Below are 515,843 nucleotides of genomic sequence, written 5' to 3' on the forward strand. Positions count from 1 at the left end.
GAGAGAGAGAGAGAGAGAGAGAGAGAGAGAGAAAGAGGAAGACAGAATTGGCACATCAGGGCCTCCAGCCATCATAATCAAATGATGGGTGCACTACCTTGTGCACATGTGTGACCTTACCCTTGTGCATGCATCACCTTGTGTGTCTGGCTTATATGGGATCTGGTGAGTTGAACATGGATCTTTAGGCTTCACAGTCACTTGCCTTAGCTGCTAAGCTCTCTCTCCAGTCCTGAATTTTTTTTTTTTTTTGTAATATGTGTGTGTGCTTGTGTGCAGCATGTTCACATGTGTGGGCAAACAGTGTGTGTGCACACACAAATGGAAGCCACACTGTACACCTCTTTGAGACACAGTCTTTCATTGGCCCAGAATTTACCAATTAGACTAGCTTAGCTGGCTAGGGAGCCCCAAGGATCCTCCTGTTTCCACCTTCCCCCTGCCCGACTTCAAGAACACACCACATGCTGGCATTTTACATTGTATGGAGCTCTAGCTCCAGGTCCTAAATTTCATTTGCCTAAGTGATTCACTGGGAAAAAGAAATATTAGGTAGATTTTAAGTAAGTGTGCTAAATTTCAGATAACTCTTAGACCGATATTAATTTGTATCCCCCAAGCCAAATAAGTAAAATAATTCAGATATCAGAACTGTGGAGCCAAACGAACTGTGTTGTAAGAGCAAAGTTTTGATCACATAGAACCCAAATGCCCACTATTATAGCACTAATCACCTGCCGTTATATAATATTGAATTAATTAAAAGTTAAAAGTTAACTCAGCTGCTCCATCACACTAAGCAGCAATCACATGGGCAGTATCTACATGTAGCCGATGACTTTGGTATTAGACAGCGCAAATACAGAATGCTTCCACCATAGTAGAACATTTCATCAGACCACTCTGTTCTAAACTCAGACAAGCATGCCATCCTGAGAAAAGCAAACGCTTCCTAAACAATGCTCCTTCTCTCGTCGAAAACGGTCAAAAATAAGTTTTCTCCTCCATCCCTTAGCTATTTCTATTCCGTATCTTATTTTTTTCCTCTTTTTCTGGAAAAGTTGTTTCTTGCTTTCAGCCTTCTTTTCCTATCTCCTTACATTCGTCATCACTCTATTTTCTTATATTTAGTGGAGACTGTTTATTTGCTTGATTTTACGAAAGGAATTCGAGATCCGGCCTGACCTTCCAAGTACTGGGATACTAGCATGAGCTACCACCTCCCCTATACGCATCCCCTCCCAAGGATTATTTTTTAACGTACGTGACCCTCAATGTTTGTTGCTTTTTTTTTTTTTTCTTAAGAGCATTATACCCTTCCACAGAAAAGGTTTCTTACCATGTGAATTGAAACAGATATGTAATCCTAGCTCTGGCTTCTGGGGTTTGTCTCCCCAGAGCTCATGGCCTGACGTGAAGTCGGTGCTGGACGTGGAGCTCTGCTGGTCCCACGGCGTCGCTCCTGCTGCCGCTGCCGCCATCTAGCGGCGGGAAGAGGCGAGAGCTCCTTGGCTCCTGCGCGTTGCTAGGCGACGGAAGCGGAGCCCAGCCGACCCGAGGAGGAGGCGGCCGAGCGAAGGATGCGGAAAAGCTGTAGCAACAGCGCTTTCTATTGGCCAAAGAGCGCCCCGCAGCTCGCCACGAGCCAATGAGCGGACGGACGCCGCTGACGTCCGCCGAGGTCCTCCCTCTCGCGCTGTAACGTCGCGTCTGGTGACGGCGGGGGACCGCGGCCTCTCGTGCCTCGACGGCTCCATGAGCGCTCCGCGGCGGCTGCTGCTCGCGGCGCTCCTCGCGATGCTGCCCGGCGCGCGGCCTCAGCCTTCTTCTTCCCCTCCCGAGCCAGTGTCCGCCTCTTCAGTGCCCCCAGGGCCGCTGACGCCCGATGCAACGGAGCGGCCCTCCACCGTGGAAACTGCAACTCCCCGGGACGTGGCTGGGGTCTCTACGGCGGCCCCTACCCCCGAGGCCACCTCGGCTCCCGGGAGTGCGACCACAGACGTCTTCCCAGGTGAGGGATGGAAAGTGCTGGCTTCTCAGAGCAGACATTCCGTGGACAGAGTTGTACCCCAAAAGCGAAGGGGGTGGAACTGTCGGAAGAAGGGGGAGATTCGAACTTAGAAGAGTCTGGGGGCTTATCATCTCGCACTGCCTGTTGTTGTCCTTTCATAGCGGTGCCCATCTGTGTGTGTGACTTAACTCCTGGTGCCTGCGACTTAAACTGCTGCTGCGACAAGGACTGCAATCTTCTCTATCCCATGACAGTTTTCTCCTTCTGTCTTCCTGGCAGTGTAAGGTGAGTTTCCCAGCCCTTAAGAGCCTTGGGACCTAGAAATAAGAAGAGTTCGCCTCCCTGCCCCCGTCCCTACTTCCATCCCTAGCATGGGCCCTTAAGTCTTCTTCAGGATGATCTTCTATTCTGATTTCTAGAACTGAGCTCTCTGCTGAACGTGGGTGTTGCACTGCAGCTGCCCAGGGTTCATCTCTTTAGCATTTCAGTGGCATGGACGGGACCCGTTCTTTAGACCTACTTTTCCCTCCTAAAAAGTTCCTTCTCTATCCTCACAGATCTCCGAGTTGGGTATGTGTAGACAATTCTCTTATCTTCAGGAGCAATTCTCCATTTCCTTCAAGAGTTTTCATGAGTTCAAATGGAATAAGGCAGTTTTGTGTCCATGTGAACAACTGTGAGTAGAAACCTGTTTGACTGTTTTTATCATTTAACATTTACAGGGCTGTGGCTTTGCTTTTAGACTTCTCCCATTTCTTTATTTTAAACTTTTAAATTTTTTATCTTTTAGTTGACATACAGAGATTGCGGCATTCATTTTGGTATTTTATTTATTTGCAAGGAGAGAGAGGGAGAGAATGAATGAATGAATGAATGAGTATGGGTGTGCCAGGGCCTCCTGCCACTGCAAGTGAACTCCAAACACATGTACCACCTTGCATCTGGCTTTATGTGGGTATTGGAGAAATGAAACCAGGTTGTCAGGCTTTGCTAGTAAGTATCTTAACTGCTGAGCCATCTCTCCAGCCCCATTCTGGCATTTTCAAATGTAATTTGTTTGTTGATTCCAGTCTTCTATATCCTCTTTTCCCCTTACCTTCAATTCTCCTTCCCCTTGTATCCTGCTTGTTTATTTGATCTTTTTGAAGCAAGGTCTCACACTGTCCCTAGTTGACATGGAAGAAATGACTCTGTAGCAGGCTGGCCTCAAATTCACATTGATCCTCCTACCTTAGCTTCCTGAGTGCTGGAATTAAAGTATGTATCACCACACCCAGCTTATTTTTGTTGTTTGATTTCCAGTTATTCACCCTCTTTCACCCTTCCTGCAGTCCTCCATCCTTTTCTGTAACTAGAGAACATTTGTAATTTCTTAAACTCTGTTGCCTTTGGATCTGATAACTCATAAAGAACTTGTAGTCATTCCCTTTAAATCAGATAAATCCAAGATAGACTAGATTCTCCCACTTGCAGCAGTCTCTGTAAGAGCACTCATTGAAGTCCCAGTGCCTAGCAGAACTGTGGGCACTGAAAAATACTTGAATCAATGTTTTTGACACAGATGAGTCTGTGCCACCCTTGTTTTTATTTCATGAAGTGACAGTTTAGGGGGAGGTTCATTAGATCTCAGCCTTTACATTTCCTTACCACCTCCACAGAGTTGGGCAAGTCCTTTATTATCCCTGGGCTCATTTCTTCTACCATAAAATGAGAAATATTTATTACTAGTTCTGGATACTTGCAGAGGCTAATAAGAATGCAAAGTGTTGGGATTTTTTTTGCACTTGTATACATGTGTGGCATGGCTTGTGTGGTGTATTCGTGTGTGTGTGTGTGTGTGTGTGTGTGTGTAAATGTATGCACCCTGTGCACACGTGTGGAGGTGTATGGAGGCCAGAGGAGAACATTGAGTGTCCCCCTCTTTTTACTCATTCATGTGTTTCATTGAGATGGAGTCTCTCTGAACCCAGAGCTGCATTTGCACATGCTGCTGTATGCGGACTATGCTTCACATAGTTGATTGGCATGCCAGACATTTAAAAGTAAATGCTTTTTGTTTATCTAAATCTCTCTTCTTTTTTAAACATTTTAGCTAAATTAAGCTATTCCCAGAAGGTCCAAACAGTTAATGCCACCAACTTCCAGACCCTGGCTGCAGAGTTTGGAGGCGAGTCATTCACTTCAACATTGCAAACCCATCCATCACCGCCACCTTTCTACAGGGTGAATCTGGGGAAGGGGAACTATTTGAGTCTGGGTAAGGGGAACTCTCATTTTCCTGAGGCAGTGAACAATTGGCAGAATACAGTGGATAATCCCTGCAGTGAAATAAACAACTGTCACCTCTTAGAGAACCATGTAGACAAGCCATTGAGTCAGCCTTGCTTCCTACTTCCTCTTTTTGCACTGTGAATAAGTTTGTGCTCTATTTTATGCAGGCTGGGGATCCTATACTGGCTTACTACCCCAAGTGGTCTGTAGTAAGCCTACTGAAACAGCCTGCAGGAGTGGGAGCCGGGGGACTGTGTGCTGAAAACAATCCTGCAGGTGGGTTCAGAGCAGAAGTTCTAGTCTTTTTGCTTCATTTAAGATGGGCTTTCTCAGTTACCACTCTCTTCATTTTCTGTGTTCTAGGTTTCCTAGAGAGTAGACATACAACCTGCTCACGTTTCTTCAGGAACCTGGCCAGTAGCTGTACTCTGGATCCAGCCCTGGATGCTGCCTCATACTATAACTTCACAGTGTTAAAGGTGAGTGTCCTTCTCTCCCCACTCTGTTGCCACTGTGAATTTGAAATGTACATGCAATCCACTGTGGTGGGTTGTAGAAAAAACACTAAGCTGGAAGTTATAACTCCCAAGAACTACATGAGGGCCTGGAAGCCCTGTTATCTGAAGAAAGATAAAAGAATTGGAAATATAGAACCAGCATAAAACATTGTCACTATGCTGAAGGAGGGAGTGACAGTTTCCTATTTCACCAAACTTCTTGCCCTCACTGCTCTGTAGAGCTCTGTGATGGTTTGTAGTCACCACAGTCTATCCAGCCTCATGTCTAGCTCTACTCGCTGGTCTTTTAGTATAAGAAAAAGTCATATGGAAAACAAGAAGGCATTCTTTTTTTTTTTTTTTTTTTGAGGTAGAGTCTTGCTTTTAGCCCAGGCTAAAATTCACTATGTAGTCTCAGGCTGGCTTCAAACTCATAGCAGTCCTCCTACCTCTGCTTCCCACGTGCTGGGATTAAAGGCATGCACTGCCATGCCCAGCTCCATTCTAATATTTTGACCCACCTCCAACCCCACCAGATCCTATTGGGGTCATGAAGCAGGAGCTCTTGGTGGTTTTATGAAAAGCATATGCACACTCATGTCTCCTGTTAACCTTTTCTAGGTTCCAAGAGCTCTGACTGATCTTCAGAACATAAAGGTATGATGCCATTTATCAGGAAAAAGGAAAAGAATATTTGGTTCCCTTGTATATGAGGTACACAAGGCAATTTTAAAGTCTTGGTTGTATTAGTGACCAAAAATATAAGTATACTGATATCATGGTCAAGTGTGAGTCTAAAGCAGTGCTTTTTGAAGAATGGTCAGTATGGCAAATAGCTTTCTATGAAGTAAACTAGTAAGATGTTGATAGGCTAAAACACAAGTGAGTTACATAATGTTAAATGGTATATTTGTAACTTTTTAAAAAAAAATTTTTTCTTAATTTTTTTATTTATTTATTTGAGAGCGACAGACACAGAGAGAAAGACAGATAGAGGGAGAGAGAGAGAATGGGTGCGCCAGGGCTTCCAGCCTCTGCAAACGAACTCCAGATGCGTGCGCCCACTTGTGCATCTGGCTAACGTGGGACCTGGGGAACCGAGCCTCGAACCAGGGTCCTTAGGCTTCACAGGCAAGCGCTTAACCGCTAAGCCATCTCTCCAGCCCAAATTTGTAACTTTTTGTTGTTGTTTTTCTAGGTAGGGTTTCCCTCTAACCCAGGCTGACTTGGAATTTACTATGTAGTCTCAGGGTAGCCTAGAACTCACATCAATCCTCCTACCTCTGCCTCCTGAGTGCTGGGATTAAAGACGTATGCCACCATGCCCAGCACTTTCTAACATTTTATTGACAACTATGGGGTGAGTTTCTAATTTTTTAAAATATATTAGAGGGCCTGGTTAGTCTGTAAGAGGGAAGTGTCAGCTATAGAATTCTTTACACTTACTTGACAATAGAACCCTGTTTTGTTTTGTTTTGTTTTATTTTCTTTCTTCCTCCCTTCCTCTCTCCCTCCATCCCTCCTGTTCCTCCTCTTCCTCTTATTCCTCCTTTCTCTCTCTCTCTCTCTCTCTCTCTCTCTCTTTCTCTCTCTCTCTCTCTTTTGAGATGGGGTCTTGCTCTAGCCCAGGCTGACCTAGAATTCATTATGTAGGCACAAGCTGGCCTTGAACTCACAGTGATCCACCTGCCTCTGCCTCCCAAGTGCTGGGATTAAAGGAATGTGCCATAACACCTGCTCCTGTTTCTATCTAATGTTACATCTAGTGTTCTGAGAAATTTGTTTTGAGATGTGTTGATTTAAAATAACTTTTGAATTTAATTGGCATAGGAAGAAAAAATGGTCAAGCAGAAATAAAAATACTAATTTTAGCATATAATACGTGGCTAGAAGAGAAAATGTAAGTTTCAATTTTAGTCTATTTGCCTCTTTCTCTCTGTAGTTCCAGATTCCTGTAACAATTGCCTCAGAAGCCAGTCCTCCTCTATTATCTGGAAACACTTGTTATAATATTGTTTCCAAGGTAAGTATGGTGACCTCAGGGTCTAGACTAACATAAGTTGGTTAGTATCGCCAGAGGAACCCTTCCTCAGATGCTGGGCTGACATCACTGAACGTGTGTGCTAGATCTGAAATCTGACATAACCTTCCCAGCTGTGCTTTAGTATTTCAAGTTCAGAACAGTAAAGTTATTTCTGATTCCTCTTCCTTTGCACATACTTAATCTCCTCTTGGTTCTTACTGAGCACACTTTCATCTATTGACACAGTATCAGGACTGCTCAGAAATTTAAAGTTAGGTTCACCTACTTACAAATTCCATCCACAGCTGCCTTTTTTGTTTCTTTTCTGACATTACTAGAACCAGGCTACCCAGGTTTCTAGTCTATGTTTGCCCTGCCTCTGCTTTTTTGTATTTGCCTCCTTTACCCATAGTCAAAGCTTACTTTTCTTTAGAAAACAAACAAAAACTCTATTTTTATTGATTTATTTGATTGAGAGAGAGTTGGGGCCTCCAGGGCTTCTTTCTGCTGTAAATCAACTCCAGATATATATGCCACTTTGTGCATCAGGCTTTACATGGGTACTGGGGCACTGAACCCAAGCTGGCAGGCTTTGCAAGCAAGTACCATTAACTGCTGAGCCATCTCCCCACACTTCAAACTTAATTTTTTTTTTTTGGAGTAAGCCCAACAGACTGATCTTTTTCTTTTTTTCTTTTTTTTTAATGCAAGTGAGCAAGAGAGAAAGAATTGTTATGCCAGGGCCTCTAGCCACTGCAATCAAACTTCAGACATGTGTGCCCCCTTGTGCGCATGTGTGCATCTGGCTGTCGTGGGACCTGGAGAGTCAAACATGAGTCCTTAGGCTTCGCTTAACCACTAAGCCATTTCTCCAGTCCAAAACTTATTTTTTTTAAACATACCTCTTCCATGAACTCTTCAAATAGTCTTGTTTAGTCTGTTTTCTCACTTACAAATTTAATTAATGTAAATCCATTTTTATCTTTTTGTGGTATTATCTTTGGTATATTTAAGAATACTTTTTTAGGGCTGGAGAGATGGCTTGGCGGTTAAGGTGCTGGCATTCAAAGCTTAAGGACCCAGGTTTGATTCTCCAGGTCCCATGTAATCTAAGGCACATGGTGGTGCATGCATCTGGAGTTCATTTACAGTGACTAGAGGCCCTAGCATGCCCATTCTGTCTTTCTCTATCTGATAAATAAAAATAAAAACTTTTTTTTAAAAAGACTATTTTTTAGTCTCACATGCAATTGAAACACAGACAAAACAAAAAAATCTTCTGAGGCTACAGAGATGGCTTGGTAGTTAAGGTGCTTGCCTGTGGAGCCTAAGGGCTCATATTTGACTCTCCAGGTCCCATGTAAGCCAGACACACAAAGTGATGCAAGTGTGCAAGGTTGTACATGCGCACAAGGGGGTGCACATGTCTGGAGTTCAGTTGCAGTGGCTAGAGGCCCTGGTGTACCAATTTTCTCTCTTTCTGTCTCTCTTTCTCTCCCCCCCCCCACACACACACTAAGGGGGGGAAAAGACCAGTCTGTTGGGCTTGCCTCAAAAGAAAAAAAAAATCTTATGTCCTAAACATGGTATATTCAAAACTCATTTTATTGATTGATTCTCCTTTGGCATTTCAGGTCATCTATGAGATACAGACCAATGGGACCTTTGGAATCCAGAAAGTCTCTGTTAGTTTTGAACAAACCAACCTGACTGTGGAACCAGGTGTTTCCTTACAGCAAGACTTCATCATTCACTTTAGGGTTAGGACTCTTTATTTTAGAGGGGAGTAATCCTAAAAATAGCCCTCTGCTTCCATGATGCTTGCAAAATAGGTATCAGAATACCTATTACTTTAACTGCAAGTGATAAGTATTGAATACATGTTTGTTTACCATTTTCTTCACTTCTCTGTTTGGCTGTCAAAAAGCAGTACTCAAATCAGAACTTTAAAAAAACAGGATCATTTCTGAGCCTTGAGCTCAGTCAGCATCATACAGAATTATTATTATTATTATTTGAGGTAGGGTCTTAACTCTACCCCAGCCTGACCTGGATTTCACTATGTAGTCTCAAATTGGCCTCAAACTCACAGTGATCCTCCTACCGCTGCTTCCCAAGTGCTGGGATTAAAGGCATTTGCCACCGTGCTCAGCCAGAACATTTTAACATAACTTTTCTCCTATTTCTGGAGATTTATCATTTCATTTTCCAATAAGTCTTAAGTCTGGGGTCTTGATCAACACCTTTTGGTTTTCTTCTACTTCCTTCTTTGTTGATTAGCATAGTTTGTGTCAAATCTGTAATCACCCAAGTTCTTTATCTCTCACAAATTTATCCCTGGAACATCTATAGTTCATTAAAATAAAATTTTATATTTAGATTCCTGTGGTTTCAACCAGTTTGAACTGAGCACTAGATTGGTAACAACTTTTGAGAATAGGACTAAAGGATTCTAGGTAGGCCCTTAGTTATAATCCTTGGCAAAATTAGCATACAGTAAATTATAATGTTTAGATCAGTCAGGCTAAGGATATAGCTCAGTGGTAGAGCACTGGGTTCAATCATCAACAGAAGGAAAGGAGGGAGGGATAGAGGGAGTGAAGGAAAACCCAAACACTCAGGATTTATTTTAGTGAAGAAACATTTCAGAAAACTGGAGTATAAACTAGAAAATGCAACATTATAGGAAGAGGAAGATTGTTCAGTGAAGCTCATTTGTTGTCATAAAGAAAGATGCAAAGTCAGGCTGTAAAAGGTGGGAAGGCAGGCTTTTCACAATTGCTTTTTTTTTTTTTTTTTAACACCTCAGGCACTTCAAAAGAGCACAGCTGCTTCTACTGGTCCTAGAAGTGGGAATCCTGGCTATATTATTGGGAAACCCCTCTTGGTGCTAAGTGGTGATTTACGTCACTCTGTATCCTTTGTGGAGCTAGATGGGCTATTGTAACCTAAAAAGATGTTTGGATTTTCCAATTCTTGAGGTTCCCTCATTTTTTAGGCATTGGATACAATCTTTGCCAGACTATTTCAAATGTTGATGCCACTAAAGGTTATTAAATTTAGACTAGCTAAAAATGAGCAGTGGTCTGGGGAGGCAGCTCATTGGTGAAAGACACTGATTGTGCAAGTCGTGACAACCTCAGTTTGGATCCTCACAACTCACCTATAAAGCCAGGCCCAAGTAGTAATTGTGTCTGTAATTCATTGTATCTACAGCAATGAGAGGCAGAGTCAGGAGAACCCCAAAGCTCATGGCAAAACAAGAGAGAGCCTGTCTCAAATGAGGTGGAAGGTGACGACCAACACCCCAAGGTGTTGACCTCCACTGGTACTCCATGTCACCTGTGCACACTTCCCATACACATACACAGATATGTAAACATGAGAATTAAATTGACTTGCTTAGATATGATATTCATGTGGGTTATCATTAACCAGTTTGAAAGATAATTCTCTCTCTTTTTTTTTTTTTTAGATATATTTGTTTCCACACACACATTCCAGACCCTTTTGCTGCTGCAAACAGATTCCAAACACATGCATCACTTTGTGTGTCTGGCATTACGTGAGTGCTGGGGAATTGAACCTATGCCAGCAGGCTTGCAAGCAAGCACCTTTAACTGCTGAGCCATTTCCCCAGCCTGTCTCTATGTTTTCTAACTACTAAAAGAAGAAAATAAATTTGTGGCATACTATTGATAAAGTGTAAGGGAACAAAAAAAACAGATTTCCCAACTCTACTTACTTTTTCTGTTACCATCTCCTTGATCATCACTTTCCCACATCAGATGAGCCTCTTGCAAAGCCAGGGTGATGGAATTTGCTCTGTTAGGAGACATGAAATACAGTTTGGAGTGAATGCATTATCTGGGTGCAAGTTAAGGTAATGCTTGCTTCTGTAGCATTTCCCATGAGTTTGTATCTTTGTAGGGAATATGTTGAGATAGTAACTTTTTTTGTTTTTTTAGATAGGTTCCCACTCTAGCCCAGACTGACCTGGAATTCAGTCTCAGGTTGGCCTCAAACTCACAGTGATCCTTCTTCCTCTATCTCTCCAGTGCTGAGATTAAAGGCATGCACCACCACACCAGGCTGAGAGAGTAACTTTTTAATATTTTAAATGACATTTCAGAAAATGGTAGGAATAGTCTTTCATATTATATTGCTCTGAATGTTCTGACAGTGCCTTAATTCCTACTAAAGATTCTTTCCTCATCTATTTTATAGTATCAGTTCTCATGTTTGAATTAATATACTGATATGGTTACACTGTTATGCTAAATTCCATCATGTTTACTTACAGGCTGAAGGAAAAGAACTGTAGCAGCTTGCAAGAGATGATTTATCAGACTCTTCATGGGAGCCCCCTACCAGAGCATGTTGCCATCTTTGGTAATGCAGACCCAGCCCAGAAAGGAGGGTGGACCAGGATCCTCACCAGAAACTGCCATATTTCAGTAAGGAGAGAAAGATTTTTTTGTGTGTGGTGGTGGGGGGGGGGGTGGAATAGGGGTGGGGTTTGGAGGTAGGGTTTCACTGCAGCTCAGGCTGACCTGGAAATCACTATGTAGTCTCAGGGTGGCCTCTAACTCACAGCAATCCTCCTCCCTCTGCCTCCTGAATGCTGGGATTAATCCGTGTGCTACCACACCTGGCTTCTTCCAGTACTTTCATAGTTACAGGTCTGACATGTGGGTCTTTGCTCAATTTTGAGTTGACTTGTATACAGTTGGAGAGGTTAAGTTTCAGTATTCTTGATGTGAATATCCAGTTTTCCAGCACCATTTGTTGAAAAGATTGTCAATATAAGCTTCCAGTGTATGCTCTTGTCATCTTTGCCAACAGCTAGTTGCCTATAGATGGGTGGATTTATTTTTGGATTCTCTTTTCTGTTCTGTTGACCTATAGGTTTCTTGTTAATGCCAGCCCCATGCTATCTTGGTTGCTTTAACCTTGTAGTATGTCTTCAGATCAGGTATTATGATACATTCAGCTTTGTACTTTTTGTTCAAAATTGATTTGGCTGTTTGGGGTCTTTGGTGCTTCCATATAAATTTTAGGTGTTGGGGGCTGGGAAGATGGCTCAGTGGATAAAGCTCATGCCGTGAAAGCATGAGGACCTGAGATTAGATCCCCGCAACCATGTCAAAACTAGGCGGACTTGCTAGCCTACCTATAATCCCAGCACTCAGGAGGCAGAGGTGGCATCCCTGGGGAAACTGGCTACCTAGACTAGCCAAAGTGGGGGGCTCAGAGTTCAAGTGAGTAAGGTGGAAAGTGATCAAGGAAGAAATCTGAGATGTTAGTATTTTCTTGAGAAATTTGCATCTACAGTCATCATGGGCATTAGCTGACAGTTTTATTGTTGCTGTATCCTTGTCTAGTTTTAGTATCTGGGTAATGCTGGCCTTGTTGAGTTTTAAAAAGTTCTTTCCCGGGCTGGAGAGATGGCTTAGCGGTTAAGCGCTTGCCTGTGAAGCCTAAGCACCCCGGTTCGAGGCTCGGTTCCCCAGGTCCCACGTTAGCCAGATGCACAAGGGGGCGCACGCGTCTGGAGTTCGTTTGCAGAGGCTGGATGCTCTGGCGTGCCCATTCTCTCTCTCTCCTTCTATCTGTCTTCCTCTCTGTGTCTGTCGCTCTCAAATAAATAAATAAATAAAATTTAAAAAAAAAAAGTTCTTTCCCCTTCAACTTTGTGGGTTAGTTTGAGAAGAACTGGTGTTAGTTCTCCATTAAAAAGTTGATAGAGGGCTGGAGAGATGGCTTAGCAGTTAAGCGCTTGCCTGTGAAGCCTAAGGACCCCGGTTCGAGGCTCGGTTCCCCAGATCCCACGTTAGCCAGATGCACAAGGGGGCGCACGCGTCTGGAGTTCGTTTGCAGAGGCTGGAAGCCCTGGGGTGCCCATTCTCTCTCTCTTCCTCTATCTGTCTTTCTCTCTGTCTGTCGCTCTCAAATAAATAAATAAATAAAAATTAAAAAAAAAAAAAGTTGATAGAGCCGGGTGTGGTGGCGCACGCCTTTAATCCCAGCACTAGGGAGGCAGAGGAAGGAGGATCGCCATGAGTTCAAGGCCACCCTGAGACTACATAGTGAATTCCAGGTCAGCCTGAGCCAGAGTGAGACCCTACCTCGAAAAACCAAAAAATAAAAAATAAATAAAAATAAAAAGTTGATAGAATTGGGGCTAGGGAGATGGCTCAGGGGTTCAAAGGTACTTGCTTATAGAGCCTGCCAGCCTAGGTTTGATTCCTCAGTATCTGCATAAAACCAGACACACAAAGTGGCACATACATCTCGAGTTCATCTGGGGTAAAAAGAGGCCTTAGCATGCCCATTATCTATTTTTAGTGTTCTTTCCTTCCTTCCTTCCTTCCTTCCTTCCTTTCTTCCTTCCTTCCTTCCTTCCTTCCTTCCCTCTCTCTCTCTCTCTCTCTATCTATTTATCTATCATCTCTCTCTGCTTACAAGTAAAATGAAGTTTAAAACTTGAAGAATTGAGCAGTGAAGCCATCTTCTCCTGGGCTTTTCTTTGTTGGGAGTTTTTTTAAATTAATATTAGTTATTATAATTGAATAAGTTTCATTACTTATTATTTGTTATGGTTTAGTTTTGGTGTTTATATGTGTCCACATGTATTTCTGATCTCTTTCTTTTAATTTGGGGGTTGGTTATTTGAATCCATTTTATTTTTTAAAAGTTATTTATTTATTTATGTTTGCGTGGAGGTCACAGGAGTTGTCTCCACCTTCTTTGAGATAGGGTTTCTTGCTGCTGCAAACAAGTCTGGCCTGTGAGTGGCTTTACATGGCTATAGGGGAACTGAGCACAAGCCAGCAGATTTTACAAGCAAGCGCCTTGGCTGCTCAGCCGTCTCTCCAGCCCATGAGACCTTTCTATGTATTTTTCTTTTCTATTCTTTTCTTTTTTTTTTTTTTCCTCTAAGATAGGGTCTTACTCTAGCCCAGGGCTTTCTATTTTTTGATGTTGATATTTACTACTGTAAACCTTCCTTAGTACTGCTTTTGCTTTATTATTAGGTTTTTTTTAAATATTTTTTGTTCATTATTTATTTATTTATTTGAGAGCGACAGACACAGAGAGAAAGACAGATAGAGGGAGAGAGAGAGAATGGGCATGCCAGGGCTTCCAGCCACTGCAAACGAACTCCAAATGCGTGCGCCCCTTTGTGCATCTGGCTAACGTGGGACCTGGGAAATTGAGCCTTGAACCGGGGTCCATAGGCTTCACAGGCGAGCGCTTAACCGCCAAGCCGTCTCTCCAGCCCTATTATTAGTTTTAATGTGTTGTTTCCATTGTCATTTTTTTCCAGAATATTTTTGTTGTTTCCTTATTTAAAATTTTGTCAGTTTCTTTGGTGACTTATTGCTTATTCAAGAACGTGTTGTCTAGATGCACTTATGCATACAATTTCTAAAGTTGAAATTGTTGATTTCTGTTTTCATTTCTTAAACAGAAAAGATACATGGTATGATTTAAAATTTTTTGAAACTTGTTTTGTCTTCTAACACATGATCTGTCATGAAGAATGTTCTGTATTGTTGAATACATGTTTATATGCCATCACTTATCCACAAATTTGCCTTAATATTTCTTGTTCATCCTGTTTCCACAAAGCCATCCCCAGCCAGAAATGTCTATTTCTTATGACATTTCACAACACTCACTATGCATCACTCACTGTACTGTCTTAGAACCATTACACATTTTGTTAATCTATAGACTACTAATTTCCATTTTTAGTTATAACCTTTTCAAGATTAAGAACAATCATATGGTCTACTGTGAACTTTTTTGTTTGCTTCTTCTAAGCTATTCTGCCTTCTGTATGATCATATGATGCTTCAGAAACAATGGCCGTATCATGCATGGTAATGGTAGGCACCCATCAGGCCATTCATGCAGACCCATCTTGACTTTCTGCAGGCTGTGGACTGTACTTCCTGCTGTTTCATACCAGTTTCTCTGGAGATCCAAGTGTTATGGGCACATATAGGCCTTCAGTCCAACCCACAAGCTCATGTGTCAGGAGCTCGATTCGTATACCAATGCAAGACCATTCAGGTAAGTTCACAATGGACCATGACGCCTCATAAAGTCTAGACTAGCTCATCAGCCACTTGATGACATGTTACCAATTTCTTTTAAAGAATGGGTGAGTGAATTGACATGATTAATTTTTAAGGCTGTCCTTCCTGCAACAATATGAAAAATAGCATCTTGGTAATGGTTGAATTTAACCTATATCCATTTTCCCTGCTTTTAAAAAAAAAATGTTTATGCCCAGACTTCAGTATCTGTTAATTTCTTTTAAATAACCTTACAGTTATTGCTGGTATCTGTCCAGGTATTTCCAGGTTCTTGGCACTGTAGTCAAAGAATTGAAGACATGTACAAGATAGCAAAATAGTGGAAACTATTATTACAGAATAAAGGAAAAGTAGGAAAAGATGGTGAGGAAGAATTCTGTGCAAGGGAGCTGTGGGCTCCTGGAGCTGGATTGTCTAAGAGTACTTGGGTACTGTTTGGGCTTCTTGTTATGGGATCTAGGAGGAGAAGCTTGATGCAAGGGGTGGATTTGGGGTGGTTTCCTGTTTAGATTTACAGACCTGGGCTATGCAAGCTTTTCTGTGGTGCACTGTTCCTTTCCATCTTGTATCTGATTTGATTCATTTGTAAGCCCAATTATCATAGGCATAAGATGGCAAGTAGAGCATTCTCCCTGAAAGTTCACTCAGAAGGCACAGTTTATGATACTGTACATGTACCCCAAACCAGTCCAGGCCAGATCAGTACCCCGTCTCCAGATTCCAGATGTATCATGGAACATGTTTGAAGAGAAATTGGGCATTATCAAGGGATTGCTAAGAGGAGTAACTTACTACCATTTTATTTTTAATGACAGAGAGAGAGAGTTGGCATGCCAGGACCTCTAGCCACTGCAGTTGAACTTGAGACGTATGTACCAACTTGTGTGCATGCATAACCTTGTGTACATGTGTCACCTTGTATGTCTGGCTTACGAGGGTTCTGGGGAGTCCTACCGAGGTCCTTAGGCTTCACAGGCAAGTGCCTTAACTACTGAGCCATCTCTCTAGCCCACTTTTTTTTTTTTTGAAGTGGAGTATACTTGCACCTCCATTCTGGTGGGGGTCCCAAGTTGCCAAACATTTTGCTAGGTACATTGTTAAAAAAGGTACATGTCTACTGCTCGAGGTAGGGTCTCACTCTCAGGCTGACCTGGAACTAACTATGTAATCTCAGAGTGGCTTCAAACTCATGGCAGTCCTCCTACCTCTGCCTCTCTAGTGCTGGGATTAAAGGAGTGTGCTACTGTGCCCAGCTTAACCAAGTGACATTCTAGGTTAGTAAGCTTCACTATGCCTGCCTGTCTCTCCAACGGTATTACTGATCTGACTACAGAAAGCATTTTCCATGAGTCCATGTTCACTTGATAATTACAGTTTTTGTTGTTGTTGCTTTTGTTTTTTGAGGTAGGAGTTCTCTCTAGCTCAGGCTGACCTAGAATTCACTATATAGTCTCAGGGTGGCCTCAAACTCATGGTGATCCACCTACCTCTGCCTTCCAAGTGCTGGAATTAAAAGCGTGCACCACCATGCCTGGCTGATAATCACAGTTTTTACTCTGAGCCTGTTACTGTGATTGAAGTAACTGGTTGACTAGTTTGAAGTCATGAATTCTTGCTTCTATGTGCTTTTTATTTGTAGTAAACATATCTCTACTTTATAAATGTGCTTTGGACAGCTTTCACATCTTCCTTGCCCTCAGAATTTTGTAATCTTTACAAGTTCAAAAGCAGGGTATTTTCTTCTTACTAGAAATGATCATGTCCTGATGAAATAATTCATGTATAAAATGATAAACCAGTTTATTAATATTTAATGAAAGTTAAAACATTAAAATTCCTATCTTTTGAGGCTACATTACTCTCCCTCACAGCAGTGTTGGGCAATTTAGTTCTCTATGCCTGTCAATGGGTTAACACTCAGGATACCAGAAGATATATTCCTGAATACATATTCTCTCACCAGGAGGAACTGTTTCTTTAAGACTCATGTAGTTTGTTCTAGAACCTATACTGTATCCACTATCAAATTTTTCTAAACTGTATGTACCTTGATTATGTATTTAGGAATTCCTGGATCACAGAACTATTTACTTTTTAAAATCTCTGATTCTCTTGAGCCATACACAGTACTTCTTTCTTATTGTAGATATTTTAACCATATCTTTTTTTCTGGTAGTTGTTTAGAGGTTAGCATTTCAGGGTAGTTTGCCTTTTCTACGAAGCTATGTTTTGTAGCCATCCAGTCTGCCCAGACAAAGTGGATGATAGTTCAGTTTCAGCTGTGTTTGATTATGTATAGCTGAAGAAACATTATTCCAGTGATGAAGTAAATTATCTTGAACTTATTAAGAGGTGGTATAGTATATACAAAACCATGCTTCTTACTTAGGGTGATTTATGCAATTTTTCAAGGCAATATTTTTTTGTTTGTTTGTTTCTGTTTTTCGACATAGGGTCTCACTTTAGTTCAGGGTGACCTGGAATTCACAATGTAGTCTCAGGGTGGCCTTGAACTCACAGCCATCCTCCTACATCTGCCTCCCAAGTGCTAGGATCAAAGGCGTGTGCCACCACGCCCAGTTAAAATAATTTTAACTGTGTAAATTTTTTTGTTTGTTTAGGTAGGGTCTCGCTCTAGCCCAGGCTGACCTGGGATTCACTATGGAGTCTCAGGGTGGCCTTGAACTCACAGTGATCCTCCTACCTCTGCCTCCCGAGTACTGGGATTAAAGGCGTGTGCCACCATGCCTTGTAATTTTTATTTTTATTTTATGACCTAACTTGAGAAGCTCAACTCTCATGAAAATGCCATGCACCTGAAAAAGTATGAGCTATGAAATAATAGTATATCAAAAAGTCATGTACTTTCCTTTTATCATAAAGATAATTTTATCAGCTACATAGAAAAATTTTTTGTCACCTCTTCAATCTTGAATAAAAATTTCTTTTCAGACAAATCTTTATGTATTTATGATTATCTTCCCATAGCATGTCTCTTAGTTCTTTATGTGAATTCATTTTTTTTTTTCAGAAGAGTGCTAGCTTATCCAATGGAAGCTAGTGTAATGTTTCTCAGCCTTTAAGCTAAGATCAAGTGCAGTATCCATTACTTGTTTAATGTGTAATTCATTCTCTGAGATAATATGCAAAAGTTAACCTGCATATAAGTTTTTAAATTTTAAAAATAAACTATATTGCTAAAAAGAAATCACCTGTTTTCTACAACACTGTGTGGAAATTAACGCCAAAACAGTAAGTATGAAGAATTACGTGGAATAGAATCCAGTCTCTAAAGCCTTTCTAAAATTATAATACTCAGGGGTTGGGCTGGTGGTTCAGGGGTTAAAATCACTTGCTTGTAAAATTATAATAATCCATTGATTATTACTAAGTGAGTCATCTGCTTTGGGGCTGTCTAGGAGACTAGGATCTGTAGACAGACCTGGGTCTAAATCAAATTATTTTGCTTCTCTGAGTTTTCTCTTCTATAAAATGGGAAATGAAGCTGGGCATGGTGGCGCACGCCTTTAATCCCAGCACTTGGGAGGCAGAGGTAGGAGGATCGCTGTGAGTTCAAGGCCACCCTGAGACTACATAGTTAATTCCAGGTCAGCCTGGACCAGAGTGAGACCCTACCTCGAAAAACCAAAAAATAAAAATAAAAAAAATTTAAAAATAAAATGGGAAATGAAAAATACTCATTGGGTTGAACAGATTCAATGTGATTATAAAAGCAAAACAACAGAAAAGTGGGTATTATAGCAATGGTTTTCAACGTTTGTTGTTATTACCCATAGTAATAAATTATTTTATGACTCAAACATACATATAAAAACTAACGGGGACTTGGAGAGTGGCTTAGTGGTTAAGGAGCTTGCCTGTGAAGCCTAAGGACCCACATTTGACTCTCCAGGTCCCACGTAAGCTAGACAACAAGGTGGCACATGTGTCTAGAGTTTTATTACTGTGGCTGGAGACCCTGGTATACCAATTCTTTCTATCTCTAGCTCTCTTGCATTAAAAAAAAAAAAAAAAAAAAAAAAAAAAAGGCCAGTCTATTTGGCTTGCCTGAAACAAAAACAAAGTGAAGCTTTTTAATGCAATACCATATTGAATGCAAAACACTTCGATAGTTCCTATTCCAGTTTATTCTATTATAATTTCCCCCCAAAATTCTAAATGACTTGCCAGTAGGTCATAATTTGCAATTGGAATTATACTTTTAGATGCTCATCTCTAACTAGATTTCAAATCTAATTATGTTGTTTCATTTATAAGTGTCTTTAAAATAGTTATTTTACTTATTTATTTATTAGAGAGAGAGAGAGAGAGAATAGTTGCACCATGGCCTCTAGCCTGTGCAAACAAATTCCAGACTCATGTACCACCTTGTACATCTGGCTTTATGTTGGTACTGAGGAATCAAACCCAGGTCTTTCAGCTTTTCACATAAGCATCTTAACTGCTGAGCCATCTGTGCAGCCCTAGTAATGGTCTTTTAGTTACAGTCATTGAAAGTTTGCTGTGTTTTATACCTCAGTCAAGTAACTGGTGCTAGGAGAAACTACTGCTAGCTACCTGTCAGCTTTAGTGGTTCTTAAGCACATGGACTCCATTAGGAATCCCTTGAGAGTTACTGTCTTACTAGAAAAATATGCAAGTCAGGCTAAGAACTTCTGTCATAATCTAATAAGTAAATAAGCAGAATACCATAAGGGCTACAGAGCATCAAACCAGAGAATTTACTTTAATATTCAATATTAGATTTTCAAATAATTGCATCAGAGCAAGGGTGAGGAAATGGTTAGATTTGTAAGGAGTTTTGCCTCTCTTTTCTGTTGATGTCTTGGAGAATCCCAGCTGACTTATGTCGAGTCCTGATACTTATAAGGTAAATACTTTAGTAACTGAGCTATCTCCCCAGCCCACTAGATGATGTTATTGTTTTCGAGGTAGGGTCTTAACTCTAGTCCAAGCTGACCTGGAATTCACTTTTTAGTCCCAGTCATAATGTTCCTCTGCCTACCTCTGCCTACTGAGTGCTGGGATTAAAGATGTGTGCCACCACACCCAGTTACTAGATGTTATTTTAAAATTGAATTTATTTAAGTTAATTTTTAAGAGCGTGACAAAACATGAATAATTTAGCAAAAACAAAAAAAAAGCCTTCTTCACTGTAGAACATTGCTAAGACAAACTAAAGGTTCCTGGAGAAAATTCAGTAGTAAGATGTCTGTCCCAAATGTGTTAATAGACTCACTGCAAACTCAATAAAATCATGGCAGGCATGTTTATAAAAATTGACAAGCTGATTGTAATGTTTACATGGAAATGCAGAAGACTTAACTTAGCCTTTCATAATTTATTCCAAACTTTGGAACTTACTCTAAATCTTAAACAATGTTGCATATCCAGTGACCCACTACGTACAATTCAGTTTTTTGTCTTTTTTTTTTTTTTTTTTGGTTTTTCGAGGTAGGGTCTCACTCTGGTCCAGGTTGACCTGGAATTAACTCTGTCATCTCATGGTGGCCTAAACTCATGGCAGTCCTCCTACCTCTGCCTCCCGAGTGCTGGGATTAAAGGTGTGCACCACCACACCCGGTGGTTTTTTTGTCTTTTTTGTTTGTTTGTTTTTCGAGGTAGGGTCTTACTCCAGCCCAGGCTGACCTAGAATTCAGGGTGGCCTCAAACTCATGGCAATCCTCCTACCTCTGCCTCCCGAGTGCTGGGATTAAAGGTGTGCACCACCACGCCCAGCTCCATTTTGTCCTTAAAAAAAAAAAAAATTTATTGCCATCTTCCATAATCGTAAACAACATCCAATAGCAATTCCCTCCCTCTCCCCACTTTCCCCTTTGAAACTCCACTCTCCATCATATCCCCTCCCCCTCTCAATCAGTCTCTCTTTTATTTTGATGTCATGATCTTTTCCTTGTATTACGATGGTCTTGTATAGGTAGTGTCAGTCACTGTGAGGTCATGGATATCCAGGCCATTTTGTGTCTGGAGGAACACGTTGTAAGGAGTCCTACCCTTCCTTTGGCTCTTATATTCTTTTTGCAACCTCTTCCACAATGCACCCTAAGCCTTGGAAGGTGTGATAGAGATATTTTAGTGCTGAGCACTCCTCTGTCACTTCTTCTCAGCACCGTGGTGCCTTCTGAGTCATTCCAAGGTCATTGCCTTCTGAAAAGAAAAGGTTCTCTATAACCAAACGTGAGAGTAGCATTAATATATAGGTATGAACATTAAGAGGAGTGCTTACCGGGCAGTTTGGTGAGCATAGTATATACTTTTAGCCAGACAGCAGCAGATATTACACCCCTAAGTCTCTTGACTATCCCTATTGTAGGTTTTTAGTATCAGGAATGTATTCCCTCCCATGGAGTGGACCTCCAGTCCAATTAGAGGGTATTTGGTTTCCCCCATAACAGATGTGCCACTATTGCACCTGTTGTCTCATTTGACCTGGAAGGCCAAATATAAAGCTTGCAGTGCCCCTATTGGGTATCTTCACTGGTGATTTCTCTCTCTCCCATTTAACTGTGTGCAGCATGGCTTTTTCCAACTTTCTGTCAGCTGGTCTACATGGAGGTTTTCAGCTCAGTGACCTTTCAGCCCAAGTATTTGGCATCTTCAGCAATAGGGTCTTACCATTTATTCCTGGTGGGAAACCAAGGGCCTTGGCAATGGCCTGTAATGTTTTGGGGGCATCAAGGACCTCCCTGGCCAACAACTTACTGGAAGGTATCCCATTCCTGGCACTGAAAAATTTTTAGTAACAATCTATGGCTCTGTGTGTTCCATTGTCCCAAACAATTTTTTTAAAAAATATATTTTATTTTTATTTATTTGGCAGAGAAAGAGGGAGGGAGGAAGAGAGGAAGAGAGAGAATGAATGGGCATGCCAGGGCCTCCGGCCACTGCAAACGAGCTCCAGATGCATGTGCCCCATTGTGCATCTGGCTAACGTGGGTCCTGGGGAATTGAACCTGTTCCTTTGGCTTTGCAGGCAAACACTTTAACCATTAAGCCATCCCTCCAGGCCACAATTCAGTTTTAATTGGATAATCTCAGGCTGGAGGGATAGCTTAGCAGTTAAGGTGCTTGCCTGTAAAGCCAAGGGACCCAGTTTCGATTCCCCAGGACCCATGTTAGCCAGATGCACTAGGGGGCGCACGTGTCTGGAGCTCATTTGCAATGGCTGGAGGCCCTGGCACACCCATTCTTTGTCTGTCTGTCTCTCTCTTTTCCCTGCCCCCTCTTTTTCTGTCAAATGAATAAATAAATAAAACTTTAGTTGGATGATCTCCTGGGATACCCTTATTCTAAATGCCATTGGCATACAATACTTGTATATATTTATGAAATTGAATGGTATTTTGGTATGATACAATGTGTAATGATCAAATGAGAGTAATTAGCATTTACATCACTTCAAACATTTATCATTTCTTTGTATTATGAGCAAAATCCACTTTCTAGCTGTTTTGAAAGATACAGTAAATTGTTCTACTATGCTGTAGAAACCAGAACCTAATTCCGCCTATCAACTATTTTGGGAAATATTATGCATTCTCTCTACCACCCCTCTCCTATGTTTCCCAGCCAATACAATTTTTTCTTTTTTTCATGTGTGTGTGTGTGTGTATGTGTGTATACAGACACACACACACATACCATTGTACACGTGTGAAGGTCCAAGGACACCTATGGATATTGGTCTTCACCTAATGCCTTGCCTGAGGTAGGGTCTCTGCCTCACTTTTGCACTCAGTGAAGCTGGTCCAGGAGCTTCCAGGAAGATTCTCCTATCTTCACTTACCGTTTCACCTTAGGATCTGATTATAGTGTGGTAATAGGGCAGGCGGGGCTAAAATAGACTGGTGTTAGCTGGCTCTGAAGTAGCTGTGCCTAAGACTGCACTGGTGACTAAGTTACACGTGGTCTCTAGAATGTGTGAAGCAGTGCTGAGTGAGGCTAGAACACTGTACAGAAGGGACTAAGCCGTACCAATGGCCTGGGCCCAGGTGGAGCTGTGAGTCCTATGAGTGGACAGAATGCAGAAACTATGGGAGAGCCTCAGTTGGGAATGGTCCAAGTAGTTACAGAGGCTGAGAAGGAAGGAGTCAAGGATGGTGGATAGTTCTTCCATATTTTATAAGGTCCCCTGTAGACTATCCTTAAATGTAATTTTGTTTTTTGTAGTGACTCTTGTACTTTGCATTACCCTTCCTCTCATCTCTTGGTGTGCTTGTGTTAGGCTTTCTTTTTCATTGTATTTCACCTGCAAAGTACCTGACAGTATCCATCCCCAGGTGGCCCTGCCAGTGATGTAAGGATATAGGATCTATGAAGGCTGAGCTCCCTCACAAATCCAAGCAAAAGCACGATAAAGTCTCAGCTGGGCATGATGGCACACACCTAAAATCCCAGCACTCAGGAGGCAGAGGAAGGAAATGCTAAGTTTGAGCCTAGCACAGGCAACACAGTGTGATCCTATTTATAAATACAGTGCCATATCCATTCTCACCATCCTGTTCTCCAGAAGTTATTGCACCTGTTTAACCAACTCTCACTTGTTTACTCTGGAATTTACCTTGATTTCTCAGCAGTGTATATATACTTAGTTCCCTTGTGATACCTACCTCCATCTGCTTTCTGTTTTCACACATTGCTGTCTTCCCTTTTCAGTGAAATTAGAGTTTTTGAATGCTTTGTGTTGGATGGAAGTAGTTTTGAAGCATATGTCTTTCCACTGTTTCCCTAAAGTCACGTCTAGGAGTAGCTTTTTTTTTTTTTTTTTTTTTTTTTTTTTTGAGGTAGGGTCTCACTCTAGTTCAGACTGACCTGGAATTCATTGTGTAGTCTCAGGGTGGTCTTGAACTCATAGCAGTCTTCCTACTTCTGCCTCCCAAGTGCTGGGATTAAAGGTGTGCACCACCACGCCTGGCTAGGAGTAGCTCTTAATGAGATTAAAATACCCTGGGTACATCTAAAAGGACTCCTCCAAACATCTTATTGTATGGGGCTTCAAAATGCCATTCAAGACTCAAAACTATATTGAGGAGACTCTTTGCTTCATTGTTGCTTCTTGGTTTCCTACTTATCTAAGAGGTCAGTTCTGGTTGTAGGGTGATTTTAAGTCCCTGAGTTGAAGGGTGAGGGAGGCTAGTGCTACTGATCTTTTCCCTGCCTGATTTTGAAACAAGTGCAAGACTATGACTGCTCCCAACATAAAGAGGTTGTAAATGTTTGATGACTTAGTGGTTAAGGTGCTTGCTTGTGAAGCCTAAGGACCAAGGTTCAATTCCCCAGTATCCATGTAAGCCAGATGCCCATGGTGGCACATGCATCTGGAGTTTGTTTACAGTGGCTAGAGGCTCTGGCCTGCCTATTCTCTCTCTCTCTCTCTCTCTCTCTCTCTATCTATCTATCTATCTATCTATCTGCTTCTATCTTTCTCTCATAAATAAATAAAATTTAAAAACAGGTGATAGTAAATGTTTGAGGTGGAAGATATGCCAATCACCCTGATCTGATCATTAAACACTGATTAATGTATTAAAATGTCATACTGTACCTTAAAAATATATATAATGTTACATTACTTAAAAATTAAATAACTTTAAATGAAATAAGGCAAATAAAGATTAAAATGTAAGTTTTGTTACTGATAAGCTATATAGGTAGACATGGTTTGGGTATTTAGCAGTGAGCTTCCTGATGCAGTACCATACTCTTCCATCATGAGGCCATTAACGCATTTCTTTTTTTTTTTTATTATTTTTTATCGACAACTTCCATAATAATAGACAATAAACCATGGTAATTCCCTCTGCAAATCCAGTCTCCATCATGCCCCTTCCCCTTCTCAATTGGTCTCTATTTTGATGTCATCATATTTTCCTATTATGATGGTCTTGTGTAGATAGTGTTGGGCACTGTGAGGTCATGGATATCTAGGCTATTTGGTGTGTGGAAGAGTGCATTGTAAGGAGTCCTACCCTTCCTGTGGCTCTTACATTCTTTCTGCTACCACTTCTGTAATGGACCCTGAGCCTTGGAAGGTGTGATAGAGATGTTTCAGTGCTGAGCACTCTGTCATTTCTTCTCAACACCATGGTGCCTTCTGCACTAACTCATTTCTTAGTGCAGCTTCATGCAGAGTCCTTCTGGGACTACTGGTAGGCAATTAAAAGTTTTTCTTCCTTTTGAAGGCCCTGAAATAAGTCAGAATAAAATACTAATTAAGTCAACTCCTATACAGCCCTGAACCTAGAACAAAAAAAATTCACACCCTATTCCATTTTTTCATCCCAAAATATTTCTAACCACCCTAGTCAGCATAGCTCACAGGCATCCGTAAAGTAGCACTGTAATAAACATGCCTGAGTAATGTCAGATGGGTGCCAGAAATTTGAATGTATTCCCCATTCCCATTATAAAGTTCTGGGGGAAAGTCACAGTCCTAATAATAAATTTTACAATAGGTCCAAACAAAGTTGGTTACTTATTCTTAAGTTTCCTACTTAAAACTTCTGAATCTTTTGAGGTTTATCTCAGCCAGTTTTCAACTCTGGGCTTTGCTCAGAATCCTTTGGCCACATCAGCCTGGGCTGGATGTTCTTATTGAATGTGATTGGACATCTCAGAAGTTACATTAGTATTTGCTAAGTCTATTGTTAGCTTTACTATTAAAAAAAAAAGTCCAAAGGCATAGTATGGCATTTAAGATTTTCATACCACTAGTTCAATATCCATTATGAAAACAAAACAGGGGCTGGAGAGATGGCTTAGCACTTAAGGCACTTGCCTATGAAGCCTAAGGACCCAGGTTCAATTAACTAGTACCCACATAAGCCAGAAGCACAAAGTGACAGATGCATCTGGAGTTAATTTGCAGTGGCTAGAGGTCCTTTCTCTCTCCCTCCTTCCCTCCACCCCCCCTCACAAATAAACAAACAAAATATTAAAAAAATAAACTAAATACCCACCAAACGGTAATTCCAGGCAAAATTACATTTCTTGAGGCTGCTGTTTGCTATTTTCAAGGCCCACAGCAGATGATAGGGGCATCAGAATGATGAAAGATGAGAGAAAACCTTCATTCCAGAGTTCACAAGACAGTTATTTACTCTTAACTTGTGACCATAAGTTTGCTTGATAAGCACAGTCAGAAGAAAGTCACTTCATTTCAGATAAACAGGACTCTAGTATTTGACATACAGTAGAACTATATCCAGAGATATTTGAGCCATCCTGACAAGGTGGTTTCTTCTGAGAGCATCTCTTTTTTCTTGACTTGAATTGGCATGTGGCTGAGAGGATCTTTTTGTGCTGATAGTGTATGAACTGATAATTGATATTTTTTTGTTGTTTTTCTATGAAATGTCCCCATTTCTTTATCACTTCCAGTTGTGCATTTGCACTGTTTCAGAGCCTGCAGCCCCACTAGGTCTGACATAGAAAGAGTAGCTAAGCCCATAACAGTAGTGGTTTTACCATCTGGCTTTTGGATATCAAGGTATCTCCCAGTTGGAGGTATAAAGAATCAGTTTTTGGTTTTGTTGTGTTTTGTTTGAGATAGGGTCTTATGTAACCCATGTTGGCCTAGAACTCACTATGTAGTCAAGGATGACCTTGAACTCCTCATCTCCTGTCTTTACCTTCCAAATTCTGGGATTATAAACATTTGCCAAGCTCTGGAAATCAATCTTATTCACATTTCTAGTGTCAAGGGTTGTCACTAAAATATTTCATTTACTCAGGTCTCACATAAAACTGCAGAATCAATATGAGGAAAAGGTGTCTCTTGCTAGAGCAATTTCATTTTGTTCTTCCTTTATTGAAAGTAATGGTAAAAGACAAGTGGGAAGACTTCATGAGTGGGTACCAAGCACTGATCTATCCTTGATTCTCTTCTTATAGGATCACCAAAAAGAAACAGAAGTATCTTTGACAACTCTTGTGAACTTTGTGGACATTACCCAGAAGCCAGAGCCACCAAGGAGTCAACCTAGAACAGACTGGAAATTGCCTTTTGATTTATTCCTTCCTTTCAGAGTGGCGTTCAGCAGAGGGGTCGACTCTCAGAAAGGCCCAGTCTCACCCGTGCTTATCTTGTGTCTCTTACTACTTGGAGTTCTCAGCTCACAGACCAAGTGAAAAAAGCAAAATCAAGCTTTCATTTTTCCCTATGGGAAGCTCTAAGGCAGCCTATTTATATTGGCTAAGCAGATTCTTACCTGCTCATGACTATGGGAGGGCATTTAGGAACACAGAACCTAATTAAAGGAATTTTTATATATGATAAGAGGTATTTTAGAAAAACAATAAAAATATTTTGTCATCGTAGCTGTGTGCTTGGGGATATAGGGGCCACCAGTTACGCATCAGGTTTCTTGCTTCTCAGGCAGGAGAGATCAAGCACCTCTGGGTTCCTTTTTTGCCTAACAGTTTGCAAGATCTACTCACAGGCACTCAGGCCCCACAGGCCTAAGAAGTGCCTGCTCCTGCAGTTACCCAGAATGAACTCAGAATGGCTGGCAATTCAGGCCAGGAAACTGCTGGCTGTATATTTGGTCTGGCTCTTTTGCCAAAGTCTGGCCACACTCTTTTCCCAGACATGAGTAAGAAAAGTAGCTCTTTCTGTTCAGTTTCAAAAGTGTGTGGAATCCCATCTCCTGTTTTACTAGCAAATGACCCTGTCATTCATTTCTGCTCTTGTGTTTGTGGAGGGGGAGTACAGCTGGGAGCTTTGTGCATAAAGGCCAGTAGCATGGCAGAAATTAACGCTCAGCAGTGTGCCTCAGTAATACTTTTTACGTGTGAATTGGCGGGGGGGTGGTGTCTTTCATAAACTACACAGTAGCACTTGAGTCAAGGATCTTTTGTGGGAAGATACTCTCTGATGACTCCAATTTTATGCAGGTGACATCTGTTTGAAATCTTTTTTAAAGTATAAAGCTGTAACAGCTTACAAGACTGACTGCCTGGCCAATTTAGAAATTGTGGTATATAGGTAAAATTACTTTTATCTATAAATTAAAAGGTAATTTTCTATTACCTTTCTTGAATGAAGGGGAATTGGTTAATAATTATAGTAGAAAACTCTAAACTTGAAAAGATTCATGGATTGGGGAGATGGCTCAGTCAGTAAAGTGCTTGTTATGGAAGCATGAGGATATGAACTCGGATCCCCAGCACTCAGAAGGTACATATAGGGGTCCCCAGGCAAGCTGGATAGTTAGACTAGCTAAATTAGTGAGCTGTGGGTTCAAGCACGAAACCCTGACTCAATAAATAAGTTTAAGACCAGTTGGGAAAGCCACTGACACCAACCTCTGGCCAACACACAGGTTCACACCCCACATATAAATTCATACACAAAAATATTTTAGAAACAGACTTGGGCCGGGCGTGGTGGCGCATGCCTTTAATCCCAGCACTCGGGAGGCAGAGGTAGGAGGATTGCCATGAGTTCAAGGTCACCCTGAGATGACAGAGTTAATTCCAGGTCAGCCTGGACCAGAGTGAGACCCTATCTCGAAAAACCAAAAAGAAAAAAAAAAAAGAAAAGAAAAGAAAAGAAACAGACTTGGGCTGTAGAGATAGCTCAGCAGGTAACAGCACTTGTTGTACAAGCGTGAGGATCTGAGTCCAATCCTCAGCATTCACATCAAAAGCTGAGCATAGCCACACATGCCTGTAACCCCAATCTTGAGATGGATAGGAACAGAAGGATTGGTGGGGCTCCCTAGTCAATCAGTCTACATGATGAACTGCAGATTAAGTGACAGACTTTGTGCACAGAAGTAAGGTGGAAGAGTGATAGAGGAAGACACTGACATTCTCCTCTGGTCTCTGCACATGTGTACATCCATGTGGACACCACGCATGCTATATTCCACGTACACCAAAAAGAAGACATCCTTATAATTAAGGCAAATTTTTGATGGAAGGTATATCATTAAATCTGTTTTCAACTGAAGCCTCTAGAATAAGAAAATGACTATAAATAATAGGATACAATAGAAAAACTACAGTGAAGCATGAAATGATAAATTACAGTCACCCTCTTACCTGACTGATCAGTGAAGTAACACTGATGTACCACAAAAAACATTTGTTTGGAGAGGTGGATGGTTCAATGTGGCTTACACGTGACAGAGTAGGCTTTGAGGAGGTAATGAGACAGGAGTTCACACAGCAAAGTGGACAGGATTGAGAGAATGAATGGCAGCGAGGAAGGGATCCCTGCGGGAAGGCCCAGGAGTTCTGTCACTAAAGTGGTTATAGTAGGAACACTGAATGATGGACAGGAGCTCCTTACGGAGGGACTTGGAAGCCAGGCAGGGAGGGCTGGGAGTTTGTTTTTTCCCACCACATGTTAGCACTCTTTAGTGGTTTTTAAATTGCATTTGAAATCAACATACATGAGCTTATAAGTCCTGCTTTGTGAGCAGAAAATGCTTATTGTAAGCACTATCTCTGACTGGTTTATCATTTTTCTCCATTCCAAAGTCCTTGCAAAGTAACCAGTTTCTATGGAAGAAAGAGGCAAAGTTCTTGTGCATTATTGCTAAAGCAGATGAAGTGCTTCTCTACAAGGGACATTCTGCACAGGGAAGGAAAGCATGGGCTTGGGAAGCCAATGGCACAGCTCCCACCCATACCCATTATATAGACATGTAATTCAGCAACTTTGCCTCCAAGGAGATGTATAGGAAGCCTGACCACAGGTGAGTAGAGTACTTCAGCTATTCAAGTTTGTTCTTAAAGGGAAATAACCGTATGTAGCAAGTGACTCTAAGTTCTGAGGCAGCAGACAGTCCACATGGAACAGACTAAAGTTCTCTTCAGAATCCATCCCTTTGTTCAGATCTTACTTCTATGTCAAAGTGCTGTGTAACCATTCTATGGCTTAAAAAGCATACCTAACTAACATTCAACCTTTTAAAATATTTTTATTAATTTGGTGTGGGTGTGTGTGCACATGTCAACGTGGGTGAGAATGGAGGTTAGGGCAACTTTCGGGTTGGTCCTTACCATCTACTGCATTTTGAGGCAGGGTCTCTCATTGTTCTCGGTGTTTGAAAGCTTCCAGGAAATTACCTGTCTCCACCTCCATTCTAACTGTAGATGCACTGGCATTACAGAAGTCTGCCACAGCTCCCAGCTATTATGTGGGGCCTGGGAATCTGAACTCAGACAAACTGCAGATGTATATGCCCCTTTGTGCATCTGGCCTTATGTGAGGTGCTGAGGAACCCAGGTTATTACGCTTTACAGGCCCACAAACTTTTAAATGTACAAATCAGCATAGTGACAACTGGGGAGCAGTCAGCATAGGAGTGGAGTTGTTAGGCATGGTGGTTTAAATGCAAAATGCCCCCCATTAGGCTCCTGTGTTTCCTTAATCCCCAGCTGGCAGTACTGCTCAGGAAGGTTGTGGATCCTTTAGGAAGGGGTGGCTTGCTAGAGAATATATGTCATTTGAGGCTGTGCCTTTGTGGTGTTACTGCCCTCCAGGTAGGCCCTGTAAGGCCCTTTATGGTGCTGTGAGGGCGCACTCTCAAGTTGCAGTGGAGACCTCAAGATGTTGGAGATGCTGGGACCATCCACCAAGGAAAGCTGCGGAAAGAAGCAATAGGCGGCATGTCTGGAGAGGCAGAGCTGCCCAAGCCTTTTGTAGCCCAGAGGGTTTCATCATGAATCCCAAATAACAGACATGGAGCTGCAGGATTGGTGTTTGCCCTGCTGGGTTTTGGTCTTGCTGTGATCTGATCTTTTCTTACAATTTCTCCCTTTTGCAATATGAATGTTTATTTTATGCCATTACATGTTGGATGAATGTAACTTGTGCTTTGATTTTTACAGTGTTTACAGTTGAGAGAGTGCCTTGAGTCTCAGTTGAAACTTTAGACTTAAATTGTATTGGGACTATTAAAGACTATGGGGACTTTTAGACTTTTAAAATTGAACTGAATGCATTTTGCATTTGATAGCCATGAGTCTATGGTGGCCAGGGACTGCAGATTTGAATGCACAATGTTCCCCCATAGCCCCTCAGGTGTTTGAATACTTAGCTGCCAGCTGGTATTGCTGTTCATGAAAGTTTTGATGCCTTTAGATGGTTGAGCCTTGCAGAAGGATGTACATCACTGGGGGTGGGCCTTGAGGTGCTGTAGCTTGGCTTCAACTCCATTTTGCGCTCTCTCTGCTTCCACCCTGCCATTTAACAATGTGGTAAGCTGATGCCTGCTCCTGCCCTACCTTCTCCACCATGAAGGACTCTACCCTCTGAAACTGTAAGCCAAATTAAACCCTTTTCCTTCCATAAACCGTTTCCGGTTAGGTATTTCCCCCCCAGCAATAAGAATGTAACTAGTATATTAGGTCATATGGTAACTTTATGTTTAGTGAGTGTATTCAAGAACCTTTAGGCTTTTTTCCAAAGTAGCTTCAGTATTTTATCATCCCACCAGCAGTGTATGCAGGTTCCATTTTTTCTATATCCTGCCTGGTATTTATGACTGACTTTATTTTAGTCATCCTAATGAGTATGAAGTGGTATCTCATGATGATCACTGCCTTACTGAACTATAGCATACCAAAATCTTTCACTAGAGATGAGCATGAGGAAAGAGAATTTGCATCATAATGACATGGATGTGCCTGTTTTTAACATAACAAATTTCATAATTGTCAATGCTGAGAATGCTACCACACATAAAAACAGCACAAGTATGACAAAAGGATATTTCGAGCCATTTCAGAAAATTTGGAAATTCTGCCCTAATCCCAAGCCAAAACTCATTTAATGATTTTTTTTTTTTTTCCAGGTAAAGTCTCACTGTAGCTTAGGCTGACCTGGAACTCACTCTGTAGTCCCAGGGTAGCCTTGAACTCACGGTGATCCTACCCTAACCTCCCATGAGCTGGAATTAAAGGGGTACACCACCAAGCCCCACTCAATTAATGATGTTTCTGTGAAATCCAAGTCAACAACAAATCATTAATTTTAAAAATCAAACATTTCACCCCAATACAATTCAAAGATATACTAATTTGATACTTACATGCTGAGGAACAGCAGGAGGGAACCATTAGAAGTCTTTATTTTTTGTAATTAAATCACCATATTCCTATAAGAGCAGAATACTCTGCACGTACAGTTAAAAATGAATTCACAACATACAGTAGTCTTGAACGTGAGTCTTGAGCCAGGTGGTTCAGGCCACGCTGGTTGGTGCTGCACAGCATGAGGGCACACACAGTGCCAAGCAAGCAGGATGAAAGTTCAGAAGCAAGGCTGCACTGAAATCTTGTGATGCAACACAGGTGCACACTGCCAGAAACACCTAGATTCATTATGTGTTTGATGTTGAATTAACCTTGGTTGTCTGATGTATGTTTAAGAACTTTTTACAATCCCCACATTCAGTTACATGACCCTGTATGGGGTCAAAGCCCATAATTTAAGAAACTGTGTACTAATGGAAAGTCTGTCATCAAAGAACAAGGAAGGGGAGAGGAAGCTTGTTGAAGTTACCTTATTGCTGGCACAAAGCACTTGACCAGAAACAGCTTATGGGAGGAAAGGGTTTATTTTGGCTTACACTCTCAAGGGGATGATGGCAGGGGAAAGGATGGCACGAGCAGAGGCTGGATATCACCTCTACTACAGCAGGTGAAACACCAGACAGCATGAGAGTGAGCCAAATGCTGGCCAGGGGAAGCTGGCTATAGCATTATAACCCTGCCCCAACAAAACAAACTCCTCCTCCAGCAAAACTTCAGTTCCCACATTGCCATCAGCTGGAACAAAGCATTCAAAACATGAGTGTATGGGGGGGCCCCTGAATCAAACAATCACAAAGCAGCTGTGTAAAGGACGACGAGACATGGAGGTGTAGAAATGAAGCACAGTGCTGGTTTCTAATTTCCTAGTTCCTTGTGAAACCCAAATTTATCCCATTCTTGGAGACTTTTACCTACTCCCTCCAACAAAGTGCCTTATTGATAAGGTTTCTTCTCTTACAATTAAACTACTTGAGACCTGTCATCTCAGCACTCAGAGACCAAAACAAGCATTTCTGTAAAGACAAGTCCAGCCTCGGATATACATTCATTTCTAGGCCAGCCTGAGCAACAAAATAAACCAACCTGTTAACAAAACAAATACGATGGGGAAGAGCATCTTCTTTATTTTTTAATTTTTTTTTGTTGTTGTTTTTGTTTGTTTTTCAAGATAGGGTCTTTCTCTAGCCCAGGCTGACCTGGAATTCACTATGTAGTCTCAGGGTGGCCTTGAACTCATGGTGATCCTCCTACCTCTGCCTACCAAGTGCTGGGATTAAAGACGTGCGCCATCACGCCTGATTCTTTCTTCAATTTTTAAATAAAAGATTCAAAAAATTATATAATCCCCTCCTCCCACCCTCTTTTGTCCCTGCTCCTATCTGAATTCCCTCCACTGAGCTCCTAAGTTTTTGCTGTTTATTTTTTCAAGGTAGGGTCTCACTCTAGCCCAGGCTGACCTGGAGTGCTGGGATTTAATTTCCTGGAGCCTCTTTAGGAGGCCCCTGAATATTCCATTCCCTCCTCATGTGACCCTATTCCCTTCTCGTTGGGGGACTACTTACCTCCTGTCCTTTGCAGTGTAGTTGAAATAACAACTCTTTATCCTTGAACCCCTTCTCTAGGGCTTATTACATGGTATTGTAATGATCTGTTATATAGCTGTCTCCCCCTTAAGGACAGTGAACCAACCAATGTCTTACTCCACACTAGATAATGCCTGACACATAAATTAGCTGTTAGTCCATTTTGTGCAGCTGTAACAAAATAACAGTTGCTTTTAAAAAATTTATTTCTGGGATAGACAGCTGGCTTTGCCTGCAAAGCCTAAGGACCTGGGTTAAATTCCCCAGTACCCAGGTAAAGCCAGATGCATAAGGTAGCACGTGTGTCTGGAGTTTGATTGCAATGACTAGAGGTCCTGCATGCCCATTCTTTCTCTCTTTTTTCTTTTCTTTCTTTCTTTTCTCTCTCTCACACACATACACACAAATAAATTAATAAAATTAAAATTTTTGATGTCTCACAGTTCTGGAGGCTGAGAAGGAATTCAAGACCAAGGCTTCAGCACCTGGGGCAGGGTACTTTATACTTTGTCCTGACAAGGCAGAGTGCAGAAGGACAAGAGCAAAAGAGGCTAGGCCTACTTTTGCAAACACTTTAATATCCCAGAGTGTGGATCCCTCTTGCCCTAAACCTTTCCATTAGGCCCCACCTCCCGATACTGCTGCATTGTGAGTTCTGTTTCTAACGCAGGAATTTGGGGTAGGAGTGAATTGATAAGATAGTGGAAACCGATGTTAAATAAGTGAGAAAATGAACATACAGGCTGAGCACTGTTGTCCCCACTGCAAAAACAAAAGGTACCATCCTCCAACCAAGGGCTCCCCTCCCCCAAAACTACCTGCCTCTGTAGGTGCTCAGTGAGGAAAAAACAAGTAGCAACCAGAGATGATCCGTGCTGTCGTTTTAAGAGTAGATTGGCATTTCGTTTTGGAACAATTCCAGTTGTTACAGACTACATCACTTTTAAGTGCAATACTCTCCTTTGCTGAAGAGTTGTGCTGAGTCTGCTGGGGAAACTTCCAGATAATTAGGTGGCATTTTTTTTTTTAAATCATAGTGTCAAACTTTCCCCTCTTAAAACATCAAAAGTTCTGGGGATGGGGGTTGTACATTGGTCCAACCTGTTTCTGAAGTGAGCCTGGCATACACAGGGCACTCCTGGGAAATGCATCAGGAGAGGCAGCTGGACTCCAGCCACCTCGTCTTCCTCCCCGGAAAGCTCTCCCCGGGGAGTCGGCTGAACCTTCGCCAACGCCCGGGGCTCCGCCCCCGACACCCCACGTCTGCCGGGCCTGGGGGCGGGGGGCAGCCGCCACGTGGAGCGCGGGCGGGATTCTTGACGGCGCCTGCGCCGACGCTCGGCGCCGCTCCCCGCGGGCGCGTCCGTCCCACGTCCCCGGCGCTTTACTCCAACGCTGCTGACGCAACGCGCCGGCCGGAGAAAAAGCGGCCGCGGCGGGCGACCCGAGTCGGCCGAGGTGGAGTGCAGGCGCGCACCGGCGGCGGCGGCGGGGCAGGTAGGCGGCGAGCGGCCCGGGAGGGAGGTGCGGGGGCCCGTGTGCCCGCCCCGGTGCCCGCGGGAGCTGGCCGGGGGATGGCGGCGGCTTGGGGCCGTCGCGGGGGTGCTCCGGTGCCCATGCCAGCGCGCCCAGGCGCCTGGGTCTGCAGCCGGCCGGGCCTCCACCTCCCTGGAGGTCTCTGAGTACCGGACCGGCCGGACCCTTGGAGGCCCTCCGCCGCCGCATCCACAGCCCGCGCCCCGGGCACCTGCGCTGGTGATGATGCTCTGCCCCCGCTTGTAACAGGCACACCCTCGGGGGCCTGGTTCTGCAGTTCTTGGAGGCCCATCTGGGCGTTTGCGATCCTCCCTCCCTGTCGGCAGCAGCCACGTTCTCTGGGGACTGCCATTTGCAGTGTTGGCATTATTGGCAGGGCGCAAGCTGATTTTCCACCCCGCACACCCCACTTCTTTTCTCCATCGTTATCCACCCACTCTGAGGCAGTGACATTTATCAGTGGGCCTTTGTCTCTATGTCATATGACAAACCATGGACTGAGCATGTGTTTCTGAATGGTTTGTAGGGACTGAAGTTCACTTTGCCCAGTGAGATAAGGGTTTTCTATGGAGGTGTGTTAAGTGCTTGAAAAATGCCCTAAGTCAAAGAATGGATCTTTTCACTTGATGACGTTGAAACCATCCTTCCCCTACACACGTGTTTGTGCTTTAGGATTACTTGTCTGTTTTTTGTTTGTTTGTTTGTTTGTTTGTTTGTTTGTTTGTTTGTTTGTTTTGTTTTGCCAGCATAATAACATCTGGCAGTATAAACAGTCCATTCTAGGAGGGCATGGGCTTACCTCCCAGAGACAAATGGTTCATGGGAAGTCTTCACTGGGTAATTTAATAAACCTTAAGTGTTCAGAGCTTTCAGTTGCCTTAGAGAAGAGAGGAGTCAACAGTCCAGAAATAATGTCTGTGACCAAATCCATCAATGAATTTTTTTGAAACAAGGTCTTATGTAGTCCAGTCTGGTTTCAAACTGACCTTGAACCTCTGATTCTTTGGCTTCCCACCTCCTGAGTCTGAGACTTTAGGCGAGCACCACCACATCCAGAGGTCCATCAGTGACTCTTTTTGTTTCTTTGTGTCTGTGAAGGAAATAAAAAGAGGAAAAGTGATATGTTAGTGACTTTTAAAAGCCCAGATGGGGCTGAAGAGATGGCTTAGTGGTTAAAGCGTTTGCCTGCAAAGCCAAAGGATCCGGTTCAATTCTCCAGGACCCATGAAAGCCAGATGCAAAAGGGCGCGCATGCATCTGGAGTTTGTTTGCAATGGCTTGAGGCCCTGGCATGCCTATTCCCCCTCCCCCCCCCCCCCCCCCCCGTCTCTCTCTCTCCTTCTTTCTCACTATCAAATAAATAAAATGTAAAATATATATATTTTTAAAAAGGCCAAAGGAGAAAGACTGACATTTATTGAGTACTTTCCATACATTGCCTTATTTAAATTTCACAGTAATTTCATGAGGTATTTACTGTAATTATTCCTCTTTTGCAAATGAAGATTAAGCTCTCCAGGGTGCACACTGTTAGCAACTACAGAGCTCAAACTTAAACCAGCCCAACTCCAAAGTCATGTCCCCCATCCTATTGACCATGCTAACAATGAAAAATTAACATCCCATTTGGGAAGAGCAGGAGTAACTCATGAACCAGCTCACCTGCAAGATTATATTTAACCTTGAAGGCTAGAATTGCTGGGAAATTTACATAAAGGGGGCACAACTAGAATTATATCACTATTGATTATTTTCTTTTTGGTGGTGTTTTGCAGAACTCACATGTAAATTATTGTTTATTATAACATTATTAAAGGTATTTATATAAGCAACACACAGATCATGGGGGTGCATTGTACTTCAGTGTTACGCAGAAATTTACTAGTCCACCTGCCTATTAGGTGCCATCCATTTTATATCAGAGACGTCCTGCCCATCTCTTAATGCATTTTGGTACCTTCAAGAAGTATAAACTGTAGAGCAGTGTATACCATTCCTGGCTTTTCTTTGCTGTGGAACTAAATGCTAGTTGCGTGGGGGGGAGGGAGGCACACATTTAGGAAGGGAATTGGAATATATCAGCAATCTTAGAGCACAAGTTAAAGAGAGGTTCACTAGGAAAGGAAATGTAGCATTTTTCTTCTGTAGCATAGTAAGAGCTGCAGTAATGAATGGCTTCTTTTCTGTATAAATATAGGAATGAGTGCGTGTGTAAAATAAACTACTTTTTGCCCCTAAGCACCATGTTCTCAGTGCTACCATTTCTAGGTATGTAGTCACCCCTCCATGTGATATGCTCCTGGTCATTGAAAATGCTGGCCTTCTGCTGGTACTGCCTCCCTACCCTCCAGAGATACAAAGAGTGCTTTTGACTTCTGTGAGCCAGGCTCTGGCCTTTCCTTCTGGAGGCTGGCAAGGATCAAGCTGACCTCTCAAATACCTGACTTCCAGGTTCAGTTGGGAGGTGACAGCAGGAAGGTGGAAATGACTGTTCTAGGATGTTGGATTCGTTTATCTGGCAGAGACTCACTAACAATACCTACTGTAATGAAAATTTTATATAAGTACATACACACTGTAGCTACCTAAAGATATCTTTGTCATTCACAGTATTCATTGTATCTACTTACTGCTGGATTGTATAAAATTAAAGCAATCCTGAAAAAAAGAAGGGCTAGGGTTAGGGCCTGGGAGGAGGCCATCTGTTCTTTCCTTTAATGTAGGAGGTGGTGGGAGCTTCCTGAATATAGAAGAGTTTGGACCCGCATGCTCATATTTTTACTCTAAGAGAATGAAAAAGTGGGAGGGAAATATAATGAGATGTCTGGGATTTCTCGTTAGGCACTTAAAATTTTTTTTTAAACTATTCACTTAAAAAAAAATTCATTCTTCAGATCCTTGAATTTGTGACCAGATCTCAGCATGTTGAGGCAAGTGTACTGCTCTGGGTTCCAGCCCTTCAGCCAACGTCTTCTGCCTTGGGTGCAATCCACAGCTGTCTCCGGATCCCGTATGTACCAATGATGAGTAGGTGGGGAAGTTCGGTGGTCAAAGGTGTTTTAAGTAAGGTGTTTTATTTATTTTTTATTTTTTCAAGGTAGGGTCTCACTCTAGCTCAGGCTGACCTGGAATTCACTATGTAGGCTCAGGGTGGCCTCGGAACTCATGGCGATCCTCCTACCTCTGCCTCCTGACTGCTGGGATTAAAACGCCTGGCCTTAAGTAAGGTTTTAAAGGAGGGAAAAAGTATAGTTTGGCAGAACTGGGTAAAAGATAAGAAGCTGCCTGTTCTGTTTATGTTTGTCAATAAAGGGCTCCCCCACCTCCCAAATTTCATACATAGCTTGACCTTTTTTATAATTACGTATTTAATTTTGAGATAATTATACTTGCAAACACAAGAAATAATAGAGAAAGGTCACCTATAACCTTAATTGAATTTTGACCATTAATACACTCAGCATTCACCACAGGATACTTCATGGTCCAACTTCTCTTTTAATAGTAGTCCCTCTTCCTTACTCCCAGCCCCTGCCACCTCTAGTCTCTTCTAGATCTTTTTATTTTATTATTTTATTTTATTTATTTGAGAGAGAGGAGAGACAGTGTGCCAGGGCCTCGTGCCTCTGCAAATTCCAGACACATACAACCACTTTGTGCATCTGGCTTTACATGGGTACTGGGGAATCAAATGTGGGCCATCAGGCTTTTCAAGTGAGTACCTTTAACTGCTGAGCCAGCTCTCCTGCCCTGTTTTTATTTATTTATTTATTTATTTTTGGTTTGGTCTCACTCTTGCTCAGGCTGCCCTGGAACTTGCTCTGTAGTCCCAAGCTGGTCTCGAACTCACAGCAATCCTCCTACCTCTGCCTTCTGAGTGCTGAGATTAAAGACATATGCCACCATGCTCAGCCAGCCCTGCTTTTTTTTTATATATAATTTTGTTATTTCAAGAATGTTTTCTAAATGGACTCATGGCATGTGACTTGTAGGTTTTCTGGAGTTATATTTTTTATTGTTGTTTCTTGTTAACTTAGCATAACTCCCCAGAAATTCATCTCATGGAAGCTGTTTCTTTTTATTTACCTAATAGTATTTAGTGGTATGAGTGAAACACTGTTTCATGGTATGGGTATATCACAGTTAGAACAGCTATTTACCCTCAATGGGTAAATACCCATTGAGGGTAAATAGCTTGAGTTTTGACCCTTTTTGCAGGGGTAAAGGGACTGGTTGTGAATCTGACAGCTTTGAATATACAGAATTTTTATGAGGCCATAGTTTTCATTTCTCTGAGAGAAATGCCCAAGGACGCTGTTGTTGGACAGGATGATTGTTGCATATTTGATTTACTGGGAACTGCCGAACTGTTTTCACAGAGTAACTGAACCATTTACATTCCCACAAGCAGTGTCCACATCCTCAGCATATAATGTTGTCACTCTCTTAATTCAGTCATTTTCATGCATGTATCATGAGATCATATGGTGGTTTTAATTTGCTTGTCTCTAATGACAAATGTTAGACATTTTTCTCGTGTACTTATTTTCCATCTGACTCTCTTCTCCACTCATATCTTCTGCTTATTTTATTTGAGTTTGATTTTTTTTCCTGTTGAATTTTGAGAATTTTTTATGTCTTGTAGATACAAGCCTTCAGTCAGACATGGGATTTGCAAATATCTTCTCCCAGTTTGTTAACTCTTCATTTTGTGTTCGTTTCTCTCTCTCTCTCTCTCTCTCTCTCTCTCTCTCTCTCTCTGTGTGTGTGTGTGTGTGTGTGTGTGTGTGTGTGTGTGTGTGTGTGTAGGCCAGAGGAAACCTTGGATGTTATTCCTTAGGAACACTGAACACCCTTTACAAAAATATTTATTTCTTTGATAAAGAGAAGAGGGGAGAGAGAGAAAAAAAAATCAATGAATGGACCAATGGGTACTCTAGGGCATCTGGCTTTACATGGGTACTAGGGAATCAAACCTGGGCCTGCAGGCTTTGCAAGCAAGTGCCTTTAACCACTGAGTCATCTCTCCAGCCCATGTCCACCTTTTTTGAATAGGGCTTATCATGTAGCTCACCAAGTAGGCTAGACTGGCTGGCCAGTAAGCCCCTTGGATTCACTTGTCTGCCTCCCTGGAGCTGGAATTACATGCTCATGCCCTGTTTATTTTATGTGGGTCTTTTACCAGTTATCTCCCCAGCTGATTTCATTCTTCAACAAGGATTTTCACACAGGAAAGGTTTTGTGTGTCTTTTATTTTGATGAGGTCCAAATTGCTAGTTTTTATTTTATGAATTTTACTTTTGGGGTCTAGTCTAAAAACTCTGTGCAGCTCTAAAATCTAAAGATTAACTCCTGTTTTTATATTTTTCTATAGAAGTTTTATACTTTTACATTTCAGGTTCATGATTTATTTTGAGTTCAGTTTTGCAAAGGGAGTGAGACTTAGTTTATGGTTCATATTCTGGCCTGTGGATATCCTGTTGTCGCAGCATCATTTCTTGGTGGACTCGATGATACTTTAAGCTGGCTGTCTCCTCGAAGCACCTGTATCTTACCAGCCTCACTGCAAGTTGATTTGCCTTTCATCATCCAGACATTCAGTTTCTCATTCACATAAAGGAGAGCATAAGGGGGTGTTGCAGTCAGTTTTGCATTGCTAGCAGAAAACACCTGATCAAGTGCAGGTTGTGGGGAAAAGAAAAAGGTTTATTTTGGCTTACAGACTTGAGGGGAAGCTCCATAGTAGAAGGGGGAAATGATGGCATGAGCAAAGGGTGGACATTGCCTCCTGGCCAACATCAGATGGACAACAGGAACAAGAGAGTGTACCAAACACAGGCAAGAGGAAGCTGGTTATAACACCTATAAGCCCACCCCCAACAATTCACTGCCTTCAGGAGAATTCAATTCCCAAATTGTCATTAGCAGGACACCTAACATTCAGAACATCTAAGTTTATTCAGGGATGCCTGAATGAAACCACAATGGGGGCTGGAGAGATGGCTTATCAGTTAAGGCGCTTGCCTGCAAAGCGGAAGGACTCATGTTTGACTCTTCAGGTCCCACATAAGCCAGACACACAGTGATTCGAGCGCACAAGGTCACAAATGCGCACAAGGGGCCATGCATCTAGAGTTTGGTTACAGTGGCTGGAGGCCCTGGCATACCATTTCTCTCTCTCTCTCTTATTAAAAAAAAAAACAGGCCATCTGTTGGGCTAGCCTCAGAAAGAAGAAGAAGAAGAGCATAAGAGTAAAAAGTTCAGGATATGGACCCAGAGTCCCTGAGTTGGAAAACTAGTTTGGCTGCTTGCAAAGGAAGCAACTTAGTGATTTAAAATAACAGCATTCTATTGAGGTCACAATTCTGTGGGTTGGCATTTTGGACTGGGCTTAGCTCCCGGTGTTCTGGGTCTGTGTCTGCTCCCATGCTGACTCTGGGATGATAGCTACAGGCAGGGTCCCTTGCTGGGATCTAGAGCGTTTGTGGTCCAGGTGGTCTCCCACGCTGCAAGCAAGCTTTCCAGCTGTTGAGTGAAGAAGCTGCAGTGTTGTGATCTAGTAATGTTGGTACGTTACTCTGTTTCTACTGACTCAGTTTCCTTATTTATAATATAACAGACTTATAATTTACGATGCCAGCGCATAAGAAGTCAGTAGGATTATGGCCGTGATAATTATATTCGTTTCTGTTGCTGTGACAAAGTGTCTGAGTCAATCTGTATAAGGTACTCCCGCAGTGTATACAACTACTCAGAACAGCTCCTGGTGGATAGTAAATGCGCATTTCACTGTTTTGTTCTGTTTTTTTTGAGGCAAGCTCAATAGTTTAGCTTTTTTTTTTTTTTTTTGGATGGGGGGATGTCTAGAGTAGTGACACATGCTTTAAATCCCAGCACTCTTTAAATCTTTTCTTAAAAATTTTATTTATTTGAGAAGAGAAAGGAGAGAGAGAGAGAGAATGGGCATGCCAGGGCCTTTAGCCACTGTAAACGAATTCTGGGTACATGCCACCTTGTGCATCTGGCTTATGTGAGAATCAAACCTGGGTCCTTTTGCTTCACAGGTAAACAGCTTAACTGGTAAGCCATCTCTCCAGCTCCTGGCATTTTTTTTTTTTTTTTTTTTTTTAATGAATAAGAGCAAGAGAGGGAGGAAGGAGAGAATTGGAGGGTCAGGGCCTCTAGCCACTGAAGTCGAACTCCAGATGCGTGTGCCACCTTGTGTGCTTACGTCACCTTGTCTGTTTGGCTTATGTGGAATCTGGAGAGTGGAACATAGGTCTTTAGGCTTTGCAGGCAGGCACCTTACCTGCTAAGCCATCTCTCCAACCCTTTTTTTTTTTTTTTTTGAGACAATAGTGTCACTGCATAGCCAGGTCTGATTTTTTTTGAACTTGTGATCCTTCTTTAGCCTCCTGAGTGCTAGAATTGCAGACATTTACCACTAGGCTTACCTAATCAACATTTTTATTGTTCATGTCATTTCTTCTCACTTATAGACGTAGGTACGTTTTATTTATTTGAGAGATAAAGAGGCAGAGAGAGAGAGAGAGAGAGAGAGAGAGAGAGAGAGAGAGAGAGAGAGAGAGAGAGGATGGATATAGGTGCATCAGGGCTTCTAGCCACTGTTAATGAACTTCAGGCACATGTGCCACCATGCGCATCTGGCTTATTATGGGTACTGGGCAATCTCTTCTGGGTCCTTAGGCTTCTCAGGCAGGTGCCTTAACCATGAAGCCATCTCTCCAGCCCCAGAGGTACATTTAAAGAAAATATATTTTTACTGAGTTTCAAGAGAAAAATAGTGTATGAATGTGGAATGCCAGGGCATCTTGCTGCTGCATATGAACTCCATATGTGCCTTTAACTGCTGAGCCATTTCTCCAGCCCCACCAGAGGTGCTTGTTGATCTGATCCTCATTTTGTATCTAGACTTATTTTGGAACCTGGAGTCCTGTGTTAGCTGGACATGACAAGCAAAAGAACAGAAGAGAAATAAAAGCTAAGTGAAATGTTATAAGAAGAAAAGAAAAAGGGAAATAAAAAGTCAGGAGAGAAAAAAAAATCATGTCAGGACCCTTCTTGAGGCCTCAAAGATAGCCTTATTGATTGTTAAACTTTGGACTCAGATGCTGATGAAATAAAGGGTTTCTCATACCCTGGGGTACAATTCATAATACTTTTGAAGAATGTGAACAGTCCTCCCCCTGTACCCACCCTACAAATTGTACCCCACTTTCCTGCACACCTGCAAGAAATTCCCTGGGGCTTAGAATCTAAAAGTTCCTTGGAAGATGAAAAAGTATCACTCATCCAGAAGCTTAGGATCTTCTTAACTAATCAAGGCTTGTGTTGGTCAGCTTTCTGTCACCAGGACAAAGTACTTGAGAAAAGTCAATTTAAATGAGGAAAGCTTATTTTGGCTCATGGCTTTAGTCCATCATCCCTTGCGCCCCAGGTGAGATAGCATGTCGTGGCAGAGGAAACTGGAAAGCAAAGAGACATAAGAGCTGAAGTGCAGGTATGCCCTTCAGAGGACACACTGCCACTACCTCACTTTCTTCTACCAGCCCCCACTTCCAAAAGGTTGCATCTCCCATTAGTGCTATAGACTAGTGACCAAGGCTTTAAACCCATGGCTTTTCATGGACATTAAAGGCCCAATCATAACAGTCCTCAGTTATAAAAAGCATATACTGTAGAACTGTATAGATGGCTTAGCAGTTAAGGCGCTTGCCTGCAAAGCCAGAGGAACCCAGATGCAATTCCTCAGGGCCCACGAGAGCTAGATGTATAATGTGGTGCATGCATCTGGAGTTCGTTCGCAGTGGCTGAAGGCCCTGGTATGCTCATTCTCTCTCTTTATATATATATCTGCCTCTTTCTCCCTCTTTCTCAAATAAATACATTTTAAAAATTAAAGAAAAGTATATACTGTAAAACACAAGAAACCCCAAGAAGCTAGGTGTGGGGTGCATGCATGTAATCCCAGCACTTAAGAGGTAGGAAGATAAGGAGTTCAGGGCTAGCCTTGACTGCATGAGACCCTACCTCATAGAGACAGAGACAGACAGACAGCTGGGAGGGTAAATGGCATTGTTAATCAGAAAGCCCAAAGCCCCTTCAGCCCTTAATACTTTCCTTAATACCAGGCCCTATTGGGATAGACTGAATTTTACGTGCTTGGACCCTTAACTGGCAGCTGTAACCTCCTCTTGAACCTTGTTAACCCTATCTACAGTGACCGGTTGCCTGCAGCCAGAACAACCCCTGACTGCCTGCCTCTAAGTCGTGCCACCCTCTTCTGCTGAGAGAGACTGTGGGTCATGAGTCTCCTTCTTGGTAATCCAGATGCTAGATTTTGGTTGGCTCCTGGCATTTGATCACATGGACTGACATACTGGTTGCTGCCTGTGGCCCAAAGGTACCCTATCAGGCCATCCCACCATGTCTCCAAATATCGGCCAGACCAGACCTTGCAGTGATAGGAGCAACCAGCCAACAGGCCTAGTCCTGAGAGCTACCAAAGGGTTACTAGATGTAGCTCTGAACCCTGCAAAAGCCTCTGATGGTCCCAGGTCCAAACCGAGGGGAGTACGTCTCGCCTTACACCACCCTTCTCTCCATAAAGTCACTGAAGCCACACTGTCAGGTGTAAAACTTTTTTTTAAGTCATGTGCCACCATGCCTGGCTGGTTTTTTTTTTGTTTGTTTGTTTTTTGTTTGTTTTAGTGAGAGCACAAGAGAGAATTGGTGCACCAGGGCCTCAGCCACTGCAGGTGAACTCCAGACGCTTGCGCTACTGGTGCACATATGCGACCTCACCCTTGTGTCACCTTTGTGCATCTGGCTTACGTAGGACCTGGAGACAGATTGAACATGGGTTCTTAGGCTTCATAAGCAAGTGCCTTAACCACTAAGCCATCTCCCCAGTCCGCCTGGCTGTTTTAAAAAATGATTTATTTACAAGCAGAGGGTGGGGGGAGAGAATCAATGAGAATGAGCATTTCAGGGCCTCCAGCCACTGCAAATGAACTCCAGAAACATGTGCTATTTTGTGCATCCAACTTTACATGGGTACTGGGGAATGAGTCAGTTCTGGGTTGTCAGCCTTTGCAGGTAAATCCCTTAGCTGCTGAGCCATTTCTCCAGCCCAGATGTCAGCTTTTAAGGTTGGGCTCACATGTGCAAATTATTTAGGCTAAGATCTCTGAAGACTGAGGTTGGGCCCCTGTGTTGATTAATTTAGAGAAGACAGGCAGTCCCAGTGTTTTAATCTCTGGGATGCCCCCAGGAGGAAGAGACATATACAATAGGCTCTACAGCCCCAGTCTTTCCTAGATGGTGCCTCAGTGACCAGCTTTGTACCGGGAGCTAGATTGCAAGCCTATTGTGAAGAGGCCACATTGTTTTTCTTATCTCATCATAACCTGGAACAGAGTCACTTTTAAAGAATGGTTACTTAAGGAAGGTTAAGGAAGGACTCTTCACTACTTGGCTTTAAAATGTTTTACAATTTGTGTTTGCTGGGCACGATGGTACATGCCTGTGATCCCAGCTCCTGGGAGACTTGGGCAGGAAGATTATGAGTATGAGGTTAGGTAATGAGAGAGGGTCTGGGAATGTAGCACAGTAGCAGAGTGTTTGTCAAGCCTATGCAAGGTTCCTAACAGACAAAAGAAAGTTGGGCCAGAGGTGTTCAGATCCAGATAGGAGGCCTCCAGACAAGACCCCACTTCTAAGCAAGGTGTGCTAGCACACTCCTGTGGCTGAAGCAGGAGAGAAATGCATTTCTCTGTCCTCATGAAGGGAGGCTGACAGCCCTACATGAAGGCAGGGAGGCTACGGGCTGCCACAGCAGTGCTGTGGAGTCATCAGAGTCCGTGTTCCTTTCTCTCATCGCCTCACAGTTCCTAATGTTTTCTTGTGGTCCCACATGGATGTTTACGCTGCAGCTTTAATACCCACTGTACCAGTTACTTTCCTCATCACTTTGGTCAAATACCTGACAAAAAGCAACTGAAGGGAACAAAGGCTTCATTTTGGTTCAGAGGAATGTAGTTCAACATGGAGGGGACAGGGCGGTGGCAGGAGCAGTTTGGTGAGAAAGAGGAGTGCCCAAGCTCGGCTGGCTTTCTCCTTTGCCCTTTGACAATCCGCTTGGGACCCCAGTCCATCGGGTGGTACTGTTCACTTTCTGGGTGGGTCTTCCCTCCACGAATCTGCTAGGAAAATACCTAGGGCAAATGAAATGGTTTGCCTCGTTTGTGCCCTGGTTGTTTTTTTTTTTTTTTTTAAGAGGGATAGTGAGAGCTTGTAAGCAAGAGAGAATTGGTGTGCCAGGGCCTCAGCCCCTGCAATTGAACTGCAGACCCTTGCACTCCCTAGTGCTCATGTGCAACCTTGCACTTGCATCACCTTTGAGCATCTGGCTTACGTGAGATCTGGATAGACATGGAATTATGGGTCCTTAGGCTTCACAGGCAAGCCCCTTAGCCACTAAGTCATCTCTCCAGCCTGCCTGGGTGGTTTTTTTTTTAATTCCAGTTGACAGTTGAAATTAACTGTTACACCCATATTTTGTACTCAGAAGTGATGGAGAGAACTTTCTTTTCAGGAGAGTTCTAGAAGTAGCAGAACTTAGTCACATGTTCCTGTGTAGCTGAGCAAGGAAGGCTGGGAAACACAGACTTTTAACTGGTTGCCTTGTACACAGCAAAGACTTGAGTTTGTTCATTTGTGAGAGAAAGGGTGAATAAATAATTGGTAAGTTGTCTGCCAGAGGAGAAGGGTCCTTAAGAAGTGGTGGAGGAGTTCTTTGTCTGACATTCAACTTGTTTCCTGTTACTTTGGCTTTATGCAGATAATTTCTTCAGCTTTTTAATCAATTTCTTTTCCTCCTTAGAATTAGGAAAGGATTCCTTAGTGGCAGATGTCCACAGGGATAGGAAGAAAGTATCTGACTCCAGCATTGCTTTTCCTTCAGAAAGCTTTCTGGTTTCTTTTCTCCTTATCACAGGCATCTGAGTTCATACTGCATGCCAGAGAAAAACTGCCGGTCGATTAGTTGTGACTTTTGTCTGTGCATTTGTCTTTTTGAGGCAGGGTCCCACTCTATTCCAGATTGGCCTCAAATGGAGGCTGTCCTCCTCCCTGAGCTTCCTGAGGGCAGGATTGTAGGCATGAGCTCCAGTCGTGACTTCTTATTAGCCGGATACTTTGCTCTTTAATGCCTTTGCTAATCAGACACTCTTATGAGGACTTTCTTCAGAAGCCATACTTTCTGATTATAAAAAGTACATTTTTACTTTTTTGAAAAAATAGGAAATAATAAAGAAGAAAATTGAAATTGCTCTGAATCTCGTCAACAGATAAAATGTTAATTTTACTCAGCTTTTCTTGTGCTTTTAGACCTGTATATAAAACTAACATCATGAGCATTTTCCTATTAAAAATTCTAAAATGGCCAGGTGTGGTGGCACACACCTTTAGTCCCAGCACTCAGGAGGTAGAGGTAGGAGGATCGTTGTGAATTCAAGGCCACCCTGAGACTAGAATGAATTTTAGGTCTGCCTAGGTTAGAGTGAGACTCTACCTTGAACAATCAAAAAGAAAAAACAAAGTTCTAAAAGTGGTAGTCTTTGTCTTCAACACCCTCTGTCTTTTTTAAGTTTGCTCTACATGTGAGCTTTCCTCTCATAAGCAGCATTCTGATGAACAGCTTTCTGGCAAATGCCCTTATTTCCATCTCTGATCTTTTCCTTAGAATAAATTTCTAAACATAGAATTGTTCAATCAAAAGATTGAACATTAACACTTTTGATATCAACATGTCTTCAAGAATGATTATTTTATTTAGATTCTTTGCCATCAATGTTTGACCATACCTGTGACCCTGTCCTGGGTGTAAACATACAGTATGAGAATAAGAACGTGCAAGATATAGTTTGGATATCAGTACTAATGATAAAGCTGTTTTTTGGTGGCTAAGCTGGTTAATACTGCACACACATCAGTTCATTGAAAAACTATAATTGTGTCTTTTTCTTTTCCTTGCATTGGACCTTGGGGCACATAGGTCGTGTGCAGCCCTCAGCCATCAGGCATGTTCGTTCTTGGAGCAACATTCCCTTTATCACAGTACCTCTCAGCCGTACCCATGGCAAGTCCTTTGCCCACCGCAGTGAGCTGAAGCATGCCAAAAGAATTGTGGTGAAACTTGGCAGTGCCGTAGTGACCCGAGGAGATGAGTGTGGCCTGGCACTGGGGCGCCTGGCATCTATTGTTGAACAGGTAATTGCCAATATGGGAAAGTGTGCTAAACTAAAATAGGGTCTATGAAGTAATCCCACTGTATCAAGTTAAAAGAATAAATAGGTTTTGGCAGTACTAAGCACTGAACCCAGGGTCTTACACATTCTAGGCAAGTGCTTTATCGCTGAATTATATCTCCTATCTTCTTTATACTTTGAGACAAAGTCTTGCTAAGTTTTCCAGTCTGGCTTTTATAGAGATTACCAGGTTCAACAGGAATAATCTTGATATGAGTAGAATAGCTTTAACATGACAGAAGGCTTCTTTCTCGTGTAGGTGTCCATGGCAGACACCCCCCAGGACCAGAAAAAGAGGTGTTCCAGAGTGAAGTTGACGCTATGCAGCGCCTCTTCCCTTAACCTCTTAGTGATGAGGAGCTGTTTGTGTCAGCCACTTTCAGCTGAGGGGCCTGGAGACGCCAGGGCATCACACCCAACCATCCGATTAGTGTGTATGGGATGGCGCTGGAGTTGTCTGTGTTTTTAAAATTCTCTCGGAGATGCTCATGTAATCAAGGTTGAGCACCCTGCATATGTGCAAAGCTTTGTTTCTTTTTTCTTTTCTTTTGTTTCTGTTTTTCTGGTTTTATTTATTTATTTTTTTCAAGGTAGAGTCTCACTCTAGCCCAGGCTGACCTGGAATTCACTTTCACTATGTAGTCTTAGGGTAGCCTTGAACTCAAGGAGATCCTCCTACCTCTGCCTTCTGAGTGCTGGAATTAAAGGCGTGCACCACCATGCCCAGCTTGGTTTGATTTTTTTTTTAAGGCCATCCAGAGCTGGAGAGATGGCTTAGTGGTTAAGGCACTTGCCTGCAAAGCCAAAGGACCTAGGTTTGATTCCCCAGTACCCACATAAAGCCAGATACACAAGGTGGCTCATGCATCTGGAGTTCGTTTGTAGGCTTAGAGGCCATGATGTGCCCATTCTCTATCTGCCTATTTCTGTCTCCTTCCCTCAAACAAATAAATAAAAACAAAAAGTGGAAAGCTTTCAAAAAAATTGTTAAAAGTTAAGTAAATATTATTTGTCAAGGAGTGTCTGAGTCCATGTGGTGGCTATGAGACAGAATACAACAAACTAGGTAATTTATAATAAACAAAAATGTATTTGGTTTATGATTCTGAAGGCTAGACAATCTAAGGTCAAGGGCCACATTTGGAGGGAGCCACCTTGCTACTACATTCCAGAAGAAAGGCTGAAAAGGGAGCAATTGACAGAACATGTAGCTTCAAGCCCTTGCGTCACAGGCATTAGTCCACTGTAAAGCTGAAGTTCTTAGATCCCACCACTCAACATTGTTGCATTCAGTTTCCGACATAGGCTTTTAAACCATACACAGAAGGGGCTGCATTGTGAAGACCATAACAGAACTCTGCCGTAGGGAGCCAGAACAGGCACTTCTAAAATTATTACAGGGATTATTCAAGGTAGCAAATATCCAAATGAGTGGACCAGATCTCAGTGACTGGCAGGTCCACAGCTGGGAGGGTCAAATGAGAGTGTGGTTTGTTCTTGGAGTATTCCAGAAGGACATCGCCTAGGTCTTGATAACTGGTAGGGTTTGTGCCAACAGAGGAGTAAAATTCCTTCCTGGCAAATGCATGGTATGACTGGTATCCCTGGGGTTGTGTGACCCAGTGGCTGTGGGGAAGGTCAGGTTCAAGGAGTCGTTTCCTTGTGGAGGACACGTGTTGCTGGGGAGGAGCCAAGCTTGAGAGCAATGATGGGGTCCTCAAGGAGGATGGAAGGCAAAGGAAATCCATCATTTCAGGGGTGGGGCTCTGGAGTCCAGTAGGAGTGTTAGGCTTCAATCACCAAGAAAAGGCTTTTTTTGTTTTGTTTTGTTTTTTTAAAGTAGGGTCTCACTGTAGCCTTGGCTGACCTGGAATTCACTGTGTAGTGTCAGGCTGGCCTCAAACTCACAGTGATCCTCTTACCTCTGCCCTAAATGCTAGGATTAAAGGTGTACGCCACCACGCCGGGCGAAAACTTTTAATCAAAGGAAAAACTTGATGAAAATGGTAGGGAGAACCTGGCAAAGACGTTCTCAGTTTCCTTTCCTTGTAGGGCCGCTATGGACCGGATGAAAGGCTCTAACAACCGGGCAGGACCTTAATTGTCTTGTCCAAGATACATGACTATTTCAGATGGACTCAAGCCAACTTCAAGTGACTTCCATTGGCCATAAATGGAACAGCTTGAACGTTAATAAAAGCAAATCACTTCAGTGTCATATAATATGCTTAAATCCATAAGTTCCTAATACTTTAAAACAAACCTCCTGGATGGGGCTGAGAATGCATCTCAGTGGTAAAGTGCTTACCTAGTATGTGCAAGACTGTAGGTTTGGTGCTCAGCATTGCAGCCGAAAGATAACAGCCACAACAGAAACCTTATTGGCCATCTGTGAAGGATGCCTGAGAACCTGCTCAACGTCTTGAAAATGGGTCAATAAAGGGAAAGGCACCCATTAGTCTGGCTTTCCTTAGACAGACTATCTCAAGGTAAGCAAATAGATGTGTAGTTGTGAAGGGAAGTTTTCCATTATGAAAGGACTTAACCTGATGTGCCCCAAGCATAGCCTCATATCCCTGGGCCAAGCCTTAGAACCTGGGTAGCTGCTGAACCTCAATTGCAGTTCTTAGCTCCCAGCTTCTGTTCTGGGTTTTGTCTCCTAAGACTTTGGCAATCATCAAGTTTTATATAGGCAAAAGCTAGCCACATGCTGAAACCCCTTATTAAACATCTTATTTCTGTTTGCCACCTACTAACCATAAATTTGAGGTAGCTTGTACGAACTTGCCTTTTTTTTTTTTTTTTATTTGAGAGCGACAGACACAGAGAGAAAGACAGATAGAGGAAGAGAGAGAGAATGGGCGCGCCAGGGCTTCCAGCCTCTACAAACGAACTCCAGACGCGTGCGCCCCCTTGTGCATCTGGCTAACATGGGACCTGGGGAACCGAGCCTCGAACCGGGGTCCTTAGGCTTCACAGGCAAGCGCTTAACCGCTAAGCCATCTCTCCAGCCCCCGAACTTGCTTTTAATCAAAAAACCTGAATAGTTCTTGCAGCGTCAGCCTAGTGCTGTTCTTGCCCCGGCATTGGGACCTAGTCTGTTCTACCTTACCTGTGTCTCTTATAGACAGGGGAGTGAGACTATAGTGACTTGTGCTTCTTTTTCCTCTCTCAACACTAGGTTTCTGTGCTGCAAAATCAGGGCCGAGAGATGATTCTTGTGACTAGTGGAGCTGTTGCCTTTGGCAAGCAGCGCTTGCGCCATGAGATCCTTCTGTCTCAGAGCGTGCGGCAGGCCCTTCACTCAGGACAGAACCAGCTGAAAGAGATGGTGAGTGCTGCTTCTCCAGCCCAAGACAGGGCACCTCAGTCTCCCTTTCTGCCCAACCACACCATGTCTGACTTCTGTATTGCAGGCAATACCAGTCTTAGAGGCCCGAGCTTGTGCAGCAGCTGGACAGAGTGGGCTGATGGCCTTGTATGAGGCCATGTTTACCCAGTACAGCATCTGTGCTGCCCAGGTGAGAGGCTGGGCTTCCCTAGGTAGGGCTGGGGGACCTGTGAGGGTGGTTCTTGTGGAATAAGAAACCTATGAGCAGGGCTCTGCAGCCAGGATATAGTCTGAGCTTTGCCATTTACGTCCTGGAGATCTGGGGAGAGTCTAAATCTGTACCTGGGTTTCTTCATCTGATGGTCATATCAGTGTCTACTTCAGACGGTGTGGGGAAAAGCTCAGTGAGAAAACACATGGCAAGTATTTAATACAGCATCTGGTACGCAGCACTTCCTCTTGGTACTGTAACACCTCTTAGGACTCTATATGTATGAATGCCAGAGAGGCTGGATGTCTGTTCACTGTTCACTTTGACTTCTGGTAGCTTGCTTCTCTTTGTATCTGATTGTCTTTTATAGTAGATTCAACTGTGCATTAAAGGAAAGATGAATGCTGGTAATTGGTTTTTCATTCATTCACCAAATGTTTACTGGGCACCTGTGATGTCCAAAGAGGTCTCTCAAGAATTGGAGATGGTTTTTTTATGTTTAATTTTTATTTTTTATAATTAACAACTTCTGTGATTGTAAACAATATCCCATGGTTATGCCTTCCCTCCCCCCATTTTCCCCTTTGAAACTCCACTCTCCATCATATCCCCTCCCCCTCTCAATCAGTCTCTTTTATTTTGATGTCATGATCTTTCCCTCTTCTTATGATGGTCTTGTGCAGGTAGTGTCAGGTACTGTGAGGTTATAGATATTGAGGCCACTTTGTGTCTGGAGGAGCAGGTTGTAAGGAGTCCTACTCTTCCTTTGGCTCTTACATTCTTGGCGCCACCTCTTCTGCAATGGACCCTGAGCCATGGAAGATGTGATAGAGATGTTTCAGTGATGAGCACTCCTCTGTCACTTCTTCTCAGCACCATGGTGCCTTCTGAGTCATCCCAAGGTCACTGCCATCCAAAAAGAGAAGATTCTCTGCCAAAAGTGAGACTAGTATTAATGTAAGGGTATGAACATTAAGAGAAGTGCTTACTGAGCATTTTGATGAGCACAGTATATACATTTAGCCAGACAGCAGGAGATGTTACACCCCTAGGGCTCATGGCTACCCCTGTTTTAGGTTTTCAGTATCAGGGATGTATTCCCTCCCATGGAGTGGGCCTCCAGTCCAATTAGAGGGCAGTTGGTTTCCACCATGACAGACATGCCACTATTGCACCTGTTGGCTCATTTGATCTAGCTGGCCAAATATAAGGCTTGCAGTGTCCACTGTTAAGTATTTTCACTGATGGTTTCTCTCTCTCCCATTGAACTGCATGCAGAATGGCTTCTTCCAGGTTTCTGTTAGTTGGTCTACATGGAAGAGGTGATCAGCTCAGTTCCAGCAGGATTTCTCAGTGACCTTCCAGCCCAAGTATGTGGAGTCTTCAGCAATAGGGTCTTACCATCTATTCCTGGTGGGAAACCAAGGGCCTCAGCAATGGCCTGTAATGTTTTGGGGGCACCAGGGACCTCCCTGGCCAACAACTCACTGGAAGGTATTCCATCCCTGGCATTGAAAATTTTCTAGTAACAATCTATGGCTCTATGGCTCCTTAGTGTCAAGAATTGGAGATGTTTTGATGAACAAGTCTGACAAGGGTCCAGTCCTCAGAACTTGCACATTTTATGGTTACCTCTAAATGTTATAGAACCATCTTTCTACATCATTTAATTTTCACTTAAATTTTTTGACTTTTTTTTTGTTTCTTTTTTTCTTTTTTTTTTTTTTTGAGGTAAGGTCTTACTCTAGCCCACCCTGACATGGATATCACTCTCTAGTCCAAGGCTGGCCTTCTACCTCTGCCTCCTAAGTGCTGAGATTCAAGGTGTACGCCACCATGACTGGCTGAATTTCCTGATTTTTATTTGTGTTCTTAATTAACTATTAACACACTAAATAAAAACCTCTAAATAGCAATCATTTTGCAATACAACTAGAAAAATATCTAACTCCCCAAGTTATTGTTTGCACACTCCTATGCTGCCTCTGATCCTGTTTATGTGGATCTTATGTACACAAGAGATGGTGTTCTGCATATGTTGTTTTAAGTTTCGTGACTTCATTTCCTGCTGCTTTTTCTGGTTCTCTGTCATTTTCACATTTGTCATCCACAGTGATGTTTTGGTATATTAGAGTGCTCTTGAGTGAGCTGAAACAGAAAGGCCTTTAGTTCCTTTGTCACTCACCACTAGAATCTTAGATTTATTTATTTTTTTTAAATTTATTTTAGAGAGAGAAAATTGGCATGCCAGGGCCTCAGCCATGGCAGTCAGACTCCAGATGCTTGCGCCACCTACTGGGCATGTTGGAGCTTGCATGTGCCTCATCTTTGTATGTCTGGCTAACTTGGGATCTGGAGAGTAGAACATGGGTCCTTAGTCTTCTCAGGCAAGCACCTTAACTACTAAACCATTTCCCCAGCCCTTAGATTTATTTTTCTGCTAATAAGATTCTCAGTTTCCTTCATAGCATGTATATGCATGCTTGCATGTGTGTGTGAGTGCGTGTACAGGGAGGCAAAAATCTGCATTTATTTATTTATTTATTTATTTATTTATTTATTTATTTATTTATTTATAGTTACTTATTTGAGAGACAGAGACAGAGGGAGATAACAGGCATGCCAGGGCCTCTAGCCATTGCATACTAACTCCAGATGCATGTGCCACCTTGTGCATCTGGCTTATGTGGGTCCTGGGAAATTGAATCTGGGTCCTCTGGCTTTGCAGGCAAGCACCTTAACCGCTGTGGCATCCCTCCAGCTCCTGCCACACTTATTTTTTTTTAATGTTTTTTACTTATTTGCAAGCAGAGAGAGAGAATGGATGTGCCAGAACCTCTTGCTTCTGCAAACAAACTCCAGATGTATGTACCACTTTGTGCCTTTGGCTTTATGTAGATATGGGAGTATCAAATCCAGGCCGTCAAGCTTCACAACCAAGTACCTTTAGCCACTGAGAAATCTCTCCAGCCCCTTCTGCCACACTTATCACCATTCCTTCTTCACAATCCAATGGTAGTTTTAGTTGCTGTATTTTTTTTAAGTGCCTGGAACCAGGTGAGGAAACTGTCCTGGGAGTTACACTTTGGCTCTATTTTATTTTCCCCAGAATTAAGTCAGCGCACATCAGCCATTATTTGCATTGAGGTAAAAGAGCTTTGCCCCTCCATTTCCCAACAAGCACATCTGCTGCCCTGCCCAGCCCCCTCCCACAGGGTCTTATCAGTCTTTGCTCTTTGTACCTTATTCCTGTGGCTCCTTATTCTCTGTAATGATCTTGTGCAGACCTTTATCAGTGGCTGTTGAAAATCACCAACTTGGTTCCCAGGTTAAAGACCTAAACAAAAACAAATACAAATGCAGCAGCTTGTTTTTCCTTCAAAGAGTACCTGATTTGTCCTCTCCACTGATTACCCTTGCTCAGGCATAATTTTTCCATCTTGGGGTCCCCTTTGCTACGTTCCCAATCAGCTCACCAGCTCTTGTCTGTGAAACTGTTTTAGCAACAGGTGTTTCCTTGGACCTTTAGACCTGCTTGCCCCTCCTATACACACGTATTAATTTTCATCTTTGGCCTTCCACCTGCATGGCTAGAATATGTGTCTTCAGCTATGACCCAGTTCTATATCCTTTAGAACAAAACCTTTCCAGAAAGGAGTTCATGACCTTTCCTTACAAACATGTGCCGCATTCCATTGTCCCTCAGACCATCACCATCTTTATTCTCCATTCAGTAGCTGGTAGGGCCTGTTGTTTCAGAGGCAGTCCTCAAACACTGAAGTGAGTGGCCTTCCCTCAGTCATGTTGTTGTTTTGTCTTCATCATTGCACTTCCTATATCCATAAAGCTGCTGCTGTGTGTCGGTGGCCTTCCCAGTCCTCATAGGCAGACCTGTGGCAGGCCTTCGCCACCCCGCTTCTGCCCGAACCAGCACCCTTGTGCCTGCCCCGCCCTCCAACCTCTCCTATGTGAGGGATTATATGACAACGTGCTCCTCAGGGCGTACCACCGTGGAGTTTCTTGCTATCATCCTCATTCACCTTTCTGTCCTGCTACACCTGGCCTCATTCTCTGAAAAACAGACTGCTTATCAGCTCCCACCAGCCCAGTCGACTTGTGAGAACCATATTCTGATTTCCTCTCCTGAGCTCAGTTATGCCGCCCCTCTCTCAGCTCGTGATAGAGGCTCAGCTACCTAACCCCATGTAGTCAAATACAGTGAGCCTCTTCAGCTCCAGGAATGCTCTGCACTTTTCCACACTGGTAAACTTTTCACTCACCCACTTAGTATTTAAGGCCTACTATGGCCAGGCCCTGAATCAGATGCTAAATTTCAGAGATATTTTACAAACTAATAGAAAGCAATTAGCTGCCCACCCCAATGTCTCTTTAAAGCAGTTTTCCTGGGCTGGAGAGATGGCTTAGCGGTTAAGCGCTTGCCTGTGAAGCCTAAGGACCCCGGTTCGAGGCTCAGTTCCCCAGGTCCCACGTTAGCCAGATGCACAAGGGGGTGCACACGTCTGGAGTTCGTTAGCAGAGGCTGGAAGCCCTGGCGTGCCCATTCTCTCTCTCTCCCTCTATCTGTCTTTCTCTCTGTGTATGTCATTGTCAAACAAAAAAAAAGATTTTAAAGCAGTTTTCCTCACCTTGTAAAATTTTCCCGTTTTGTACGCACATGAGATTTTAGCATCCTTAAGTACATATTCAGGTGACTGTAAATCTTTCAGAGAGGGGGTCTCTGAAAGATTTGGGTAAGCAGGCTAGAGTTATAACTCAGTGGTAGAGTGCTTGTCTAGCACACACAAGGCCCTGGGTTCAGTTACTGACCCCAATTAAAAAAATTTTTTTTGGTTTTTCTTTTTTTTAACTTTATTTATTTATTTGAGAGAGAGAGAGAGAGGGAGGGAGAGGGAGAGAGGGACAGAGAGAATGGGTGTGCCTGGGCCTCCAGCCACTGCAAATGAACTCCAGATGCATGCACCCCCATGTGCACCTGGCTTACTTGGGTTCTGTGGAATCAAACCAAAGTCCTTTGGCTTTGCAGGCAAATGCCTTAACTGCTAAGCCATATCTCCAGCCCCTGACCCCAATTTTTTAAACATTTTTATTTATTTGAGAGATGGAGAAGGGTTCAGTTACTACCCCCAGTTTTTAAACATTTTTTATTAATTTATTTGACAGATGGTGAGGAAGAGGCAGATAGAGAGTATGGGAGTGCCAGTGTTTCCTGCCACTGCAAACGAACTCCAGATGCATGTATTACTTTGTGATCTGGCTTTATGTGGATACTGGGGAATTAAACCTGAGCCATAAGGCTTTTTAAGCAAGCTCCTTTAATTGCTGAGCCATTGCTCCAGCCCCTAAATTTCTTCTTATTTTTTTGATAGTACAACTCATTCCTTTTTGGTTTAAAAAATATTTATTTATTTGTTTGTTTGAGAGAGAGAGATTGGGAGGGAGAGGAAATTGGCATGCCAGGGCCTCCAGCTGCTGCAAATTCACTCCACACACATGTACCACCTTGTGTATCTGGCTTATGTGGGTCCTGGGTAATTGAACCAGGGTCCTTTGGCTTTGCAGGCACGCATTTTAACCACTAAGTCATCTCTTCAGCCCTGAATTTCTTTTTATTGAAAAATAAAACATATAAAAGAAGGGCTGGGTATATCACTCTGTCCTTGAAATAAATAAATAAATATGTGTATTAAAAAATCAGGTCAGTATCCAAAGATGTTTTATTTCGATCTGTGGAGTCCAGAACCTACCTAAAGCTTAACTCCCTAGTGCTTAGCATCTTTTTGTGCCTATCCTAGGAAATCTACTGTGTTCCTCCCTGCTGCATTTTCTTTTTATATATTTTTTTTAATTTTTATTTGTTTATGGAGGTGGGAAAGAGAATGGGTATACTACTAGTCCAGGGCCTCATTGCAAACAAACTCCAGATGCATGCACCACCATGTGCATCTGGCTTACATGAGTTCTGGGGAGTTAAACCTTGGTCCTTAGACTTCGTAGGCAAGCACCTTAACTGCTGAGCCATCTATCCAGCCTACATGCTGCATTTTCAGTCTACTTAATCATTTTAGATTTTGGTGACCAACTTGGACTTCCATGATGAGCAGAAGCGTCGGAACCTTAACGGTACACTCCATGAGCTGCTCCGGATGAACATTGTTCCCATTGTCAACACAAATGACGCAGTTGTGCCCCCAGCCGAGCCCAACAGTGATCTTCAGGGGGTAAATGTGGGTGAAGTATTGCTAAGGGTTGAGCATGCTGGAGACACTAACACACGCTGTGCTGCTTGTACTAACACTGGACCGCTGGCATGAGCAAGAGGTGAAAATTGAGAGAGCTGAGGTCATGGAGCCGTGGCTGCAGAAGCTCCTGTGAAGTTAAGGAGCTTCCTTTAATGGGTGGGGGGCTCCAGTGGCTTAGATGGTGCTATGAGCATGGCTTGTGGATTTCAGCACATAAAAGGCTGCATGTTTGGAAGAAGGGTTACCAGTAACCATTGGGTTTTGTAGGCAGCAGGACCAACAAGAGTGGTCATTTACATATTTGGGATCAGTGGTGTTGCCTGCCAGAGCCTAGCTAAGTGTCGATAGCCATTTCTTTCTGGACTGCATAGCTCACTCAATTACTGCTTTCTCCCTGCTTTGCAGGTTATTAGTGTTAAAGATAATGATAGCCTGGCTGCCCGTCTGGCTGTGGAAATGAAAACTGACCTCTTGATTGTCCTTTCAGATGTAGAAGGTACAAAGTAATGTTTTCTTCTTTTACCTACATGTGTAAGCACGTGACTTTCCCTCCTTGTTGGAGTCCCTGTAAACATTTTTTATTGTGCACAATTATTTTATGAGCCATACAGTCTGAAAAGAGTTTTTATGACAGAAAAGGGTAAGTGTGTCTGGAAAATGCAGTTTGAATGCTGAAGTGTTATTTCCAGGTTCTTTCGGTTTTTTTAGTAACAGCTTTATGAAATTATTCACATATCATACAGTTCACTTACTTGAAGTTCACAGTTCAGTGGTCTCTAGTAGATTCCCATGCTTGTACAACCACCAGCACAATCAATTGTAAGATATTTTCATCAACCAGAAAACATACCCATTGGCAGTCTACTTTTCTGATCTCCCAGCCCTAGACTGCCTCCAGTCTACTTTCTGTCCTGATTGATTTTCCAGTTCTTGAGACTTTTAAAGAAGCATACATTATGTGGTCATTTCTTTCCCTTAGCATAATGTTTGCAAGGTTGATGTATGTTATAGTATATGTCAATACTCTCTTTCTTTCTATGGTTAATTAATATATCACTCTGGAGGTACCATTCATCAGTGGACAGACATCTGTGCTCGTGTATGTAATACTGCTATCAACTTATTTTTGTGATGTTTTTGTTTCACCTAAGAGTGTAATTGTTGGGCTTGGGATAATATGTGGCTTGCCTACAATAACAATGCCCTGGAGTTAATCCCTAACACTGTGATTTTAAAAGAGTAGACCTTTTGCTTCATATTATAACTCCATGTTTAAAAGCCATTTGAAGCCAGGCATGGTGGTGCACATCTTTAATCCCAGCACTCAGGAGGCAGAGGTAGGAGATCACTGTGAGTTTGAGGCCTCCCTGAGAGTACATGGTTAATTCCATGTCAGCCTGGGCTACAGACCCTACCTCCAAAAACAACAACAAAAAAAAAAAAAGAAAAAAGAAAAAGAAAAAAAGAAAAGAAAGCCATTTGAGGAAGCACCATACTATTTTCCAGTATGCACTATTAATGTTCCCAGCAGTGTATGAGTGTCCTAATGTGTTTAATCATTGCTAACATTTATTTAATATGTACTTTGTTTTGTAGTTTACCCATCTTAAAAAGTGAGAAGAGATATCTCACTGTGTTTTTTATTCCTTTTAGTCTTTAATGCATACCATGGGATAACTTATTTTAAATTAGTGCTACCATAAAAATTCTAGGCTCACCAAGGCATGGTGGTACACACTTTTAATCTCAGCACTGAGGAGACAGAGGTTAGGAGGATCACTGAGTTCGAGGCCACCCTGAGATTGCATAGTAAATTCCAGGTCAGCCTGGGCTAGCGCAAGACCCTGCCTTGAAAAAAAAAATTCTAGGCTACTTTTTCTTATATGTTGCTTTAGTCTTCTGTGTTTCCCCCTTCTCACAGAAGGGCCCCTCTTGGCTCCAGTTGAACTCTGCGTTTACTCTGTTCACATTGTCTGGCTGTTTTCAATTCAGTTTGACCTATAAAAAATAAAGTAGTTTTGAGGGTTAGAAATGTAGCTCAGTTGATAGAGTGCTTGCCTGGCTTGCACAAAGCCCTGGGTCTGATCCCTAGCACTGCGTAAAGCAGGCGTGATGGTGCGCGCTGTAATCTCAGCATTGGGAGGTGGAAGGCAGGAGAACTGGAAGTTCATGGTCATCTTTGACTGCAGCCTGAGACCCCACCATCTCAGAAGGAAGAAAGGGAGAGGAGGACACTAGTTTTGTAAAAAAAAAAAAAAAAAAAAACCTATAGGAGCCCCAGTCTCTTGTCTCCTGGTTCATTACCAAGAGAACAGAAAAACTGCTTAATTGTGAGACTGCACTTGAGGTCAAGGAATATGGAAAGATTGTTCTGTGCTCCAGCAGAGATAGCCTAGAAGAGGCTGGGGCAGATGTACATGAGTTACTATGTCCTCTGCTCACTAGAAGTTAGAAAGACCGTACCTGCATGTCAGCATCTTTACCTTTGAAAAGTGTTGGTAATACATTTACCTGTGAAATTTGAAGCCTCAGGATAGAAACAACCAAGTTAGGATAAGAGTGAGCTACCCTGGGGAAGAAGGCACGTTGACGTCAGCAGGTTATTATGGAATTTCTACCGTAGGCAGACAGTGTGCGAGGTGCTTTTGTTTTCTTTTTTAGGCAGTCTCACTCTAGCCCAGGTTGAGCTGGAACTCACTGTGGTACAGGCTGGCTGCAAACTCAGGGCCATCCTCCCACCTTAGCCTCCCTGAGTGCTGGAATTAAAGGCATGAGTCACCCCACCTGGCTACTTTGTTTATTTAGTAGGTAGATCAGCCCAATTATGTACATGAAGAAACTAAGACATTAAATTCAGGTCAGTTAAGTGGCATGTCCAGTGTTGTCTGGGACTGTGCTCCAGTCTAAATCTATTCAATTGAAAAATTACTCTTCTTTTCCATATTGCCTGGCAAGGTAAAAATGGGCACCTGCAAAATCACTATGCAAAACTCAGTGAACTAGGCTGCAGTACACAGATGTCAATCCCCAAAACTGGTCAGCAGTGGGTTTAATTGGATTAAGTAGTCACCCAGCAAATGTTGATTCTTGGAGCACAATCAGAATTTTAAAGACCCTGTAGGTGGGGTTGAGATGCAGCTGCAAGGAAAAAGAAGTGGGAGGCAGAATTCCAGCATGCTGGGAGGGCCTCTGCATCTCTGAAGAGGTCTAGTCTTCTCCATACGGTTACCTGTCACCTCCACTTCTGTCCATGCCTGTCACCCCCAGCAGCATGCCTTCTGGGAAGAACTCAGCCTGGATTCCCAGAGAGCTGTGAGGTGCAAGTGGAGCGAAGGCCGATTCTCCCTCCTCCTGTCCTCACCACTCGCCTTTGCACTTTTCTGTCCAAGGCTGGGCACTGGTTTCCTGCCCCTCGCCACACCAGAGGTTGTGCATAGAATAAGATTGTTCTAAAGATCTGGGAGAATGGAGGGGCTAGGCATTGGTTTAAAACTAACATCGTCCCCAGCTACAGGTGATCCCTCACAAAATGTGTGTCTTTTAGGCTTTTGTCTGCCTCTGTTTCTCAGGCCACTCTCACCCTTGTCTTTTCCTCATTCATAGCCTTTACTCTTTTTTTTTTAAATACATATTTATTTATTTAGTTGAGAAGCGGGGAGAGAGAGAGAGAAAGAGAATGGGCACTCCAGGGCCTCCAGCCACTGCAGACGAACTCCAAATACATGTTCCCCCTTGTGCATCTGGCTTACGTGGGTCTTGGAGAGTCGAACCGGGATCCTTTGGCTTTGCAGGCAAATGCCTTAACCACTGAGCCATCTCTCCAGCTCTACTCTTTTTTTATTTTTATTTTTGTTTATTTTTATTTATTTATTTAAGAGCGACAGAAAGAGATGCAGAGAGAAAGAATGGGTGCGCCAGGGCCTCCAGCCACTGCAAACGAACTCCAGATGCACGTGACCCCTTGTGCATCTGGCTAACGTGGGTCCTGGGGAATCAAGCCTCCAACCGGGCTCCTTAGGCTTCACAAGCAAGCGCTTAACCACTAAGCCATCTCTCCAGCCCCTACTGTTTTTTTAATACCATTTTATTTATTTGAGAGAGAGAGAAAGGAAGAGGCAGATAGAGATAATGGGTGTGCCAGGGCAGACACATGCACCACCATGTGCATCTAGCTTATGTGGGTCCTGGGCAATCAAACCTGGGTCCTTTGGCTTTGCAAGCAAGTGCCTTAAGCACTAAACCGTCTCTCCAGTTCCCCTTTACTCGTTTTCAAAGTGAAATTGTGAGGAATTTTGAGGTTGCCCTGTATGTGTAGAACATTTCTCTGTTGGGGAGCGTAACTCAGCGCCTGCTTCGCAGATGCAGAGCAAGTGAGTGAGCGCCGGCTTCTCACTCCACCCTGCTTAGAAACAGTCATGGGAAATGGCACGTGGGAGCCACCTTTGCCCCTGCTTGGTTTGGGTTGTGTACTTGAGGTATAGCATGGTAAGTAGTAATGACAGAGGTGAGGACACTTGCCAGTGTACTCGGGGCATGGCTGATAAATGCTGTGCCAAGAATATAACCACGTTGGAGGTCGGGAAGCGTTTATTTAGCCAGGTCATACAAGCATGACCGGAGCTGCTCCGTGGCGTGGGTCAGCTCCACGCATCCCTTCTTCTTCCTGGTGCAGCAGGTGTGGATGACGGAAGCACGGGCCATCGGTGGCTTCTCTGTATGGTAGCAAGTGACTGAGCGGCTCGTCTGTGAACAGTCTTGTCTAAGCCACATTACTGACTCTTGTCCATTTTTTTAGGCCTTTTTGACAGCCCCCCAGGGTCAGATGATGCAAAGCTCATTGACATATTTTATCCTGGAGATCAGCAGTCTGTGACATTTGGAACCAAATCTAGAGTGGGAATGGGTGGCATGGAAGCCAAGGTGAGAACCTGGCCTAAAGCCAAACAGTATTTTATCCTTTTTACTCTTAGGTTGGAGGCTAATGAAAGATACTGTACACTTAAATATGCAAATACCTAAGTGTAAGCTTCATGAGTATTATATACCTGTGTTTATATGTCCTTATATGTATTTTTATTAATAATATATGAACAGTGTGTTTCATGTTTGTATCAGCTACTTTTCCTGTTGCTGTGACCAAAAAAAAAAAAAAAAATACACCTGACAAAAGTAGTTTCAGAAAAGAAGGGATTAGTTCGGCCCACAGTTTGCTCATAGAGTCTGTCGTGGTGGGGACGTCAAGGCAGTGGGAGCATGAGGCGGGGCGGCTGCTCACATCGTATCCCAGTAAAGAAACAAAGAGATGAATGTGGGTGCTCAGCTCCTCCTCTTTTCATTCAGTCCAGGACCCTAACCCATGGGTGGTGCCACCTACGTTCAGGATGGGTCTTCTCAGTTAAACCTCTCTGGAAACACTCTCATGGACAGGCTCAGAGCTGTGTTTCCATGGTAATTCTAAATACAGTCATGTTGATGGTGAAGTTCAACATTACACAGTTGTAAATTCCTCTAGGGAAGGGCCTGTGCAGTCTTCACAGTTCATAAATTGTACATTGTCAACACAAACATTTCTTGAAATTTTTCAAAAGTTCTTTCTTTTGCACTACTTATTCTGAGAAGCTGCACACTTACTGCTCAACAGTGCAGCAACGGCAGGTGAAATTCAGAGCCCCACTTGAAATAGCTCGATGTCCTCGAGGTCAGACTGTGGTCAAACTCCCAGACATTTACTGAGTTGCTGCTAAGTTCAGGCATAGAAAACCAAAATGCAAATGTTAGGAGTCCTGAGCCAGTGGGCTTCAAAAGAGAACATGCTGGGAACGGGACAGTAACATACTGGAGCTGTGCTGGGGAGGGAGCATGGAATATTTTATATTGTTTTATAAGTTTGAAGTGGGTGGCTAGGGCTGACTCATGCTTGGATCTGACCTGTTCCATTAGGTGAAAGCAGCCCTCTGGGCTTTGCAAGGTGGTACTTCTGTTGTTATAGCCAACGGAACCCACCCAAAGGTGTCTGGGCATGTCATCACAGATATTGTGGAAGGAAAGAAAGTTGGCACCTTCTTTTCAGAAGTAAAGCCTGCTGGTAAGTAATTCTTCATAAAGTCCCAGGGACACCCCATTCTAGATGGAACTGAAGACTAAGTTCTCAATCTGAGAATTCAGACTCTAATAAATCAATGTGTTCATGCTATGAAGCCTCATATTTTAAGCACTATTTGCAAAATTAGATTTTGCTTTGCTTTTGTAAAAGTCTGCCTCTCTTGCTTACTTAGACCTCCTATTCTTGCCAGAAAACATAAGCTGCCATTTTCTCAAGACCCACTTGCTAGGTCTCTGCTGGAGGCTAGGCACCAGTAAGCAGTAAGAGACACAGATATGTGTAGGACATGGAATCTGCTCTTAAGCATTCACAAAGGATTTACCCTATTATTTGCAATCAGAAATGCCAGCACGTTAGGAAAAACAGACCAAAATGGAATTGGACTTTAGAAGACACAAAGAATCTTGTCTACACCAGACATGCGCCAGTTGCTGTGTTCGTGCCTGAGTTCCTCTGGCATGATATTCTGACATTCTTTTGCACTAGTGATTGCTGTGTGTTAACTAAGCACACGAGGACAGCAGGAATTCCTCCTGCATGTGACGAGCCTGTGCTCATGCCGGGAGAGTGAGAGAGCTAAGCCCACCAGGTCTTGCACATGTTCTTGCAGGCCCAACCGTTGAGCAGCAGGGAGAAATGGCCCGGTCTGGAGGAAGGATGTTGGCCACACTGGAGCCTGAACAGGTGAGAGCCTCTCTGACGGAACTGTTGGGTTTCACAGCTAGTCACACTTTACGTTTCAGTACAGCACTCAAGCCTGCTAGTGTCATTATAATTACATTAATTCTAAGTCTTTTTGTTTTCTTGACTTTTTTGTCTTAAGATGAACTTCTTGTCACTGTGTAGATCAAGGGATGATGAAAATGGTGAGATGAAGGCTGCCTAATCCAGCCACTTAGCGGGTGTGAAAATGTAGGACAGTTCCCTCTCGCAGCCCATTCCAAGTCAACCAGCACACCTGTCAGGAAAGCCCAAGAGCCTGTTTCCTAGTTGACGCTCTTCCTCGTCCGCCGCGAACTGGTCCAAGTAGCAAATATGATAAGGCTGGATATGATGAAGCAGTTAAGTGAAAGCTGGGGCTGACTCCCTGAGTGTGCTTCCAGAGATGGATTTGAAAGTGTGTAGGTCCCTTCTGTGGAATGTTTCGATGTAACAGAGAAAAAAAAATTAAACTGGGGAGGTTGTCCACTAGGTAAAGTGCTTACTTTGCTCACTCTCTAGAACCTACATTTAAAGAGCTGGGCATAGTGGCACACTCTCGTCATCCAGCACATGAGAGGCAGACACAGGGGACTCCTTGAGGCTTGTTGACTAGCCACTTTAGCCTAGTTGGTGAGTTCCTGCCAGTAAGAGACCCTTGTCTCAAAAGTGGTGAAAAGTGTTTCTAAGGAATGACATCCAAGGTTGTCTTCTGGCCTCCACCTGGTCACATATGTGTGTACGCACATGTGTACACACAGGTAAGTGGGCAAATGAAATCGAAGGAGGAGCTTGGTCTCTAACCACTTCATTCCTACAGCAGTCACCACAACCATCTGCATATTCCCCAAGCTGATTGGTAAGGAGTAGAGGAGTTGAAGGCTGGAACTTTCCCTTTAACTAACTTTAAATAATTGACCAAAAGAAAACCCAGATGTGACTGGGTGTGGTGGCGCATACCCAGCACTTAGGAATCAGAGGTAGGAGGATCACTGAGTTCCACATCAGCCTGGGCTAGAATGAGACCCTATCTCGATGTCCCCCCACCAAAAAAAAGAAAAGCCAGATGTAAAAACTTGACTGGGAAATAAACTGTCTAATGTTTAAAAATCTATAAAGATGTGTGTATCATGCTAATTCAAGTTCTAGCTCCTATCTCATGGACAACTATACTGTCCATATTATCACTGTCCATACTATGCCACAGTTTGCTCATAACAGTAATTTGGAATGATAAAAGAGGAAGAAAGGAAAGGAGAGAAGAAATGGGAGGGGCTAGAAAGTGTAAAGGGAGGCCAATGCCGGGAATGCATGATAGAAAGTAAGGAGGCTTTAGTCTCTGATGACCAGCTTGGAAGCAGAGCCTGGCACTCCAAGAGTTAAGGTTAAGAACATTCTTGGGTCTACACATCAGTTTGGTGTTTTCACGGTTTGCCTTTCTTGCAGAGAGCTGAAATTATCCATCACCTGGCTGATCTGCTGACAGACCAGCGGGATGAGATCCTGTTAGCCAACAAAAAAGACTTGGAGGAGGCAGAGGGTAAAGAACTATCCATTCCTTATCTTTCTTGTCACTCCTCTCTGTTTAATCAACAGTTCTTACATTGGTCTAAGGCAAGCTTGTTGTTAGATAGGACACTTTAGGCCTCACTGTTGTGGAAGATAAATAACTTAGGCTAGTTAGCCTTTCTCTTACTACTCAGGATACTCCTGCCCCTTTCTTGGATGTTGTAATCCAACCTTCAACGGGGCTTTTCCTCTTTCTGTAGGCCACACAAGCTCTGGCTACTATGACAATTTCAGGACCAAAAAGAAGAAACCTTGAACCTCGCTGCTTTTGACAGTCAGCTAAGAGTAGCTAGAGTCACTGAGAGCGCTCTGAATCACCAAACGCTGTGCTAAGATGAGCTGTCCATATAAAGCCACAGAGGGTGGGGGAGATGGCCTAGTGGGTAAAGCTCTTGCCATACAAGTGTGATGATTGGGGTTCAGATCCCAAGAACCCACATAAAATCTGGACACAGTAGTGGGCATCTGCAGTACCAACCCTCCTATAGAGAGATGGGAGGTACAGAGAGGAGAATCGCGTGGAAGTTCACAGGCCAGCTAGTCTGGCATTCATAGCAGTGAACAATAAAAAGATCCTGCCTCAAACAAGGTGGAAGCCGAGGTCCACCGCTGAGAGTTGTCCTTGGACCTCCACACGTGCACCACGCCATGCTACGTGTACTTGTGTGCATGTGTGTGTGCATGTGTGCTATAGACATGGTGAAAGATGGGTTATCTCTTAGATTAGTAACCAGTGTGATATCATCAGGTGCTGTTCGAAAAGTCTGTGTGGTGCTCATAATTGAGTAGGTGAGACGATTAAAATTGTAGCACAGGTGACCAGTGAGGTCCTAGTACTTTCTCTTCTTTTCCACTTTAAAATAATGACACTGATTTTATGGGGATTCGAATTTCCTTTTCTCTTGGATAAGTGTGCCTTAACTTAGATACCTACTGAATGGTGTTTCCTCAAAAGAAACCATGCATTCCTCATCAACACTGCTTTGTTCCCTTAAACCACCCCAGTAGCTAGAGTTTGCTCCTTGTCTTTTAAATCTTTGTATCAGTGCAAAGGCATTTTTAAAAAATGAATGTCTTTGATAATACCCAGGATTTTTCAGTTAGAGTAAGCAAATTAAGACCTATCGAGGTTATAGCCATTGCTCCAGGTCACACAGCTTGTTTCAGGCAGACTGACTGCTGAGCCTACTAATGGTTCTCCGGAAACACACTGGACACACTGTGGATTAAGATTAGCATTTGGGACTGGTGATATGCTTTAGTATTAGGTGCTTGCCTGTGAAGCCTAAGGACTCAGGTTTAACTCCCCAGAACCAAAGCCAGACACACAGGGTCACACATAACCACAAGGTCACATATGCACACTAGTGGCACACGCATCTGGAGTTTGATTGCAGTGGCTAGAGGCCCTCGTGTGACAATTCTCTCTCACAAAAGGATTAGTATTGGGGGCTGGAGAGATGGCTTAGTGGTTAATGTGTTTGCCTGCAAAGCCAAAGAACCTTGGTGATTCCCCAGTACCCAGGTAAGCCCCATGCACAAGGTGGCACATGCATCTGGAGTTTGTTTGCAGTGTCTGGAAGCCCTGGTACACCCATTCACACTCTCTCTCTCTCTTTCTCTCTCTCCCTATTTCTCTCTCTCAAATAAGTAAAAATGAAATATTTTAAAAGGGATTGACATTTCTTTAAAAAAATAAGATTAGTATTTGAAGAACTGTATGTGTTGGCTCATGCCTGTAATCACAGTACCAGGCAGGCTAAGGTAGGAGGACCACTCTGAGTTTAAGGCAACCCTGAACTATACAGAATGAGTTCTAGGTCAGCCTGGGATAGAATGAGATACTGCCTTAAAACAACAGAGCTAGGGCTGGAGAGATGGCTTAGCAGTTAAGGAATTTGCCTCCAAATCCAAAAGATCCCAGTTTGATTCTCCAGGACCCACGTAATCCCGATGCACATGGTGGCACATGCATCTGGAGTTCGTTTGCAGTGGCTAGAGGCCATGGTATAGTCATACTCCCTCTCTCTCACCCTCTATTTGTCTCTGTTGCTTTCATGTTCACATTGCTGATAGAAATTACCTAACCAACAGCAGTTTGTGGGAAAAAGAGGTTTAGTTTGGCTTACAGGCTCGAGAGGGAAGCTCCATGATACAGGGAAAACAATGGAATGAGCAGAGGGTGGACATCACCCTCTCGCCAACATCAGGTGGACAACAGCAATAGGAGAGTGTGCCAAACACTGGTAAGGGGATACTGGCTATAATACCCATAAGCACACCCCTAACAATACACTGCGTCCAGGAAGCATTAGTTCCAAGATCTCCATCAGCTGGGAACTTAGCATTCAGAACACCCAAGTTTGTGGGGGACACCTGAATCAAACCACCACAGTCCCTAATAAATAAATGAAAATAAAATCTTTTTGTAAAAAAGTCATAAACATAAGTGTTGGGTACACAGAGGTATGGTACTTTCCTTTGACTCAGTATTCTTAATTTAGGGAATTATTTTTAAGAAAATATTTTGATAAAACAGTTCACATTAAGGAAGTATTATTATCATACTGAAAAATTAGAAACATGAAGGTCTAATAACATAAGCTTAGTCAAATTTATTAAGTTGTATCAATAGAATATTTAGTAGTAATTAATTATTTTGGGGTTTTTTAAAGTAATTTTTGCAGCATAAAATACATTGTGAGGTTAAAAACTAGAATGTAACATGTAATGTACACTATAATTAACATTGCTTTTGCATATGGGTAAAAAGAAAAGAAAATTAACTACTTAATATGTATAAGTAGTTGAAAGAATAATAGGTTAACTTTTACCTTAAAAAAAAAAAAGTTTGGTTCTTCCCCTCTAAAGTAAACATCTTGTTGTGGTCAGGTTCCCATTGCTGGTAGAAATCACCTGACCAAGAGCAGCTTGTGGGAAAAAGAGGTTTATTTTGGCTTACAGGCTCAAGGGGGAACTCTATGATGGCATGAGCGGAGGGTGGTCATCACCCCTGGCCATAAAGTGGACAATAGCAACAGGAGAGTGTGTCAAACAATAGCAAGGGAAAACTGCCTATAACACCCATAAGCCTGCCCCCAACAATACACCACCTCCAGGAAGCTTTAATTTCCAATAGCCATCAGCTGGGGAACCTAGCATCCATAACACCTAAATTTATGGGGAACACCTGAGTCAAACCACCATATTCCATCCCTGGCCCTTATAAACTGATGTCCATACATGATGTAAAATACAATGCATTCAGTCCAACTTTATAAGTCCCCATAGTGTTTATCAAACCCAATGATGTTCATACATCCCCATAGTCCAAGATCTTTTTTTTGTTTGTTTGTTTGTTCACGGTGGGGTCTCACTCTAGCCCAGGCTGACCTGGAATTCACTATGTAGTCTCAGGGCAGCCTCAAACTCATGGCAATCCTCCTACCTCTGCCTCCTAAGTGCTGGGATTAAAGGCATGCGCCACCATGCCTGGCTTCCAAGATCTTTTAACTGAGCCATAATACCAAAAATCCCCCCAAAACCCATAATGGCACAGAATAAACATTTATACTACAAAAGATGGGATTAGGCATAGCAAAGAAATATTCAACCAATACAAGATTTAAAACGGGGCAAACACCAAACTCTGTAGCTCCAAGTCCAATAACTCTAGTCTCTAAATCTGATAATCCTAAAGAGCAACAAATTTCTGGCGTTCCAATTCCATCCCCCCAGCTAGGCTACTCACAGTCCTGGAAAGCTTCATCTGGGGATGGCAGCTTTCCTTAGCAGCCATCTCATGGTCCCAGCAATCTCCAATGGGTCTCCACTGCAATCCATGGGTCATCCTCATGGCCCCATGGGATCTCCGTAGAGGCATCCAGCAAACCTGCTTCTCACTGCCCATGGCCATTTCCAAAATACAAACACTGGTAAGGGGATACTGGCTATAATACCCATAAGCCCACCCCTAACAATACACTGCGTCCAGGAAGCATTAGTTCCAAGATCTCCATCAGCTGGGAACTTAGCATTCAGAACACCCAAGTTTGTTGGGGACACATGTTGCAAACTCAATGACCCTCTCTTTCCTGCATTTCTTATACTCTACAATACCAGGTAGGGTACCAATTTGTTAATCCAGGGAGGGGGATAAAACAGACTTTGAAGAACAGGAGACTCCTTGAGCACTCAGGCCCCTTCAAGAGTCAACAGTTTTCCTGTTGGTCCAGTGTAGGTAAGCTGGCCCAATTTGAAAGGTTGTAATCTCTCGAACAATATGTAGGTGAATGGGCAGCAATTTAGGCCCAAAGATTTTATTTTTTTCTGTCCCATATCCCTCTGCTCACACCAGTTCATTTCTACATAAAGCAACCCTGTACAACTTCTCAGGACACTGGCATAACAGCAAACATCACACAAACTGCTAGCCCAGTCCAAGCAAAGCTCTTTCTCCCTCTTGTAAGCCAAACCTCACAGTCCACAGTTCTTACTGCATTCAGGTCTTTCAACTCTGGCCAGAATAGTCTATTACGCTGCACTTACAGCACTGCAAGGCATCTCTTAGGCCAAGGTTTCAAATCCTTCCACATTCCTTTTGAACATCAGTTCCAAAAGGCCAAAGCCACACAGTCAGATGTCTAGCAGCAACCCCACTCTCGGTACCACTTTATTGTTGCAGTCAGGCTCACATTGCTGGTAGAAATTACCTGACCAAGAGCAGCTTGTGGGAAAAAGAGGTTTATTTTGGCTTGCAGACTCGAGGGAAAGCTCCACGATGGCAGGGGAAAATGATGGCAATGAGCAGAGGGTGAACATCACCCCTTGGCCAACATAAGGCAGACAGTAGCAACAGGAGAATGCACCAAACACTGGCATGAGGAAACTGGCTATAACACCCATAAGCCTGCCCCCAACAATATACCACGTCCAGGAGGCTTTAATTTCTAATTTCCATCAGCAAGGGAACCTAACATCCAGAATACCTAAGTTTATGGGGGACACCCGAATCAAACCATACGTCTTATTATTCTATCTTGGTGATATGACTCTCAAAAAGAAAGGGAATTTTTTCATAGTTTCATGTTGAAATTTATAGCAATAAGAGTCTGGAGCATGTGATTCCACTTGGTTTTCCTGAGCATATAGATATGTACATGTGTCATATATAGAAAGAATCACACATGTATACTATTTGAAGAAAATTCTATGTGTGAACTTAACTATAGTTCTATTTAACTTGTTATTGTTATTTTTTTTTTCGAGGTAGGGTCTCACTGTAGTCCAGGCTGACCTGGAATTCACTATGTAGTCTCAGGGGGTCCTAGAACTCATGGCGATCCACCTACCTCTGCCTCCCAAGTGCTGGGATTAAAGGCATGCACCACCACACCCGGCATAACTTGTTATGTCAAAACTCATTATAAAAAATTAAAATAGGGCTGGAGAGATGGCTTACAAGTTAAGGCACTTGCCTGCAAAGCCTAAGGATCCAGTTTCAATCCTCCAATACCCACATAAGCCAGGTGCACAAGGTGGTGCATGTGTGTGGAATTCATTTGCAGTGGCTGGAGGCCCTGGCTCATGCCCCCCCACACACACACACGCTCTCTCTCCCCCCTTTCCTGCTTCCGCCTCTTCCTCTGTCTCTCTCAAATAAGCAAGTAAATAAAAATGTTTTTGAAATTAAAATAATCCAGAAAGGTAAGGTAGAAAGTCATCGCTGTTCTTCATGCCATCCAGACATTAACCTGAGTGCTCATATGTCAACAGCAACAATTGCTGAGTAGTCTGTTACCTGAATTGTTAGATGGGGTGCAGTTCCTCCTGTTGTAAAGTGTGGTGGTACATATATATCCTTGTCACATGCTAGCTTGTTCATACAGATGATAAATTTCTGGATCTGAGACATCTGTGAATGTAACTTGACACATACTTCCAAGCTGCCCCCCAGGAGAAGCTGCATTTATGCATGTCATCGTATTAATCGAGACCCCTAAATCCCTACTGCAGTAAGGTTGGTGTCTGGAGCTTGCCTAGAGCTGCGTGCTTATCATGTATTCTTCCCAGGGAGACTTGCAGCACCGCTCCTGAAGCGTTTGAGCCTCTCCACATCTAAACTGAACAGCCTGGCCATTGGGCTCCGGCAGATCGCAACCTCCTCGCAGGATAGCGTGGGACGTGTTCTGCGCCGGACCCGGGTTGCCAAAAACCTGGAATTAGAACAAGTGACTGTCCCAATTGGTGTTCTTCTGGTCATCTTTGAATCACGCCCTGACTGTCTACCCCAGGTGAGTGAGACTGGCCTGCCACTGTGGGGAGGGGGAGGTTGAGGGAACATGCCTTTCAGGACTAGAAACCAGTTTCCCAAAGAGAGAGAGAAGGGGAGTGGGGGAGATAGATTTTGTGTGTGTGTATGTGTGAAGAGAAAAAAAAATTTTTAATCTCCTGCAAATAATTTTAAATGCTATTGTCAGTTTATAAAGGAAATTTAAGTTCGTATTCCTTCCAGTAGGGATGCAGCTGAACATGGTTCAGAAATGGGACGTTGTAAAAGTCAGTATTCCTGTCACACTCGGAAGGGCGGGGCTGTAACTAGAGTCCACATCAGCCCACTGTGTCAGGATAGAGCCAGTCTCCAGACATAACGTAGCTCAAGTGCACTTTGTTCTCTGATTGCAAGTCCCTGTCAGCCTGTTGTAGTTACCCATCCAACAGCTGGCTGCTCGTGCAAAAACATACCCCTTGATTGTTAGTGTCACTGGTGGCTCCCTGCAGGCCCGCTTACTAAAAAAAAAGAAATTCTGATAATGGAACTAGCACACACCCCCGTTAAGGAGAGTGGAGGAAGCCTGTGTCAAAGCAGGCATTCTGGGAAATAGGTTAGTGTCAGAAAGTGGCTCCGCTTTGTTGCCCAAAAACCTGGACCAGTTTCCCACTGACTCCAAAATTTCAAAGGGAAATTCTGTTTTAAAATGAAAAAGTAAGGGCTGGAGAGATGGCTTAGTGGTTAAGCGCTTGCCTGTGAAGCCTAAGGACCCCGGTTCGAGGCTCGGTTCCCCAGGTCCCATGTTAGCCAGATGCACAAGGGGGCGCACGCGTCTGGAGTTCGTTTGCAGAGGCTGGAAGCCCTGGTGCACCCATTCTCTCTCTCCCTCTATCTCTCTTTCTCTCTGTGTCTGTCGCTCTCAAATAAATAAATAAATAATTTAAAAAAATTTTAATAAAAAAAATGAAAAAGTAGTAGCTCTCTGTATAAGTGTGGGAATCTGGAATGTTCTGGGGAGTGTATTCCCTGGCAGGACCTCACACTAGCCTGCTCCTCACAGGAGTCCCTTCCATGAGAGGTCTGGCCTCAGCCCCTGGTGCTGGAGTATCACGTCATCCACATGCCTCACTCATGGAAATGCCCAGTGACGGCTGCAAAGCTCCTGAGTCCTGTGTGCCCTGTACCCGGTGCCCCTGCCACCTGATTCCTCTAGGCTTGCTTCTGCGGAGCTTAGTCTGGGATAGGGACCACATCCACAAACTAGAGGCCAAATGTGGTGTGTCTGCATTTATAGCAGCAAAAACAAAGCAAAAAAGGATTAAGAACTCCTAATCTGGAAATTAACATAGTCAGACAAGTTTTAATAGTCATTTTTCTCCCTACCTTGCCAAACCAGAACTGTTGTCATTTATCCTAAGAGTGTTCAAAACATCAAACTTGAGGCTAGGCCTGTCGTTCCTGAAAGCGGCGATCACTGTCCAGGGCTGGCAGAGGCTCGTCTTTTCCAGGTTCTTAGCACTCCAGGCCTTTTAAGCCCTTGGAACAATTCCAGAACCACAGTAGGATGTGGCCAGAGGTGCCATGCAGCCTCAGTCAAGTCCATGGAGCAAGCATTGCCCTGTGGAGACAGCTGAGTGTCCTGCTCCACATAGTGATCAGAGAGGGGAGGGTGGGTTGTCTGACCCTGGCCACCAAACTCAAGTTGTATGGCTGGTGGTGATGGAAGCTATAGTTAAGTTCTCAAGAGCCAAACTTCCTCAGTGTGGCTGTCAGCCAGCCCAGCCATTTATAAACTGTGAAGCCTTAGAGAATTACCTCCTTCTCTGGGCTTCTGTATAAAGTGGGATAAAATGGGTTCTTAATTGACAGGGATGTTGGTGAAAGTGAGACAGCATAATAAAGTACTTGATGAGCACAAGTATTACTGTCACTTACGGTCTTTTCCCCATGACCTGTTGCTTTCCCCTTTGATCTGCAGGTGGCAGCCTTGGCTATTGCAAGTGGTAATGGCTTGTTGCTCAAAGGAGGAAAGGAGGCTGCACACAGCAACAGGATTCTTCACCTCCTGACGCAGGAGGCCCTGTCCATCCATGGAGTCAAGGAGGCTGTACAGCTGGTAGGTCCCTGGGAGTGAGCCAAGTCCAGCCCAGGTGGGGCCAGATGATGTGTGTGAAAATTTGAAACAAAGCTTAGGCCTCATGAGGCCAAGACACTTCTACAGGGAGGCTTGGTTGGTGAGGTGGCAGGTCCTGTGAGCCTGCAAACATGAGGCTGCTCTGTGGAGCCAGATGGGCGTCCATTGGCTTAGGAGGGCCACAGCTGTAAGATGTGTCCTGGCATGACTGGATTACATGAGTGTTAATTACGCCTTCACTTTTTAGGTCACAGGGAGTAACAGACTCAAAGTATTGGGCCTGCTTTTTCTCACTGATTATTAGAATGATTTAGAGTATCAGTGAGGCACACTCTAAGAATATTTGTCTATCATGAGGCATGTAAGAATGAGATCACCTGTTGTCACTATTATTTATAAACTCAACTGAAGTTTAGTAGTAACCGCTGCAATTCATTGAGCTTCTGCATGTGAGACTCTCTTCATCTGTTGCCTCATTTTGTCCTACAGTAACCCTGTGGGCAATGCCATGACATATTAGGCCTGTTTTCTAGATTGAGCAAAAACAGACCCAAGGAGACAAGAATTCCCCAAAGCCACTCAGCCTTTATAATAAAAGGTAGATCTGACTTAAGATACAACCAAATCCTTCTTTTTCCACTGACACCCCTCCTTCCAACATCTTGGGCTTCTTGTGGCTGTTGGGAGAACCTGCCTCGTTGCTTGCTTGGCGAGAATCTGGCTCTTTCTTAAGGAGGCCAACCAGGTGAGAAAAGCACAGGCTTTTAGGATTCAGATCTGCACCTCCTAGCTCAGTGGGCTCCCTCCCTTTCTTCCTGTCAGTATGCAGCATACTTAACAGTGATACCTACAGAGTCTGTCTGAATATCTTATAACACTCCTTGACCATTAGCCATGTCAAGATGTAGCACATTGCTTACTCCTCAGAAGATTCCTTTTGCCTTTTCCAATTACTGTGTCATACCCTACTGTAAAAAAAAAAAAACAAAAAAAAACCCCACTTTTTAGTCTATTCTTGAACAATAGCCATTTGGAATGCATTTCTCTGTCATATGTCTTTCTTGAATGTGGGGGAGGTGGTGGTGTGAGGGCTGTTAATTTGAGACATGGTGTTATATAGCCCATGCTGGCCTCAAATTTGCTGTGTAATGTAACTGAGGATGATCTTGAACTTCAGATCCTCCTTCCTCTATCTCCTGAGGGCAGGTATTACAGGCATGTGCCGTCATGCCCCGTTTATGTGGTGCTGAGGATGGAACTTACGTGTTTGTCCATGCTAAGCAGGCACTCTAACCACTGAACCACATTCCCAACTGTCTGTTCTTAGCTTAACTCCGTAACCTTCACCCACTCCATTGCATCTAGCAGTGATTTCTCCTTTTTCATCACCATGTAGTAACCCACTATAGCTATATACTACAGTCTATGATTTCTTTTGCTGTTTCTGTTTCATGAGGTAGGGTTTTGCTGTAGCCTAGGCTGACCGTAGTCTCAGGCTGGCCTCGGACTCACAGTGCTCCTCCTGAATGCTAGCATTAAAGGCATATGCCACCATGCCCAGCCATTCCTAGGTGTTAACGATGCAGAATCATGTAACTGTGAACATTCTGGTGCATGTAACACTTACATTTCTGTCGTAAAAGTAATCTGACCTGATAGCTCAGGAAGGAAAGCTAAATACCTAGACTCCCCCTGTAACACCTGGTCCAATCTGTGTCCTGAGACAGAGGTTGTCCATGGAAGTCTGGGAAGATGTGACTCCCCAACAAGATCTGCCGGTTCTTCAAGACCATTAACTACAGTCACTTCCTATAGTGATCCCTGTAGCCTGGCACCATCTGTGCCTCTTGAACTTCCACCCACAGTGCTTGGTACCTCCTGTGACATTTAAAGACTCATTTGCCCTGTGTTGTGGTTGCTCCCTGTCATTACTCTCTGACAGACCCCGAGGTGTGAAGGCGGGCATCCTGTCTGCAGAACACAGAACAAGTGAGGCCTGGGCTCCTCTCTGTAGAGTTGGTTCAGCATTGGCTGGGTGACGTTTCAGTTTCTGTTATCTGAAACTTAGGCTTGTTTCCAGAGTAAGTTTTACAGTGATTAATTTAGCTCTCAGGGTGTGTAGGCATCAATTTAGAAAGGGGAAACCACTGTGTGTGTTATGTTCATCTTTTATTCTCTCCATCTTCAGGTGAATACGAGAGAGGAAGTTGAAGATCTGTGCCGCCTTGACAAAATAATAGATCTGATCATTCCTCGAGGCTCTTCCCAGCTGGTCAGAGACATCCAGAAAGCTGCCAAGGGGATCCCAGTGATGGGGCACAGCGAGGGGATCTGCCACATGTATGTGGATTCAGAGGCCAGTGTGGACAAGGTCACCAGACTTGGTAAGCTGTTTGAGGCCTCCTGGGCAGTGAAGGTGAAACATTGGTGAGTCTTCTGTGCCTGAGGATCTTGTACATAGGAATTATTCTTTGTTCTTCAGTCAGAGACTCTAAATGTGAATATCCAGCTGCCTGTAATGCCTTGGAGACTTTGTTAATCCATCGGGATCTGCTGAGGTCACCATTATTTGACCAGATCATTGACATGCTGAGAGTGGAACAGGTGAGACAAACCAAACCACAGCATGACGATATTTCCTCCTGTGCACAGGATGAGACCAAGAGTAGCTTGCAAGACATTTCAGGCAATTTAGGAAATAATCGTTTTGTGTCTGCACTAGGTATACTTGTTACCCAGTACTTTATGCTGAGTACAGAGGTGAGTGGAATGTGGTCCCTGTCCTCTTGCGGTCTACTGTGAGGACTGAGCTGATGCCATACAAAGTGAAGTGTGTTCCCGGCCACAGGGGATCAAGGGCAACGACCCACATGCACCGTGCTGAGTAGTGTTGTACCGAGAACCTTTTATTTGGGTGGCAAGTTTGCAAGCATACACTCTTTTCTATATTTACAGTGGAACATTTGTAATACAGTGTTTTTAAGAGGAAAAAAGATTGTTATGCACTCATTCTCTCTCCCATCTAAATATCTTCAATTACCAATACAAATGCACTTACCACCGTGATATTTGGAGTGAATAATGAACATAGTGTCTTCTTTGGAGTATGTTTACACCATGTCTTCAAGGTCGTAAACACACTAAAGCCAGTAAATTTGAAGTACAAATTTATGCTGTCCTAAATTCCTGATTGTGGGTAATAGAATTCTCAAGGCAAAATGGACAGTCTGCTAGACTTCCTGCGCTGATGCATTTCCAGCTGTGATAGCAGATGTCATGGTGTTCTTTGAGAATCACACAGGCTCGCGCAGCGGTAGGCAAGGAGCCTGCTGGTCTTGGTTGCTCTGACCTGATGTGTCTCTCCTCTGCCATCCTTTTGCGGAAGGGAAATGCAGCATGATCCAAGTGAAGAACTGTCTCAAGCTGTTTTGTTACTGCAGCCAAATACCCGAGAAAATGCAACTTAAAGTCTTAAGTGTTTGGCTCGGTCTTAGAGGGTTCAGTTCATCATGGTGGGCAGGCTGTGGTGGAGCAATTCATTTCATGCTGCCCAGGAGACAGAGAAAAAGAGAATACAGGATGGGGCCAGGGCAAGATAGAGCCCTCAAAGGACATGACCCCACTTTCTCCACTGAGGCTCACCTTCTATTTTTACCACCTCCCAATAATGCCATCATCTTAGGAATCTATGAAAAGATTAATTCGTTCATTAGTACAGAAATGCCATCACTGACACAGCTGGAGGTGTGCTTTACTAATCCCTTAGGAAACTATGCCATCAAATTGATCATAATAAGTTAACTATCACATGACCTAAAAGAACCATTTTGAAATGAAAATATACCCACAGAGTAAAAGGGAGCCAGAGCACATATCATTCATGTTTGGGCCCATACTTGACAGCAGGCACATTTGATTGGGTACCTACAGGATGCCAGGCACCTCAGTGAACTGAGCTACACAGGAGGGAAGCTGTCCTTTGGCTAGGAATGAGCCCACTAGTCCTACAGGCATAGAAAGAGGATTGCCTTGAAATGCTTCAAAGCAAAATAAGTCAACATGTGTGCTTCATGTGGTACCTTTGCATGCGGGAAGTAAACCCTGCTGGGTGGCTGGGTCAGGGGTCTCCAGTCGTGTAGGAAGTGAGGCCCCTGATAAGAAATTACAGCAGAGGCTCAGGCTGTGACGACAAGACATATATAACTTCTTATAGCTGGAGCCAAGGCTCCAGAGGACCAAAGCATGTAACTTGCTGGTGGTCTAAAAAATAAGGGCTACGTGGGATCAGACTTGTAACAGGCCCTTGGGGACAAACTCATGATCCTTACATTCCTCTAGCCAGTAGTAGGATCAATGCACGAGGCTGAAGCCATGATTGACAGGCCAAAATCATACAGGGAACCATAGTTTGAGATAGTTAACCTCAAGTACTGCTGACCAGAACAGCAAGCCAGGGCTTCCTCGGGGTGCAGGGAGTAGAAGTGCATGTGTAGTACTTCCCTCTTCCTATATGGGTTCTCAGTGCTAGGTTTCATACTGAAGGAAGTGAGGGTTTTATAGTCAAGTGTTCATTATATACAAAATGTCAGATGTCAGGGGCTTATGCCCATAGACCAGTAACTGCTTTTGTACTCATAACAGTCAGGGGCTCTCTGCCTAAACCCCTGGTCCAGCTTGCTCAGTGGCCCCTTGCTATATAGCATCTAGCAAGCCCTTCCCAAAGCAGAACATGCTGGCTTGAGAGGCGGGGCCTGGTCACGCACGCAGCCCATGAGCAGCTTGGCTGTGGCTTCCCAGGCTCTTGCTACACTGCACAGCTCATCACACTGGACCTACTGTTGCTTCCCATTGCTGGCTTATTTCTCTTGTTTTCATGTTGAGGCCCCTCAACTTCTCTGTTCCAGGTGAAAATTCATGCAGGCCCCAAATTTGCCTCCTATCTGACCTTCAGCCCTTCAGAAGTGAAGTCACTCCGAACAGAGTACGGGGACCTGGAATTGTGCATTGAAGTGGTGGACAGCGTCCAGGATGCCATTGACCACATCCATAAGTATGGCAGCTCCCACACAGACGTCATCATCACAGAGAACGGTCAGTGTGCCGTGCGCAGGCGTGTGGTGCCGCTTGCAGACGGTCCTGCTACTCTCAGCCTCGGACCTGCAGGAAAGCTCTCCGCAGAGCACTGACACTCCCAGTGCCGGTGGCTTGCTGCGTGCTTTCACACCTCTTACCTATTGGTTTGTCTCAGTGGTCCCATCCGCAGAGGTGATTAGCACCACAGTTAAGACAGTTTACTTCACTTTAGAGTCATCAGCATTTGCTCCATGCAGCTACCCCTCCAGGAAGTTAAGCCCAGGTTAGCCAGGTATGGTGACATGCCTATAGTACTAGCACTTGGTGGGAGAGAAACAGGGGGATCGCCACAAGTTTGAGGTATTCCTTGTAACCTGCCTCAAAATAAGCTACTTTGTAGCACATTTGTTCACTCCCCAAATAACACACCGGGGGACACGGAAAGTATCTGGATCTGAGGCCTGAAGGTGACAGAAGCCCTGTGGCCTAAGAAATTCACAGTTAACTAGAGCTGTAACCATGGTACCAACAGTGAAAGCGTAGCACTTATCATGGTAGGGCATTGGGAAGAAGACTGTCGGAGGCCAACTCACTCCATCTTCTCTGCTCTTGTGAGCAAGGTAACGTCCTTCCCTTCTCAGCCAGGCACAGGGCCCTGCAGCTAATGGGTGGACTCGGAGGTTGGCCCAAGGCGTGCCATCACAGGACAAGGTACAGCTACATGAAAATCTGGATTCAACCCAGTCTCTGCTCAGTGCTGTGACTTAACATGTTGGTTTCCCATCTTCCCCTTTGGAACTTTCTAAGCCTACATGTGGTTTTTTTGTTGTTGTTGTTTTGTTTTTGATATCTTTATTTATTTATTAGGAGAGAGTGAAAGAGAGAGAAAGTAAGAGTGAGAGAATGGGTTTACCAGGGCCTCCTGCCACTACAAATGAACTCCAGATGCATGTGCTGCTTTGTATATCTGACTTTTATGTGGGTGCTGGGGCTGGCAGGCCTTATAAACCAGTGCTTTTTAACTCCTGAGCCATCTCCCTAGACCAGCTTACATGTTTAATATGTGAGGATAGCATGTGGAAAAGGCTTTTTGGGAGTCTGGACTCTGCCCAACTCTGTAATCAAAAGCAAGGATGTTCTCCATTGATCATTCTAACTCAGTTTCTCCTCCTTTACCCTCAGAGAAAACAGCAGAGTTCTTCCTCCAGCATGTAGACAGCGCCTGCGTCTTCTGGAATGCTAGCACTCGCTTCTCTGATGGGTACCGGTTTGGACTGGGTAAGAAAGACTAGGGGACAGGTTGCCTCTGAGATAGAAGCCGCTCCACAGGACAACAGAAGGTGTTGGTACATGCACTGAGCCTCAGTATCAGCATCGGGAACCAGCAGGTCAGGGCTTCATGGGGAGAATATATCTAGCAATGCACAGGGCACAGACAACCTCAGGTGAGCTCAGGATGAAAGGTTAAGTTCTTCAGCAGGTTTTGAAATAAATATCTAGAAAGGTACCCATGTAGCCCTTAGATTACATATAAAAACTCCAGGTCTTTGTGGTGTAATTTGGGCAGTCTCGCTGCTTTTCAGGGGAATTATTATACAAAACTCCAGTAAGGCACTTTGACATCTTTTGTTAGCATTTCAGAATTACTTGAACCACTTAGAACATTTTAAAGCTGGGCATGGTAGTGCACACCTTTAATCCCAGCAATCAGGAAGGAGAGGTTGGAGGATTGCTGTGAGATGGAGGCCAGTCTAGAACTATAGGATGAGTTCATTCCATCTTCTTCATTAGAGTGAGACCTTGCCTCAAAAAAACAAAACAAAACAAATAAACAAAAGACTCACCACACATTAACATTTTAGTCCCCTGTTTTGGTTTTTTCATTGGGATGGTCTTTTTAGTGCTAGGGATCAAACTAGAGTCTTGGACAAGTGCTCTACACTGAACTCTATACCAGTCCCTTTTTGAGTAGATGTCTTTGGGAAGGAATAGTTCTCACTGCTTATTAAAGCCTATAGGGAAGTTTTCCTCTGTCATTAAACTGTGGTCTTAGTTCCGTTGCCTGTGATGCTGGGGTTTTGTTTATCACATCCCTTGCACTGATCTTAGTACTCCCTGATCCTGAAAAGGAATAGTTGAATTCTTGAGGGCCGAGTGTTCCATTGTTCAGTGAAAATTCCTGGATGGGATAAGAGCAAAAGACCACTCCATTGTCCTTCTAGCACCAGCTGGCTAAGTTTAATTCCCGCAGACTTCATCAGTGACAGTGGCAGATAGATATTTGCTGAGCATTCACTATGTGCCTGGCACTGTGCCCAGTGTGCAGCTGGTATTTGCTCATTGTGCCCTATAGGAAGGGTTCCACGTGTTTTTCATTTTTCCAAATGACAAGGCTAAAGCATGAAGGATGATGTTGAGTGGCTTCTTAGAGTCCTGTGGTCTTTGCAGCCTTGAGCCAGAGTCCAGGTCATGGTGACCCATCCTGCCAGAAACTCCCTGAGCACATGGCTTGATCGCTGCAGTAGCTCTCCTCTACATGCAGAGCTTGTCACCAGCTCCTTCTCTGGGTTCAAGTTGCACCCAAAGCCACTTTTCTTGGGAAGGCTTTCCCTGAACACTGTGTACAGTGTGTACTCAGCTCTGTCACACAGTACTAAGAACTGTCCTTTATTTTGTAGAATTTAAAAGAATATTTGGGAATGTGGAGCATGGTGGCCCACACACCTGCAGTCCTAAAACTCAGGAGTCTGAGGCAGCAGGATCAAGAGTTCAAGGCTAACCCCAATCCTATATAGTGAGACCATGTCTCCAAAAAAGAATATTTAGGTATAAACTCTCCATTCTGGACATTGCTGTGCACTTCAAAATCTGCCCAAATGGCAAAGTGCACCCCACAGTTCTAGTGTTAACCTGATGGCAGAGGGTGTTTCTGCAGTCATAACTGGGGATAAAGGACAGGAAACCCACATGTCGTGTCTCATTACATGGGCCACACTGTGATCTGAGGACCCCATGGCGACACGAGACTCCATCTGCTCTGGGGAGGACAGGTCAGTAGTCGGCAGGGAGAGCAGAGTCCAGTGGGTCTGGGTGGCGAAGAGGCATCAGAGGCTTGGACAAGCCTCCCCTTTGCTTTTGAACAGGAGCAGAAGTGGGAATCAGCACATCACGAATCCATGCCCGGGGACCTGTAGGACTTGAGGGACTGCTCACGACTAAGTGGCTGCTTCGAGGGCAAGACCACGTTGTCTCCGACTTCTCAGAACATGGCAGTTTAAAGTACCTTCATGAGAGCCTCCCTGTTCTCCAGAGAAATTCCAACTGAGAGGAAGCAGCAAGGCAGGACTTTCTAAGTGGTCTGCACTACAGCCTGGTCAAGAATCTCCGAGGAGAAACCCGATCTTGTCCCCCACCTCACGGAAGGGTCTGCCTTTTGGAAAGGGCAATAAGGTGCTTCTGGCCTAATTCAGCTCTTCAGTCTTGGCTGATGTTCATGTTCCATCCCATTCTTTTTTTTTTTATGCGGTGGTGGGTATTAAACCTAGGACCCCACGCATGCTAGGCAAGTATTTTGCCGCTGGGCTGCTTCCCTAGCCCTGTATTTCTGTCTTTCACTAAGAAAATGATTGTTGCAGAGGAGACTTCACCATGCCATCTCACTCCCTCTAGTAGTAGAATCTAAGGACCGTTTCCACAGAAAAGGCAAGGGAAAACTTGGAAGTGATTGGGACTATCCCCAGTGAGTACCCACATTTCATTTCACTTCTACACATGGTCACCTTCTAAGGGGGAGATTTGGAATTCCCAAGAAGGGTCAGCACTCCTTAGCATTCTCATCAGAATCCATGGCCAACATGGACTGAGTTGTGCAGAAGGAAGATTGGCCTTTGTGCTTGTGAAGTCATAGAAATGTGTCCCAGACACCTGCTGCCTGTCTCAGGCCAGGAAACGGTACCTTTGATGCAGCTGGAATCTGAGCCACTGACCAGAGGTGCGAGTTTCAGCATGTTCCTTCCAAGTGGGAGGAATAGCTACAGCAATTATGCTTGAAATTTTTATATGAATTATTTTGTCATCCTATCCTTGTTCTCCAGAACAGAGATTAGAGGATTATTTTAATACTTTGGATTCTTCCCCCCTTTTGGAGAAATAAAGTTCTTATGAAAGGCCCGTGTGCAGGATTCGAGTTTTCTCCCTTATTTATCCTTAGTCTTGTCTTCCCTCAACCCCCCCTCCCCCGTGACCTTCCTGCCCGCTCTGCAGCATGCTCTGTTCTCTGGAAGTTGGCTGGGGAGACTGCAGCACTGGACATAGGGCAGGGTGCAGGGGAGCCCCCAGGGAGGGACGCCGGCCACAAGAGAAGAAAGCAGAGCAGGGCAGTGGGTACTGAGAGCTTGGGGACTGGAGATGACATGGGCAGGCGTGGCTGCTCGTAGCACGAGCGTGCTTGCCTTCTGTTAGTCTGATGGTAGCCGTTCCATCGCCCCAGCTGACATCCTTAGTTAACTGTGGATATCAATCTAAGTTTACCCTCCCAGCCTGTCCTGGTGCCTCGGGATGACCAGACAGCTCCAATCCCTTACGTGCCTGTCCTCAGGGTCCCTGGTGCCCAGCAGTCTGCAGCTGAAAGACTTCTTGTCTCCTGGGGCCCTTCCTAAAGAAATAAGCCCTTGCTGACATGCTGCTTCCTATCCTCAGAGGATGTTTTATGGGCAGAAGAATTACGGTGTCATGCGGAACATGTTCCCAGGCTGGCTCCAGACTACCTCCCGTCCAGACCCTTACATGGTCTGGCAAGTCACCCGGCCTGCCCTACCCCATGAAGGGGGAATTCTGACATAGCTTGCCTGAAAAAGGCAATAAGCAAAGTCCAGCTGAGATGATAACAAACAGCTCAAGCAGCTCCCACCAGACAACAGAAGCCCCAGGCGCCTGAAATAGAAAACAGACCCAAAAGAGCTGGGCTCTGGGGGAGACCACTGAGAAGTAGGCTGGGGTGTAGACGCTCAGAAGATGAGTTCTGGGAGTGACCAGTGGGCAGGGCATGGCCACAGCAGAGGTAGGGATGAAGCCAGGCAGTCTGGGGTGCATGACTACTAATTTGGAGCAGAAGATTGTGGGCAAATAGGAAAGCAGCATGTCTCCTCCATCTTCAGGTTTTACTACACATGGTGGGAATTGGGTTAGGGTTAGACCTGGAAAAGGAAAGTAACTTACCCAATGAGATCATTAGCCCTATCCAGAAGTGTTAGCTATGTTAATTTCTCCAGAGATCAGGACAAGTGAAAGGGAGTCATATAGTCTTGCAAATGCCTCCCACCACTGTGGTGGCCTAGTGCTTTCTGGCTTGTCCAGTAGGAAGGGGTCCTACTCCCCGGAATTACTCCTGTGATCCTGCCCTGCTACCAGAAACTCCCAACACATACCTATGCACCAAACCAACCAAGCCTGAAAGGCCCAGCTTTCCCACAAAGGGCAAATAATAAGAGCCCCCCCCCCCCAAAATACAAGTTATAGTTCTTTTTAAAAAAGAATATTTATTTAATTTATTTGAGAGAGACAATGAGCACATCAGGGTCTCCTGGCACTGCAAACGAACTCCAGACACACGCCCCACTTTGTGCATCTGGCTCTACGTGGCCCCTAGGGAATCGAACTGGGCCATCAGGCTTTGCAAGCAAGGGCCTTCAACCACCGAGCCATCTCCCCAGCCCAAGTTGGTTATCCTCCAGGCAGTTTTACTCAGGTTTTCTTTAGTTGCATCCCAGAGCACCTCAATGGGATATGACAACAGTAAGACAGTTTATAAAATGGGCAGCAAGGACTGGAATGGGGCAGGGCCTGTCCTTCGCCCCTATTTTGTGGAAGCATCTCTCTCCTGTCTTGCTGTGAGTCTGCTCCATCAGTCGGGGTCAAGGCAAGAATGCTGCTTCCCCAATTTCACCATTATTAGTGGTGCTTTTAGCTAGTACTTCATGACTAGGCATGTGGTTTAAATTTGGCCAAACAGCATGTTGAAATGGAATTTTTATGTAGTTTTTAGGGAAAAATAATGAACTATCATCCTGGGGCCATAAAGCCTGTCTCAAAGATGGCTAAAGCTCATAATGCCTATCTCTTCCTCCCACGAACACAGCCTGTGTAAAAGCATCCAGCGGAGGACAGGGAGCTGTAGACTCTGTAGTTCGCCCACCTGCTGCCTTCTGTGCCTGAAATCCCCTTCTACACTCAACATAGTCCTCTCCCTTTCTTGTCCAAACTAATTCGAGTCGGCTTTTTATCCCTTCCATACTGGGTGATACACGTGGTTTCGAGTATCGGCTGTGCCACGTAGGAACTGGATGACTTTGAGCAAGTTACTTCACATTTGTAAACCCATGTCCTTCCAGGGAGTGCCGATGTCTCCGTGCTGTGCATGGTAACGCCGGTGCTTGGCGCAGCACTGGTACAAAGCAGGTTGTAAGGAGTCCTACCCTTCCTTTGGCTCTTACATTCTTTGCGCCACCTCTTCTGCAATGGACCCTGAGCCATGGAAGGTGTGATAGAGATGTTTCAGTGCTGAGAACTCCTCTGTCACTTCTTCTCAGCACCATGGTGCCTTCTGAGTCATCCCAAGGTCCCTGTCAACTGAAAAGAGAAGATTCTCTACCAAAAGTGAGATTAGTATTAATGTAAGGGTATGAACATTAAAAGAAGTGCTTACTGAGCAGTTTGATGAGCACAGTATATACATTTAGCCAGACAGCAGCAGACGTTACACCCCCTAGGGCTCATGACCCCTGTTGTAGGTTTTCAGTATCAGGGATGTATTCCCTCCCATGGAGCGGGCCTCCAGTCCAATTAGAGGGCAGCTGGTTTCTACCGTGACAGCTGTGCCACTATTGTACCTGTTGGCTCATTTGCTTGGCCTCTTTTTTTAATAAATAATTTAATACATGAATATACTGTAATTTGATCATAATCCCCTCCCATTACCCTCTTTTGTCCCCACCCACACCTATTTCTCTGCACACCTCTTCTTTCTAGGTAGTCCTTCTATTTTATTGTCTCATTTGTTTTGTTTTCCATCTTTTATTTATTTTTTGAGGCAAGCCCAGTAGACTAGTCCTTTTTTTATATAAGAGAGAGAGGGAGGGAGAGAAAGAATTGACATGCCAGGGCCTCCAGCCACTTTATTCAAACTCTAGACTCATGCATGCACTACCTAGTATGCATGTGTGGTGCACTTGCATCACCTTGTACATCTAGCGTACATGGGACCTGGAGAGTCGAACATGGGTCCTTAGCCTTCACATGCAAGCACCTTAACTGCTAAGCCATCTTTCCAGCCCTTGTCTTCCATCTTCTATGTCAAAATGTTCATGGGGGGAGGGCTAGACAGATTGCTCAGTGGTTAAGGCGCTTGCCTCTAAAGCCTAATGACCCAGTGCCCACATAAAGCCAGATATACAAATGGCACATGCATCTGGAGTTCATTTGCAGTAGCTGGAGGCTTTGGCATACCTCTTCTCTCCACCCTCTCCCCGCAATTTTAAATAACTTGTGGTGGCTCACATAACATTTAAAACATTATGAAAAAATTGCAGCTTTTTAAATCATTTATTTATTTGAGAGAGAGAGGCAGAGAGAGAGAGAATGGGCACGCCAGGGCCTCCAACCACTGCAAACAAACTCAAGACACATGTACTACCTTGTTCATCTGGCTATGGGTCCTGGGGAGTCAAACCAAGGTCCTTTGGCTTTGCAGGCAAATGCCTTAATCGCTAAGCTCTCTCTCTAGCCTCCCCCCCCCTTTTTTGAGGTAGGGTTCCACTCTAACCCAGGCTGACCTGGAACTCAGTATGTAGTCTCAGGCTGGCCTAAAACTCACAGTGGTACTCCTTCTGCCTGCAGAGTGCTGAGATTAAAGGTGTGTGACACCATGCCTGGCCTACACATCATTGAGCATAAACCTTGTAGATGAGAATGTTGCATTGCAATATCAAGCAAAATAAATGTTTTCTCTCACAACCAGTGGTCCATGGTGAGTATCATGGTTGTGTGGATATAGCAGAAGCTATTTTCTCGAAGCAGACAGGAAGCAGAGCGAGGGGAAGGAGCTGCACACATGGTATTCTTTCTAAAACATGTCGTGATCACCTTTCTCCAGCCGGGATCCTTCTCCTAAACTTTCTACCACCTCTCAATAATGCTGCTCACTGGGACCAGGCATTGAGCATTTGAGCCTGTGGGGAACATGTCATAGTGAAGCCATAACACTCAGGCAGAGGAATATGTGTCCAAGTTGCTTTTCAGAGAAACCCAATGGGTTGCCCAAAACTGGCTATAGGTCTCTGCATGATATCTGAGAAAATAGCCTTTAAAAATATTTTTATTTATTTATTTATTCGAGAGAGGGAGGGAGGGAAAGAGGCAGAGAGTGAGAGAGAATTAGCATGCCAAGGCCTCCAGCCATTGCAAACAAACTCCAGACACACGTGCCACCTTGTACATTTGGCTTACATGGGTACTGGGAATCAAACCTGGGTCCTTAGGCTTCACAGGCAAGCACCCTAACCCTTTTTTTCTTTTAAAAAATATGTTGGGGGCGGGCGTGGTGGTGCACGCCTTTAATCCCAGCACTTGGGAGGCGGAGGTAGGAGGATCACTGTGAGTTCAAAGCCACCCTGAGACTCCATAGTGAATTCCAGGTCAGCCTGGGCTAGAGTGAGACACTACCTCGAAAAATCAAAAGAAAAATCAAAAAATAAATAAATAAATAAAATAAAAAATATGTTGGGTTGGAGAGACAGCTTAGCTGTTAAGCGCTTGCCTGTTAAACCTAAGGACCTTGGTTTGAGGCTCGATTCCCCAGTACCCACATAAGCCAGATGCACAGGTGGCACATGCATTTGGAGTTTGCTTGCAAGGGGTTGAAGGCCCTTATATACCCACTCTCTCTCTCTCTCTCTCTCTCTCTCTCTTTCCCTCTCTCTCTATCTCCCTCTCTCTCTTTCTCTCAAATAAATAAACAAACAAAATTTATTTGGATTGGAGAGTTGGCATAGCAGTGAAGGCAGTTGCCTGCAAAGCCAAAGGACTCAGATTCGATTCCCCAGTGCCCATGTCAACCAGATATACAAAGTGACGCATGTATCTGGAGTTTTTTTCTTTTTTGTAGTGGCTGTAGCCCCTGTTATGCTGATTCTCTCTGTCTCTCTTCTATCTTTCTTCTTGAAAATAAATATTTTAAAATATTATTTATTTCAAAGAGAGAGGAGAGGGAGAGAGGGGCAGATAGATAATAATAGCCACTGCAAATGAACTCCAGATGCATGTGCTATCTCATGCATCTGGCTTACATGGGTATTGGAGAATAGAACCCGAGGTCCTTAGGCTTCACAGGAAAGTGCCTTAATGGTTAAACCATCTCTCCAGCCCAAAGGTAGCCTTTTTTTTTTTTTTCTTCATACACTGAAGCTCTAAGTAAATATGGGTTATACTGGGAAGGGAGAAGAAATTGGGTGAGGGAAGAGTATCCTAATGATTCATGTCTGAGGATGGGGCATTCTGCTAAACAGCATGGCTGCTGCCAGTGAAGGAGGGATGGAATGGAGGTCAGAAGAGGCAGCCATGTCCCCACTTCACTGTTTCCTGGACACTCCTAGAGGAGCCTAGGAAAAGCACTTAACTGGGACTGCAGAACATTTCCCCAGTTCTGCCAGACTAGCTCTGTGAACTTTGGTAAATTCATTGAACATTTGTGCCCCAGTTTCTCCAACTATAAAGTGGGAGCTTGGATCCGCTTCCCATTTAGGTTTGGGTAGAGCAGAGGCACTTTCAGTGACTAGATGAATGGAACCAGGAGTTTTTCCTGTGTGACATCCACCGCCATCCCAGTGTTTGGGGATGACATTTGAAAGCTCAGCTCAATATATTAGACAATGCTCTCTTACACACATACACATTCATACACACGCATGTACATGCACACACATACACCTTTGCTAATTCAAACTGTGGTCCAAGGATCATTAGCTGAAACCTCATAATCCCCCACCTTGGCCTTTTGGACCAAAGTTTAGCCTAAAGTTCTGGGGGTAGGGCAAAAAGAATCAAAATGTTTAGCAGCCCCTTGTGATTGGTCCACCCCTGCTAGCTACCACTGTGAGCAATGTGAGTGTTGCCACTTTGTAAGAGAATACATGACAAGTCTAGAAGTTATCCAAGGCTGGCAAGTCAGCTCTTTGGTGCCACTAGAAACGCAGGTTCTTCCCAACTTTGGGTCCCAAGTTTTTTCTGATGCAGCTCCCATTGCTTGGTTCCAGACCCATGCTCCATCACTATCCTGGGCAGGAAAGGGAGTTTGCCCAACACACTGAGACACTTAGGATGTGCTAGAACCCCCACCAGCCACCTCCACCTCATCTCAGTCAAGAGGAACTGGTGGGGCTGGAGATGGCTTAGCGGTTAAGGGGCTTGCCTGTGAAGCCTAAGGACCCATGTTAGACTCTCAAGATCCTATGTAAGCCAGATGCAAAAAGGTGAGGCAAGCGCAAGGTCCCACATACCCACTAGGTGGTGCAAGCATCTGGAGTTGGATTGTAGTGGCTGAGGCCCCTGTTATCCAGGCTCGCTTGCTGGCTCGCTCTCTCTCTAAAAATATAAATATATGAATAAACTAAGAGAAACTGGTGCATGAAGCCACATGGGCAACTAGCTTCAAAAGAGTCTCCACAGCATAGTTTCATAGCTGGGCACATTTTTGCCTGATCAAAAATCAAGACCCTCTTCTTTTTTAAAAAATTTCTTTCTTTATTTATTTGAGAGCAACAGACACAGAGAGAAAGACAGATAGAGGGAGAGAGAGAGAATGGGCGCGCCAGGGCTTCCAGCCTCTGCAAACGAACTCCAGACGTGTGCGCCCCCTTGTGCATCTGGCTAACGTGGGACCTGGGGAACCGAGCCTCGAACCAGGGTCCTTAGGCTTCACAGGCAAGCACTTAACCGCTAAGCCATCTCTCCAGCCCAAGACCCTCTTCTTAAGGCAGCAGGACATATGCTGGGGAAGAGCCACTAGCAGTGTTTGTCATGTTATTCCTGGTGATTTTTCTAAAGAGTGGACTTTCTTGGATGGTCCCTTATCCCCATGAACTCAAAGATGGGTTTCATCATGCAGGTATTGTAGGGGAAGCTGAATTTTGCTCTAAAAGAAATGGAAAAAAAATACTAAAGACAGAGTATACAGGCCAAGGAGCACTTGGAAATCAGGCTGGAGAAAGCAGAATGACTGAAGTGTGAGAAAAGTCCTCAGTTTTAAAACTGATGGATGGGTGATGGTGACCATGGGCTGAATGTTTATGTCCCTCTGAAGCTCATATGTTGATTCCCAAAGCCCCAGTACAATAGTATTTAGAGACAGGGTCTGTGGGTGGTCACCAGGTTTAGATGAGAGTGGGTCCTCAAGATGGGATCAATGCCTGTCTTAGTTACTTTTCTCATTACTTCAACAAAATACCTGACAAAAAGCAACCTATAGAAGAAAGGGCTTATTTTGGCTCACAGTTTGAGAGTAGCTTCCATCATGGCGAGGATGTCCTTAAGGCAGCTGGTCACAGTGATCTACAGTCAGCAAGCAGAGAGGGATCAATCCTGTTGCTCAGCTCACTTTCACCTCTTTATTCAGTCTGGGACTTCAGCCCAAGGAATGATGCTGCCCACATTTAGGGTGCATCTTTCCACTTCAGTTAATAAATTCCAGAAACTCCCTCACGGACAAAACCAGAGGTTTGTCTCCCAGGTGACTCTTGCTCCTGTGGAGTGGACAATACTAACCACTTCAATGTCCTTACTTATGAGAGAGCTTCCCTGTCTCTCAGGAGGACACTGGGAGGAGACAAGCAATTACTTATTTGGAACAAAGTCACATCTTCCTTAAAGGGTTCCTGTCAATAAAGGGTTGGGTAGTACAGTGGACAACTCGCTCTAGATGATACCACAATTAGCTGCCTCTAGTAAACCTGTCTCTATTCCCTGGAGCCCAGCCAAGAGCAATGCATACAGATGCCACCGAGTGCCTATGGGAAGGAACTCCTAGGACAACATTGTAGAGGTAGAAGGTCTGTGGTCATCAGGGACACAGAATGGCAGCCTAAAATGATCATATGTCTCCCCTGATCCTTGTTAATGCCTTAACAATTGAGCGATGTTATTGTGTTTAGCCAAGAAAGTGCCCCAGTGGATTTACTTGCAGCAAAAAAATGGGGTTTATGATGTCTGTCCTACCAATTTCTGTCTAAATTCAAAGAACCCATTGGCACTCTGTTTTTAAACTTTTTATTGACATTTTTCAAACATATGCATAATGTATTTTGATCAGAATCTCCTTCTATTGCTTCCATTTGTCCCCCCCCATCCTTTTTCCTGAAACCCCTTCTTTTCAACTAGTTCCTCTTCTATTTTTGTCACTTTCTCCTTCGTTTTGCCCTCCTCCATCTCAATGACAAAATGTTGACAGGCCCACACTCGTATTCTGCCGGTGCTACGAGGTCGCGAGCGCAGGGGCCACATGTTACCTTGAAGACAGCCTTCCACAGCCCCTCCCCATCCTCTAGCTCTTTCTTTCTTTCTGCCACCTCTTCCGCAATAGTCCCGAGTCTTGGAGGGTGTGACAGAGATGCCTCATTTGGTGCTGAAACTCACTTCTTATCATTTTGATGAATTTTGAGTCTCCCAAGTGGTCATCACCATCTGACAAGAGAAGTTTCTCTAGCCGAAAGGGAGAGCAGCACTAACATATGGGCATAAACACAAAGTTTTAGAGGGCAATTAGGTGGGAATAAAATATCCATTTAGTCAAACAACAGTAGTAGCTTCCCTCGCTAGGGCCCATCACCCTTCCAGCCACAGGCTCTTGATTGGGTTTTCAATACCAGGCATGAATATCCTCCCATGGAGCAGGCCTCAGATCCAACCAGAGAGCAGTCGGTTACTCTGATAACAAATATGCCACTATTCCACCCATAGGCACATCTTGCCTGGCTGGCCAGTTGTGTGGCTTGCAGGATCCCTGCTGGTTTAGACTGTTGATGACTGTTCTTCTCCAGCAGGCTACATAGAATTTTCTAGCACTATGACAGCTAGTCATCAGGAAGGAAGCTTCCAGCTCAGTGTTCTATAAATGGAAGTATGTGGTGCCTTCAGCTATAGGGTCTTTCCTTTTAGTTCTGATGGGCAACCGAAAGCCTTGGGAATCACCTGTATTGTTTTGGGGGCCTCCTTGACAACAGCTGGCTGGGAGGAATCTCCTTCTCAGGGCACTGGGATTTTTCTGTGACAACCTATGGTATTTGAACAAAGCATTACCCACCCCCGCAGGGTACTTACACCCTAACTCTCTCTTTCTATGAATTGAATGTATTTTTAATTAACTAAGAGAAGGAAGTTTATGTGTGGATCAGTAGACTTAAGGGCGACTTACATGAACAGGCAGATTTGTGCTTTGGGGAGAGTTCAAAGCTTCTTTCAGTGCTCAGTGAGTACCTACTGGGAGGCAGGGACAGGAAACAGATCTCCCAGCCTGCAAACTGCTGTCTCAAACCCAGATCATTCTCTTCTCAGGCGCAGACCCACTGCCTGCTCAACTTCCAGTCCTAGAAGGACCTTTGGCCAATGGGAAGCCCCAGCCGAGGGAGTTCTGGTTGGGTGGTAGAGGGGAGAGGCGGGCCCCTCTCTCACCTCGGGGAAGATGTTCTCCAGCCATTCCGCTCCACCGCTAGAGGGCAGCCTGGCCCCACAGAGCTAAGCAAGTGTGCCATTATTCACACCCGCAGCTGCCTCAACCCCATCCATCCTAGTTCTGCTTACCTGGGAATGGAGTGCTTGCTGACCCAGCAAAATTACGTCCAGAAGCTCACTTCGCTTCAGAGTACCAACACAGCATGTTTGGCTGAGGCAGGAAAAGGTCGTATCTAGGGGCAGTATCTTAATGTCTCTGAACTTTCCAAATACCCATCCACAAAGGAGCTGAGTGAGAGACCATGGGAAGCACTCACCAGCATACCCACCAGGGGCATCTAAGGAATAGGCTTTCCTTAGCTCTGGATGTTGCTCTTAAAATCCAAGCATCCCTTCCTAGGAAATGATGCAAAGACACTCTTGGGACATGTCTATCATGTATCAGCCACCTTAGTAGAGCCCTTATATATGATACTGCAATAATCTGAGGGAATTATTATTTTTATTTTTTTAATATTTATTTATTTATTTCATTTTTATTAATATTTTCCATGGTTATAAAAAATATCCCATGGTAATACCCTCCCCCCTCACACTTTCCCCTTTGAAATTCCATTCGGAATTATTATTTTTAATAAAATTTGCACACATAGGCCCGCTTTCCCCAGCCCCAATTCTGCTGAGGGTCTTTGGTGGAGTTATTGATATTCATTGTGGGAGCCAAGAGACCTCAGTCAGTCTCTGCCCGGATGGGGGAAACACAGTGTCTCAGGCTATTTCCTACCCCCTCTTTCCCAGTCTTCCCACCCCCTCCTGTGCCATACTCTCTGAGCCTTAGTGGGTAAAGCAGAGATCTGATTTAGTGTAACTTTCTCTGTAGGCTGTGGATCACTATTTTTATGAGGTTTGAGCGACCACAGTGTCTGTCACCATTTCCCTGATACTGGTTTTCAGGCTAACCAAAGGAGCAGTGTTTGCTGCTTTCCCTATAATGACTTCTGGGCTTGGGCAGGTGAGGTGGAGCTGACCCATCTCCTGGTAGACAGTCGGCTCTCTCTTCTTGATGTGCTGATGTATCCCTGTTCTTGCCTGTGTTCTGCTCCATCTCAGCTCTTCAGTAGGGAATTGTCATCTCTGTTTTATAGGTGCAGAAACTGAGGGCTTGGAGGGGTTGGATAAGTCCCTGAGGTCATACAGGAAATGATAGCGGAATCTGGATTCAAAACAAAGACAATAGGGCTTCAAAGCTGTTAACCTCCATAGAGCTGCAGCATTCACTTTTTTTTTCTAGAAGTTTCTTGGGCTCAGAGGCAAGTTCTAAGCCTGAAGGAGGTCGCCATAGCTATTAACTAGACCCTTTTTCAAGTAATCAGATCCTCAGTCTGCTCCAGTTTTGCAAGAGGAGCTTCTTGTCTGGAAACTCTCCTCCACACCTGCCCTGGGAGGGAGCCGACTGCATTTTAATTATTTATGGAGTCTCTAGACACCTGATATAATGAGCAGGTGTTGATGCTTCTCTGACTTGCCGGCAACATGCCTTTACTTACCCCTTTCCCACCCCCCAGTTGCCTAAGGAAGAAGGAGGTGACGTGTGTTTGCCTCTCCTCCTTTACTTTCCACCCCACAATCCGTTTGGAAGAAGCAGACCACTTCCTTTACAAACCTCACAATCATGTTGAGTTGAATTGAAATTGGTGGTACAAATATGACCCTAAGTAGTAAGTGGAGGACTCATCTTTTTGTTTTGTTTTGTTTTGTTTTGTTTTTGAGGTAGGGTCTCACTCTAGCTCAGGCTGACCTGGAATTCATCTGTAGTCTCAGGGTGGCCTCGAACTCACAGCAATCCTCCTGAGTGCTGGGATAAAAGGCATGCGCCACCACATCCAGCTTAAACTTTTTTCTGTTGATATATATTTCCTTTCCTTGATCCTAGTCAAGTCCAAACAGCGAGTTTGTATAATTGAAAAAAAGAAAAATATTCATGTTATAGTTTTCAACTATATGAATGCAAAAAGATGCTTAGAAAAAAGACTAGGGGATGCGGAGATAGCTCAGTGCTTGCCACACAACTCTGCATACCTGAATTCAGATCCCCAGGCCCCTTGTAAATGCCTGAAGTCATGATTGGCTTCTGTAATCTCAGCATGCTTGTGAGAGAGGTGGAGCCAGGAGAAATTCCCAGAGGCTTGAGGACCAGCTAGCCGGGCAAACACAACAGTGAACAATGACAACAATGAGAACAAGGGACCCTGCCACAAAAATGAGGTAGACAGTGAGGACCAACTTGAAAATTGTCCTCTGACCTCCACATGTGTGCCCAAACTCACACACATGAACACACACAAAAGAAAAAATACTGGAAGAAAATATGTATAGAAAGGTAGCAGTTGGCTAATGGTTGTTAGGCCCAAAGATAATGCCCTCGATTTAAGGATTAGGGGAATAATGAATGTCATAGAGTCTGCTCCCTGTTCTATGCCCTCACCTGTATGCTCACAGACACCCTGGCCCTTGACCACTCATGTAATCTCAGCATGACTGTGAGAGGCGGAGCCCAGAGAAATCCCCAGAGGCTTGAAAACCAGCTTTGTCTCACTTTTCTCTCACTCTTTAAGGGCCAGTGCTCTCAGTCATTGCGCTGCCTGAAAGCAACTTGGCAGGAAGAACTGTTTGCAGGTTGCTCCCAGCCCTCGCTGTCCATGACCCTTCTGTTCCTGCCATCGTTCCAGCTCCCCAGTTGAATTTTAACATGAAATCAAACTGGGTCTGTCCTTCTCATCATGCACCTCTTTACAATGAGCTATTTGGAAATAATTGCGCATTAAAATTTTTGTTTTAGGGGCTGGGGCAGTTGTTCAGTAGATAAAGTGCTTGCTGTGCAATCTTGAGTACCTGAGTTCAGACCCTCATAACCCACATAAAAACCAGATGATCTGGCTGTCATCTCTAATCCCAGAGAGCCCACAGCAAGAAGGGAGGTGGAGACAGAAGAATTGCCTGAAGGCTGTAGGCCAGCTAGCTTGGCAAATACAACGAGAGACCCTGTTTCAAACCAGGCTGACAGCAAGGACCAACCTCCAAAGTTGTCCTCTGACCTCCACTTGCGCCGAGTGGTAAATACACACAGCAGCACTCACGCATATGAACACACAAACTTTAAAAAAAAAGTTTAAAAAAATCTTGTGTTTTTTAATATTTTGTTTTTTGAGGCAAGCCCAACAGACTGGCCTTTTGTTTTTATGCTAGAGAGAGAGGGAGAAAAAGAATTGGCGCACTAGGACATCAGTCACTGCAATTGAACTGCAGACACATGCACCCCTTGTGCACATGTGTGACCTTGCAAACTTGCGTCACTGTGCATCTGGCTTACATTGGACCTGGAGAGTCGAACATGAGTCCTTAGGCTTCACAGGCAAATGCCTTAACTGCTAAGCCATCTCTCCAGCCCAAAGCCTTGTTTTTAAAGAGTATTTACTGACATGGGAAAGAGGCCCATTATGAAATATCAAATTAAAAAAAAACTAGGCTATAAATTAGTATAACATTTCTCAGTTATATTACATATATAAAGAAAAATATACATAGAAAAAATATTCTGCAAGCAAGCAACAAGCAAGTGCCTTTAACCACTGAGCCATCTTTGCAGCTCAAAAATATTCTGAGTAATTCCCATCTAGTAGTGAGAGTACAATGAGTCTTATTTTAAGCGTTATGCTGTTCTAAGATTTCTACTTCTCTATTTTTAAGGTGTTTTTCTTATTTCATAGCTATTAATATTTCTTCCTATGATTAACACACAGGTGATGTGACATCAGTGGTGGCAATCTTTGAAGTCTAGGGAGGCTTATTTTCCTTCCCATACCCCTTTGCATTCTCTCTTTTGCAGATGAAGCAAACAAGGCTCCAGGGATCCTTGTGACAGCCAGTTGAGTAGAAAGTCCAGACTGGGGCCCAAAGCATCCCTGAAGAGGCCGTGTGGCCATGGAGTGGTCTAGACCCGAGTTCTGAGCCCCATCCATCCTGACTCTTTCTTTCTGCTGCTGTGTTGGCTCCAGCCTGTACTCTCAGCCCTCTGAAGGCCAGAGGACCAGGAGGCCAGTGGATTGCTTCTGCTCCAGGTACTTCATTCTACTCTAGTTTTCCTTCTCCAGCTCACAACTAAGGCTGCATCTTGGACTCTGTTTGAAGATTCTGTTTCAATGTAGACAATTACACAGTAAATAATTCAGGAGAACGGAAACTGGCAAAGTGGTGTGTGATGTCCAAATAGCTATCCTGATTACTCTCTGGTATAAACATGAGGCTCTTCTGCAAGTTGGGAGCTGCAAGAGGAGGTGGAAACAAGGAGTCTTCCCAGCACCGTTCCCTCTCATCTCTGGATACAATTTGGGGTGAGAGCACAGTTTTCTAGTTTGATTAAAGCTGAAAACAGCATGGCTTAGGCAGGCAAATTAAGACAACACTGTAGACAGGTCAGAAATTCCTCCCATTAGGGGTTAGATGACCAAAATCCCAAAGCCCCAGCTTCTCCGCTGGCGAGGATTCATGATCCAAAGTTGGGACCTCTCTCTCATCCACGCTTTCTTTCTCCAGGCAGTGATGGAGGCTCATTTCACCAGACCCCTTTTCAGACCTGCCCTTCACTAAGGCATCAGCCTTAGTTACAACTGAATTACAAATCACATAAAATGTCTTCACATGGCTTAAGAAGAAAGAATGAGGACACAAGATGTCCCAAAAAACCTAGGGTGGGGGCAAAGAGATGGCCCAGCCTCTCAAGAGCATGGAAGTGGCCCAGGCAGCAAAGAAACATGTAGCTTAATCAAACCACAGCAAGAGCAAGTAATTGGAATCAGGGACTCCAACATCCCCTGGATGTCACTATTTTATGTTTCTTCTCCTTCCTGTGTGAGGGCTTCATTTCCTCCTGGAGGTTGATTTCTTCCATGAGCATGAGACATAGGTAGTGGAAGCTTCCAGATTTATTCTTGGAACTTTGCCACACTTCTTCTCCCACTGCAAAAATAAAAAAGGCTGCCAGGCATGGTGGTGCACGCCTTTAATCCCAGCATTTGGGAGGCAGAGGTAGGAGAATCCCTGTGAGTTCCAGTCCACCCTGAGACTACATAGTGAATTCCAGGTCATCCTGGGCAAGTGAGACCCTATCTCGAAAAACCAAATAATAATAATTATAATAATAACAAAATAAAAAGGCTCTCTTCTTACTCATTTCAGTTCATAAAGAGCTTGACTAGCCATTTGGGTTATTGGTTCTCACTGTAGTGAGGCATGGGAGGGGTCATGGTGTGATCTGGGGTAACTCAACTATATACACCCATATGACCTTACTGTGGTTAATTACTTAAATAGTTTTATGAGATAGGAAGTATATCCAGTAACAATCTGACACCTTGCTGATAAAGCTAGAAAAAACCTGATTATGGCATAAAATCATATTTTTAAAGACATGGAGAGTTTTTGCAGCAGTGAGGACTAACAAACTAAAATCCAAGGGAAAATCCCTTTCTAAACGACCTGATCATGCATGACCATATTATTCTGTTGTTTGTTTGTTTTCCAGTCTATGTGGGTCAAGGCTAGAATGTCCCAGGCATGAGGTCTCTATTGGAACAAATAGAAACTGGTGGAATGTTTGATGATTAATGTGATCAGGCATTACAATAGAATCTAGGGGAGTTCTAATGCTGCCAGTTTCAGTCTGGGGAAATGACTCAGTCAGAAAAGTGCCTGCCTTGTTGGTATCTTGTGTCCAATGAAAAACGCTGGCTCAAAAAAAAAAAAAAAAAAGGCAGATAGCATCTGAGGATGACAGCTGAAGCTGGCCTGCACACTCACATATACATGTACCAGTACACACACATTTTAGAAAAAAAATTGGATTAATTTAAAATAAACAACTGACCAGTTTGTCATATGGAGAATTTGCCTTAAATATTGAATTTCTACTCTTATTTATTTATTTATTTGGTTTTGCGATGTATGGTCTCACTCTAGCCCAAGCTGATCTGGAATTCACCCTGTAGTCTTAGGGTGGTCTTGAACTCATGATGATCCTCCTATCTCTGCCTCCCAAGTGCTGGAATTAAAGGTGTGTGCCACCATGCCCAGCAAAATTTGCCTTAAATCTAGAATAGGCTCTACCAGCAGGAGAACTTTCCTACTAGCTTGCAGTATGCACTTCCTCAAAGGCAGAAGAATGTCAGGAGTATTAAATGCCTATCAGAGGATAAGTTGTGAAAGCGGGCTTTAGAGATAGACAAGTCCAAGTTCAATGCCACATCTACCATCAACTGGTTGATTGACCTTGAGCAAGGTACATCACTCCCTGAACCTCTCATGTATCTCACATATTTATAGTAGACACTATTTCTAACTACCGAACCGTTTCATCTCATCTTGGTGGTAAAACATCTCTTGTTTTCAGTTTTTTTTAAACAATTTTAATGGAGTGTATATGTGTGTGTGTGAACAAGTGTGTGTGTGTGTGTGTGTCTGCATCTCAGTGTTAGAACATTTGCATATGCAAGGCCCAGGCTTCAATCTCCAGAACTACAAAAATAAATAAATGACTAGCTGGGTTTGGTGGTGCACACCTTAAATCCCAGCACTCCAGAGGAAGAGATAGGAGGATCACCTTGAGTTCAAGGTCACCCTGAGACTACATAGTGAATTCCAGGTCAGCCTGGGCTAGATTGAAACCCTACCTTGAAAAACCAAAATAATAATAATAATAACAATAACAAATAAAATAAATAAATAAATGAAAAGAGAAGCTTGGAGCCAGGCAAGGTGGTGCACGCCTTTAATTCTAGCACTTGGGAGACCAAGGTAGGAGGATCACTGTGAGTTCAACGCCAGTCTGAGACTACATAGTAAATTCCAGGTCAGCCTGGGCTAGAGTGAGACCCTACCTCAAAAAAAAAAAAAAAAGGAAAGAAAAAATAGGACTTCCAGCCAAGATGGTGACCGCCTAGCTGCGCTGCAAATACCAGGGAAAGAAAGAGAGATGCAGATCCTAAGGAGAGAGCTGCCCCAACATGCCTCAAAAGTGGCCCTACTGAAACTAAGGATAATTGGTGAAACAAGCAAGGGTGCTGTTTTCCTGATGAACCAGATACCAGCACAAAGGGGAAGGAGACCAACACAGAGAAAAATCAACTCCTACCAAATCAGAGAGCCAGAGCCTCAGAGGCCCCCCAACACCTCATCACTGAAGCAGACCAAAAATGAACCCAACATGGCTCAGGGAAATTTTGCAGAAGAGGGGGTGGAAAGAATTTCAGAGTCACATGTTGGGTCATGATATGCAGAGACAGTTATCGTACCAATAACTGTGGGCTAATTCGACAATGCACGACCCATTTACATCAACAAGGAGGGTCCATCGGGAGGGGGTAGATCACGGATGAGTCTAAACAATGGTACCAAACTGCCTGTATTTGCTGAAAAGAAAACTAATAAATTAAATTAAAATAGTAATAATAATAATAATGACTCAAAAAAAAGAAAAAAGAATAATAACAAATAAAAACAAATAAATAAATGGAAAGAGAAGCTTGGAGCCAGGCAAGGTGATGTATGCCTTTAATTCTAGCACTTGAGAGGCCAAGGTAGGAGGATCACTGTGAGTTTGAGGCCAGTCTGAGACTACATAATGAATTCCAGGTCAGCCTGGGCTAGAGCGAGATCTACCTCAAAAATAGAGACAGAGAAGCTCAGCTTTCAAGCTTGCCCCTCTCTAGAGTTCTCATTTGAGAGAATTTGGGGAAAGGGAGCATCTACACTAATCAATGATAGCAAATTGGCATGGTCACATGACATGCGACAATTGAGAAATGTGGTCCTTGGTCATTAGGACCTTTCTGAGAGAAGGCAGAATTGCAAGGAGCCCAAGAAGTCCACCTTTCTCCCTCAGTGTGTTCTGCAAACTATAGGTTTCCCCTGATTTTACAGAAAGAGCTACAGTCCCCAGCAAACTCCAAGCATGCTCAAGACTCACCAGTGTTAAAGGCAGCCTGTTTTCCATGATGATTGGGAAAGGTAAAGCCAAAAAAACAAAACAAAGGAATTGAACGAACTATGAAATCTAGAGCTCTTTGCTTAAGGCATTGGAACACTGAGCCAGAGGACCAAAGCTACCCTGACGTTTCCACAAGTGCTGCATGTCTAAAGGCTTAGAAAGGACAACTCAGGTCACATCCACTCTAAGCCATGTTCCCAACCTGTCCTTTCTCTCCTACAAGAAGGCACCATGGTGCCTTCTGAGTCATCCCAAGGTCACTGCCATCTGAAAAGAGAAGGTTCTCTAACCAAAAGTGAGAGTAGCATTAATATATAGGTATGAACATTAAGAGCAGTGCTTACTGGGCAGTTTGATTAGCATAGTATATACTTTTACCCAGACAGCAGCAGATATTGCATGCCTAGGACTCATGACTACCCCTGCTGTAGGTTTTCAGTATCAGGAATGTATTCCCTCCCATGGAGCAGGCCTCCATCCAGACAAATTAGAGGACAGTTGGTTTCCCCTATAACAGATGTGTCATTATTGCACCCGTTGGCTCATTTGGCGTGGCTGGCCAAATATAGGGTTTGCAGTGTCCACTGTTGGGTATCTTCACTGGTGATTTCTCTCTCTCCCATTGAACTGCATGCAGCGTGGCTTTTACTTTCTGTCAGCTGGTCTACATTGAGGAGGTTTTCAGCTCAGTTCCAGCAGGATTTATCAGTGGCCTTGCAGCCCAAGTATGTGGAGTCTTCAGCAATAGGGTCTTACCATCTATTCCAGGTGGAAAACCAAGGGCCTTGGCAATAGCCTATAATGTCTGGGGGGCATCAGGGGCCTCCCTAGCCAACAACATATTGGAAGGTATCCCATACTTGGCACTGAAAATTTCCTAGTAACAACCTATGACTCGTGAGTGTTCCATTGTCCAAAAAAGTAGGTTTCCATATGACTTATTTATATCCTCTTAGATTTTGATTAGCCCTCCCTCCACCTTTCCTTTATTCTATCTCTTCCCCTGACCTCATTTAGGCCTTATTACCCCCCCCCATCATTAATCTGTCCTTCTACTTACATATACACAATACCATCCAATAAGTCCCCCCTTTCTATTCCCTTTATTTCTGTTCTTGTATCCAAATTGAAAACAACATATGTGTAAAGTAGAGCTGGCACCAGATGGGAGATTCCAGAATAGTGACTAAATCCACCCAATCTCAGGGTAGGTCTTGATTTTGTCAAGCTCCCTCTGAAATGGAACAGGCAGGTTACTCTCCTCAAAACCTCACTTTTCCAACCCAAGACTTTCAGGAGTTCTAGGCACCTCTCAAAATAATACCACTCCAGCTGAGAGGTAGGAAGCAGGGAAGGTACTCATTGACCATCAGTCTATGTAGATACCCACTGGGTTGACTTGAGGGGCAAACTAAAATGAGCAGCCATAATCTCCCTCACTCCTTAGGGCAGCAGCTATGATTTTTCTACCATCCTCCTGGCCAGATTCCCTGGAGGTGTCATTTCTCACCATCTGGCCTTAGGGAATCCAGCTGAGACACACATTGCCTCCCTCCCTCACTCAAACTCAGTCACTTTTCAGAAAATGTTCCCATAAAATATAGAAGGAAGAAAAGATGGTGCCTCAATGGATATATGACATGATATGATGATATGATATGATATATAAGGCCCAAGGATAGAGCCTTAATTTCTAGGTCTGAAGGAAGTGTTAAGGACTGTGGAGGTCATCTCAGAAGTTGAGTTCATTTAAGAACTTACCAGGCACACTTGGAGAGGGTAAAAAGCCCTAGAAGAAGAATAGGAGGCTCCCACAGTCCCACTTGCCTATGGTAGAATAATGAGCAAGGATTAGAATCACACTGAACTCAAACTCATTATCTGGGAATTCACATGGAATTTTGAAAATCTCTTATCTGTCAACTTTTTTGTTGTTTTTATTTAATTTTTAATTGAAAACTTACATAAGTACAGATAATATACCATAATCAGCATCCCTTCCAATGATCCCCTCCCAAATTTCCCTTGTGCTAGGCTCCTTCTTTGCAATTAGACTCTTATGTATTTTTTTTTGGGGGGGGAGGCTTTGGGAGGTAGGGTCTTACTCTAGCCCAGGCTGACCTGGAGTTCACTATGTAGTCTCAGGGTTGCCATGAACTTGAGGTTGCCTCCTGAGTGCTGGCATTAAAGGCGTGTACCACCTTGCCTGGCCCTCTCTTCTACTTTAATGTTATTATTTTCCTCCTGCTAGGCAGGTCTTGTGTAGGTATTGTCAACCACTGTGAGATCGTGAATATCTAGGCCACTTATCTATCAACTTTTGAAAGATGCTAGGGAATCAGGCTATTGTTCTGAAACTATACATACAGGAAAATAAACAGCATATATTCCATCCTTCCTTTCCCTACTGTGTATCAGGGCAAGAAGATAGTTTGATGAGGGTATTTTTAAATTTTTATTTATTAAAGAGAAAGAGAAAGAAAGAGGGAGATAGAGACAGAATGGACATGCCAGGGCCTCTAGCCATTGCAAATGAATGCCAGATGCATGTGTCATCATGTGTATCTAGATTACATACTGGGGCTCTGGGGAAGTGAACCTGGGTCCTTAGGCTTTGCAGGCAAGTGCTTTAACCACTAAGCAACCCTGATGAGGGTATTCTTTTTTCATAGAAATATTCTAGGTTGAAGAGAAGGGATTCAGTGAAAGGGGATTTGGGAGGAGTAAAGGGAATGTGGAGGGAGGGGATTATGTTCATGGTATACTGTCTACACGTATGGTGGTTAGCAACAAAAAGTTAAAGGTAAATATAGAAATATTCTAGCTTCAAGTGCAGAGGAAATAAAGCTAAGGAAAAAAGTTAGTATCAACATTTTGCCATTCTTAATGAAATAATTGATCTCGACAATGATGATGAATAGTTTTCAAAATTTTGATAGAAATATCACAAGTTACCTACCAAGCAATGAACCTGAACTTCATCCAGTCTTTTTCCTGACTATCAGTTTGCAGGGAATACACACGATCCTGTCTCTTTAATTAGTAAGTCATAACTATTACATGGAAAAGCATGCTTATCACCCAGTGGCAAAATTTATATCTTAATTCAAACTAATTATTCAAAAATATTTTTATGATGCAATAAGAGAAATTTGAACACTGATGATACTGAATCATATTTTAGGTATGACAATGATATTGTAGCTGAATATATAAAGTATTTACCATATAAAATAACATTGAAGCTGGGTGTGGCGGCACATGGTTGTAATGCCAGCATTTTAGTTGCAGAAGCAGGAGGATTGTGAGTTGAAGGTCAGCCTGGGATACATAATATGATCCTATGTCAAACAAATGGAACCAAAAAAAAAAAACAAAACAAAAACTGGCACACTGGAATATTTTCAGGTGAAATCATATGATATCTGAAATTTGCATCAATATAATTGGCAGAGATTTGGGGTTGGATGATAAGATCACAGAATGGCTGGATTGGCCTTGAGAGATGACTCTTCAGGCTGGGTGACAGGTACATGTGAGGTCATGTGTGCTTACTACATCTGTGTATGTTCAAAACTCCATTAGCACACCATGGTTCAGTTTGCTAAGGAGGCACATACTGGGGTCTAAGTGGCTCAGGAGTCTAAGATGATGCAGGAGCCATACCATATCTAGAATGACTTCAGTTTGGATCATGAATTTTTTGGATCCTTAAAGGATATCTTGGAGGGGAACTACAAAAATGATCCAATTTAGAAGATGGTGGCATAGGAAACACACCAAAGCACCCTAGGGGAGAAAAAGCAAAAAAAAAAAAAAAAAAAAAAATTTAAGGAACCTGGAAAAAGCAAGCCATACTCAAAATACTAGTTAATATAAGAAAGCAAAGGCAAAATGGGAAGAACTACAAAAAAAATGGCAAACATAAATACACACCTTTCAATAATATTTCTTAATATCAACGGCCTCAATTCCCCAAACAAAAGATATAGGTTTGCAGACAGGGTTAAAAAGCAGGATCCTTCAATCTGTTGCCTAGAAGAAACTCACCTTTCTACAAAGGATGGACACTATCTTAGGGTGAAAGGTTGGAAAATGGTGTTTCAAGCAAGTGGGCCTAGAAAACAAGCAGGGGTTGCTATCCTAATATCTGACAAGGTAGACTTCAGTCCAACATTAGTTAGGAAAGATAAGGAAGGTCAATTTATATTGATTAAAGGCACACTCCAACAGGAGGACATTACAATCCTAAACATATATGCACCTAACATGGGGGCTCCCAACTTCACCAAACAAATGCTATTAGAACTAAGGTCACAGATAACACCAAACACAGTGGTAGTGGGGTACTTCAACACCCCACTCTCATCAATTGACAGGTCATCCCCGGAAAAAATAAAAAGAGAGGCATCTGGATTACATGAGGTCATAGAAGGCATGGACCTAATAGATAAATATAGCACATTTCATCCAAATGCTACAGAATATACTTTCTTTTCAGCAGCACATGGAACATTCTCTAAAATAGACTATATATTAGGACACAAGGCAAATCTTAACAAATATAGGAAAATTGAAATAATTCCTTGCATTCTGTCTGACCACAACAGAATCAAACTACAAATCAATAGTGAGAAAAGCTATCGAGCATCCACAAAATTATGGAAATTAAACAATACACTAGTAAATGATTAATGGGTCAATGAAGAAATAAAGAAGGAAATCAAAAAATTCATACAGTCAAATGATAATGAGAACACAACATACCACAACCTTTGGGACAAAATGAAGGCAGTTCTAAGAGGTAAATTTATAGCTTTAAGTACCTATATTAAAAAATTAGAAAAGTCAATATAATAAAGGCTATTTATGACAAGCCAACAGCCAATATATTACTAAATGGGGAAAAACTGGAAACTTTTCCACTAAAATCAGGAACAAGACAAGGGTGTCCACTGTCCCTACTTCTACTTAATATAATACTGGAAGTCTTAGCCGTAGCAATAAGGCAAGAGATGCACATAAAAGGGATACAAATTGGAAAGGAAGAGATCAAGTTATCATTATTTGCAGATGACACGATTCTAAAGACTCTACCAGCAAAATGTTAGAGCTGATAAACACCTATAGCCATGTAGCAGGATACAAAATAAATACACAGAAATCAGTAGCCTTCCTATATTCTAACAACAAACACACAGAAGATGAAATCAGAGAATCACTCCCATTCACAATTGCATAAAAAAAAGTACCTTGGAATAAACCTATCCAAGGAAGTGAAGGACCTCTACAATGAAAACTTTAAAACTCTCAAGCAAAAAATTGCAGAAGACACTAAGAAATGGAAAAGCATTCCTTGTTCCTGGATCAGAAGAATCAATATTATGAAAATGGCAATCTTACCAAAAGCAATCTACACATTTAATGCAATCCCCATCAAAATTCCAATGGCATTCTTCACAGAAACAGAAAAAACAATCCAAAAATTCATTTGGAAGCATAAAAAATCTTGAATAGCTAAAACAACACTGAGCAACAAAACTAAGGCTGGTGCTATCACCATATCTGATTTTAACCTATACTACAGAGCCATAGTAACAAAAACAGCATGGTACTGGCACAAAAGCCAACATGGAGATCAACGGAACAGAATAGAGGACTCAGATGTAAGTCCGGGTAGCTATAGCCACCTGATATTCCATAAAAATGCCATAAATACTTATTGAAGAAAAGACAGCCTCTTCAGCAAATGGTGCTGGAAAACTAGATATGTATCTATTGAAGGATGAAAATAGATTCTTCTCTCTCTCTCTCCATGCACAAGAATTAAGTCCAAATGGATAAAAACCTTAACATAAGACCTGAAACTCTGAAACTGCTAGAGGAAAAAGTAGAGGAAACCCTTAAACATAATTGGTCTTGGCAAAGACTTTCTGAACATAACCCCAATTGCTCAGGCAATAAAACCACAGATTAACTGCTGGGACCTCATGAAATTACAAAGATTTTGTACAGGGAAGGACACTGAATAAAGCAAAGAGGCAACCTGAAGAATGGGAAAAAAATCTTTGCCAGCTATACATCTGATAGAGGATTAATATCTCCAGAGGCCACAGCTACCACTTTCCCCATACACCTCCATTGGCTGAACAACAGAGGGACTTTAAAGGTGCAGATGACCTCACTTACTGTATTGGAAACAGTCACTATCTATATTAGACTGTCACCCGTTTTTAAAGCTGAGCCATTCCAGTTCCTTCAATTTGTCCTTTTAGATATTATTTACTTGCCACCTTCTGAGTCTATTCCAAAGCTGTCTGACACATTACCAGTTTGTTTAAATGTTCCTTTTATGACATGTTGCTGAACATGTATTTTTCTTTCTTCAGTTAAGTGTGGAACAGAGGAAAGGAATTAAGCATGAGCATCTCTTGCTTTAATAGGGGCAGGTTGTCCAATTACCCGTGTCCAAACAAAATAAGAGCAATCATAGAATAGAATTGAGGGTACACTAGTAATTTGTAGATGCTACTCTGGGTAACTGCTAGACTTGGGTTTGAAATGTGGCCCCAAAGCCTGTGAATTAAAGGCTTGGTCCCTAGCTTGGTGCTGTTTGGAGTAGAAGAAATTTTCAGCGGTGGGGCCTACTGAGGAGGTTTATGTCTTTACAAGTGTGTTCTCAGAGGAGGTGGTCAGACCCCAGTCTCTTTCTCTTCTTTATCCCCTCCGTGAGGTGAGTGATGTTTGTGACTCTTCCTGCTCTATGAGGTGCTGCTGCCCTCTGCTCTCACCAGAAAACTGCAGGAATGGATCCAGTTCACCATGAACCTTCAAATCTATGTGCCCAAATAACCCATTGCTTGCTGCAAACTTACCTCAGGTGTTTGGTATAGTAGCAGAAAGCTACACGGTAACTGTGACTCAAATGGCTTCTTCCCTTCATCAACTCTGTAGCACACACGGGTTGTCTTTTTGGGAAATGCTTAAATGTGTGTGCTTAGGACTTACTTTAGAAGTTTGGCACAGTCTGCCTGAAGTCCTTCCAGAGTGAAGTCTACCTACCTCATCAATGTTTCACTAGCAGCCTCTTCTCCCTCCAAGATATGTTCCTGTCAGAATGGTAGAACCACGTCCTCTTTCCCCTATAGCCTCCTGCCAAGCTGACAGAGTACAGTGAACAAACAATTCAGATACTGAGGTTCTCACACCCAAGATTTAAATCTTTAAAGGCCCTTTTGGGTGGTTCCAAAAACCGTCCAAAAGGTCAAGTCGTGACTCTGTTGGAAATTATTTGATTTCCTTCCTGGATTTCCATAAAGGAAAAAAGCAGCAACAGCAGCTTGATTTGCCCACTGGGAGAACAAGAACTGGCTTTCACAGCAGCTGACTGGGATGGTCAACCAGCACTTGATCCACCTCCAAAAAGCTTTCTTGAGAAAGGGGGATGCAGTCTCAGTTATCTGCTCCAACTTTGACCAGAAGGCTGCTCAAAAGTCCAGAGTTACACATGTAATTAACAAAAGAAGTATTATGAGAGTCCAGTTTTGTCATTGTATACTCAAAGGATCCACTAGAGCTGAACCTCAGTGTTTACGTTTAAGAGCCAAGTGTGAGGAGTAACTATTAGGACCACGACAGTCTCCCAGAACAGGGTGCTCCATTGCCGCCAGTACTCCCCTCTTGGCCTTGATTCTCTCTTCTGATACTCTCAGGATACCTCCCAAGCCAACCTACTTGTCGTCCTGTTTTCCTCATTTACAGTGCTCTGATCCTGCCTTGAAACTCAGGGCTAATGACCACAACTACATTAGCTTAGCTAACTAGGCATAGAAAAGAACTCTCTCCACTTGGTTAAAGATTACTTAGCATAAAATGTAGGTGGGAAAAGCCTCTCATAATTCATGGTAAAATAGCAGGCTTTTCCATTACAGTCAGAAATAGACAGGCAGCTTTCACTGTGGTGGAAATCTCATGTAAGGGAGGGAAAGATACAAGGCAGGAATGGAAGAGCCTGGTTCTCCCCATTCTCACTGCTGATGGTTCCTCTTCTGATCTAGATGTTTTTTGTTTTGTTTGTTTTGAGGCAGAGTTTCATTCTAGTCCAGGCTGACCTGGAACTCATGCTATACCCCCAAACTGGCCTTGAACTCACAGTAATCCTCCTACTTCAGCCCCCTGAATGCTCATATTAAAGGTGTGCACCACCACATCTTGTCTAATCTAGATTTTTACCTCTTTCTTCATTTGTGCGTGGTGTGTAGCTATGTGTACAGGAATATTTATATGCATGTTTGGTATACATGTGCATATATAGAGGCCAGAGGTTAACATTAGGATTCTTCCTCATTTGCCCTCCATCTTATTTTTATTTATTCATTCATTTTTGGTTTTTTAAGGTTGGGTCTGGCTATTGCCCAGGCTAACCTGGAATTCACTATGTAGTCTCAGGGTAGCCTTGAACTCACAGTGATTCTCCAATCTCTGCCTCCCAAGGGCTGGGATTACAGGCGTGCACTGCCATGCCCAGCTTCTATCTTATTTTTGAGGCAGGGTCTTTCAATAAACCCAAAGCTCACTGATTGGGCTAGATTAACTAGATACCAGCCCTAAAGATCCCATTTTCACATTCACAGGGTGTGTGCCACCATTATCGGGTACTGGGGATCTGAATTCAGGCCCTTGCAGGGCAAATGCCTTACCAACTGAGCCATCTCCCCACCCCAGATGTTTGTCTCTTAGTTTATCATGAAAAGCAGATGGAAGATGGCCCTAGCATAAGATGCCTGTATGTAAGAGAGCTAGCACTTACTGGTGGCACTGTTGCCATGTGGGTCATTTCCTTTCAGCTATCCGAAGCCAAAGGAGAAGGCGGAACAGGCCACAACATGTATTGCCTACTAGACTTTCCATGCTCTGAAGAAGGATGGAGGGAGTGGGAAAGAGTTGCAATAAACAAGACATACTTAATTGAGTAAAAGGACAAGAAAATGAGAAAAGGAGAGTGGATATGTGCTTGATGCATGGTGGAGCAGTAAGAAGTGGGATACGAGGAGAGTCCTAAGGTGTGGGGGAAGATGAGGACCTGGGAAGATCTAGCAGCCCGGAAGTCACTAGGAAGGAGCTTTACCATGACTGGAGGAGTGTGAAGGTGTCCGAGCTGGAATTGCAGTCCTAGGATTTGCCTGGGAACAAACAGCTTGCGGGAGAATAGAGAGCCAAAAGGTCAGAAGTAAAACTCAAGAAGGTTATGGGTGATTCAAGATATGTCAGACACTCTGCTAAGGGGTTTTCAGTGCCTTAACCTCTATCATGGCTTTAATGTGGGTGCTTTTCTTTTTTCCCATTATACAGATCAAGTATCTGAAATTTAGGTAAATAAGTATTTTGAACAAGCTCAGGTATCCAGTGGTATGTGGAGCTGGGATTCAGACCCAAGTGTGCTGACTGTGGAATTCTGGCTGGTAACCAGCCGTCTTCTAGACACTTAATCTGGCTCTCCCCAGTTTATCCTCCGAGACCGGATACATTTAGGGTGGTGTGCTATGCCTTGTATGAGTCAGTAAAAGGAATTCTGTCAGACTACTAAGCTTGTGATGTCCCTGGGCTTAAAATTCATATCAAGTGAGGAATCTTTGGAAGAGCTAGGTTTGGAGGCACTTGCATCAGAGCAAGGTAGCACCATGGATATCAGAGGGGATGAAAGAAGCAACTGTCTGAAGAGTCATTCCAGAGAGACTGGTTGGTGCAAATGATAGGGGAGGCCTTACAAACATGGCAAGAGTGGCTTTTTTTTTTTTTTCTGCAGAAGCTCTTCATGACTGAAGGCATAGAGCCACACTCTGTCATTCATTTATTCCTGCTTATAAATTTTTACAAAGAGTCTACCATATGTTATCTCTAATCTAGGGGCTGGGGCACAAAACAAATAAACATCTCACTATGCTCCTGGAGACTTCATTTTCATGGGAGAAATGAGCAACAGATAAGTATAGAGACAAATCATCCCATTAGTTACTTGTAAGCCATAATAAGTAGCATCAAAGAGATGGACAAGAGCTCAAGACAAGAAATAAGGGAAGGACCTAGAGTGGACCACGTTGGTTGGAGTTCTCTAAGGTTCTCATGGATTCCTAGGGTGGCTCCAGTGTGCCAGTCTCCAGTTTTTGTGTGTTTGTAGTTCTAAGCACGTACATCTTTGCTCCAAGGACAGCCCTGAGCTACTGGAGACATCTGCCTGTCTGCACAGAAAGTTCTTCCCAAAGTCTGCTTAGCCAAGCAATGCTAGTCCAATAAAATCATGAGAACCCAGCCTTGTCTTTATGAGGAACGGGGTTCTGCATGCAATTTACAACTTCCAGCCCCTCAGAGGAATTCAACCCAAGCTGGGACTGTGCCAGAACTCCAGGCTTCCAGACCTTTGCCTGGTGTGGTATCTTCTCTATACCACCTCCTCCCACGCCTGTACCCATACCTCTAGGGACACTTTCTAAGTAAAACAGTGATTCTGGAATCCTTGTGTCAGGGTTTGTTTTTGGGAACCTAGCCTAGAACAGGGAGTACAGAGGACAATAGGACATGATCTGATTTACATTTGTAAAATGTGTCCCCAGGGAAGAATATCCTGTAGTTGTGATAGAGGCTAGTGGCTTAGGTGAGTGATGAAGGAGGCATCTCTAGGAAAAGGACAGTGGTGGTGGCAGAAAGAGGAACTCGAGGTCTGTTCTGAAGGTAGATAGTACAAGCTTTGCTGAGAAATGACTGAAAGAAAGAGAGGAATTCAGGATATTTCCTGGATTAAATGAGGATGTTTAGAGATATTATGGGTAGAAATCTCCCTATTGGGTAAGTAGAACTTCAAAGGTCATATATCCATTTGAAAATAGTTCTGTAAATCCAGACTTACATATGAACAAAAGATAAGAGCTACAGAAGGTTGCATATAAGAACACACTCAAACACACCTAAGTTAGCAGATAGGTGCAGAAAAAAAAAAATATATATATATATATATATTGAAGCTGGCTAGATGCCTTCAGAGTTATCTGATGGGGTGTTTCCATTTTCTGCTCTCACAGCTCCCCACCCACTTGAATTCAGGTCATGCTTGGCATTGTGCAATGCACAGAGCCTTTAGGTGAAAAGTGCTTGTATAAGAATCACGTTGACCTTGTCTTGGCCAATCTTACGCTCTGGATGACTGGTCACCTTGCTTTTTGAAAGAACATTTATTATCTCAATCATCATTATTGATAGCATTTAGTAATGCTAAGTACTTTGCATATAGAATTTCATTTAACCTTTTCAACAACGTTTGGAAGTGGCAACCTTGTCTTCCTGTCTTTGGGCTGAAGCTATCATGGCCAAGCCAGTCCTCCAAAGTCACATAGCTAGAGCATGGTTCAGTTGAGGCTTGAACCAGAGGTCCCATACAGATTCCAAGTCCTCAATGGGCACTATAGACTGAAAAATAGTGGTGTCCAGTAAGCCCCATAGCCTCCTCTGTACTACCCCAGTCTCTGGAACCCCAGGGCAGCAGCGCCAGCTTTCTCATCCTCTAGCTTCTCTCAGCAGACATGACCACTACCCTCCGTTCCAACCAAAGCTGGGTATCCCAGTTCCTGTGGCACCGTTGTCACTGCTGCATCAAGTAGGCCTCCCTCTTACTACCTGGATCTCTTTCTTTTTCCTAGGGTGCAGCATAGCTCCAACAGCTCAAGAATTTCTTTTATTTTATTTTATTTTATTTGAGAGCGACAGACACACAGAGAAAGACAGATAGAGGGAGAGAGAGAGAATGGGCGCGCCAGGGCTTCCAGCCTCTGCAAACGAACTCCAGACGCGTGCGCCCCCTTGTGCATTTGGCTAACAAGAATTTCTTTAGAGACAGCCCAGAATAACTTGTTTCAGATCCATTCACCCATGTCCATCAAGTACCTGCTCTGTGCTAGACTGTTTGGCAGTGGCGTGGAAAGTGGTCAACCACCCTCTTGGCTGTAGGGAACCCACAGGAAAGGCACTTGTCCAGGCGATATAGATTTAGAAGTCTGCTCCCAATGCCTTTATATTCCCAACTATTTGGAGACTTCAAGGTCCTTACATACATTAAGAAGAGACCTTCAGGACCCCTCCCCCCAAAAAATTTCTGTGTTGCAGTAAGGAATGTTAAGGCACTAATTTATTCTACACCAAGAAACATTCTCTAAAAACAATCCTTAAACAAAAAGGAATGGAACTACACAATTTTGCACAATGATGTAAAGGGAGGAAAAGAAAATATAGTATTTTGCACACTATCATCCTATTTAAATGAAAAAATTAATTGTTTTAATGATTAATAGTGATTATTTCAACATAATGAATTTTCTGATTTTGGTTTTCATTGTAATTGGCTTTCTGCTTTTAAAAATATTTTATTTACTTATTTATTTATTATTAGAGAGAGGGAGAAAGAGGGAGAGAATAGGTACGCCAAGGCCTCTAGCCCCTATAAACGAACTCCAGATGCCTGTGCCAACATGTGTATATGGCTTAGATGGGTTCTGGGGAATCAAACCTGGGTCCTTGAGCTTTACAGGCAAGTGCCTTAACTGCTAAGCCATCTCTCCAATCCAGCTTCCAACTTTTGATTTAAAAATCATTTATTTAGATTCATACCCAAAAAGGCTGACCACTGTGTGATTCTAAGTATATGGCACCATGGAGAGGCCAAAACTGTGGAACCAAGTGGTTGCCAGGTGTTTAGGTGGGGGGAGGCATGAAGGCATGACAGACAGACAAAGCACTAGGGATTTTTGTGAAACTATTTTGAGTGATTCTGTAATGGTGCATGCGAGCCAATTAAGTTTGATCAGAGCTGAGAGACTGTGTAAAATAAGGCATGAACTGTAATGAAATGCAGGACTTGGAAGGCACCAATGCTATAAACCATGTATTCTAATTAATAATAATGTATCAACATTGGTTCATCAAATATAATAGGTACACCATATGAACACAAGATGCTAGTAAGAGGAACTTCAACACGAAGGAACTCTTGCACTTCTGGTCAAGTTTGCTATAAACCTGAAACGTCTCTAAAAACATAACAACATGTTCTATAATATATAATATTTCAAATATGAAATATATAGATGCTATAATGACGACACATTTGTTTGCGATATACCTTTAATGGCTTAAGACAATTTGCTATTTTTGTTTTGTTTTAGTCTTTCCTGTCTTCTTTCATTTATTCTTTCTTTCTTTCTTTCTTTCTTTCTTTCTTTCTTTCTTTCTTTCTTTCTTCTTTACCTCCCTTCTTCCATTTTTAAAAAATAGGATCATGCCATGTAGCCTAGGCTGGTCTCAAACTTGCAGTGATCTTCCTACTTCAACTTCCCAACTGCTGGGATTAGAGGCATGCACCAACATGCTTGGGTACACTTTAGATAAATTTTGTGTGTGTGTTTGTAAATGGGTGAGCTCATGTGTGGGAGAGCAGGTGTGTGCATGTCACAGCACATGTGTGGAGGCCAGAAAACAACTCAGGTAGCAGTCCTCATCTTCCACCTTGCATGAGGCAGGGTCTTTTATGCTCACTGCTGTGTTGGCCAGGTTGTCTGGCCTTTATCTTCTGGGGGATTCTCCTGTCTCTGCCTCCCATCTCTCGGTAGGTGCCCTGCGATTACAGACACTTACACTATGTGTCTGGCTATACAAGGCTTCTGAGGACCTGAATTCAGGTACTCATGCATGGCAGCAGCACTTTATCCACTAAGCTGTCTCTCCAGCCCCAAGTTTAGGCAATTAAAAAAATTTGAAAAAGAGAGACAGAGTGAGAACTGGTGTGCCAGTGCTTTAGCCACTGAAATCAAACTCTAAATGCTTGTCCACCTATCAGGCATGTGCAACCTTGTGCTTGCTTCAGCACTGTGCATCTGGCTTATGTGGGATCTGGAGAGTCTAACATTGGTCCTTAGGCTTCACAGGCAAGTGCCTTCACCACTAAGCCATCTGTCTAGCACACGTTTAGGTAATTTTTTAAAAGATAATAAATTACAGAATCAACAAAGCCCCTTTATATCTATCACAAATTTCAACCTCTCTTCTCCATTTCCAGAGGATTCTTTTTGCATGGTTTTTATCCTTTATACATCTGTTGGCATAAGCAACATATTATTGTTTTAGGTAAAATGGCATTGAATTATTTACTCTGAAAAGTACCCCTTTATTAAGCTTATATTGGCAATTATTTGTGTTGTACATGACACTCTATTCATTGTAACTGCTATACAGTCTTCTGTTGTGTGATCAGACTACAAGTTTTAATATTAAGTGGAACAAACAGGTACAGATCATTGCTGACAGTTTGCTGCAAAACATGCACACACAGTGAAATACTGCCACCATCTGTGCTGGTTTGAATGAAATGTCCCCCATAGTTTCATGTGTTTTGAATGCTTGGTACCCGCTAATAGCAATCTGAGAAAGTTGTGGGGACTTTGGGAGGTGGGACCTTACTGAGAGAGGTGTGTTGCTGGTGGTAGGCTTTGGAGTATTCGAGCTCAGCTCCAAGTCCGCACTTGGACTACTTCCTTTCTGCTGACATGGACACGGGACCTAGGCTGCTTGCTCAGGCCTGTTGTGCTTTCTTCCTGCCATGATGAAACTTCCTCTCAAAACTGTAAGCTGCTTATTCAAACTCTCATTCTCTCAAAACACCTCGCTAGAAGCAGGTGTTTTGAAAGAATGCAAGAATAACTGCTACACAATCAGTGTACAAAGTTCAAGTTATTTTTGGACTGTGGGATGATGAATAATTTTCCCTGCTTTTCAAACCTGTACAATGAATAAGCATCGAATGTATAGTTTTTAAATATGTCAACAAACATATGTAATATGACCGAAGTAGGATTTTGAGCAGAGCAGTCTCTGAGATTGTCACTCCCCTGCCTGCCCACATTGTTGAGGTCCGCAATAATCCATTTAAAAAAAAGCAACCCACACTGTTTCTCTGCATAGCCATCTGGTAGGGGCAACTGATGGTCCTATAGTTCCCTATCCTGAGAGCCTCATCTCTTTGGTCTCCACAGCACATTGGATGAGTTTTTGATGCCTGATACCCACAACAAAATTGGCTATAATTATGCTTGCAGTGATATTATGGGACTGGATATAAATATTCTTACAACACGTGAACAGGGTTTATTTCTGTCCACAGTTTACCATCTGGTTGCAGTGCACCCTTTCCTAGCTGAGAGAAAGGAGGCGCCCTCCAAGCCAGAGGTGGAATGGGAGTTGAATCAGAGCTTTAAATCAACCAACTTCTGAAAACAATCACCTGGGCCTCCGTGGTGCTCACAGGGCTGCATCAGGAAAGAGGAAAGAGGCAAAAGGCTACCTGGGTGTATTTGCACCTGTTGCTGGGCAGGCAGGCAGAGAGAACTCCATTTCTGTCCCTGTCCTGGGCTGCTACAGGCTGGCACAGTCCTTCTCAAGTGCCAGTGGATTTCAAACACCCTCTTTCCTTGGGTGTCACCTCCCTCCCCGACTCAAGTCCTGTGTTCCCTCCTGTTTGCTGGCAAGTTCATCGTGCCGACCTCAGAATTAAGTGCTTTCGCATGCCCTAACTGGGACTTCATGTTTCTCTTGATGGCAAGACCATGATCCCAGTCATCGAGGGGTCGTCTCTGGTCACCTTCTGCACTCAGAAGAAGGCGAGTCCTGCCATGACTTCCTATATGAGCACAGTGCCCAGATCTGCGCAGTTCCTGGCTCTAGGGATTAACAACTGAATGTTGACTGAATGAATGTGCTAAATAAATGAAATGTCTCGACCTTGCCATTATTTATGGTCACCTCCCTGGTCCCAGCCCTGATTACTTCACACCTGGACTATTGCAGTTACCTCTCAACTGGATGTTCTGCCTCTGATCTTTCTGGGCACTAGTTCCTGCTGTTGTAGCCACCAGACAGGTTGTCCTGGCATGCCACCCTCATCACACCCCCATTTAAACACCCCTGCTGGATTCTTCAGTGGCCACAACACAAAAACTCACAGTTGGGAGATTAGCTTTCAAGGCCATCATACTCTTATCTCCAACTACATCTCTAGCCTGAGACTAGCCAATTTACATTCCTAAATTCTTTTTGGTTGTTTGAAATTGTGCTTTGTTTTGAGACCATGTCTCTATATGTAGCCCAGGCTGGCCCCAGACTCACAACAATCCTTTTGCCTCAACCTTCTGAGTGCTAGGATTCTAGGTAGGAGTGAGCATGCCCAGCTATTTCTTTTTTTTTTAATATTTTTTTTGTTCATTTTATTTATTTATTTATTTATTTATTTATTTATTTATTTATTTATTTATTTATTTATTTGAGAGCAACAGACACAGAGAGAAAGACAGATAGAGGGAGAGAGAGAGAATGGGCGCGCCAGGGCTTCCAGCCTCTGCAAACGAACTCCAGACGCGTGCGCCCCCTTGTGCATCTGGCTAACGTGGGGCCTGGGGAACCGAGCCTCGAACCAGGGTCCTTAGGCTTCACAGGCAAGCGCTTAACCGCTAAGCCATCTCTCCAGCCCATGCCCAGCTATTTGTAACCCCTTGCTCTACTCTAACACGTCTCGCACTTGACCAGCTCCATGGCCTATGCCCAGTCATCCCCTCAATCTGGGTGACTCTTTCCGTTTCTAGCTGTTCTCCAAACGTTACTGTCTTTCTGGACCCAGCTCACCCCCTTTCTCTTACATGAGGTTTCCTTGGATCCTTGTGACCCTGAATTCTTCTGTGCTGTGACTGGATAATCAGTCATGTTCTGCATTGCACTATCTTGTTTTGTTGTACCTATTGCTTAGTTAGCCCTTGTGGGTTTTCCCCCTCCTTTTCTGTGCTTGGCTGAACCCCTAACTAGAGACTGCCCTGCCTTAAAAAGACTTCTGCTTGAGTGCGTTTGTGCCTCATCCCTAGCCTTCTGCATCTCCATTCCCTACCATGACATGTGACCCCAGCCAGCCAATCCCTTGTCACTTTGGTTATTTCAGGGATGACTCATTATGGTTCATGACCCCAGCTAGTCCAACTGCAAGCCTCTCCCAGTGTTTGTCTTACTGAAGCTATTGGGGAGCAGCTTTTCACTAGGTGCTAAGACATGGAGGGGTGTGACTCGGGGACTACCAGGTTCCCCTTTCAGGTGGAGTGAAAGTGGTCTGGTCTGCAGGAGGAGAAGATGCAGCCAATACCCAGAGAAAAGCAGAGATGAGAAAAGGGCTCTGATGACAACTCTTGGGTCCCTGGGCTAAATTGTGCCTAGATCCAGGTCTACCCTTGACATTTAAATTGCTAAGTCAACATATTTTACGTATTTCACTTGACCAGCTTGAATTAAATTTTTGTTGCTTTAACTGGCACAGGCCAATACACCTTGCTGAATGAAATGAATGTGCTTCTTTTGTCACTTAAATAATGTGCCTTTTTATATTGCATGCATTTTTATTTTAAAGTTTGAGGATAAATAAATATGCTATCATTTTATATCATTTTAGATTTTTTTGAAAAGGCAAATAGTTTAAAGGCAAAAATGCATATCACCTGCATACTCACCATCCTATGCTACCACTCTGTACTTGCTTTTCTCTTCTTTATACCTTTTTTTAAAAAATAATGTCATTGACTAAATTTTCAGTTTTATATTCTGCTTTTTTCTACAATTGTTATAAGTAGGTTGCCATTCCCTGTTTTATAATGAGTCTTCTACTTGCTTATTTTTTCTTTTAAAATGTTCCCTTTTTAGTTTGAAGAAAGAACTAAAGTTGTATTTGTGTGTGTATGAGAGAGAGATAGACAGACACATAGAGAGAGGTAGTTTCAGACAAAAAAGACACTGGAAAAGCAAAGAAACCAAGAATATAGGAGGGGGAGAGACAGACAGAGGAGAGATGACATTTGCTTACTTTCTTATATTCCATATTTTATCCTATCTGGTTCCCAGAGACATGGAAGGCACCTTTGTCCTTGAAGTTCTAGGACAGCTTTTTCCAAAGCGGTGGTGAGAGGGGCTGCTGTGGGTTCATGTGCCTGTGAGAGGAAGAGACACTTCTGCAGGCTGCAATTCAAGATGACCAATTCGCAATCCTAGCAAAATCAATCTATTGGAAAGTAATGAGGCACAAATACTTTATGCACTTTGAGGCTGATCTGCCAAATGAGATAAACAGGGTTCAATCAGCAGGGGAAATCAATGATGCAAACATGCATTTTAATCTAGCCTCATTTCCCCCTGGGATGCCCACGACATCACATTCTATTGTTTTGACGCTTCTGTGGCAATTCTCCTCTAAGCCTCTGCAGGCCAGGCCAGGATTTCTCACCCCCAGAGCATCCATGTGCCAGAGGCTACCAAAAGCCAAGGTTAGGTGTTAAGACTAAGAGGCCTGGGCAGCCAATATGTATAAGAAATGAAGACTTTGTGTTTTGTAATCCAACACAAACTTCTGCTTTCAGCCAAGTGATGTGGGTGGCAAAGAACTTGAGTTCATCTACCCAGGAGAACAAATCACAAGAGTAGCTTTATATTTATAAAACAAGGTACAGGGCAGTGATTTTTAAATTCTATAATATTGTATGGTACAAAATTTGTATCCCTTTAAATATACCATCAAAAATTTGGAAGCCAGGCTTGGTGGCACATGCCTTTAATCCCAGCACTTGGGAGGGAGAGGCCGGAGGATCGCTGTGAGTTTGAAGCCTCCTTGAAACTGCATAGTGAATTCTAGGTTAGCCTGGGCTAGAGTGAGACCCTACCTCCAAAACCCAAACTAACTAAATAAATAAATAAGTAAAATTGGAAACTATTATAAGCAAAGTAAAAAAAAATTCAATCTATTAAATTGTATTTAAACTTGCCAAATTTCTATCCACACAGAATAATTTTAACAATAGGACTATGTAATACATACTATTCTATAATTTGCCTAAAATTATATCAGCATAGCCTTTTTTTTTTTTTTTTTTTTGGTGTTTTGAGGTAGGGTCTCACTTTAGCTCAGGCTGATCTGGAATTCACTATGTAGTCTCAGGGTAGCCTCGAACTCACAGTGATCCTCCTACCTCTGCCTCCCAAGTGCTGGGATTAAAGGCATGCACCACTATACCCAGCAAATAGCCTATTATTTTAAAAAAATTATTTGGGTGTGTGTGGGTGTGTGTAAACATATGCACATGGGCACACCAGGGTCTCTTGCCACTGTGATCAAATGCTAGAATGTCATATATGACTTTTCAGCTTTATTTGGGCACTAGAGAAATGAATCCTGACCAACAGGCTTTGCAAGCAAGCACCTACAACTGTTGAGCCATCCACCCTAGTCACCAGAATAGCCTGTTTTAAACAGATCTTTTCAAGCAAGTGCCTTTAGCTATCTCTCTATTTCCTTAAATAGGTCTTTTCCACTGTCATGGTATTATGGGGGGCACAAGTTTCCACCAATGCTATGTGTGTTTGCAAACCTACTAGGTTTTTTTGGAGGACTGACTGGAATGAATAGTTGGGCTCAGGGAAGCAGGGAAGGATTAGGAAACACCAAGTCTTATCTGAGATATTGTGTCCTCCAGAAACTGGGGCCCAGCAAGGATCTGAATGCAATGGGCCTGGCCAGTCAGCTATCTCCAAGTCAATCTGTAGCAATATGCAAGTACCCAAATTCCCCCTTGAGGGCAACAGGATAAACCCAAAGGTGATCAGAAAACTGAAGGTAAAGATTGAAAACCTGAAGCCTACACTAACCAAGAACACTCAGAATGAGACTACCTCTGGGGCCTGGAAAAGCTATGGATAATCTGAAATAGTTGACACTTTTCTTGAGTATCACTCAATTCATGCCAGTTTAGTGTAGGAGGGATGGAAAATAAGTATATTGTTGTTGAATAAAAGAATTATGGTTTTATTTCTTTATAGTCAGTCTTAATACTGTTGCCCCTAGGAAGACTTTCCTAGTAAGCATGTTTCTACTAACTTTGCCTTCCCCCAGCCTAGATAATATTCTTCATGGTGACTTATACAACTCAACAATAAAAACAGTCCAATTTAATAAGGCAAAACATTTGAACACTTATTTCTTTAGGTATATACAGAAGGGCAATAAGGGTATGAAGAATGCTCAATATCACTTGGTATTAGGGAAATGGAAATGAAATAGCCACTGGGATTGCTTTGAATAAGAGTGATGGGCAATAACAAATGTGATGGTTTGAATCAGATGTCCCCTATGAACTCATGTGTTTTCAATGCATGGTCCCTAGCTGGTGGCATTTTGGGGGGTGGAGTCTTTCTAGAGGAGGTGTGTTGTTGAGTGGGTGTTGCAGTCAGGTTCACATTGCTGGTAGAAATCACCCAACCAAGAGCAGCTTGTGGGAAAGCAAAAGAGGTTTATTTTGGCTTACAGGCTTGAGGGGAAGCTCCATGATGGCAGGGAAAATGATAGCATGAGCAGAGAGTGGATATTACCCCCTGGCCAACATAAGGTGGACAGCAGGAAAGGAACAGTGCCAAACACTAGCAAGGAGAAACTGGCCATAATACCCATAAGCCCACCCCCAACAATATGCTGCCTCCTGGACGTGTTAATCCCCAAATCTCCATCAGCTGGGAACCTAGCATTCAGAACACCTAAGTTTATGGGGGACACCTGAATCAAACCACCACATTCCACCCCTGGCCCCCATAAACTGATAACCATCCACAATGTAAAATGCAATGCATTCAGTTCAACTTTAAAAGTCCCCATAGTTTTTAATCAATACTAATGATAACCCAAGGTCTTTTAACTGAACTATAATACCAAAAAATAACCTCAAAAACCCCATAATGGCACTGAATAAACATACACATGGCAAAAGATGGCATTGGGCACAGCAAAGAAATACTCAAGCAATACATGATTTAAACAGGTCAAACACCAAACTCTGTAGCTCCAAGTCCAGCAACTCTAGCCGGTGACAAGTCTCCAAGTCTGATAATTCTAACCCGCAACAAGTCTCTGGAGTTTAAATTCTGCTCCTCCATCTAAGCTACTCACAGTCCTGGAAAACTTCACTGGGGCTGACAGCTTTCCTTAGCAGCTGTCTCATGATCCCGGCATCTTCACTGGGTCTCCACTGCAATCCATGGTTCATCCTCGTGGCTCCATGGGGTCTCCATGCAGGCATCTAGTAGAACTGTTTCACACTGCCCATGGCCATTTCCAAAACACAAGACTGTGTTGCAAACTCAATGACCCTCTCTTTCCTGCATTTCTTATACCCCACAATACCAGGAAGGGTGCCAATTTGTTAATCCAGAGGGGAATAAAGCAGACTTTGAAGAACAGGACACTTCTTGAGTACTCAGGTCCCTTCAAAAGAGTGTACATTTTTCCTGTTGCCCCAGTGCAGGTCAGCTGGCCCAATCTCAAAGGTTGTAGTCTCTGATATAATTATAGCTTAACAGCAGCCATTTCTGCCTAAACATTTCTTTCTGTGCCATACCCCTCTGCTCACACATCAGTCTGTTTCTATGCAAAGCAACCCTGTACAAGTTCTCAGGACACAGATATAACAGCAAGCTTCTCACACAAACTGCTAGCCCAGTCCAAGAAAAGCTCTCTCACACCCTCATAAGTCAAATCTCACAGTTCTTACTGCATTCAGTTCTTTCAACTTTGACCAGAATAGTCCATCAAGCTGTATTTACATCACTGAAAGGTTTCTCTTAGGCCAAGGGTTCAATTCTTTCCATATTCCTCTTGAAAATCAACTCCAAAAGGCCAAAGCCACAGTCAGGTATCTAGCAGCAGCCCACTCTTGGTACCACTTTACTGCTGCAATCAGGTTTGCATTTGCTGGTAGAAATCACCCAACCAAGAGCAGCTTGTGGGAAAACCAAAGAGGTTTATTTTGGCTTACAGGCTTGAGGGGAAGCTCCTGATGTCAGGGAAAATGATAGCATGAGCAGAGAGTGGACATCACCCCCTGACCAACATAAGGTGGACTATAGCAATAGAAGAGTATGCCAAACACTATCAAGGGGGAGCTGGTTATAACATCCATAAGCCCACCTCCCACAACACACTGCTTCCTGGAGGTATTAATTTCCAAATCTCCATCAAACGCCTTAGTTTATGGGGAACACCTGAATCAAACCACTGCAATGGGCTTTGGGGTGTTAAGTTTCAGCTTCTTCCTTGCTTTCTTTGACCTGCTGTGGCAAGAAGTAATGGCCTGCCTCTGCTGTACCACCCTTTCCCTGCCATCACGTAGCTTCTCCTTGAGACTGTAAACCATAAAATCTCTTTCCTCTCATCAGCTCGTTTTGGTCAGGTATTTTGTCCCAGCAACTTGAAGGTGACTACAACAGGTATTGGTGAGGATGTGGAGAAATTGCAATCTTCACATGTTGCTTGTGTGAGTGTCAAGAGGTGCAGCTGCTTTGGAAACAATCTGTCAGTCCATTAAAAGATAAAACACAGAGATAGCACATGACCCTGCAGTTCTGCTCATATGCCCAAGAGAATTGAAAACATATGTTCATACAAAATCTTGCACATTGAGGTTCAGAGTAGCATTGTTCATTATAGTCAAATTGTGGAAACTATGCCAATGTCTGTCAACTGGTGAATGGGTAAAAACTTATAATATACCCACATAATGGAATATTATCCAGCCATAAAAAGCAATGAAGTGCTAATAGAGTCTATAAAGATGAACCTTGTAAAGGAAAGGAGTCAGACACAAAGGCCACCTGTTGCATGACTGCATTTATTTGAAATATCCTGCACAGGCAAATCTATGGAGACAAAGAACAGCAGAGATTGCCAGGGGCTGGGAGGAGAGGGGCATGAGAAGCTAACAGGAATCAGGCTTCTTTTTGCAGTGATGACAGGGTTCTCGAATTAGATAGTCGTGATGGTTTTGCTAAAACCGTTGGATTACTGACTACTGTACCTTCCACTGTCCTGTCAACGAATCTATTTGTCTTCCCCACCAGATTGAGCATTGTAAGGGTAGGGCTCTATTCTTACTTTTCTGGTTTTCCAGCTCTGAGGAGAGAATTTGGAAAGAAAGTAAACATATAATTGTCAATTGGATGACTTGAGCTTTCTCCTCTCACTCTCTCTGGCCTACTTGTGTGGCTGTGTTCCCAGAGTCCATGAACTGTGGTTGCTAGAAGCTTTAGTCTAGGCAAAGTGTCCTCTGGAACCAGAGTGGGCCTCATTGACCCAGCATCCTTGCAGCAGCCTTGTCTAGGGTCATGCTGAGCCAAGCAAGAGAGCTGCCTCTGACCTTACCAGGGTCCTTGCTTCTCTCCCATGGGAGGCCTCATCTTCTTCCCTGGGGGCAGTCCATGGAAACTTGCATTCTAGTTCTGCTCTATTTCTGCAAGGTCAAACCAAGGAGACTTTGGTCCTCTTGGCCCAAGAGAGAGATGGGCATCTCCATTCAATTCTCTGTTACATACAGTTGCCCTCAGTCTCTAGGTCAGATGCCAGGATTCTTTTTTCCATATTGCTTCCTTCTTCTAGACAATCAAATGAAAATGTTGGCTATGCAAACTTAGCTTCAGTTGCCAATTTAAAGAAGGCTCCAGACACCCCTGGAAACAGGTGACATTCCCAGATCTCCTCTCATAGACAGCCTGTGTGCCTGGACGAAGTACTGGGTTCAGACAGTTGGGGAAGCAGGTGGTAAGATTGTTAAGGGGCATGGCCAAGTAAGCAGAAACTAAACCAATGGCTAAACTGCTGTTCCAGGCAGTGAGCTGAAGCAACCAGAAGATTTGGCTTTGCTGAATGGGTACAGGGCAAGCAAGTTTGGGACAAGATGGACCTGCTGAAGCAATGACAGATGGTGAAACCTGACAAGTACCTCATCCATCTTCCTTTTGTCAGTCCCTTCAGCGGCATTCCTTTTTTAAGTGCATAATTACCCAGGGCCCCTGTGTGACTCAATTTGGTTGTCTGAAATGAGTTCCTTTAGTGAAATCTTCCAATCACCTCTGACAAACTTCCAACAGCTTCTAGAATGTCAGTTACTTTCTTTACACAAGTGTCAATATTTTAAAAACCTTGTTAAGATAACTTTTGCTTCAGAAGGCTCGTTGCCCCATTTCTGAAGTTACTGTATTTTTCTCCAAGTCCACCCACTATGCATGACCTCTCTGGCTCTTGGCATTCTTTGCCCTCTCTCTCTTTCCCCATGTCAACCCCTTTTTCTTTCTTCTCCCTCCTTTCAAATTTCCTTCACAGACTCATGTGTTTGAATACTTATCCCCCAGTTTGTGGTCCTGTTCTGGAAGGTTGTTGAACTTAAGGAGGTAGAGCCTGACTGAAAGAAATGTGTCACTGAGGGCAGGCTTTAAGTTGTCACAGCCCAGCCCTGCTTGCTGTGCTTCGTCTCTACTTCCTCTCTGCTGATGTGATGATGTGACACTGGCTTCCTGCCCCTGCCATACCTTCCTCATCATGACAGACTCTGCTCTCTGGAACTGTAAAGTATATTAAACCATTTTCCTTCCATAAGTTGCTTCAGGTCTGTTTTTGTTGTCATTGTTTTTGTTTTTGTTTTTGTTTTTTAGGTAAGCCCAATAATCTGGGCTTTTTTGTTTTGAGAGAGAGAGAATGAGAGAGAGAAATTGGCATGCCAGGGCCTCCAGCTATTGTAATCAAACTCCAGATGTATGTGCCACTTTGCACGTATGTGTGACCTTGTGCATGCGTCACCTTGTACATCTGCTTATATGGGATCTGGGGAGTAGAACATGGGTCCTTAGGCTTCACAGGCAAGCACCTTAACTGCTAAGCCATCTCTCCAGCCTGAGGTCTGGTATTTTGTTCAGCAATGAGAAAGTAACTGATATACCTTCTATTCATTTTTCCTAGCTCCCTCCCCATCTTTCTCCAGCCTCATTCAGAATGCCTCTTTTAGAGTTTAAGCTGTATGTACCAACCCTAAACGTGGTTTACTCAAGTAAACACTTCATTAACTAAATTACTCTAGAGTAGCCAGTCTTTTAAAGTAAGCTTGGCATTATCTCACCAATGAATCCCCTGTCCTGATTAGAAAAAATAGATTTCCCAATGACTGCCTTCCACCTGCTACCTTCTCTTGTTCCTTTTCAAACATTTAACCAAGGGTAAACTCTTCCACAGACAGTAGAAGTTAATAGCAGGGCATTCCATACTTTTAATTTCTCCCAAAGGTCCATTCAGATCACCATTTTAACTGTGTTTGACTATTTTGTGGCATAAAATAACCTCCAAGGCAAACCCTGCACACTTGGTCAAATACAGGAAAAAAAAAAATTGTGTGCATGTTGTTAACTAAGCACCAACACAAAGCTCATTGTAGCAAAAGTTTGCAGATGGTAAACAGAACCCCAGTAACCATAATCTTAGGGCTACTGGTTTATGTTCCTCCTGAGCACAGTGATCCCCATTGCCCATCTCATTTTCTACCTGACTTCCTAGATGTGTGCTGAGCAGCCTCTCCCATCTCACTGGAAGGTGTCCTGATCAACCTCCCCCATCTCACTTAGATATGTCCAGACAAACTGCCACCCATCTCACCAAACTTTGCTTGGGCAGTGTTTGGTGGCTCTGATTTTCAAAGAATGTGAAATTCTAGATCTGACATTCCATAGTCTTCAAATCTGTCCTTTTTATTTTTTCTTTTTGTGGTGCTGGGGGTGGAACCCAGGGCCTCATTAGACATGGCGCTACTTACCCAGTCCTTTTTATCAGTTCTGCACTCTTGGGCATGAGTATGTTGATTTGCTTCTTTACCCCATCTGTAATCAGTAAGAAATAAGAGAATGCTAATTTTTAAAGAATTTTTTAAAAATTTGTTTGAGAGAAAGAGGCAAAGAGAGACTGGGGAGAAGAGAGAGAGTGGGGGGAAGGAGAGAGAGAGAGAGAGAGAGAGAGAGAGAGAGAGAGAGAGAGAGGGAGAGAGAATATGCATATCATGGCCTCTAGCCAATGCAAACAAATTCCAGACCCATGCACCACCTTGTGCATCTGGTTTTATGTGGGTACTGGGGAATCAAACCCCAGTCCTTAGGCTTTGCAGGCAAGCACCCTAACTGCTGAGCATTCTCTCCAGTACCTTTTTCTTTTAAAGCTGGGATCACTATGTAACCCAGGGTGGTCTTGATCATGCAACTCTTCTAAGAGTCTTAGTTTCCCAAGTGCTGAAGTGATAGGCATATTCCACAAAGCCCACCGAGAGTTAATTTTTTAGGGAAGTTCTGCTTTTATCATCACTTTTTTCTTTTTCTTTTTCTTTCTTTTTTTTGTTAAGGTAAGGCCTCACTCTAGTCTGCTGTCCTAGAATTCCCTCTGTAGTCCCAGAGACTGGCATAGAACTCCCAGCAATCCTCCTACCTTGGCTTACTGAGTGCTGGGATTAAAGGTGTGCGCCACCACACCCAGCTTCTTTCCATTACTTTCTACCACCACCTCTGGGTCAGTGAGTTAACCTATGTGGCCTTAGAGATGGAAGAAAGGCTGGTAACCTAGTTGTCCTATTCAAAATCCTCCTTGATCCTCTCATGATCTCCTGCATTTATAGTGTGCTCGAGGGATGCTTCCTATAGCTTGTTTATGATTCTGGTTTGTGGGCATGACTCTTCTGCTTCATATTTTTATTTTTCTGTGGTAGTGGAAAGACTGCTGGGAATAATCTGATGCACATGAAGAGAAAATGAGGAGTTACTAATAAGATTAAATTAAACTTGAGCACTTTTTTAGCAGCATGTGAAGAACAGCACTAAGCACTGTTTGAGATGAGCAGACGCCAGCTGAGACCTCACAGTATTTACAGTCTGGTGCAGAGAGGGAAAGAGGAATAATACCACACAGAAATATATAGGAGTTCACACCAAACATGGCAAATTCGATGAGAAAGGAAGAGACAAGCACTGTATGGATGAAAAGCAGGGACTTTGCATTTTTCTGGCGAACCATTAAGGAGACTGGGCCGCATAAGAGAAGAGGTTGAGATGAAGTGTGGAGAGCCCTAAGCTTTTCTCTGGGCTTTGTCATGGAAATATTCAGAAGGTCTCAGTCTCTCTCACTCTCTCCTCCCTGTGCTACGGATGGAAGCCAGGACCTTGTACACACTAGGCAAGTACTCTGTTATTGAGCTACATCTGTAGCCCCAGGGCTTAGTTCAAAATAAAAAATTCTGTGCCCCTGTACAAAAGTAAAGAATTCCAAGAGTGATGAGCAGAACCTTAAAGCAAGTATGGGACACTTCTCATCTTCTCATTACAGGTTGTTTGGCCAAGGTGTGGGCCCTGCCTCACATGAACTTGCTTTGGCATCTGCTTCTTCGGAACATGTCTTGGAGAACCAGGGAGCCAGGTCTGGCTCTGAGCACCACATCCACAGCAACTAGTGGCAGGCTTGCTGCCCTGATGAATCAGTGAGAATGGCTGGAGACAGGAATGAATTGGTATAATTATGTCTAATGATTTCTTGGGTTGTTTTTAGTATTGAACTATTATTAGACAATATTTTTTGGCTTGTTTTTTTAAAAAAATTTTTTTGTTTCTTTTTATTTATTTATTTAAGAGTGACAGAGAGAGAAGGAGGCAGAGAGAGAGAGAGAGAGAGAGAGAGAGAGAGAGAGAGAGAGATTGAGGGAGAGAATGGGCACGCCAAGGCCTCCAGCCACTGCAAACGAACTCCAGATGCGTGTAACCCCTTGTGCATCTGGCTAACGTGGGTCCTGGGGAATCAAGCCTGAAACCGGGGTCCTTAGGCTTCACAGGCAAGCGCTTAACCGCTAAGCCATCTCTCCAGCCCTGGCTTGTTTTTCTGAGACATGCTCTCATTATGTGCCCACACTGGCTCTGAACTCATGATCTTCTTGCCTTTACCCTCAAGTGCCAGTATTACAGGTGTGAGCCACCATGTGGGCTTAGAATATAGTTTTTGAACACTTTGTGTAGGAGACATTTGAGGGGTCTTGATGAAGGATAGTGCAGTCTTTTTTCCTCCTCTGCTTTTCCCTTCTTACTTCCCTCCTGTCTTTCCAGGACTTTTCCATCTGCCTTATGCCCTTAAATGGCCCTGTTACCCTTTACAGTGAGAAATGCAGCCATTGCATAGACTGAGACTCATTTGCAGTTCTTTGAGCTAATGTCCCACTTGTGGGGATAGTTTTGACTATACATTAAGTTTCCCTGGATAAAATCTGTTTCTTTTAAAATTATTTTGGAGCTGGAGAGATGACTTAGCAGTTAATGCACTTGCCTGCAAAGCCCAAGGACCCAGGTTTGATTCCCTGGTACCCACGTAAGCCAGATGGACAAGGTGGTGCATGTGTCTGGAGTTTGTTTGCAGTGGCTGGAGGCCCTGATGTGCTCATTCTCTCTCTCTCTCTAGCTGCCTTTCTCTCTCTCTCAAAGTAGATATATAACTAACAGATTTAAAAAATAAAATTATTTTACGTCCACTGAACAATGTGACAGAAGCTTATGAAGGAAAAAATATCAGAATAGAGATGAGAAAAAAGTACTCATAATTCCACAGGAGAAATTCTAATGTGGCTTTATACATCAGTTTCCAATCTACTTTTCCATTCAATAATATATAATAATCATCTTTGTGTGTTAATATGTCAAAAGCTGGACCTGGGCTGGAGAAATGGCTTAGCAGTGAAGGTGCTTGCCTGTGAAGCCTAAGGACCCAAGTTTGATTCTCTAGGACTCCCATAAGTCAGACACACAAGGTGGTGCATGCATCTTGAGCTGTTTGCAGTGGCTGGAAGCCTTGTTGTGCCCATTCTCTCTATCTGCCTCTTTCTCTCTAATAAATAAATAAAATACATATTAAAAAAACTGGGCATGATTGTACATACATACATGTAGTTCTTGCTTTTTGGAAGGATGAGTGAATGTGCATGAGAGCCAATGGTGTGTGTGTGTGCCACAGCATGTGTGGAAGTCAGAGAATAACCTTACCTTTTACCTCATTTGAAGCAGGGTCTCTTATTGTTCACTGCTGTTTGCCAAGCTAGCTGGCCCTTGAACTTGCAGTGATCCTCTGGTTTCTGCCTCTCTTCTAGGCTGTTGGTGTGCTGAGACTACAGATGAGTCTTCCAGCGTCCAGGAGTATCTGGTCTCCGGGATTCCAAACTCAGGTAGTCATGCTTGTGCAGCAAGGACTTTATCCAATGAACCATCTCCCCAACCCTTAGACTAAGTTTAAGTCAAATACGTTTCTTCATTTTTTGTGGTTGTATACCATCCTATTAGATGGTTGTGTTGTTATTTTCTTTAAAACTTCACATTGGGGCTGGAGAGATGGCTTTGTGGTTAAGTGCTTGCCTGTGAAGCCCAAGGACCCCGGTTCGAGACTCGATTCCCCAGGACCCACGTTAGCCAGATGCAGAAAGGGTTGCATGCGTCTGGAGTTCATTTGCAGTGGTTGGAGGCCCTGGCATGCCCATTCTCCCTCTCGCTCTTTCTCTGCCTCTTTCACTCTCGATCTTTCTCATATAAATAAATAAACAAAAAATAATAAAACAAAAAAACCCTTCACATTGAACAGTTATTTTTTTTTCTAGATCTTGTTGCCTGAGTTTACTAGGTAGACAACAGATTTCATTTCTCTGCCCCGCCTTCTTTTTCTGCCTCTTTGGATAACCTCATGGTGATGAGAATATCTGCCTGAGCTTGTTGGTGTGTGCTAATGCACTAGAGCTCTTAGTACAAGCCCAGCACAGTGTGCAGCAGACTACACTTGCAAATAAATATCCTCATCTTTATTTCTTTGCAGATCAGAGAGCTGTTTGCCCAGACTGTGGTATAAGTAACCAGTAAAGCCTGGGGTGTGTTCTTTGCGAAGCTCATAAGACAGGATGAGGTCTGGGGTGAGGGAGAGACCTACCTTGGGAGAACCCTGGATTAGTGGGTTCCTGTTTTTTTTTTTTTTTTTTTTTTTGTTGTTGTTCTTTGTTTTTTGGTTATAGACTGAGCTCCCAGACAGCTAGGAATCTTTAAAAAATATTTTAACACAGTTGAGGACAGCAGGTGCTCAGAAAGACTTGTCAGTATTCCTTGACATCTAAGAATCTTTACAGATGGATTTCGCATCAGCCTGTGCTGGGAACATGCTTGAGCTGAAGATTCTTGCCAAGGGCAGCTGAAAAGAATTAGTTGTGGGGCTGGAGAGGTGGCTTAGTGGTTAAGGTGCTTGCTTGCAAAGCCAAATAACCCAGGTTCGATCCCCCAGTGCCCACATAAAGCCAGATGCACAAGGTGGCATATATGTCTGTGGAGTTAATTTGCAGTGGCTGGAGGCCCTGGCATGCCCATTTTCTCTCTATTTGCCTCTTTCTCCCTCAAATAAATTAAAAAAAAATATTTTTTTAAAAAAATGAGTTATGCTCAGACTGAGGGATGACTGTCCTACCTAGGGATGTTGGAAACCAGGCTTTGAGAAAGCAAGTTCCACACCAGCTGGTTCTGTGATGTTGGGCAATTTCCTCTCTCTGGTCCACCACAGGGTTCCATTTGCTATGATTCTGAGGGTACAGGAGAGGATTGGGAGGCTGGCAAGCCCAGCCTGCACAAACTCATACAGTACCCTTTCCTCCAGAACCCCGTTGAGTATGAGTGGTTGCATGAATAAATTCTCAGAGCCAGCCAGGCATGGTGGTGCAAGTTTATAATGCTGGTACTCCAGAGGCCGAGGCAGGAAGTTGGAATGTTCCAGGTCAGCCATAGGGAGATCTTATGGTTACGCCATTAAAAGCGATTGCTTGCAAAGCTTGCCTACAAAGGGTCAACCTTCAGCACCTCTATAATGTCCGAAACAAAGTGGTCCATGTATCTGTAATTCCAGTGACAATGAGAGGCAGAGCCAGGAGTTCCAAAATTCAGTGGCCAGTTGTATACTGACGATCATTTATTTGCAGCGGTAAGAAACCCCGCATCCAAGAAGGTGGAAGAGCATAGATAGATAACTTGAGGTTGTCCTCTGATCTCCACACATGCGTGCCCGTACTTACACGCAAATAATAAAATCAGATAACAAGAAAAGGAAAAAATATATGGGAAGATGTAGGAAGCACTAAGCACCTGTCTGGCTGGTACGGAGTATATAATAATGTTCGCAGTGCACAAGTGCAGAGAGCCCAGTGGCCAGACTCGGATGTCAAAGCTCTACCGATGATAACCGTGCGAATCTTCACTATTCCACAAAAGTGGAAGTACTATACCATTTTACAGATGAGCAAACGGAAATAAATTCAATAATTTGTCTGGTTGTTAGTTTATGTCCAAGGCTCCTTTTAAGCTCGCTGTGGGCGACCCATTAGAAGACACTCTCCCCCTACCCCCACGCCAAGGACCCAAGCGAGGCTGGCAGGGAAGGCCCCGGGCCCCGCCCAGGACCGAAAGGGTTACTAGGTGCGGGCGGGCGCGCGCCTTGGCAGCGGAGATCCGTCCGCGAGCCGGCGCGGGGCTCACAAAGCGGCGGGGAGGGGCGGGGCAGCGGGCGGGGCGGGGCAGCGGGCGCTCTCCGGCCTCCCATTGGCGCACACGCCCCTTCCTGTCACGGTCGGGGTGACCCCGCCCCCCGGGCGCTGCCGGAGTGGACGGTTCCAGAGGTATGCTAATGAGGAGGCTGGTCGCCGCAGCCCATTGGCCGGCGGCGGAGTGTCGGTGAAGTCAGCTCGGAGTCTCAGAAAAACAGAGCCGGGCTGACTGCAGCGTGTAGTGCGAGTGGAGCAGGACGCGCGCGGGCCCGCCCGGAGACCCGCGAGGTAAGCTCATGCCGCCCGCCCGCCGGCCCTCCCGCCCTCCCGGCCGCATCCGCCCGGGCGCTCGCCGGCCGCCGAGCCGGGGGTGTGCTGCCAGCCGGGGACCCCGCGGGCGGCGCCTTTGTTCGGCGCTCGGAGGAGGTGCTTTTAAAGGGCCAGCTGTTGGAGGGATCTGGGGGACCCCTCTCCCCAGAGCATCCCCGGCTCTGTGGTCACGGGGACAGCCGTGGTCGCCCGCGGCCGAGTCATGTCTCCTGTCTCCTCTGTGGCTCTCTAGCCCTTCAAGGAAAGTTCCTAGGATGCGGGGACCCGGGGGATTCCAGGTTTCTTTATTCCTTTTCCCCCCTTTTTTGGCGGGGGGTAAGTGCGATCATGGCCTCTGCCAGGAGGGAACGTCCGCCCGCCCGCCTCAGGCTGGCTGCGGCGTGGGTGGATGGAGGGGACGAGAGGGAGGCCGGGTGGGTTTGTGCTGTGAAGTGAAAACTACTGAGGGGATCCTTTGCAGCAGCGGGGGTGTGGGGGGTGGGTGGGCAGCAGGAGGGAGCGAGCGAGCGGCTGGATGCATGGAGGCATCGCAGGTGTGTTCATTCATTGGCATCCTTCGAGGGAGAAGGGCGCGAGGGATGCAAGGACGACGCGTCTGGCCGGGACCCGACTGGACCGGCGTTGGGGTGGGTGTGTGTCCCTGGAGACGGTGCCTGCGCATCTCGCCAAGGCCCCCTTCATCCTCCGGAGTAGCCGACAGCATCTCGCTAGGCAGCCCATCACCAAGAGGGACTGAAGCAACTCCTTTCTGCTATTTCCCAGCCATCCCCCTTCCTCCCTCACTGCTTTCCTATGTGGCTTCCTTGATAAGCGGTAGTGACATTCAAGATAGAGGGAAAAAGAGGCTTAAAGTCATTATGTTCCTTTCATGGGGGGGGGGCGGGGCGGGGATGTGCTGTCAAATTCTGCATCCCAGTGCCTCTGCTTCTTGTAAGAAGGCTTTGAAATTCACCATTGCATGCTTTTTTTTTTTTTTCCAGGCAGGCAGAATTTATTACGCTATTACACTGCTACATAAAAGCAGAAGGGATCCCACTGAGCGGGCTCATTTCATCCAGTTTCAGGGCTTTCCCAGCATGTTCTGGATGAGTCTTTGGATTTTGGTTTTAAACACTGAGCGCTGGATGCCTCTGTTGTCACGGGGCCGACCTACTGAAATTGCTTGAATTGATTTCACTGACAGTAGGAGGGAGGTTCATTTAGAGACATCATAGAACCTGTCTGGTATGCCAGGCCTCTGACTCCATGCCCCCTCCCATCCCTTCTTGTGTCCCTTTTCCTCTTAAGTCCAGGAATGGCTTGTCTGTCCACACACACTTGTGATTTTTCGAGCACCTCTATTTATATTTGATTCTGTGTATTTGATTGAAAAGATTGCTTGGTGGGGATTGAATGTGGGAGGGTGGATTAAAAGTGGGGTGGGCGGCAGATGGAGACAGTGGCAATGACAGAAAACACATGATAGATATTTGGAAATTCCATAGCTTTAGCCTGTAGAAACTTAAATGAGGATCGTTGATATCTAGAGTGAGGTAGAGGTAGGTAGTGTGTGTGTGTGTGTGTGTTGGCTGAGAGGGGGAGGGGTGGAGGAGGAAGATTCTGCCAGCAATTTTCTGCCCCACCCTCTTGATGCTGCCTTAAATAGCTTCTTGCCAGCCTAGCCTTGAGGTCTCCCTCTTAGCCTAAGGGGAAAGGAGGGAAGGGCTGGTCTGTTGGCACCCCTGCCCTCCTCCACCCATCTTTGGAGTCATGGTTAGGAAAGAGTTAGTTCTCCCAGGATTACGGATGGCACATTTCTCAGCTGAAGGACCTGTGACAACTAGCTCTGGTGACTTCCTTGCAAGGAATTAACAACTGAAATGATGTGCTTTTTACCCTGTGAGGCACAGGGTGGGAAGCAGTGTCACCTTCCTGCCCTTCTGTGGCCCTGCCCTCCTCTTACTTGCTTTCATCTGTTGTCGTTGGAGAGTTTCTATAAACTTTTTGAAGAGATTGGGACTATTGGGGTGGGGTTGGAATTATAGGAAGGAGGAGAGAATGCTTCTTACTGGCAGAACAAAGACCTGTTCAGCTCTCTCCTTTTCCCTTCTCTAAAATAGAGTTCAATACAGATAACAGAGTGTGGGTTTTCTTTGCAGAGAATGAAAAGACAGGGCCCAGGAAAGAAAGCGTTTACTGTGCAGCACTGGTCATCAGCTGTCACCCTTACTTAGCTCTCTCTGGATCTTTCTTTGCATGTGGAAGCTGATGTACTGTAGAGGGCACTCACTGGTAATTTAGGATTTAATTACCATGTCTCTGAGAAAAGGAATGGATGGTGTCAGAAAGCTTTGGTGGAAAGGTCTGTGACAGGCTTTGAGCTTGGCCACCAAATTTTGGGTCTTGGGCTCGTGGTATCCTCTTTCTGGACCTGTGTGTTTGTTGGGATAACGGAAGGGTTAGAACAGACAATTTTTTAGGGCTCCTGATGGCACTGCTCTTCTTAAATTCACAAGCACAGTTTGTGATAGCATTTTTAGATTCTTTCCTATTTGCTAATCTGATGTTAAATTTCATAGCCTTTTATCAATGGCACAAAAGAAGCATTCTAGAACTTAGGCTGCTGTTGGATTCAGATCCACCTTTTCCTTGATTAGTGTGATTCATGTGGTTTTACTGTATGTAAATAATTCAGAGCTAGAATGGTCCAGAGTGGTAGGCACAGACAGCTCCGAGTGGGCTGTTGTCTGGGAGGGATGACAGATTGCTGAGGAAAAGGAGTTTCTAGAATTTATTCTTTCCTAAGATCTGTGTAACTCACTGTTTTATTTATGATTGCGTGAGTGAATGCTTAGATATTAACAATATGGTGGTGGTGGGGGACTTTGTGATTGATGCATTCAGCAATCTTCATTGAGGGTTTTGAGCAGTGAGAATGTTTGACCAGTTGTCTGAGATCACACAGCTAACAAGATGCAGCGCTGGGGCAGTATCCCAGGAGGAAAGATTCTTGTTCCTATGTTGTAGATATATTTGTTAGACCCTCCCATCCAAGACTGGAGTGTAAGATGGGAAGGAGAAAAGGGAGGAGGAAGCAGGTGTAGATGAAGGGGAGGCTGCAGATTCCATAGCTTCAGCCTTTGGAGCCAAGAGCAGGTCTGTGTCCTTGGAGTGGAGCAAGGAACGGAGCAGCTTGGCTTAGGCACAGTGTGTGTGGGGAGGAGGAGTTGAGTGCACTGAGTTCCCTGGGTTGACCCCAATGTGGATTCCTCTTGTTGACCTCTCTGATTGTAGAGTGTGGTCAGGGCTGCTTAGTTCAGGGCCAACCAAGGCCTTTTGCCTCACTGGAGCACCCAGAACTGGGGTATGTGGGGAGTCAGGTGTGGCAGTGCTGATGCTGACGAAGGCTGAAGTAGGGACCAGCTCTGCTGAAATTCTAGGTCTCTGTGTGTCTCAATATAGAATTCAAAAACAAAAACATGTAACTTTTGAAATGCAAGCAGCATTTTCTCCTCTGACTTTTATTGTACATTCTAAGTGAGAACATTTTATATTCTCTTTTCAGAGGAGAGACTTGGAGATGACTTGTGCTGTATTGTAGTTTCTCTGGGAGGAGGTGGAAGGAGATCTGGCTTGAGACTGGAGTTTCAGAGTGTTTCAATGAACACTTAAAGGGCTATGAGCAGTGGTTCACCAGAGCAGTAACCACTCAAAGGCAATGATAAAAGGTGACAATACTTTGAAGTCTGTGGTCCAAGCCAACAGCTGGCCATGAGCAGTGTGCTTCACTTGTCAGCTCTAGGAAGTTATGTGGCCCTGTACCTTGCTATCTCCCACCCCCTTCCTGCATTCATTTCTTTTTTTTTTTTCCTCCTCTTGTCTATCTTTCTCCTTGCCTTTCTCCCTTATCCTTTTTTCTGCTGTCAGTAGTTCAGCTTGGTAGCATGTTTTAATATATGTATTGTCTCATTAAAATTTCATGTTCTCTGTTCTTAATTTAAAACCAGTTGGGTTTAGTCTTTTAGAATTTATATGCAAAACAAAACCCAAACTCAATTAAGCTGCTTTTTATTTCTGTGTGGCCTTCCATTGATTCTCCCCCCACTCCTGTTTCTGTGGTCAATAGTGGCTCTTTACAGAAAAAAAAAAAAATCCCAGGTCTCTGTCATGTGGTTATTGTTTGAAAAGCAAAAGCAGCTATAACAATAGAAAAAGTTTCCACCCTTGTACTGTGAACCACCAGGGACACCCTGTCCCAAGAGATGGGTCCTGTTTCTTAACTTCCTTCCATGGAATTGTCCTGTAACAAGTCTTGGACAGTAAGTGGTGCTGACGGTGGGGATGGGGCTGTTGTGAGTGATTCTGGTCATGCTTGCAGCGGGGAAACAGGCCTGGCAGGCTGTGGCCAAAAGAGTATCTCCAGGAAGAGGTTAGTGTGATGGATTTCTCTTGTTTTCCAGGTTATACTAACTTAACTTGCTGTGGCAGGACCCAGACCCCTTTGGAAAAGAATAAGATACTTGTCGCTTTTCCCATCAGTGTTTGGTAGAACCCATCAAGTATTCTGTGCCCACTGTGTTTGTGTGTGTGTGTGTGTGGGGGGAGGTGGGGGGACAGTCACCAGCATTTTGCTAGTGTGATGTTCCAGATGCTTTGATGGAGGTATACTAGAGCACTTAATAATGACCTTGAAGTCTCTAGTGTGTATATTCAAAGTCCATATGTATTTTGTATTCAACTCTACAATACCTGTGCTGGTGTTAGTATAAGTGTACTTAGATTGTTTTACTATTGAATACAATTGATGGTCCAGGAAAAGGTTGTGTTTATCTCTGGCTTTCTGTAAGTAAGCACAGCACTCTATATAGCCCAGCTAGGGATGGTAGGAATAGGACAGGCCTCAGGCCTGCGGGGGTTGACAACTATTTCCATCCTTTCCCAGTGGCTCTTCTAGGTTCCCAAAGGCTAGTTGTTCTCATACTAAGATTTGTTCCTTTACCAGAGGCCTTCACCTTTTTCCCAGGCTACCTCCCTCTTAGGGCATGCTCCCTTACAGTGGAAAGATGTGCCTTTTTCCTCTGCTTACCTACTCTTTCTGTTCTTGCTGGATTCCTTGTCTGTGTCCTCTCTTATAATGTGAGATCTGGGAGGAGGAGAAAAAATCTGTGTTTTAGTGTCTTTTGCTATCTAAGTTTTATATATGTTTGTGTATATGGACAAGGTCAGGAGGTTTTATGGGGAAAGAGGTGTATTCTTCTGTGAAAGCAAATTATGTGGGAAATTCTTTAGTCGTCTTTTTTTTTTTTTTTTTTTTTTTTGAGGTGGAGTCTCTTTCTATTATAGGCTGGCCTTGAACTTACTGTGATCCTCCTACCTTTTAGGTGCTGGTAGTAAAGGCTTTCACCACAACACTGGGCTATGTATACAACATACACACACACCACTATAAGAGAGGAAGATTTATAAAAGAAAGTGATACCACTTGTGTCCTCATCCTGGTAACATTCCCCACAGTCAGTCACTGTGCATGATTTTCTGTTGCTGTGGGAGTCAAGTACCACAAACTCAGTAGTGTAAGGCAACCTAGACTTACGGTTCCGTTAAGAGTCTGAGCAGGGTCTCAGTGGGCTAAAATCGAGGTGTTAGCAGGGCTGCGCAGGCCTGTTTCCTCACGTGTACCATCTTTCAGAGGCTGTTTGCTCAGGGCCCGCTGCTCCATCCTCACGACCAATGATGGCTGGTTGAGTCTGTCCTATGGCATCACTATGAATTTCCATAGTCTCATCTTTTTCTAATTCCCCTCTTCCTCCTTCTCCTGCTTTAAAAAATACTTAAAAATTTCTTTTAAATTTATTTATTTGAGAGAGAGAAAGAGGCAGAGAGGGTAGGCAGGGAGCATGCATGCCAGAGCCTCTGGCCACTGCAAACAAACTCCAGATGCATGTGCCACCTTTTCATCTGGCTTATGTGGGTTCTGGGGTATTGAACCTGGGTCCTTAGGCTTCATAGGGAAATGCCTTAACTACTAAGCTATCTTTCCAGTCCTTCTCCTTGTACTTTTTTTGAGGAAAGCCCAACAGACTGGCCTTTTGTTTTCTTATGCAAAAAAGCAAGCGAATGAGAGACAGACACACAGAGAGAAAGTGAAAGAATTGGTGCACCAGGTCCTCCAGCCACTGTAATCAAACTCTAGACACATGTGCCACTTTGTGCGCATGTACAGCCTTGCACGCTTGTATTACCTTGTGAGTCTGACTTACATGCAACCTGGAGAGTTAACATGAGTCCTTAGGCTTTGTAGGCAAGTGCCTTACCCACTAAGCTATTTCTCCAGCCCTCTTTCTTTTACTTTTAAGAACCCTTGTGATGACATTGAGCCATCCAAACAACAAATTGTGATTTGTTGATCAGCAATCTTAATTTCATTTTTATTCTTAATTCCCCTTTACCATGTAACTAAACATGTTCCTCATTTTGAATGGTAGGATATGGACTTCTTCCAGGGGCTGTTTATTTTTCTACCATAGGTAACTCCATATTCTTTTAAGTATTTCTCCTGATATTACTATCATACTTGTAAGTCACACTTCTCCCTACTACCCTTCATCTTTCCAGTATGCTTCACCAGTCTTTGGTTACATTGACACTTGGTACTTTGTTTTGACTGTGTAAATAGTGTTTATGGCTGAGCCGTATATACTGTAGTCATACTTCCTTTCTTATATAATTGTTGACTTGATGATGGCCCAATTTCCTCAAGTTAGCTGTCTATATACTTATTACTTATCGCCAACGTATCTGTATTTTAAAACCTCTCTGTCTTGTAACACAATTACTTTTATTTTGTTATGCCCTTTGCCTTCCCTCCTAGAGCCCTGCCTCTCCTTCTCTTTGAGGCCTGTGGCATAACTTGTGTTGGGACTCCCCCTCACCTGGCCTGGGTTGCCTCCAGTTTCTTCTTTTTGGTTTTATTCCTCCAGGAGTTTCTGTGAGAGGGCCTGTGGGAACTGGTAACTTCATTCTTACATACCCCAAATGGTCTTGTTCTATACTTGTATTTGACTAGTGGTTTAGTTCATCTAGAACTTCTGGTGGAAAAACCAATTTTTATTATAGTTTTGAAGGCACTGCTCCACTGTCCTCTAGGTTCTAATATTGATGCTGAAAATGTAGATACTGTTGTAATTTCTGATCATTTATGGGTACTTCATTAATTTTAGGATCTTCTCTCTTTTTTGCATTTTTAATTTTCTTTCTTTAAAAATTATCACATTTGACCTGATATGGTGGCACATGCTTGTAATCCTTGGTTTTGGGAGGTGGAGGCAAGAGGATCAGAATTTCAAGGCTAGCTTTTGGCTAGATAGGGAGTACAAGGTCAGCCTGGACCACCTAGACCTCTCTCAGAAAAATCTAACCCAAAACAAAACAAAACAAAACACCAAAAGTTCTTGGGCTGTTTTTGGTTTTTCGAGGTAGAGTTTCATTCTAGCCCATGCTGACCTGGAATTCACCATGTAGTCTTAGGGCGGCCTTCACCTTAAACTCACGGCGATCCTCCTACCTCTGCCTCCCGAGTGATTAAAGTCATGCGTCACCATGCGCGGCTGTGCTGTTCTTCAGTTTGTCCTTTGACCTCAACACTTACATCCTTCATATTTGGGAAAATTTTTTACATATGGATAGGAAAAGTTTCCCTTTCTATTTTCTGTGTTTTGTCTTTGGAAGTCCTTATGAGTAGTAGACTTCCTTGATTAAATTTATAATTTTAAACTCCCTAGTTCCCTGAATGTTTCCCTCCCTCTCATCTTCTGTCTCAGTATGTATTCCAGGATGTCCTTGAACTCCTGATCCTGATCTTCCTGACTCAGTTTCCCTAGTGCTCATTGCTGGGATTACAGATGTATTTCACTATGTCTGGCTTTTTTACATTTTAATTTTTTGGATTGTCTTCACTTCTTCTAAGTCTCATTTTCTGGTGGTTTTGGTTGCTGTATTTTGTTGTGGAGCCCTCCTTGCATGCATGCTGATTCTTGCCTGCCCATTTATATTTTAAGGGTAGACACTAAAATGATGATTGTGCATCTGTGGGACATGGAAGGGGCCTGTTAATTTCTTTGAAGGGTCATACAGCAGAGAACCCCCTCTTCCCCACTGGAAAAATCTAGATATCAGTAGAGATTTCCTTGAGTAGGTCCCCCTTCTCTTGCTGTTTTTGTCTGGGGGTGGTGAGGTGAATTAACAGTCTGAAGGGAAGGAGGGGGAGAAGTTGTTATCCTGTTTGCCTTGAAGACTTTCACAGTGAGGTGCCCTGTTCTGCGCTGTCATTCCTGAGGCTCTGGTCTGCTTCCTGACAGTGGACCTTCACCTTTTCCTGGCCTAGGGAGGGATAGCACCAGGCTGAATAGATTGCAGGAAGGAACTTGGGTCAGTTAGACTAAATCTGTAGATAGACCTTCAGAAAGCAAGCTCTCCTCTTTTTAGCCCCATGCTTCCAGTTCCTGAGGGCTTTTCAGGTTCAATGTTAGTGGTTGGCCACTTGAGTAGTTATTCTTTCCCCAGCTTACACTTAACAGCAGACAAAGCAGGAGTTCAAGTCTGCTACTGCTTTGTGATGGGCTCTGTCTCCTAGAGTTCTGTTGACACATCTTGGGTGCTTTTATTTCCTTTCTGTTAAAAAACAGATTTCTCTTCTATCCTTTTAGCAGGATTATAGAAGAAGAATAGAGATAAGCATGGTGTTTAGCTATCTGATGAGACCAGAGATGGATTTCAGCTCTCTAGCCAAGCCCTTAAACTTGCTTCTGTCCATATAGATACCCCACTCCCCTTTGTGGTATTGTGGATTAAACCCTAGGCCTTGGGCATGCTAACAAACAGTTTACCACTCTGGTATAATCCCAGTGCTACGATGTTTACTAAATGATTACATACATGTTTCTAAGACAGTATGCATACAGTTAGTCATTAGTCTTCCAGACAGTTGTAAAATGCAATCTTACAAAAATAAATCATTGTTTATTTTGAAATGGACATAATCATAGGCAGCAGACCCTGCCTATCTCAGCTGCATGGGAGGAGAAGCACTGGGGGACAGCATCATGAATTGTTGGGCTCCTGAGTGCTGAAGCCCAGGTGTTGTATCCAGCCCCATCACTAACCATGTGGCCCACACTGGTAAATCCATCCATTCATCTGGGTCTCAGTTTCTTCTGCCTACCTGTTGGTCAGATGTAGGCTCAGTTGTTTCTCTGCACTGAGGACCTGTGGTATGTAAAACACGGTGCTGGGGTTCTCCCAGAGTCGCTGCTCGGGCAGCCAGTGAAGTTTTACATGTACTTCTGTTATGACATGTGTGACACTGAGTTGATTTTGTTTGGTTTAGATATCTCCTAAGTTTAGCTCAATGTCGTAAGTCCTGTGCACATTTTATCTCTTGCATGTTCTAGACCATACACTCCTTGTGAGGACTATATTGTAGTCATCTTTGTATCTTCCAGTGTCTTCCACAATCCTTGGAGGCATAGAGCAAATGTTGGATTTTCCCACTAAGGAGTACTTGAAGGAAGATGAATATGTAAGCCAATCTGCTGGAATCCCTAGATCTGCTCAGAGAACAAGGCCTGCATATTGGGGTCCTGCCACACACTTCTCTTTCACTCATGAACTTGGGAGGTTCAGATGTATTGGTCAGTACAGATAACAGTTCAGAATAGCAACCCTAGCCCTAGAGGATTGTTTTCCCCCAGCCACATTATACTTCTGTTATTCTTCAGTAGATCACATATTGATACAGGTTAAGAGCAGATTCATCTTAAAATGACAGTGGATTGCAGATAGGCCCCACCTTTAAAGTGTTTAAAAACATTTTAGGGATTTTTCATAGCCTACTTTGATTCTTGACAGGACTAGTAAGTTGAAATTTTAGAAATAGAATTATCTCAGTAGAAGTTAGTGGATCTCCATAGAGAGGCCTGGAGCTCCTTTGTAGGCAACACTCCCCACCTCTGCTGGAGAGGCAGTACCTGTGAGGGAGCTGAAGTACCATTGTGGGAGCATCTGAAAAGAGTCTTGCTCTTTTAAAAATTTTATTTCAGAGAGAGAAGAGAGAGAGAGAGATAGGTAGATACAGACAGAGACAGAGACAGAAAGAATTGGCATGCCAGGGCCTCAGCCACTGGAATCGAACTCCAGACACTTGTGCCACCTAGGGGCCATGAGCAACCTTGCCCTTGCCTCTCCTTTGTGTGTCTGGCTAACGTGGGATCTGGAGAGTTGAACATGGGTCCTTAGGCTTTGCAGGCAAGTGCCTTAACTGCTAAGCCATCTCTCCAGCTGGAGCCTTGCTTTTGATTTGCTCAACAAGTAGTTACTGAGTACCATCTATAGACCAAGGACTATGCTCTGGGCTCTGGGAATATAGCAGTGAACAAAGAAAAATGACACTTGCCCTCTTGGTGTTTATAGGCTAAAGGCCCAGCTGTCCAGCACGGTAGTCACTAACTGCATATTGCTATGTAAATTCATTTAAGTGGGTTCCATTAAAATTCAGTTCTCAGTCACATGTGCTACATTTAAATACTCAGTGGCTGCATGTTCCTGGTGACTGCTGTGTGGACAGTATAGATCTAGGAGACCTCTCATTTCAGGAGGTTTCCTCAGACAGACTGTACCGCAGAGTGGAGACTCTGGGTTTCTATACCACATATCTGTGATTATCCTTACTTTACTGTGGAGACAACTAACAGCACAAAAGAATCAATGGCTTAAGGTTACAAGGTTGGATGGACTGAGCTAGGATCAGAGCTCTTCTTGCTTGAGTTTTAGAGTAAGCTACTACTATGTGCCTCCGTTTCCTCATCAGTGGGGAACATAATAGGACCATAGGGAGGATTAGATGATCTAATAATGCAGGTCTTAGGACTATGCCAGATACACGTTGTCATTCAGTAAATACTAGCAACTATTACTAATTATTATTTTTTTAAGCCAAAGTCACTTGGGAGTCCAAACTAGCTTCTAACTCATTACGTAACTGAAGATGACCTTAAACTTCTAATCCTGCTGCTTCTATTTTTTCCAAGTGATAGGATAAAATTGCATGTGCCACCATGCTCATATGATGTTGGAAATTGAACCCAGGACTTTGTGTATACTCTAGGCAAGCACTTTATCAACTGAGTTCCATCCTGTCCCAGTTCAGTGGACACTGTTACTGAGAATGAAATGTGGTCAGAAATTACTGGTAGAGTCCAAGATACTTTTTTTTTTTTTTTTTTAGGTAGGGTTTCACTCTAGTCCAGGCTGACCTGAAATTCACTATGGAGTCTCAGGGTGGCCTGAACTCACAGCAAGCCTCTACCTCTGCATGGTATTAAGGGCATATGCCACCATGACCAGCTCCAACAGACATTTTCAAACAGGTTCTGCCTGAGTGCTGCTGCCTATGAGCACTTAAACTAAAACTTACCCTGTGACTGGCTCTGCCAACCCTTTCCTGTTTGGACCCTGATGCCCCATCATGTGGGCAGTGGTGGGGCAGTGTGGGGGTTCTGGTTTGAAGGTGGCAGCCGTAACAGGAATAGGTGCTTAGTAGATCCCGGAATTGCCCTTCTGCCAGCAGGTCAGTGTGAATGCTCATTACTCATTTATATAATGCTTTATGCATTGATTATTGACAACAGCCTGAAGGCTGACCTTTGGGCTTGGCTTACCAGTATAAAAGGTCATATCTTGAGGAATCATAATTTCTGTTACAGCCTAGAGTCTGCGTGGAACCCGTGCACACGAGCACTTTCTTGCCTGGTGTGCCCATAGGTGACTCATCTGCAGGCTGCTCTTCTCTACTAGAGTTTGTCTTTAGTCAGGGGCAGTGTCAGCTGAGTGGATGACTGTCACCTGTGTGCACAGCATGTTGGTCAAGGGTCACAGTTGCTATTAGCAGGTTGGGTGAGAAACAGGAAGATTTTCCTGGCGCATTGATGTTAGTCTTTCCAAGGCTGCAGCAGCACAGACACGCCGGTGCTTGGCCTTATTTTCTAGATGGTATGCACATAGCCTGCACCAGGGGACTGGCAGGATCTTGAGGCTGTGGGTGAGGTAAGAAGGGCAGGAACTGGAGCTGGGAGATCTGAGTCGCTGTGCCACTGACCTGGCCAGTGGGGGTCTGAGTGGAGAGGCCAAAGGCTCTTAAGCAAAGCAAAGTGAATAGAGGCCCTGGAGAAAGCAAAATTCAATCAGGGACTGAAATCAGAGTAGCTGGAGGAAGAAGAGAGAGCCTAGGCCTTCGGTAGGTTTGGTGGTGACGGTTGAAAAGCAAGTTGTCAGGCCCACAGACCTAGGCCAAGGCAGTTGTAGGCCTCTTAGGACTATTTAATGTTTGCCTTGTGGAACATAGCGCATGGTGAGCCAGCACTGGCAGGTGTGAGGGGCGAGGCCCCGGGGAACTGGGAAATATTAGTCATCCCTGCGCACTGATAGAAGATATGGCGCCTCATCTAGACAGCTGCTGCAGGAGGCCCAGCGGCTGCCAGCCTGCCTTCCAGTCCCCATGTTCTTCGTTTTGTCTTTAATTATTAAAGTCCTGGGCTATTTAAATGTTCACCTGAAGCAGCACTGGGAATAATTTTCCCTTCTTTTCTGGCAGAGAAAGGGCTTTGTGGCCTATGATTCCAGATTCCCCAGGTTGCCCTCTCAAGGAAGCCTTAGGGACGGTGTTCCTGATCACAGGGGACAGACTTCCTTGACTGCATGCATTGCACATTGGCATTTACTTTAAGTGAGTCCTGAATTTTAGGAGTATATGGTATTCCTTTTCATCATATACCAGGAAGAGAGGATGCTGCTAGAGGATGTAAAATATTTAATGTGCTATTTAAAAAGTTAAGCTGGGGCTGGAGAAATGTCTTATTGGTTAAGGTGCTTGTCTGTAAAGCCAAAGGACCCAGGTTCAATTCCCCAGGGCCCATGTAAGCCAGATGCACAAGGTGGCACATGTGTCTGGAGTTCATTTGCAGTGGCTGAAGCCCCTGGTGTGCCCATTCTCTCTCTCTCTGTCTCCCTCTCTCCCTCTCTCTCTCTCACACACACACTCACTCAAATAAATAAATAAAATGAAAATAAATTTTAAAAAGCATTAAATTGCTGGGCTGCATAGATTGCTCATTGGTTAGGGCACTTGTCTGCAAAGCCTAATCACCCAAGTTTGGTTCCCCAGTACCCATGTGTAGTGGATAGAGGCCCTGGCATGCCCATTCTCTCTGTCTTTCTGCTTGCAAATAAATAAAAATTTTTTAAAGTTAAACTGGAGCCTATGATGAGTGGTGCCTTAGGCAACTTGTATGATTTTCAGGAGTCTTCTTGGGGCTCTTAAAGTCCTCAGGAAGGATGGGGCTGGAGGTCTGGGGGTCTCTTGAGAGCTTACTTGCTTGCTTGGCTTAGAGGCTGAATGGTAGAGAGCAGGGTTAAGATGTCCCTCCAGAGGCTGTTGGTTGGGGTGGGCTTTTTGGACAAGTGGAGAGGAGTATAGGAAGGAGAGTGACCATCCCATTTGGGGTTCTTTATTCATTTTGTTTGATGGACCTCAGTGAGTCCTTGGTGCTTACCCATCTGTTCAGCCTCAAGACTTTGGCCTATGTAAGTTTTCATTACTCTTTCACCTTAGCTCCCCACCCCCATCCTCAAATCACACCTTGAGCATCAAATTATGTGCTTGGAAAAACTTCCTGTGACCCTCTGGACCAAGTTAAATATCCCATGTGAGGTCTATCATGGGTTGGTGGCTCTGAGCAAACCATTCTCCATAGCATTTGTCTCAGCTGCTTTGTAACGCTTGTCTACCTGGCCACCCCTCCAGTCTGTTGGCTCCACCAAAGAGTGGCCAGGGCTGTTTGTAATTACCATTACATTCTAGCAAGCGTTGGGCTCACTATCTGTTGAGTGAATTAATTCACTTAATCATTTGCTAAGTTTTGGGTTTTGCACAAGATTCTGGGATGGAAAGGGAATAGAAAAACTGCTTTCCTCACAGATCTCTGGAGATACCCATTGAAGTACAGGAAAAAACAAAACACATCAGTTGAAGTTATGCTTATTCTTTAAAAACAAGGCATGGATTTCCTACTTTTGGTTCAGATTTTATAATGAACTCCTAAGGAAATATGCTCAAAGCTATTTCATCAATAGGAAAGTGTGTGAAAACTGATGACTGTTTCTCTGAGGAAGAGGTAGGCAAACAGAAAGGTTCTCATGCCATTGTGGTGGACAAGGGTTGGTATGTGGACACATAGGAAGGGCTGGAACTGGCCCAGAGCAGGGCATTCCTAGTAGAGGACAAAGGGACCACCATGTCCACAGACAAGATGGCAAGGAAGGCTTTGTGCAAGGGCAAATGTTTTACATAAGCCTGGAGCATAGGCAGAGGAAGGCCTGCTTAGTAGCGTTCATTGTGATTGGTCAGGTTTGAGAAGTGAGAGTATTAGGTGGGATGGATTGATGATACAATGTAATTGAAGTGTAATTGAAGAAGGGAATTGTGCAAATGTGCCTCAGACACAGCATAGAGAATACTTGGGTCTCAGTAGAGAGTGGGCATGTCGTTTACAAAGGATTATGCATTAAAAGTCAAACACACCCAAGATCACAAGGTCCCCTTTTCATTGCAGAAGGGGTAGTTTACTTTTTTTTCCAAGGCCTTCTTCAGCCTTCTTCATGTTCTCCTTTCTTTACTCTGGTGGGATTTTAATGTGACTTGCAACCTTTCTTAGGCTGTATTTTCTAGGGTGTAATATTGCATATGAACAAGAAAGTGGCATATGTTATATGTAAATCTGCATACTTTATGTGTTGACTTACCTGTATGATCATACATATTGCTTTTTTTTTCTTTTGTTTTTAAGTCCTAGGGCTTGAAGTAATTATGTAATTAGAATCCACACTGAGTGTGGATAGATAAGGCGTAATTAAAGAGGAAAGCCTAATTTTGAAAGAATGATAAGAGGTCATTTGACTCAGTCTGGGCCCAAATCCAATCAGAGAACAGTAAGAGAACAGTAAGAGGTCATTTGGATGTAGGGAGCTTGAGGCCACCCAGGAGCTCAGACTGGCCTGAGAACTAGACAGATTTTGTTTCAGTTCACTGTGAAAGCCATTCACTGGGCATCCTCTTGGTACTAGGTATTATGGGAGGTCCGGTTGAGTCAGTAACAGAAGTCCTGGTTCTCAGGGAGGATGTAAGGGATCATGGGCTTGAGAACAATTAGGAGGCCCTAGGCAAGGAGGTGAAACACCTGGGGTGGGGCTCACAGGATAGGCACCATTTAAGCCATACTTTGAAAGATAAGGAGGTTTTAAGAGCAAGCACAGGAGACACTTGGATAATATTTCTGGGATGAATATCAAGGCCAAGGTAGGTGGAAAGGACATGGCTGTGTTGGTGGGGCTAGGGGTCATTTTGTGGTTTGGTGAGGTCACACTGATACAGCTCAGGCACAGAGTGACAGGAAGAGACCAGGAGGCTGTGGAGGTCTTTGATCAGTGGCTCATGGGCGGAGAAGTTAGAGTCACTGCGGAGGGCAGGGGACACTTCCTTGTAAAGGGGTCTTAGGGTGTGAAGGACCAGTAAAAGAAGGGATGGGGACACAGGAGCACAGGAGAGGAATGAGGTAAGCCAAGGCCCAGAGAGAGAGAGCAGAGAGGAGACCATGAGTTCTGGGGGACCAAGGAGAACACAGCTTGGCTGCAGTGATGAAGCTGATTTCTAGGAGTATGTATGTTTGGCAGGAAAGGTTTGATCCAGGGAGCCAAAGGAGTCATGGCAGGCTTTTGGATAGGAGAATGACCAACACAGGCATGCTGAAAGAAGAGAAGGTGGGCCTTGGCAGGAAATGTGCTTCTGCAGAGTTTGGCCCCAGATACTGGGCCTGAGGTGATGGGGCTAGAGTAGGCTTGGAAGGATGGGGCCATCTGAGTCCTTTATCCTAAAAGTGTTACTGGTCTGGCTGATGAAAGGGTGAGAGGAATTAGTGAAGGGAAGAGATGGAGAGAATCGTATGGTCAGAGACTGGAGAAGGACCAGCTGGTGGGGAAAGTGGACACGGGAGGAAGCTTGGTGTGTCGAGAGTCTAGAAAGCCTTGTTCTTACTACAACACTGCCCCTGAGCCAGTGGAGAGACCTTAGGTCAGGCTTTTCCTCTCTCCTCAGCTTCATTTCCTTGTGAGGGGGAGGTGCCTTTATGGTTTGAGCTCCTCTCCGCCTCTGGCTAAGGCGAGGGGGATGGTGTGGGCTGGGGACTTGTGGAACTACCCCAAGGAGGTGAGAGAAGAAACCAAGTAGCCCTTTTCCATATCATGGGTTGGCAGGAGTGTAGGGAGTCTGCTGACCAGATCTGGCTCATTTTGCCTATTTCAAGGTGCTTCTGAGACTCTGATGTAATGGGTATGTAAAGCTTCATCCAAAGTTGAAGTCAGTACTCCATTCTGGGCAGCAGCAGAGAAGGGGTTAATCTTGGGTTCACAGAAAGAAAATTATTAGGTCAGGAACCTGATGAATTCCTCACCTCCCCTAAAGCCAGTCTTTGGAGAATTGAAGGCTTGGGCCTTTAGAATGTCTGTGGAAGAGAAGGAAGGCTTCCTGGCAGAGGAGGACTTTGGCAGAACCTTGAAGAGGAGTAGTAAAGGGAAAGGAAAGAAAGAACTTTTCAGAGCTGAGAATGAATGGAGTTATAGTACAGAATTGATAATAGCAAGGAAGCCTTATACTTTTTCGTAATCGATGTGCACACCAGCTCTGTTCCAGGTGTTTTCCTGATCTTTGTTTCATAAACTTTTCATCATTTCTGCCTGACTTATTGACCCATGTTACAGATAAGACAATGGGATTAGAGGTGGGAGGGCATTGCGTTTCATCTGCATCTAACAGATATCCTGGCTCACTGGGAAATGTAGGGTAAAGAGAATGGTTTGCCTTTCTGACTTTTATTCCCAAGTCAAGCACTTCCTAAAAATGTGGCTCCAGCTGCTGCCCATCCTGTACCATTCCAATATGGTGTAGCAATCTCAGAAACTATTGGTGGGGGCACTCAGAAATCATGGGGTTTAGACCACCATTTATAGATGATGAAACTGAGGATCAGAAAGGAGAAGGGATTGCTGAGGGCAGAAGCAGAATGGGTATGAGAAGTGGAAGTCTGTAAACTTTGGTCTCTGAGGCTATTTTCAGGCTCCCTGTGGAAAAGTTTGTTTAGATAACAATAGAAACCTTTGTCTAGAGAGTTGGTCTGGGCAGGGTTGAATCTGAAAGTTCTCTGTGTATGTGTGTGCATATGTGTGTGTGTGTGTGTGTGTGTTTCCTTTGCTTTGACTTCAGATGCCTTTGAACCAGCTGAATGGATTCCTTACGACCCAAGGCTTCTAACAGGTGGAAAGGAAGAAGGGGGAAGATTAGAAGTCACAGAGCAAGAAGATTAAGCTCCAGGCTTAGCTAAGCATTTCCCAAGCCTGTAAATGATCACTACTGTTTATTGAACACTGTGTCAGCCAATCTTTATGTGTCATTTTATGTACCTACAATAGCCACTTCATAAGGTGAGCATTGCTTTATTGCTTACAGTTTACAGATGAAGGAACTAATTCAAAGAGACCATGACCTACCTAACAGCAGAATATTAGTAAGACAGCTTGGGTTTCCACCTGGATATTTTAGTCATCTTTCCTTCATTGTGACAAAATACCTGGTGTAACCAACTTATAAGTGGGAGGGGTTTATTTGGCTCATAGTTTCAGAAGTCTCAGTCCATGGTCGCTTGGCCCTGTTGTCTTTGGGCCTGTGGCAAAGTAGTGCATCATGGGAGAGGAAGTTGCTTACCTCAGTGCAACCAAGACACAGAAAGAGAGGGAGGGAGGGATAGATACAGAGAGACAGGAAGGGCCAGGGCCTTACTATCCCTTCCATGGGCACCCCTCCAGTGGCCTTACCTCCTTTTATTAGGTCCTACCTCCTTAAAGCTTCCACTGCTCCCTTACAGCATCACAGGCTATGGGCTAAGCCTTTAACACATGGACCTTTGTAACATTCAAGATCCAAAGTATAGCACTGGCCTGTCCAACCCAAAGCTCTTCCTTTACCCCCATGCTGTGTTGCTGAACTGTGAGTTGTACCCATCTGACCATGTGAGGATGTATGGGATGGCACATTTTGGAGGTTACTATTTGCCAGTGGTCTTCAGTAGTGGACAGTTTTACTCCTAGGGGACATTTGGCAATGTTTGGAGAAGTTTTTGGTGTTATAATTTAAGGGTCTTATTGGTGTTTTGTATGTAGTGGCCACACGTGCTCCTGAATTGCTTTCAGTGCACAGGACAGCCCTGCCAAGCAGAGTTACCATGCATGAAATGTCAAGTGTGGAGGTTAAGCAATCCAGCCCTTTGGGAACCTAGTTTTTTTTAACCTGCAGAAAATGGGGTGAACTGAAGGACCCATCAAAAGAACTTGGATTGTTCCTTTAGCTTCAAGGACTTATGCTGCATTGGACTGGTTCTGTCAGTTTGTGCTCCTCACTGCCAGAGCCCCAGAGGCCTTGCGTGATGGTAATGGAGGGTGTGTGAGGGCCACGAGCTACAGCCAGTGATTTGTAGGTTTGGGTCAATCCAGGCTGATGAGAATTGATTGATCTACTTTCCTGTGAGTAATCCAGATCTAGCTAAATGTGCCTTCTTTCCTGTTAGATTAATGCTATGGTTACTCACAATCAGAAGTGTCAGAGAAGGCTGGTCTAGGGATATAAGCTCAGTGGTAGTCTAGATTGCTTGTGGTCCTGGGTTTGATTCCTAGCACTATAAAACCAACCAGCCAGCCAACCAACTGCACTCACTTCAGATTAAATAAGCAAGCTTCTTTCACATTTTCCCTCAGCAGTTGTTTATCCAGTGTTCAGCCAGTGTGGGAGGGTCTCTTGTTTGTCCTCAAGGAGCGCATAGCTGTGTGGGTTGGTGAGTATGTCTACTCTGCAGAGTATTAATCTGTCCATCCTCAGGCCTGGGTATCTCAGTGGTATGCCCACAGTGGGTACCCATTCATAAATTTATGTTCCATGAGAAGTGGTAGGTTTTTAGTTTTGCTTATCATCTACCTGACACATAATAAGCAATCAGTAAATATTTTCTGAGTTGTTGCAGTAATGAGGAATCTGCATCTTAAAAGAAGGGTAGAGTTTAGACATACATGGATGGACAAGGGAGGCATTTTAGACTGGCAGTAGGTGGAGGCAGGAAGAGGGGATGATGTAAGCAGATGCAGAGAGATAGTAAAGCGCGAGGTGTGCTGGACAACTTCAGCTTGTAGTGATGGACTGCTCGCTGTGATCAGGATGCAGAAGATTGGAGACTAGCTGGGGCCAAACGGCGGCTGGAGAGTTGGATTCAGACTCTGTTAAAGTGATTGGGTTTATCCTTTATTTAGGAGGTTTTAAATCCTAGTGTGGTTTGCCAGTTGTCCCAGGGTTCTTATTAACAGAGCGCTGTCACAAGAGACCCGTTTGGATGATGTTTCATGGCCCAGCAATCAACAGGATGGTGTGGAGTGGAGCCTGCAAAGGTGTCCCGGTGGGCGACAGTCAATCAGGGTTTAGAAGAACACTGCCCACAGTACTTGGTGGAGTCTGGAGGCAGGCAGTTCAGGCCCTGCCCGAGCCTAAGAACCTGTAGCAATGCCTGGAAGTAGGAGATGGTTATTAAAGAGATTTCAGTTTTGAATGACATCCCACATGATCTCTCAAAGTGCTGCAAGGCAGCTCTTCCAAAGAGAGGCCCATCTCATGTTTAGGCAACCAGACAAGCATTTTTCTAACTGGAAGTTATGATTGATAAGGAAAAGAAAGACTACAATATGCCCATTTCCTAAGCAATTAAAAGTCAAGAGAATCTGCTGTCTCTCAAATGGCCTGGCAAAGTCCACTGCTATTCACTTTCTTAAGCCCAACATTGTTCTTTGGAATTTGAAATAGGTTATGAATGTGCTTGATGTCAGGAAAGATAAATGTGGGGAGGACTGCAGTCAATACATTTCCTTTTTAAGTAGAAACAATATAAAGAGCTTAATTCAGTCCCAAATCAATCTCACTTTGTTGCCATGATTTTGTAAAACCTGAGCTGCTTTATGTCTGTCTCACACTGTTTATATTCCCCAGTGTTCCTCATCCCAGCTGGCCCTGCATAGACCCCAGCCTTTTTAGGCCATGCACTGCTCTCTCCTCTCAGCCTGCTTTCTTGGGCTCTGCGAAAGGGTTGTGTGGCCAGCGGTGGGTTATTCAGTCTCAAGCCTGGGACAGTCGTCAGGGTTGTGTTCTCCCACATGGACTTTCTTGTGTGAGAGTGTTAGGAGGCTGAATTCTCCTTTCAACAGGCTATTCACTTTTTAAAAATTTTTCTTCATTTATTTATTTAAGAGCAACAGACAGTGAAAGAGGCAGATTGAGAGAGAGAGAGAGAGAGAGAGAGAGAGAGAGAGAGGGAGAGGGAGGAAGGGAGAGAATGGGTGTGCCAGGGCCTCCAGCCACTGCAAACAAACTCCAGATGCATATGCCACCTTGTGCATCTGGCTTATGTGAGTCCTGGGGAATCGAGCCTCAACCTGGGGTCCTTAGGCTTCACAGGCAAGTGCTTAACCAATAAGCCATCTCTCCAGCCCTATTCACTTTTAAGATAGTTAATACAAATGTAGTTTGGAAATCAGAACACTATAGAAATGTGTATGTTTCAGTACACATTTGTCTGTATCTATGTCTTCCCAGTTTACATTAGATGAAGTGAGCATATAATCCAGTTTGCTCAGGGCAATTTTAGTTTATGCTCTTTGTACCAGTGAATAGATAGTGACATCCTCTTTATTTTCTTTCTCTTTTTATTTATTTATTTATTTAGTTTTTCAAGGTAGGGTCTCACTCTAGCCCAAGCTGACCTAGAATTCATTATGTAGTGTCAGGGTGGCCTCGAACTTATGATCTTCTTACTGTTGGGATGAAGGTGTGCGCCACTATACCTGGCTCTCTCTCTTTTCTTTTTAAAATTTATTTGGTGGGGGGGAGGGAAAGAGAGACGGGAGGAACACTCCCAAACAAACTCCAGATGCATGTACCATTTTGTGCTGGCTTTACATGGTCATAAGGCTTTACACAAACACCTGTAACCACTTAGCCATCTCTCCAGCCTGTAACATCTTCTTTTACTCTCAGAAGTTCCCTAGCATAAATGATATATTACCCAATAGATAGGTAATCACTTTTGTTTGTATGACCTTCCAAGATTTCTCCAAGTGGGTTCATGCATAAAGGGGAAAGGTGACATACATTGCTGTAGTCATTTAATTTGCCCTGGATGCTTTCCTTATCAGTGCAAATGGAGTGTCCTAATTTTGTTACAGTCTTTGGGAGCAGTGTTTATAGACATTGGTGAACAGTTGCCTCTGCCTTCAGTTTGCATAGAAAGATCACCAAGGCCATGGTACTGTGGGCAGCTTTTTCTTTAGATTGGGTCAGTGTGGTAGTGGACTCACCCAGGAAGCACTATTAGGCACCAGCGTTGTCTGCAGCATGGCATGAGGCATTTTGGAGGAGATGGGTCCTTCCTTCATCTGTGCTTGTGTGAGCCTTCCAGGGCTAGCTCACACGTGTCAGCCCTTCACAGAGGCTTTCCTGATTCTCTGGCCACAACTCCTTGGCATCTCCAGACATCTGTGTCATCCATCCACTCAGCCACCCATTTCATCAGCCAATGTTCAGTGATGCCAAGAATTGTTAGAACTGTGCTAGATACATGAAGACGCAGACAGTGACATGCACTGTGCTCCAGAAGTCAGAGGGCAGGAGTGAGCTGTCACGGACAGAGCCATATGACAGCTGCCTTAGTACCTTTAGGCGCAGGGTGCTGGGAGCCACAGAGGGAAGGCCTGGCCACTGTGAGCCTGGTTAGGCAGGCTGAGGACCTTCTGGAAGGTGCTTGCTTTAGCACTTGCCTTATCTCCACTCTTTGGTCCAGGCGCTTTCTGTTATCTCGCCCTGTCACTGCACGCTCTGGTTTCGTCCTTTGCATTTAGTAGTCGCTCATGCATTTATTGAATAGAGTGAGAAAGCACAAATTAATGAGGGAACCTAGCTGCAATCGTTTTAACCTGAAAAGCACAGGTGAGATGTTCTTTGCTGCCCCTGGCCTTCTTGATTTAGTGTCCTGCCAGGGCGTCTCTACATTAAGTATCTGCTTCTCCCTTGAGTCTCCTCCTACCAACCCAAGCTGTCTCTATCCTCTTTTTTACCTTTTCATCTGCCTCACCATGGTAGGGAAAGTCACCCCCTCATTCTGACTGCCGCATGAACAGGAGCCCTGAGGCCTGCCCCTGTTTTGGTCTTAGTTCCCCTTGGAATGAAGGGGATTGCTATGACCCTTGTGCCTGATGACCCAGCAGCTCCTTCTTTCATCTTCTAGCAACTCTAGTTTCCGTTGTAACTTCCTGGTGCCACAGGGGTGATCAGTCCAGGATAAGAAATAGCAAGTCCAGGAAATTGACCTTTTAATACAGTTTAAAAAGCCACAGGAAGAATGAGGATGACCACTGTGTAGCCTTGAGCCTCTGTGCTGAGGGCTGAGGTTGGCACAGCACCAGGGCCCAGGTGATGTCACCAGCTGTGGAGGCTCAGCACTGTTGGGTTGTCATGGAAGAGGCTTTTGGCCAAATATTAGCAGCTGCTTTCCTAAAATTGTGCAGAAGTAGCCCATGGGAGGAAGAGGTGAGATTTGTTTAACAACTCACATTCCCCTCTGTTGCCCTCATCTGTTCTTTCCCCAGAAGCTTTCACAGGAAGTAGGGAGGTGGGCAGGTCTTTCTCTGGGAAGTCCACTTTGGATTGATGTTTAGCAGACTGACTGTGTGCCTGGCTCTGCTCTGGGTGTCTGCATGCTCTTAAATCAATTCTTAAACTTTAAAGGGCAAAAGAGCCCTGTGCAGTGCTGTTACTGGTGCACGTTCTCCCCTGGTGGATGTGCCTTGTTGACGTGTGCCCTTGGTTATGCAGGTTCTATTTGGATATTTCTGCTGCAGGTTACAACCCCCAAGCCAGATTGTCTGGCGATAGGGCAGTTCATTATCTTGTAAACAGGAGTGGTTTCAGGTAGAGGGCACTGTGTTTTGTACCCTGGACTTGTGCCTGGGGCCGTTTTATCCAGACATAGGGTGGGCTTTGGAGTTGACTGTCTCAGTGGCTCAGTGATGGCAGTAAGTCCCCAGTTCCTGCCCACCCTTTCTATTGTTGGCACTGGCTCTTTTTGCAGCCTGGACTTAGGGTGGCATCTCCACACACGTCCATCAGACACACATCAAGGGCTGAAGGATACAGATTGATGCTGGTGTTCTCTTTCAGGAGTCAGGAGGATTCTTGAGGTACCTGGAACAGTCTTCCCATCATACCTCACCATCTGAAGTAACGTCATATGTCTTCCTATGCCAGTCATTCTGTGATTCCAGACATAGGGTGGCTTTACTCTATGGTAAAGAGAGCCAGTACCCAAACAAATAGAGGCTCTGTCAGGAAAGGAGGAGTTGGACTTGAAGCTGGCAAGGCTCCTACCAGAAGCCAGGGCACATGTGGTGGCTGAGCTTACCCAGAGAACATTGGCTGTGGTGTCCTGTGCAGTCAGGGTTGCTGGGAAGGTTATCTGTGCTGTGCAGCTGAGGAAATGAGGCTCAGCGGGGTCCATTGCTGAGTCTCAGATAATGCTATGGGTTATGGAGGTCAGGAGAGTGGGGAGTGAGGTGTGTGAGAGGCCATTTTAGCCCTAAGGGAGCAGTCGTCTTTTTTGACACCTCAAGTGTCAAAGCAGCCCTCTTCATTTCTTACTGCTCATCTCTGACTGCAATTATTCATGGCAGGAGGTCTTTCTGATCACTTCCTATGGGAAGAATCCTCAGGGCATGAGTGAAATACACCACGTGTATTTTTAAACTTTTAATTTACAATTTCTGTACCTATAAACAATATATCATGATCATAATCCCCTCCTACCAGTCTCCATTGCTTTCCTTCCTCCATGCCCCCCTCCACTGAATCTCTTATTTTTTCCAACAAGTCCCTCTTCTATTATGATATGATCATTTTTTTGACTCTCATTTTATATAGGACTTGTCTAGGTAGCATCAGCCACTGTGAGGTCATGAACATAATGGCCACTGGAAGACAGTATTCCAAAGCACTCCTTCCCTTCCTTTGGCTTTTATATTCTTTTTTTTTTTTTTTCATTTTCTTTAAAGAGAATGGGCACATTAGGGCCTTCAGCCACTGCAAATGAACTCCAGATGCACATGCCTCCTTGTGTATCTGTCTTATGTGGGTCCTGGGAAATTGAACCTGGGTCCTTGGTCTTTGCAGGCAAGAGCTTTAACCACTAAGCCATCTCTCAGCCCTGGCTCTTACATTATTTTTTTTTCTGAGGTAGGGTCTCGCTCTAACTGACCTGGAATTCACTATGTAGTCTCATGGTGGCCTCAAGCTTACGGTGAGCCTCCTACCTCTGTCTCCAAAGTGCTGGGATTAAAGGCATGCACCACCATGCCTGGCTCTGGCTCTTACATTCTTAATGTCACCTCTTCCACCATTGTTCCTGAGCCTTGGGGATGTGAGAAAGATGTCTCAGTGCTCAACATTCTTCTCAGCACTTTGATGTGTTTTGAGTCACCCCAATGGTCACCACCATCTGAAAAAAGAAGCTTTTCTAATCACAAGTGAGGGTAGCATTACTACATGGACATAAAGATAAATATTTAGAGGGTAACTTAGGGCATTCTATATCAATTTAGCTGAACATCAGTAGCATCCTTGCTGAGGGCTTATGACCACCCTAGCTTCTGCCTCCAAATTATCTGTGTCTAAAAGAGGTGGAATTAAAAAAAAATCAGATTCTATTTTGTACTTGTCTGGGACTAAACCCATGAGCTCCTGGGCCCTATATGCTTGTGCATAATTTCTGATTATTTCAAATTCTAACACTACCCTTTTCAGTTTGATTTTACTACCCATGATTTATGGATAAGGAAGCTGAGGCTCGGAAGGAGACGTGGCCTGAGGAGGACTGCGCAGCTTGTTCGTGCTGGAGCCAGGATGGCAGTCTGCCTGACTGCTAGCTCTGTTGCTTTTCCACACTGTCTCATTGCTTATCAGCAGCCACCAGCCTTGTTATGCCCCTGAAGGAAGGCGCTCAGGAAGAGGGGGTTCAGTGCCACCTAAGTGCCAAAGGAGCTGAATGTTTCCTATGGGAGTCATTCTCAGGGTATTAGGAAAAAATCTCGTGAATGTAATAAACACAAGTAGGAATCAGAAATCCAGTTTTCTATATAGCAACTAACATGTGAGGAGAGAAAACTCTTGGAAGACCTTAAAGGGTTCTTGTCTCTGAAAGTGGGAGGTTCTGACTGAGTGTAGGGCAACCCAGCTCATTTGGGAACATGAGTGAAAAATGTGGCCCGCATGGCAGAGTCTCTGGGTACCGCCCAGTGGACCCTCATTCTCCCTCTGTCCTTTGAGAATGTTTTCTGTACTTATAAAATGAGGTCCAGGTTGGCAGCTTGGTGAATGACATCAGAGAGGCAAACAGTGGAGCCAGCTTTTATTTTTTATTTTTTTTATTTTTTAATTTTTTAATTTTTTTTTATTTATTTATTTGAGAGCAACAGACACAGAGAGAAAGACAGTTAGAGGGAGAGAGAGAGAATGGGCGCGCCAGGGCTTCCAGCCTCTGCAAACGAACTCCAGATGCGTGCACCCCCTTGTGCATCTGGCTAACGTGGGACCTGGGGAACCAAGCCTCGAACCGTGGTCCTTAGGCTTCACAGGCAAGCGCTTAACCACTAAGCCATCTCTCCAGCCCCAACTTTTAGACAGCCTTGTAGAACTATGCAAAGGTGGGGCTGCAGGGTGTGGCACGTCAGCGTTGAGAGGTCAGTGTGGCTGTCCCTTGTTGCGAGCTTTTTCTTGCCCATTGTTCAGGATCTCAGCAGAGCTGCTGAGGACAAAAGTCTGGTTTGGACCTCTCCTCAAAGCAAAAACATATTTGCATAAAAAGCTCTTGTCTGGCCTTCATGTTTGGAGTCCTTCCTTTGATGTATGTCTTGGGAGAGACACTGCCACCTCTCCCTAAGCCGATGGGAGATAATGAATTAGAAGTGGCAGGGATAAGTGCCTGTTTGCAGTAGAGAAGATATGGCATGTTGGTTGGGTAAGGGCCCTAGGAACTTGCAAAGCTCTCGAAGAGCTGGGAGAAGAGGTGAATGAAGGGGAATGTGTGCTGGATAGGTGGATCACAGGTGGGTATGTATGTGAACAATAGTAGGGCAGCCAACACCACGCTGATGTCTGGAGAGAAGGTGTCTTGACTTCCAAATATATGGGAAGTAATAGATACCCCCTGCTGCTAGTGAATCACATCTGAGTTCTGAGTGAGACTGAAGGCCAGTTTCCATTCCACCTTCCCCACCTATCTCCTATTTATTGAACACTTTGTAAAGCATTTATAGCATAACTTTGACATGGCAAAATTATTTTGGGGTTGAGATTTCACAGACAAAAGCCATTGTCCTTGAGGAGTCATCTCCTAGGCAGACAAGATGATTGTAAAGAAGTGTGGTAAGTGCTAACAGCATGTCCAGGGTCCTGTGGGAGAGGTAGAAGGGAACTCCTGATGTGTCTTAGGGGAGGAGGTGGCATCTGAGCTGCAGCTAGGCTAGATGGGAAGTGTGCAAGGTGGAGCAGCGTCTTGTAAGGTGTTCCAGGCAGCGGGTAGCAGTAAAACGTTCATGAAAACCTGTCATGTGATAGGGGTGCTGCAGAGAGGGCCCATGTCCATTCTGCCTGCAGGTGCTCATTGTCAGAGGCAAATAGGAAATAGTGCAGGCGACAGTGGATTGGAATGTGGACAGAGGTCTGTGGCAACAGAAGGCCCTGCTCCATCCAGTTATTGATATTTACCATTCTTCCTCTGCAGGGACCCTTTGCAGACCCTTTCATTGATGAGGGCTGATTAAGGTGCTAGCTTGTTTTGTGCTACCAAGGGGTTGATCATGCACTTCAGTAATTTGGATTATAATGTCAGGCATCTACTCTTCTAGGTTTCTTCTTTATGGATCTGACAATTAATACCTTAATTATTTTTCTGTTGCTATGACAAAATATACAAGGTTGTGTGCTATGACTACAAGAGAGGTTTATTTAGCTCAGTGATAGAGGTTCAAGAGCATGGCCCCAGCATGTGTTTGGCTCTGGGGAGGGCTGCATGGTGGATGTCATCACAAGGGTGAGAGCAGGTGAGGAATCATGGTGAGACAGGAACAAAGGCTAGGAAGGGCCAGGCTGGCATTTTCAGTTACTTATTTTGGGACTCTCAATGTAGTCTTATTTAAAAAAAAAATATTTTTTTTCACACTACAGCTCTCTGCTCTACCAGATGAGCTATCAAAGGGTGCATTAATTTTAAAGTTTTTATTGACAGCATTCATAGATAAACACATTGTACCCTGATCGTAATCCCTTGCCACCACCCTGGTTTTCTCTCTTCTCAATTGCCTCCACTGAACCTCTTCTTCTTTCCAAGTACCCCCTCTTCTACTTTTTAGATCTTTTTTTGCCCTCATATTATGCAGGTCTTGTGTAGGTACTGTCAGCCACTGTGTCTTGATTGTAACAGCCACTTTGTGTCCAGAAGACGTCATTCCACAGCATTCCTCCCATCCTTTAGTCCTTGCATTCTTCTTCTTCTTTTTTTAAGTTAAGCACATACTTAGTATGGACACATCATGTGTTGGTACCATCCTTTCCCTCCTCCCTGCCTCCATTCCACTGGGGGCCCACCTCTGTGGGGTTGCTGGTATTCTCCATGGGGTTGGGAGTTATGTGTTGTGGGAGCAGCAGTCAGTTGTTGAGGGGAGGCAATGCTTCTAGGCATGACGTCCCAACCTATGACTCTTACAATCTTTCTGTCCCCTCTTCTGCAAAATTCCCTGAGCCTTGGTGGGTGTGTTTTAAGTCTACTTCAGCGATGAGCTCTTAGGAGCCTGTATCTCTGCTTTGGTAGGTGCTGCATATCCTCAGGGTCTGTCTCCTTCACCCTGGGTCTCTCGCATTCTTTCTGCCATCTCCTCTGCAGTGGTTTCTGCAGGTTGGCATTTTGATAACGACCTATTCTCTTATGAACTAACTACTCTAGTGAGACTTGCATTAGCCTACTCATGAAAGTGGAGGCCCTCCCTCTGATTTAATTACCTTCTACAGGGCCCCACCTCCTAAAGGTTCTACTACGCCAGCAGCACCACACAGGGGGCTGAGTTTCTAGCACATGAACTTTTGGGGAATAGTAAAACCATAGCTGAATCATAAGAGTGGGTTTAGGACGCTGGACTTGGGCAAGTCACTTCATTGGCCTTCATTTTTCTCAGTTATATAAATAGCCTATTGGACCTTTCTCTAAAGGTGGTCTAGGAACCACTTACCTTAGAATGGCAGAGGCTGCTCCTTGACCTGCAGAGTATGGAGTGGTACTTCCTCCCCGTTCATGCAGTCAGTGTCTGTAGGAGAGGGGCCTGGGATTCTACAGTTAGCTGGTGCCAGGGTGTGACTCCTAGATGGTTTAAGTTTGGGATGATATGATTCTAAACTTTAATCCTTTATCCCTTCAGACTTTGTTCATAGGAACTGGAAAATAATCAGCCTTTGTGATGTCCTTGCAAGGTGTCTTCAGAAAGCTTATCTACAGTTGAGGTGTCTGGAATCTTGACAGTGAGTGCTTACGAGCTATTCTGATGGCTGGTTCTTATATTCCTTAAGGAGGAAAACACCTTGTTAACATGCACCTGAATGTGACTGTCAGAATCCTTATGAGCTCAATCACTGTAAGAAATGCCCACCTCAGCCTTTCATCTCTGCTTTGGAGCTTGACTGCCTATGTTTTTTGAGCCATTCTCTCCTGGCCCCCTGCATTCAGAAGAGGGCAGTGCATTGTCTAACACTGGAGCCAGAGAGGCTCTTTTCTCCTTGGGAAAAAACAAACAATTTTGCTGTAGTGTTTCTACTCTGCCATCTTTGTGGAGCTCTTCAAAGAAATTTCCAATATTTTATTATCTATTGCATATGTTTTTATCTTTTGTTATTGTGTCTGGAAACTTTTTTTTTTTTGAAGCATAGTCTCATGCTGGCCCACGCTAGCCTCAAATTCATGGTGATCCTCCTTCCTCAGCCTCTTGAGTTTGGGGATTAAAAGCATGAGTCACCACTCTCAGCTTGAAATGGTTTCTAATGTCCAAAGTAAATAAATATCTTTAGATAGCAACCTGGGAGAGTTTTCTAGTTTCTTATCCTTTCCCTTCAGAAATCTCCCAAGAGCTCTAAGACCTCATAGTGTTGGTGACATTCAGAAGCCGTTGTCTAAGAAACACTCTGAGGCTCACTTCTAATTATCCATGTGCCAGGTTGTTATGAGGTGAGGGCTTGACTAGGTTCAGCTCTGTATTCTAGCTCATCATGATCAAAACTTTGATACCTTGTGACTTAGGTCTTAACAGTTAAGAACTTTGTCCTGGACCTTGATTCACTCTTGTTTCTATTATTCTGTGTCATGGCTTTCCTTGTTGAAGTCTGTAAACACAGAGGTTCACATTAGTAAAGTGTGATGAACCCCTTAACATAAATGGGGGCAAGGGGAGAATCCAGAGCTATCTGCACGCTATGGAAGTGGAGATACAGGGTGGCATTGAGGAGGTGGAGCTCAGCTGAGTCTTCCTCACCTTCCTCAGGGCCTTGTGCAGTCTCTGCTCAGAGTAGCTGCACAGTAAGTAGATGTCAGTTGAATGTGCTTTTATTTTAGGCAAGTTATTTAGTTGGTAAAAGCATGGAATTGGAAGGGTAGATCAATGTGGTTTTGAATTTGCCCTTGGTTCTTTGCTAATGGAAATATCAATTAGATGCAGGATTAGTTGCAGTGCAGAATGGCAGAGGAGGCAAAGGCAGGCATTGTGTGCATTTTAAGTACTTTGATATGCCTCTTCATTGTTTATTATTTGCCAGTCAGTTGGATAGAGAATCCCAAGAGATTGGTGAACAAATCTTTTTATTTTTGTCCAAGAAAACAGAGACATGGAAGTGTAGCAATTGGTATAAACCTAATGTAATGAAATTCTTGGTAGACTAGTTTACCAAGAGTCAAGAAGGATTTAGAAGGCATTTCCTCTTTGTTGGAGTACACACACGTTCAATTTAATTTTGCAAAAATGTTAGTTGAGATGGATGGCGACCACACTGTTTTGGAGAATGTAGTTGCTCTGTGATATTTCTGTCACTGAACTGTTGGCTTCTGCTTGTTTCTTTTCAACGATAGGAGCTCTGTACTCACGAGAGCAGTTAGTTTTATGAGCAAGTTCCTTTAACTGCTGAGGCATCTTTCCAGCCCCTTAACACGAAGGGGGCGTGGAGATACTTGCCTGTAATCCCAGCATTTTGGAGGTAGAGCTAGGAGGGTCTGGGTTCAACGTCATCCTCACTTATATATGTTAAGTTTGAGGACAGCCTGGTCTATGCAAGATCCTGTCTCAAATAAAACCAGATGGTTGCTTACAGATCTTCACTGTTAAGCCTGCTTTTCTGAGTTCTAACTAAAAAAGCATAATCTTTCCTTTCTCTCTCTCTCTCTCTGTTTTTTTTTTCCTTTGCTTTTCGAGGTAGGATTTCATTCTAGCTCAGGCTGACCTGGAACTCACTATGTAGTTTCAGGGTGGCCTTGAACTCACCGTGATCCTTCTATCTCTGACTCCTGAGTGCTGGGATTCACCCGGTTTTCCTTTCTCTCTTTTTATCTCTTTGGATACTGGCCAAAATCTGAAGCATACTTGCCATAACACTCTGGGCTATTTCACTTTTTCAATAAATAACCTCTTCTTTACTCAAAGTATAACAAACAAACAACAATAACAACAACAAAAAACAAGAAATTCTTTCATATGGGAACTAAAGTCACCCTGTGTTACCCTTTCTCCCTTAGCACCTATGTCTCACACCTTGATTGATTCTTTAGTTCAAGCATGTGCATTAACAGTGACTCTGCTTCAGGTTCAGGAGGAATAAGAGTAAACGAAGATAGAATGGAAAGGTTCCTCCTTGCTTGGGTTTTAGACTCTGGTGTTGGCATGGTGGAAAGAGGATAGTTAAAAGGCCTGTGCATAGCCAAAGAAGTTATACATAAATGAAGGTTTTCATGCCACATGTAGTCTACAAGACCTGGATGTGACATTTGAGTTTCTGCTTTCACATCATTTTATAGAGCACATTTTCCCATTGGACTTGCAGTGCAAGCTCATTGGCATAATGCACCTTGTAAAATGTTAATTGCTAATTACCAAGCATAGCAGCAGCTCTCTCTACCAGAGAGTAGTTCTGAAAGCCTGGTCCCTAGTCCAGTGGCATCAGCGTCACCTGGGAACTTGTTAGAAATGCAAGTTCTCCAGCTACACTCAGACCTGTTGACTCAAAAACTCAGGGGGCAGGGCCCCCAAATCAGACTTACAGGTACTAGGTCGGTAGATGTGATGCTTGCCCTAGTTTGACAACTGCTACAGGCTAGAGCAGTAGTTCTCAGCCTGTGCGCACTCTGGCTTCACCCGAGGAGGGCCATGTTGGAGCCATGCCTGCTGTTCCCAGAAGAGGTAGCTGAAAGAATGGGGTAGGGCCTGTGCACCAGCCGACGGGTACTGCAGCCAAGACTGAGAGTGCTGTTTGTCCTCCAGGGCCCCTAACAGCAGGGTCAGGGTTGTGGGGAGAGGAGCAAAGACTGCAGCGTTTGCTGGCTTAGTTTGAGTCTAGATTCTCTTCTTTCTGCCTCTGTGTCCTTTGGCAAGAGGACTCTGACCTGTGTTTCCTCATATGCGTGGGGTTAAGGATGTCCATCCCAGGGGCTGTGGAACTAGTCACTGGTTGATGTATATAAATGTCAAGGAGGTGTTAAGCACACAGGGAGAAGGTTGAATCTACTGATGTGAGCCAGGGCTGCTCACTTTCCTCCCAGGCTCTCATTTCTCCACACAAAGCTTCCTTAGTGCTTCCTTCAGGGGCACAACCTTCAGCCTCCTCTTTTGGAAAATGCTGTTTATTTTTGCCTATTACTCTCTTTTAATTTTTCTTTAACATTTTAAGCATATTCTTTTTATTTTTATTGCTTTAAAATTATTTTTGTTGTTTATTTTTATTTATTTGAGAGAGAGAGGCAGAGAGAGAGAGAGAGAGAGAGAGAGAGAGAGAGAGAGAGAGGGAGAGAGAATGGGCACGCCAGGGCCTCCAGCCACTGCACACGAACTCCAGAGGCATGCGCCCCTTGTGCATCTGGCTAATGTGGGTCCTAGGGAATCAAGCCTCAAACTGGTGTTCTTAGGCTTCACAGGCAAGCGCTTAACCGCTAAGCCATCTCTCCAGCCCTTTATTGCTTTTTAAAATTCTCTTTGCTTATTTTTATTTATTTATTTGAGAGTGACAGAGAGAGAAAGAGGCAGAGAGAGAGAGAATGGGTGCAGCAGGGCTTCCAGCCACTGCAAATGAACTCCAGATGCGTGTGCCCCTTGTGCATCTGGCTAGTATGGGTCCTGGAGAATTGAGCCTTGAACCGGTGTCCTTAGGCTTCATAGGCAAGCGCTTAACTGCTAAGCCATCTCTCCAGCCCTTTTAAAACTTTTTTTTTTTTTTTTATGAGAGAGAGAGCGAGCGCATGCATAAGAGAGAGAATCTTGGTGCACCAGGACCCCCACCCACTGCAGTCAAACTCCAGATACATGTGCCACCTTGTGTGCATGCACAACCTTGTATGTCTAGCTTACGTGGGTTCTGGGCAGTTGAACGGGGTCCTTAGGCTTTGCAGGCAAGCACCTTAACCACTAAACCATCTCTCCAGCCTCCTTACTCTATTTTAAAGGGCAGTGTCCAATGTGACAATGTTCATTCGGATTACAAATATGCCCTCTTTATGTTCCTGAAATTCCACTTCTAGATATTTGTCCTATAGGAGTATCTGTGTGAGAAAAGATGTATATGCACACCTTATAGCATTGTGAAGTAGAGAAAAACTAGAATAACCTAAACACCAGTAGAGAATTTCTGTGTACTCAAGGACTGTGTAGCCACAGAGCAATGAGGCAGTGCTCCGAGTGCTGGCATGGGATTCTGCACGCCTGGAACTGTGTTTACAGAGTGCCACAATTTACCCTACAAGGAGAGGAAGATAGGTATTTATTTGCTTGTGCATATGTAGTACTTCTGGAAGGATCCATAAGAAATAGGTCTTGTTGATGGCTGTAGCTCGGTGGTAGAGTGCAAACCAAACTATCAGCTCATCCCAGAGATGATGGCTTACATTTTAGCTTGAAGTCATGGTGCATGCCTTTAATAATCCCAGCACTCAGGAGGCTGAGACAGGAGAATTACTGCAAGTTAAACAAATATACAAAATAAACAAAATATATACTAAAAAGAAACAGATTGTGTTGGTTATCTCATAACTAGGTAATAATGAATGGAATAGGGACTATTTTTATATGAGCTGTTAGATCATGTTTTTGGAGTTCATTAAAACATATACTCTTTTTTTTTTTTTGAGGCAGGTCTCACTCTATCCCAGGCTGACTTTTGGAACTTACTTTGTAGCCCCAGGCTGTCCTCCAACTCACAATGATCCTCCTACCTCAACTTCCTGAGCGCTGGGATTAAAGATGCATGGCACTGTGCTGTGTCCTCACTGTGGCCTGATGCAGCAGCCTGCAGTGGAAGTGTTCCTGGCTTTTCCTGAACTGGACACTGTCCTACTTTTGCTGAAGTAGAAGATTGCATTACCCACACTGTGAGCTCCGATGGACCTTGCGGTCAGCGACAGTGCCCTGCTGTGTTTCATGTGAATGGTTGCCAGGGCAGGTCTGGACTCAGGGAAGTGAGAAAGGCCCCCAGCCTGCGCTTGCACAGTTGGCTTTGTTTTGGGCCCAGAAAGCTCTGCTGTCCAGAACATTGGAGTCTTTAGTCTGTTACCTGTAGCATTAGCTCCTCTTCCACTTTTGTGCCATCTGAGTATCTGATAAGCCTGCCTACTATGACTTTTGCCAAGTCATTGTTAAAAAAGCTTTTGGGCAGGGTTTGGCTAAGAATTGAATCTGTTGTCAGACTGCCAGCAACCTTTCTCTAGCCTGTCATCAAGCCATTAAGGATGCCAATGTTTATGTACTTACTCCCGGGCATTTACTGTATGCCAGGCACTGTACGAGTGGTTAGGGCACCCAGAGGATGGAAGTCTGCCTTCTGCCTGAAAGTTGATAATTAGCTACTTGTGGAGTTGGTCAAACATTTTCTCTAAGTAGCTCCAAGGGAGACGTTTTCAGCTCATTATACTCTATTGTAACCAGTGAACACTGGCCCCTTAGTGCCCAAGCCACCTTAGACAACATGGAAAGGAGTAAAACTACAAAAACAGGTGATGGGTTGGGTTTGGCCTTTGGACCAATGTTAGTGAATTCCTAGATAGTAGGAAACAGACAGGTAGCTCAGTGAAGTTTATTAAGTTTATGAGGGATATGTATAAGTATGATGGTGGCCCAAGGGAGTATTGCATGCTCAGTGGAGGTAGTTGTCAACTAGCTTAGGAAGAAAGTAGTGCAGATGGGGCTGGAGAGATGGCTCAGTGGTGAAGGTGTTTGCTACAAAGCCTAAGGACCCAGGTTCAGTTCCCAGTACCTATGTAAAGCCAGATGCACAATGTGGCACATGTGTCTTGAGTTGGTTTGCAGTGGCTAGAGACCCTGGTGTGCCCATTCTCTTTCTATATATATATCTGCCTCTCTCTCTCAAATAAATAATTAATTTTAAAAAAGTAGTACAAATCACTTGATTGTTTCACCAACCATGGGAGAATTCCTTGCACACTTTTCTGAAATCTAAAAGCACGATATCTGTTGCCTCTCACCTTATCTACCAACTTGGTAACCACTGCATGGGAAAACAAGTTGGTTTTTAGTCACTTGGCCTTTGTTGTACCAATACACCCTTTCCCAATGTTCACACTCTTTTCTGAATGTCCCCAAACCATTTGCTTTATAATGGTGTCAGGAATCATTATTAGTTTATAGTTGCCAGGACTTACTTATTTGTAGAATTTAGGATTGCCCACTGTGTTACTTTAAAATTGGTGTATTGAGGGCTGGAGAGATGGCTTAGCGGTTAAGCGCTTGCCTGTGAAGCCTAAGGACCCTGGTTCGAGGCTCGGTTCCCCAGGTCCCACGTTAGCCAGATGCACAAGGGGGCGCACGCATCTGGAGTTCGTTTGCAGTGGCTGGAGGCCCTGGCGCGCCCATTCTCTCTCTCTCCCTCTATCTGTCTTTCTCTCTGTGTCTGTCACTCAAATAAATAAATAAAAAATGAACAAAAAATATTAAAAAAAAAATTTAAAATTGGTGTATTGATCCATGTCCCAGTGCCTCAGAAGTCCCGGGTTGTATGATTTTATGGTTGATCAATAGTAAATCTAAGAAACTTTTATTTTAATCAGTTAAATATTTATGAGAGACATTATATGTTGTCTAAAGAAAAATTGGAACCATATCAAAAAATATATAGAAGGATGCCAAAAAGAAATCAGTCATGTGCTGCTGTTCCAACCTAGTCCCTGCTAACATTTTGGTGTTGGTTCTGCCAACTATGTGAAAAATGATCAGAGCTTATAACCAGACTTTTCTGGAAGGGTAGTACTTTATAGGGAGAGCCTGGTACATAAGCTAAGTAATAAAACTCTAGAGGGGTGTGGCTCAATTGTGTCCAGAGGCATAGAAGAGGAAGGGGTCCATTTCACTGGGAAAAGGAGTGGTGCCATTGATGCCAAAGGCAGGTGGCCCTTATAAGCAATAGTAGAGGTTCGAAGATGAAAAACAAGAGAATTGTGTATGAGCCGTGGCCACAACTATGTGCTAAAATTTATTAAAAACTGCAAGAAAATATTGTAATATAATATTGTGGTAGGAATGTTTGTGAATGTGGTTTTATTTTCTGTTTTTCTGTTAGCGTCTACTGCCTGTTGTAATCATTCTTCCAAGTACCATACTTGCACGTCCGTGTTAGGGACATTGCACTGTAGAGCTTAGCCCTAGACCTGCTGGGTCAGGGGGCTTGGGGTTGTGCCTCAGCCATGCCACTTCCATTCATGTAGCTGAGGGCAAAGTAGAAAAGCTGATGATTCTCTGATTGCTCAGCCTGGGAAGAGTCTAATATTAGCTTTGCACCTTGAGACTTCTAGACCGATCTTGGACTGGAACTTGAATAAAATGGTACAGATTATTTCTTTGCAACCCAGCCTGATCTGGTCAGCCCTTGCATCTCTGTACTGGAATCTTTTGTAAGAGGAATGCATTCCTTTAGAAATGCTCAAGTAGCGTTCTCGAGAGCCGCCAGAAAGGGCTGCGGGGCTGGGAACATGGCGGACGACGTCGATCAGCAACAGACCACCAATACCGTAGAAGAGCCCCTGGATCTCATCAGGCTCAGCCTGGATGAACGAATTTATGTGAAGATGAGAAATGACCGAGAGCTTCGAGGTACATTACATGCTTATGACCAACACTTGAATATGATACTGGGAGATGTAGAAGAAACTGTGACTACTATAGAAATTGATGAAGAGACATATAAATCAACAAAACAGAATATTCCAATGCTCTTTGTCTGGGGAGATGGGGTCATACTAGTTGCGCCCCCGTTGAGAGTTGGCTGAAACAAAGATCTATCCTGTGTAGAGAGTAGGAGACTACAATTGTCCCTTCACATGGACAAGACATTCAGAGAGAGAAGCCTGCGAACAAGTTGATCGTAAGCAAAGACCCGAGGGCTCCCCCACCTGAAATGAGTTCATGGCAGCTTACAACTTCTTGAGCTAAATGACATTTTTGTTTTTCTTCAATCTTTCAATAAATGTTGTCACCAAGGTGCTCTTTTTCAGGAGTTGGTTTGCGCTATTGTTCTTGCAGGCAGCTTCTGATTGTTTTTTCTTTAAAATTAAACTTGGTTTCCTTTTTTATTTTTTAAGGTAAAAAAAAAAAAAAGAAAGAAAAGCTCAAGTAATGGTTTGGCAGGTAAGCCATGTTAGAACCATGGAGAACGTGTTCACGCTGGTAGACTTCCTACCCTAGCATTCATTCCTGCCCGCCATATCTACATTTACAAGAGAGGGCACCCAGAACTGGAGAGAGGGTCCCCAGACATACTGAAGTCCTACTTCCTTCTCTTCACCACCAGAGAGAGAGAAGTATACTTGCTTGTAGTCCCTGGTCCTGATTTCGGTGCTGCCACTTACCTCACTGTGTGACTGTGGGCCATGTCTTTGAGTTAGGCTTTCCTTCTCCATTGAGTTAGAACCGTGAAATTGGCCTCATATTTGTTTTAAGGACTGACTGAACCTTACCCACATGTAAGCACTAGTTAAATATATGACTCTTGAACAAGTAGCTCATTGCCAGATTTGTAAATTGGCTCCTGTGTGTCCTGTAGGTGGTCATGCAGAGAGAACTGTGGCTGAAGTCCTTATTAGTACTTTGTGCTTGTGCATGCTGCTCCTTGATTCCAGCATTGACAGGAAGCGAGTGGAGTGTGGGGACTGTTGAGGTTTGTGGCCCAACAAGGTAAAGTAACATTTGGCCACATTTCTCTTCAGAGGTGTTTTTTCATAAAAAGACTTTCTGCAAGACTCCCAAAGGGTAGAATTGATGAACTGTCAGATGCTTTGTACAGTGGATGGCATTGCATTGATAGACATAGTGTCACACAGGAAGACATGTATGTTAAGTAGGGGCTCAAGGAATACATGTTGAAAGCCAAGGCTGGTGGTAGAGGCCTGTAACCTTAGCTACTTAAGAGGCTGTGGCAGGAGGGTTGTATGTTCGATGCCTAAGCCACAGAGTAAGTTCAAGGGCAGCTTGGACAAGGTAGTGAGACCCTGTTTTGTTTTTTTTTTAAGAGGGCTGGGGATAGCCCAGTGGTACAGTGCTTGTCTAATGTTCATCAGACCCTAGGTTTAATCTCTAATACTGCTAAAAATACACTGCATGCATGCATGCATGCATGCATACATACATACATACATACATACATACATACATACATACAGGCAATGGTATTGAGTAGAAAAACAAAAGAGGAATCATGAATAATAGGCAGAAGAAAAAGAAGAAAAGGCTGGACCACTGGGTTGGTCTTGGGACTCTGACCAGGTTCTCTCATCTTTTTTATCTCTCTGTAGCTCTGGGATTTAGAAAGCCTGGATTTAGGAAGTCTTTTTGAAGTCAGTGAAACCCCCCTTTTTTTTGACACACTGGCTCCCCCCCTTTCAGATCTTGTTGAATTCTAAGTCTAGTGTTTTTGATGACTAGAAATGAGACAGTGTAAGGGAATAAGTCCTGCTCCCATTCAAGTAGGCCAGAAGGTTGGAAAGATTGGCTCAGAAGCCATGTGAGAAAGGCTGGTAAAGAGTTAACCAGTTTCTATTTGTCTCCTCCTAAGACGAGGAAGTCACCTCTAAGGTGGTGCTGACACACTCTTCTGTTACACTGAACACCCGTGTCTGTGTATACCATTCGCCTCTGCCTACTGTTCAGTGTCGACTGTGTCTGAAGGCGTGGTGTGACCTTTCATCCCTTCTCTTTATTCTTAACTTGGCATGGCTGTTTGGGGTCCAGAGAGACAGAAGGCCAGGTAAAGGGGGTATCTGGTTAGTTCAGGGATCTGGTGTAATAAATGCTCTTCCGTCGCCTCTTAATTTTGAATTCAGGACATAGATACAACAGGACCATGCATTGTTTATGGCTTTTAAGAAAAATTCTAACTTGAGCTTGCATATACTACCATTCCTTCAAGTCCTAGACTTAAAAAAATATATTTATTTGCATGTGTGCATATGAGCTCTCCAGGGTTATCTGCTGCTGCACTTGAGTGCCAGATGCATATGACACTTTGGTTCTGGCTTTATGTGGGTACTGGGGAATTGCACCCGGGCAGGCAGGCTTTTGCAAGTAAGCGTCTTAACTGCTGGACCATCTCCCCATCCCCACATTGTGCTTGATTTTAAGCTCTTTGAAAAGCAGAGTAGGTTGTATTCAGAGATTCAAGTTGATGTACACCTGAGGATTCTTTTCAGTAAATTTTGCAGAGTGAAGGTCCGATGGAGTCCCTTTGGCTGCTTTCTACCCTCTCCCTCACCTAGAGGTTCATAGGTTTGTGTCTGATAGATTTATTCTCAGCCCTACTGCATTTTTAAAGCCCTTCAGTGTTTATTGCAAACTCCTGGTGTTTTTTTTTTTCTTTTCCTAATGCTCTTTCAGCATGCAAGCTTAACATTTCCTACATCTGTAAATAACTTCAAACTTTTATTTCATAAATACAAGTGGATTATCATTTGCTAGGAAAGGGTCTTCCAAGGTAGTATGTTTAGGCATTTTGGGGTTTGTTTTTTAGAAGCTGGAAATGCCTTCAGATTGTGTGTCTGGCATTTTATAAGGTGTTGGGCAGGAGATGGGTGCTAATGCGCTGTGAGGCTCTGACAGTTCTGTCGTGTCACTGGTGCTGGGTGCTCAGCATAGACCTGCAGAGCTCCCTTTAGAAGGGCTCTGGTAAGTAGGGGTGGAGGATGATGGGCAGCAGGGTAGGTTCAGGTTAAGGGAACTTGACTTGTCCTTTACACAGATATTTAGGGGCTGGAGAGAGAGCTTAGTGGTTAAGGTGCTTGCCTGTGAAACGTAAGGACTCAGGTTTGATGCCACAGTACCCACATAAGCCAGATGCACAAGGCAGCACATGTGTCTGGAGTTCTTTTACAGCGGATGGAGGCCCTGGTGTGACCATTCTCTCCCTCTGCATCTTCCTCTCTCTCTGTGTCAAATTATTTAATAAATAAAATAAAAAATAAAATATATTTTAATTTTTTAAATTTGTTTAACAGAAACTGAGAGAGAGAAAGAGAGAGAGGGAGAGAATGAATGGGCACGCCAGGGCCTCTGGCCACTGCAAACGAACTCCGGGTGCAGGTGCCTCTTTGTGCATCTGGCTTCATGTGGGTACTAGACATTCAATCCCAGGTCCTTAGGCTTTGCTTTTTTCTTTACATTTCCCTGCCTTCCTCATTCTTAACCCCAACCCCCTACTTTTCTGCCCCTAGAATGTTTTATGTGTTTCTAGATTTGGCAGAGAAGATGGATTGTCTAGTTTTTGCTCTGCCCTTCTATTCTTTAGAGTTCAGATTTTATTTTGAATAACATATGGCAAGATGTCTTTGGTCATTTCTTCCCTACCTTGCTATGCATGTATGTTAAAGCTAGTGTGCGTTTTGCAGAGTGTGAAGGCTCAGGGGTCATCCCCAAATGGGAGTCAGTGCTTTTGTGTATCCTATTGTGTTGCTGTGGCAGTAGGACGGGGGGCTGTAGGTGGCTGCTCACTCTGGGTGGGGCCTGGGGTGGGAACGGTCACAGGAGCTGGTGGCAGTGCTGCTGAGGCCTGGCCAGCTCAGGCTCAAAGGCTTGAATGCTTCCCATTGCTGACTTGGCACTTTGGCTCTAGGCTCTGGCTTCCGAGGTGTCATTTGTATTGGCCATTCAGCCTGGGCTGTTTCACAGCCTCTCTATCCTAGGAATTACACAACTCAAACATTTTTGACCTTGTAAGGCTTTGTAGATGAGACTGTAAATTCCAGACCCTCTGTGTAGCAGTGCAGGGGCTGAAAGTAGGGAAGTTCTTAGTTGGCAGATGGCCTTGGCTTCTAAAGGCGGTCTTGTATACAGTGGGGTATATGTTGAGCACATCCCAGAGGGACTTGTACTGCAAGAAAGAATGTTGATCAGGATGAGCCCAAGGAGATTTTAAATACTTGCTTCTTTTGTAGCACATGCTATTTTCTTAAGTTTGCATTGCACAAAGGGTATTTTGGAATGTGTGTAAGCAGTCTCTTTTTCCTTTTTTTAAAATTTTTGTTTTTTTAAAATTAATTTATTTTTTAATTTACTTGAGAGCAGCAGAGAGAGAGAGAAAGAGGGAGATAGAGAGAATGGGCGCGCCAGAGCTTCCAGCCACTGCAAACGAACTCCAGACGCGTGCACCCCCTTGTGCATCTGGCTAATGTGGGTCCTGGGAGATCAAGCCTCGAACCGGGGTCCTTGGCTTCACAGGCAAGTGCTTAACCCCTAAGCCATCTCTCCAGCCCTTTGGTTTTTTGAAGTAAGGTTTCACTCTAGTCTAGGCTGACCTGAAATTCACTATGTAGCCTCAGGGTGGTCTCAAACTCACAGTGATCCTCCTACCTCTGCCTCTTGAGTGCTGGGATTAAAGGCATGTGTCACCATGCCCGGCTATTTCCTTGTTGTTTTATTGTTGGCCTACCCCAATTCAAGTTCGGGGATCTAGTAAATAATTTGGTGGCTTCTATCATGCTTAGACTGTCTAAATAACCTCCAGTTTGGGCGAGAGCTGAACTGAGTGGCTGGGTCCTTGGCCAGGCAGATGTGGTTTTGTGATTGGTTTAACTGGTAGTTGTTTTGAGGACTGTGTCTCCTGTAGGGTTATGTGGTCTACTCCTGCATCACTGGAGAGGGATCATCCCTGGGCCCAGGGTAGTGAAGCAGTCTGCTTTGTACCTTGTACATTGACTCTCTGAGGCCTGTACTACATTCACAGATTCTGCATGAACTTAAATCCCATTTGGGGATTGGTAGTGGAATATGGCTAATTATGCATTCCTTACAGTCATACTGATTTGGGTTCTAATTTCTGGTCCTGCTCTTATTTTCTGTGATCATGAGCATTTTCTTTCTTTCCATCAGTTTCAGTTTCCTCATCTATAGTATGGCGACCATGCCTATCACATTAGATCTTGAAGATCTCCCAGGACTGCTCCTAGTGCATGTAGACACTTGATAATTTGTACTCAGCAGCATTATTTTCCATGCCTTGGGCTAAGGCTGATGTTGGGCATTCTGTACCATTCCATGGCTTTCTTCACCATCTTATTTCATTCAGTGCAGGTCCTGTGAGTAGACCAAGGTCTTAGTGGTGAGCACCCATTGGAAGAGGATGCCTGCCAGCTTAATCACTTGTGCATTTTAAAATCAGCTGTTGTGCCAGGTGACATGACAGAGGCAGGCTGGAATTGTTGGGGCAGAAAAGTTTTCATGCACTCCAGGTAGCCCAGAGTCACAGCTCTCTGACTTGTGGTCTATCTGCACATGTGAACTCTCCTTCCCTTGTGCTTTCCTGCCCAGATGCTGTGCTGTGATTCATTTTATTTCAGTGCCCACTGTGTTCTAGGCACAGGGAAAAATGCCAGGAAAAAAAAAAAAATACTGATGAGCCTTGACTCATAGAGCTGGTGGCTCACAGGGAAGGCATGTTAAGCCAAAAAGAGTAACACCAAAGTCATTGCAAGTCTGTGAAAATGAAGTACCTGGGGACTACTGAAGCACATACTAGACAGACAGACACTGTCTGAGAGACTCAGTTGACTGAGGGCTGAAGTGAGGCCAAACAGAGGGGAGCAGGGCATGGCGATGGCCACCCCTGAGCCCACCACCTTTCCCCTTCCTCTTGATTATTTTTGGAGGCACTTATTCTGATTGTAGTCAGTAATTTCAAATATAGCTTTAAAAATGGATACTTTTCAGGAAAAAGATGGGTGCTACTTTAGGAATTAAACAATATAAGTTGCAACCATTTATTGTCTTTTAGTTCCAGACACTGTGTAAGTTGCCATTGAATTTTCTTGACCACTGTGCAAGGTACCGTGATTTCTGTATGAAGAAACTGAGGCTTGGGGTGGGGTGCTAAGTGATACGGGCTTTTGTATCGTGTTGGTTAATGAGGTGAAAGCTGGGGTTTAAACCCTTTGGTTCTACTGCCTCTTCCTCTTGTATTTTTGTGGCTTGACTTGGAGATCCAATCACTATTTCTGTATTTCCCCACAAGAAGATGCAATGTGATTTCCAACCTTCCAACTTATAAGTAAACTTGTGGCCCTCAGCCTGTTCATAGTTGAGAGTTGTCTTAATTCTGTGTCAGGCCAGCATTGAGACTAAGTAAACCTGACTCTTCATGGTTTTAAATCACCTTTTTAGTTCAGCCCTAGGATTAATGATAGTCTTAGAAATAGTCACTTGAGATGAGTAGTAATGGACCTAATCAAAAGAAAGTGAATTTCATTCCTACTGTTAGCAGTATCCCTGGTGGGCTGTGGAGAGAAGAAATCGGTGTGGGCTAGTAACTTTTAATTACTTGGATGTAAGTCTGACTGCGGTGAGGTTTCAGTGAGTGAGTGGATTCTATGTCTCTGGGTGGGAGTAATTTATACAAGTTTCTCTCCAACGTCAGCCTCCTTATCTATAATATGGGATAGTAATGCTGCTTGATCTACCTCAGCATTGCTCTGGGGTGTGAATGACTCATAGAGCCTTGGGGTCAGGAGCAGAATCACTGATTACAAATGTACTTGAAAGGTTTTTGTAGATCTATCCTAATGATGCCTCTTTTGTTGACTTACCATCATGGTTTGGGCTATTAATAGTCTAAGACACTGGTTCCTAAACTCCAACTGCCTCAGAATCGTCTGGAAGGTTTGTGAAGACACAGGTTTCTGACCACACCCTCCAGAATCTGTACTCAGAAGGTCTGGCTTCCCCACAGGTATCCAAAGGATTTGTGTGCTTTTTTTTCTTCTTTAGTAGAGACACAATTTTTACAATAAATGTTTTTAGATTTGCATGCAAAGTAATGGGTTTCATTATGGCAGTTTCAATGTATATGTCGTTATACTTTGTTCTAATTTATCCTCTCTTACTGACATCATCCATGGCCACTGTCCCCTTCTGGCTGGGTCCCTTCATTTTCCCAGTTACTCCTCCTTTCTGCTTTCATGCCACATGTATTCTGCTCTTCCCACTCCCTTAAAATGTCTCAGGATTTTCATTTTAACAAGTACCCAGGTGATAGAGCAGGGCTGGTGACCACCTTGGTTTTATTTCATTTTTTTTTTCTTTTTCCTTGAGACTATCTTCCTGTGTAGTTTAGGGTAGCCTGACACTTGAGATGTTTCTGCCTCAGCCTCCTAGATTATGGGATTATAGGTGTGGACCATCATACCTGGAGAAGTAGCTACACACCACCTGCTTCAGCCACAGCCTCAAGAGTGACAGGTGCAATCCATTTTTCTTACTGTTGGGAGTGTTAAGATGTTAGTTCAGGGCTACGAGGTAGCCAAATGGAACTTAGTTGCCATTGGTCACCCTAGATTAGGGGCTGTGTCTAAGGGGGGGTGGAGGCATCTTACCTGAGAACTTGGTTTACTTCTGTTAGTTACCTCTCTGCCAGTTACCATGGTTAAGGTGTTGGCATATGGTTCTTCTTAGTGGTACTTTAGGCTGGCTTGGACAGACCTCTATCCATGTTGGTAAAGGCGTTCATTCTTAATCTGAACTAGTTATCCAGACGCAGTACCTCTCTGGCTCCTGGAAAGAAATATGTCATGTCATATGAGCCTGGGCATGATGGCTTACACCTAAAATTTCAGAACTCAGGAGGCTAAGGTAGGAAGACATTTGTGAGTTTGAGTCCAGTCTGGGCTGCATCGTAAGTTCCAGATCAGTATAGGCTAGAGTGACACACACACACACACACACACACACACACACACACACACAGGGAAGGGGGTGTTGAATATGAATATCTGTTGTAGGATCTTTGTCATTTGCAATGAATAGTTTCCCTGGGGGCTGGGAAGCTGATCTTATACTGTCTGTCACCCTAAGGGATTTTCTAATTGCTCTGGCCACTTTTCCCTTCCTTCCCTATTCCTTGTATGGACTCATAGTTTCTGCTTAAATCTCTTTCCTAACTAAACTACCTAACCCTTTCCCTAGTTTCCCTCATTTCAGAAGGCCAGTTGAAACAGGCTGGCAGTGATTCTCAAAGTTTGTGATCATATGGAATGGCTTGTGCAAGCATCGATTTCTTGACTGTACTCAACCATTTTGGTTTCTAAGGCCTAGAGGGATCCAGGAATTCTAATGCCAGGGTCTGAGAACCATACTCGGGGAGATAACCAAAGAAAAGCTGACTCACTTTTAGTCCATTGACATGTAGTATATACTGCTCTTACTGCAGTCACTCAGAACCTTTGCCTAAAAAGAGATTTTTACTTAAACCATATCTTTCTTCCTTAGAGTCTCCATCCTGTACCTGATAGGCATAGAGTTTTGTATATAAGGGGAGGAGGGTTTGCTGAATGGTTGGTTTCTTGGCTAGCCAGCCTCAGAGGTTTCATTTATAGCTCCTAAAGAGGCCCTTAAATATTTAGAGTGCCTTCCTTCCATCAGTATTTTATTATATAAGCTACTTTTAACTCTAGGACCAGTAGGAAACTGAAGTTGATGTAATTTTGTGGCCCAGACTTGATCCATTCTTTTTAACTTCTTGGTGAATGATGATGGGGTTTTGTGTTTTATTTTGATTTGTAGGACTGTCTGTTTAACTTCACTAGGTTTTATCTCTGAAGTTATTTGAGAAGCATTTATGGAGGTGATAGAAGCTACATTGGTCCTATTTGTAGTCTGTGGATAACTTGGTTCACTGTGATGTTTCAGTACAGAGTGACTTCTATTTGATCTCTGTGCACATCTCAAATCCAAGATCTAGAACTGGCGTGATCCCTTCAGTTATGATCTTCTTAAGTACACACCCTAGAGTATCAGTGTTCTCAGTAGTACTTTCCCAGGGGACTCCAAGCAAGTCTGGGTCTTAATTGAAATAGGCTTTTAACCAGGGGCAGACCAGCCTCAGGAAAAGTGCTGGTCAGAAACTCCCCCACTGCAGCAGTCTATGGCAGACAGTGCTGGCTGTGGCAGAACATAGTAGGCACCATCCAGGGCAACAGACTTCTCTTAAGGCTAGTGAATGTGTGTGAGATCAGAGAAAAGATTCTTACTTCAGACAGAATTCTTCCCGTGTCTCCCAAGGATATATTTTTCTCCCTTAAATGCTTCTTTTTTCTTTTTTGTCTTTTTTCTACACAATAGTCAATGTTCAAGATTGTCTAAAAACAGAAAAAAAATCAGGAAATAATCCAAGAACCCAGCATTCAGAAAGGCCTGGGCAGACTCTCAGCACATTTTGTAAATGGCTGTTTCTAGCATGGAGCACTTCTGGAGTGGCATGCCAGGCTCATCCAGCAAGATTGCCACTTGTTTTTCTATTCTTTGCCCCTAGTCTAAAGTAACTTCGTAATTCATTCTAGCCTGTTTTAAGACTATTTTTTTTATTTGAGAGAGAGAGAGGATGGGCACACCAGGACCTCTAGCCACTGCAAACGAACTCCAGGTGCATGTGCCACCATGTGCATCTGGCTTATATGGGTTCTAGGGAGTCGAACCTGGGTCATTAAGCTTCACAGGTAAGTGTCTGAACAACTAAGCTATCTCTCCAGCCCCTCATTCTAGTCCTTTTTAATTCTCATGGTCTATTGTCTTTGGGTAGCTCATTTTAAAGTGAGAACATTGAACTGATAAGTACAACCCAAAGACAGAATTGTAAGTCCTTTCTGAATGGTCTTACCTGGTTCATAAAGATCTTGCAGAGAGGGAGGGAGTGAGGGAGTGTGTGTGTGTGTGTGTGTGTGTGTGTGTGTTGGGGAAACAGAGTCCCAAGCCCACCTCTGAGTTTAATTTTCTTTGCCCTGCCCTGCCCTGCCCTGGTGGAGATCCTGGCTTCTCTCTGCCCTTCCTTGGCTGCACTGAGGTGTGGGTGGAGAAAAGGGTCTTTCTGGGCCTGGGTTGATGGAACTGTAAGTACAAGCAGACTGATGAGGAAAGGCGTGTTGTTCAGATTGCATTTTGAAAGGGGCTGGGAATAACACTGGCCATGGAAATCTGCAAAATCAACACTCTTTCTTCCTGGTAAACATGAAAGGCCTGGCAGCTGCACCGCCCGCACACGTGTTTGGCTAACTGCTATTCAGGACAATGTGCTTCCCTCTGCAGCTTATGGGCGCTGACTGAAGCCAGTATTGGCATTCCAGCTCTTTGCTAGAGGGAGCAGTGAGTTTCAATGCTCTTAAGAGCAGTACCAGTTCGGGGTGCAATTGAACTTAATTGTAGCACATGCTCTCTCTTTGGGGTCATGTGGACCCTTTGCTGTGGCCCCACACCCCTGGTCACATGGTGCAGGCAGAGGACCTGACCACTTGATCAGGCAAAGGTGATTCATGGGTGATTTCCTTTCAGCAGAATCCTTACCCTCTTACCCACCCCATGACCTCCGTAATACAAGCGAATTTATTTATTTCGGACAACCAGCCCACACACAGCTTTGAAGCAGGGCCAAGGGAACATTTGCCACTGTGTGAAAACTCCTATCTTTTTGCTGCTCCCTGGGCAACTTCAGGCCTATTTCATTTGTAGAAAACTTATTGTTTGAATTTTTTGTTGTTGTTTTGTTTCTTTGAACTGAAACTATTGCTTGGCTTTCTTCAGAAAAGCCTGGCGACCAGGTGAACCGCCTGTGTTGTGTCCTCATTTCTTCTTCCTGCGTGTCTTCTACGGGCAAAGTCCAGAGAGCACTACCAAGAAAAGTGCCACAGTGGGCTTCAGGGCAGGCTGGTGGAGTGGGAGCTGTGCCAGGTCCTTTCTCTTCATCTTTTTTTTTTTTTTTTTAACTTAAGACATGATCTTGTTATGAAGCCCAGGCTGGCTCAGACTTAGGATCCGCTAGCCTCACTCAGCCTCTCAAGTGCTGGGGTGGCAGGTGCATCACCATGCCTGGCTATAATCCTGTCTTGACATAGCCTGTAGGCACTGCACAGTGTATCCAGTGACATGGGGCATCTGATGAGAACACTCTGTTAGGAGCCTGTGACTGCCATGGGGCTTGGGGTCTAGATGGTAAGAGTACTGGCAGAGTCACTGCTGGCTAAGTTAGAAGAATGAATTTTCATCCTCTTTAGTCAGTGGAAGCCTCTTGTGGAGACCTGGATCATACCCGGACCTATCCTGATTAAGATTTTTATGACACACTTCAGAGCTCTGGAAGGCAGCATGGGAAAAGTATAGATGTGCCGATGTGTGTGTATGTATGAGAGAAAAAGCGAGAAGGAAAGAGAGAGATTATATTTCAAAGTTATCAGGACTTAAAAAGCTCTTTTAAGATGTGTCTTGCATCTAGGTTACAAAACATCCTAAGGTGGGTGACACATGTCTGTAATCCCAGCACTTGGGAGGTGGAGGCAGGAGGATCAGGAGTTCATGGTTATACTCAGCTACATATTGAGTTTCAGGCTTGTTTTCAGGCCCTGTCTCAGAAACAAGCAAATAAACAACCAGACAAAATCCTGTGTGTATAGGAAAGAGGTGACCTGGTTTTAAAAGAAGCTGGGAAGAAATGATTCAGGCATTTGGAGTGATCAGAGTCAGGATCCTGAACTCCCCCCGCCACCCACCCCAAAGTCAGACCCTCCTCAGAGGGGTGAGGAAGAAGAGGGCCTCTGTGTTTGGGTGCCTGATGGTTTGGGGTTTGCCTTCTGGAACTATTGACTTCTTCACATGGGCATGCTAGACCAGTGTTCCAGGAGTAAAGTCCTTTGGCTCTGACGTCAGTACCCTTCCTCTTCTCTGGCCTCTTTTGGAGAAAGCTACTCATACTTCCTATGCAGAACCTCTTCAGGGTCTCTGCTGCCTTCCTCAGGCAAGAGTTAGGACTGCTCACTTCCTTTTTTCTGAGGGGTTTCCACTCACACGCCAGGCCCAGGGGATGGAGCTGCCTTTGATGAAAATAAAACTCCAAGTAACAACAAAACCAAGCAAAAACCAAAACACAAGGTAGCAACATGATTAAGAAAAAGGATATATATGGTACGTTGTATTTCCTCTTAAACTTATAGAACACCCAATTCTGTTCTGCAAATATGAAGAGTACAGAGAATATGATTGTAATTACATATTATATTGAGTTAGAAGGGCAGGACAGAGAGGCCACAAGAGAGGAAAGTAAAATAGGACATTGGGGTGGAGTTGAGAGATGGGGAGGGAAGAACGAGGAAGAAAGGGACACCTATGCAGGTAGAGACCAACAAAATGTACAAGAGAGCTTATGAACAGACAGAATTAGAAGTGAAACCAATTTGCAGTAACCCTGCCCCTCCCCCACTGTTGCAGCATTTTTGTCTAGGGATTCTTAAAAAAAAATCGCACTAGCATTTTCCAAGTCAGCCAGAGCTAGAGTGAGACCCTACCTTGAAAAACAAAACAAAACAAGAAAGTATGAATTCACATGTGAGAGCAATCATGATTTTTGTTTGTTTGTTTATTTGAGGTAGGGTCTCACGTGAGTCCAGGCAGACCTGGAATTCACTATGTAGTCTCAGGGTGGCCTCAAACTCACAGTGATCCTCCTACCTCTGCCTCCTGAGGGTTGGGATTAAAGGTGTGCGCCACCATACCTGGCCAAACGTGATTTTTGTCTTTCTTTTTTTTTTTAAATTATTTATTTATTTATTTGAGAGTGACAGACACAGAGAGAAAGACAGATAGAGGGAGAGAGAGAGAATGGGCGCGCCAGGGCTTCTAGCCTCTGCAAACGAACTCCAGACGCGTGCACCCCCTTGTGCATCTGGCTAATGTGGGACCTGGGGAACCGAGCCTCGAACCGTGGTCCTTAGGCTTCACAGGCAAGCGCTTAACCGCTAAGCCATCTCTCCAGCCCGATTTTTGTCTTTCTATGTTTAGTTACTTCACTTGGTAGACTTTTGTTTCCAATTCCACCTATTTTCCTGTAAATTTCATAACTCCGCTTTTCTTTATATCTGAGTTTCTTTTTATGAGAGAGAGAGAGAATTGGTGTGCCATGGCTCCCAGCCATTGTAATTGAACTCCAGACACATGTGCTATTGTGTACTTGTGTCACATTGTGTCTGGCTTACGTGGGACCTGGAGGGTTGGACATGAGTCCTAAGGCTTTGTAGGCAAGCACCTTAACCACTAAGCCATCTCTCAAGCCCACTGTTGAGTTTTTAAATATATGCATAGGAATACCTTAACTTTAGTCTTCCTTTTTTCTTGTTTTAAAAGTGTTCCTCATAGTTCTACTTGCATATAGTTTTAAGAATGAAATCCTTCTCTAGCCTCCTGCCTTTAGAGGAAGAAGAACCCTGTCTTGTTTTTATGCAAGTTGTTGAGTATCACACTTTGTTTGAGGGGAACAAGGTTTCCTTATGGACAGCAACATGCATAGCTTTTGTGGCTTTTGTGGATGTTGTCATTCATACTTTTAAAATCTAGCCCAGAACTTTAAGTTACAGGTTTAGATCAGGCCATGTGTTGCTATCAGCTCCATAGACCAAAGAGAACCCAGGGCCTGATAGAATCTGGACTGAATGTAGGGCAGCTCCTGGATATTTTTTAGACCAATTATTATTAATACAGACTTACTTTACTTGGCTTGGATCATAAAAGCTTACAGTATAGAGGTATTTTGCCACCCCAGAGAAGTGTTTGCTAAACTTTGGTTAACGTGGGCATCCTAGAAGGCACCTCTACCAAGATCTGGGTGCCAGGACATTCGCAGGAAATCAACTCCTTTGTCTACCATTGTGGACAGTGGGGAGATGTCTGGGTGCCAAGGACCCAGCTGGAGTTTGTTTGAAGTCTTTTTTTGTTTGTTTGTTTTTTCAAGGTAGGGTTTCTCTCTAGCTCAGGCTGACCTGGAATTCACTGTGCAGTCTCAGAGTGGTCTTGAACTCACGGCTTGTTTGAAGTCTTAATGGTGTCACATGTACTTGAGGACTGCCATAGTCCAGTCTCTGGGGTATGGCATATGGACTGTTTCCAAGTGTCCAAAGTATTACTTCATTCCTAGGGCCACCCCCAGCCATCTCTAAATTCTTTGTGTATCTCCAGAGGACATTCCTCCAGTCTTATCCTGTTTCCTCTGGGCTTGTGAGTGGCTTCCACTCCCTGCCCTTTGCCTGTCTATTTATGGCCCGTCTGAGTACTGGAGAAGACCACACTGGGACTGAAGGTCAGTGATCTTGCCATCTTCCTCATTAACATGGAATGAGGGAAGCAGATAGGGCAATGCCTGTGGCTTCCAGTGAGACAAACTTGAAGCCCATGAATCAAAGTCACAAGGCCGCTTAGAAGCCACATAACTGGTAGAGCTCTGCTTGCAGACCTATGGCAGTGAGTGCTCATTCTCACTTGCCGTTAGCCAAAAAGCTGAGGTGCCATAGAGAGGTCATTCTCTTCAGCCACTCTAGCAGCGCTGGATGGCTCTTCCTGGGAAGTTCTTTCCTGCTGAACTAGCATCTGTGAAGGTGCAGTTTGTCCATCTAGTTTCACATGGCTCTTCCTTGTTCTGGCATAAGTGATATAAAGTGAATAATAGATGCACTTTGGGAAAGGTAACAGCACTGTACTATACAGATACAAGAAACACTGATGGGTTTTTATGACCTTGATAGTCAGCCTTGAACTTTCAGCGTTGAGTACACCACTAATCTGATTTGAACTTCCAATATCATGTACTCCATTAGCACAGAACATTGTGATAACCTATTTTAAGGAAACTCTTTCCTGGAATTTCATTCAGTGTTGAAAAGCACTTTATTGAAAAGCCTTTATTCTACAAAAGTGCCAACCAGTGACATATAAGAGTAGTCTGGAAAAAAAAAAAAAAAAAAAAAAAAGAATAGCCTGGGCCACCAGCTATTTTGGCTTAGGTGTCCTGTCCTTTCTTTGTGCCCCACTTTGTTTTCACATTTCTCCTTGTATGTGATCATGCATGTGCGTATTTTGTTTTAAATATTTTTAGATGGAAAATATTAAATAAGAATTATATTATGATGACTTTAAAATGACATACTGGAGTTAAATGATAAGTGATATAGGTATATTTTAGTCCTTGAGATCTTTAAGGAGGAACAAGAAGTCATATTTTATTTAAGGAAGGCTCTGGCTCTTTTGGATGAAGGGACAGTGTAATGGTTAAGAACAAGCTTTTAGGGGTGGCTTACTTTGATTCCATGGCCAAGTCATCCCTCACTGTAAGTGCCTGAGGTTTATCCCAAGTCCCCACCCACTATGTCTAAATATGGCTGAGGCTGGGGACCCAGTTTGGTAAATGTCAGGAACAAGTGTCTGTGTGTATATTTGGGTCTTTGGTAAAGATGAGCTTGAGCGGAGTGTGGTGGTGCTGGCATGTATTAACCAGCACTCAGGATGTTGAGTTGTGAATTTGATGCCAGCCTGGGCTATATAGCTAGAGTCAGCCTATAAACAAACAAACAAACAGGCCAGCCAACCAACCAACCAGGATTGATAGGCAGCCATTACATGTTTCTCTTACCTGTCCTGAGATGATGATGATGATGATGATGATGATGATGATTCTCCTCCTCTTCCTCTTCTTCCTCCTCCTCCCTTAAAAAAAAAAACCCTAAAATACTTATATTCCCTGAAAAATTTTCCAGGATACAGTTCATTGAAATGGGCTAGCCAATTATTCTTTACAGTGCTCTGGCAGCAGAGATGGTGTCGCATCTTTATGAGGTCACCATAAAAGGAGCTGGTAAACTCTAAGCAATGCCTGAGTTGCCAGAGAGGCTCAGTTTTCTTTTCTTTTTCATTATGATTTTGATTTATTGGAGTCTGATAGGATGGTATCAGTGACATGAGGAATAATTAAGGTATCTTTTGAAATTCTATCCTGGAAGCTCACCAGGAACTGACCCAGATTCCTGCCAAGGTACACATCACAGGTTTTGGAGATTTTTAAACTGTTTTTAAAAATTCTCCTTTGAAATGCTAGACTTTTTGATACTCAGAGAGTATTGTTTTAGTGGGTGGGGTTCCTTTTTGATGCTCATAGTTAAATAAGGTGCGTATGTTGTATATGTGAGAGTTTCTAGGACACCAAGAGGCAAGACTTGCACGTGTGTGTGTGTGTGTGTGTGTGTGTGTGTGTGTGTGTGTTTTGGCAGCTACTCCTAAAGCTTTCCTGACTATTACTGCTTTTATGAAATCATCAGAAATTCTTGCCATGTTAGAATAATGTGTATGATCTTCTATGTTTAAGTAATAATGATTTGCCTTAAGATGAGAGATGGGGGTAGGGCAACAATAAACCAATGTGTTAACATTGGTGGGTGGATTAGTGTATTTAAAGACTTCCTTTGTTTTCCCAGTTTTCTATGATGAACACGTGTTATTATTATATTGGAATGATTATTTGGAGAAAAGCATGGCTGCTTTCAGACTCACTCTCAGTCTGTCCAAGAGAGAGCTAGGTGGGGAACACAGGAGGAACAATAGATGGGAGCTTAAGGACATTTGGAGCCAGGGCTGCCATGGGAACTATGTCCTTGATTTTTCTGTCATCAAAAATCTCCTTTTATATTGTTGTTATTTTTATGCTTACTTTCTTCTAAATATTCCTTGCTTTGAAATATTTCATTTAACCCAGCAGTTTTTTTTTATTAAATAATAGTATATTTTTCTTTTCCTGGTCAATCTAAGATAGACTTAACTGTTTATTAGAATTTCCTGGTTTACCTAATGGAGTTGATAATCTAGCTGAGAGCAAACATGTGATGTGTAAGTTGTCCTTTCTGTTAGGCACTCATGTATATTCTACCTTCATTGCTACCTATGTGGAACTTTCCAGATCAAAGACTTAGATTTATGGTTCTGCAGTTATATTTGTGTTTGGGATCTGAGGCCCTGCATTCCTGTGTGCTGGTATTTCTCCCCATAAACCTGTGTTGGTTTTGTTTTTAATGCAGCACTAGCTAACATCCTAAAACTGGATGATGCAGTGAATCTTTGAGACCAAGTTAATCTTTGTCTACCTAGGCCTTCATCATCCTCATAATTGCCATGGTGATGATAGTTGTTGTCTACCAAGTGAGCACTTGCCATGTGCCAGCTGCTGTGTTTGGTGTCTCCATAGGTGTTCTCATTTGATCCTTGTAACTCTGCTGGGAAGCAAAGGCAGGTAATTGTCCCCCCTTTTATTGATGGGAACATTGATACTCAGATTTCAATTTGTTTTGTTTGTTTTTGAAGCAGGGTTTCACTCTAGTCCAGGCTGACCTGGAATTCATTCTGTAGCCTGGGCTGGTCTTGAAGCCACAATGATCCTTTTACCTCAGTCTCCAGAGTGCTGAGACTGAAGGTGTACACCATCATGTGGTAGGCTCAGAGACATTACATAACTTGTCCAGCATCTTGAGGTTTGAAAACAGCCAAGCTAGAATTTAAATTCTTCTCTACCTCTTACCACTTTGGTATCTTTTCCTCCTTAATCACATCTTCCATACCAGGACTGCAACTCTGAATCATCTCAACATGCCACCCACCACCTTTGCGTATATCTGCAATCAACTCTCTTGTCACAGTTCCCCACAGGGAAGGTGGCCAGTAACTTCTCTGCCAGGCCCTGCTGGACCAGGCCGGAGTGGGCTTCTCCCAAGTGTGGGATGTACTTGGACTTGGCTGTTTCCTTGCTTATGCTTTGCTCTGATATTAAGGCTTTTGGCAGTCCAAGGAGGCATTTCCTAACCATGGACTCCTTTGAGAATCTGATGAAAGCTTTGAATTCTTTGCCCATAAAAGTTAAAGTAACCAACATTTATTTATGTTATAGGCATTATGCTAAGTGCCTATGTATATTATATTTTTCAGTCTTCTTCATTACCCTATAGGCAATAGGTCTTATTGCTATCCTCATTCTGTAGATGAGAAAACAGTCATTGAGATGTTAAAAAAATTCTTGCCCGTTCAGGCGTGCTGAATAAGACCGCTGGCCTTGTGGGATTGGCAGTATGTAACACTCTGCACGAAAGACTCAATATTGTACACAAAGATTCTTGATGTTCTTAATCAAATCCATAAAGATGCAGTATTCAGGAAATATAGCAGATTACAAATGGGAAGTGGGTATGGTTAGGGCAGAATCAGATATTAAGAAACTATTAAGACCAGCTTCAAGGAGGCCAGATAGAAGTGACCCTTCAGGCTGAGAAAGAAAGAGTCTGGCAAGAGAAATGTTGCAGTGGAGACCATGGGATCCTCTGGTGGAAGAGCCTCCTGCCAACCAGTGGAAATGGCCGATGTAGCCATAAGTGCACGTCTTTGATGGGCTGATGAGAAACAGATGTAATTCAGTATTTTGTATTATTGACATCTTATATAAGAAAGTTAATAAATGAGAAGGGTATCGTGAGGAAAAAAAGTCTTGCACATGAATATACGTCAAGAAAATACTATAGTCTTTGCATATGATTTTAGATCCAGCTTAAGATCTTCAGTTCTAAAGCCACCACCTGCATGGACTGCATACAGGAATTTGTAACCGGAGAGCCCATGAGATCTTACCACCAGGGCTGGTAACCAACCTGCTTATCCAGGTGATGGAGCGAGGGACAGCTGTTTTGGGCTCCCCTTGTCAGTCTTCCCCCATCCTCAGATCAGTTAGGTGAGTTTGTGTGATAGTTTCGAAGTGTCCATGTTTCATAGGGATCCCACAAAATGACTTAATTGTATTTAATGTTTGGTGAGGAGTCAGACATGCTAGACTTCTTTCTTGGCCCTTCTACTGCTGAGCCTGAATCTACATGCTCCTCTGTAACCCAGAGAGGATGAACTCTTCCCTAGGTTAGGATGAGGACATTCTCTCCCAAGTTGGCAGAGTCACTGCTTTTAATGTGTCTGCAGTGTGGCCCACAGGCATAATGGCCTGCTTGAAGTCTAACATACACATAGCCCCACTCAGATTATGAAGTCCCAAAATTGACCTGTGCTCACTGACCATGATTGACAACAGTAGCTTAGCTGCAGTGAATATTTTCTTAGAGCTATAATCAGTGTCAGTAATAATTTAGACCTTGGAATAGTTTGTACTCTTTTTTTCTGTCTGCCCTTCTCTTCATCTGTCCATGACTCCCACAGCAGGTACCTTTAAAATCATAGAGTTGTGTGGGAAAAGAACTCAAATCATGTATAGCCAGCCACCTATTCTCTAGTTTTGCAGAAAAGGAAACAGTCTCGGTGATGCAGAAGCTTGCCCGAGGCCTCATGGTTAATCCACAGCAGGGCAGAACATTGGGTATCATTCCTTCGGTGCCATGACAGCTATCCTTATTCTCTCTTTTTGTTTCTTTTTCATGTTTTTGTTGAGTGTGTGTGGCATGATGTGATGTGTGTGTGGTGCGTGCATGTGTGTGTGTAGATGCTCATGCTCATTGCATGCTGTGTAGAAGGCGGAGAGGACTATCTGGTGTCTTCTATTGTTCCTTGTGTTTCCTTGAGATGGAGTCTCTTACTCAGCATGGAGCTGCTGTTTCTAGTCAGTGAGCCCGAGTGATTCTCTGATCTCGATCTCTTCCTCACAAGTGGGGTCACAGGCGTGCGTGCCCATGCCCAGCTTTGAACATGGGTACTTGGGAATTGAACTCTAGCAGCGTCAGGTCCCCTCAGGCCTTCATGTTGGTGTGCCAAGTGCTTCTAGCTACTGAGTCATTTTTCCAGCCCCTTATCGACTTTCTCAGCTCCCTTCACAAGTAGATGCAATTCATGATCACGTTTTATTTTATATGGCCCTTGCCCCTTCTGCTTCTCCCTTTAAAGTAGAGGCTGGGTCAGTTCATCTGTGTCTCTCTCTTCCTTCTCACTTCCTCCTACACTACCTCAATGTAAGTAGAGCCGTCTCAGAATGCATGGTGCTAGACCCACCGTTCCTTGTGCTTCAGTCATTGTTGACTTTCCTGATCATCAGGATAGATCTCTGCTTTAGGCTGAGACCTGGGAAATATCCCTCTCCAGGCACTGCTTTACCTCAGTTAGGCTGGTGGTGAATACGGCCAAACAGTATGTTATGGGGAGCTTTTGGTTTATGAGTGGCTCTGCTGGGGCTCTGTCCAGCACGGATGTATCTGGAGATGAAGAGTATCTTTCCTGACTCTGGCCCATGCTCTGATTAGTGACACAGTTTAGCACGGCCGGGCTTAGCTGAAATAGTACTCTACTCACTACCCCTTGCTGTATGCCACTGAGTGTTCATGGACTTCCTCCTCTTCTCTCTGCTGAAGAGAATTCCATTGTCTATCAAGTCGGTCTTCCCAGTTACTCGACCAGCTAAGGAGAACTTTCTCTTAGCTGTTTCTGGGCTTTCTCCTATAGAGTCAGAGCAACGAGTAGAGGCTGCAATTGGAGGGTCAGGGGGTTGGGATAGTCAGTCAGTGTGTGTATGTGTGGTGTTTGTACGTGCATGTGTGTGAGGAGGGGAGCTGCACTTGTTTCCTGGAAAGCCCAGTATTTGTGTTGGGGAGCAGAAGCTCCAGGAAGGAGGAATGAGAGAAGAGTGTGCTTGAACTGGCAGGAGGTGAGGGCGGGTGCAGAGTGGGGAAACATCTCTGGAGGAGCCACTGCCGTCTGTGATGGCATGCATACCAAGTGGTAGAGAAGTGTAAAGGACTTCAAGGATGCTGTTCTATGCATCAAGAATTCGCACTGGGCTACCTGCAAGCCCAGATATGTGTATGTTTGGGGTCCACCAGCATGCTCTGTCTGGGAGGTGGAGGCTGACAGTGGAGCAGTAGCATGTGAGAAACAAAACCTGGAAGGCAGGTGGTTTATGGTAGTGCTGAGTATGTGCATCCATGCTGGTGTGCTGCAGTCACCATGTGGCTTGTTACTGTCTCCTAGTGCACCTCAGCTCACTCTCCTGCACTTGAAGCACAGAAATGTCATAGATTTAGTTGCTTATTCATTTTATACCCTATACTCTATAAAACAACTTGAAGCAATGTGGATTTAGACTGGGGAATGTGCCAATTCATTCAGGTTGTACCCCCCCCCATAAATAGAAGGAAATTTGCTTTAAGAAGAAAGAAGAGATTGCGTTTCTAGGCCATGTTTTACTGACAGAAATATTTTTATAGAAGGATACTTTTAACTTTTGTTCTCCAAGAAATTTTTCTTTTGTACTGGCTTGAGGCAAAAGTGGTTTAACATACAAGAGATTTTTAGGCCAAGGGAAAGAGCAGGGCTGTTTGGCTTAGATAAAGAGTGCTTTCTTCTGTCAGCCAGCCTCCAGGGGTCCAGGTGATTTGTGTGCATTGCCTGTCCAACATTCATGTTCCATGATGTGACTTCTTAGCGAGTCTAAAGGTCCAGAATAAGCAGGCTGTCAGGACTTGCAGGTCTGTGCGTGGAGCCCTTTCTTGAGGTTTGAGGAGAAGCAAAGGCAGCACTTACGCACAAGAGGGATCCTGAAAGCTTGGATGAGACTTGGTGCCATTGGGTCGCAGGTATGGGCAGAAAGAGGATATTCCCTGGGCCCTCTAGTGTGTTGCTGGTATTGCTTGGCAAGCACCAAGCAGCACAGTCTTGTCAAGCTGTTGGATGTTGTGACATTGTGTGTATGAATGTATTTTTATAGTGCTGGGGATTAGGCCCAAGGCTTTACACTTGCTTAGCAATCACTCTACCACTGGGCTATGCACTTAGCACCCATGTCTATATTGTTTGACTATCTTAAGGAGGCTTGGGTGAAGACAGGAAGTACCAGCTCCCTTAATATGTTTGAAACAATCCCCAGAACAGATAGTGACTTTCTGCTTAGGTTTAAAACTTCCCTTGCAAAGCATCCTTCTGCTGGGGAGAGGTCTGTAATGTTTCTTTGCTCACCTTGGGCCACATCTTCCTTGTTTAAGCTGGCCTGTCTGGCTGTGGGCTATAAGAACTCAGACAACCCAAATGGTATTGGTCACAATTCTTTAGTTATATCAGTACTTACCAGAGTGACTCCCAGGCCAGAATACCAGGATACTCAGAGCTGCTTGTGAATAATGCCCGTGCCTGGACCTGACCAGGGACAGAACCAGACTCTGGAATGGGGAGGGGATTGACCTCCCTAAGAGATGTCTCTGTGCTTTGTAGGGAGAGAACCACTGAGCCTTTTGCTGCTGTGTGCAGGACTGGGCGGTGGTGGTAGTAAAATTGAGGCTGAGATCCTGAGTTCAAATTTTGTGTCTTTAAGGAAAAATGGGAAGAAAAAGAATGGGCAGTATGCTGTGTTGGGAACCATCTGTGAGAAGATGCATGGCAGGGTGTAGGAGGCTATTACCATGTAGAGAGGGGAAGCTGAGTATCAGGGAGATGGTTCCTTTGCCTACTGTCACATAGTTGGTAGGTAGAGACCAACCTGGCCAACATCCTCAGCTTTTTTATTATGGCTGCAGTTCCCATACTAGATTAATGAATGTCTCTCAAGAATAACTTCAGTAAACATAGGATGTGAGCTATATATGTGATTTAAAATTTTCTGGTAGCCATATTTAGGAAGTAGAAACAGATGAAATTATTTTTAGAATGTTTTTATTAACCCAATATCTCAAAATTATTTAAATGCCAAGTGTTTTAAATTCAGTGTGTACATTGTCTACATAGCCTATCTCAAGTCACACTAACCCCATTTCAGGAGCTCCAGAGCCATGTGAGCTAGTGGTTACCACATAAGATAGAGCAGCTATAACATCTGTTGACATAGAGATGTGTGTTTTGCTTGTCCGTTCAGGTGGCAAGGGTCACAGTTTTCCAGATCACTGGTTTCTAAACACCCTGGCATGGATCAGTGCCAAGCTGTCTGCATGCATGTCACCTGAGGGAGGAGGGTATTGAAATTTCTCCATCAGATTGGATCCCCAGGTAAGCCTCCATGCATCCTTGTTGGGAATGGCTGCACTACAAACATTCACTGGCCAACTTACTTGGGTTTTCCGAGACTGTGCCCTGCACCCTTTACAGGGACAGCGACATTCTAAGCACGTTCTTTGGGGGTGGGAATGAATGGTGGTGAGGTAGAAAGGGCAAAGAATGTATACCCTAAGGGCCCTTTCCTTCCCTCAGCTAAACAGAACTGGAGTTTCAGTGGGGAAAAGTAATCTTGCTTATTTATTTGGATGTGATCATGCATAAGAGGTAGAACTTTCCCTTTTCCTGCCTGACAGAAGGATCTTAAAAGGTAAGGCCAAGGAACCAAAATATTTAGGGAAAATGTGATACTGTGTACTTAAGATGTGTTCTTTTCCAGTGGTTTGTTTTAAAAATTTGTTTGCTGACAGTGTAAGAAATTTGGTCCTAAGGGCCCAGGAGTTTAAAATCTCAAATGCCTCAGAGGTCAGGAAGATAGCTTGGCAGGCAAGGTGAGAGATGGCCAGTCAAACTGGTAGGAATGATCTTGTTTTTTATAGAAATGTGGTTGCAGCCTTCTCCTTTTATTAAAGGTAAGGTACCTTTGGTCTTTCTTGTTGATAGAGAAATATTTGTCTTCTATAAGAAAAAAAAAAAAAAAGCAGTGCATGTAGCTATTGTAACTGGTGACAGATGATGGACCTCTGTCAGGGAGATAGCTGTGTGGTGACCAAGGAAAGGAAGTAGCTGCCTATCCAGCTGTGTTCAGTGTGGCTCATTAGTTCTCATGTGACCACATCTTGCTGTTTTTTTTTTTCTTTTTGTGTGTGAGTGTACGTGTGTGTGTAGGTGCACATACATGCTTTATACATGTGTGTGAGAAGGCCAGAAAACAACCTTTGGTGTTGTTCCTCAGGCACTCTCTGTTTTTGATACAAGGTCTTTCGCTGGCATGAAACTTGGCAGTTAGGCTAGACTGACTGGGCACAGAGCCCTGGGGACCCACCTGTCTTTGCCTTCCCAGCACTGGGATTACAAGTGTGTACCTCTGTGTTCAGCTTTTTTTGAACATGAGTTTTGGGATTGAACCCAGGTTCTAATGCTTGCAAGGCAAGCACTTTACCAACTAAACTATCTTTCCAGCCCATTTCTTGTGATTTTTAAGAAGTCATCTTGTAAAATTATAAAGTCTTTGTTTTGATTTAACAGTCGAGAAATAATTAAAAAGATTCACAGGAAGTTGTAAAAAAATGGCATAGAAATGTCCCTATGTGTCCCTCACCCAACTTCTCTAAATGGCAATATTTTAGATAGCTAGTACAGCCGAGAGTGTATGAAACGCTGCACTCTGTAGACATTATTCTATAAAGCTGATTACAGATTCTGATTCCACTGGGTTTTACACATACTCAGTTGTAGGATGTGCAGTTCCACTTAATTTTAATTTTTAAAAAATATTTATTTATTTATTATAGAGAGAGAGAGAGAATGAGCATGAGCACTGCAAATGAACCTCAGATGTATGCATCACCTGTGCATTTGGCTTACATGGTTACTGGGGAATCAAAACTGTGTCCCTAGGCTTCTCAGACAAGTGCCTTAACCACTAAGTCATCATTCCAGCCCCCATTTGTTTTTATCATGTGCACATTTTTTATAATAACTGCCATAATCAAGAAAATATCTGGGAGCCTGACATGGTGGCACATGTTTGTAATCCCATACTTTGGAGGCAGAGGAAGGAGTATCAAGAGTTTAAGGCTAGGGGCTGGAGAGATGGCTTAGTGGTTAAGGTGATTGCTTGTACAGCCCAATGACCTGGGTTCAATTCCTCAGTACCCACATAAAGTCAGATGCACAAAGTGGCACATGCATCTGGAGTTTGTTTGCAGTGGCTGGATACCCTAGCATGCCCATTCTGTCTGTCTGTCTTCTCTTTCCTTGCACATAATTTAAATAATTAAATAAATGAAATATTAAAAACAAGAAGAGTTCAAGGCTAGCTTGGATTGCATAGTGAGTTCTAGGCCAGCTTGAATGAATGTGTGTGTGTATTTTCACATGCACACATACACACATATACATACACATATACGTACAATGTGGCTTTGATATATTCTGTTAGGAAAGTGTATGTGGGTGTAAATTTGGCTTTTACATTGTCTCTGCAAATAAATTGGAAACTTTTTTGAGTCTATACAACATGCCCTAGGCCTGCTAAGACTTGATTTCTATTCTAGTCTAGCTCTTTTTTTATTTAAAATTTTTTTTTAATTAGTTGTATACACAGAGACAGAGCCTCTGTCTCTGGATATCTGGTTTGGTAGTTGTTGAATGTTCTCTGTGTCTATCTCTTTCACCCTTGTGCTGGTACCATGTTCACCAAGAAAGCAGAACTCTTGCTCATTTCCCCAGTTACTCTTGGTTTCAGGTGGGGCCCTGTTGAGGTATGATGGGATGATTCTTTCCTGAGGCCCTGTGTCCATCTGAAAAAGAGAAACAAATTCTCCAATGGAGAGTGAAGTCAGCACTGGATAAATGGGATGACCATTATTCTTTTAGAGAGAATTTAATAGGTGTAGGCCCTCTTATAGCCTACAATTGGTGGGAGCTTGATAATGAAGAGCAGACTTGTGTTTTGGATATGGTTCTGGCTTGTTTCCCAGCTCCAGTTATGGATTCCATACCACTGAGTAGATCAGTTAGCCAAATCAAGAGCGGTTGGGTTCCCACCATGGTTGTGCGCCACTATGGAACTTGTGTGAGCATCATGTCAGGTTGTTTGCTGCTGAGTAGCTTAGACCATGAGTTGCTTGGACAGATGTTGATCATTTTCCCCTAGTCACTCATGTAGTGCCTTCTAGCACTAGACTTAGCACAAAATTTCCAAGTTAACCATTCTCAAGTTGACAATTTAGCATTTTATAGTATGTTCACAAAGTTGTATAAAATCGTCACATTTTTTCCATCACCTCCTAAGGAAACCTATGTCTTCTGGCTCCCATCCCCTCCATCCCCTCCTATTTTCCCCTGGCATTTAGACTTTTAAGTCTTTGTGGACTTGTCTACTCTGGAATTTTCATGTAAATAGAATCATACATTGCTTTCCTTTTTGAATCTGACTGGTTCTTTGATTTTTCCAAGGAAGAGACTTTAGACCTCAAAGGGGAAGCTCATGATCATATTGCTAAGAGAGGCCAAGTCTTATTTGAAGCAGAGCTAATGCTTTTTATACTTACAGTTCTGTTGCGCTCACCATTCAGATGATGAGGAAGGTGGTGGTGCTGCTGCTGGTGATGATGGAATTTATAATCCAGCTCTTCCTTTTAGACCAGTTTTCATAAAGCTGCTTAGCAACAGAATACTGTTAGATGTGTTGAAATTCTTCAAAGAGGGACGATGGAAATGGAAACAGTAAAGGTGAAAATAAGATATAGAATTCAGTTCAACTCAGTGTGTTTTTGTTGTACACCTAGTGTGTGTTAGGCTTAGAGCTAACAGAGATGCATTAGATTGGATTTGGGCCATTAAGAGACATCCAGTTCAGAAAAGCAGGCAGATGAAAGATAATTTTAGGGTGTTGAGGTAAGTAGTATGACTATAGGATGAGGTACCAGGTCCACGTTAGTGGGGAGGGAGCTGGAGATGGCTTGGCTTTTTTGAGATGTTCTCCCTAAATCAGATAGAATAGGTATTTATGGATTCCCTGTCTATGGGTGGGGAGCAGGGAGGAAACCATCAGCTTAGTGAAGGGGAGGATGCCTGCACTAGTGGAAGAAAAGTATGAAGTCACTCTGACTCATTTAAAGTAGGTGTATTTTTATTTTTAAAGGGGAGTTGAAATGATTTTGCTAATTTTCAACAAATTTTGTTGTACTTTATAAGCTTTGTGTCAGAGAACTTGGAAACATTCATTCTTCCGCCTACCAAATCTGTGGAGCAGGCAGGAGGAGCTTTAAAAAGATCCCAGAGACCCACTTTCCTCTGCCAGTGGGTACAATGGGAGGAAGAGGATAGTTGGGCACTGGGATCAGAGGTGTCTGAGATGTGAGTGCCACCCTGGCATGATCATGAAAGCTTCAGTGAAGGTCAAGTCCTGAGGTGTTTGGTACTGGTTACATCCCAGTGGGATTTGTTCTGGGAAAAAAGAATCCTTTTCAAGCTTAAAAAGAGATTAACGTTAAATATTAGAAAGTGATCTAAATTATCAGTGCCATGTGATATCAAGAATGAAATGGAAAGGCAATTTCTTGGATTGGTCTCCTCCTTCCTCAGTTGGTCAGCCTCAAGGCTGAGTTGTGGATTTTCTCTCTTGGACTGTCTGGAGTTGTTTGTGGAGGAATTGGAATTTCTGGTAGGAGAGGAAAGAGTGCCATGATCTCAGGAAGCAACAAAGACTGGCCAAATCTGGGCTGGGAGGCATGAAATTTTGGGTGGGTGTATTTTGAAGGAAACTGAAGGGTTCTGAGGTTCTGAATTGGGATACAGTGATCTTAAGTCAAACTTAATACAAATGCAGAGCAACAGCATCAACAAAAAGATAAAGCAGAGTTGGCATTTTGTCCATCTGCAAGTGAGGGGAAAATAATGCAAAATAGAAGAGATCTGTTTCATGAAGGAGAAATGCATGCGCTATGAGGACATTTGACATGGGGCTTTAGTTGGTGCAGATGGGTTGACTGCTCGGGACTGAACTTTGGTAGGAATGGGGTGGCTATGGTGACTTTCACAACACTTAGTGCTGTCTCTGTTCTTGGGCTGGTGTATAGAAGAGGCTGTAGATAAAGAAGGAGAGCATTCTAGGGCTCTGGCATGGCCTAAAACAAACAACAACAACAAAAAGTGGTGTCTTTTGAAGCATTGGGCCAAAAAAATGTCTTGTTTCAGACTAGGATATAACAACTTCAGGAAGAATGAGCAGATTACCTAAAAAGTGAGGGTGCTGGAAGGGTGTGAACTACTTGTACTTTCCCTAGATTTCTTCCCCTAACCAGACTGTACTATATTTATTTTTATGGCTCAAGTAGAGGCTTCTTATGCTGAAGAGTGAGCCTGTGTGACTGTCCCCGTTTGGTTGAAGTATGGCTTGTTTTTGGGCCTCTCCATCCGCAAGGCTGACTTTGGTTTTTCTGCTGCTAGCTCTCTGAAGGTCGCCTGGTGATGTCGAGGAAGAAGTCTCTCTAGTCTGATCCCTTCAGGGAAGCAGCTTGCTCTAATTTGTCATCTTTGTGGCACTTACATTTACTTTGTCATTCTTGGCTTGGGATGTTTCAAGCAGTTTTGTGACCACAAAGTGGAAATCTAGAAAGAGAAGTGCTCAGTCGGCTTGGCAGATTTCTGTTCATCATATTAACCTACAGAGTCTGCTTTTGGATGGACATGAGAGAAGGCTTGTGTCTTGGATCTGTTCCTGCAAGGCCATTTGATAACACCCAAACCCTTTGTCCCACTGAAAGTCACCTGTGTAGATATGTGAAGGTGAGGTCAGTTACTGAGACTGCGCATCATTGGTTCTATCTGGTGGCTCCCAGATTGGGTATGTGCAGGCTGCTGCAAAGAGGAAGTCCCCCTTCACTCTAGTTGCATTCTGTCTGCCAGTAGTCTGTTTTCTTTTTAAAATAGAAAGGATGTTATAATGTTACATGGAGTAGGTAAATACATTGAGAATGGAAGCTAAATTCTTAGATCTTTCCTAGAGAATGCTTAGTTAATGACCTGGAGAGACTGTTTTGCAGCCTCTGAGACTCTAGGTAGGTCTACCCATTACCGCTTGGGCATCAGAATCACCCATGGAAGGCCTTTGAACAAGCCAAAGATTCTGAGCAAGTTTTATTCTTTGGTGACACATAAAGGAATCACAGTCATTTTAGTAGAAAGTGGGTGGATTGCCTAGTACTCTCTTGACTTTAATACTGTTGTTATAGGTAAATATTAATTTTAGACACATGCGTATGTTTACTTATGATATTTATATTTTTGTTCTATAGTATAAGGCTACTGTGTAGTAGGTAGAAGAAGAGTCCTGAGTTTCAATCAAGACATGTAGGATCTGGAATGAATTCTGTTTATTATTGTGGAAATGAGCAAATGAGTCTTTCGCCTACACTTCATACGTTGTATTTCTTCAGGGCTTGTGAATGCCTATCGACATGAGGCTACTTACTGACTCGAGTTTCTACATGTGTCCTAAAATTTTTTCCTTAAATTTTCTTTTTGTGGAATCCTAAGTAATGGAAGAGCAGTGATAAGTGACAAGCACAGTTTTCCTCTGTACTGAGAAAACCACAGGGAGTGGGGACTGTGTCATTTGGGAACAAGCAGGCCTGCCTGTGAAGGGCAACCACTACATACCAGCTCATCACTGCCGGACAAGAATGTGGGCTGTGTTGACAGATCTGGTTTGTTTGATTTTTAAAGAGAAACCATAAGTTTAATGACCTCTCTGGTTTTAATATTAGACTTAGATTTCCTTAACATAGGCTGCAGATGAACTGTTATGCCCCTTAAGTTGGATGCAGCCCTGTGCTTTCAGTTTGTGTTCCTGTTGGAAATGATCACTAAAGTTCTGCTCTGCCCAAGAGCCTATCTCTCAAAGGGATCATTGAAGTGCCCAAACTCAAGATTCTTGTTCTATTATGGGATGTGAGGGTGGCCAAGGGAGTTGGATAAAGAGGAACATGAAGACTATGAGCTTGAGTGGGATGCCTGTAAGTTGGGGTTGAGACAGACCAGCTTGGGCTAAGCCACAGTGTACTTGTAATTTACATCTTGGTTTTGTGTGTGTGTGCTTGGCTTTTCAGGAGTTGGCATCCTCTGGAAGAGTTTGAAACCCTTTTTCTGCCCGGAGCTCCAAGACCAATGTATCTTCCCATCATCTTAAGCCACTGGTGAATAGATCTGATTTTGCCTTTGCTTTTCTTCTTGCTGCAATAAAAGGAAATATATTCAGTTGACTGTAGGCTGTGATTTTCAGAGAACCATGTTGTTTCTTCTCATCTAGAAGAAAGGCCATGTTTGTGCTTAGGAATATTTGGGTTCTGTCACTTTTATTGTGGGTTCTTAGGATAATTGTTTGACTTCATTGAATCCAAACCACAGAATGTATCCTGCCCTGTTTACACTGCAGGGTTGCTTTCTTTGAAGACTAAAGGAGATAACGTATGTGAAAATAAGGAAATGAAGTACTGGACAAATACAACATAATGCTATTGGGCTCTAAGATGTAGGGCAGCGTAGTTCTCTTCCCTCTCACACTTTACTAATTGAATTAATATGCTATTGTAAGCTGGAGTCCTTGATATGGGGAGAAATAGCTGCTATACCCAGATTCTTGAAGGTGATTGAAGGCTGGATAGGGGCTTTCTGCCTTTGCTTTTGTGATCTTCATCTGCTACTCCAGTGAAAGAAGACAAAGTAGGGCACATCTGAGTAGACCAGCACATTAAAATGTGGACATGACTCTCACATAAGTGTAAGTTGGGTAAAGAGGTTTTAGATACCTGCTTTCTGAGGCCTCCAAAGTTGTTTGTCAAGAAAGTTTTGATTTCTGCTGGGTGAGGTTGCCACACCGTTAATTCTAGCACTTGGGAGGCTTAGGTAGGAGGATCACTGTGAGTTTGAGACCAGCCTGGAATTACAGAGTGAGTTTCAGGTCACCCTGAGCTAAAGTGAGAGAGACTACCTCAAAAAGTCAGAACAATAACAAAAGAATGTTTGGAATATCTATTTAAAAATTAAGTTCATACCAGTCTAGCTGCTGTTTTCTTGAAAGATGAACTAGTTACATTTCACAATTACCTTTATGTTTATTTGAGATCAGATCACTTCACAATTGACAAATGTTTTTGGGAGAAAGTTATAGCAGATAAATATCTTGCCTCCATGGCAGCTGAGGCAAATATATGTTCTTAACAACTTTGTGTTCAGGAATGACGAGAATACTTGGAGGGCTGCTAGGTAATTGATATTGAAAGTCTCCTGTGGGCTCTAGAGAGGAAAGACCACATGAGCCAGGGAGGCAATATGACACATGCATTTGATTCTAGAGAGACAGCTGCCCTGTTTAATGTGATGGCTGGTCAGTTACCACTATGTAGGTCTGATACTTTTGTGACCCAGTGAGACAAATGCCAGTGGGATCGCCGTCAGGAGAGCTTATATAGGGTGCTATGGTTGGAAGGAAGAGCATGTAGTCATAGTAGACAGTTCCAGGGTTAGGGGGACCTGGCTCTAAGGGCCCATCTAGTAGAAAGAGAAGCTTTGTGGTTGACTCTTTAGGGAAGCAGATGGCTGTAAGGGAAGAACAATTTCATCTGTTCAACAAACATGTGTTAATGCCTACTACATGCCAAGGCATTGTCTTGGGTGCTGGGGTTTTGTTGATCACAGGTGGACTATGTGTCTGCTTCTCCCTGGAGCTTAGGTTTGAATGCGGATGACAAATAAGAATGGGAGCTCGGTGAGGTCTGCAATCTTTACTTGCCTCACTCAGTGCTGCATCACCAGTTCTAGGAAGAAAGCCTTGTACCTAAGAAGTGCTTGCTGTATGAATGGGTTTACAAATGAAGCCAAGAAGTAACTAAATAGAAAACATGGTTTCAGGTAGTAATAAATGCCACTAAAAGATAAAACAAGGTATGAGAAGGAATAGGGTAGAGAGGTAGAAGGAAGGAGGGAAAAGAAATTGCTTTACTTAAGTTTTTGTTTTAGTTTGAGAGAGAGAGAAGGGGGGGTAGGGAGGCAGGTGGAGAGAGAATGGATGTTCAGGGCCTCTAGCTGCACAAATGAACTCCAGATGTATGTGCCACCATGTGCCTCTGGCCTATATGGGTACTGGGGAGTCAAATATGAGTCCTGAGGCTTCATAGGCAAACGCCTTAACTGGTAAGCCATCTCTCTAGCCCCCCCTTTTATGTAGGGCCTTGAGTGTAGTAAAAGAATCTGGGGAGGAGTGTTCAGGCAGAGAGAACAGCAAGTGAACAAAGCTTTCCATGTAGGCTGCGCTTGGCATCAGGAAGGCAGCCAGCTTTCCCGGACTTGGGCTGGAGGTGGTTGTAGAGAGGGAGAGTGATATGAAATGAGATCAGAGTTGTAGGTGGAAACCAGATAGTATAGCCCCTGATAAAAAGTTTAAATTTTACTCTGACAGTGACTGGAGCCTTGGAGATGTTTGAGTACAACAGCTGAAGTTACCTAATGCTTTAAAAATCACTCTTAGGCTGGAGAGATGGCTTAGAGGTTAAAGTGCTTGCCTGTGAAACCTAAGGACCCATGTTTGATTCACTAGATCTCATGTTAGCCAGATGCACAAAGGTGAGGCAAGTGCAAGGTGCCCACTAGGTGACATAAGCGTCTGGAGTTCAATTTCAGTGCCTGGGCCCTGGCATGCCAATTTTCTCTGTCTCTCTAAAAGAAACCAAAACTAAAATAAATGAATAAAAATTATTTTCAGGAGTTCAGGGGATTGCTCTGTTGTCAATGTACTTGTTTTGCAAGTATGAGGACTTGAGTTTTATCCCCATCACACACGCACGCACGCACGCACGCACGCATGCACACACACACACACACACAGCCAGGCATGATGGTGTATGCCTGTAATCCCAGCACTGGGGAGAAAAGACAGGTGAATCCCTGGAACTCATCAGCCAGCTAGTCTAATCTAATTGGTGAGCTTTGGGTCAATGAGAGGCCTTATCTCAAAAAGAAGTGGAAAGCATACCAGCAGAATTGAAGAACAATACCTCAGGCTTACTCTGGCCTCCAAACGCATGCACACACTTGTGTGTACACTTGAACACACATATGTTCCCATACATGTACAAACACGCCACACACTCCCAAGACCACAAAAGGCTTTGATGGAAGGTATGAGCAAAAACAAGAGTAAAACATAAGTTCAGCATTTTTGGCTAGTAAGTGACATTGCCATTTATAGAGATGAGGAATAAGGGGAACCTGAGAGTCCCATCGGAGCCATATTAATTCCAAATGACCATTCAGTCTTCTCATAGCATGTGAAGTTGGTTGGAGCTAGAAGTGCTATCTTTGAAATTCAGCAGATATAGTTGGTATTTAAAGCTCAGACTAGATGAGATCATTTAGGAAGGGAAAGGAGATGAGTAGGATTTTACAAAACGGAAGAAAGACAAAGGGTAGATTTTCCACATAAAATCCCTACTACCACATAAAAGAAGACACATACAAATAAAAGTCATGATTCCATTTTATGTACATATGAATTATACAGAAGTGATAATATGATAGAAGAGTAGTAATTAAGCCTCACCTTATATATGTTTGAAACAGTGAATCCTTCAAATAAAGAAAATTAGTTTTAGATTTGCATAATTTTAAATCTTGTCTGCTCAGTGAATTATGAGCTGCATTTGTGCAGTTGGCACATGTTGGTGCCTTTGGCTGGCAAGCAGAAAGACCAGTGTTCTTTGCCAATAACCTGTAAGCTACATTGTTCTTTATATGGGTTGGAATTTTGATGAGATATTTTTGTGACTTAAGTTTAATTCATGGTCTGTTCATACATTTCAGACTTTTTAATCTTATGTCACCTAACAGTGAGTGACTGAAGATTCACTAAGTTTACAACGTGCCTGAAAATCAGTAGCTTTGCACTGAAGGCCAGATGTGGTAAGAGTTTATGAAGAAGGTCCAACAAGCAGCGTGCTTTAGTAAACCACAATTACATTTAGGACGTCTTCAAAGCGTCACACATAAGTGCTGTAAGATGAAATGCAGCAGAAATAGACTGTGACTGATAGATGGATGAGTTTCATGTCCCACCCAGACCCCTCAGTCACCATTCACTCATGGAAGAGAATCTGTTTTTGAACCATATGCATTTCACCAGCCTCTGAGACTCTAATAAAATACAGCCCACGCCTTGTTGGTTTTGTCCATTCCCTGTACAAATTGCCCTACCAAGTTTCCTTCAATTCTGGTTGGTCTCTTCAGTTGTTCCATTCCAGGCTACCTTGTGGGTTTCTTTAGGTCTTGCTCCTCTCTCCAGCTTCCACAGGCCTTTCTTGTCCTCATCTCATCACTGCCTCCCCGAAGACTGCTCAGCGCCTCCTCTGACTTCCTTTCAGGTTAGTCCCAGCCACAAGATCCTCACATTTCCTTCTTTGGAAATTTGACTTCCTTTAGCCCACCTGTCTGTGGAAAAGATGCCCAGACAGTGGAAACTAGTAGAGCTTGAGAGCAGTGCCATAAGCACATTCCAAATTCCATGCCAGTCACAGTGGGCACCCTTCATTTGCTTTGCTATGTGGTTCGAGATGCCAGGTTTGCAGAGGAAATATGCTGTGTAAACTTCTGGAGCATCTGTCATGGGAGTGCGCGTTAGCCATGTATAGTAGTCAGCTGCCTGGAACGGTGGTATGTGGCACAGCAAAGGTTTCAGGGGAATGACAGTCATGATGGGCGCATCAGTCACTTATTTTCTCACAGAGTAGAAAAATACAAATTTAAAAGAATTGGCAATTTTAGGGGGAGTATATTTCTGCTCTCTGCTTCATTCTTTAGGAATTTCAGGAATTAAAAAAGAATTGGACCTTCCCATGCCCCTAGGGTTATAGAGTAAGAGAACATTTAAAAAATAGTTCTAGGCTGGGCGTGGTGGTGCACGCCTTTAATCCCAGCACTCAGGAGGCAGAGGTAGGAGGATCACCGTAAGTGAGTTCAAGGCCATCCTGAGACTACATAGTGAATTCCAGGTCAGCCTGAGCTAGAGTGAAACCCTACCTCAGAAACCAAAAAAATAGTTCTATCTTCCTTATTAAAAAAAAAAGAAGAAGAAGAAGAGCAAGCCAGGTATGCTGGCACACACCTTTAATCCCATCACTCAGGAGGCAGAGGTAGTTTTGAGGACACTCTGAGACTATATAGTGAATTCCAGGTCAGCTTGGGCTACAGTGAGAACTTACCTCAAACAACCAAAAAAAAAAAAAAAAAAAAAAAAAAAGAGAGAGAGAAGGCCCAGGGCTATAGAACTTCCAGACCATTGCTAAGAGCACTTACCTTTATTCTGTACCCGTTTTGTACTTTAAGGTTTTGTATTGTTTGTTATCTTTACAAAGGATGATAGTATATCCCTTCTGCTTCTTTGTTTTTAAGAAGTTGAAATTAAGTGTATAGTAGTTAATATATAATAAAGCTATCTATATTTGTTTGTATGTGTGCATGTGTATGTACCCTTGTGCCGCCCTTGTGGTGGCCTCGGTGCAATGTTGGGTGTCCTGCTCTATTGTCTTCCACGTGGCCTTGTTTTTTTGATCTGGAGTCTCTCTCTCTCTCTGATTCTAGAGCTTGTAGGGCTTCAAAGATTGTAGGGTCTCTGCTCTCCTGTGGGACTGGGGTTAGAGGGGCATGTGGTCAAGCCCAGCTGTTTACATGGGATCTGGAAATTTGAACTCAGGCTGTCTGCAGGCCCCCTCTGGCACTCATGTTTGCACAAAAAGTACACTTAACCACGGAGCCATCTCTCTCACCTGCTTCCTTTGTTTTTAATTGGTGATCTAAGGTAGTTTATGTTCTTGCATCCTCTGGTCTGTGACTATTATTACTCAGTGTGTTTTGGTTGTTGTCATTGTCTGTTCCCAGTACCCATTGTCTGTCTGCTCTTCATGCCCATTACCAATTTAGAACTATGGTTCTTTGAGTTTCAAACATTCATATGTATGGGGATATGTCAGTTAGGTCAACTCCTTTCTTTTCTGAAAGGACCTAAGGCCATTTCTAGTCAATATGTTCTTGTACTGCTTTAGGTGGATAGGGATTTTAAATGAGGTTTACTTACTAAATTAGGGTATTTGAACTTAACATCTCAACAGCTTTTAGAACCACACACTGTGGAGCAGAACCTGAGATCTGCAATCCATTGTCATTCATAGTTTATGACCTTAGAGTTCAGGCAAATTAAAATACAACCTAGACTCATTTTCTTGTCTTAGGAATCTTGCTGCTATAGGAAAATGACCAGACTTGAATCTGTATCAGTTTCCAGCTCAGAGAGTGGAGGGTAGAACTTAGAGTTTAGAAGCTGGGGTGCCACCACTACCCTGGTAGGAGTGTGTGCTATTGGGCAGTTTCTGCAGGGTCCTTGTCTATAAGTGTCTCTCTGAGCTACCATTTTCTTTTGTTACCAGAGGTTTGTAAGGTGATTTTTTGGCCAAAATTGTTGGGTCCTACAAAGACATGGTATTTATTTTGTGCTATATTGACATTCTTAGTTGTTGATATTTCTCTGAGAGATTCACACATTTTATTTTATACTTTTTAAGCAAGCAGGAAATTGTATCACATTTGCTGCCAATGTGTAAAAACAAGATATTTTCTTCTTTTCCAGCTAGTGACTACTGTGCATACAAATAGAATGGAATGTATTTCTTGTCTTTTCTTTTGTTCCTGGGTTGGGAAGTGAACATTAGACTGTTCTTGAGGTTGTCACTAAGACAGGCAGAGGGACATCGCTCCAGTGATCACTGCACGTCACAGGAGAAAATCATCCCAATTGTTCCAGGGACTGATTTACACAATGACCATCTGATGCTGACTTCATAGCAGTGCTCTCTTCTCTTGGTCTCCTTATCAACACAGAGATGACTCACCCAGTACTTCCCTCACTCAGTGAGAACATCTCTGTGCTGCTGCTGATGGCATGATTAAATAAAAAGTAGTTTCTTCAGAGGAATACTTGAAAAATAAATGCATTATTTGTGCTTGTTGAACTCACATATTTTACCTTTTACTATCATGATTGACAAAATATTGGTTTGGGGGCCTTTAGGGAAGGGGTCAGGAACCTCTTTAAGGTACACATGTACATGCATGATTTGCATATATGACACTGGTACATTTTTAAGAGGTGACACTCACTTATGCTTAGTCACACTGCCATTCTAAATGTGGCTGCTTCTGGGTGGCTGTGTGGCAGGCACCTACTGAAGATGACTTTCCTGAATAGATGGTGCAAGCTGAAAGGAGGCAGCTTTGCTGACTGAAAGCAGCCTGACTTCAGTGCAATTTGCAGCTTTCAGAGTTGTCCCAATATGGACTAAAAAGTAGGAAGTGCTGTCTTTTATAAGTTGCTGTTGTTTTAATTTAAAAAGGAATCAGAGATACTGTCATTTTTTTTTTTTTCTTGGCCAATTCTATTGTTTTCCCCACTTTCCCCCTCTTCAATCCTCATTTCTGGCCAAGAGAAAAACTCTTTCATATGTATACATTTTAAAGTACACTGAGAGCTCAGCTGTTATTTTCCAACAGAATCCATGGCTGTGACACTGCGTTTGCTCCCGAGGCATCATGTTCCTAGCATGCTGTCCCCATGGCAGTTGCACACTATCTGCCTCCAAGCACCAGTCTTTTATAAGTTTTTTTTTTTTAAGTTTAAAAAGAAAAAATTTTTTGAAGAAGAAGTGGCCAGAATTTTAAAAATCAGGAATTTTCGCATAGTTTAATTTGTAGCTGTTGAAGAACTTGGCCATCTGGCAGTTTGGGGCCGTATTCTTGTATAGGACAGTGGGCTGGCCTGACCAGCACTTAGGCCTCATTTGCTGCCATCCTTATTCACCTGTGGGCATACTATTTGGACCTGCCAGGCTTTGGTTTCATAACCCCTAACTTAATGTTGTATTTAAAATCTTATCCTGAAGAGTCATAAGATTTTTAGAGTCAATACAGTGTCCCTTTACATAGGGAAACACAGTGTAAAATACTAGGGAGCAAAATAGGTATAGCATTAGGGTAAAATGAGTGTTATTTTCCTCTTTAAAGGGATTTGTGCATTTCTAACTAATAGGAAGGAAAGAAACAATAATGTAATTTTTAAAATATTCTTTGTAAATATTAAGTCATTATATTAGTTTTAAAATATATACTGTTCTCCATATAATGTGATTTGCTCATGTAATTACCATCTTGGGAACGTTTGTACAAGTTTTCTAATTATGTTTTCTCTTGAATATTTCCATTTTTTTCTTTTAAATAGAATTGAACTACTGAACTTGGAAAAAAAACATGTCTGAGATCTTTTTTCTCTTTTCATACTAAGAGGGCAAAAATATAAACCTGGACAACAGAAGTCACTGAATTTTTAAAGATATGTTAGTATTTTTAATCGTATTTTTTAAAATAATTTTTTAAATTTATTTATTTGAGAGCGACAGACACAGAGAGAAAGACAGATAGAAGAAGAGAGAGAGAATGGGCGCGCCAGGGCTTCCAGCCTCTGCAAACGAACTCCAGACGCATGCGCCCCCTTGTGCATCTGGCTAACGTGGGACCTGGGGAACCGAGCCTCGAACCGGGGTCCTTAGGCTTCACAGGCAAGCGCTTAACCGCTAAGCCATCTCTCCAGCCCAGTATTTTTATTTGAAATGCATTTGTACATATTTATGAGGGAATACTATGACATGTGATAGTTAGATCAAGATAACCAGGTTGTTTACCACTTTAGATAGCTACCATTTTTTTGCATGGGAAGCATGAAAATTCCTAGGTACTTTGAAATATTCAACTAATTTTTGTCAACTCTAGATATCCTACTGTGTTGTAGAACCCTAGAAGTTATTCCTTCTATCCAACTGTACTCAGTACCTGTCACTACTACCAATATTTTAATGATACACAGAGCTTTTGTTTTGGGGGAGTTCTGCACCTTTCAAAGAGTCCAGTAAATTGTACAAAAGGAAGCTCACAATTATAAGAAAATGCCAACAAGCCTCAACCTAAATCTTGAATGACCATATAGAGTTCATTCACACTGCTCCCTTTTTATGAGCTCTCCTGGTCAAGTTTTTTTTCCCCCCCTGAAATTGCCTTTTCCCTCCTAGGCATTATTCTAAAACTCTGAAAACTAATTACTAGCTAGGATGGAGATAGCATGTCAGTCCTTTGCATTTTTAGCTCCTCAGTTTGGGTGTGAGTGCTCATCAGACATTTGATGTGCTAGACAGGACATAAGGAGGCCTAGAACGCCATCTGGTCACATGCCAGGCCCTGACTTCCACCTACCCTAGAACCACAGTCCTGGACTTCTTCAGTTTTTGAAAGAAAATGAGCTTCTAGCAGTCCATAATGCCATTGTTTATTCACATGCATCACCAACTCAGTACTGGGGTTGAATTCTGGGAAACCCAGAACTCTGACGGCATCTGCAGGGTTAGAAGAACTCAGTCACAGTGGAGAAGGCTCCCAGTGTTCTCCTTTATTCATTATGCCTGTAGCAAATGCAAGGAAGAACTAAGTTTACCAGTTCATGGCAAAGCCCTGTCCTCGCAGTGCTGGAGGAAATCTGTAGCAAATGGTGTAGAGGTAAACCAGGGGTGAACACAGCAGAAGGGTTTTGGGCTCCCTAGAATTTTGTATAAACCTATAGGTCTACATACTCACCCATATTTGTGATACTTGTCAGACTTGGACCACACTAGTATTTGTTTACAATCTGGGGTGATACTTTTTTAAAAATTTCTTTGTGACATGTTCAAAGCCAGTTGTATACCATCTTTTGGCCAAGATAAGTCAAGAATTCAGCAGAAAGGCTTTAGCAGAGCAAACATTAAATTATTATACAGTGTATTCAACATAGGATAGCAAACAAAGGCTGCCGAGGGTGTTTTAAATTGTGCCTGCATCACTAGTCATGGACTGAGAGCTTATAATGGTACTTAAAGCATGGAAAACTGTGTGTGTAAACACACATATATAAACACACAATATGGTTTGTTATATATGTAATATATTAAATCTATTGTGTATATATTTTAAACCAAATAGTTTTGTCTTAGGAAATTATTTTCTAAATTATAAGCACTAAAATGATTCATTGCTGCTTGGGTTGGTTTTAAATGGGTTACATGTGTAGGAGCAATTGAGAGGCCAGAAATCAGGACTTGCAAAGGCCTTGCCATTGTTTTAGAAAGGATCTGCTTGGCAGAACTCTAGGCTACATTCCTGGTTCACATGCCTAGTGGTGCTATGCATTTTGCAACTCCGTAGATTGCCTCTTCAACATTAGATTTGTTGATTTATTTACTCATTTATTCAACCAGCTTTGTAGAATAGCTCATAGTAGTATTTGCATTGTGCCTTTTGGCATGTGGGTGGAATACTTTCATATACTTTATTCCACTTAAGTGTGCTGGATTCATATCAGAACCTTGTTACCTGCAAGGGAAACAGCCTACATTGTTTCCTGACTTCAGTTTCTGGTTTTAATTAGGGGTATGTGGCTTTTTGAGACAGTGTTTCATGTAGCCCAGGTTGGCCTCTAATTCACTTGATAGCGGAGGATGACCCTGAACTGATCTTCCTGCCTCTACTTCCCAAGCGATAGGATTACAGGTATGTACTACCATGCCTGACAGATTTTTGTTTCTCTTATTTTTTCATTTCTTTGGAGTGTATAGTGTGTGGAGTGAGGTGTGCATGTGTGAACATTCATTCATAGGCTAGGGAACAATGGGTTTTCTCCTCTGCTGCTCTTTTCTGTTTGTTTTCTTGAGTCAGAGCCTCTCTGAACCCAGAGTTTCTGTTTTCAGTCAGACTGGCTGAACAGTAGGCCCCAGCAAGTCCATTTTTTGTCCTTAATCTTTCTCTTTACTTTCTCCTATACTTACAAACAGAGAAACCTGTGGCAATGTCTGGGCCTTTTAGGAAGAAACTTGGGAAAGGTGGGCAGTGCGGTGCTGTGGGATTTTTGCTGGCAAGTCATTCCCAAGAACACAGGTGGGAATTGTCTACTGAATGTGAGAGTGGGTTGGGTGGGATGTCATTGTGGCTTTGAGGAAGAAGGAAACTATTTGGAACAGCTGACATGGCTTGAGCACCATGAGTTGAACAAGCTGACAGTAAGGCCCGTTGGGTTCCTGAGAGGAAGCCTCCAGTGAGCAGGTGCTCCGTGGCTGTGTCAGATGGAGCCACATGAGACTTGGGGCCTTTTAAAGTACCGGGCAGGAGACGGATGCTTGTTGGGCTATTGATATACGTAGACTTGTGCAGGAGCTCTTTCTAACCCTGAGAGTGTGGCCACACAGGGAGCTGTGGAGGTGTCCAGTGGGAGAGGTGAGGGGCCTAGCGATGATGCTGGGCAGTCGCTTGTAAGGCCCTGATCCCTCAGAGCTCCTCTCATCATGTGAGTTGTGTTGAGCCTTTTGTGAATTCTTTTGTAGGTGCTTGCTATTCCTTTCTGCCTTTTCTTTTCCCTAACTAAAAAAACTTACCCAGATGAGCTATTCTGGTCACCCCTTTCTTCCTTTCCCGTGGCCTAATTACTAATTATTAGGCATCACTCCTGGGAAGCTATTTCCGATTGCTCCTGGCTCCACTTCCTGCTTCACCCTGTGCACACACACCTGCACTGGGGAGGCTTGCTTCTCAGCCTCTGGTGGTTGTGGATCGGAAGGTTCTTTAAGACAAGACTGGTCCTGGTACTCAGCTGAGCACCTGGTGGACAGGTGTTTGATAAGCGTTTGCTGGTGGATGTGAACCTGCTTTTGAATGTTAGTGCTGGAAGGAAACTATGAGATCAGCTAGTGCCACTCATTTTATAGTTCACAGAGACTCGACATCTTATCTGATGTCACACAGCTAGCTCCAGTCACCACAGGGACTCAAATCTGCCTCCTCTCACTCCCAACGCACCTGATGCTTTCCAAATGTGTTTCCAGGTGTGTGAAGATGGCAGTCCTCTGCCTCTGGTTAGTGCCTGGCCACAGTCTACTGTCACTAGTCACGGTGTTAGGGTGTCTAATTTTTCCCATGGGGAGGAAAACCATGTCCTGACAATGCTTTTCCTCTGTGTGATGCCAGGTTTCTAAGATCCCTTACCTCACTGCTTCCTCTTCCCTTTCCGGGTTTGTCCTAGTTTATCTTCGGGTAGGGTTGGTAGTAGCAATTGTTTTTAAGTAAATAGAAGAATTGCACATTCAGGACTAGTGGTGTCAAATATTCAGTGCCTTTTGCTTCCACCTGTCCTTTCCTGGCTGCTGTCACTGCTGTGTGAAGACACAACTGTCTTCAGATTGCCTTAATTTAGCAAACCTTAAAGACTGGTAGTGCATGCCAGGCGTGGTGGCACAAGCCTTTAATCCCAGCACTCAGGGAGGCAGAGGTAGGAGGATCACCATGAGTTCGAGGCCACCCTGAGACTGCACAGTTAATTCCAGGTCAGCCTGGACCAGAGTGAGACCCTACCTTGAAAAAACAAACAAAAAAAAAGTGCGCAATGGAAGTTTCCTTCTTGGGCAGCAGCAGAATCCACAGCCTACTGAACAAGAAGCCGCCTGAGGAGAAGGGGCCAGGGAATGCTTGTGTGTTAGTGAAAATCGAAAAGGGACTCTCCATATCAGGTGGGCTGTCTAGAAATACTTGCTTATATATTTTATACCCACAAAGCTTCCTCTGAACTTTTTGGTAACCTAACTCTTTAGTGTTCTGCTCATTGTGACTGGGTGAGGTGTAGTTGCTCCTTTGTGGCCTGTCTGTGGGTCACACCATGTTGCGAGGTTGGTTCCAGATCACTGAGGCTCATCTGAGTGCTCCCCATCACCCTTGGTCCTATGTACTCAAGGTCAGTCCAGGACTGAGCTTTGGGGTTGGGGTGACGGGTTTGAACCTTGGGCTTCTCTGTGAACTTGACAAACAGACATGGCTAAAGATGACCAGTTTTTGAAATAGTACCTGGGAAAGCAGAGTCTTTAATCTTTTCACTTCTTTGTTTTTGTTTTGTTTCTATGAGATAGGATCTCGTACTGCAGCACAGGCTGATATGGAACTTACTCTGTGGCTCAGATGGGCCTGGAACTCATTTCATTTCCTGGCCTCAGCCCCCATGTGCTGGGATTGCAGGGCGAGCCACCTGCCCTTCATGTCTCTGAGGAGCTCTGCAGCATGGCTTCTTTGGGCACTTCTGTTTGCTTCTCTTTTTTCAAAAGTGAGAACTATATGATGTACAGTGTCCCATTTAGCCCATGGGTTTTAGAAATGGCTTGGAACAAGTCCATTGTCTTTGGTCTTGGGTGTTTCTGAAGCTACTTTGGACTTTCTTGGCTTCCTGCCACATGACAGCCTCTGATCCTCCCTGGGCTGGTCTTGAGTTCCAGGCATTGAGTTGGAAGTACATCAGCCAAAGATTTGGGCTATGTCAGGAAGGATTGTGTTTGCTCTATTCTCCACTTGGCATCTGCTTATTTCCTTCAGGGATGTCCTTTCCTTAGAAAAAAGTAACTCATGTGATGCCTGCTTGACTGTTGAACTAAGAAAGAGTTCCAGCCAGGCATTTCCATTCAGGGATGGTGACTTGTCAGTCACAGGTTACTGGGTGAGAAGGACGTTACCAAACTTAAAAGTGCTCTTGACATGGTCTCTATGCTAGCTGGTTGTGAGAATGACAATCTAAACACTTAAGATAGTACGGTTTTGACTCCAGCAACCCCTAACACTCAGGGATTTCCTGGGTTATGACCTGAGGGCTATTTAAGTATAGCCCCCCTTGGACCCTAGCCTCAAGTTTCCCTCCAGGCATGGGTAGTTTTTCCATGTGGTAATGGAACTGTGGTTATGAATGGGAGAGTAAGAAGGGGCTCTGGCAAAGTGTGTGTGTGTGTGTGTGTGTGTGTGTGTGTGTGTGCGCGCACGCTGTCTGTCTCCCAGAAATGTATTGGAATTCCATCATAAAGCTCTCTGAGGATCACGATAAAGACCCCAGCACATCTAAGATATTACCATAGTTCCAGTCTACTCCCTCCCTATTTTCTTGCAACATGTAGACTTTACATTTATTCACTTTTAGTATTTTTTTAAATTATTTTTTATATTTATTTATTTTCAAAAATTTTTAAAACTTCCATGATTATAAAAATATTCCATGGTAATGCCCCTATCCTCCCACTTTCCTCTTTGAAACTCCATTCTCTATCATACCCCTCCTCATCTCAATCAGTCTATCTTTTATTTTGATGTCATCATCTTTTCCTCCTATTATGATGGTCTTGTGTAGGTAGTGTCAGGCACTGTGAGGTCATGGATATACAGGCCATTTTATGTCTGGGGGGAGCATGTTGTAAGGAGTCCTACTCTTCCTTTGGCTCTTACGTTCTTTCCGCCACCTCTTCCGCAATAGACCCTGAGCCTTGGAAGATGTGATAGAGATATTGAAGTACTGAGCACTCCTGTCACTTCTTTATAGCACCGTGATGCCTTCTGAGTCATCCCAAGGTCGCTGCTGTCTGAAAAGAGAAGATTCTCTACTAAAAATGAGAGTAGCATTAATATAAAGTTATGAACATTAAGAGAAGTGCTTACTGGGCAATTTGATAAGCATAGTATATACATTTAGCCAGAAACAGCACATGTTACACTCCTAGGGCTCATGACTACCCCTGTTTTAAGTTTTCAGTATCAGGGATGTATTCCCTCCCTTGGAGCAGGCCTCCAGTCCAACTAGAGGTCAGTTGGTTTCCCCATGACAGATGTGCCACTATTGCACCTGTTGGCACATTTGGCCTGGCTGGCCAAGTATAAGGCTTGAAGTGTCCACTGTTGAGTATCTTCACTGGTGGTATCTCTTTCTCCCATTGAACAGCATGCAGAATGGCTTCTTCCAGCTTTCTGTTGGCTGGTCTACATGGAGGAAGTTATCAGCTCAGCTCCAGCAGGATTTCTCAGTGGCCTTGCAGCCCAATTATGTGGAGTCTTCAGCAATAGGGTCTTACCATCTATTCCTGGTGGGAAACCAAGGGCCTCAGCAAAGGCCTATAATGTTTTGGGGGCATCAGGGACCTCTCTGGCCAATAACTCACTGGAAGTTTTTCCATCTCTGGCACTGAAAATTTTCTAGCAACAATCTATGGTTACCAAGTGTTCTATTGTCCAAAAAAGTAGGTTTCCATATGATTTATTTATCTTATATTTTGATTAGCCCTCCCTCCACCTTTCTTTTATTCAAATTCTTCCCCTGACCTCACTTTGGACCTTTTCACCCCCATTAAAAAATATATTTTAAAAATATTTGTATTTATTTATTTAACAGAGAAAGAGGGAGAGAGAGAGAGAACAGGTGCGCCAGGGCCTCCAGCTACTGCAAACTCCAGATGCGTGTGCCCCCTTGTGCATCTGGCTAAGGTGGATCCCCCCTTCATGGGGGATCAAACTTGGGTCCTTTGGCTTTGCAGGCAAATGCTTTAACCACTAAGTCATCCCTCCAGTTCATCTTTGATTTTTATCATGTTAAGTTTAATTCATTTTTATTAACCTGTGAAGAATTTCTGAAATATAATTCTTGGCATAACGATAGTGATTGTTCCTCTGTTTTGTCACATTTAGACGCAAATTGTTCACCAAATTGCACAGTTTAGGGCTAAGTAAAGATGCCTGCAAATGGTAACATTTAGGGGATGGTGGCTTCATCATCTGTATATAAATCTGCCGAATTGCTGACATTTCTTTTATTATATTCACAAGGACATTGACTCAAGTGATGTTATACTCCTCTAAACTCATGGTCAAATAAATCTAATCAAAAAGGCATCTGATTAACTTGGTACTTGGTCTTGGTGAGCCTGTTTCTGTCAGTGGTGATAACTGTCTTCTTTTCTTTGCTATTCATCTGTTTAATTTTCCATGATAGAATTGGTATAATCTACAGGTTTGGGATTTGTTTTCTCTGCTGTTTAAAGATTTAAAAGATAGGAAAGAGTTCTAAAAAGTAAAGTTTATATTAAAGTAAGAGGTAAAGGAAGCATAGAGAAAACAGACTCCTCATGGAAAAGTGGATTTCAGATCTGGAACACATGTCTCCCCAGTGGAAGCTGAACTTTTATTGAATGAGGGAAGCCCACCCACCCAGAGTGCATGATTTGTCAGCTTAAACAAAGACAAAGGTGCTGGTTGGTCCATGGTGTATCCAGTACTGTGCCAATCCCAGAAAAGCCCATCAAGAAGAAGTAGGAAATGAATCACCCTCTTCGCTACTTTAGGGTACTGTAGAATATTGCCACCTACCAAGGGCCCTTTTCCACTGTCTGTCTCCCTAGCCAAAGCACTATCTAGTTCCTATAGTGTTTCAGAACTTCTCTGAATAGTGTTATGTGCTTCCAGAACCTTCCTTTTACTAATTATTTAGTTTCTCATCTGTCAACATGCCTTTCACCCCCCTCCCCTGAGGATTTTGAAGGCTCATTGACCGGGATTCATCAGTGACAGCTGCATGTTCTTTTAGTGTTCGTGGATGTGATTCATCCCAGTTGGAAAACCTGACATTACTTCAGATGGCTGTGGCTCTCTTAGCTTCACACCTGTCTGCTGCTTCAGTTGCCTCTTACCAGGTTGTCCCTTCCAGAAAGATCATGCTTGTAAATGGAGGAGGCAGAAATAGCAGATCCAGTTTCTCTTGTAATATTACCTTGTTTGCCTCAAGCAAGGCCTTTTACCCTTTGCCCTTCTCCTGCCCCTGAACATGCCTTTCAAGCTAAAACAGCAAAGCAAAAGACAGAAATCCAGTCTCCTGAAGTGATTCCCATCTCACATGCTTAACTCATCCGGACCTTAGCCCTGGTCTTCAGGCCCACTACCCTGCGCCTTGTTCAGCTTCCACTCTGTGCCTTTCTTGTGGCCCAAACTGCAAATAGAACATTCCAATGCAAGGAGTGCTTAACAGCCCTTTAAAGGACTTCCAGTTTTTCCAGCTCCAAACCTCCCCACCCTCTGGACCAAAGAGTTTTTCTCTAATCTCAGATAACCTTGAGTTCCCCCTTTGTTCTTCCAAAAGCTTTGCTGCTCAGTGTCCTCTGTAATTTTGTAACAGGCTCTCTGGACTGCCTAGCACAAACCAAGCAGGACAGAGGTAATGACTTTCTACAAGATTCAACCGTGACTACCCAGACCTGTTTGGTTCTTTAGGACTCCCGTACTGGTCCAGGTTGGTCCACTGGAAACTCTACCTGGGTTGACGATTCCTGGAGTGTCTGGGACCCACCCCTAAGCTTAGGCGCTGGCCCCAGGCCTATGGGCCCCCAGGCCAGAAGCCAAAGGAAGGAATTGGTCAGGGAAGGGCTGGTGGAGAGGACAGCAGCATGTGTGGGAAGTAGAACATTAGTGGAAATGTGGAGGCCAGAGGTTGGAAGACCCTCAGGCCTGTAATGTAGGCAGGGACACCCAAGTGACTGATCTGTTCTTCTGTAGCTCCGGACAGCTGTAGTTACCCATGCTATTTTGAGTTGGTTAGGGCCAAGGAGGAACTCTGTCCTGATCTCTAGAAGTGTCTTATATTCCCTCATTTCAGACTTGTCATTCCTATACAGAAAAACATCTTAACTCCATTATTACAGATTTGGAATCATTAAGATTTATCTCTTTACTGTCTATGGAAAAAGATTTAAAGAGAAAAATCACAAAGAGGGATGCTTGATTTAGGGAAATCTTTTTAAAGAACCTTCTTTAGGAATGTGCATTTGCATACAAACAATGGACGTGCTAATTAAAATGATTCTCACATAGTCATTTCAGCAGTACAGAGACTGCTGCTTGGCAACACTTACACAGTGGAAGTGAGTGTACTTTGCAAATAATGTTGTTCCATCTGTCTAATCAACTAAGACATATTGTGAACCATTTATTTGTAAGGCACTGTGCTAGTACCTCCGTGTGTGTGTGTGTGTGTGTGTGTGTGTGTGTGTGTGTGTGTGTGTGTGTGTGTTGGGGGGGGGCCTGGGTCAAGAGTATAAGACCTTCTACTTCTAAGGTGGCCATCTGATGGATTTCCTGCCATATGACACAATGGGTAAGTCCAGAGAGAACCAGGTAGACTTGGTCATCCTGTCTGTACAAATTGAAAGGTTGGTAGGAATGAACAAAGTATGAGACATGTCCCACCTGCTCAGAGGCCACACCTGTTCATAGTGCTTGGGAACCAGCTTTGTGCCCTGTAGGGCTTATTCCCTCATCCAAATTGTGTAGTGTGATTCTCATTGGAAGCCATAGCCCAGCATTTAAAGTATTTCTGTCATCATCGTCCTTCCTGGCATCAGCTATCACTGGGCACCTGCTGCCTGCTGCCAACTTGGACTTTGCCCTGGGCCATGTGGGAGGGGCTGAGCCAGCCTGGAAGTAAGGCAAAAATCTTTGAGCTGCTGAAGGAAAACTATTACTTTATCTTTAAAAAAAAAAAAAAAAAGTATTTCTAGAATAGAGTCTGAGCCCAGTAGATGCAGAGTAAATATTTGTGGATTGGTTTATTAACTGTGGTTGAGGGCATGGTCTGGAGTCACACAGAACCGCTTCCAAATCCTGGCGCACGGCCATTTTCTTGCTTTATGATTTGGCTTGTGTTTTACTTCTAAGCTCATTTTCCTCATTTGTGAAATTGGGATTAATATAAGAGAGGTCATAACAGAATGTTAATATGATAATCATATGGTAGACTGCATAGTGTAAAGTACAGTAGCATATACCTTGGAGTCAGACTGCCGAAATTCAAATTCCATTAGTTACTGACCTTCTCTGGGTCTTAGTGTTCCTATCTGTGAAGTAGGAATAATAATAGTCCATTTATCAGGTGCTGGTTAAAGATAGGAGTTGTAAAGCACCCTGTGCTTGCCGTGACAAACATTATATAAGTGATTCCTGAAACCTAAAAACTATAAAAAAAAACTTTAATTTTGGTTCTTTTGGAATTCCTGACGGTTTAACCCTGGGCAAGTATTATTCCCCATCCTCTCATCCCCTACTTGTTGTATTTGGTGTGATATTCTGATGGCTTAACATAATTTACTGAAAAAAATAAATCTAAAGCCAGGCATTGTGGCACACACCTTTAATCTCAGCACTTGGAAGGCAGAAATAGGAGGATTGCCGTGAGTTCGAGGCCACCCTGAGACTACATAGTGAATTCCAAATCAGCCTGGGCTGGAGCAAGACCCCGCCTCGAAAAACCACAAAATAAATAGTTTTCTGAAGGGAATGTGACTAGTAAACTTGGAGCTGGGGACAAAACTCATGGTACTTGCTTTAAGAGTGGCTAAAGAATCCAGGCAAGCAACTATAATTTCACTTGGTGGGTTAGCTCCTCCCCTAATAAATTAAAAGAGATGAAAGTAGAAGGGGACAAGTTGGGAAAAGAAGAGGGTCAGCAGCACAGACATTGTATACTTGTAGTAAATTGTCAAAAATAAGGAAAACCTTTTAAAAAAGAGCGGCTGAAGGTACACTTGTACACACTTGTCCAGAGTAGACAGGTGTGTGAAAATATGCCTTTAATACCATAAATCTGGAGATAAAGAAAAGAGTGTGTCTCCCTCTTTTATATTCCCTCCTTCCTTTTCCTCACTATTGTGCTTCTGTTTGTCCCTGCAGCTGTCTGATGCTCCTTGTCACTTATGGCTTTGAGCCTGTGCCCTTTAATATGGGACATTCTGAGGTAGCATCAGTGTCTTTGTGACTGCCTTAGTCCCCTCTGGCTGGAGCTGCCCTGGAGACCTAAAGAGTCTTTTGTATTTTGATACCCGACTTCAGGTATCCCATCCTTGGAGAAAGGCTAAATAGGAATGTTCTTTCCCTCTCTACCTTTATGTTTGGGATTGAGCTCCTCATTGCCAGTGAGAAACTTCATTAGGAAATAGGTATGTTGAGGAATGTAACAACAGCTTTGAAATATTTGACTATCTTTGTTTGCCATTTACACATCTATAAAAAGTTTTCATGTCTGCTTACAAACTGGGTACTTAAAAAATTCAGTAACATAATGTGTTAAAATATAAATACTATCTTATATGACCATTGAAAGGTGCTTTAGTACTTCAACCCTGTTTTGGAGCTTTGGAATTCAGTTCCTTCCTATTGCCAGCTGAACCTGATGTATTAGATGAAAATATATTCCTATCTTCAAATGTGGACAACAGGACATTCTGTCCTCCAAATTGCAGTGTTTGACTTGGGTGTTGCAGGAAACTTGGCACCCTTTCTTTTCAAAATAATAAACAGACATGCTGTGGCCTCATGTTTCTTCTGATGGGCTTAGATGCTATTGCCTCATAAAGGCTGATTCATAGACAAATGGGAACTAATTATAGTAACTTAAAAATAATATCCCTGTTTAAATTTGGCAAGGCAAGATGCCTTGCATGTTTTGTAGGACATGAGAGACTCTGTTTCTTTGGTGTCATGAAGGTGACATATCCATTTCTATTTTAGCTGCTTGCGGGCTGTGCTTGTTCATTACCTGCCATCTCTCTCTCTCTCTCTCTTTTTTTTTTTTTTACATTTTTTTCCAGGGATTTCAGGCAGTCTCACACATTCCCCATTCTCAAACAGTGAAGCACCTCTTCCTGCAATCTACACAAGACATTTTTTTTCTTGCTGTCTGTCCATTACATTTTTTGAATGAATGAATGACCAATTTATTTTATGGTAACAGGGATCTAAGCCAGTGCAACAAGCACTCTTTCACTGAGCTGTATCCCTAGCCTTGTCTGCTACATTTTGAAGAAATAAGTGTCTTATTTGAAGAAAGTAGTTTGTTTATTAGCTGTAAGCATTCAGAATCTACTATGTGAAAGTGTAGGTAAAAATTTGCTTCTCTATGGGAAGAATAAAGGACTTTGTCAGATTACTCTCTTTACTTTTAGTTCCCACCTACCCTACCACTGTGAATTAGGTTTGAAAATTTTTCATTTGTATTTGAATTTATTTTCAATATAAGTAGATGTTACATGACCATGTGAAAACTTTAAAATTAGAAAAAATATGAAGTGAAAAATGAATTACTTTTCTGTATCTGAATTTCTCTTCAGAAGCAATCCTAGACACCATCTATATATCTTATATGCTAGCCTAGAATTTCTTATGCATTCATAAATATATTTCTGTATATGTCTTCCTCACATGAATGAAGCCACACTATCCACAGTATTTTCACACACACATATACACACACACACACACACACACACACACACACATAGAGCACAGCACAAATGAAAGAGAGACAAAGACAGAGAGGAGAGGAGAGAGAGAACTGGTGTGCAAGGGCCTTAGCCACTGAAGTCAAACTCCAGATGCTTGTGCCACCTAGGGGCATGTGCAACCTTGTGCTTGCCTCACCTTTATGTGTCTGGCTTATGTGGGATCTGGAGAGTAGAACATGGGTCCTTAGGCTTCTCAGGCACGTGCCTAAAGTGCTAAGCCATCTCTCTAGCCATATCCATAGTATTTTGAACCTTACTTTTTTATTTTGTTTGTATCTGGTGTCTGAGAAGTCCTACTTGCATAAGTTGAGCTGTTTCATTTTCTAACACCTAATATTTCATTGAGCAGATAGATCATAACACAAATAATTGCCCATTAATGATATTTAGACTGTTTTAACTTTCACTTACAAAGTCATGGTATAATGAACAATGTTGTACATCTACTAAAGAAGAATCTATCTTTGTGCTGTAAGAAAAACTAGAGCTCAGGAACCTGGATTTAAATCCCATTTTTTACTATTGAGCTATATGGTCTTAGCTAGTTAGTTTTTGTGCCTCATATAGGCAGTTTGTGGGTTTTTACTAGCTATATAATTTCATATGATGGAGGAACATATACATCTTAAAGGAAACTTATCCCTGCATGCTTCTGAGTTTTCCAGTGCCTTTTTGAAGCCATAACACAGTATTTGAGACTATGAGTTCACTTGTCCCCTAGATTTACTCAGATTCCATGCTCATCTCCCTTTTGTCCATTTTCCCTGGTGCTGTTGTGTAAAATCCTGGAAGAGAAAAAGAAAGGTGGTATTTTAAGCCATTGTACTTGTAGGTTCAAGCCCCTTTAAATGCATCTCAAATAAGTGGTCTGATTTTCTTTATGTATAACTCATTTAGAACCTTATAATTCTTTAAACATTTATAGTTAGGTAACTATATGGCTCATGTGTATGTATATGATTCAGTATTTATTGAATGATTTCACCATGTTTTAGGTTATAAATTGAATCTTTAGAAATGCCAGAAAGTGTATTTACTCTGATTTAGTTGGCTTTGGTAGTGGGAGTTCCAAGATCTTATATTATCTAACATCTTAAAGCACCAAAGACCAACTATTCTTGGATTCCTACAAAGTAGAACTAAAATCCCTATACTGGGGCTGGGACAATGGCTTAGTGGTTAAGGCGCATGCCTGCAAAACATAAGGACCCAGGTTTGATTCTCCAGGTCCCACGTAAGCCAGATGCACATGGTGGCGCATGAGTCTGGAGTTTGTTTGCAGTGGCTAGAAGTCCTGGAGTGCCTGTTCTTTCTCTCTCTCTCTCTCTCTCTCTCTCTCCCTCTCTCTCTCTCTCTCTCTCTCTCTCTCTCTCTCTCTCCCTCCCTCCCTCCTTCTCTCTCTCTCCCTCCTTCTCTCTCTCTCTCTCTCTCTCTCTCTCTCCTTCCCTCCCTCTCTCTGTCTCTAATAAATACATGAAAATAAATCTTTTTTTTTTAATCCCCATACTGGTGTTAGCTAGCTGTTTGGCCTGAAAAAGTCTCTTAAACTTCTGGGCACTGGCTGTCTATTTACTGATGGAATGAGGATGACAGGAGAAGGCGGGTGAAAGACCTGACAGTGTGGCACAGAGCAGGTGCGCATGGGCCATCCGTTCTTCCCTTCTATCTCCTGCTTTCCTCTCTTCCTGTCCTTACCACAGTTTCAAAGAAGTAATTTCTTTCACTTCACCCTCCAATGCTGTTGGCGCCACTCCCCGCCCTCACACCCTGAGTCACCAGTGTACTTTCTTTGCCTTAATCTGGGGGGTGGTGGTAGTGAAGCAGTTTATGTCTCAGTTGTTGCCCCTTGCATCCTTCCATATGTATGGAGCTGAAGTTTAGTGAATGCCTACAAGTAAGTGAATTAGAGGGAGGATTAACATGTATTCCTTTGAGGCCAGTATTATTTCTTTGAATGCTATTGCGAGCAATAGCGTTGTAAAAGTGAAATTGGAGGCAAGAAAGGATCAGAGAGGTTTCAACCTTAGTTATTCGGGTTAAGGAATTTTGCTTTGGCACTCATGACATCCTTTTGCGAGGTCTAGGAAGATGGCTCAGTAGTTAAAGGCACTTGCTTGACAAACCTACCATCATGGGTTCAAATCCCAAGCCATCTATGTTAGTGGGATGCACAAAGAAGCACAAGTGTCTGGCATTTGCTTGCAGTGGCAGGCGGCCCTGGCATACCCATACCCAAGCCCACACACACACGTATATATGTATGTGTGTGCAAGTAAATTAATAAATAAACAAAAAAATTAAAATTCCCTTTCCCAGATGCTGCATGTTGTTATTGGAGCAGAGTACCCAGGGAATGTTTAAAAGCTACTTCATTTCATCAGTATCCACTAGAATGGCACCCATAGGAGATTCCCTTAGCTCTTACTTTCCTCTTTTCAAGCAAAACATGAGCCAGCTGTCTTTGCAATGTGGTGGCCAGCATAACCGTGTTCATAGAGGAACCCTAAGCAATAAGGCCAAAGGGGCCAGCCTGAAGGGAAAGCTTCTGGTGGAGAGGGAGCAAGGCCTTTGCAGCTCTTCTGAATCACTGTTTGGAGAGCAGCTACTCTGTTTAGCACGAAGCATTTTGCTGTGAATTTTTGAAATAGTGATCACACCCTTACGCAAATGTAGGAACCAAAGTGCTCTCCAAAGGCAAGCAGGCCAGCCTTCTTCCAGCTCTGAGGGCATGGGGATAACAGGAACCATTATTTCCACTTGGAATGCTCTTCCCGATTTTCTTCCTTGAACCTTCCTTTCTTTTAAGATCTATCTCTGTTCCCAGTGTCTAACTTTTGTAGTTCTTTGACCCTGGACTGTCTGTCTGGTCATTTGGTACAGTGTTGTGTGTAGAACTGTGACTTACTGAAACTGTTGTCATTTAGGCATTTTCATGTGGATGCTTTGGCTTCCCCACTCAGTCTTCACTCTTTAGGACAAGTTGCTGTCCACTCTGTCCCCTTGCTGCTGGGCGTGTAGGTCACTGGTTCTCCCAGCAGCAGCATGAACTAGGTAGAAATGTATACCAGACCAGACCCAATGAATTATAACATCTGATGTGGGCTCTGCTCTCTGCTGTGTAACAGGCTGTAGTGATCCGATTGTAGGCTGAAACTGGGGACCTTCTGGTGAAGAGTGAAGAGCTTGGTAGAGAGGGAATGGGAGACAGGTCTTCAAGCAGGTTCCACCATTGTCTGGGTGTGGGAAAGTGGATTTTTCTTTCTTCTCTTTCCTTCCCAGGGTATTTTGTCAAAATTTAATGGGTGTATTGAATATGGGGTTAGGTGAGGTGTTCTGGGCCAAACAAGTCAATGGATACTTCTTTAGTTGGTTTAAGAAGAATTTTCTTTTTAAGCTTGGCATGGTGGCGCACACCAACCCCAGCACTCGGGAGGCAGAGAGGTATGAGGATTGCCATGAGTTCAAAGCCACCCTGAAACTACATAGTGAATTCCAGGTCAGTCTGGGCCAGAGTAATACCCTACCTCGAAAAACAAACAAATAAACAAACAAATAAACAAACAAACAAACACACAAACAAGAAGGATTTTTTTTGAGGGGGGGAGAGGGGCATTTGGGGGAATAAGATATAATCTTCCTATGTTGTCCAAGCTAGTTTTGAACTTCTGGGCTCAAGTAATCCTTTTGTCCTCCACCTCCCTAGGAACTTGGACTGCAGGCAGGTACCATAGAGACTGACTTTAGCTAGATTCTTTACCACCAGCCTTTTCAGATACCTTGAGGGTGTCCAAATAACTCCTTAGAAGGATGTTGCTAGGTTCTAGAACACTTGTTAGAGTTCAGAACACTTTTTTCTGCCACACATCTGATAACTTTTCTGAGAAGTGTTTTGTGGAACATATTTTGGGAAGTGCTGGTCTAGCTAAGGGCAACCTAAGGATGCTTTGAGCCTTCGTGTTTTATGAACATATAGATTAGTGAGAAATTCAGACAGAGCCTTCTAATACAGGTTAAGTCAGACACAATGTCAGCATTTATAATGTGGTTAGATGGAACTTATATTGCAAGTAGAACATTGAGGTGGTATGGAAGTAATTAAACTGAATAGTAAACTTTATATTTTTAAAAAATATATTTTACTTACTTGAGAGAGAGAGAAAGGGAGGGAGGGAAAAAGAGAGAGAGAGAATGGGTATACCAGGGCCTCTAGCCACTGCAGACAAACTCCAGATGCATGTGCCCCCTTGTGCATCTGGCTAACATGGGTCCTGGAGAGTTGAACCAGGATCCTTTGACTTTGCAAGCAAATGCCTTAACCACTAAGCCATCTCTCCAGCCCAAAGTTTGTATTTTTTAAAGAACCAAGCTTTTTTTTTTTTTTTAAGGAAGAAAATGGTACATTATGGAGGAGGTAGGAAAGATGAGGAAAGGAAAATGTCACTTACTGAGCATATCAGAATCCTGGCAGGAAACATATGGCACATTCAAGTCAGGTAATTCAAGGAGATTTTAATAAGGGAACTATTTATAAAGGGTGTGGGCAGGGCTTGGAAAAGCAGCAATGACGCTGGTGACGTAGGTCATGATTCCCCCTACACCCAAGGATGTATGTGTGCCACAGGCCATCATAATAGCCCAGGGGTAGGTGTTGTGATGTCATATTGCAGACAAGGAAAGCAAAGCTGAAGAGCAAAACCAAGTTCCAACTCTGCTGTTAGGCCTGCAGCCCTGTGCTTTCTGCTCCATGTGCCTTTCATCCTCAGTCTTTTTCTGTGCAACGTGGCTGAGAACACTGCTTTCTACAGGCTCATATCTGAGCTGCATGTGTTGTACTGGGCAATCTAGTTGACAGGAAAAAATAGCATCTTAGACAAATGTCTCCAACAGTGAAAGCATTCAGATTTCATACCCGAGGAAGAGATACTGTAAACAGGCAGATCCGGTGGCTGGGTGGGTTGGGACTGTAACAGCCTGTCATCCATCCCAGAATTTCTTTTCAGAGAAGTATATGATAAGGTAGCTTGCTTGCAGAGGCTAGGAAGAGGGAGAGGGAAAATGTTTCAGACCTGTGGCTCAGCCTGGAAGGCTTGGCAGTAGAATAGAATGGAAGGCTACCTTATTCATGGGTGCCTTAGCCATTTGGAAAAGAGGGTAGTGCATGTGCAGGCAGTTGGGAGAAAAGGCCCTGATGGGATGTAAGGGTGCCTCCCATGCCAATTTTCACATTGGGCCATGTTGGTCCTATGAAGTCTTTGTAGCCCAAGACCTTCGCTAGAAGCTGATAGAGGTTGGACTTATCAAGAACTGATTTTATTCTTTCAGGAAGTTTCAGAATATATGAATGTTTCATTTCTCTTAAGCCCCAAGAAAATCATATTTTTGTGGGTAGCCTCCATGTCAATTTGAATTTGGGCTGGTCTATAATACTCAATTATAATACTTCTTACAGCTACATGTTTTTCATTCCAAAAAATGAAAACACCTCTAAATACTGCGCACAAGACCTGCCTTTGAAAACATCTGGCAAAAATAACAAGTTGCTTCAAAAACTGTGATTCTTAGATGAACCCCCACCTCTCAGTTAACAGGGAATCTCTGGAGTAAACCTTTATTTCCTGTTGCTTTCACACAGCAGGCCCTTCATGGAAATATTTCACATGTTTTCTCAGGCAGCAGGAAACCTTGAAGGGCAGAGAGAGCTGAGGCCCTGCATAGGAACAGAGATTCTGTCTTTGCCTCATACCACCCCAGGATGTATGGAGAGCCAGCCTGGGCCTCGAAGCTTTGATGCTGGGCCACTTCCTGCCGCAAACTATTGACGACTCCAACTCTCAGGCTCTAATGCAGCCCAAGTTTGACTTGCCATACTTCTGGGGAGGGGATAAAGAGAGGGGAAAAATGTGTGTTAGTTTTAAAATGTCCTTAAATGTGTGGCATTCCCCCACACCCCCAATGACCGATCTCAGACATTTCATAAATTACTCTATAGTAAAACTGGTAGGGTTGGTTAAAAATGAAGAGTTCTGTTCAATAGAAATTCTAGTAACTTATACTACTGTTTGTCTTAAATCCCCTCTTTTTCTACCCTGAAACTCATTGAAGAAAATCATAATAAAATAGTTGATTTTCCTGAAACCATGTTTGAGGCTATGAGCTTCCTCAGGATGCCTGTGATAATCTGGATAATGTGAAATTTTAATATTCATTTATTTTTGACTTTAACAAGGTAGCTGAAGATCATTAGTCATGTAAAGCAAGGAGCTTGAGTTTAGTGTTTTCTGACCTCAGATTATACCTAGAAAGTTGCTCTGCTTTAAAAAAAAAAAAAAAAAAGAGAAATCTAGGGATGGAGAAATGGCTTAGCAGTTAAATGCTTGCCTGTGAAGCCTGAGGACCCCAGTTTGAGGCTCGATTCCCCAGGACCCATGTTAGCCAGATGCACAAGGGGTCGCACGCATCTGGAGTTTGTTTGCAGTGGCTGGAAGCCCTGGTGCGCCCATTCTCTTTCTCTCTCTCTCTCTGCCTCCTTCTCTCTGTTGCTCTTAAATAAATAAATAAAAATAAACAAAAATATTTAAAAAAGAGAAATCTGTACTATACACTCTCCTTGCCCTATGTTTCTTATGACCATGGGCATCTGGTTGTTGATTGCATTGTTGTCAAGCTGTGTCTGCTCTTACATTGCTTCCACAGTAGGAGCCTCACAAGTACCTATCTCATGTATGGCCATAAACACAGTTCGTTTTGTTTTGTGTCCACAGGCTCCTGTAGATAAGCCTGTGGGCCTGCCTTCTGTGGTTTGTCAGTCTGTTAGGACTTATCTTTATTTTTATTTATAATGCTTACTGGCTTGACTCATTCAGTTACCAGGTTCTGAAAAATTGGAATTTGGGGAGGACTGTAATTATTACACAAAGATCTGGAATATTTGAACCAAGGGCTGTTCTCATAAGTCTGGGATATGTTAGACAACCCAGGACTAGTCATTAATGCCAAAGTGATGTTGTCTAGGTGACTTTTAGTCCATAGGGAGATAAACTATGTAAAGGATGCTACCATATTTAGTTTCATGTTATTATTTCATTCTTTAAAATTTGGAATTCTTAATTACCCAGTGTACTTTATTGTCCGAAACAATTCTATTTTTTAATTCATGGAAAATGTTTGAAGGTAGAGGAACTTGACAGGGTGAAGGTACATTTTTGATATCACTTGCCTTTTCATGTAACAGCAAACCAACAACATATTTATGGCTCCTTTTGTATATCCAAGGCACTGTATAAAACTCAGAAAGCGGGCTGGAGAGATGGCTTAGTGGTTAATCGCTTGCCTGTGAAGCCTAAGGACCCCAGTTCAAGGCTCGGTTTCCCAGGTCCCACGTTAGCCAGATGCACAAGGGGGCACACGCGTCTGGGGTTCGTTTGCAGTGGCTGGAGGACCTGGCGCTCCCATTCTCTCTCTCTCTCCCTCTATCTGTCTTTCTCCCTGTGTCTGTCGCTCTCAAATAAATAAATAAAACATGAACAAAAAATATTAAAAAAAAAACTCAGAAAGAATATTTACAGTGAATGAAGAATTTTGCTCCTTTTTAAACGTGGCGTTTTCCATGCCATCTGTTCTGTAGAAAGAAAAGGTAAAAGGCTTTCTTGTAAGGTTGAGATAGCCAGTTTGCTCTCTTAACTCAGGGTCATGTCCTCTAGGAGTGGAAGCCCATGTTTCAGACCTGTCCAGGTCTTGAACTTACTCTGACCTTGCCAATGGGCTTTTCCTTTGTCTGTCATTATTCAGTGGAGATGGCAAATGAGGCCACGTAAGGTCCTTTACAACAAAATAAACCCAGCAATGATTTTTATTAAATCTTTCTACTGTATAAGGTACTGAAAGTAGTCTTTCTCTTATTCTTGAGAGCTCCAAAAGTCCTTCATAGCTAGATCAACCAAAGATGGGCATGTTGACTCTTCCATATGAGGAGAGCTTTAAAGCAAGGAGAGAAAGTGCCAGAATACTGGATCCCACCTGCAGAAAGTAATGCCTAATTTGGAGAATAAAAAATATTATTGAAACTGTCACATACACAGAACAAGGAATGGATTAGATAGCAAGTGCTCCAAATAAAAGCTGTCATTTTTCAAGTACTTGCCACATGCCCAACCCTGGGACCTTCTATTCAAGTGCTTTACCAGCATTATCCCAGCCAAGTTTTACAGCTACTACAGCAGATGAATGCTGAGTTTACAGCACTTTCCAGAGTAAGAACACAAGATAATTTTCCCCATGCTAGTAAGTGATAGTGCTGACATTTGAATTGGAGCCTTACATTCTCTGGGGGTATGTGGGGGAGTTATTTTTATTTTATTTTATTCCTTTGTGGAACAAGGTCTCATGTAGCTCAGGCTAGGCTGAAACAAGCTATGTCGCCGAAAATGACCGTGAATTCCTGACCCTCCTGCCTGTACTTCCAGAGTGCTGGGCTTCCAAGTGTGTTACCCCCATGCCCAGTTGACGCAGTGCTGGGGATATCACCCTCTCAACTGAGTAATATCCCCAACCCCTAGAGTCTATATCACTGTGCCTTTGAGAGAAGAGGAAAGCATGGATAGGGAGATACAATAGACCTGTCTCATTAAAGGAAAGAATCAAGTTGCCAGGGTTTAGCAGTAGAAGGAAAATGGGACATTTTGACCCTAGCAACATTACCTCCTTGGGCTTGTTTCCTTGGGGTTCTGTCACCTAGAAAGCTGTCTCTACTTGCTGGGCCTTGGAGAGCACTGTCTCTCTGTTAGTCAAAACCCTCCTGCCAGCCCCACACCAGCACTTCTGCCAGTGCTAAAAGGAGCCCTGCATTTATGGGAACTTGGAATACCTCTGCCATTTGAGTTGACAAGAGCCAAATCAAGGAGTAAACAGCTATACTCAACAACCACTTGGGACTAGAAGGTGACCTTAATGTTATAACTATGGAAGAATTTTAAAACTCTCCCCCTCCCCAACTTGGCTTTACTTTTAACTGATACTTCACTTTGAATGCCTTCATTTGCAGAGCCCCAGATTTTTAGTTTTAGAATTTGTGCTGTGAAAGCTCAGAGTGACCAGTGCAAAGAGTCCTGAACCAGCCCTCAGTCTACTTCCTGGACGGATGGGGTCAATCATAGCTGCTCATCGGCTTCTGTTGACTGTCACTCACCAGGTGTCATATGACTTTAAAACAATAAATGTCATTGTCTTGCTGTTAGGCACCTTTATGCCTTGGGTTGTGAGCCTGTCAAGGGCATGGGCCTTGGAGCACCCAGCAAGCACTCTCTACATACTGGGTAAATATCTTCCATGGTTTGTTCAGCACACTCCTTGAATCACCATAAAAATGAATGCATTGGGAAGGAGTTTAAAGATGAGTGGGGAGTAGAAAAAAGGTGGATGCAATGTGAGGCTCAACCATGAGGTTTGAGGAAGGCTGTAAGAGCTCTGGGATTAAGGTCAGGGAGATGGGCTTTTCTCAGTTTTTCTTCAGATTGGTAGTGGGACCTTAGAGAATATAGTCATTGCCTCTCTCTTTTTCTAATATTATTTGTATTTATTTAAGAGAGAGAGAATGGTGTTGCTGGGGCCTCCTAGCCACTGCAAACAAACTCCAGATGCATGTGCCACCTTGTGCATCTGGCTTTATGTGGGTTCTGGGGAATCAAACCTGGGTCCTTTGGTTTTGCAGGCAAGTGCCTTAACAACTAAGCCATCTCCTCAGTCCTCCCTTGTCTGTCTTTTTTGTTGTTGTTGTTGTTTTTCAGGTAGGGTCTCACTCTGGCCCAGGCTGACCTGGAATTAACTATGTATTCTCAGGGTGGCCTTGAACTCATGGCTATCCTCCTACCTTTGCCTCCCAAGTGCTGGGATTAAAGGTGTATGCCACCATGCCTGGCCTTGTCTATCTTTTAAGTTGATGGTGGTATTACCTCCTGTAAAGTTTATTAGAATTAGATAAAATGTTCTGTGTCACGCATTTTGCATGGGAAGGGGCTGTCAGTGATAACAACAGGGTTCCCTCCCCAAGCAATAAAGAAAATAGAAGAGATTTGCACACTTCAAAAGACATGGGAAGCCCAACTTGATGGGAACCACTCCCACACCAAAATTTACACGCTGAAGAGTAGTATAATGATTGTCCAAACAGAATTCTGCAAATGTAGAAATTTGGAAAACTTTTCTTGTGTGTGTCAAAAAAACATTGAGGGGCTGGAGAGATGGTTCAGTGAATAAAGTGCAAGCAGGAGTACTCGAGTTTGAATCCCAGATCCCACATCAAAAGATGGAAGCTGGTCTGGAGAGATGGCTTAATGGTTAAGCACTTGCCTGTGAAGCCTAAGGACCCCGGTTCGAGGCTCCATTCCCCAGGATCCATGTTAGCCAGATGCACAAGGGGGAGCACGCATCTGGAGTTCGTTTGCAGTGGCTGGAGGCCCTGGTGCACCCATTCTGTCTGTCTCTCTCTCTCTCTCTGCCTTTCCCTCTCTGTCTGTTGCTCTCAAATAAATAAATAAAAATAAACAAACAAACAAAAAAAGATGGAAGCTGTGGTGGGCTTCTGCGATCCCAGCAAGCTGATGCTGATGGTGAGGTGGGAAGCTGAAGTGGGAAAAGTTCATGGGAAAAGCTCACAGCAAAGAACAACAAAAACAGGAGAGGGAGAATCCACGCCGAGAAGCTGCCTTGAGAGGTAGATAGGCAGAGGACTGACCAAAAGTTGTCCTCTCCACATGTGTGCCGTGGCACATATGTGACCTCTCTCTCTCTCTCTCTCTCTCTCACGCACACACACACAAATGCATAAAAATGCAGAATTAGAAACTTATGTCAAACCTTTTATAGCAAGGGGGAAATATTTAAGAGGAAATACTATACATACACTATGATCATTACCAGATAATATTAAAAAAGATTATAAGCAAATTCAGCCAAATCACATGAGTGTGTTGTGTTAGGGAAGTGACATTATGGGTCTTTAAAGAAATTTGAATATGATTTTACTAAAGCTTAAAATAATTTCAAAGAAAAGTAGTTTATAATATATCAATTCTTTGTAAAAGTTATTTATTTATGAGAGGGCCAGATATATATATATTTGTAGAGAGAGAAAGAATGGGCATGCCAGGACCTCCAGCTACTGCAAATGAACTCCAGATGCATGTGCCATCTTGTGCATCTGGCTTACGTGGGTACTAGGGAATCGAACCTGGGTCTTTTGGCTTTGCAGGCACACACCTTAACTGCTAAGCTATTTCTCCAGCCCTATAATGTGAATTCTAACACATAATACAATTAGGTCATTGCGTGAATTTAAGTTTTTATTTATGTATCTCACTGTAGTGCTGTGACAACAAAATGACATCTGTATACCAGAGCTTACCTGCATCAACAGTCAGATGTAACTTTGCATTACATCGCTGCTAGGATATTATTAACCCTATTAATTTTTGTTTGTTTGTTTGTTTGAGGTAGGGTCTCACTCTGGTCCAGGCTGACCTGGAATTAACTCTGTAGTCTCAGGGTGGCCTTGAACTCACGGCAATCCTCCTACCTCTGCCTCCCAAGTGCTGGGATTAAAGGCGTGTGCCACCATGCCCGGCTTTAATTTTTATTTATTTTGCAAGTACTTAGTTGTATGCTGTATTTCTTTTGTAGTTAGAACAACACTTTTACAAATAAAACTCATTTGAAAAGCTGCATCCTTGAGATGAAAACAGGATTCTTGACTTACGTAAAATAGGGTTGAGAGATGGCTTAGTGCTTAAGGTGCTTGCCTACAAAGCCTAAGGATCCAGGTTCAACTCCCCAGAACCCATGTAAGCCAGATGCATATAGTGATGCATGTGTCTGCAGTTTATTTGCAGTGGCTACAGACTGGCATGCCCATTCTCTCTCTCGAATGAATGGATACATAAATAAAATATTTTTAAAATATATAGAATATTTGAGCTGTTACTTTTGAATTTAACAGTTTTAATTGCTTTGCCAAAAGAAACTTTTGTTGTTGTTAAATGATAAGACTGCATTTAGTAAAAACACATTGGTAAGTTGGTAGTTTAAGTGTTTGGTACAAAATCAGAATTTGCCCTTTACACTGTTAGGATAAGATATGAATGGGGGGGTATTGAATGCAAGACTTTTTAATGGTAAAGTAAACATGTTCTCTTTAGGTAACATCAGCATTTTAGAGATTTTAGTTGTTTTATGGATTATGGTGTTGAGTGGCCTTAAATCTAGGGTCTGTTTGAATTTGTTACTGTCCCAAACATCCAGCTGAGACACTTTTGAATTAATACGTAAGTATGTGCCTCTAAATTGCTCTTGGAAACCCAGTGCCAGACTGTGTGCAGATGGGACTGCAGTCATGACTGGCAGGTCCTGTGAGTGGAATTGCATTCACACATTGTTTTATTCACTGTGAACATTTTGCAGGAAAAGAAGGAAAAACTGTTCCCTTTACTTAAACGAAATTCTGACACTGTCAAAGCTTAAAGTCTATTTGAGTTGATTGACCCAATTCATAAATATTTCCAGCTATGAACCTTTGTTTTATGCTACATAAACATAGAAATTAGTGTTTCTCAAAGCACAGCCTTAAAACTATGTCTGCCAGGAATGCAGATTGTATACCCCCACAGGACTTCTCTGTCATTGCACCTGGGAGCGGAATCTGTTAATTTTTTTTTTTTTGAAACAAGATCTCACGGTTTGGCCTGGAAGTTGCAAAATTCCATGGCTTCTATAATCACATATTAAACAAGTGCATCCCCAAGTAACCATGCAAACAATTCTCTGAGACCCTGTGGTATAGTGGGAACTTTTTGCAAAGATTGTTTTCTGAAATGAAAGTGTTTTTAAATTTAGAGAATTTACATTTATGATGAAGGGCTGGGAATGTAGCTCAGTTGCTAGAGGGCTTGCTTAGCATGCATAGACAGGGTCATGGGTTCATTCCCCAGAACCGTATAAGCTGGGTGTGGTGGTGCATGTCTGTAACCCTAGCACTCAGAAGACAGAGGCAGGAGATCAGGAGTCCAAGGTCTTCCTTGGCTACCTAGCAAGTCTGAGGCCAGCCTGGGTGACATGAGTGAGACCTTGTCTAAAAAATCAAAACAAAAAAAAATTAAAGTTAAAATTTGATAGAAAGGCACATGTTGAATAATTAAGAAAATATTCCTCCTGCTTTTCACTGACTTCACTAATTAATCAGCATTAATTAGGACTGGCTCTTTAAGAAACAATTTAAAATAGCATTGCAATATTTGTAATATGATTTACATTTGAGAAAGTCATTGATTATTGATCCTTTTGTTTATAAGACAAAAAAATTGGAGGATATCACTAAATTTGGAGAAGAAGTGATAAAGAGAGAGATCTGGTAATATAGAAAGGATCATAACCAATATTTAATTCAATAAATGTGTATTTTTTGGGTAAAAGTTAAGCTACTATCCAGTTCTTGCAAAAAGACACTGTGGTTTATTAAAGTCTCCCAACCACATATTGACATGAGACAGCAGAGTTTTGGCTTTTATATTAAAAGTAATGAAATCAAAGTCAAAGAGGAAAAATTGAGTCTGGCATATTCTATATAAGACATCAACATTATAATTAGGTTTAAGGAAAAAAATCAGTGTGTGGGCTTTGGAGATTGCTCAGTTGCTAAAGTGCTTGCTTCCCAAGCACAGAGAACTGAGTTTGATACTCAGAACCCATAAAAATGTTGGACATAGTGTCCCAGTGCTGAGGAGGCAGACTGGAGAATCCTTGGCACTTGGAGGCCAGCCAGCATACCCTAATTGATGAGCTCCAGCCCAGTGAATAACCTTGTTTCAAAAGACAAATGGGGCTGGAGAGATGGCTTTAGTGGCTAAGGTGCTTGCCTGCGAAGCATAAGGGCCCAGGTTCGACTCCCCAGTTCACACATAATCAGATGTAGAAGGTAGTACATGTGTCTGGAATTTGCTTTACCGTGGCTAGAGGCCCTGGTATGCCCACTCTCTCCTGTCTGTGTTTCTCTCTCAAATAAATAAATTAATTAAATAATTTTAAAAAGAAACAAAGGGATGGGAGTTCTTGAGACAGGACAGTATGGTCCTTCCTCATGTACACACATATATTATGACACCCCCACATGTGTACTAGCACATACATGAACATACATGCACACATTCACATAACACACATACACATGCACCAGGTGTGAAATAAACCATTATTTTGGTTATTTTTAAATTTTTTTAACAAATACATTTCATTTATTTATTTATTTATTTATTTGAAGGAGAGAAAGAGGCACAAAGAGAGAGAGACTCTGAATGGGTAAGCTAGGGCCTCCAACCAATGCAAATGAGCTCCAGATACATGTGCCCCTTTGTGTATCTGGCTTATGTGGGTCCTGGAGAGTAGAACCAGGATCCTTTGGCTTTGCAGGCAAGCACCTTAACCACTAATTCATCTCTGCAGCCCATTATTTTGGTTATTTTATAGTGTCTTTGGCTTTAAAAATGATTTGAGGGCTGGGAGTATAACTCTGTGGGTAGAGTGCCAGCCTAGCATGTACAAAGCCCTGAATGGGATCCCCAGCACAATATAAAGTGGGTATTGTAGAACACCCTTGTGATCCTAGCACTTGGGAGGTGGAGGCAGGATGATCAGAAGTTCAAAGCCATACCCAGCTACATGACAAATTTGAAGCCAGCTTGGGTTACATGAAAGCATGTCACAAAAGAAGGAAAAAGAATTCATATAACACATCTATGGGCAAGAATAACTATTAAAATTATTAGTTTTAGACAGAATCTTGCTACGTAGCCCAGGGTCACCTTAAACACATTACCCCCAGTTCTCTTCAAAGTGCTGGAAGTATAGTTGTGCATTGTAATTTTGTTATTTGTTGTTTATTTGAGATAACTTTGTACCCAGGCTAACCTAGAGTCATTATGTTGCTCATGCTAGCCTCCAGTTTGTGTCAGTCCCACTTCCTCCCACCTCCCAAGTGCTGGGATTACAGGTGTTAACAAGAATGCCTAGTTTAAACTAGAGGTTTTGCTTATTTATGTTTTTGGTGTTGGGGATGAACGCAGGGCCTTGCACAGGCTATGAAAGCATCCTATCAATGAGCTATACCCCCATCCCTATGACCTCTTGATGCTGCTTGTATAGATTTCACTGGTAGAGGAAGTGGATGATATATGATTTAAATAAAATTTGAACTTCTTTTTAGTGAATAATTTTATATGTATCCAAATCTCAAAAAATTCTTATATAGAATTGATCTTAGCTAGGCGTGGTGTTTCACGCCTTTAATCTCAGCACTGGGGAGGCAGAGGTAGGAGGATCCCTGTGAGTTTGAGACTACATAGTGAATTCCAGGTCACCCTGGGCTAGAATGAGACCCTATCTTGAAGGAAGGAAGAAAGGAAGAAAGGAAAGAAGGCTGGGTGTGGTGGCGCACGCCTTTAATCCCAGCACTTGGGAGGCAGAGAAAGGGGGATCGCCTGTGGGCTCAAGGCCACCCTGAGACTACATAGTTAATTCCAGGACAGCCTGAGCTAGAGTGAGACCCTACCTCAATTAAAAAAAAAAAAAAAAAAAAAAAAAAAAAAAAAAAAAAAGGAAAGGGAACGAAGAAGGGAAGGAGGGAGGGAGAGGGAAGGATGGAAAAGAATTGATTTTTTTCTTTGTAAAGATCATCTGGGCTGAGAAGAGTATTAGTCTTACTTTCATCCACTGTTTTACTTGTTTTGGGCTCTCCCTGCCTTATCTTCATCCACTGAGCTGTCTTTGATGGCATTTGAGTGAAGAGAAGCAGAACAAGACCCTGACAGATCCTTCAAAGAAATTACACCTTATTTCTGGGTGAGGCTCCATTGCCGAATTCAGTTCCTGGGCAGCCCCAGTGCTGCACAGGGTTTCAGAATGGAAGAGCAGTACTGCAGGATCATTTTCTTATCTTTCTGACAGTTGCCTGAAATCTCCCAGCATTGTGATCCATGAGTTCCCATGACCCAGGCACTTAGTTTATTTGCTTAGCTAGGAATTTCCAGAGCCACGACTGGGATGTCCTTTGCCTTCTCAACAGCTGGCTTCATTCTGAATGTAATGAGCTTGCTGAGCTGAGTGGTCAAGGAAGGGTTTCCCTCACTGGAGGGACGCTGACACTCTTTCCTATAAAATGAGCAAACGCTGGTGTTCCCAACCATTTTTCTTATGGTCAATGTCTGGGGCACATTCCTGAGCCTGCCTGCTTCTCTCCTGTTTGGACTTTGCAATAACCAGAATTCAGCTAGGAATGTAGTTTAAATCATATGTACTTTCAACTTTTGGGTTCCCTACGATTTTCTGTCCCCACTGGGGACAATTTAGCAAGCCTATTGGCAAACTTTCCTGCTCCCAAGGTCCCATTGCACATGTGATTCTCCCCACATTTGATTCTGCTGGTGGGATTTTAGAGCACAGTATTAATAGATGGGGATGTGAAATGCTGCATTACCATTCTGAGAGTTCCAGTATTTTTCATTTCTGTTTTTAGTAAGGATTTTAGGTGTGCAGATTTTTTCCCCCTAGGTATACTGAGACTTTACATTTTTACTGAAGGAAAACTTTTTTTTTGGTACTTTTATTATTTAACAGATAGGGGAAAGTCTACAATGATATTGTTCTTAAGCTCGATTTTCTCCAGATTTGTGATAGGGTCTCCAAAACCCACAAATACTAAGGCTTCCTGCAAGTAGATTGGATACCACTCAAGAGTTCTAAAGTTACATTTTTCTGAAGGACTTTTGTTGCATATTTATAAAAGGGGGGAATGGGGATTCTTGTGTGGGACTTTTATCCTTTTCCAAATCTTTATACTCTTTTAAAAATGCACTCTACCAGAATTTTTGCTTTCAATGCTATATATGAAAAATATGCTGTAAAAGTAAACAATGAAATCCATCAATCAATGCCACACATGTAGCATACTTTTAAAAATTATTGACAATTTCATACATGCATATAGTATATTTTGATTATATTCAACTCATTGCCCTGCCTTGTCCTTCTCCTACTTATCCTTTTTTCTTTCCAACTTGATCCCCCTTCTACGTTCACATCTTTTTAATATTTTTAGAAAATTTTTTTATGAGCAAGTGAGAGAGAGAAAGAATGAGAATTGGTGTGCTAGGGCCTCTAGCCACTACAGTTTAACTCTAAACACGTGTACGATATTGTATGTATGTGTGACCTTGCCTGTGTGTATCATCTTGTGCGTCTGGCTTACATGGGACCTGGAGAGTCAAACATGGGTCTTTAGGCTTCACAGGCAAGCACCTTAACTGCTAAGCCATCTTTCCAGGCCTCTTTTTAATATCTTTTATAACCTAGTGAGTTTTATTACAGTTGCTTGCATGAGCATGGGCCCAGTAGCTCTTCAGGGAAGTATTGGGCCTCATGAGGTTGCTCACCCACACTTTTTTTGTTGTTGTTGTTGTTTTGTTTTGAAACATGGTCTCATGTAGCCCAGGTTGGCATCAGTATAGTAGAGGATAGCCTTGAACTCCTGATCCACCTTTCTCTACCTCCAAAATACTGGCATTAGAAGCATGTTTCTCCATGCCCGGCAGCAAACTCTTATTGAATGAGCTGACAAATTCAGCAGTACAAAAGGGCATTTGTAGACTTGCCTCAAATTAATTAATGATGTTTTTCATAAAAAATAAGTCATTTATTTATCATACCAATAACTGGGGGCTAACTCCACAATGCACGACCCATTTTCATCAACAAGGAGGGTCAAATGGGAGGGGGTAGATCACAGATGAGCCTAAACAATGGTACCAAACTGCCTGTATTTACTGAAAAGAAAACTAATAAATTAAATTAAAAAAAAATAAGTCATTTATTTCATTAGTTTTTATATATAAGATTTTATGTTCATATGCATTTGGCTTTACCTAAATGTAATGAAACTTCAGATTTTAATTTTCCCATATTACTTTTTTTGAGAGGAAAAAATAAAAGCCATAATGAAAACTGAAAAACAGTGTCCCTGTGAGTTAAGAAGGATCATGCAGTCAGATGTGGATGCCTGTCTCCTGGGAGCTCAACTTCTACAATGCATGTAGGATTATAGCCATGGTAGCTATACCACCTATTGTTAATGAGGCTGTCCCCTTGCTCTGTGGGAAGAGCTTGGCAGGGTGGGAGGTCTGTATGTTTCAGGGAAGATGTACATCTGAGTTTTCTTTTCTCAGTGGGTTGATCAGAACTTTAAGATTCATAACAGTAAACTATGAAATTCTAAGATGCTCTGAGTCCTTTTCCCTTTGGCCACCTTTTTTTTTTGGTTTTTTGAGGTAGGGTCTCACTCTGGTCCAGGCTGACCTGGAATTAACTCTGTAGTCTCAGGGTGGCCTTGAACTCATGGTGATCCTCCTACCTCTGCCTCCCGAGTGCTGGGATTAAAGGCGTGCGCCACCACGCCCAGCTTGGCCACCTTCTTAAAGACAGACTGTCTAGGTGTGGTGGCGCATGTGTTTAATCCCAGTATCCCAGCATTACTGTTTGAGGCCACCCGGAGACTACTTAGTGAATTCCAATTTAGCTTGGGCTAAAGTGAGATCTTACATCTAAAAACAAAAGCAAAAACAAAAAACAACAACAGCCACAGACAGACTGCATTATCCCCTCCACCCGCCCCATTAAGTTCAGTAGTTAGCCTGTGTCACACATAGCCAAGAACACTGCTATCTAATAACCTGCACACTTCTGTACAAATGTGAAGTTCTGGGTGGAGTCCCACAAAGTTTGTGTTAAATACTCACAGCAAAAAGGCCTTCTTTCCTGGCACTGCTCCTGCCTCCTTCATGCATGATCCAGTAAAATGTAGTTAAGCAGTGACTTAAGAGAGCATTACATTAACCAGAAGCCACCCTCCTCCCACACATATACCTGTCTCCAACTCTTCTATTTGTGGTGTTAGAATGGGATAACTGGAAAGTTGTCAGTAGGTAATCATTTAGTGAGCTCTTCTTGTGTACCAAGCACTGTGTTGCATGGGCAAATGACTCACTAGCTCTTGTAGCAGTGAAGCTAGTATTGTTTCCTCCCAGCCTTGTATATGGGGACGCCGAGGCTTCTGGATGTAGCAGAATCAATGTGAAACACCCAGAACTCTGCTGATCAGAGTTGGTGTGAAGAAGTGAATTGTTCTTCCTGAGAACCTCAGGCCCACCTCTGCTGTCTGCACTGGTACTGACACTGGCTACAACAATACAGTTTCATTCAGTGTCTTTTTTCTTGTTTGTAGTTTTTTTTTTCTTTTTCAGACAGGGTCTCATGTAGCCCAGGCTGGCCTTGAACTATGTAGCCAAGGATTGCCTTGAGCTACTGATCTTTTTGCTTCTGCAGCCCACGTGCTGGAATTATAGCATGCACTGCCAACACCCAATTTATGTGATGCTGGGAAATGACCCTGGGGCTTTGTGCATGCTAGGTAAGCACTCTCCCAATGGAGCTACATCTCAGCCTTCATCACATTAAATTTTGTATTTATATAAGGCGTGAGTCATAAAAGCAATGCCATTTGGGGTTGATAACTGTTCTCTTTAACATTGATTAGCTTGTGGATGATCTTTTTGACATCTCTAACTTTGTTAACTTTGATTCTCCTTTGGTGGTTTACATTACACTTTCTCTCTGTAGTTAGTAAACCTCTGAAGTTTTAAGGGGTTTTTGACACCTTTCATTTCCTGATGATTTTATCTTCAGCCACCAAGGCAGTTGAGCAAAAACAAAACAAAACAAAGGCACTTCACTGTGGGCAGATGTGGCAGAGTGAGATTTGGGAGTATGCTGAGAGGAGCAGATTCTTTTTTGCCATAGTTTTTGCTATAAATCAGCAAAGAAAGACAAATGTAGAAATTGTCACTTGTGGTTGCTGTAATCAAGGCTTCCATGAAACATTTTACAGCCAAATTGCTAGGAGTGCCACTCCTGGGGAGAGAAGGTGTGTGTGGTTAAGAGCAGTTTTATGTGTCTGGTTGAAAAAGCATGGCCATCAATGAACCCTCCTGTGACCTTACCCCAGGTTGAACTTGGCCTACATGCCCTCCCTGCCCCTTGGTGTTCCACCTCTGTAGTGCGTTCTGCCTGTCTGTCTGCAAGGTTGGGTCTTGAACTAAGAGACTTCTGCAGAACTTACCCTGAGTTTGTGACCTGACAGGCTGCCATTGCCTGGCATTCGAGGCTGTTTTAGTTTGTGTGCACCATTTACTTGACTTTATTCAATATAGTCTTCAGTACCAACCTTCCCATTGATTGGCCTATCCACTTTGTGCTTTGTGCTAGACAAACCTCTGTGGGGACTCTGGCTCAGGCATGGAGAACAGTTTGTTAGTAGAAGAAACCATGGAAGATGGTTTTTAAATCTTCTGACACCTGCCAGTAACATCCATGAATATAAACTCTTGGGGTAGAGAAGATCAGTTACTTTGTTTCATATGTAAGTTAACTTACAGAAGGTATTGTGTTAGGGAAAGAAAGACTGTGTTACCTCATGAAGGATGCAGAAGAGTGCTAGCTATGACTTTTCTTTGGTGTGTGTGTGTTAGAGGGGATAGAACCCAGGGCCTAGTGCCTGCTAAGAATGCCCTTGCTACCCTCCAGCCCCCGAGGCTGTCCTTTTAATTACCTTGGGAAGACTAGCTTTTCTGCTGATGAAAAAGAACATCTGCTACTACCTGGAACAGTCAGCTTCTGAGACAGTCATCCTCAGTCTCCCCTTGCACTCTATTGATGATCAAGTTAAAAGTAGCTAAAATTTTGTTGAAACTTTTCTAACGCTGTAATAGGCACCGGATGTGCTTCCTAATGCTATAATAGGCACCAGAGGTGTCCTTTAATCCTTATCACAACACGGTGAAGCTGTTTGCAGCCATTCCCATATTATAGATGAGGAACTGAGGTAAGGGTATAACTGTGGAGCAGCAACACAAATCTAACTTAGACCATGTTTACTGTGGAGGAAGGGGTGTTACAGGTGTCATCGCTTGCTGGCCTGCCTGCCTTCTTTTCTTTTTTCTTTTTTCTCTTTCCCTTTCCTTGTTCCCACCTTTCCTCCCTTTCTTTCTTTCTTCCTAAACTTGTCCATGAATTTTCTTTTCTTTTTTGGGGGGAGGGTATCACTCTATCCCAGGCTGACCTGGAATTCACTCTGTAGCCTCAGGCTGGCCTCAAACTCACAATGATCCTTTTGCCTTGGCCTCCAGAGTGCTGGGATTAAAGGCATGTACCACCAGGCCTGGCAAATTTTATTTTTCATAATAGCTTCCTGAAGTCTCATGGAAAATTTTGTATTTGATGTTATTTGGATCTTTGTCATTGTCGTTGTTTTTGTGACAAGATCTCATATAGCCCAAGCTGGGCTTGAGCTCATTACATAGCAGAGGATGACCCTGAATTTCTGCTCCTCCTACCTCTACCATGTAAGTAATTGGATTGCATGCTTGTACTACCATGGCCAGACATTATTACTTTAGCTGGGGTGGGGGTCTCACTCTGTAGCCCCAGGCTGGCCTCAAACCCATAGCAATCCTCTTAACCTCCTGAGTGGTGGGATTAAAGGTGTGAGCCACCGTACTCAGCTAAAATTTAATTTTTAAGGGACTCTTTCTATAAAGAAGTTGGTATCATAACGACTATAGCTAGCTTTCCTTCCCTTCCCCTACCCATTTCCCTTTCTCTCCCTTCTACTTCCCTCCCTCCCTTTCTCTCCCTTTCCCTCTTCTTCCCCTCTTCCCTTTTCTGTTTGCTCTTTCTCATCCCCATTCCCTTCCTTCCCCTTCCTAGATGCTCTTTACCACCGAGCTCTGCCTCCAGTCCAACAGAGGTATTTTAAGCACTTTGGTCAGCATGTACCCAGATCTTTCCCCAGAAAGTGTTGAGGTTTGGCTTTTTAAAATTATTCTTTAGAACATTCCTAGAATAGAGGGCAACCCACAGATACTTCCCTGCTGTTCATACTGCTTTATCAGTCTCAAGGCTGGTCATTCTAGAATATTAGGTCCCTGAGGGGCCAAACTGTCTCTCACCCCTAAGGTGATGCATCTGTCTTGCTGTGGTTCTACATGTTCTCTGATGGTCTTGCTTCAAGCAAGGATTATGTTGTGACTTGTATTTCTTGGTTTCTTAAGATAGGGTCTCACTAAGCAACACCAACTGGCCTTGTACTCCTGATCCTGCTTCAGCCTTGTGGAGTGAGTGCTGAGATTAATGGGCCTGCATCATCCTGCTGGGTGTGGGTGTGAGGCTGCATGGAGGCACCAGAGCCATCTATACTCCATTTCCCTCTTGCTTCTGAGACTCTTCAGTGAGTCTTGTGACTTACTTTAGTAAGTTTTTCACTTGCAAGGAAATGTTTTGAGGATCACGAATGACATATGTAGCATGGCTGGTTTTGCTACTTTTCAGAACTGAAGAAATGGTTCATCTGTTTGTCTCTGGTGTGAGCACAGAACCTTTGCATGCGTACACCATGTGACCAGAATGATGGTTTTCTTCTGTGAGGCCTGACCCTTAAGAGAGGGAAACTCTAAGGTCTTTTTAAATATATATATATGTGTGTGTGTGTGTGTGTGTGTGTGTGTGTTTATTTATTTATATATATATATTTATATATTTATAAATATATATATATTTATAAATGTAAATATATATATATTATTTATTTATTTACTTACAGGCAGAGAGAGACAGAGGAAGAGAGAGAGACAGAGAGAGAGACAGAGTATGCGAGGGCCTTTAGTCACTGCAAATAAACTCCAGATGCACATGCCACTTTGTGCATCTGACTTTACATAGGCACTGGGGAATTGAACCTAGGTTGTTGGGCTTTGCAGGCAAGCACCTTAATAGCTGAGCCATCTCTCCAGCCCAACTCTAAGGTGTTTAAAAAACTTTACCAGCAGTCTTTCACTGCCTGATTTCACAAGGGCAGGTAGAACAAGAAGCCAAGTTTCTGGAATGCTATTGCATTTTGTAAAGGCTGGTTTTGTTCAGGCAAACAGTGGTAACATCACTCTCATGACCAGGTGAACAGTGATTATGTCACCAGGTTCATAAACAACAGTGTTAAAGGGCTAGAGTGCACCTTCTCTGCCAGAACACATTTCCTTTTATTATACAGCTAACAATGTAAATATATACTTTTAATTTTCTTTCTTTTTGAAACAGGCTCTTAATATAGCCCAGGCTGACCTGGAACTCACTGTACACTCCAGCCGTACTTTAACTCATGGTGATCTTCCTATTTCTTCCTCCCGAATGCTGGGTTTAAAGACATGTTACACCACATCCAGCTATACTTTTAAATTTAACCTTAATACATTAGTTAGTATTATTTATTATTATTTTGGCTTTTTGAAGTAGGGTCTCACTCTAGCCCAGACTGACCTGGAAGTCACTCTGTACTCTCAGGGCGGCCTCGAACTCATGATGATCCTCCTACCTCTGCCTCCTGAGTACTGGGATTAAAGGCATACACCACCACGCCCGGCTCAAGTTAGGTTTTATTAATTTCCTCTTATACATGAGTGAACTGAGGCTGACAAACTAAGGGACTTTGCAGTCCTGGCCAAGTTTGAAGTCCAGCCCTTGTGGCCCTGCCTGCTTGTTTTCCAGCAGCAACCAAGCATGTATTAAAGCACCCAGAATCCGAAGTGTGACTAGATAACACCCAGGCCAGGGTCGTGCTGTGACTGCATGACAGACAGTTTTTATTGTGTAAAAACTTATATATATTAATCTTATATGTTAACATATAAATGTGCATTAGATGTTAAACTATTTTCAGTTCATCTGATCTGAGAGACAACATAAACTAAAAAAGTACTTTTGATAAAAAATAAAATTTTATGGGCTGGAGAGATGGCTTAGCGATTAAGCGCTTGCCTGTGAAGCCTAAGGACCCTGGTTCGAGGCTCGGTTCCCCAGGTCCCACGTTAGCCAGATGCACAAGGGGGCGCACGCGTCTGGAGTTCGTTTGCAGAGGCTGGAAGCCCTGGCGCGCCCATTCTCTCTCTCTCTCCCTCTATCTGTCTTTCTCTCTGTGTCTGTCGCTCTCAAATAAATAAATACAAAATTTAAAAAAATAAAAATAAAAAATAAAAAAATAATTTATGTAGTTTCTGGAGCTTGGTACTATCATGACTGTTTTAGTGGTTTTGTCTTAGTTGAAAAAACTCACTTCAGAAGTTTGCATTGTATTCTTAAATGCTTAGATGCAGCTTTTATACTGATTTATTTTTTTTAAGCCTACAGTTTATACAAAGGGAGGGAGGGGGTAGAGAAAAGTAGCTAATGTAGTCTTCTGTGAGTAGTGGGGCAGGACCGGCCTCACATTTATTCTAGTTAGGCCCTTATGATCCCTGGCCCCACACCTGATTGGGAGCCTGTGTATATATGTTTCTCCTCAATTATTAAACAAACACCACTAGCAAGAGAGGGTTTCTCAGAAAAGATAATGTTCTCAGTGTTTCATATTGACTTTGGGGTAGGCCACTAACTTTCAGCAAAATTTGAAAATTTAAGGAAAACAAGCAATTTTTGAATAAGCCAGTATTATGAATAGAAGCATTTAAGTTACGCTTTGCAAAAGATTCAAAATCTTTTTACTGAATGGAGCCTCTGTTCTCTCTGGTATGGGCCTGCAGTGCACATGTCTGGATAATATAGGATGTGGTGAATAAGTAGCCTTAGGGATTTTGTGACTTAAAAAAATTGGAGCAGGAACTATGTGTGAACTGTCTGTGAGAGAGGATAGCACCTCTCCTGCCATGTAAGGCTCACCCTTTTTCTCTCTCTTAAGCTCTAAAAGGCCCCTTTCAAAGGCTTTATTGGATTTGTTTTTCAGTCTTACACAGCACTTCTTAGTCTCATTTACCCACATGTGGCCTGTGCCCCATGGCCCAACCTTAACTCTGAGAATTCTAGATGCTTCCTTCCAACCCTGCTTTCTTGACAGGCAGCCGTAGAGTCACCACTTCAGAAGTGGCATGGTATTTCCCTCCTGGGCTTCCCCTTATTTGAGGTTATATATTTATGAATTTTTATAGTGATGTTTCTCTTTTATCTGATTATTTTTGTAATCTACTCTCTGAATTATCTAGAGTGTCTCAAGTAAAGAGTTCCAAATGTACCCAATGCTGCAATTAGGCAGCTTTGTTTGGGTTCTGTAGACACAGCCATATTTGGGAAACAAAGTGGGCAGTTTTCAATTTTAAGACATGTCTTGGCTAACAATGCATGTTTGAGCAACTTCATGTGCCCAGAGATGCACATATAAAGAGCTTGAGAAGGAGCTCAGGGTTCTGGAATGCCATGAAGTCGGGTGAGGAGCAATGAATTGGCAGGAAGCAAGCTTGGGTCATAAGGGAAGAAATGTGTGTATTGTCACCTAGAAGTCCCTGTAACTCTCTTAAAATGAAATGTTTGGGTGCAATTGCTTCTTTGGCAAATCTGCTGAATAGTTGAGTCATTCTGCTTCTCCCTTGTCCTCTTAAGGAACTGCTGCCTTGGAGTAGTTTGGCTTCATTAAGCAAAAGCAATCACTGTGATTAATGTTGGGATCACATGTTTGGGGTAGTTGCTATTCATCCAGGGAAGAATACATCATATTCTGATAGACAAGACTATTAACATTTTATTTAGTTGGCTAGAATTTTCTCTTAAAAGTTATGATTACACAGTTGTATCAAATATGAGGTATAAAATGCCACTTTTCATGAAAAAGTATATATTACATGTTGTAGATCCCTTACCTTAAAGCCCCAAATTTAAAATGTTCTAAAATCCCAAACTCTTTGCTGACATAACACCACAGGAAGAAAGTTATACACCTGGCCTCATACAACAGATTGCAGTCAACTGTATGCATACTAAAAATACAGTAGAGATGCTTTTAGGCTACGTGTATAGGGTGAATATGGGAGGTGAGAATTCTATTACTGAACCACCAATGCACTCAAATGTATAAGGGTGTATATGAAATACAAATGAATTTTATGCATATCTTGGATCCTTTCGCCCAGTGTCTCATGTATATGCAAATATTCAAAATCTGAAAAAATTAAAAATCCCAAATACTTTTGATCTCATGTATTTTTAAAAATACTTATTTGACAGAGAAAGAGGGAGAGAGAGATAATGGGTGTGCCAGGGCTCCAGCCACTGCAAATAAACTCCAGACATGTGTGCCTTTTGCATCTGGTTAGCATAGGTCCTGGGGAATAGAACCTGGGTTCTTTGGCTTTGCAGGCAAATGCCTTAATTGCTAAGCCATCCCTCCAGCCCAGATCTCATGCATTTTTTGATAGGTAATACTCAACTTGTATAACTAAGTGATAAATAGCTTAGAGAACAGAAATAACAGAAGGAAGTTCCCTCTAATTCCTTGCTATTCCTAAGTGACTATTAGAAAGTGGGCACATTTCCTTTCAAGCATGTGTGAGTATTTGCTTTTCTGTAATTGTAATCACAAATACCACACAGACTGACTATAGCAGACCGCTTCAGGTTCGCTGTCATGAACTTCCAGACCATGCACAGTTATGGAGGAAGAGACTTATTGAAGTGTACAGATCCAGGGGAAGTTCTAGAATGGCAGAAGAAGCTTCCCTACCTCCACAGGTCCAAGCAGAGAGAGAGAGAGAGGCACAAGCCAAAAGTTAAAAGCCATACAGCACAGCACACTTTAGGAACTCCAGCTAGGCACACTTTGCATATCTTTAGATTGAAGTCTCAAACCCACCACCACACCTTAAGATCTGCCCAGTGACACTCCAGCCTGGTGGCTGCAGATGCAAACTCAAACTAATAAAACACTGAATATATTGGGAGCCATATATTCAAACTACCACATTTCACCCTGGCCCCCAAAAGATTCATAACCATCACACATTGTAAATTGTGCTCAGTTCAATTTTAAAGGTCTCCACAGTCTTGACCAATTTAAGATAGTCCTGTAAAATCAAACAACTTAAATACTTCCAACATATAAAGGCACAGACTAAACATTTTCAATTGGTATAAGGCATAGCAAGGAGAGACTAAAACAATGCAAACTCAACCACCATCAAACGAACATCAAACTTCTGCAGTTCAGGTTCAATATAACCAGAGACTGACAGTCTCCAGATTTCCCAGTTCTGACCTCCAGCTGGGCAGAGTAGCCAGGGAATACTTCCATCCCTAGCCAACAGTGTGCTCTGTGGAAGCCCTTGCATTATCCTGGTATATCCAAAACCTCTTCTGGTCTTCATGCAAACCATGGTCCCTCTTCCAAAGGTTCTTTAAGCCTATCAGGCCCTGCCTCATGCCACATCAGTGGCTCCTGGAATCTTCTGCACTTTATGACCACTCCATGCATTTTTCATGCTTCCAAAACTAATACCAGGTGTTCAGGACACAGCCATATTCTTTTTTTTTTTTTAATTTCATTTATTTATTTATTTGAGAGCGACAGACACAGAGAGAAAGACAGATAGAGGGAGAGAGAGAGAATGGGCAGTCCAGGGCTTCCAGCCTCTGCAAACGAACTCCAGACGCGTGCGCCCCCTTGTGCATCTGGCTAACGTGGGACCTGGGGAACCGAGCCTTGAACCGGGGTCCTTAGGCTTCACAGGCAAGCGCTTAACCGCTAAGCCATCTCTCCAGCCCAACATAGCCATATTCTTAATTCAAGGACCAAATAATCTTGAAAAGCAGGTTCCTTCTCCAGTCAACTCTTTCTAAAAGAGTTTGCATTTCTATGATAGTCTTTCCTCAGTCATCCTTTCCATTGTTTTAATGTAAAGCAGTTTGGCTATGTTCCTTAAGATAGCTAATGTGTTGACAATAATAGCTTCAGTAACCTAAAACCAGTCTCAGTCCCTGTAATTTTAACTTGCTTTTGGTTTTCTAACTTAAAATCATAAATATCTCAGTCCAATATCTTTAGCCAAGCACATCAGTCCATTACAAATTTAACATTGATCAAACTCTCTGGGCATGGGAAGCAGGATGCAGCCAGCCCTTATGCCACTAGCCCAGTTCCAATAAAGTCCTCTTCAGTCCTCTCCTTCCCCTTAGAAAGTTCATAAGCCAAGCCTCAAAGTTCAGTACTGTCTGCATTTAGCATTCTCAAACTCTGATCAGAATAGTCCATAAACTTGGCTTACCACTCCAGAAGGCATCTTCATTTGCAAGCACCAAGTCCATGCCCATTCCTCCAAAACAAAAGTTCCAAAAGACCAACATCCACATGGCCAGGTTCAACTCAGCCCACTCCTGGTACCAAGTTCTGTACCAGACAGCTTCAGGTTCACTGAGATGAATGAACTTCTAGACCAGGCACAGTTATGGAGAAAGGGACTTATTGAAGTGTACAGATGCAGGGGAAGTTCCATAATGACGGAAGAAGCTGGTCTGCCTTCACAGGACCAAACACACAGAGAGAAGCACAAAGCTAAAAGCCACAAGCCACACAGCACAGCACACTTCAGTAATTCCAGGTAGGCACACTGCATATCTTTAGATTGAAATCTCAAACCTACCACCACACCTTAATATCTACCCAGTGACACCTCCTCAGCCAGGTGGCTGCAGATGCAAACTACAAATGAATAAAACACTGAATATATTGGGAGCCATATATTCAAACTACCACACTGACCCCTTGTGTTCAGCTAATCTTCTGATAAGAGTCTTTTCCCATCGTTATCATTGCTCTCATAACAGTTCCACAGTATACCCCATGAACACAAACATTTGTTTGTTTAAGAGAGAATAGGTGGGCTGGAGAGATGGCTTAGCAGTTAAGCGCTTGCCTGTGAAGCCTAAGGACCCCGGTTCGAGGCTCGGTTCCCCAGGTCCCACGTTAGCCAGATGCACAAGGGGGCGCACACGTCTGGAGTTCGTTTGCAGAGGCTGGAAGCCCTGGCGCGCCCATTCTCTCTCTCTTCCTCTATCTGTCTTTCTCTCTGTGTCTGTCACTCTCAAATAAATAAATAAATAAATTTAAAATAAAAATAAAAAAGAGAGAATAGGTATACCAGGGTCTACTGCTATTGCAAATGAACTCCAGATACATGTACCATGTTGTGTATCTGGCTTTATGTGGGTACTGGGGAATCAAATCCAGGTGTTTAGGCTTTGCAGTTAAGTCCTTTTAACTGCTGATCCATCTCTCTAGCCCCTCTTCATGCCTTTTAATTTTTTCTAAAGTTAGTATGAATACCTTGTAAACTCAGGTTATTAACCTTCTATCATGCTTGCTTCAAACCACACATTTTAATGCATAGACAAGTTTACATTAAAGCCTTTTCCGTCACTCCTGAAATCTCAAGGCTTTGTAGCCACAGAGACATTGACTCAATCAAAACTAAAGGTTTATATTGTGGTATAGTTTTTTTTTTTTAATTTTTACAAATTTTTATGTATTTATTTTGAAAGAGGGTAGAGGAAGATAGAGGTAGTTGGGGGGGGGGGGTAAATGAATGGGCATGCCAGGGCCTCAATCCACTACACATGAACTCCTGACGCATGCACCCCCTTGTGCATCTGGTTAAAGTAAGTCCTGGAAGTTGAACCTCAAATCTTTGGCTTTGCAGGCAAGCGCCTTAACTGCTAAGCCATCTCTCCAGCCCTAGTTTTATTTTTGATCACTATTAAAAGTTATGGAGATGAGTAACTCCTTTTAATCTTACTTATGATCACAAAATTCTGATAATTCAAGCCCAAGACTCCACTAAAATCATCTGACTTTCATTCAAGGCTCATACCAGAAAAAGGAAATAAATCAGAAGTCATCTTTTCACTTTGCTACTTTCATATAGCCTTTAAATACACATGCAAAATTGATTTCTAGATTTGGAGTGATTCCTTAGTGGTTAAAGTGCTTGCGTGTGAAGCCTGAGGACTCATATTTAACTCTCCAGGTCTCATGTAAGCAGACACACAAGGCGACACAAGCGCGCAAAGTTGCACATGTGCACAAGGTGGTGCATGTATCTGGAGTTCACCTACAGTGGCTGCAGGCCCTGAGGTGCCAATTCTCTCCCCCTCTCTTTCTCTCTCTCTTTCGCTGTCTTGCATACAAAAAAGCCAGTCTGTTGGGCTTGCTTCAAAAAAAAAGTGAAAAAAATTGATTTCTACCAATAAAACTGCCAATAAGTAAAACACAGCTAACAAATTGTTTGAAATATATGAAATTTATATTATTTGCATCTCAACACAATTCTGGAAATAATTCATAACTATATCACACTGTTTATGTATTAAAATGTATAGTTTGTGGCAACTATAATAGAGTGTTCACAACCTTAGTTTATATGCACACATGGAGTTGAGGATTTATAGTACATGGGGAAAATAAGACTGTAATAGTCATTGGAATGTAATCTTTCAGGGTCTTATGGCATATTAAGGAATTTATACTTAAGTTTTAGATCACTGTTTACCAAAACTTGACATTAAGATAATTTTAGAAGGTATACCATTGATAAATTGAAATATTTTATCTCATCAAAATGTCTTCTTTTTTTCTGTACTTTCATCACACAGTCTAGATTGTCAACAGATGATCTAACTTTATCATATTTAAATGGCACACTTTCTTCTCATCTTACAAATTTGTGTGGACTCAGAGGCAGCAATAGAGTCTGACCATGTTGGTCTCTCCTAAAGAAATGCTGTTTGTGTTGTACATCAGGCATGTATTTTTGATATAATATTTTTACCTGACAGTTTCCCTGTGTGTATGTGTGTGTGTGTGTGTGTGTGTGTGTGTGTGTGTTTGTGTGTGTGTGTAAACACATGTATGTGTGTACATGTTCAATTACCCTGTGATGCCTGGATAACCACTTTGAGTCTAGAGCAGGTCTCATGGATTCTTTTTGTCCTTTAAAATTTGACGCAGTAACACTTTGCTGTTCAAGCCAGAACATGTCAGTCATATGAAGCAGAGTGCATCTGACACTATGGCAAGATTGTGGTGCAGTAATGGGAGACTAGAACAGAATAGTTAATATGAGGATGCATGGGTCATGAAAATGAAGGATTGGGTAAGCAATTGTTTGCCAGGTGTGGGTGGAGAGAGTTGGCAAGGAAAAGGAGAAAGTGGTGCCTTCAGACATTCTGAAGAGATAGATCTTCCCTCACCATCATCACTAGGGGCTTGCTCTGCCCCAGGTCCCATATTAGATGTTGGTTGCAGAAGGCTGCTCTGTCTGGTAGACAGTGTGTAGGGAGCAGTAGAAGCAGGACAAGCAGGAGAGGGATGAATAATGGACTAAGCCAGGCCTGGAATCTGATTGTGCAGACTCTGCATTGTGCTCTGAGGAGTGAGCTGCATGGGAGGGCTCTAAAAGGGGCAGTGACACAATCTGTCAGTTATGGTGGAGGGCTGTCTCTCACCTGGAATTTAGTATGGCCTCTGGGAAGCACAAGGTGGGGCTTTTCTGGAGAAAATACAAGAGGGATATGAAGCAAGGAGTTAGTAGAAGAGAGACTTAAAAAAAAAAAACAACCCTGGATTTCAGTATTTGTACCTAAGAAATAAGGAGGTGGATATGATTTCAGGATTATGAGCATTTAGTTTGATAGTCACAGATTTCACTGATGAAAACTCAGGAAGTAGAAATGGATAAAAGCTTGAATGCTAGCATACAATTGATGGGGAGGCGGAGGATGGCTGGGTGCCTGCCCAGAGGACCGAGTGGGCTCATGGAACCTCCTTCCAGCATAGTTGGAAAACCATAGAAATGGACCAGGGAGCCTGCTTGGATCTTTTGGGTACCGGGATGAACCCTCAAGGAAGCAAGCATGTAGATGGAAAGAAGTAAAAACCAGCTCATGCCCTCTGGCTTGTGAACTCCTAGAAGCTCCTCAAGAGCTCTGTTCTATAAGGAGGTGCCTTGTCCCCCTCCTCTTCCCGCCCCTCATGCAAGTCAGTTTCCAGGGACACTTGGAATTAGCACCAGAAAGTGTCTGTGGGGAGAAAGAAAGAGTAAACTACCTTAAATGCAGTTGATAGACCTGAAAGTCCCCCACTACTACAGAAACTGTTGGATTTGGCCATGTTTATTCTCTGGAAACCTTTGTGAAGGCCATTTCAGATAAATGGTTAGAATGGAAACTGAGCTGGAAAGACTCCAGGAGGAAGCGGGAGGAAGACCTCCAATGTGTTTTCCTAGCGCTCCCTCTCCAGAGCATCAGTCTTTTCGCAGAAACGTCAGCCTGTTGTGTTCCAAGCTGAGTTTTGAAATTCCAGACCCATGCTAATGGCAGGGTCAAGTTTATCCTACTTTCTTCCCCTTGAAAGGAAGTGTCGGCAGCTCAGTGTTTATACTTTCTGGCTTTCTAAAGAGCTCTGTGCACACTCTCCATTAATGTAGAGAGCACATTTGAAGAGAAATGGCATTAATAGGGTTTGAAAGGAGCTGTTGAAAAAAGTAGAGAAATGTGGTTCTTGTGCTGGTGGATTAGATAGGAGAGTGCAAAACAGTGAGGCTGGGCATTCTTCTGGGCTTTCAAGCCATTGGAAGTAGGTACAGATACATGGAATTAAGTCCCTGGTTGAGTTTTAAAGATTGAACCCAACCACGGTTTTGTCTGAGGGGAGATGTGGAGTTGAGGAGGATCTTGGTTATTTGAAGAGAAGACTCCAAAATTAAGTCCTTCAAGCTGAACGAGAACAGTGCTGAGGACATGAGGACCAACACCGGCCTTTTGTTCCAGAGGTTTACAGTCTTGTGTCAGGACAGGGAGGAGCTGGGGGGACGTACCACTGTGTTCATGAGAAGCTGGGGTGTGCTGTGTCCAAGGCCATCAGAGGGTTCTTTAAGGACCTGGGCTAGCCCTTGGTTTCATTTCTGCATATTAATGTCTCCACAGTCAGATATCCCTAAGCTGTCCATATAAGGATTTTCTTTTCTTCTCAGTAACAACCCATGTTAAATTATTAGATCTTATTTGTGCTAGAAGCAAGAGTGTAACTTTTTCTTTTTAGAAATTATTCATTCTTTGTCATCAAAGCTTATCTTAGAATTACAGGGTCTTAGAAGTAAGGGTGGACCAGGCAGCACTGTTGATTATCTGGAAACATCGTTCTGAACTCTGGGTACCTCGCGTCTTGTTCTTCTTGTGGAATGTCTGTGTTGGTGCTTCAGTACATTGCCGAAGTGTGGTAGGAGCCAGCAGCCCCAGGTGTGGAAGAGCGCCTTAACCCTGTTGACCCACTCAAGCTGTGACACTGTACATTCCTGCAACCCCTGAGAAAGTAACTGATCATTTGCAGTTGTCTGATTTTACCACTAGTAGAACGTTCTTTCTTCTGGCTTTTACCCAAAGGTGTCTACTTTTGGGAGGAGACTTGTGGAAGACATTTCAAAGATGTGCCATCATGTATTCATATATTCAATAAAGCTGTTTACAGCATGGCTTTAAAATGTTAAATCACAGAGATATTTATGTAAAAATAAATATGACTGTCACCAAAGAAACAGTAGGTTATGGCCTGGACACATCTGGCTGCCCGGATTGTGAGCCATTGCCCATAGCACAAACATTGCTGAGTCACTTGGGATTCTAGTCTGGCTGGCCTTACTTTAGTAGAGAGGAATGCAGAGCGTCCCCTTTAAATGAAACCTTCACATTCCCTCTCATCCTGTAGTGCTTAAGGGTCTTGGGTTGCAAATCACCCGAGCCCACCTCTGGTCAACTCCAACCATGAAGGGATTTAATGGCATGTTCTTGGGTAATTGGTACAATTACTGAAGGCAGGAAAATGTACTCAGAACTAGGCCAGATTCAAGGATGCTGATGTGGCTGGAATAAGAGCCAGAATCAGCCCCTGGAATGGCCTGAATAGGCTATTCCTGCTCTTGTCACCAGTGACAAAACCCGGGCACTGGCACTGTCCTTGGTATAGCTGCCACTGCTTCCCTCGCTGTGGTTCCACTTTGTTTTAAACTGTCCCCTGCATGTTTGTGTGGCTTCCTGAGATTCTGTCATCAAGTGGGAGCATACAATGTAATCTGCTACCTAAAAGGGCTTTCTCTACTGAGCTGGTACTTGCCTGGGTGTTGTAGTTGTCATAGCATATTAGTTTTAAATACTGAAATTCTTTTATACCTCCTTGGGCCCATCTAGCCATTGAGTAGTTCACACCAGCTACAGGGAGAAGCCTCCCAGGGAGTGCTGCAGCTAGGATTTGCAATGGTTGTATATGTTTATAGCAAAATGATGGCTGCATATTTTGAATGCTATCCCTGACCATGTCTTCTTCTGGTTCATGTACAAGTAAGAGTGGGATGATACTTAGATGTTAGTAGTTTCTATATTCGTAAGTATAAAATGTACAAAGGGCTACTCACAGATGACAGTCAGTACTTATTATATGTGAGTTAAGGCCTCCTTTTTGTTTGGTTCATAAGATGTCTCCATCAGCTTCATTCATTTCTTCCCCAGCCTAAATCTCTGGGTGTTTGTTGCAGTCAGGTTGACATGGCTGGCAGAAATCACCTGACCAAGAGCTGCTTGTGGGGACAAAAGGTCTATTTTTGGATTATAGACTCGAGGAGAAGCTCCATAATGGCAGGAGAAAATGGTGGCATGAGCAGAGGATGGCCAACATCAGGTGGACAACAGGAACAAGAGAGTGTGCCAAAAATTGGCAAGGGGAAACTGGCTATAACACCCATAAGCCCACCCCCAACAATACACTCCCTCCAGGAGGCATTAATTCCCAAATCTCTATCACCTGGGAACCTTCAGAACATCTAAGTTTATGGGGGCACCTGAATCAAACCACTACATTCCATCCCTGGCCCCCATAAACTGATAACCACTCATGATGTAAAGTACAATGCATTTGGTCCAACTTTGAAAGCCCCATAGTTTTATCAATCATAATGAAGTTCAAACATTCCCAAAGTCTGAGGTCTTTTAACTGAGCCATAATAGCAAAACAATCCACAAAAAATTCACAATGACACAGAATAAACATTCACACTGCACAAGATGGCATTGGACATAGCAAAGAAATATTCAACCAATACAAGATTTAAACAGGACAAACATCAAACTTTGTAGCTCTAACTCCAACAACTCTAGCCAGTCAGAAATCTCCAAGTCCAATAATTCTAACCAGCAACAAGTCTCTGGAGTTCTAATTCTACCTCTCTAGCTAGGCTTCCCACAGTCCTGGAAAACTTCATCCAGAGTGGCAGCTCTCCTTAGCAGCCATCTTGTGGTCCTGGCATCTCCACTGGGTCTCTACTGCAACCCATGGTCCATCCTCACAGCTCCTTTGAGTCTCTAAGCAGGCATCCAACAAACTTGCTTCACACTGCCCATGGCCATTTCCAAAACACAAGACTGTGTTTCAAATTCAGTGAACTTCTCTTTCCTGCATTTCTCATACTCCACAATACCAGGTGGGGTGCTAGTTTGTTAATCCAGGGGGAATAAAGCAGACTTTGAAGAACAGGACACTCCTTGAGTCCTCAGGCCCATTCAAAAGAGTTTACATTCTTCCTGTTGCCCCAATGCAGGTCAGCTGGCCCAATCTCAAAGTATAATCTTTCATATAATTTCAGGTGAGCAGGCAGCAGTTTTGGCCCAAAGATTTCATTTTATTCTTTTGCTGTGCCATATCCCTCTGTTTGTCACATCAGTCTGTTGCTATGCAAAGCAACCCTGCACAAGTTCTTAGGACATGGGTATAACAGCAAACTCTCACACAAACTGCTAGCTCAGTCTAAGCAAAGCTCTTTCTCACCTTCATAAGCCAAACCTCATAGTCCATAGTACTTACTGTATTCAGGTCTTTCAACTCTGACCAGAATAGCCCATCAAGCTGTACTTAACAGCACTGCAAAGCATCTCTTAGGCCAAGGTTTCAAATCCTTCCACATTCCTCTTGAAAATCAGCTCCAAAAGGCCAAAGCCACACAGTCAGGTATCTAGCAACACCACCACTCTTGGCACCAACTTTACTGTTGCAGTCAGGTTCACATTGCTGGCAGAAATCACCCAACCAAGAGTAGCTTGTGGGGGAAAAAAAGGTTTATTTTGGCTTACAGACTCAAGAGCAAGCTCCATGATGGCAGGAGAAAATGGTGGCATAAGCAGGGCATGGACATCACCTCCTGGCCAACATCAGGTGGATAACAGAAACAGGAGAGTATGCAAGGGGAAACTGGCTATAAAACCCTCAAGCCCATCTCCAACAATAAATACACTGCCTCCAGGAGGCATTAATTCCCAAATCTCCATCAGCTGGGAACCTAGCATATAGAATACCTAAGTTTATGGGTTCACCTGAATCAAACCACCATGGTGCTTTGTAGTTATTTTTTAAAACTAAGATCAATGAAACCAAACTATACAACCAGAGGATATTTTTAAATGAACAATGTAGTGTTGTTACAATGGACTGGCATACAACAATTAAAATGATAGATATGCTGACTGTGTGGAAATCCAGAAAAAATATTTACAAAGTAGTTATTAAAAAAATGACAGAGACATTCAGATGTACTTACAACTACGTAAAGGTTATTTATGCACCTAAAGTTTAGAAAGGACCATAAAGTAACCAAAAAAAAAGTTTCTATTAAGGTATTTCACAGTTGAATAAAAAAGATTTGTTCTGGGGTTTGGGAGATAGCTCAGTGGGTAAGGTGCTTGCTATGCAAGTATGAGGACCTGATTGGGTCCCAGTGCCCACATAAAATGCCAAGTGTGGTGGTGCATGCCTGTTATCCCACTTCTGGGGAAACCAACCAGCAAATCTTTAGGAAAACCTGCTGGCCAGCTAGTCTAGCTGAATCAGTGATCTCTAGGTTCAGTGAAAAACCCTATCTCAAAAAAAAAATAAAAATAAGGTAGAGAATGATTGGGAAAGACACTAGATGTTGACCTCTGGCCTCCTTACACATGTGCACACATGGGCCCACATGCACATGAGAGCTCACATACACACATGCATACACACATATCACACATTAATGTGAAAAGAGAATTGAATTGTCCTTTAAAGATGGAGTAAATAAAACCTCAAAACAATAAAGTTCATAATGAGAAACATGTACAAAATAAACATTTGCTGATGCTGTCTTTTGGCTTTGGTAGGCAAACTGACTTATAGTAACACTGGGACTGGAAACCACAAATGCAAATGTAGCACAGGAGGTTGTGTGTTCCTGGACTCGTCCTGGACTGAAAACAAGTGTTCTCACAGCCTAGAAAGTGATCTGAGGGGTTGTTGGAGGTCCTGGATAGTCACAGCTATTTGAAAGAGCCCACGATGGTTCTGGTATTTGCTACACTTAAAAGTGACTTTCTTTTCACCCCTATAGTTCAAGTCTGTCAATTCTAAGGGCAGTAAGCAAAGCGATGCAGAAAGGAAACTAATGCCCAACATTAGCTTGTTAACAAAGGAACAAGAGCATGTCTCCTTGTGCAGACCCTCACACCCTTCCCTGACATTCATTCCTGTTGCTGAATTCTCTCCATCATTGTCATGCACAGGGTCAAGTGCAGAGACCACATGGGATTTTGTTAAAGTGCAGGTTCTGATTCAGCAGGTATAGAATGGAGTTGATTTTCTGCATGTTTTTTAAGCTCCTAACTCATGCCAGTGTAGCTGGTCTTCAGACCACACTTTAAATACTGAGGTTCTGCATTCAAAATATATGCAAAGCTTTTATTTTTATACTAAACTTTTATTAGTATGTATTAATTTTTACAAAAGAATGGCTTTCATTTTGACATTTTTATACATGCATATAACTAACATACTTCGGTTATATTAACACCATTACTTTTCTTAACCCCCTTTCCCTGCCCCCCTTTCTAGTAGTCCAGTTTCACTTTTATGCCTTAAAAAAATCCAGATTCTGCATACGAGAGAAAATGTGTTACTTGTTTTTCTGATTCTGGCTTATTTTGCTAAATATGATATCCAGTTTTAGCCATGTTCCTGCAAAAAACATAATTCTTCATGGCAAAATACTACTTCTGTATAAATTTAACAATTTTTCTGTATCCATTCATCTGTTGACAGGTACCTAGGCTTTTATAACTAGGTTCCTGTAAATAGTGGCATGATAAGCAAGGGTGTGTGCACAGGCATCTCTCTGTGAAGCTTTTATTCTTGCAGGCATCCACCTAAGCTGGGACAGCTGGATCCGTCATATGGAGCTCTATTTTTAGATTTTTGAAGAACCTCAATACTGATTTCCACAGTGACATCACTAAATTACATTCCCACTAAAGGTGTAAAAAAAAAAATTTAAAAAGAAACCCTCACTTCATCTCCACTGGCATTTGTTGTTGCTTTTTCTTGATGTCACCATTCTGTTTGCAATATCACTGTATCAGCTACTTTCTTGTTAGGACAAAATACCCAACAAGAAGCAGCTTATGGAAAGAAAAGTGTTTAATTTGCCTTCCAGTTTCAGGAAAGTTTTGTAATGATAATGAAGGCATGGCAGGAGTAGAAAGCCAGAGACACACTGCAGCACAGGAAGGGGAGAGAGAGAGAAAGGACCTGGGGCCGGGCTAAAAACCTCCTCCTGTGAAGAGTTCACAACCTTTCTGCACAGCACAGCCAGCTGGAGACCCAGGCTTCAAACATAATGAGCACATGGGGTATATTGTACAATCAAATCACCACAATCACTTGCCTCCTTTGTGTCTGACTGTATCTTTGCCAGTGAGGTACGTTTCTAGTAGAAAGCCAACAGTTGAATCTTGTTTTAAAACCCATCCATCCAGGTATGGTGGCGCATGCCTTTAATCCCAGCACTTGGGAGGCAGAGGTAGGAAGATTGCCATGAGTTTGAGGCCACACTGAGACTACATAATGAATTCCAGGTCAGCCTGGGCTAGAGTGAGACCCTACCTCGCAAAACCAAAAGAAGAAAAAACAAAAACAAAAACAACAAACCTGTCCAGTTACTCATGCCCTAGTCAACAAGTTGGGGTGGCTTGCATTCAGAGTGTGCATTAAAATGCATGTGCTTCTTCATTGTGTTCACCTTAGATACGGTTGCTGGCTTTCTGAGTTAATAATGTTTGAGCCTTTTCTGATTCTCATTTGCATATCTGTTCTAGCAAGGTTTGGTCTTCTTGGGCTCTCTTATGGTTGTGTACCTTTTGATCTTCTGTGTTCAGTATTCTTTTAAATGCCTTCCACCCTTCTGGCCTAGTACTGGTCATGAATTGAATTACTTTAGTTTATGCCTAACATGAAAGGTTTTTATTGCTTCAGTTTTTTTTAAAGCTTTTTTAAAAATTTTAGTGAGAGTGAGAAAAAGATGGAGAGAGAGAGAGAATTGGCATGCCAGGGCCTCAGCCACTGAAATCAAACTCCAGATGCTTGCACCACCTAGTGGGCTTGCATGACCTTGTGCTTGACTCACCTTTGTGCATCTGTCTTACGTGGGATCTGGATAGTTGAACATGGATAATAGGCTAGCACCTTAACCACTAAGCCATATCTCCAGCCCTATTCCTTTAGTTTTAAAGGATAATTTTTCTAGATAAGGTAATCTGAATTGGCAGTCATTTTCTTTGGGGGCTTAAAAGATGTCAGTCCATGTTCCCTTGAACTTATAGTCTGTGTGGAATCTGATGTTACTCTTATAGATTAAATTTATAGCTTGTCATTTCTCCTGAGGTTTTCATGATTCTTCTGTATTCTTGGCATTACAATTATAGGATAATGTGTAGGGGTAATTTTCTGGTCTCTGGTCATTTTTGGTTGGGGGGAGGCATTAAATGACTACTTGGTTGTCCATTTCTTTGCCTAGATTTGGAGAATGTTTTGTTGTAATTGATTGAATAGATTTTCTGGGCCTTTTGTCTGTATCTTGGTCCCCACTTCTGTGTCACAGATTTGTAGGCTTGGTCAGTAAATTTTGTCCTAGATCTTGGATGTTATGGTCATGATTTTTAAAAATTGCTTCTTATCGCAGTGTTTCTTCAGTCTGGTTTTCAGTCTCTGATAATTCTTTCTTCCACCTGTTCTTTTGGCAGCTTTCTATTGATTTTTATTTGATTTGTTGAGTTTTTCATGTCCAAGATTTCTATTTAGCTCTTATCCTTTCATAATTTCTTTCTCTTTGCATTCTCATATAAATGTTTGAATTTCTCACCCAAATCTTTAATTGACTTCTGTAGTTTATTCATCCATTTGATTGAATCTTCTTTCAGGTCTCTTACCATTTTTAAAACTAGACTTAAGTTCTTTGTCAAGCATTTGAAATGTTCTAATGTCTTGGACTCAGCTACTTACTGAAAAACTAGGAACTTTTAGAGGAGTCATGCTGCATTACTTTGTCATAATATTTCTTGTGTTTTTATGTATCAGTTTGCTCATCTGTTAGGATGATGGTATTGTGTTTAGTTTTACATAGGCATCTACTTGGTGAGCAGCCTTCACTTGATGGCTTGATCCTAACTTTCTCTCAGATGAGATTGAGCACTTTCCAGGTGGTTTGACTACAGACTTCACTTCCTTTCATAGAGAATTAAAAAAAAAAAAAAAAAAAAACCTGTGGCTAACAATACAAGTATAGAACCACAGCAAGCAAGAGTAATCCTTCTAGATGTGTGGAGTCAATGGAGGATGATCACAAGACCTTTGCTTTGAAACCTGAGAAGCACTGCTGAGGAAAAAAAGTAAAAGAGATCTGGGCAGAGGGAGAGATGGGTTATGCTCATGGACTGACAGGCTCAATAAAATGTCAGTTTTGCCCACATTGATCTGTAGAGTCAACAGACTCTCAACCAACAACCCAGCAGACTTTTTTCTTTCTCTCTCCCCCCCCTTCTTCTTCCCTCCTTATTTCTCTCTCTCTCTTTGTTGGAAATTGATGGCAGTTTTAAATTTCACCTGAAAATGCAAAGGTCCTAAAATAACCAAAATGATTCTGGATAAGAATAAAATAGGAAAACATATTATCCAGTTTCCAGATTATTTAAAGCTATAGTAATCAAGCAAGTGGGTCATTGGATAGACAGCTCAATGGAAGAGAGTAGAGTATAGAAGTAGTCCTATGTATGCGTGTAGGTATGTAGGTAGGTAGATAGACAGACAGATAAAAGCATAGCTCTGTCCTCCAAGGGAATAAAACATAGTGTATTCTAGAGTCAAATATAACTCAAATATGAGTGACCATGGCCAAGAACACAGATTTAAGTTACCCCAAATTCCATCCAATGTGATAGCATGTGTAGTTTTTGGGGGTGGTGGGACATGTACACAGATGTGGCACCCCATGTACACATGAAGACCAGAGGTGTCCTCTTCCATTGCTTACCTGCATGTTTCTTTGTGAAGTACTCTGTCAGTGATTTGAGGGCTTACCTTTTTTCCCCCTCTTTGCTTCCCACAGGACTGGGGTTATAGGTGAGTGTGGCCACACTCAGCTGTTTGCATAGGTGCTGGGGAATTGAACTAGAGTAGTCTCAGTACCCTCAGGTCCACATGCTTGCACAGGCAGCACTGCCAACTACTGAGGCATCTCTTTAGCCTCCAGTTTATGAAGTTTTTATAGTAGCAGAACAAAGAAAGTCATGAATCAAAGCACTTTTCTAATATGTTGGTGGAAAAAATCAGGTAGGCGGTTATAGCAGAGCAGGGAACTCTCTGCTCTAGGTCCCAGATGCTATCTGATGATAGCTCAGGGGTTGGAGGAAGCTTGGGGATCTGTCTGTACATTCCAAAAGGCTGACACAATAGTCATAGGATGTGACGACACATAGATGGGCAATGACCACTTAAGGGAGCTAAGTCAGCCCAGAATAATTCGGCTGTGGACCTGCAGTATTCCAGCCTCTCCCATAATCACTGAAGTTCTGATTAGTCCACCAGTCTTGTAAGTACAGCTTGTTTCCAGAAACTTTACTTCACAATATGTGCTTGTTTCTCAAACAGATTATATTAAATATGAGAAACGCATTCAGCACAAAAGATTGCATATATATAATACCATTCGTTCATAGAAAATCTTTAGAAATGGGTAAAACTGTGATCATGACAAGTGGATCTGATTCCTAGGGATTTGGAATGATGTATTTGACCATAGAGAGGCCTGGAGAACTTTTCTGGAGGTGATGGAAATTCTGTACATTATGATTGTGGTGCTGATTATAGGAGACATATATATGTGTATATTGTGGTGCTGATTATAGGAGACATATATATGTGTATATCATTTGTTGGGATGTTTTGTTTTAGCTAAGGTCTTATATAGCAAAGGCTTGTCTTGGATTTGCTATATAGCCCAGGATGACCTTGAATACCTGACCCTTCCTTTCCTAAGTGCCAGGATTATAGCTGTGTCTAGTTTATTTGTCTAAACTTGGGCTGGAGGAAATGGCTTAGTGTTTAAGGTGCTTGCCTGCAAAGCTAAAGGAGCCAGGTTCGATTCCCCAGGACCCTCATAAACCAGATGCACAAGAGGGCGCATGCATCTAGAGTTCGTTTTCAGTGGCTGGAGGCCCCAGCATGCCCATTCTCTCCCTCTCTCTCTTTCTCTCCCCTACCCCTCCCCCCACCTATTTCTCTTTCTCTCAAATAAATAAAGAAAAAAATAAAATATTTTTTTAAAAAACCAGCACTTTAGGCTGGGGATGTAGCTTGGTGGAAAAGCTCTTGCCTAGTGTCTCTAAGACCCTGAATTTAGTCTTTAGCATCTCTAAAAATAAACCAAAGGAAAGGATACCTTTTGCTGTGGGAAAATGATAATTAAAAGATCTGGATATATATTAGGGTATTGTCAGCACAATGTAACATTCTCTTGGTTTGAGACCTTACTGAGTCAGAAGGTTATTCCCTTGATCATCAGTGACAGCTCCCATTTTTAGGAGAGGGAGTGCAGTACTCCCAGGCTTGGTCTATACATCAGGCTGTCTCGGTGGCAGTATCAACTCTCCAATGTGGGTGGTGAACTATTTCCCATTCCTGTTCTTTGGTCCTCATGTGTGAACTAATCTAGTAGTTGTGAGGTCATATAAGGTATTTAAAGCATTTAGAACATTTCCTTGTGCATATAAGCAACATGTGGTCATTCACTATGGCTTATTGACCCTGATAAGCAATTGTAGGTGATTTACTTCTTTCTCCTCAAGTGTCTTCCCTGCTTCCTTTATACTCTTCCTGAACCTTGTGGACTCATGCAACTTGCAGTTGTTAACAGACTTGTTGCTGGGAGAGATTCCATCGACACCATGTTGGGTAGCTGAACTGAAGCAGGGGATTTGAGGGACTTGGTGTTCAAGGTCCCCTGCTCTGTGCCCAATCATGAACCAGAAGCCTGGCCAAGTGGCTTCCAGTTCCACTGTGTTTTATCAAGGGTTAGAGTTTATGGTTTTAATGCTGACTGTGGGTATTGGTCTTGAACCTAACATTCATGGATTCCATTGTGTCATGTTTGTTTTCCTACAGAGCCATCCAGAGCCCTAGTTGCAAAAGACTTGTCCTGCCACCACCATGAGCTCTGGTAAGTCATTTAAATCTTTCACTTGTCAAGTCTGCAAAATGGGGTGTGTTTCTGAGGTTTTCCGTTTACCTTGTCCCCAGCAGCACCATCACCACATACATCATGAATCGTTTTTTGACCCACTCTCTGTCAAGAGCTGAACCTACCTACGTACATGTATGTACATACATCCACTGCAGCATTCTGTCCCTGTCTCTGCAGTAGTTTCCTTTTCTTTCAGTGAGATGTAATTGGTATACAATAAGCTGTAGCTATTTTAAGCAGACAATTTGATGAATTTGGCATATGTATTCACCTCAGTGGCATTTCTTAATCTAAATGACAGATGCAAAAGTACACAGATTAGCCATAATTGTCCCAGGATGAGAACTAATTCAACACTTCCTTCATCTGGGCTGGTAGAGCAGCTTGCTTATGCTTTTGAAAATAAAGACCCAAGAGCTGCAGAGATGGCCCAGCAGTTAAGAGCACTTACTGCATAAGCATAAGGGCCCAAAATGGCCTGAAACCACCCAAGTTTGATTCCTCAGTGCCCATGAAAACAGCTGGGTGTGGCCACACATGTCTGTTACCCCACTGCTATAGAGGACAAAAGCCAGAGCATCACTGGGTCAGAAAACAAAAGGTGGAAAAATAAACATGGCAGCTCTAGCTTGAGTGAGAAACTCTTGTCTCAAAGAGTGAAAAAAGAGGAGGGCACCCGACATTCTTCTCTGGTCTCTGCACACATTCACATACGGCGGGCACATTTTCATGCCTACATACACATGCATAGCACACATATCACATCATACAGCTCACCACATATACTCTACAAACATACATGCATGCAAAAAATCAAGACCTAAAAAATGACTATCTTTGAGTAGTTCTTTAGAATTAGGATGGAAAATACAAGGCAGGAATAGATCCTTGCTCATTATGCTGCCAAGTCTGGTCAGTGTTCCATGTTGAAGAAGTTTCCATTGGTGGGTTAGGCCTACCTTGGCTACGGAGCAGGCTCTAGAGTCTTCTGAGATGTATAGGTGGAACAAGTAAGAATGGGAGTTAGGGGACCATGCGGATGCGTCACTCAGGATGCTCCTTTTTAAAAAATATTTTAGTTATATATTTATTTGTGAGCAACGAGAGAGAGAGAGAGAGAGAGAGAGAGAGAGAGAGAGAGAGAGAGAGAGAGAAAGAAAAAAGAATAGGCACATCATGGGCCTCTTGTTACTGCAAACAAACTACAGATGATTGGGCCACTTTGTGCATCTGGTTTAACATAGGTACTGGGGAATCACTCCCAGAGTGCTAATCCTGCATCATTTGAGGTTATTTTTTTCATGTGTGTGGGTACATGTGTATGGAGACCAGAGGTCAGTATCAGTTGTCTTCCTCAGTTGCTCTCTATCTTATATTTTGAGTCAGGGTCTTTTGCTGAACCTAGAGGTTACTACTGATGTGGTTAAACCAGCCAGACAGCAAGCCGAGGAATCCTCCTGTCTCTGCTTCCCCAGCACTGAGATTTCAGGCATGTGTTGCTGCACTCAGCTTATATGTGGGTGCTTGTGCTTGCACAGCAAGCACTTTGCCACTGAGCTATCTCCCCAACCCCTACAGCTTTGCAGTACCGTGTGGTTAGGCCTGGGAAGGCGAGGGAGTGGAGTAGCTCAGGGCTGCAGCCTGGCCTGGACATACTCCCTGTGTGGCATGGGCCTGTGCTGACTGTTCCTTTGCTTTTTCCTCTATGAAGTGGACATAGTAAAAGCACTCATCCATTAGTATTTTGTGAAGAGTGAGTGAGGCAGTGCTTTGAATGTGCTGAGCACTGGGCTTAACACATGGTAGGTTCTTGCTGTTAGCAGCCCAGTGGTTTCCAAGAGAAGCACTTCGTTTTTCATGGATTCCAGAGTGTACTTGCTGTGTATAAAGCCTCTACACCTCTTCCCTCCAGGTGGACCCTGGAGCTGCTTCCTGAGTCTTTTCCCCCTTTATTTGCCTTTTGTCATTTAAAATAAGTTTGGACCTTCTTTTCTTTGTGCTGTTAATTTTTTGAAACTTTTGCTCTACCACCTGGAGTTTCTTGTTTTTTCAGTGTCAGGTTTAGCCTAAGCTGACATTGCTCCTCCTGGCAATTATTGTGGAAGGATAAGGAGGAGGGATGGTGAGGGTGTGGAAAGACCCAGGGGATCCCTCTGCTTTCCCAAATCTCTCTCAAGCAGATGCAAGGAGGAGACGTTGCCTCGGGAGTTCAAAATCATGGGCCTTTGACTTTTAATACTAATCTTGGGAATTTCTGTCTTTGTTTTAAAGAAACAAAAACATCACACCCCTGAAGGTAGGGACTGGGCAGTATACTGTGTGTACTTACTTGCTTGGATATTATGCTGCTATTAAAAGTGGGAAGACAGTAGCTATGTGGAAAACATGTTTGGCATCTCCAGTGGAAAGAACAGTATGAAAATACTATATTCTTATTTCAGTTGGGCCTGGGCTTCCACTCACAGAGGGAAATGCTTCACTTACACAATCTCCTTTCATTCTCCTGGAGACTCCTAAATCTGGTCCTGTTTTATTGCCTCCATGGTGGTGACACTGAGCCCCCAGTTGTTAATCACCCATGTGGGGTCACCAAGCTAGTGTGTGGGAGGAACACATAAGCTGCTACACACCAGCCCTGCTGTGAGGGTCTGAGCTTGAGTGCTGATCTCTAAACACTTTTCCAAATAAATCCAAACAACCATAGTTTGGTGATTATGCTTAATTAAAAGGGAAGAGGGAAAGGAGGAACATGGGCCTGGTGATAGCTCACAGGCTGCTCCCCCTGAGAGCTCACAAAAGGCCCCAGAGCGTGTGATCAAGGGGAGTCAGGTTGGGTGTGCAGGGGCATGGGACAGTTAAAGACATGGTGAGGTGCTGGAGGTTGTAATGTGTCCTTTACCTAGATTTCTGGTTTTCTCACTAACATTCTTTTTCTACCCATCCCAGAAATGAGGGTTCAAAGCTAGCTAGACATCCAGGAAAGTGAGCCACAAACGGGATATACCTGGGAAGCCCAGGCCTCTGTGTGTGTGGGCGGAGGTCGGGGGAGGTTGCCCAGGTGTTGTGCCCACATGTGTGCATGTTTGTGTGTTTGTTGTATATCAGGTGTCCGACCTTTTGGAAGGCTGATTTAAGAGCCTTGGTCGGGTGACTTAGACTCAGCCAGATTTGCTGCTGGGGAATGATGTTGGGTTTCAGGCTGGCATTTGGGGAAATAGAATAATAGATAACAAGTCAGGAAATGAAATGTTTATCTCTGTTGGAGAAAGAAGGTGAGCTGTGAATGGCACAGTTCAGACCCACCTTAGTTAGTAGGTCTGAGCCTCTGAGTCTGTTACCTTCTTAATGGAATTGCACCTTCTAACTTGAGTACCAAGGATGAATCTTCCATTGAGTTAAAACGGTGTGTGTGTGTGTGTGTGTGTGTGTTTACTGGAACTGAACCTAGGTTTTCATGCACAAGAGGCAAGCTCTCTCTATCCTTAAGCTATATCCCCAGCTCCAAGATCTGAAAGAGACAATGAGATGCTAATTATGGAATGCTCAATGTGAACCACAGATCCAGTCAAACACATGTTTAAAAAACTGTCATGATAGGTCTGTAGTGTGTCTGGCTCTTTTCTGTGGAGGTCCCTCCAGACATACTGGCCTTATGTCCCATGGTGACAAGGTAGACCCACTGTCCTGTCTTCCTTGGACTACCTTAAATTTGCAAAAGTGATGGACTAGGTGAACAGGGAAGATTTCTGTGTTGTCTACACCCAAACAGAACTCAGAAAAATCTCACTTGAAACTGAGGAGTGGGGCTCAAGAGATGGTCCTGCAGTTAAAGGTGCTTGCTTGCAAAGCCTGATGGCCCAGGTTTGATTCCCTAGTACCCAAGTAAAGTCAGCTATAAAGTGGCACATGTATCTGGAGCTTGTAGCAGCAAGAGGTCCTGGTTGATCCATTCATGTATTCTCTCTCACTCAAATAAATAAAAATATTAAAATATTTTTAAAAAAACTGAGTAGGGGACAGCCAAGGAGAGCCCCAAGGGAGCATAGTATTTCCCAGTGGTAAAGAAAGGGAAGGAGGCCTATGGGCTAAGGGCCTTGCAGGAATCAAGGTCTGGTGGGTATGAGATTTTCTCACATACTCATAGAACTGATTATGGCAGGTAGAGAGAAGAGGGAAACAGAGCTAGGAAGGGCTGGGCTAGAAGTTAAAGAACCTTGAATCCAGACTGAGTTGCTCTGTCCCCCAGGTGGCTTATGGTGGCTCAGACACTTGTGGTTTGGTTGTTTAATGATCAAGAATGTCAGTTTGGGGCTGGAGGAATGGCTTAGCGGTTAAGGCATTTGCCTGCAAAGCCAAAGCACTCAGGTTCGATTCCCCAGGACCCACATTAGCCAGATGCACAAGGTGGCACATGAATCTGGAGTTCGTCTGTAATGGCTAGGGGCCCTAGCGTGCCCATATTCATTCTCTCTCTCTCCCTCCCTCCCTCCTTCCCTCCCTCCCTCTTTCTCTGTCAAGTAAATAAATAAAAATAAACATTAAACAAGAATGTCAGTTTGTTAACTTAAATGTAACCTTGCATGTCAAGATACAAATCATCCTTTCTGCTAAAAGTTTATATTCCAAAGCCTTTTCTATACTTTAGGGAACTTGGAATGCATTTTCCCCATGGAAATACTATTCTATATGATTAAATTCCCCAGACTAAATTTCCCATTTTAAGTTTCTAGTGGGAGGTGAAATACAGTATGTTGAAAGAAAAGCTGTTTAGAGAGCCATGCTGTAGTCCTGCGTTGCTCCCATGTCCTGTGCACGGGGCTCTGTAGCCCACAAGGGCTGCGGCTGGATGAGGGTACATGGAAGGTACTGTCAGTGTGTAGATGAGGCTTGTGTGAGAAAGGCAGACAGGAGGGAGGAGGAGTGGTCAGGAGGCCATGCCACCTTTGGGACAGTAAGTAGCACAAGGTCCTGAACTAGGGTGAGCAGGGACAGTATCTAAAATCACTTTAGACCCTAAGAAAGAAAGGACAGCTTGACTTTGATGAGTGAAGTGTGAGGCAGTGGTTTGAGGAAGTAGAGAGATTTTATAAATGTCAGAAAGGAAGTCATTCCAGGGAAGTAAGAAAATTTGTATCACCCGGCACACTTCCCATCCCCAAATAGCTTTTGCATCCTGCCTGGTTCAGGCTGCAAGGCAGTTAGAACACTCCCATGCACCCTAGGGGCCCTGTCCCAGGCCTGAGAAAGCTGATGGGATGGTGGAGGAGGGTTTGTGGATGGAACCACTCCAGAGACTGTCAGGACCAGAGCTCACTGCTGTCTCTATCCCCATTCCACTTGGGACTTACTAAATGTTGAATAGACATGGTCACAAGCCCTATGTTCTTTTTCTTCTTTTCAGAATGTGATGTTGGTACTTCTAAAGCTGTTGTGAATGGCTTGGCACCCGGCAGCAATGGGACAGACAAAGGTAAAGCTCTTGAAGAGACTGGAAAGAGGGCGCAGGGTATGTCAGTCTGGGGTCACCCCATGTGCCTGGGGAGAAAAGCCTAACTGGCCTAATGAGCTAGCCCTGGCTCCTGTGACAACTTGTTCTCGCTGTGAGATGATATAGTTAAGAGTTGTCCTTCCGGGTGTGGTGGCTCATCATACCTGTAATCCTAACACTTGGGAGGAGGATCACTGTGAGTTCAAGGCTAGCCTGGGCTACAGAGTGAGTTGCAGGTTAACCTGGGCTAGAGTGAAACCTTACTTCACAAAAAAAAGCTATTCTTAGCTTATAAGAATGCTGTGAGAGGGGTTAAACATAGGGATGGAGATGTGTTTCATGCCTGGTGCAATGACACTCATCTACATGAAATTCCCTTTAACCAGCATTTTACCCTTCCTTCTGATAAGCAGGGACATGTTTACAGCTCTGTGAGGCCAGAGCCCAGATCATTAAAATAAATTATCTTATTGACATTAGTTTTATGCATATTCTCTCATTTTTTTCTGTTTTTATCTCTATGCCGGGGGTTGAGCCAACAAGGGCCTTTTACATATACATATGTATAGGCAAGCACTCTGCCACTAAGATACCTCTTCTTCCCTCATTTTCCAGATCTTAAAATTTTCAGGCCAAGAGCTAGCAAATGTGAATTGAATGATGTGGTAAGATGACTCCTGAGATTTTGCCCAGGAGACTTTCACCCTGACCTGGCATCATTTTTAGCAGTGTTGGGCGGCAGGAAGTAATGGGATATGGTTGCATTCTATTCTGCCCCTTAAGGACAGAGACTTGGTGGGAGGCCTCTTATCTCTGCAAGTGTGAGTTCTCTTATCTACAAAGTGAGGGCATTTGATGAGCTGTAGTGTTTATCCCTGCTTCCCACTCTAGGCTCCAGGGATCCTCTAAACATACATCCAGAGACATTTTATGGTATCAAGGTAGAAGGGCAAAAGTCCCAACATGAGGCATTGAAGTAAAAATGCCACATCTCCCAAAGAATCATTTGGCCTTTGTCATTTCCATCTGGTGCAGTCATGTATTCCTTTGGAGACAAGGCAATAAGGATGTGCCAAGGAGGGAAGCCTCTATGGAGAAAAGGCAGAAGAAGGGGACTGGAAGACTTGGGTGCCAGGGGGCTTCTTGGGTGGGGGCAGGGTGGGCAGAGGGTATTTTGCACTGCTGTGTTCCCCACCTTCCTGCCTGGCCACCCTTCTTCAGTCAGTATGCGTTCATATGGACTATGTTCTTGAGGTTTTGGATAATCATGGCTAAGTTGCACTTAGGGAATATGTGGGGCATAGGGCCTGTAGTGTGGCCACAGGTGGGTGTTGAAGAGAGAAACATGGGAGGGGCTTTAAAAACCTATGGGGCTAGCCGGGGCATGGTGGTGCACGCCTTTAATCCCAGTACTTGGGAGGCAGAGGTCGGAGAATCACCATGAGTTTGAGGCCACCCTGAGACTACATAGTGAATTCCAGGTCAGCCTGGATTAGAGTGAGTCTGTACCTCGAAAAAACAAAACAAACAAGCAAAAAATAAAAACAAAAACAAAACCTGTGGGGCCACTATGCCAGTTTTGTGAGTTTGTTTACACAAGAGATAGGAGGAGCATGGTATGTAGAGACGGCTTCCACTCTCTCCTGAGTGAGACTCACCTCTTGGGTGGAAATAAGGAGACACATGTAACCTCAAGGTTATTAGGTGTCCAACGGAGGTCACGGAGCCAGGAGCCATGATAATAGAGCTCCAGCCTCAGCCCTTGAGACCAGCATGATGGTGACAGCTGGCTGAGCTTTTGTTTCTCTCCCATGTAATTGTAAGGCACAATATATTGACAGCTTATTTTTATCTTGAGATGTGCAGAATGGTCATTTTAAATGTAGTTATCAATGGACATATACCATCCGACAGTGTGTGCTTTATGAATCAGCAGTGTGATGGACAGGAAGGGCCCCTTCTACACTTCAGGTGCCTTCGGCCCTTTTTCTGGCCTCCTTCACAATCCCACAAGCCCGTTGCTTGCTCAGCAGTCTTCTTCCCATGCAGTCCTGTCCTTGTCACTCTGTGCTTTGTGGCTCTGAGACTCGTGGGTACTGCCCATCAGAGTGACTTAGCACAAGAGTGCTTCTCTTTATTTACCATTAAAGAGAGAGAGTGGGGGAGACCTCACAAGAGGTTTAGATATGTGCCTACTGTTGAGATGGGGTCTGGGCAGGCAGGCCTGGGCATCAGCATCTGAGATTGTGCACTGGGGTGCTGCCCAGAGTCTTAATTGTGTACTGGGACACTTGGCACTTATGGCCCGGGAAAGGGTGGGCTTAAGCAAGACCATCTGCTTCCTGACAGATGGGGGTTATGATTTGCTTAGGGCCAGAAAGTGATGATTGTTAGACCCTGGAAGTGAGGATTTGTGGGAAGAGGCTATAAGAGATAAAGACCAGGAAGCTCCTGAGTGTGCACTCCCTAATTTCCCATACTCACCTGGAGCCTGTGGGCCATGCCCTCTTCTCAGAGCGCCCACTGCACAGCAGATGACCAGCTTTCTCCCAAGGGACCCTCTGGACCCTGATTGCACTGCCCTTCCTCGGTTTGCCAGGCCATCTGTGTCTCTGTACGTCCCTTTGTCCAAAGCCTTGGCAGTCTCCTGGTGTGGCGGGAGGCCCCAATAAACACTGACCAACTGTCTCTTGGTGATGGTTGGAGGAAGGCTTCTGCTGTCTTGGCCCAAAGTCTGAAACGAGAGCAGGTTATTTTTAATGACCACATCCACTGCTCTTTGCATTGTTTGTTGAGAGTAGGCAACTTCCTTCTTTTGTCTGCTCAGTTCCTTAACTGCCCGAGTGTTTCCCAAATGGTCTTTCTAGATGCACCGTTTACCCTTTTGTGTTTTCAGCAACTGCCGATCCTTTACGTGCACGCTCTGTTTCTGCTGTTAAAATCATTCCTGTGAAGACAGTGAAAAACCCCTCAGGCCTAGTTCTCCCTCCAGGTATCTCATTAAACTGGTTTCTTTCTTTCTTCCTTTTTTAATTGTTAGATTATGCATGGTTTCTTTCCTTGGTTCCTTCTAACACCATTTTGAGGCTTAATTTTTGCATGGTTTGGAGGCATTTCCTCTCAGTTTCCTTTTTTTCTGTGTGTTTGTGGGTGTGCGTGTGTGTGCACATGTCTGTGTCTGTGTCTGGCAGCCAGTGATGAGGGACGAGCCCGAGATAGATGCCTTGCCCTCCCTTCTTTGGAAGGGGGAGTGCAGAGGCTGAACCTTCTCTCTGGGGTGGGGCTCCCCCCATGTTTGCAACTCCTAATACTTCAGTTAAACTACACTTTCCTTGAGAGTTAACCTGGCCTCACAGAGAGCCTCTGAAACAGGCTGAATTTGAAGCAACTGCCTTAGAAGCCAGATGTTGATTCCTAAGATGTTCTGGTTGTTTCCCAGAGTACCCTAGTCCATTCCTGGCTTCACCTGAAGTCCTTTCTGCCTCTCTTCTCTAAGAGACAGGGGTGTACACTTCACATGTCAGCTCTAGCTTAAAGTTTCCTCTGGAGAGAGTGGGAGAAGTAGAGTCCATGGCACTTTCAGAAGTCAGGGAAGATCTGGCTGTGTGTCCAGGAACCTGCAGATGAGTTGTGGATTTACCAGTTTGTCTCTCGTCCTTTTGAAATGACCATCAACCAGTTTTCCCAATAGTCTTGTGACACCATCATGTCCCCTCTTGACAGAGTCAGATGGACCCTGAGACCACCCATGGGCCATGTTCTGTGGCATGGAAGAGGCTGATGGGATGGGCCTGTTTTCTCTGCCATGCTGGTGATTGTTCTGAGTTGTTGGCATAGGGGCAGGAATGGAGAACAAGGAGAAAGGAGGCTTGGCTTCTCACTGCCCTTGCCTTGGAATGGTGATGCCCAGGGTGCTGAGCCCACATCCTGCCCCACGATTCACCCTGAGCATCTGTCTGGCAATCCTAGGTTGTGGGTATGTCTGGAGTTCAGCTTAGCTTGGCTACACATAAAGAAACACTTGGTGCATATACCTTTTGGGATTGCATAGTTTGCACCAGTTTCCTGACCCTTGTTATTGATTTTCCTGGAAGATGGGCACTAGACCTTTGGAAGAAAGCAGGTCCCTCTGTTAACTACATTTTGACTTTCTGTTGTATCAGTTATCTGTGGTGAACCTCTGTCAGAAAATACTGGATAACAATTTCTAGAAATAAATAATTTGTAAGTCTTAAATGCCATCTATCATACTATTATAATCATACTATTTTGTTTGTTGCTGTGGTCAATCTTTTATTGTACCCAGTGTATCAGTTAAACTTTGTCAAGGATATATATGCACATATAGGGAAAGACACACATATACAGGGTAAGTAACTTGTGGTTTAAGGCATCCACTGACTTGGGACACATCTCCCATGATAAGGCGATTGACTATTTTGAGATCCTTCTTCAGGGAAGTCTCACAGATGTCCTGTGTCTGTTACAGGCTCTGCTGAAGCTGCAGGGGAGTTGGGACCCTATGTAGACTTGGCTGAGCTTCAGTAAACATTGTCTCCTGGGGTTGAGCCTGACTGGCCACCCTCCTGGTTGTGTGTTTTCTCATTATGTTGGAATGTGAGGCTCTCCCCCAAGAACAGTGTCTCCTTCTGTCTCATTGTTCAGGGGTCCTGACCTGCCGATAAGAGGTTTGCTTTTCTTTTTCATTTAGAGAATTACAAAGAACAACAGTTCTCCTCAGAAATCCCCTTGATTCCTATGTTGCCCACTTGCTCTTTTGAGAGATGGTCTGATGGTCTGGAATCTTGAGAGATCTTTCACAAACTTTTTCTTGAACCATGCCTTACTAATTAGCCAGACATCTGCTTACCAACCTGAACTGCATTTAATAAAACGAATGAACCTGCTTACATTGGGAAATGTTTTCAGCTGATAACTCATACATTTACTCAAAACTTACCATTGCTTCCGTCTTCTAATCTCATGATGTGCAGCAAGCCTCTGAAAATGTGATTTGTCCTTCTTCACCATCCCACAGATTAATTTTCATTGGTCAGAAACATATGAAACTTTGCAAAGTTTTAACTAGGTTCATCTCATCCCCTGGCTGTAACAGCTTGCTAACTGACTGTTAAATCAGTCCCTCAGGAGTTTTTGCTTTAGTCTTCACTTTTGGTTCTTTTCTTTTCAGACATGGATCCTACAAAAATCTGCACTGGGAAGGGAGCAGTGACTCTCCGGGCCTCATCCTCCTGCAGGGAAACTCCAAGCAGCAATCCTGTGAGCCCTCAGGAATCCCCGCAACATGAAAGCAAGCCAGGTGTGCTACCCTGGGGGCGGCAGAGATAGGCATTGCCATCTAGGAAGGGCGAGCAGTCATTGTGTTTCTGCTGGGGATAGGGTAGGGAGGATATTGTGCTTCTAACAGTCACTTCCTGATTCTCCAGAGGCCCTTGGGACAGCTGGCTGCCATCCCTTCTGTAATGGTTGGTGGTTTAAGCCCTGGATCGACAGGTGGTCCTGTGCTTTGGGTGAAGGCACAGTTCAGTGGTTCCTGCTTGATTTCCGCATTGACTGAGCAGGGAGCCCTTTCACGTGGTCAGTGTTCTGCAGACTGTGTTTGTGTGGACGAGTGCAGGTGGCTCGGGGTCTGGGTGGGAGCACGTGGGAAGATAGGCTAGAGGTTAGGCTTCCCTAAGCTTGCGCCCACTTTCCCATGGCCAGGAGGGCTGGCTGAAGAAAATGCCAGGGGAGACATAAGTGCAGAGGCTGTGGGATGCAGGTCTGGGGTGAGATCCTAAGAGCATTTTTAATGCCAGTGAATAGCAGGAGTGAGGGGAGATCCCCTGCTCACCCTGACCCTTACACTAGGAAGCCCAAGTATTTAGTCACATGGTCTGATACCACATGATCTGATTCCAGCCTAGGACTTTGGAATCCTGAAGTACTTTGTTCACCTCCAGGTGGCTGTGCTGGCCTGGTCAAGATATTCTCTCTCTCAACCTCAAGACGCATGTGTGCTCTGAGGTTGATTATTAGGAACAAGGAGAACATGCATGGTTTGCCTAGGCCCAGTGCCATGGAATGAACTGTTTGATGCTTGCTCTTCTTTAGGTTAGAGTTAGGGTTATTTTGACCTGCCCAGCAAGGGAGTTCCATAGTCCAAGTATTCTAGAAGTGGGAAATGCCCCCTTTGTGGTTCCACAAGCATAGTTTGGGTGAGTTAGCTCTTATTCAATCTGTAGGGCTGTGGTTCTCTAAGCATCACAGTCATCAGAATTAGAAAGACAGGTGGCTGGGCCTAGTCCAGATTGCTTATAGGTCTGAGGCAGAGTCTGAGGTTTTGCATTTCTGGCAAGTCCTTAGGTCATAATCATGCTGTTAGCCAAGGAAAGGGAGTAGGGTTTTATTTTATCTTGAAGGAAATGAAGAGAGGAATTGTTTTTTTTGTTTTTGTTATTGTTTGTTTTTCAAGGTAGGGTTTCACTCTAGTCTAGGCTGGCCTGGAATACACTCGAAATTCTTAGGGTGGCCTCGAACTCACAGTGATCCTCCAACCTCTACCTTCCTAGTGCTGGGATTAAAGGTGTGTGCCATCACACCCAGCAGAAATTGAACCTGGAGGGCAGAGCACTCTCTTTGAACCAGAGAGGAAAGGAAGTAGGATACACAAAACCTTTTGGTTTGATAATGCCAGCATTTTGGAAACTGACTTTTTTCCTGTTGTAGCCACCTGCAATGGGTACCAAGACAGATGCTTAAAGGCGAAACCAGACTAGAGTATGTACACTTCTTACTGCTGATGTTGATCCCTATGGAGTGCATCTCTGCCCCTTGGCCTAGAGATGGCCTGAACAGTCTACAGCACTAAAAGTTGGCAGGGCAGCTTCCTTGGTCTTATACTCTTAGACCCATACCTGACTCCTGGCCTGGTGTGTTTTGCTATTTTATTTTCTTTGTAAGTCCCACCTAAACCAGCCTAGCTGAAAAGATGCCACTCCTAAGCTGGAGGGCATGTGTGAAAGAGAGAATCCCAAGGGCTGATCTAAAGAAAAACTATGTCACTGCATCCCCATAGGCAGTAAAAAGCACCTTAACTTTTTAGGCTGTGAGGTTGTGGAGAGGTAGCCTCGAGTGCCATCTAGTGGTTACTGCATTGCTCTCCACTGGGCCAGGCGGGTGCAGGTTTATGCTACAGAACTGGGTGTGTAGTAGAGGCAGTCTAGGAAGTACTGTCTTGTTCTTGGGTAATTTTATGTCTTACAAATTTATCCAAAATCTTTTCAGTAAACCTTCACCAAATTGTTTTAAAATGCAATTAATTTGAAGAATTAAATGACAGCAATAAGTCATGTACATCTTAGGGTAAATTATTCTTAGTATATTCGTCCTGGTAAGTTGAGATCTTTGAATCCAAAGGAGCATTTGCATCACCTGTGTGTCAGGGGATAATGAGATGAGAATTTTAGAAGGGAGGAAAACAGAAAAATTGGAAAGCATTTTGGGTGGGTAGATAGAGGCAATTGATTGTAACAGTTGGGCACGGGGTATGGTCCACAGCCCTCCTAGCTTGATGTGGTAAGTCATAGTAACTTTGGAGCCCATGTAACATATAGGGGACTTGAATAAGAAGTTTTCCAAGTTATTCTAGTTCTAAAATGTTTCCTGACCCTGGGAAGTTTAGAAATTTACTGACTAAAACTATATTCAAGATTGTACATAAAAACAGTTTGGGTGGAAAGAACAAGCTTGAGTAGAGGAAACAAACATGCCACATACTCTTATCAAAAGTACACAACAAAAAAAAGTACAAAGTAGCTTGGAAGGAGCTAACTGGGAGAGGGGTGGCAGTAAAAGAAAATATGGCGCTGGAGAGATGGCCTAGTAGTTAAGCACTTGCCTTTGAAGCCTAAGGATTCCAGCTTGAGACTCTATTTCCCAGGACCCATGTAAGCCAGATGCACAAGGGGTCGCATGTATCTGGAGTTCGTTTGCAGTGGTTGGAGGCCCTGGTGTGCCCATTCTCTCCCTCCCTCCCTCCCTCCCTTCCTCCCTCTCTCTTTTTCTCTCTCCCTCCCTCTCTCTCTCTCTCTCTCTCTCTCTCTCTCTCTCTCTCTCTGCCTATCACTCTCCAATAAATAAATAAAAATAACAACAAAGGTGTGTACAACCACACCCAGCTATTTAAAACAAAAAGAAAATATGACTTCAAAGACAGAACACTGGGGAAGGAGGATCCTGTCCTTAGGCCCTGGGTTCCAGCTGTGCCCATGTGCTTTTCAGCTGTCCTCTCATCACTCCTTCCTGATAAAACTCAGCGTGACAGCCAGCCAGCACACACCAGCTTCTAGTCTTTAGTGCTCTCCTAGTACCTGGGAACCTCTGAGCCTTGACTAGCTTCATGAGAACACTGCACCAGTATTAACAGACATATGCCAAGCCTAGACATTCCTTGTTCTTGTGACAAAAGACCTTATAAAAAGTAACTTGAGAGCAAGGATTTATTTCAGCTTACAGTTTAGGGGGATACAGTCCACCGTGGTGGGAAGTCGTGGCTGTAGGAGTGTAACATAGCTGGTCAGTTTCAGTCCATCATGGTGGGAAGACATGGCTACCAGGAGTGTGAAGTAGCTGGTCACATTCAGGCCATCATGGTGGGAACCTGTAGCTGCAGGAATGTGAAGCAGCTGGTTATATCCAGTTCACAATGAGGAAACAGACAGTGATGAATGCTGGTGCTCATTCATCTCCTTAGATTCAGTCTAGGACCCTCACCCATGACATGCTACCACCCACATTTTGGGCAAGTCTTCCCGCCTCAAATAACTTACTCTCAAAACTCCCTCATAGACATGCCCAAAGGTTTATTTCCATGGTGATTCTAAACTTCAAATTCATATTCAAAATTCACCATCACAGAGACCAAGGCAATGAGTGCCCCTTGCCAAAGACTGGGCCTGCTTCTGCTTCCTAGTGCCTTTGTAGATAGCTGCTGTGAGGTGGTGGCCAGCTCCCTGCCTCATCACTGGAGCTAGCATGTCTTCCAGATGCTTGGTCTACCTTCTTTCTGCCTTTGCTGCCTTCATCTCTGTAAGTCTCCAGGTTGCCATTTGCTTGGACTAAAAGGTCTAATGTAAATAATCCCCAACCCACACTTTTAGTTCTTGCTCCAGTTTCTTTTTTTTTAAAGTTAGTATTATTTTTTTTTAAATATTGTTATTTTTATTTATTTATTTGAGAGCAACAGACAGAGAGAGAAAGAGGCAGATATATAGAGAGAATGGGCGTGCCAGGGCCTCCAGCCACTGCAAACGAGCTCCAGACACGTGTGCCCCCTTGTGCATCTGGCTAACGTGGGTCCTGGGGAATCGAGCCTCGAACCGGGGTCCTTAGGCTTCACAGACAAGTGCTTAACTGCTAAGCCATCTCTCCAGCTCTTGCTCCACTTTCTTGTTCTTGAGAGAGGTGGTATGACTGTGGGGGTCACAGAGTTCTCTGTCAGGCTCAGCCCTGTCACTGACTGTCTTTGAGATACGGGCAATTTAGATGGCTTTAATTTTATCACCTATAATATGGAGAGTATTGTAATAGAGTTGTTGGAATTGAATGAGCTCCTGTGTATCAGGCAATCAGAACACAGCCAGGACAGGTTAGTAATGGTAGTAGCCACTGTAGTTATCATAGTTTAGGAGGTCTGTTCAAAGGCATGAGGGTCTTGACCAGGCCTGAGGTCAATGGAGGTGGAAGGCAGGCTAAAGTGTCATTGAGAGGATAAAATGACAGAGCTCAATGTGAGAAAGGATTCCATGCTGACCAGGCAGAGGTATCTTCCTGGTTTCCTTTAAGAATTATTCAGTCCTGAAAATTAGAGGTTTGTGAAGGATGTTGAAAGTAGTGTTGAATTCCATTACTAGGCATGTTGAGTCCATTGGCAAGGGAAAGGCTTCTAGGAGAAATTTTTAGTGGGAATTTGAAAATTAGAATCCAGGGAAAGCACTGGGGAGCCATCTGCACCCACATGAACTTTAGGAAGTTGGAGGATCTCTGGGATTGCTACTGTCAAGCTGGAAATCAAATGTAAGTGTCAAACCAGAGGAAAAGAAGCTTCAGAGCCCAGAGATTCCCAGATTTTAAGTCCACTCTTTGGATTCCTACTTTTGAGTGGTAGCCAGACCTCAGGTTCTTGATCATAGCTTCCTTATTGTGAACCTTAGAGCTCAGTTTTGGATTAGTAGCTATTTGAGAAGAATGGCAATAATCTTAGCACTTATTTGTGCCCCTGGGAGAAGCCTCATTCTTTATCCTTTTTTTCCTGATCTCATTGGTTTGTCAGGTCTGGGTGTTGGCCATGACCCTTCAGAGCAAATCACTGTGCCCCAGGTCACTGTGTGTCTTTCTGAAGGGCATCCAGAAGCCTGCAGTGGTGGTGGGTATGATTCTCAGCTCCTGTCTGGCATAGCCCTGAAGACTTTGTGGCTTGATATATCATGCCCTGTGCTCTGACTCAGATGCCAGGCTCCACTTTGTCCCTTATGGTCTGTTAACTCTGTGCCAGTTGGCCTCAGTCTTTACTGCCTGATTCTCTGTGGCAGAGAGTTAGCTTTGGACGGAAAGCTTCTTGCAGCCACCGTCAACTCATGTCTTCTAGTTTGACACCCACATTTGTTCTCCTGAGTGGCAGTAGCAAACAGGTATCATTAAAAAATTGATCCTTGGGCTGGAGAGATGGCTTAGTGGTTAAGCGCTTGCCTGTGAAGCCTAAGGACCCCGGTTCGAGGCTCAATTCCCCAGGTCCCACGTTAGCCAGATGCACAAGGGGGCGCACGCGTCTGGAGTTCGTTTGCAGAGGCTGGAAGCCCTGGTGCGCCCATTCTCTCTCTCTCCCTCTATCTGTCTTTCTCTCTATGTCTGTTGCTCTCAAATAAATAAATAAAAAATGAACAAAAAAAATTTAAAAAGAAGAAAATTTAAAATAAAAAAATAAAATAAAATAAATAAAAAAAATTGATCCCTTGTCCGCATTAAATCAGTCTTTTTTATGACTACTTGAGAGGTCAACTGAGATGTTGGAGGGAATAGTTTTCACAAGAGAGAGTACCCTCACTTCTGACATGCAACTCCAACTTCAGGTGATTTCCTCAAGCTCCTTCAGATTTGATATCATGTTAGAAGGAGTCATAGTTTTTGCTTAGTACAGGAAAATATAGAAGTCAAAAATTAGTTCAAAAAAGTACATAATATAGAATCAGGAAATACCAGAGTTACCCATGCTCATTACTGGTTCCACCATGGAGTCTGGACACATTATTTCCCAGCATCCGTTTGTTTGTGCAGGAAGTTTACCTGAGCCTTTGTGTCCTGAGCTATTTAGGATTCCTTATATCAGTGCTCCACTGCCTTCCTGGTGGCCCCATCTCCTCTCTAGCAGACAGTGGAGCTCCTAATGGCTCAAAGCTCTGGCCCCAAATCACATTATTATTATATGACTCAAGTGCCCAGGTAAACAAAGATATTAACATGTGACAGTCCAAGGACTTGGCAGTTACTTCCCAGGAGACTACGGCAAAGGCCAGACCTCTTTTGGAGCATCATTACATTCTCTTCCACAGAGCATGAACAAAGGCAAACACAGATAAGATTGGGAAAACACAGACATGCTCTTAACACCAATCATCTACCTCTTGAGTAACAGAACACACTGAAACTGATTCTGAAAACTATCCTAAAATCCCAAGAATCAATTGTTAAAAAGAAAGAAAGAAAGAAACCAAAAAGAAATTAGCACAGAATTGATAAAAGAAAATATGAGGGGGAATGTAACCACAGGCCAGAAACATGTATGAACAGATGAAAGAAAATATAAGCAAAAATAGATTAATTTCTTATAGAACAGCTGAATTTCTTCAGAGCTACAAATCTATCTAAAAGCCAACTTTTAAAAGACTCCCCATTCCTGGGTACTATAAGTTACCATTTTACTGAAGAAATAATTTTTGACAGTCTGCCCATCAGGATTCAACAAACTGATGGTTATTATGGAAAACTTTATCCCATGAACTCAGGTATAATTCGCCCTGGGCTGCTACCAACATTTCAAGTTCAGAAGAAAAGGTAACAGATGAGGGTTGATGACATGCCAGAGGTGTGGCTCTCCAGTGAGGAACAGGGAGCTACCTGGAGAGGTTCTGGAAACTGTCCTTTGAGGGAAGGGGTAGGGGAACAATTTTAAAGATTTGGAATGGGAAGAGAAAAGGAGTTTAACCTTAAGGTCATCATATCATTGAGGAATTTGCCAAATGGTGAGAGCATGTACTGTAATTTAAATTTAAGAGGAGTTTTCCCTGTATGTTTTGAATTCCTGCTTTATAAATCCCATACATCATGCCATGTATATTCATTTAGTCCTGCGACTCATAAGAATCCATGTCTATTTTGCATTGAGGCTAGGCCACCTGTTGCAGGATGTGCAGTTAACAATGAGGGCTCACAGGAAGTGATCTGACAGCAAGATGACAGCCGCTTATAGTACCTATGTTACGAGGTCTAGTGTTGCACAAGGAAGACCATCAACTCGTGGAATGTGAGGCAAAGTTTTTATTGGGTAAAAAAAGAAGAAGAAGAGAGTCTGTTATACCAAGTCTGCACCCCAAAGGTTAAGAGGGCAGCAGCCCTGAACTGTTTGGCATGTCAGCTTTTATTGGAAATAACCATATGATGTTAGGGAAAAAAAAAGGATGGGAGTTAAACCCTAAATCACAACTTACATGTGAAAGTTACAGCCATAAAAGTAAAAGACAAAAAAGTGGAACTTGTAAACAGATCTGTTGGTCAGTTACAGGAAGTGCTGCCTGGGGGTGTGAGGTAGTCCTATGAGCAGGAGTCTGATTATCTTAAGGAGTTTGCTCAACAATGCGGGCCCCAGGAGATGCTATTCATCATAGCAGAGCCTCTTGTTTACCTGCCATTAGCAGAGCCTCCTGTGTGTCTACCATCAACCTATATAAAGGCATAACATATATAAACATATATAAAGGTATAAAGAAATGTAGAGAAATCTAACATTTTGCTCTCATTACACGGACAGTTTTGGAAGCACAGCCACACCTCAGCCAACTTTCCATGACCCATCTGTTTGCTGTGTCACTTGAATAGAATCAACCTAACTAGGAACCAAAAAGAATGTGTCCCCAAATTCATGTGCCACGTTTATCTCCTTCATTGAGTAGCTCCTCACTCAGAACTTATGGATGCAAAACCCCACTACATTTGAAGAATGACCTGTTAGAGAGCATCCATAAATAGCAACTTGGAACAGAGAATGGACCATTGAAAATGATAGAGTGAAGGTGGATGATGGACCATTGTCACATGTGTCACCTGTGTTTGAGGGCCTGCCAGGTGCCTGGAGTTCTTTGGATAGCAGTGTCAGTATTAAATGCGATCACTGCCACATGCCTGATCTCTAATTCCTTGACAGCCCTGTAAGGAGGACATGGGATGGGGACCAAAGTGCACAGATGAGCAATGTGAAATGTGGTGTGGCTTATGCAGTTGCCCCCACCACACAAGTAAGGGCTGTGCAGTATCGTGAGTAAAACTCATGCCCTGTAAATTTCCAAACGTTGTGGTTGTGGGGGAGAAGGCATACTGTGCATTGTCCATACAGCAGTGCAGAAATGTAACAAGCAACCTGTTCAAAGAGCATATGACTGGATCACCTTAGTAAAAATTGTGACAGCCATTAAAACATGAACATAGTTGGTTTTCCAAAATAAAGATATTTTTTATTATATCATTGGTTCTCAAAGTATATAGACTACCAGCCTAAGCATTTGTTAGCAGTATTGGTTCTTGGGTTTTGCCTCTCCCTTACTGACTCAGAAGCACTAGAGTGTTCCCAAGGACCTGAGTTTACTAAGGCTTCCCTGTCATTAATGCTACCAGACATGCTCTTCATAGGATGAAGGCTGCCTGCCTTGCCTTTTAATCTGATACCCCTTTCTTCCCAGCACCTCTGTAATGGGGTGCTGGGGGTCCAGGAAGGTCCTTGAACCCCAAGCCCTAGGTTCGTTTCTAATTTTAATCAAATAATTAAATAAAAAAGAAGACTGAGAAAGATGATTATTATTATATTTATTTAGGAAAGTACAGAGTCAAGAAAAGGTACCCACATGGCTAAAGCTCCCAATTGGAGGGCCTGGAGGAAAAAAAAAAAAAACACAGAAAGAAAAGAGAAAATAAAGTCCAAGGAGCTCTTGTCATGTGGGAAGCTGGAGACAATAAAGAACTAGTGTAGAAAATAAGGGTTAGGGTCCTGTCCTGGCTGGGCCTGGGCCAAGCCAGCCAGGGCCCAATGGAGGAAAAACCTCACCCACAACTGGAAGTTCCCAAGTGGTCAGAGAGCCTGCCCTCTCCCTGCAAAGATATTTGTAGCCTTGGAGTGGAGGTGGGCTGACTTCCAACTCAGGTAAACCAGAGAGACAGCTGGTTGGTTAGGGCTGGCGGCTATCTCAGGAAGAAGCTAGCCCTGGCACCATGTTCTGGGGCCTAAACTTAACCAATCGTAATAATTAAATCCTATGAAAGACCTCCCTCCCAGGAAGGGGTCCAGGTTGTTTGTGGAAAAACAGGTCTAGGGAACTAGACAAGAGATGATAAGTCAGGCCAACTTTGATTTCTAGCAAATGCAAACTTTCCTGCCCTTTTTACCTTCAGGGGTCCAGTCACCCTAACTGTACACCCCCCCACACACACCTCCTTGACATGTAGTTTCTATTTTGTGGCTATTGTGGGTGGTGGCTGTGGGTGGTGTTTCAGAGTGCTGTATATGAATTCTGGAAACCTAGGCTGACTGTTACATCCCTTCCTGGGTGAGGCTTTGTGCTTTTTCCTGAGCTGTCTCCAGCCATGAGTTTAAATTTTTTGGTGGTCATACATATGGGAGTGTTTGAACAGAGCTCATTTATGTATTATCTGTGGCTGCTGTTGTGTTCTTTGGCAATCGGGCACAACTTCAGTTCACTGTGCCTTATTTGAAAGGTTTGGGACCAGAAGTAGTTCAGATTTCAGATTGTTTTTTTCAGATTTTGTAGTATTTTCATATAAATGATAAGGTATCTTAGGGAAAGGACCCAAATCTAAATATAAAATTCATATGCTTCACATCTGCTTTCCCCATATAGCCTGAAAGTAATTTTTACAGTATTTTTATGTCCCAGATTTTGACTGTGGCCTGTCACATGAAGACAGGTGTGGAATTTTCTACTTGTGGCGATATGTTGATGCTCAAAAAGTTTCAGATTTTGGACCATACAAATTTCCTGAGACTATGACCCTCCAAACCTGAAATACCTATTATCTGTTCCTTTCCAGAAAAGATTTGTAGACTCATGGGTTAGAAAAAAACATATGTTGAAGATGGTGATAAATAGCAAGTATTTATTGAACTTTGCTAAGTGGTATACTAAGCATGTCATATGCTTAATGCTTAAAGGAACACTAGTAAAGGAGGTATAGCATATTATCCTTATTATTCACATGGGCAAATTGAAGTTTAAAATTTGCTTAGAACCACAGAACCCATAGGTGGTAGAGCCAAGGTTTGAACTGAGATCCTGATGCCTTCCCAGCTGAACATATGACCATGGTAGGCTACTGTCACATGGTTCTAGGACAAGCATGAAGACACTGAAATGTATCTGGCAATGGCCGGGAAGGCTGAAGGGAAATAAGGAAGCCTTGTAGAGTGGTGCACATTTAGGAAGAGTGGTTAGGTTATGAATGTTTATATATATATATGCCTCATTGAATGAGAAGACAGGGAACTTTGCTGAGAAAAGACAAAGTCCTATCGAGGCAGATACCTCAGGGCTTAAATCCTGCTCTATGCTAATGAGGCCACAGAAGCTTTGGGAAAAGGGTCCTGGCTACTTCCTTGCCAGAGCCGGTTAATTAGCCCAGCCTGCTAATGAGGAGCGGTCATTCTGAGCCCACAGCAGGCTTGGGGTGGAGAATGAGAGTGAGTAGGGATTTGACAGTAGAGAATTCTGTTGCCTTTCTGTCTGTAAAATAAGAATGTCAAGGAACAATTGTTTCTTCATTCCTGTCAATGTGAGCCTTGTGTTTTCAAAGGTCAGTGCCTGTGAGCACATCATGGTTTCAAGTGGGTTCCTATGGTGATTGGGCCATCGTGACTGAGGGCATTTTGTGTCAGACATTGAGTGCTGGGTTTTCAACAATCTGCTTCCTGCAAATGTAACCATTTCTGGTTTTTTCATTTTTGTTTTCATCTTTTCTGCTCCCCTCATAGGTCTAGAACCAGAAAAATTTTTAGCAGGTGTGGTTTCTCTTGCATTGCTACCCTTATTCTTGCCTTGCAGCAGGGACCCCTGAACTAGAGGGAAGTCACGGGGTGTTCCCTGTGAATGACTTGGTTTTATTTTATTTTTTTCATTTCTCAGATGAGTGGAAGCTTTCTTCCAGTGCTGATGCCAATGGGAATGCCCAGCCCTCCCCACTCGCCGCCAAGGGCTACAGAAGTGTGCAACCAAGCCTTGCTGCTGACAAGCCCCAGGTAGGTGTGTGCCCACAGGTTGGGTGGGAGCTTCAGTGAGGCCTGTTCTCTGGCTTGGTGGCCCAGACTTGTGACTTGCTGCTTACTCAGCAGGATCCTGGAATAGGATTCCAGCCTTTGGTTAGCTTTGATATACAGCTGTATTAGGAGAGCTGGGATTAAGTAAGGGAAACTGAGGCATGGAATGACATTAGTCTACACGGGTATTGGAAATAGACTTGAAGTTTTCAATGGTTGAGATAGATAGACAGACATGTTCTAAGAGAGGAGATTCACTTAGCCTTGAATAAACAGAGAACAGTCTAAACTTATTTTCAAGTCTTTAGAATACAGTGTTTGGAAGAGTACCTCTAGTGTTTATTCAGGTAACTTTGTGGAGTTGGGGGCTGTGAGAGTTTGAGCAACTGTATTCTCACAGGTTAGGATCAGGTAGTTGTGGCCACACTAGGAATCCAGCAGCCCAGGGAACTTGAAGACAGAAGTCACCATGGCAGTACAGCCTGGTTTTCACAGCCCAGCTCTGATGTACAACAGAAAATCCAAAGCCCAAAGCTGTACAACTTGGTATAGGGATAATTTTGCTTAGATCACTCCCCTGAGCTGATTTTCCCAGAGTTTTTCTCTTTCTTTCCTATTCATACTTCGACATTTTGATGAAAGGAGTAGCTCCTCTGACAATTCAGGTGTTTTTACCTAAAAGGAACCGCTCCATGGGAGGATTTTTTTTTATCTTTCTTTTTAAAGACAGTGTTGCCCAAAAGGTGCCCAGTGTGGTCCTTTTCCCATGTCTCCCTCAAGGGTGCCCCTAGAGCACAGAAGGAAGTCAGCAGAGGTACATTCCTCCCTCTATGCAGGCTTGGTCTCCCAGGCCTGGAGTTGGTCTACCTTGTTGCTCACTGGTGCCTTGTAGCTTTTCTGCCTCCTGCCACATGTGCTTCCCCTAGCGCAGCCATAGATAGGCACTGTGGTTAGAGCCAGGATCTGTGAATGGGCCTGGCCTCCTGAGTCTTTCCTAGACATAGGGACTTTGGAGTGACTTGCCTAGTTAATGGCTTGCCCATTCTGAAACCTTTCTGAGTTTTTAAATGTTCTGCCTGTGACAGACGCACTTCCCCTAAGCCATCTCAAGAATAGAAACAGTCAGCTCTGCCCAGCTTAGAAAGCAGTGCTGATCAATTCAGAGTGAGCGCAAGCTCACCATCCTCTACCGCCAGGCCTTTAGCCTCAAGCCCAGCTCAGTAATTCCTTTTGGTTTTGTAACTACCTCTTCTTGAGAGATTTTAAAAGCTCATGAAAGAGTTAGGGACATGATTTTCAGGGTGAAGTATTTGCTTAGGATGTGCAAGACCCAGAGCTCACTCCTCTAACACCTCTACAAAATTAAAACTATTTTTAAAGGCATAAAAGTAAAGAAATTTTAAAAATTCATTGATTTAATAAAGCTGTATTGTGTTCAGGTTACTGTGGAGTCTGTTAGGATGGGCTCTGTAAGTAAGGTTGAGCACCCTGAGGTATCTCCACCAGCAGCATGTTTCCTTATCTGGTACTCAGTTTTCTTTTTCTTTTCTTTTTCTTTCTTTTTTCATTTTCAAGTTAAATTCCAGACTGAGATAGAATTTACTATGTAGTCTCAGGGTGGCCTCAAATTCACAATGATCCATGATCCACCTACCTCTGCCTCCCAAGTGCTGGGATTAAAGGCATGTGCCACCATGCCCGGCTCTCATTTTTCTATTTCTGAAAGGGACAATGGCAAATGGCTGATGCAGACTGTTTGTTCTTCACATTCCATATAAAACTGGCCATCTAAATGTCAAGAATACTTATGTCCTGTATTGACTTTCAGATTTGTTTTCTGGATGGTACTATGATTTCTTAGCTGTGTGACCCTGTAAGTACACACTGGCTTAGACAAAGACGAGGTCAGCTGGGCTGGTGCTTCCCTGACTTACTTTTGGCAGCAGAGTCTCACAGGTCTGTGGACATAGAATTCCCTTCAATGGTCTGAGTTGGAGTCCAGGAGACCAGTGGGCCACGTGGGAATTCTTCTGCATCCTGCCAAGCTGGACCTGTTGCCCTCTCCCCAGATCCAAGGAACTGAGCCTTTCCTCTCTGTGACATCAGCAGTAGCATGGTGGTTCCCTGTGAAGATGGGGCTTGTAGGTTCTGAACAGTATAAATAAGTGTAAATCATAAATATAATTAAGCATGCCAATTTTTTAAAGAAGTAACTCTCTGTCTCCCTCTTTTTCCACTGACTTACCTTTTAAAAAGATAAGTGGAATTTCATTAGTGGCTACTTGGACAGGATTAGGAACTGTGTGGTGGCTACACATTTATGATAAATCAGTAAGTAGTTCCTTCATGTAAAGTCACTAGCCCTGTCCCCTCCTTTAGAGTTAAAAGAAGCCTCAGGACAGGAAGTCCTTTGGCTCTGAGTGCATTGTGGACACTCTGGGGAAGTGTCCTTTTTTCAGGGTCACAAACATAATGTCTTGCAGTTCTGGTACCATATAAGGCCACAACTGAAGTAGGTTAACAACTCATTGAGGGCTGGAGAGATGGCTTAGTAGTTAAAGTGCTTGCCTGTGAAGCCTAAAGATCCATGTTCAACTCTTTCAGCTCCCACATAAGCCAGACTCAATGAGACACCGAGTGTGCAAGGTTGCACGTGCACACAAGGTCACACACACATCTGGAGTTCAGTTGCAGTGGCTGGAGGCCCTGATGTGCCAGTTCATTCTCTCTCTCACTCATTAGAAAAAGAAAGAAAAGAAAGAAACTCTTTGAAACTGATTTCTAATTTTGGACAAGAAGCAACAGATGCTCAAAGTTAATCTAAGCTCAAATCAAATGGTCTTTTGCTTCCTCTTGACAGCCCTTATCAAGTCACGTGGCAGACTCTCGCAGTGTGCTTGCTAGTCCAGTTGGTTGGTTTCTGGAGAGCATCATTTATACTGCGAACACACCCCAACTTGGTTCATTAAACCAAGTGAACCCATCTGACGGTCTCCGTGTACTGTATACCAGAGAGGAGTGGTCATTTTAGATTTGGGGCTGGTATATATGGTCATATTCCACAGGTGGCATTATGGATGTACTGTGAACAGGAGAATACTTAACTAGATGTTTCTTTACCCAAATGATTTGGAACTTGAAAGCTGAAGGTCTTTACCTGTGCATGCACCCTTCTAGTTTTTGGTCACAATGCAATGGTCAGATACTGACCAAGCTCTAATGTCCCTCTCCTGTGTTGTTTGGAGGATGGTTCTGGTTTTCTTGTAGTGCTGAAATCCATGAGGATTGGGGATAGTGAGGAAAGTCTAGGAACATGAGCTCTCCTCATCTTAAAGTCTAGTTCCCAGGAGAGCCACAGATTGACTGAGGCAGATCAGGCCTGAGAGTAAGTCAGGCTCCTGGCCTCTGCCCCACTGAGACCCATGAGGAGTGTTGTTGAGGGAAAGGGGAGGAAATTTGATCTACAGCTCCTGTGGCTCTGAACCTGTAACTAGAACCTTAGATTTAAGCTGTGGCTGAAGTTGATCCCCCAATTATAGAAATGATTCTCAGTGTTTGGTGGTGGGCCGGCTGGGACTAGAATTGAATGAACCAGGACAGTCCGATTCCATCGGCCCTTTATGTGCTACATGCCTTGGTCCCTTTTTCTGTGTGCATCAAACACGGGAGCTACAAGCTTTTAATGTCATGATTGTCTCACCACTGGCTCAATGAAAGCATCTGTCTCTTGTGAATACAAATATGGGTGGTTTCTCTAGTCAGGGGAAAAAAAGGAAGGCACTCAAAAAAGCCCAGTGAACTTAAACTCCTAAAGTTAAAGCCATCAGTACAAGTCCCATGGAAGGAAAGGAGGCTGGGATGGGAAGGGAGCTCTGGTCTTCTTCCGCTGACATCTGGTTCCTTGGGCACCCTGCTTGATACATTCCTTGAGTCAGGAGGTCAATAGAGAAGCAGCCGGCCAAGGCCTGGAGTCAAGTTGACTTGGCCAGGTCCAGTCGGGCTCAGCCCCCCCGGGATGTGACTCAGATCAGCCTGTGCAGGTGAGTGTGAGTCAGTCCTTCCTTGTGCCCACAGGAGAGCTGTAGGTACTGTGAGCATTTGCTTTAAAATGTGTCAAGAGTTGTTTTGTCTTTTGATCACATTGTACTATTGTTTCTAATGGTCCTCCTTCTTTCCATCTCCCTTTCTTTTTCTTTCCCCCTGTTTTGATATCATGTCTTGAAAATACTGCTAAAGGTTCTGTCTTCCCCACACCCTCCCTTCCCTCAAGAGGACCGCTTTGCATGGCAGCCTCTCACCATGCACAGGAACTGCAGGGACTCTCTCTACATGAGCTCACCAAAGCCTTACATCCCGTTCAGCACCCCCAGCCAGCAGAACCCTTCACAACCTCAGCCTATCTCTGTGCTGGCAGCTAAACTGGCTCCCAAAGATGCCACATGTCCTGTTCCCTTGCTTCTGGGGTCCATGGTCCTTGGTGCTTCATCCCAACCCCAGCGGCACTATGTAGCCAACAGGTTAGTGTATAGTCAGAATGTGAGCTCTAACCCACCACATGAGGCTGTTGGGAATAAAAAGATCAGCAGCTTATATGTACCTTGTTTCTCCAATAACATTTGCTGGGTGGCATCAGAAAACTCCTCTTGTATTGCACGTGACTCAGCCAAAGACACTCCCTTGGAAGCTGCAGGCACCCAGGCACCAGCTCCCAGCCTTGTCCCCTGCACAGCCACAGCCAGCACAGGAGAACCACCCCCTGCTCCTCCTCCTGATCCTCCCAAGCTATTCCGTGGCCACCGGAAACATGCCGGTAACTGTGGAGAGAGTCCCACCCCGGGGACCTGGGCTTCGTTCCCAGATGCAGTGAGACCTGTGCTAGGCCCCCAGGTTACCTCTGAGCCCGAAAACCAGAAGAGCAAAGAACCTTACTTTTTGCAGCCGTGTTATCCAGCCAAGGCAAGAACCTAGGAATGTTTGTGTGTCTTCTGTGCTGTGTCTTTCGAAACCAATGTGAGCAGCTCATTTGTCCTCTGGGCTGCTCTCCCTCCCTGTCTTCTTCACTGCTGCTGCGCTTGAATCCCAAATTCTGCTCTCCAACCCTCTCAGCACAGACCTCTCTCTGTCTCCCTTTCAAGAGAGTAAAGAACTGTAAACATGCAAGTATGCCAGAGTGAGGAATTCATGGACTAATGTGGTGAGATAACTGTTTATATTTGATGACAAGATGCAAAAAAAACTGTTATTTATTCCCAAGCTTACAGGTGCTATAGCAGTTTTGTGGTGTTAAACAGCCTGCCTGCCTGCCTGTTTTGTTCTCTCTTTTTCTCTCTCATAAAGTGTTAAAAAGATTCAAAAATAGATGGATGGAAAGTGAACTTGGATGGGGCTCCCTCTGTGTCATGGAGTATCAGAAGGCCAGCTGGCTAGCACCAACTGTCTCGTGTACTCCGAGGAAAGGGCACCGATTAAATATTTCTCAGAGTGCATCACTGCATGTCCATGTTCCACTGCTTAAATTTGGAATTCTGCCTCTATGCTGTACCCCGTTATGTAATGACCCACTTATTTCCCACAGGATGCCACTTCCTCCAGCCCAGCCCCGCCTGAGGTAATAGTTGTCCCTCTCTACCTGGTTAATACTGACAGAGGGCAAGAAGGCACTGCCAGACCTCCAGCATCTCTGGGGCCACTTGGCTGCATCCACACTTCCCCGGCGACCACCCCTGCTGCCTCACCTCTGACCTTCCCAACTCTAGACGATTTCATTCCCCCTCATCTGCAGAGGCGGCCCCACCACAGCCAGCCAGCCAATGCTTGTGGCCCCCTTGCCCCCACTAGCCAGACACCACCATCCTTCTCACCACCACCTCCGCTGGTCCCTCCCATACCGGAGGACCTCCACAGAGTCTCGGAGCCTGAATTCCTGGGAGCTGTCTCAAGTACCGTAAGCTCGCTGGACTCCCCTCCCCAGTTTTCCTGAATGCCTGCTCGTGGCAGTAAACCCCCTTTCTCACTGAGTACTAAATTCTGAGGAGACGTTGGCTGCACTTGTGTTATGACTGGACCCGTGTTTGCTGTCCCTAGAATGCATGGCTCCCATGTGTGTCTTGTGGCTGCCTGCAGCTGCTCATGACTCTCAAGTGCCTTCTCGTCTCTGTCCTGTGGGAAGTGCACGGTTTCCTGAAAGAACTTTGTCTTCCCTCTGAGAGAACATCTGTGACCTTTCCTTTGCCTAGTCCTGATTGTATAGACCAGGCAGATAAAATGTTGAAAGCCAAGGAGAGCTGCAGAATTCTGTAGAAAGTCAACGGCAAGTGTGGGCCCATATAACAGGACAGCAGGGGACTTGTGGGGGAGGAAAAGATTCACACTGTGGTTGACTTTATAAGTAATTAAACTCCTTTGTAACAGAAGTGACAGAGACTAGAGTTTTTAAAAAAAAGATTCAATTTGAGTGAATAGAGCTGCAAGCCCTGTACAAGTATTAGGACTTTCTCACCAGGTAGATAGCTGCCAGTGCCCCTGAGGAAAAGACCACAGTGGTCTTTGTGGCCTAATATATACTGATGATTGTGGGAAGTTGAAGGATCCTAAAACTTCATGTCCTGAATTGGTGAGGAAGGATTGTTTTCTTCATAGGTGGTAAAGCCAACTGTTGTAGGGAGAAATTTGACTACAATATGTGGCTCTCCTTTCCTAGAAGCCCACATTGAGAGAATCTGAAATAACCTCAAAATAAGCAGTACACAGGTGTACATGGACCTACTCACAAATCTGTGGGATTCAGTGGAGTTGAGTGGAAATAGTTCCTATTGTGATGGTTGGCATAGAGGAAGTGTCTGTTGACTGTTAGCTGGTACTTACTGTAATAGTAAGGAACTAGAGCCACTCCTCAAAAGTGACTGATTAACAGTCCCTGGGTTCCTGCTATGTTCTAGGGGTTCTCCTTGGTTTCTCAGGTAACTTAGGAACAAGCTAAGGCACAGGCTATCAAATGATTCTGGGGAGTGGTAATGTATCATTTCTCAAGGTTACTGCCTGTGAGATGCACTGAAAGTCAGGGACCTCTATACATTTAGAATTTGATTTAATGGGTCTGGGACATTCCTGGCACTCTTATTTAGTCTCAAGTACCCAAAGGGTTTTGATTCTAGAGGCTCAAAACACCAATTTTGAGGTAGAATGAGTTGTCGAGCCATGTATTTGGCAAACAGAACTAAACGTTCACCGGAATCTCCTTATACAAAGAGAGTTGCCTACAAAGCTGGCCCCAAAGGTTTATTAGACTGAAGCCAGTCATGCAGAGAACAGGAGGAGACTCCTTGCTTACTTCTGTAAGACTGTAAGAGGCCTCAAGCACACCTAAGCTGAGAACTCATGACCTCGGCAGGGCTTCTTCTCAAATCTCCAGATGGAGCCCAGTGTAGGTTGGCCAGAACCAGGTTGGATATGATCACAGTTTGGATTCCTTCTACCTCGAGCTTTGCAGTTTGTCTTGCTGGAGGCTGATACACTGTGCCCACCTCTAGCTGAACTTCTAGGCCATTTATAAGCCACTCTGGTTGGAGTGTGCAGACATGTTGCCTTGGGCATGGAATGTGTTTATCTGAGTAGCATGTGGTATGAATCTTGTCTACAGGGCTCTCCTCTCCCACTGTTGGTAGTTGTTGTGGACCCTGTAACTGAGAGTTTGTATAGCTCTGGGTTTGCATACCTGGTTGTTTTCTTTTGTGCCAGGACAGATGGATTGGAATACTTTTTCCAGCTGGCTTGATTACCCTGGTATAGTTTTCCCAGAAGTTGTCCCAATAACTTCTGGTTCAGCTTCAGTGAATAGTGAGATGACAAGGAAACTTCTTTCTCTCTCTCTGGACACCCCTGAGGGTGGTGTCAGGCTATGAACTTAACACCAGCTCCTGCTGCAGCTACTTGAGAACAAGAAGGGATAAGTCACATTCATTCTACCAGTTCCTTTTAGGGAGTTGCTGCTTTTGTTTTGTTTCAGAAATAAGACACAGAATAAAAACTTTCAAATGCTTAGTGCTCACAGGATCCACCCAGATCTCACATTAGGCACGTGTGCTTTAAAGAGCCATGCACTTGATGTTAGGTATTTTTAAATGTCATTTCTGTTTTATTCAATCACACTAGAGATATGTTGGGAAAAGTGTAGCTATGTTCTACTTTAAAAATTGAGATGACATGAGACACATGTTTAAGCTCATGTTCTGCCCCTTGAGTCTTAGAAAGTTCTTTTTTTACTCATGAAATTGAGCTCATAATTAACAGCAGTGGCTGTATAGGGAACTTCTGGAAGGGAGAGACTGAGGCATTGTTGGCAAAGTCCCTACTAGGTGTCAGGAGCTGTCCTGGGTGTTGATACCTACATCCTTCCTTCTGCTGAGCATGCATTTTCTTGCCACAAAGCACCACCCTTGCCCTGTGGGGGCACACACAATAGCAGATCTCTGAGCATAAATGCTTCAAGAACAGCTATCAAAATCTTGTTCTTAGCACCTTTTGAGAATGTCATCCTAGAGCCTGGGGAGCTGGCTCAGTGGGCAAAGTGCTTGCCAGGCATGAGGACCTGAATTCTGATCCCCAGAACCCACTTAAATGCTGGATGTGGTGGTGCACACTTGTAACCCTGGCTGGTGAGTGGAGGCAAGGAATTTGTGGGCTCAGTGGCTAGCTAATGCAGCCAAATTCATGAGCTCTGTGTTCAACAAGAGACCCTGTCTCAAAGAATAAGGTGGAAGTCAAGAGAGGAAGATACCAGTGTTGACCATTGGACCCCACATACTTGTGAAACTATGCCCATACAATCGTGCATGCATGCCACTCACACATGTAGCTCAGACAGTAGAGCATAAGGCTCTTAAAAAATGCCATCTTGGGGCTGGGAACATCAGCGGTAGAGTGTCTGCCTAGCATGGGTGAATCCTGAGAGATGTGGTGATATGGGGTGGGAGGGGATTGCTATGTTGGCATTAAGGTTTATAATTTTTTAAATAAAAACTTTACAAAACATGGAAATATGATGGAGGAAAATGACTAGGTCTTCTTGATACATTGCAGGGTTTGGGGTCCAGTTTCTTATTTGTTTTAAAAGACTGGCATTTGCCCATCATGCAGATTACAATAGTAATTTTATTGGTATTTCTTGTGATGAGCTCAGGTTTTTAAAGTCAGGATTTTCATAAGTCTTTGCAAATATTAGAGTGAAAAAAGTCACAGGAGAATAGGATAATATTCAGATCTCAGAAGCAAGTGTTAGCAAAGATAATATTCAGATCTCAGAAGCAAGTGTTAGCAAAACTGCCCAGTGATGTGATGCTAAGAATAACTTCCAGAGAGTAACTGTTACTTAACTCTTCTTTGTTCTACATAATGACTTGTTTCCTATTTCTCTATGCAGTGACTAACTTTCCCTTATCTTTTCCCCCTTAAGCTAGCTCTTGTTCTCGGATCGCGTTTGGAATTGCATGAGTTTTGCATGGTTTTATACTTGGATTTGAATTTGCTCTTGCAGTAACCAGATTGACCCACAGCTATTCCAGGTCACAGGGGGTGGTGCTGAGACTCTCAGCAGCATTCACCCCTCCATCCTTACTAATACCAACAAAACATTCCAGATTAAGCTTCACTGAAACTAGTGATGATATGACTTATTGGTTACATTGCCTTTTATAATATTGTTTTTATAGAGATTTATATTGCTTCTTCTTAAAAAGTATCAACTCTAGCTTTCTTGTGCTTATTTACAATGCTTGTTCTCTTTTCAGGGTAGTCCCTTACTAAATGAAGTTTCCTCTACCCATACTGAAACTGATTCCCAAGCCTTTCCACCAACCAGCAAACCATCGTCTGCCTACCCTTCCACTACAATTGTCAACCCCACCATTGTACTCTTGCAGCACAATCGAGGTAAGGGAACTTCACAGTGTCCTCCTCCAGCTCACTGGAGTTGGTGTGACCATTCTGTCCTATCTGGGGCAAAAATGTTGCACCATGGAAAATTTCATAAATCCTGCTCTAAGCCCTTTGCCCCAAGTTCCCCCTTTCTAGGACCCACAAGATCAATCCTAGCAAATGGGCAAAAGCCCCTGATTTTAATGAGGTGTCTGCATCAATAAGCTGGGCCAGTTCAAATGCATGTGTCACACCTTGGGTATTTATATTTATATGCAGACATTAAGTAAAAGAGAGGGTGAAGAATTTGTTTCTTAAGTCATTATATAACTAATTACTTATGAGACTTTCCTTCAAATATCTAAGTATAATGCTTCTTTGAAGTAGTGTCATAAATGATTTTTAAGTACCTAATTTAAATATTAACCAGGAAATTATTCTATTAACTTCTTTATTCATTGCTTCAAAAAATACCAGACAAAAGCAACTTAGGGAGGTAGGGTTGTTTTGGGCTCCCGGATTAAGGTTATAGTCCATCACAGCAGGGGGTCATGTTCGTGGGGCTTGAGACAGTGGTCATATTGCACCTGACGTAAGCAGTTAGAGAGAGATGAATGCTGCTGCTCAGCTTGCTTTCTCCTTTTTACTCAGTCCAAGACTCCTGTCTATGGACTGGTACAGCCGCATTCAGGGTGGGTCTTCCCACCTCAGTTGATCCAGTTTAGAAAATCCATCAGGCAAGCACCGAGGTTTGTCTCCTAGGTGATCCTGATCTTTCAAGTTGACAGCCTTAACCATCACAGCCTCTAAAACAGCAAGCATACTTTTTTACCTGGTGGCTCACTGGTCCTCTTTTTATATCTGAAACTGCTAAGATGTCATCTGTGGCATCCTCTACAACTGAGGTTCATGTGGCCATTTGTAACTGTTTCATGTGGCCTATGCAGCTCTGTTTAGGGTTTTTGTGTTGGGTTTCATGATTTCTCAAGCTATTCTGATTGGTTCTGTTGCATCTCTGCAGAGGTCAAGGTGAAAGCCAAGATGTTTTATGAAATAGTAATTGTATGTATTGACCCTTCTGCTTTAATATCCTGAAGTGACAGTAAACCCCATCTTCCTTTTTGGATGCTTAGAGGAATAAGCTTTCCTTTTGCAAATGTCCCCCAACAGTGCTCATGTAGGTATCCCCTATTAAACTCAGTGGCTCACACAAGTACACAAGAAAATAAAAGACATTGAAGTCAAAGAGAGTCTAGTTGGGAAGAAGAAGGGGTTCAGTGGAAGGGGGTGGGGGACAAGAAGCAGTAATGGGAGGAGATTCTGTTCAAAATACATTTATATGCGTGTATAAAACTTGTCAATAAAAATGTGAAAAAATTTAAGAAATCCATTGCAGCATAAAATGGGAAGTTTTCTGTCTGTCTTCTAAAGTGAAGAGGGTTTTTCAATGTAAACTCAAAGAACAGAGGAGGCTTACACATTCTGTTTGGAGCTCAAAGCTCCATTCCTTTTCTTGACTCCCTCCGCCTATTTCATAGTTTCCTCCCCTCCTTGCCCTTCCCCCTTGGTATTAACTTGGAGGAGAATGGGGCTAGGATCTATTTTTAATTGTTTTCCATACTAAATCAAGTTTTGTGTTTCCTGCTTCTAACTGGAAAAGTAGTTGCAGAAGACATTCTCTCTTGTTTCAGATATCTCCACTCCCATCTCCAGTAGCTGCGTTAGTGGTTTCATGATGTTGCACTATGTGTGACTCCCATGGTCTTCATCACCCATGAGTCTGTGTTTTACAGAAGAACAAAAGGGTCCCACACCCACCAAGCTTGAAGGAGCCCATTCTCCTTCCAGTGGCACCATCCCCTTACTGGCAGCAGCTCTCTGCCCAGATAGTGTTTGTGCAGTACAAAGTGAAATTTTGGTTCTCTATGGACTTCTTTATGACTCACTAACAAAAACCTAGTCTAGCAGAAGCAAGTTTCCAAGAAAAAAAGGCAGCTTCTTAAAAATGAGATTTATTCCCAAGGCAATTTGTTTTTGGGAAATGCCAAGTACAGTGCCAGCTGCATCTGCCAAGTCCCTTTGATGACACCTAGAGAGACATTTCCAGACACTAAAATGCCTGTAGTTCTTTGTTTCCTCCTTGAATAAAGGAATTCCTTTTATTTATCACGAGGAACTTTAGGTTCTTATGTTTCTCTTTTGGCCAAGTCCTGCCTTTGGTTTTTAAATATTAGAACTATGGGGCTAGAGAGATTTCTCAGTAGTTAGGGCGCATGCCTGCAAAGCCTGATGACCCAGGTTCGATACCCTAGTACCCATGTAAAGCCAGACACAGATGTACAGTGGTACATGCATCTGGAGTTCATTTGCAGTGGCTGGAGGCCCTAGCGGGTCCTTTCTCACTCTTTCTCTGTCTCCTCTCTTTTCTCTCCCCCACCCTCTCTGCTTGCAAATAAAGATAAATAAAAACTTTTAAAAAACTAGAACTGTACAGCCTGAGACACACACACACATCTTCAGAAAATGTTGCAAGTAATGACTATCAGGTTTTTTTTTTTCTTTCTGAATTCAATGGTAGCTTCCCATTAAAAGCAATGTCATGTGTTCATAGCAGGTAGGGCAGGAAGAGAGAGAAGAATGGGAAAAGGCTAGCTATAAATGGGGTTTGGGTCAAGCATTTTTGGCACTGCTTTGAAATTTACCCAGGTTGCCAGCTGTGCTTGACCTCATAGTACCCAAAAGAACAATTTCTTAACTATTGCAAAGTTCCCAGAGGGAATGATAACTTTATTCTACATCTGAAATCTTGATTTAGTCATCCTAAAAAAGTTCCACTTTTTTCTGTCTAGACTGTCCAAGGGCATAGCATGACAGTAATCCGTTTTCCCCAAGCCAGTCTCTCACTACTCAGGAAAAACGGGAGCCCAAGCCTCTGGCTTGACATTGAAGGTTTGGGGTAGAACAGCCCCTTGCTCCTTTCCTGAGGACTCATTCTAGGGTGTTTAGGGCAAGTGACTTACTGTTAGTCAGGGGAGGGATTTGAACATGGGGATAGTCTTAGGATTGACAGAAGCACATGCTCTCATGCTCAGGGCTCCTCAGTGCCCACTGTTTGTTGGGTCCTGGGAGTCTTACTATCTCACCATTCAGATTCGGGTGCTCCTAGGAGAGGATGGGAGAGTGAAGTTCCATGGTTTTGGACAGCTTGTCAGGCAGGTTGGTGCTCTTGGCTATGGTCCACACTGGAGAGCAGGACTTCAGGAGCACCTGGACATTTCTGTGGACATAAACCATCTGAGGATCACTGCAGTGCTGCTCACGTCTAACTTTGCTTAGTATCACTGCTGAACAAAAGCTACTACTGTTTGTGTGACACCCTATGAAAGAAAGGCCATTTTACACGTCAGCAGTGCAAACAGCATGGCCCTCTCAGCTGTATACACTTCCTTCTGCTACAGTGCAGGACCTGCCAGCTGCCTGAACACCAGAGCTCAGTGACCTTAGATGCCTCCCAATACCACAGAATGCCCTGATTTCACAGATGAGTAGACTGAGGCCACTAGCTTACTTGACTGGCCCTTGTCACCTGGCAAGCTACTGGCAGAGCTGAACCTGTAGCTCAGCTGGGCTTCTTGTCCAGCTGGTGTGGACCCCATCTGCACACCAGAGGTGGACAGTTCTTCCGCAGACTGTGAGGTCCTATGCTGCTCTGTTTACCTCTTCCCCACCCCGATTCTTGTGGCAGGATGGGAATGTGGCCATGGGGATGATGACAGCATGCATGAGCTGGTAAATGTTCTATTTTTATCCGTGTGACCGCCTTATATTTAGCAGCTGTGGAAGGTAAAGGTCATTTTTGTGCTTATCACATAGCCAGTGCACACATGGCTCAGCAAAGGAGATGTTGCCCCCCCCCTCCCGTCCCCACACGTGATTGCCCAGGGGAGCAAACAAGTGATAGCCCATCAGCATGAAAGACAGTGGATGGGGCTAGAATGGGAAAGAGTCCACGACCAAGAGTTGGGGATTTCAATTCTTGATCCAGATGGTTTTGAGTGTTATCTTGGGTAACCTGGGCTCCTTATCTGAGGTTTCTTAGCAAATGCTTATTTCTTGTGGGGTTTCTCCATTACCCTGGAGCAGCCACGTTGTTTTGTTGGCTGTGACTATTCAGTGAGGTAAACAGCTGTACCTAAATGCCAAGATTTCAAGTGTTGTGTATAAAAGCTCTTAAAGCATTACTGGCATTTGGCAAACTCTCAGGAGATGAGTAGATTCCACATTCATGATTCTAATCACATTTTCCTCAAAAGGAACAAAGTCTGGGATGGTACAAGGTCCTGTTCACATGAGCCCAGAGTTATTGAGAGAGTCACGAATAATGAGATCTTCTTGACATAAGATGTAAACTGCTAGATAACTTTGGCTGTCCCAAGCCTTGATGCAGACCTGGAGATCAGGAAGTTGAAAGCCCTCTTGTCTGGATAATGGGAGCCACATTGCCACCATCTCAGCTGGGCTGTGTATTTTAGTGACAAAGTCCAGAGGACAAAGAGGACCCGAGTTTGTGGTTCTAACTAGCTATACTGGCATTTCTTGATTATATGCGGTATAAATCTCACTTACACTGTGTGTTCTTTTCTTTTATCACAGAACAGCAAAAACGACTCAGTAGTCTTTCAGGTAGGTGATAATTATATTTTTCTATTAACATCTTTTCCCATTCAAGCTAGTGTACTGAGTGTTCAGTCAGCACTGTCTTCTGAGCTTCCGTCTGTGTTGGTGACTATGTTTATTGCTAGAACATTCCTGTACCCTAGAGTTTGTATATTGGGACAGACTCATGAAACAGCTAATAACTTGTCTCTTGGAGCTGTACTACATGCCCAGATGGTAAGACTGGGTTGTTCTGGCACAGAGCAAGGGGCTCTGAAGAGACCACTGTTTGTTGTTTTGTCTTTCTCATAGGTAGAATGAGTCAGGAGTTGGGAAATATGAGCAAATTCTTTTCTTTTTGGGTGAAAAACCCAAATGCCAGTAGACAACCCTGGGTAAGGATCCAGGTGAGAGCCTCCATACCTATTCAGAACTGCCTCTTGAACTTAAACTGTCATCAGTATCTCCTGGAAGGTTTATTGAGGCTCAGGCTCCTGTGCCTCACCTCCAGAGAAATGGATTTGGTGGGTAGGGGAGAGAATTTGCATTTCCACCCAGCTCCTGTGAGCGCTGGTGCCTCCCACCTTGTTGATCACCGAGACCCATGATTGTGTAGTGACCACAAATGTAGTCAGTTGTCAGGGGCTCCCCTGAGAAGGTGTGCAGAATGGGACAGCATTACAGTCAGAGGGAACAACCATGTAGACCAATTTGAGGAAACCCAGGAGTGGGGGGATGTGGGGCTTTCCAGGTGCAACCTCAGATAAGTTACCTGATGTCTGTAGACTTTAATTTTTTTTTCTGTGAGGGAAAAAGTGAATGGTGCCTCCCAGGTTACTGTGAAGCTCACAGGAGATGACACTAGCAAGCAGCTGTGTGTGTGCTGAGCTTTGTGAGGTGTGGGGTACTGTTCCATGCGGTTGCCTCCATCCTCTCACTAGTCTTCTTGTAAGTTCCATCCTTATGTAGGGCACAGAGCCAGATCCAGGCTGTGGGCTGCAGAAAGGAACTGTGCTGCCCATGAGCAGCTAGTGGAGCGGTGTGATGGTGTGTCACTCTTTGTTCATGGCTACTTGGGAGGATCTAATGCAAGCAATTGATTCACTCTCCAGAAAAAGCTACAATTGAGCATGTGGAGCACAGGCTCCTGAGCCCTGGGGTTAAGAACCCCTGATCTGGTGGATAACTGAAGCCACCACTCTCTGAGCAGCTGTGACATGGCTTTTGAATGACTTTATCCCACTGTTGCCCTTGTGATTTGGGCAGAGCCTGAGGACATGGGGTTCTCACACTCTCAACCTTATCAGAACTTGGCTACAGGATCAGAACAGGCTGTGGTTAAGTTCAAGGTGCCCTTTACAGCCCCTCTTTGAACCATCACACTCCAGCCAACTTTATTCCTTAGGCTAGGGCAGGTGGCTGTTGGGAAATATGCGCATACATATTCATATTCTCTCTCTCTGTGTCTTCCCCCGTCCTGCCTATGGAAGTTTGAAAACATAAGTGAAATAGATTAAAAAGGCACCTACCCACCTATTAGGAGACCCAAAATTTGGTTTATGCTCTCAGTCATAGTGACTTCACCTCTCTGAGCCACAATTTCCTTATCCCCTCACGTGAGAAGTAGGGGTGATAACCCTTGGCCCTACCTGCAGGAGCTCTTGTGTGGGACAGGAATGGGGAGGAGGATGTGCATGCTGGAAAGGGTCATGTTTGTGTGAGGACTTCTCCACTGTGTTCAATTCTCCAGGATAAAATAAATCTGATGCTATTACTCTCAAGAGTTCTGGGGTATATCCAATTATGATGTTAGATAGTGTGGGGCTGAAAGTGTGTGGTAAATGGTAGTTTTGGTTCACAAAAACAAAACAAAACAAGTCTTACTGAGGAGCTCCCAAAACAGAGAATGTTGCCTGGGTGACACTACCTAGTCTGTGTGCTTTAAAGCTAGTAATTCTCTGTCCCTCACCTGTGAGTATGGGACCCAAGGACCACCAGCTTTCTTCCCTTTAGCAAAATCATGCTGAACTCCTATGAGGCTGGACACAGAGTGCATTAGGCAGACTTTTCATTGCTGTAACCATATAAATATCTAACAGAAGCAATGTTAGGGAGGAAAGACCTTACTCATAGTTTCAGAAGTTTCAGTCTATCATGTCAGGGAGGGCAGGGTGGAGCAGCTCGCATGATGCTGGACAGGAAGCAGAGAGAAGCAGTCACAGAAAGGGGCAGGACAACATACTGCCTTCAGTGACATACTTCCCTCCACCAGGCCACTGATACAGTTTTTGCCACCTCCAAGTACTCTATTCACATACTGAATCTATCAGTGGATTCAATCACTGACTGGGTCAGAGCCCTTGTAACTTCCTCATCTCTGAAAAAAATGCCTTTAAAAACCCAGACAAGGTGTGCTTTACTAATTTGGTGTTCCTCCATCCAGTCAAGTTGACACTCAAAATTAAGCCTTGTAGATTTATCTGGAGATGGTGTTTGACCCTTTGTAAATTCTGGTTCCCTTGAGATTAGGGACAGGATCACAGGTCTGACACAAGGTGTAGAAAGTCCACTCTCCTTCCCCCAGGGAAGTGTAAACATTGTATTTATCTTCAGTCACAGAGCTTTGGGTAGAAGAAAACTTTATACCTCCCCCCAACATACACCCTGAGAGAGAGAGAAAGACACCCCGTCTGAAGTTGTCAGCATCATCATTTGTTTAGAGACCTTTGTAAAGTGCAGTGTAAACTAGAAGTAAATGTCCCGGAATATCATAGAGGATCAGTGTCTGTGTAGTGAGAAGTGACAGAACCTCTCATTGTAGAATAAATGCAAAGGGGGCCCTGTCACTTGTGCGAGACTGTTAGGTGTCACTTTAGGCTTTTACTCTACCAAATAACACTTTTCCTCAGGGGCTACATGTCAACCCTCCATATATCAAGATCCTTTTAGTCAGGTGCCATATATTCACAGTTTGTAAAGTAAAATAAGGGCTAAGCTTTATAGATAAAGGGACTCTGGAAAATCCATGGATTGCTAGCTGAGTATTTCAGTTAAGTGATTATTGTTGGACTACTTGCCCTAAGAATTTTTTTTAAAGAATTGTCTGTGGGTCTAGAAACCTTGAGCCTAGCATAGATGATGTTCTGAGCATCATCTCATAGCATTCACACACAAGGTGAGGCAGAGCTTGAGATCAGCTCCCTTGCTCCCTTGATCTTTTATTTATTTGAGAGAGCAGTAGTGAGAGAGAAAAAAAGATGGGGGAAGGAGAGAATGGGCACACCAGGGCCTCTAGCCATTGCAAATGCATGTACCACCTTGTGCATCTGGCTTTAGGTGGGGACTGGGGAACCGAACTTGGGCTCTTTGGCTTTGCAGGCAAGCACTGTAACTGCAAAGCCATCTCTCCAGCCCTCCCCTACTACTTTGGATCTCATTTGGTAAAGGCCTTTCCAGGTGGGAGGAGAATGCTCAGACTCAAGTTAAGGGTAGACTCAGGTAACTTGAAATCCCCCTGTACTTCACACTTCCTGCCAAATCCTTGGTCTCATGTTAGAATTTCCTGGGAGTGTGAGGACTTTTCCCATATAGCCAGTTTGCTCTGCCGTCCTCTGAGGTTTATGGTGATGATGCGAGGCATCAGGGTGTCTGAAGCACTCACTTCCGGAGCTGCACACAGAATGCTTCAATATTTAGAAACAGTTTAGCCTTCACATATGGAACTTGAGTTTGAGAAATTGTTCTGCAATCAGGGCAGAGTCATGCTGTACAGTAGACTGGAAGTTGTTGAACCTTAACATGTTAACCTCATGTTTCCCCACTTTCCCAGCCTTCCCTTCACCTGTGACTTGGCCAAAAGTGTTCGTGGACTCTCAGATTCCTCCTTTTTACCAAAGTATAGCTCCTCCCTCAACCTGGTACTGTGTAGTCAGTCAGTAGGGGGCCCATTTCAAGGCCCTTCATTTTTCCTCTCTTCTACTTCACTGGTAAGACTTTAGACTCCCCTTGTTTAAACCTCTTTGCCCTCCATCTTTTGGCCTCTTCTGTTACCATCTGACACATACCTTCACCTGAACTGAATTCCATCCCTCCTTCCTGTTCACACATACCCCTGCTCACACATACCCCTTTCCCTGATGCCTGGCACCTGGCCCTGTTGCTCTCTTGTAGTTGGTCCTTCAGAGTGTTCCTGTGGCATTCTTATCCTTTGGATGACTCCCACACCCACTTACGGATCCTTCTGTTTTTCAGCCTGTATCCGTGGCATCTCTCAGTGTGTGACTTCAGCCCTTGCCTGTGCTGTCGTTCCCTCTACCACAGAACTCTTGACATCTGCCATCACTTTTGTGCTTATAGCTCCAAAACTGTACCCTGCCAAGGCATCTCATCTCATGAGTCCTTCCCTATTTATTCTATGTCTCTAGGAAACTTCTACCTGAGGGTCTCACTGACTTCTCAAAGAGTTTAGTGCAATGCCTACCCCATAATTAGGCCAGAGTAGCCCAAGGTGGTGGTGCTTTTTTAGGTGTTCTTTCTGCCAGGGATACCCTCTACTTCCTCTTCAGCTAGTTGACTTCTCCTTAGGCAAGTGTGCTCTGAGCCAGAATTCTGCAGCTGAGTTGGATGCAGGCTCCTGTGTCAGTCCTTACCGTCCTGCTTTCTCAGCACTGGCTTACTTGCTCTTGCTGTTCACAAGAGTCTAAGCTTCTTCAGACCAGGATTCTGAGGTGCTTCCCTTCACATCCACAAGACAGCGCTGCGCATGGCCCCTGGCAGGTGCTTAGTGAATGCTTCTTCAACAACTAAATCATTTGGCTTTGCTAACCACTGACTGTATGATCTAGACCACACCTGGGTGTGCTTACTAGCTTTCTAAAAGTTCCAGTCTTGGGCCAGGTTAAATGGAGTATTAATGAGCACCTAACAGCACACAGCTTCTTTTTTTAAAAAAAATTTTTTGTTCATTTTTTATTTATTTATTTGAGAGTGACAGACACAGGGAGAAAGACAGATAGAGGGAGAGAGAGAGAATGGGCGTGCCAGGCCTCCAGCTACTGCAAACGAACTCCAGACGTGTGCGCCCCCTGTGCATCTGGCTAGCGTGGGACCTGGGGAACTAAGCCTCGAACTGGGGTCCTTAGGCTTCACAGGCAAGCACTTAACCGCTAAGCCATCTCTCCAGCCCAGCACACAGCTTCTTAAGCACATCTCTACAAACGTTCCAATAGAAATGTTACCCCCATTTTTGAATGAGAAAACTTGGGCACAGAAAAGTTAAGTGCCTTATCAAGATGAAACAGAACTTTCTTTTTTTTTATGAGAGAGAGGGAGAGAATTGGCAGGTCAGGGCCTTGAACCACTGCAGATGCTTGCATCACCTAGTGTGCATGTGCAACCTTGCACACTTTGTCATGTGCGTCTGGCTTACATGGTATCTGGAGAGTCAATCATTGGGTCCTTAGGCTTCACTGTCAAGCACCTTAACCACTAAGCCTTCTCTCCAGCCCCTGAAACAGAATTTTTAGTAACTTTTTATGTGGTCCTACTTGTTTTCTTAATGTCTAGATTACTAAGAATTGCTCATATGTCCATAGCATAATGCACATGACTCTAAACTTTTCTTTTTGAGGCAAGCCCAACAGACTAGCCCTGCTTTATGCAAGGGGGGTGCGGGGAGAGGGAGAGAGAGAATTGGCACTCCAGGGCCTCCAGCCACTGCAATCAAACTCCAGATACATATGCCCCCTTTTGTGCATGTGAGACATTGTACCCTTGCGTCACTGTGGATCTGGCTTATGTGGAATTGGGAGAGTCGAACATGAGTCCTTAGGCTTCATAGGCAAGCATCCTTTACTGTTAAACCATCTCTCTAGCCCCTTTTAAACCTTTTTTTCTCTAAACTTTTTCTAAAGGGCCACTGGGGAGATGGTTTAGTGGATAAGTGTTCTTGCTGCTCAAACATGGGGTCCTAATTTTGATCCCCAGGACCCATGTAAAAAGCCATGCATGGCTGCATGTACCTGTGCATGCCTGGAACCCCAGTACGTACTGAGGTAGTGGGAGGCCAGAGAATTGCTGGAGCTCACTGGTCAGCAAGCCTAACTGACAAACGGTGTGAACTCTAGGTTCAGTGAGAGATTCTGACTCAAGGAAATAAAGCAGAAGTGTCACAGCAGAGGACACATGACCTCTGCCTCCAGCCTGTGCACACATGCACATGGGGTGCACTCAGCCATGTGTATATGCACACACCAAACACACGCACACATGTGGACCAGATGGTAAACATTTTATACTTAACAGGCCACATAGTCACATCTACTCTGCTCAGCCATGGTAGCACAAAACACACATCAGCAATGTGTAAATGAACCAGCATGGCTGTGTTCTTATAAAACTTCACTTACAAAACAAGGGGTTGGTTCATGGGCTGGCTGGAGTTCGCTAACCCCTGTCCTAAGTGGAACTAGCGCCAACTAGGAACACTTCCCCTGCTTACACTGGTGGGAGCTTCCTTTGGAGCTGCCAAAAGAACTTCAGCTAATGACTGTTTCTCATTTCCAGATCTTGCCTCAGAAAGAAGAGTGGGTGAGCAGGACTCAGCCCCAACCCAGGCAAAACCCACTTCACCTGGCAGGGCTGCTGAAAAAAGAGCGAAAGATGACAGCAGGCGGGTGGTTAAGAGCACTCAGGATCTAAGCGATGTGTCCATGGATGAAGTGGGCATCCCACTCCGGGTATGAATGTAGACCTACAAGGCCCTCTTAGGCTTCAGAGTAAACAAGTGGTGACAAGAATGCAGTCCTGGCTGAGGCTGAACCTTTGTGGGGCCACAGAGGCTGGGGGAGGAGGATCCTTACTCTGGCACCAGACTCCTGATGAGCTGTATTCCAAACTTCTCCCAGAGTGAGTGGAAGGTATTAGTTAGTCTCATAGAAAAAGGAGGAGTATCTGGGTAGAACAAAATTGGAGAGAGGGTTTTTTTTTTTCCCAAACATCTGAGAAGCTTGGAGCTTGTGAGTGTTCAATGGGCAGTGTACCTTTAGCATTGACCTGTTCAGCAATTCACTACCCAGAGTTAGAGTATCCAAGGGATAGTGAGGTCCAGTACCCAGGACACCAAGACAATCAGATGAAGCATTCAACCCATCAAGACCTCCAGGACCCAGCAGGTCTCCCTCTGCTGGCCAAGCATGACTTTCCTCCTGTGGGCCCTAAGGAACTCAGAGAAAACTGCCTTTTGAAACTGGATTCAGATGAATTACACCCCTTTCCTACGCCCACTACACCACTGGCTGCAATAGGTGTTCCTAATTTCACCTTGGAAAACAGGCTGGTGTTTGTGTCCTTTTGAAGGAGGCACATAGATCCTTTGAGCTAGTGAGCTAAGCCTCAGAAGAACTGTACCCTTTCCCCAAATAACAACAGAGAAAGTGAATTGCTACCAGGAATGATTGCAGCTACCATCTGCTGCATTATCTCATTTAAGCACTCAGCAAGGGCTTGGTGGATATGAACATTATTCCCATCTTACAGATGAGAGTATTGATCAGTTTTGCGTCTCTATAATGGGCACACAACACAGACGGTAAGGTAAGGAGAGCTTTGTTTTGGTTCATGGTTGTGGAAGCTGAAGTTCAAAGTCGAGTGGCTCACTATGTAGGTACCTGTGATAAAAGTGGCACGTGTTGGCAAGAGCATATCTCAGTACTCACACAGCAGTTTGGGAACACAGACAGAAGATGTCAAGGACCTGCCCCAATAACCAAGGACTAACCCCCCTCTTAAAAGTCCACAGCACCATCCAGTGCTGCCCCCTTGGAGTCAGGTTGCTACAGATGGACCTTCAGAGGGTGCTCATGTGAACCACAGCAGTCCTCATTTCCTCAAAGAATTACAGCTGGTGGGTGACAAAGTGTTTGACAACTCATGTCCCCATTGTTTGAGATAGCCCTTTTATGCACCTTCTTGTCACTCCTATAACCTAGGTTAATTCACTTGGTCTTTTCCTACTCGTTTCCTCCTACATAAAGTGGAGTTAGAAATGTCTTATCTAACCTCCTGTCACCTTCTTTTATTTTTATCTTTAAAAAAAAAAAAAGAAAACTGGCCTAGTTTTGTGATGAGGATGAAAACTAGCATTATGTGCCATAATGGGTTACATTTAATGTATGCATTATAAATGGAGCCCTATGCAAGGTGACTTTGCACAGCATAACCTGGAGCAGGCAGGAGAAGGCTTTGATGAGCAAGATCCCTTACCTCATAATTCTCGCAGGCCTGACTTCCATTTTCCACACTGTGTATAGAGAGAGATTCTCCCATCCAAGATCTGACCAGTCCTGGCCCTGCTTAGCTTCTGAGATCAGGTGCATTCAGGGGGGTATGGCCATAGATGAGAGAAATATTCTCCAAAAGTAAAAGCTTAAAAAAAATGGTGCCAGACGTGGTAGCACACACCTTTAATCCCAGCGCTTGGGAGGCAGAGGTAGGAGGATTGCTGTGAGTTCAGGCCACCTTGAGACTCCATAGTGAATTCCAGGTCAGCCTGGGCTAGAGTGAGACCCTACCTTGAAAAACAAAAAACAAAAAAACAAAAAATGGACATAGTACAAGTCAACTTTTGTCCTCTACATCCTTTGACCAAATATCATTTTACACATTCATGTCTGAATCTCTTATTTGTCTCTCAAAAGATTTCCCTTTTGGGCTGGGGAGATTGCTCAGTGGTTAAAGGTGCTTGCTTGCAAAGCCTACTGTCCCAGATTCAATTCCCTAGTACCCACATAAAGCCAGATGCACAAAGTGACACATGCATCTGGAGTGAGTTTGTAATGGCGCATCTGTATTCTCACAAATAAGGTTTTTAAGGTTTGCTTTTTAAAGGAAATAAAATATAAATGCTGGGGCTAAGTGGTAGAACACCTGCCTAGGATGTGCAAGGCCTTAGGTTCTATCCCCAGCATTTCCCTGTTGGATTTTGATTTTGTAATCACCAAAGTTCTGAAATGTGTCCAAATTTTCATTTTACCCTTTGCCTTTGTTTTTCTCCAGAATACTGAGAGATCGAAAGACTGGTACAAGACCATGTTTAAACAGATCCATAAGCTGAACAGAGGTACTCATTTTCACTCATAGATGCTGTGCTGTGCTGAGTGCCTGTTGGCTGGCGGTGGGCTGTGGGCCTGGCCTCAGATCTCCTAGACTCTCCAGGAGATGGGGCCTTGCAGTGGGATCAGCTTAGGTATTCATTTGCCTGAGCTTCGTCATGCCCCTTCAGAGCATAGGCAGGCGACTGCGCCTGTGTACAGCCTTGGCTTTGGGATTTGAGGTCAGCTTACAAATCCTTCCTCCCGGCTGTTGCGGAGTGCAGCAGACAGAGCCCAACACTCCGCCCGTACTCCACACCCATCTGCTTGGGAATGAGCAGCTTCATATCCCACCTGCTTCCAGCTTTAGGTCCCCCTGTGTCAGCCCATGACTGCCTTGTGGGCAGAGAAATTTACAAAAGTCCTGAACTGGGAGTTTAGAAAAACTTTTCTAGCCGGGCGTGGTGGTGCACGCCTTTAACCCAGCACTTGGGAGGCAGAGGTAGGAGGATCACCGTGAGTTCGAGGCCACCCTGAGACTACATAGTGAATTCCAGGTCAGCCTGGGCTAGAGTGAGACCCTACCTTGAAAAACCAAAAAAGAAAAAAAGAAAAACTTTTCTTACCTAGACTCGGCTCCCGCACTCATGCGACCTTGGGCCAGTAATGTGCCTTTCTGCCTCTACCCTGCTCCCCATCCTCTGAGGAATTCCACGGGATCCAAATGGGAGCATATTTTACTGTGTGAGGTAGAATGCACTGTGACCCTTTGAAGCTATGTTGACATGAAAAGTAAGCTTCCCCAGTACTTGGCAGGTAGCCCTGAGAATCAGTCAAGAGCTGACACACCAGCATCCGCTCAAGCTGAAAGAGGGGTGCTTACAAATCAAGAGGCACACACATTAAGCTGTCAGCAAGTGACCCAGCATGGTGGCTGAACCCCAGGCCAGTGCTTGGACAGGTTACAACCATACCACCCCCATTGCTGCACATGCCACAGTCACTTGACAGGTGGGGATGTCACTGCACTGTGGCAAGAGTGCTGCCACTCCTATGGGCAGAGCATCCTGTCCTTCGCTGTGCCCAAATCCAGTCTGGCCGCCTAGCATGAAAGACACATGAAGGCAAAAGAAAGATTATCAGGTCAGTTTTTTCACCTAAGCCACACATATCTGATCTTTCTGGTAAGCTTTTGGATGCTAACTTCACTGTTAATCAGCTCCTGCCAGGCTAGAGTGACCCAGTGTATATACCCCCCCTCACCCTGTTTCTAAATACTGAGATGCCCAGAGTTTAGCATTTCTAAGTCAAGAGCAGATGTTCTTGATGGATGAATGGTTGGATGGATAAGCTCAGTCATGGTGGTGTTGCCAAATTCCAGATGTCCATGTCCTGGTGGGTCAGTTCCACTGGTAACTTCCCAGAATCACTGGCCATTGCCTCCAACAATCTGACTCTCTCACTTTCACACCCAGCTTTGGAAGTCTAAATGCAGGGCCAAGTGCATGCATGTGTGCAAAGCCTTTAATTCTGCCTCATGGGCACTGTGCTATAGTTATTAACTCAACTAAATTACAGGTTCTAAACAAAACTACCTGCCTCAGTGGGAGGCAGTGGTACATGAAAAATTAAAGAGTCTGCTTGTTTGCTTTGGTTCTAATGTGATTTTAAAAAAAGTCCTTGCTGGGCATGGTGGTGCACACCTTTAATTCCAGCCCTCAGGAGGATGAGGTAGAAGGATCACCATAAGTTCAAGGTCAGCCTGGGCTACAGAGTGAGTTCCAGGTTAGCCTAGACTAGAGTGAGACCTTCCCCATGCCAAAAAAATAATCATTTAGGATAATATTTTCATTTCTTGTACTTCTTATCTCTTGCCTATAAAAAGTGAAAACTTGAAGCATTATGTTAAATGCTTCTTATCCATTGGATCCAGTTTATATGTAATTCATTGGCCAAGAAAATACTCATTCTGTCTTTTTGATGTGTCTCAATAATTCAGGCAAAAGGACTGGATTTCATAAAGCAGTTCAAATTCATTTCATATCATTATTGAAAGCTTATTTTGTTCCAGGATTCAAGGAACCTAAGTTGTATGTGGATGCCTGCTCGTTCATTCTCTCCATTTGTATCTTCTTCTGCTCTGTCTGTCTCTAAATCCTCTCTGCCTAGAAACTCCCGAGGAAAACCCTTATTTCCCCACGTACAAATTCCCTGAGATTCCTGAAATTCTGCAAAATTCTGAAGGTACCATAAATTTAGACAGTGTATCTGTTGCCATACCTTTAAATTAGTTCTTAAAGTTCCATTATAGGCATAAGATTTGGCTTTTAGAATTTATTTTAAGTCATTTTTGGTTGACAAGAACTTTATTTTGCTCATTTGTATGTTGTACTGTATTAAAATAACTAAATCCTTTCTAATTCATTAATCTATTCTATAGAAGTGTGATGCACGTGTGCTTTAATAACACTAAAATAGGTAATCAATAATTTGAAAGAGTCAGTTGGGGATTTGTCAGTCCCTCCACTTCATGGTGGATAGCTTCAAAACCCACTGCTTTTCTCTGCAGCAGAGGACAACCCTTACACTCCTACCTACCAGTTTCCTGCATCTACTCCTAGTCCCAAATCCGAAGGTAATTACAGGAAAATCGTGTGCCTTCCCTTGTACTGGTGGTGTTACTTTCTTTTTTACCTTGGGTTTTGGCTGGTGGCTAAGGATGCTCTCCCGTTCATTTGCTTCTTTCTGACCTTGTGTTTTGTGGTATTGTCTCATTCCTCGCTGGCTGTATAACCAGAGTCTGTGCACATGGTATTTGAATCCCATTCTCTTACCATTGACATGGGTAGCCATTATAACTTAGTTATCATGTTCTCAACACAAGGAGTTGGGCTCTGGAAGAAGAAGCTGCCTATACCAACTATGCAGAGCTGGGTTGTGTATCAGCTGGTACTGGTGGTTAGGCATTGACTTGGTGAAGCTGAGATGTGGTGGTGGCTGGGCAGGCAGGGGACTTGCAGGCTACCTACAAAAGGAGCATTACAAGTTCATGTATGTCTCTGGGCCACTATGGTCGTGGGCTCTTTTGATGTCTCTTTTTGGATGAAAATTTCTGAGGACAAATCTAGATATAAGATCCTTTCTGGTGGGATGTGATAGCTCTTGAAAAGGATTTGGACTAAGCTGGAAAACATGTCTTGAAAAAGCTGGATAAGAATTTGACCTGCTGGGGAGGACAGCCACACCTGTAGCTAAGAGCTATTCTTTTCAACAGGGAAAAATGCAGGTGTCAAAGAAAGCAGGTAGGAGGTGAGCAGGGGAAGCATCTTGAAGAAGTCGTCCTGTGGCTCTCATGGAATTAGAAGGCAGCCCTAAACCTCGGGGAAGGACCCCTAGGCTTCTTTCATCTACTTGGCTGTTGTCCTCACAGCAGGATTTCATGGCTTCATAATCGAGCTCCTTTGTCACTGGTGGCCACACCCAGCTACCCTGGCTCACAGTAAGGTCTTCATTTTGGTACCTCAAGTCTGGATCAAGAGGAAGTAGGACTGTTTTGTCTAGAGGCATAAACAGCAAGAGGTGGCATGATAGCTTGTTATACCTTTTTAGAAGAGGATCTTACTCTTTCTATATATATATACTTTCTATTTTCAAAGACCATAAAAGGAAGAAATGGCCTTAAAGATTAAAAAGTTTAAAAACTGGGTTGAAAACTCATAATGAAGATGATTAGACTTTAACACAAGTTTTGAAGAATCGTCTTCCCTAGAGATCTTTTAAAAATAGGGCAGATTCTGTCTCACGCCCCCGTCCCTGCCTAGATGACATAGCTAACATTTCACTGATGTATTCAACTAGAGAAAAGCTTTTACAAATGGGGAAACATTTGACTATAATGGTTTTTATAAGTTTTAAGTTTCAAGAGGTTTTTTGGGTCAGTGGTTTGTGTTTTTGGTGTGGTTTCTGATAGCTCCAGGGGCCACCTTAGTCCTGTCTGTCCATGGTACTGTTCCCCACAGGTGGCCCTAGGTGCTGTGCACACACAGCATGGGTGCTATTTCTTATAAATGCACGTTAAAATCTACAGGCAGAGCAGAGCCTCAGTTCAGTGCTAATGTCTTTAATGTTTTTCATTTTACCCTCTTTCTTAAAGTCTGTAGTAAAATATCTTTAATAAAAATCCCATCTCTTCTCCAAAAGAAAAGAAATATATTTTGGTTGTGTATGCCTATAATCCTAGAACTCAGACTGATGAAAAGAATTTCCATGAGTTTGAGGCCAGCTTGGGCTATGTTGCAAATTTCAGGGCTACATCATAAAAGGTAGTAAGATAAAACATCTAAGAAAATAAAGAAAAAGACAGGAGGGAGAGAAAAGAGAGAGGGAGCGAAGGAAGGAGGGGAAAAAGGAAGGAAGGAAAGGTAAGAAAGGAAGGAAGGGAGCGGGAGGGAGGGAGGAAAAAAGAAGGAAGGAAGGGAGGGTGGAAGGGACGGAAGATTCTGCTGAGAAACTGGAGTTCTCGGTCCAGAGTCTGTCTCCTGGGGAGAATATTGATGCCACTTTTGTTTTGTTTTTGGTTCAGAATTTGAAACTAGAATTATCTGTAATAAATTCATCCAAACCTGGCCCGAGGGCTACTATCTCTGTCTAAATCCTAGCTACAGTAAGTCACTTCTGTCTACATCCTGAATAGCAAGAGACCATGTAAGCATTTGTTTATGCTGGCTTAGCATCGTCCTTTTTCCCCAGCTAAGTAAACTTATGACCAGACTTCCAGAAGATAAACAGAATGATCATGTCTTAATGAGGTCTAAAATGTAGTTTAAAAAAACAAACCTTTGTTAATTACAGGAGCTATTTTATGATCTTTAAGGTTGCTCAATATACAGCCCTTTGTTTGGTAAGCTGTATAAAAACAGCTTCAGCGGAAGTACAGCCACTTCCCCTCCCCCATGTACTGCTTTAAGAGTCAGTAGTGTGGTGGCTTACACATCTTCTATGTGACTGCCATTTATTAAGCCTTTTCCTAATATTAGAGCTTATTCAACTTTTTATACCTGTGGTCCCTTTCTACTTGAGAAATTTTAATGCAAATCTGGGTATATGTTGCAGTCAGGTTCACATTGCTGGCAGGAATCACCTGATCAAGAGCAGCTTTTGGGAAAAAGGTTTATTTGGCTTACAGACTCAAGAGGGAGAGCCATCATGGCAGGGGAAATGATGGCATGAGCAGAGAGTGGACATCACCTATTGGCCAACATCAGGTGAACAACAGAAACAGGAGAGTGTGCCAAACATTGGCAAGGGGAAACTGGCTGTAATACCCATAAGCTTACTCCCAAGAATACACTGCTTCTAAAAGGCGTTATTTCCCAACTGTCCATCATCTTGTGAATTTAGCATTCAGAACACCTAAGTTTATGGGGGACACCTGAATCAAACCACCACAGTATATAAAATAGATAAACACATCATTTACTGATAATAAGTCATAAAGAAATTTATGTTAAATATATAAAGAATATATAAAATATATAAATATGTATCAGTATATACCTTCTCACTTGTTAAAGAGAAAAACAAATCTACATACAAATTTTGCGCTCACTTTTACATAAAAATTAAGTCTTGGCTGAGTATTCAGTTCTGTGGGACACAGCATCTTCAGTGTTTTCCAAAGTTGTTTGCTACTTTGATTTTATAACTGTCAAGTGCTGAGAATACTGCCTCACATAAGTATGTACTGCAAAATGACAAAAGTATGTTTTAGGCCCTTTCAGAAATTGTTAGAAATTCTGCCCTAATCCCCGGTCAAAGTTCATTTAACCTTTTTTTGTATGAAACTGAAATCAGCAATTCGAAAGTCAAATATTCTAATGCCATGCAACCCAAATATATGCAAACTTGATACTTGCATGCTGAATAGCATGAAAGCAGGTAAATATTAAACTCTTTGTTTTCCTTAATTAAAGCATCACATTTATGCAAGGACAGAAAAACTTTGTGTGCACAGTTAAGACGTTGCAGTTTATAATGTGTAGTAGTCTGAAATCGGATCCGGGGTGTTCCAGGCAGCACGAGGCTTCTGTGGTGTGACAGCATGCACAGGGCACGTGTTGTCTGTTCAGAAAGAGGGCTGCAATGCAGTCATGTGATGCAACACAGGCAAGCGCTGCCAGAAACACCTTGGATTTATGTGTTCAATTTTGAATTGGTTGTTATTCACTGTGTGTTTTGAACCCTTTTGCTGTTGACAAATTCTTTATAACCTCCACATTTGGTTAGATGAACCCACATAGGGTTGGCACCCACAGCTTTAAAGGCTGTGTCCCATACAGTATGAGGCTGTGTGCTGAGTATTGCCCTGTTGTTACCTCATTTTCATCTTCCCAGCAGAGATGAGTCTGAAGAATATGAGGCTCAGGGAGATTAATAAATGTGCAAGGTTACACAGTAAGTGGCAAAGTCAGTACTCAAACCTATAGGACCCTTTAGCGCAGGCTTTCATTTTGCCACATTGCTCTATATATTTTTGCTCCTTTCCTGATATGCTTTGTTTTCTTGGTTGTCCCCTTCTTGTCAAGGGCTCTCTGATAACTCTGCAGATTTCCCCGAGTCAGCCCTGCCTTAGGCTGCTGAACCAGTGTGTCTAAGAATGTGTTGTTAGGAAAGCTCCTCAAGTGATATAACAGATGGAACCACTGGGGTTCACTGATATAGAGGGATGGCACCAAAAAGGACCAAGATAACTTGCCAAGATGCAGCTTGGGAAGTTTGAGTATAGGATCGGAGGAATGTGGATTCAAAAAGCTTGGCCTTTCCACTCAGAATAGGCCTTGCCAAGGTGGCTCACTTGGTGCTTTTTAAAAAAATATTTTATTTGGGCTGGAGAGATGGCTTACCGGTTACATTTGCCTATAAAGCCAAAGGATCCTGGTTTGACTCTCTAGAACCCACATAAGCCAGATGCACAAGGGGATGCATGCATCTGGAGTTCATTTGCAGTGGCTAGAGGCCCTGGCATGCCCATATTCATTCTCTCTCTTAAATAAATAAATAAAATATATTTAAAAAATATTTTTATTTACTTATTGGGGGGGGCAGATAGAGAGGGGTTGTTCCAGAACCTCCAGTCAGTGTAAACAAACTCCAAATGTGTACACCACCTTGTGCATCTGGCTTATGTGAATACTGGGGAATTGAATCTGTGTCCTTAGGTTTTGTAGGCAAGTGCCTTAACTGCTAAGCCATCTTTCCAGCCCTCACTTGGTACTTTTGCTGTCAAGAAAATAGGTGACATTTTCACACAATGTCTCAAAATCTACAGCAAAACCAAGTAGCTGGGCTGGAGAGATGGGTTAGTGGTTAAGGCACTTGGTGGCAAGCCAAAGGATACAGGTTCAACTCCCCAGTACCCACATAAGCCAGATGTACAAGCTGGCACATGTGTCTGGAGTTCATTTGCAGTGGCCGGAGGCCCTGGCATGCCCATTCTCCTCCCCCACCCCCCTCTCCGGACTCTTTCTCTCTCTCAAATAGATAAAATATTTTTTTGCAAAAAGAAGTAGCTGATAGGTTACTTTGTGGTCCATGTGAGGATGCATTAACCCATATTGGGGTGAAGGGCTGTTGCCAGAGGTGAAGTCCCTGAGAGAAGCTTTCCTGATGGCTGATGGCTGTTACTAGCAGCATTTCAGGCCGGGGGTACCCACTGCCGTGTTCTGGTACTGGCCTCAGGATCCCTCCTCAAGGCACTCCAGGCCGTGGTATCACAGTAATCTGTCTTGTGCTCTTCCTCATTTCTAGACAAGCCTACACTAAGGCAAGTCCTAAAGGAGGCTGGCTCTCCCAAGTATAAATATAGTAGAATTAAAATAGCTCTAGTAGGTTTGCAGGATTTCTAAGAATAGCGTTATTTTCTTGAGTTCAAGCAAGTTGTTTTGTTGTGTGGATGGTTGGCCAGGGCATGTGCCTCCTGCCCCACACTCCTGTTAGTTCAGCCCATAGGAGGGCCCAGCTTCTCTTAGTGGTTACCTTTGCTCTCATTATGAGAACTGCCCAGAAAAGTCTCCACCCAGTATTACAAAAGCCTTTGGTCTGCAAGATAGTTAAGATCCAAAGCAGTGATCCTCTTTCCATCTTAAGGACCGAGGAGCCAAAAGGAGATGGGAACAGTAAGCCTTCTTTCAGCCTGTGGGCCCATCTGGATTTTCTCCTTCTTTCCTTCTTTACTGCATCTCTTTTGGTCATGTCTTCTGTAGCTGTTCTATACCCTGCCATGGCCTTTTCTTCCCCCCCCCCCCCCACCAACCTTAAAGCTTGATCATCTTTAACAAAAATTGACTTCCAGCAAACACCCTGGACTTCCTGGCTTTCTTACCCCCTTGGCTTCCTATTCCTCTCCCATCCCAGACTCTGCTTATGTATTTTTTTTCCTTTACCATTTTTGTGGGGTATATGTGTATGTCTGTCTTTACCCTTTACCCTTTACCCTTGCTCTCCCTAAGTCCGAGAAGGGATTATGGATGAATGATGGGAAAAGATGATGGTGAAAATAAGCCACTGTCATTACAAAATTAATTTTAGGTTTCAAGACCTAGGAAGTGCATAGATGGAAATATAGTGATGTAGGTAGTGGTGATACACGTGCTGCCATCTGCCGAGCATCTCCTTCTGGTCAGTTACCAAGTGCTTATGGAGTATCTTCAGTCAGCACTCTCTCTGGTTGTCTTTAAGATGTTTATGGATTCTAGACAACAGTAACCCACAGAAAAGTCCTTTAGAAATTCGTTTAAGGTCCCTGTATTTGAAAAGGCAATTATGGGGCTCTTGGCAGTTTTAGGAGGGTAGCTGTCCCAGGGTAGATTACCAAAGCTCAGAGCAGAGCTATTGGTGTGTCGACATAAGAGCCCAGCAGGGGCCTTTAGAGCCCTGGAGCAGGCTGTTCACCCTACACCAACGCTGTGAGGTGCTTACGCTTCGGGAAGCTCTGGCATAGGAAGTTCTGAGTGTTGGTGCCAAGATTTCATGTTAGTGTTGGGGGGGCATAAAGGACATGCACATGTGCATGCCACATGCTTGTGTGCATACCACACACACACACACACACACACACACACACACACACACACTATTTGGCTAGCTTTGTTTTATTTTTTATGTGGGGGGGGATTTGCATGCCAGGGCCTCTAGCCACTGCAGTCGAACTCCAGATGTGTATGCCACCTTGTGTGTATGCGTGACTTTGTGTACATATATCACCTTGTACGTCTGGCTTACGTGTGTTCTAGGGAGTTGAACTTGGGTCCTTGGGCTTCGCAGACAAGCACCTTAACCGCTAAGCCATCTCTCCAGCTCTTGGCTAGCTTTAGAATACAAAGATGCAGACAGTGCCCTTTACACTCAGCATCCCATTCCTTGGCATTTCCAACTGCCTACCCAAGAGCAGGCTCCACTTAACAAAGAGAAGCTTTCAAGAGAGCAGTTAGTGGAAAATGTAACTCAATGTTACCTATTACCCCTGGAGACCAATAGGAAGCAAACCAAGTGTGGTAGGGTAGCTCCAAAGACTTGCTCGTGCATCTCCCAGGGTGGGATTGAAAAAACTAAAGCAGAGGCTTTGAGGGCTGAGGTGGCTTGGCCAACAGTGTACTTGAATTTCAGGAGAATGCCTTTTTCTGCTTCTTCCATAAAAAGTAGCAATAAAGGAATATCAACAGTCTTTCACCTTGCCCAGTATGGGGCACTTGAAGACGGAATGAAAGCTGACATGAGGAGAGGCCGTGATGCCCTCCTGAGGGCCATCCTCACTGTGCTGCCAATGGCAGCCCTCGTTCACCTTCCCCACTCCCTGGTCGGCTGTGTGCAAGTTCTCCTCTTGGAGTTTTTCCAAGATGAGATACAAGTAAATTTCCAGCTACTATTAAACACTTAATAATGGAAGCTTCTATTATTACTTTTATTCATAAAATGAGATTTTTTTTTCCTCCATTCCATGTGCAGAACATCAAGAATTAAGAAGTTAGCTGGGCGTGGTGGCACACGCCTTTAATCCCAGCACACAGGAGGCAGAGGTAGGAGGATTGCTGTGAGTTCGAGGCCACCCTGAGACTCCGTAGTGAATTCCAGGTCAGCCTGGGCTAGAGTGAGACCCTACCTCAAAAAACCAAAAAAAAAAAAAAAGAGAGAGAGAGAGAGAATAAGGGCTGGAGAGATGGCTTTGCAGTGAAGGTGCTTGCCTTAAAAGCCAAAGAACCCAAGTTCAATTCCCCAGGATCCACATAAAGCCAGATGCACAAAGTGGCACGTGCATCTGGAGTTAGTTTGCAATGGCTGGAGGCTCTGGCATGCCCATTCTCTCTATGTATCTGCCTCTTCTTTCTCTCAAATAAATAAGTAGTTAAAGAAAAAAATAATTAAGAGAATAAATTATACATAATCTGGAATGTGTCATAATTGCTAAGGTTTTTAGATGAACCCATCCAACTTTAGCATGCCCTCGTCAAGTTTCTGAGCTGAAGTCCACACTGAGAGCTGAAAAACATGTTCACGAAAGTGCCCCTGTCCCATGTTATCCTAGGGCAGGGTGCCAGTGGAAAAAGAAGCCCAAGAGATCTTTTTCCATCTGCACCAAACAAGGAAGTAGCCTTTGGAGCATCAGTCCCTTGGTCTGCATTCCCACATCTCCAGCTTTCAGGCTGCTCCTTTTCAGAGTGTTGGAGTTGTACTCTGACTGTTGCTGCCATCTTACAGGAACTATTTCTCATTATGTCCTAATGAGCGTCCTCAAGTTGCTTCAGTTTCCTTACCACATCGCAAAAGCCAGACGCAAAGTTGCACCTGCATCTGTGATTCCATCGTGTCTATGACAGTAGCTTGCAAACCGGGTGTAGTCTGACTCTCCATTGCAGTCTGGCAGTGTGTTTGCGGCTTTGCTGCAGCAAGACACTGTATCTCAGAGGAGGTGGAGTACAGACACCTCCAAGTTGTCCTCTTATCTCCACATGTGCACTGTGCCGTGCATGCACACATCAATAAGTAAATAAGTAAATTCTTAAAAATCTTTGAGGCAATTTTTTTAAACCCAGAACTATTATTTTTTGCATATTTAAATGCTGTCCTTTCACCTATGAATTTGCTTCTAGACTTATGAATGAGGTGATAGTTAAAAATGAAACTTCACAGGGAGGAGCGGAGGCCAGGCACCGTGCTTCAGGAAGGTTCTCCTGTGCCTTGGCCGCAGCGTCCGCACCTAAGAGGAAGGTGAGCTCGGTTGCAAGCGCGGCGAAGGACGCGCCCAAGAGCGGGTTGGCCAGGCTGTCCGCAAAACCGGCTCCTTCACAAGTGGAAGCGAAGCCAAAAAAAAGCATCAGGAAATGATAAACCTTCAGACAAAAAAAGTACAAGCAAAAGGAGGAGGGGAGCAAAGGGCAAGCAGGCCGAAGTGACTAAGCCAGAGACTAAAGAAAACCTACCTGTGGAGAACGCAGAGGCAAGGCGAAGAGCAAGGAGAGGCCAGCCTCTGAGGAAGCGGGGAGGAAGACGCCAAGGCTGTCGTCGTCATCCACCACGGCCGTCAGCACCCCTGCCTCCTCCTTATACAACCCAGAGGAATATTTGTATCAGCTACTTTGTAAATGCAAGCTTTTTAGTAGCTCTAGAAACATTTTTTTAAAAGGAAGGAGCCCAGGGCTGGAGAGATGGCTTAGCAGTTAAGCGCTTGCCTGTGAAGCCTAAGGACCTCAGTTGGAGGCTCTATTCCCCAGGACCCACTTTATCCAGATGCACAAGGGGGCGCACATCTGGAGTTCGTTTGCAGTGGCTGGAAGCCCTGGCACGCACATTCATATTCTCTCTCTCTCTCTCTCTGTTGCTCTCAAATAAATAAATAAAAATGAACAAAAATATAAAAGGAGGGAATCCCACTTTTTAATTATAAATGATGTTTTAAGAGGGGAAATCATTTGCTGGTTGTTCATTTTTTGGTACAACCAGAAAATAGTGGGACATTGAATTATGGGAGGCTTTGACTGTCTTGGGTGTCAGCTTAACATTCCATAGGGGGGAGGTTAGATTTTATCCTACAATACAAAGCATATCAAATGGCAATTTGGAGTCACATTTGTGCATTTAATATGTCTTGAGTATTTTCAATTACTCCTAGTCTGTGTTTTAAGTAGAGCTGCTTCAAAAAAAAAAAAAAAAAAACTCCTTGGTCACGGCCCTGTCAGCACTGTGTGCCTCTGTGACATCTCTAGTTGTGGTAGTCCAGTGTTCCTAATAGTTTTGATAATGTACTGTGAAAGACAAAAAATTTTCATTTGCAGTGTATGTGATACTAAAATTGTGAACCAGTGGGAGTTGAGTAGAGATTGTGAGCATTTGAGGATGCTTGTACATGAGATCCTTGTAAGGAAAATGCCTCCAAGACTGAAGCTGGGTGTCACTGGAATAACTTCTACAGAAACACTGCATGGTCTTTAGATTTTCAGTGTGTGTATTAACACTTGTATATAATTGAAATGTTTGTGTTCTGTTCCTCAGAACCAATAAAACTATGAAAAATTTTAAAAATTAAACGTTACCACCTACTGATATACTTATTTTCTGTAATTCATAGTTTTGAGCTAAAATGCTAGGCTGGATTTGACGCCATCACTGATTTGTTCCTAACTCAGCTAACTTTCTTTGAAACTGGCACTGTTTTTTTCTAGACTAGTTTCTGGAATTGAAACAGATTTTCAGTGTTCTGTTGTATCATGGCATTTGATGAATACAATGAAAGTCTCATTTAGAATAAACAAACAAAAGAAAAGCTGATCTGTGTTGGTGAGAACCTCAATTCCATTCAACCTAGATGCTAACTATGTCTTTTAAGATAAAAGGGAGATGGAAGGTAAAGAGATACCTGATGCTTTCAGGCTCTTTTGGGAGTAATGCTTTGGAAAGATTATCAAGGATGTAGTGATGACATGTCTTGCACTTTCAAGACATTATGTTGGCTAAGAGACACAGAGGAAAAATGAGAATAGAGAAGATGGGGCCAGAAGTGTGAATGCCACTGTACTCAAAATAATATTGATTTTAGCTTTATTTACATTTCATAAAATATTCTGGTCTTTTCTGCTCTGAAACACAAAGTGATTTACATAGAAACAAGGACTTAATTAACGCTGCCATTAACACAACATATCAGACTCTTTGACTTGTCATGTGTTTTGCTAAAGTTGTTGGTGATGTGATTTTAAGGGAAGGAATTGGGCCTTCAGTCCACGTGCATGAGTTCTGACTTCAGATATCGGAAGATAGAACCGGCTTGTGGGCTCTTTGGGGAGTGATTCTCAGGAAGGCTTATCAGGGATGTGGGATGAAACATCTTGCACTTTCAGGACCGATCTAGCTTTGAAATCTGTTTCTGTGTGTGGTCTGATTTTTAGTTGAAAAATATATCCACTGAAGGGTATAAGAGATCTTATCTTGGCTCATTTATCTCAGAACACAGTATTTAGCTTACTTACAGACATTTGCCACAACCTGTAGATAGAAAACACCGTAGAAACTGGTATGATTGATTTGTTCCAGACACAATTTAGACATCCCAAGCAGTATCTGTGCAGAGCAGGCCTTCTAACAACATCAGCCATGGGTGTTCTGGCTTACAAGGAGAGAAATCTCATGGAGTCAGGCTGAGGTGGAACCCAACAGACCCAAGATACAGGTCTTCTCCAACTCTTTTCTTAGCTGCAGAGCTTCTTTGTCAATTATGCCATCTACAGAAGTCTCATATAAACCAGGTCAAAGCTGAGGTGGGGAGCTAGCAACCTCTGTGGACGTATTCTTTTCATCCAGTAACATCCCTGAGCCCCCAAAGGAGGCCAAGGCATTCAGCAGGCAAGATCAAAGACTGAGCCTGAGTGGCTGGGTCCACCTTAACCCCTACTTCCTACTCAGCCACACTCAAGACCCTGTATTCCAGCTTTTGTGATAGGTCTCTTTGAGAGGATTTTTGGCTGCTTGTTCCCATACATTTGCCAGGGCCTGACAGCAGCCATCCACTGGGCATTGTAAAGGTTCTGACTGGATTGCAGGTCCCAGGCTCTGTGCCGGGGTCCCTGGTGTAGCTGGATGCTGTGAAGGACTGTGGGAATGGAGAACAGTTCTTCTGCCATAGCCTACTCTTCCTGATTTCATTGTTTTTTTGTTCACTAGATGACGATTCAGATCTGTACTCTCCTCGACACTCCTTTTCTGATGACAGTAAGTGACTGAAGTTCCGGCTTGTGGGGAGGAAAAGAGGGTAGCAGCTGAGATATCTTCTGGTTTTAGTTTTCATGGATTTTGACCTATTTTGTATGCACTTTGTTTCTCCAGCAAAATCTCCGCTTTCTGTGCCTCGTTCAAAAAGTGAGATGAGCTACATTGATGGTGAGAAAGTGGTAAAGAGGTCGGCCACACTTCCTCTCCCAACCCGCTCTTCCTCACTCAAGTCCAGCCCAGAGAGGTAAGCCCTCCCTTGGGTGCATATCTTCACCACTTGAGACCCAAGAGCCAGTCCTTTCTTAGGAACATTTCCTGCTCTGAGTCTCAAAGTCCTTATCTGTAAAATGGGGGTAAAAATAGTGTGATGCCTTTATAGGAATATTACAAAGATAAAATAAGATAATGTACATGATGTTCTTAATAGGGGCTGGTTCATAGCATAGGTTTAATTAATGTTTACCATTCTGTCATGTTTTGATCTTTTCTTTTTGTAGTATCGGGGATTGAACCTAGGCCTTTCATTCATGATAGGCAAACGTTCTACTACTGAGTTGTATCTCTGTCCCTCTCTTTTCACATTTTATTTTGAGACAGGGCCTCATCTCACTAAGTTGTGCAAGTTGGCCTTGAACTTACCATGTAGTCCAGACAAGCTTTGAACTTTCAGTCTTCCCTCTTCAGTTTCCCAAGTAGCTTGGATTCTAGACCTACCCCACCAGGGTCAGCTACAAGAAAAATCTTAACTGAAATATTTGTCATGGGTTTTTATATTCTGTGTACTTACTAACCCCATTTACTTATTCATAGCAAAAAATATAAAATCAAAATGTATCTATATTCTTTAATGTCTGCTTACTCATATAATGTGTACTATTGAGACATAAAGCTTGTTCTATAATGACATTAGCCATTGCTTAGTACCTGCAATGAATCACCCAGTTTTCTTGTATTGCATTCTTATCTCTAAAACTGCCCTATGTAGTAATCACCTCCTGCTATCTGGAGAGGTGTCCTTTGTGTCATCTAGCCCTAATTTCCACCAGTCTTCATACGCACAAAAGTTTACATAGGTGAAACTTTCTTTTTCCCTTAAATTGACATCCAGTTATCCAGTTCATACTTTTTCATCTTCATAGAAAAGTGAATATTTTAAAAAGCCCCATACATGTCTAAGGCATGAGGTATGTATGTGTGTGTGTGTGTGTGTGTGTGTGTGTGTGTGTGTGTGTGTGTGTATATATATATATATATATATATATATATATATATATATATATATTTTTTTTTTTTTTTTTTTTTTTTTTTTTTTTCCGAGGTAGGGTCTCACTCACACCCAGGCTGACCTCAAGCTCCTGCCTCTGCCTCCTGAGTGCTAGGATTAAAGACATACATCACCACACTTGGCATCTGAGGAATCTGATAACTAATATGAAAGGAAAGCTGGGCATATCCAGACATTCCTTATTAGTGCATTCTATTAGACATCTACTGGGTGCATCATATGAAGACTGAACCAGATGATATATAAGAATATAAGGATAGGGCTGTAGAGATTGCTCAGTAGTTAAAGGTGCTTGCTTACAAAGCTTGAAGACTGATGGTCCTAGTTCAGTCCCCCAGCACCCATGTAAAGCCAGATGCACAAAGTAGTTCATGCATCTGGAGTTCATTTGCAGTGGCAAAAGGTCCTGACATATCCATACTCAATTTCTTTCTGTCTGCCTCTTTTTATCTGTCTCTCAAATAAATAAATATATATATTTAAGGGACTGGAGGGATGGCTTAGAGGTTAAGGTGCTTGCCTGTAAAGTCTAAGGATTTATGTTTGACTCTTCAGATCCCACTTACATGCAAGGTAACGGTAGCACGCAAGGTCGCCCATGCACACAAGGTGGCACGTAGTGGCTAGAGGTCCTGGTGTGCCAATTCTCTCTCTCATAAAAAAAAAAAACAGTCTGTTGGGCTTGCCTCAGAAAAGAATGTAAGGATATATAAATAGGTTTTCAGCTTTACATGGAAACAAAATTCAACCACAGGACAAAGTAGGGCAATGTACCTGCAGAAAAAAAAAATGCAGACAATTTCCAGAGTCATATTTTCTTTGAAATCATCCCTGTATGCCAGGTTAAGAATCTGGACCAAGGACTGAGATTGGTATATATTGTGGTGGGGAATGAAAGACACAGAGTATGCAGCTAATGCTTATTGAGTGTTTGTCCCTATTGACCTGGTACTGTCTCATGGAATGCTTGCAACAGTCCCCATTTTTCACACGAGGAAACTAATGTTCCAAGAGGTAAAGTGCAGGGCAATCTTTGCTGACTTTCCTCCTGTCTCTCTTTTCTTCACTCTACTTCCTTGTTTTGTACCTCAGGCCCATTATTAAGACAAAACTGAGATGTAATTGGTTGTTTTGAGAAGAAACCCAGCACAAGTAAATTGCTTACCCTGATTCCAGTTTTATGCTTTAGATCTAAATATTCCTTGATTAAGACTGCACTGACCAAAGTCAGACCATGTAGAAGTGAATGCCAGGTTTCATGAAAATAGCTCTGATATGGTTTTCCTTCTGCAGAAACGACTGGGAGCCCCCAGATAAGAAGGTGGATACTAGAAAATACCGTGCAGAACCTAAGAGCATTTATGAATATCAGCCCGGCAAGTCTTCTGTTCTGACCAATGAAAAGATGGTAATGTGCATCTTAAAGTTATTTTGTCTCACTCTGCCCATGCTGTTTAACGTGGAAGCATTGTATAGTTGGAATATATTGTTTCCCTCCTTGAGATAGGCTTTGTTTGTAAGACAATGAAAAAAAAATGAAGTTTTTCTTTTAGCCTTTGCATTTTGCAGGTGTTAATAACAAGTCCTGAGAGTCTGCTTTTAAACCATCCTCTTCCCGTGGCCCTGTGCATTGTTTAAACTAATTTTAATTTTGTTTTACTAACAAAGATTGATTTTGATGCTATTTTAAAAAGAGAATCTAAATCAAACTTATCATTGACTAGAATAAAGTCTGGCTTTAAGGTGTCTATTACTTGAACATGCATGAAGTTTGTAGAAGTTACTGGTGCGTCATTAAAAGCTAGATAACTGCTAATATGTGATAATTTGGGATGAAAGCCCCAGGCTATTAATTATGCCTTTTAGTTTTTTTTTGTTTTTTTTTTTTTTGATAGGCACAATGTTGAGGATGTTTCATATTCAGTCTGATGGATCATTCCCTACACAAATTCGGTGGGAAAATGTCCTGTATGGGAATAGCAGAACACCTTGTGAAAGTGGTCTCTTCCATGAAATAGAAAGACTTTACAAACTTCACAGTTTTCTTTTTTGTTTTTTTGTTTTGTGTTGTTTTCCAAGGTAGGGTCTTACTCTAGCCCATGCTGACCTGGAATTCGCTATGTAGTCTCAGGAACTCACAGTGATCCTCCTACCTCTGCCTCCCCAGTGCTGGGATTAAAGGTGTGAGCCACCACACCCAGTTGCAAAATTACTAGTTTTATACCTGTCAGTCATACTTACTTTTAGTCACCCTTCATTAGAAAAAGCTAGTTCAGATATTGGATGGTGGTTGTAGAGAGTTTCCAGAGCTGTGTAAGGCTTGAGTGCTCTGGTCAGAGCAGTAGAATGGAATAGTTATGCAGGGCATTGGTTTGTAGTAAGTGCTATTAGCAGACTGAGTGAAGAACAGCTCTCTGAATTGCGACTCAGAGTATTTTCCCTCAACGTCTTTAGCTGTACATGTTATAAAGGAATAATAAATTTGACTTTTACTAAAAGGGAAATGTGACATATTTGAAAGCATTGTAGGACAAGTAATTTTAGGGCTGGAGAGATTGCTCAGCAGTTAAAGCACTTGCTTGCAAAGCCCATTAGCCTGGGCTTAGTTCCCTAGTATCCATGTGAAGCCAAATACACTAAGTGTTACATGAGTCTGGAATTCATTTGCAGCAGCAAGAGACCCTGGTGTGCCCATTCACGTCCCTCCATTGAAAATAAATTAAAATTTTTTTAACAAAAAAGCACTGGAGGATCAGCAATTTTAATTAGGCTAAAGGTCAACAGATTACAGAAATTCTTTTAGAGTTGTAATTCTAAAGTGTTTACTGAGCACCACAGTTATTTTAAACAGAAAGAGGTAGCAAGGGTCTTGTCTCTGATTCCCCACTTCATTCAGGTTCTCTGCCTGTTTGATGGTACAGCATATGTAATAAGCAGAGATGATAACCTTCCACCCAGGGGCTCCAGGAAAGAAAGTCACACTCTTGAGAACTATTCCCAATACTTAAATAAAGATCCTGGGGCCTCCACCATGTGTTAATGCATGCATTTAAATGACTTTAGGGATTCTGGAAGCCTTTGGGTGCTTTTGTTTGGGCCAAGGCCATTCATAGATTGCCATGGCTCTTGCTGCAGGCACACCTTTTTTCTTGAATTTGTTCTTTGTACTTCCTTTACTTCATCCTAGTAATTTCACCACTGTTCAACAGAACTGGGAAAACAACATAATTTGTTTTCCTTATTGTTACCACTATAGGCCACATATCTCTATGACAGTTTTTGGGTTCATTAACATTATTTTCATAAACCATGGAAAGTGACATACAATGGCACATTGGATGCCTTCTTGGACACCTCTCCAAGAAGAGGAGACCATCCACAAGAACATCTAGTGTGTCTATATAGGAGCTTCTCCATGCTATTCCAAGTCCTAAGCTCATCCATGATGGGACATGAGCACCAGAGGCAGGTCAGGGAGAAACCCTTCCATTTAATACTTTAATTCAGTGCAATCCATCCAATTTAGCTCTCTCCTTCCAAAAAGAACTTTTTAATTATAGAGAGAAATTTCATTTGAATTTTAATCTTTCAACCATGGTTGAATTGGCCTTTATGTTTATTTTTTAATCCTGCTATTTTTATCACATGAACAGAAAAGTTGGAAAGTGAGTTTCAATTTGAGTCTTCCATTTTATATCTGGTATCTGGTTTGCCAGGATGTGAACATCCCCCCCCCCATATAACACTGAAAAAATCATCACTGTTGTTAAGTGTACAAACTAGTGAAAGATGTAGTGTTTGCTTTCAGTTTGCACTGACATCATGGGAGGAAAAACACACTTTCTTCCATGTGAGGTACACATGTCTGCTTGATTCAGGCAATTTAAGCCATGGCCTCATAGGCACAGCTAGCATTGCTAGTGGGAAGGGGAGAATGGACTGCCAGAGCTCATTTTGTCCCTGGCATGTATCTACACCACTCCAGACCAAGAGGCACTTCAGAGTACCCCAGAGATTTGTGACCTTGATGACCTAAGTACTACCTACCACCTCCATCAAGATAAAACTACTTTTTCTCTTCTGGCCTTAGAATTGGAGATCTGTTGGTTGATTCTTGCTAGGAAGGGTGAGGCTTTGTTCTTTTATACTTTTTCCTAAAATCCCGTACAGAATGTGAAAAAATATATATATAAATTTTATATATGATTATATATATGTATATACATGTGCATATATCTCCTAGGGTAGATGTTGAAGTTGGTATTCCCATGTATATATATGTAGGTATGTAATAGCAAGGTCATATATTTGGATGTTAGTTGTAGATGGTAAGAATGTGGAGGAGTGAATAATGGGGTTTATTCTGCTTGATTTCTTCCTTTCATCACTTTGATCCCTCTCAGGCATGTCAGGTCAGTCACCAGCCCTTCTTTAGCTTAGTATGATCTGCACCCTCTCTTTTGGATTATGAGAATAAAATATAGTTATCCTACATTGGAATTGGAATATCTGAGCTCTGAGTTACATTAGTGACTCTTCCGTTTGTCTTGGGGCAAGTCCTTTAACCTTCTTGAACCTCAGAGTTTTCTTCAGTGAATAGAAATATTATCTGCCTGCCAAACTTGGTGAATGACATGGTCTAATATTATATGGGTATAAGAGCTATGAACATTATAAAGGATGTGCAAATAAACATACCACATTCAGATGACTTATTTAATTCAAATTTGAAGCGGGTTTGTCACTCATGTTCAAACAGCAAGACTGTCTCTGAGAAGCTGGCATTTTCCTGGCAAGCCATTTCCAAGGATTTTATCAAGCTAGGGAAAGAACAGCCTCATCATCAAAGACCTTGTGGAATTGTCATGTCTGCCAGGACAGGCCTCCTCCTCTGCACCCAGAGGGATGTTGTTCGTCTGTTCCCTGACTGGATGTACTGCTGAGTTACACCTGGCAGACTGATGCAGGTGTGCGTGCTGTGTGATGTCATCCTTTTACCTTTATCTCTGGGCAGCTCAGGCAACTGAAACTTTAGGCCCAAGTTTTTTGACATGTCTGCTGACACTGTCTTGACACAGCAGAAACCTTAGCAGTAAAACAGTGTGCAGACGTCATTGAAGAATAAAATGGGTTCATTCTTTCAGGGTCATACGTACCATAACTTTCAAGCAATTTCCCAAAAGAGCTGGTATGTTGGTACATTTTAGTCAAAAAATAGGAAATTAAAAAAAAACTACCCTGTTTCCAGAGAACAGTTTATGAATAGTCTTTCTAAAAACAATAAAACATGAAACAGGCTTCATGAAATCCCATCATCTTTTTAAGAAATTATTTTTTATTTATTTGTTTGAGAGAGAGAGAGACATAGAAATAGGGAGAGAGAGAGAGAAAGAGAGAGAGAGGGAAGGAGGGAGGGAGGGAAGGAGAGAGAAGCGGTGTGCCAGACTTCCAGCCACTGCAAACAAACTCCAGGTGCATGCTCCCCTTTGTGCATCTGCCTTACATGGGTCCTGGGGAATTGAATCTGGGTCCTTTGGCTTTGCAGTCAAGTGCCTTAACTACTAAGCCATCTCTTCAGCCCGAAACCCCATCATTTTTAAGGTATAGAATGTTTCAGTGTCTAAGTAGTCATTCTGAAATGGTTGTGTCCCTGTGAGCCATGTGTAGTTTCACTGAATAAAGACAGAAGCTATTTACTTTCAGGAGTTAAAGACTTCTCCTTCAAGATGGAAGTCCTGGGTCCCTGCACACAACCAGAGAAGGCTGTTCTGAACACAACAGGACAGAACACAAGAAAATTTCTTTTTGGTTAAAGATATATATCCATGTCTTCATCTGCCTGTAGCAAAAGTAGAAAGAGTAGTACAGACATTTCTGAGGATCTTGACAGAAGGGGTTACTGAAGGTTATTAAGATGATTTTCTCAAAGTAGCAAAGGGGCTACAACAAGTGATTTAAGAAAAGTGACTACAGAAAGACCTACCTTGTGACCTAGTAATGGAAGATATGTTTGGCAACATTCTGTCATGTACCTTCCAGATTGTAGCCTGGAGGTATTTAAATTTCTTGTGTGATGTCTTCAACCTCAATAGGAACTGTATACATGTTGTATTTCAGGTTGTTATAGAAAATCACATCTCTCTTGTGATTTTGAAAGTTACTAAAACATAAACTTATGAATGTAACCAGCCCTTGGCCCTCAAATGCTTTTGCCTCCTGTGAACATGGCTCTATGACATATGATTTGCTGTCTAGATATTGATTTTTAATTTCAGAAATACATGCTGTTTTCCAGAATAAGATACCAGGATTTTAATACATATTTGATTAAATATTAAATCCCATAGAATAAAATTACCATGTGTGATGTCTCTTAGAGTTATATAAGATGAGAAATCTAACCTTGCAACGTAATGCATGAGTTTTCTTCCCCTATTCTGTTACCTGTCTTGTCCAGCTTTTCTGTCACTTAATTTTTTCTCAATTCCTCAACATTTATTTGTTAGCACACAAAATATATTCTCTCTGTACTCATCCCTCACAGATACTTGTTTAAAATGTTTTTCACTGTGTCTTGTTTTGACTTATATCATCTTTCACTTTACTGTGTATGAGACATGTAGCTCACCAGTCATGTGCCATTAAAGATGCAGTATTAACCAGTTGGCTTTTATAAAGTGTCAACATTTGTGTTTATTTTGAAAACCTTACAGCAGCCTTGCAAATAAGTACTAAAACTGTCCTAGCCCATAACTGTTTGCTTTACTCAAGTGGCATGGATGCTGAATGTTTGGTGTTATTTGAACTTCAAATAACAAGGGCTTTCTTTTCTCCAGTACTTAAAATGATTGAGGAATATTATTTGGCCCATATTCTGATTTACTGTGAAGAACCGCAGAGTGGTGCAGAGTTCTCAATCTCCAATCCATTGACCTCTGCTGGAGGACTGAGAACGAATCCCTCACTGCTTCCTACCATAGTGTCCCTGTTTTTATAAGCACATCCTCTCCTTCCTGTTTTCGGTTCTGGTTTTGCTGATGTCAGTAAAAATAAGTGATGGCTGCTGTTGAATGCAGCTGCCGTGTCTACCCAGAAACCGCTGCATCTCTACTGGCCTGCTCCTGTGTAATCTTTGCATAATGTTATCCTTCTCTTTCTTCCATTTCCCTGTCACCAACCCCTGTAGAGTCGGGATATAAGCCCAGAAGAGATAGATTTAAAGAATGAACCTTGGTATAAATTCTTTTCGGAATTGGAGTTTGGGAAACCGGTAAGTTTAATAGCTTCAGCGGTTGTGCACCTTTTAAAATAATGCTGTTGACGCATTGTTGCTGCTGCAGAGTTGGATCCATGTGTGAGGAGCTCAGGAGTGGGGAGCAGCCATGAAGATTGGCAATAATGAGTTAGTGTCGTACTGCAGACTAAGCATGCCTCACTACCTCACCAAGAAAAACCGGTGAGCTGTGAAGCACGCCTTGCCAAGATCTCCCGGACAACACAACTGAGTCGTTGCTTGTCCTTGGACTTCCCCTCTCTGACAGCACATATCTTGTGCCTTGTGGATGGCTGTATTTCTGTCATAGGTTCACTATTTGAACAAAGTCTTTTGGTACACCAAGTACAGGCAGGAGAATGCATTCCATCCTGGGAAGGCCATCATTGTTACTGCTTCAACTAACATCCTTTAGCACACACACAAGGCAAGCCAGCCACAAAGGCCTCTGCAGACACGCTCCACAGACAGCAGTCATAGGTGGCGTTGATGGGATATTTTTGATGAGTTAGGATAATACCTTCCAGGATTTGGAACAGAAGTTAGGAATTCTAGGAAATATAGTATTCTGCCTAATATTCAGTAGCTTCCTCATGAAATCACTGAGTTCACCTTGGTACAAATTGACTTTGGCACTTAAAGGAAAAGTTTCTTAGCTGTGAACCCAAAGGAGTTTCAAACACGAGGAGAAGTTCACATTTCCTCTCAGGATGACTGGCTTTAAAACTCCAGTTTGAGATCCTGATTATTATAATTATAAAAGGAATTTATGGGTAAAAGAGTTAAGCACGTGAAAATAAAACATCAGGCATTTGTATGAGCCTATAAGCCTTGAATACAACTTGTCAATTACTGTGGTCTTTGATGATAGTTTTAGTCTCAGATAATAATTAACTTTATAGTTCAGTAAAATGTGAAATTCTGCCGGGCGTGGTGGCGCACGCCTTTAATCCCAGCACTCGGGAGGCAGAGGTAGGAGGATCTCCGAGAGTTCGAGGCCACCCTGAGACTACATAGTGAATTCCAGGTCAGCCTGAGCCAGAGTGAGACCCTACCTCGAAAAACCAAAAAAAAAAAAAAAAAAGTGAAATTCTGTAGTATGTATTTTGCATTACAATGGAGACAAAATTGGTGATCTGGAATTGCTAGTTTCACTTAGAGATGCTGGCTGAGCTTTGGAAGTCCACATAAGTTCTGCATTGGTAGCACCTGACTTGGAACAGCCTTCCTATAGCAGAAGATATTCTGGACACGCCTCCCACTGGTAACCAAGCTGCCATTGGTGACACCAGGGCATCACTTGGGGGCAGCAAGGAGGGAAGCCTTCTGTTCAAACCATCTTTCCCCAGAGTTCTGGAGCACACCTCATTTCTCCCCCACCTTTTTTCCCTCTGCTGTTTACCATTTAGAACTCAATCTCCTTCAGGCAGCATTTTCCACTTACAAATATTGACCAGTATTGTAATCCTTTTCCTCTTCTACTTTTTCTTAAAACTTGCTCAGTGTTTGCATGAAAAAAATCTTCTTTTGATATGTGTAGTTTATCCTTCTCCCCAAAGAGCACTGTGATTAGTGCATGTAACAATTACACCACGTTCTCATCAAGGGACAGACAAGAGCTGTAAGGTGGTTTTTGTTTTTGTTTTTGTTTTTGAGATAGGGTCTCACTCCAGCTCAGGCTGACCTCAAATTCACTATGTAGTCTCGGAGTGGCCTCGAACTCATGGCAATCCTCCTACCTCTGCCTCCCAAGAGCTGGAGTTAAAGGCATGCACCACCACACCTGGCAACTATAAGTTTTATATAGCTTTATAGAGTCTGTGCCTCTGATTTTCAAAATTCCTTTCAGAATCCACAAATTTCTAGCAATATCCTCATCTGCCAAATAACTAAATTACTCCAAAACATCAGCTTTTGGAAACGTTCTATGTTCTAATTCTCATTTTCTATACATACACTTTCACATAATTGCTGTTGATACTAGATAGTTACAGTTTATGGTAAATAGGCCCTGAGATTAGCTTAGCAAAAGAGCTATTTCTACTAAAGTCTGAGAACCATTAAACCACGTCACATAAACGCTAAGAATACAGGCTACTTGCCAAGTGGGGTCCTCTTATGAGCTGCTCCCTTTTGTAAAGTCATGCCAAAGAAGCTTTACCGATGCCCATGTCTCCAGGAACTTCGCTGAAGCACACAGTTCTATGTGGTTTGAGATATCCTTGGCAGATTTGTTATTTAGTTGAACCAGCAGAGTTTGTGAAGAAGGTTTGAGAGGGAGTTTTTTTTTTTTCTTTTTCTTCTGAACCTAACCATTGTAGACCATGAAAGAATAAGAAATAAACATGGTGCAAACCATGGAAATTGGTTTGGAAAATGTTTTAGTTATTCAGAGGCAGAATGAAAATAAAACTCCTGCTAAATCCTGTGGGTCATCATGTCTACCTTCCTTTGTTGTTGTTTACACTAACCTTGTGCCACTTCTCTTGAGTCAAGCCCACCAGGACTTTGGCACTGACATTTACCCTGAGTTCTTTTTTTCCTCAAGTCATTCCTTCTCTTCAAGTCACTTAAAATGAATTGAAACTTTAGCAGGATAATAAATATCCTGCTATATCTTATAACACAACAAGTCCTCATAAACTAGCAAATTATTCAAGATTCTAGGGACCATTTTGGGTGTGTGATTATTTAAAATCAAATTAATTTATAAACATTCTCATGTGGTTTCTTATTTTGTGACAAAGTAAGAAAGGTATAGGGTAATGTGTAAAGTGTACTTCTCCAGACAAATATCCAAGCATACTAAGTGTTAAAGATGGATAATTGCTGGTATCACTTACTTTACAAATGCAAATTTACATATCCAAAGGTAACATTTCTGACCTGCTGCTATTAATTAACATGGGTAGAATTAGAATACTCTTGTTTTGCAGGTTAATTATTACAGGGAATCTGAGTAGCATCTTTTCTTTCTCCTTTTCTCTCTAACTTCTATAGAAATTGACATTATTTCTATCCACAAACTCAAGGCAAACTTTCTTAACGTAAAGCAATTTAAAGGATTCCATATACTTGGTTGTCATGAAATTTGTATGAAATCTTTAGAGCTATTAATGATTTCTTATTTCTGATCTTCCTAGAGGTCGTAGTGTAGGAGATTTCAAGTGTAAGAGGAGAAGAAGATCCACTCCTTGGAGAAAATTTTAGAGTTAGCAATGCCTATAACTGCTGAATATCGTGTTCTTTAGAGCCTTCCCTTGTTAACCTACAATACCCTGGCAGATTACCATCTCTAAAAGACAGCTCTGGGGCCTGGGGAGATGGCTCAATGGGTAAGAGTGCTTCCTGTGCAAGCACAGTCCTAAGAGGGCCGTATTCACCCTGAGTTTGATGCTCTAGTATCCAGAGAAGTACAACTGGGCTTGGCCATGATATGGGGAGCAGAGACCAGAGAGTTGCTGGGGCTTGTTAGTAAGCTGGTGTGACTGAAAATAGCAATCCTGGTTTCAACGGGATACTCCGCCTCAAGGAAGCACACAGATGAATGATAGGGGAGGACACCTAGTGTTCCTCTCTGGCCTCCACTCGTGTGCATGCACCATGCGCCCCCAACATACACACACAAATGCAGCTTAGCTGGGAATGTGCCTCAGTAGTAGAGCACTTGTCTAGCATATGCAAGGTCCTGGTTTTAATCCCCAACACAGCAAACAAACATATAAATAAATAAGCAGCTCTAGTTATAACATGAATGAATAAAAAAAGAAAATAACCCTAAAGTCTACTCTTTGCATTTTCAAAGAAGATGGAAAGTATAGCACTGCCAATTAGCAGTATTATCAAAATCTAGTTAAATGATGAGTTTAAAGCTACTGGTATGAAATTGCCTAGTGCACTATTTAACCCAGTCTATACCTGGACATCATTGTTACAAGCCATAGCAAAAAACACATTTAGTCCATTTTACCCTACATTAACCAGACCCCTGGATTCACGCATTTGTGGGCATGCAATGTATTGAAGACTGTTTTTAAAATGTAGACTCTCCAAGGTAATGTTGGTGTGAAAAGAATAATGAGGAATTTGAAAGTTTCTGATTTTACTCAAAGTTGTATTAATGCTTTTTTCTTTCCTTTTTGTTTTCAATATTTAAAACCCAGTGTTGATTTATTTTTAAGACTTAGACTTTATAGTACACCACCTAGCTAGCAGTTCCAGGTCCCCCGGGCAGATAGCTTTGCATCCTCAGGCAGAGTCCCCAGCTCTTTGCTTTGAGTTTGCCTTTCTGTGTTGGTCCAGTTCTCCTAGCGTGTCCCTCTTTGTTTTGAGCCAGCCCCCATGTTTGTCTTTATGTCTTTATGCTCATTTCTTCATTTCCTCCTCTGCTTCCCGTCAGCCTCCCAAAAAGATATGGGATTATACTCCTGGAGACTGCTCTATCCTTCCTAGAGAGGATAGAAAGGTAATTCCATTGTGCCTCCTCCGTGGACTGTGTGTGCTAGATCTCTAGCCTTGGTTGCTGTGAGTGTGCTGTGGGTTTGTTGTTTTCTTGAATCACTGTTTTTAACTTAGTAACTTTTTTTGGCTTGATAATAAAATATTTAACAAAGTCTGTAAGACACATACTAATGTTTAGAGGTCTTTAAAACAATTACTTATTCTGACATAGAGCATTTGTCAATCACCATATTCTGACATGAGAGGAAACAGGCCTTTCCCTAAAGGTAGGTTTTTGTGCTATTTGTAGTCTCATTAGCAAGTAGATTATATATTTGAAGCTGTTATGTTCAGGATTTCTATGGCATATGCCTAATGTTGCATTCTTTGCTTTTCTATGTGTAACTAATTTCTGGTGAGCCCTTGTGCTTGAGCCATGCCGTTGTGAGCTTATTAAAGTATGACACACAAAAAGAAAAAAAAAAAACCTCATTTTCAAACTTAAGCTTCCATTCCTTCTCCCTTTCCTCTAAACTAAAACATTCTTTCTCATCTTTTCTTTCTTGAACCAGACTAATCTAGAAAAAGATCTCAACCTCTGCCAAACAGAGTTAGAGACAGATTTAGAAAAAATGGAGCCGGTTTCTAGAGCACCAGGTGCACACTCGCCACAGGTATTTCCCACTTTTTCTCATGGCATTGGTTCCTTTCCAAGCTCTGCTTTGTTTCCTTCTCTGTTGGTGGTTTGATGTGGCTGAGGTGACAGGTGGTGACACTGGTAATTTTAAGCTGCATGACTTTGAGACTCCGATTTAGATCCCACCCCCCACTTGATTTATATTTATTTATTTTTGGTTTTGGTTTTTCGAGATAGGGTTTCACTCTAGCCTGGGATGACCTAGAATTCACTATATGGTCTCAGGGTAGTCTCAAACTCATGGCGATCCTTCTACCTCCACCTCCTGAGTGCTGGGTCTAAAGGCGTGCGTCACCACGCCACCATGCCTAGCTCCCACTTGATTTTTGTTTGGATTCCTTTTGAGCTTGGCCTCTTCCTTAAAGGGAATTTTTCAAATACATGCAGAGTAGCTGGTGATCTGAACTCCTTCTTCCCACCATGCCCTTATTCTTTTTCTCTGCTTTCAGAGGATGACTGGTTTAAAGTTCCTTTCCTTTGCCCCAGTGTTTGGGGAGCTATTTTGGAGGGGAGCAATTTATCTTTTTCTTTTTTGTAGCCCTGGGAGATACCAACCTTGGAGGTTATTTTCAAAGACACTGCAGGAGTGATTTGGATGTCTCTTCTATCTAAGGCCCTGTGAGAGCTGGGGCAGTTGTCATTGTAAAGGTCAGAAAGTTCTCAATGGAAAGTATGCTCTAGACCCCAGATGGCCTGGACACAGCAAGTGCCTGAAACTGAACCTGCATTGGTATTTTTAAAGGGAGCTGTGTCAAAATGTGGTTGATTAAGAGGTAGAAGGGGGTAAGGAGTGAGCTGTTCCAAGGTAAATAGGTTTTCAAACCAAATATTTGCTGAAGTGTCCTCAAGGCTGTCCAACAAGGCTAAAGAAACTTAAGAGGAATGGATAAAGTTAGAGAAGTAAAGAAGGAATGTGGAGTCTGCTGAAGAGGCCAAGAAGGGCCACAAACTATGAGAGGAAAGGTGGAAGGTGACAGCTCTCGATGCAAGCATAAGCAAGAGAGGCTCAGACTACAAGCGTGAGTGAGTCGAGCATACACACACAAATAATGGAGGGGTGGGAAAGAGAGGTGAGAGGGATGAGTGATGGAACAAGAGAACTACTCAAGTGCTCCAGGGAGATAAAAAATATATATATGGGCTCCCTTGAAATGTCCATAGATTGGTTAACCAGGTTTCTACAGACATTGGCGGTCACCAGGCAAGTAGTTGAGTTAGAGTACATGGCAAAGAAGCAGGGTATCCTATGGAGTGCAGTATTGGTTCAGAAGATGTGATTGTAGAAGGAAGGAAGTGGGATGACCCCAGAGGACTTCACAGAGTCAGGCAACAGTTTTTCCGTGATGGAAACCAGAGGAAGGTCTTCAGAATTGGAATCCCAGAACGGGACAGGTGCCAAGAGGTAGGGGTGCGATGATGGGGCAGGTGAGCGGCTGGAAGATTGTGGGGAAGTATGAGTAGTACCTCTCTAAAAAGGAATGGCAGTGGGGTGGGGGAGCTTCACTCCCAGGGGGAACAGTGACTCAGGCCAAAGGACCCACACCTTATATGTTGAAGGTCAGCATTTCAGTAGGTGGCGAGAGTCCCTGATGAAGCTCCCTCCCTCCCTGCTACCTCTGCCTTCTCTGATTGGCTCTTTTCTCTCCTTGCTTCTTTCTCTGCAGTTTCTCTTCAGACAGCTTATTTTCCTTAAAGCGATCATTAGTAGAGATAGTGGTCATTATTGGCAGATAGGAGTAGCTGTAAAAGCTAACTTTTGCATTGGTGTAGTCAACACAAATATACTGAACCCTTACATTTTTTTTCTCAAGACAACAAAAGAGACTCTAGACGCATAAGTATGTTGCTTTTGTACTGCATGTTGCTCTTGGTGTTGCTTTTCGTCTTGTTAGTGGCCTGCAGTTTTGTAAAGCAACCCCCATCCATGCTGACATGGATTCTAGTGGGTTTTGTAAAATTGTGTTCTTCCCCATTTTCACACTTCTAAATCTTCAGGCATAAACAAATTGTCTAAATACAGTGTGGTGTTCAAAAAATGCATATGTATGTATGTATTTTGTACCTGGAGTGTTGTGTGACCCTCCTCTGGATGTGGCCTTAGGGGTGCATGATGAGATCTGCAGTGGGTCTGTGACTGGAGATAATCGTGAATTGAAGGTCACTTTCTGACCTGCCTAGACAGGTGGCTACATTTACTGGAAGACCAGAGCATGGGAGCCTCCTGTCCCCAAGTCCTCCCTAGCCTTGAAGATTTTATGTCCTGGCCCCTTATCTCCCAGAGCTCATACTAAATGAGGGAAAGAAAGTGGCTTCTCTCTTTTCCCTTGGTTTGCAACCTTTGCATGAAAATAAATCATCTACATAGATTCTTCTTTTCTTTTTGATTTTTACAGAGCTCAGCAGTCAGCCCCGCTCCAGACATTACTTCAGAGCCTCCTGGATAGTAAGTAGTCATTCGTCTGCATTTATGTGGCTTAGTATATTAAGTGTTAGACACAGGAGAGAGAGGCCTGGGTTTTAGACCCAAAGTGTTTCATCTCTATCTGTCCAGTAGCAAATGACATATAGTTTGGTGGTAAATGCCAAAGGCTTTGGTGCTAGATAGGATTCAGGGCAGTGGGACTGTCCCACCCCCTGGTCCTTTTCCTCTAGTAGTTTGGTGGCATTATTGGCTGCAAATTATTTTACTTGGGGCTAGGGAGATGGCTCAGTAGATAAAGTGCTTGCCATGAATTTGGAACTCCAGACCCCATTAAAAAGCTGGAAGCTGTGGTGGACTTCTGTAATCCCAACATTTCTATGGTAAAATGGGAAATGGAAACAGAATTTACTGGAAGCTCGCAAACCAGCCAGCCTGGCATCACACACACATACAAAAAAGTGTTTTCTGTCCCCTTCCAAATTAGTATTTGTGATGATTCACATTACCTTTGATTAGTTTTTCCCCAGACTCATGTCTTCACCTTTAGAATATGAGGTTATTTGTTTACATTTCAAATAAAAATTCTTCTCAGTCAGCCAGGCGTGGTGGTGCACACCTTTAATCCAAGCAGTTGGGAGGCAGAGGTAGGAGGATTGCTGTGAGTTCAAGGCTACCCTGAGACTTCATAGTGAATTCCAGGTCAGCCTGACCAGAGTGAGACCCTATCTCAAAAAACCAAAAAAATAAAAATTAAAAATAATAAAAATTCTCTTCAGTCAATTCCTGAGGGAGGGGAGTGGAGGTAGGATGGGCTGAACCTGGAATAAAGATGGAGGGATAGACTGCAGGAGTTAGGTTCTTTGGCCAGACCTATAGTGGGGATGTAGGACCTTTAAATCTCACACAGATGTGATTTTTCCCCCCTTCTGTCAAGTCTTAGGATTCTGGCTTGATGAGGTATGTATTCCTCATTCACTTAATCATGGGGTACCCACCATCCTCTTTTTTTGTTTGTTTGTTTGTTTTTAAGGTTTTTTTAAATTAATTTATTTTTTATTAGTTTTCTATTCTGCAAGTACAGGCAGTTTGGTACCATTATTAGACTCATCCATGACCTACCCCCTCCCCATTGGCCCCTCGTTGAGGTATATGGGTCGTGCATAGTGGAGTTAGCCCACAGTTATTGGTATGATAAATGTCTCTGTATGTCATGACCCAACATGTGGCTCTGACATTCTTTCCGCCCCCTCTTCCACAAAATTTCCCTGAGCCATGTTGGGTTCATTTTTGGTCTGCTTCAGTGATGAGGTGTTGGGGGCCTCTGGGGCTCTGGCTCTCTGATTTGGTAGGAGTTGATTTTTCTCTGTGTTGGTCTCCTTCCCCCTTGTGCTGGTATCTGGTTCATCAGGAAAACAGCACCCTTGCTTCTTTTGCCAATTTTCCTTAGTTTCAGCCGGGGCCCTTTTGAGGTATGATGGGGTGGCTCTCTCCTTAGGATCTACATCTATCTGAAAAAGAGAAGCAGATTCTCCAATGGAGAGTAAGTTAGCACCAGGACAAATGAGATAGCCCTTACTTTTTTTTTTTTTTAATAGAGGGCTTAATAGGTGTAGGCCCTCTTGTAGCCCATGATTGATGGTAGCTTGATATTGGAGAGTGGTCTTATGTTTGGATATGGTTCTGACTTGTTTCCCATTTCCAGCTATGGGTCTCGTACCACTGATGGGATCAGTTAGCCGAATAAAGAGCAGTTGGTTCCCCACCATGGCTGTGTGCCACTATTGCACTTGTGTGGGCATCACAACAGGTTATTTGCTGCTAAGTAGGTTGGACCGTGAGTTGCTTGGACAGATATTGGTCGTTTCCCCCAGTCGCCCATGTAGCACCTTCTGGCCCTAGATGCACTGACTGTCTGGGGACTGACTCTCTCCTGGCTTCCAGCCATGCCATTCCATTTTACGTTTCAGCTGCATATGGTGTCTTCAGCAATAGGGTCTTACCACTAACCTTTGGTGGGTTATCAAGTACTCTGACAGAAATCTCTCATTCTTTTAGAAAACCTTGTATGTTTCTCTGATCAAAAGCTCATTGTGGGTGATAACCCCATGCTGGTACTGGGAGTTACAGGTCAGTGTCCCCTAAGAAAATGAGGAAAAAAGGTAACTAATATATAGGAGTTAAGAGAGGAGAGAGAGAGAGAGAGAGGAAGAGGGAGGGAGGGAAGATGTAGAGGATTTAGGTTAGACTTGATCCTACCTTCCCCAGTGTCTTGTGGTTCAGGTATTTCCTATATAGGCCTGGAAGGGGTGGGAAACACTAATCTAGACCCAAACGGCAATGGTACCATAAAATTCTACTTCCTAAAAGGCAGACCACCATCCTCTTTTGAATCCTCTCCCAGAGTGCCGTTCTCAGTACATTTCCATGTAGCTTTTACCCAGTTGCACATTTCCAGTAATGGTCTCACCCCAGTAGATCCATAGTAATAGCAAGCATCTCTGTTGTATGAACAAAAACCAGCCTAGCCTTCCTATGCCGAGACTCATGATATTGTTCTTCTGTCCTCTACCTCGGCTGCCATATATCCAAATTATAGTCTTTGTATTTTTGACACTTTCATACACGAATACAGTATATTTTGATCTCATTCCTCCATGAATCATACTCTTATATTTTCCTAATTACTTATAAACTCCTTGAGGGTATGGTCTTCTGTCTTGAGGGTGCCAGGCACACACAGTAAATTAGGGAACCTGACTGGTTCTGACAATAGCATTTCCTCATCATTCATTTTTTTTAAATCTGTACTCAACTCACTAAAATATAACAAGGAAGGCTGAAGAGATCGCTCAGTGGTTAAAGGTGCTTGCTTGAAAAGCCTGTCTGCCTGGGTTCAATTCCCCAGTATACACATAAAGGCAGATGGACAAAGTGGCACCTGCATCTGGATTTCTTTTGCTGTGACAAGAGGCCCTGGCATGCCCATTCTCTCCCTCTCTTTCTTTCTCAGCCCACCCCCCATGAATAAATAAATGAAAATATTTAACAAATGTTGGTGAGATTGCTTAGTGGTTAAGGCACTTGCCTGAAAAGCCTAAGACCCAAGTTCAATTCACCAGTACTCACATAAGCCAGATGTACAAGGTGGCACATGCATCTGATGTTTGTTTGCAATGGCTAGAGGCTCTGGTACACCCATTTTCCTCCTCCTCTTCCTCCTCCTTCTCTCCCTCCTCCTCTTCCTCTCTCTTCTTCTTCCTCTCTCTCTCTCTCTCTCTCTCTCTCAAATAAATGAATAATTTTTTAAAAATATTTAATGAAGTAAAACAAGGGGCAATGACACTGTGGTTCCATGTTCCATTTGACTGGGCACAACCACAATAAGCAGACTTGCTGAGTTTATGGATTTCCCCCCAAGTACTGCTTGGATCTTCATTGCCAAAGCCAGCACTGCATAAAAGTAAAGTCAGCCAGCTGGGGTTTGGGGCATCTCAGTGGAAAAATGGAAAAACTTTCATCCTTTTAGGGTAGTGGTCAAAAGTTCGAGTGAGAGCTTTGAATATAGAGGTTTTGTGGTTTAAATGCCCAGGAGCATAAGAAGAAATGAGATATGTTAAGGCAGCACTAAAGACTGGCTTGCCTTAGAAGACAGTTCTCACCTTGAGGAAGGCAGGGTACAACTTATGCTGGGAGTGGTGACCAAGCCACAGTCACAGTGACACAGCAGTAGCCTGAGGTGCTGTATGGGAAGCTCCTCCCTCTTTATCTCTGCTGCCTCTGGGGCTCTCTCTGTTGAAGAGCTGCCAGTACAGCTGTGTCTTCAGCTTCATAAGCCACAGGTCCCCTAAATCCCAGGGCTGTGCTTTTAGAGGGCCTCAGGCTACCTACAGACAAAGCTTTCCTCCAGGACACCACTCCATCAAGGCCACCTCTTTGTTCTTAGCTCACCACTCTGACCATCCGGACAGGTGGACAGGGCGTTTTGTCCAGGGCTCTCCCACCCCTGATGCACACTGACTGAAACTACTGCTGCCTGGTCTTCCTCGGCCTCTTCGCCTGCCTCCAGGTTGATTGTCCATCTGAATATATCCCCAAGCTCCACTGGAGCTGTTGTAATAGAACATAGAGTTGTCTCTTTGGTTGCTTTAGAGACCCTCTCCATGTATAAAATGAGTGCTAGTAAATTAAATACAAAGTAGCAAATAAAGCAATTATAAATGATGAAAATGTTTAGCAGAGAAAGTAGCCACCATAGTAAGGGTTAGGAACATTAGTCTTGAATAAAACAATTTTAGCTAGGCACGCTGGTACATGCCTTTAGTTCTAACACTTGGGGAAGCAAAGGTAGGATGATTACTGTGAGTTTAAAGCCATCCTGGAACTACAGAGTGAGTACCAGGTCAGCCTAGGCTAGAGTGAAACCTTACCCTGAAAAAAAATTCTTCATTCTTATTCTCACTTTTTCTCTTTCTCTATCTGCCTCTCTCTCTCAAATAAATAAATTATTTATTTTTTTAAAGGGCTGGAGAGATTGCTTAGCAGTTAAGATGCTTGCCTGCAAAGCCTAAGGAACTGGGTTTGATTTCCCTAGTACCCACGTAAAGTCAGATGCACAAGGTGGCACATGTGTCTGAAGTTCATTTGCAGTGACCCTGGCACACCCATTCTCTATCTTTAGCTACCTCTTTCTCTTTCAAATAAATAAGTAAAATATTTTTTAAACAATAATTTTAAGTTCGTTGAACACTATGTGTTAGGCCTATGATTCACATTTTATCTACTTTAGCTCATTTAAGGTAGGATCCAGAATCAGGTGTTATTTCCAGTCCCCACTGTAATGGGTACCCTGGGGCAGCATGCTACCCATACCTGTTGTGTGGGTGCTATATATCCAGAGTAGGAAAAGTGAAGCTCTGGGCTCGGGTGTCTGTACTAGAGCCTTCACTGAACCATACTGATTCAAACTTGGTAATAATTTGGCAAAAGGCCTACTAAAGCTTTCTGGTTTGGGGCTACTAAAAAGAAACAATTTAAGCGGTTCTTTACAGTGATAGACTAGCAAGATTGAAGGGAGCTAATGTACAGCGCTTAAAGAGCTGATTGTCTTTAGATGCTCTGAGTGTCTTTATCAGGATTCTTGATATATTGTTTTAGCAGCCATTCATATTCATATTTGTATCTTTGAAATCAGTCGCTAAAGACCTGTTTTTCAGCTATAGTCAGCTCTCCTGAAATACTTATCAGGACAAACTTGGTCAGATGCATAAGAATTTTTTTCCTCATATTTGGAGTTGGTGAGGAACAGCTTAAGGTGGGTACCTAACATAAAGGAGTGTGTGCATGCTGGGTAAATGAAAATGTCTATAAATCATAGGAACTGGAATCTAGCTTGCGTGGTAGTGAGGTGCAGCGTGCACACTGACTCTGACTTGTGTTTCTGAATAGATAGGGATGATAAAGTGTGGAAGGAAACACTGGCCAGACTTGACCCAACTCAAGTAATGAAGAAAGGAGTCCCAGATAGTCAGGGTCACAAATTGCTTGCACCTGGAGAACTGGTTTTAAAGCTACTTTTATGTCTTGGATAGGCTGAAATTTAGAATTTTATTAATGAGCACTGGTTATATCACAGTACAAAAGTAGCTGGGGTGGGAGGCTTGTGGCTCCCCATGCCTGTAATCTCAGCACTTAAGCAAGTGAAACAGGAGGATCAAGGAATTCAAGGCCATCCTCAAGTACATAGTAAGTTCAGGGGCAGTTGAGGGTAAATGAGAGCCTGCCTCGAGCAAACAAACAAAAAGCAAAAAATGAAAAGAACAGAAAGGAAGAAATTTACCCAGAATCTCAATATTCTAATGGCCAGATCTGTCCCTCAAAGGTATTTTTCACAGTTATCATCACAGTGAATGTCACTTTTTTACTTTATTTCCTAGCATTATCAGATCTGTAAGTCTGTAGAGGGTACTGCTCATTTCCCGGTTGCTTGTCATTTCAGCATGCCCTAGTGGAGCTACTTTCCTTGCCTCACCAAAAGAGCATTACTCTGTTGAGCCAGCAGGTGGCACTCAAGGAAAAGCTGTTCTTGGCCGTGGGCACTGCCCAGAGCGATTTTCCCTTTCACTAAAGAATAAAACGCAACCTAAAAATTTATATGGAACACTGAAGATTACCTAGGCCACCTAAAAGTATATCATAAGCTGCATGCATGTATTCCTTTAATTTTAGAATTGTTTATTCTACCAATATTTATTGAAAAACTGTGTTAGGTACCAGCTATTAATAAAATAGCTGCCTGTGTGCAAGGGGTTCAGTATGTAGCATTTGAAGACTTGCAACAACCAGGATATGGTAAATGTAACTAAGGGACCTTAGACACAGTGCATATCTCTTATTTTGTGGAGGAGAGGTCAAGGAAGGCTTTATAGAGCTGCAAATAAAAGGGGAATTACAGTACCATTCAATTAAAAATTTTTTTAAAAAACTTAATTTTTCATGTAACACAGAGTGCCATGAGATGGAACTTCTAGAGGTCTATCTAGACTGCCTCCCCCAAAGCCACAGTTGATGACAATTACCTTCTGATTTTCCCTTCCTGTAATCCCCAAGTGGTTTAGAACAGTAAATACAGGTTTTAAGGGCTAGAACTTCTTGTTGTGTTCCCTGCTGGTTTCCTGTGCTTAGAAGATGACTGACACACAGTGGGTGCTCAGCAGATACATGTTACATGTTCCACATCTGAATGAGCAGCAGTGGGTTGACAGTATGGTTCCTAGAACTATCACCAGCAGTGACTGCAGGGAGTCCCTGGAGGCTGGGGTGTGGCTGGGACTTGCAGGATCATAGACCTGAGGACAGGACCAGGGGCAGAAGAGTGAGGGGATGCATGTTAGCTGGAGAGGAAGTACAGCTTCTGACTGACTGGCTTCGGGAAACAAGGAGAGGAACGCAGGGACTGACTTGCCACTCTTAGGTGAGAGCAGGTAGCAGAGCAGAACCATGTTTGTTTTGCGATGTGTTGGGTTGAAGATGGCTGAAGAATATCTGGGTGAAAATGTCTGACAGGTGAAGGTATGTGCCTAGAGCCCAGTAGAAGGATATTTGTAGGTAACACATTGGCAGGTGGATTTTGTAGACAGGCTCACTGTACCTCTTTTGCACGTGAAAGAAATTGAGGCCCGAGGACGCAGGAGACAGGGGAGAAGGGAGGAGGGAAAACAGCCAATTTGCTAGTTTTTATTCAGCACAAACTTTCCTCAGTAGATACACATTTCTTGCTGGAATCTGGCCTTCTAGGACCTTGGCCCCTGCTTGCAGCCTGCCTTTTAGCACAATTGAAAGCAGTTGGCCCAGGATTGTTGACATGTTTTTGTTGAACCAGCAGCCTGCTCTGTGTCTTAGCTAGCCGCTGAATTCCCTGCTCCTGGCTCATTGTGTAAGCTTCTGAACTTGACTTGCTTTGTTTTCTCTCGGTAGCTGCTAATCCTGGTTGTACCTTTCTTAGTTAGCCTAGGGTACATGGCTGCTTTTCTCACATCAGATGACTTGGACAGAACAAAGACCCAGCAACTCTGTGACCTTGGACAAATGCTTTCACTACTCTGGCTGAGTGGTAAGGTTTCCTCTCTTGAGCAATGGAACAAGTGATATCTTTATTTTCAACATTAGGGGAGCTGCCAGAGATGATATATTTAAAACATTGTCCTAGAGCTCTTAGATATTGTTTTTAAATGTGGATCCCTCAATTACAAAATCACACATCTGGAAAAAGCATTGTTTCATCAGCTTTGGTATCAGAAAGAAAACAATTGGCTGTAGCACCTCCATTCTGAGAGGTTTCCTGAGGGCTGGCTTGTCGTTCTGTGGAAAACATCAAGAAATGGCAATCCTGGGTGGGACACAGAGGGCAGGCATGCTGAGGGGAGGTGTGTCTGAGGGCTGTTGAGGTAGAAGCACGAGGCCAATCCAGGTGGAGCCCTGAGAGAGAAAAGGGAAAGGACTTGGGAAGGTGAGCAGAAGCATTCAGAGGACACAGGGGTAGCAGAACGGAAGCTGATGTCACAGTCACTCCCCAGTGTGAGGACCTGTAATCTTCACTGGTGGTTGGCAAGGACACAGGACAGCTACGCATGGATCATTTTACAGTCGACGTTATACAAAAGGGGTGAATATGGTAATATGTTGATTTTTAATTAGGAAACCCCAAGTTTAAGAGCCAGTTTAGGTGAGCTTGTATTTTTTAAGGTTAATGTACAGTGTCACAGCCTTGAATGCTCCCTTCTGAGATTCCCAGGTCTGTATCAGGAGTCGATGGTGTTTCTCATAAGAACCTTGGGATGAGAGCCAAAAGCTGCACAGTAGCGTCCATGTCCCCAGGCCTAGCCCCAGAGACTGGTAGGAGAGGCACTCATAGGCACTTGGGGAAGAATTCCTCAGTTGACAATTTCATGTATCAAGACATATCCTTAATCAGCCCATATATTCCAGCTTTACTTTTAGAAAAATAATCTCCCATTCAGTTCTTTCAACACAGTTATTGAATGTCCTCATGAGCTCCAAAGTTCAGTTAGTTTCTGGAAGTTGGTGCAGCCTGGGGAAAGCGGCTGGCACCATTCTTCCCCTCTCTGAGGTTTCTCCCAGTCAGAGCTGACCTCCGAAGACTCCTGTGCCATCACTGCATTGGCGTGTATTCACATTTTCAGCCTTGAGATTTGGTTCCTTGTGTTTGGGGTCCCAGTAATGTTTGTCTGACTCAGCTGAAGAGAGGAGAAAATGTTTAGCCCCTTCATTCTGGTCATAGAGAATGAGGAGGGACTTGGAAAAGCCCTGAACAACCCTCTGGTCAGCCCCCTGAAATAGGGCATGCACCACTTTAGCCCATGGTGGGCACAAGGAAAGGGCTAGTTAGTGGTAGCTGCTGCGAGGAGCATTGCAAGAATGAAGGCACTTAGCCACTCCAAGGTGGAGATGCGATGGCTTCCTTTTCAAGAGGCTCCTCTTTTTTATTTAGTATTCTGGGTACTGGTGTCACTTGCCCCAGGGGTGTGGTAGTGATATAAATGGAACTTAAGCACCCTTGGATACTGCAGTGTATCCTGCACTGCCTCCTCAGTCACAGGGAGATGCTATAGGATAGCTGAGACTACAATCCACACAGCATCCAATGGTGTAGTTATGTAGCTTTGTGGATGACACAAAGTTCCACCAGTGGGTAGGTGGAGGGAAGGCAGATGAATAGATGTGTGACAAGGCAAATCAGTTCAGTGGTCCTTGTAGAATCGAGGTGGGGTGATGAGGCTGGCCACTTTTACCATTCTTTACTACAGTAAAATATTGGAGTGAAGGAATTCCATGAAGCTGTGCATCTTTAGAGCCAACAAACCCATGGCGATGCCAATAAACTCAATGCAGTATGATTGAAAGTGTCCTAGTGGGGCTAGAGGGATAGTTAGCAGTTAAGGCGCTTGCCTGCAAAGCTAAAGGACCCAGGTTTGATTCCCCAGGACCCACATAAGCCAGATGCACAAGGTGGTGCATATGTCTGGAGTTCATTTGCAGCAGCTGGAGGCTCTTGGGTACCCATTCCTTCTCTCCCTCCCTCCCTCCCTCCCTCTCTCTCTCTGCCTCTTTCTCTCAAATAAATAAAAAAAAATTTTTAAGTGTTCTAGTAGGAACCTATGTACTTTTGTTGAGAAAGACATGCTCTTCTCCGAGAGGATGGGCGTGTGTAGTGTGTGTGCCAGTGTCAACGCTTCAGTAAGCAAGGCCATAGAAAAGTGGGATTAGGAAAAGGGGACAGATTGATGAGTAACTAATTTCAGATGCTTCTTTTTTTTTTTTCTGTGCCCTACCTCATTACAAAAAGAATTTGTAGTAACTTGAAAAATACCTAGATTTTTTGAAATAAAAATAAACTAGGCATATAAATGGATATCAGTTTGTATGAATAAGACATGTTATAAGGTTCTAACCAAAACTTTGAAAGAAATGAATGCAAAATTTGGTTGTGAAGCTGCACACCTCTAGTTCCAGCTACTGAGGAGGCTGAAGTAGGAAGATCACTTGAGGCCAAGGGTTCAAAGCCAGGCAGGGCAACACATCAAAACCTTACCTGGTGGAGGAAACACAACAAAAACTTGGCTGCCATAATAGGCATAGATAGAATCCCATATTCACAAGGTTGTTGGTTCTCTGCCATTCATTGTGATTTTAATGTTCTGTGAGCCAAAGTTATCATGCAGAATAACTTCAGAAAAGAATCTAAATAATGGACGTCAGTTGACACTAGGTGGCCACACATGGAGTCACATGTCCTCTGCTCTTGTCCTCAGGTATACTACCTTATGTGTAGCCACTAGACTCCTAGTTCCCCTCCACTTTTCTTTTCTTTTCCCCCCTCCTTCCCTCCCTCCCTTCCTTCCTTCCTTCCTTTTTTTTTTTTTTTTTTTTTTGAGACAGAATCTCACTTTATAGTTCAGGCCTGTCTCACACTTGAAATCTGTCTAAGATTCAAGTTCTAGGTGCACATTACCACACTTGACCAGAACTGTTCTCTCCAATCACAGATGCAGTCACCACAGCTAGAAACATCCAAGGCTCCATGAGCCTACTAGTGTCGAATAAGCATGCACATTAGAAAGAACAATGCTTTAGAAACCAGGGAGTGGTTTTCTTTTATTTAGCTGGTAGCATGGGTTTTTTAGGAAAATGTTCAAGATGCTAACATTTGTCTTCCCCCTTCCTCTTTTCTCTCTTTAAAAATTATCTCATTCGTAGCATATATTCTTCCAACTTCCATGCAGTGAAGAGAGAATCAGATGGGGCTCCCGGGGATCTCACTAGCTTGGAGAACGAGAGGCAGATTTATAAAAGTGTTTTAGAAGGTGGCGACATCCCTCTTCAGGGCTTGAGTGGGCTCAAGCGACCCTCCAGCTCAGCTTCCACTAAAGGTAATTGATAGGACGAAGCCTGCGGGCCTCTGTCTCTTCTACATACCTGTTACCTGAGTGTTGGCAGTGGGTGAATCTCCAGCAGCTGGGACAACCTCTGACTATTCAGGTCCAGGTCAGATCTCAGAGCCCTCTCAGGTCCCCTCCCTTATTTTCTTGCCGGCCATTTTTCTTTCTGATATTAATGGTTTCCTTCCCTCTCAACCCAAATCTGGCTCTCTCTCTAGAACATCTCTCTCCTTTCTAGATGTTAGCTGAGCTTCAGCCTCTCCTCACTGGCAGGGTGGCCATCTCTTTTGTTGCATCTTTGCACCTGCTTTGCAGCACAGATTATTTTGCTTCCGGACATCAACTGGAAATTGTTTAAAAGCCCTGATGACAAATGAGCATGTTACCTTTCCTTTTTTTTTTTTTTTTTAAAGCAGCTTTCAGCTTTAACCTAATGGGTCTGTTTATTTTATTCTGCATGCTTACCAGTGGATCGTAAAGGTGGGAATGCTCACGTGATTTCTTCATCTTCAGTTCATAGCCGAACGTTTCTCACTAGCCATGCATTAGGCCCTGGGGGTAGGCACAAGAAACCCTTGTCGGCTGCGAAAGCCTGCATTTCGGAGATCCTCCCTTCCAAATTCAAACCCAGGCTCTCTGCTCCCAGCGCTCTTTTGCAGGAACAGAAGAGTGTCCTGTTGCCCTCAGAGAAGGCTCAGAGCTGTGAGAACCTGTGTGTGTCACTGAATGATTCCAAAAGAGGCCTCCAGCTCCAGGTGGGGGGGAGCATCGAGAACCTGCTCATGCGCTCCCGGCGGGATTACCGGGACTACGACAGCAAATCCAGTAGCACCATGAGCCTCCAGGAGTACGGCAGCAGCGCCAGGAGGCCCTGCGCGCTCTCTAGAAAAGCTGGGCTGCATTTCTCCATGTTCTACCGGGACATGCACCAGATCAACCGAGCTGGCCTCTCCCTGGGGTCTATCTCCTCCTCAAGTGTGCGGGATCTTGCCTCCCACTTTGAAAGGAGCAACCTGGCATTGGCCAGGGGTGAGCTGGGTGCCAGCCAAGAGGGCTCAGAGCATATCCCCAAGCACACTGTGTCCTCCCGCATCACTGCTTTTGAGCAGCTCATTCAACGGTCCCGGTCCATGCCATCCCTGGACCTGTCTGGCAGGCTAAGCAAGTCACCTACACCCGTTTTGTCTCGGAGTAGCCTGACCTCCGCCCGATCAGCGGAGTCTCTCCTTGAGTCAACCAAGCTCCGTCCAAGGGGGATAGATGGGTTGAATACCGGAGGGGTCTACGCCTCCCCCACATGTAGCAATATGGCAGACCACACCTTGAGCTTCAGGGGCCTCGTTCCTTCTGAGCCCCTCTCCATCTGCTCAGATGAGCTAGACCACTGTTCAAATGTTTCCAACGACAGCCGAGAGGGCAGTGGGGGCAGTGTTCATGGAGACTTCCCCAAACATCGCCTCAACAAGTGCAAGGGCACCTGTCCTGCCTCGTATACCCGCTTCACCACCATCCGGAAGCATGAGCAGCAGTCCTCCAGGCAGCCAGACTGGCGCCTGGATTCCAGGGGAGACAAGAGCAGCCTCCTCAGGAACATCTACCTGATGAGCCCCCTCCCTTTTCGATTGAAAAAGCCCCTCCAGCACCATCCCAGACAGCCATCACTGGGTGACTCCTCAGGCCCCCCTGCTGACCAGAAGCCAGACCTCCCCAGCCAGTCCCCTCAGGACCAGCCCCACTCTACAGGGAAGCCCTTGGTTCCCACCCGCCTGTCTTCCCGACACACCATGGCCAGGCTTAGCCACAGCTCAGAGCCCCCTCTGGACAGATCCGCAGGCCTGGAAGACTTCCCAAGGGTCATTAATAATGGGAACCCTGTGCCCTTCTCAGACCATGGCCTGGACAGGAACAACAACCCACAAAGTGAACTGGCACCGTCCCTTGGAGGTGGCATTTTGTGTGTTTGACCAGTCTCACCTCCCTGTTCCCGCTTTGCTTGCTCTGCCCCTTCCTCTTGTGTGCCCTCGGTGCTCATTTCTGCCTTGTCCTTTGCTTCTGTTTGTTTTGCTTTGCAATTAACCATGGCTTGTAGTGGCTGCACTTCTTTAAAAACAAAGCCCCCATGTCATTTAGACTAACCACCAAACTGTGTTTCGAAAGAAAAATTGGCCGTTTAGCTCATCTGAGAAACGTGTTCATGTGAACTTAAACCCTTGCCATTTGCATCAATCCCTGGCCCACTGTGGTTTTTTGAGAGGCAGCCTCTCTCCGTGGCCCTGTGTGTGTGAGTGTACAGTCTGTCTCTGTACGAGCCTGCACGCCTTTTTGTAGGGGCACTTCAAAGAATGTCTCCTCCTCTGTTCTCCTTTAGCCTTCTGATTGGCTGTCTTTGTATTAAACTACTTTACAAGTCAATCCAAAACGTGAGGGAGGGGGGTGGGCTAGGACTTTTTTTTTCGTCTATAATTTGATTATTGATCATTAATCAACAGTTATTATTAAAACTTGACATTTAAATATAAGGATGGTGAAACTTTTTCCCAATCTGACTCCCACTAAATCTTTGCCTGTCTTAACTCTACTTTGTCATTTTGAAGATTCAGAACCACCAGGACATTTTATACCTGCTGATTACTTGGAATCCACAGAAGAGTTTATTCGAAGACGTCATGATGATAAAGAGGTAAATCTTATCCTTTAGCCTCTTTGCTTTTGTGTAGGAAAAAAAAAAAAAAAAGCTTAAAGGAAGTTAATGTTCTAGACACCTGTGAGAGACATAATGCTATCCAGTGACTAGAAGCAAAGTTTGGAGGTTTTCATGGGTAACTTTTTATAAGAAAAAGGCTCTAACCACTTCCTGTATAGTCCGCTTTTCCAGAAAGTCAGGCCAGTTTCCCACAGGCACTCAGTTATAAACGCTATGTCCAGCCAGCATTGTTACTGAGACGTATAGATCGATGGGACCTAAACTAATCACACTTACTTCCTTGGCAGCCGGAAGCTGGACTCCCCTCTTTCATCCCTCCTCTCAGTCCACCTCTTTTAACTTTTCCTGCTTAACTTCATTTACATTTTGCCGACAGTGTGAATATACACACAAACATAATTACCTATTTTTGTTTTTTCTAGTATATTTTATTTTATTTTTTTGGTTTTTCAAGGTAGGGTCTCACTCTAGCCCAGGCTGACCTGGGATTCACTATGGAGTCTCAGGGTGGCCTCGAACTCACGGCAATCCTCCTACCTCTGCCTCCCGAGTGCTGGGATTAAAGGCGTGCGCCACCACGCCCGGCTATTTTTCTGGTATATTTTAAATTAAGTTCTAGACAAAATATTATTTCTCCATTTATACTTCAGTATGTATCTATAAACCTCTTGATCTCTCAGGAAATCCATCTCCGTGTTCCTCTAGTATTGCCCAGCCCTCTAATGGGCACAAGGCATAGTTTAGGTTGGGAAAGGTTACCATCAAAAAAATAAAAAATGATAATGACCATGTGTTTTATAAAGCATTTTGAGGAAGTTGCCTATAACTCTGTTCCCTTTATCTCAGAAGGGAGATAACCCCACAGAAGAACTTCCGGCTGTGGATATTTTCTTACATCTACTGAAACGTCTATCTGTGATATGACTGCCAGTTTTTAAAGGAGCCTGTTCTAATGGGGGTGCAGTAAAAAGTCATCCTTGAGGTTAATCACATGAGCAAAATGTTAGCTCCTTGAATGATAAGGCATCACGGTACCTTCGTTCTGGTTCACATCTACAGGAAAAAGGGTCCTGTAGATGAGACAAGCTCAGTGCCCATCTTCCTGCCATAAGTTCAGAGATGGAGAATACTTTGAACTCCCAGTATGGGGAAGGGTGTTCATGTGACCACAATGCTGTCCCACCCCCTTTTTCTTTATGAGTCTGTGGTGAGTGAGTCCAGAGTTTTGGTAGGGTTTCCTTACAGATAGTGGAAAGACTTGACTTTGAGAACTGTCTGACTGTAATCACTGGTGAAAGACAGACAAATGACATGCCTCTCCTTGTCCTCCAGGACCAGTTTTCAGCACAACACACATCATCATAGGAAGCAAGAGAAAGTATTTGGTCTCCAGAGTTGCTTATAAAAATCCAATCCAATAGTCACAAATGAGGGGTGACCGTCAGACACAGAACAGACACCTTTCCACGCTTTGCTAGTTATGCCCTGTCACTTGGAAAGAAAACTCCCATGCCATGAGAGGAGAGATGAAATTCCCTGTTAGTATCAGCGTGGAAGGCTTTGTGGTAGAGTCTTGCCCATGCTGAGGGCATAGCTTACTTACTCGGTTTGACAGTTGCCACATTTACAGCTGTATACTAAATGTGAGCATCTTGTTTCCTGAAATGGTTCACGTTTACCCGTGGATTTGGGCTTGTGTGGTTAACCACAAACCTGATGGGTTTACTGAGGTCAGGTTTAAGTAGTGGGTTGGGAACTTCATTGCATTTGATATCCTCCAGGGCTGATGTTAACTGTCAGAGCACCAGGGGGTTTGAGTGGGGAGGGTGGCAGCCATCACCCGCTTATTGCAGCCACGCCCTGCTACAGAAACACCTTTCAAGGGGCTGTCAGTCTCTTTACAGCTTTTACTGTTAACATTGATGATACTGGCATTTCAGGAAAAAGAGAACATGTCTGTCTGGAAGGGTCACAAGTAGTCATCAAGCCAACTACCTTGCTTTCTCCAGGAAAGGACCACAGCAAGTGTAAAGGCTTGCTTGAGGCATCATCTAGCAAGTGAGCTTATACGATAGGGAGAGCTAGAAATTTAGTCTCCATCTCCATAAACCAGTGCTCCTTCCATAGGGTTGTGCTTTACAAAGCACTTCCTCATCTTTTCTCCTCTAATCTTTATGACACTTTCCTAAGCACTGGAAATCCCACAGCCATTGGAATGAGTCGTCATTTGTAGACACTTGAGAAAAATCAGGCCACTATCTTCTGGAGCTGCGTGTCACATGAGACATTTAATTGCCTGCTGGAAGAAGACTTAGTTTTACTGAGCATGCTAAGAATGACCAGCTATGATGAATGCTTTCCTACAATGAGCATTAATCCCGTGAACAAAAGATTACTGTGGAATAAGGAAACATGACAATTCGATTCTATAGGGCATTTCAGTAGGCAATGAAGACTGCCTACTGGGTTATTTTCAAAAGGTTTTTTTAACTAGAAATAGATGGCTATTTTCTTAGGATAGGAATTCTGTTTCTTCTGACCCCAGGCACCATAGTATTAATTCATTCTCTCTATTCATATTCTGCATCATCCCCTTAGACTCAGTTTCATTTCACCAAATGCAGAAATAATTCAGTGAGACAGTAACTGAGATCCTGTGCCAGCCACATGAAGAGCCCTTGGTACAGATCATAAGACCTCCTAAAACTTATGCCAGGGGAAGAGTTGGCTTGCCTAAGAGAATAGATGCAAGATTTTTGGAAAGGGGCCACTTCCATTCTGTGGAGAACGTGGTTGAATGATAGAGGAAGCACAAAAGCAACATGATAGCCTGATAGTCAGGTCCCGTAGCAGACCTGATAGACGTGAGGTGGCAGGAGAAAACAGCAGGTCCTAGTCCTGCCTTAGGAACATACTGAACAAACATCATTGCCTGTGGGAGGTTGGAATAGCACAGCCCTTAGCAAACTGCCCAGCATGCTTGTAAGGACCTGGCTGTTCCCTGGGTTACCTGGCCCTTTCTGCCAGGAGGCACAAGGCTTTGGGCTGAGCCCAGGAATAGTTAACCAGACAGTGAGTTTGTAGAATCATCCTTTTCCATATCCCAGCTGTCCCCAATTTCTCCTGGGCAGTATTTTCTCCTTCCTGCAGTGTATTTCAAGTATGGTTACCATGGGAACATAGTAGCTGTGGCCCTAAGCCCCTCTGACACCTGCCTTTAAAGTCTCCTTCCTGTTCACTCAAACCTTCTTCCTTAATTGCTTATATGGCCATTTTTCATTAAACTGGATCAGATCATTTACTGCCCATTTTATGCAATTTCATGGCAGAAACTTTTAGCGGACCAGAGACGACTTAAGCGTGAACAAGAAGAAGCCGATATTGCAGCTCGGCGCCACACGGGCGTCATCCCGACGCATCATCAGTTTATCACTAATGAGCGCTTTGGGGACCTCCTCAATATAGACGATACCGCAAAAAGGAAATCTGGGTCAGAGGTCTGTTTTGGTTGCCTCAAACTGCTGCTTGACCCAAAGCAATATTTGCCACCCCTCAGCATTGTCCTCTCTAGGCCAATTTAGTTCTCCCAACAGCATCTATCATCCTGGCTTCCTTAGCCTTGCTTTGGCTCTTTTGTGGCTGGTGAATGGACATGAGCCCCACCATGTCCTGTGCTCTGTATGTTCAAGCATGCCTGGCTGTGGGACCGGGATCCGCGGGCGCACACCTCTCATGCATGCTTAGAGCATTGGCTGCCTCTGTGAGTCCAGTCCTCTTCATCGTGCATTTGACCGTGACGCTGTGTTGCATTGCATCTGCTTAGAAACGTGTACCTGTGGCCATGTGCACTGGTAGCTAAGATGTGGACAGTTACATGTCTTCTGTGAAGAGATGGTTAATGCAACTTTTATTACTGAAGTTACCTAATTGATAGAACATTCACAAAGGCCTCCAAATTTAGTGGCATTGCTATTGAAATATCAAAGAGCAGTATTACTGCTCACATGTGAATTGTTCTGTCATGCTGAATGCAGCACGTGAAGAATTATACCACCAAAGACTTGTAATTAGGGTATATCAACACATACAAGCTACAAGAGTGCTTTGAGAAATATTTCATTTAATATTTTATGTCAGTTATTTTCACTGTCTGTCTAAGCTGAAATTGCAAACGCTTGATAGTATAGAAGTAATGAAATGATTTTATCCAGGTCTTGCCTCCTACACCAAGGTTGGTATGATGACATTTCTGTTCAGGCCAAATGCTGCAAGAGTTTATGCTGTGCCATGTAACCCTGCTGAGGATGGTTTCTTGGAGAAGCGTATGCAACTGTGGCATTGATTGGGCTGGCGAAGTGCTAGGGGAACAACACTCACAATGAGTAATTTTATAACCTTCAAGTATAGCTAACGTTTCATTTATTTATTATTGGTTTTTGATTTTTTTTTTTTTTTTTTTTTTTTTGGTTTTTTGAGGTAGGGTCTCACTCTGGCTCAGGCTGACCTGGAATTCACTATGTAGTCTCAGGGTGGCCTCGAACTCACAGCAATCCTCCTACCTCTGCCTCCCGAGTGCTGGGATTAAAGGCATGCGCCACCACGCCCGACTATTATTGGTTTATGAAACAGGGTCTTACTCTAGACAGAGTTCACCTGGATCTTACTGTAGTTCAGACTGATTAAAGTGATCCTCCTACCTCATAAAAAATTATTTTTTGAAGAAATCAAAGATGTCTAGGAAGAAGTTATAAGAAATGAAAGAACTTGATTGAAAGAAGGAAAGCTGGGAAGCAGAGGAGATTATAAAGTAGAGAGAGAAAGGAGACGTAACAGAGAAGAAGCTTAGCAACTTTGCAAGTGCCTCCCCACGGCAAGGGAAGGGAAACTCCATGGCCCTCAGCCTGGCTCCTCGCCCTGCTCTTGTCACTCTGGTGCTGGCTTGGCCTCATTTACAGGCCTGCCTGGTGGGAGGGAGGAAGGAGTGTATGGGGCTTGCAGAGCCACCCTAGTGATGTATCGGCGTGCACAGTGCAGATTCTTACTAGAGTCGTGGTTCACAGATTTGCTTGAGTCAGGGCCCGCGGGAGGCAAGTGAAGGTGCAGACTCCTGGACCTCATCTACAAAGTTTTGATCTGGGATTTGGGTCTGAGAATTTGCACGTTCTGGGGTGATATTGATGGTGTGTTTAAGGTCCAGATTTGGAGAATCACTGCTCTAGAACTAGAAGATGATGGACAGACTTGAGGAAACAGAGACCACCACGGCAGTGCACTACACTTTCACTAGGTTTAACTCAGTGGCCACTAACTGCGTAGAGACCCAGTGTGAGACAGAAACAGGGCTCTGTCTGTGGTTTGGAGGAGCTAGTGGTGAATAAATCTCCTTCGTGTATAGTTATCTCTGCCCCACAAGGCTGAGAGCCAGAGGTGGGAAACATGGATTTGGCCTCAGAAGCCACCAAAGGAGGAAGAGGGAGTGGCTACTGCTTTATACAGCTGGCAGTGGGTGATTGCAGGCAATCAGGGCTCCTCAGGCTTAGGCAAAATGTGGATTCCTTTTAATGGAAAAAACCCACCGGTCCCCAAATTGAAGAGTATGCAAATTAAATAGTGAGGGGTGCAGTGACACAACTTTAACACGTAATTGACAGATCTTAGATGCCACTCAAAGAGTGAATGTGCTGCTTTGATACAAATCTCAATATTCACATAGCTGTATAGCTGAGTGACATGGGGTGACTTATCTCTTCCTACACTTTTCTACTGGGATCATTGTAAGCTTGCAGTTTGGGTCACTCTGTCTTCCTTTATGAACTTGTCCTTTTATCATTAATCCCACACCAATTCTTTTCTTGTTTATAACTGTTAAATCATGCTTTTTGGTTACAGACAGATATTGATAATAAATAGAAGCATTGGAATTATGTGCCATTAACTCAGTTTTAAGGTAGCCATTTAGTTGCACCCTATTATACATGTTATAGATAAAAAGAAATAGCAGCATGAACATATAAAAGTACAGAGTCCTATGAAGAGCCAGTTATGGTTGTGTACACTCGTAATCCCAGCACTTGGGAGGCAGAGGCAGGAAGATCACAAGCTCAAGGCCAGCCGTGGCTAATACTGCAACCATGTCTCCAAACAGAAGCTTAAAACAGAACACACATATACAAATAAAAGTGAAAAATAAACATGAAGAAGATAGGCAAATAGGCATAAATAAAAGTGTTCTTGTTAAATTTGGAGCTGAAGGAATTCCAGGCAAAGAAAGGGTTTAGCAGAGGCATATCCTAGATAGATCAGGAGAGTGTGACAGAGATTAAGGTGGTTCCACAAATGGGAGAAATGACCCCAAAACCTACAGCCATATTAGGAATGGAGATTTGATCTGATAGACAATTGAGAGTTCAAATCAACATCAAAGCAAAAGTGTGAAGTGAGGAGGAATTTGAGGAATGTCATTTGTGCTCCTGGGTGACAGTAAATTAGAGTGAAGAGAAAAGATGAAGTCAAAGGAAGCTTTGTGCCTGTGGGAACCAGAGGTCAGACCCAGAGCAACAGCAAGCAAGCGTGACTTAATGATAAGCTAGATGAGAAAGTTGAAGACTGCTGAGGCTCACATCCAGGGCTGGGTGTCAGAGGAGGGGCTGCCCCAGCAGGGACGGGATCGCAACAGAGGGAGGATGAGCGCAGAGTTTACTGTAGCCATCTTTTCAGATGATCATACAGACTGCAGGAACATAGGGAGTAGAAGATAGCATGAGAGGTGAATTAGTCTCACAGACATGCAGATCCTAGCTTAGGTCCAGCAAGTAGACAATGTCCCCTAAGGAATAAGGCATGTTGGAGGATTCTGGCTGGTAGGAACCATGGTCAGCATGTGTGGGGACCAACACTTCAGCTTTGGGGCTTCTCAAACCATCTCTTCTCTAAATTTGGCCCTCTTGAGGGGGAGATTTCATGCATGGAAGTGACTAAAGATCCTTCTAGTGTTCTAGCAAGGTCAGGTGCTGGATTTCGCCCAGATTTCTATGCCACAATGAACTTATTAAGATTGAGTGTGTCTGCTTTGCTTTCTAGAAACTTGTGAAAATATGTTCTTTTCATTGCTCAAGAGTCACGATTTTAACTGGCCATTGTTTCTTGTGTTTAGATGAGACCTGCCAGAGCCAAATTTGACTTTAAAGCTCAGACACTAAAGTAAGTGCCCGCATGTTTGTCTTCTTTGCTGCCTTTTTGAAGCATAGTGGTTTGCTTGTAGAAAAGAGTAACAACAATGACTAAAAAATACAAAACAGAAGTAGTTTGTAGGCCACACACTGTTTAAAGCACATTGCAAATATCAACTCAGAGGTTCTCATGAATGAGGGCTGAGTCTTACAGAGTGGATACTGTTGTCGTCCCCACTGGGCAATGGGGAAACCAAGAGACTGCAAAAAGGAACTTGACTCTTATGAGGGGTGAAAGAACCAGATGTAAATCTGGCCCACTGACAACCAGAAGCTGGACTCTTTTGCACTGTGCCATGCCACCCTGTCCTGGATAGGGCTCTGTTTGCTTGATTAGTTGGCAGATTGATGTGTCCCATCCCTTCAGTGGAAGGAAGCAAAACTCGTCTCTAGGAAGATGTCACTTTGTCAGTGTTACTATAGCATCCCCTGGGAAGAAAGGCCTACGGGAGCCCCCAGGAGACTAGCGTTTCTCTAAGTACCTTCCTGACTGTTCATTCTCCCTGTAAGAAGTTTCTCACAAACCTGATCCTGTTGTCAAAATGAGTCAGGACCCACTGCCTACTGTTTCCACCATCTCTCCCCCCGTGAGAAATGGGCTCTGGTGGCATATTCATGACTGTGGAAATCATTCAAGGAGGAAAGCTGATTAACTCATTTAACCAAGTGTTTTCTAAACTTAGGTGACCAGGAAACCTTTCTGCTTTCCATGGAACACAATTTGGGGAATGCTACCAAACCCTGGGTTTCCAAAGGAACCTGTAGCTTTATATCTAATTACATATTAAAATAGACTGTGAGTTTTCTTGACAGCTTGAAAGTACCATGACCATTCACTCTTCCACTGTCCTGCTGATAAGAGGCCTCACGCCTGGTGATGAGAGGGAGAGCTTCCATCCATGAATGACAGGGAAACACTGTATGGAGGCTACTCGACCATGGCTTCATCTCCTCCCACACAAAATGAATGGCCAGGCTAGGTTTCTAGAAGCTAGACATGAGTCTGATGTGATTGGATTAATTTGCATTACTCCATTCACTTAGTCTGTTAGCTAAAAGAGGTGGCTGCAGTTAGCAGTGGCTGGCAGCTGTGCAGTGTACTGCAAAGGCTGTGGGCTTTAAAGTAGGGAAGGAGGCCTGAATTCAATCCTACATTTACATCTCTGTGACTGGAGTCAAGCCATGAGTCTCTTACCCTCAGCTTTCCTCATCTAAGATGAGGATCACAGTGCCACTTTTGCAAGGAGCCAGCCAGGTAAGTGAAGCAGAAGTCAGTACTCAAGTGTAGTGTCTACCGCCCTCATCTTTTTTAGCCAGAGAGAAACTAACAAAGACATAAAAATTAATTTGTAGTTTAATATAATAGGTGGTCTTTTTTTCCTTTGAATTGAGAAATCTAAGTGATATAATGATTATTTTTTAGGCTAGGTTTTCTTTTTTTTTTTTTTTAAGGTACAGTCTCACTTGATCCCAGGCTAACCTACAACAAACTCTATAGTCCCAGGCTAGCCCTGAACTCACAACGATCCTCATACCCCTCTCTCCCAGGTGCAGGGATTAAAGGTGTGCACCACTACACCCGGCTTAGATTTCATTCTTAAAGTTGACTTTTCTCTTCTCTTGCACAACCCCGTCAGATAAAAGTGGTTAAGAAGGCTGACAGCCATAGAAATTGTCACCACTGCTAATGACCTGAGTGGCTTCTTCCTGCTGGTTCATGTTTTCATTTTGACATGCTGCCTTCAAAACAAAACCAATGGAAAGTGTGTTCTGGGGACACTTGGTTTTGTTTCCATGGACTTTCAGAACCTCTGCCATTTTGATTTTCACAGCAACATTCTAGGAAGATCTAAAACACTTCTGTTGTTTGCCATTCCTTCTCACCACTAGGTGGGGGCACATGGATGGTTAGGAGCTGGGACTTTGGCCTGCAGTATGGGAAGGACAGCAGCTTGAGGGACGCTGTTGGCTACAACTACAGACTTGTCCATGCTCGTCTCTTGTAGAACAGTTCTCCTCTGCTTAACAAAGACTCCCACCTGCCTACACAATGCAAAACACACAGGGGAGCAGACCGAGGAGCCACCACATCCCCAGCAGGAGCAGTGATAGTCTGAGGGTCTTTGTGCATGCAGCTGGAAGTCAAAGAAGGGAAATTCAGAACACTAGGAGCCACCACATCCCCAGCAGGGGCAGTGATAGTCTGAGGGTCTTTGTGCATGCAGCTGGAAGTCAAAGAAGGGAAATTCAGAACACTTCAAGGAGAAGGCTGTGGTAAAAATGTGGTCAGTTAAATTCCTTCTCACAGAGATAATGTGCCAGATCCTCTTCCCAGGCCTTGAGGACTAGAATCTGTCTCCCAGTGCAAGACCCACAGAAGCCACCTAGTACTTTTATCCACAGAGCCAACATGGTGTAGAGTTTCCCAGATGTGCCCTGTTGTTTGTTCAGCCAGCATCCCTCATGTACCACAGGGCTTCCTGACAAGCTGCAAAGCAGGCGCACCCTTTCCAAATTATAGCCAAAGGCTTTTCTTCCCACGTTATTGGTTTGGTGCAAATGAAAAAGATCTAGGTCATTTTTTTTTAATTCAAGAAAATTTAAGTTACAGTTTGGATTTTGTTTATAATTTGTTTTTTAACTCATTAAAAAAAAAAGAATCCTGATTAGATGTTGATATTGTCACGATTGAGGCAACAAAGAGATAATTATGGAAAAAAATAGAGAAAGGGCACTAAAACATTTGAAGGAAAACCATTGTTCTTTCTAAGACTCCATTTCCATGTTTAATGAAGGGAATGAGCATTTAGTGAGTGATGCGTATAGAACAGGCACTATGCCAGCGGTCTGCACCTGCGGCTGCATTCTCCAGCCTAGAGAGAGCTACCGTGATCTCCTGAGGAAATAGCCTCCCAGAGAAACTGAGCTTCTGGTCCAGAGTCTTAGAGCTGGGTCTGAATCCTGATCTCCCTAACCTCAGAGCGTTTGTACTACGTGCTGATAGAGATGGATGATGAGTGGGACAGAATGACAGAAGGACGACAGGGTCTCGTGGAGAATTTGAGCATTGAGGTGAGCCTTGCTCTAGCACAGAAGGGCAGTGGAGGTATCCAGAAGGAGACATTTTGCACACCAAGTGAGCATCCATTAGGACTGCTGGTGCATCACCGACAGCGTCCACAACATATGCACCAAGGAGTCACAGCAAACTAACAAGGCCTCTGAGTGCAAGACAGTTTGAGTGGTAACTTCCCTCCCACAAAAGTCTGGAAGAATGCCCAGTATGATTTAATCTCCTGAGGAATGGGTTCACATTTCCAAACCTGGAACCCCCTTCTATAATTCGTGCCTGGTGACTCCACTCGCTGACACATTTTGCTAACCAGTGTCTTAGGGGTGCACGTGTTAAAGTAGCTGCTAAGAGGCAGTGCCGCTTTGTCGACAGGGAGCTTCCTCTGCAGAAGGGAGACATCGTTTACATCTACAAGCAGATTGATCAGAACTGGTACGAAGGTGAACACCATGGCCGGGTGGGAATCTTCCCACGCACCTACATCGAGGTACCGCAGCCCCTGTCCTCAGGAAAAGCCCCACTGTGCCCCAATTGCCATTCATTTACCAAGTGCTTACGTTTGCTTCCTCTTGTTCCCCTCCTTGCCCCTCTCTTTTGCTTCTGTTCTTTTCCCAGCTTCTTCCTCCTGCTGAGAAGGCTCAGCCCAGAAAGCTGACACCTGTACAGGTTTTGGAATATGGAGAAGCCATTGCTAAGTTTAACTTCAATGGTGACACACAAGTAGAAATGTCTTTCAGAAAGGTAAGCCACCTTCTCTTCCCAGCCTTGGGGCCCTTGATGGGTTCTGTTATTGTGGGTGGTGTGGTGTTGCTAAAAAGTGCCAGGCTATAGCCCAAGAACACAAGGAAACTGCAATAAGGGCAAATGGAGACTTTTCTGAGGTGACTTTAAAAAACAAAAAAACTACTTGCCAGGCATAGTGGCTCACACCTGCAATGCCAACACTTAGGAAGCTGAGGTGGGAGGATTGCAGAGGCCAGCCTAAACTAGAGTGAGTTCCAGGTCTGCCCAAATTAGATAGAGTGAGACTTTGCTTAAAAAAGAAAAAAATCAAAAACTTCATGAGCCAGGGTGTAACCACACTAAGTGGGTAAAGCAGCCCTTTGTAGGGTCTTAGACATCATGTGTGAACTGCATTCAGCCAGCATTGACTCAGCATCCAATGTAGTGATGAATATGCTGTTGAGGACTTGATTTAGATTTGTCTTGTATCCATAGTCCAAGTAGGAAAAACAAGTCCATTGGTACCAGGAAAAATTTCAAAAGCTTTGAAGCCAAAAGTTACAAGTTATTAGCTGTGCAGCTTATGGGGAGTTAAGTACCTGATCTGAGCCCCCATTGCCTCATATGAGAAATTATGGCGATACATGGCACTGTCCAGGGTGTAGTGAGGAGTTTAACTGAAGCAGTATACAGGAAACGGCTGGCAAGTGTGAGGTGTAGTTATCATCATGACTGCCATTGAGGGGCTCAGCATCATTGAGTGCTCTTGAGCTAAACACGGTGACCTTGGCCTTCCCGATCTTCAAATAGCCTCTATGTGTCAGAATGTCCTGGCTTGCTAAAATTATTAAAATTACTGATTTTCCTGAGGATTGAGGGAAGTTGACACATGGTTGGAACCACTTTATATAAAGAAGAAGCTGGAAGCAACCTAATTACCCATCAGTAGGGGATCTATATTTAAATCATTGTATGTGTGGACAGTAGATACCCCACAGTGGTCCCTTATGTTGTAAAACATTGCCAATCACAGGAGGCACATCTGTCATCCTTGGATTTGAGAAGCAGAGGTAGGAGTGTCTTGTGTTTAAGGCCAAGCTGGGCTACATAGAAAGACCTTGTCTCAAAACATCAAAAAGAAAAAAGAATGTAAAAATGTTAGTAGTGATTTTCCCAGGTGATGGTATGATGGGTGATGCTTGTTTCTGACTTTATGTTTATTCATGTACTAATGCATGAAAACTGCAAAGACACAAAAAAGAAGATAAAGATAAACCAACAAACGTGGTGTGATGGCTTGCAGCTGTTACCCTAGCACTCAGGTGGCTGACACAGGAGGATTACCATAAGTTCCTGAGCTGCTATGAAACCTTAACCTGTGTGTATGTGCACACATATGTGGTATATTCATGTGGAGACCTGAGTAAAACCTTACCTGTGTATGTGGGGGTACACATGCGATGTGTTCATGTGGAGACCAGGGTACAACCTTGCCTGTGGTATGTGTGTGGGATGTACATGTGGTATGTTTATGGAGAGACCAGAGGACAACCTTACCTGTTTGGGGAGGGGCATGTGATATGTTCATGTGGCAACCAGAGGACAACCTCTCCTTTGTGTGCATGTGTGTGGGTACACATGTGGTGTGTTCATATGAAGACCAGAGGACCACAATGGGAGTTGTTCCTCAGGAGTAGCCCAACTTTTATTTTATTTTAGGTTTTTCGAGGTAGGGTCTCACTCTGGTCCAGGTTGACCTGGAATTAACTCTGTAGTCTCAAGGTGGCCTCGAACTCATGGCGATCCTCCTACCTCTGCCTCCCAAGTGCTGGGATTAAAGGTGTGCACCACCACTCCCGGCTTCCTTATTTTATTTTTTGAAACAGTTTCTCTCTGACCTGCAATTTGTCAATTAGGGTAGTAAGCCCTGTGTCCACCTCCCCAGTTCTTCAGTTATAAGTGTGCAATAGGTTGTTTTTATATGTGGGTTCTGGGGATCAAACTCAGGTCTTCATGCTTGTAAAGCAAGTACATTATTGACTTGAGCTATCTCTCTAGCACCAAGACCCTGTCAGAGAGAGGGGAAAAGAAGAAAGGAGAAAGAGTGGGAATTGACCCTCTGAAGACTTTGCCTTATAGATGATTTGCTATGTGACTGCTTTGCTTTAAATAAGTCTCAAATATTATATTAGCATTCCAACTTGACTGCATGAATCTTTTTTTTTTTTTTTTTTTTTTTGCTGAAATACTTGAGGACCAAGCTTAACTTCCTAGTGAAGGGAGTTCAGTTATAAACGTTATCCAGGTTCACCAAGTGAAGTTAATCCTTAGCAAAGGATATGGTAAAGGATGCCAGGCAGTACAGGGTACAGGCAGGGGCCTCAGAGGGGCTGACATGTGGTCCAAGGATCTTTGTCTGGCTGTGTCTTCCAGGGTGAGAGGATCACGCTGCTTCGACAGGTAGATGAGAACTGGTACGAAGGGAGGATTCCAGGAACGTCCCGCCAAGGCATCTTCCCCATTACTTATGTGGACGTGCTTAAGCGGCCACTGGTGAAAAACCCCGTGGATCACATCGACCTGCCTTACTCCTCCTCCCCAAGTCGCAGTGCCACTGCGAGTCCACAGGTACCTAAGCTTCTTGTCACTGGTGTTCATACTGAGTAGTGTTGATGGGGCACAGCCTCTCTAAGGCTGTCAAATGGCCTATTGCGGTGTAGGTGGGGGTTGTTTTCACACGTGTAAAGAGGTATTTTTCGAGAATTTAACAGGAGAAATATTTCATGTGAAAGGAAGGGTTCAAGATAGTTGCTTCAGGGATAAGGTGAGTGGACAAAGAAACTGAGATTTTTATCAGTTGGCCCATGCTGGGTGAAGCTGGCAGTGTGAAGACCAGCCCTATGTCATAAATGCCATGGTCCAGGGTGGATCATGTATTCCTGTCAGTCAAGATTGGCTTACAGAAGACTTCCACATTCTTGCATGTGGAACAGATCCAGGGGTTCTTGTAAATGTCCATTGGAACCAGGTTGGAGAAGGAACTTATCTCTCCTAGGCAAAGGAAGTCGTTTATAGGAATAGTGAGATGTTTACTTTCTCAACATTGATTATGAACAGCATTGTTTACAGATATATATATATTTTTTTTAATTTTTTAAAATATTTTATTTATTTATTTGAGAGCGATAGAGACAGAGAGAAAGCTAGATAGAGGGAGAGAGAGAGAATGGACGCGCCAGGGCTTCCAGCCTCTGCAAACGAACTCCAGACGCGTGCGCCCCCTTGTGCATCTGGCTAACGTGGGACCTGGGTAACTGAGCCTTGAACCGGGGTCCTTAGGCTTCACAGGCGAGCGCTTAACCGCTAAGCCATCTCTCCAGCCCCAGATATATATTATACCAAACCATAACCACTTTCCCAAAGCCAGGAGAACTTTGAATTCAGAAAAGTAGTGTTAGGGTGACATCCTGTGAAATGACCTGACCACACCCCATTGTAAGTTGGAGGAAGGTGGCCAGAGAACCTGAAGATGCAGGGTGATATTCTTTCACCCTCTAATCCTTGCCTCCTTTCATCTGTGCTTGTCACTGAGCCCAGTAGAGAGCACTTTGTATAAAGCAGTGAGAGTTACATTCTGCTTTTTCACGGCAGGGTGTGAGCTAGCAGGACACTCTACTCTGAGAAGGCTATGATCGTGATGGGGTTTCACTTGACCATAGTCAGAAATGGCTGTAAAACAAAATAACCACACTACCCATGCTCTCTCTGGAAGACTCTTCTGAGATTCCTATAGAGAGTAAAAGTCAAAGGAGGGGCCAAGACAATGACTGTCCACTTTTCCTCATAATTCTTAAACTGTGGTTATAAAAATGGTTGGGTTGGCTGGGGCGGGGCACTGCCCGTGTACCTGATTGTGCGAAGCAGGGTGGAACCATCCCATAGTGCCAGGGGGAGCTTCTCCCCTCTGCCTGCACACACTTGTGCCCCACCACACACACACACACACACACACACACACACACACACACACACACACACACACAGCTACTTCCCAGTGTCTTCCAACCTTTCCCAATGATTTCCTTTTTGGAGCAGCATGTCTTGTCCATCTCCATTTCACTCCTCTTTATGCCCCTTGTGGTTATTTTCCTTTCTCCTTTATGCTGACATTTTTACCTTTGCTTCTTTCTCTTGTTTCTTCTCTCTCCTTTTCAAGTGTTCTAGTCACAGCAAGCTCATCATGCCAGCCCCCTCATCTCTGCCCCATCCCCGCCGAGCCCTGTCCCCAGAGATGCATGCCATCACCTCTGAGTGGATCTCATTGACTGTTGGGGTTCCATCCAGGCGTTCTCTGGCTCTGACCCCACCCTTGCCTCCTCTGCCTGAAGCTTCCATCTATGACACAAGTCACTTGGCTTTATCGACGAGGGCCCGTCCCTCCTTGCCACTTAACCTTCCTTATTCAGGTTGGTCAGATCAGTCCACCCCACGCTCAGTGGTTTCCCCACTGGCTCTGCCTCCACCCAGCAAAGCCTACTCCCTGGCATCCGGTGTCCAAGCCCCTCTTCACGTGAATGGAGACAGTGGTATCCATATCCGCCAAGATGGCCTCTCCCAGCCACCACTTGGGAGCTCTGATAGGGTCATCTTGGAGCTTAGTGATGCCTTTAATAGCCAGAGCAAGAGGCAGCCCTGGGCCGAAGAGAATGGACCATATGAGAGGAGAGCAGAGAGCAAGGCAGGTGAGAGATGCCATGGTGGACACACGATCTCTAAGAAGAACTGCTTGAGACCTTCAGACGTGGTCAGGTGCCTGAGCTCTGAACAGAGACTCTCAGAGCTCCACAGCCTTGAGGAGAGCCGGCCCTGCAAGCCTCTGGGCAGCCCTTCCCTAGTGTGGGAGGCTGGAGCCTCAGAGCTGCGCAGAGGTGTCGAGGCTGACAGCAAGGCTGCTCAAAGTGGTGTGAGCCAGGTAGGCCTGCAGCATGACTGGGGGGCCTTGGCCTCTTGCTTGGCAGGATAGGCCAGACATCCTATCGCTTGGTCTGCCAAGTGAGGCCAAGTGGATGCTTGCCTTGGGAAAAAAGAGATGGCCCAGGAGGGAATGGAAGGGGCTTGGACTAATACGATGGCTGGGGGCAGTTGGAAGGAAAGGTCAGAGTGACCTTTTAGGACAATTCAAAAGTATCCCTTCGTTGGTTAGCTGCTGCCTGGCTAAAAAGCCATACTCCATTCATGATTTATAGATTGTCCTCGGTTTGTTCTGACTAACATGGCTGAGAACACCAGGCTTTGGTTTGGTGTGGTGTGGTTTTTCTTGTGTGATGCACTGTTTCCATAACCCATTGCGTGCTGCTGGTGCCCGGTTCTGTCAGGTCTTCGTCTTGTCTTGTGTTTGTGGGGGATTGAAGGGCCTTGTTAACAGTGAACAGGTGCATTTTGGCTCTGTGGTGGAGTATGCATGGCCCCTAATGTGCTTGGGGTCACTAAGTGGGTGTAACTGGTTTTTGAGTGACAATTCTTCTAAGTGAACTATAAAGAATTCAGAGTGTAGACTCGTGTGTCTTAGCTTGTTTAGAGTGAGCATGAATTTGGCAAATGGACAGAAGTTTAGTTATGTTCTGTAAAGTCAAAGATTTGGGGCAACTCCTCCATAGTAGCCAGGTTTAAGTAGTATTTCTATCTCACTGTACCATGATGGGAATTGTTTAGAAATTCACTTTCTCCATTTGTGAAATAAAGATAACATTTACCTTATAATGTATTTGAAAAGATTCCTTGAAATAATGCATGTGAGTTCCAAGCACAGACAGGGAATATGATCAACACACCATTCAAAGGAAGCTGTGAAAAGAAAACATACCATTTGGGGTTTGAGGAGATAGTAAAATGCTTGTCTAGCAAGCATGAGGACTTGAGTTTGAGCTCCAGAACTCACATTTTTAAAAAAGCCAAGTGTGGTGGTAGACACTTACAATCTCAGCATTGGAGAGGTAGAAACAGGTAGATCCCTGGGCCTTACTAGCCAGCCAGACTAATTTGCAAGTTCCACACCAGTGAAAGACTCTGCTTTTAAAAAAAGGGGGAGGCTAGAGAGATGGCTTAGTATTTAAGGTGCTTATGTGTAAAGCCTAAGGACCCATGTTCTATTATCCAGATCCCACATAAGCCAGATGCACAAAGATGAGGCAAGTACAAGGTCACACATGCCCATTAGTTGGCACACATGTCTGGAATTGATTTCAGTGGCTGAGGCCCTGGCGTGCCAATTCTTTCTGTGTCTCTCCCTCCCCCCCAAAAAAATAAATATATAAATAAATAAGGGTTGGACAGCTCCTGACAAATAATACTTCAGGTTGTCCTCTGGCCTACATACACTTGTGTATACGTGTGGACAAATATTCACACACACACACACACACACACACACACAGAGAGAGGCATTAAAAAAAGCTACCATCTTTTGTGATCTAGAACTGCTTCTAGACCTTCATTAGAACCAGATGGTTTCTTAAAGATGTATATATTGTTTACTATATATTGTATACAATACCCATAGTAGGCTGCTCCACCCTCAGAACTCAGGTTCAGTTTCCCTTTGAAGACCATTCACTTGGTCTTTGAGCATTAAAGACCTGCCATTACTGATCTGTGGCAGGACCCGGGTGGATGAATCCTGCTCATGAATAGCTACATTGGCAGGCACCAGCAGTGTCACCAGGACAAAAACACAGAGACATGAGACCTAACAGCCAGGCCCCCACAGCCCAGTGTGTCTGGAGTGGATGTCAGTGGGTGTGAGCATATGAGGGATAGTTTATATGGAACTGGTCTTAGTCTCTCATAAACAATCACTGAGCCTCCTGAGCCACGCTTTTCTTATGAACAAAGTAGAAGGGTGGTTTTAATGATTAAATGACTTTGTTGCAGTCAGGTTCACATTATTACCAGAAAGCACTTGACCAAGAGCAGCTTGTGGGGGGGAAAAAAGGTTTATTTTGGCTGACAGACTCAAGGGGAAGCTCCATGATGGCAGGGGAAAAGGATGGCATGAGCAGAGGGTGGACAGCACCTCCTAGCCAACATCATACAGATAACAGTGACAGGAGAGTGTGCCAAACACTGAGAAGAGGAAACTGGCTATAATACTCATAAGCCTACTCCAACAATACACTGCCCCCAGGAGGTGTTAATTCCCAAAATCTCTATAAGCTGGGAACCTAGCATTCAGAACATCTAAGTTTATGGGGGGACACCTGAGACTCAAACCACCACAGACATAGTGCATATAAGTAGAGTACTTAGCATGTGATTGCCCTATTTCCTAGTGTGGAACTTTGAGATGGCCGTAGTACCTGGCAGACATTGTGTCTGGTCCTGGGATAGGTGCTTCTGGAGTGTGTACTCTGTGAAGAAGAAAAATGTCTTTGTGGGTAAGGGCAAAGTAGTTCTGTGGAAGCAGTGGCGAAGTTGCTTGTTGGAAGGAATTAAGTGTCTCTGACACAGGAGCAGCTCACAAGTCCACCCAAGATGCCTGGAGCCCTCTCCTGATCATCAGTGGTGAGTCATCACCGCAGCCCAATGCCAGGATCCAGTGTGTTCAGGAAGTGCGCACATGCTGAAGCTCTAAGTGAGACTCACACAAACTTCCTGCTTCCTACCAAGGACAGGAGTGGAATAGCTGGCAGCACAAGAGATTTTGTTGACTGGAAAGCAAGACTTGTTGAAAGTTGGTTTCTCTTTCCTGGTTGGTCTCCAGACTCCAGGTGTACTACTTCCTGCCTCCTCCTTTCCTCCTGCTCTCTCTACCCATGGGTACATCGAGGCCCGGCCCAGCTGGCTCCTTAATTAAGTCTTGGTATGTCTAGAAGGACAGATGTATACATACCTCCCTGTCATCCTCACTTCCCTCTTGAGACATTGCTGAAAATGGGTCCTCCATAGTGGGCTCCCTCCTCTTGGGGCTTGTTTTGTTTATAGGTAAGCTAAAGGTGGAAAGGACTTATGTCATCTGCTCTCTAGTGTCCCCATCAGGACATGACCTCAGGCTGTGTCACTAGTTTAGGTAAATGCATTCCAGTATTGAGAAAATTGTCAGCCACTTTTCTTTGTTGAACCAAGCGTTAGATTTGTTTGTACTTTTGTTGTGCTAGGGAACTTGGCTGAATGTTTGACCAATAAACAGAATTTTTCCTGAGAGCCTTAAATGAAAAGGCAATCTGAAATGCTGTGATCACTTACTACTCTTTCTTTTAAAAATTCTAGAATGTTTCAGGCATGTGTTAAGAACTGTAGGAACTGAGAGGGGTAGAAATCATCAGAGATTTCCTCCATGGGAGTGTGGAGGCCATGATGTGGTTGGCTCCCTTTAAGAGTTGAGGTGTCTGGGAAGAGCAGTTGTGTACTTTCTCTGGGTTCAGTAGGCCCCGTATGATATGAACAGTTCCATGACAAGCCAGCCTAGTCTTCCAGCCTGTGCACCCGGTCAATTCCCACTGGTCCCTAACATGTTCGTGTGAACACTTCCCAGCCTCTGAGTAAGTGGATAAACAGCCCCAGGTACACCCGAGGCATGTGAGCACCTCTCGACTCTAATGTGCTTTGCATGTCTCTGTCAGTGCTGAGCATTAAAGTCAGAGACATGACACCTAATATGTGGAAGGTGCTCAGGAAATATTCACTTAATGAAAGAAAAGACAAAAAAAAAACAAAAAACTCCAACCACAACTAAAAGTTTACGATATCCACTTGGGGAATAAGACCTATTCACAAGCAATTATAAACACAAGAAAGAGAGCCACTCTGGAAGTTCAAGGTGAAGAGAAATAGTAGGCAACAGGAGGGGAAAAGTGACTGTCCGAAAACACATCATGGTCTGGGCTTTAATGACTAAGGAAGTTTCTCATAGGTATAGCAAGAGGAAGATATTCAAGACAGCCCCAGGCAAGGCCCAGATGCAGGAAGTGCAAAGTGTGTGGGTGTGGAAAAGGGTGTGATCCTGCTTTGGGTGAGACTTTGGATATGTCTACAGGTGAACAGATGGGGGAGATCTGGGCAAGGGGTCAGGAATCAGAGTTTGAGGATCCTCACAGGTGCCTCAGGATTGTATGCTACCCTACCGTGCATGGAGTCACTTCCCTGCTGTCGCAGATCCCCTTGCCATCAATACCTGCTCTGCACTTTCCTCCCCCTCACCTGCCTGTCTTATCAGCAGATGTGTGAAATCCTACAGGAAATGGTTGACCGTTCACTCATTCCCACTGAGAGACTGCTTGCACATTGGGCTGCCTGGTGTTTTAGGCGGGTTTTCTCTGAACAACAGAAGGGGTAAATGAAGTGCAGGGTCTCCAGAGGAACCCAGGATGGTTGAGAAGAGCTCTGGTCTCCAGTCTCTAGCTCCAGCTGTGCTGTTAGCCTGCCGAGTATCTGTGGATGAGTCACTTCTTTTTCCTGACAGCTTCCTTGTCCAGATGCAGACGTGAGAACCAAAATTCCTGTTAGATTTGGTATTCTGGGACTAGGTGAAGATCCTGTGTGAATTTCAGTTGCCATGAAAAAGAAGAGCATGCAGGATGTTAAGTAGAACATGGGAAGATGGCTTAGTGGGTAAAGCGCTTACCATGCAAGAATGAGGTCGTGAGTTTGGATTTCCAGCAGGTTCATAAAAGCTGGGCATACTGGCATGTGCCTGTAATTCCAACATTGAGGAGGAAGAGATCTCTAGGACTTGCTGGCTAGCTAATCTAGCTGAATGGATAAGTTCTAAAGTTCGATGTGAGACCCTGTCTTAAAAAATGAGGTGGATGGGCTGGAGAGATGGCTTAGCAGTTAAGGCGCTTGCCTGCAAAGCCTAAGGAACTTTGTTCCATTCTCCATATCCCACCTTAGCCAGACACACAAAGGTGAGGCAAGCGCAAGGTCACATATGCCCACTAGGTGGCACAAGTGTCTGGAGTTCAATTGCAGTGGCTAAGGCCCTGACAAGCCAATTCTCTCTCTCTGTCTCTGTCTCGTTCTAGCCCTCTAAAAAAAAGATGAGGTGGAGTGCTGAAGATATGGCTCAGCAGTTAGAGTGCTTGCCTAGCCTGCACAAAGCCTCAAGTTCAGTCCCCAACACTGATCCTATAATTGCAGCACTCTGGAGGTAGAGGCAAGAGGATCACAAATTCAAAATTGGGCTGGAGAGATGGCCTAGCAGTTAAGGCACTTGCCTGCAAAGCCTAAGGACCCATGTTTGACTCTCCAGATCCCATGTAAGCCAGATGCGCAAAGGTGAGGCAAGCACAAGGTCACACATGCTCACCAGGTGGCACAGGCGACTAGAATTTGATTTCAGTGACTGAGGCACTAGTATGCCAAGTCTTTCTCTCTCTCTCTCCCTCTAAAATAAAAATTAAATATAAAAATTAAAAATTAAAAAGTCATTCTCAGGTACATAGCTAGTTCAAGGCAACCTGTTATGAAACCCTGTGTAATAATAGGGCTAGGGAGATTGTTCAGTGGTTAAAGGCACTTGTTTGCAAAGCCTGTAGGCCCTGGTTTGATTCCCCAGTACCCATGTAAAGCCAGATTCACAAAGGTGGGTTTTGCATCTGGAGTTTGTTTGAAGTGGCAAGTGGTCCTGGCACACCCATACACACTCACTCTCTCCTTGCAAATAAATAACAGTAGTTTAAAAATAATAATAGTGATAGGGAGAGATACCAAGGAAGATACCTGACATTGACCTCTGACATGCATGTGTGTGCACACACAGACACACACACACATTTCTGCACACACATATGGACATAAATGCATGCACACACAAAAGAAAAGTTAACCATAGACCTACATATCTTCACCACTGGGCAAAAATGAAAGCTTTCCTTCTACCTGTTTTTTGAGGAATACCCTAGTTAATTGAACAAAAGCATACACAGATACATATATAAAACACCTAAGTGTTCTGAATTATCAAAGTTTTTGGATTTTGTGTGGCATAATTTTGGCTAACAAGGCTTGCAACAGTTGATAAAAAAAAAAATAAAGGGGGCTGGAGAGAAGGCTTAGCAGTTAAGGTGCTTGCTTGCAAAGCCAAAGGATCCAGGTTCAATTCCCCAGTATCTTCCTAAGCCAGATGCACAAGGTGGCACATGCATCTGGAGTTTGTTTACAGTGGCTATGGGCCCTGGCATGCCCATTCTCTCTCTCATAAATAAATAAATTAAAATATTTTTAAGAAAAGTAAAGGGGAGAAAGAGGGATGGCTCAGGGGTTAAGGGCACTTACTGTTAAGGCCTAATGGCCTAGGTTCGATTCCCCAATACCCATGTAAAGCCAGGTGCACAGCATAGCACGTGCATCTGGAGTTTGTTTGCAAGTGGCAAGAGGCCCTGGTGTGCCCATACTCACTCACTCACTCTCTCTTTTTCTCTGCTTGCAAATAAATAATAAATAAAAATATTTTTATGAAAGCAAAGGGAGGTCTGGAGAGATGGCTTCGTGATTAAGGCACTTGCCTGCAAAGCCAAAGGATCCAGGTTTCATTCCCCAGGACCCACTTAAGCCAGGTGCACAAGGTAGTACATGCATCTCGACTTCATTTGCAGTGGCTGGAGGCTCTGGTGCGCCCATATATTTCCCCCTCCTTTCTCTCTCTGTACCTCTTTCTCTCTCTCAAATAAATAAAAAGTAAAGGGGAAGATCATTTCGAGACTCTCCATCATTAGCATCAAATATTTACTGAGTTTTCCCAAGATAGAACCACTGTTTGATAATCGGTATGTAGACTTGGTATTTAAGAGTGTCTGTATTCTGTAAGCAAGTCTTAGAATTTCTAAATTAAGCTGGGTGTGGTGGTGCACACCTATAATCCCAGCACTCAGGAGGCCAAAACAGGAGGATCAGGAGTTAGAACTCATCTTCAGTTACATAGTGAGTTTGAGGCCAACTAAGGCTGTGAGACCCTGTCTCAAAACATAAAATAAATAGACAAGCAAGCAGAGTCTAAATAAAAGTAAATTTTCAAAGATCATCTGTCCCAAAGCCTTTAAGAATCTGAGGCTACCTGAGAGTTCCAGGCCCACATGCTGAAGAGGAGGGGGCACATACATAAAATTTCTAGAAGCTCACATCAAAGACTGTCTAAGAGCTCCCAAACTGTGCAGGCTACAAGCTCCCAATCTACTTGGCATTTACAATGGGAGACTAAGAGCAACAAAACCTCAATGTTATGACTTGGTTACTATAAAAGGGAAGAAGGCAATCCAACAGAAAAAGTGAGAATATGAAACATAAAACAAAAGTGTTCTGTGGGATGGAGATATGGCTTAGTGGTTAAGGCACTTGCCTTAACCACTAGTACCCATGTAAGTCAGATGCACATACATCTGGAGTTCATTTTCAGTGGCTAGAGGCCCTGAATGCCTATTTTCTTTCTATTGGCCTCTCCCTCTCTTTCATAAACAAATAAAATATTTTTTAAAAAATCAAACCTAAAATTTAAAAAGTATTCTGGAAATCTAGGGGTCTTCTTTGTATCTGCCTAAGAAACACAGGCATAACTCCTCTACCACATCAAACACAGCTAAAGACAGAGATGTGCTTCAGTGACCACATGGAAACTGGGTTAGTTTCCAGAAAAATAACAAAGGCAGGGGCCTGGTAGCAGGATGAAAATCAGAAATAGAAGGGAAATGTGGGATGCTGCAAGAACAGAAAGGAAATTAGAAATATTAAGATGCTCAAAAGTGGGAAATGTTTTCCTTTGACTCATCCTGAAGGGAAATTTCTAGACAAACCCAGAGTGTGTTAACAGTTTATTGGCCAAGGAGACAATGGCTGCAGCTCTTAAAAAATAACCTGCAAGTATTCTCTCATCATAGATGGGTGGAGAACTGAGAATGGAGGCTACAATGTCACTCCTACAGTGGTGTTAAGAAAAATGGGATGTACCAGTAGAAATGCTGGTGCCAGTAATGCAGGAGCTAAGGTGAACTTTCTCTTGAAGTTCTTCTCAGACACAGCTGCTAGAAGACAAGGTCATGGGGAGTGGATATGTAGAACTTGGAATCCAAGCAATGGGTGTTTTAATCTTGGCTTTTCAGATTTCTAATTCAGACATGTCAGATGTCTTCTCACTTGTAAAATGTGGTAACATTGACCTTCTTGAGATACCATGAGAATTAAGTGAGACATACGAAGACAAAGCACCTAGCACAGACGCAGTTAGTGCCCAGCGTGTGATGCTGAGGAAGCAGGGAATAGAGAGAAGATGCCCTTCCCACCAGAGCAAGGAAGGTGGGGACCGAGGCGGGAGAGAAAGTAGACAATGGTAGACTCTTTGCTTAGAGTGGCTTAAATTAAGAATTAAGAAAACTTGGAACTTGTACTACACATATAATGTTCTTCCTTGTTTTCTCCCATGTTGAAGACAATGATCATGAGTTATTCTTGGAAAGCCTTTGAGTTCTTCACCTCTAAACCCAAACTATCTCCCCTGACTTGTGTGAACGACAGAAATAGAAAGCTAGTCAGTCTAGATAGAAGTCAGTGTTGGCTGAGCATTATAAACAGATTAAAATTACATCAAGCAATCAAGTGTTGTTCCTTAAGAGGCCTGCAAGGGGATGAATCTTATCTGGGTGGTAGGGAACTGAATTAATTGGTGGTAACTAGTTTTCCTTTGAAGCTGCCATCTTTTTCTCAGTGAACTCAGTAGGAAACTCAGTGGGTCAGAGCTTATTTTACCAGTTCTCTGGAAGTTTCCTGGTACTGAATCCCAGAAGCCTGAGGCACTCGGGCCTCCTGGCAGAGCTACCCATGTTCCGTGAGCTGCTAATCTTTGATTTAATCTCCTTGGCAACTCCTCACTACCCACACTTACAGAAATGAGCCCTCCATCCATTTGTTAGCTGTGAACCAAAGCCCTCCACACCATCTTTAGTAGACAGAGAGTGGAGGACTGTCTCCCTTAAGTCACATCAGTCTTACTCAGTTGTAGTTATTAATTCATAGGATGAGCATATGCCAGTCATAGAATGTTAGAGCCAAAAAGAACATTTATGTAAATCATTACCAAATTTCTTACTTATTTTAGAACATTTATGTATGCATGTGGTATACATGCATATATTCATATGTGTATGAGTGCATGTGGAGGCCAGAGGTTGATACTGAGCATTTTCCTTGATTGCTGTCCACCTTATTTACTGAGGCAGGGCCTACCACCTGAGCTCAGAGCTCGCTAATTCAACTTGCCTAGCTGATCAGCTTGTCCCTGTTATGCCCCATCTCCACTTCCCAAGCACTGGGATTACAGGCAGGCTGCTATGTCTGCCCAGCATTTATGTGGATTCTGGGATTACAGGGTAGGTGCTGTGTCCACCCAGTATTTACGTGGATCCTGGGATTACAGGCAGGGTACTGTGTCCACCCAGCACTTATGTGTATCCTGGTATTACAGGCAGGCTGCTGTGTCCACCCAGAATTTAACGTGGATCCTGAGATTACAGGCAGGCCGCTGTGTCCACCCAGCATTTAACGTGGATCCTGAGATTACAGGCAGGCTGTTGTGTCCACCCAGCACTTAATGTGGATCCTGGGATTACAGGCAGGCTGCTGTGTCCACCCAGCACTTATGTGTATCCTGGGATTACAGGCAGGCTGCTGTGTCCACCCAGCATTTATGTGGATCCTGAGATTACAGGCAGGCTGCTATGTCCACCCAGCACTTACATGGATTCTGGGATTACAGGCAGGCCACTGTGTCCACCCAGCACTTATGTGGATTCTGGGATTACAGACAAGCTGCTGTGCCCACACAGCATTTATGTGGGTCCTGGGATTGCAGCAGGCTGCTGTGTCCACCCAGCACTTACGTGGATCCTGGGATTGCAGCAGGCTGCTGTGTCCACCCAGCACTTACGTGGATCCTGGGATTACAGGCAGGTCGCTGTGTCCACCCAGCACTTATGTGTATACTGGGGATCCAAACTGTAGTCCTCACAATTGCGTGGCAAGTACTTTACCCACTGAGCCATCTCCTCAATCCTCACATTCTAGAATTTGAAATCTAAAGAGTTTAAGCATTTTTCTCCAAAGGCAACTACTACCAGAGCTTCTCCTAGAATTAAGCTTTTCCACTGCCCCACTGGGAGGCCAGTACAGGTCAACATAATGTGAGATGGAGTCTGAGGATGCACGGGTGTGAGATGATTAGAGACATGCTTTCTCACACTGGAGCCTGGTGGCCTGGCAAGAGAGCAGGGGAGACTCATGATGTTTCTCTGGGGGTCTGGGCCACATAGAGGCTGAGTGTCTCTGTCCTGTCTCCTCCTTCAGGGCTTCCTGCTATTCATGTATCCTGGGCTTCAAGCCTTTGGCACGGCCCCAGAGCTGGAAAGAGGATGCTTAGTAACTGCAGTAACACCAGGTGTTTTCTGGATCCAGAGGGATCAACAGCTCCAGGGAAGCTAAGGTCAGATTTCTGACGGTCTTCTGTGAACTGTAGATGGACAGCAGGACAGCTGAGCAAGGACACATGCAGGGCCCTTGGCTAGGAGAGAATGAAATGAGTGCCCCAGCCAGGAGGGGCAACATCGGTGTGAAAACAGAAGAAAGCAGTTTCTGGATCAGCAGCTATTACCTGCTCACTGTGGATGGGGGAGGGGAAGGCAGTGTAGAGTTGACTTGGGGGGGGGGGGGGCTGTGCACGCACATGAACATACATGTATGTTGGACGGGTTGCTGTTTATCCAAGCACAAGAAAAGCCGGAATGTATCTCTAACATGCACTTAGCCTGAGCTAATACTCCCTTTATTCTTAGCCCTAGCTGAGTTCTGCCGGGAACCTGTGACTACTCCCTGCCTTAAATAAGGACCGACTCCAAAGCCCTGGGGAGGGTTCAGGGCAGCAGCGCAGTACAAGGAGACTATGAGTCACATGTGTGATTTAGAATTTCCTAGTAGCCCTAGGAAAATAGAACAGGTAGAATTAACTTTAATAACATGTTGTTTAACCCAACATATTAAAAATTATTTTAATTAATGATATATTTTGCATTTTTATACTAGGTTTTTCAAATCCAGTGTATATTTTCTCACTTGGAGTACATTTCACTTCATACTTGCCACATCTCAAGTGCTCAGTAGCCACATGTACCATATCAACAGTGCAGGCTTAGAAGACCTGTATGAAGCCGGCAAGTGTTAGAAAGTAGGGATAGGAAAAGAAAAATCACTGCCTAGAGGAAAAGAAATTCTGAACTTTCAAAATGAAGGGCTGATCCTTGGAATGGATATTAATGGTTTCCATCTCCAAGGGGCTCAGCTCACCCCATGCCATGCTTGCCCCCCAAATGGTTGAGCTTGTTGTGATGGCTCACACCTATAATCCCAACACTCAGGAGGAGGCTAATAAAACAGGAGGATCAACATGGGTTCTAGGCCAGCCTGGGCAACAGAATGAGTTCCAGGACAGCTTGAGCATAGAGTGAAACCCTGCCTCAGACAAGTCAAAAAAGAAACAACAACAACACACAGATTGATGGGGCTGGGGAGATGGCTCAGTGGGTAACAGCACTTGTCACCCAAACCCGAGGACCAGAGTTTAATTCCTAGCACTCAGGTTAAAAACAAACAAACAACAACAACAAATAAACAAACCTAGACGTGGTGGTACATGCCTTTAACCCCAGGACTGAGAAGGGCAGACAGGATCACTGGGGCTCCCTGGTCAGCCAGCCTAATGAAAAACAGAGAGCTCCGGGTTCAGATTTACATTCCAGCTCCCATTTAAATCTAAATAGAGAGTAACTAAACCCAAGCTGGTAAAATAAATGTTTATCTTGCCTCTTCCTTCATTTACCAAACAAGCTCTGAATGAGGAACCCTGTCTCCCCATGTCTCAGGAATGGGTTGTGTGCACTATCTGATGTTGAGCTATGGTGGTGACCATCTTCTGCTTGGGGTGTGGGAGGAGACCAGAGAAATGTACTCCAAGTGAGGAGCCCAGACAGGTGCTAATCCTGTCATCAGTGTCCCTCTGGTACCTTGGCCCTTCAGATAATGACCAGGTGCTAGCTTTCACTGAACACCATACCTGATTCAGAAGGAACTGCCCTTGAGTACTGAAATAAAGTATTCTGAAAGAGAAGTCACAGTGCTTGTCTTTAGAAGAGGTAGAAATTTGGTGTTGCATTCACCAGCAATCCCACCCTGCCTCAGGAGGGGGTATGAAACAGGGGTGGTGACTGAGAAGCTTTGCTGTGCTGTCCTTCCAAGTCAAAGGGTTAGCACAAAAGCCTGGTGAGGTACTAGATCTTTAAGTGCTCATCAAATCTCAGCTCCTTCTCACTGCATTTGACTCACTGATCTCTTGCTAGCAGGCTGGTACCAGTTGCAGCTTTGGATTAAGTTGAAGAATTTTGGGGGCTTTTGTAAGCTGTGGAGATCATGCCAGGAATTACCTGCATCCTTTCTTTGTGTTGTTTTTCTCCTGAGTCAGGCTACCAGCTGGCATTTGGAATTTTTCTTAAAGGAGAACTTTTGTTTTCATGAGGTGTGACCCAAAGGAGTCTTGGCAAACTGAAGTCAGAGAATCTTGCATGGGATCATTGAGGTCCACTATAGCACTGCTTCCCAAAGTCAGGCTGAGATCCAGCAGTGTCAGCACTTCCAGCTAGCAATGTGGAGTCTGACAGAGCCCAGTGAGCCATGTTTCCATAGGGTTCCAGGCCATACCTACCTACACTTTGCACTGCTGTACAATATCATGACCAGTGATCATGGTAGCCTCATCATCAGTGGTAGCCTCAGCTCCAACAGCTGCTGTGGCAGCAACTTGCTTCCTTTTAGGCAGTCATTCCTGCTGTTGGACAACACACATGTTTAAAATGCTATCCCCTTTATCAAATCAGACTCTGTTAGTATCGCCCACACAAGGTGCCTAGAGTTAATTTCATTTCTTTGAATTTCTACCTAGCAGGTTCTTGGAAATGTCCATGTCTCTCCTCGACATAGAAGTGGGGTGGGTGGCAAGGGAAGCCACACAAGGTCAGCTCTGAACCAGCTGACAAAGGCTTTCAATGGCCCCAAGACATCATAGAAGAAGCAGATGCGGCCCTCAGTTCAGTCTCCTCACTGCTGCTGTTAGGGGAAACTGAGTCTCACAGAGATGGCACCAGAGATAAGAGTGGAGAATCAAAAAAATTATTCATTTCAATATACATTCAGGGAGAATAACTTCTAAAACCTGAGTAGTGACCTCTGATAGCTCTGAGGTTTTATACACAGTATGGCAGGCAGTCTGACATCATTTTGAATACTTTACAGTATTGGTGAGTTACAAGTTTCTGAGGTTTCATGATTTTGAGGCACAAATGGAAAATTCCTTAGCAATCAGTCAATAATAAGAAAGTACAAATGTAGAACAGAAAACTGTTCAGAGTTGTTTGTGTCTATGGCTTCACTGACCAGATACAAGCAGGGTGCAGTTGCATAGATAGGGAGGAGACTCGGGGTCATGCTGTCCCCAGTAAAGCTTGTATAATAGAAACTTGTGTTTTAGAGTATCATCTGGGTCTGTTTTCTTTGTTGTTTCTTCTGCCATACTGCCAGAATCCAAGGAGAATAGGCTTGAGTGATTGAGGTTTCAAAGGGATTTAGAGAATTTAAAGGGGACTTCCTGCAAGCAAGTGATGCCTGTGATGGAAGTTGGTCATGCAGGGCATGCTAAAGAGTAAGGACATTAATAGTGGAGATGGTGGTGTGGTAGAGTGGAGAAAACAGCCAAGCCATTCACCTCTCACCACTGTGGTATTGAGGAATGCACTCACCCCTTCTGAGCATTAGCTCAGAAAACAAACAAGCCAACAACAATGAAAACCAAAAGATAGCATGTCTCTGAGGTTTCTGTGGGCCTCATTGATGATTATGACTGTGAACATAGTTGATAAGGAGAAGGTAAAAAAGGTGGTCTGAGGATGAAAGAGGTCAAGTGGGTAGAAGAGGAAGGCATGAGACCAACCTGTCTACACTGCCTCATTTTTCGAGCTCAGAGGAAGCCCTCTCAAGTGGACCTGCATGTAAGAAAGATTTCTGAGTACCCTTCTAGAAAATTCTGGAGTTTCTGTGGCCTGTTCAAAGTATTGCATCAGCCTGAGAACTACAAAGATTTGTCAGATATTTATTAGAGAAACTTTCTAGAAGCCCCTCAGAAGGATTCTAACCTTTCTTCCAGTAACGCCTGGCCTTTATGAATGGAGTCCCGCTTAAAAAGCAGTTCTGCATGGCCCTGATTTCATGTTAGCATATGCTGCTGCCTGAGCTGTTGGTGACGGTTCCTCTTTGCATTGTCTATCTCAGCACATATGCCTTGTGTCTGGAAGTAAGCTACCTAAACTTGCTTCATACCCTACTGGAGTATGTAATGTGCCCATTTTTCCAGGAGAGTGGTTTTATTTAAGACTGGAAATATTACTCAAGAATATTTCTATAAGTATTAAAAACTTTCCATGATACAAGCACCCAAATGTGACCGGCTATCTGGGTAGTTTCATGAGCACACACTGCCATTGGTGCCTAGTCAATAATTGAAGCTGCCTTTGGCCCAGCAGCCCTTAGAGACACTTGTTAGCTAAGACTGAAGGAATCAGTTCACAAAGATAGTCCTTCTGTGTCTTTGTCCTGACAACTAAGGGACCCCATGGTTTTCATTCTTACATCCCTACTGCCATATTTCTGATTTTCCATTTCATTGCCTGGATGCTTGCTTCTAACTTTGCACATTTGCATTTTTTCCTGTGCGTCCACCATGTTGTTATGGAAACTCAGTGGCCACAGGCCATGAATATCTGGTGTCATCTGAATGTGATGGTGTGGTACGTGTATTTGCTCATGCTTTTATTTTGAATCCTTTCCAATGTGACATCTGCTAAAAATGTCTCCCTTATGATTTGCTTGGTGATCACAGCCTTGTCATCACTCATTGAGAGCAGGACCTGATCTCACAGAATCTGAAAAGAGCTATGTGGTAAGATGCCTGTTGAATAAGTCTGTAGCTTTCCTAAAGAGGGCCTTACTAGAGTCACAGTGTGGACTAGCATCATGCCTGGTTCACCCCAGCTGTGGTTTAAAAGATCCCATGGCTATTGTAGTAGAGCCAGATGTGAGCTACAATTTCCCACTCTGCCCACAGGTGGGATTAAATTAATGTGTTAGTGCATGATTGGGGATACATACTTGTTCCTATCCTGAGATTGTTTCATGTATAACAGTTACTCACTAAAACAGGTTTTTATGCTGCTTCCTATTTTTTACTATTCATACTAAATCCCAAATTCTTCTGTATCTTACCTGTTTTTCCATGCTTACATCTGGATCCCTCCTGCACTCCACTACTGGAATCTCTGTTTTTTTAACCTGGATCTTCAACTCTGTTTTTTCCTTGGACTTATGTACTTCGTCTGGAATGTTCCATCTCTTCCTCTCTTTCTTTTTTTTTTTGGTCCCCACATTGACTGTTTTATGGGGGTTTCTGGATATCTCGGGGCCACCTCACAGGAAGCAGTTTGCAATGAGATCATAAACATTGCCGAGAAATCTGTTCATTACTGCAGCACTGTCTCTCATCCCCTTGACTTTCATCACAAGGTATCCCCTTCTGACAATAAATCATCTTTAATCATTTCTCAGCAACCTCAAGCCCAGCAGCGAAGAGTCACCCCAGACAGGAGTCAAACCTCACAAGATTTGTAAGTACACTTCCTGAGTCTTGGTTCTTATGTTTTCAGTGGAATTTCCACCTTAGGAAATAGATCATTGGCTGGGTGGCTATTGGGATAGCCATTTGAGAGAATGAGCAAATTGCTCCATGCCCTCTGCAGAATGTCTGATGAAGCCCGCGTTGTCTGTCAACTGCTGTGAAAGCAGATGGCAGGTAAATAAGGGAGGTCATGGACTACTGGCAGAGATTTAGACAGAGAATTAATGAAAGAGAAAATGAGAGCTGGGCCGTCTGGTTTTAATACTAGTGCTATAGAACACTGGGGAGGGCCGGAGAGATGTTTCAACAATTAAAAGCACTTGCTTGCAAAGCCCAATGGCCTGGATTCAACTTCCCAGAATCCACATAAAGCCAAATGCACAAAGTGGCACATGCATCTGGAGTTCATTTGCAGTGGCACAAAGGCCTTCTCTCATTCTCATTCTCTCTGCTTACAAATAAATGAAAAAAAAATTTTAAAGAAAACAACATTGAAGAAAAAGGAGTTACTTCTGAACAGAAATGAGTGGATGGCATTGATTCATTCATTCAAAACATTTATTGGCTATATCCTATGATTTATGCACATAGGAGAAAATTCTGTTCACAGAGGAAAGGAGACTTAAGCCCAGCATTGAGAGAAAGGCCCGGAGTGGGTGGTACACAGAGAACCTGAAGAAAGCCTGTGTGACTAGTGTGTGGTTCATGGTGGCGATAGAGATGAAAGTTAAGAAGTACAGTGGGAAGCTGGGCGTGGTGGTGCACACCTTTAATCCCAGCACTCGGGAGGCAGAGGTAGGAGGATTGCTGTGAGTTCAAGGCCACCCTGAGACTACATAGTGATCTAGTGACCTCCAGATCAGCCTCTGCTAGAGTGAGACCCTACCTCAGAAAATGGAAAAAAAAAAAAAAAAAGTAGAGTGGAATCAGATGATCAGATGGTAGATTCCAGCATGTACTTGTAGTTTATTCTGCAGGCATTAGGAAGCCACTAAAGTTTTCTAAAGTGAGGAACATACTGCATTTTGTTTTGGGGAGCAAAGTGGCAGAATAGTGGAAAATAGGTTTTAGAAAAGGGACAAAGATATTGGTTAAGAGAGTAGTCCAGTAAAGTGGGCTCTTTGTACCCATGGGACTGTGTAGGGAGTCATTGAAGGAGACAGATGAATGTCTAGGTGTGCTCCCTTTCACAAACCAGAGCAGGTTTCATCTAGCCAACTGTGCCACCTCCTCCAAGAGGAACGCAGAAATGTTCACCTTGGCTGGGAATGAACTTTTTATACACCACCTACCTATCCGTGCCTATCATGTGTTTTTACAATTTCTCCTGTTCTCCATCATGCATGAACAAAAGCCATGCCTCAGATTAAATATCTTCTAATTATTATTGATATTCTACCTAAGCTATCCTATTTTAAGAAAAAAGTACGCTGGGGATAAAGCTCAGTTGGTAGAATATTTACTTATGATCCACAAAGCCCTGGGTTCAACCCCAGCACCATGTAGAAGCTGTTGTGGTGGTGCACACTCAGGACCCAGGCACTGCAGAGGGGAGGCAGGAGGATCTGGAGTTCAAGGTTGTCCACTGTTTGGGGCTAGACTAAGATACATAAGACCCTGTTTCAAAAAAAAAAAAAGAAGAAGAAGAAAGGGAGGGAGGAGAGAGGGAAGAAAGGAAGTCAGGAGAAGAGGGAGAGAGAAGAGAGTGAGATTCAAACTACTTTAAAGAAAGAAGGAGGGAGGAGAAAGAAGAAAGGAAGTCAGAGAAAGAAGGAGAGAGATCGACTTGGATTACTTTCAAGGCATGAGGTTGGGGAGGGCCTCTAGCTCTGCTGTGGTAACCAAATAAAGCTAAGTCAGAGGACTGATCATGACTTGAGTGTCATCCTTACATCCTCCATCCCTGGCAGTTTTAATTGATTTGATGTATTTCTGCACATGCTAAATTGTTGGATTCAATAGAATCTTTCCTTCTTTACAGATAGGTAGGAAACACTACACAAATGCTGAGTTAACAGAAATGGGATTGTAAAACTCATTTTGTAATCTTGCTAGCATTTGACTCACTTGTTATTTCATTTTCTTGGTTATAGATGTAGCTACCAAGCACTATATAGCTATGTGCCACAGAATGATGATGAGCTGGAACTCCGCGATGGAGACATAGTTGATGTCTTGGAAAAATGTGATGATGGATGGTTTGTTGGTAAGAATCCCATCATGCTTTTCTTCTTAGTTGGGTATTGAGAGAAGAACTCAGAGGAGGGGCTGCATGCAAGGCTGCCTTGTCTGTATAGAAAGCAAGCTTCTCAGTTCCTATAACTGCTATGAATGCTGGGCCACCCATCCTGTAGTTTTTCCTAAGATGGCATGAATGTTACTGTGTTAACTCTGTAATCCAGATATGCCAGTGTCTGCCACATAGGAGGCAGTTGTCAAATTCATTATGGTTTATTAAGATTCCATTTCTGTTTTAATTGTATGAATGTTTTACATATGGAAATATTTTTTTTAAACTCTTATGAAACAACACAAGAGATCTTTGATTAAATCCAAGTCTCCAGGGCTGGGGATGTAACTCAGTTGGTAGAGTGCCTGTCTAGCATTCACAAAGTCCGAGGTCCAAACCCCAGCACCTCATCAACCAGATGTGGTAGCACATACCTATAATCCTAGCACTGAGTATCATTGCAAGTTCAAGGCCACCCTGGGACTACATAGTGAATTCCAGGTCAGCCTGGGCTAGAGTGAGACCCTACTTAGAAAAACCAAACAAAAAAAAAAATAATAATTTTTTTTTTATAAAAAGTGCTTTGGGGGCTGGAGAGATGGCTTAGCGGTTAAGCGCTTGCCTGTGAAGCCTAAGGACCCCAGCTTGAGGCTCGGTTCCCCAGGTCCCACGTTAGCCAGATGCACAAGGGGGCGCACGCGTCTGGAGTTTGTTTGCAGAGGCTGGAAGCCCTGGCGTGCCCATTCTCTCTCTCTCCCTCTATCTGCCTTTCTCTCTGTGTCTGTCTATCTCAAATAAAAAAATAAAAGTGCTTTGGAAACCATACACTATTCTACAAGTTGTAGGATTGTTGCCAAAGGCATTTGCAGAACCTGTGTAGTGTTCTGTCTGAACCTGGACAGTCTTCTCATTTGGTATCTCTCTCCTTTTCCATAGGTACTTCAAGAAGGACAAGGCAGTTTGGTACTTTTCCAGGCAACTATGTAAAACCTCTATATCTATAAGAAGACTAAAACCCAGAGATTCTTTTTATTGGAAGATGAAGCATCATTCATGAACTGGTCTCTTTATTTAAATGTTGAGTCAGGAGGAAAGTCAATGCAGTGGATAAAGTAAGAAGTCAAAGAGGAACAGAGAAGTGTGCTGAAACCCCACCGTGTATCCGGGTTTGACTGTGTGCTGAGCAAAAAGGATGGAGGCAAGTTGGTATGGATGTGGCTGCTTCTGGGAGCTGCTCCAGTCCCCACCCCCACCTCTGGGGTAACCAGACCTGGAGTCCAGACTGCAGCAGTGCTCCCCAGGAATGCTTCCTGTGCCCGGCCTTCACATGCTTCCATCTCAAAGGGACCTTGGAGCCTAAAGCAGCCCTTGGGGACCAGGCAGGTGGATCCACAGTATGTTCCACAGGCTTCAAGCCTGAGCATGCACTGCCTGTCCCTGCCTCCATCCTTGGCTGCCCTGAAGCCACCTGACTCCCTCCTTCTCCTCCCCAGGGCTGCTAGAGGCCAATCTTGGCTAATAGGACCTGTTGAGGTCCAGGCAAGGAAATGAAGGTAGACCAGGCACCCTGGTATTCAGCCCTTTGGTAACCCTATTTTCACAGAATCCGGTGGTGTGCAGTGGTTCCCTTCACATGCATTGGCGCTTGCTGGCTGCCAGAACTCCCACGAGTAAGGCACACTCCTGGCTAAAAAGAACTCTGGTTTACCTGCGGGAAGTTTCCAGGACCCCTGCAGAATGCCGCTGTCCCAGGGCTGAGTCCTCATGCTCCTGGTGAGGCCTATATATGCACAAAGGCAGTGGCCAGAGTGCAGAGCAGCAATTCTGCCACTTCTGGTGGCAGCCAGGAGTCTGTCCTCTGTGGCCCTGGCTCTGAGGAGGGAGGCCCTCTGCCACCGGTATACTTAGCCATTACCTTGTCCAAGTTGTGATAGGCTGTTTCTCAGCTTCTCTGTTAGATTCCTTAATGACACAAAGATAGACGTGGCCTGCAAAGTAGAGCCCACTAGGGAATCAGAGGTGAGTGGGGAGATGCAGAAAAAAGAGAGACTGTGATACGTGTGAAGGGTGTGAGAGGAAGAAATGAGTTTCCCCAGAGAGACCCTAGAAAGTATTGTCATATTTTTGTCTGTGTCATCTCACTTCTGGATGAGAGAATGCTGGCAGAACATTTGTCTCAGAGTACAAAGAGACTCACAGCTAGAAGTACTTGGAATTTTTCTCAGAATCTCGAATTTTTATTCCCCCCACACACACACACACACAGAGATCTATGTGCAGAGTCACAAATAAGAGCAGGAATTCTAGGTGGTAAGAGCCTATACTGGAATCCCTGGATTTCTGCATTTATCTCAGAATCACCCCAGCACCACTGTCCCAAAGCCTGGAGTCTTTCTAAATAAGCAAAATTTGCCCCCAGCAACTGCCTCAACTGCTGTCCCAGATGCCCATCATGGGATTCCACCAACTTCCTGCCACCCACCAGTCAGATATCCTTTCTCCCTAACAACCTTTCAAGGAGGCTCTCAGGAAAGAACTGATTCACAGTAAAGTGTAGAAGGCTGACAAGAGGGATGCGATGCCTCTCCTAGAAGACATTTGTTTTTAGCTGCAATAAAACGAAGCCTTATTCCTAAAGGAAAAGTGTTTGGAACTGTAGGGGTGGGGCTTCTGGGCAGGAAAAAAACCTTGATTTTTCTCTAGGGCCCAGTGACTGTATTGCTTTGGAACCTTTGCTCCACCAGCCAAGAACACTTTTTATTTTGTAACTTTGTTCTTCTCCAAGGGACTAGAGGAAAAATGCATATGCACGTGCATTTTGCACGGCCACATTTTCACCCATTTTGGAATGTAATCCTTGTATTGGCTAATGCTTTTCCTGATCTTTCTTAGATGCAGGCCTCTAATAACCTTGTCTAAGTTTTTTGAGGGGTGCTTCTTGATTAAGTAGGTAACTTTGAACACCTCTTTAAATACAGCTAGAAAGTAAAACCAATTTGTAAAGCCACATTTGCATACGATGCCAGCCTCACACAGCATCTGTGTGTCTCCCAGACCTAGGTATGCCTGTCCTGAATAAAATCATAAGAACATTTGCCTCCCTTCAGCTTCCTGTGTATGAGCAAACAAGGAGCAAAGGCTTCCACAATTACTCTTTTGTCTTCATACAATTAGTAAGATAAAGTACCTATTTTTATGCTGAGATGTTTATACAGGTTTATTAATAGTAAGTGCAACTAACTGGTGGCATGTCTTGCAACACGTTTTTGATATAGTAGCCATGCTTCCTGGTGAAGGCAAGCCCCAGACTACTTACTTTTGCAGTCTCTCCAGAATCAGTAAGATAAATGAAGAACTCATGTGCTTGAGAAGTGGGACTGTAAATATGTACATTTAACTTTGTGTAGCCCATATACCTATCTTGTATAGAAAAATAATTTTAAAAAGCTGAGCAGAAGGGGAGAGAAATAAGGAAGTCATGAAGGGCTTTTTTGCATTTTGATTTAAATGAAGGAATTTCAAATAATTCATCTGCAGACTTATAGCACAAAAATAGTCATTGGCAACTATTTAACATTTACAACTATTATTCTGGGAAAAGGCAACTATAATTTCATTTACAGTTTTGTTTTTTGTTTTCTTTGGGCAGTCCTATTTTTATGCAATAGAATTAAGTCCTATTGCTGGAATGGATTACTATAAAAAAGGATTATAGTCTGAAAGAAAAATAACTGACATGTATAACCAGTTAACTTAAAGTATCACCATTTAAATTACACACTGAGCACATTCTGTGCATTTCTTTTCTTTATTTCAGTGGATTGATTTGATAATAGATGTGTTGATTACTACTTTGCTGTACATACTATTTAATAAACCTTATTGGCAATTGCGTGGCACATGTGTGTTCTTACCCTTCACTGGGTCTTGCCCACATGAGGCGTAATGGCTACTTCAGGTTCCCAGGCTCTCCTCACCACTCATCACTGGCCCTCTTGCTTCCTTCCCTCCTTCACTACACTTCCTGCCCTTTCTCAGCAGCCTAACTGCATGACTCTCTTTAAGTTGATTACTGTCACCCATTTCACCTTTCTAAAGTATTTGTTCTGATGACAAAAACAATGTGCTTAAGTCTGCTTTTCTTTTGTTTTGTTTCAAGGCAGAGTCTCACTCTAGTCTAGGCCAACCTGGAGCTTACCCCATAGCCTCAGGCTGGCCTTGCACTCACAAGGATCCTCTTACCTCATCCTCCCAAGTCCTGGGACCAAGGCACGTACCACCATGCCTGACTTTCACATATGTCTTTAAAAGCCAAAGTGAAACTTTTTCCTTCAGCCTGGGTATTTTCCTGCTGTCTGCCTACGTGCATCTTGTTTTGGGGTGCTTTCTTGCTTTGTTACATGTATGATCTTTAACCTGAGTTCTTCACTGTTTCTTAATCACCTCTGGTCTTTTAGGTAAAGGGGATCTTTTGGTTCTCACACCATCTGTGATGCAGATTCTATTCACCTCCTCTCCCTTGCCAGCTGAGCAAGACTTGTCCTCAGGCTTGAGTCTTTCAGCTAGCGTCCTTCCTGGATCTTACTAATTTTTTTTTTCTGATTTATTTATTTATCAGAGAGAGAGAGAGAGACTGAGAATGGGCACACCAGGGCTGCTAGCCACTGCAAACAAGCACCAGACGCATGTGCCATCATGTGCATCTGGCTTATATAAGACCTGGAGAATTGAACCTGGGTCCTTAAGCTTTACAGGCAAGTGCCTTAACTGCTAAGCCATCTCTCCATCCTCCTTTCTAGATCTTAATTCCCTGTATAATAAACCTCATAATTCATAATTTACTCTTCTTGGAGTCTTGTTTTTTAAATCAGTTCTTTGCTAAAGCAGGATAAAGACCGAAAAGTTGGGGTTCACAGATCCTTCCCAAACTCCCCAGTCTTGCATCAATCTCATGGCCCCCACATGGGGTCTGCTGTGCATGGGCATGGAATTTTTCCTAAGAGACAACTGCAAACCTCTCCTCTCCCCACTGCTCTCCTGCACCTTTCCTGAGCACCAGTTTTCAAACTGCCTCTGAGCAGTGAACTCAAGTCTCACATTGGCCAGGAGAGAGCTGCTTTCTAGGCTATATTGGACCCTGGCTCGTGGGCACAGCTTGACTTTCTCACGCCTCCATCCCATCCAGCAAGTCCCTAAGCCTACCTTCAAACTACATTTAGAACAGCCCACTTCTACCACTGTAGTCTGAGCCATTGTCTCTCACCTAGATCACTGCACTGACTGAGCTGGTCTCCCTACTTCCACCCTGTCTACTCTCCTCCATGCTGGACAGGACAGCCAGAGTAATCAGTTTAAAGTTGGCCACATACCCTCTACAGGTTCCTACCTCCTCTCAGGGTGGACGACTGCGCAGGCACCGCCCCTTTCTCCTCTATGACCTCTGCCCTCATCTGCTCATTTCTCGTGGCCCTGCAGCCTCAGTTCTCCCTAGCGTCTCCAACTCACCAAGCACACTTGGTGTTCGGGCTTTCTGCTGACTGCCCCTTCGGCCCAGAAGACCCTTTTCCCAAGAGCTGTATGTCTTCCTTCTATTGGGTCTTGATGTTGCCTTTTCAATGAGGCTTTCACTGACCACTGTGCACATAGGATAGGAGGAACTCTCTCACCCAAACAATCCACACAATCCACACACTCTCTTCCTCTGTACTTGTCTTGGGAAGTAATCCTGTAAGATCTGTGAGAGTAGTAATTCTTTTTCCTATCAAGAATGTTCACGGGTTGGCTGAAGAGATAGCTCAGCAGTTAGGAGCACTTCCTGTGCAAGCTTGAGGGCTGAGGAGGCCTGAGAAGACCACTGGAGTTTGATCCCTAGGACCCACAGAAACAGCTGGGTATGCCATGTGCATCTGTAACCCAAGTCTTGTAAGAGAGAAGAGACCTGAGAATCACAGGAGCTGTCAAAACATGGCAAGCTTGCCAGGAGGCTGAGGTAGGAGGATCACTGGAGTTTGATGTCAGCTTGAGACTACATGGTGAATTCCAGGTCAGCCTGGGCTAGAGTGAAATCCTGCCTCAACAAAACAATAACAAGGCTGGAGAGATGGCTTAGGGTTAAGGCACTGGCCTATGATGCCTAAGGATCCGGGTTTGAGTCCCCCAGAACACACATAAAGCTAGATGCACATGTGGTGCGTGCATCTGGAGTTCATTTGCAGTGGCTACAGGCCCTGGCTTGCCCAGTCTCTCTCCCTCTCTCTCATAAATAAATAAAATAAGATTAATGGCAAGCTCCAGGATCAGTGAGAGACTGACTCAAATAAGAATGGGTAGAAGAGTGATGGAGCCAGATAGCGGAAATTCTCCAGGCACTGCAGGTGAGTGCGCTTTGTCACAGGTGGGCACATGGGGCACTCATGGACACACACACACTTCCATACCACACACATGCACACACATACACACACACACACATATACACAAAATTTTTTAAAAAGTTCAGTGGTACTCAGGCCTTTGTTGCTCAAATAAATGATCTAATAAACCCTGAGGCCATAGAGCCTAGGACTCAGGATCCTATGTACAGACAATGAAAGGAAATGAAGGAGACTCAGGATAAAGCAGTCATCTTTTGGGCAGTTGCAGTTAGGGATAGGAGCCCAAAGAGAGAACGAGAAGATGCCTTGACAGGATTGGAACTCCTTCCTGCCTAAATCAGTGTCGTCCACAGTCTGCAACGCCTTCCCCTCTTCCACATTCTAGCACACTACCGAGGTGGGCTGGCCTTTGGGGTCTACCCTCTGAATCTACAAAACAATCGGGCCTTCCCCTTACAAGCCTGAGCCTCAAGAAAGAATGCCTTTTCAGTAGAGTGTAAAGGCTTGTCTGCTGCTTCCATCTCACTCCGTGGTCTCGGCCTGCATACACGGAAGTCTGCCTTTCCCCTCCCAGCAGAGCACGGTTCCTTGGCCTGGGTCATTTCTCCTTGCCTCTGCCTTATGCTTTGGCATAACATCTTTGACCAAAGGAAGGTGGGTATGATTGACTGCCTCACAAGAACTTCCTAGAATGGAAAAACTAAAAGCCAGGAGTGTGTATTGCCTGGAGAAGGGAGAAGGAAGTTGGGTGGGAGCTCAGTCACTTGGTGGACCTGGAGAGTTTTTTCCTAAAATTTGGAAAAGGAAACACCACTCTCCTGTCCCAGTGAAAGCTTCAGTGTGGCTGAGAGGGGGCTACGTGTGGAAGCTGTGGGAGGCGGGCCTTGGGAGAGCACTACAGAGGCTGATGTCTGTCCCGCGCGTGAAGCCCAGTATGGCCACACGGGTACAGCACAGCGTATCTCATGCTAAGAACATTGGTGCTCCTCTCAAAGGAAACCAAAATGGTTGGGTGGGTTGTACATGGTTGTTACCTGCCAGGTCTCAGCATACAGAAGGAAGCCTGTCTCAGGAACACTTACTCACTACTTTCAGGACAAAAGAAAGAAATTGATTCAGGTGAGCTGTGAAATGGATTAGTTGGGGGGAAAAATGGTTTGGATTGAAAATATAATAGTCCTCCCTCTACATTTTGAAATTCTGCAGCTATATTCCAAAACTTCCAGTGAATACTTGTAACCTACAGATAGTTTCAGATGGTTTCTCCTACATATACATGTCTGTGATAAAGTTTAACTTATAAGCTAGGCACAGTGATTGATTTAAAAAAATAGAACAATTATAGGCCAAGGCAAGAAGATTGTGAGTTCAAGGCCAGACCAGACTACATAGTGAGTTCAAGGTCAGCCTGGGCTATTTAACAGACTCTTGTTTCAAGGGGGGAAATGGGGCTGGAGATGTGACTCAGTTGACAGAGTGTTTTGTTTACCATGCACAAACCCTCAGTTGACTCCCAAGCATCCCATTAATCAGGCATGGTGGCACATGCCTATAATCTCAGCACTCAGGAGTTGAAGACGGGTGATTCTGAAGTTCAAGGTCATCGTCAACTACCAGCCCGGGCACATGTGACACTGTCTCAAAGGGGGAAAAAAATAGAAGAAATACACTGTAATAACGTTATGTGAGGTCAGGGTGTGGTAGCACTCACCTTTAATCCCAGCACTCAGGAGGCTGAGGTAAGAGAATCAGTGTGATTTGGAGGACAGCCTGGGCCTACAGAGTGAGTTCCAGGCCAGCCTGGCTTAAAGTGAGAGCCTGCCTTGAAAAAAAGAAAGTTACGTGGATGTGGCCTCTCAGAATAATTTAAGATAAACCCTTAGATATAGAAATGCATGATAAGAAGACCCAAATGACCACATGGCATGTTGAGAGTCTGTCTAGTGCATAGCTATGCCGCTCGTCCAGGACCCTCACCCTGGCCTCACCAGACTCAAAACAGTGCATTGAGACAGTCTGACCCCTTCTGGTTTACTTGTCTGTGAACTGAGACCTAACAGACTAATCTGCAGGCAGGAGGGAGATTTAAGAATTATCCCCCAAATAGCAACATATATTATTATGTAAGTGATTTCAAAGTCCCCTTAGGCCCCCAAGCCCTTTTGGAAGAGTCATGATGTCAAAATGGCTTACATAACAATGATAAGGTGCTCCAGTCACCCTGATTTGAAGCTCATTCCCTCTTATGTAGTCTCTGTACCCATCCTGTCAGCTGGACTGCGTGACCAACAGAATATGGCAGAAGAGATGGTATGTGCTTCCAACGCCATGTCATAACGTTGATGGTTTCTGGGTCACTCGGCTGTGGAGAAACAGACTACTGTTTCTGGTGGTCTTATTCAAAGAATTGGAAAGTGCACATAAATAGCCAGGCAGCAAGAAGTTTTATTAGAAAGCAAAATGAAAGTACAACTGGATACGCTGCAAGGAGCAGTGGGCTGCTTGAGCTGGGCCACTCAAGAGCAGCAGATTACTTTGGGGGGGCTTCCTTCTTTAGAGGTGTCAGTCTGAGTTGGTTGCTAGGAGTAGGGCATGGGTGGTTTTCTGGTTGATTGGCAGGCTTAGGTTATACAAGCCTGTAGACACTGAACATGTCCCTTCTCATGATGCTCTTGGCTCTTTCCATGTGTGGGGCGTGCCTATACGCATGCGTGCATATTTGGACGTGTGTTAGGTGTGTGGGTGTGGGTGCATGAGCGCATGTGAGCATGTTCTCCACAGTCATGTTCCCCGTCTCATTCTCTGACACTGGGTGTCTTGCTGAACTGAGAGCTCGTCAGTTTGGCTAGACTAGCTGGCTGGTGAGGCCCAGGGATTCTCTGCCTCTGCCTCTCCAGTGCTGGGGTTACACACTCACCCCACCACCGCTGGCATTCTGTGCGGGCTCTGGATTTCTGAACTCAGGTTCCTATGCATGTACGGCAAGCACTTTGCCAACTGAGCAATCTCCTCAGCCCTGTACCAGATTTTAATCATATTTACACCCAATCATGCATTGGCATAAGATGACAAATAGGGTGGTTTTTTTAAAAAGTTCATTCATAGAGCACAGTTTGCCTTACAAAAATCAGTCCAGGCTCAAAAGGCCCCCTGTGTCTAGTTCTAAGATATACCTCCACACAAGGGGATTTACTGAGAGTTGCTAAGAAACTGTAGGCCAAAGTGACCATTACTTTGTTTAGAAGGGGGTATACATGCAGTTGATGCCAGTCAGGGACCACTCTCCTAAGTCCTGGGAAAGGGCGTGTGTGTGTATGTGTGTGTGTGTGTGTGTGTAGCACAAACCAAGCAGAGTCCTGGTTTGCTAAGCTATCCTTACACTTACATGCCTTATGACAGTCTAGAATGTGAGTCCCAGGTATCTCACTGTGCTGGGTGGTGTGTTAATCTCCACATCCCAACGTTCAAGGCAGGTATTGGAAAGAGAAATGGGTAGGAGTCTGAAGACCTGAGATCAAATGCTGTCTCTGAGCCCCTCAGAAATGCTATGAAAGTGCTCTGGACTTCAGTGTCCTCATGTAGGACAGGAGATGGCTGGACCAAAGTGAAGTCGCTAGGAAGGAGAAGAGCATGTCTGGAAGCCAACTTGCCCAGTCCACATCAGCTCTGCAGTCCTGATGTCCACAGCACCCTCCATGCATCTTTGACTTGTAGGTATTCACATCTACATTGTGGCGAGGAAAGAGACTCAGAGTTCAGCCCAAGTCTGCGTGTCTAAGTGCACGGGTTCGGTGTGCACACGCTCCACCGCCTCTATGGGACAGCTGGCACAAGTCTGAAGATTTGCCATTTCCCTGGGTCATCTGATGTTTAACAAAAGGTGAGAGCATCTCCCAGACCACATGGAATAATCCTACTTGTGGAAACTGTTTGATGAGCACCTACTATGGCTGAAACATTGAAAGTTCAATCAAAGGTCTCTGACCCTTAGTCACTCTCCTACCAGAGCTGGCACAAGAACAGTGGCACAGAAGAAATCTTCATGCACCCCTGCTGACTCCATGCCATCTTCGCCTTCACAGCCCCGCAGGAGTGTGGTTCAGCCGTACGCCTTTCCCTCCTCACACCACAGTACCCCCATCACTTGTGTCGACTTCATCCCCCCACCCACCGTGGTGCTGTGGATCTCAGAAGCTCAAAGATCACCAAGTACTTTGTTCTTCTATTTGCTTTATCAGTTAAAGATGACTTTGTCTGCGGTAACAAATAACCCAGCAAATGGCAGCTTATGGGACACAGCTGCGTCCCATGACCTCACAGAGGACAGGACTCTGGTTAGTCTTTCTGATTCCCTTGGCCATTGTTTCTTGATGACCATCTGACTGCCCTGGCAGACCCAAGCATCACATCTGGAATACTGCATCTGGAAGAGGAAGCAGGAGCAACACGGGAGAGAGGGTTCCTCTTTGCCTGCGTCCGTCCTGCCACACCCAGCATTTCATTGGCTGGTAGTTAGTCCTAGCTGCCAAGTTGTTTCCTTATCCCTTTGCTTTAACTCTCACCCTTGGGCAAATAACTTGTTCCTGCTTTTTAAATTAAAAAACAAAATGCATGAAGTGCATGCCTATAATCCCAACAGAGCACTGCCATGAAGTTCTAGGCCAGCCTGAGCTACACAATATTTCTGTAATCCAAGCATTTGGGAGATGGGGCAGGAGATCAGGAGTTCAAGGCCAGCCTTGGCTACACAGTGAGTTCAAGGTCAGCTAGGGATACATGAGACTCTGTCTTAAAAAAAATGGGGTTGGCCAAGTGTGGTGGCACACACCTTTAATCCCAGCACTCGGAGGCAGAGGTGGGAGGATCTCTGTGAGTTCAAGGCCACCCTGAGTGAAGTCCAGGTTAGCCTGGGCTACAGTGAAACTCTACCTCGAAAGCCCCCCCAAAAATGGGGTTGGGTGCTGGAGAGATGGCTTAGCTGTTAAGCGCTTGTTTGTGAAGCCCAAGGACCCCGGTTCAAGAATCAATTCCCTAGGACTCATGTTAGCGAGATGCACAAGGGGGCGCATGCATCTGAAGTTCATTTGCAGTGGCTGGAGGCCCTGGCACGCTCATTCTCATCCCCCCCCCTCTTTGTCTCTCTGTCTGCCACTCTCAAATAAATAAATAAAAAATTTAAAAAATAAAATACAATAATGGGGTTGGAGAGATGGGTTTGTGCTTAACGCACTTGCCTGCAAAGCCTAAGGTCCCAAGTTCCATTCCCCAGTACCCATGTAAGCCAGACACACAAGGTAGCTCATGCATCTGGAGTTTGTTTGCAGTGGCTAAAGGCCCTGGTGTGTCCATTTTTTCTCCCTCCCTCTCTCTTTCTCTCTTTCTCTCATCAATTAAACAACATTTTTAAAAAATTGAACAATAAATCCAACAACAAAAGTTACAGGTCAGCCAGAACTACATACTGAGAATCTGTCTAAAACCAAAAGCAAATATAAATAAAATAAAAATAAATTTAGAAGCTGGGTGTGGTAGTGCACGCCTTTAATCCCAGCCCTTGGAAGGCAGAGGTAGAAGGATTGCCATGAGTTTGAGGCCACCCTGAGACTACATAGTGAATTCCAGGTCAGGCTAGAGTGATACCCTACCTCAAAAAAAAAATAAAAATAAGTAAATAAGTTTAGCAATACAAAGTCAATAGTTAAGCTTTAAGGGCTAGAGAGATGGCTGAGTGATTAAGGTGTTTGCCTGCAAAGCCTAGCCATCTGGGTTCAATTCCCCAGCACCTATGTAAAGCCAGATGCACAAAGTGACACATGCATCTGGAGCTTGTTTGCAATGGCTGGAAGCCCTGGTGTGCCCATTCTCTTGTCTGTCTCTTCTCTCTTCTTTCAAGTAAACAAACATATTTTAAAAATAGTTAAGATTTAAGAAGTAAACGGAAAATGTGCACAATCATTAGAATTAGGAAACAATGTATATATCTTGTCCCCCGTCCCCTTTGGTCTTTTGAGGTAGGGTCTTGCTCTAACCCAAGCTGACCTGGAATTCACTATGTAGTCTCAGGCTGGCCTAGAACTCACAATGATCTTCCTACCTCTGCCTCTTGAGTGCTGGGATTAAAGGCATGCACCACTATGCCTGGCTCTACATCTTGCTTTTTTCACTTCCCATATCGTGTGTGTGTGTGTGTGTGTGTGTTTGTGTGTGTGTGTTTTCTAACCTTGTCCCATTTATCATTTTGGAAACTCCATAATATTCCATGAGTAAATAGGCCATGGTCCTCTACTATTGACACTTGGAAAATTCAGTGATGAATATCCTTTGACACACTCTTAGTACACTGAATGGATCCTTCTCCTCCCACCTAAATTCTAGAAATGGAATTCTTAAATCAAAAAGGAATTTGAAATATTTATTCTTGCCACTCAGCTATTGAAGAAACCTGTAGTAGTTCTTAGAAATTATCTTGGGTTTGTCCCTTACTCTCTGTGTAAGAATGCATGTTATACTCTCCTTTAGCTGAATGCACCCCCTGAAATCTCCTCTTCTTTGATAAAATGACTGGATTCAGGGCTACCCTTCTTACCTTTAGCTTGAAAAAGAAAAGGAAAAGGACAACAGGACTCTGGGAAGAGAGAACAAAGCTTTCAAGACAATTGCGGAGTCATGTGACAGGCAGGGAGATAAGCTTCACTCCAGGGGTATTAAAGATTCAAACAAGAACAAGGTCAGGCCAGAGAGCAAAGGAACAATAGTGCCATTAGCCTAGGAACACTGAAGTGGCCCCTAGACAATTAAAGTAACCTTGCATGACCCTGCAGAGGCAGCCCAGGCCCCCTTTTCACTTAGAGAAAAAAGCCTGTCTTGATCTGTTTCTCCATTATCTACTGCCTCATTTCTCTCATTCCCTTTGTAGAAAAACTTTTTGAAAGAACAGTTTACACTTGGTGTCTATAATTTCTTCTCATTCCTACTTGAACTCAGTCTAATCAGGATGCTCTTCAGAACCCCAGTGACCTTCAGGACATTAAATCCTGTAACTGGTGCTGGAGAGATGGCTCAAAGGTTAAAGGCACTTCCTTGTAAAGCCTGACAGCTTGGGTTTGATTCCCTAGTACCCACATAAAGCCAGATGCAAAGTGACATATGTGTCTGGAGTTTATTTGTAATGGCAAAAGGCTCTAGTGTGCCCATTCATTCTTCTCTCTCTTTCTGCTTGCAAATAAATAAAAATATTTAAACAAACAAACAATGCTGAGGTTGATTCTCAGTTCCTGCCTCCATCACTGGACACACCCTGTCACTCCTTCCTCACCAGGGCATTTTCATTAGTAATAGGAAGCCACTCTCTTTCAGTTCTCCCCCTCCTCCCTGAGTTACTCCTCATTTCATAGGCCCAGTCTTCACGCCTCTCACTCTTTTCCCCACCTTCTGGTTCCCTTATCATCTACTCTAGTCTTTAGATCGCTCTTAAATGCTGATCTCTTGCCTGGGACCCTTACATGAAGCCAGACACCTATCCATAACTGCTTGTTCCACATCTCCATGGAAATAGTTAATGAGTGCCTGAGATTTAAATCTCTCTACAACTTAATCCCCCACATACCTATCCCAGCCTCCTCCTTTTCAGATAATGGGAATTCCATCCTGCAGCTGCTTTTCAGGCCAAAGTCATCCTTGACAGCCTGACTGGGCCTCATCTCCCATCCATCAGCAAGTGCTTTAACACACGGCCCAAATCCAAGCACAGCTCAGACCTCCGCCCCCGCCTGGGTGCAAGCCAGAGATCACCTCTCACCTGGGTTAGTGCGCTCTGCTGCGCCTGCTCTTCCATCTGCTTTCAACACAGCAGTCAGTGTCGAAAATGGGTGGGAAGGTGCTGATCCCAGCACAAAGCCCTCAGGGACCCCTCCTTCTCAGCAGCCTCTCCCCAGGCGCTGCCCGGTCAGGCTTAGGACAATTTCTCTCACTTCAGCTCTTTCTACTCATCCCTTACTCAATTCCGCCCCACGGCCTCCTTGCTGCTTAACAGGGCAAGCCTGGTTCCCCCTTTGCACTGTTGGCTTGCCTAGGATGCTCTCCCCCAGGAAGCGCATGGTCTGCTCACCCACTTTGCTCAGGGCTGGACTCAATCAGTCTTCTGCTGCAGACAGCTTTCCTCATCCCTTTTGTCACCTGTGTTTGCAAACTGGCTGTATTTTTCTCTGGAGAACATAACACCATTTATCATAACCTATCTTTTCTAATTAAAATATTTTATTTGGAAATAAATTTAAGACTACAGAGGAGTTACAAGAAGAAAGATAATACACTCCATGTATTCTTCACTATTTTCTTGGTGGCATGTGCCACCACATCTGGCTTCTATTGTTTTTGGAAACTTCTTATTGACAATTTTCATCCATGCACAGAATGTGTGGTAGTTTGAATGTGAATGTATATCCCCCATAGCCTCAGGTATTTTAAAAAATATTTTGTATTTATTTATTTGACATAGAGAAAGAGGGAGGGAGGGAGGGAAAGAAGGAGAGAGAGAAAGAATGGGCGCACCAGGGTCTCTAGCCACTGCAAACAAACTCCAAGACACATGCACCACCTTGTGCATCTAGCTAACATGGGGCCTGGGGAATTGAACCTGGGTCCTTTGGCTTTGTAGGCAAGTGCCTTAACCTCTAAGCCACCCCTCCAGCCCTCAGGTATTTTTGATTGAAGTTAGGTTTCCTGCGTAAGGCTCTAGCAGCCTACTGGAGGAGGTGTCACTGGGGCTGGATCTGATTCCAGCCCAAAGGTGTGCAGAGCGGTCTGAGCTCTGGTGGTTGTGTTTCTGCTGGGCTGGTGTCTTCCTGCTGCAGTTCTCTCTGCTTGGATCCATGGAAGTGAGCAGCTTCTTCTGCCAGTAATGGAGTTTTCCCTGGATCTGTGAACTGAAATAAATCCCTTCCTCCCATAAAGTGTGTCTGGAAGTTTGTCCCAGCAACATGGAGCTGACTATAACACCATGTATTTTAAGTTGAATTTCCTTCCATAGGTTCTTCTTTTTTTAGACTTACCCAACCAGAGGTACATCTTAATAAGAAGATATAAATCCTTCTCACCAGAGACTCCAGAAGGAACTTACAGTTCTAGAACAAATTCTTCAGTTGTCTAAGTGTGTCCTCCCATTACTTCTGTTGTCCCCTTCCTTCCTCCACTGAACCTCTTTTTTCCCACTCTTGTATGTTTTATTTTCTCCTTTCTTTCCCTTCGCCATCATCCATGATGTGCAGGTAACAACAGCTGTAGTGAGGCATGAACGTAATGGATACTTGGTGTCCACAAACTACTTTTCTTTGATCTTAACATTGCATAGCCTTTCTCTGTCTTATAAAGTTTCCTCTTTTGAATAATACAACCTTCCCGGCCCCTATCCAGTTTTATTGAATGGGCCTGTCTGTTTTCTGATGATGTTGTCTGAGGATTGAAATGTTACATATGAGATGTTGTGTCTTCCTACGGTATCATGTTTGAATCATACAATCTTTCTCCGGCCATCACTGCTGATGATAATTTTGCTCTAGTAAGGGGTTGGATTCTGCCATGCATGGCACTATGTCAAGGCTAAGGTTCAAGTTCATCTTCTCCCAAATTCAGCTGGCTAAACTTAATTGTCAGTATGATGGCATTAAGAGAGGAGGTCTTTAAAAGGTGATTAAAAGTCCATGAGAAGGGTTTCAGAAATGGCTTAGTGATTGATTAAAGGTGCTTGCTTGCAAAGCTTGCCAGCTCAGGTTCAATTCTCTAGAATCCATGTAAAACTAGAAGCAAAAGTGATGCATGCATCTAGTATTTATTTTCAGTTGCAAGAGACACTGTTGTATGCACACATGTGCACACACATACATGTAAATAAATTTTAAAAAAATAAAGGCAATGAGGGATCCTCTCTTGTGGGTGGGATTAAGGTTTCTTAGAGTGTGGTTTTCCTGTCCTTCTTCCATGAAGACAAAACATCTCTCCCCTCTGGAGCAACAAGGCATGTGTATGTTATGTGTATAGTGTGCATGACTGTGTGTATGCATGTTTATATGTGTGTGCACACATATAAGGAAGCCAGGGGTTGATGTTGGGTACCTTCCTCAATTGCTTTTCCTCCTTGATTTTTTGAGACTGGGTCTCTCACAGAACCTGATTCTCACTGATTGGGTTAGACTAGCTAGCCAGTAACTTTCAGGGATCCTCCTGTCTCTGCTTCCCAAGAGCTGACATAACAGGTACATGCCACTACATGTGGCTTTTTCATGGGCTCCAGGGACCTAAACTCATGTCTTCATGCTTGAGCTATAAGCACCTTATGTATTGAGCCATCTCCCCAATTCACTGTCTTAAAGCAGATAGTAGGCCTCACTAAACATGTAAACTGGGAACCTTGACCTTGAACTTCCCAGCTTCCATAATGATGAACAATATATTTCTGTTCTATGTAACTTACCCAGTCTCAGGCATTCTGTTACAGCAGTAGGAACAGATGCAAACAGAAAGAATGTATTCCTCTTAAATTCATATCCTCCATATCCCCAGAGTGATAAATTAAGAAGAGGGCATCTCCTAGGTAAGATGTGCCCCCGGTATAATAATGGCAAGTCTGTTAGGGGGCTAACTCCCTGCTTTCTCATAGCATTTGGGGCCTGCTCCACAGGAAGGATTTCACATCTGGTACAGTCAAAAGCCTGTGGGTAGGTTCTAGGCCCCTGTGGGGAAGCTACTACTATTGTTGTGCTAGTTAGATATAGTCAAATTGTCTTCTAAATAATGACCAACTCCCCCGACACACACAGCTTGAACTTACTCTCAAATAAATAAATAAGTAAATAAAAGTAAACAAAAAATTTTAAAAAGAGCATGTGTGCATCCTATCTTGAAATTCTCACCCCAGATTTTACATCTGATGTTTCTAGACTTTACTCTGAAAGCTGGACAATTATGTTTTTGAACCACTGCACCCTTGTGCATTTATTAATTGGCATCCAGAAATCTATTGCAAACAGGACCTCTCCTGTCTCACCCATATATCACCCACCCACATATCATCTGTGTGAACTTCTGGATTCTGTATTATTCTAGTGATCGAATTATCCCACAGGTGGCCGGTCAGATCATCACTTTTAGGCAAGTTTCTGTGTCCTTTAATATGTTACTATCACCCTTTTCATCAACTTTCTTCATTTCTGCATGACAAACTATTCAGGGTTTATCTTGCACGTACCCTGCTTTTAAAAAAAAACCTAGAATTTCTCTGATAAATTGTAATTTCATTTTATTTAAAAATCAAGATTGGGGCTGGAGAGATGGCTTAGCGGTTAAGCACTTGCCTGTGAAGCCTAAGGACCCCGGTCTGAGGCTCAGTTCCCCAGGTCCCACGTTAGCCAGATGCACAAGGGGGCGCACGCATCTGGAGTTCGTTTGCAGAGGCTGGAAGCCCTGGCATGCCCATTCTCTCTCTCTCCCTCTATCTGTCTTTCTCTCTGTGTCTGTCTCTCTCAAATAAATAAATAAATAAATAATTTAAAAAAATCAAGATTGGCCAGCATGGTGGCACATGTCTTTAATTTCAGCACTCGAGTGGCAGAGGTAGGAGGATTGCTGTGAGTTCAAGGCCAGCCTGAGACTACATAGTGAATTCTAGGTCACCTTGGCCAGAGCAAGACCCTACCTCAAAACAAACAAACAAACAAACAAAAGAAATCAAGATGTACTAAGCACTCTAATGTATTTTTACTTCTAGGACCTTTGGGCAACAAAACATATGCATGCAAATACTTACATGTATATGTGTGTGTGTATACACACACACACACACACACACACACACACACACACAGACATCCATATATTTGTGTATACATACAGGAGGAAATGAGAAGGGATTAGTAAATAGCTATCGACTAAGAAACAAGAAATAGCCCTAGTTGGCTAAATGACTTCACGAATCCTTATAGCTATGTATCTGACAAACACCAGAATTTTCCTTTTGTGTAGGAAGTGTTGAGACAGGCTCTCATGTAGCGCAGGCTTGCCCGAAACATGGTATATAACTGAAGCTGGCCTTGAATTTCTCATCCTCTTGCCCCTGCTCTAGTGCTGGGATTATAGGCCTGCACCAACATATCCAAAATTTTCTCTGTAGCATGTTTCACAAAGAGCTTGAGTTTGGCCAAGACAGTAGAGGTCATCATTTTTATCTCCCCACCTTCATATTTTCTGCCATCTTCTACTCCAGACCTCGCGTTCGAATCTTTTCTTCCTACTCTCTGGGGTTCATAACTTCAGGTAGTCAGCGGATGAGAGTTAAACACAGAGGCTGAGTGGCTCGGCCTGGGGGTAGGAGGAGGGAACCTCAAGCCTCACCCCTCCATGCTGATGACTGGCCCTGAATGCAGCTGACTGCGCGGGGAGAGCCGGCTGCGGAACCTGGAGCTGGTTCTGTCAACACCAGCTAGCTCCTGCCGCTGCCCTGATCAAACAGCACTGACGTGACCCTCCAAATGCCACACAGAGCACGGTTTTGGAGGTAAGAGGAAACCAGAGGTGGTAGTTAAGGAGCCAACAGGGAGGAAGCCACTCTCTGGAATCCCTGGCGTCATGGAAACTGGCCCCACCACTCTATCTGTCCTCAAATGCTATAAATAGCCAGCTTCAGTATCAGCTGCGGCCAGGCAAGGCCAGCAACACAGGACAACATGGACAGGAAATGTATTTGGCTGGCACGGACAGAGTCCCAGAGAGGAGAGAGAGAGAGGATGGATGAAATGAGATGAGGCTAGAGGACCGCTACACTGCACGTGACCCAGCAAGCCACTGGCATTCTGAGTCCTCCCACAGACTATTCCAACCCACTCATTATTTGACATTGTTACTCCACCAGACTGTCTCCAACCTTTTTCTTTTGCTTGTTTGCCACTGTGTGTGTGTGTGTGTGTGTGTGTGTGTGTGTGTGTGTGTAATGTGGTTTGTGTATGTAAAGTGATGTGTGAGGGCGGGGCACACCCCCACCCCATATGCTTGCCTGCGTCAGGAGTGCTCACCCATAACGGCCAGGATGTACATAGGGTGCCCCACTCCACTGCTCTTCCTGGTCTTGTTTTGAGCTGGAGTCTCTTTACTGATTCTGGAGACTGTGAGGCTTCAAGGACTTTGGGGGTCTCTGTGGGACTGGGGTTACTGGCATGCATAGTCACGCCCAACGATTTATGTGGGATCTGGAAATGCAACCTCAGGCCCTCCTGCTTGAGCAGGAGGTACACTCCCCAGCTTAGCCCTCTCTCTCCAGCTCTCCCCACCCTTTTACTTCATTGTTCACTTGTCTCTACCCCCCAGAATCTTTATGTCTGCTTTTGCTCACACTTTTAAAGCTTATCTAGAATTCCACTGCCTCCAAGGCCAAAGTCCAGCAGACCACCCTGCAAAGATCCAGCTTAGTGAGGTTGTGAGTCCCTGATAGTGGATTTGGGAGACCTGGCCCTCTGCCCCTTTCCGATTGTGGGTTTGACAGGTTTACTGAGACCTTGGGAATCTCTGAATAATCTTCCTTCCCCTCCTTCTGAATTCTATAGATCCTCGGGTCCTGGGTTCTTACCAGGGTGAAATGTAAACATATGTAAAGTGCCCAGCACACACTTTAACTCACAAACACTAATTACTAAATGAGGTCCGTATTTTATTTTATTTTATTTTATTTTATTTTATTTTATTTTTACCTGTATTTAGTCTATTTGGAAATCTTGCTCCTAAACACCTTTCTTCCCTTGGAAAGGAAGTCAGTGGGTGGCTCCAAGTGAGCTGAAGTTTCAAATTTCTGAAGTTTCTCCAGATGAGGAGATGTGTGTGTGTACACCCTCGTATGAATGTGTGCACTATGTATATATCACATAATACTTTTTTAAAAAACTTATTTGAGAGAGAGACAGAGACAGAGAGACAGACAGAGAGAAAACCAGAGTGGGTGTGCCAGGACCTCCAGCTGCTGGAAACGAACTCCAGACGCATGTGCCACTTTGTGCTTCTGGCTTATGTGAGTCCTGGGGAGTTCAACCTGGGTCCTTTGCTTTTGCAGGCAAGCACCTTAACTGCTAGGCCATCTCTCCAGCCCAGCCACATAAATACCTTTAAACATATAGATAAATTGCTTAGATGTTAATTGTTGAGACAAGGTCTCATGTAGCCCAGGCCACTCTGAAACTCAGGACAGATCACTAGGCTGGTCTTGAACTTGAACCTGATCCTCCTGCCTCCACCTCTCAAGTGCTGAGATTACAGGTTTACGTCACCACACTTGGCTGAACAATATTAAATGGACCTTTGAATTCAGGTCCCATTAATAGATTTATTTTCTTTTTTTCTTGCATAGGCAGGCCTTTCTTTGCCTTTGAGAACACTCAGTTCCACCGCCCAGGTGGGAGAGGAACAAAGAGGCAGGTGGGTTACGCACCTGTGACTGCTCAGTTCTTCCTCTAGGTACTGGGTCTGCCTGTGACTTGCCAACAAATCCTTACTCTCACCTGCCCAGAAAGAGTCCGGTCAGGTCTGAGGCCCAGGTACCCTCAGCTATCAGAGCCACAAGGCATGCTCTGTGCAACGAAAATCCGAGAGGCGCCCAATCCTGAGTGGCCACTTCAAGTCCCTGCGTGGAAGAACAGGAAACAGGATCCGAGTTCCAGGCTCAGCCAAAGGCCCCCCGGGTCCCGCGGCAAGCTGTCTCGCGGCGCCTGGATGAGCAGCCCGTGGAGTGTGGGCGCAGGGCGCGCAGACCTCGGAGCAGAATTGACCATCGCAGGATGGGACCAGGCTGGCAAAGGCGTTTGCTTTGAGAGATTAGGAGTTTGGGTTTTGGTTTCTTTTTACAAGAGAACGGAGGAGGGGAGAGGGAGAAAGGGGAGGACGGGGGCGGGGGAGAGGCAAGTCCCTGGGACTCATTCGACCAGGGCACTCCTACAAGTGGTGTGGGGCCCTGGGAGGCGACCCGCCCCGCGATCCTGCGCTGAGACCAGAGCTTCTGGGCGCCCTGTGGCAGCCGGGACCTCCCACCCATCTGGGGAGCCTCGCTTGTCCCGAGGGAGGCGCACGCTCTCCTTCCCCCAGGCGGGTAACAGTCCCGCAGGAGAGGAAGGACCCCATCCATCGGGCAGCTGTCTCCAGGGCAGGGAGCTCCAAGCCAGTCCTGGAGAATAAAGGAGACTCCGCGTGGAGCCAGCTCCACCCACCGCCCTTATGAAAGGGGCTGCTTTACGTTGCACGGCGGTAAAATGGCACCCAGGGTGTGGGCGTGGTCAGCTCTGCAGAGGCCTTAAGGGGTAGCTGAGGCAGCAGCACCCAGTCATTGGCATTGAAAAGGGGACCACCCCCTTCGCCCGCATGGCTTCCTGGGGCAGTCCTCTCTGGCCTGTTCCTGACCCTGCATGCTCTTGCTGTCTTCCTGATATCCAGATGTTTGATAGCGGGTGTTTAGGACAACACACTTCGTGGAATGCATTATAATAACAAGGCAAACTGAAGTTCAGAGGTTACTTAAGGCCACTCAATTGGTACTGAGTCAAGGGCCTGAGGGAGGTGGAATATGGATAAGGAAATAGTGGTGTTTAAGGTCAGACTGCTTGGGAATTTTCTGAGCATTATGCTTTTGCCTACCTGAGAGCTAGCTGCTTAGAGAGGGGAGGGGACTTTAGATAATAAGGTCCCCATCTCCAGAAAGACAATTTGCTCTCCATCCTAGAAAACGAGACCATCTGGTTGATTCTGATTTTGAAAGCTGTATTATCACTAGATAAAACTAGCTTTAAAGATTGTCACAATTCCCTCTTCTAATATAAAGTTAGTACTTGCTCCTAGGTTTTGTCAATGGCTAGATATAACTTTAAAATTTTATTTATTTATGTGTGTGTGTGTGTGTGTGTGTGTGTGTCAGTGCACATGCTATGGCAAGCATGTGAAGGTCAGAATACAACCTTGGGATGTCTGTGTCTTCCCACTTCTTTGAGACAGGGTCTTTTGCCACTGTAAGCATTTTTAAATGTATTTTTTTATTTCTTTGCAAGCAGAGAAAGACAGACGGAGAAAATGGGCATGCCAGGGTCTCCAACCATGACAACTGAGCTCTAGATGTATGCACCACTTTGTGTATCTGACTTTTAATGTGGGTACTGGGGAATCAAACCCAGTTGTTAGGCTTTGCAGACAAGTGCCTTAACAGCTGAGCCCTCTCTCCATGCCTCCTCTAAAAAATATTTTAATTATTTTATTTGCAAACAGAAAGAGAGAGAATGGATGCATCAAGGCCTCTTAGCTACTGCAAAGGAACTCCAGATGCATGTGGGTACTGGGGAATCGAACCTTGGCTGTCAGGCATTGCAAGGCCGCTTGAAAATTTATTTATTTATTTATTTGAGGAAGAGACAAAGAGGCAGGCAGGCAGGCAGGCAGACACACACACACACACACACACACACACACACACACAGAGTAAGAACAATCATGGGCATGCCAGGGCCTCCTGCCACTGAAATGAACTCCAGGTGCATGCACTATTTTGTGCATCTGGCTTCTGTGGGTACTGGTGAGTTGAACCTAGGCCATCAGGCTTTGCAAGCAAGCGTCTTTAACTGCTGAGCCATCTCTCCAGCCCTCTGCTTTCCTCTACAAATGAACTGCCAGACTGCAAAGGAACATCAGACCAGCTGGCCTGGGAGCTTCACATTCCCCTTGCTCCGCTCCCACGGTGGTATGCCCTCAGTTGGGATCTAGTCTACTCCGCTCTGCATGCAGCTTTAGGTGGGTGCTAGGCAACTGAACCTCAGCCAGCAGGCTTTGCACGCGAGTGCCTGTAATTATTGAGTCATCTCCCCAGCCCCCATTTTTCTAACATGGCATACAAATAATTGTGTTCTAATCATTTCACATATTTTAAGCTATGTGTGTGTGGAGGGAGATCCTAGGGATTGAATCCAGAGCCTTCTACATGCTAGGCAACTGTGCTACCACTAAGCTAGAGTCTCAGGCACCTTTCTACATTTTTGTTTGTTTGTTTTTCAAGGTAAGGTCTCGCTGTAGCCCAGGCTGGCCTGGAATTCACTATGTGGTCTCAGGCTGACCTCAAACTCACAGCCATCCTCCTACCTCAGCCTCTCGAGTGCTGGGATTAAAGGCGTTCGCCACTACGGCCTGCTTCCTTTGTACATATTTTGAAGCCACCTTTTCCTGCCTCCTCATAGTTTTCATGGTTATCATTTCCATGCAGTTTACCATTCCCTCGTATGCCCATCCCATATTTAGCCACTTTTCATCTCTTGTTGATTTCAGTGGTTTTGCCATTATAAATAATGTAGCTATAAATATCTATATACATATGACTTTTTTTCTTCTTTTAAGTCATGTCTTTGGAATCAGTGCTCAGTGAGGGGCTGACTGGCTCACAAGGTTAGCTGTTGTACAGTTCTTACTCTGTGGAGCCAGACAACAGCTAAGAACATTTAACACAAAAGCAAATGAGGACTCAACACTCACATGCCACCAGTGCGCCTGCTCCCCAGGTCTGTGTAGAATACTGTGTGGGATAAACGCTTGCTGCCACCTACCATGTATCAGCTCTATGCCAGCAGGAAATCTGGGGTGAATGAAAGACAGGCCTTGCCTCTGAGAGCACAGAAGTGAGTTCGAGGTCACCCTGAGACTACATTGTGAATTTCAGGTCAGCCTGGGCTAGAGGGAGACCCTACCTCAAAAACAAACAAACAAACAAACAAACAAAAAAATCAAACACACGGTGAATCTGAGGCGCTTCTGGCAGGGCTGGCCGGAGTCGTATCTGTGATGTCACCACGGCCTCGGTTATGAATACGTAACAGCGCACTTTGCATTGCCCATGCCTCCCTGCCACTCAAAGCCAGCGAATGCTGCCAGAAACTCCTTGGCTCAGCTCTGAGACTTGTATGCTATGAATTTCAGTGGTTTGACTGTACATACAAAGTTTTCTGCTTTTACAGAAACTTAATGGAGCACTCAGGAGGCAGAGGTAGGAAGATTGCCATGAGGCCACCCTGTGACTCCATAGTGAATTCCAGGTCAGCCTGAGCCAGAGTGAGACCCTACCTCGAAAAACCAAAAAAAAAAAAAAAAAAAAAAAAAGGCTGGGCTGGAGAGATGGCTTAGTGGTTAATGTACTTGCCTGCAAAGCCAAAGGACCTCAGTTTGATTCCACAGGACCCACATAAGCAAGATGCACAAGGTGGCACATACATCTGGAGTTCATTTGCAGTGGCTGGAAGCCCTGGTATGCCCATTCTTTCTCTCTCCCTCTCTCTCGTGTGCTCTGCCTCTTTCCCTCTCTCAAATAAATATTTAAAAATAAAAAAAAAATGCTATTTGAGTTACTGACTTGAGTTTCAGTAAGAAAAAAATTGGAGAGATGGCTCAGCAGTTAAAGACACATGCTTGCAAAGCCTGATGGCCTAGGTTCAATCCCCCAGTACCTATGTAAAGGCAGCTGCACAAAGTAGCACTTGCATCTGGAATGGTTGGCAGTGGCAAGAGGCCCTGGCGTGCCCATTCTCTCTGTCTCCCTATCTGCCTCATTCTCCCTTCTCATAAATAAATAAAGAATATTGTAAGAAGTAGTTAAATAGGGAGATGAGTCAGTGGATAGAGGGCTTGCCACACAAGCGTGAACACCTGCGACCCAATCCCCAGAAACCACATAAAACTAAACCCTGCAGCACTAGTGTCTGAAATCCCAGTGTGTCTGTGGCAAGAAGGGAGACAGAAGCTGGGTATGGTGGCACACCTTTTAATCCCAGCACTCAGGAGGCGGAAGTAGGAGGATCATTGCGGGTGGGGGGCCACCCTGGAAACACAATGTTAGTACCCAGTCAGCCTGGGTTAGAATCAGATACTATTACTATTTTGTTGAGAACAACAAAATAAATAAGTAAAAAAGAAAAAGAAGAAGGGAGGCAGAAAACAGCAGAATCACCAAAAGGCCCATGTACCAGCTAGCCTAGAGCATGCAGAGCGGCGAGAGACCCTGTCTCTACACAAGGTGGAAGGTGACGCTGACACTGGAGGTCCTCCGCACACCTCCACATGCATGCCCTGGCATGTGTGCGCCCCCACATATAGACACATATCCACATACACGCGTGACAAAAAACTGCTAAATGAAAATGAATTTGACATGGATTTAAGAGAGAATTTATAACAATTTCTGAAATGGCTCTAAACATACTTCTGCCATTTTACAGTATTCATGCACCGATGATTATAAAACCAAAATATTGATCATCTCTGCAAAACAATGAAGATGTTATACATTCCGCCTGTAGTATTAAATGTTCATCCAAGATTTAAAATCTTTATGTAAAAACAAATAAGTACATCTCATTAGTACGCAAATTTTATTTAATAGGTGGTAAAATTAAATGTGTACTCAAGAATTTTGTCTAAACAATTTTAAAAATATTTATTTTTTTGTGTATGTGTGTGTGCACATACGGGCACCACTGCAAACAAATGCCAGACATATCTGGCTTTACATGTATGTTCAGGAACCAAATCAGGATCTTTCTGACTTTGCAAGCAAGCACCTTTAACCTGTGTCATCTCCCCAGCCCTTTAAATAGATTTCTATATGTTTATTAGTAAAGGCTTGATGTGTATACCTATTTTATATACTTACACACAGGGTTGAGTAAAAATTTCTTGGGTGAAAAGGGGCGGTTGCAAGTGGAAAAAGTTTAAGCCCTGGACTAGATAACCTAAACGTTGATGACTTCTAAACACAAGCAGACATTCCCAAAGGTAGGCATTTGTGCTATGATATGGGTGGGGCAAGATGAGTCTTTCATGTGTAGATGTGTGCACAGGGCTCCTCAGAAAGTAGGCCAGGATGGCACGCAGATGGAATTGCTCGTATAATAGGTACACTGAACCTGTGTCCCGTTTCTGAATGAATGGGTATCAAGAAAATTACGAAACTCAGAGCTGGTAAGTGGTCCAAAGGATGATCAATGTATTACATCCATTAAGTGACTATTCTACGCCCTGGATTTCAGCAGTGATCAAATGAGAGAAACCGTGATGATCTCATTAGCATAAGAAAAGTTCAAGGATGGCTTGCAACAGCACCAGGAGCCTGGAAGTGAAGTGGCCCCTGGCAACCCTGAGTAGCTTCTGGAAAGACTTCTATCCTTGGGCAGGCTCAATTACTTCATCTCTACATAGCATTAAATGCCTCACAGCATCGAATGAGATCATTTGAAATCATCTCAAACCTCATTACGGTTTCCAAAAAGTAAAAGTGAAAATGGAGCTGACCTGAGCGTTGACTGCCCTTTTCAACTTTTTGCGAAGCACACAGCGTGGGTGGGTCCGGTGCGCGGTCCCTGGGACCCGGCTCCCCGCTCACCTAGAGCGCGCCGCCGGGCTGGGAGTGGCGGTGCGCTGGGGTGGAGTGGGAGGGAAGGCGGTGCGGGGCTCGGGGGCGGAGCCGCGGGGAGCCGAGTCCCCGACCTGTGCCGGGTCCCGCGGGTGCGCGGGGCGTGGAGTCGCGGGCCGGGCGGGGCGCTGCAGCGACGCGGCCTGGGCGGAGCCGCCCCCTCCCGCCGCAGGCTCCCGGGGCTCGCGCCGCGCGCTCCTCCTCCGACAGCTGCCCTGCGCGCCGCGCCGCGTCCTGCTCCTCCGTCCCCGAGGGTCGCTCCCGCCGTCACCGCCGCCGCACCATGACCACCCAGCAGATAGTCCTCCAGGGCCCGGGGCCGTGGGGCTTCCGCCTCGTGGGGGGCAAGGACTTCGAGCAGCCTCTGGCCATTTCCCGGGTAAGAGCAGCCTGGGACGCGCGTGCGATTGCAGTGCTCCGGGGCTGGGTGGCGACCGGAGCCGGGGAGGCGCGGAGACCCGGCCCGGTGCGTCCAGGTGCGCGCGGTGCTCTCCGCCCCTCTCCTCCGGGCCGGCCAGGCAGCGCTCCTCCCGCGCCCCGGAAGCGCGGCGCGGACTACGGGCGCGCTTTGTGCCCCGGCTCCGGGATGCGGGTCTCCGCGGATCCCGCGCCCTGGGTCCCCGCGCCTCACCGTCGGAAAGTCGGGGGGAAAGCCGCAGGAAAGTCCTGGAAGCTGGAGGGAAGTGCGGAAGAGTTCCCTAGAGAACGAGGGTACTTAATTTAGCCGCAGCCCAAACAACTGATTTCCAGTCTTTGGATTTGGTCCATGGCTGAGTCTCAGCTCCTCAATGCTTTTCGGAGAAAACGCGGGAGTTGAGAAATAACCCCAAATAAGCCCTCTTAGTCTTTCGTTTCCCAGACTCCTCATTCCGAATTATCCGTGACCAGCCCATTTTCCTTGGGGAGTGTGTACTGGGGTGGGGTTCTCTTAAAAATCTCTTAGCGGGGCCTCTTTTCTGGAAGGGAGTCTCACCATCCATCCCAGACTGGGAGACTGGCAAAGTAAGTGTAATCCCGTGGAGACCCAGGGTCGTTATTTGGAAGTGCAGGCTTTTTGAAGCTCAAGCCAAATTTAAGATTGCTATCTCACCGACAGCCAACATTTTTAGTGCCTTGCTAGTAGAAAGGGGTCATTTACATCTCTTCTGATTAAGAAGGAGCGCTCCCCGCAGTGATGTCTGGCCTAGAGGGGCCACATTCCACTCTTTGGCCCGTGCGTCTGCTGAAACTGACCTTAAACTTGGCCCTGTAGTCTTTTAAATGTCCCTCTATTTCTTACCATCCCCCCCCGGGGGGGATGGAAACATAGGGAAGGGTTTCCTACGGGTCCCTTTCGCTTAAGGCTGTGCCTTCCACAGCTGAAGAAGTTAGGTGGAAGTTATCTGAGAACTGGGGCCTCTTCTTGCCTACTCTGCCAGCCACTGCCCTCAGTCTTCCTTCCAGGTGAGCCTGGCCCAGAGAAAGAGTTCTGACAATTCCAGAAATAGCAGGCGGCCCAGTTTTAAGACTCTGCTTTGCATCTGCCCGTCTTGTCCCACAGAAGTTTCGTTGATTGTTCTTGGAGGTATATTCTGTTTACCAGCCTCCAGCAGAGTTCCGCAAGCATGGAAGCTGCGTCTTACCAAATCTCGACCTCCGTCCCAAGCCTGACCCAGAAACGTACGTGCATGTGCAGAATATGTCCTTGCAGGCTTACTTCAGGATGCTTGTCAAGAAGGCCATTGTACCCCTACATTTTAGACTTGCTTACGTCATAGTCCCGTTGTTCCCACTCTGTGTCTATAATTAACCTGTCAGTGCTTTCCACTTCTGAGAAACTTTTCTTTTTATGTACGGGGGATGCATTGGCAATCTGTTGAAAGGGCAGTCACTGCCTGTCGTTTTGGCTGCTTTGACAAGTCTTAATGCCAGCTGGAGATATATTCAGTGATGTAATTGGCACTATGCTGGAATGAAGATGGGGTGGGGTTGAAAACACACTGCATCGTTAGTTTGTAACTTCGTGTATTGATTAATTTTTATGCTATGCGCATATGTTTAATGAGCGCATGTCATATGCCTGTGCCAACTCCTCAGAACCGAGAGGACAGAGCTCCACTAGCAAGGTGTTCCTGGTCCCATGAGGGAAGCTGATCTTCAAAAAAATGCCTCAGGCAGGTGTTTGAGCTGAAAAGTGAAAGTGATTCAGAGAAGGTGCCTTTCTCATATTGACAGTAATTTACTTGTCGTTTCATCTTAGTATTTTCATAGGGGAAAATGAGAGCCTGCTCACCTCTTGTGAGTGGAAAAGACATTGTCATAAAGGTACCATGGGATGTGGGGTGAGACCTGGTGCTGGTCTAGGCTCTGGTTCTTACTCATGCTGAACCTAGAGTGAGCCTTCAACTGTCCAAAGTTGCTTTATTTTTATTTTTTAGTAATCACTGCAGTGGGGAACAACACTTAGCCCTTGGTTCCCAGTTAAGGAATGTTAGAATGTTTTGATAATAGTGTATGATCGTGAGGTGTGAGCACTGGCCCTCCTTCCAGTTAGCTGTGTGCTACATTTATTATACTGGGCAGGTACAGTTTGCTTTTAATTATTTGGTTTGTGTGTGTGTGTGTGTGTGTAAGTGTGTAAGTAGACTTCCAGTCTCCAGACCAAAGCAACCATAAGATTAGGCAGGGTGAGTATTGCCTTTTATGTAAATAACTATGCTTGCTTTCTCTTACATGTATTATTCTGGTATTGGCTCAAGTCTTTTGTTAAAATGCATAAGGCTTCTAAGTAGAACCACTGTTGTATGCTTTTGACATGTTATTTTTCTAACATAAAATACATATGTGTCTCAGATGATTATAAAATGAGCACCTGTCTAATCACCACCCTGCCCAAGAAATTGGATGTTGGCAGGACCTAAAAAGCAGTTCTGTTCAGTGTGCCACCCTATCCTGAGTGTGGCAATCCCCTCCTGCTGATCCTCACAGTTTTACTACTTCAATCACATCCCAACACCATGTGTTAATTTTGCCTGTTTCTAAACAAATTGATTCAGAACACAGTTGCCACACACAGTTGTGTGAATGAATACCTTCTTTTGTTCCTTTGTGTTTTTATTATGTTATTAGGAGAAATTTAAAATTACAACCCAGATTTCCAACTTAAAAAAATTATTTATTTTCAAGGAGGTTTGGGGTAGGGAGAGAATGGGCACACCAGGATCTCTAGCCATTGCAAACAAACTCCAGACACGTTTGCCACCTTGTACATCTGGCTTTCCGTGGTTACTAGGGGATCAAACCCAGGTCTTTAGGACCTTGCAAGCAAACACCTTAACCACTAAGCCGTCTTTCCAGCCCAGATTTCCAACTTCAACTGTGCATGAACTGCTTTCTTTTACCTGCTATCTCATTTAAGGACTCTGCCTGGCAATCCCCGCTAATCAGGCTGAAAATTTGTTACTTTTCTTTGAGATGTTTTTCTGCCTGGTTCTGTTCTAACCCTACTGTAGTCCAGACAGATTGTCCATCTGTGTGTGTGTGTGTGTGTGTGTGTGTGTGTGTGTGTGTGAGAGAGAGAGAGAGAGAGAGAGAGAGAGAGAGAGAGAGAGTTAGTTCCCTTCCCTATGTAATTTACTTCCTCTAGTTGCTTTCAAGGGAAACCTTCAGATAATGCACACCCAAACTAAAATTGCTTGCTGTTCAGTCTGTGTTGACTGTTTTCTCTCCCAGCAGCTGACGAAAGGCAGGAAGAGGTGGGCTGGAGATAAGGGATGCTCTTAGCTGGACTTGCTGCCTGAATTGTAGGGATTGTGGAGGTTTTGTGAGTAGTTGTGGCCTTTGCCCCATGACTCCAATGCTTAATGATAGTTCCTCTGTTGCCAGAGGGTCTTTTCTGATTCTCAAGAGTTCTTTCCAGAACCAAGTAGATTGTGCATCATGTGGTAAAGGTTGAAAGAGAAGGGTTCATGGAAAGAAATGTGCAGAGCCCCCCCACTGTATATTAATGGGTCTTGAACTGTTCTCCTGCATTGGCCTCACAAGCTTGAGCCACTCCAGCTGGCCCCTGCTGACCTAGGGGCAGAGAGGAGGAAGAGGATCAATTCAAGAGAATGACATGTATGTGGAGGCTTGAGCCTTCCACCCCTGACATCTAGGAGGTTGACCTTGCTGGTTAATTTTGATGGGGGAGAAGGAAGCAGAATGACTTTGGGATGCTGCAACCTGGCAGATAGGCAGAGAGCAGAGCATCTTCTAACCACTGGGGTGATTTTTTCCTAGGATGACCAGGACTAGGAAAAGCCCCAAGGGGTTATTGATGCCAGAACCAGGCTAGGGCTGGCTCCCGAGCTGCACACCTTCTGTAGGCTGTGTCTTGCTGTTGTACCATGGAGGACAGCAAGGCTAGTGTCTTTTACCTTGCATGGGTGGGGAAATCCAGGTCCCTAGAAATAGGTAGTTTATATAATATTTTCATTGGCTGGCTGCATTTAACCACTATATTTTACCTCATGATAAGGCATAATTATAAACACTATTGCTAACAATGTTCTTCAGTGCACAACCCCCAAAGTGCTGATAGTGGTACAGGCATCAACATGAGATGCAGGACCATCTGAGCTCCTCACCCCAGAACCTCTTGCACTTGTGAGGATTGGCTGGGGTGGCCTGTGTAGTTGCCACGAAGCTTTAGCTCAAAGTATTCTGAGAGCAGTCCCTTCAGAAAAGCAAGAATCCATGGCCCTATCCAGGAGAATTTATATCACGTCTCGAGTCCTAAACCCATGCAGATGTGTAGAGCAAGAGAGTTGAAGGACCGTTTAGACAAAGGCTACTTTGGGTGGCTAGGAGCAGATTAGGAGGTAGTTTCTGTGGCAGATGAAGTTGACTAGGTTCACATGTGGCAGTGAAGCCATGCTCAAAATGCTGTAGACTGTAATAATTTCTTCTGTATGGCTCTCAGCAGCCTTTGTGATCGTTGATACTCTTAGTAGTGTCGTGGTGGGTGGAAGGGTGCTCATCCATAACCAGGTCTGTGGTGTACTTTCCAATGTGTAGTAGGTCACCTCCTCCATCCTGCCATGAATTTGAAAAATGATTTTCTGAGGAACACACCAATCTTGTAGGCAGCTGGTTCTTGAACAATTATTTAGGGCCTCATTTTTATAAAGTATCAAATCAACTGAGTTATAAAGTCAAAATAATAAGGATATAGATATGATTTATATAAGACAAAGATGGCTAAAATGTATATAAGCTAGATTTTAAAAGTATGGGCTGGATAGATGGCTTAGTGGTTAAGGTGCTTGCATACAAAGCCAAAGGATCCAGGTTCGACTTCCCAGAACCCATGTAAGCCAGATGTACAAGGTGGAGCATGCATCTGGAGCTTGTATGCAGTAGCTAAAGGCCCTGGTGTGTGCGCCTGCATGCGTGCTCTCTCTCTCTCAAATGAATATTTTTTTAAAAATATTATAATGGTGCTTATACTTCTAAAGCTAAACATATCTACACTCTAAACCAATAATTCAAGTATAGACACTATAGAAATGAGTTGGCTTAGGCACCAAAAGATGTGTTTGAGACTTTCTGGAAAAATTTCTAATAGCCCCAAATTTGAAAGAATTTAAATGACCAACAACAATAAAATAGATAAGTAGGTGCTGATAGAGTTGTATGATATGAAACTCTACAACAATGAGAATGAAGGAATTTTATCTATGTGCTATGCTCCACCCCCTTCCCTTGCTTCTTCCCTCATTTCTTTTGTCTCTCACAGACAGAATAGAGAAAATGTCATAAGAGAAGAGTAAATAGTGTGTAGTTACAGTTATATAAAATTAATTGGGCAAGATTAATCTATAGTACTAGTAGTCGGGGTTGGGGCAAATCATTTGCGAGGAATTTTGTGACCAAGGGGGGTTTGGGAGGTCAGGTCATGTTCTGTTTCTTTATCTGGTGCTATTTCATGGGCATGCTGTCTGTGGGAGAATTTGTTGGGCTTTATAGTTAAAATTTGTATTCTTATCTATGGACACATTATAGTCAAATAAAGTTTACATGCTCTTGTTACAAAAGATTGATTAAGTGAGACAAAAGCATGTGTAGTTCTTTCGGGCCTTTTGGAGACCATTGAGAAACTTGTAAGGATATTCTACTTCTTGTCTGTGAAGTGATGATGGTTCTTTTAGAGTAAGAGAGAGGTGTGACGTGCCACTCCTGCATACTAATAGCTTCCTTCATTCCCTGCATGGAGGGAAGCTGGATTAAGGCACCAATCATCTACAAGCACCCAGCCTACTTAATTGTCTCATGTCCTTGGGAAAAAAAAATGGTTATAGACTAACTAAGAACGTTTTGAACAGTTATGTTTGAGGCCAGCCTGTACACGTGTGTGCAGTTTCTGCGGCTGTCATGCGGCTTGCGTTTGGGCCTCAACCTGGAACCACAGGCAGTAAGCCAATAAGCCTTGGGGAAGAGTTCAAGTTCAGTATGTAAATGCTGCACTGCAGGCTGTGTCTGCATTAGGAACTGTCAAATTTATGCCTAAAACCTCAACAGGGCTGGAGAGATAACTTAGCAGCTAAGGTGTTTGCCTGCAAAGTCAAAGGACCTTGGTTCAATTCCCCAGGACCCATGTAATCCAGGTGTACAAGGTGGCACATGCGTCTGGAATTTGTTTACAGTAGCTGGAGGCCCTGGCACGCCCATTCTCTCCCCCTCCCCCGCACGCCCCCCCCCCCCCCCCCCCCCCGCCTCTCTCTCTCTCTCTCAAAAAAACCCACAAAAACCAAAAAACCTCCACAAAGCGATTTGATCAACCAAGATCATGCCCAAGGTCCATGCCATTGAAATTGAACTTGAATTTCACATTTTGTTAGCCCAGGGATATTTTGTATAATACTTAATTGGAACACACACACACACACACACACACACACACACGATCTTTTCTTCCTTTTATTCCCTCGTGTTACCTCCTCTTGTCCCTTTTCCCTAGTCCCTCTTCCCTTTCTTCTTTCCAACTCTTTCCTTTTCTTTGACATCTTGTTCTGTTTTTTGCTCTCCCCCACCATGTATGACACAAGGTTGAACAGTCACAGTGAGAACATGAACGCCACTTCATGTCTGGAAGAGTGTTCCACAGTACTCTTTCCCATCTTCCGGTTCCTGCGTTCTTTCCGCTCGCACTTCCAGTGTTCCCAGAGCCTTGAAGGGGGTGATGTGCATGTATTCTCATTTAGCACTGAGCACTCAACAGTCATTTATTCTCAGTACTTCGATGAGCTTTGAATCTCCCCAGTAGTCACTCCAACTGTAAAAAGAATCTTCTCTGGCCACAAGTGAGAGCAGGACTGAGCTATGGGCGTAAACATAAATATTGAGAAGGTAATTTGATTGGCACTACATCTCCATTTAGCCAAACAAAGTAGTTGCTCCCCCCCCCCACCCCCCAGGGCCTGTGACCTTCCCAGCCTTAGGCTTTTGACTAGATTTTCAGTACTAGGTATGAATCCCTTCCCTGGGATGGCCCTCAAATCCCATCAAAGAGTGATTGATTACCCCCCATGACTGTCATTCCACTATTGTACCAGTGGGTACATCATGCCTGGCTTGTTGGTTGTATAGCTTGCAGTGTCCACTGCTGGTCATTGAGGGCCTTTTTCTGCCAGAAGCTCTGGTTAGCCTGGCTGTCATCAAGAAACCAAACGACAATTTCTGACAAGGGTGTGAAGAAAGAGGAACCCTTATTTGCTACTTGTGGAGCATAAACTGGGGCAGATGCTATAGAAACCACTGTGGAGGCTTCTCAAAAATGTTAAATACAAACTACCATATGGCTTAACTATACCACTCTGGGTATACACCCTGAGGACTGTACACTTTACTGCAGAGATATTTACTCAGCCATGTTCATTGCTACTCTTTGCATGATAGCTAGGTAATGGAATCAGCCTAGGTGTCCATTAACTGATGAATGAATGGATCATGCAGATGTGGAAAGTATATATATTGGAGTTTTATTCAGCTGTTAATAAATGAAAGTATGGCCAGGCAAGGTGGCGCGCGCCTTTAATCCCAGCACTCAGGAGGCAAGAGGTAGAAGACTACGTAGTGAATTCCAGGTCAGCCTGAGCTAGAGTGAGTCTCTACCTCAAAAAACCAAGAAAGAAAACATGCAGTTTGCAGGGAGATGGATGGATATGGAAAATCCTGTATTAAGTAAGCTGGTCTCAGAAAGACAAATGAAGCACATCTCCTCTCCTGGGTGGATCCTGGCTTCAAGTGTGTAGATGTGTATGTAAGTTGGAGTAAGTCAGTAGAGGCCAGGAAGCTAGAAAGAGGCCATGGGGCAGGTTTGGCAGGGGGGAAAGGGCTTTAGGAAGGGAGTTATAGACTAAAGGAAGGGTTAGGTGTGGGAAGGATTATAGGAGGTAGGAGCAGGGAGAGAGTTAACCAAAACCAAAAATAAGTAAAAACAAAAAAGTCATATGTATACCTACTCCTTTGTTTGAGACTTAAGAAATATAATTTAGGGCTGGAGAGATGGCATAGCGGTTAAGCGCTTGCCTGTGAAGCCTAAGGACCCCGGTTCGAGGCTCGGTTCCCCAGGTCCCACGTTAGCCAGATGCACAAGGGGGTGCACGCGTCTGGAGTTCGTTTGCAGAGGCTGGAAGCCCTGGTGCGCCCATTCTCTCTCTCTCCCTCTATCTGCCTTTCTCTCTGTGTCTGTCGCTCTCAAATAAATAAATAAAAATTTTAAAAAAAAAGAAATATAATTTAGGAAAACAAAAAGAATTTGAGCAGAAGTCTCTTGCATTGGTGGGTAATGCTGCACCCAGAAGTCATACATTATTACAGGAAAATCCCGGTGTGGGGCGAGGCGCAGGGTGGGGTACCTAACCAGAACTAGACAGTCAGACCTTGTTGCTGAAGACGCCACGTGCTTGGGAAATCAAGCTGAAACTGAGCTGGAAGCTTCTTTCCTGAGGGCTAGCTGTTACAGGGTTGGAACTCTCATTACTTATGTCAACTTTCTCACTTAGTTGCAAAATGGATTTAAGGCAGTTTGCAACGCCAATAGGGCATTTCTGTAATATTTAGAACACAAGAATGTACATAGAATTTAACAAAAGTCTGGCACATTGAAGAGGAAACAGCAGTGAGCCAGGAACTCAAAATCGGTTGGTTTCTGTAATTGCATACTGCATTTAGCTGTGAGTTTTCTGGCCAAGGCAAAATGGGAACCATGTTGAGTTCGTTAGAGAACTACATTGACATTGAAGACACTTCCACTAGGCTCCGTGTGCACAGCACCTTGGGAGGGTCACCAACAGCGACGGGCTGTGATTTCCCTCCCTTCTTTTTCTTTCCTCTTGGTTTGTTTTTCGAGGTAGGGTCTCACTCTAGCCCAGGCTGACCTGGAATTCACTCTGTGGTCCGAGGGTAGCTTCAAACTCCTGGTGATCCTCCTACTCTGCCTACCAAGTGCTGGGACACACCCGGCTCCCTCCCTTCTCCCCTTCTTTCTTCCTTCCCTCCCTTCCTCAGTTTTGGTAAGAGACAAATACTATTGTAATGACAGAGAAACTGAGATTTTAGATTTAAGTGTTTATTGTTTGTTTGTTTTTCTTGTTGTCCTTTGTCTGCTTGGCAATTTAACTTCATTCAGGGAGAGAGCTTTGGGGAAAGGATAGCCAACATCTCCTTTGGTATTTCCAAACCCAGTAGGCATTAAGCTTTTCCTTGGATGCTTTAATAAAATACAGATTAGGGGCTGGGGATGTAGCTCAGTCATAAGAGTATGTGCTTAGCATGCATAAGGCCCTGGGTTTGATCCCCAGAGCCAAATATAAGTAATATAAAATAAATATATCCTTGTGGAACCCTCTGTGTAGATCTGAGATGGCAGGGGAACTCATGTATAGTTTCAACCCCTCCTCCGAGGGATCTCACTAATTTGTTTGTGAACCATTGCCACATTCCTACAGATACCCATTTCTGCCATGTAGTGGTAAGCTGGATCAATTTCTGGCATCGAGGTTTAGATGCCAGCACCAAGGGGCAAAACATTCCATGAACACTCTGGAAATTGCTTGTAGTTCTATCCACAAGTGAAAGTTGTATAACCTTTTGAATAGACAGGTTTTGTTTTCCCTCCTTAAGAGGGCGAGGGAGCATCTGCAACAGAACCATTTAAAGCATTTGGGAAATGCATGGTTAAAACTCCCACAGCTCACAGGGAAATAGGATAATTTATCATCCAGCCCAGAACACTTTTTTCTTCTTTTTTTGACACAGGATCTTCTTTGGTAACCCGGACTGTCCTTGAATGTAGTCCAAGTTGGCCTTGAACTTTTGACTCAAGAAGCCTGAGCTTCTGGAAGGCTGAGATTACAGGTGTGCATCACCATGCCAGGCTAATTGGAACACTGAGAACTGGAACATGATGGAATATTAAAACGTGCACGGTTTAATATTCCATCATGTTCCAGTGAACTCAACGTCTTACCTGTGCGGGACCCTGGCAGCAATGTGCTTGGTTGGAAGATACCTGGTAAAGTGGAGTGTCCAGCCTAAGTGCAGAATGGCCCCCAGTCAGGCAGTGGTTATCCGGGGTGGGGCCCAAGAGTGAAGGTGACAGTGGCCACTGCAGACAGCACATTGTTCTTCAGTGGACGTTACTGTGCCTGCACTGGTTGACTTCACTGCAAGAGCTGTGTGACATGCCTGTATGGCTTTGGGTCGGAAAGCCGGCAGAGGTTCTGGGGCTGGGGGTGGCTGTGTCCATTGGGCTAATGGGTCTTTTTCTTTGGAGGGAGGAATAGGGTTTCTCTCTTTTTTTTTTTAAATATTTTTTGTTCATTTTTATTTATTTATTTGAGAGTGACAGAGAGAGGGAGAGAAAGAGACAGATAGAGAGAGAATGGGCACGCCAGGGCTTCCAGCCACTGCAAACGAACTCCAGACGCGTGCGCCCCCTTGTGCATCTGGCTAACGTGAGTCCTGGGGAATCGAGCCTCAAACCGGGGTCCTTAGGCTTCACAGGCAAACGCTTAACCAATAAGCCATCTCTCCAGCCCTAGGGTTGCTCTTTTAGAGGTTGAAGCTGACTCCATCATGAGCTGGTTCTGATGGGATTTGACAGCTGAGAGGAAATTAGGGTAGACACTGTGGTGTAGCTGGCCCTGGAGCCTGCCCTGGCTTGCCACTCATCGGCCAAGTCACCTTGAACAAACTGCTTAACCCCTGTCAATCCATTTCCTCATCTGGGATGCTGCAAATCACATTGCCTGCTGGTAGCACCACAAGCTACCCCTTGCTAACCTCTTAGAGGGTGCCTGGTCATTGTTATGACTGTCATGGAGTGAGGGTGTGGCAAGGATCCAAGGCCACCATTCAAGACAGGAACTCTCCAGCAGTAAACACAAGTCTTCCCGCATGTAGCTGTTTGCAGTTTCGCATTTTGATCAGACTGCTTCGAAGAACTGGGTTCCAGGTCAGTGCAGAGCAGTGATGCTTTCGTCCCATGTCTGGGAGGTACCAGGGCCGCAGGGTTTGGTGGGTGGCTCTCCAGTTCTTTCTATAGAAGACTGTGGCAGTTGTTTTTCCTTAATTCTGGGTTGTTCTTTGGCTCTGACATTTGGGCTTGGAGCCTCTGATGTGTTATTACATGAAGGAAAAGGATGGTATTTAGAAGGAGGGATCTGGGGTTAGGTTCAGGTGCAAACTGTATGAACTTGACTGAATTACAGCTTCTCTAACTCAGTTGTCTCCCCTAAAAAGTTGTGTAATACGTTTGCTCATATAATCTAGTGCATGTGTGCTCAGATAAGCTATGTAACAGGTAAGTTCTTGTGATTAAAAAAGAATTTTTTGTTTTTAAAGCAGAATCTCATTTATCCCTGCCTCCACTTTTGTCCAGAGCTGGGGATCAGGCCCAGCGCTTGGTACGTAGTGATTGACAATCACTGTACCAGCTGAGCCAGATCCACAGCCCCTACCTTTTTTCCTTTTCAAAAAGGTTTACAAAAGCATGTGATTTTGTCAGAGTCCCATCTGATGATCTAGTCTTGTAATTTTCAAAAATTTCCTTTGGATCCCTATCAGTTTGTCTTAAAAGAAAAAAAGAGGAAATCAGATAGGAAGATAGAATGGCTCGGCCCCAATTACTCAGGTGTAGGACTCCTAAGACTGGTTCTAACTTGTCAGGGACCTGTTGCAATATTCTCAGTAAAAACATCAGTCCCACAAAACAGCTTGGGCCAAATGCTGGAAAGCCCAGACTGCTTAGCAATTGAACATAAGAAAGTAAAAAGGCCAGTTGTGGTGGTGCACCCCTTCAAGAGGCAGAGGTAGGAGGATTGCCATGAGTTCAAGGCCACCCTGAGACTACATAGTGAATTCCAGGTCAGCCTGGGTAAGTGTGAAATTCTACCTCAAAAAAAAAAAAAAAAAAAAAAAAAAAAAAAAAAAAACAGAAAGAAAGAAAGAACTCAGGAGGCTAAAGGAGAAGGATCTCTGAGTTCCAGGCCAGTCTAGACTAGAGTGAGACTCTGCTTCAAAAAACAATGAATATGATGGAGAATGGAATTTCCAAGAGGAAAGTGCAAGGGTGGGGGAGGGAGGGTATTACCATGGAATATTTTTTATAATCATGGAAAATGTTAATAAAAATTGTGAAAAGAAATTAGAAAAGTAGAAAAAAAAACAATGAAATAACAACGAGAAAAGAAAGTAACAAACAACTTAGATTTTAGGACAATAGATCAGGATAATGATGTTAAGGGAAATGGTTATTTGATTTTTGAACCAAAGATTTTTTTTTGTATTTTTATTTACTTATTTATTTTATTTTATTTTTTAAATTTTTATTAGCATTTTCCATGATTATAAAAAAAATCCCATGGTAATTCCTTCCTTCCCCACCCACACTTTCCCCTTTGAACTTCCATACTCCATCATATTACCTCCCCATCTCAATCATTGTACTTACATATATACAATATCAACCTATTCAGTACCCTCCTTCCTTCCTTTCTCTACCCTTTATGTCTCCTTTTTAACTTACTGGCCTCTGCTACTAAGTATTTTCCTTCTCACGCAGAAGCCCAATCATCTGTAGCTAGGATCCTCATATGAGAGAGAACATGTGGCACTTGGCTTTCTGGGCCTGGGTTACCTCACTTAGTGTAATCCTTTCCAGGTCCATCCATTTTTCTGTGAATTTCATAACTTCATTTTTCTTTACCGCTGAGTAGAACTCCATTGTATAAATGTGCCACACAAAGATATTTTTGATGATTTTGAAATATTCATTTTAAAGGATAAAATGAAACATCTTGATTAGATCTTTAACAACAGTAGATCTTTTAGATTGAGTCATAAATTGGATATTTATTGAGGACATACTATCACATAGCAGGTCCCATGAAAAACCATGCTTAAAAGGATGGTGGGGATATAGCATACATCAAAGGTTGGGGAAGGTTCCAAGAGGGTTAGTCCCTCAGGCAGAGGTAAAATCATGTGCCTACCTCATAAGGTGGAAAAGAATGTTGGGGGTTCCTTCTAGCAAGTGACATAGTCAGGGTGAGTTTTATCCTAAGGGGCTGCTTGCTCTCTTACACTACCGTATCTGGTCATCATAGGTGAGTTTGATTTGCAAATCAAGCTGTAACTGGGCTAGAAGATTCCTTCCTCCCTGCTGGCTGGACTTCATAGTGCTGAAAGGTGCTCTGCAGGTTGCTGGGGGAGAAGAGTTATCAGTGTCCTATGTAGATTGTGTATGCAACAATAACTGATTGGCCAGGCATTGGTGCAATATTGGCACATTTGTTTTGGGGGTGGCCAATGCATTCTGATTAGATTTGAGGCTCTCATCTCAAATGCCTGTGGCTGGGGAGAAGTCACAGTTTCTCGTGAGGAAGCTGCTGCTGGCTTGCTACATGGATACGTTTCTGTCAAACTGCCTTCTAAATAACTGTGTTTATGCCCATAGATTAGTACTGCTGTCAGCTTTGGTTGGAGAAGCTGCTTTTACACTGGTCAGTGGTACTACCGAGGCTTACACCTGGTCAAATAGTGAGAGAGAGTGGCTGTTGACTGCTCAGCCACTCATGGGACATCTGTATCTATTTGCCCAAAACTGAGGAGATGTGGCAGAAGAAGGGGCCTGAAGAATCTAAGAGCTGGGGGCCGCGTGGGTGGTAAGGGGTGTGGAACAGAGGCTTTGGGTCATGACACAGCTGTTGCACTGTTGAACGGACAGGAGTTGTGAGTGTCTGCACAAGCCTGGGCCCATCCACATCCCATCATGGAGGAGGGCGGGTGTCAGGGATCCCCGCCTCCTTCTGAAGATTTCTAAGCAGTTAATGATTGACTGGGGAGGGGAGAGATTTTCTGTAGAGGTGTAGCTGTGGTGAGGTGCCCAGGCTCCTGTAAAACAAGTGCTCATGCTGCTGTAAGCAATCCTAATGAAACTCACTGGGGCAGCAAAAACAAAACAGAATGAAACAGGAAAGTGAAAGAAGGGCCATTTGGGAGGGGGAAGGTGTTCAGTGGGAACAGGAGGGAGACTCAACACGAGAGTGTAATGGGGTAGGTGGATACGATGGCAATACATTGTTTGTATGTATGAAACTATAGTGAAAGCCATTATTTATGATTAAAAAATATAAAAAGAATAATAGCATTCCTATAATAAATTCCACAAAGCATCCAAAAATGTTATACCATAATACACTTTCACTACCTAAGTGTCTGACTAAAAATTTCATCCTGATGGCTCAGCAGTTAAGGTGCTTGCCTGCAAAGCTTAATGACCTGGGCTTGATTCCCCAGTACCCACGTAAGGCCAGCTGCATGAAGTGGCGCATGTGTCTGGAGTTCATTTGCAGTGGCTGGACGTCCTGGCATGCACATCCTCACTCTTTCTGTCTCCCACCCTTCTGTCTTTATCTCTCTATCTCTTTGCTTGCAAATAAATAAAAAAAAATATTAAAAAAAAACATAATCCTGTCTTTAAAGTCTAGGGGCCTAAGTAAGTAAGCAAGTAAGTAAGTAAATAAATAACAACAAAAAGAGAATCGGCATTGTCCTTTAGAAAAAAAATGGAGTGTATAGGATGTCACACTAGATTAGCCCTCCCAGGAAAATGGGTCGCAAATGGAGAGTTTGCTTTTATTGCTACACTGAGGGTCTCGGAAGCAAGCTTCCTACTGCTGACTGCTGACTGCTGACTGGAAGGAGAGCCCACTGAGCAGGCCTGTGTAAAATGTCTTGTCCTGGTGGCTGCCTAGAGCCCCAGAGCAGAGGCTGTCATTTTGTAAGGGCCAGCTCTCTGGTAAACAAATGATGAGAAAGTGAGAGAGGAAGGTTAGGAGGTCAAGATCTCTGTGCTGGGTCTATATCCTGCCACATTCCAGAAGAGTTTTGTCAGAGTGCATTCTAACCAGAAGGGACCTCAAGGGTTGGCTCTCCCTTCTTCTGGGTCTGGATGCTGATGTGGCCGTGGCCTGTGGCATTGGCCCCGCACAAGCTGCCCCGTGAGGTTAGCCTTTTGGTTTGGTAAGGGCTATGTGGGAACATGACTGCTGGAAACTAAGGTTTGGGAATTTGGTCTTGTGTCTTGAAAGACTTCTTCCCTCGAGTGCTGCTTGTGCCCATGAGAACTTTCTCCACTAGCTCCCAGGAGCTAAGGAGATCTCCAATAGGAGGCCAGATCCCTTGGAGCTCTAGGAGTGCCAGGAATATCCTGCCCTTAGGGTCTCATCCAGGAAGGTCCTTTAATGCAATCTAGTCTCTCTCTCTGTGTCCGCCTCCCCACCCCCTGTGGTGATAGTAGGTTTTTGGTGACCTTGATTTAGATAATGTCCAGTAGCAGAGTCACTCTGAGCTTAGTGCTGCTTCAGAAAGAGTTTATGCTTCATTTATCATAGCAACATCTCTCTTCCCTTGGAAAACACTCATACATCTGTGTGGGAGATGTGTACTCAGTCCCTACAGTGTGGACAATAGGATGGATTGGAGGACCTGCCACAGTTACTGACTGGTCTTTCTATGTGTTGGTTGGTCTACAGATTTGGGACTGCTTATCTATATCAGTTTACAGAACACAAGCCATCTCTAGAGTAAGACCCTAGTCATAACCAGCTTCAACGGTGGGAGCAAATGAATCAGTTTAAACCCACACTGCCATATTTAAGAGTAATCCTTACTTGGTAGCAGAGGCCAGTAAGTTAAAAAGGAGACATAAAGGGAAGAGAAAGGAAGGGAGGAGGATACTTAATAGGTTGATATTGTATATATGTAAGTACAATGATTGTAATGGGAGGTAATACAATGGAGAATGTAATTTCAAAGGGGAAAGTGTGGGGGTGGGGAGGGAGGGAATTACCATGGGATATATTTTATAATCATGGAAAATGTTAATAAAAATTTTTAAAAAAATGAAAAAAAAGAGTAATCTTCATTGTTTAAATTGACAAAGTAGTTCAAACTCATTGTAAAAAAAACACATTACTGGAATGTGTAGCTGTGAGTAATTCCAGTTTTGTCTGTACATAGAATAACTTAAGATTTGATAGAAATAAGAGTTACTGCACGTAATTTTCTCTAAATATGTTTTAAATATGTAATTGATGACTTATTTTAAGGAAATAATAAGATTCAATGGGTAGCATATTGGGTCAGGTTCAAGATTTTCATCTTTAATAACTTGGATAACTAGTAGTTTAGTAATATACTAGTTGGGGTGTCTAGGTAGGTCATGGATTTTTTTACTAGCTTGGTTTTGCCAAGGTTAAAATCTTACTCTAGCCCAGGCTGACCTGGAACTCACAGCGATCTTCTTACCTCTGCCTCCTGAGTGCTGCAATTCAAAAGTGTGTGCCACTGCACCTGGCTGGTCACGAATCTTTGTAAGCCTCAGTTTCTTGGTAGCTAGACTGAGGATTGGCATTTGTCCTCGTTTCTCATAAGATTGTTGTAACAGTACAATCAAATCAAATAGAGAAAAGGACTGTACATTGCATAGTATAAAGGACTGCTAGTTGATAAGTTTAGCGCACTTTAAAAAATGTTACTACATAGCCCAGGCTTGTCCTAACTCACTGTAGCCCCAGATGGCCTCAAACTTTCTCCTTTGTGCTGGGATTACAGATGTGCTGCCTTCATGCCAGACTCTGTTTTCAGTGCTCTGATGTAAGTCAGTGGTTGTCACTTACTCAGTGGTTCCCTGGAGACAAAGAGTAACCAGTCCATTCTCTGTTTGTTGGCAGGTCACTCCCGGAAGCAAAGCTGCTATAGCTAATTTATGTATTGGAGATATAATCACAGCCATTGACGGGGAAAATACCAGCAACATGACGCATTTGGAAGCTCAGAACAAAATCAAGGGCTGCACAGACAACATGACCCTCACAGTGTCCAGGTGAGGCTGTGGGAATGTCTGCTCATGTCTGATAGACTGGAAGCTGCTGGTGGGCAGGGGCTGCCTTCCCCATCTCAGAACCCCCCAACACGTCCCCAGCTCTGTGCCCTGCTTGCAGAAAGCATCCAGAAGGTCTGTGGCACTGGAGTTTCTCATCTCTGATTTTCACAGTGCTTCTCATCATGTCGGGTTTGTTCTTTAAATGCTCTGCATTTTCACTCAACCTAACACAACCACAATTCTGAGGAGGTAACATCAGTTAAGTATCGTTAGGCATGATGAAATGAACATAGCTCCCTGGGGACACTTGAGAATCAATTTGGGGTCCTATTATTGCCACGCTACCCCGGGCAATGGGAGGGGCGTCAGGAGAGTATGGTACCAAAGACTTCAGCGTGTTAGTGCCGAGCATAACTCCGGTGCGGTGTAAGAGAGGAGAGGCGTGGGCAGGCAAGTGAGGAGAGCACCTTAGGAGCTGTGATTCGGGTAGAATTTCCAGTTTTCTTTCCCTTAGTCTTGGAAGGGGTCCTACGCAGACAGCATTTCAGGAGTGATCAATTCAGCCTTCAGTAGCCTCCCATTTCCTGCTGGATCAAGTTCAGATTCCTCCTTTGTGATATGTGAACCTGCGTCACTTGATCTCTCCCAAATGTCAGCTTACCAAGGCTCTCATGTGTGCAGTACACTTTGATGTTTTCTTCCTTGTGCTATATAGGATTGGTAGACAGACCAAGAGTTGGAGAGTATACCAGAATGTTTTATGCACTTTGTCTGAGGAAGGGGTACCATTTTATTCCAACTGCCTCGAAAGCACATTTGCCTTCATTCTTGTCTCCATTCCCATCTCAGCCTTAATCCTCTTCTTCAGATTCTAGTTCAGGTCACTCAACTTTTATCAGTTGATTGGTTCATTAAACCAATTTGATTCACGTACTAACAACTTGAACAGGTGTGTCTTATGCATGTTTGATGGCCTGCCATCCTCTCTGACAGATGCACAGGAGAGTATAAATATTTTCTACCTGTAAGAGAGGAAAAAGCCCCAACTAATGAGAGCTAAAATTAGACCAAGACTATTGCTGTGTGATTGGCAGGGAGAAAATCCCTTGCACGATCAAAAAGGGAGATATCAGTTTCATAAAGATGTTGATGAGCTGGTCTGGACCAGAAACACTGGGCCAAGGTAGAGAAGTCATTCTGCCGCCTGAGGCAGGTGCAGGGACACGGAAGAGCCTGGTGGCTGGTGTCAGCTGTCTAGACTGTAGTGAGGGAGACTGAGGCTGGAAGGAGGAGAGGCAGCTTGGCATGTCTCCTAGGGCTCTGTTTGGGGAGCCCTGCCCAACATGGATGGTATCAGATGGGTACATGGAAGGTAAGAGGGGAGGGTTCAGCGGGCACATGGCCAGGCAAGGGGGTCGTTCTCTAATCTGTTTTTAGTGTGCATTGTTGTTCCTCAGCTCTGTGGGGGCTGTTTCCAGGCCTCCTGTAGACCAAAATCTGAGGGCTCAAGTCCCAGTACAACAAAGTGTAGAGCTTGGATATAACCTGTGTACATCTTCCTCCCTACTTTAAATCAGCTCTGGATTGCCTAGTCTGCCTACTACAGTGTAAATGCTATGTGCATCATTACCATGCCATGTTATTTAGAGAATGATGGCAAGAGGTAAAAGTCTGTACGTGTTCAGTACAAGTGCAGTTGTTTTTTTTTTAAATATTTTTATTTATTTATTTATTTATTTATTTATTTGAGAGCGACAGACACAGAGAGAAAGACAGATAGAGGGAGCAAGAGAGAGAATGGGCGCACCAGGGCTTCCAGCCTCTGCAAACGAACTCCAGACGCGTGCACCCCCTTGTGCATCTGGCTTACGTGGGACCTGGGGAACCGAGCCTCGAACCGGGGTCCTTAGGCTTCACAGGCAAGCGCTTAACCGCTAAGCCATCTCTCCAGCCCCAGTTGGTTTTTTTTTTAATTTTTTTTTGTTCATTTTTTATTTATTTATTTGAGAGAGACAGACAGAGAGAGAAAGACAGATAGAGGGAGAGAGAGAGAGAATGGGCGCGCCAGGGCCTCCAGCCACTGCAAACGAACTCCAGACGCGTGCGCCCCCTTGTGCATCTGGCTAACGTGGGACCTGGGGAACCGAGCCTCGAACCGGGGTCCTTAGGCTTCACAGGCAAGTGCTTAACCGCTAAGCCGTCTCTCCAGCCCACAAGTGCAGTTTTGTCTGACTGAAGTTGCTTGAATCCAATGGTACAGAGCCTGTAGATGCAGAGGGTCCATTGTCCTATTTATCTAGCATGGGTGAAAGAGCAGCTTTAGGCTGGGAATGTAGTTCAGGGAAGAGTGCTTGCCTAGGGTATGTGAGGTGCTGGGTTTGACCCCCAGCACTGCCAAATGAAATGCAAGAAGGGAACAATAGCTTTGTTCATCTGTTGCAGATCTGAACATAAAATCTGGTCTCCTCTAGTGAATGAGGAGGGGAAACGTCACCCCTACAAGATGAATTTAGCCTCGGAACCCCAAGTAAGTACTTGCTTATCATTGCCATTCTTGCTGCCAGCCCCTTTCCTGCTTTTGACATTGTTCGGCGTATTCCCGTGCTTTTCCTGCCCTGGGCCTGAGGATAAGGTGGCAGGGAAAGGTCTCCACTGTCACTGCTGGCAGCTGGCTCCTGTTCAGTTATTCCAGTAAGGGAACTGTGGGAGGAAAGGGCTGGAAAGCCCCTGGGGCAGGGTCCATGGCCTGCGCTGGAAGCAGGGCTAGGAAGAGGGTGGAAGCCTTCCTGCGACCCTACTGAAACCAGAGAGCGAACTCAGCTCGGTCTGCAGTTCAGATGCAAAGACAGCAGTTTAGGACCCAAGGAAGGATGGAAAAGAACTAAGGGGAAGATTTTAATAGCAGACCACCCTTTTTTCCCCTGCGTTCTCCTGTGAGTCCTGGGGTAGAAAGCTCTGTTTTTGTTATAGTGAAATTTGTAGTGAGACATCAAAATTACGGAGCAACGTGGGACTTAGTCTTGAAAAATATGTTAGGGAGTCACTGCACCATTTGTTGGCCAAATAGAAGTTTTTGGCACAGTGTACTCTTCTGAGATTCCATATTTGTGAGTAAATATCTTAGTGGTTAGCTTGCAGGTGATTTTGTTTCTCCTTTAGTTCTATCTTCTAAGGTATCTATAGTGTGTGGCTATCCACAAAGCAAAACAAATAAAAAAATGTTTAGAAAATCTTGTAAAAGTCCTCAGTACCTAATATATTGTTTGTCACAAAGTATGTGCTAGATAAATTAATGAATCATTATTATTATTATTGATTTTAGTTTTTTTTAAAGCAGGGTCTCACTCTAGCTTATGCTGACTGGAATTCACTCTGTACCCCAGGATGGCCTCGAACTCATGGTGATCCTTCTTCCTTAGTCTCCCAAGTGTTTGTTGAGATTAAAGGTGTGCCCCATTGTGACCAAATAAATTAATAAATTATTGATAAATTATTAATAATAAGTAAGTAAACTGGTAATGGCTTTTGCAAATTTAGATTGGGTTTATAATTGTTATATTTTAGCTGCCAGTTGAAGATTTGAAATTTAATTTTTCTTTTCTAAGTTCAGGATACTCTTAGGAGGTGGAGGAGCGTGTGTGTGTGTGTGTGTGTGTGTGTGTGTGTGTGTGGTGTGTGTCAAAGGAACACCAGACTCTTGTGCCTTTTTGTGTCCAACTTATGTGAGTGGCTTGAGAATTGAATCCCTCGTACTAGCTTTGTAAGCAAGCTCCTTTAACCATTGAGCCATCTTCCCAGCCAGGTTTTTAGTTTTGGCTAGTATAGATACAATCAAAGGATAAGACATAGCCAGCTCTAGGAATTATCTGAAATTGAACTCATATGGTAGATTACTGTGTACAAGTTGAGTGGTTCAATATAAGTCATATTTTCGCAAATGCCTGACCCTAAAATTTCAGAAAGGTATCACCAGTTTGTTTGTAATTTAATATAATAACAATAAAACTTAAAAATGCCAAGTCCTTTTAAGGGTCATTTTTGTTGATGGTATTTCAAAACTGACACTAACCTTTAACTAGCTTTATATAAGCCCTATAAGGAAACTTCATAAAATAACATTCTATAAATTGGTTATTGTCTAAACTAACTCAAAACATGCCACTTCATTAAAGGTACTATAAATGTTAAATTTTAATATGTTAAGTTGTCATGTATTATATAAAGAGTGATTTTGCTTTAATTTGGTCTATCTGAAAATACTTCAGTATCACTTAAATAAGGCGTTCTCTACATTCTCTTATACTTCTTCTTTCTACTTTAAATTTTGTCTTAAACATGATCTAATTACTATTTTAAAGGTAGCTGTCCAGATTTTAAAAAATCCCAACTACTTAAAAATCTAACTGTATTTTTCTCTTGATTCTGATAACTCCTTATTCATTCAAAAAGCTCCCATCTCTCACTTTCCCAAAGCTTCCACTGCTAACCCTCCTAAAGTAGAGAGCAAATGAGTGAGGGCAGAGTTCACGGGTAATAAAAAGATCTGCCCGTTCATGTAAAGCAACCAACACCCCAGCTTATCTGAGGTCAGAGACGTTACACACCTAGTTTGTATTTCCTCATTATTGAGTTTCCTTGGAGACTGATAAATACAAAGCCCAAACAATGACATCATCCCTTCCAAATGGCAAGCCCTAAATCCGCCTGCCTTCTGGAAAGACCAGTATTCACATGGGGGTAGAGATACTCCTTTTATGTACAAAACAGATGCATTCCTGAGAGATTCTTTATAAAGCAAAAATCAAGAATTTCCACCTGAATTTTCCATGGACTTTTACTTTAATTGGAAATATATTTGTTTCTATGGAGGGAATGGATGAATATGTACCCTGTGCTTGGTACACTAATATGTTACTCCAAAGCCATGGTGAGGAAGCCTGTATTTTCTTATTTTTAAGGATGAGAAAGGGGCTCAGTGAGATATAGTGTGCTCACAGCCAGGCAAGAATTGGTGGGGAGAGTCTGAGCCAAGACACACCCCCCCACCCCGTGCTCAACATCTCATCCTGTGAGCAGGACGAGATGCTGTGGTCTAGACAGAGAAGAAAGACGACCATGCTGGGTGCAGTCACGCATCTGTCCACACTGCTGGAGTGTGTGTGGGCGGGTCCCAGGCTGCCCATCTGTAAATCTGCTGCTGTCTTCACAACCAGTCTGTATGACTTCACCATTCCTTTGAGCTGTGCCATAGAATCACTTGGCATACCTTGATTGCTGTTGCTTTATTATTTTTTTCTTCTTCTTGACTAGCAATACATCCCCTTTTGAGCTTTTATTTTGTGCAGACTTTGCTTTTGTTTAGTTTAACATGAATGAAGTCAACTGAATATGATTTGCCTAATAAAGCCAACTGAGTTCAGCTTGTTGAAAAGGACACTTATCTGAACAGTGAAAAACGAGTCTTAATCATAAAAGGTTTTTATATTGTCTTTATATATATATATATACATGAATATATATACCTTTTTTGAATATATATGTGTGTGTGTATATATATATATATTCAATATATATATACCTTTTTTTGAAGGAGGAAAAAGAAAAGAAGAGCCACAGAGGGGCAGGAACAAACTGTTCTGGACTTGGGTATTTAAGAAAGAAATCAGGGTTTAGGAGAATTTTCTTGGGAACTCAGAAAATAGGACAGACATTGAGTTTATAGTGATGTACAGAGGGTGTTGCTGGAAGCTACAGTTGATTCATAACGTTTGAACAGCAAGTATCTTGCAAATTGAGTCATCAGATAAGCTGGGGACATTTTTTTGTGAAGGAATGTTCCTTTAAAGTGTTTTAGTGCTTTGCTTAGAAGCTCTTAGAGGTTGTAGTCATAGTAAATACTCCCTGGGCTTCTGGGGTGGAGGGTGTATTCTCACATTACAGAGAAGGGAATGAGAACACCAAGAACTCAAAGTCCTTGCCAGCTCCACAGGCCCGCCCCTGTAACAGGTACCCCAAAGGAACCTTCTATCTGCTTAGCCTTGTGTTTCCTCCACAGGGAATAGTAGGCCCTCAGCCCCTCTGCCCCCTTCTGTAAGGATTGAGACTATCTTGGGCTAGTCAACAGCTGTTCCTCCTATGCCTTATCTTGCTGATTGGCCCTGCTCAATTCTGGGGACTTTATCTCCACCTTTTGACATTCCCAGTTCTGCACTGGCCTATGCCACTGTATGCTCCTCCATCATTTTCCTTCCCTAATGCCTCTGGAATGTGCCCTGAAAGGCTGCATTAGCTCTGGCAGCCCAGTGCCTAAAGTGTTCTCTTTCCTGGGGTACCTGGAGATCAGATCTGCTGGGCCTCTGGGAAGAATTAGGTGGAACAGATTGAGAGAGAAACTGCTGGTCCTTGCCCACATATCTCCTTGGGTCTGTCAACAGCCCCTCAACCTACGTTTATCTTTGAACTACAGCAATAGTGGGCAAGATGGAACTTCTCCCTCGTTCTCAGCCAGCTCTAACCTGTGGAGGGGTGCATAATAGACAACCTGTCCCTTAATTTTTCCTCTGTTCCCTGCCTACAGGAGGTCCTGCACATAGGAAGTGCCCACAACCGAAGTGCCATGCCCTTTACTGCTTCCCCCGCCTCCAGCACTGCCCCCAGGGTCATCAGGAACCAGTACAACAACCCAGCTGGCCTCTATTCTTCTGAAAACATCTCTAACTTCAACAATGCTGTGGAGTCCAAGACTGTTGCCAGCGGGGAGGAGGCCAATGGCAGACCGTAAGTGTCCCTTGAGTCCTCTAGGCCAGTCCTGGAAGAGGCCTTGATGCCAGCCACCCCTAGCAAGTGAAGGAAGGTCAACCACCAGCTGGGAGAAAACTTTCAGCATTCCTTTTTCTTCTTACTTGTAAAAAGGGACCCCCATCTCTCCTGCTTTGTAGGTTTGTTGTAAAAGTAAGGAAATGTGTAAAATGCTTAAGATCGCATCTGACATAAACAAATCATGCTGTAGTTGAAAGCCATTGTTCTGGCCCTGAATGCTGAGTCATCCTCCCCTTCTGCTCATACTCCTTCCTTTCAGGGGAGGCACCCCCCCCCCAGGTGTGGTGAAGCAGTCTGCAGGCATGACCCTCTATCACATGCCTCATTTCCCCCAGAAGAGAAGCAGAGATTACTGGGTGTCCACTGCATGCAGGTCTCTGTGTAAAGACCGATTTTCCTCTAAGTGGTCTAGAGTCTAGTAGGACAGACTTTGTTATGTAACTTTGGCTATAGAAGCCGTCCGAGGTCACCAGTATGAACTGCACTAAGTGTAGCAAAGTGGTCAGCACTGTGGCTTCTTCCTCCCCTGTCCTGGTTCTTGCAAGGCGCAGCCTTGGTGTGTTGATGATCTCAAGGTGGCCATGGGGGCAGTGAGGACACATGAGAAAAGAGTGCCATAGGCACCCCATAGTTTTCCAGAGACACACAGTGAAGGGAGGCTTCCAGGCAGCTCTGCGAGGGGTGTTCGGGACACCAAGGGCTGTCGTCTCCCTGTCCCACTGCTTTGGTGCTGGCGGAGGCTGGGAACGTGACCTTCTTTTACTGTCCCAGAGCGGAATGTTCCATGATCTGGATTTAATAACCCAGGAAATGACACATCCTTAATTGAAAGAACTGCTATGCACTGGAGAAAATATGTCCCTGGGAAGTATTGTCAGTGTGGCCTTGGCTGTTTCTCCTTCACTGATGTCTTCTTTTCTCTATCTCTCATGCTCCCTGCTTGCTTTCCTTCCCCCAGTCTGAAATAGCTCAGTCTGATACTGTCCTCACATGTCTGTCCACAGTATCTGGCTGCAGTGGCCTCTGAGTCTTTATCAAGTGTCATTGCAGATTTTCCCAGCAAAGGGGGCCATTATCTGTTCCAGCCAGCAACTTTGAGAATGAATCCAGGAAGCAGGGGGAATGCGAGTGGCCCATGGCAGAAGAGCTGCCAGAGCCTTCCGCTGTGCTGCTCGTGTAGGGACCTCTGCCTGCTGCTCTGTTTCTAGTACATTCTCTGTAAAGAAAGACTGTCCTGCCAACCTAGAAGCCATTGGGTAACGCTGCCGGCTCAGCACCAGGCCCAGAGCTGGCTCACCCCCACTGTTTAGTCTGAAAGTTGCTGAGGTTCCAGAATTGGCTCATTACATACTTTGCATCTGAGGTCATCATCCATTCCCTGGGGCTTACCCAGCGTTTCTTTGTCCCACACACTTCAGAGCATTCTGGTGCGTGTGTGGCTGTCTGTCTGTCTTGTAGGTCCTTTTGTACAGCTGCATTCCAGTCAGGCTGGGCTACCAGTAGCATTGCCCACTAGGAAGGCAGATAAAGAGCTCGTCTCCGCATACTTGGTTAACCAGGTCAGCTTGCCAATCATTTTATTTATTTATTTATATTTTCCCAAGGTAAGGTTTCACTCTAGTCCAGGCTGACTTGGAATTCACTATGTAGTCTCAGGGTGGCTTCGAACTCATGGTGATCTCCTACCTCTAGAAAACTACAGCCCGATAACATCAAAACCAGAGCATGAAAAGCCCCATGTGGTGGTGCACCCCTATAATTGCAGCATTGGGGAGGCTGAGGTAGGTAGGTAGGTAGACTGTGAATTTGAGGCCAACCTGGTCTACTGAGTGAATGCCAGGTCTGCCTGGGCTACTTAGGGTTGCTGTGAGCTCTCACTGCTGTGTCTGGGGCCCCTGAGCAAGGTCCAATTTATCGTCTCCTGACTGAAGGGCTTATCCTTCTTTTGTAATTTTTTAAAATTTATTAATTTTTTATTTTTTAACTTTTATTTATTTGAGAGAGTTGGGGGGAGGGGGAGAGAGACAGATAGAGAATGGGCATGCCAGGCCTCCAGCCACTGCAGACGAACTCTAGACGCATGTGCCACCTTGTGCATCTGGCTTCTGTGGTCCTGGGGAATTGAACCGGGGTCCTTTGGCTTTGCTGGTAAATGCCTTAACTGCTAAGCCATCCCTCCAACCCCCTTCATAAATTTTGATCAGTATTCATTAGAGCAATATTTTTCTTTCTTACATTGAGGCATAATCCAGGAGGTGTAAAATTTGAATTCAGATTATTTAGTCTGCCATATCATGGATCAGACTTTCCTTTTTTTTTTTATGTTAAGTTTCTTTTCTGTGCCCTTGGTGACTCTGTCTTTTTTTTTTTTTTAATTTTTATTTATTTATTTGAAAGTGACAGAGAGAAAAAGAGGCAGACAGAAAGAGAATGGGCGTGCCAGGGCCTCCAGCCACTGCAAACAAACTCCAGACTCTTGTGCCCCCTTGTGCAACTGGCTAATGTGGGTCCTGGAGAATGGCGCCTTGAACCGGGGTCCTTAGGCTTCACAGGCAAGTGCTTAACCATTAAGCCATCTGTCCAGCCGAGACTTTCCTTTTTTCTTTTTTTAAAATATTTTTTGTTCATTTTTATTTATTTCTTTGAAAATGACAGAGAGAGAGAGAGGGAGAGAAAGACAGATAGAGAGGAAATGGGCGTGCCAGGGCTTTCAACCACTGCAAACAAATTCCAGACGCGTGCGACCCCTTGTGCATCTGGCTAACGTGGGTCCTGGGGAAACGAGCCTCGAACGAGGGTCCTTAGGCTTCACAGGCAAGCACTTAACTGCTAAGCCATCTCTCCAGCCCCAGACTTTCCTTTTTTACAGTCTTTCCTCATATGCCCCAGTTTTCCCCAGTTAAAGCCTTTTATTCAAGTGTTTTTTGGTTTTTTGTTTGTTTGTGTGTTTTTGTTTTTCGAGGTAGGGTCTCACTCTCTGTTCAAGTGTTTTTAAAAGAAATCTATAAAGCTGCTGTGAATAAATTAGTTATGTAAGGTTCTGAGCCAGTATCCATGCAGGCCTTTATATACTCACCTAAAGGAGTCCCTTGAGCTTTTAGAGGTCTACTAACTCTTTGACACTCTGAATTTGCATTTCCATAGGCTAATGTTTTGAGTAACATGTCCTTCAATTCAGGGCTCTGTATCATCTTTTATATAGCTTCTTTTAATGGAGACAGAAAGTCTGTGCTGCTCATGATTAGATTGTATGGTACACATTATTTTGCAGTTTTTCCTGGAGCTTCTGTTCTACCCTGTGCTCTCACACAGCATAAGTGGACTTGAATAACCACAGCAGCATCTTACCATCATTGTGCTTGTATCCCAAAGCATTGTCTAGTCCCTCTCAATTGTTCACTAGTGATAGGTGCATTATTTACAACACTTCTTCTGGCTGTTACATCTGCTTCATATCTCTACTGAGTCTTAAACTACATAAAACCTCATTGATCTAAAGTAATTGGAGCTAACATGTCCCAATCATAAGAAATCATTCTGAATTAATTAACAATCCCTAGCAAAATCCCTATCATATAAACAGATTGCATTCCATACATTATTATAGAACTTTTAAATTCCTTTATAATATTCTAAGGAGCCTTGAAGATACTATGCATTCAGAGGACATTGCTCAATCCTTACTGGATATGGTAAAGACACTTGTAATGCATCAATATCTCCCTGCTTCCGAGCTTGTGAAATAGATTGTGTAAAGATTGACATTGATGTCTGATTAGGCATTGGCACTGTTTCATTTTCATACCCATCTAGGGATTTTTCCTGACCTGAATTAACTTTACGCATCTTTTGAGAACTTTCAAATTCAGACTGTATAGGCTGTAATGTCATTGCCTCAAATTACATAAAGACCAAACTTTTGAAGGAATTGTATCTTCTCTCTGATGAGCATGCTAGGGAGCTCACATGACCTGTTTCTATACTTTCAAATTAAGACAAGTCCTTCCTGACAGATGAAACCGTAACAATGTTTATGGATTAATTCAAAATCTCATTAAAGCTAGATTGTTTCACTCCCATAGTGTACAAGCACTCCATCATATTTTTGTATATTCTTGCTGGAGTGAGTGGGAATTCCCTGTGACTGCACTTGATGCTGAAGTTTTCTCTTACCTGAGAGCATACTTAGTCCTTTTGGTCTGCCTCTGCTGAAAAGAAGCTTACTTCTCTGAGCCCCACATTGGGCACCAAGATGAAGATGTTATGGAGCTGCAGAAGAAGAAACAGATGCAGACAAGTTGGTGCAGAGGATCTGAAAGTCATGAGATGCTCTCAACATCCCATAATTTACTTTTATTCACTTCATAAGATCATATCAGAACAAACATAGTGTGTCGTGAATGCAATTGTAAAACAATATGCTTTTGATTAGTTGGTTTGTTTAAACAGAAAACACTCTACATGAGCACTAACAGAGTGATTATACTTGGCGCCACCTTAGTTCCAGCAAGGTGTTCTCAGGAATGAACAAGAACAGGTTTCCTAAGAGGGTTGCCCTCCGGTGGCGCTGTGGGCAGTGCTTCTACTGTGCCTGCTCCCTCTCGTTGAATTCAAGCTCAAAGGCTGAGAGCCACATATTATCTATTGGCTGACTATATACACTGAGGCCCTGCCTCAAACAAAATAGGAAAAAAACAAACAAACAAACAAACAAACACAGGGCTGGAGAGATAGCTTAGCCATTAAGGTGCCTGCCTATGAGGCCTAAGGACCCAGGTTTGATTCCCTAGTATCCATGTTATCCAGATGTACAAGTTGACGGATGCATCTGGAATTCGTTTACAGTGGCTAGAGGCCCTGGCGTGTCCATTCTCTCTCTGTCTCTCTCTGCCTCTTTCTCTGTCACTGTCTCTCAAATAAACAACAACAACAACAACAACAAAAACCTAAATCACAAAGTCCCAGAATATGGAGCAGTACAGTGTGTAGACTGAGGGCATCTCCACCAAGCTTTCTCATGTTGCCCCTTGGCAGCTGTACCAACTTCCTTTCACTCTGCCCAGCCTCCTTAACCCCAGCAGCTCACTAACCTCCTCTCCATTGCTGTAGCTTTGGCAGTTCAGGAACATTGTATCAGTGGAATCATAAAGTATGTAACTTTCTGGGACTTACTTAGCATCATTCTTTGGAGATTGCCTCAGGTTTTGAAATATATCATTAGTTTTTTCCTGTTTTCTCTTCTTTTTTTTTATTTGTGGTTAAAAACTATGTGACAGAATTTGCTATCTTAGCCACATGTATGTGTTTCTGCAACAGATTGCTAGAAGATATTTGTGTTGGAAACGCAAACTCTACAACCAATGAACAATAACTTCTCTTCCTCCTCCACACTCCTGAAGCCACCAATCTACTTTCTGTGTCTAAGAACTCCATTATTTTAAATACTTCATGCATTGCTCTTACTTCTCATTGCTGGAACAAAACACCTGGCCAGCTTATAGGAGGAAAAGGTTTATTTTAGCTGACAGTTTTGAGGGGAAGTTTCGTCATGGCAGGGAAAACATGCCCAGAACACATCTGGTCACGTCATTTGGGCGGAAGTACTGCCTTAGAGTTGGGCTGATAAACTACCTCTGAGGGCCACACCTGCTCCACCTCCCAAAGGCTCTGCCAGATGTGGACGGAGCACGAGGCTTAATCACGAACACAAGAGGCTGTAAGGGATACTTCATTGATCACGAGGCTTAATCACAAACACGAGAGGCTGTAAGGGATACTTCATTGATCACGAGGCTTAATCATGAACACGAGAGGCCATAGGTAACATCTCATCATCAATCTACCACTTAATGTCAGTAGACCCTTACAGTTTTGACTTTTTGGGATTGGCATATTCATTTATCACACTGTCTTCAAGTTTCATCCATGTGCCAACATTTCCTTCTTTTTAAAGGAGAATGTTAAATTTCCATTCTTGATCACATGTACAGAAATGCATTCATCTGTTGATGGATATTTAGGCTTCTTTAAACTCTAACATGTCCTGTAGGATTCTACTTAATAGTGAAAAGCTGCTTTTTTTTTTTTTTTCCAAAGATGGAGAACAAGCCAAGAATGTTTGATCTTACTTAGCATTCTTTTTTAAAGTTAATTAGTTTATTTATTAGAAAGAGAGACTGGGCGCACCAGGGCCTCCAGTCACAGCAGATGAATTCTAGATGCTTGCTGCACCTTGTACATCTGGATTACATGGGTCCTGGGGAATTGAACCTGGGTCCCTTGGCTTTGCAGGCAAACATCTTAATTGCTAAGCCATCTGTCCAGCCTCATAGCTTTTCTTATGCTATTTATTTTTATTTGTGTGTGTGTGAGCAAGGACGTGCATGCCACACGGCTCACGTGTGGAGGTCAGAAGACAACGGTGGATGTTGGTGACTGCCTTCTCCCTTATTTGAGGCGGGGTCTCTTGTCGTTCACTGTTGCATATACCAGGCTGGCTGGCCCACAAGCTTCTGGAGAGTCTCCTGTATCCACCTCTCATCTTGAATAAATAGGATTATAGTCCATAGCCACCAGGCCTAGCTTCATCTACTATTTAATAGTTTTACCATATAATGTCCATGAATGTTTTGCTAGTTTTATATCTAATTAAGAGGGCAAATCTACTTTTTGAGCAGTTCTAAATGATGTATTTGTGTTCTTGATTTTAAAGTCCTCATGTTCATTGCTAACATGAAAAAAAATTGATTTTTAAATAGTTTCTTTTATATATGTTATGTGTTCTTGCTGGAGTATATATATTAATGCTGGAAGTTTTTTAATTTTAATAGGCTCCTTGTCATGTTTTATGTTGACAGTTATGCCTTACGTACATAGAGACAATTTTATATCTTCCTTTTTGATCTGTGTGCCTCGTTTCCATTTCTTATCTTGGTACATTGGTTACAGTGTAACACAATGCAAAGTGAGAGTGGTGTGATCACACCTACGAATGATGAAAGTGTATAGCTTTTCACTATTAAGAAAGATTCTAGCTGTATGTGTTTATAGATGTTCTTTATCAAGCTAGAAAAGTCACCTTTATTTTGATTTTTGCTGAGTGGCTTTTTTGTTTGTTTGTTTGTTTTTCGAGGTAGGGTCTCACTCTCAGGCTGACCTGAAATTAATTATGTAGTCTCAGGGTGGCCTCGAACTCAAGGTGATCCTTTTACCTCTGCCTCCCAAGTGCTGGGATTAAAGGCATGCGCCACCATGCCCGGCTCTGAGTGTTTTTTTAAATTTATGTGAGAGAGAGAGAGAAAGAGGCAAGTATATATAAAGAATGGGCATGCCAGGGCCATTAGCCACTGCAGATAAACTGCAGAGGCATGTACCACTTCGTGCATCTGGTTTACATGGGTACTCGGGAATCAACTCTGGATCCTTAGGATTTCCAGGCAAGTACCTTAACCACTAAGCAATCTCTCTAGCCTCATGATTGATTTTGGAGATTGGGTCTTGTAGCCTTAGCTGGCCTCAGTTTTCCTGCCCCCGTCTTCCAAGTGCTGGGATTGCAGATGTAAGTGATATTTTTAGAATATACAGATGGTGTATCTTGTCAGATGGTTTTTCTGTATTCACTGGCATGGCAAATGGTTTCTTTTTCTTTAGCCTATTACATTGACTGAGATTTGGATATTAAGCCATGTTTTTATTATTATTTTAGAGAAAGAAAGAATTGGTACACCAGGGCCTCAGCCACTGAAAGTGAACTCCAGACACTTGTACCACCTAGTAGGCATGCGCAACCTTGTGCTTGCTTCACTTGGTATGTCTGGCTTAAGTGGGATCTGGAGAGTCAAGTGTGGGTCCTTAGGCTTCACAGGCAAGTGCCTTAACCGCTAAGCATCTCTCCAGCCCTTAAGTTAGTTTTGTAACCTTGAAATAAATGTCACCTGATTGTGTCATATACTTCTGTTTATATATTGTTGAATTTTATTTGATAATACTCACTCAAGAATTTTACATATATATTTATGAGAGATACTAGCCTAATTTTATACCAGTATTATATTCACTTCACAAAGTTGGGAAGTATTCTATTACATGAAAGAAATCATGTACAATTGGTATTAATACTCTCTTTCTGTCTCTTCTTTTCCTCCCTCTCTCTTTTGAAGATACATTGGCTTTGTAGTCTAGGCTAGCCTTGAGCTCTTGATCCTCCTGTCTCAGAGTCTGAAGTGCTGGGATTATAGGCTTGTGCCACCTATGCTTGGCTCCCAGTAAATTTCTTTCTTTCTTTGCTGTTTTTTGTTTGTTGGTTGGTTTGTTTGTTTTTTGAGGTAGGGTCTCATTCTAGCTCAGGCTGACCTGGAATTCACTATGGAGTCTCAGGGTGGCCTCAAACTCACAGTGATCCTCCTACCTCTGCCTCCCAAGTGCTGGGGTTAAAGGCGTGTGTCACACACCCGGTTTGTTGTTTTAATATAACAATAAAACTCTTTTTGCTCAATTTCTTGTATATGTGGTTGTCCTAATAATTTTCTAAGATAATATATGATAGCCTGATGTCTGAGACTTAGTGTTTGGGTCTTGGGATGTCATTTTGAATGAGGAAGATCAGTGTTTCAATTAAGGTACTGGCTTGTGAAAGTTCTTTATAAGGTATCCAGCAGTGGAAAGAGATTGCTATTATTTGAGAATTAGTAGTAAAATTTTCTTTCCCTTCATGTGTTTCATGATGAAAGTGCTTTCCAAAGCTTTTTCTGGAAGAATCTGTGATGACCTTGTGGTTTGGCTTCTGTCATTTTTAGTACTCCCTTGGTGGCTTGCAGACATAACGCATAGCAAAGAAGAGAAATTCTCCCCCAAAACATTCCATGGTATGAGCTTGACTTTAAAATAGTTCTCACAGTAACAGGAAAAAAATTCATAGAAAAATGTAATACACTTATTATAGGACCAATTCCAGACTGAAGACTTAGAGTCAGGCCTCTAACTGAAAGACCTACTTAGAATAGATGGGCTGGGGAAGATTCTTGCTTAAAATACTCTTCCAAGTGGCTCCTGAGTTGCCTGCTTGTGGAGTCCCCCACACTTATCTACAGAGAAGGAGAGAGCTGGAGAGATGGCTTAGTGGTTAAGGCATTTGCCTGCAAAGCCAAAGGACCCTGGTTCGATTCACCAGGACCCACGTAAGCCAGATGCACAAGGTGACACATGCATCTGGAGTTTGCTTGGAGCAGCCAAAGACCCTGGTGCACCTATTCTCTGTCTCTCTATATCTGCCTTTCTCCCTCTCTCAATTAAATAAAAAATTAAAAAAGAGGGAGAGAGACAAGAGTAGGGACCAGCTGCTGTGGGCAGGACTGGCAGGGATGCCTGCTTTCCCTCCCACAGTGCCTAGTGCAGGGGGCAGGAGTAGCCAGCTGATGAATGCTTCTGCTTCATTGTCCACCTTCTCCAGCAGCAGCCACATTTGTGCCACTCTCTGTGGACTTTGTACTTTGTTGCCAAGGGGAATGCCTGGGGCTTCGTTGCAGGATTGAATGCTTCAGTTGGGGCCTGAGCACCTAAATGCCCCAGGAGGCTGTGCAGGCCACCCCACAGGTGTCACAGAAGAGATAAAAAGAAGGGAGAGAGTAGTTAGGGAGGGAGGCAGGAAGCGGGAGAGGATGAAAGAAGAGAAGAGAAGAGCTGGAGAGATGGCTTAGTGGTTAAGGCACTTGCCTACAAAACCTAAGGACCCAGGTTCTATTCTCCAGTACCCATGTAAGGTAGGTGCACAAGGTGGCGCATGAATCTGCAGTTTGTTTGCAGTGACTAGAGGTCCTGGCATGCCCATTCTCTCTCTCTGCCTCCTTTCGCTATCTTTCAAATAAATAAAATATTTTTTTAAAGGGTGAGGGAGTAGTAACTTGATTAAAATCACTCAGGGAAAACATGGCCTTTTTCTTCTTAAAATTGAGGGTGAACCAGTTTCACAGTGGTGGTGAGAAGGAATAAATGTTGGTGTAATTCTCTGGCACCTACCTGTATCCTTAAAGTGGGAAAGCAGCCTGGTAGGTCAAGAAAGAGCACATGCTTTATTGCTCAGGGCTTGTTTATGCGCACACCTGTCTACCTGTGTGCCTCACCCACAGTCCGTCTTAGCATTGCTCCTCTGGGCACAGTGTCCCTTCAGCAGCTCCTGAAGAAGTAGTGGAAGTGAGGAGGAGGAGATGTGCTGCTCACAACCCTGCGAAACCTCGGGCAGCCCTGGAGGACCTGTGAGCCTGTAATCGGGAAGAGAGCAGCCGGGAGGCAGTGCCACTGGCACTTGCTTGCTCACTGTCTCATTCATTCCCCTCCTGCTTCTGGAGCTCTGAGCCCGGGCTCCACACTCAGCCTGGCTATTTGTAGGGACCAAGACAGAGCAAGGTGTTGCTTCCCTGCTGGGGCAATCAGATGACCCAGACATGAAAAGTACGCATAGAGTGCGTGATGGAAACGTGAGGAGGAGAGATGGGACTTCTGGAAACCAAGGTCAGAAAGCCCTCCATAAGGAGTGCATCTGAATGAAGCCTGGGGACCCTGTTTGTCCACGGGGGAGACAGGCCAGGCAGGAGGAACAGTAAGAGCAAAGACTGGGAGGGCGTGGCTGGCCCAGGCACAGGAGAGGAGGGCTGTTTTGAGGGAGGGCCAGGAGAGACTGGACAGGAAGCTGGGCCGCATCCTTAAGGACCTTTCTCCATTCCATAATGAACATTGATTCCAAAGGAATTGAACTTGATGAAACTTGTTTTGTCGTTAAAACTTTAACTATTTCATTCTAAGTAAGTTGAGATTACATTGAGCCACAGAATGGAATGATTCATGTTTCAAAAGATTCTGATTCATGTTTAAAGCATGCCTCCAGCCTCTAGTTGAAAAGAATGCTGTCCTGAGGCTGAGACTGGCAGTGGAGGGACAGGTTTTATAGCTAGTGAGTCCCCCGATATGGCGGGGCACGCATATGCAAGGGAGCTGGGCAGAGGCTACCTTCCCTCACTGTGCTGGTAAGACCAGGCAGCTCAGGCCTCTATCCACTGGTGGGGGAGAAGGGAGGCCCCTCAGCAGTGCATGCCTCAGCTTGTTGTGGGGTATGCAAGGTGATGGCAGGAAGGTATGGGAAGCAAGGCCCGGCTTGCCTGGTCTCTGAGCCTGAGGCTGTACAGCTGGTAAAGCCCTTGCATTTCCTTCTGGCCTCAATTCCTGTGAATGAGGCAGGACAAGTGCGGTGACCTCCATGCTGGGGCTGCAGAGGCCCAAGCTCCATGCTGAAGACTGGAGAGGAGTTCGGGAGACAGGGCAAGCGATCATCACGTCAGGAAGGAAAGCGCTTTGGCTTCTGCTTCGGCAAGGAATGCCTGTGGCCCGTGCAGAGGGACTCAGCTAAGTTTTAGTGGTCAGGTTGTGGTCCACATTTTTCCCCTTCTAAGTTTTCTTTTGACATAATGCTATTTATATAATTTGAAAAGAAGCAAAGCAGTTTTCACCTCTGGAATTTAGCCAAAATGTAACTGAATTACCGAGGCTGTTTAGGAAAAGAGTTTCTTGCTATATTGAAGTGGCAGTCAGCTCTATGAGGACCCGTCACCACCCTGGCAGGTCTATGGCTGTATTAAAAGAAATGGGATAATTTCTACCATTCTTTCAATGTGTTTGTTTGGAGGGAAGTGTCTGGTGAAGGCTTTTTTTTTCCCCTCCCTCTGGCATGTCCTAATGCATCTCCATTCTTCACAGCTTTGACCACACTCAGCCATCAGGCAGCCTCGTCATTGAGAAGGACTCAGAGGTTTACAAGATGCTGCAAGAGAAGCAGGAGTTGAATGAGCCCCCCAAACAGTCCACATCATTCTTGGTGCTGCAGGAAATCCTGGAGTCAGAGGAAAAAGGTAATGAGCTCTTGCTTCAGGTCTGGTGGGAAGGTTAATCTTTGCTGATGTGCAGGTGAGCTCAGCCCAGACTGGGTGGAAAGAGTGTCATGTGCTATGGGAGTTTTTGTTTGTTTGTTTGTTTTTTCGAGGTAGGGTCTCACTCTGGCCCAGACTGACCTAGAATTCACTATGGAGTCTCAGGATGGCCTCGAACTCACGGCGATCCTACCTCTGCCTCTCGAGTGCTGGGATTAAAGAAGGCTGGGCATTTTTTGTTCAACTTGAGACTTGAGGTTCTTCCTGTGTGGCCCAGAGCCTGCCATTCTCCTGCCTCAGTCTCCTGAATGGCTGCAGTTGCAGGGACACAACCACCTTACCAGGCTTGGGATTGGCTTTTACAATGCAGAGCACTCACTTAAATGAGATAGGTGGGGATGTGGGGTGAGGCTGTGGATATGGGTCAGCTGTAGAAAGCTTGCCTAGCGTGCCCAAGGCCCGAGGTTGAATCACCAGCTGGGGCTTGGGGGAGCAAGAGCACCCCTCCTGACCAAGCCTTCTTACTCGGTCTTTTAATACATTTATTTTTTATTGAAGTATGTTCATTGTATACCAAGTGATGGGTTTCATAATGACATTTTCATTCAAGTTTCTCAGGTATTTTGGTCACATTTAACCCCATGACTTCCTCTGTTCCTGCTAGTCCTCTGCTGCTTCCTAAATGTCTATATTATTAATATAATGCAATGTGGGTTCCACCTATGCAAGTAAACATGATGTTTGTCTCACTCAGGCTTATTTTGCTAAATATGATGGTCTCCAGTTGTGAGGTTTGGAATTTAGAAAACCACAGAGACGGTTTCATTTTGGGCTCCTGGTAGCTATTAATGCTGTGTATGCCAGTGGGACTCAGAACAAAGAGGGAAAGTGGGAGGGGGCCCCGAGCTGCCTAGGAAGGGGAGAGGAGGGCTTTCAAGGTATTCTAGGGAAATGGGGCAGGGGAAGGTCAGTCCTCTGTAGTGAGGTGTAAGGCCCACGCTGCTGCATTGTCCCTACGCTGTCTGATCACATGAAGATGAGAAATCACGCTATCTTAATCTTTGTAAGGTGGGCTTTTGCTCTCTCTGCTGGAATCCGGGTTTACTTTCAGGGAGGGGGCAGAACCCACAATCTCTATACCCAGGCTTGGGAGGTGGGGAATCATATCAGTTCCATTCATTTTCCTAAGAATGACATAAACTTATTCTTCCTTTTGGTTGAATACTTCATTCTGCATATGTACAATGCCTTTACCCATTTACCTGTTGTTGGACATCAAGGCTGATCCCATAATTAGGCTGTTGCTTGTGAATAGTCCTGGCAGTAAGCACAGCTGAGCAGGTGTCCCTGTGGCATGCTGACTCAGAGTCCTTTGAGTCATTCCCAAGAGGGATGTAGCTGGGTCAAACACTCGATCTTTTATTATCATTATTATTGTTGTTGTTGTTATTATTATTATTATTATTTGAGAGCAACAGACAGAGAGAAAGAGTCAGATAAAGAGAGAGAATGGATGTGCCAGAGCCTCCAGCCACTGCAGACGAACTCCAGATGCATGTGCCCCCTTGTGCATCTGGCTAACATGGGTCCTGGGGAATTGAGCCTTGAACTGGGGTCCTTAGGCTTCACAGGCAAGCATTAACCGCTAAGCCATTTCTCCAGCCCTTGATCTTTATTTTTTTTTAAAATCTATCTTCCTTCCTTCCTTTCTTTCCTTCTTTCTTTTGAGGAAACTCCACATTGATTTCCATAGTGATTATTGCACTAGTTCACATTCCCACTGGCAGGGTAAAGGGGCCCCTTTCCCTCTGCATCCTTACAGGCATTTTTTGTTGTTGTTAATAGTAGCCTTGTTGACATAGTTGAGATGGAATCCCACTGTAGGGACTGAGTATCTTTTCCTGTTCTGTTAGTCATCTGAATTTTATCTGTTTATTTCATTTGCCCATGAATTCTGTAGCTCAGGCTGGCCTTGGAACTCATGGCAGTTTCCTTAATTCACCTTCCCCAGTGCTGGGATTATAGGCCTGAGCCATCATGCCCAGCTTCCGACTTGATCTTAAAACTCTCCCATTAGGCCTGACTGACAAACGATTTGGATCCAGCCCTTGAGAGCGACAGCTTTATCAGAACACATGAGAAACCACAGGTGATTTTACCCTGAATAAGTGGGTGTCAAACCTTAATTAAGAGAAGGAACAAACTAGGACATTAACAGTTGCCACAAAACTTGCCTGGGCTCATCTAAGCATGGAGTTGTGAGTCCATGTTCATAGTCTCTGAACTCCTGTCATCCTCAGTTCCAGTGAACAAAGCCCATGGCTTCTGGACTCAGTGGTACCTTGTGGTCCTGTTTGGCGGCAGCTTCCCAGCCATCAGGCTTGCTTCCGGCACCAGGAAGGAAGAAAGGGACCGGGCTCAATGGAGAGTTCCATTTCGTCCCATGGCCATACCTTAGTTGCATGAGTCTGAAAATTGTCATTGTTAATCCCTTAGGCTGGAAGCTTTCTTGCCTCAAGATCAACATTTTGCTTAAAAGGAAAAAGATAACACATCTAGTAGTTTTCCCCATATCTCTTAATATGTTACATTGAATTTTCACCTAATGCAACAGGCAAAATTCCAGACTAAACATTTGAACAAGGCTCTCTGGAGGAAGCCCTAAGTCCCATTTTCACTTGAGACAAAATGGCCAAAGGCTAGGGCAATGGCTGGTGTTGGCGAAAGCACTCAATTAGTACTTCTGTCATTAGTAAAGTCTTACTGCTCAGAGAGCAGCTTGTGGGTAGAAACACTAACATCCATTGTCCACACATGTGACTTATTGTGAGACCTTAGCACATGCTTACTTCCTCTTAGCCCTGGTGTCTGCATGCATTCAGCGAGGCCACCTGGCTATGACAGAGTTGAGGGCACATGTCAGCCAGGCGCCCAAAGGAGGCCTGGCCCCAGCCACATTCAAGCAGTGCAGTTCTTTCATCTCAGTCATCCTCCGCTCCAGGAGGAAAGGGTCTCGGGGTTCTTACACTGTGGCTTGCTCTGGAGAAATTCCTAAGTTTGCAGGCAAAAGAAGCTTTTAGGGGCTTCTTAATTGTGGTGCAATATACAGAGCATAATGTTTACCATTTTAATCCTCTTCAAGTGTACAGTGACATTAAGTTACATTCATGTCATTCATGATTCCATCACTGACTGCCAAGCTTTCTCATATCACTTTTCATCTTGCAGAGCTGAAATTCTGAGCCCATTACATGCTAATTCCCTATTCCTGATCTCCTTTCACCAACCTTTGGTCACCACAATCCTACTTTTTATCTCTGTGTAGCTGATTGTTTCAAATGCCTCATGTGAGGGGATCATAGTTGCTCTGTTTGGCTGGCATATTTACTTACTACAATATCTTCAAGATTGTTCCACGTTGTAGCCTATATCAGATTTCCTTCCTTCTTAGGGTGAAATGGTACTCCATTGGATGTCCAGATCACATGTTGTTTGTTCACTTTTCCATCAGTCAGTAGAAGATAAGGGTAGAGATCTGGAAGGACACATCACGCACTGAGGAAAGCGGGGGGGGGGGTGCGGGGGAGCAGAGGCTTCTTGAGAAGAGGAAGCTGAAGACATACTCAGTAAACCCTGAGGTTCATTGTTGGCCGCTGCTACAGGTTCCAGAAGGATCCTTAGGTGACCTAGAGCCAGTTTTTTAGAGTGTTAGCTGAAGGATCATCAGCTTAATACTGCAGGGAGTGAGTGTGGGGTGGGCATGGAAGATTGTTGAGCAGTGATGTAAACAGAAAAGCAGCTAAGCAAACATGAGCGTGAGAGCAAGAGAGAATTGGTGTGCCAGGGCCTCCAGCCACTGACTGCAGTTGAGCTCCAGACACGTGTGCTCTTGCGCACATGTGCAAACTTGCATGCTTGTGTCGCTTTGTGTGTCTGGCTTACATGGGACCTGAAGAGTCGAACACAGGTCCTTTAGCTTCGCAGGCAAGTGCCTTAACCGCTAAGCCATCTCTCCTTCCCTAGGAAACATTTTTGGGGGGCAAGGTTCCCTGGAAGAAGAGAAATTTGGGAACATATATAGCTGCTTGAAGTCCAGTGGTAAGCTAGTTGCAGAAGAAGAGATGTTGCTATTTCCAATTTTGACTTGATAAGCAAGAGACAAGAACCTGGAACCAGCAGGTGCAGCAGCGGGGTGGAGCATGCTTCGTGAGGGCTTACCCAGCACCTAGCTCCTCTGCTCCAGTCAGTCCAGTTTTACCCAATTCTGGTCTCTTCATTCCAAAGTGGGATCTGATTTTATATCTCTCCTTTCTTCTCTCCTACCTTCTTCCACCCTCTTATTTTCTGGTGATTTTTTTTTTTTCTGCTGTCTAAATTACATGAAGAGACAGCTTATCATGAGACCTCAGCCTCACTGACTGGTCCCTTCAGTAGTTGGTGTGCCTTTCTACTCGGTCCACATGAACAGAGATGCTTCCATTCCCTTCCTGTCAGAAGGGGAAGGCAGCCCAACACCTTCATCCAGAAAATGAGGGAGCCTATTTGGGATGCTTGAAGCAGTATGCCTGGAGCAGCTGCTCATCAAGACCCTTTTGAGACCCCTGCAGGCAGGGCTGAGATTAGGTACAAAACTTAAGGGACCATTAAAAAAAAAACACCCAGTAATCAAGCTGTGTGTGGTGGAGTATGCCTATAATCCTAACACTTGGGAGGTTCATGCCGATAGATCATGAGTTTGAGACCAGCCTGGACTACATAGCAAGTTTGAAGTCAGCCTAGGGGATATAGTGGAATCTTCATAATCACAGAAATAAAAATCTCAATAATTAAGAATTTAAAAAATGGAATCTTAATGCAACATATTTTATAAAATAATCACAGCTAATACAAAAAAAATCTATAGTGAAAATAGTGGTGCTCTGGTCTTCTCCCAAATGAAGGGAAGAAAGATTAAGAAAGGCCAAGAAGTTACCCTAGGCTTGGAGACATGGGAGTATCAAGTGGGGGGAAGAACTGAGCCTTTCCCAAGCCATCCCCACAGCTTTCAGCTTACAGCAGTGGAGCCCTGGGGCCTCCTAATCTGACCCCAATCTCATATGTCTTCAAATGCACATCTCCCCTGTACCAGGGTGCAGGGACCCCCAAAAGTGGGGGAATCCTGAGAAACTGTTCTGTAAGTACCGTGAGAGGTTATTGAGAGTCAAGGCTGTTTTCAAATGTTCACGGTTGTCCTTGCAAAGTGCCATACTCCCACCCTCACGTGTGTTAGCAGCTGGAAGTTCTGTGGCATGAGGGCTGCTGGCCAGTGTTGGCTTGGCTGGGTACGGCAGGTCTAGCCCTGGCACCCTGAGACTTCTCACTGCAGGGATTGGTGAAGGTTTGGGCACCCTCTGGGGTTTGCTGCTCTCTTGGTGGGAGGTCTGTGGGGAGAGGGCTGAGCCACACAGGTCACCTCAGTGCTTGGGCCTGAATAGAGCTCACAGTCCATTGGCCTGAGGCATTCTGCACACCCTTATGTGAGCACATCTTGAGTTTGTTTCACAAGCACGCGTCAGCATACTCAGTCTCTAAAAGCACAAAGGAGCCAGGGTCCTCCCATCAGTTCCAAGATGGCACACTGTGGCTCTGATTTGGGGAAGACAGAAAGCCCTTTCCTAGTCCTTTTTCAGTAGTTTTTCGGTCCAGTGGCTCCAGCAGCAGCATAGGCTATCAGGAACTTGGGGGAAGTGCAAAATTTTCAGGCTCTCTTGGGTCTCTGGGGCTGGAACCCAATAATCTGTGGCTTGAGAAGCCTTATGGGTGATGTGGAGGCATCAGAGTTTGAAAGCAGCTGATTTGGTCTAAGAAAAGTGAGTTTTACAGGGGCTGTGTCTCCTGTGTCTGAAGATGCTCATTCAGCCCGCTGTCTGCGGTCTGGCCTGTTTGTGAGGTTTATGAAATCTCTCTGGTGCCTGGGGGTGCTCACCAGTGCCTTTTGAGCCACCGCCAGTGTTGCAATGTCTCTAGTTTCTTGAGGCCAAGCATGTTGGGCCGCAGTTGGGCTGTCCGTGATGCATTTATCATGGCATCTCATCATTCATTCTCTCATACTTATTGAGCCTCTTTTTTTTTTTTTTTTTTTTTTTTTTTTGGCTGAGCCTCATGCTGAGCTCTGTAGGGGGCTAAAAAGTATATAAAACAAGGTTCTGATACTCAAGTACTTTGCAGCCCGTGAAGAGAGACATGTATAAGCAGCTGCTGGCTACATCATATTAAAACAAAGAACACAAAAACAGAAACCAAGTGATGTGGAAGCCCAGCCAGCTGAAGGCGTAGGCACAGTAGCAGTACGAACAGCTTACCATCCTTGCTGGCCTCCGCGACCCAGCCGAGGCATGACGAGCCCAGCGGAGGTGGCTTCGCGTCCCACGGTTAGGAGCTTCTTTTCTGTGCACCAGGCTGGCCGCGGAAAGGCCACTTGCTCTGCACGTGGACCTCACCTGCTGCGTGTGGCATGCTGTGCTGTGATGGTTTGTTTTTTCTTCTGTTCCCGTTATCAGTATGTGCACTCTTCAATCAGAATATAATACGATTTGTACTGTGAGGACTGACCACATGCCAGATGATGTAGGGAGGCCTTATGTATTTGTTTTTGTCTTTTCTGTACCACAGTGTTGGGAGAAGTGATCTCTGTCTTAGAAAAGGAAGTAGGGAGGCCAGAAATGTTGAGTAACTTGCCCAAGGTCACACACAGAGCATCGCACTACACTTCCTGGCTAACGTGGGTGTTTTCTTCATTTCAGGGGATCCCAACAAGCCCTCGGGATTTAGAAGTGTCAAAGCTCCAGTCACCAAAGTAGCAGCATCAATTGGAAATGCTCAGAAGCTGCCCATGTGTGAAAAATGTGGTACTGGCATTGTGTGAGTATCTGCTTCCCCCAGTCTTAGAGGCTAGGCAGACCATGGACGTGAGGGGATTGCCAGATTGCCAGGCCCTGCGTGCCCAGAAAAGTGAAACACAGAGGCCAGGTGGTGCATGGAGCCCGTAGATTATGCAGGTGTGAAACCAGGACTTCCCATTCACAGCTGGAGGCCAGATGGAAGGTCTAGGTTGCCCTTTGATGGAGAAGCCCCAGGTCCCAGCTTAGGAAGGGACGGTGTAGGGCCCTGGTGCCATCTTGCAGGTGCTTGTCACTAATGGAACCCCAATCTCTCTCTCTCCTGCAGCGGTGTGTTTGTGAAGCTGAGGGACCATCACCGCCACCCTGAGTGTTATGTGTGCACTGACTGTGGCACCAACTTGAAACAGAAGGGCCATTTCTTTGTGGAGGATCAAATCTACTGTGAAAAGCATGCCCGGGAGCGGGTCACACCACCCGAGGGTTACGATGTCGTCACTGTGTTCCCCAAGTGATCCAGGAGCTCTGCACTGACCGCTACTTTCTAGCCGCCTGTTGTACCTCATTCTCTGAGTGTTGTGGCCCTTTTCTGTCCTCTCCTGAAAGTCCTGCGCTTACCCTGGTGTTAGCCTTGTCATTAAGCACTGAGTCCCACCTCTGCCAACTGACACGCCCTCTGGCTATGTGATGCCTGCTTTGACAGTTACTGGAAAACAGTTTTATTCTTTGCCTTCTGGTTCTCTGCTGCAAGTGGACATTGGCCACACTGGAACCAAACCAAATTTACTATATTTGATATTGATTTTGTTTTACTCAATAAATTTAGACCATAAAGCAGTGTGTGGTATCTTATTTGACCATGTGTACTGTTTCCTGCATAATGCTGTTTTTGCTTGTGTGTACGTAATATGTGTGTGTATGCACATGGGTACATGTATGTACACTCACAGTGCCCCATACAGTCACCTGTGGTCTCCAGAGCAGTCAGTGTCCTTCTGTATCACCCCTTATCCTATTCTTGTTTGAACTGCATGGAGTCTCTCACTGTTACTGGAGCTTGCTGTCTTTCACGAGCCTGGGTGATTCCCAGGTCTCTGCGCCCATTTGTAGGAATAGGGTTACAGGGGTGTGTGACCACACCAAGCTGTTTACATGGGTTTTAGAGATTTGAACTTGGGCAGTTTCAGAACTGGTCCTTAGGGTTGCGCAGGAAGAGTACTTAACCTGAGTCACCTCTCCAGCCCTGCTCTTCCTACTTCTGGCATATGTAGGTCTTTTCCCCAGGTGTAAGAAAACTGGATTTTGAGGAAAAAAAATGTTCTTTTACATCTTCAAGTTTGCCCCAAATTATCTCCTTGTGATACCAATAATATGAGGTATTTAGTTCTGTTAGTTCCGTTTCCCTCCCTTCCCCTTTGTACCTGTTCTGTGGTTTGTCTAAAGAAATAAATACTTTGCAAATAATAAGTTGGCAGCATTACCAGTTATCCTTGATATATTCCTCACTAAAGCCCTGTCAGGCTTTATGAAGGGAAGCTAACTCAGGAACGTGGATGAGAGCAGTGAAGACCACAGAAAAGTGACGCGTCCTCATCACAGAAGATGCCTGGAGTCTTGGCTGTTAAGCAGGCTTGATGAGGCATGCAGTCCTACCACTTGGAAGGCAGAGGCAGAAGGATTGCGAATTCTAGTTGTTGCAGTCCGATTTGCATTGCTGGTAGAAATCACCCAACCAAGAGCAGCTTCTGGGAAAAAGAGATTTATTTTGGCTTATAGGCTCGAGGGGAAGCTTCACGATGGCAGGGGAAAACGATGGCATGAGCAGTGGGTGGACATCACCCCCTGGCCAACATAAGATGGACCACAGCAACAGGAGGGTGTACCAAACACTGGCATGGGGAAACTGGCTATAAAGCCCATAAGCCCGCCCCCAACAATACACTCCCTCCAGGAGGTGTTAATTCCCAAATCTCCATCAGCTGGGAACCTAGCATTCAGAACACCTAAGTTTATGGGGGATACCTGAATCAAACCACCACACTAGTCATCTTGGTCTCTGGCCTAGATGACAAGTTTGAGGCCATGGGACAGGCGAGTCTACAGTGAGGCTTTGAGGCCACCATAGATTATCTCCTAGTGATTAACCCCTAATGGAGTTGTGTGCTTAGACAGTGGTGTCTCATCTCTCAGAGGCTGAGATTAGGTGTTTACTGAGAGAAGTGAACAGGGCATTCTAGGCAGCCCTCTTCCTCTAAAAAAGAAAAAAAGATCAATTTTATTTTCAAGTTGTACTCATGGTTTACATAGTTTATAACCTTTACTGATAAGGGGACTCTGTTAGCTTTCTGTTACTATAATTCAAACTTGAGATAATCAACTTAGAAAAAGAAAAGGGATATCTTGGCTCACAGTTTTAGAGGTTTTAGTCCAGGCCCTGTTAACCTTGTTGCTTTTGACCCTGAATTAATGTGGTACATTATAGTGGAAATGTGGTAAAACTGCACCTCAGGGTGGAAAAACAAGAGAAGAAGGAAGAGGTCAGAGTCCCACAACCCCTTTGAGGGCACAGCCCCAGTACCCTAAGACCTTCCCCTAAGACTTGCTGAAGATTCTGTTGCCTCCCAGTAACAGCATGGGCTGGGCACAAACCTTGAACACGTGCTGAGAGATGAACAGCTTAGAAGCCAGGAAAGAGAGAGGAGGGGGAGAAAAGCTCCCCCCAAACCTCATGAGCAGCTAAGATTTTTATCCTGGGTCTGTTATGCCCAGTTCTCGGCACCCCCAGTGACCACCAAGGAGAACCAAACACGTATGCAAGGGCAAGAAGCTTTATTTCAGGCTTAAGCTCAATCTCTTGACTTCACCAGCACAGTGGATCCATACAAGAGCCCCTAGTGGTGGGAGGGTAGGGTTTTTATAGGGATTTGAACATAGAAGGAGATGGGTACATGATTGGTTGATTTAAACAGTAACTGTACTTGTACTCTTCTGTACTTGTATTCTTCTGGTTTAGGATATTGGTGGACAAAGTTGGCAGGAAGGGGCTAGGGGAATTGAACTCATCTATGACTACAGGAATGTATGGTGTTATCAGTTTCCAGTAACTGTTAAACCCACCCTTACCAGAAAGTAAAAACTTAGACCTTGCCAGGAAACAGAAACTTTGGCCTACTGAGGACTCTGAAGCCTGTCATGGCATCCAACTGGTTCCTGAGTCCTTCAGGTCCAAGGCTGAATCTAGAAAGAAAAAGTAGGCATTCCTGGGTTCAGTGTCCAGAAGGGACCTGCCTGACCTTCGTGTACACCTCAGTAATCCAGCTCTGTGGCAGCTGCTGCAGACAGTGGGGTGAATGTGTAAGTGGCCACCATTTGTTATATCTCTACTTGGCAGACAGGAATTATGATCCATATTTCTCCTACGGGCCTTCCTAACTGCCTCTCCCTGATACTACCTAGCTCCCTCAACCATCATCTGAAAAGAGAAACCTCTCTAACCAAAAGTGAGAGTAGCATTAGTATATGTGTATGAACATAAGTATTTAGAAGATGATGTGCATAATATATGCATTTAGCCAGAAAATAGTAGTAACTACACTCACTAGGGTTTGTAGCCCTCCGAGCCATAGGCTTTTGACTAGGTTTTCAGTATCAGGCATGAATTCTCTCACATGGAGCAATTAGAGAGCAATTGCTTATCCCTATAACAGACATGCCACCATTGCACTAGTGGGTGTATCTTGTCCACTTGCTGGCCAGTTGTGTAGCTTGCAGAGTCCACTGCTGGTTAAGACTGTTGATGACTTTTCTCCCCCAGCATCTTGCACAGCACTGCCCAGCACCATAACAACTAGCTAGCAGGGAGGAGGCTTCCAGCTCAGCTCCAGCTTGTTTTCTCAGTGACCTGTAACCAAAGCATGTGGTATCTTCAGTAATAGGATCTTATCACCTCATTCTAGTGGGCAACTAAGAGCCTTGACCTAACTCTGTCATACACAGACACACAGACACACACACACACACATGCACACACAAAGAAATAGGTTTCTATATGGCTTAGTTATAATACTTATTTTTGGTTACCTTCCACCCCTCCTTTCCTCCATCTCCTTCCTCTGACTCCACTTAGACCCTTCCACCCCCAGTATTTTGCCTCTATATTTACATATCTACTATCCCTACACCTTAAACCCTCCCCTCTCCTCCCTCACACATCATAGAATTTACAAAAGAGGAAGAACTCAGTGAGTCAAGTACTCTTTGATTAAGTTATTCTGTTTGGCTTACATTGATCCTTTACCACGTCTAGATTTAGCTAGCTTTTGGTAAACCTCTGTTAAGTGTCGAGATCAAGCCATCTCCTCTAGGAAGGTTTTTCTGATTGTCCAGCATGACTTGGATGCCATGCTACCACACCCCAGGGTCGCTGCATTCTTGGCACTCTTACCCTCTCATGTGCCAGTGATGAAAAGTCGTGATGAGTGGTGATCCTTTGTCTCCTCAGCATCCAGTTCCACCTCCCAAGTTGGCAGAGAGCCCACCAAAGCGTGATGAGGGAATATAGAATGCTTCATTGCACTCTAGAGTGATGCATGGAATTCAGGAGTATCTAGTAGCCACATGAGAAAAAGAAAGCAAAAACAAGTAAAATTAGTTTTAACTCGATTATGTTTAAAATTTTTAGCTAAAATATTATTGCAACATGTGCTATGAGCCACATTTCTCTTAGTCAAGAGTCACATACGACTACTGACTAGTGTATGAACAAGATAACCTAATGCCCAGCTTGGATTTCTGCTTCCTTTCTAGGTTCTGTATATTTCCTTATGTCTTATATATCCTCGATATTTCTTCTAATGACCCTGCAATATTTTCCTTATTCTGCCACCTGCTGTTGTGCCCTCTTCTAGGACTGGCTTACTGAAGGCACCTTATTGATTCCTCCCTGCCAAACCCACAGACCCACCATTGTTTTTTGAGCTTCATCCATCTCATTCAGCCTGTGGCATTCTTTTACTGCTCACTTGTGGTTTCTTTACATTGCTGCTTGACCTGCATGATGTTGACATCCCCACCACTTTCTGCTTCTCTGCCTTCTGGGTCACTTATATAGCTCCTTTCCATTCCCTCAGTTATGCCTTTTCCTTCACTGCTTATAAAAAAAATATGACTGGGCTTCTGGGCAAGATGGTGGACTAGAAGCAACCTCTGTACAATTTGGTAAAAGAAAAGAATCATCAAGTTGAAAAAAATAAAATAAGCCAGGTGTGGTGGCGCCTGCCTTTAATCCCAGCACTCAGGAGGCAGAGATAGGAGGATCTCTGAGAGTTCGAGGCCACCCTGAGACTACATGGTGAATTTCAGGACAGCCTGAGCTAGAGTGAGGCGCTCTCTCTCTCTCTCTCTCTCTCTCTCTCCCTCTTTCTCTCTCTCTCTCTCTGATATATATAATATATATAATGTGTGTGTGTGTGTGTGTGTGTGTGTATTGTGTTCCCATGGGGGAAGGAAAGAACTAAGCCTCAGTGAGAGATACATGGAGAAGCAGCCAAGAGTAGTGCCAGCTGGTGTCCAGTGTGCTGTGCTGCTCCCAGGGTCAGCAGTAATTGTAGGGAGGGGCTCTCCTAATGGACACAGGTGCAATGATAGCAAGCTAGAGAGAGACTGACTGGGTTGTGGAGATGTGGCTGGAGCCTGTAGGTTTTGTGGGCAGAGATCAGTGCAGTGCAGGCTGAGCAGATGGAGGCAGAAATGGAGCATGGGAGCCTGAGGATGAGCTGTTCCATGCGTCCTGGAGTGAACGGCCTGAGAAGGATCTGCCCCTGCCAGCCCCTGGGGGAGTGATAGCACAGACCATGACAAGTGTCCCATGTCCTGAGCTATCTCCCCTAAAGGAAAAACAAAAAGAAACAAAGAAAACTGCTCAAGTCCAGTAGCCTGGAAAAGACTATGAGGAGCGAAGGTAAATGCACGTGTGGCTGTGCCTTCCAGACTTCCTCTGGCAAGGCTCCACCTCTCCAATTGATATCAGCTGGGAACCAAACATTCAAAATAATGAGTTTATGGTGGACACCTAATTCAAACCACTACATTCTGTCCCTGGACCCCATAAAATGATGATCATCCATGATATAAAATGAAATACATTCATGCCAACTCCAAAAGTCTCCAAAATTTTTAGCAATCCAAACATTGTTCAAACACTCCCATAGTCCAAGTTCTCTTAAGTGTGAGCTGTAAAACCTAAAAGACATAATGGCACAGAGTAGTAAATATTCACAGTGCAAAAGATGGCACTCAGCATTATAAGGACAGATTGAACCAATGAAGAATTAAACTAGCAGGACAAGCATCAAATCCTGTAGTTCCAAGTCCAGCATCTGTAACCAGTGATGAGGTATCTGGGACTCCAGTCCTGTCTCACAGCCCAGAGGACCAGAAGTTCTCTTTGTCAGCTGTTTCATAATCCTGGCATGTCCAAAAACTCCTGGGTGCTTCACTGTAACACAAGGTTCATCCTCATGGCTCTGTCAGGATTCCACACAGGGGCTCCAACAACACTGCCTCACATTGCCCAGTGGCCATTTCCAAAAACTTGAGCTGCAAATTCAATGACCCTTTATTTACTGCCTTTTCAAATATACATGCTTCCATAGTACCTAGCGGGCTACCAGATTTGTTAATACAGGGGGGATTAATACCAACTTTGAAGAGGGCACTATTTCAGCATTCAGACCCCCCTCCTCTCAAAACAGTCAGTATTATTTCTCTATCCCAATGAAGAATAGCTGGTCCAATATCAATAGTGCCTGAGACTACAGAGTTAATTCCAGGTCAGCCTGGACCAGAGTGAGACCCTACGTCGAAAAACAAAACAAAACAACAACAACAACAAAAAAAATAGTGGTAATCTCTCAAATAACTGAAGCTAAATGGGACTATAATCCCCAGACTGGCTTTCATTTCTTTCTGTGCCATATCCTTCTGCTCACTATAGTCCATTTCTTCTAAACTTAACCCTGATCAAGTTCTCATGACACAGGCAGAATGCAGCAAGCCTCTGATACAAACTGCTTCTAGCCCATTGCCAAAAAAGTTCTCTTTCCCTGATAGGCCAAGCCTATACAGTCCATAATTCTTTTGTTTTAGGTCTTTCAACTCTGACCAGAATGGTTCATCAAACTTTGCTTACAGCACTGCAGGGCATCTCTTAGGACAAGGTTTTAAATCCTTATATATTCCTCCTACACATCAGTTTCAAAAGACCAAAGCCACATAGTCCGGTGTCTAATAACAATGACCCCACTCCTCTGATACCAATTTCATTTTCAATTGCAGTTACCTTCTCATTGCTGGGACAAAACAGCCAACCAAAAGTAGCTGATGGGAGGAAAGTATTTCTTTTAGCTTACAGTCTCCAGGGGAAGATCCATGAAGGCAGGAGACAACATGGCATGAGCAGAGGTTGAGCAACACTTCCATGCCACAGCAGGTGGAAGACAGCATCAGGAGAATGAGCTATTGGTAAACTGGGCATCAATACACCCAATGTCCACCCCTGTAACACACCTCTAATAAGGTTCTACCTCCCAAATTGCCATCATCTGGGAACAAAGTATTCAAACCACATGAGTTTATGAAAGACATCTGATTGAAACCACCACATTTTGTGCTTCACACAAGCCCTCCATAATCTCTGACTCCTTCCACTCCTAAAATGGAGATGTGAGAGAGAAAACTCTGTTTTCCTGAGGAATGGGCTTGAATAAGTCTATTTCCCCCTAATAATTTCTGTCTCCTGATGGTCCATTTAGTGCAGAGCAGTATGACCCTTGGATTCTGGTAGCAATACTTTCTTCTCTCTAAAGGCAGAAAGAAATATTCTGCAACACAGAATATGTAGATGACTTACTTCTAGTTTGTTAATCTGCCCTTCAAGTTCAATCTTTCTTTCAGATGGTGCAGTTCAAAATTCTAAAGTGTTCATTGGATTCTTCTTACTTTTTTAAATCTCTGCTAAATTTCTTAATCTTTGAATCTATCATCTAAGTTTTCTTCTCCCAATTCTTTTTCTTTCCTTTTTTTCACCCCAAGGTAGGGCCTTACTTAAGCCCAGGATGACCTAGAGCTCACTCTGTAATTCCAAGCTGGCCTTGAACTCACAGCAATCAACCTACCTCTGTCTCCCAAGAGCTGGGATTAAAAATGTGTGCCATCACAACAAACTTTCTCCTAATTCTTTAATATGCATATGATAAATCATTTAACACCACTTCCTGATAATTTCATGGGTTTGTTTCTTTCAGTTGTTGATTGGGTATCATCCCCTTCTTGAATCTCATAAATGTTGATTGAATGCTGAAGGCCTGTGTCATTTACTTCTTTGTTGCTATGACAACATACCTAACAAGAAACAGTTTAAGGAAGAAAGGGTTTACTTCGGTTTATAGTTCTAGAGAATACATTCCATCATGGCAGAAAGATAGGCAAGGAGCAGGAGGCTGGTCAGTTATATCACATCCACAGTCAGAAAGGAGAGGATGAACATGAGGTGGGACCAACTATCAAACCTCAAGGGCTACCCCCAAGAGCCCTCTTCCTCAAGCAAGACTCTACCTCTCAAAGGTTCCAGAACTTTCCCAAACAGAACCACAAGGTGAGGATCAAATGTTCAAATGCATGAGCCTATAAGGGACATTTCACATTTAAATATTTTTTAAATTTATTTATGAGAGAGAGACAGAGACAGAGAAAGAATGAGCACACCATGGTTTCTAGCCACTGCAAAGGAACTCCCGATGTATACACCACCATGTGCAGCTAGTTTACGTAGGTCCTGGGGAATTGAACCTGGGTCCGTAGGCTTCACAAGTAAGTGCCTTAACTGCTAAGCCATCTCTCAAGTCCACATTTCACATTTAAACTTTAACAAGACCCTGTATTGTTATGGGGTCTTGTGTTGCACAAGTAAGACCATCAACTCACAGAACATGAGGCAAAGTTTTATTGGGTAAAAAATTAAAAAAAAGAAAGTCTGGTATAGCATGTCTGCACCCCAGAATCTCAGAGGATAGCACTGAACTGTTTGGAGTGTCAGTTTTTATAGAAAAATAAATAGGATGGGAGTTAAGCCATAAATCACAATTCACATGTGACAGTTACAGCCACAAAAGTTTTTTGTTTTTTGTTTGTTTGTTTTGTTTTTTTTTAAAGGAACTTGTAAATAGGTCTGTAGGTCAGGAAGTGCCTAGTGGGTGCGAGGTATGCCTGTTACCAGGAGTCCCACTTATCATAAGGAGTTTGCTCAACAATGCCGGCCCCAGGAAATGCTATTCAGACCAGCAGTGCCTCCTGTTTATCTACTATCCCTGCTTAACTGCTTAAACAAGTGTTTTATTCCATTCTTTAATGAGCTCCTCCTAGGAAGTGACTTCTATTTTTCTCTAAGACAGATATAAATAAATGTAGAGAAATATAACATTTTGCTCACTTTATAGTATAAATCAAGAGTTGAATGCTGAGTATTTACCATAGCCTTCCTCTGTCAGGCAGAATGAAGTGGTAAATCTTTGCACTGATTATGAATGGGTTCTTTTGGGGTTCAGTAAGTTTTAACTAGTTTCAGTTAACAATTTTGATGCTGAGAGGATGTTCAGGCCCTTTTCTTCAGCAAAGTTTGAGTTCTAAGCACGTGAATCTACAAGCTCTTTCTCTTTTTCCTACCTCAGTTGTTAACCTTTCAGACTTTGAGAGATTCCTTCTTCCAGTGAACACACTGGATCCAAAACTCTACTATGAGACTGGTAAAAGTCTGGTGTGTGTGGGGTGGGGGTTACACTGGATGATGGACAGGGATAACTATGTATAGCAATCTTCCAGGTTTACTACCTCTCTATGTAGCTGTTTACTGTAAAGAGCTAGAACTGAAGAAAACAAATTGTCTGTTTGCTTGCTTGCTTTTAGAAATCCTAATTTCAAAGAAATCCTGTTACAATGAGATTATGCCATTCCAAGTATTTTCTGTAGAGCTGGTTTTGTCTTCCAATACTTCTTTAGCCTACTTTTGTCATGGAATGTGCTTATTTCTCCATCTATTTGAACAGATGGTTTCACAGGATAAAGTAACCTTGTTGACAGTTGTTATCTTTCAGGACTTGGAAAACATCACTCCATGCCCTTCTGGCTTTTAAAGTTTGTGTTGAGTAATCTGCTGTAATCCTGATAGGCTTTCCTTTGTAGGTAACTTGATTTTTCTCTCTGACTGCTTTCAATATTTTTGCTTTGGTTTGTGTGTTTGGTAGTTTGATCATAGTATGATGAGGAGAGGTTCCTTCCAGGTTTTGTCTGGCTGGGGTTCTAAAGGCTTCCTGTACCTTCATTGGCACCTCATTCCCAATATGGGGGAAGTTTTCTTCTATGATTTTGTTGAAGGTGCCTACTATGCCTTTGGAGTGAAATTCTTCTCCTTCTAGTATGCCCTGAATTCTTATGTTTGATCTTTTCATAGTGTCCCCAATATCTTGAAATTCCCACTCATACTATTCTATTAGTTTGTCTTTCTATTTGTTGGACAGTATTAGATCTTCCATCTGGTCTTCTAGCTTAGATATTCTATCCTCTCCTTCATCCATTCTACTGGTGAGATTTTCTACAGAGTTTTTTTGTTGGTGGTGGTGGTGGTGTTTTTTTTTTTTTTTTTTTTTTTTTTTTTTTTTTTTTTTGTTTTTGTTTTTTGAGGTGGGGTCTCACTCTGGTCTAGGCTGACCTGGAATTAACTCTGTAGTCTCAGGGTGGCCTTGAACTCATGGCAATCCTTCTACCTCTGCCTCCTGAGTGCTGGGACTAAAGGCGTGTGCCACCACACCCGGCTCTCTACAGAGTTTTTTATTTCATTAACTGTGTTCTTCATTGCTAGTAATTCTTACTGGTTTTTCTTTATTATTTCTATTTCCTTATTTCTGTCTAGTATTGACTTCTTTATTTAGTTAAATTTGTGTCCTGTGTTTTCTTTGATTCCTTTGATTTCCTCTTTCATTCCTTTGATTTCTTCTTTGACTTCTTTGAACATATTTATAATTATTCTTTTGAAATCTTTCTCAGGCATTTCCTCTAACTCATTCTCACTGGAGGTCATTTCTCATGCATTAATACTTTTTGGTGGATTTATATTGTCTTGATTTTTGGTGTTTTTTTGTGTTATAATGTATATATTTTTGCATCTTGGATTATTTAATGGTTGGATTTTCTAGTTATCTGGGTATTATGAGATGTATCAGACAATCTGATGTTATATAACTTCAGGGTAGGAGCTTAAGGTATTACATGTGGCTCTCAAGATTCTCAGAGTAGCTACAAAAGTGAGCTTAGGTGTTGGGTTTGCCTGCTATGAAGAGTATTCAAGTAGACTGAGTGGAACAAAATACAGGCAGATTCTAAAATTTAACTAAACAATGTACACTTTCAGTGAAAAACAGCTCAGAGTATTTATCCAAGAGTAGGTATTATGACAACCAGATCCTCTAACTGTCCCTTAGGGTGTATGGTGTCCCACACACACCCTTAATCCTGACAACAAGGAGGTTAAGATTTCTGATCTATTGGGGGTTCCAAGTCGGTTTGTGACCAGGTGAGACCCTTCCTGTTGTAATCCCAGTTATCCCTGCTCTTGCTTGGGTCCTGCTGTTGGTTCAAGTTGGTGTGGCCTGGTCCCTAGACTGCTGCTCTGTTAGCTGGAGCTGGGCACTGGCAGTGGGAGAGGGGAGGCTGCCAATGCTGCTCTAGTTCTCTCACCGTACCACATGTTCTTCTACCTTGTGATCTGCTCCTCCATTGTTCACTGCCACTCTCCCTTCATGTTTCTTGAGTTTGCGGAGAGCTCCAGTGTGAGTGGAAAATCCCCTCATCTGGCTTTTTCTGCGGCTCAAGCCAAGCCTGACAGCTTTCTGGTGGGCTGCCGCCAGAGCTGCTTCTGCCAGCCTCTCTGTGGGCTCTGGATGCTCTGGATCTCTCCTACTTCTCTGGGGCCTTTTCAATTTCCTATACACCTCACTTTTTAGTAAAAGGGTGTATTTTGCTTAGTTTTTTTTTTTTTTTGTCTTTATCCCCCCTAGACTGCTTTGGTGTGGTACCTACACCGCCATCTACTCAGAAGTCCTTCTTCTTTTGATTATGCCATTCACACAAAATATTAACCAATAGCTAGTACCTGATAATTATGTGAGAAAACTTTGCTCTATAATGGAAGTCATGACATTCTATTTTAATTTTTAGGAAGCTGGTTTGGGGAGAAACATTCTTGGGTCAGAAGAGTGATGGTCAATGTCCACAAAAGACAATTGTTTTATTGAAAAGTCTAACCGCATTTTGGTTGATTGCTAGGTGCCCTGTAGAAACCAGCAGATACAGAATATTTGCTGTCTGTCCAGCAGAATTAAGGGTTAAGTCTGTACTCAACACTAATGTGTACCATTGCAACACTGAACAAGTACAAGGTCCTACTGATATATGTGAACTAAAGGCCCCAGAAAACTGCTATATCTGTTTCACCCACTTCCAGCAAGGCTGAATGTACTAATAAAACTCCTGTGATCACAGAGAGATGGAATGTTCAAGTCTGAGCCAAATTTCTTTAGGCTACCTTTAGCCCCTTAATAGGGATTTATTGCCCACATATAATAGTCTAAGAAACACTTATTCCAAAAAAACTGCTTATTCTTTATAATTTAATTTGCAAAATAAAAAAAATGAGCTAAATGATGGTTAAATTTGGAAGCTCAAGCAAAGTCATGGTTCTATATGGCAACATCCAAAAAAATCCACAAGATAGCAAGCATTCCTTATTAAATTAGGACCAGGATAATGTATCCTAGAAATGAGATTTGGATTTTGTGTCACTGAAAACAAGGTGGTATGAAAGAAATCTACTTACTTTCTTTTAAAGTAAAAGATGAAAATAAAAATAAACTTGCTTTTAGTAATTTCTATTCATTTTTTCTATAAATTTTTCTTCTGAAGCAATATGGACAGCTTTTCTTTCCTTTTTGAATGGAAATAATGATTTTTAAAAACTTAATTAATTATTGTTTATTTATTTATTTATTTGAGACAAAGAAAGAGATCATGTATGAGAGAGAGAGAGAGGTGGGGAGAAGGAGAGGAGGGAAAGGGAGAATGGGTGCATCACGGCCTTCGGCTGTTGTAAATGAGCTGCAGATGCATGTACCACCTTGTGCATCCAGCTTACATGGGTCCTGGGTAATCAAACATAGGTCCTTTGGCTTTTCAGGTAAGTGCCCTAGCTGCCAAGCCATCTCTCCAGCCTTAAAACTTTTTATTGACAACTTCAATAATTATAGACAATAAACCAAAATTCCCTTTCACCCCCCACTTTGCCTTCTCTAATCCATTCTTCATCATATCCCCTACCCCCTCAATTAGTCCTTTTTAATTTGATGTCATAATATTTCCCTCCTATTATGAAGGTGTTATGTAGGTAGTGTCAGCACTGCAAGGTCATGGATATCCAGGCCATTTTGTGTCTGGAATATTGCATTGTAAGCAGTCCGACTCTTCCTTTGGCTCTTACATTCTTTCTTTAACCTATTCTGCAATAGACTCTGAGCCTTGGAAGGTGTAATGGAGATGTTTCAGTGCTGGAAAGTTTTCTGTCACTTCTTCTCATCACTATGATACCTTTTGAATCATCCCAGTGGTCACTGCCATCTGAAAAGAGGAGCTTCTTTAACCACAGTGACAGTAGCATTAATATATAGATATGAACATTAAGAAACATGCTCACAAGGCAGTTTGGTGAGTATAACATATGTATTTAGCCAGACAACAGCAGGATTACACTCCTAGGCCCCATGACCTCCCTACCATAGGCTTTTAATTGGATTTTCAGTATCAGGTATATATTACCTCCCATGGAGAATGCTTATAGTCAAATTAGAGAGTTGTTGGATTCCCCCACAACAGATATGCCTCTATTGCACCCATTGGCTCATTTGGATTGGCTGGCCCAACTTAAGGTTTGCAGTGTCTGCTGTTATTTATCACCATTGATAGCTTGAATAATACAGTCTTAAAACTGAGTAAGGTCAAAGCTCTCTTTTTCATCTCTTTTTTGGTTTTAAAATGCTTGCCTGATAGCGCTGGGTTTTGATGCTTTTGATTATTCATAAAAGATGCCTGAATTTAAGGAGAAGAGGAAAAAGCCAGAAATCCCCAAGGTGGCAGCAACTGTGGCGTGTCTCTTCTATGACCAGAACTAACCAGAGCAGCAGCAGCCGGATTTATAATTTTAAATATATATATATATATGATTTATTTGGAAGACAGAGAGAATGAGAGAGGAAATGGGCATGCTAGGGCCTGCCTGCAGCCACTGCAAATGAACTCCGGGTACATGTGTCACCTTGGGGATGTGGCTTACATAGATCCTGGAGAATCAAACCTAGTTCCTTAGGCTTTGCAGGCAAGCACTTTAACTGCTAAGCCATATTTACAGCCCTGGATTTACAATTTTTAGTGGAATTATATTGTCTTGACTTTTTGTGTTTCTTGTATTATAATGTAGAGATTTTTGCATCTTGAGTTAAATCGATGCTTGGGTTTTCTAATTATCTGCCATATTCTTAGATGTGTAAATATGGCATATATTTCACAACCAGCTACTATCAGGTATAGATTTAAAAATTTCTGCAAACTCAATGATTTCTTTTTGTTTTGTTTTGTTTTGTTTTGTTTTCGAGGTAGGGTCTCACTCTAGCCCATGCTGACCTGGAATTCACTATGGAGTCTCAGGGTGGCCTTGAACTCACGGCGATCCTCCTACCTCTGCCTCCCGAGTGCTGGGATTAAAGGCATGCACCACCACACCCGGCTTCAATGTTTTTTTAAAAAGCCATCCAGTCATGCGTGGGGCTGTGTGCCTGTAATCCCAGCACTGAGGAAGTTAAACAGCAGGAGGCTCAGGGCTTGAAGGATGGTCTAGACTAAAATCTCACAGCTGAAGAGGTCATTCAGTTGGTTGAATGCTTACCTAGCAAGCATGCATACCTGGGTTTGATCCTTAGCACCATTGCAGACATGTGCATGCACGTGCACACACATAACACTTGCACACACATGCACACATACTCATAGAACTGAAGATATGAACATAGGTCACAAGTAGGAATTATCCTAAAGCACATGTACATGCTAGCCAAATGTGCACATGAAATATGTTCAAGTAACCCAAGTAGCTCTTACATGTGCAATCTGAAGTGTTGTATTTATTTTTTACAGTACTCTACCACTGAACTATGATCCCAACAGAATAAGAGGAATTTATGGGAAGGTGAAATGTTCTGAATCTGTATCCCCTCTGTGCAGACTAGGAACATACATGTAATTGAACAAAGTTGGGCTTTTGACTGTTGACATGAGGAAAGACACATCTCATGGAGAGCTGTGGGGTATCTCAGAAAGACGGTGGTGAGAATGACTTCCATGCGGTTGCTTGTGTTGAGTGATTCATGGTAGAACTTTTTTTTTTTTGAGGTAGGGTTTCACTCTAGCCAAGGCTGACCTGGAATTCACTATGTAGTCTCAGGGCAGCCTTGAACTCACAGTGATCCTCATACCTCTGCCTCCCAAATGCTGAGATTAAAGGTGTGAACCACCATGCCCAGCTTTCATGGTAGAACTTTAGAAGCAAGGCTTTGCTTGGGGTGGATGCTCTCAGGAAGGAAGGAAGTCCCATGATTACCTGTAGAAATATCTGAAGTCAAAGGAAGAAAAGGCCAAGCACTACTAAAGCTATAACAGGAGGGTGGGAGAAGCATCAGCCACAGACAGGTGCTGGGGCGATGCGATGTTTTGTGTCCTGCCGGGTTGCATAGAAAACATTTTTTTTTTTTTTAAATATCTAGACCACATTACAAGGAATCTTTTTTTTTTTTTTTTTTTTTTTTTTTGTCTAATCAAAGTGACTTTGATGTTGGTGTCTGATGACAGGAAAATAACCTGCCTTGCTGTGAGCTCTAGGTCAGCTTCAACATGCCAAGACCTCCCAGAAGGATGGGCTCAGGTCTTGGATATTGGGGACTGGTTGTCTTTTTCTCCGGTATGTGAAGGTTACATCCAATTATCAAAGCTGGTAGACTTAAGATTTGTGTATTTTAATGTTGATTTTACCCCCAAATGAACAAAACCGTGTTCAGCAGTAAGAAAAAGCAATCTAGTCATGTACAGCTCATAGACAAATGTGAACTCATTATGCTGAGCAAAAAATATCAGACCCAAGAGAACATGCTATCTGAATCCATTCACCTGACATTCTGGAAAAGGCTAAATTACAGAGATCCAAACCAGTGGTTTCCAGAGGTGGACCACAAAGGGAAGCCTGGGGGAACTTTAGAGTGATGGAAAGTTCTATAGTCTTACTGTGGTTGTGGTCACTTGACGTAACTGTTTATCACAGCTCAGAGCTGGCGCTGGGAGTGCAGCTGTGTGGGAGAACATTTTATTAGCATGTGTGAGGCCTGGGATTAATCTTCAACTCAGTAAATAAGTGAAAGCAAACAAGCAAATAAACAAAAATAAGACTAGGCATGCATGCCTGGAATCCCAGTAGGCAGACAGGAGGATCATGAGTCTGACGCTAGTCTGGGCTACATATTTAGGCCTTGTCTCAAAAGCAAGACAAAATCAAGAAAAACAAAACAAAACAAAACATCAACAACAACAAAAAAAACAAGTTTGGGTGGGAAAAGGCAGTGGGTTGGGTTTCATGTAACAAGAACGGCAGACTGTTGATTTCTCCTGAGGCCCTCAGATGTACACAGTGTGGCTTATTAATCATGTTTATTTATATATTTGAAAATTTCCATACTAGTGATTTTGGGAATGGGAATATAGCTGAGTGGTAGAACATCTACCTAACATGAACAGGGCCCTAGGTTTGATCTTCAGCACCACAAATTATTAACATTATTGATTATATATAATTAACTAATATGGTTTAAATTTTTTAATTAATTAATTACCTAATTTTTATTATTGGGTATGGACATTTCTTGTATATAAATATTTTAGTGGAATGGGAAATCTGTGTACTGGAGGCAATAATGTCAAAGTGTCAATTGATTGTTCCACCATCAGTGTGATTTCTGCACAGTCACTTTTATTTTCTATTTTTTGATTGTTCTGAAGTAGGGTCTCACTCTAATCCAGGCTGACCTAGAACTCACTATGTAGTCTCAGCAATCCTCATACCTCTTCCTCCCAAGTGCTAAGATCAAAGGCATGCACCATCATGTCCGGCTTGCTCAGTCACTTTTAACAAGTATTCTTCAGAATTTTCACATTCCATTTGAGTCATAGCTCGAATAAAATTTGCCCCATTCTAGGCCTCCTTGGTCTTTCAGCTTGGAGTGCTTCTCTCATTTAATATTTATTTAGTTGAAAGGTGACCCTTTCCTCACACCAGACTCTGATGTGCTACAGAGCTAGCCCTGCTTGTTTTCCAAGGGGGTCTTCTTTAGGACTGTGCCATGCATTTACCAAGAGCTCCCAACAAAGCACTAGTGAATAGAAATGGGCTTAGGCTTTCTGAGAAGGGCTAGAATTTTATAAAAACAATTTGTGTCATCACTCTCCCTGCCAGTGCACTCATTTTGCCCAATTTTCCTTTTGTAAATCTGAGAAATTGAATAATGGATTTCTCTTCCTGTTTGTAGGCTGAGTGTGTATTATAGTCACTATTGACTGAATGCCTTAGCCATGACTACTTTGCACCCAGAGTGGTTACTATAGAACATCAAACTCAGTCTGCTACATGTTCTTAGATTTGTAAAACTTTAAGAAAAAAATTATTTATTTATTTATGAGAGAGAGAGAGAGAGAGAATTGGCATGCCATGACCTCCAGCCACTGAAATAAACCAGATGAATTTGCCATCTTCTGTGCATGTGTGACCTTGCATGCTCCCATCACCTTGTGCATCTGGCTTATGTGGAATCTGAAGAGTCAAACATGAGTCCTTAGGCTTCACAGGCAAGTGTCTTAACTGCTAAGCCATCTCTGTGCCCCTTGTATGTGATAATCTTTCTTTTTATTTGAAGAATGGTTTTGTAATTTTTATTGGAATTGCATTGCATTTACATATTGATTTTGATAGGATAGTCATTTTTCACAATATTAATTCTTCCAATCTAAGATCATGGTAGATCTTTCCATCTTCTTGTGTCTTCTTCAGTTTCTTCCTTCAGTGTTTTAATGTTTTCACTGTAGAGGTCATTTATTTCCTTGGCTAGGGATATTCCAACACATTTATTTTTATTTTTTTCATTTATTTTTATTAGTTTATTTGAAAGCAACAGACAGAGAAAGAGGCAGATAGAGAGAGAGAGAGAGAGAGAGAGAGAGAGAGAGAGAGAGAGAATGGGTGCGCCAGGACCTCCAGCTACTGCAAACGAACTCCAGATGTGTGTGCCCCTTTGTGCATCTGGCTAACATGGGACCTGGGGAATCGAACCTCGAACTGGGATCCTTAGGCTTCACAGGCAAGTGCTTAACTGCTAAGCCATCTCTACAGCCCACATTTAATTTTTTTGTCACTATTTTAAAAGTGTTTCCATGATTTCTTTATAAGTGTGTTTATTGTTGGTATACATGAAAATTTTTGACTTTTCATGTTAATTTTTATTCCTCTACTTTGTTAAAAATGTCTATCAGGCCAGGAAGTTTGTTTGGTGGAATCTTTAATGTCACTTAAAGACAGAATCATAACATGTGGTAAAAAAGTTATATTTCTTCCTTCCCAATTATATCTCTTTTATTTATTTATACCCCCTTTATTTCTTTATCTTGTCTTATTGCTTAAGCTAAGACTTCAACTACTATGCTAAATAGAAGTGGTGAGAATGGATACCTCTGTATTATTCCAAACCTTAGTGTGAATGTCTCAATTCTCACCCACTTAGTATGACAAGGCCTGTAGGTCTGTTATATATAGCCTTTATTATGGTGAGATATAGTCCATCCATCCCTAGTCTGTCCAGTATTTTAATCATGAAGGAATGTTTTATTTCTCAAAGGCACTTTCACATTCATTGAGATAATCATGTGATTTATATCCTTCAAGTTTATGTATGTCAGTTATTTCATTTTCTCAAATTCTTATATGGTGAACTACTCCCGGATTGCTGGGACAAAACCTCCATGATCAAGGTGGATGATACTTTTGATGTGTTACTCTGATGTCCTTCTCTAGCAATTCTACTTGGAGTTTTGTTTTTATGCTACTTATGTTTGGATGTCAACTTTGTTCAAACACTGTAACCATGAAGCCATTTCCCGATTCCCACGCCTTCCAAACATTTTGTTTCTTTTTTTACCATTGTATTTACAGCTAGGTTTTAATTCTGGTACCATGTGAACTGGAATTCAGGAGGGAGCCACAGGATGACTGCAATGTCATGGTCATCCTCTGATCTCTGCTGGCAGTAAAGGTGCCTGCCATGACTTCAAGCTCCTAGTGTTTAAGATAACCAAATGCTCTGATCATTGAATATCAGAGATAAAATGAAAACTTTGCAAGATGGGTCAAAGGTTACAAACAGGCTTAAATGTTTGTCTTTCAACAGGGCTACCCTAGAGTGAAATGTATATATGACTTACATTTGACTCAAAGACATTGCTATCATTTTCTGGCAAGTAAAGATATCATGCCAATGCAATATATAAGAACCTGTTTGGAAACTGGGTATGCTGGGTGCAACGTTGTAGACAATGTGACCATAAACCATAGTCATGCCTGCTCTTTTTCTTCCATGTCAGATGGGAAATTTTCCTGATTTTCAGCAGTAAGTAAGGCCACACCAAATTCTAACTGTTCACCGTGAACCGTGTGTTACATACTTACTGTATTTTCCTTCATAAATGTGAACACTACTGAATGACTGTGATGCATGTCCATGATTTCCCAGTACCTACCCTTCTGGTCCTTCATTCCACCTGCATCCATTGTGGGGTCATGACGGTTCTTGATAGCATCCGTAAGCATAGCCCAACCCTCAGAATACATGGTTGGACCGTGACACTCCTAATTCTTTCTGGCCTGGCTTCAGCAATTTTGCCCTGGGCCTATAAGGCAAAAAGAATGTTGATACTTGCATATGGGTTTTATGTTACTCATATTTTCTTTCCCCCTTTGAACTTGGGAGACTCCTGGGTGTCTACTGCCTCAAACAGACGTCAGACCTCCTGCTAGAAAGGAGCTCAGGATTCATTAGCAGTGTTTTACTTCATCTGTGAGCTCCACATGTCCCATGCAGATGTGACCATTTAAGACACATGTGTGTCAGTGACTTCACTTACCTATCCCACAGATATCTCCTGGATCTTTGGGGCATTCTCTTGGACCTAAAAGCTCCAGATTCTCTAACCTAGGGTGAGAGCATTAAGCTACCACCCTAGGTTAGAGAATCTGCTCTCTTCAGAAGAAGATTCAGATTTATTGAATCAAAACAGATGGCTGATACATGGCCATGGGTGAGCCCTGGTCATTTGTGGTGAAATTGAGCAATATTTTCATGTTCACCCCCTAACTTAGAAGTTGTAAGCCTACTGTAATGGGGATGTCTGAAATATGTGTGAATAGGGCACCAAGACTGTGTATCTCTAGGAATAAGAGAGCCTAGGAAAGTTTCCTTTGATTGGCTCAAGTAGGATGACCTCCTGAGAACCAAGCCAGCTGATAGACCAGGAGAGCCTAACTCAAATATCAAACATTCCAAGCTTTAAAAATCATAGGGAATGTCTGAGTTCACTTCCGTGGACTGCTCACTGACCCTTGTCACTGGTGATGATGAGATGTCACTTATTTTGGAAATATGCAGGGATACTGGTCCAGGATTCTTGAGAGAGAGTGACGGCTCCAGGAGGAGAAAGGAGTGGTATGTTGTTTCCACCAAATAACAGAAGTGGTAGGATTCTGACTTCTGGTGTGAACACCAATCACATAGGTTCTTTAAAGCCTTCTTTACTTGCTTTGAATATGAATTGATTTGCTTACCTTCTATCAGAATAAAATTCCTAAGTTCATATGATAGGTGCTGGCCAAGGAGGCCCTCTCTTCAGGAACCTGTGATGAGCACCTTTTCATCCCCACCCAGAGTCCCCCAAGAAGTATTTTACTTATTAAATATGAGAGAGATAGAGAAGAGAAAGGGACAGATACAGGGAATGGGCACACCAGGTGCCCTCAGCAGCACAAGCACCCCATTGTGCATCACATCAGGCTTGTGCGCATCCCACTTGCATAGGTCCCAGGGATTGGAACCAGGGTCCTTTGATTTCAGAGTCAAAGGCTGTAACCACTAAGCCATTTCCTGATTCCCACAACTTCTGTGGCTTTTGATCTTTTCCCTTTCTTTTTCAAGCTAGGCTTTAATTCTAGTAGCAGGTGCCCTGGAATTCAGGATTTAGCCACAGGGTGGCTGCAGTGTCATGCTCATCCTCTTATCTCTGCTGCCAGTAAAGGTGCCTGCCTGCCATGCCTTCCAGCTCCCTGTATTTATGATACTCAAGTGCTCTGATCATTGAAAATCAGAGATAAAATAAAAACTATGCAAGATGGGTCCAAGGTTACAAACAGGCCTAAATGTTTGTCCTTCAACAGGGATACCCTAGAAAGAACTATGTATATGATTTACATTTGCCCCAGAGACATTGCTATCATTTTTTGGCAAGTAAATATATCATTCCAGTGCAATATACACGAACCTGTTTGGAAAACTGGATACACTGGGTGCGGTGTCGTCCAGAATGCCATCATAAAGCATAGTCATGCCTGCTCTTTTTCTTCCATGTCAGATGGGAATTTCTCATGATTTTGAGGAGCAAGTAAGGCCACAACAAATTCTAACAGTGTTCACAGTGGACCAGGTGTTACGTACTTACATGTTTTCCTTGATATCTGTGAACCTTACTCAATTACCGACGGGCACGTCCATGATTTTCCAATACTAACCCTTCTAGTCCTTCATCCCACCTGCATCCACTGTGGGGTCAGGATTGTTCTTGAGAGCCTGCGAAAGGGTACCCGATCCCTCAGAATACACATTTGTACCCTGACACTGCTAATTCTTTCTGGCCTGGCTTCAGCAATTTTGTCCTGGGTCTATAAGGCAAAAAGAATGTTGATACTTGCATATGGGTTTTATGTTACTCATGTTTTCTTTCCCTTTTCAAACTGGGGAGACTCCTGTGTGTCTACTGCCTCAAACAGATGTCGGTCCTCTTGCTAGAAAGGAGCTTGGCACTCATTGGTCATGTCTCGCTTCACCTGTAAGCTCTGCATGTCCCATGCAGATGTGACTACTTAAGTCACATGAGTGTCAGGGCGCTCCTGGTGGGTCTGGTTGTCGGCCCTCAGTTCTCTTCCACTGATCTTTATGTGTGTGCTTTGCTGTACTGGTCTGCTTGGAGTTCTTCCTACTGAAACTTTGTATCAGATTTAAAATTCATGTTCTTAACCCTACAGCCTTTTAATGTACTTATTTATTTGTACGTCTGTGTGTATGTGAATGTATGTGTGTGGGTGGAGGCGCTGAAAACTCACACCAGGTATTTCTGCCACTTTTCACATGTGGCTTTACATGGGTGTTTGGGGAACTGAGCCCATACCAGCAGGCTTTGCATGCTAGCACCTTTAAGGGTTCACCCAGCTACCCAGGCCTAGAATTCTTAATGACTTCTGTTTCCCTATTTTTGCTATTTTGCATCTTTTAAATTTACATATGAACTTTAGAATGCGCTTGTCAGTTTCTGCAAAAAGTCAGTAAGGATCTGCAAAGAGTCATGCAATTGAAAAAATATAATTGATTACAAATATGATAAATGTAATAATCTTTCCAGACCTGATTGATAATTAGTATGTTTTCAATGCACTACAGCTATCAGGTCTAATTACATACCTTTTTATCACTACTGCACAAAAGCATTCCACAGATCATAAATGATCTCTCCCTTGTGTTCCACCCCACCCTTAGGAACTAGAGGTCTGTTTTCTGTCTGTATAGGTGTGTCCTGTATGGTTAAATCATCTATAATGGTTCATAGCACACGGAGCCCTTACTTTCTGATTCTTCCATTTATTAAAGTACCTTGGATATTTATCTAAGTTGTATTATGCTTCAATACTTCTTCATTTTAAAAAGCTTTTTATTGACAACATCCATAATTATAAACAATAGCCCATGATAATTCTCTTGTACCCCTCCCATTGTTCCCCTTCCAAATCCACCCTCACTGAATCCATTTTTCATTCCTTCATTCTGATTAGTTTTTCTTCTGGGATTTTTTTTTTCCTTTTTTTTTTAATAAGAAGTATACATTATATGGATACATGATGTGTTGGTACCATCTTTTCCCTCCTCCCTGACCCCATCCCACTAAGGGTGGAATGCATTATTTTGGCAACCAAGATATAAGGGAGAGGAAATAAAATTTGAATTAGCTGGTCTACAGGCTCTGATATGCTACATTTGTCTTTCTTAGTAGTGCACTCTCCATGAACTGTGATGGGATGTTTAACACTATAAAACTGTTACATGTTGTCGATTCATTGTAATGTAGTGTACTAGAAACAACTTATTAGACAATTGTTCCAAATCATTCTTAGGAAAATCCCAATCAACACATAGAATTTTCTCAGGAAAATCTGACAATCACTGTATTTGATTTGTTGTGGCGGGGACAGAGACAACAAGCACGACCATGAGATACAGTCTTCTTTGCTATGGAAACACCCACATGTCACAGGTATGGCCACAGACCATGCACTAGAGAGTTTCAGGAGATATTGGAATGACACTGCTAATGCCTTGCTGTCATAGTGAAGTCTCATAATTTAACTTTCTGTGACATAAGCTGTAATGAGGAGGATAACAGAAATGAAGAGATCATGACTGTAAGAAAAGGAGTCAAATACCGTACGAGTGTCATCTGCCTGGAAGATGATATCTGCTGGCCATGGTATACATAAGCAGGCCTGCAGTTGCCTACTCATTTGTTCTACAAAGCAGTTTTTCTTAGCAGGTAAACTCGTGAAAGTGCCTTTCCTTATTTTCATTATTCAAATTTGCCATAAGGAAAACTCCCCTCACTTCTAGAATTAACTGAGTCAGTCTGAGATAATTTCCACTCTGGGATGATGAGAAAGGGATTTCCACTTAGGCAGAAGGCATAACTAAAGCAATCTTATTATTCAATAAGGTACATTTTTTTCAAGTACACTGATAATTTTATCTTTTACAAAAACATCATTCAGGAAATTTGTTTTTAAAGATGTTATTCATTCAGTCTATATGATATACACTTTCTGTCTTGTTACCACACACACTGAAATGACAATAACATAATTATTCATCAGGATGAATACCTTTAGGGCAGCAGGAAGAGACAATGAAAATCAGCCAAGATAGTATTACTTCTTCCCCAAAACGCAGTAGTGGATTGATGTTGGGAGCTATGAACCAAACCTTGGCCATGTTAACAGAGACTGCCATATAGCAAGTTAAGTTTCTACTTCCTCACCTCATATTCAACTACCAGAAACAATGGGATCATACACCTGGCTAAATACTCCCCCATCCTGCTGGTAGCTGATGAAGAAACAAAGGCATTGTGGTTTAACCAGTAACTCTGTGATCTTTGCCCTAACCACGTCCCCTTCCCCCTACAACTCCTTGCCCTGACCACATCCCCTTCCCCCTACAACCCTATATAAACCTACGTGGGAAAAATAAAATCTTGAGGCCTTGACAAACACCTAGCATGGTCTCCTTCTTGTGTCTGTTTGCCTTTTCCCACCCAGGTTAGCTTCTCCTCGAGTCCTTGTTCAACTCCCCGCTGGCTGGGGCAGATTGAAGAGTGAGGTAAATGGGAGCTGGAAAGATGAGGATGGAAAGAAAGTCATTAAACTCTTCAGAGGGACCTGTCTTACATCTAACATATAAAGACTGAGGATGCATCAGGGTACTCCCATAGCTGTTTTCCTACACGTTGATAAAAACTCCATCGTTCAAGAAATACTTGGGAATGTTTTTCATTCAGTTCTCTCAAGCTGAGTCAGAAATCATCATATTTCTAGAAATCAGGGAGCTCATACAGGGATGTGAGAGCATGAGCTAGAACACTGACACCAGGTCTAGAAAACACATGCCTCAAGATGGGCCAGGTGGATGGTACCAGTGGTGTAGAAGAAGGGATGTTGAGTGGCAAACATGCAAAACACAAAATATGATCTACAGGAGGGCTGAGGGTGTCACTGAAGTGAAGCCCACTCTGACTGTGCTCTCAGCTTTGATTCAGTTTCAGACAGTAAAACCTAAGGCAGTCTAGACATAAGACAGAGTTTGCATCAGCTCAGAGCACTAGTTTTTTTTTTTTTTTGACTCATTATCTTATCATGAAATATTTGGAGAAAAGATGAATTCCTTGTGCAGGAACTCCACCCAGGGTCTCAGCTTCCCATGTCCTCAGGATTAGTCTGTTCAAAGATTAATCTATTGTAAATTAGCTTGATATCCACATCTCCCCTTTTCTTTTTCTTTCAAAATTTCCTCTCTGATGAACCAGACATGTTGTTGCTGACCAGTAAGTAGGTTTAGGCTCATTTCTCCAACTACACAAAGAACAAAGTACTAATAATTAATCTACTGCCCACCAAAGTGAAAGACCAAGTGTTTGAAAACCAAGAGGATGAAATAAGCCAAGAAAAATTGTTGGTGAAATACTGGTGTCAATATATCTTTTTAACATTTTTATTAAGACAAATACTGTTTGACAATTGGTTATGTAATCAATGAATATTTGTGGTAATATTATTAATAGGGACCCTTGAAATCTTTGGAGAAGCTGATGAATTCCTTGTGTAGGAACTCCACCCAAAGCCTTCAGTTTTCCCTGTTCTCAGTATTAGCCTACACAAAGATTACCTTGTGCAGGTTAGCTTGATATCCCAAAAGGACAAAAGAGAAATGATCCACAGTCCAAAGCTTTATGTTAACTACGTTTCCCAAGGGCTAGAAACACCTATCTAAGTATTTAGCACCAATTCTACCACATGTTATTAAAAAAAAAAAGTCAATCTGAAAAAAAGTGCTATTACTGGCTGGAGAGATGGTTCAGGGGTTAAGGCACTTGCCCATAAAATCTAAGGACCAGGGCTCAATTTCCCAGTACTCACATAAAGCCAGATGAACAAGGTGGCACACACATCTGGAGTTTATTTGCAGTGGCTAGAGGCCCCCTCTCTCTCTATTCCTCTTTTTCTTTCTCAAATAAACAAATAAAAATAATTTTAAATGGGTAATTGCCAAACAGAAATGAATAAAAACAACACAAAACAACAAGTTTTCATCGAGAACAATATTTACATGGCTACACTGATTAAAACAATGAATATTTATAAGTGAATATAGTAATCTAATATGTTATTTTTAATGAAGTAATGGAAGGCAGCTATGCTCACCAGTACACCAGCAATGCACAGAGCAATGGGAAGTTGTGTGTGTGTGTGTGTGTATTTCTACATGCTTATTATAATATGATATGGAGATGGAACTAATAATTCTCATCTTCCATACTAGGAAATCAATAAATATTTTATATAAATTGATATGCAAGATGCAATCACGGGGCTGGCTCAGTGGATAAACTGTTTACCACACAAGCATGAGGACCTGAATCTGGATCCTCAGCATCCTTGAAAAGTCAAGGATGACAGCACGCACCTTCAGTTCTTGTAGTGGAGACTTGAGGACAGGGGGTTCTTGGGGAACCTGCCTAGCTGCTCTAGCCAGATTGGTGAGCTCTGTGTTCAGCAAGAGAGGTTCTGCCTCAGACAAGAAGGAGGCAGTGATTGAGGAAGACATCTAATTGATACCATTGGCCCTGCCTGCATGCATATACATTGTTACCCACACACATACGCAGATGCACAAATACGGTGTACAGACATGCATTCAAAAAGGGTGTTGTTAATTATAAATATGAATATACTTTAAAAGCAGATGTTGGGCTGCAGATACAGCTTAGCAATTAAGGTGCTTGCCTGCGAAGCCTAATGACCCATGTTCAACTCTTCAGATCCCACTTTAGTCAGGTGCACAAAAATGAGGCAAACACAAGGTCACACATGCCCACTAGGCACAAGCATCTGAAGAGCCACTACAGCGGTTGAGACCCTGGTGTCTCTCTCTTTCTTTCTCTCAATCTCTCTAAAAATAAAAATAAATATTTTTTAATGCAGATGTTTTTTTTTCTCATTGCGTTTTTTATTTCTTCTTTGACATTTCATTTCATTTACATATTGTTTATACCTCCATTAACTTTTCTTATCACTTTCCACTTTGGTTGTACCTCTTCTTATTCCCACTATTTTCCAGTGACTACATCAGTGATAACAATGACTCTCCTTCATTCAGCTCTGCCTCATGAGCTCTGCCCTCATCCATGATGGAATATTGACTAGCCTTGTTTTGTAGGTAAACCACTGCTATGAGTTCATGAGTGAAATGACCATGTTATATCCATAAGACAGAGTCGTACAGCACTCATTACTCATCCCATTCCCAAGCTCTTACATTCTTTCTACATCTTCACCTGAAATGTTTCCCAAATCTTGGAAAGGCTTAATATGGATGTCCTGTATAGGACTAAGTACTCGATAGTCACTTATTCTCAGCATTTTGCCCATTTGTGAATGTTCGTATCAACTGCTGCTCACTGGAGGTGATAGGTGGGGGGTGGTTCTGACAAAGGGTGAGAGTCGAACTAATATGTGAGTGCAAACATAAATATTTAGAAGGTAGGTGACAAGATGTGCATTTAGCAGAACAACAGTGGTAAGTTAGCCCTGGGACCTACAACCTTTCCAGCCATGGGCTTTGGACTGGGTTTATAGTACCAGACATGGATTCTGTCTTGTGAATCAGGCCTCACATTCAATCAAAAAGTGGTTGGTCACCCTCATTCCAGTGACTCATGCCTCTGTTGCCTCAGTGTGTACGGCGGGTCAATCAGCGCTGTAGCACACAGGTTCCACAGCTGAGTGAGACTGTTGATGACTTTTCTCCCACAGTAGCATGCATAGAAACTTCTAATGCAATGAGCACTAACTAGTATGTATGAAGAGAAGTATCTGTTAATGCTTAACTTGGCCACTATTGAATAGTGGAAATACATTTGGAGCATTATTTCAACATGCACACACATAAATTATGCATGCATACACAGATATGTGTCTCTATATACATATGTTTAAATGAATATTACATTTTCACACAAATTGAATATTGAATTTTATGTTTCCTTGTATAAGGACTTTAATGTTTTGATCAATGTTATTTTTCATTTTTGAAATATTTAATTACATCTATGTATTTATATTAGCTATTGACTGTTAAGTAGTAAGTATGTGCTGTGTATCATAAAACGACTTAGTCTGAGAGTGGCATGATCCTATATCATAATAATTATGCATTCATAAGTGGATCCCTGGACATAAAATTTATATTAGTAATGCTGTTGGGCACATTGATCAAGTCCCATATAGCATTTCAATCTTGTGACAAATATGCCACTTTTCTCTGAGTTCATCATTTCTCATGTCCTAACAGCTTAAAGCCCAGCTAAAACCATGTGAATGGCAGACACAAGGGCCCCAGCGTGCAGGACAGAAATCACATGCCATATATGGATGCTGTGTTGCTGAAATCCAGAGATACATTGATCTTGTCCCAACCAGCCTGCCCTGCTCAGTGACCTGTGACATTAAATTTCGAGTCTGCCTCATCCCTAAGGTAAGCTTATTTATTCTTATCTGCACTGCTTGTTTCTTAGTATTTCTAAATTCACAGTTTGGTTCCAATCTCATGTAAACTCAAGATGAGAGAATGGCAAAGTTGTTGTATAATAGACTTTTGCTGTTGTTCTGAGGATACATCCATAAGCAATTGGAAAAAATCTATATTTGGGTTTCTTCCATTCATAAAATATTGTTTTATTTTCACTTGTACTATGTTTTGTTTTCTCTTGTGTATTTTATTGGCAAGGTAATAGCTTTCAGCAGAGTACTGCATTGGGACCTGTACCTATGTGAGCTGTGAGCTGTGTAAAGATAGACATGATGACCTAGGACAGCACATGATGATAAACACATATGCCCAACCTCAAAGGCGACATTCAAAAGTTTCACGTGAATCATGAAAATCTTCAGTACGGGCTGGAGAGATGGCTTAGCCATTAAGCACTTGCCTGTGAAGCCTAAGGACCCCTGTTCAAGGCTCAATTCCCCAGGACCCACGTTGGCCAGATACACAAGGGGGTGCACGCATCTGGAGTTCATTTGCAGTGGCTGGAGGCCTTGGGGTGCCCATTCTCTCTCTCTCTGTCACTCTCAAATTAATAAATAAATAAAATGAACAAAAAAAAATCTTCAGTACTTCAAATGTCACTAGATGGCACCTTACCCATATCAAAGTCACAAGTTTGAAATACCTGATTGTTATATGACTTGTTTTTTCACTGGAAATGTCAGTAGTTTTCTTTAGAACAACTCATTCTGTGGAACTATGTCATTTCCTTGAAGCCTTCTAGATCCATGACTTTTTTGACTAAGTTTATCTGTGTGTATTATTTCTAGGGCACAACCCTATTAACATCGCTCTCATCCATGCTGCACGACAGCAAAGTATTCCCCAACCCTGAGACATTTGCCCCTGGCCACTTTTTAGAACGAATGGAAAACTTAAGAAAAGTGACTACTTCATGCCTTTCTCCTTAGGTAATAGATACTTATCTCCATTGCTCCAGGTAACACTTTGATATCATTTGGAACTAACACACTGCCTCCTATGGGTCTGGTAGATTTGCTTATTTTACATCATCCCTGAGCTCCCCTCCAAGCACCCATGAACTTTTATTATTAACAACATATGTTAGGTATTACAAGTGAGGCTTTAGTTTTCAACCCATTTTTCAAAATTGAGAAAGCTGAAGTATGGGTTATTTCCATTCTTCCTTAAGATGCATCACAACCACAGAGACACCAATGACATCTTCCTAAAAAGAAAACTTCATTTAGACTCTGTTAGCCATAAAAAATGTGAGCTCACAAAATTTTGACATCATGTCTTTTTGCTATGTTTCTCTCTGCCAGGATTAGCTAATGCAGACAGAAGTCTGCCAAAACAAGGAAAACACTGAAGTTTCCAAAATCATTCATTGTAATGCAGTAGGACTATTGTGGTGAGAGCATCACACGTTTCCAGGAAAGCAGGTCCTTTGGGATAAATAACCACCATCTCTCCTCCCTCATGTTTCAGCATTAAATGTAAAATAACTAAGAAACATTCTACTAAATGTCTCTAAGGGGCTGGAGAGATGGCTGAGAGGTTAAGGCTTTTGCCTATAAAGCCAACAGACCCAGTTCAACTCCCCAGGACCCATGTAATCCAGATGCACAAGGGGGCGCATGAATCTGGAGTTCATTTGCAGTGGCTGGAGACCCTGATGTGCCCATTCTCTATTTGCCTCTTTCTCCTTCTTTCTCTATCTCAAATAAATAAATGAAAAAAAAATTTAAATGTCTCTAAGGTGTTAATTACTAATGAATATAGAATGGAAATGTCAGACTTTTTAGGGTGGGTAATGAATCACTGACAGGCCATTTTCTCTCAGGTAAGACTATCAGAAGTTATCAGGTAACCACGTGATTGTGGAGACATTGTAGATGTGACAATATATCCAGAAATGATCTCAGGAGATTATGCTCTTCCTTTGTTCACAATCATGTGACCTGAACATAGAAACTTGACATGTGAGCTGTGTGTCCTGTTTTCTGTCCCATCAGTCTTTGTTGTTATTGTAATTTTAATACTGAATTCATAATGCCCCTTCCTCAGTATCCTAGGTTTATACCACCACATCAGGATTAGAAATATTTTCTTTAAGAAATATTTTTGAACAATATATGTTTTAAGATCATATCCTAGGTGGTTAACAAGTCTGTTTCATCCATTCACCTAATTAGTTGTCCTTTCCTCCATCCATTGAGCTAACCATCCACTCAATAACTCATCAGTTACTCATATTTTCTTGTGCCAGTTACACACACAATGTTTCTCACACTCACACTTATGTACAGGGATAATTATCTTCTTGGCTTTTATTCCTTCCAGGAAAATGGATTTGTGCAGGACAGGGCCTGGCCCTGATGGAGCTGTTTCTATTCCTGACCACCATTTTACAGAATTTCAGACTGAAATCAGTGGTTGACCAAAAGGCCCTTGCTATCACCCAGTTTCCAGTGGATTTGCTTCTTTGCCACCATGTTACCAAATCTGCTTCATTCCTCTCTGATAATTATAAACCTGCTTGGCTACCACGCTCCTCTCTCCTGTCATTGCCCTCATGCAATCATCTCTCTCCTGCTCCCTCGGGGTGTCTTGTGTGTCGTCTCCCTCATACCTTCCCAGGATCTCAACACCCATCCTTCACTGTGCAGATTCTGGAGTCACTGCACACATACCTACAAATTCCTCTTCCCTGTCACACTTTAACTAAGCAGCCAAACACTCATATGAATTTACCACTGAGTCATTAATGTAACTTTACTTTAAAATGAGAAGTTATCACCACATGACAATTTAAAATCATTTCTTTTCTGCACGGTCATAATAATAAACATTTTTATTTGTTTTCCTATTTTGACACTTTCCTTATTCAAAAAAGAAATACTCCCAACAGGACATAGTGATCCATAAAATGAAAATTTTGGGAAATAATGGGAGTAGTTGAAAAGATCTTGAATGGTTGTCAATAGTCATGGAAATCGCTTGTGTTTGAAACAGACAAATGTTACCTAGAAGGCACTCCAACCTGTAGAGAAACACTGTGAAGACATATCACTGGAGGAATGAACATTCAGAGTAGAATTCACTCCTTACTTTGGTATTAAGTGAACAAAAAGTTTAAATATTTTTTATGCTTGATTGTAGAAGTTATCTTTGTCTTGCTTGCACAAAGCACCTAACCAGAAGAAACTTCTAAAAACAAAGTGATTATTTTGACTTTCAGTTTTGAGGGGACGGTTGGTCATGGTGGGGGAACAGGTAGTTGGGGATGTTTTCTTACATCAGCTGGGGTGAAGCACCAAGCTTGAACTCACTAGCACTGGCAAGCAGTGCTGGACAATGAAATCTCTATACCCAGCCCCAGTGGCACACCTCCTCTAGCAAGCCCCCTTTTCCCCAAGACACCACAAGCTAGAGATGGAGCAAGAGGCTGAATTACACATATGTGACCGCTGTGGACATTTCAGATTCAAGTAATTGCCTTTAACTGCTGAGCCAACATTTCACATTCAAACTACCACATTAATGCTTCTAACTTATAACTGAGTATGAATTTTTGCTTTCATACTGCTATTCCTGTATTCTGAGTGTTACACTTCTCATACCAATAAGAATTGCCAGCAAGTATTATCTTTCTATAATTTTTATGTACATTTTTATTTTTCATCACACAGATGTGTGCACAACTTCATACAATAGCCCTAAATCCATATCCTAATTTCATCTCCTAAATCTGAATTGAGTTAATCCTGCTCTTTCAAGGTAAATTATTTCTTATACTAACAACCTAGCCAAAAGCCTATGACTGGGAAGTTCACAGACCTAGGGGTAAGCTACTCCTGTTTGGATGAATACATATGTTGTGTTCTTAAAATTGCGCTTGAAATATTTAGCTTCTGCCCATCTATTAGTGGGCTCTTAACTTTGATGAGATAATCTTCTTTTGCAGTAGGTGGTAATTACTGGGGTGACTGAAAACTCCTCAAAGTATGGAGCATAAATGACTATTGAATGTTTATGATTAAATGAGACATTTCCATCAGGCTCTACAAGCTTCAGGGAACAATGAAGAAGAGCAGTGGAGAAGAATATAAAGTCAGAGGATGTGGAGAAATGGTTGGCATGGTTATTGTTTAGACATGAAGTGAGGATTTCAGATATGGTCCCTTAGCTGCTCTCTTTACCTACTAAATGCTTTCTAAATGCTGCACTCATCAAAAGGTTGTTGTGGATGATGGAAGAAGGAAAAGACATCAAAGAAGACATAGTGCGGGAAGCATTTGTTCAGATGAGGGAGATGATCAAAGGGTGACACCAGAGGTTGGATGTGGGCATGAGAGGAATTTGTTAATTTTTTTTTCTATTTTTGCTTATTCTTCATTTTTTCTCAATTTTTATTAACATTTTCCATGATTATAAAAAATATCCCATGGTAATACCCTCCCTCCCCCCACTTTCCCCTTTGGAGTTCCATTCTCCATCATATCCCCTCCCCATCTCAATCAGTCTCTCTTTTATTTTGATGTATTATCTTTCCTCCTATTATGATGGTCTTGAGTAGGTAGTGTCAGGCACTGTGAGGTCATGGATATCCAGGCCAGTTTGTGTCTAAAGGGAACACATTGTGAGGAGTCCTACCCTTCCTTTTGCTCTTACATTCCTTCCACCTCCTCTTCCACATAAGACCTTGAGCCTTGGAAGGTGTGATCGAGATGTTACTCAGTACTCCAGTCACTTCTTTCCAGCACTATGATACCTTCAGGGTTGTCCCAAGGTCACTGCCATCTGAAAAGAGAAGATTCTCTACCCAAAATGAGAGTAGCATTAACATAAGGGTATGAATATTAAGAGAAGTGCTTACTGGGCAGTTGGATAAGCATTGTATATACATTTATCCAGACCGCAACAGGGATCATGACTACCCCTGTTGTAGGGTTTCAGTATCATCTATCCATTCCCTCCTCCCATGGAGCGGGCCTCCAGTCCAATAGGAAGGCAGTTGGCTTCCACCATGATAGACATGCCACTATTGCACCCGTTGGCTCATTTGGCCTGGCTGGCCAATTATAAGGCTTGCAGTGTCCACTGTTGAGTATCTTCACTGGTGGTATCTCTTTTTCCCATTGAACTGCATGTACAATGCTTCTTCCAGCTTTCTGTCAGCTGGTCTACATGGAGGAGGTTATCAGCTCAGTTTCAGCAGGGTTTCTCTGTGGCCTTGCAGCCCAAGTATGTGGAGTCTTCAGCAATAGGGTCTTACCATCTATTACTGGTGGGAAACCAAGGGCCTCAGCAATGGCCTATAATGTTTTGGAGGCACAGGGACCTCCCTGACCAACAACTCATTGGAAGGTATCCCATCCCTGTCACTGAAAATTTTCTAGCAATGATCTATGGCTGTTCCATTGTCCAAAACCAAAGGGTTCCATATGATTTATTTACATCCTCTTAGATTTTGATTAGCCGTCCCTCCACCTTTCCTTTACTCTATCTCTTGCCCTGATCACTTTGGGCCTTTTCATGCCTGTTAATCTATTCTTCTAATTACATATATACAATACCATCCTGTTAAGTACCCTCCTCTCTTCCTTTCTCTTCCCTTTGTGTCTCCATTTTAGCTTACTGGCCTCTGCTACTAGGTTTTTTCCTTCCCACACAGAAGCCCAATCATCCGAAGCTAGGATCAACATATGAGAGAACATGTGGCACTTGGCTTTCTGGGCATGGGTTATACCTCACTTAGTATAATCCTTTCCAGATCCACCCATTTTTCTGCAAATTTCATAACTTCAATTTTCTTTACCACTGAGTAGAACTCCATTGTATAAATGTGCCATATCTTCATTATCCACTCATCAGTTGAGAGACATCTAGGCTGGTTCAATTTCTCAGCTATTATGAATTGATCGGCAATAAACATGGTTGAGCACATACTTCTAAGGAAATGAGATGAGTCCTTAGGATATATGCCAAGGAGTGCTATAGCTGGGTCATATAGTACATCAATTTTTAGCTGTTTTAGGAACCTTCACCCTGATTTCCACAATGGCTCGACCAGATTGCATTCCCACCAGCAGTGTAGAAGGGTTCCTCTTTTTCCACATCCCCATCAGCATTTATGATCATTTGTTTTCATGATGATAGCCAATCTGACAAGACTGAGATGGAATCTCAATGTAGTTTTAATCTGCATTTCCCTGAACACTACGGATGTAGAACATTTTTTTAGATGCTTATACGCCATCTGTATTTCTTCCTTTGAGAACTCTCTGTTTAGCTCCATAGACCATTTTTTGATTGGCTCGTTTGATTTCTTATTATTTAACTTTTTGAGTTCTTTGTATATTCTAGATATGAATCATCTATCAAATATATAGCTGGCAAAGATTTTTTCCCATTCTGTAGGTTGCCTCTTTGCTTCATTCAATGTCGTTTGCAGTACAAACTCTTTGTAATTTCATGAGGTCCCAGTGGTTAATCTGTGGTTTTATTGCCTAAACAACTGGGGTTATATTCAGAAAGGCTTTCCCAAGACCAATATGTTAAAGGGTTTCCCCTACTTTTTCCTCTAGCACTTTCAGAGTTTCCAGTCTGATGTTAAGGTCTTTAATCCATTTGGACTTAATTCTTGTGCATGGAGAGACAAAAGAATCTATTTTCATCCTTCTACAGATACATATCCAGTTTTCCCAGCACCATTTGCTGAAGAGGCAGTCTTTTCTCCAATGAGTATTTTTGGCATTTTTATGGAATATCAGGTGGGTATAGCAACTCTGACTTACATCTGGGTCCTCTATTCTGTTCCATTGATCTACATATCTGCTTTTGTGCCAGTACCATACTGTTTTGCTAGTATGGCTCTGTAGTATAAGTTAAAATCAGGTATGGTGATACCACCAGACTTATTTTTGTTTCTCAGTATTATTTTAGATATTCGAGTTTTTTTGTGATCCCAAATGAATTTTTTGGATTGTTTTTGCTATTTTCATGAAGAATGCCATAGGAATTTTGATGGGATTGCATTAAATGTGTAGATTGCTCTTGGTAAGATTGACATTTTCAAAATATTGATTCTTCCAATCCAGGAATAAGGGATGTTTTTCCATTTCCTAGTGTCTTCTGCAATTTCTCATTTGAGTGTTTTATAGTTTTCACTGTAGAGTTCCTTAACTTCCTTGGTTAGGTTTATTCCAAGGTACTTTATTTTCTTTGATGCAATTGTGAATGGGAGTGATTCTCTGATTTCATCCTCTTTGCATTTATTGTTAGCATATAGGAAGGCTACTGATTTTTCTGTATTTATTTTGTACCCTGCTACATGGCTGTAGGTGTTTATCAGCTCCAACAGTTTGCTGGTAGAGTCTTTAGGGTCCTTTATATCTTGTCATCTCTTCCTTTCCAATTTGTATCCCTTTTATGTGTATCTTTTGCCTTATTGCTATGGCTAAGACTTCCAGTACTATATTAAAAAAAAGTGGGAACAGTGGACACCCTTGTCTTTTTCCTGATTTTAGTGTTAAAACTTCCAGTTTTTCTCCATTTAGTAATATGTTGGCTGTTGGCTAGTCACAAATAGCCTTTATTATATTGAGATGTGTTCCTTCTATTCCCAGTCTCTGTAGGACTTTTTTCATGAAGGGATGTTGGAGTTTGTCAAACACTTTCTCTGAGTCTAATGAGATGATCATGTGATTTTTTTTAATTTAATTTAATTTTATTTTTTAATTTTTATTAACATTTTCCATGATTATAAAATATATCCCATGGTAATTACCTCCCTCCCCACCCCCACACTTTCCCATTTGAAATTCCGTTCTCCATCATATTACCTCCCCATTACAATCATTGTAATTTCATATATACAATATCAACCTATTAAGTATCCTCCTCCCTTCCTTTCTCCACCCTTTATGTCTCCTTTTCAACTTACTGGCCTCTGCTACTAAGTACTTTCATTCTCACGCAGAAGCCCAGTCATCTGTAGCTAGGATCCATATATGTGAGAGAACATGTGACTTGGCTTTCTGGCCCTGGTTTACCTGACTTAGTATAATACTTTCCAGGTCCATCCATTTTTCTGCAAATTTCATAACTTCATTTTTCTTTACCGCTGAGTAGAACTCCATTGTATAAATGTGCCACAACTTCATTATCCACTCATCTGTTGAGGGACATCTAGGCTGGTTCCATTTCCCAGCTATTATAAATTGAGCAGCAATAAACATGGTTGAGCATGTACTTCTAAGGAAATGAGATGAGTCCTTTGGATATATGCCTAGGAGTGCTATAGCTGGGTCATATGGTAGATCAATCTCTAGCTGTTTTAGGAACCTCCACACTGTTTTCCACAATGGCTGGACCAGATTGCATTCCCACCAGCAGTGTAGAAGGGTTCCTTATTTTCCACATCCCGGCCAACATTTATGATCATTTGTTTTCATGATGGTGGCCATTCTGACAGGAGTGAGATGGCATCTCAGTGTAGTTTTAATCTGCATTTCCCTGATGACTAGTGACGTAGAACATTTTTTTAGATGCTTATATGCCATTCGTATTTCTTCCTTTGAGAACTCTCTATTTAGCTCCATAGCCCATTTTTTGATTGGCTTGTTTGATTCCTTATTATTTAACTTTTTGAGTTCTTTGTATATCCTAGATATTAATCCTCTATCAGATATATAGCTGGCGAAGATTTTTTCCCATTCTGTAGGTTGCCTCTTTGCTTTTTTCACTGTGTCCTTTGCAGTGCAAAATCTTTGTAATTTCATTAGGTCCCAGTGGTTAATCTGTGGTTTTATTGCCTGAGCAATTGGGGTTGTATTCAGAAAGTCTTTGCCAAGACCAATATGTTGAAGAGTTTCCCCTACTTTTTCCTCTAGCAGTATCAAAGTTTCCGGTCTGATGTTAAGGTCTTTAATCCATTTGGACTTAATTCTTGTGCATGGCGAGAGAGAAGAATCTATTTTCATCCTTCTGCAGATATACATCCAGTTTTCAAAACACCATTTGCTGAAGAGGCTGTCTCTTCTCCAATGAGTATTTTTGGCATTTTTATCGAATATCAGGTGGCTATAGCTACTTGGGCTTACATCTGGGTCCTCTATTCTGTTCCACTGATCTACATGTCTGTTTTTGTGCCAGTACCTTGCTGTTTTTGTTACTATGGCTCTGTAGTATAGGTTAAAATCAGGTATGGTGATACCACCAGCCTCTTTTTTGTTGCTCAGTATTATTTTAGATATTCGAGGTTTTTTGTGATTCCAAATGAATTTTTGGATTGTTTTTTCTATTTCCATGAAGAAAGCCTTTGGAATTTTGATAAGGATTGCATTAAATGTATAGATTGCTTTTGGTAAGATTGCCATTTTCATGATATTGATTCTTCCAAGCCAGGAACAAGGGATGTTTCTCCACTTTCTAGTGTCTTCTGCAATTTCTCGCTTGAGTGTTTTAAAGTTCTCATTGTATAGATTCTTTACTTCCTTGGTTAGGTTTATTCCAAGGTATTTTATTTTTTTTGATGCAATTGTGAATGGGAGTGATTCTCTGATTTCATCCTCTGTGTGTTTGTTGTTAGCATATATGAAGGCTACTGATTTCTGTGTATTTATTTTGTATCCTGATACCTTGCTGTAGGTGTTTATCAGCTCCAACAGTTTGCTGGTAGAGTCTTTAGGGTCCTTTATGTATAGAATCATGTCATCTGCAAATAATGATAACTTGATTTCTTCCTTTCCAATTTGTATCCCTTTTATGTGTGTCTCTTGCCTTATTGCTATGGCTAATACTTCCAAAACTATATTAAATAAAAGTGGGGACAATGGACACCCTTGTCTTGTTCCTGATTTTAGTGGAAAAGCTTCCATTTTTACCCCATTTAGTAATATGTTGGCTGTAGGCTTGTCATAAATAGCCTTTATTATAGTGAGATATGTTCCTTCTATTCCCAGTCTCTGTAGGACTTTTATCATGACGGGATGTTGGATTTTGTCATATGCTTTCTCTGCGTCTAATGAGACGATCATGTGATTTTTGTCCTTCAACCCGTTTATGTAATGTATTACATTTATAGATTTGCGTATGTTGAACCATCCCTGCATCTCTGGGATAAAGCCTACTTGGTCATGGTGAATGATCTTTTTGATATACTCTTGTATTCTGTTTGCCAATATTTTGTTTAGAATTTTTGCATCTATGTTCATGAGGGAGTTTGGTCTGTAATTTTCTTTTTTTGTTCTATCTTTGCCTGGTTTTGGTATCAGGGTGATGCTGGCATCATAGAAGGAGTTTGGTAGGATTCCTTCTTTTTCTATTTCCTGGAAAAGCTTAAGAAGCAATGGTGTTAGCTCTTCCTTAAAAGTCTGGTAAAATTCAGCAGTGAATCCATCCGGGCCTGGGCTTTTTTTAGTTGGGAGATTATTGATAACTGTTCGGATCTCCATGTTTGTTATAGGTCTATTTAAGTGATTAATCTCATTTTGATTTAATTTAGGTAGGTCATATAGATCAAGGAAATCATCCATTTCTTTCAGATTTTCATACTTTGTGGAGTATATGCTTTTATAGTATGTCCCTATGATTTTTTATATTTCTCTGGAATCTGTTGTGATGTTACCTTGTTCATCTCTGATTTTATTAGTTTGTGTCTCTTCTCTCTTTCTTTTGGTCAGATTTGCTAAGGGTTTATCAATCTTGTTTATCCTTTCAAAGAACCAACTCTTTGTTTCATTAATTCTTTGGATTGTTCTTTTTGTTTCTATTTCATTAATTTCTGCCCTAATCTTTATTATTTCTTCCCATCTACTGATTTTTGGTTTGCCTTGTTCTTCTTTTTCCAAGGCTTTAAGGCGAAGCATTAGGTCGTTTACTTGCGACCTTTCTAATTTCTTAATATAGGCACTTAAGGCTATAAATCTACCTCTTAGAACTGCCTTCATTGTGTCCCAGAGATTTTGGTATGTTGTGTTCTCATTATCATTTGACTCTATAAATTTTTTGATTTCCTTTTTGATTTCTTCATTGACCCACTCATCATTTAGTAGTGTATTGTTTAGTTTCCATGATTTTGTGTATGCTCTATAGCCTTTCTTGCTACTGATTTGTAGTTTAATTCCATTGTGGTCAGATAGAATGCAAGGAATTATTTCAATTTTCCTGAATTTGTTAGGATTTGCTTTGTGTCCTAATATATGGTCTATTTTAGAGAATGTTCCATGTGCTGCTGAAAAGAATGTATATTCTGCAGCCTTTGGATGAAATATCCTGTATATATCTGTTAAGTCCATTCCTTCTATGACCTCATTTAGTCCAGATGCCTCTCTGTTTATTCTTTCCCGGGATGACCTGTAAATTGATGAGAGTGGGGTGTTAAAGTCACCCACCACCACTGTGTTTGGTGTTATCTGTGACCTTAGTTCTAATAGTGTTTGTTTGACGAATTTGGGAGCCCCCATGTTAGGTGCATATGTGTTTAGGATTGTAATGTCCTCCTGTTGGAGTGTGCCCTTAATCAATATAAAGTGACCTTCCTTATCTTTCTTGACTAATGTCGGACTAAAGTCTACCCTGTCTGATATTAGGATAGCAACCCCTGCTTGTTTTCTAGGCCCATTTGCTTGAAACACCGTCTTCCAACCTTTCACCCTAAGATAATGTCTATCCTTTGTAGAAAGGTAAGTTTCTTGGAGACAACAAATTGTAGGAACCTGCTTTTTAACCCAGTCTGCAAATCTATGTCTTTTCGTTGGGGCATTGAGACCGTTGATATTAAGAGATATTATTGAAAGGTGTGTATTTATGTTTGCCATTTTTTTGTGTGTGTGTGTGTTTCTGGTTCTACCTGTGCTCTCTTCTGTTAACTGGTATTTGAGTATAGCTTGTTTTTTCTAGGTTCCTTATATGTGTGCTTTTCCTTTTGTTCAGCATGGAGGATTCTATCAAGTATTTTCTGTAGAGCTGGTTTTGTCTTCAAATACTCCTTTAACCTGCTTTTGTCATGGAATGTCTTTATTTCTCCATCTATTTGAATGGAAAACTTTGCAGGATAAAGTAACCTTGGTTGACAGTTGTTATCTTTCAGAACTTGGAATATATCACTCCAAGCCCTTCTGGCTTTGAAAGTTTGTGTTGAATAATCTGCTGTAATCCTGATGGGCTTGCTTTTGTAGGTAACTTGATTTTTCTCTCTAACTGCTTTCAATATTTTTTCTTTGGTGTGTGTGTTTGGAAGTTTGATTATAATATGGCGAGGAGAGGTTCTTTCTGGGTTTTGTCTGGCTGGGGTTCTAAAGGCTTCCTGTATCTGTATTGGCACCTCTTTCCCAATTTGGGGGAAATTTTCCTCTATGATTTTGTTGAAGATGCCTACTATGCCTCTGGAGTGGAGTTCTTCTCCTTCGACTATACCCTGAATTCTTATATTGGATCTTTTCATAGTGTCCTGAATATCTTGAAATTCCCACTCATACTTTTCTATAAGTTTGTCTTTCTCTTTGTTGGACTGCATTAGGTCTGCCACCTGGTCTTCTAGCTTAGATATTCTGTCCTCCCCTCATCCATCCTACTGGTGAGATTTTCTACAGAGTTTTTTATTTCATTAACTGTGTTCTTCATTGCTAGTAATTCTGACTGGTTTTTCTTTATTATTTCTATTTCCCTATTTATGTCTTGTATTGCCTTCTTTATTTCATTAAATTGGTGTCCTGCCTCTTCTTTGATTCCTTTGATTTCCTCTTTGATTTCCTCTTTGATTTCCTCTCTGATTGTTTTCATGTGTTCTTTAACCTCTTTGAACATATTTATAATTATTCTTTTGAACTCTTTCTCACTGGAGGACATTTCTGATGCATTAATACTTTTAGGTGGATTTATATCATCTTGCTTTTTAGTGTTTCTTGTGTTATAATGTATATATTTTTGCATCTTGGATTAAGTTAATGCTTGGATTTTCTAGCTAGCTGTGTATTCTTAGCTGTATCAATTGATTTGATGTAATATATTTTCAGGGTAGGACCTTAAGGTGTTAGGTGTGGCTCTTAAGACTCTCAGAGTATCTACAAAGATGTTCTTAGGGGTTAAGTTTCCCTGCTATTGGAGTATTCAAGCAGGCTGAGTGGAATAAAATACAGGTAGATTCTAAAATTTAACTAAACACTGTACACATTCAATCAAAAACAGCCCCGAGTATGTATGCAAGAGTAGTTATTATAATGACCAGATCCTCTATCAACAAAGAGGTTTAGATTTCTGGTCTGTTGAGGGATCCAAGTCAGCTTGTGACCAAGTGAGACCCTTCCCTGGTGTAATCCCAGTCACCTTGGGTGATTTTGGTCTCAGTCAAGTTGCTGCCTGGGTCATCGGGCTGCTGTTCTGATTTCTGGAGCTGGGCACTTGCTTTTCCTACGGGGCAAACTGAGCCGCTGCTGCTGCCTCTGCTGCTGCTGTAGCTGCCACTGCTGGAGCCACCAGTGCTGCTGAAGCTGCTGCTGAAGCTGCTGCTGCTGTGTCCACTGCCCTGCTCCCCCTGAAGCTGCTGCCGCCGAGTCTACCGCTGCTGCCACTCCTGGGTCTGCTGCTGCTGGGGCCGCTGTTACTGGTGCTGGAGCCGCTGATATTGCTGCCGAACTCTGCTCCTGCTTGGGTCCCGCTGTGAGCCCAAGTTGACGTGGCCAGGTCCCGGGCCACTGCTCTGTTCGCTGGAGCTTGGCTCAGGCGGTGGGGGAGGGGAGGGAGCCGCAGCTGCTCGGGTTCTCTCGCTGTTCCACGTGTTCTACCTCGTGGTTTCCTCCTCTCTGCCACTCTCCCCTCACATTCCCGAGTTGCGGAGAGCGCGGTGTGAAGGGAAGCTCCCGCACCTGGCTTTTCCTGCGGCTCGAGCGGAGTCTGGCAGCTTTCTGCTGCGCCGGGGCCGTGGCGGTTAGGCGAGTTGCCAGAGCTGCTTTTCCCGCCTGTGCAGGCTCTGGATGCTCTATAACTCTTCTACTTCTCCGCTGCCGCTTCAATTTCCTATACACCTCACTTTTTAGTAAAAGTGTGTATTTTGCTGAGTTTTTTTGGTCTTTTTTCCCCCGTAGGCTGCTTTGGCGTGGTACCTATGCCACCATCTTAACCGGAAGACTCGACCAAAAAAACGATCATGTGATTTTTGTCCTTCAGTCCATTTATATAATGTATTACATTTATAGATTTGCGTATATTGAACCATCCCTGCATCTCTGGGTAAAAGCCTGCTGGGTCAGGAAGAATGATCTTTCTGATATATTCTTGTATTCTGTTTGCCAATATTTTGTTGAGAATTTTTCCATCTATGTTCATGAGGGAGATTGGTTTGTAATTTTCTTTTTTTGTTCTATCTTTGCCTGGTTTTGGTGTTAGGGTGATGCTGGCTTCATAGAAGGAGTTTGGTAGGATCCCTTCTTTTTCTATTTTATGGAAAAATCTTAAGAAGCAATGGTGTTAGTTCTTCCCTGAAGGTCTGGTAAAATTCAGCAGGGAATCTATCTGGATCTGGGCTTTATTTAGTTGGGAGATTTTTGATAACTGCTTGGATCTCCATGCTTGTTATAGGTCTATTTAAGTGATTAATCTCATCTTGATTTCATTTCGGTAGGTCATATAAATCAAGGAAATCATCCATTTCTTTCATATTTTCATACTTTGTAGAGTATATGCTTTTATAGTATGTCCCTATGATTTTTTGAATTTCTCTGGCATCTGTTGTGATGTTACCTTTTTCATCTCTAATTTTATTAATTTGTATCTCTTCTCTCTTTCCTTTGATCAGATTTGCTAAGGGTTTATAAATCTTGTTTATCCTTTCAAAGAACCAACTCTTTGTTTCATTGATTCTTTTTTTTTTGTTTGTTTTTTGTTTTTTTTGGGTTTTTTTTGGTTTCTATTTCATTAATTTCTGCCCTAATGTTAATTAGTTCTTCCCATCTACTGATTTTTGGTTTGCCTTCTTCTTATTTTTCCAAGGCTTTAAGGTGAAGCATTAGGTTGTTTACTTGTGACCTTTCTATTTCTTAATATAGGCACTTAAAGCTATACATTTACCTCTAAGGACTGCCTTCATTGTGTCCCATGGATTTTGGTATATTTTGTTCTCATTTCCTTCTTGATTTCTTCATTGACCCATTCATCATTTAGTAGTGTGTTGTTTAATTTCCATGATTTTGTGTATGCTCTAAAGCCTTTCTTGCTATTGATTTGTAGTTTGATTCCATTGTGGCCAGATAGAATGCAAGGAATTATTTCAGTTTTTCTGTATTTGTTAAGATTTGCTTTGTGTCCTAATATATGGTCTATTTTAGAGGATGTTCCATGTGCTGCTGAAAAGAATGTATATTCTGCAGCATTTGGATGAAATATTCTGTATATATCTGTTATGTTCATTCCTTCTATGACCTCATTTAGTCCAAATGCCTCTCTGTTTATTTTTTCCTGGGATGACCTGTCACTTGATGAGAGTGGGGTGTTGAAGTCACCCACTACCACTGTGTTTGGTGTTATCAGACCTTAGTTCTAGTAGCATTTGATTGATGAATTTGGGAGCCTCCATGTTAGGTACATATATGTTTAGGATTGTAATGTCATCCTGTTGGAGGGTGCCCTTAGTCAGTATAAAGTGGCCTTCCTTACGTAATGTTAAGACTGATGTCTACCTTGTCAGATATTAGGATAGCAACCCCTGCTTGTTTTCTAGGTCAATTTGCTTGAAACACCATTTTCCAACCTTTCACCCTAAGGTAGTGTCCATCCTTTGTAGAAAGGTAGGTTTCCTGGAGGCAACAAATTGAAGGATCCTGCTTTTTAACCCAGTCTGTAAACCTATGTCTTTTGGTTGGGGCATTGAGGCCATTGATATTAAAAGACATTATTGAAAGGTGAGTATTCATTTTTGCAATTTTTATAGTTCTTCTGGTTTTACCTTTGCTCTCTTTTGTTAACTAGTATTTGAGTATTGTTTTCCTGGTTCAATATATGTGTGCTTTTCTTTTTCCTCAGCATAGAAGATTCTTTCAAGTATTTTCTGTAGAGCTTCTTTTGTCTTCAAATACTCCCTTAGCTTGCTGTTGTCATGGAATGTTATTTCTCCATCTATTTGAATGGATAGCTTTTCAGGATAAAGCAACCTTGGTTGACAGTTGCTATCTTTCAGAACTTGGAATACATCATGCCAAACCCTTATGGCTTTAAAGTTTATGTTGAGTAATCTGTTGTAATCCTAATGGGCTTGCCTTTGTAGGTAACTTGATTTTTCTTTCTAACTGCTTTCAATATTTTCTTTGGTTTGTGTGTTTGGTAGTTTTATATAAATATGGCAAGGAGAGGTTCTTTCCAGGTTTTGTCTCTTTGGTGTTCTAAAGGATTCTTCTATCTGCATTGGCACCTCTATCCCAATTTGGGGGAAATTTTCTTCTATGATTTTGTTGAAGATGCCTAGTATGCCTTTTGAGTGAAAATCTTCTCCTTCTACTATGCCCTGAATTCTTATGTTTTATCTTTTCATAGTGTCCCAGATATCTTGAAATTCCCACTCATACTTTTCCATTAGTTTGTCTTTCTCTTTGTTGGACTGTATTGAATCTGCCACCTGGTCTTCGAGCTTAGATTTCTGTCCTCTCCTTCATCAATTCTACTGGTGAGATTTTCTACAGTTTTTTATTTCATTGATTTTGTTCTTTATTGCTAGTAATTCTGACTGATTTTTCTTTATTATTTCTGTTTCCTTGTTTATGTCTAGTATTAACTGCTTTATTTCATTAAATTGGCATTCTGTGTCTGATTTGCTTCTTTTAATTTCTTCTTTGAGTTCTTTGAACATTTTTATAATCATTCTTTTGAAATCTTTCTCAGGCATTTCCTCTAACTTGTTCTCACTGGAGGTAATTTCTGATGCATTAATACTTTTTGGTGGATTTATATTGTCTTGATTTTTAGTGTTTCTTGTGTTATAATGTATATATTTTTGCATTCTGGGTTATTTAATGGTTGGATTTTTCTAGTTAATGGGGTATTATGAGATGTATCAGTCAATCTGATGTTATATATCTTCAGGGTAGGAGCTTAAGGCACTAGGTGTGGCTCTGAACACTCTCAGGTTATCTACAAAACTGACCCTAGGTGTTGGGTTTGCCTGCTATGAGAGTATTCAAGTAGGCTGAGTGGAACCAAATACATATAGTTTCTAAAATTTAACTAAAAAATGTATACTTTCAATGAAAAACAGCACCGAGTATTTATCCAAGAGTAGGTATTATGACAACCAAATCCTCTGTCTGTCCCTTAGGCTGAGTGGTGCCTCATCCACTCCCTTAATCCTAACAACAAGGAGGTTAAGAATTCTGGTCTGCAGAGGGTTCCGTGTCAGCTTGTGACCAGGTGAGGCCCTTCCCTAATGTATAACAGAAGAGGAAACAAAGCCACTATAAATCAAGAAGCAACAAATAACAAGCCCAAAGTACAGCTTTTTTAAGAATGGCAAACCTGACCATCTCTCAGATTTAACATATAGTTTATCCTGATATGGAAGGTGTAATTAGCACTTCCGACTCAGGCCTATATACCAGGTGTATTAGGCAAGTACTGACCTGGTGTAATCCCAGTTACGTTTTGGGATGATTTTGGTCTCAGTTAATCTGCTCCTGCTTGAGTACAGCTGTTAGTTCAAGTAGGTGTGGCCAGGTCCCTGGACAGCTGCTCTGTTCGCTGGAGCTAGGCACTGGTGGTGGGGGAGGGGAGGCTGCGATGCTGTTCTAGTTCTCTTGCTGTTCCACATGTTCTTCTACCTTGTGATCTGCTCCTCCGTTGTTCACTGCCATTCTCCCTTCACATTTCTTGAGTTTGCAGAGAGCTCTGGTATGAGTGGAAAATCCCCTCAGCTGACTTTTCCTGTGGCTCAAGCCGAGCCTGGCGGCTGGCTGGAACACTGCCACCATAGTCCTACTGGAGCCGCTTCTGCTGGCCTGTGCGGGCTCTGGATGCTCTGGATCTCGCTTACCTCTCTGCTGCTGTTTCAATTTCCTATACACCTCACTTTTCAGTAAAAGCGTGTATTTTGCTGGGGCCTTTGGGGGGGGGGCTTTTTCCCCCTTGGGCTGCTTTGGCATGGTACCTACACTGCCATCTTAACCAGAAGTCTGAGTTTTTAAATTTTTAAATAGTTTTTATTTGGTCTGGAAAGATGGGTCAGTGGTTTAGTCCCTTGCCTGCAATGCCTAATGACCTGCATTCAAGTTCCCAATACCCACAAAAAGCCAGATGCAAAATGTGGTGCATACATCCTGAGTTCATTTGCAGTGGCTAGCAGTCCTGTTGTGCACATTTGTATCTCTCTCTTTCTGTCCTTGCAAATAGATAAATAAAATCTATACATAATAAAAATAACTATTAAAGGTTTTTGAGAAGCAGATATAGGAAAAGCTCTGTGTTCTTTCTCCATCTCAAACATATATAGTATATTCCATGCGGGATACCTCTCAAGACATCCAGAGGACACCAGAAACAATAGCTTGCACTACACTGCATATCTAGTTGTGAAAGGATAAAAGTTGCCCTATTTCTGCTGCCCTGTTTTCTAGCTGCTCTGCTAACCTGCCTTTTTAAGCTTCTGTAATATGGCTTGCTTGCTGCTGCACTGAGTCACAGAACTGCCATTTTTCAACTGCCTCCATTTTGTAAGAAGTATACCATGAGGACCTGACCCTTTGTACGCCCTACCCAATGCCTAAATTCCAGGAACTCGAGCTGAACAATCAACTCCTAGTTCCTCATAAACACACAACCAATCAACGGTCAACACATATCTGAAGTCCCTAGACACGAGCCCACCCCGTGGGCCCCACCCAATCAGAGGGACCCACGGCTGAAAAGCCCCTATGACTCTGCATACCTGTGGTTTTAGCCTTTATAAGCTGACAAAACTCGTGGCTAGGGGCTCTTCACCCCTCCTGCGGGAGGAATCTGTGTTGAGCCCTGATGCATCGGATTCAATAAACCTTGTGCGGTTTGCATTGAGAGCGTCCTGTGTGAGTGTTCTTGGGGTCACGTAGACAGCCCTGAGCGGGGACCCCTTTGCGGAACCCCACATTTGGTGCATTGGCCGGGAAACTCTACAAGACCCCAGACCTCATTTAGGACCCCTCAGAGGTAAAAGGTGCCTCCTGTCTTGTCTGTGTACGTCTGTACTTTTATCTCTGTCCTCTGGAAAAATTCTCAATCTGAACCGGTTTCAGTATCTGGATGCCTTCCCTTTGGGTGCTCTGAGTCAGGGCTGACGGGCCTGAGGACCACCACCCAGCAATCTGGAGGACACTCCTGATTGCCCCCAGGAGACAGGTTTTTTGTCTCCTATCTGAAGAACTCAGATCGAGTTCGCCTCTGTCGGGAAGCATCATCTGGGTCCCGCTCGCCACCATCTGCTTGTTTCATTTTTACTCGAGCAGCGATTGGGCCGCCTTTGTCTCTTTGTTCTCAGTGTTCTCTAGATCCTTTTGTTCTCCTGTCTCTTTTATTCCCCTCCTGACATGGGACAGACTATCTCAACCCCTTTGGACTTGACTTTAGCTCACTTGACTGATGTTAAGAGCCAAGCTCATAATTTATCTGTTGAAATAAAGAAAGGAAAATGGCAAACTCTATGTGAGGGAGAATGGACTATGTTTAATGTTGGATGGCCCCGAGGAGGAACCTTTAACCCAGATCTTATTCAGGCTGCTAAACGGATCATCTTGCAGGAGCCCGGAGGCCACCCCGACCAGATGCCTTACATTTTTACTTGGCAGGATCTTATCCAAGACCCGCCTTCCTGGTTGAAGCCCTAGACTCCTCCCCAACCCACTAACAGTAGCCCCTTGGGGACTTCAAAAGTTCTCGTTGCAGGACCTCTCAAAATTAACTGCACTCATGGAATCCCTAGTTTTCTCCCACCAGCCCACATGGGACGATTGCCAGCAGTTACTCCAGACCCTCTTCACGACCGAGGAGAGGGAACGTATCGTGTTGGAAGCCAGAAAGAACGCCCCTGGTGACGACGGGCGCCCAACCCAACTCCAGAACGTCATAGATGACGGGTTCCCCCGATCAGACCCAATTGGGACTTCAACACCCCTGACAGTAGGGAGCATCTCCGAATCTACCGCCAGGCTCTGATGGTAGGTCTCAGGGGGGCTGCTCGCCACCCTGCAAATCTGGCTAAGGTAACCTCCCTCTATCTTTTTAGAATGCTTGATGGAGGCTTCCCGGAGATATACTCCTTTTGACCTTACTTCTCCTGGTCAACAGGCAGCGATAACAATGACATAGATAAGGCAGTCCGCTCCAGACATTAAAAACAAGACAAGAAAGGAACTTAAATAGGATATTGGATACAGTGATAAAAAAAAAAAAAAAAAAGCATCAGGATCAGGAAGACTTAGACAGCCAGGGTACCTGGGCAACAGGCAAACAAGAAGGAAAAACAAAAACAAAAACAAAAAACCTGAGGGCTTTAGGAAGCCCCTTGAGAAGGATCAATGTATGTATTGCAAGGAAAGAGGATCTTGGGTTCACGAATGCCCCAAAGAGAAAAAAACTGGGAAGAAATTTTTCAATGTTGGGACATAGAGTGCTTGTTAAAAATGTCTTTTGAGTGGTACTTAGATCAGAATGTTAAAGTATGTAGATGAAGATGTGTGGATGTGAAAAAAAAAAAAGAAAATTTTCAGGCTGAAGTATGTTGGGATAGTTTGCTTGAGCTTTATCAAATTTAAGTCATGGGTAAAACATAAAATTTTTATGTTAATAAAAATTTCTGTGGTGCATGAAATCAATAGCTATCAAGTTTAAGCCAAAATCACCGGTTGTCAAATAATGTTTTTTTTCTTTCAAAAAGATTTATCAAGGGTTATGTTAATATTTAGCTAGCTGTTTGGGCTCAGAAAAGACCAGATTCTACTTTGTTGTATGTATAGTAACTGTCTCAATTTTGGCATCTTATAACAAAATTAACCCTTAAGACATATTCCCTACTTTAGGGCACAGCCTCATGCTCAAACAATGGTCCTCATCTGAGAAAAAAAAAAAAAAAATTCAAACTCCATGGTTCTGTTTCCAATGTTCTCTGGGTAATTTGTACCCACACAGGTATCTGAACTAATCAAAGATGTTTTCACACAGGTGCTAAGACCTTATACTGTCTTACTTGTTTTCTAGGTTAAATAAGTTAAGTTTGTAAATCAACTGGTACTGTTTTCAAGACTGATAACAGGTTCGGCCTATACTTATAAATGTTGGATATTTAAAATGGGAGATGTGCCTACTTTCTATACCTCAGATATATATATGACTTATGCTACCACAGTACAACAAAAATTTTAAAGATAGGACAAAATGATTTTAGAAGCCCTGTGCCATTCTTTAGTTAAGTCTATTTCAGTAATTAAATGTGATCTATATGTATGTACATCCAAGTTGGTGTAACTTCCTTTCTAAGTGTGTTAATCACCTATGTAGAAGCCAAAACCAATTGGAATCATCGGAGTAAAAAGTGTCAATATTTTGGCCTGTGCTCCCATGTCATGAGGCCACTGGAGATGATGGGACACTTCTACACTGGCCCCCTGGTAAGTCACCTGTCTTCCTGAGCAGGGAGGATATGGAGACCCAAACAAAAGTGGTGTACAATGTAAAACAGGAGAGTCACAATTGAGAAGCAATCAGTCCTCCTGACTTCCCAAAGAAGGGAAAACTACTTGGCCAGCATGCCCCTGACTCATCCTAACAGGCAAAAGACACAAGTAAGCTATGGGGCTACTCCTGTGTCCCTAAAGTCTCTTTGGAGAGCCATTAATGACCTCCAAAATTAATCCTTAATTAACTTTTGGCTATCTACAAGGTCTTAAACACTCAGAGAGAAATGTATAACCAAAGATTAAAAATAGCTCTTTATTATTAAGATTAAATGTTATGTATATGTTTCTGATAACTCTGCTAGCATCTCATCTGTTTTACAAGCCATGTTAAATACTACTGTGCCATTTAATGAACAGTTCTGGAAAAAAAAAAAAATCTCAGCCAGCTCATCCTCAGATGGTCCTGAGATGATCCAAGCCTGTCTACCTGGATTCCCTCAACCTACAAAAAGACCAGTTTGCTGTGTGTTCACTTCTCAGTAACTCCTTACCTTTATTCTTTCTATCCAAAGTTATCTTTCAAGATTATCTTCCTACACTCTGGGGTACATTAAAATAGTTCCCCTCTCTAGGAGAGATTCTCTAACTGCAACAAGTCTCCACTTCATGTCCCGCTCAGCAGGAAGTAGTAAATGATCTGATGTCTTCGACCCAGTCCCCTAAAGCAGTTAGAGTGTCTTCTCATGAGAGGGAGAAATAAAAGGGAAATAGACTGTCTATACCATACGTTCCTGTTGTCATAGATAAAGTTTACTTAAAATAAGTTTATTTAAAGTTCCTCAAATAAAATTATAGAGCTTGATTGAAATGCCATACAGATTAAAAGTTCCAGGACCTCCCTTTTATGAGGGAATTGCCATCCTTACATCTCCTGTGTCTACTAACAGTGCAGAGGGATTATTCTGGCACTCTGCCCCAGAGGGGGGTATTACTCTTGCATCCATTCCCGGCCTTGGACTGTGTCTATTAGGCCCTGATATGCTCCCTCCTCTGACTCTTGAACCAGTATGCAACCAAACTGCTATTATCAATGACTCCTTTATATATACTAAAGCCCCTAGTACCTTGCTTGTTCCACGGGACTGATTCCCTTTATTGTCAACAAGGACTTTTTACAGACTAAGGACTATTGTGTTGTAGTTTTGCCACGATTTTTCATTCATGATTCTGAAAGTTTTACAACTACTATAGATCAAGGCATTGCCATTACACCAAAAAGAGAGCTTTTAACTGCCCTCACCCTGACTGTGCTCCTGGGACTTAGTGCTGCAGGGGCCGGGACAGGTATTGCCTCGCTGGTAACCTCCCAACAGCATTTTTCACAACTCAGTGCCTTAGTGGACAGAGATCTTAACCTCATACATGAGGGGATACAAGATCTCAAAGATTCTTTGGCCTCGCTCTCTGAGGTTGTACTTCAAAACCGGAGAGGGCTAAATTTAGTGTTCTTAAAGGAAGGGGGGACTCTGTGCAGCTCTAAAAGAAGAGCGCTGCTTCTATGCAGACAAGACTGGATTAGTAGAAAACAGCTTGCAGAAAGTACGAGAAAGCCTAGAACAACGCAAACGGGAGAGACAACAGAACCAGTCTTGGTATGAATCTTGGTTCACCAGGTCCCCCTGGATGACTACTTTGATCTCCACCTTGCTAGGGCCACTTATCATCTTAATTCTCCTCTTCACCTTTGGTTCATGCATAATAAATAGATTAGTTACCTTTATTAGAGAAAGGATCAGCACCATCCAAGTCATGATACTTAAACAACAGTACCAGTCTCTTGCAGAAACTGAAATTCCATGATTGGAATTATGACAAAGAAAAGGGGGAAATGAAAGGATAAAAGTTGCCCTATTTCTGCTGCCCTGTTTTCTGGCTGCTCTGCTAACCTGCCTTTTTAAGCTTCTGTAATATGGCTTGCTTGCTGCTGCACTGAGTCACAGAACTGCAATTTTGCAACTGCCTCCATTTTGTAAAACGTATACCATGAGGACCTGACCCTTTGTACGCCCTACCCAATGCCTAAATTCCAGGAACTCGAGCTGAACAATCAATTCCTAGTTCCTCATAAAGACACAACCAATCAACAGTCAACACATATCTGAAGTCCCTAGACACGAGCCCACCCCGTGGGCCCCACCCAATCAGAGGGACCCACGGCTGAAAAGCCCCTATGACTCTGCATACCTGTGGTTTTAGCCTTTATAAGCTGACCAAACTCGTGGCTAGGGGCTCTTCACCCCTCCTGCGGGAGGAATCTGTGTTGAGCCCCAATGCATCGGATTCAATAAACCTCGTGCGGTTTGCATTGAGAGCGTCCTGTGTGAGTGTTCTTGGAGTCACGTAGACAGCCCTGAGCAGGGACCTGTTTGGGGAACTCCACAGTTGCCCCCAATTCCTTGTAGGAATTCAGACTTTGTCTCACTATTTTAGGCCTCAATGCCTCCTCTGAATTCATTTGCTTTGGGACCATTATCAAGTAAAGTGATGGTTATTTGAATGTAATTATGGGGATACAACCAGTGTGGTGGTTTGAATAGAATAGATGGCCCCCAATACATTCAGTTCTTTATTGTTTGTAGTTTGCATCTGCTGGCTACCTGGCTGGAGGCAATGCCTCTGGGTGATCTTAAGGTGTGGTGGTGGGTTTCTGATTTCAATCTAAAGATATGCAAAGTGTGCCTAGCTGGAGTTCCTGAAGTGTGCTGTGGCTTTTGACATTTAGGCTTCTGCTTCTCTCTCTCTCTGCTTGGGCCTGTGAACGCAGGCCAGCTTTTTCTGCCATTATGGAACTTCCCTTGGATCTGTAAGCTTCAATAAATATCCCTTCCTCCATAACTGTGCCTGGTCTGGCAGTTCATCTCCGCGAACCTGAATCTCTCTGCTACAACCAGTAACCCTCTGGTAACCAATTTTTTTTTTAAACCCTCAAAATGCATTGGGCCTTAATGTAAAACCTTCATCTTTGAAACTCTTATGGGAAAACACAGAAAGACATAGAGATAGCACTTTCTCAAAGGTTTGACTGAGAAGTAATAAGTAATAATTGCCACATGGCATTTCATGAAATGACAGGGGTCATGAACTACAAGGGAAACAATAGAGTGAAGAGATTCTGCAGTATAAAAGAAAATCCCTGAGAAGTATACATCAATCAGGGGAGTAATATCTAGAATTATAAATAGTTCATAAAATGTAAATGCACCAAACAAATCATCCAATAATGTTAAAGTAAATTAAATTACCACCCATTTACTAAATGATGAAATTTAATTGGCCAATGAGCATATAAAACAATGCTCAAAACCTTCAAGTCAGAGTAATGCAAGTTAAAAACACACTGAGACTCCATCTCACTCAATAAGAAAGGTGATCATTTAAAATGATAGTATTTATAATCTGGGAATTTCAAGTAGTGTAGGCACTATGGAAACCATCATAAAGATTCCTTAGAAATCTAAATACAGAACTATAGTGTGACAGAGTGATATGACTTCTGGGAGTGCTCCCCAAGGAAGCTAAATCAGCATGTGAACTGACACCTGTCCATCCACATACACTGCAAGCATATTAACAATGGACAAGTTATGGAATCAGATTAGGTATCATTCAACAGGTGAATGGATAAAGGAGTTATGCTACATTTACACAATGCAATTTTATCAAACCAAAAGGAAGAAAATTATGTCACAAGACAATGGGCAAGACTGGAAATCATCATATTAGATGAAATAAGGCAGTCGCAGAAAGACAAAGTTCACATTTTATTTCTTATGTGAAAGCTAAATTTAATTTATAAAACATACATATGCTTGTCATAGTGAAATTTTTGGCAGAGGAAAGTGGCTAAATCATGGTGTGGGCAGTGAGCAACTACACATGGTAAAGGAACAGGGTGTAAATGGTTGAACCATATTCTTTTATAAGTTTACTTTTATTAGTTATGTGCATACTTAGTATGTAAACAGCATGTGTTGGTACCTTTCTTTCCCTCATCCCTGCCACTTTTCTGAAGAGTCCCTTCTCACTGGGGGTGCAGGTCATTCTTATGGGGAATGTGGGACGTGCATTGTGGGTGCAGCAGTCAGTTATGGGGAAGAGGCAACTTCTCTGTACATAATGTCCCAACTTGTGGCTCTAACAATCCTTCTTCCCCCTCTTCCACAAAGTTCCCTGAGCCATGTTGGGTGCATTTTAAGGCTACTTCAGTGATGGGCTCTTAGGAGTCTCTGGTTTGGTAGTTGTTGAGTGTCCTCAGTGTCTATTTCCTTCACCCTTGTGCTACTATCAAGTTCACTGAGAAAGCAGCACTTTTGCTCATCTCCCCAGTTCCTCTGTGGTCTCCCCTGGGACTGGTCTGAAATGTGATGGGTTGTTTATCTCCTCTGGTTCCACTCCCATCTGCAAAAGCAAAGCAGATTCTCCTACGGAGAGTGAAGTCAGCACAGGTTAAAAGAGATATGCATTATTAATTTAGAGAGCATTTAAAGGGCATAGACCCTCTTATAGCCTGAGATTAGTGTGAGCTTGACATTGGAAAGCAAAATCGTTACCTGGATATGATTCTAACTTATTTCCCAGATCCAGATATGGTTTCCTTTCCACTGAGCAGATCCATTAGCCAATCCAAGAGCAGTTGATTACCCAGAATGCTATGTGCCATTGTTGTACTTGTGTGAGCATCATGTCAGGTTGTTTGTTTCTGAGTAGCTTAGACTACCAGGTGCTCAGACAGATGTTGGCCACTTTCCCCCATAGCTCATGTAGTGTCTTCCAGCACTAGATAGGATAACTGTGGGGGGAGTGGCTCTCTTCAGGATTCCAGCCAGGTATCTCCATATTCTGTACTGACAGCATATGGTGTCTGCAGCCGTAGGGTCTTACCATTAACCTCTGGTGGCTAATCAAGTGCTCTGACAGAGTCTGTCTTGTTTTGGTGAAGTACATTATATTCTTGAATAAAAATATTATGAAGCCCATCACTGTGCAATAAATATGCACTAGTATTTGTAATAATAAAAAACTTGAATAAAGACTTTAATAAGAATGATTTAAAGAATTACAAATAATATAGAATAATCAAGTCTATTCAAAGATGATGAAAAATAGTCATGGCAATAAATGATATAGAATAATCATTGAAGAAAACATTTACACAGGAAATCTCTCATCTTTGATAAATTTACTGTTATTGGTGACAATAACAGTAAATTTATCAAAGTAGGTCATTGCTTAAAAGCAAAGTGTCGACAGGTTGATCTGAAAGATCCCTCCTCTCTTTAAGTTATCTATGATTCTTGAATGGTATAAAAGTTCTGTGTTATATCCTCACTCAGCATAAGTAAGGAGAACTGGAGCAGGAACAACCTTTTATCCAGTCATAAACAGATGTAGAGTGTTTCATCAAAAAGAAAGTGATTTGATTCTCTGAAATTTTAAAGTTGCATGTCAGGCAGCAAATTACTGCTTATTTCTAATACAAGGAGTTCAGAAAGAGTACTTGTCACTGAAGTTGTAAAGATTACAAAAGCAAACTTTTCTGAACCCTGTTTTAAATAAATGGTAGTATAATTATTAACTACATTCAAGTTTATTTTGAATGTCACTTATTAAGTTAGATATTTAACCATGGCACACAGTAATGTCAGTGCATGCCGTTGAACTGAATGTCTTTGACAAAGGCAAGCAACAATGGAATCATCTAGAATGTTCTAGAAAGAACAATTGACCATTAAAAAACGAACTGGGGCTGGAGAGATGGCTTAGCGGTTAAGCGCTTGCCTGTGAAGCCTAAGGACCCCGGTTCAAGGCTCAGTTCCCCAGGTCCCACATTAGCCAGATGCACAAGGGGGCGCACGTGTCTGGAGTTCGTATGCAGAGGCTGGAAGCCCTGGCGCGCCCATTCTCTCTCTCTCCCTCTATCTGTCTTTCTCTCTGTGTCTGTCGCTCTCAAATAAATAAATAAATAATTTAAAAAAAATTAAAAAAAGCACCAGCCTTGAGCCTGCCCACAGATAAGAGATTAATGTATGTGTGATAAAAAGGATAGGAATAGCTCTAAGGGTATCAATGTAGCCTAGAGGATGTGCTGAACAACCAGTGGTATACCTGGGTAAAGAATTAAATTCAGTTGCTGTGATGGTTAAGATTGTGTCAATTTGATCTATTTAGGAATCCACAGATATTCCTCTTAAGTGGGTCTCTGAGGTTGCTTTTAGGAAGGATTAACTAAAGGAGGAGCCCTTCCCCCAGAGTGGGTGGCCCCTCTCGGAGGGGAGGCTTTATCAAAAGAAGCTCTGGGAAGAAAGGTATTCTCCTCCCCTCCACCTGGCTGCCTGCTGGTGCTGCTTGTTGCTTTCCAGTGTGGACCAAAGGCCAGTGTGGACTGAAGTCCAGCATGGACTGAAGTCCAGCGTGGACTGAAGACCAGCATGGGCTGAAGAGCAGTGTCTCTCCAGGACACCTTCAGGCCTTCAGAGCTGGGTTGGGACTGCTGAGGCATCCAGCCTCCTGGACTGAGCAGCTACCAGGTTCCTTGACTCTCAGGCTTGTAATCTGCTATGGTTGGACTGTAGTAAATAATCCAATAAATTCCCTTTTAATACAATTCTTTTTATTGGTTCTGTTCCT

The 515,843-nt window shown here is 43.4% G+C and overlaps 5 protein-coding genes and 2 pseudogenes across 38 annotated transcripts; all 7 read left to right on the forward strand.

Moving 5' to 3' along the window:
• The first annotated feature begins 1,732 nt into the window (after positions 1-1,732).
• On the forward strand, positions 1,733-27,270 carry Tctn3 (tectonic family member 3). 3 transcript variants are annotated; one of them, XM_045142077.1, is made up of 16 exons: positions 1,733-2,011; positions 2,173-2,296; positions 2,569-2,687; positions 4,104-4,234; positions 4,450-4,558; positions 4,646-4,761; positions 5,401-5,436; positions 6,722-6,802; positions 8,437-8,562; positions 9,612-9,716; positions 10,591-10,685; positions 11,106-11,259; positions 14,274-14,288; positions 14,747-14,884; positions 15,726-15,778; positions 26,845-27,018. In XM_045142077.1, exons 1-16 carry the CDS (start codon positions 1,756-1,758, stop codon positions 26,873-26,875), a joined length of 1,689 nt encoding a protein of 562 aa, XP_044998012.1. In that variant the 5' UTR covers positions 1,733-1,755; the 3' UTR covers positions 26,876-27,018. The 3 variants fall into 3 exon arrangements, with proteins under 3 accessions (XP_044998012.1, XP_044998011.1, XP_004669926.2); XM_045142076.1 differs by lacking the exon at positions 15,726-15,778 and having other exon boundaries at positions 26,845-27,270; XM_004669869.2 differs by lacking the exons at positions 14,274-14,288; positions 15,726-15,778 and having other exon boundaries at positions 26,845-27,270.
• A 7,675-nt stretch (positions 27,271-34,945) lies between these two features.
• On the forward strand, positions 34,946-84,273 carry Aldh18a1 (aldehyde dehydrogenase 18 family member A1). 2 transcript variants are annotated; one of them, XM_045155465.1, is made up of 18 exons: positions 34,946-35,081; positions 38,015-38,130; positions 48,200-48,414; positions 51,634-51,783; positions 51,869-51,973; positions 58,081-58,239; positions 58,660-58,750; positions 63,050-63,174; positions 64,195-64,339; positions 64,968-65,041; positions 66,503-66,596; positions 72,698-72,918; positions 74,875-75,012; positions 77,219-77,414; positions 77,513-77,634; positions 79,935-80,121; positions 81,286-81,381; positions 83,247-84,273. In XM_045155465.1, the coding sequence occupies exons 2-18, from the start codon at positions 38,043-38,045 to the stop codon at positions 83,426-83,428; spliced, it is 2,388 nt and encodes a 795-aa protein (XP_045011400.1). In that variant the 5' UTR covers positions 34,946-35,081; positions 38,015-38,042; the 3' UTR covers positions 83,429-84,273. The 2 variants fall into 2 exon arrangements, with proteins under 2 accessions (XP_045011400.1, XP_045011409.1); XM_045155474.1 differs by having other exon boundaries at positions 58,081-58,233.
• A 49,257-nt stretch (positions 84,274-133,530) lies between these two features.
• On the forward strand, positions 133,531-392,667 carry Sorbs1 (sorbin and SH3 domain containing 1). 31 transcript variants are annotated; one of them, XM_045134864.1, is made up of 32 exons: positions 133,531-133,644; positions 264,931-264,985; positions 270,411-270,479; positions 273,394-273,489; positions 275,689-275,817; positions 286,958-287,070; positions 292,664-292,696; positions 296,874-297,015; positions 301,654-301,683; positions 308,221-308,393; positions 310,711-310,774; positions 312,915-312,989; positions 313,315-313,380; positions 324,954-325,001; positions 325,116-325,245; positions 327,580-327,694; positions 333,473-333,556; positions 337,959-338,024; positions 338,572-338,673; positions 341,090-341,139; positions 351,892-352,064; positions 352,542-354,017; positions 354,668-354,753; positions 358,107-358,274; positions 361,931-361,977; positions 365,452-365,566; positions 365,695-365,820; positions 368,236-368,430; positions 385,757-385,816; positions 386,479-386,537; positions 388,642-388,754; positions 389,715-392,667. In XM_045134864.1, the coding sequence occupies exons 2-32, from the start codon at positions 264,976-264,978 to the stop codon at positions 389,780-389,782; spliced, it is 4,281 nt and encodes a 1,426-aa protein (XP_044990799.1). In that variant the 5' UTR covers positions 133,531-133,644; positions 264,931-264,975; the 3' UTR covers positions 389,783-392,667. The 31 variants fall into 31 exon arrangements, with proteins under 31 accessions (XP_044990799.1, XP_044990808.1, XP_044990837.1 ...); XM_045134873.1 differs by lacking the exon at positions 385,757-385,816; XM_045134814.1 differs by lacking the exons at positions 312,915-312,989; positions 313,315-313,380; positions 385,757-385,816 and adding exons at positions 200,256-200,342; positions 370,019-370,774 and having other exon boundaries at positions 133,566-133,644; positions 386,347-386,537.
• Positions 170,138-170,468, forward strand: LOC101598045 (U6 snRNA-associated Sm-like protein LSm3). The gene has a single exon (XM_045135014.1). It carries the CDS (start codon positions 170,172-170,174, stop codon positions 170,466-170,468), a length of 297 nt encoding a protein of 98 aa, XP_044990949.1. The 5' UTR covers positions 170,138-170,171.
• Positions 186,292-188,879, forward strand: LOC123460289 (annotated as a pseudogene).
• Positions 392,668-415,830: 23,163 nt separating the features above from the next.
• Positions 415,831-459,469, forward strand: Pdlim1 (PDZ and LIM domain 1). Its single transcript, XM_004669927.2, has 7 exons — positions 415,831-415,989; positions 432,872-433,023; positions 435,466-435,550; positions 439,601-439,800; positions 451,588-451,739; positions 458,540-458,657; positions 458,964-459,469. Exons 1-7 carry the CDS (start codon positions 415,894-415,896, stop codon positions 459,148-459,150), a joined length of 990 nt encoding a protein of 329 aa, XP_004669984.1. The 5' UTR covers positions 415,831-415,893; the 3' UTR covers positions 459,151-459,469.
• A 19,186-nt stretch (positions 459,470-478,655) lies between these two features.
• LOC123460297 lies at positions 478,656-490,051 on the forward strand (annotated as a pseudogene).
• Positions 490,052-515,843: the final 25,792 nt, after the last annotated feature.

This window comes from Jaculus jaculus, chromosome 1 (assembly GCF_020740685.1).
Source record: "Jaculus jaculus isolate mJacJac1 chromosome 1, mJacJac1.mat.Y.cur, whole genome shotgun sequence".
In the NCBI taxonomy this organism is placed as follows: Eukaryota; Metazoa; Chordata; class Mammalia; order Rodentia; family Dipodidae; genus Jaculus; species Jaculus jaculus.

Excerpts from the sequence above, each read along its gene's own strand:
- Sorbs1 (XM_045134808.1), top strand. Across the intron at positions 297,016-301,653 it reads ACTCTTGCAGCACAATCGAG|AACAGCAAAAACGACTCAGT; the intron begins GTAAGGGAACTT and ends CTTTTATCACAG. Across the intron at positions 325,002-325,115 it reads ACACTCCTTTTCTGATGACA|CAAAATCTCCGCTTTCTGTG; the intron begins GTAAGTGACTGA and ends TTGTTTCTCCAG.
- Aldh18a1 (XM_045155465.1), top strand. The coding sequence starts at position 38,043 with ATGTTGAGGCAAGTGTACTGCTCTGGGTTCCAGCCCTTCAGCCAACGT. Across the intron at positions 38,131-48,199 it reads CACAGCTGTCTCCGGATCCC|GTCGTGTGCAGCCCTCAGCC; the intron begins GTATGTACCAAT and ends TGGGGCACATAG. Across the intron at positions 64,340-64,967 it reads TTCAGAAGTAAAGCCTGCTG|GCCCAACCGTTGAGCAGCAG; the intron begins GTAAGTAATTCT and ends ATGTTCTTGCAG.
- LOC101598045 (XM_045135014.1), top strand. The coding sequence starts at position 170,172 with ATGGCGGACGACGTCGATCAGCAACAGACCACCAATACCGTAGAAGAG.
- Pdlim1 (XM_004669927.2), top strand. The coding sequence starts at position 415,894 with ATGACCACCCAGCAGATAGTCCTCCAGGGCCCGGGGCCGTGGGGCTTC. Across the intron at positions 433,024-435,465 it reads ATGACCCTCACAGTGTCCAG|ATCTGAACATAAAATCTGGT; the intron begins GTGAGGCTGTGG and ends CATCTGTTGCAG. Across the intron at positions 439,801-451,587 it reads GAGGAGGCCAATGGCAGACC|CTTTGACCACACTCAGCCAT; the intron begins GTAAGTGTCCCT and ends CATTCTTCACAG.
- Tctn3 (XM_045142076.1), top strand. The coding sequence starts at position 1,756 with ATGAGCGCTCCGCGGCGGCTGCTGCTCGCGGCGCTCCTCGCGATGCTG. Across the intron at positions 4,559-4,645 it reads TGCTGAAAACAATCCTGCAG|GTTTCCTAGAGAGTAGACAT; the intron begins GTGGGTTCAGAG and ends TCTGTGTTCTAG. Across the intron at positions 4,762-5,400 it reads ATAACTTCACAGTGTTAAAG|GTTCCAAGAGCTCTGACTGA; the intron begins GTGAGTGTCCTT and ends AACCTTTTCTAG.